Below are 506,035 nucleotides of genomic sequence, written 5' to 3' on the forward strand. Positions count from 1 at the left end.
AAAGTGTTGTTTTATGAGTCTTTTCAAAGAAACTTGTTTTTACTAATTATTTACATTGTTTTTGCTGCTCTTGTTCATTGATTTCTGCTCTTATATTTATTATATCCTTCTTTCTTGTTTATTTAGGTCGTCTCTATTGCTCTTTAATTCATTTTTAGCCTTTCTTGTTTTCTGACAAATGTATTTTAAAATTATAAATTTTCCACTTGGTACTGTTTTAGCTGTATTACATAAATTTGACCTAGAGATTTGAGAGATTCAGGAGTGAGAGCACATGCTTATTTTTTTTTTTTAAGCCTGTTTGCTGGAAGAAAAAGAAAATATGTTTGAAAGAGTCTTTTTTTTTCTTTTTTTTTTTATTGGTTGTTCACAACATTACAAAGCTCTTGACATATCATATTTCATACATTAGATTGAAGTGGGTTATGAACCCCCAATTTTACCCCAAATGCAGATTGCAGAATCACGTCGGTTACACATCCACAATTTTACATAATGCCCTATTAGTAATTGTTGTATTCTGCTACCTTTCCTATCCCCTACTATCCCCCCTCCCCTCCCCTCCCATCTTCTCTCTCTACCCCATCTACTGTAATTCATTTCTCTCCTTGTTTATTTTCCCATTCCCCTCACAACCTCTCATATGTGATTTTGTATAGCAATGAGGGTCTCCCTTCATTTCCATGCAATTTCCCTTTTCTCTCCCTTTCCCTCCCATCTCATGTCTCTGTTTAATGTTACTCTTTTCTTCCTACTCTTCCTCCCTGCTCTGTTCATAGTTGCTCTCATTATATCAAAGAAGACATTTGGTATTTGTTTTTTAGGGATTGGCTAGCTTCACTAAGCATAATCTGCTCTAGTGCCATCCATTTCCCTGCAAATTCTAAGATTTTGTCATTTTTTATTGCTGCATAGTACTCCATTGTGTATAGATGCCACATTTTTTTATCCATTCATCTATTGAAGGGCATCTGGGTTGGTTCCACAGTCTAGCTATTGTGAATTGTGCTGCTATGAACATCGATGTGGCAGTATCCCTGTAGCATGCTCTTTTAAGGTCTTCAGGGAATAGTCCGAGAAGGGCAATAGCAGGGTCAAATGGTGGTTCCATTCCCAGCTTTCCCAGGAATCTCCAAACTGCTTTCCAAATTGGCCACACCAATTTGCAGTCCCACCAGCAATGTACAAGTGTACCCTTTTCTCCACATCCTCGCCAGCACTTGTTGTTGTTTGACTTCATAGTGGCTGCCAATCTTACTGGAGTGAGATGGTATCTTAGGGTGGTTTTGATTTGCATTTCTCTGACTGCCAGAGATGGTGAGCATTTTTCATGTACTTGTTGATTGATTGTATATCCTCCTCTGAGAAGTGTCTGTTCAGGTCCTTGGCCCATTTGTTGATTGGGTTATTTGTTATCTTATTGTCTAATTTTTTGAGTTCTTTGTATACTCTGGATATTAGGGCTCTATCTGAAGTGTGAGGAGTAAAAATTTGTTCCCAGGATGTAGGCTCCCTATTTACCTCTCTTATTGTTTCTCTTGCTGAGAAAAAACTTTTAAGTTTAATTAAGTCCCATTTGTTGATTTTTGTTATTAACTCTTGTGCTATGGGTGTCCTATTAAGGAATTTGGAGCCCAACCCCACAATCTGTAGATCGGAGGCAACTTTTTCTTCTATCAGACGCAGAGTTTCTGATTTGATATCAAGCTCCTTGATCCATTTTGAGTTAACTTTTGTGCATGGCGAGAGAAAGGGATTCAGTTTCATTTTGTTGCATATGGATTTCCAGTTTTCCCAACACCATTTGTTGAAGATGCTATCCTTCCTCCATTGCATGCTTTTAGCCCCTTTATCAAATATAAGATAGTTGTAACTTTGTGGATTAGTCTCTGTGTCCTCTATTCTATACCATTGGTCCACCCGCCTGTTTTGGTACCAGTACCATGCTGTTTTTGTCACTATTGCTCTGTAATATAGTTTGAAATCTGGTATCGCTATACCGCCTGATTCACACTTCCTGCTTAGAATTGCTTTTGCTATTCTGGGTCTTTTATTTTTCCATATGAATTTCATGATTGCTTTATCTATTTCTACAAGAAATGCCATTGGGATTTTGATTGGCATTGCATTAAACCTATAGAGAACTTTTGGTAATATCGCCATTTTGATGATGTTAGTTCTGCCTATCCATGAACAGGGTATATTTTTCCATCTTCTAAGATCTTCTTCTACTTCTCTCTTTAGGGTTCTGTAGTTTTCATTGTATAAATCTTTCACCTCTTTTGTTAGGTTGATTCCCAAGTATTTTATTTTTTTTGAGGATATTGTGAATGGAGTGTTTTTCCTCATTTCCGTTTCAGAAGTTTTGTCGCTGATATACAGAAATGCCTTTGATTTATGCGTGTTGATTTTATATCCTGCCACTTTGCTGAATTCATTTATTAGTTCTAGTAGTTTCTTTGTAGACCTTTTTGGGTCTTCTAGGTATAGAATCATGTCATCTGCAAATAGTGATAATTTAAGTTCTTCTTTTCCAATTTTTATGCCTTTAATTTCTTTCGTCTGTCTAATTGCTCTGCTCACTGTTTCGAGAACTATATTGAATAGAAGTGGAGATAGAGGGCATCCCTGTCTTGTTCCGGATTTTAGAGGGAATGCCTTCAACTTTTGTCCATTCAGAATGATGCTAGCCTGAGGCTTAGCATAGATAGCTTTTACAATGTCAAGGTAAGTTCCTGTTATCCCTAGTTTTTCTAATGTTTTGAACATAAAGGGATGATGTACTTTGTCGAATGCTTTCTCTGCATCTATCGAGATGATCATATGGTTCTTATCTTTAAGTCTATTGATGTGGTGAATAACATTTATTGATTTCCGTATGTTGAACCATCCTTGCATCCCAGGGATGAATCCTACTTGATCATGGTGCACAATTTTTTTGATGTGTTTTTGTATTCGATTCGCCAGAATTTTATTGAGGATTTTTGCATCTAGGTTCATTAGAGATATTGGTCTGTAGTTTTCTTTCTTTGAGGTGTCTTTGTCTGGTTTCGGAATCAGGGTGATGTTGGCCTCATAGAATGAATTTGGAAGAGCTCCCTCTTTTTCTATTTCCTGAAATAACTTGAAAAGTATTGGTATTAATTCTTCTTTAAAGGTTTTGTAAAACTCCACTGTATACCCATCCGGTCCTGGGCTTTTCTTGGTTGGTAGTCTTTTGATGGCTTCTTCAATTTCATCCATTGATATTGGTCTGTTCAAATTGTGTGTATCCTCCTGACTCAGTCTGGGCAAATCATATGACTTAAGAAATTTATCGATGTCTTCACTATCTTCTATTTTATTGGAATATAGGTTTTCAAATAATTTCTAATTGTCTTCTGTATTTCTGTAGCATCTGTTGTGATATTGCCTTTTTCATCCCGTATGTTAGTAATTTGAGTTCTCTCTCTTCTTCTCTTCGTTAGCATGGCTAAAGGTCTGTCGATCTTATTTATTTTTTCGAAGAACCAACTTTTAGTTTTGTTGAAGAACCAACTTTTAGTTTTGTTGCACATGCTTATAATCCCAGATACTTGAGAGGCTGAGCAAGAGGATTGCAAGTTCAAGGCCAGCCTCAGCAACTTAACAAGACCCTGTCTCAGAATAAAAAAAATAAAAAAGTCTGGGGATGTGGCTCAGTAGTTAAGCACCTTTGGGTTCAATCCCCACACCAAAAATAAAAAAGTAAAATAAATAAAAATAAATTTTACACAGAGAATATAATTCCTAATTCATAATTTCTCTTAAGATTTTGTCTTTAATTCAAGAGCTTTTGGCTGTATTGATTTTTCATGTGCATGGGATATTTTGGCTATTCTTTTGGTCTTACCTTGCCTCCTATCTCTCTTGACTCCTATCATGTTGGTATTATCTGGACTTTAGTTCTAGGCTGTAATATATATTGATCATTTATTCAAGTAACAGTGAAGTTTAATATATTTTTTCCAATCTTATTTTTCTTTCTTATGTCTGTCTTTCAAATATACTTTTTTCCATTTGCTAGAATACATTTTACATAGTCTTTATGCCCAAGAATGTGTTTATTTTGTATTTACATTTAAATTAATATTTTTGCTATATACAAAATCCTAGGTTCAAAGTGCTCCTCCCCCCGCCCCCGCCATGGTTGCCCCCACAGTTCAGGCCACGAGAGCCCCACACGCTCTCTCTTCCACCATGTTTCGATGCAGAAGAAAAGCCCTCGCCAGATGCAGCCCCTCCATCTTGGACTTCCCAGCCTCAGAATCATTTCCATTCATTACAAATTACCCACTTGAAAGTATTATGTTGTAGGAGGACAAAATGAACTCAGACACTAGACTTTATTAAAATCACAAGTTCTGCTCTGCAAAGACTATGTCAAGAAGAAGAGAAGTCAAGTCTCAGGCTGGGAAAAAATACTTGCAAAAGACATATTTGATAAAGAACTGTTACCCAAAATATGCAAAGAACAAGGGCTGGGTGTGTAGAGCACTTGCCTAGCATGCCCAAGGCCCTGGGTTCCACCCTCAGTACCTGGTGGGGGTGGGGTAGTGAAACAAAAAGGAAAAACAATAAGAAAACCAACATCCTGGTTTTGGGTTTTTTTGTTGTTGTTGTTGTTGGGTTGTTTTTGTGTTTTTGTGTTTTGTTTTGTTTTTAATAGACTAAAGATCTGAGCAGGCACCTCACCAAAGAAGATATATAGATGGAAAATAAGCATATTAAAAGACGATCCATCCTGGGTGTGGTGTGCACACCTATCATCCCAGCAACTCAAGAGGCTGAGGCAGGAGGATCACAATTCAAGGCCAGCCTCAGCAATTTATTAAGGTCCTAAGCAACTGAGTGAGATCATGTCTCAAAATAAAAAATAAAAATGACTGGGGATGTGGCTCAGTGGTTAAGCACCCCTGGGTTCAATCCCCAGTATTAAAAAAAAAATAGATAACCTACAACAGGTCATGAAGGAATTGCAAATGAAAATACCTGTGAGAATGGTCAAGATTCAAAACACTGATATCACCAAATGCTGGTGAGGGTATGGAGTAAGAAGAACTTTTAATTCATTGCGGGCAGAATGCAAAACCATACTGGCAGCCATGTTGGAAGGCAGCTTGACAGTTTCTTATGAAACATACCCTTATCATACTACCCAACAACCTCACTCCTAGGTGTTTGCTCAAAGTGTCAAAACTTACGTTCACACAAAAAAACTGCACACAGTTGTATACAGCAGGTTTATTCATAATCATCAAATCCTGGAGGCAACCAAGATGTCTTTCTACTAGATAAACTGTGGTACATCCAGACAATGGACTATTAGTCAATGCTAAAAAGAAATGAGCTAGCAAGCCGTGAAAAGATACGGAGGAATCTTGAGAGCATATCGCTAAGTGAAAGAAGCCTATCCGAAAACTGCACACCTTTGATTCCAACTCTATGACAAAACTATGGAGACGGTTAAAAGATCATGTTTGCCTGAGGTGGGGAGGCAGGGATGAATGAGCAGAGCACAGAGTATTTTTAGGGCAGTGAATGATTCTGTGTGATGTTATAATGTTGGCTATGTGTCATTATACACTTGTGAGAACCCAAGTGAGCTCAAACTTGAACTCTGGACTTTGAATGGTAATGATGTGTCAATGTAGATTCATTCACTGTAAAATTGAACCACTCTGTGGCATGTGGACTGTGGGGGAAGTGGGACGGGCAGAGAAGATGTGGAGAAGCTCTATTTCCTGCTTACAAAACCTAAAATTGGTCTAAACAGTCATGTATGAAAAATTTCTTTTTATTTCGCTCTAATGTCTATGAGTTTCTCCTTTTCTATCTTGTCAGCACTCTCCAAACTTTTTCTATCTGAGGGTTTATGTGCTTATTTTTGGAAAATTTTGAGTCACTGTTTCTTCAAATATTTTCTCTTTTCTATTTATTTCACCTCCTTCAGAAAGTCGTTGCACGTTCCTTCCTGCCGTCCACATCTCTCATTTTTTTCCTATTCCTTTTCTTTATCTCCAGAGAGTTCTTGAGCCCTTATTTATCGTCCTCTGCACTGCAGCACTGAGTTGTACTGACTATCCCCCCAGAGCTGAGTCCTCATCCCAGTTGACCTCTCTGCCACTACTGAGGAAGCAAGAGAGCTGGGAAAGGCCATTCCCAGGATCCGGGTTCCAGGGACCCCCTCCCCTATCCCCTCATTGGAGGACAGGAGGTGGGAGGAAGGTCCCTCTGCCACTCTCCACCTTGCCAACACTCTGCTCTCTGAGAGCACCTGGACACTGGCCCAGGAGGACAAAGTTCTCTGGAGGACCAAAGACAGCATGGTACTCCTCAGAGTGCCGGTGACCAGCCTGCCCACTGCAAGGCCAGTGCTGGGGGTACTCTCTCTGCCCTCCCCACTTTCCTCCCATGTACAGCCCAGAGCTATGAGGAAGGCATCCCGAGCTATTCCCTATCCACAGACACCATTCGACCATGATCTGGTACAGGGTTAAGCTCCCCAATCCCCAGGCTCAATCCACACAACAGCAAAGCAGCCCTCAACCCTGGGCATGGCTGTCCAGCCACATTTAGGTGGCAGCTGGTTCCCAGGCACAGCCAGACCTAGGCCAGCACTCCTAGCTGGCTCTGCCTGCTCTCTCTAGGATGGGGACCTGGTCCTCTGGAACATCTTGCTCTAGTCCCCACAGCCCTTCAGAAAGAGAAGGCCAACTCCCATCCTGAAAGAACCACAACTGTGGGCACTGGAGCTGCTGGGCCGGACAGAAGCAGAGCCGCTGCCCCAGCCCTTGGCACTGACCAAGGTGGAGGACAGAGAGGAGTATGCACACTCTTCCTCCTCCTCCCCTCTGAGCTGAATGTTGGTGCAAGAAAGCTGCCACGAGTCACCACCCCACCTCCAAACCCAGTCTCCCATCAGGACAGGCTTGGGCAGGGTGACAGTCCAACCCTCCCTGGGCCTCACAACCAGAGCAGATTTTATAAACTGCAGAAGGATTTCCTATCCTTTCTTCTGTTTCATTTCATGACAGCTCTTTGAAGTGAATCAGGAAGGATAGTGAGCTCTGCTCATGTAGATGAGAAAAACCAAAGCTCAGCAGGGTACAGTTACTTACCCAAGGCTAACTGTGACCTTGAATGAGTGGTCTAGCCAGGACCTCTCTCTCCTAACTACATTAATGTATGTTTACTTGGGCATCTTAGTCTGCTAGAGGTGTTTAACGAAGTACCACAGGCTGGGTGCCTTAAACAACAGAAATGTGGCTGGGTGCAGCAACACATGCCTGTAATCCCAGAGATTGAGGCAGGAGGATCGCAAGTTCAAAGCCAGCCTCAGCAACTTAGTGAGGGCCTACGCAACTCAATGAGACCCAGTCTCTAAATAAAATATAAAAAAGGTCTGGAAATGTGGTTAAGTGCCCCCAAGTTCAATCCCCAGTACAAAGGGGAAAAAAGAGCCAGAAATATATTTTCTCACAGTTCTAGAGGCTGGAAAACTAAAGAGGGTGCCCTCATAGGCAGGGCCTGGTAAGGGCCCTCTTCCTGGCTTGCAGGCAGCTGCCTTCTTGCTGTGGGCTCACATGGACTTCTCCTATCCAAGAGCATGGACAGAGAGAGACAGACAGAAAGAGAAAGAGAGGAGTTGGCTTTCTAGTTATCTCTTCTTATAAGGGTACTAATCCTATCATGAGGACCCCACCCTGGTGACCTCATCTAACCTTAATCACCTCCCAACGCTCCCACCTCCAAACAGAATCACATTGCAGGCTGGGGCTTTGACATATGACTTTAGGGGGACACACATTTATTCCATAACATGGGGTGTGCATGACAGATGGGCTTGTGCAAGTGTTTAAATGCCTGTTGTACATGCCTTCCTGTGCACAAGAAGTGAGTGTGAGGGTCACATGCATAGGGAACGGTTTCAGTTGGGCTACCCTGGCTCCAGACTCTGTTCTCTGGAAGTACTTCATGACCTGCTGTTTCCAATCCTTATCTCAGTGCTCCCCTGGTCCTTGCCCAGTCTCCCACTCCCGCAGAGAGTCTCCTTCTCAGCTGAGATCTCCCACAGGCTTCATTATTGATGTCAAACAGCTCTGTGGGCACCATATGGCCACTGGCTCAGTCAACACTCCTTTTGTGCTGAGCCTCTGCCCTCTGCTCTGCCATCTCTCAATTCCCTTAATGCAAATAGCAGGAAGTCCACCTTGGATCTGCCTAGCATGTCTACCAAGAATGAAGTTTCTCTTCTCTATCTAAATTCACCTGGCTGCCTGCTCTGAGCACTAACCTCCTGCTAGCCTAATGACTTTCCCTCCCTTTTCAGGGGAACAGGCTCCTTCCCTGTATGCACAGGGGGAACCTCATTTGCCTCTCCCCTCCCTATGTTTTAATAGAGCCATAACCCACAGGCCACAGCAGTGGAGAGCAGGGGCTTCCTCCTTCTTTGCTGTCAATTTTCCAGTCGAGCTTATCTGCACCTTCACACGATGTTCACTTGTCAGAGGCGCCGGGAGCTGTGTGTGACAACCAGGTTAAATAAATGCTGCCTCCTTCCCGTTTCCCCAGCTCCCTGTCCTGTTGCCGAGGACAGCCGAGTATTTCCGTGGCTTCCACAGATGTCGGTGTATTGTTACCTGTCCTTATTTGATTAGCGTCTTACTCTAAATGCCTGCAGCCTTCTCTCCACGGAAAGCGAGCAAGAGAGAGGACAGGTCCCCGCACATGCACATGCCATGCCTGACTGCTGGTCCCCAGAGAGGTGGGGAAGCGGGACTGCAGGGAGCAGAGAGCGTGAAGGAGCAGAGGGACAGGAGGAAAGAAGAGGGAGCCAAATGGGCCAAGAGTCCAAGGACCCCAGGCCTGGGACCATGTCCAAGGATGTTCTTTTCCTGACATCTGCATGTCTGTCCTCTATCTGCCATCATGTCAGGACTGAGGTGTCCTCTCCAAGCTCCTGCGATGGACGAGGGAAGAAGAGCTTTGTGATTTCATAAGCATCCAGGGACCTCGGTGGTGACTGCTGGAGCTTATGGAGGGAGGTGCGGATTCCGGCCCCCCAGGGACCTCTATGGCCTCCTGAATATGGATCCAGTACGCTGGGCCCAAGAGTCATCAAACTTCCCTGGCAGGAAATATGGTTCTTTCCACAAGAACCCTTCTCATATGGGGGCATTGGCACAATCCTGTTGCCTTTTAAATTTTTCTCAGCAGTCCAAGGGATCGTTGGCTGTTATCTTCATTTTCCACATAAGTACCCCAAGGCCAAATGACTTTCTTAAGGTAACCAGCAAACTGGATCTTCTGACGGTGACTTCAGTGCCCCCTCCAGGACTCAATCTGGCAGTGACGTGAGTCAGAAGGGCTGGCTGATGCTGCGGTGTGAACAGCTTCCCTCCAAGACACATCAAGTCAGACCTCCAGGAATGAGAAGGTCGATCCAACCACAGGTATCTTGGGGTGCATTTGTGTTCGTTATGCCAGCTAATGTCAGACCTAAGTGGGCTACAGCTATGGCACACACAGCCTCACGAACACTCCTGGTGGACTGACACACACACACACCCGTGCATCCTGGCTTGTGCGCCTTACCCCCACCCTCCCCACCTGCATCCCCCCAATCCATTCAAATCCACTCAGCGGGGGAGAAGGGAATAAACCTGCATCAACATCTTATTTCTCTTCTCCTTGTGAAAACAGAAGAGGAGCAGTGCAATTCCTCATCCAGTATTCATTAGGAATCATCCCGACATGATCCTAGAAAAACACGTCCTTCTCAAGCCCCGGGATCCAGCGCAGCCTCTCCTGTGCCTGGGAGTGGGCTCCATGGCTGGCAGAGGCACTCGGTGGTGAGGCTTAATTATGATTCACGGAGCTGCATTGTGGAGATGATTTAAAGCCACTTAATTAGTGTAGGAATATACAGTCGTAATTATCCTGAAATACGGCCTAATTAACCTATGGGAAAGCCAGGCCACGGCTCTGGAATGCTGGAGGCATTAGTAATCTATTAATACACCCAGTTTGATCTCTGGCACAGTTTTGAGGGGGGACCTGGGACTAGGGAACAGACAGAGGAAAATAGGGTTAGCCCTGTTGGGTGATAATGTTTAAGAGGAAATGTGAGAAGTGGGTAGAGAAAGGAAAACCAGAGTGACATTTGCTGAGCACCTATTGGGGGTCAAGCAATGTTTTACTCTGTTTCTTATTTAATCCTCAAAATAATCCTTTAAAATGGATATCCAATTTCAGAGCAGTTCATTCACTAACCCAAGGTCACACAGCCAGGAAACAGTTGTACTGGAATTCATCCCTTGGTCCAACTGCTCCAATGACCATGGCCTTCTTGCTATTCTGCACTGCTTTCGGCAGGAACACCTGGCTAGGGAAATGAGATCAATGGAGAAGAGGCCCTTTCAACTCGAAGGAGGCAGCTTTTCCTCCAATATTGTAGAAAACGAGTCATTCAAGCTTCGTGGAGGCAGGTTCAAGCTGCCAAGTGAGTCATGCAGAGTCCCCATTCACATAAGCTACCATGGGAATGAGGTCCCCTGGGGGCCCTGCGTACAACCTGCGCAACCATTCACAGCAGCCCTAGGAGACTACCTTGTTAACACCAAGCCACTCACGTCACACCTCCAGCCCTAATCCTGAGTCCGGATGTTGGCCCAAATCCAGAGAAGCCACATCTGGAATAGTCCTTAATGAAACAGGATTTGAACTCCGTCCTTCCCCACGGAGGGAGACTCCAGCACCCAGGGCCACTTAGGTGCCAAGACGAAAGTTCAAAGCCCTCCAGGGGGCGCCCGAGAGCCAGCCGTGCCTCCCTGTCTGGCCAGCAGGTCGAGGAATATTCCAACAACGTCCCCATTCTTCCCTGATCAAAGGAGCCGGGATTGAACCTGCTGTAATCATCCGTCGGGGAGTTTGCTTAAAATTCCCCTAATTACGGGCGAGCAGAAAATTGCTATGCCTCAGACTGAATAGAGAAATCGAAGGCGCCCTTCTCCCAGCTGCCTGGGAACAGAAAGGCTGGGAGAAGCGAGGGGGCGACTACGGATGGCAGCGACGGGAGGGAGAACGCTGTTCTGAGGTTGTGCCAGGAGCGGGAGAGGAAGGGAGGGAACCCGCTGCAATGGAGGGGGTGGGGGTAGTGGCCGGCTCAGGTGAGGCACCCGCCCCCTCCCTCACAGCAGAAGTGTGCAAGGGAGGGAGGATGGGCCCGTGGGGAAGAAAGAGCCAGAGATGCACCTTCCCGTGGCTGGAGGACCCAAAACTCTGGTTTAGTGAAGAATGTAGGCTCTGGGCTGTCCTCCCTGCCGGGACAGGGCAGGGAAAGCCCAAATGGGGAGGTCAGGGAGCAAGTGAACAAGACAGGGTTCCTCCAGGCACCCATTTGGGCTTGGCACTGTTCTGGGCACGTGGAAGGATCTAGAAGGAGGAAGAGGGGACAGGATGCCTACCCCTGGGATGTCTCAGTCTGAAGCTGGCTCTGGGTGAGCACTGCAACCCAAGGTGAGATTCAGATTCCATACACACCAGTGCCACCAGGGGAAGGGGTCAGAGTTGGCTGTACTGATTGCTGGGCATGCAAGCCCTGGGCAGGAGAAGATGGGGTGGAGAGGTGGGGGTGGAAGGAGGGAGGGCACAGGTGGGAGGAACCCTGCACAAGTGCTAAGGGGTTACAGCCACCATTGTTTGGACAAGAGAAGCAACGGTCAGAGAGGTGATGCTACTTGTGTTAGGTCACAAGGCTCATGAGTGGCTGAGCTGGGGCTCAAACTGAGGTTTCAGACTCAGTGTGGTGCATTGCACTGCCATAGAGGCAGTGGGGTGGGGACAGGGTTGCTGGCCAGAAGATGGGATACTAGAAGGAAAGCTGAGGACTCGGGCTAAGCAATCCCTCTGGGTCAGAGTCCCCTTTTGGACAAATTGGTAATTGATTGATCGTAAGTTGTTAGCAATATTTGACTGGCTCTCCCCTGCCTCACTCAAGGGCTCCCAGCCTCTCCACCCAAACAGCTGGGAACTGAGGTGCACTTTTCCATTGCTCCTCCGAGTCCTTGGCAAGTGCCCAGCTCTGTCCCCTTGGGGCCCCAACTGCACTATCGTGTTTGTCCCAGTTACAGTGTTGGGACTCTGGGGTTGCAAGTCACTCAAACTAGCACTTAAGTAAAACGGGGCAATTTACTAAAAGGACATAGAAGTGTCTTGTAGCACCCAAGGGCATGAGTGTGGCCCAGCCTCCACGCTCTCCCAGGAAAGCCAGCAGGCACTGGGAATCCCAGCTCACTATCTCTCCTCTGCTTCTCCCTGCGCATGGCTTTGCTTCTTTCTCTGGGCAGAACTCAAGACTCCAGATGACCTCTGTGGCTTCCACATCTGTGTGAAATAGACGAAGAACTGCACGCAGAGACTCTCCCGAGCCCTGACTCCCACAACCCAAGCACTGGGTCTGGCTAGTCAGCTTGGCTCAGGTGCCTATTCTAACCCAATCAGCCTTAACAGGGGGTTGGGTCACATGGGACAAATCATTGCCATGTGCTTGCCATTGCCCCTGTGTGAGAGCAGGGCAGACCTGGGGTGGTGGGGAGTCAGAATTCCCACACAATGTCCACCACAACAGTGAAGGCGTGGTTGCACAGGGACATGCAGGGGACAAGGCCCAGGGTGGACATGGGGTGCCACCTGTATCAGCAGGTGCCCATGAGATAGGTAGTCAGAGCCTCCACCTGCACCCACTCAGTGTCAGACATACCGCCCATGTGGCCAGCTGTGGCAAGGCACGCTCTCAGGTGAGAAGCTGGAGCTGGCAGGCAGGGGGCGTCTGCCTGGCCCCAGCCTGGCAGGAGCCGATGGGCAGCAGCAGGTGGGCCTGGGAAGGCTGGAGTCCTGGCCCGGAGCCTGCAGGAAAGGCAGGCCAGCCTCCTGGGCTCCAGGGTGGTTGTCTGGGGCTGAGAAACCTGTACTTTAGAAACTTGACTATTTTCGTGCTGTTTGTATTTTCTGTAATTACTTCCTTTTTGTTCTCCCTTAGTATTTATGGAAGTTCTTTGTGGAAATGCCAGCGGATCCCAGCAGTGCTGAGAGCAACCAACAAAGGGGTTTGTCTCTCTCTTTCTCTCTCTCTCTCTGGGCTCATGGTAAAAGACACATCCCTTGGAGTAGAGGTGGCAGGAATGTAGCCGGGAGGGCTCTTTTCTCTCTCTCTCTCTTTCTCTCTCTCTCTCTCTCTCTCTCTCTCTCTCCCCCCCTCTCTCTCTCCTCCCTTGGGACGGCTCTGGGTTCCCTTAAACAAAGTCTCTTGTCCTAAACTAGGCTGGGCAAGCTGGTAACACCGCCTGCCCCTGTCTGTCTTATCCTGGGGGTGGCCAAAGCTGCCCTTAGGCCAGGCTGGGAGAGAAACTTGGACAAGCAGCTCGGGATGTTCCTTTGGTGCTGGGGCCAGGCCTGGGGGTTGCAGTGGCCTGGCTGGTGTTGCCCAAGGGAAGGGGCCCTGCCTCAGGGGCCCAGGATGTGGGAACTCCTATACCTGGGGTAAGTTCTCCCTCCATCCTGGTTTCCACTGGGAATCTTTCTCCCAGTTCACCTCCCCAGGCCCTGACTTGGTGCTGGCCCTGCCTTAAGACCTCAGCACCAACTCAGTCAAACTCTGGCTGAGCCACACTAGGTGGGGGACTTCAGTTTCTCACGGGGTTCAGGGTCCTGCTCTGCAGAGGTGGTTACCACATTAATGCTGGGAATGACGGAACCTCAGCGGGGTCAAGGAGGGAGGATGAACGTCCGCGTGGTAGAAAGGGCTGGGGGTGGTCATGGAGTCCTTCGTCTTCTCATAGTAAATTATTTGTAAGCAAATTGTCATACACGCCCCCCTGGCCCTGCCCCCAACTGTGGCCATTCTTGGCCAGATGGAGCTGCCCTGGGTGGCTGAGCAGCTCCGAGGAGCGAGATGTCTACAGACAGAGAACCAGCAGTGACATGGGACATTAGGTGCTGATGATTTTGCCAAGCAAGAGAATTTCAATTAAGGACATGAGGGGACCCTCTGGGGGCTCTCAGACGAAGATCCAGAACAAGGGTCAGGAAGCAGGAAGCTTAGTAAAAGCAGCCTGAGACGGAGGGAGGCAAAGGGGAGCCAGGACAGGGGCACCAGGGCAGGGGCGCAGCCTCCATCCTCTCTCGGCCAGCCTCTCAACATCAACCTCACAGTAATAATAACAGCATCAGCCATTTATTCAGCATGTGCTGGGAGGGAGGGAGAGAGGGAGGAGGGGAATGATCTGCATTTTACTGATAAGGAAACTGGAGATTGGAGGCTGAGTAATGTGTCTCAACTCCTAAAACAGTACAGGTGACACTCCATCTTGCACCAAAGTCAGGACCCACGGCCACCCACTGTGGTGCCCTCTTTCCATACTGTCCCTACACTGGGCTCACTGGTTGCCCAGCCCCAGGCCAGCACTGCCCCAGCTGGGTTGGAGGACTCTGGTGGAAAGCTCTGAGGGACTGGGAACTCACCAGATGCCCTGCCAGCCACTCTGCAGCCACCGCCTGTCCGCCCTGGTGTGGGGAGCAAAGGGAGGGACACCTGGCCAGGGAGGGGGCAGACCCAAGAAGGTGGGAGGTGAGCATCCCAGTGCCCCAGCTGCCTCAAACCTCCCACCCTGGGGAGCCCTCCCCCAGCCTCCCTCCCTGGGCTTTGTCACTGTCTTTAACAAGCTCATCCTTATCTACCCAAGCATGCCCAGAGGAGGGACCCCCTGCCACCCACCTCTAGCCTCCCTCCCAGCCCCGCTCAATCACACCCACACCACGTCCCACAGCCATCCTGGAGGATCAGTTGATATTGTAGGAAGGAGCCCTTGAAAAACCCAGCTTCATCACACTGGGCTCACAATGGTGGGAAGAGAGGGATGGGGGAGGGGGAGGGGCAGTGAGAAGTGAACTGTTCAGGTGCCCAGATAGGATGGGGCAAGTTGCCTCTCCACCGTGTCAGCATCTGGCAGAAGAAAGGGGAGAGCTCACGAGGAGAAAAGAAGCAAGTAGGGGAGAATAAGAAGTGAGGGGATTCAAGGTGAAGTTCAGTTTTGCTTAGAATGCCTGTCTGGGTATTCCCACCAGCTGAGACCTTATCCACCCTTTAGAACCCAGCAGAAGATGAAGAAGAGGTGCACACCTGTGATCCCAGCTGATGAGGAAGGAGGATCACAAGTCTGAGGCCAGCCTCAGCACCTTAGCAAGACCCTGTCTCAAAATAAAATAAAAAGGGCTAGGGGTGTGTCTCAGTGGTAGAGCACTTGCCTTTACATGTTCAAGGACGAGTTTAATCCCCAGTACCAGGAGGGAAAAAAAAAATCTAGTACAAATACCACCTCTTTGATGAAGCCTTCCTCCAAATGAACTTTTCTTTTTCCCTAAGTGCTTTATCCACAGAGGCCTCAGGAACCTGACCACATTCTTCTTGGCATGGTGCAAATCTGGCTAGGCTGGCCATATTTGGGGCTCCATTTGTCGGGAGCCAGGTCTTTCTCATCCCCCCATTACAAGAGCTCCATAACTATCTGGGGACAAAGGGAGACTGATGGAGAGAAGATCGTGGTGGAGAGGCTGGGAGGTGGAGTGTGCAGATCAGAGGACACAGGAGGGGTACCGGAAAGACCAGCTGAAATATCCGGAGAGCTGTTGCTTGCCCTTTGAAATCCAGATCGCATTTGAGGACCAAATAGGAAAGAAGCGCATTTCATCCCGGGGAACTAAGAAAGTGAAGGTCGTCATCTTCTGGGCAATCTCAAGGGAGGCAAAGGAGCAAGCCCTGGCTACAGGGAGACCATGCTTTAGGGAGAGAAGTGCGCCTCCGTGTGGTTTTGGTCACGGCAGCAGCAGAAATAGAATGGGTTTTGTTCAATATTTTTCATTTCAGATGTTCTATTTTCATCTTTATAAATTCCATTTTTTAAAATTCTCCATTTATAGCCTCATTATGTTCATGTTTTCTTCTATATTTTTGAGCATATGGAGCATATTTATAGTCATTGCTTTAGTATTCTTGTCTGCTAATTCCATCATTTTTTCTCCTTTTGAGTCTATTTCTTTTGATCGGTTTTTCTTCTGGTTAGGAATCATATTTTTCTGCCTCTTTGAATGACTATTAATTTCACATTAGATGGCAGATAATGTACATTTTATATTGTCAAGTTCTGGATTTTGTTGTATTCCTTTAAAGAGTGCTGGACTGTGTTGTAGCTCAGTTATTTGGGACAACTTTGATTTTTTTTTTTTTTTTTTGAGTACTGGGGATTGAACCCAGGGGTGCTCTACTGCTGAGCTACAACCCAATCCTTTTTATTTTTTATTTTGAGGCAGGATCTCACTAAATTCCTGAGGCTTGCCTCCAACTTGTGATCCTCCTGCTTCAGCCTCCCAATAGCTGGGATTTCACAGTAACCAGCATCTTTGATACTTTTGAGGCTTGTTTTCTTAAGCTGTTAGAATAGGTCCAGGGCAGTCTTTGATATAGGGCTAAAGTAACATCTTTCTGAGGACTCTGCCCAATGCATGGTGTCCTGTATGTTCTCTCCATGGAGGGTATATGAACCATCCCCAGCCAGGCGTTGTCCAGCCTCTCGCTTTCTACCAGTTACTTCCTCAACCTGTGGTGTGTTACTTCAAGCATGCACAGATCAGCGATCAAAGTTCTCAAGGCCCTTCTACAGATCTTCAGAACTCCCTGTGTGCAACTCCTCTCTCTCCAGCATTTGTCCTTACAGACGCTGGCCTTCCCCAAATCCAGACTCTGTCGCATCATCCATGGATTCTCACTTCCTTTGCTGTGGCCTGAAAACTGTCTTCAGACAGGAAACTGATAACATTCACAGCCCCACCTCATTTATTTCCCTTTTCTAGGGACTACCATCCTGTACCACCTCCATCTGGAAGGAGTCGTTTTAGCACACAGAGGGAATGAAGTGGGCAGGAGCCCCCAGGACAGGGTCCTGCCTAGTCCAGCCTCTCCAGAGATGTACTTTGTAAGTTTTGGGTGGTTTTCACCAGGTGAACAGCAGTTAATTCTCCAGGGCAGAAGGAGAAGCTCCTGTTCGATGAATATTTATTGGGGAACTCTCCTAGGGGATTTCTAGGTGTGCTCTGCCCTGCTGTGGGTGCGGGGGCAACAGCACTGATTTAAATGGACAGAATCTCTGCCCTCAGGAGAGGGGCACCGGAAAGACCAGCTGAAGTCTCCAGAGAGCTGTTGGGAGGTAACTCTCCAGTGGATGGAAACAGACAATAAACAATAAATTTAACAATAAAAATAACTGTACCATATTAAAAGGTAAAAAGTTTTATGAGAGGGCTGGGATTGTGGCTCAGCAGTAGAGCCTTGCTTAGCACAGGCGGGACCTGGGTTCGATTCTCAGCACCACATAAAAAAATAAAGGCATGGTGTTGTGTCCATCTTCAAAAAAGATTCTCTCTCTCTCTCTCTCTCTCTCTCTCTCTCTCTCTCTCTCTCTCTCTCTCTCTCTCTCTCTCTCTCCTTTAAAAAAAAAGTATTATGAGAAAAATATAGAGCAGAGTGAGAAAGGGCCAGAGAAGGGAGTCCTAACTGTTAACAGGTGCCCAGGGAGGCCTCACTGAAAAGGTGAATTTAGCAAAACAAGTAACAAGGGAGCCCAGTGCAAAGGCCCCAATATGGGAGCAGGTCTGCCTTGCTCAAGGCACAGAAAGGAGCTCAGAATAGCTACAGAGGTGCCTGTGAAAAAAAGCCAAGGCCAGGCAAAGTGGAGGAGGCAAGACTGTGAAGCTTTATGGGCCACAGAGGATTTGGGCATTGAGATGGGAGCCCTTGGAAGACTTTAAGCAGAGACAGGACATGATCTGCCATGGTAAGAGACTTTCTTTGGCTGTTGGGTCAAGAATGGACCAGCCAGGCATGGTAGTACACGCCTGCCACCCCAGTGACTCGGGAGGCTAAGACAGGAGGATTGCAAATTTGAGGCCAGCCTCAGCAACTTAGTGAGGTCCTCAGCAACTTATCAAGACCCTGTCTCAAAAAAATAAAATAAAAAGGGTTGGAGCTGTAGCTCAATGGTAAAGTGCTCCTGGGTTCAATTCTCAGTATGGGAAAAAAAAATAAGAAGAATGGACTTGGTTGGGGGGAGGCAGGAGAGGAGCAGGCAGCTACTGAAGTAATCCAATAACCAAGACCACAGAAGGTGGGGACCAGGACCCACACACGTGGCGGCCACTGAAGTGGTGAGAAGAGTTGGGCGGAGCTGCTGTTGCCACAGGGAAGGTTGTGGAAGGTGGGGACCAGTTTGACCATGAACATGGAAGTTTGAGGTGTCTACTGGTCATTCAAGGGGAGCTACCCGGGGATCAAGTGGACACACCAGGTAGAATGCAGTGGAGATGTCCAAGAGCACACGTAGGAATGAAGTGGGAGGAGCTCCCAGGACGGTCCTGCTGACAGCATCTCCAGAGAGCAACCTGAGCGTCCGCCAGGGAGAGCACAGAAGGCGGCAGGGGCTGGCAAGCAAGGGCTTATGTAAACAGACTGTGTCACTCCCCGGGATCACCCCAGGAGCCCCCGGAGCTGCACCAGCGACTCTGTCCACAGGGGCCCATGTTCTGCTCACATATAACCTTCTGGTTCTCACTCATGGCTCCCTGTGATTCTTGGGACAGCCCACCTTGACGTCCTGCTGTGGACACTGCCCGTAGCTCACCCTGCCTCGCTCTGCTAGCGGGACACTTGTTGACTGTTTCTCAAGCAGTCCTTGGCACGTTTCTGGCTTCAGCTTCTCTTCACTGAGCCTCAGCTGGTGTATGACTCAGAGGACTATTTTTCCCATTCCCTATAGAGAGAAGGTTCAATAGCTCTAGAAATCGAAAGTCCTCCCAGGGCTCTAACCTCTATGCCGACTGCTTTTACCCTATGTCCTTTTATTCTAACAGCTCTCGTCTGGAAGGATTGCCCTTTCACCTGCCCCTCTCACATGGTTTCTGTCTTCCTTGTTTCTTATGCCTGTTTGTCCTTTGGACTCTTCCCTGCCCCGCACCCTGCGTGCCCTCCTCTCCATGTCTCCCCTCATTCACCTCAGGCTGTGGGTTAGGTGAATGGAGGGGGAACTCTGGCTCACTCACCCAGAGGAGGCCAGAAACTACCCAGGAGCCCCCAGAGTCTTCCGGGATCCACACTGTTCCCTGGTCCCCAGACACAGCCCCTACCCTTGCCCACTGCAGTGCCCGGCTGTGCCCACCCTGTCCTGCCCCAGCAGAAGAGAGGACTATTCCCTCAGGAGATCAGCGCCTTCGCCCCAATGGTGACCCCAGGCCCCTCCCGCTCTCCTTGGCACAGGCACACACATAGGCACACACACACACAGGCACACGCGCACACACAGGCACACGCACACACAGGCACACACATAGGCACACACACACAGGCACACGCACACACACAGGCACACGCACACACACAGGCACACGCACACACAGGCACACGCACACACAGGCACACGTGCACACACGTGCATACACACATGCACATCCTGCTCCTTCAGTGATGGTCAGGGCAGTGGCCAAGTGATCCATAGCTCCTTTTTCTTCTGCTGCTGCTGCGGTAAAATATGGACAGCGGGAACCACGGGAGAAATGAGGCATGAAAATTAATCTGCTTTACAATCCTCATGAATATTTAAAAGCTGATGAATATGTAACTACATTTCTTTTCTCCTCCATTAGTGTCTTCTTTTGAGTTACTCTATAGCTCCCTTTGGTTCCTTGGGGGGCTGGTTGGCTAGACTGATTTTTAAATTGGTTTTACAGGTGCCTATAGCTCCTGGGTTCCCGCCACCCGCTATCCTGAGAAGAGGAGTTGTCCCTTTAAATTCCCCAGGAAGGCCTGGCAGAGGGGACCAGGAGGAGAGAAGCAGCCCCTCCCACCCTCACACTGAAGGGACCCAGAGCAAAGGGGAGGTTGTTGAGAGAAGGCATTTGGTTTGCTTTTGTGGTTTTTGTTTTTGTTTGGGCCCTGGGGGTTGAACTCTGGTGTCCTTTACCACTGAGCTACAATCCTCAGCTCTTTTTGTTCTTTATTTTAAGACAGAGTCTCCCTAAGTTGCCCAGGCTAGCCTCAAACTTGTGATCCTCCTACTTCAGCCTCCCAAGTTGCTGAGATTACCGGCATGTGCCAGGTCACCTGGCTTGAGCAAAGGTTCTCACAACGTAAAATCTTTTAAGAATCAACCACCATCTTCCCTGAACCTTTGTTTCCCCCGAAAGACAATATCTGGAAACAGTATCAGGCTCTTGCTGCCTGGCTACCAGGGGTCTTTCAGGCCCCTAATCCAGGAAAACCTTGAAAGACCAAGAAATTAGGCAGCAAAATGTTACCTTCTTACTCAGAAAAATCGGGATTAGGATCGTGGTACTTTACACATCTCCTGGAACAGCCACTACACCCAGAACCACTCTTTGGAGCACCTGGGCCCTGCCCTGGCCTGTGCACCCTGCTTTGGCTACTCTGGGAACCAACCGCCACTGCTCTGGCCATCTAGAGCAACTGGGGTGAGGGACGGCTGCTCACCCACCTCCCCACGGCCATCAATCACTGCAGAGCCAGCAGAAGGAGCAGCAGGGCTTCCTCCCAGAGCAGCGAGACTTCTCCTGGAGCCTGAGGCAGAATCCAGCATTGAACTGGCGTCCTGGAGAGGGAAGGCTGGGGCCTGGCTGCAGGGAGGAAGACTCCGTGGGGCAGGGCAATGGGCTGTGGGAGCCCTCCATCCGCCACGTTTTCCACCCCAGGAAGCCCAACCTGGTGACCGAGTCTGCTGAGCTGCCTTGAGCCCGGCAGCCTCCCAGAGGGCTGCAGGTTCCACAACCTGGAATCCAAGTCAGATGGCACGCTAACCAGAGGGCCCTCCCCACCTGCCCCTCGTCTCTGCAGCCTGTCTCCATTTCATATGCTGTTTTGATCATTTTTCTTCCCCTATAAAGATCCTCAGAGGCTTCTTAATTTCTAGCCTATCAAATTCACAGCTGACTTTCCATCTCAACCATCCCGGGCCCATCCGGGCTAACAGGCTCGCCCTCTCAATCCTGCTGCCCCTTTGCTCAGGCCCTGGGTTTCTCCTCGGCCTCCAGGTGGTGCCTGGCCTCTCCTTCTTTCCAGACCTGCCCAGAAGGCTTCCTGGTTCGCCCCAGGCCTGCTGCAGACCCTCTTCGGGGCTCTCAGTACGAAACACGCAGGGTGCTCATTGGCACCATCGTCACGTGTACACGGTGCGGCAGGGCTGCTTGTCATGCAGAGTCTTTTCTAGCAGACCCGGCACGCAGATGGCAATCAGTGTCAGCAGCCTCCTCCTAGCTTGTCGTCGTGTCTCATGGAAACCCTCGCTGGCCTCTGCCTGCCCAGCAGTCACACTGCACCTCGTGAGAAGGGCCTGCCTGCCCCCAGGTGCTCCAGGACAGAGGCCCCTCTCCCTCTGGCCTCTCCTCTGAACTGCTGCAAGGGCTCACACACGCGGACCCTGGTGTGCAGGGACTTCCACACAGGGACCCTGGTGTGCCACACCTGCAGATACAGCTGTAACGGAGGGATTGCCCACTGGGATGGAGGGATGGAGACCCAGCCAGCCAGCCAAGAAACCAGCTCCCGACCCAGCTGGCCCTGTGACGATCACCAAGCCATTGAACCTTCTTGGGTCTTGACCTTTTCATCTTTTTTTTTTTTTTTTTTTTTTTTTTTTGGTACAGGGATTGAACCCAGATGCATTTAACCACTGAACCACATCTCCAGTCCGTTTTTGTGTTTTTTTTTTCATTTAGAAGTAGGTTCTCGCTGAGTTGTTTAGGGCCTCATTAAGTTGCTGAGGCTGGCTTTGGGCTCACAATCCTCCTGCTTCAGCCTCCCAAGTGGCTGGGATTACAGGTGTGCGCCACCACACCCAGCATTTTCATTATTTAAATGGAGATAAAGATATGTCCCTTCATCAAAGCATTATGGTGAGAATCAAATGTGACAGTGCTTGGAAAGGTGCACACAGCGTGTGAATGTTAGGTGTGGCATCTGTTGTAATAATCCTTAAGCATGGTATTACCATACCTGTGTGACATCACCCAGGTCCCACACACACCCACTTTCAGGGGGTCCTCTGACCTAATTGCCCCTTCTTGCTTCCCCTCCTCGGGCCTGGGGAGGGACAGGAATGTGAGTGGGTGCCCCTTGGGAGTAACAGCCCGTCACCCACGATGGGTTCTCCAAGTAGCGCCATCACCTTCAGCCCCTGCTCAGCTCCCCAGCTTCCACAGTGGCAGCAACAAGCTCCTGCCTTGTCAGACAAGCCCCGTCTCCCTAGAACATGCTGTAAGCATAATTACTCATCGGGGAGGTGTGAGGCTCCGCCCTCACCACCGAGCTGTTGCCGCTGCAGGATCGCAGTGTTATTGCTGCTACAGCAGCTGAAGGCTGAGCTGCCCTGGGCCAGGAAGCAGGAGCAGCCCTCTAGCTAAGTAAGGCCAGGTAGGGCCAGGTGTCACAGACCACAGGTCCTAGCCGTGAGTAGGAGCCTCCACTGGAAACCTGGAGAGAAGGGATTCCACCGCTCAAATAAACACAGAGCCCAGCTCTTCCCCTTCATCACCCTCCAGCAGCCCCCAACTGCCACCTGGAGGGCCCCCAGCCTCTGGCTCCTCCACTCTCTCATGTGGATGGGTCCCTTATAGGCCTTACCATCCGCCTCTGCCCTTCGGGTGTTACCTGTATCTCAGGTGTGATACCAGCCCCAACCTGGGCATGTGGCAGTGCTTGGAGGTGCAGACCAGCAGTGGGTGGGTCCCTTCCCCAGAGCCAGGTGCAGGGCTGGAGAGCTGCCACCTCCCACACACTGCCCCAGCACCCACCTGCATTCCCAGGGATCCTCTCCAAACAGCCCTCCAGGAAGGTGAGTTTCCCTGCCTTCACCTCCTCTCATCAGGCTGCTGGCATGATTGACTTCACACCACAAACGCCATCTCTCCCCGCCTCGGAGTATTTCCCAAAGGAAATGGCCACATCCTGGGCCCAGCAGAGTCTGCTTCCTCCACACACTTGTTCCTAAACGGTGACCATTTTTAGGGAAAGGTGGGGACACTGAGCTCAAGAGATGGGGACACTGAGCTCCAGGTCAGGCCCTGACTGCTTTCCTCTTCCTTTGGGGATGGGCAGAGTCAGTGGTGGGGAGAAGCTGAGGCTGTTGGGAGTCCCTAGGGTGCAGCCCTTCCAGCTGGGCTGCGAAAGGCTGCGAGGTAGCCTGAGCTGCTCGGCTGCTTGGCCTCCAGGAGTCTTACCCTCACAGGGAGCAGAGGCTGGGGAAGGAGGCAGATTCTTTTTCCTCTCACTGTGTAGAATAATCACCAGGGGAAAATGGAGTCAAGCCCGTCCCCCTCTCGGCCCCTCCTCACACCCCACCCTCTGCCAGGCTGGGCCCCATGATGACAACTGCCAACAGGGCCTACAGGATGGAGCTGTCCTCTCTGTCCTCTCATGAGCCAAGGTGCCTTTTCCCAAGCACTTCCAAGCCTGTTCTGGAACCAAGACCCCTGCCCCCAGAGATTCCCTGTTTGGTGGTATCTCAGGGCGATGCCCAGACCCAAACCTGACCCATCAGTGCATCAGTTCAGGATTAGAGGACACCTACCGCAGGGGCTGGGCCCTGCCTCTGAACCCTGAATCCTGAGCCACGTCGCCCTCCTCCCCACAGAGTCCTGCTCTCAAAAGTGTGACCGTTCGAGTGGGCAGGCTGCATTGAGACAAACAGGGCTGTGATTAGCCTGCCATCAATATCTCTTAAAGGCCCATTCTCTCAAAAGCTGGCAGGCCCCTCCGGCTCCCCCACCCTCCCTGCGCCAAGCAAAGACCCCCCTCAGCAGCTCCAGGCTCTGTCTCTCTTGCCTTCGTTTCTGCTCTGGTCATATCAGCCAGATGGATTATGTCTTATTTCTCTTGGATTTGGCTGCAGGAACCAAACAGCATTTAAGGCCATTGATTGTTCAAAAGGCCAAGTGTATAATGTACCAGAAAATTAGTTTGGAGTGCCCAGCAGGGGGGCAGCTCTGCTCCGGGCTCAGATTTATTCTGCTTTGATGGGCCAGGATGGGGGTGGGGTGGGAGCAGCCTACCCTTTAGTCTCTTCGGCGCTGGAGGCCGTCCTCTCTTGTGGCCAAGCAGTAGCCAAGCACGGTTAGTTCACACAGGTGAGCTGCGGTGCCGCAGCGCCGCTCCTTTGTGTCAGCCCCACCCCACAGGGCACACTCACAGGACACACACAGTGTTAGGAAAACATGCCTACACACATGCACGTACTCAACGACAGCGCGCACCTACCCTCCACGTACGTGTCCATGAGACTCTGGGAATCCAGATCAAGGGCCTTCCCTACATGTGAGGAAACTGGTGCCTAGAAAGGTGTGCGATGATACTAACCACCCAGCAAACCGTCTGCTCAGCTAAATGGGTGCAGGACCATGGACAGCTCCCCAGCTCCTCCCCTTCCTCTCTGAGGTTGGCTAGTTGAGCGGCCCCAGCTCCACTCACAGCCAGCTGGAGTCCGTTGGGAATTACAATAACCGCTTTCAATTCTGAGTGCCTAGCTCGCACCACTCATGAGCCAAACCCTTTGTATGAATCATCTCGTGTGGTCCTCACAACCTCCCAGGACGGGCATTACTAGTCCCACTCTACAGATGACCAAACTGAAGTTCCCGGAGAGTAATTACTCAGTAAAACTCAGTAATCTCTAAAAGTTTTCACTGAGCTTGTCTTAAACAACAGAGGGCGCCTCCCCCCAGAGTCCACATTAAGTTGTATATACAGAGTATAATATGACTATAATTTCACCAGATAGGTTTCCAACCACCACCTAAATAAATAAATGCATGCATAAATAAATAAATAGCAGAGGAAGAGAGATTGACACCTATCAACCCACCCCAGCAATTCCTCAGCGTCAGCCCATTACCCACTTCCTGTCTCCACTTCGGTCAGCCCCCACAGGTGTGATGGAGACAGGAAGTGAGAGCTCAGTTGGATCCTTAAAAATTAAGTATTTCTGCTTTTCACGTTGTGGTGCCTGCAGTGAGGATTTCTCCACTGTTACTTGCAGCCATGTAGTCCAAAGGCCTGCTGTGGTCCATGCAGGTCTCAAGACACAAGAAGACAGCCACAGCCATGGCACACAGCAAACGGGACAGTGACCTCAGTGAGATGAACTGGCCCCATAACATGTGTCCACTGGAGACGCCTGAACTCTGCAGGCTGCTGTACATGTTTTTGGAGCCTGTTCTGCTCCTGGGCTAGGAGGGTTTGCTAATGGAGACGTCTGTGTGAGGGTGGCAGTGATGTGGCCCAGATTTATGCTGTCACTATCCATCTGTCATTCCATCTCCAAAGCCCTGGTGGCCTCTAACCTGAAATATGTGAATGAGGCTTCCAACAGTAAGATCAAAGGCATCCCATCCAGAATTAGCAGCCCCTTTTGGAGCTGCCACCACACCCACACCCATCCCCATCACTGAGTCCCAGAAGTGTGGAGGTTCTGGTGCCCATGCTGGCTACGAAAAATCCTACCAAGAAGTCCATCTCAAGGATCAGGATTCACTTTTGAAATAAGCAAGGTGGGATTTAGGGCTCTAAAAAATAGGAGTATTTCTGATGACTTAAGTTCGAGGTCAAACATTGGCAAAGTTAGAGGAACTTGCAAAGGGGAACTTAGACAGATCAAAGATGTGGTCCAAGTGAAACAACATGAAAGACATGGGTTGTGACAAGCTCACCAGGTAAGGATGGGAGGAGAGCAGGGCACACTACCTGTCGCAACCGTCCAGCTTCTTTCTCTTCCCTCTTGGGGACCAATGAAGATGTTGAAGAAAGTAAAAGACTCAGTTGGTTGAAGGAGACGATTAGCAGTGATAACCATGGCAGAAGAGCACAGCATGGGCAAGAAAACAGAAAAGGGTTTTGTAAAAGGTTGAGCCTTGCTCATGCTGCAACACACAGAAGAGAGGGCAGCTCCGTTCAGTGAGTTTTCCAGGTAAAGCCAGGCCAGGGAATCACTGATGCCCTAGCTTACCTGAGATCAGGGAGCCAGCCTCTGCCAGGGTAGCTCAACTCCCTAGGCCCCAAAGTGGCTTCAAACATGAGGAAGAATCCTGGGTCCTTTGGATCTAAGTGCCAGTGTCCCCTTTCCCCCACCTCCACTCCCCATTAAATAGCCAGGCAAGATCCAGAAACACTCAAGAATTATCTGCACAGAAGCAGAGACTCCTGGTACAGTGCGTGTGTACTATTAAGAAATCTTTTTAAAGTTTTTTTGGCCCAAAGCAGAATCTCCTACTCTGATGCCTCATTTTATTCTCCAGACTTGAATCCAGATGCCTTTGGGATGTTAAAGACACAGACCAGCCTGGAATAATAAACATTTGCCAACATTTAGGACCATGTGCCAAAGGGGGTTCTGAAACTGCCTGGACAGTGGACACCAGACTTCCCAAGTGGACCACATTAAAAGAAACAGTACTCACTCAGATGCAAAAGCTCCAACATGTGAGGAAAAGACTGAGTCTGACTTTTTTTTAATATATGTTTTTTTTTAGTTTTAGGTGGACACAATATCTTTATTTTACATTTATGTGGTGCTGAGGATCGAACCCAGTGCCTAGGCGAGCACTCTACTGCTGAGCCACGACCCCAGCCCCTGAGTCTGACTTTTTTTTTTTTTTTTTTTTTTTTGGTACCAGGGATTAGACCCAGGGGCACTTAAGTACTACTGAGCCACATCCCAGCCCTTTCAATTTTTTATTTAGAGATAGAGTCTTACTAAGTTGCTTAAGGTCTCACTAAAATTGCTGAAGCTAGCTTTGAACTTGTGATCCTCCTGCCTCAGCCTCCCAAATCCCTGGAGTTACAGGCGCACTCCACCACACGGGCCCTGAGTATAACTTTTTATTGTCATGTGAGCAGCTGGCCATTAGAAGTGCATCCCAGCATCCTGTCTGATATTTAGTGAATCATTGCCCAAGGGAAGTGAGATGACAAGATGGCTTGGTGAAGTACATCCAGTCAGGACACCTGGGCTTGAGACTGGCTCTGCCTTTTATTACGTGGGCCACCAAGGACCTGAACTTGAGGCTGTTTTGTTTTCATTCATAAAATGGTAACAGCAAAATTCCCGCTGCTGGGATTGTCACTCTGGTTATATGTGGTAGAAGACCGAGTCTGGTGCCTGCCACGTGGTATGTATTTAAAATATGTTAGTGGATTTCTTGGGGGGAAATGTGTCAGGGCTCCTGGGTTAGGGCCTGCGAGTTATTCTGAAGCCTTCAGAGAACAAGAGTGAAAATGGGCTTCAGAGAAACAGAGAAGAAGAACTTTGTAGGGGAAGGAGCACACCTGACCTCAGGCAAATGCTTTGTCTGGGTTACATCTTAATCACAGAGGTACAGGAAGGAGGAGGGGTTTCACCATCAAAATTAACCTAGGAGCCAAATTCAGCAGGAGAAAGACAGCAAAGCATTCTTAGACATTCTCTAGTATCATCAGTACTTGCTGCAATACGCTGCAGCAAATAGCATAGTTAGACAAGAGAAAGAACTTCCACAGAGTCTACTAAATCCTTAAACAGTCTGGTGAGAGCAGCGCTAGAAGTCTGCAAAGCTAGAGGAGACAAGAAAGAGTGTGGAGGCAGGGGAATGGATGAGCTGAACTCATCGGGAGCTTACCTCCTCCATCCCTGAGATACAGCAAGTCAGATCTATCTTAAGAGCAGCTTCCCAGCGTCAGGAAGGGGCTCTGTGAAGCCCCGGGAAAAAGCCACTGTGGCAATTTAGTGGTGAGCAGCAACACTAATGAGTGCCAAGAATAACAGTGGCTTCTTAATGGAGCCCTTAATGAAGACTCATTTCGGGTTTTATTAACGCAGAGAAAAAGCACACACTCTTTTTTCTTGAGCTCTCAGAAAGTGAGCTAAATAAAGAGCAGCCCAAACACAAGGCTGAGCCCATTTCCCGGGTGCTGCTTGGGATGCCCGAATAGGTTTTGGGGAGTGGGGTAAGAAAGGTGGGCTCCAAGCCCTGAACCCCTCTTGGCCCTTTGGATAATCTCTTTGAACCTCTGGATCACACATGATCTTAGGGGAAGATCTCCAGCTAGACCAGGTTCTGCAATTCCATGGCAAGCTACAAATAAGAACACAAAGGAGACCCATCCCCAAGGTGGGGGCGGTGATTTTAACAGATGCTTCTCATTAAATATTTAATTAGAATGCAATCCCTGCAGAACTTTCTCATCATGAAAGACCAAAACCATGCAGCCCTCCACAGTAAGATCTAGGCCAGGTCACCCGGCTCAATGGGGATCCCCTATCACCAAGTATGGAATCTCCATCGGCTAAGTAAGTACAGCAAGAGGAATTCAGGTTGGACCTACCAAAGAACCTAGAGTTCTAGAAATACAGAACTTTAGGACTTGTAGATGACCTTGGGCATCTAGTCAAGTCTCCTGTTTTAAGAGGAAACTGAGGCCCAGAGAAATTAGAAACTCATTCAAAATGCAGTTGGTTGTGGGGCTGGGGCTGGGGCTCAGCACACTTGCCTGGCATGTGTGAGGCACTGGGTTTATTCTCAGCACAGCATATAAATAAAATAAAGTTTCTATCAACAACTTTAAAATTTTTAAAAATAAGAAAAAAATTGATTCGTTGTGGCTGAGCCATGCTCCAGCACTTCCCTCAGGACACCGCCCGTACCCCTTGCTGGATTTCCATTCCCAGGTCTACAGAACCTAATAGTTATCCATCCTTGGGGGCTGAGCCAGCATAAGCAAGATGGCCTCATGGGGTACATCTGGGCTGGTGTCTTGAAGCATCTCTGATGTTCTAACATTGGCCCAGAACTAAAGGAGGGCCTTGCACATAGCAGGTGCTCAGTCTCCCCTTGCTGAATAAAATAGGAGATGCCCATTTTGTAGATCATTGACCCCCCCTAAATTCACATGGATATAACACAAGGCTATCATCCCCAAAGTGCTCCACTGTTGTCACAGCCACACTTGTAAGCCTTCCGCCAATAGATCATGCACAATTGCTAGGTTAATAAAATGAATAACCTGGGAGCCTTTGGGGGGGGGATTTTTTTCCCATTTATTCCCTCCAGAATAGAGACTGGCTCTGCTTGATCCTTAGGGAAACCCAGGACAGAAAGGAGCCAGTCTCTACCTAGGAGGACCCAGGCAGATGGGGAGTAGCTACCCACCACCACTGCGCACGCATGCATACACACGCACATGCGCACACACACAATAATAGTGCAATTGCAAGTGAGTGCTGTGTTCACACTTTTCTAGGTTCTCAACCCACTTATTTCTCATTGAATTCTACAACCTCGTTGTAAGGTAGTTATTATTTTGCATTTCCTAACAGAGCAGGAGAATGAGACATGAACAGAGACACCAATGTCCTAAGCTAATTGTCCAAAGTCACAGAGCAGGAAGCTGGTGGAGCCGGGAGGTGAAGCAGGGCTGCCCTACTTGGCTCATGCACCTGTAAGCTGTGCAACTCTGTATCCAGGGGATGCCAATCATTGCTACAGTTGGGCAGGGAAAAACTTCTGGAAGATCTCCCAGACAAGGTTCCCTGGGGACTGAGAAAGGTGAGGCATAGCTGGGAGGGCCTCACTGAACAGTGGAGAAAGTGCCAGGAGAGAAGCTGGCGTTTAGGCGGCACCTGCTGCATGCCGAGCTCTAAGCCACCTGGCTCCCTGTGCCATCTCATCCTCTGAGGTCAGAGTTCGGATCCTAAAGGATCTGGTTCAGAAAGGGCAAGTGACTTTTCCAAAGTCACACACCTAGTAAATGGTAGGTTCAGGATCTGGAGTATGCATGTCTCCAACAGGAGAAGACAAAGCCACTGGCTTGACTGAAGGGGACAGCAGATGCTAGGGACAGAGTAAAACCAGCGCAGAGGCCACCACTGGAGACCTCTCTTTCCTAGAAAGTGCTTGTCTTGGGAGTCTCAGTTTCAGAATGTCAGGAGAAGGGGTCAGATGTGCCTTGACCCATAGACACTTCTTCCTGCTGATTCTGCTCCTCGTCACCCAGGAGGGCACATGAAGATGGCTAAGGAACCCGCAGATAAAATTCCATTAACATGCAAGGGGACTGCTCAGCTTTTAAGCACCACCACGGCCACTTTAATCTGTTTTCCCAGAGAGGTTTATGCCCCATCTGCTCACAGAGCCCCTGGCACAGCACCGCTCGTCAGCGACTGCTGTCCGTGTCCCCACCAGCCACGCGGCACAGCCTGCCAGCAGCAGCAGGAGCTTTGGAAGGCACACAGATCGATGTGCGGCTCCCCCAGCTGCCGCCTCAGTCTTCTTATACAGAGCTGGTCATGCCTGCCGCCCGGGCTGCCGCAGCACTGGGGAGCCGGTGCCCGCTCCCTTCGAGGCTGCCCTAAGCCAAATCACCACGTGGCCCAACAGCCATTTCACCTCCAATCTGCGAGGGAGGAGAGTCACTTGGGACCTGGATCTGCACCCAAAGAAGAGAGGAGCTGGTGAGAACTTCATCTCTGGGAAGGGCCAGGGAGGGGAGGTCCTGGGGAAGGTGGGGAAGGTCGGCGGCTCTGGTGTCGGGGTGACTTGGAAGAGGCGGCAGGAATAGCCCAAGGAGGTCCTGAAGGCAGAGGGACAACAGGGCCTTTTGGGAGACCAAAGTGGCAATTGCCAGGAGTCAGATCCCCTCTGCATCAGCAGGACCTGGGAAGATCCTCCAGCCTCCCTGAGCCCTTGGTGGGGAAATGGAAGCTTGGAGACAAGGAAAGCTCTCCTTCCTAAAGGGCCCCAAAGGAGACAGTGACAAAGGATGGAAATGCCCACACTACATCCACTCAAGTCCTCAGTGTGCTATAGGGAAAATGGCACCAGGGTGACAGGTACATACCAGGCACTCGCTCTGCCCCCTGCAGCCCCTCCCAGCCCCCCACAGCCCCCAGGACCCTCCCACCTCTCCAGGCTGCCATCTGTTCCTCCCCTGAAGCCTCCTGTAAGAAAGTCATTTTCCTGCCCAACCCCCAAGCCCTGAAGGGCAGGACAGGGCCTGGTGACCCCCGTGACCCCAGCACACAGCGTAGAGACTGGCAAGTAGCAGGTACTTGGCGCCTGTAATCTCAGCAGCTCAGGAGGCTGAGCCAGGAGGATCATGAGTTCAAAGCCAGCCTCAGCAACTTAGGGAGGCCCTATAACAACTCAGCAGGATCCTGTCTCTAAATAAAATATTTTAAAAGTCTGGGGATGCAACTCAGTTGTTAAGCACCCCTGGGTTCCATCCCTGGGACAAAAAAAAAAAAAAAAAAAAAAAAAAGTAGCAGTTGCACGGGAAATGATGTGACTAATCACTGAGGAAACTTTGTTCTTCTTCCCCCCTCGCCAGAAGTACTATAGATGACCCAGGATCAAACTTCGAATGGTGTCTTTGGCAGGGGATTCCTCCTAGTGTCTTTGCTCCCATGAAAAGGAAGACTCATTTGGTCCTTCACCCCTCTGTTTGAAGTTCTTAAAGGGACCCCTTCTTGGTATTTCCTCCCCTCCTTCTTCCTGCCAATTCCAAGACAAACATCTGCCTCCTTGCGGCATCCCTCCCCCCTGGGCCTGCCCGCCCCTGCCCACCTCCCCACGCTCCCCTCGCAAGCCAGCCTGTAGCAGGGAATGTAATCAGGCCTTTCCCAGGACGACACCCTCCTCTGTGCAGTTGGGCTGCCCGTCCAATGGGGGATAATTTATGGAAATGGGTAAAGGTGTTTTAAATTATTCAATTTAAATGTAAATAGGGGAGATGGTTTCTCTGAATAAATTGTCTTATTTATGTTCTGCCCGACTCCCCTCCCAGGGATATACGGAGCAGTCTGGAGCCCTCTGGAGCACAGGGCCCTCCTTTCTCTTTAAATAATGTGGAACTGATCCACGCCCCTGGGGGACAATGATTTGAAGGCAGAAATATCCCTGACAACCATTGCCCCAGCTGGGGTCATGGGACATGTCAGGGCTCCCCAGAGGCTCTTACACCCCACCCTGTCCCAGGTGAACTGGGATGGGCCAGGCCACGTGTGCAGAAAGCAACGCCCCATCTTTGTCAGGGAGTGGCCCTGTCCTAAAGGGCTCTGCCCTCCTCCTCTTCTGTCCAAGGCCTCTTTCCATCTGTATCCCAAGTGGCAGATGGCAGCTGCTCTGCCCCTCCCTAAAACCTCCTTCACTGTGGGTCACCTATTCTTGCAACACTTCTGTCCTAAACAGAGACTCTAGACACAGGGCTGCCTTGAAAGGAAAGCCCTTCCTTACTGAGCCTCAGGCATTGTTTCCTGTGCCCGTGGGAGGGCATTTGAGGGTGAGGAGAGGGACCATTCTTTATTTAGCCCCTTCAGCACCACTCAAATGCCAGCCTCGCCTTGAGGCGGTGACCACCACACACATGAGCAAACAAGGATCCCCGTGGTTGCTTGTGGGTATTCAGGGACCAAGGGCAGAAGAGCCGACAAAGTGGCTTCCATCATGTGGAAACTTGCTAGCTCTGGAAACTTGCAGGTAGGGCAGAATTCAGGGCTGGTGTTATCTAGCACCTGGTTTGTTCTGGAGAGATCCTTTTTATGACTAGAACACAAGGTGGCTGGGGCAGGTAAGGGCCTTAGATTGACCCATAGTGATGTTCAGAGAAAACTGGAGGAACTCAACACTCAGAGGGTCTTTCAGAGGTGAAAAAGAAGTCTTCCTCCGCCCCCAACAAAACATTCTGCTTAGGTCATGTTGGTCAGTCTTGACCAATTGCTGCAAGGAGTTTAGACCGATCAGGTTGTTCAGGCACTGCGGATGGGGCCAGGGCAAGTGTATGGAAAGAAATACCCTCCCAGAAGCCTGGGGAGGTCTCAGAACAAAAATGGAGAGGAGCAAGTGGGACTGGAGGCTGGCTAAACAGCATCCACTGTATGACCCCTGAGTAAGTGTGTGGGGACGCTTGAAATCAACACATCTTTTCATCATTAACCCTGTTTGTTTCAACCCTCCCTTCTTGAACTGGGTCTCAATTCTTTTTGCCTAATTCCCCCCACATTCCCCCCACACACTGGAGCAGAAAATCAGACTGATGGCCCAGATCGCTGACTATTTAGACTGGTCCACACAAGGCACAAAGATCTGTCCAGATGCCCTAAATCATTCCCAAGATGTCCATAAACTGTCTACTTTGTGACAAACATGGCTAAGTGAAAGAGGTTCATTGGCACCAGAAAAAAAAATAATAATAATCCTGGTCCTAGTCTGTGAACTTACCATTCTTGTATTGGACTTTTCCATGTTTGTTATTGGTGCTTTGGCAGAAAACGTCCTTGCTGTGTTTGGCAGCTTCTATTTTAAGAGTCACACCCTCCTAAGGTGGAAAGCAGAAGCTCCACTACCCAGCCTCCTTTGCAGCTGGAACACAGGCACGTGACTCAGACTCTACAATCAGACCCACTCATCAGAGATGAGGCTCCATAAGGGAGGAATGTCAGGAGGCGGCCATGCCCAGAATCCATCATGCTGACAAGGGTGGTGATGGAGGTGGTGATGGGGTAGAAGCGACAACAGGATTAAATTTCTGGAAATTTAAGCAAAGAGGGAGTGACAATGTGGGCAGAGGCTCCTCTGATGGCTGAAGGGACAGCAGCAGCAGCAGCAGCTGTGAGTTCCTAATCAGCCTGGTTCTTTGCAGTGGGCATCCTGGCTGGAAACTGAGCTTCTGCTCTGGCTTGCCAGCCCTCCCTGTGGGGAAATGAGACGTGCAATATTCTCCTAATAAATTCCTTTTCTGCTGTGTCAGTCAAAGTCAGTGCTACTGCTATGGTGACAAACCCTGACTGTCTTAGGGCTGTTGTAACAAAATATTATAGACTGGGTGATCTATAAACAACAGGAATTTATTTCTCATTGTTCTGGTGACTGGGAAGTCCACGATCAAGGTCCCAGCAGATGTGGTACCTGGTGAAGGCTTTTGTGTTCATAGATGGCAACTTTAGCAGTGTCCTTACATGGTAGAAGGAGCAAAGGGTCTCTCTCGGGCCTCTTTTATAAAGACACTGTGTTAGTCAGCTTTTTGTCACTGTGACAAAATACCTGGGAAAAAAAGCTTAGCAGTTGCAGAGGTCCATAGTTGAATGGCCCCATCGCTATGGGCCTGTGGGGAGGCAGAACAACATGGTGGGGAGGGTATGGGGGAGCAGAGTTGCTCACCTCATGGTGGTGAGAAGCAGAGAGAAAAGGAGGAAGGAATGGGGACAAGATATACCCTTCAAAGGCACACCTCCTGTGACTTAATTCCGTCAACTGAGCCCCACCTCCTAATAGCCCATTCATCTATGAACTCATCAATGGATTAGAGCCCTCATGTCCAGTCACCTCCCCAAAAGCCCACCTCTGAACATTGCTTCATTGAGGACCAAACCTTCAACATATGGGCCAAACTCTGACAGGCACCAATCCCATTTTTTTTAAGACCCTGCATTCATACCTAATCAGCTTCAAAGTCTATATTCCAAATACTATCACCTTGAAAGTGAGGACTTCAACATATGAATTTAAGGGGTACCCATTCAGGCCATAACACTGACTGATGCAGGAGCATGCCCCAACCTTGGTGAGAGACATTCCTTCCAAAGACCCAGTCCAGCCGGGCATGGTGGTACGTGCCTGTAATTCCAGCAGCTTGGGAGGCTGAGATGGGAGGATCTCAACTCAAGACCAAAGACCCATTCTGCGTGGCCCCTTATCCAAATTTTCCTGAGCCCAGGTATTTTGTTCATGCCACTATTTTGGGAATCCTCTCTCCCCCTTCCTCTCATGCTAAACTACACTGGGCTCCTTGAGATCTGAACCACATCTTTTCCATCACTACACCTCAGGTCAGGTCTCATTCAGAACCTGGAACACAATAGGTGCTCACTACAATTTTTTGCTGATGATTATTGCCACTATATTTATTATGTGACATCAAAAAGCCCACATAAACTTGGCTCTGGATTGAACAATATAGAGAGCATCCCATACCCTGTAAGTCTACCTTCTCCAGAATTGGCCTCTAAGTTCACTTCCCTGGGCTCTATGAACTGCAGCCCCCCATCAGAATGTCTCTCTTTTTATATATATATATATTTATTTTTTAGTTCTTGGCGGACACAACATCTTTGTTGGTATGTGGTGCTGAGGATCGAACCCGGGCCACTCGCATGCCAGGCGAGCCGCTACCGCTTGAGCCACATCCCCAGCCCCAGAATGTCTCTTAAAATACCAGAGCAGGTACGTGCTCTGCCCCAGGCCCAGTTCCCAAACCATCTCTGACAGAAGGCCTTGCACTGGCTCCTTCCATCCAGCTTGTCCTATCTCAGTCTTCCCCAACCCAGGCAGCCACAGACATGTCTGTCTTGGACATGGTGGTCTCGTGCAGAAGGCCCCTGGAGAGACATACCCATATGGGATATGTTGCCAACACAGATGCGTCCCTCATCCTGGCAGCCCTGAACACACATCCCCACCCCCTCTGCAGGAAGAGTCAGAAAAAAATGGGCATGTTTTCTGGAATCAATTTCACGCCCTTGGGCATGATAAACCACCGAGCAGAGAGCAGCCCCAGGGAGGAGTTCCCGGCCTTGGGTATCTGAGCCGTGTGTCACTCTGGGAAAAAGAAAACCTGACTCGGACCCGCTGCTCCACACGCCTTTCCTCCGTACTCTGCTTTGCTTGTTGCAGACTCACACTAAGCCTGGCCGCACCTTCCTGGGCACCAAAAAGCCAGTGCCCCTTCCACTCACCCTGGCAGCACCCAGTCTCACATCAGCAGAGGAGCCTGGGCAAGCCCAAGACAGAAAGCCACCGGCCATGACCTTAGCAATAAGCACTAGACCTCAGATGGAGTCAGATCACCTGGGTTCGAATACAACTCATGGCTTCTCACTCTGTGTGTCCTTGGGCAAGTTACCTAAGCAGTAACAACTGCATGAGGTTCTTCCCAGGATCAAACAAGACACTGCTGCATAGGGTTTAGAATGGCGCTTAGTGCCTAGTAAGTCTCAATAATGTTAGTCTTTATGATGATGAGGATATTATTGTGGCTCACTGCAGGCAGGAAATTCTTGGTTCATCTAATCTGAATCCTGCCCACTGCCTTTTAAGGCCATTCCAGCTTGTTCTATTCCCCATGGTCCTGGAACTCACAGGTCCCCAGGGCGATGTAGGAGGAAGAATAATGGTCTGGTAGCAGAAGAGTTATGTTCAAGCCCCATCTCAAGTCTATTAGCCATGATTCTTTTTAAATCCAGCTGGCACAAGACAGATCCTAAATACATGATCACTAGCTATGTAGACATGCATGTGTGGCTCTTCTCCCACCCTCTACTGAACAGCAGAACACCTTCCCACAGAGCCAGGATGAGGATTAAGTCTGACGATAGCATCTAAGCCGAGGTCTTGTGGTTGGTCAGGGATGCTATTTTGACGGGAACCTGCTCTCTGGGAGAGCAATACTAGTCCCCCAAGTCTCCTCCCTGTGAGGAGAGACAATGACTCCATTTCTACAACCTTCACCAGAAGTCTAACTCAGCAAATTCCATGATGCTTCTTCAGCCCAAACAGCATTTATCTATGGTGGGAAACCAACATCAGATATTTCCAGACGTGAGTAAAATCCCTGAGTCCCCAACATGAGAGCAGCTCTCCACAGTAGAGCGGTGGTCTAGGAGGAGATGGGGACTCTAGCATTGACATGTGCACCGTACTCTACAGTTACAAATGCTTTCTCCGTGGCTCACCAAGTGCTTTGACACCCAGTTGTGCTGAAGGGGAAAGTAGCCCACATTGGGGGCCAATTTGCAGAAAATGGTAGCGAAGGCCATGAGTTTATGTTGGAACCAATCTGCTCAGTCCCGTCCATCCCATTATGGACTCCACAGTCCTCCTGTGACGGTGTGAAAGGCCCTTACGGACCTTCTAGCCCGATGCTAGGCATAATGCCCATGCCCCCTTCAGAGCAATTTCCCAATAATAGCCATCTCATCTGATCATCAATTCTAATCCAACTACTTCTTTCCACCAATGGGAAAACTGAGGCAGAGAGAAAAGTAGTGAGTAGCCCACAGTCACCCAGCTCAGGTGATACAATGGACCTGCTCACAGAAGAACATGAGCTCGGGGCTGGGGATGTGGCTCAAGTGGTAGCGCGCTCGCCTGGCATGCGAGCAGCCCGGGTTCGATCCTCAGCACCACATACCAACAAAGATGTTGTGTCCGCCGAGAACTAAAAAATAAATATTAAAAATTCTCTCTCTCTCTCTCTCTCTCTCTCTCTCTCTCTCTCTCTCTCTCTCTCTTAAAAAAAAAAAAAAAAAGAAGAACATGAGCTCATCTCAGAATACCAGGCCAGGAAGAATCCTAGCAAGTCATATGGTCATACCTTGCCAAGTCCTTTCCTGGCAATCAAAGCCAAGTGCTCATACTCAGACCTCAGAGGACAGGAGACAGAGACATTAGAGGTGGGATATAGCAGACTGATTGCAGAAATGTCTCGTATTAATCAATTCTTTGTTACCACAATGAAATATCTGAGAAAAGCTACCTTAAAAAGTAAATAAGTCTTATTTAGCTCACACTTTGGGAGGCTGAACATGCAAATGCTCCAAACGCAGGTTTTGGCTAGGGCTTCCCCCTGAACTGTGTCACTTCATGGTGGATTGCAGTGGCGTGTGCAGGAGCAAGTGGTCCCTTTGCCAGAAAGGAGCAAGAGAGCTGGGTGGGGCAGGTTTGCGCTTTTTGTCACAACCCCACCCTCCTAGGTCAGGGCCCCCCATGACCTCCCACTAGGCCCCACCTCTTAAAGGTCTCACCACCTCCCCTTACTGTCAGCCACATTCCCATACTGTCACCCACATTCCCATACTGTCACCCTTGGGATGAAGCTTCCCAAACATGAAACTTTTAGGGAACAACCAAGCCATTTCCTAATTACAGCAGTCCCCAGATCTTCCCTCCTATGTCACATCCCTCTAGCGGTTGGGGTTGGCTCAGGGGTGGAGTGCCTCCCTAGTATGTGCAAGGCTCTGGGTTCAATCCTCCACCCTGGAAAAAAGAATGAGAAAACCACCCCCTAAAAAACCAGGCAGCAGCCCTCTTCAATGTGGCTTTGCAGCTTCTCCCAGCAGAAAGGGAGTCTGTTTCTTCTGCTAAGGAATCGGAGCTGCCTTGTAACTGGCTGGGACAGTGAGCCAGTTCCAAGGCTAGACCACCGGAAGCTTGGTGGCCTTCATTCTGACTAGGACCCATAGTACCATGTGAAGAGCCTGAGTTAGCCTGCTGGAGGAGGAGAAACCGAGGAGAGCCCCGCTGTCCTGATGCATTCTGTGAAGGCCGTGAGTTTATGGTGTTGAAAAGTGTCCCCCACAGCCCATGTGGTAAGACCTGGTCCCCAGCCCATGGTGCTATTGGGAGGCAGTGGCCCCTTGAAGAGGCAGGATCTAATGGGAGGTTTTAGATCACTGGGGGCATGTCCTCAAAGGAGACATAGGACCCTGGTCTGTCCCTCTTTCTCTGCCTTTGGTTCAGGCCATGGGGGGAGCAGCTTCCTCAAGCACATGCTCCTGCCAACAGGGCCCCAAAGCAATGAGCCAACCAACCAGGGTCTGAAACCTAGAAAATTATGAACCAAAATGAACCTTCCCTATCTTTCAATGTCCTATTTCAGGTATTTTGTTCTAGTAACAGGAGCTAACACCCCACCCTCAGCCAGCCCATGGACAGTTGACCCCAAACCCAAGAGCCCATCCTAGATCAGCATAGGTGCCCCCTCACCCCATAGCCAACCTCAGGTCCTTGAAAGATCCCAGGTAAGACTAGAAGAACCACCAATTAACCCAGAGTCTCTTGAGGAATCAGAAATCTTACTGTTTTAAATAACTGAATTTGGGGATGGTTTAAGTACTAGTAACAGTGGTACTTCAGAAGAGGCCCAAGCCATAGCCCACAGGACCTTGAAGGAGGGGGACATTCTCTGCCAAGAACCCAATTGAGCTTCTGCCTCCACTATCCAGTTGCTAGTCCTGGGACCCCAGGGCAGGTAGGGTCCGTTCTAACCTCAGCCCCACTCTCTCCACCATCTTGGCACCTGCCATGCCAACACTTGGAAGTTCCCAGGTGGGGGGAGGCCGGGAGCTGGGCGCAGGAGAGCAGCCCTGAGCGTGGGGCCCTTCACAGCCAGGAAGAGCTCCCTCACAGACAAAGCCCTGGGTGGGATTTCCGCAGTGGAGGAGCATCCAGGGCCAGACTCCCCCGCCACCCAGAGGGAGCAATCAACCCCAGGAGCCGCAGCACGGCCGCTTGACATTTGATGGGAGTCATTATCAGACACTTATGCCCAATCAGGCCTCAAGTGCCTCCAGGCCCCTCTGCTGCCTCCTCCTTCCAGGGAGCATTACTGGGAAGAGGGGAAGCGGCAACCCACCCAAGGTTGGGTGGAGGTCCTCAGCACCCCTCCTCAGACTCCAGCCCCTCCTTTCCTGCTGAGGCCCCCAGGGGCAGAGTCACCAGAAGCCGGAGTAGGGTGACTCCAGAAGAAGGAGGCTCAGCTCCCAGGTCTTCAGCAAAGCCAGGCCACAGCCAGGCTCAGAGGGACACACGTGCGGTCCGAACTCGGATGCCTGCTGGACCCAAGAAGGGCACCGCCTCCCAGGCTCATGCCTCTGGAGGTCCTGAGCCCCCCAACTGCCACCTCCCCTCAGCTTCTCCCTAGAACACTTTCCAGAACCCACTCGCTGCAGCCACAGCCCTGTCCAAAAGAACCAAGGCTTGGGAGTCTGATGGCCAGGACTCCTGGATTCCCGGAGGAATGGTCAGGCAAGACACCTCTTTTGCTCTGAAAAGAGAACAGCAATCCCCACTCCCAGACCTCTCTCTGCTGGAGGCTGTCAAGAGAACCATTTTCTTTAATGTACAGGAAATCACTTGATAAACTATAAAATTAGTGTTGGGTACAAGCCCTAACTGGATAGCCACAATATAGGCAAGTTCTAGGGAACCAGGCGCAGGTGTGGGGGTACCTCTGTGTGTGTGAGCGTATGCGTGTGCATGCACACATGTCTACACGGGTGTTTTACTTCATGCCTCACAGCCCAATACCAGTATTTCTTGGTTTGGAACCACCTATGTCTCTGTTTTGGTAATGAACCCATTGTACTGATGTGTTACATCCTAAAGTGTTGAGCTTATAGAATAAAGGGAGTCAAAAAGCTCTGTCCTGGGTCTCGACAGTGTCTGTAGGAGGCACAGAGACATGCACAACTCTGCTGTGTCAAAGAACCGAAGGACTCCAACAACCAAATGTGAAATACAGAGAAAGAGGCAGGAAGAGGGTCATGAAACAACAGATCCTGAAAGCGGTCAATCCAGAAGGCTTCCCGGAGGAGGTGGTAAAGTCAGAGCTGGATTTTGGTGGGAAGTCTGTGTGTGCAGGTGGTAGGAGAAACAGCTTTGGAGTAGAATAAGAATAGATCCATTTTAAGTCTTCTATTTTCAAATAACAGTAATTCTACTTCAGCCTTGTAGAGAAATTTAGGATTTACAAGGCTTTTCCATGTGTATTTTCACATTTGAATCTCATTACAGTTGCTTAAACTAGACAAGTCAGTTTTTTTTTATCACCACTTTATAGATGAGGAAACTGAGGTACATACAAATGATTTCCTCGATGTCTGGAAGCCAAAGGACAATGGATCAGAGTCTGGGGCCCTTTGCATGGTCTATCCAGGACCCCCCCCCTCCAGCATGTCTGCATTATGCCCCTAATGTCTGGGTAATGGACTCTGGGTACTGCTTGGGAAGGTTGTCAGAAAAGGGCAATGGTGGCTTCAGAGTCAGAATTGAGCTCAGACCCCAGCTCTGTGATTTTCCTTGAGTTTATCTTGTTTTATTCCTCTCTGAGCCTCAGTTTTCCCACATATAGAATAGGTTATATGAAGGGTAGAAGAGAGAATGGCTTCGAAGCACATAGCATTTACTCAATTAACAGTAACTCCTATCAATAACACCACAGTTGTTAGCTGATTATTGCTAATCAGAACACTTTCCTCCTGGTTGTTCTCACCAGTTTCTACCTTGCAGGACACATGGGTCATTCGACACCACATTGTGACCTTCTGTTACTATTTTGACAGTTGGTCCCAGCAAGTGCAGGCAATGTTCTTCCCCCTCTGTCCCCCACCGGGGCCCAGGTATCTAATCCAGACCTCACATCCTGGGGGACCTAGAACACTCCTCTACCAATTGGTGTCAGGCTTGACCCCCCAGCGACCTGTTGAAATCCATTTCAGTCGCCAGAGCTCTCATTTCTATTAAAACTCCATTTGCCAAGAAAGCGGAAAGGTAATTATGAATCCTAGTCTTAAATCACTCCGCCGCTGAATTATTAAAGGGAAGAATTAAAAATAATCAGGCTTTTTCATTACACTTCATAGCAGGGAAATTAAAGGTGTAAGAATGTATTTTTTTCCTCGAATTTAAGTATTCATTTTGGAGATTTATAGGAGAGTTGAAATGATTCCCTGCATACCCAGCTCTCCTCTTTATAAAAGGGGGAGAGAGAAAAAAAACCTTGTAAAATTAAAAGGGAGATAGAGCGAAGAAGGGATTTAACATAAAGAAGTACAACTGAGTGTTTTGCATTTTAATACATTTTTTTTTCTGCACAATTACCCCACTGAGTGATATGGCAGGGAGAGATTAGGCTGCTGCTAATTTCAGACATTGGGTGGTGAGTGGCAAGGGGGTCTCACCCGTTGCCGGGTCAGAAAGGCACGCAGGGGCCTCAGGGCTGGCCCCAGAGCTCAAGCACTGTTTTGGAAGCCATGTTCCTAGGTCCTCTTTCTTCAAGGGCAAACAGGATGAGGGCCACCTCCTTTGGCCAGGCAGAAAACCCCAAGCACCATGGGTGGAAGAGCAGCAGCGGTGGACCCACGAGGAGGAACACAGAGAACTTTTCAGTTGGTTGTCAGGTCTGCAATAAAGTGGGCAGAAAGGGAAGGTGAAGTGACTTTCCATCAGCATTCCTCACTGGCCCGCCCCCTGGCCACCAAGGAGGACCAACACAGTACCGCCTGGAGTTAGGGGAGAGACAGGAGGATTCTGGAAGGCCTTGGTCCTCAAAACGAAACCCCAAGGCCCCAGATGGATTGATAAGGCAAAGGAATTTCACCTCAGCCTTCCCTGGTCCAACCTGGCAGGAGAAGGCAAGCCAGTCACCCCTGGCTCAGGTGAGAGAAAGGTGTCAACACCTCATCTCCCTGGGACCAGGTGCAGAAGGGAGGAAAGTCCAGCTTGAGCAGACTTGGAGGGGGTTCACCCGGCGAGGCCCTGGGGGGAAGGGAGCAGAGAGGGTATAGAGAGGGCAGCCTAGGAGAGGGCCCAGCTGGGATTGCTGCCCTCCTACTTACCCCCCCCCCCACAGTATGAGGACAAAACAAGAACTGCATGTGCCCTAACACACGCGCACCATTGGCAACAGCTGGGGAGTCCCAAATCAGGAGAGGGACTGAGAGCAGGCCGGGCCCATCCTCCGTGAGGATGCCAAGCAGGAACACCCCTGTCCTACACACACTGCAGCCAAGCTGAACCAGGGACAGGGTGGGGAGACAGGTGGCCCCTCCCCCATGGAGCTGGGCCCCAGAGCGCTCGGCCTCCTCCCCCTCCCCCACCTCCCCATGGTAATGAATTGCAGGGAAACACTGCTGAGAGGTGTCAGAACAATTTCTATTAAACATAATTTCCTAATGAAAAGGTTACGAGGGAGCCCAGTGGAGCTAATCAGGATTGAATGCTCACTCCAACCACTCTGAGGGAGGGGGCTCGAGGGCTGGTCTCTGGCTCCACCTGGTCTGGGCTGGAGGGAAGAGGCCCTGGGGCCAGGTGAGACCCTAAACAGCTTTCTGAGGCATCCTGCTTAAAGTCTTGTGTGTTGTTTTTTAGGGCTTGCAGGTGCCAGGCACAGTGCTGGTGCCCCTGCAAAACTGATATCATCATCCCCATTTTCAAGAGGGCAAACCAAAGTTCTAAAAGGTCACATGACTTGTCCAAGGTCAACCCTTAGACATGAGGAAGCAAAGGCAGGATCCAATCTGAAATCCATCTGATTGAAAGTCAGATGGCTCGGCCACCCTCCCTTCCCACCTCCCAAGGCCCTGCCCACTAAGGGTACCTTTGAAGGCCAAACACAGCTCTAGATCCCAAGCAAGACTGGGACAGCACACAGCAAGGAGATTCTGCACAGTCCTGTCCCGGAACCCGCTCTGTGCAGACCCCATCCTCGCCCAGACTGAGAATTACAATGTCTATGAATAAGAAATCCAGGGTCACCAATGCAAAATGGTTCTGTGACACATCAGAGGTTGTCACGGCCCCCTACAGAGCCCCAAAGGGGCATGTTTGTCACTGCAGCCAACTCCAGGTGTCCAGAGCCCTTTAAGGCTATACCAGAAGGCCCTGGGCCTACACACCACCCCACTCTGCTCCCAGAAAGGGCCCCCAAGCCTTGTATCTGAGCAGGGACCTTGCCCCCTTCACTCCCCAGCACCCTGGATCTCAGATGCCAAATTCCTACATCAGCACCGGGTTGAGGGTGGCATCATGCATGTAAGACTAAGGCAAAGGAAGGTGCTGTTTTAGGAAAATTCAGAGATTCTTCCCAAGACCTCAATTATAAGCTCTTTAGAAAGGGCCTTGGTCCCTGCTGGGGGAGGTCGGGTGGAGGATGGAGTGGGAAGAGGCAAACAGGGTGCAGATCTGAAACTGAATAGTAATGAGCCCTATTCTCTGGTGATTCAGAGGCTCTCAGTGCCACCAGAACCCAGTTGGGGACAGTTTCAGGAACCTGGCTTTGCTTTGCCAGAAGCAAATGTCTCTCTGGAGGGGAGGGATGTCCCAGAGGTACCCTTGGGGGTGGAGGCAGGCCCTTAGAGACAGCACTGGAAGATCCTCCAGGCATCTCACCACAACCCTGCATGCTGGGGAGAAGCAGGTGAAGCAACAGGAGGACCCAGAGCAATAGCAGATTCTGCTCCATCTTCCATCCATAGTCACAGGGGCCTCCTGCCCTCCCCACCCCGCCCATCCTCCTACACCTCTGAGGAGCCCCTGCCTCTGCACCCGGCCCCAACAGGGTGCATCTCCCCATCCCTCATTACGATGAAGCTGTCACTGACTGCGACTGTCACACGCATGAGCCCGCCTTCCTGGGACCTTCAAAGCCTGGAACAACATGAAATATGCAGCCGCCTTCCTGCTCTGCTCCCTCCCTCTAATTGCTCCACGCAGATAAACTTGAATGTCGAAGCTCTGGCTGAGGACATCCAACACTGAGATGGAAGTGGAGGGCTGCATTCCAGGGTGTCTGAAGTGCTGCTCCCCACTCCACCCCCATCCTTCCCAGGAAGCCATCTCCACTCAGCCCCTTTAGACTGGAAGGGCAGGCCAGGATTTTGCTGAGAGCAGCAGCGGTTCTCAAACTGTGGTCTCCGGACCAGCAGCATCAGCATCACCTGAGAACTTCTTAGAAATGCAAACGCTCAAGCCCCACCTTTTGTCTCTCCCATCAGTAATCGAGGGTGGGAGCCAGTAATTTGCAGTTTAACCAGACCACCAGGAAACTCTGAGATGGGCTTAAGTTTGAGAAGCGTTGAGCTAAAGATGGACTTTAGCAACCTAGAATCAACATGATGGGGCTCTTTCTGGGTGCCCAGGGCTGTGCTATGGCAGGCAGGGAAAAAAGATGCCACCTCCTCTGCATGGGGTTGGCCAGCTGTGACTAATATGGGGAGGGGGACAATGAGTAATTTGCAGGCTGCAGAGGATGACAGCAGCAAACGCAGGGAACAAGGCTCCATCGTAGAGGGAATTTAAACTCAAATGTAAATAATTGGGGCCAAAATTGGGGCAGGAAATGGGGACAATAACTGCAGCAAGCCCCAGGTATTCGGTACATCTGTTTGCCAAGTACTGCCATATTCTATGTCTCATTGGGAAATGAGCAGGGCGGGAACAATCATCCCTTTTTACAGAGTTCAGCACAGAGGAGAAGAGCCCAGGCCCAGGTCTCAGCCAGGAAGTAAGTAGACAGCTTGGCCGGACTCAGCCTCTTCAACTCCCATTCCAAGGACCAGGAAGCTGCCCGATGGCCTGAGCCTGGCAGGTAGCAGCTGCTCAGGAGCTGAGGGTGGCAGGGGAAGCCCTGAGGGCCCGCAGGGAGCACCCTGGTGTGCCTGTGGCCCCTGCATTGAGCTTGGACAAGCTTCAGGGATCCAGAAAGCCAAGGAGAAGGGTGGGGTGGAATTTGGCAGGGAAAAGATCTCAGGAAGATCCCTCTGTCTGTGAGCAGGAGGGAAGACGTGGGGTCAGGCACAGCCTGGTCCAGGATGGTGGCTATGGGGAGAGAAGAAGAGAACCTGGGGGGAGTAAATGGAGAGTCAGTCCACCAAGACATGTGGGCCTTACCATCAACCCTGAGAAGGCCACATGTCCTCTTCTGGTGCCATTCCCCTCATCCCCCTTCTCCATCTCATCAGAGAACAGGCCCATCTGGGGAACCAGGCAAGGAGGAAGGACTGCTACTCCCCTCTGCATCTCCTCTGCTCCCTCTGAACGGTCCCTGGTGACTGACCTTGGACAGAGGCCAAGTCCAGACAGGCCACAGAGCATTCATCCATTCCGGGATGAATCTCTCTTCAACTCCCTCCTCAGCCCCAAGCCTACCCCTCCTGACAATGGCCCTCAGCTGAGAAGTCCCTGTCCCCTCCGCCTGTATCCGTTCCCCAAACTCACCTCCTGCAGGAAGTCTCCTCCTTGGTCCTCTTCAGCTTCTAGGACTGGCAGCCAGAAGGATTTATTCAGTTCCTAACTCTTCCACCTACTATTGTTGTGATCAGAGGCAAGTCACCTAACCTCTCTGGACCTTTGACTTTCTCACTCCATTCAGTGAGGGTGTGGAGATCTGTGAGGGACTTGCCATGGTGGGCACTCTGTGCCTGATACTTCCTGCACTAGTCAGGACTCCTCAGAATTTACATACAAACAAGGTGGACTGTATCCCCCTCTGTTCTGTTGTCCCTGGGAGAGGAGAAGCTCTTCTCTTCCTCCCTGCACCTGTGCTACATGTACAGTGGCCCAAAGGCTCTGGGATGCAGAAGTCATGGACACACAGCAGGGGCAGAACCGTGGCAGAATCCAAAGCACTCCATAGTGCACTCCGCAGCCCACTCCCTTTGCCTTTGGGAAATGATGGTGGCATTTCCTCTGAAGACGTTCTTCTGGGAGAATGCTACCTACGCTGACACTGACCATTGTTAATGCCTGGGCTCCTCCGTCTGCCAGTGAGTGCAGGAGGAGCACACAGCCAAGGTCCTCAAGAGAAAGAATCATATAGGACATACTTCTGTACGCCTCCGTGCCTGCCACAAAGGCTCAACCATGGTCACAGTAACCAGAGAGGGGAGCTGAGGGAGGGAGAAGCCAGTGCCGTACCCAACCCCAAGTTCAAATCAATACTAGGGTTGAGGTTGGAAGTGATGCTAGTGATTAAGGAAGGGATGAGGGGTAGGGCTGGGCTTCAGATCAGCATTGGGTTCAGGCTGGGGTTAGTGATCGGGATGTCTGAAGGCGCTGGTACTTGCTCAGGCATCAGCACTGAGGACTGGGGTGGGAGCTCTGCCGGTGACAAGTCTGGCAGACCTCAGGTTGGAGGGGGCAGGGGTGGCCAGTCAGGCAGTGCCAGGAGGGAACGATGGCCAGAACCACGGACAGCTCCACAGAAAGCAAAGGAGCCCTGTGGCTTTCCCAGCTGCCTGTCCCCAGCCGCCCAGTCCTCCCCTGAGGTAAGAGCCTCTGAGCTCAACCACCCAGGACTGACCCTGAGAAGACCCAAGACAACACCATCTCCTCCAGGGAGCGTGGGGCTCTCAGTTTGGATTCAAGTTGAGAAGCCTCTGCTTTGGACCTTTACAAAACCATCATCAGCAAGTTTCACTCAATTTCCAGGTTCACTCTGCTTTACATGACTCCTCTTACTCCTTTGATCCCTCTTCTTCATGGGGAAATCAGGAAGCTCCCCAAATCCGTGGCTTTCATCTCCTATGTCATCTTTTCCTTATCTTCTGAGCCCTGAAGGGATACTCGACAAGCGGTGTACCCATCTCTGGCCTAAGATTTCCTCTTACCCCTCGATATTCCCAGACATTTCTACCACAAACAGACAAGCCATCAGCAGGTACAGGTTTGAGGGCCGTGGACACTGCACACACTCAGCCTCATGTCCTTGTGAGTCATAGGTAAAGACTTCCTAGGTCTTCATCCTCAGAACACCAGTCCAGCCCCCAAGGAAGTTGGGAGAAAGGTCACCATCATATACTGAGCACCTACTGTGTGCCAGATTGGGTCAGCTTTTTCTAATTGAGTCATCAAACCAACCCAGGGTGGCAGGTGAGACTGTACCATTTACAGATGAAGTCTGAGGCCCAGGGAGGTCAATAACCTGCACAGGACACCACACTATGAAACAGCACACCTAATGGAGAGGCTTTGGGGGAGCTGCAAGCAGGGCCTGGCTCTCCTCTGTCCCTCTGTGGTAATTAACAGGCCTTTGTTCCTGTCCCTGATCTGTTGACCCAAAGCCTATACTTTTCCCACTGTACCTTCAACTCAGCTTGGCAAGTTCTCTCCACCGCAGCATCAGAAGGTCTGGCCGGTCACTAGCTCTGGCCTGGATCTCCACAGGTGCATTCTCATCTCCTGGGCATCCAGAAGGTGGAAAGAGTGCCTGGGGTGATCCCCTCAAGGCTCTGCAGGTTCAGGTGGGCTGCCTCCTGGTGCTCAGGCAACGGCCAAGCACTCAAGCAATATGCTTCCTCCAAGCTCCAGCCCCCAGCGAAGCAGCTCCAGTGAGGGATCTTCTTGGGCCCCCTGGATGCAGCCTGAAATTAATCCCTGGGGAGCGGAGGTGGAAAATGTCCCAGAGCCACTAGTGCTGGGGATCTGCCCAATGCACTCCGCAGAAATCACCTGGGCTGAGGCAAAGGTGAACCTGGGAAAACAGGAAGGCACCGGTCTGGAGAGGCTTTGGGGGAGCTGCAAGCAGAGCCTGGCTCTCCTCTGTCCCTCTGTGGTAATTAACAGGCCTTTGTTCCTGTCCCTGATCTCGTCTGGCAGAGCCTTAATCATCCTCTTCCCTGCAATGAGCAGCCTTCTCATTAGGGCCTTAAGAACCTCTATTATAAACATGTAAATGGAACTCAACGAGGAGGGAAATATTTGACTGCTCCAATTTCCTTTGTGCGGCTGCCAGCTCTGGGCTGCGCACACCCGCGATTTCATTGCTCAGCAGCCCGGCGCCAGCACGCTGCCCCCACCACCCGGTCGTCACCAACCGCTCCATCTTCTCCTATCGGAATTTAATTACTTTCGCTGGCGAATGTTTGGAGAACCTTTCTCCATCAATTGATTCTGAAGTCAGATTTTTATTTCAAGATACTTAATGGCACTTGAGCCACTGATGGGAATCTGGGAGCAGGTGGACCTGGGCCATGGGAAACCTTATAACAAGGTTAAGAAGGGTCATCACAGTTATCCCCCTGCCTCTGTGCAGTGAGCCCAGATGCAGGGGAGTCTCTCTTCTTTAAGGTCTACAGAGAATCAGATTCCTGAGCCTCCAGCTGGTCTAGACTGGAAGTTCCTTCTGATGTCTGCCTCATGTTAGATGAAACTTTGGGGGTGGAGGGTAATGAGATTGGACCCAGGGGCACTTTACCATGAGCTATATCCCCAACCCTTCTTAGTTTATTTTTTTTATTTTAATATTTATTTTTTAGTTTTTTCGGCAGACACAACATCTTAGTTTGTATGTGGTGCTGAGGATCGAATCCGGGCTGCACGCATGCCAGGCGAGCGCGCTACCGCTTGAGCCATATCCCCAGCCCCCTTCTTAAGTTTATTTTGAGACAGAGTCTTGCTACGTGGCCAAAGCTGGTCTTGGACTTGTGATCCTCTTGCCTCAGCCTCCCAACTCCCCAGGATTAGGCAGGTATCATGTCCAGCTGAAACTTCTTTGGTGGTGCGGGGGATTGAACCCAGGGCCTTGTGCATGTGAGGCAAGCATTCTACCAATAGAGCTAAATCCCCAGACCCTGAAACTTCTTTTAATCCCAGTTTAGTCCTTAAAGAAAAAGGAAGAGCCCCATTAGCTGGAAACCCTGTCCACCATCTGAGAAAGAAGAAGCTAATGGTGGATTCGCATCCCTCTCAATGGGACAACGAGACGAGAGGGATGCTCTCTCCCTGCAGGCCTCTGAGAGCTAGTGTGATGGGGGCTCCAGTTCAGGGAGCCCATCACATGCATGTCTTCCTGTGCCTGGACCTTCTTGACACTAGGGTCCCAGAGATGCCTGTCCCCACCTCCCTCCCTCTCCCTTTCCAAGTCCAAGTGTCCACTCCGCTCATTCATCAAAGCCCAGACCACTCTCCCTCCTCAGGAAGCTCTTCTATACCATTAAGCAATTTGCTTGTGCATGTAAGGGATGTCACCTGTGTGACAGGCCCCTGTTGGCCCATAGCTAGTCATAGGCGTTGGTTGCAGATGTTGCAGATCTGGACAAATCACCCCTGAGGGCCTCTCCTTGTGGGTGAAGACCATCCTTCCACGCTCTCCCACTCTCCCCGTCACCGCCGAGCACAGTGCCTGGAGTGGCCTAGCACCTGCGCCAACGAGGCTCCAGACGGTGGGCGGGTGGATAGACGCCTGGTTGGTGGGTGCAGGCGTGTTGGTTAGAGGGTCATGGGCTGGTGGAGTGGGAGGGAATGGACGCCCTGTGCAGGGCCTTCTGCCACTCAGCTTTGACTCCACCCTTCTTTGCCTGGCCAGGGAGCTGGGCCCTGGAAACCCTTCTCCTTTAATGCCTGGTTCCTAGCTAGGCTTTGTCAGCACAGGGGTGGGAAGGACACTGCTGAGGAAATGGCTTCTCTCCCAGTCCCTGCATCAGGCGTCAGCAGCTCAGGGCAACCAGCACCGCAGAGGGTGGCCTGCCTCCCCCAGCACAGCAGCAAAGGGCTGGGCATCCTGTGGGCCGGGCTGTGCCTTCTCTAGCAAAGGCTCAGGGGTCAGCCTGGGAAGGAGAGTGGGGCGCTGGGGACACGGACTTGTTCCTCTGACAGTGCTTCACCTCAGCCCAGTTCAGGGTCGCCATTGCCCCCACGTCTGCTATTCCTGCCTTGTTTTATTTAGTTCTCTGTTTTGTGTTGTTTCTGTGGTGCTGGGGCTTGAACCCTGGGCTGGTGCTCTACTGCTGAGCAGCATGCCACACTCTGTCCCTGTATTTTTTTTTTTTTATTCTTTGTAGTTGTATGTGGACACAATGCCTTTATTTTATTTATTTCTTTAATATGGTGCTAAGAATGAAACCCAGTGCCTCGCATGTGCTAGGCAGATACTCTGCCACTGAGCTGCAGCCCCTGCCCTGTCCCCTGTATTTTTTTTACTATTTTTTTTTTTTTAGTTGGACATAATATCTTTATTTTATTCATTTATTTTTATGTGGTACTGAGGATGGAACCCAGGGCCTCGCACGTGCTAGACGAGCGCTCTACCACTGAGCCCCAGCCCCAGCCCCCTGTCCCTGTATTTTTACAGCAGGTAGTAATCCCCTGCTCTAGTAGGTCACCTCTCCTCATAATTAACAGTTCTTTATATTAAATCTTTTCTGTCAATAATAACGTGCCATGTCTATCTTCTGAGTGGACAGTGGCGTGATGAATTAATTGGTGAGTTGGTCAATAGGCTAATTAGTGGGGTGGTGAAAGAACTGGTTGATTAGCAGAGCGGTGGATTAGCAAATTGGTCGGCTGGTGGGTGATCTGGTTGGTGAGCTGGTCAGCACGTTGCTTAGAGGTTGGTGGCGTGGCACGGCGAGGGATGATAGGTTGGCTGGAGCTTGGTGGATTGGCTAGTGGGGTGATGGTCTAATGGGCAGGGTGGCGGACATGATGGATTGATGGGTTAGTAAGAGGATGGGGGATAGGTTGGTGCTTCAGGCCTTGTAGGTGGCCTGGTCCACCCCCCAGCCAGAGCCACCAGGACATTTCCAAATTGCATTTTTCGAGAATCAGAAAAAGAGATTTCAGAAGGAAATTGCTTTCTCCCCTGCTCGGTCCAGATGGGGCTATTTTTTACTTGACTTTTTTTTTTTTTCCTCCATTACAATCTCAGTAAAAAAAAAAAAAAATGAAAACATGGCTAAAGCTTATCCCCTTGTTTGGGCCAGGCTTTATCCTTCCTGAGATCTGCAGAGGCCTCAAGATATCAGAGAGGCCATGACTGAGGGGCCAAGGCGGCACCTGGGTCCCACTCCTGCACAGAGCTGTCCCCCAGGGGCCAGGCCCAGGGAGCAGAGGGGGAGGGCAGATCAGGGGACCCCATAGCTGAGAAGATGGGGCAGGGTGGGGGCAGGGTGGGGGCTTCACTCTGTGTCCTGATGCCCCTCCCAGCAATGCCCCCAAGTCCCTGTAGGTCCCTCCAGGTTTCAGGTCAGAGACAAAGCACACAATGGCCCCCTGTGCCAGGCCTCTATAGAGAGCCAGCCTGAGCCAAGTTCACAATACTTGGAAAGTCACTTCTCCCCTGCCACAATCTTCTCACCTAGGAGGGGGCTTAATGGGCACAGTCACCTCTGGAGTCCAAGCCAGGACCAGCCTCGTGGGCGTGGGTGGGGGCCTCATGTGGTGAGCAGACTCCCTGGACCGGCCCCCATGCTGTGCTGCACACTATGGTGAAGAATCTTTCAGAGTCTGTCATTACCGACAGAAAAGAAATTCAAGCTCAGAGAGGCTGTAGAACCACCTAACTGTCACCCAGCTAGCCAGACCTCAAGTCCCTGTTCTTCACCCCGACGACGCTGTGTTGTGAGGTACTGACCCATGTTTTTGAAAAGGAGTTTTGAAAGTTGCTACCATCCCAAAAAAATAAGCAGAGGAAGAATTTCAGGGTGAGAACGTGTGGAAAATATATCGTGTGAAGGATTTCTAGAATTCCTCATGTGGTAATAATGGTGGGTGATACCTACCAAGGGCCCTCTGCATGCAGGCACCCTGCTGGATGTTCTATTATATTAACTCATTTAATCCTTACAACAACCCTCTAAGATATGCACTATCATGACTCTGATGTGCAGATGTGGGTACTGAAGCACAGAAAAGTGACTTTATTGTTGGAAGGCACGGGCCCTATCCGCTGTTGCGGGGTACAGCCCCAGCCAGGGCACCAAAGAAGCTGCTTCCCTCCTGACTAGGACATATGTCAGGGGGTGGGGACAAGGAACAAAGGAGAGGTATAGGCAGAGTGAGAGCCCAGACCAGGGCCACAGGGACAATGAGGGTGCCTCTGCCTCTGACTTTCAGGCCAAAGTCCCTTTCTGTCCTTATCACACCCCTGTCCCCCACCTCAGGCAACTAGCTTAAGGCCACAGTGCTGAATGGGGGGTGTAGTTCCTGGAGGGAGAGAAGGGGAGGTCTTTGCATGTGGCTGTTTGGCTCTTGGTCTACCTGCTTCTACCCAACATCTGCAGTTTCTTCCCGAGTGTCCCCACCTCCAGACCTTGGCCAACTGCTGCTCTCCACTTCCAACCACCCCTTTTGCTGGCACTAAACATCAGATGACAAGAGTCACCCAGTCACTGTGGTGGTAACAGGGAGCCAGGGACACAATTCCCCCGGGGAATGAGACAGAAATCCAAGGTGGGCTGGACGTGATGGCAGGTTGGTGACAGAGTACATCCCGACCCAGCAATTGCTGGGCTGTAGGTGGGCAAGTGACATTGACTCTTAGCCACAAGGAGCTGTGTCCTCTAAACTTCCTCCCCAGGGAATCCTCCATCTGTGCCCAGCCACTCCCTCCACAGCCAGCCCCCACCAGGCACCTGCACACACTCGCATTCATCTATAACAATAAGCTATGCACATTTTTTTGCTGCCAAAAGTTTTTGAAATAGTTTAACTCATGCACAGTGACACACAGCTGTAAGCCCAGCGACTCAGGAAACTGAGGCAGGAGGATGGCAAGTTCGAGGCCAGCCTCAGCAATTTAGCAAGGCCCTAAGCAATTTAGCAAGACCTTGTCTCAAAAATAAAAAGGTAAAAAGGTCTGGGGATATGACTCAGTGGTTAAGTGCCCCTGGGTGAAATTCCTGGTACAAAAAAATTTTTTAAAGTAGCTTAAAAGAATGTATATAATATTATGAGGTTAAATATCTAAATGGATAATTTCATCAAAGCAATAGTAGGAAAGCAGATCCGTGGGCTAGAGAAGATGGAAGCAGGTGGCAGAGACAGAGGGGAGGTGCAGAGGTAGTGACTGAGGGAGAAACCAAGACAGCCTCCATCCCCAGCAGCCACTCAGGGTCCTGGCCCAGGTCCAGGGTCCCAGTCCAGGTCCAGGGTCCCTTTCCTATTAAAAACAATCAAGACACAGGGAAAAGGAAAGTGGGACAATGAGATGAGATCAGAAAGGACATTTTTATACTCAGAAAATTTCACTAAATTAGCTCTGGGTGCAGGGCAGCCACAGCAGCAAAGAAAACAGGACAAGATCCTCAGAACCCATGAGACAGACACTCACCAGCAGAAAATAAGTAGGCTGCCTATTTTGTCCATCACACTCTTTACAGTATTCAGGACGTTGTCTGGCACACAGTAGGTGCTCAATAAAAATATCAAATAAATAAATGAACATCAGCTTTCCAAGACAAACCCAGATTTTTTTCTGGCACTTAGGCCAGAGAAGAAACCATTATCCATGGGTTGTCCTAAGCAGGCAGCCCCTTGGTAGCCAGCACTGCTACAGATGAACTGGTGGACAAAATATAAACTTCCTGACTTCGGGGAGCTTTCGCTGTGTTGGCAGGGGACAGGAGGTGCCCGACAGAGACACCTGAGGAGCTGGTGTGCCAGCAGACCTGCTGTGGTAGTGTGTAGGAACTAGAAGGTCCACAGGAGGGGGTGGGATTGGGCCTCAAACAGGAGGCAACACCTCCGCGGAGCCTGGAAGGAAGTGAGGGAGTGAGCCAGCAGACACCGGGGAGAGCAGGGCCGGGGTCCTGGTCCCGTGTAGACTGCGGAGGTGTCCAGGGGCTGGTGCGGCCCCTGAGCAAGGCCCGGGGCGGCAGGGCGGTGGAGGCAGCAGAGCAGTGGCACGCCGCCTGGCTCTGTTTGGTGGCCTTTGAGAGCTGGGCTTTCCCAGGAGCAAGATGCTGGCGACAGCTCCACAGAGGGGCTGGAGACAGGGTGGACGGACCAGCTGGGTTCTGGGTCTGTCTGCAGGGTTCACGGCAGGATTCCTGAGGCGCCAGGCATAGGGGTGAGGACAGGAGCAGATGAGCCTCTCGGTGCCCCTCCCCCCTCGGTGCCCCTCCCCCCTCGGTGCTCCCCCCTCGGTGCCTCCGCCCTGCACACTAGAGCGGGGTGTGACACGGCTGCCTCCAGCCAGGGCCCTCCCAACAGCAAGGGCCAGAGCAACTCCCCAGATCGTGACCTGGCCAGCTGGCACCCTCTGGCCACCAGCCCAGCACGGAGAGAGAGGGTGGCTGCCAGCCCGGGAAGGGCCACTGAGCCCCGCCGCACTGAGCCCAGCCGCAGGCCAGCTGTGGGCTGCTCCATCAGGGGGCCTCCAGCCCAGGATGGCAGCAGGTTCCTCCACAGCCCCAGAGCCTCCCCAGACCAACACACTCACATACTCTGACACACTCGCTCTCACTCACAGGTTCACACACTCACAAATGGCATGCCCATTTATCCGTAATGCCTGTATTCACACGTGCCCCTTGCAGGTGGCCCGTTAGTGCTCTCCCTCCCACATTAAAAAGAGGAGATCTGGCCTACCTGGAATACCGTGTCTATTGTAGGGGTGTGGCTCGGTGATAGAGCCCCAGCTCCCCAAGTGCAAGACCTGGGTTTCAACCCCCAGCACAATAAAAGGAGAAAAGTCTAAAATACAGTAGTTTGTGACCTTTTGTAGTTCATTGACCCCACTGAGACTCCCATAAATGCCAGGGACCAGGCTGGGGATGTGGCTCAAGCGGTAGCGCGCTCGCCTGGCATGTGTGCGGCCCGGGTTCGATCCTCAGCACCACATACAAACAAAGATGTTGTGTCCGCCGAGAACTAAAAAATAAAAATTCTCTCTCCCCCCTCTCTCCCTCTCTCTCCACCCCCCCCTCCCCCCTCTCTCACTCTCTCTTTAAAAAAAAAAATGCCAGGGACCTTCCCCTGAGAAAAAACACCCATTCTCCCTGTCTCTCTTTCTCCCTCTGTCTGTCTGTCTCTCTGTCTCTCACACACACACCCACACACACACACACACACACACTCCCAGGCACACTTAATACTCTTTACACACACAATCACTTTGTGAATTCACACACAGTCGCATATCACACTCAATTTTGCATTTCAGGGGTGTATGCCAGAGGCCCCCAGGGACCTTGGTTGTCAGCCCTGAGTCCCTCCAGATGTGAAGTCCAGCCCTTGGGTGTGAGCACCTACCTGGAGGCCTGAGGGTCTAGAAGCTAAGGGGCTGAGAAGGACCGGAGCTCCTGCGGGCTCTGTCACTTCCCTCCAGCAGTCACTCCTTCAAGTGCTTAGGCACCGGGACAGAAAAAATGAACAAGACACCTGGTCTAAAGGGGGGAAGAAAAGTGAGCACTTACTACATGCAGGGCCTGTGCCAGGTCCTTGGCAACCCTCATCTCCAATCCTGACAACTCAGCCAAGATATGCCACCAAGAAAGCCTGTCCCTGGGGGGCTCCAGAGACCCTGGGACCCGACCTCACTCCCTCCACCTGCAGCTCTGCCCCCACTGACTCTCCACTCACTTACTCAGAAAGGCGTCTGGGCTGGGCCCTGGTCTGCCAGCAATGCAGGAGAGGACAGGTCAGGGGCCTACCAAGGCAGCCTGGCAAGTGACTCCTGGGTTGGCCAGCATGCCCAGCCCTCTGGGTCCTAGAGCCAGTGGAAAGCAAAGGGGAGGGAGCCGGGAGCTGGCGAGCTGAGCAAGATGAAATATTGATGCTCGTGTCCTGGTAAAGCGGAGAACGCTGCTTGTCCATGAATAAAAGATAAGCTGGAGGAGCAGGCCGGGCGGCGGATTAATTAATCTAAGTGAGCGCTCGCTCTGCTCTGCGCTGTGGGGGAGGGGTGCGGCTGGAGCAGATACACTGTCCCAGCCCAAGGACCCAGATGCAGAGAAGCCAGTCCTCAGTGCCAGGCAGACAGCTGGGGAAGGCCGGGGGCAGGCCACAGCACCAAGCCCAGGCCTGCGGGAAGAGGGACAGAGGTGGCCAGCCTTCCAGGACCAGCCTGGGCCATTGCCCAGTGCCTGTGGGGACCACCCAAGATGACAGCATCCCTGGCAGATGGGGACCACAGAGGCCAGCTGCTCTGGGGAATGAGCCTGGCCTGGCACAGAGTCCCTGAGGGTCCAGGCCCCAGGTCCTTTCCTGCAGCCTCGCCTTCCTCAGAGAGTGTGAGGGAACCAGGATAAGAGGGGACAGTGGGAGAGGGTCACAGACAGCAGGTCAAAGCCTGGCCCCAAGCTAACCATGTTGACAGGATGTGGCCTCCGTTCCTGAGGGGAGGAGGACAGGATGGGGTGACGGACACTGGGGCCCTCTCCACACGCAGCCGTGGCAACCCAGGACCGACCCTGAAGGTCTCTGGGAAACCCACTGGTGGAGGTGAGCCAGCCGAGGCTTCCGGGACCGCGGTTGTGGGGTCTCACTTGGAGACGGGGTCACTGCCTGTTTATTTGCCATCCACTGGTGTAGGGGCTTCACAGGATCTTAGCAGTTTCATGCTTTCTAAGGGTGACATTAGGACAGACTTCTGTCCTCGTGTTTCCCATCCACAGGGTCCCGAGGAGGGCATCAGCTCCAGGCTCTGAAGTGTCCTACCCCCCAGGGCAAGCGCACCCGTCCTCAGCCCCCTCCTCCAAGCCATCCTCAGTGGACTGGGTGCCCTCTGCACCTGCCCTGCGTCCATGAACAGACACCCCTCTTTAGAACTGTTCCCTGGGCCAGGGCCAGGTCAGACGCCAGGTGGCCTCAGCTGGTGTCAGGCACATCTCCAGCCAGGTGGCAGGACACCTCCGGCTGGTCCCTCTTTTCCGTCCTGAACCACAGTTCATGGCCAGGAGCAGCTTCTGAAAACCAGCCCAAGACTAAGCCAGGGGAGAAGAGGGGCATCATGCCAGGATGGTTCCCTCCACAGCCTCAGCCGTGACCTCAGCCTGCCTTCTGTTCCCGGAGCCCACTGCCATGTCCCTGGCCCCACACCCCGTCCCTCTGGCCAGCTCATGGGGTTTCCCGTATGTCCTGCCCACTGGACCATCTATCATGAGCAGCCGCTGACATCTCTGGGACTTTGTCTCGTATTTTTTTATTTATTTTGTTTCATGGAGGTTAGTCTTGCCTCTCCATCCATCCTTAGCTTTGTGAACCTAGGAGCAGACTTTTTGGCCCTTCAGGCCCCTGAGGCTCTGCACAGCACGGGGCAGGTGGGAGACAGGTGGGAGACGCCTTGCACAGGTGTCTAAGGACGCCAGCGAGCAAGAGCTGCTCCTGGCTGCCCTCAGGCCCAGCCAGTCCTCACCCTGCCCCCCACCATGGGAGCTAGCACTTCTGAGGGCACCAGCTCCACGATGGCCCAGAACCAGATGGGGACGAGAGGGTGAGCACTCCCCTTCCCCACAACCTTCAGGCATGCGTGTCTCTCCCACTGGCCAGACAGAGGCTCAGGGCACTCAGTTGAGGTCACCCAGTGGGGAAACAGCAAAGGCAGAACAGGCCCCGGGCTGGACTCAGAGTCCCTGCTGTGCCCTCGCATGCTGATGGTGAGAAGCCCAGGATGCAGGGCCAGGCGCAGTCCTTATCTCCCACGGAGGGGAAGAAGGACACAGTTTGAGAGCCCCAGGACAGCAAGATAGGACCCAAGACTGAAGCAGAGGAGGCAGGACTGCCTGGTGCTCCATGAAAGATTCCAGAAACCTTTCACTTAGACCTGGAGCTGGCTGGGGTGGGTGGGGTGGGTGACCTTCACCAGTCCAGAAGTAATCACATGTTCTCTGGAGTCCTTCCAGGAGACAGAAGCAGCCAGCAGGCGGACCTGGGACGCACATACACCCTCACACCACATCCAGCCATTCCACCTCCGAAGCAGCGATTTCAACCCCAGTGGATCTCTGAGAAAAGTGGCTAGGGACCCAAGGCCTCCCATTGCTGTGGTCACAGTGCCACCTGCTGGCCATCGTTGGCATAGCCGGGAGGCTGCTCCGCAGCAGGATGCAGGCATCTGGGAGAACTTCCCTCTATTGGCATCCATACATTCATCCAGCAAGTATCTATTCTGTGCTTACTGTGTAGCAGGCAGCATTTTAAGGGCTGGGCAAACCAGACCAAAAGTCCTGCCCAGAGCTTGCATTCAAATGGGGGACATGCATAATAAACAAGGCCAACATGTAAAAGGCACAGCAGGTCAGGGGTGTAAGCACCAAGGAGAAAAAAAACAAGAAGCCAGGAGGTGGCAGGGGCAGGGGGTGTGACTTTACCAGGGTGGCCAGACATGGCTTCACCCAGGCAGTGACATCTGAGGAATATCTGGAAGGAGATGAGGAGAGAGTCCTGCAGATTTCTGAGCAAGAGCATCCCAGACAGGGGGACAGTGAGCTCGAAGACCCGTGTTGTGTTTGGTGTGTCTGGGGACCAGGGAGGAGCCAGCGGGGATTACAGGGAAGGACCCAGAACTGCAGCATGACCCGAAGCCACGGCAAGGGCTCCACCTCCCAAGACAAAGCTTTGCTGCCAGGCTCTGGGCAGAGGAACCGCACGGACTCGCTGGCACTTTAAAAGGATCTCTCTGCTCTGAGCTGAGAACAGACTGGGGTCAAGGGTAGACGCAGGGACACCAGTTAGGAGGCCTCTGCAACTCCCGGGCAGAACGTGGCTTGGCCCCAGGGGGAATGGAGTGGTGGGGAGAGGTAACCGGGCTTCCTGGGGTAAGAGACAAAGAGGAGCGGAGAATGACTGCAAGGCCTGGGCCACAGAAAGAACGTGTCCCCTCAGCTGAGACGTGGGACTGGCAACAGGATGGGAAGAATCGGGCCTCCACTTGGGATTTGTCAGGTCAGAAGTGCAGGGGAAATGCCCAGGGGCAGCGGGGGGCCAGAGTCTGGAGCTCAGGGGAGGCCCTGCCTGGAGCCACACTCGGGGTCATCAGCACTTGGTGACACATAGTGAGACTGGCCAGGCACAGTGGCACACACCTGTAATCCCAGCAACTCAGGAGGCTGAGGCAGGAGGATGGCAAATTCAAAGCCAGCCTGGGCAATGTAGTGAGACCCTGCCTCAAAATAAAAAGGGCTGAGGGCCGGGTAGCTCAGTGGGAGAGCACCTGGTGCCATCCCCAGCAGCGAAAAATAAAAATAAAAAAATAAATTTGTGAGACTGGAGGAGACCCCAATACCCTGAGGGACCAAGGACTGAACCCCGAAGCTCCTGACATCTCAAGGTCAGGAAGAGATCAGGAACAGCCAAGGAGATGAAGAGAGGGGAGGAAGGAGAGGCAACCAGGACCAGTGCCTGGACCCAAGTCAGAAAAGAGAAGGGACTGACCAACTGCACAGGAGGCCACTGACCCTCGGTCAGGCCCAGAAAGGCCTCCTGGGGCCAGCAATGCAGAGGTCACCAACCTTGACCAGTTTGGATGACACAGTGGGGATAAAAGCCTGACCCAAGTAAGTTCAAAAGAAAATGAGAGAAGAGACATTGGGAACCAGTTGAAAAAATCCTTTTGTGAAGTTTGCTATAAAAGGGAGGAGGGGGATGGTCAGGGACAGGGAGGAGGGAGATGGTGAGTGACAGGAGGAGGGAGGTGGTGAGGGACAGGAGGAGGGAGATAGTGAGGGACAGGGAGGAGGGGGATGGTCAGGGACAGGGAGGAGGGGGATGGTGAGGGACAGGGAGGAGGGAGATGGTGAGGGACAGGGAGGAGGGAGATGGTGAGGGACAGGGAGGAGGGAGATGGTGAGGGACAGGGAGGAGGGGGATAGTGAGTGACAGGGAGGAGGGAGATGGTGAGGGACAGGAGGAGGGAGGTGGTGAGGGACAGGGAAGAGGGAGGTGATGAGGGACAGGGAGGAGGGGCATGGTGAGGGACAGGGAGGGGCAGTGGGACAAGAGAGCTCTGTTTTGTTCTGTTTCATGGGGGGGGGGGGTGTTTGTTTTAAGGTGGGAAAAATAAGAGCCTCTTTGCATGAGCCTTGATGACTGGGGTAGAGGGGAAGCTGCTAGGGGGTGGCAGGGGAAACAATGAGCCCAGAGTCCTCAAGCTGAGAGAAGATGGGACCATGCTTCCAGGTGAAGTGCACCTCACACCTCAAGGATGGCTACAATGAAAAACAGATAATAAGCCAGGCATTGAGGTAAATAGTTGTAATCGTAGCACCTTGGGAGGCTGAGGCAAGAGGATCACAACTTTGAGGAGGCCAGCCTCAGCAATTTAGCAAGACCCTAAGCAACTTAGTGAGTCCCTTACCAAAATTAAAAAAATAAAAAGGACTAAGGATATAGCTCAGTGGTAGAACATCCTGGGTTCAATCTCCAGGACTAAAATATCAATCAATCAATCAATCAATCAATGGGCAGATAATGACAAGCATATAGAGGATGTGGGGAAATCGGAACCTCCCTGCTGGAGGGAATGTAAAATGCGACTGGCATTTCAGAAAACAGTGGCAGCTTCTCAAAAAGTCCAACATGCAGTTGCCACAGGACCCAGCAGACCCACTCCTAGATACCAGCCACACAAAAACCGAAACGGAGCTGGCACTCGCCTGTAACCTCAGCAGCTCCGGAGGCTGAGGCAGGAGGATCGCAAGTTCAAAACCAGCCTCAGCAAAAAGTGATGCGCTAAGCAACTCAGTGAGACCCTGTCTCTAAATACAATACAATACAATACAATAGGGCTGGGGGTGTGGCTCATTGGTGGAGTGGCCCTGAGTTCAATCCCAGTACCAAAAAGAAAAAGAAAGAAAAAAAGAAATGAAGGGAAAACCTGAATAATCATCTGCTCTCAGTTCTTAAATAAACCCTTTAGATGTCGCCTGTTGTAATCACAGGCATTTCTACACCTCGCCTACCCACCTGCTCTTCATTACTCGTTTTAGTTGACTACATGTAATATCTCCTGTGTGGGGGTCCTCCATCACCTCCCCTCATGCCTCGGTCCACAGTATCCCCAAGCTCCATCCTTGGGGAGGCTGATTAGAGACTTGGGTCTCCAACGCCTCACACTTGGATGCCTTATAATAGAACTCCCTTTTGCAGAACTCATTGTTACTATGATCTATACTCTGTGGGGCAGGCAAAACAGGTCTTATTTGGTAGCAAAATTGCATACATATATTCATTACACCATTATTTTCAATAGCCAAAAAGTGAAAACAACCCAAATGTCCATCAACCAATGAATGGATAAACAAAATGTGGTCTGTCCCTACAGTGGAATACTATTCAGCCATAAAAAGGAGTGAACTACTGACTAAGGCTACAACATGGGTGAGCCTTTAGAACAATGTGCCAAGCAAAAGAAGTCAGTCACAAGAGACGGCATGTTCTGTGATTTATATGAAATACCCAGAAGAGGTGAACCTATAGGGACTCAACTTTTCCATAGAGAGTAGATTTGTGATTGCCAGGAACTGGAGGAAGGGAGAATGAGGAATGACTGCTGATGGGTGTGGGGTTCCATTCTGGTGAATATGTTCTGCAGTTGGGGAGTGTGGAAGGTCACCCAACTCTATGAATAATTGTTTCTGGTTTTCGCAATACTGGCAATTGAACCCAGGGCCGCTCCATCACTGAGATATATCCCCAGCCCTGTTTAATTTTATTTTGGGACAGAGCCTCCCTAAGTGGCTAAGGATGGCCTCAGATTTGCAATTCTCTTGCCTCGGCCTCCCGAGTTGCTGGGATTACAGGTGGGCACCATCACACCCTGCTGGATTGTGCACCCTCAGGGTACACTTTATGGACTGTAAGTTGTAACCCTGTACTGCATGTTTTTAAAGATTCGATTGCGGGATGGGGAGGGGTAGCCCCAGCCCAGAGGGACAGCAGAAGACACCGACCTGGGGTGGGTATGTGGCAGAACCGTGGACAATCTTTTTTCTTGGCTTTTAGGTTCTCAAATGGGTAGTGAGGTCATCAGCAGGGAGGATGGGGACTTCAGGGGACAGCAATGATGCAAAATGGCTATCTAGCAGCAAGAGGAAAGGAAGAGGACGGGGAGGTCTGCTGGACCATCCATGGGAACCAAAGGGAGGGGAACCCCCCCCACCCCTCGAGCTCTGCACCATTACTATCATGTTATAATGGATTAAAAGCATCAACCATCAGAGGCACAAGACATACTGCCCTGATGTCACCTTGTTTGCCCAGCCCGGTGACATCCAGGGCAGTATGAGGACAAAGAGCCCTGATGCTGCAGACCGTAAATGGAACCCAAGGCCAGGGGTAGATCCACACTGACCTCAGAGCCGCTGCCGGGAAGCTGTGCTTGTCACCCCCCCCCCCCCCCGCTCTGCTGCAGCTCTGGGTCAGGTGACTTCTGATGGCCCCTCCAGGGCCAGGCTGTGGCATCCTTGGCACAGAATCCCAGCCCCCAACACGCCTGGTACCCACTACACGTGTGTGGAATTAACTGTTGTCACCTCTGCCCCCAACAGCAGTGTCCCCTTGGGCTGTGCCTTCCCCTCTGGGGTTGGTTTCCACATCTGTGAAGTGAAGGGTGCGCTCCCCCAGGCCCGACACCGTGCTGGGCAGCACTGACGCACTGCCACAGGGGAAGGACCCGAGGGGTGACTCGGGCAGGGCAGGGGCAGGAAGGGGGCGAGGCGGCCTCTCCTGGGCTTTCAGACCCCCACCTACAGGGACAGACAGGCACCTCTCCCGATGGCCTTGGGGGGCAGTTCCTTGCCCATGCACTACTCTGTGGGCTCACGGTGGCTGCACCTGCCCAGCTGGGTGTCCAGGGGCCTAGGAAACAGCTCCTGCCCCCAAGTCAAAAGTGTTGGCACAGGGGTGGCCGCAGGTCGAGATGAGCACAGAGTCATCTGGGCAGGAGATGGCATCCATGTGGCTCCAAGTGACTCTGCGGGGTGCAGCCTGCCAGGTGAGCCTGTCTGTAGGAAGGCCCTGGAAGTGTCCCCAGGAGTCTCTGTGGCTGGGCCAGACAAAGGGCAGCCTCCTCTGGTCCTTGTTTGTCCAGCCTGATGACATCCAGGGCAGTGTGAGGACAAAGAGCAACCCGAGAAGGAAGGGCAGGGTGGGCAGAGAAAAAGGGGGTGGGAGAGGGACCACCCCCCCTCCAAATGTGCCAAGCACTTCCACACGCTTCCCCAGAGGGACCAGGATGGGGAGACTGAGGCCCAGAGAGGCCAGTGACAGAGACAAGGCCACCAGCAGGGACCTGAGCTCACTCCCGGGCCCACAGCCCATGCCCCTTCCCCTGCAGAGGGTCCTAAGCCTGGACTCCAATGGGCCCCCAGCCCTCCTGCCCCAGCACCGCCTCAGAGCTGACCCTCAGTCTCAAGGCAGCAGACAAAGATGATGAGCAGGCAGCCCCTCCCCCGCCTCCTGGGCCTGTCGCGGGCCGGGCCAGAGGCCAGGAAGAGAATTTTCCGGGAATTTCTGGGACCTCTGGCACAAAGATGCTGAGAAATCAGGGAGAAGGGAGGACAGGCAAGGAATGGGCGGGGCCGGGGGGGGGCTGACCCATGTCCTCACTGACAACTCCCAGCCCCCACCCCTGTCCCCTGAAAGCCACCCAGATTCCAAAGCTTGATTCAGTTCTGTCCCTCGGAGCCTCCTGGGCCCACTGCAGATTAACAGGGACCTCCTCTCCTGCTGCAGCGATCCGTGGCTCCAAACCCACTGCATCCAGCCCCCCTGGCTCTCCACCTGGGCATGGGTCAGACGTGGGTGCGGGGTCCCCAGCCCATTCTGTCATTCTTCTCCCCTGACACCCACTGGAATGCCTCTGCCAATCCCATAACATAATTTGGAAAATCTTGTCTCAGTCCCCAGCTCAGCGGGCTCCTCTGCCCTTGTGCACCCTCTCTAAGGTCACTGCTGGGTGGAAACTGGCCCTTATCCCCCAGGAGCTCCTGACTCATTCTGGAACAAGCAGCAAAGCCCAGTCTTTCTCAAGAACCAGCTCCAACAACAGGAGGGCAAATGTGACCCAGGGACACAGGGATGGGGAGGGGGGCAGGGAGCAAATCAGAGACAAAGAGAAAACCGGGAACCCGGCGGGTGAGACAAGAGACTGATGAGGATCACAGGAGACAGCCCAAGCCAGCAGGACAGATGGACAGATACACCAAGGAGAGCAGCCAATACAAGACAGAAACAAAGGCACATGCCACACAACTGTAGCAGACTAACAGGTGACAAAGACAGTTCTGGACACACAGGGCCTGGAAAACAGTAGGAAAGGCAACCTGTGATACTCCCCAACCCCAGCTGGGGTGGGGTCTCCCAGGGCAGGTCTCCACTCTTGGGCACATCCACTGTCTGCACTTGCAGAAAAGAACACAAGGGGGCAGCATTGCTCCAACCAACGCCCACGAGCCAGGCGTCCAGCTTCCAGAAGATGATGGAGCCGGACTCTCAGTGGCTGGCAGCAGACACTGCTGCACTGACAGGTGTGAGAGCCTGGATAGGGGGACTCCAAGCATCCACAGTCCCTCTCTCCTGATTCCAAGATCTCAAATGTGTCCCTTTCTTCCCCATTCCCAGTCTTGTTCTCTTTTCTGATGCCCACCTGGCATCCCGGGACCCTGCCCAAATGAAGTCAGATCTGTCTCCTGGCGTCCAGACCATTCACCCACCTGCTCTCTCCTGGTTTCCTTCTCCATGCTGATTCACGATCTTGCCACCAAGGTGAGTGCACTGAGTGGCCCCAGGAGGCCCAGAGTACCTCCGCACTCCCAGCTCGATCACCCCTCTTCCTGTCCCCCTGTCCCCACCAGGACTTCACCTCCCAGCCCTGCTCTTCAGCCCACCCCCTCTCCCCAGGCCATGCCACCACCGTCCTTGACCTGCACCAATGATAAGCTGCTCCCTCCCGATACTGGTGTCCCGGACCCCACAGCCAGAGCTGTCTTCCAAAACATAAATATAATTGTGTGTTATCCCCTGCCTAGACCTTCTGGTAGCTTTGTATTGCTCCTGGGACAAAATCTAAGGTCCTCCGTGTGGGCTCTGCACCCCTGGTAAGCAGATTCCTCTCCACTTCGCTTCCTGCCCACAGCCACCTGCTCAGAAGCCTCTAAGAATTCATCAGTGGGCTGGGGACGCAGCTCAGCAGCAAAGGGTTTGCCTGGCGTGTGTGGGGCCCTGTTCCATCCCCATCAAAAAAAAATTATATACACACACACACACACACACACACACACCTATGGGGGGGGCATCATTGGAAAGGATAACAATGAACACAGTTTCATTTGCATGGTTTCGGGTTTTTCCCTTTCACACTGGATTTTGATTTCAGTGGAGTGTCTCTGGTGGGGCCCCTAGTAAACAACACCTTGTCTGGCTTCTGAAACAACTTGAGAAATAAAATAAAAAAAAAAAAAAAAAGAGAGAAAAAAACCACAAACCTATAACAACAGGAACCTGGTCCCCACAGGAGGGGCCTGGAGAACCTGTGCCGCTACTGCAGTTGGGGGGGATGCCCCAAGTCCAGGGAAACCGCCTCACACAGGAGGGTGAGGCTTCGGGCTTGGGCCTCCTGTGACCTCCTACGTGGGCCCGTTTGATGTCTGAGGAACTTGGCCTTTGGGGGTCCAAAGCAACACTCCAGGCCAGAGACAGGAGAGTTGGAGGAAGGTGACTCAGCCTGGAGCTGGAAAGGAAGCCGACCTTGAACCGGGTACCCAGGCTGGTCTCAGGCCACTGTCTGTGCTAATTCCCTTTGTCATCCCGACCGCATTCTGTTAAAGACCTCATTCTTGACTCAGCTGTGTTGAGGGAAACCAAGGCCACCATCCCAGACCAGCCACTCAAGGCCAGTGGGGAGAGGCCCAGGGCTCTTTGGTGAGGGGCCCAGGGGAGCCATGTCCAAGCTGCAGTGGACAGTCCAGCCCTGGGAAGCCAGGCTCCGGCTGGACTCTGAGTCAGCAGCTCCTGTGCAGGGAGCCTCCCACCCAGCTGCTCCCTGGCTTCCACTCAGGGGGGCTCCCAAAGACCATGTCCACAGCCTCCTTTCCCCCATACTCCCAGGGGAGGCAAGCACTCTGCCTGCCCCCCATTCCATTGTCAGGAAATCCCTCCTTTCCGCCCTCCAGCTCCGCCCCACTGTGCCCGGGAGTAAGCCTGCGGTCATCCATCCACACGAGATCATAAGCCAACGCATTCCTCCCCCAAAGCTTTCCCACCATGGAATGGGTTTGTGCCAAAAAGGTTATATGGGGAGTGTGAACTGGATTTTCCGGCCCACTTCCATTAGGCAGGCAGAGATGGGCTTCTCTCCAAGAGAGGAGGGCAGAGGAGCAAGGATCTGGCAGTGGGAAAAGGAGCAGGACTCCGTGGAGATCTCATTCCCCCCAGGATGTGGTTTTAATTTCATATTCGCAACCTCTACCCTTCCCTGTTTGTTAGAGGCACCAAATTAAAAACACAAGATGTGAGCCAGGCACAGTGGTGCACACATGTAATCCCAGCGGCTCAGGAGGCTGAGGCAGGAGGATCGAGAGTTCAAAGCCAGCCTCAACAACGGCAAGGTGCTAGGCAACTCAGGGAGACCCTGTCTCTGAATAAAATACAAAATAGGGCTAGGGATGTGGCTCAGTGGTCGAGTGCCCTAATCAATCCCCGGTACCCAAAAAACAGAACAAACAAACAAAACAATCAAGATGCAATAGCAACACAGAGAGACTCAGGCTCAGTATCCAGAGACTGTTGAGGATAAGAAAACAAAATATATAGCCGGACACGTTGGCACACGCCTGTAATTCCAGCAGCTCAAGAGCCTGAGGCAGGAGGAAGGAGCTGAGTTGTTCCAAGGGGCACTGAGGGGCATGAGTTCAAAGCCAGCCTCAGCAAAGTAGCAAGGCCCTAAGCAACTTGGGAGAGAACTTGTCTCTAAATAAAAATATAATAAAAGGACTGTGGATGTGGCTCAGTGGTTAAGCGCTGCTGGGTTCAAGCCCCAGTACCAAAAGAAAAAAAGGAAAAACACCCAGACTACAAATCCAGGAGGAAAGAAGCAGGCACCCCTCAGTGCCCCTCGGAACAACTCAGACCCCGCCTCCGGCAGGGCTGACCAGCCACAGAGTCACCTCCAGCCCCAGGTGCAGGGCTGTCCACTGCCGCCCCCTTCACTGCATGCATGCCCTGCACCCTTGGGTGGTCTCTCTGCAGCTCACTCTCTCTCCTTCCAGACAGAACATTCCCTCCTCCCAATGGGCCACCAGGCTCGGGCCTATCTAGAAACCTTTGTTCCAAATTCCCCCTCCTCATACTAACCCAGAATGCCCTCGAGCCCATTTGTTCCTTGTTTCACTCCCCTTCAAAGAATGTCAGGACCCTCGGTGGCCCTCCTGAGCCCCTCGTCTGATCCTTGTCACACAGTCTTCTGCTCCTGGCTCCTTCTCCTCCTCCCTTCCCCACACCCATGGATGCCACTCTCAGGCCAAAGGCTCTTCCCCCACATATACATGGAACTGGCAAACCTCAATCCATTAATAAAAAGCTGAAAAGCACCCTCCCCGCGACCCTGAATCTGTTCAACCTACCCAGCATCCTCCAGTCCTTCCTACCCCGGCCACACCATGAAAAGCACCTTGACCTTCTGGGGCTGTCCACTGGCACCACCAGCACTGTCCTTGCCACACCCTCATGACTTCATGAAGTGGCCTCTGGTAGCCTGCTGCCCTCCACATTCCTTCTCTGACTTCCTTCCAGGCTGTTCTCCTCAGCCAATCCCTCAAATATGCTGTTCTCCAGAAATTTGTCCTAGACCCTCTTCCCTTTGCAACGCCCCCACCCGGTCTCCGGGGGCGGCCTGAATCCACCCCCTGCTCCACCATCACCCACATGCTGGCCCGAACCTCCACATCCACTTATTTGCCTGATGCACCAGTCCTCACCCCCACGGTGCCCCAGACCCTCCATCCACCCCCATCCTCCCCACAGTGCCCCCAATCCACCATCCAGGTCTGGAAAGACGGCCATGCTCCAGCCCCTGCCCGAGATCCTCCCCTGTCTCCCCTCGCTTTGCCCACCTCCTGCCATAGTCATAATAGCTAAGGATGAGAGGGACTTTATTTTATTGAGGGTCACTGGGCAACGGGCACTGTGCCAAGAACTTTCTCATATGCCACCCCATTTCATCTTCCAACAACCCTGTATGTTAAATACTGTCATCCCCATTTTATTTATTTATTTATTCATTCATTCATTCATTCATTCATTCATTCATTTGGTACCAGGTATTGAACCCAGGGTTGTTTAGCCACTGAGTCAAAACCCCATCCCCCTTTTTTTTAAAAAAATATTTTTTTAGTTGTAAATGGATCTTTTTTATTTATTGATTTATACACTGAGGATCAAACCCAGGGCCTCACACATGCCAGGCAAGTGCTCTACCACTGAGCCACAACTCCAGCCCCGCCCCTCATCCCTTTTTATTTTATATTTTGAGACAGGGTTTCACTAAGTTACTTAGGGCCTCGCTAAGTTGCTGAGGTTGGCCTCCAATATGACATCCTCCTGCTTTATCCTCCTGAGTCACTAGGACAACAGGCATGTGCCACCATGCCTAGCTATACCCATTTTATTTATGGGCCTCAAGTGAGGCTCGGAAAGCACAAGCAAATTACTCCAGCCTCAAGTCACTGGGGCAAAGCCTAGTGCATTTGGAGCCTACGTCAGCCTGATTTCCAAGCATTAGCCTCATCCATTTCCTACTTACTCCCCCAAAATGCAGACCTGATCACACCAGCCCATCACTTCCTCGTTGCTCTGGGGGGGGGGGGGGCAAATGGGCCCAGCACTCAAGGTTCCCTGAACACTGTCCCATCCACTTCCTCCCCCAGCCAGATGGGACAGCCACACCTGACAGGCCACCTCTTCCTGCCCTGCGGTTTGCACAGCAGCCTCCTCTGCCTGGACGGCTTTGTCCCTCTCTTTCTCATTCTTATTCCTTAAGGCCAGCCAAGAGTAGCCTTCCTGGGGAGAACTGGTGGGACTGCTAAGTGTCTCATCCCACAAGGACAGCCTCGTGGGATGAGACACTTAGCTGCTGTCTGAGTATAGATCCCCAGGACAGTATTCCTCAGATGTATTTTATTTTATTTTTTGGTATCAGGACATGCATAGACCACACTTCAGGTCATCATGGAGTAAACAGACAAAGGCTGGAGGTAAAAGGTCTCGAAGCTCACATAGCTCCGGCTCCACCAGGGTGAGTGACCAATACCTAGGTGTACCAGGAGCCCTTTCCTGTCACCCTACTTGGGAAGCTCTGATTACTAAGAGCTACCAGCAAGCTCCAGAAGCCAGACACGGCTGCATGGCACTCACACGGGTGCTGTGGTAGGGAGCTCTGATAAAGCCAGGCCTGGAGCCACGCCCGCTGCAGGAGCCTGGCTTTGGGTTTCCCAGACCTGAGAACACACATGGAAGAGAGATAATGCAGCAGCTGTGAGGGTGCCCTGCTGGGCTGGAACCCTGGGCCCATCCTGCAGACCTCCCCTCCCTGGAGGAGGCCCAAGACGCCAGCGGCATCTGTGAGCAGAATGCTGAGCCTTCCCTGCCAGAGGAAAGCTGCCACAGCAGTGGAATGAAGTTCTTCCAACCTTTTCATTCAGTTAATTGCTTAATGGGATGAATGGAGGGAGGGGCTGGCAGCAGCACCCCGGCACTTGCAGATGCTGTGAACACTGGAATCTTCTCCAAAACGGGGCTGTTGGCCAGGTAGAGGACATTATCTGTGGCCCACAATGTCCCCTGAATTTTCTGGAGAGCCTGCAAATGTGGAAAGTTTGTCTTTACAAAACATTAAGAAGAAATTGTAAGCTGGAGGGGTCCTCACCTCATGGCTACTTTAGCTAAGAAGCTGATGCTGCAGAGAAGGCTCTGCTCTTGATGACAGAGATGCATTTTGGCCATTAACAAAAGAGCTATGGGGGTGTGCCAGGTGACAAAAATTCCTCCTCCCAGGAGTTAACCAGTTACAGGAGAATTTGTATTCTGTGGACAGCTGGGAGTGCTGAACAAAGGGACCATTGCTTTTAGGGCCCCTGATACCTAGCAGTATAAAACATGACATTCAACTCTTTATAAACCAGTCATTGAATGGGTACAAGGACAGATAGATGCATGCATACATGGACAAGTGAATGGATGGACAAATGAATGGATGGATGAATGGAAATGTAGGGGAATTTTATGATTTCCATAAATGTACCATGTGTGCATAGAAAAAAGTATATTAGACACCAAATTTTATATAGGTCCATTAGAACAAACTTGCAAGATGTGCTTTTCAATTGATTATATCATAACTTATATTTTTGTTTGCTTGACTATAATCAAAATCAAGAGAGGTATCTTAAAATTTTCCACTACAATGAAAGATTTGTTAATTTCTATTTATTGTATTATTAACAATAATCTCCTTATTAAAGGAGATATTAAAGTTACATTTTATTATGAAAACCTCCTTATTAAATTCCCTCACTCTTTTCTTCTGAACTTTAGACATATATGTTAGTCTGTTTTCTTTGGCTATAATAAAATACCTGAGAATAAGTACTTTATAAGGAAAGAAGTTTATAGTTTATTTTGGACTACAGTTCTGGAGCCCAGGAAGTTCAAGAGCACAGTTCATGAAAAGGCCTTGCACTGCTCTAATTTATGGCATAAAGTAGAAGAGCAAGCAGGTGACTATGGAAGGGAAACACAAGGGCAGCCTCACTTTTTAACAACCCACTCTCATAACAGCTAACCCAGTTCCACAAGAGCAAGAACTCATTTCCTCAAGCAAAGCATTAATCCTTCTTAATGACCTAATCATTTCTTAAGAGTTCCCACTCTTTCAACATCAATATTGGAAATCAAATTTCAACATGAATTTTTGTGGAGACAAATAAAACCCAAACCATAGCAATATCTATTAGACCATCTCTTTTTATGTTCTTTTAACCTCTCGTATTTCCCATCTCCTTTTTTTCTCAAGCATAAATTCTTCATACCTATCTTTCCATTTACTTATTCTCTCTTTAACTGTGTCTAAACATTTTCAACATATCCATTGACATTTAATTTGAATGATTATATTTTTCATTTATTGGAGTTGTATTTTTAAAAATATGGGTGACATTTAGCTTTTTTAATTTTCTGTGTAACAATTCTATATTTAATATGTGACTGTCCATAATTTGCAGTTCTTAGAATCTAATGTTAATTGTCCATTGATTCTGATGACTTTCTGGCACAGTGGTAATACTTCTCATGAGTCTCATCATTTTTATTGTGAGTTAATTATCTGACCATAATCTGTGAGGGTTCTTTGACTTGAGAAAACTCTTGCAGAGAATGTTTGATAAAGGTACCTCCAATAAAAACCATCTCAGCCCCCATTGAGGGTTTGGCCCAGAAAATGAACCCAGCACTTGTCTCAGTGCTACTCCACGTGTCAGCAAACATGTGACAGTGTTGCTATGTGGTGCAACCTTGAGGCTCCTTTCCCATGTCTGCCCACAGGCTAACTGCCACCCCTCTGCTTTCCTCTGCTCCATTCACTTCCTGCTCCCAGTCACACCGGGCCACACTGGGCACCGCAGGGAGCTCATTCCTAAACTCTTAGCTATTAAGTCTCAATTTCTACCTGCCACAATGGGACCCTCAGCCACTCTAGCACCAGATCATGTTTACTGGTTGGTTGGTTAATCAGTTTGGTTTTGGAGAAAGGATCCCTAAAGACCTCTACTTTGTGAGACCAGTGTCACCTCAAAGATGGCATCCTATATGGGGTCAAATCATAGTGGAGAAGAAGCACCTCTCAGAGCCCCTCGTTGTCCTGGCCCTGGTCTGTTTCAGCAGCTTCCCATAATTAAAGGGATCTTCTTATCTCCACCCCATGTCTCCACCTCTCCAGGGGCTATAAATTCAGGATTGGAAAGGAATGTCATTTTTGGGTCCCCTCAATTGCCAAAAGAACACAGCTGGGAAGGATCGAGAAGCACAGCAGGACCACCTTCCAAGCCTGTTTTCCTCTAAAGTCATCCTACCTGGACTGACTACTCCCAGGATTGCTGTGGAATTAAAAGGGAAGACAGAAGTGAAATCTTTGAAAGCTGGAAAGATCTCAAATTTATCAGAAAGTATTGGTAATATCATTTATTACTAAAATTAACCACAAGGACCACAGACACAGAAAAGATGGAGAATCAAACTCTTCACCTGGTCCCTAGGTTTCCTGCTTTGGCAATGGTGTGGAAGCATAATGGTAGCCAGTTCCTCAAGTGCAATTTCACAGTTTTATTTCGTAACCTAGGGCACGTACTACTGCAGATATTTATTATTTCCAAAGAAAGCTCTTGGGCTGTAATCCCCCAAGGAAAGACTAATGGATTTGTTCCTTTGAGCATAAAGTGCCCCATTCTGTCTCCTGCCTTGAATAGATGCACTCCACTTGTTGAATTCACTCCATTATAGAAGAGTTGCAATTTCATCCTGATGAGTAGGGGAAGTCAACTTTTTCAACATATTTTACTACAACTCATGGTAACATGTACCATTTACACAACAACTCAGTCCAAATATACCCACAAAACCATTTTCATAAAATGATCCCTACCTCATTACATATAACGTACATTCATATTTTCAATTCTATCCTGTCTTACGCAATTAAAGTCTTTTTTAAAAAAAGTTTATGATCACAACACACTAGTTGATTTATACCTTGAAACACTTAGAGAAGTGACAAGAGAAGCAGCTTGTCTGCCTCCCTCAGGATCCTGGAGAAAGATGAACTTCTCCCCTCCCCCAGTCTGCAGGTCTTATGTACAGTGTAGCCCAGATCCAAGGGCTTGATTCCTCTTTCTCTCTGAAAAAGTGATGCTTGTCTTTCTTCCTTTCTTCCTTCCTCCAAAATATGTATTGAGTACCTACTGTTTTCTAGGCACTGCGCTAGGTGGTAGGAACATGTAGATAAATGACACTGAAACAACCCAGAGGATTCGGATCCTTCCAGTGATGAGGTTAAACCTCCTCATGAATAAAAGAAACCAGGGAATCCAGGGGCCAGGCTTCGTCCCCTGTCCTTCTGCTCCTTGCATGTGAAAGGAGTCCCACAACTCTACGCCCCTCTCTGCCCTCCCAGATACTCCACTCCAAAGAGGTGGAAGAACTTGTCTGATTGGAAATTTTAGAAGGAAACTCTGGTACATGCCTTCCTTTCCGTCCTCCATGACATCTGACTCCCGCATGTTTCCTAAATAGATTCCGTGACAGTGACATCGCTCTCTTCTCAGAGTCCTGCCAATCCCTATTCCCCAGTGCCCACCCTCCCTCACCACAGGACACAGCAGGAAGCTTTTCTAAACACAAGTTCTTCCTAAGAGTGATCCCATTGAAAGTTGGAATTCTAAGAATTTTTACTCCATTGGGTTTTGTCATATGGTGTTAGGGGCATGTGAAGTGTTGTTCTCTGGAAATGGGAAGGGTTTGGCAGGGAATTGAGAGTAGAGGCTACGCAGGTCCCACTGTCTTGCTCTTTATGGAGATAGTTTTTGAGCTATCATTGTTTTTTTCTAAGGCTTCTCTCCTTGGCTTGTAGACATCTGTCTTCACATGGTCTTCCCCCTGTGCACACACACCTGTGCCTAAATCTCTTCTTATAGAGACACCAAGCATACTGGATTAGGGCCCATCTAAAGACCTCATTAAAACTTAACTGCCTCTTTAAAATCTTTATCTCCAAATACAGCTACATTGTAAAATGGAAGGGCGTAGGCCATTGGCATTCAAACTGGAGGTGAGGTCATCACACTAATCATATATTTTGTTTTGCTTTGTTTTCTGGCTTCTGGTTTCCGCTTATGGAATACATTAGGTGTCCTTAAAAGACTTGCTTAGGGGCAGGGCACAGTAGCACACACCTGTAATCCCAGAGGCTTGGGAGGCTGAGACAGGAGGATCACAAGTTCAAAGCCAGCCTCAGCAAAAGGAAGGGGCTAAGCAACTCAGTGAGACCCTGTCTCTAAATAAAATACAAAATAGGGCTGGCAATGTGGCTCAGTGGCCAAGAGTCCCTGAGTTCAATCCCGGGACCTCAATCCCCAAAACAAAAGACTTGCATGGGAAGACAGAGGTTCTTTGGCACTAAAAGGAGATTCTCCCAAGCCAAAGAGGTAGGGAGGAAATATTGTCAACAGTGGGGACCCCAGCCTGATCCCAGGTAAATTCCCAGTGATGACCAGATTCACAGAGAAAGGCCATCATCTCCAGCCCAGTCTGAGTCCCCCCCACCAAGCCTGAGCCCAGCAGAGCCAGGCAGAGCAGCCTGAGGGAGCCTCAGCACCTTGAAGGCCAGCCAGCCTCCCCGGCCCTACCGAAACCTGGAACTTTGTACTACCCAGGGCTGGGGGCTCCAGGAGAGGCATTTCCCACTGCCATGATTTAAATGTCCCTCCAAAACTCAGATGCACACACACGAACTGCTATTCCAACTGTGTGGCGAGCTGGGACCGCTAAGAGGAGAGGTGATCGGGTCATGGGGACTCTGCCCTCAAGAGTGGATTAATGCCATTATTGCTGGCTCAGGTTAGTTATTGTGGGAGTTGGCTCCTGGTGAGAGGTTAAGTTCAGCCCCATTTTCTCTCTGTTCTGAGCATGCTCTCTTCCTTCCTTCCTTCCTTCCTCCCTTCCTTCCCTCCTTCCTTCCTTCCTTCCTTCCTTCCTTCCTTCCTTTCTTTCTTTCTTTCTTTCCTGCCATGTTATAGTGCATCACAAAAGCCCTGACCAGATGCTGGTGCTATGCTCTCAGACTTCCAGCATCCAGAACTGGGAGTTTATAAACTTTTGTTTATAAATTACATGGTCTGTAACATTCTGTTAGAGCAGCAGAAAATGAACTAATACCCTCACTCAGCCAGCAAGATGACTTAGAATCTAAATCTAAATCTAAATGGGGTTGCCTTAAAGACAATAAAGAAATGTATTCTTTCTTGCATATCTGAGTTAATTAACTAAAATTGGGACATTTTGAAAGGGTAAAGTTTCTAAGCTGGAAAGCTTGAATTAAAATGTAAAAGATTAGGTATTATTAAGTTCCTCTGTTACACCCAGATTCCTGAGATAGTTAAGACAACGCCCGCCCTACTGGCCATTCAGCCTAGGGCCCTGTGCAGTTTGTCACAGAGCCCGAACCAATCAGTTTGAATGTGTACCCAGTTTAGAAGTGACCAATCACCCCTGCCCAGCCTGTTCCCGCCAATGAATGGACTAATCATGTATCAGAGTTGTTGTTCAATTTTCCCGTGCCTCATGATGATTTGTTCTGAGCCCCCCACCCTCTCCAAAAAGTGTACTTAAGCTCTGCTTGACCTCTGCTCTGGGCTCTGGGCTGCTCTCCCTTCTTGAGTGAGCACGGAGCCCCAGCGCGCTGGAATGGATCCCCAATAAATCCCCCTTGCCATTGCATGGAGCTAGTCTCTCCTTCTCCGACGTTTCGCCAGACCCTTACATTTTGTGTCCCCCAGCGCCTAACATAGTAACTCATATAGAAGAGCATGTCTGAGAAACATGAAAAGAGGAAGGGGAAATGAGAACAGAGATGGTAAACACAGAAGAGTTGACCCCTCTTCACTGAGCCCCTCTCCACATTCCCAGAGGGACTCCGGCTTCCCCTCCTCTGAGCTCCATCTGGCATTGATCGCACACACCACCTCCCTGTGCTTGTGTGTTCTTGCTTTAAAATCCCCACAGAGGATAAGCAGCTTCCAGAGAAGAGCCACACCTCACCCATCCCCGGCCCCACCCACCCCCACTCCGGGCAGGGACTGAACTGGTGCTTTCTAAAGTGGAATAAAATGGGCACTGAGTCAAGACAGAGAAAACAAACCAACCCAGAGCTGCTCAAAGGTGGAGGCAAGTGGGGAGAGCTCCCCGCAGCAGGGCTCTGGGAGGAGGAGGAAGATGTGGTTCAGAGCGCAGTGGAGGGAGGGGCCGGGCACAGGAGCAACAAAGTCCCCAGCCTTTCAGGAACTGGCTCAGGCCTGCAGAGGAGACATCACGGTGCTGTTTCTTCCTGGTCATGATTTATTCAACTAAGCTGTGTCTGAAAATACCCTGGCCGGCAGTTGCTCTCCCAGCATGTGGGCGACCCGGAGTGCAGCTTTCAGACACAGTTCCCAGCTACACTGGGTGTCTCCCAGCTCCGAGAGGCGGGAGGGGCAGACACCAGCCCATTACCCAGAGGATAACACTGAGGCCTGAGAGCCAACAGACTTCACCCAGGGTCACACAGGGCCAAGAGCTGCTGAAGGAGAAGGGAGGACAGCAGGACGACCCTCGGAAACAGAAAGCATTTGTCCTGTGAGCTAAGGAGACATAAAGGCTTCAGTGGCCTAAGTGCCACAGCCCCACCTCCACCCACTGCCCCAGCTTTCTGAGGGGGTTCCAGGTGCCAGGGGAGGAAATCCAGGAAGGAAGCAGCTGCATCTGGAGGAAATGGAGGAAAATCATGCAGAAGCCCAGGCTCTGGAGTCCTCTCGTCACCCCTGACATGCTCAGGAGCCAGGGAGCAAAGCTAGACCATCTGTGCTACTACGTCCCCAACTCTTCACATGGGGCCAATATGTCAGCTGTGTTTCTGTTACAAAAAGTCAACATGGTATTCTGGTCCTGGGGCCAGAAACAGTCAGAAAACATGAGAATGAATCCATGACTCATGCCTACATGACTTGAGCGAGCCTTTTGAACTCTGTGTGACTCAGTTTCCTCATCTGTAAAATAGGCATACTATGCCTCCCAGAAGGCTGCTAAAAGGGTCAGATGAGGTAGGAGAGCCTGGGCTTCAGAGCTTGGGAAACTTCACCCTTGCCTAGCTTCATGCACACAGACCTCCTCGTCTCATTCCAGGCCATTGCCCTTCAAATGAAAGATTCAGCTGGGGAAAAGGTGCATAAATCATAGATAATGAACAAGAATAGACTTCAAAGCACAGTCATATCTGTCAAAGAGGCTGCTCTAAAGCACACTTTGCTTCAGGGGCAAAGCTGTGCCCTGAACAGGATGCTTTAAGGAAACCCTCACCATGGACCAGACACCTGAGCTGAACCAAAGGATGGGCAGGAGTTCACCAGGCAGAGGGGGAGAGGAAAGGCAAGTCCTCAGGACAGAGTGACAATGGCTTGATGCAAGGAGGAACTTGGACAGCAAGAGACCAGCATAGCCCAGAGCCCATCGAGGGGAACTTCCCAATACTCTTTGAAGTAAAAATCCCCTTAAAAAAATAATAGACTTTATGTTGTACAGCAGTTTTACATTCACAGCAAAATTGAGCAGAGTTCCCATAAGCTCCCTGCCCGCACACAGCCTCCCCCACCATCCACACACCCATCGCGGTGCACAGTTTTTACAGAGGATGAACCCGCATAGGACATCGTTATCACCCAGAGACCTAGTTTACATCAGGGCTGGCCGCGGAGGTCCGTGGGTTTTCACAAACTGATGCCATGCATCTACCCTTGCAATATCACACAGAATGATGGCACTGGCCTAAAGTCCCCTCCATGCTCTGCCTGTTCATCCCTCGCTCCTCTCATCCCCTGTAGCCCCTGATCTTTTCACTGCGTCCATAATTCTGCCTTTTCCATGTGGTTGGAAGCAAACAGCATGCTGTCTTTCAGTTTGGATTTTTTTCACTTACAGAAATCCACCTAAGGTTTCTCTGTCTTTCATGGTAACACGCAGTGTGGAGGCAGGTGGGGGTTTTGCCTCATGAATTCAAAGAATGAGATTCACCAACGACAGTGGGTGAAAGTGAAGTATAAGGACTTATTAAAGCAAAATGAAGCAAAGCCCTCATCGCTAGGTTTGATTGTTAGGGTTTAGCTGTGGTGTCCCCCAAAAGCTCACATGTGAGACAATGGGAGAGAATTCAGAGGAGAAATGATTAGGTTGCGAGAGCCTTGACCCAGTGAATTAACCCCTGATGGGAGTAACTGAGTGGTCACTGGAGGCAGGTGGGGTGTGGCTGGAGGAGGTGGGAACTGGGGCCATGGCTTTGGGGCATATATTTGTATCATGCGAGGGGACTCTCTCTCTCTCTGCTTTCTGATCACCATAGAGCTGCACTCTTCCACCATGATGTCCTGCCTCACCTCGAGCTCTGAGGAATGGAGCCTGCTGTCTAGAGGCTGAGACCTCTGAAATCATGAGCCCCTAAATAAGCTTTCCTCCTCTGGTTGGGTCCGTTAGTCACAGCAGTGAAAGAGCTGACTAATGCACCAGGGATGGCTATTGTCTAGAGGTTCCCGTGGATCTCCAGGGTGAAGGAAGTCAGCCCCCACCAATTCTGGGTAAGGCACTCGGTGTCTACAAGGTGGTCATGCAGTCTCTAGACCAATCAAAATATTGATCAGGTTTTTCCTTCTTTGGAGAGGCCATGGACTCCAAATTGTCCCAATTTAAAAATAAACTTTTTGCAAGTTTCTCAGCAAAAAAACCTCCAGCTGCCTGTTTGTGCTCTGTTGCTTAGGAAGTCACTGAGGGCCCATTTCCCTATCTACACAGCCTTATCTCTTCCTCCTGACTTCATCATGACTGAGAGCTCGTTTCTTTTGGGTATTGAATAATAGTCCAATGTCTGAATCTGAGTCCCCCTCCCCCTTTTTTTTAAGAGAGAGAGAATTTTTTAATATTTATTTTTTTAGTTTTCGGTGGACACAACTCTTTATTTTATTTTTATGTGGTGCTGAGGATCAAACCCAGCGAGCGCCCTGTGCATGCCAGGCAAGCGCACTACCGCTTGAGCCATCCTCAGCCCCCGAGTCCCTTTTTAATGCCAAAATAATTTCAATATCCCACCAACATAGCAATCACATTTTTAGAATCCACAGATTGAGGCTACGATGAATCCAGCAATGCTTTGTAGGGATTATTAGTTATAATGATCTCTACATCAATTTTTCACATCTCATATTTTTGGTGCTAAATAAAGGCCAAAATGACACTACTGGATGCATCCATGACAATGGATGCCAGGGGTGGGTGACCTAAAACGAGGACTGCTGCAGGAACTGGACGGCTTACTAAGAAAGAGGCTACCTAAGGATCTTCTGTGGGGCACATGACTAGTCAGATATGCATTTTGAAAAGATCACTCTGGCTTGCCGTATCCTAGGATGGATGCCAGGACTCTCTTCCAACATCCCCAGGACAACTCTCCAAATAAGACTATAGCTAGACCCAGTTGCACCAGATTCCCAGAGGTGCCATTGAAAAGTCTTATTGATCTATTCAACCAAAACCTTACCCAGGTTGTGCTTCCAAACAAAACCTTGCTTTAGAAACCAACACTGAAGAGTCTAAAATCCAAATTTAGCTTCATAGTCAAGAAGCTGAGTACCTACTCCAGAGAAAACCAGAGCCTATCAAGGCTTAGAACCAGGCCAAGACCATAGACAAAAATCACCCTGAAGAGAAGCTCCATGGGAGAGAAGCCAGATGGTGTCATATGGCACTCACTTTCTCCCAATTACACACCCTCCTCAGGGTCTCTAGGAACAACTCCTACTTTAGCATTGATCCCTCAGGACAACTCGCTCAAGAAAGTGGGCTTCTGGAGCCAAGACTCAATTTTGTGTTTCAAAAAGGAAGATGGAGGTTCCTGGTTGTGATGGTTAATCTTTGTTATCAACTTGGCTGGATTGGGAAACACCTAGAACATTAGCCAAGCACACGTCTGGGTGTGTCTGTGAGGGTGTTTCCACATACCCTGGGCACGTGGATTAGCAAACTGAGTGAGGAAGAGCTGCCCCGAATGCAGCCACCACCATCCAGCAGGCTGGGAGCCCGGGGAGAACACAAAGTGGAGGAAGGGGGAAGCTCGGAGTCACAAGCAAGCTGGACTCTTCTCAAGTGAGAGTGGATCTTGCTGCTGCCTTTGCCCACAGTCATCTGACTCCAGATTCTTCAGCCTTTGAGTGCAAATTCACACCAGCCACTCTCCAGGAAGCCTCCAGTTTCAGACAAGAGCTGCATCATTGGATCCTCTTGTCCTGAGGTTTTTAGCTTCTTGGATTGGCAGCTGCGGGTTTCTCTGGTTCTCTGGCCTTCAGACTGCCCTTGTAGGACTATCCAGACTTTGATCACGTAAACCCATCTAATAAATCCCCTCTCACAATTACCTACACGCTCTGCTCTGTTGGTCCTGTCCCTCTAGAGAACCCTAATATACCAGCTCAGAGGAAAAAACAATCTGCAGAGGCCTTCAACAAGAATCAGACTGGGACACAACAGAGGGTTCAAGGTGCAGAGGCTGCACAAATGGCCCCAGCGTCACCCACAACCCCCTGGTTTACCTGGAGCCAGGAATGAGGCCTAGAGACAAGTTCTGTGGATCTGATGTTGTCACCCTGGGCCCTAAATCTTTCCTTCACTCTTCCTGAGTCTTCAGCATTGTTCTGGAACTCCACTGGAGCCTTCTGGAGATGGTAGGCCAGATCAGGAGGCAGAGACAGGGAGGGGTACGGCCAGGCACCTCACAGCTTCCGTGACCCAGACTGGCTCTGGAGTTCACAGAGTCAAGGAAGATGCACATCTAATTGACACAAACCATCTTGCCATCATCACAGTAGTTGACTGAGACAAAAATCACTAGCAGACGTTAAAGCCTATAAGGGAACTTTGATGAATAATGAGACAGACATCACCTCAAAGAGTCTCTCCACAGATTTCTTATTCATTAGAGAAACATGGGTGATCTTGCCGTGGAGAAGCCTGGCAGACCCCACCCTTACCAAGTGATCACACTTCACTGGGCTAGTGACAGCACGGGGCTGACAGGAAGTGCCTTCGGTGGGCTGGGCGGAGGGCACAGTCACTTCTGTGGTGTTGACAGCCTCCAAAGCATAAGCCAAGTGTAATCATGAGGAATTGTCAAACCACCCCACAGTGGTGGCAGTCGACAGAGTGCACTCTTTAAAGATGAGGTGCAAATGACAAGGGCTGCAGAAGTAGTGAGCCAGCTGAGGAACGTTCCAGAAGGGAACCTTCCATCTGCAGCCATGAGACCATCTCTCCGGGGGAGCCTGTCAGAGGACTGGTCCTGCCTAACAGGTCTCAGAAATGCTCAAGAAACGGACACAGGTGGTCTCAGCTCTGCTCTTCACAGAGATCTCCCCACCCTACTTGAAGTTTTAAAGTCATTTAAATGTGTCAATTAAAGATTTTTTTAAACTAATTTTAAAAGGTAGCTCTCAAACATAATATTAACTGGAAGAAGGCAGACACAAGGGGCGCCTATCACAGGAGTCCACTGATCCAAATTGCTCAATGAGGCAAATTAACCCATGACTGTCAAAGTCAGACCAAGAGACTCTCATAAACCAATCTCAAAACTTGCTTCAAAGCTACACTAACCAAAACAGTGTGGTTCTGGCACAGGATAGACAGACAGTCACGTAGACCACTGGAATAAAACCAAGGGTCCACAGTAAGTAACCCATGTCTATGGCTAATTAATTTTCAACAAGGGGGCCAAGACCATTACATGGGGGAAAACAGTCTTCAACAAATGGTGGTGGGACAACTGGACATCCACACGCAAGAAGGAAGCCGGACCCCTACATCACACCAGGCATAAAAGTTAAATCAAATGGGTCAACAACCTGGGCTGGGGTTGTGGCTCAGCGGTAGAGTGCTCACCAAGTACATGCGAGGCCCTGGGTTCGATCATCAGCACCACATAAAAAAATAAATTAATAAAACAGAGGTATTGTGTCCAACTACAACCCAATAAATAAATAAATAAATAAATGGGTCAACAACCTAAATGTAAGAGCTAAGACTATAAAACTTTTAGAAGAAGCTGGGCATGGTGGCACAGACCTATAACCTCAGCTACTCAGGAGACTGAGGCCAAAAGAATTGTAAACAGCTAATCAAACAAGCAGTTGTACTGAAGGTTCACAGAAGCACTATTCACAATAGTCAAAATAGAAACAACTCAAATGTCTATTGACTGATGAGTAAATGGAATGCACTATGTGCACACAATGGACTATTACTCAGCCGTAAAAAGGAATGGGGTGCTGATACATGCCACAAATGGATGAACCCTGAAGTGCCGGGTTTCTGTTCTCGCGACTAAAAGGCTCAGGGGTCACTCTAGTTAAACTGGGCTAACTGGGCTGCACAAAATAACCACACAAGAGACACAAGTACCTTTTTCTTTGGGGTTGCTATGACAGCTCCTCTGACCGTAAGGGTCCACAGAGAGAGAGAGAGAGAGAGAGAGAGAGAGCATGCGCTGACCCCTTTTATTGAGGAGAAGCTATTCAAATGAGGCAAGGGGTCAGGTTTCAGGGGGCTGAGTATCTTCATGAAGTCCACTGTCAGCAGGTTGACTGACACCTGGATAGGCCACACCCAAGGGCACAGTAAGAGGAGGGGACACACACAAGGCACTTCCATGGAAGATTCTATCCTAAACAGGGCAAGGGGTTATATTACAAAGGAACAGGTGAGCATAGCTTCACCCATGGGGCTGTAGCAAGACACACCCATTTCTGTGACTGAGCGCCTCAGCACCCAGCTGGGGAGTGTAACTCAGTCACCGGTAAGGTTGGCCTCCCACACTGAAGACATTATGCTGCACTAAAGAAGTAGAGGCAAAAGGTGATTCCATTTACATGGAATAAACAGAATAGGTAAATCCCTAGAGACAAAACACTGATGGATCGTTGCCAGGGGCTGGAGGCAGGGAGAATAGAAAGTAAGTGAACAATGGGAATAGAGTTGGGGTTTTGTTTTGTTTTTATGTTTTAGGCAACAACTGAACCCAGAGGCTCTACCATGGAACAGACAGAGCCTCACTAAGTTGCTGAGGCTGGCCTCAAACTTGTGACTCTCCTGCCTCAGCCTCCCAGGCTTCTGGGATTACAGGTGTACGCCACCACACCTAACTTATGCTTTATATTTAAATGGAATCATTTCGAGACAACACTGTCCAAAAGAAATTTCTTCTTTTTTTTTTTGTTAAAGAGAGGAGGGGGAGAGAGAGAGAATTTTTTATTATTTATTTTTTAGTTCTCGGTGGACACAACATCTTTGTATGTGGTGCTGAGGATCGAACCTGGGCCAGCCGCACGCATGCCAGGCCAGGGCGCTACCGCTTGAGCCACATCCCCAGCCCCAAAAGAAATTTCTGATGGAAATGTCATATATCCCTGCTATCCATACTGTGCCGTTAGCCACAACTGCCTGTTGAGCATTTGAAATATAGCTAGTGTGTCTAGGTCACTGAATTTCTAATTTTAATTAGTTTACATTTAAATTTATTTAAATAATCACATGTGGTTAATGGCTACTGTATTAAATACTGATCTAGATAGCATTATGCAAAGACTTTATTCACTCAACATTAACTGGCAAAGTCTTTCCAGTTTGATAGGCGTACTTCTCAAACACTCACACCTGCTTCACTGACCATGCAGATAGGTTAGAAAGTATAACTAGATCACAATCAAAGGAGAATCAAAAATATGTTATTTGGACAAGTTTTTAAAGACAATAAATGACCCAAATAAACTCACTAAAGTTTTTGGATCTGTTTGGATATTTTTGGTGCCGGGGATTGGATCCAGGCCCTTGTGCATGCTAAGTAAGCACTTTCTCACTGAGCCACACTCCCGGCCCAAGCCACTGTTGCTATTTTCATTAAAAACAAAACAAAACAAACAAAAAAAACTCATTATAATAATAATACTATTGTGACTCAGCAATAGAGTGCTCCCCTAGCATGTGGGTAGGGGGCTGGGTCTGATCCTCAGCACCACATAAAATAAATAAATAAAATAACAATATTGTATTCAACTACAACTAAAAAATAAATATTAAAAAATAATAATACTATTTAAAGACATTCAAATTCTAAGAAATTGGTCCTGCAAATAGAACAAATGTGTAAAATTACATTTGTGCCAATCATTCATTGAAGTATTACTTTGTAAGAACATAGCTTGTCAAGCACCTAGAGGACTGATTAAATACATTGTAATAGGTCCATAAATGGAATATTATACAACCGATAAAAGAATAAAGCAATTTAATATGCCCTAATATAGCACTACCCACAAGAGACATTGGTTAAAAAAAAGATAAAGGTATATAATAAAATGTATAACAGACTACAATAGTGTGTTCCCCATGCCCCCAGGAAGAGAACAGGATTTGCTAACACTGTTACATGCATGGAATATTTCTGGAAGGATACACAGTTGCTAACAACTTTAGTAATGGTTAAAGAATGGGAGCTGAAATTTTTACTTTTTACTCTATGTTCTTTCACACCATTGTATTTGGAACCACATGCATGTATGACAATTTTTAAAAATGTGTTCTTTTTAGGTATAAATGACAGTAGAGTAGCATATTATACATACATGAAGTATAACTTATTCTAATTAGGGTCCCATTCTTGTGGTTGAACATGACGTGGAGTTCCACTAATTCACATGTGGACATAAGAAAGTGATGTCCAATTCATTGTACTGTCTTTTCTGTTCCCATCCCCTACTTTTTAAGTCAAGTCAGCCCTCTTTACCCACAGCTTCTGTGTCCATGGATTCAACTATCTTCCAAATGAAAGTGTTTGGGAAAAAACTGTGCCTGTCCTAAACACATACAGACTTTTCTCTTGTCATTACTCTATAAACAATACAATCCAACAATCATTTACAAAGCATTTATATTGCATTAGGTTGTATACATAATCTAGAGAAGACTTAAAGTATATAGGAAGATATCCATAGGTTATACACAAATACTACACCATTTTATGTAAGAGACTTTAGCATTCATAGATTTTGGTATTTATAGGGGTCCTGGAACAAATCCCCACTGGATACTGAAGGACAAGGATATAATTTTTTTTTGGCAGGATTTTACTATGTTGCCCAGTCTGGTCTTGAACACCTAGGATCAGGCAATCCTCCTGTCTCAGCCTCCCAAGTACCTGGAGCTATGTGGAACTACAGGCAGGCACTATACCCAGCTTCATTTAAAAAAAAAAAAAAAAGTGGTTTAGGAAACAAGTTACTCTGGTAGCAATGTGGAAGAAGAGACTAGAGCAGAATGACATCTGGCAGGCTACTGCAATAGTCCAAGCAAGAAAGAAGATGAGCGAACCTGTAATACCAGCAACTTGGGAGGCTGAGGCAGGAGAATCACATGTTTGAGGCCAGCCTTGGCAACTCAGCAAAAGCCTGTCTCAAAATTAAAAAATAAAAAGGGCTGGATGTAGCCCCTGGGATCAATTCTCAATATCAAGGAAAGAAAAGGAGGAAGGAAGAAAGGAAGGAAGGAAGGAAGGAAGGAGGGGCGGGGAGGAGGAAGGGGAGGAAGGGAAGGAAGGCTACACAGCCAGAGCCGTGTCAGTTAAGTTGGAAAGACTCCAAAGCTCATTTTCCAGACAGAACCCAAACTAGGGTGAGTAAATGGATAAGTAGGTGAAGATGAGGAAGATGGCTCCCAGGATTTTAGCTGAGGAAGATTTCATGCTTGGGGTCACTCACTCCAGGTCTGTCCCTTCCTCCAGTACAGGACAGAGATCTGCCTGGGTGAACTGAAGAGAGAAGTAGGTGTCCAGGGCTGAGGGTATACCTGCGTGAACAGAGAGTCTGACCACTGACCCTCCCCACCCCAAACATGTCATCTCCTCCCCCCTTCCCCCTACACACACACACACACACACACACACACACACACACACACACTCACCATCATGTGGACTCATGGGCTATTCCTCATGCGCTCACTCAGATAAATTAAAATCATATACTCTCCTACACAGTGCACTTTGGGGGAAAAATACCCATTAGCATTATTCTTCCTGCCCAAGAGCAGCAGAAATGCCTCCAACATAAAGAAAATACTTCTGGTTTTTCTCCCCCTCCAGTCTGAAAGTTGCCTGGCCCTCACTTTGGCACAGCAGCCAGAGGAGCTGCCCGATGCTGTATTTGCATGCTGCTGCTACTGACTGAAGCCAGCTGGCAAGGGTGCTGGGAAAGGCTCCGCCTCTTCCCAAGAAGTTAGGGATCAGTGAGTGAGTAGGGTGAGCAGTAGATCAGGAGGAGATCGGCTTGCTTACAAAGAGGTTTTGCCAGAGATGGACCCTGACTGTGGAAAGTGGATGTGGAAATGGCCTTGGGCAGACCTGTATTTTTCCCCAAAAGCAATTTTAAAAAAAAAAAAAATTGAAGTTACTCTGCTCACATTCCACAAGGATGAGTCTTGTTCATTCCTGGGAATAGTTATCCCTTCCAAAAAAAAACTACTAATTTATTTTCCTTTAACCCGAGAGACTGAGTCAGGACTTGGGCAGCTGTTCTCACCCCTGGGGCAGCCCTTCCTGGCCCTCCCCAGCTTCATGCAGACTGAGAACAGCTGAGCTCAGCCGAATCAAAACCCTGAGGTTGAGGCTGATGGTCCAGGCAGCCTCCCAGAGCATGTTGTCGAGGATCTTTACCAGGAGCTTCAGCCCAGCAGACAGACCCACAGAAGATCTCACCAGAAGCAGGTCTCCGCCTCCCATACGACTCTCTCAGTTCCTGAACTGTGGTAGCCAGCAACCCACCTCCCCTGCCCAAGCACCCCTGACAGGAGAAGGGGCCTAGGGGCCTCCACCAGCAGCCCTTCCTGGACAAGGTTCCTCTTTGCTTTACACCTTCGTCCTGTCCCCCTGCCCCTCCTCCATCCTCCACCACATTGGCCATGTCTCTGTGTTCTGAGGCCCTGCCACCTGGGATGACTGCCTGTCTCAGGACTAGCCAGTTCCTAAACAGGAGACTCCCACCCCAACTAATCCAGGGCCCATACCCCAATCACATCCTTTCTTGGGGTTCCACCCTCAGGACCATTATCACCAACCCTATTCGCCTCAGGGCCAGCTACCAGACAGCCAGGGACCATGCCTATGCCTCGGAGCTCACTGAAGTGGTTCAGACCAGCCGACCGACCGTGGGAGGCCGTCCCATCCTGTGACCAGCGTTCTCCTCTCCTGATCGGTTGAGGCACTGTCGCTGCTTTTAAGTAGTCAAAGATGGTAGCTCCAACCTTGAGAGTAGTAAAAGTGTCTTCATGCGTAGGCGTGCCTTCCTGCAGCCCCAGGGATGGAGCTGTGCTCACCTGTTCCTTTGTGATATTACCCCTTGCCCTGTTTGGGATAGAATGTTCCATGGAAATGCCCTTTGTGTGTCCCCTTCTCTTACTCTGCCCTGAGTGTGGCCTTCCTAGATATTAGTCAACCTGACAGCAGACACCAGGAAGCTAGACTGAACCCCTGAAACCTGACCCTTTGCCTCATTTGAATGGCTTCTCCTCAATAAAAGGGGTCAGCTCTCTCTCTCTCTCTCTCTCTCTCTCTCTCTCTCTCTCTCTCTCTCTCTCTCGACCCTTAAGATCAGAGGAGCCGCCACAGCACCCCCCAAAAAAAAGATATTTCTGTCTATTGTGTGGTTATTTCGCGCAGCCCAGTTCCCCTCGAGTGACCCTGAGTGTTTTAGTCACGAGCAACACAACAGCTGACCCCAAACCTGTCCACAATGCCTTGCTCACTTCTTCCCCAGAGACCATAAGAAGGCTCTGGCCCCCAGTCTTTTCCTCTGGTGTCTGTTGCTTCCCCCTGGGGAGGCATGCGCCTCCTCTGGGGATTTGTGAGCATAACACATTATTTTTCAGTGGTGGCTACCTCTCATCTGTTGGCCTTGCCTTTTCCAAATAATAATAAATTTATAATAAGAAGAATAATAATTTATTATTTATTGTAATGTTATGATATATTATTCATAATAATATATGATGAATAATAAATGATACCTACATTATAAGGAAATTATAATAAATGATTTTGAAACAATGACCTCAGACTTCAGCTCCCATCCTCTCCTGAAACCATCCTCACCAGACTGCCACACCTCCTGATGGCCAAATCTGATGGGTACACTTGAGTACACCATAGCACTCCCCACTTCCTCACTGAAGTGCCCCTGTTTCTGTGGTGTCCCTCTCTGGGGTCCTACCCATCTGGCCACTCCTTCAAAAACTCTTCTGCTGGCTGAAACTCCCTTGAATATGGGGACTTGCCCTGCGTCCTGTTTTCTTCTGGTCCACACAGGCGCTCCAGGTGCTCATTACCAACTGTGCAACCACCACTAGACACCCACCTCGCTCCTCTGCTCCACACGCCCCTCAAGCTCAACACCACCGACACTGAATTCATGATCTTTTGCCCCAAAGCTGCCTTCTTTCTTTTCACTTTTCAGAGCAGCCTCACCAGAGACCTGGGAGCCTGCATGGCTGACGGTCCAAGCGCCAGGGAGTGCCGAGGTGATACGCATCCTCCGCCCCTCATCTCCACTTCTACTGCGGCTGCCCCACATCAGACCCTCACCCTTTCAACGGGGCTCCAGCCCTGGGCTCTGATTTCTCTGCATCTACTCCTATGAATCCCTCCAACTGCACCGTGTTGCCCCCAAATACTTCCTCATACATCTCCACTTCTTTAAGGCCCTGCGTGGCTCCCCACTGCTACCTGGATAGTCTAAGCTCTTCAGCCTGATAAATCTAGTCTTTTTCTTTTTTCTTTTTAGTATCAGGGATTGAACCCAGGGGCACTTAATCACTGAGCCACATCCTCAGCCCTTATTATTTTTTATTTAGAGACAGGGTCTTGCTGAGTTGCTTAGGGCCTTGCTAAATTGCTTTGAACTTGCAATCCTCCTGCCTTAGCCTCCGGAGCCACTGGGATTACAGCGCCCAGCAAATCCAGTTTTTTGTGACTGTTCTTCTCCCTCCCGACTTGCATCTCAGGCCCTCTCATTCCCGCACCCCATGCTCCAGCCACATGATCACTGTGCGCACTGCGACAGCCCGGGCATCCTGCACACCTCCATCCCTTTGCTTCTGAGCATCCCTCAACTGGGAACGCCCTTCTTCCCCTGTCCAGAAATCACCTATTTTTTCCCCAAAACTTTCCTTCAAAGTCCCTGCTTTTTGCCTCATATGCAGCACCTACAACACTGGTTTGCTCATTTCTTATTATAGTCATTCAAAAATATTTCTTGAGAATCTACTTTGTGCCAGGACCTGGCAACCCCAGAGACAGCAATAACCAAGACAGACATGACCTCAAGGAACAGTTTTTCATGCCTATCATGCCATCTTCCTCCCCAGAAACCACCTTGCCTACCTCCCCTGCCCTCCTCTGAACAGACTGCAAGACCAAAGAACCGCCCCGGGGAAGGAGAGGGTACAGCTGGCCTGCAGTTGCCCGCCCCCTCCTCCCAGAGCCACCGTTGTGAAGGGTCTGTCTATCTGGCCATTTCACACCCTCCCATAAACCTTCCATGCCTCCCCATTATCAAGTCCAAACAGACAGGGCTTCCTTGCAGGCTCTTCCCCATTTCTCTGGGGTCTCCTCTCAACCCAAATGAACTGCATTTCCTATCTCCACTTGGCTTTACTTTTTCTCCACGACTTTGCTCGTTTTGCCGCCTCTGTCTTAAATTCCCTTCCCTCTCCTACCTGGTTATCTGTTGCTGTTTAATAAATTTCCCCAACCAAGAACCAAAGGCACAATTCTGGGGGTCAGCAGTTTGCTCAGAGCTCAGCTGGGACAGCTCATCTCTGCTTCCTGGAGGGTCTCCCTGGCAATCTATCTGGCAATTGGCGGGGCTGTCGGCTAGCGCACTAGTTCATGTCTGCCCATGTGGGTAGCTGGGGCTCACGTGGCAGCCAGTTTCCAGGAAGCAAGTCCTAATGGGCTGGCACTCGGGAGATCTCTACTTCCATCATGTTATCTGGAGTCCCACCATGGCCAAGCCCACAGTGGATGTGGAGTCGATGTGGAGCCTTTAGTGTAGCAGTCTACACAGTCCACCCTCTCCTCCTAAAGAGGAGCAGCCCTCCTACATGTGAAATGTCCCACCCTTCCCAAAATACCCGTAATATTACCCAATTATGCCATCGGGCTCCAAGTCCAGGAGTTCATAATGTGAAGCCGGTCTGGACGTGGCTGAGTCCTCTTGGGTACACTCCTCAGATGTGCCTCCTCTTGACTCAAAAACCCCTGAACTAAGACAAGTTATCTGGGGGCTGGGGATGTGGCTCAAGCGGTAGCGTGCTCGCCTGGCATGCGTGCGGCCCGGGTTCGATCCTCAGCACCACATACCAACAAAGATGTTGTGTCTGCCGAGAACTAAAAAATAAATATTAAAAATTCTCTCTCTCTCTCTCTCTCTCTCTCTCTCTCTCTCTCTCTCTCTCTCTCTTCTCTCTCTCTCTCTCCTCTCTCACTCTCTCTTTAAAAAAAAAAAATAAGACAAGTTATCTGCCCCATGTGACTGGTGTTCAACAATGAAGCAAAAGTAGGCTGTATCCAATAGGAGCTCCAGTAAAAAGGGAAGAAACAGGAGGCGTTAGCAAACCTGTGCCAAAGCAATTCTGAACCACAATCAGGCCCAAGTAATCAGCACCACTACTCTAGTGGCAGGGAGTTTTACTCAAAGAGGGTGTGGTTCTGCCAGGCTTTTAGTTACACCCTTTAGAGTCTCACTCCTGTCCTCGGAGAGGCCTGTCTTTTCCCTAAGTAAAAAAACATGTGTATATGGATCAGCTTCCTGCCCAGAGAAAGTGGGGACCCAGAGGCTTCTTTTTCATTTCTAACTGTCTCAGCACCTTTCAGTCCAAACTGCTGGAGCTATTGCCAGTACAATACTCTTTAAAATTTGATGGGTTTTCTGTGAATATTATGGGTCTACTTTGTGGGCAAGATGCCACATACATGGTTAATTTCAAGAAGAAAGTACTTCAGCTGTGGAACAATATCCTTAATATTCTTTGAAACACTTTTGTTTTGTTGAGAAGGTCTACTAATTATCACTTAAATCTTCCTGGCATCTCAACAAAGGTTCTATAGACATACCCTTGATTTACCCTTTCTCTTTAGACCAGTTCTCTCTCTCTCTCTCTCTCCAGACATACCCTTGATTTACCCTTTCTCTTTAGACCAGTTCTCTCTCTCTCTCTTCTCTTCTCTTCTCTTTTCTCTCTCTCTCTCTCTCTTTAGTACTGGGGATTAGACTCAGGAGCACTCAACCACTTAGTCACATCCCCAGCCCTATTTTGTACACAGCAGTGAGAACAGTGTGATCTCACTGAGCTGCTTAGCACCTTGCTTTTGCTGAGGCTGGCTTTGAACTCACTATCCTCCTATCTCAGCCTCCTGAGTTGCTGGGATTCAGGCAGGTGCCACTGGCTTAGGCCAGTTCTTACATTGAGAATCCACTGCCTCACTGCCTGCTGAAGAGACTGGAAATGAGAACTGGTTTTCTTTTCCAAACTGGTTTTCTTTTCCCATTTAGCTCATCTCTCTCTTATTATACTTTATCATGCCAGGTATAAGCACCCAAATAGCATTTCATCTCTAGATTCCTTTAACCAAGTCCACAGATTTTTCAGGTGCTATCTCAATCCATTTTGTGTTGCTATAGAAAATACATGAGGCTGGGCAATTCAGAAAGAAAACAGGTTTATTTAGCTTACAGTTTTTGGAGGCTGCAGATCCAAGATTAGTGACAGTATCTGGTCAGTATCTGGTGAGGGTCTTGTGGCTGTGTCACAATGTGGTAGATGGCATCACATGACAGAAGCGCAGAGGAGAGAGATCATGTGGTGAGAGAAGAAGCAATGGTGAGTTAAGATTAATCCAGTCCCAGGAAACCTGAGCCACTAACCATACATGAGGGTAGAGCCCCTTTGACCTAATTATGCTCCACTAATCCTCACCTCTTAAAAGTCCTGCCACCTCGAAATTGTGATATGCTGGGTACCAAGCATCTAGCACACAAACTTTCAGGAGACTCACTCAAACCATATCCAAACCATAACAGGCATATTTTCTATCATATTTTTGCCAATTGTTCCACCACCACATAACACAAGCTGCCCTTGTCCCAGCTGCTAAGCAGTTTTCTTACTCGGAAACAGCTGGGAGCCATGCATGGTAGCTACAGGGTAGGCAGATGTTTTACATGCTGTCTCCAGGAGAAAGTACTCCTGCAAACAAGGTCAAAGCTATATGACCTTCTGAGACCTACATGTAGAAGACTCTCAGCATCACTCTGCCATACTCTAGTAGCTGAAGCAGTCCCAGCCCTGGAGATTCAGGAAGAGGGGACATAGACTTCATTTCCTGACAGGTTGATCTGGCATGATTCATTTGTGTTCTATATGGCATCAGTTGGAATCACACGTGCTTCTGTGATCGTATGGCAAGTCAACTGGGAGCTGGCTGATCCCAAATGGTGACTGATGTGAACTGGGACACCTCAGTTGTCCATGTGGCTAGCTCAGACTTCCTCACACAGCAACCAAATTCCAAGAAGGCAAGTCCCTATGTACAAACACTTCTTAGCTTCTGTTTGCATCATATTTGGTGATGGCCTGTGGGTCAAAGCAAAGCCCATGGCCACACCCAGAATCCACAAGGAAGGGGATCACATGAAGGGGTGGATACCAGGAGGCATGATGTGGCAATCTGCCATTTCTGGGCCACTCCCATTCATAGATGAAGACTCAGTTTATGCCTCATCTCCTCCAGGAAGCCCTCTTTGACAGACTAGACCACCCGCTGGCCCTTTTTTAGACTCCCACAGTACCATATCCACACCTCCTGTTTTCTAATTATCTACATAACCTATCTATTCATGTCTCTCTCTCACTTTGGAACAAGCCTTTGTCAATCAACAAATATATGAAAAAAATGTTCATCATCTCTAGCAATTAGAGAAATGCAAATCAAAACTACTCTAAGATACCATCTCACTCCAGTCAGAATGGCAGCTATTAGGAAGACAAACAGTAATAAGTGTTGGTGAGGATGTGAGGAAAAAGGCACACTCATACATTGCTGGTGGGACTGCAAATTTGTGTAGCCAATATGGAAAGCAGTATGAAGATTCCTTAGAAAACTTGGAATGGAACCACCATTTGACCCAGCTATCCAACTCCTCAGTCTATACCCAAAGGACTTAAAAACAGAATACTACAGGGACACAGCCACATCAATGTTTATAGCAGCACAATTCACAATAGCTAAACTGTGGAACCAACCTAGATGCCCTTCAGTAGATGAATGGATTAAAAAATGTGGCATTTATACACAATGGAATATTACTCGGCAATAAGAGAGAATAAAATCCTGGCATTTGCAGGTCAATAGATGCAGTTGGAGAAGATAATGCTAAGTGAAGTTAGCCCAAAAAAAACAAATGCCAAAAACAAATCCCAAAAAAACAAATGCCAAATGTTTTCTCTGATATAAGGTGACTGACTCATAGTGGAGTAGGGAGAGGGAGCATGGGAGGAATAAACGAACTCTAGATAGGGCAGAGGGGTGGGAGGGGAAGGGAGGGGGCAGGGGATTAGCAATGATGGTGGAATGTGATGGACATCATTATCCGAAGTACATGTATGAAGACATGAATTGGTGTCAACATACTTTATATACAGAGATATGAAAAATTGTGCTCTTTATGTGTAATAAGAATTGTGATGCATTCTGATATCATGTATTTAAAAAATAAAAGCAATTAAAAAAATAAAAAATAAAACAAAATAAAAAGGAACAAGCCTTTGAGGGCAGATTGTTCTTTTAATCTTCATATTTGTAGGGTTGAGTCCTGTCCTGAAACATTGTTGATGCCAATATGTCTTTTAATTATTTGATGAAGTAAACATCCATGAGTAAAATTTTTAAATAATACCTGTTGAAAATTAAGTTCTAGCTCCATTGGTGCTTTCTCCTCTCAACTTATGTATGCTCTGAATCCTAAGAAATAATCTTTATTTTTTATGTTCTATTCTCAAGCCGAACAACCAGTCTTTGGGGAGCTGACCTCACCCAGAATTAGGAGGTGGCAGGGTGATGAGCAATAGTTCCAAGAGTTTTTAATTCCATAGACTATATTTCTAGAGGAGATTGAGTATCAAGCAAAAGTAGCTAATTTTCTTTCTCCCCGCCCCCAAGTAAGGACATTAAAAATTTATATACCGAGCTGGGGCTATATCTCAGTGGCAGAACACTTACCTAGTATGTGTGAGGCACTGGGTTTGATCCTGAGCACCGCATTAAAAAAAAATGTTGTCCACCTACAATTATAATTTTTTAAATGCACATACCATCTACCACAGCCACTTCAGAAAAGTGAAAGATACAATCTTAGAAATGAATTACAGAAAGGGCAGGTATGGCCAGGTGCAGTGGTTCACACCTGTAATCCCAGCAACTGGGGAGGCTGAGGCAAGAGGATCCCAGCCTCAGCAACTTAGCAAGGCCCTAAGCAACTTAGTGAGACCTTGACTCAAAATTTTTAAAAAAACAAAAAATTAAAAGGGCTGGGAATGTGTCTCAGTGGTTAAGTGCCCCTAGGTTTGACCATCCCTGGTAAAGAAAGAAAGAGCAGGTATGTGGTATCAATTAACCCAAAACTGGGTGTAGACTTGACAGCTAAAAAAATCAGGAGGGCCTTAAATGTTTTGACATCTGACAAAATCAGAAGGGAGGACTAGGGTTGTGGCGCAGTGAAAGAGTGCTCACCTAGCATGCACGAGGCACTGGGTTTGATCCCCAGCACCACATAAATATAAAATATTGTGTCCACCTAAAATTTAAGAATAAATATTTTTAAAAATCAGAAGGGAAACGCAAGTGCTCCTCCCTGTCTGTTGATAAGACCCCTGCTCAAACAATCCTCTTTATTAAGAGGACCAGGCACAGTTCCTGCTTATCCTTGAATAGTGGGCTTCATTTTTCTACCTGCCTTTGGAATTATTCGAACTGCCAATCACACCCTCCAGGAGGAAATGGGGGACATCCTAACCTTTTTGATACTACAAAGCCTGCCTCCTGCACATGCTGTTTCTGAGTGCAAGTCCTGTGTGATAATTCATAGTGTCTGATGTCCTCCTCTGGACTGTGAGTAAATGTGACCTACAACCTGCTATTGATCTTACCTGTCTAGGGTGGTGTCATGTATTCAGGCATCCCCATAACCCTAGGGTAAGGACCTTTCCCCCATCAATAGGCTAAAGAGGAGGGGATCCAAACAAGGGTAACCATCTAACAGACATGCCCAGGGTGCCCCACATTTTCATACTGGACCCATGAAATCAGTCTAGTAAGGTCTGACGACCACTCTGGGAGAACTGGGGAGCACTACACATGAAGTCAGGAGATGAGATCCATAGGCCTGGCTCTTTCCCAAAGTATGTGTCTGACTTCTGACAGATTATTTCCCTTCTTGGACTTCAGATCCCCTTTAAAAACAATGGGGTGACTCTACCACCTCCATGGGTCTACAAGGACATTCTGTGAAACCTGTGAATATGAAGAGGGAATGGCTGGCCATATTTGTTGCCCTAAAGAAATCTAACTGGGGCAGCAGGAGATAGAGGGAGAAGGGAAGGCTAAGGAAGCAGCTGGGCAGCCCCAGTATAGCAGGAACTGTTGCTTTGGCTGGATTCCCTCTTGCTTTTAGCACTCTGACTATCCATTAGGAAGTGGGAGTTTTAAAATCTCCTCCTCCCCTTTATCACCCTGGGTCTGTCCCCAAACCTCATCTCATCCCACTTGAGTCTTTCACTCCATCCCACTGGAGACCTTGTTCAGGCAGAAGCACAGTTACATGCCCTAACAGGCCACTCCCCCTCCCCTTCCTGAAGGCAAAATGCCTAGGGATTCAGAAAGTAGGCCAGGTTCTCTTAACTTTATCAAAGTAGCACAGCAAGGCCTTGTGCCCAGCAACACTCAGAGACAAAGCAGCAGGGTGGGAGATGAAGCACCAAGGGCTTTGGCCAGCCAGAGACATGATTGGCTGGACCACTGGGTATGGTTAAGAGACCTCTGGGTATTCCCATCTCCAGCTGTGGTGGGTGTGTGTGTGTGTGTGAGTGTGTGTGAGTGTGCGCGCATGTAAACAAGAGAAAGCAAGCAAAAAAAGAGTTAGATGCCAAATTGTGTTCTAATAGGAAAAATCCCTGATTTAAGAATCAGAAAACTGCCAAGTAGAAGGAAACACCCCGCCATGGAGGGACAGAGAGGAGGCCAGCATGTCAGGAATGCAGCAGGAAGATGAACAGGAAAGATGGGGTGGTAGGGGTCAGCAGCCAGACAGAAGCCAGGCCATTCCAGGGCCTAAAAATTTTCCCTATGGACAATGAAAAACCAGGTAGACTCATCCTTGCAAAGGGGTTGCCTTAGCAGACAAGTGTTTCATAGTCTGAGACCCTGCAGAGCTTGGGGAAAGTGCAGACTGAGAACTACAGTGAGAGGGGCCTAGGTGGGGGGTGGGGAACTGCAATTTTCATAAAGTTTCTGTAGTTTACCAAAGTGAAATCACCCGCTTTGGACTGGGCTATCTTCAAGGCTCATTCTAGTTGGAGTAGTTCATCACCCTAAGCTCTGGAAGACCACCTAACTGCTCTCCAAGGGATAAAGAGGAAAATGAAACTCCCACTTGTGTGACAAGGGAGAGAGTCCAACAGTGCCTTTACAGTATTGGAAACTACAGTGAAGATGCCAGGGCTGACTTCTATGAAGAAACAGGAGAATGGGCAGGCAGAGAGCTGGAGGGCAGGGTCAGCTCACAGTAAACCATGTCCAGAATTCACACAGGTCAGAAGGATCAAATCATCAAATAAACTTTTATTTTTAAAAAAATGTATTGGCATACTTGTGGGTGGGTGGGCAAGTCATCAGCACCAGATGTGAAAAAAGGACTCCTTCTGGTGACACCACATTGATGGGGTAGCCAGGCCTGGTGGTGCACACCTGTAATCCCAGCTACTCTGTAGGGGGAGGCAGGAGGAGTAGGGGGAGGCAGGAGGAGTAGGGGGAGGCAGGAGGATTGCGAGTTCAAGGACATCCTGGGCAAATTAGTGAGACCCAGTCTCAAAATAAAAAGTGCTGTGGAAGCACCTCAGTGGTAAAGTACCTCTGGATTCAATCCCCAGTACTGCGGAAAAAACTGATGAAGTAGAAGAGGTACTCCAGGAAATCAGAAGCTAGATCTCGGCCTATTCTTTTTCCAGATTTTTCATAGTCTCCACCCCTTTCCCAGAGTTCTCCCTATTTCCTCTCCCACTAGGCTGCCCGCAGCAGAGTGGTATGGCTCAGCACTGAGGGCTTGGGTTCCAAGACCAGCAACTGGCCAACCCAGAAGTGGGATTGCAGGGGCGAAATGTGACCATTGATGTAAAGTGCCCAGCACAGTGCTTGGTAAAAAAAACAACACGGGTTTGTCTGAAGACCGGACAGTTTTCACAAAAGTGAGAGGAACCTACCAGCCCTTTGGTTGGGGAGGTGCCAGCACAGGAGGGAGACAGGAGTACCAGACGGCAGAAATAACCCACAGCCTCCACTGGAGTACCGGAAGCGGGCTGGGCTGGGCTAGGCTGGGAACCAAGGAAGCGTGCAACCCCTACCTTCTTCCAACCGGCTTTAGAGAGACTGGGACTTTCCCACATAGAAACCTCTCACGGGTGGCTCGGGAGGAAGGGAGGAAGATGGCCCCAACCGAGAAGTCAAGAAGGAAGTGTAGCCGACCTCCCTCCTGCATTCCTTACCTTTTGGTTTTCCTACTGATTTCTGAAGACCGTGTCAGAAGAAAGGGTTAGAGCCTTAAAAGGAGAGAATCATTGCAGGGGCTCGGGGAAGCGGCTAACGTTTTTTGGGGGGGGGGGCTGCCCCACCCTGATCTCAGGGTCTAACACTCTCGTGTCCCTGGCCAAGCCAGCCAGTCACAGGGCTGAGGACCCCCCCTTCTGCAGCAGTCAGCCACCTTCCCACACCAAGACCCAACCACCTCCTCCCCCCTTCTCTGCCCGCCCCCTCCATCCTTTCCCCTCAGCCTCTGATTGGCTGAGCCCTGAGGCCCTCCCTGCTCCCCCTTCTCCCACCCCTGGTGAAAACTGCGGGCTCTTTGCAGGGTGCAGCAACTGGAGGCGGTGGTGCATCCAGAGGAGGCTGCTGCAGCAGAGCAACAGAGCGCAGGTGAGAGCTAGAGCCAGGCTGGACCTGGGTCGCAGGGAGAGCCACCAGGTGCCCCTACAAGCCTTCTCAGCCCAAGGCTTCGGGAAACTGAGGGCGCCGGGGAAGGATCTGCTTCCCAGGCCGGGGCAGGAGTGGGACGCGCTGCAGGGTAGCAGCCACGCCACAGCCCGCCTTTTACAGAAGACGCTCGGTAGTTTTTACTGCTGGAGGACGGTCATCTGGGGCTGGGGCGCTGGAGAAGAACCGAGAGGAAGGACACTAAAGACAGCCTTTGGTTCTGCTCTCCACCCAGACTCTCCACTGGCTCTCCACCGAGCCCAGTTCGCAAAGGTGGGAACGGGGCAAAAATGGGGGGAGAAGACAGAGGGTGGCAAGCTATAGGGAATCTCTGCAGGGTGACCTCGCCGCGGGCTGGGTGTGGGGCACCAGAGGTTGGGAAACCGCAGTGCCGCGGGCGGGGACTGGGTGGAAGGCGGGCAGACGGGGGAGGGGAGATCTGAAAAGGATGAGAGAGGGGGAAGGGGAACCTCAATTGAAAAAGGAGAGGATTAGAATACAGAAACCAAAGAAGGGTGGGGCCAGCCGAGCGGGGGCTGGAGAGCGAGGCAGCGCAGGGCTTCTCTGGGTTTGGACTGCAATGACACCCAGCAGAGGAAAAAAATAGACTGCCCCTCCTTAACCACTCTGTACCCTCCCTTTGGCTTTACATCCCCCAGCCCCAGCCCCAAAGAATTTCTTCCCTTTCTTTCTCTGGCCACCGCTCCCCTTCCTCTTCTAGTTCCCAAGCCCGTACTCCTCCTCCATAACCCAGTGCCCTCAAATCAAAGACCTGCGCCAGCCCAGGCTCCTCAGCTGCAGAGCCCCAGGATTCGGCACGGGGCGGCAGCCGTACCCCGGAAGGAGAGGGCACCCTAGCCTCGCCCGCCCAGGGGCTGAGCGCCAGGTATCCTAGGCTGTGCAGGCGCTCCCGGAGCCCCCCGGGCGCAGGGAACCAACGCAGGGCCTGAGCGCTTTCTCAGGCGCGCGCCCCTCCAGAGACCGCTCTCAGGCTAGCCCTGCTGCGGACAGTCTAGACTACCATTCCTTGTCACCTCGCGAAGATGCTGGTCCAGCCTAGGCTGGAAAAAAAAAAAAAAAATATATATATATATATATATATATATATATATATAATATATATTATATATTAATATATAATATATATATTTTTTTCTTTAGCTTTAAAAGATAAGGCAAGGAGCCTGTTGAAGCCAGGCTGGAAAACTGCAACCCCTGAAATCCCAGAGCGCTTGACGTTTGGAAGCATTTTTGGGTCTTGTACAGAGAACACTGTTTCTTTCCCTTAAACACATGGGGTAACACCTTAACTGAGCACCCAGTGGAAGCCTATCTCGGAGCTCATTGACCAGACACACCTGACAGCATCCCTAGCCATTAGCCTTTCAGGATCATTTATGCAGCAATGTGCTGCCAAATGTTTGTCATTTTTCTAATCCTCACCAAACCCCATGGGTATCTAAGGCTCAAAAAGAACCTCATTTCTTCATTCATTCAATAAGTATCTTTTGCCAAGCACGTGGCTGGTAATCCCAGCGGGAGGCTGAGGCAGGAGAATCGCAAGTTCAAAGCCAGCCTCAGCAATTTATCGTGGCCCTGAGCAACTCAAGACCCTGTCTCTAAATAAAATGATTTTTTAAAAAAGTGCTGGGGATGTGAGTTAGTGGTTAAGCGCCCCTGGATTCAATCACTGGTACCAATAAATAAATAAATATATTTTAAATATCTGTTAATATACCAGGAAATGTTCTAGATATTGGTAAAAAAATTTTTCGAACAAATGGAAATAAGTCTCTGAATGAGGAAATTTTGTTCAATTGCTCATTAGAGTTTTCATTTTGAAAAACAAAAAGAGTCCTGGAGATTTGGTTATACAGCAATGTGAATGTACTAAACCTTAATGAATTGAACCTTTCAAAAAATGGTCAAGCAGGGCATAGTGGCATAAACCTGTAATCCCAGCGGCTCAGGAGGCTGAAACAGGAGGATGGCAGGTTCAAAGCCAGTCGAGGCACTAAGCAACTCCTGTCTCTAAATAAAATACAAAATAGGGCTGGGGATGTGGCTCAGTGGTTGAGTGCCCCTGAGCTCAATCCCTGGTACAAAAAAAAAAAAAAAAAAAAAAGGTCAGGAGGACTGAGGATGCAGTTCAGTAGTAGAATGCTTGCCTGGCATAATTGAGAGCCTGAGTTCAATCTTAGACACCATGAAAAAATTAAAAATTAACTAAGAGCCTACCACTATGGTGCACATCTTTAATCCCAACAACTCAGATGCTGAGGCAGGAAGATTACAAGTAGGCCAGGTAGGCAACTTAGTGAGACTCTGTCTCTAAAAATAAAAAGAAGGGGAAAAAAGACTGGGGGTGTAGCTCAATGGTAAGTACTTCTGGGTTCTATCCCTAGTACACCACTGCCAAAAATGGTTAAGATAGTAAATGTTATATATATTTTTTTTATCAAATTAAACTTTTAAAAAATTAAATAGTGAGTCCTGCCCTCATAGGTCTTACATTCCTGGGGAGGAAAAAAAAAAAAAGTGGTAAAGATAAATTCATCTAGCTGGGTGCAGTGTAATCCCAGCAACTTTCAGCTGAGGCAGGAAGATCACAAATTCAAGGTTGCAAGTTTGAGGCCTGCCTTGGCAATTTAGTGGGATCCTGTTTCAAAGTAAAAATTTTAAAAGGGCTGGGACTGAACGAAGTGGCACACACCAGTAATGCCAGAGATTGGGGAAGAGGAGGCAAGAGGATCATGAATTCAAAGCCAGCCTCAGCAACTTAGCCATGCTCTAAGCAACTTAGGGAGACTCTGTCTCAAAATATAAAAAGGGTTGGGGATGTGGCTCAGTGGTCAAGTGCCCCTGGTTCAGTCCCTGGTGGGGGGCGGGGGGCTAGGGGAGTAACTCAGTGGTAGAGCACCCCAGGTTAAATCCCCAGCACCACAAACTTAATAAAGTCAAAGATGGAAGCTCTACTAGGAAGTGCTCGGTGGTCAAGCACAGACACACCATTCCAGGGTGCGTTCTCCTGCCTCCTTGCTGTGCTTCAGGGGGAAAGAGCAAGGGCAGTTCCACCTTCCGAGAAAAATGGGGAGAGGAAGAGGGATGGAGGAAGGGGCTTAGATGTCCACCATGTTCCCCAGGAGCCCATGTCCTAGCAGTAAGTATGGGCACACTTGCCCCATCTCTTGGCTGATTCCCATCTCGTCCCACCCCATATCCAGGACTGAGCTCGTGGCACCATGAACCCGGCCATCGGCATCGCTGTCCTGCTGGCAGGTACTGGGCAAGGGACAGGGCTAGCATTCTAGGCATATTGGCTTATCCTTCAGAGAAGCTAATATCTTTCTTGCAACCTCAGAAAGTGCAGGTGACTGAAGGACAGAGGGCTCTTTTTCATCCCAAGTCACTCGACCTAGTGACCTGCGGACTGCCAGAGGTGGTCTTCAGAAACATCCATTGAGCCCTGCCCCATACTAGTGAACTGGACTCTCTGATGAGGAATAAGACCCTCACTGGTCCCCCAAGACCTCCTGTCCTTGAAACACACACACACAAGACCCAGGGCTCACACAGACTAGGGAGGGAGTCTGGAGTCTAGCAGGGTGGACTGTCCCTCTAGGACCCCTGGTTTGGGAGGAGGCACTCAATGAGTGACCCCTATGTTCTGCTGAGCCTGGCCCATGTCTACTCTTAATGTGGGTGGGGGGGGCACTGCTGGTGCCAGTCTTACAGGTATCCCGAGGGCAGAAGGTGACCAGCCTAACGGCCTGCCTGGTGAACCAGAGCCTCCGTCTGGACTGCCACCATGAGAATACCACCACCTCGCCCATCCAGTACGAATTCAGCCTGACCCGTGAGAAAAAGAAGCACGTGCTCTTTGGCACCGTGGGGGTACCCGAGCACTCATACCGCTCCCGGACCAACTTCACCAGCAAGTACAACATGAAGGTCCTCTACTTAGCCGACTTTACCAACAAGGATGAGGGAATCTACACGTGCGAACTCCGCCTCTCCGGTCAGCCTCAAACCATGCCCCAGTCACGGAACATCTCTGTGCTCAGAGGTGAGACAAGTCCCCAAACAAGGTTGAGAACAACCAGGCTGGTGAGGACAGCAGTTAGTGTCCTTAGCTAGCTGGAAAGGCAAGGAGCCCATAGCTCCCTTCCCCTCTCCTTACTGCTGCCTTGTCCCCTGGGGTGCCATTGCCTTCAGTGTGGATGGGAGAAGAGCAGCCTGTCAGCCAGCAGAGCAGTGTAGTAGCCACTTCTACTGCAACTACAGACATTTGGCCTCCCAACCCTTTCCCCCACCTGGAAAGCAGAAATGACCTTACCTCCCTCACCTAGTTTTCTTGTGATGATGTTTACCAAGATTTTCATAAGATATGTGTTCAAGGGGCTCAGAAATCTGCAAATGGGAAAGACAGCTGATTCTTCTAGACCAGCTTGGTCTAGCTAACAATCATGGCACCAATTCCTCTGAAGGGAACACACTCTTACTTTGGGCCTTTGCCTGCCTGAGTCCTGTTCCCTCCCCCACCCCATTCTCTCTTCACAGACAAGCTGGTCAAGTGTGAGGGCATAAGCCTGCTGGCTCAGAATACCTCATGGCTGCTGCTGCTCCTGCTCTCACTCTCCCTCCTCCAGGCCATGGATTTCATTTCCCTGTGACTGGTTGGGCCCACGGAGGACACAGGAAGCCTCAAGGCCCAGTGCAGAGAAGGTCCTGCTTCTCTGAGTTGGCTGACCCTCTCCTCCCAGTCCCTCTCACACCTTGGGGAGACATGGGGACCCCACCCCTTGTAAGGAATCCCAGTGCTGCATGCCATCATCCACCCACCTAACCCACTGCCACTTCACCCTCTCCGCACGCCACTGGCTGTCTTTTTGTACTCTTTGTTCCAGAGCTGCTTCTGTCTGGTTTATTTAGGGTTTATCCTTCCTTTTCTTTGGGAGTTTGTGACAAGGGAAGCCAGGGTAGGAGACCTGGTGGAGAGTGAGATCATGTGACCAGTAGAGGGTACTAGTCTCTGGGTGAGTCTCTCCACACCCACCAGAACCACAGGCCTGGGAGAGACCTGGACAAGGAGGGGGTGAGGTATGTCTGGGTCTGGCAGACATGCTCTGTTCTGAGACCTGGCACCTCAAGACCCTGATGTGAGGGCACCGCCCAGCATGTGTAGCCATGGCGTGAGGGTGAGAACTGAGCGTCTCCAGGAACATTCTCAGCCACAGCAAAAAAGCCACCCTCTTGCCACAGCAGAAGTCTCCTAGGGACATTGGGCCAGAGGCCTGATCCAGTGGAGATGCAGAGTCGGCCAGGAAGCAGCAGCACAAAATGGAGGGGTGGAGAAGCGGGTGGGAGGTAAGGGCGCATCACCCCTCCACAGTGAAAGACGCTGAAATATGAGGCTGCTGTCCCTAACTGCAGTTGTGAGGGTGGCAGAGGAGGACAAACCACTTCCTGGATTGTCCCAAGCTCCCAAGAGTTTCCAGATCACTAACCTGCAGGCTCTGCAGGGAAGAAGGAGAGAGTCCCAGAGCCACACAGCTTGGCCCAAGTTCCTAAGGGAGGTTCTTCTTTCCCTTGCCCATAAGTGCCAGCCCCTGCTGGCTGGGCCTTGAGCCCCCAGACAGCCCCTGCCCCGCAGACTTGCCTCCTCCAGAACCGAGGGGGGCCCAAGGCAGGCCATGGAGTGAGACCCCGAAGTAGCACACTCCTTGGGAGACGGCTTTTCCCAACACCCAGCTCCCCACCCGGCAGCTCTGCCTGTCCCGTGACTGTGTATAGTGCCACAGCTTAATGGCATCTCATTGAGGAAAAAGCAAACTGCACAATAAAACCAAGCCTCTGGAGTCTGTCCTTGTGTCCATCTCTGCTTTTGCGGTCCCCGGGCTGCTTCCTCCCTTGGCTGGGGATCTCCGTGGGCTAGAGATCTGAGGAGACCCTGGGGGACACAAGCCCTTCCTCTGTCCTTGTCTTCTCCCCTCCCACCACTCTGCAAACCCCATCCTCAGGGACAAGCCTCTGCAGGCTGGGCTTCTTTTCAGAATCACTCTAATAAGACATATTTGCCCAGATAAATGGAAGTTCCCTCTTTGCTGACTCACCTGGCTGCAACAAGGGACCCACCTGCCAGTGTGTGGGCCGAGCCTCGCGACCCTGGCTCTGCAAGCAACTTTGCATGAGCAAGCGCTGAGGCATGCAATCTGCTTTTTCTTCTCACCTTGTTTGTTCAGAAATGCCCCCTGAGTCCCATTTACCATTGAGAAGGCAGACACTGGAGCACAGGAGGGAGGTTTGGTGGGAGATGTCCATGCCATCAAGGTGACAGCCAAAGAAAGGGTGGGAGCCAAATACTGTCCCCCTGAATTGGAAAGGTAACAAAGCCTCACCCCTGTCTCCTGCCCCTGAAAGTAATGAGTAAAATACAAACAAGTATCAGGGTCATCCTGGGACTGGGGCTCCATTGCTGTGAGTTAGCGAGGCAGCCGCGCCAGCCTGCCCCACTCTGCCAGGGAATGTGGGGGAGGAGGCTGACTCATTTGATATTTAGCACTGGCTAGGATGGTTCTCTCTGAGCATTTTTCTTAAAGGCTCACATCTAAATTAATGCCACTTGCTCCCACTCTTCCACTACCTCCCGCCCACGCCTCTGCCCTGCATTGGCCCCTCTGGTGACCATGTCCAAAATAAAGCAGAAGAAACTTCCCATCACAGACTGCAGGGCTGACTAGTCAGTTGATGCAGCCAGCCCTGAGCTCTCTGGGGACGGGACACCCTTGTGACCCTGGTTCTTGCTCAGCACTCCTGGGGCTAGGAAAGAAGACTTGGTGAGAAGAGACATCAAGGGGGAATGGAGTTCAGATGCCAAGTTCAGGGTAGTGAGAGATCAAACTCAAACGTCTTTCAGGAAAGAATTGGGAGGCCAGGTGTGAAGCCCCATCTGAGAGGCCAGTGTGTGACCCTGGCACCTGCATGATGCCTCCTCTATGCCCTTTGTCACACCTGACACTATCTCCCTGAAGCTTAGCGACACTTAGACAAGGGTCCCAGAGATGGGGCTGCCCGCTGCAATCATCTCAGGGGAGCATCCCTGAGGCATGGAGCAGGTAGGGTTAGCCTAAGGAGGCCAGCAGAGGACGATGGACTATGGGAAGGCAGGAAAGGTGAAGGAAGAGGTCTTCAGACCTCGCAACACAAACCAACCCAGAAAGACCAGGCCATGAGCAGGTGGCCACAGGCTTTTAGAGGCAGGCCTCTCTGATCAGGCCAGCAGGTCTGTGGAGGCCGTGGGACATCTATGATGACAGTACTTAGAAAGGACATGAAAACTGCAAATTCAGGGAGGAGATGGACATCATTCCAAGGGAGCAGGAGGATGTTTGTCACAGGTCCCCTGATGCTGTGCAGATTTCTTTCTTTTTTTATATTTTATTAGTTGTTGTTGGACCTTAATTTATTTTTATGCAGTGCTGAGGATTGAACCCAGTGCCTCACACATGCTAGGCGAGTGCTCTACCACTGAGCCTCAACCGCAGCCTGAGTGTAGATTTCTTGGTTGGCCAGTGAAAATCCCCGTGTCTCATGGAGACACACATTTGCCAAAGACATGGCCCCACCCACCTTTTTTCTGCTCCTCACCTCTTTCCCACCTGGCTCTTCAGCCACATTATTTCCTACCTTATGGTCTAGAATTCTTGCCCAAGAGCATCAGATGCCCCTCTGAATCCCCAGTTTGGATTGGACGATTCACTGACGACAGCTGCACGGGGTGCCAGGGTAGGCTCTCCCTGACTTCCAGGAACTCCCTTGGGCAGGGAAAGGGATCTCCAGGAGACATGGGGAGACTTTCACTGGCCAACCAAGAAATCTGCACAGCATCAGAGGACCTATGATACACATTCTCTTACTTCCTTGGCAGGACATCTGTCTTCTCACTGAATTTGCAGTTTTCATACTGGGGAGGGCATATGTGTCTTCACATGTGAAAGAAGCAAATCCTGAGTGAACTCATTTCCTCTTTCATTGGTACGAGAACACTGAGTCTGGATTCCTTCAGATTCCTGGCAAGGTGTGAGGGCTGTTGGCTCTCTTCTGCTCCATCCAGGAGGGCTTTGGAACAAAGGTAGGACAAATTTCCTGCCCAGATTCTTGGCCTCAGGAGACTATTAGGCCCAGAATGACCCCCACCCCTCAAGGGGAAACAGCTTGTATAGATTTGGTAGGAGGTTTCTCTCCTGCAAAAAGAAGGCCTGGAAGCAAGAGGAGGTGTGGAATTGGATGCAGACTATGGAGGGCAGGTGGACCAATGGCAGAGTACCATGAAGGCCGCGTGGGGCTCCAGGAAGAGCCTGCCCAGCAGTGGGGTCAGGGAATCCTGGCAGTGGGTATGGCCTGGTGGAAGCCATCCACTAGTTATGCATAAAGCAGTTTCCTAAATTCAGTGGAACTTGAACTGGATGACACTAAAAGATCCTAGTCACTAGGCTTCAGAACTTCCTTTCAATAATTATTAAAATAAGATGGTTGGGCTGGAATCACTTATTTATGCAACCTGAAATGCACCTGCTTCCATGCTCAGGGATAAAAGACATCCCCTGGGGGGCTGGGATTGTGGCTCAGTGGCAGGGCACTCGCCTAGCATGCATGAGGCACTGGGTTCGATCCTCAGCACCACATAAATATAAAATAAAAGATATTGTGTCCACCTAAAACTAAAAAATAAATATTTTTTAAAAAAGATATCCCTTGGCTGAGAGTCCAAACTCCAGGAAGCGAGGAATTGGTTTCAGTGCAGTGACCAGTGCCTTGAGGCAGGGAAGAAATGGCAAACACTGGGGAAGAGAGGATCCCCAACATGCCTTCTCTTCTTTCTCAGCAGTAGGACCTACAAATTAAAACTGAAATATGTGGCCCAAAATGAAGACCACATCTCCCAACTTCCTTGCTGCAGGATGAACCTATATTGCTAGGCTCTGTTCAACGGGACATAAGTACAAAATAAGTGTAATTTCTATGAAGTGCTCTAAGAGAGAGAAAATTTGCCTTTCTCCCCGTTTCATGTTCATATCAGCGGGAATGTATAACTGGAATAGCCATCTTGAACTTTGGGATGGCAAACTGTGTGTTACAAATGATGAAGCATAAACAGGAGCCTGGTTCCTTGATGATAATGAACCTTCTTATTTAGGCTACTATTATTTGAGGTTTTTCTACACTCACAGCTAAACCTAAAATTACCTTTAAAAGAAGCCACTGCTTAACACCACTGAACTGAACACATAACTGGGTGTATAGTTCAGTAGTGGCTAGCATGCATGAGGCCCTGGGTTCAATCTCTGGTACTGGAAAAAAAAATAGCTACTTGAACTATACACTTAAAAGTGGGTAAGATGTTATACTACAAAATAAATTAATTAATAAATTTAGAAAAAAAGTGGGTAAGATGGCAGATTTTTTTTTTAAAGAGAGAGTGAGAGACAGTGAGAGAGAGAATTTTAATATTTATTTTTTAGTATTCGGCGGACACAACATCTTTGTTTGTATGTGGTGCTGAGGATCGAACCCAGGCCGCACACATGCCAGACGAGCACGCTACCGCTTGAGCCACATCCCCAGCCCCTAGATGGCAGATTTTGATTGAAAAAAGGAAGCCTAAAGTCAGATTCCTGGAGACAAAATGCAGAATGAAAGTTGCCAGCTGGGGATGTGGCTCAAGTGGTAGCACGCTTGCCTGGCATGTACGTGGTGCTGGGTTCGATCCTCAGCACCACATACAAATAAAGATGTTGTGTCCGCCAAAAACTAAAAAATAAATTAAAAAAAAAAAGAAAGTTGCCAGGGGTTGAGACGGAACAGAAATGGGGAGTTATAGGGTTCTGTGGATGAACTGTGGTGATGTAATACAACAATGTGAATGTATTTAACACTGCTATACTTTATTTTTAAAGAGAGTTGAGATGGCAAAATTTTTGTTAAATATGTTTTACACAATTAAAAACTATACAAAATAAACAGAACCCCACCTTGAAGAGGACAGTGGAACTCTGGGCGCTAGTAGAACCATAGACTGAAACCTCTGAAACCAAAATGAGCCAAAATAAATCGTTCCCCTTTGTAGGCTGTTTATCTTATTTGGTTATCTTATTTTGTCACAGTGATGAAAAGCTGACTAACACACCCAATAGAACTTATTTTCCGAGTGTCATGCTGCACCCCTGTAACTCTAGCAACTCAGGGGTCTGAGGCAGAAGGCTCTCAAGTTCAAGACCGGCTTGGGAAATGTAGTGAGACCCTGCCTCAAAAAAAAAAAAATGTCTTTAAAAGAGCTGGAAGTGGGTTCAGTGGTAAAGTACTTGCCTAGCATGCATAAGGCCCTGGGTTCCACTCCCAGCACCTAAAAAAAAAGTAGGGGAATCTAATACTCTAGACTGGGAAATGGACATTAAGCAAGAAAACCAATAAATACATCCATTAATTATAGATTCATGCTTTTTTTTTTATTTGCATCTTTTTAAAATCTTATTAATCTATTTATTTTTCTGTGGTGCTGAGTAAGGATCAAACCCAGGGCCTCCCCCAGGCTAGAGGAACACTCTAGGCTATGCTCTACTGCTGAGCTACAACCCCAGCCCCGCCCCCTCCATTTGCATTTTTAAAGACTACTTTGGCTTGTGAAGAAAGTGCTGTAGGAGTGTAAGAAAGGACACCAGCTAACTTGCTGCAGCAGTCCAGGCCAGAAATGATGAGAGCTTAGACTAGAGCTGGCCTCGGTAGCTGACAAGGCATGATGCAATCCTATTTTGAATATATTTTGAAATAGAACCAATAGGACTTACCTACAGATTTGATGTCGAAAAACAGATGACACTTTAGTTAGGGTAATCAGAGAGAGTCTGAGGGGCTGGCCTCTGAGCTGAGGCCTGAAAAAGAACAAAAAGCCAGCCACTAAGGACTGCTGGAGGCAGAAGGTGGAGGGAACAGTCAGGGTCACTCAAGGCCTGAAGACAAGGAGGGGTCTGAGATGTCATTAAAGAGGGAGACACTGCTGGGTACAGAAGCACATACCTGTGTCCCAGCCACTCAGGAGGCTGGGACTTGAGGATCACAAGTGCAAGGTCAGCCTGGGCAACACAGCAAGATCCTGTCTCAAAAATAAATAAATGGGACTGGGGTTGTGGCTCAGTGGCAGAGCGCTTGCCTTGTATATGTGAGGCGCTGGGTTCAATCCTCAGCACCACATAAAAAATGAATAAATAAAATAAAGATATTGTGTCCATCTACAACTAAAAAAAATTCTTTAAATAAATAAATAAATGGGCTGGGGATGTAGCTCTGTGGTAGAATGTTTGCCTTGCATCTGCAGAGTTCTGGTTTCAATCCCCAGTACTGCAAAAAAAGGAAAGAAAGAGAGAGAGAGAGAAAGAGAAAGAAAGAGAGAGAGAGAGAGAGAAAGAAAGAAAGAAAGAAAGAAAGAAGGAAGGAAGGAAGGAAGGAAGGAAGGAAGGAAGGAAGGAAGGAAGGAAGGAAGGAAGGAAGAAAATAAGGTAGAGAAAGAAAGAATAAAATAAGGAGGTAAAATAGCCAGATCCCACAGTGTCTTGGAGGTCATAATGAAGAGTTTGAATTGTATTCTAAGAGCAACAGGAAAGGGCGATAGCTGGGTCAAATGGTGGATCCATTCCCAGCTTTCCCAGGAATCTCCATACTGCTTTCCAAATTGGCCTCACCATTTTGCAGTCCCACCAGCAGTGTACAAGTGTACCCTTTCTTCTTTGATATAAAGAGAGCAACTAAGAACAGAACAGGAAGGAAGAGCATGAGGAAAAGACTAACAGTAAACAAAGACGAATCGGGGGAGAGAAAGGGAGAGAGAAGGGAAAGCATATGGAAATTGTAGGAGACCTTCAATGATACACAAAATTATAAGAGGTTATGAGGGGCAAGGGGGAGGGGGAAAAAAAGGGGAGAGAATTGAACAACAGCAGAGGAGGTAGAGAGGGAAGATGGGAGGGGAGGGGAGGGGAGGGGGGATAGTAGGGGATAGGAAAGGTAGCAGAATACAACAGTCACTAATATGCCATTATGCAATAATGTGAGTATGTAACAGATGTGATTCTGCAATCTGTGTTTGGGGTAAAAATGGGAGTTCAAAACCCAATTGAGTCTAATGTATGAAAGATGATATATCATGAGCTCTGTAATGTTTTGAATAATCAATAAAAAAAAAAAGAGCAACAGGAAAGTGTTAAAGGACTTGATCTACTCTTGGGATTAGAAGCTTCTTCTTGCTGCTATGTGGAAACAGACTGGAGAATAGCAAGAAGTCAGGAGGGTGCTGCAGTAGTCCTAACAGAGATGTGGCAGCTCAGAACAATGTTGTAGTGGTAAAAATAAAGGGAAGTGGTAGCTTTGAGAGACACAGAGCTAAAATAGAGGACTGGTGAAATCTGAGTAAGGTCCAAGTATTATACTAGCATTAGTTTCCACCTTAGCTAGTGCACGGCAGCTGATCAAGATGTTACCACTAGAGAAATGGGTAAGGAATACAGGAGGCCTTGAAACTGTTCAAGGGTACAAACAGGACCTCCTGCACTATTTTTGTAATTCCTTATAAATCTGTAATTATTTTAAAATTTTTAAAATATAATTCTTAACAAAATCCCCCCAAAATGGCAAATATTCACTCCATAGGGAAAAATAATAACCATAGCCCATTACATGGTTTATCTGCAAATAATATTTATATAATCATATTAATATAAAGGCTTGCTAGAGCCTGAATGTTTGTATCCCTCCAAAATTCCTAGGTTAAAATCCTTAACCCCCAAGGTGACAGGATTTGAAGAGGGTACTCTTGAGAAGTTTCAGTGTTTGAATGTACCCCGAAAAAGCATGTGTTGGAAACTTAATCCCCAATGCAACAGTATTGGGGGTGGGGCCTAATGCCAGGTGTTCAGGTCCTGAGGGCTCCATCCTCTTGTGTGGATTCATGCCAATTGTAGAAGGGATGGGAGGGTTCTTTTGCTCTCTTGCTCTCAACAAGCATACCTCCCTCTCTCCCTCACCATGTGATGCCTTCTGCCATGTCATGATACAGCACAAGAAGGCTCTCACTGGGCTGGAGTGTCCACCTAAAACTAAAAAATAAATTTTAAAAAAAGAGAAAGCCCTCACCAAATGTGGGCCCTCAATCTTCGACTTCCCAGACCATGAGAAACAAACTTCTATTGTTGATAAACTACCCTGTTCATGGAACTTTGTAATAGCAGCCTAAATGGACTAACACAGCATTAGGTAATGACTTTACTAAAAATTGTGATAAAACTATTTGGGAAGCAATGGAAAATGATAAGTGAATATATTTGGTTGTGGAAGAAATGGGCATGTTAAAGTGTTAAACACCATTAAACACCACATTTTCCATAGTTGAAAGTCAATATATAATACTTAACACTAGACAATTAAGAAAAAACATACCTATGAAAATTTTAAGTAGAGAAATAAATAGCAAAAGAAATAGCTAATTAACTGGGAGTATGTTTTGATGAGTGAGAATGTAAGATAAGGTCACAGATCACTTTTATATTCTTTTTTTTTTTTTTTACTTTTTATTTATTTATTTGGTACCAGATCAGGGGTGCTTAACCCCAGCCCTTTTTTATATTTTTTACTTTTGATACAGGGTCTTGATAAGTTGCCTAGGGCCTCCCTAAGCTGCTAGGGCTGACTTTAAACTTGTGATCCTGCCTCAGTGACCCAAATTGCTAGGGTTATAGGCATGTGCCACCAAGTCTAGCTAAATGTATTAATTTTCTAAACAATCAAAATCAAATATATTTGGAAAAATATATTAAAGTTCTCCCCCCCCCCATACACACACACACACACAAAAAAAAAAAAAAAAAAAAAAAAAAAAACAGGACTTGCTTATTGGAAGTTGGGGAAAGGGAGTTAAGAGTAGTGAGACAGAATCTAGGATCTAGATGGAATCTGGTATCCCCTGTGTGTTTGCTTAAATATGAGAGAGCAATGATGCATCTGTTGAGAGAGAACAGGCTGGAGGATGTGGAAGTAGAGAGCTGGATGTATTAAGTCTGAATCGCCACTAGACATCTTCACGGAGCTATCAAAAGACAGTGGGGCTGGGATGCAGCTTCACTGCAGAGCACTTGCTCGGTATGTGCAAGATCCTGGGTTTAATCCCTAGCACTGCAAAAAGAAAAACAAACAAAAAAACAAAAGCAACCTAGAGGACATGGCTCTAATGGTGCATGGCTCACACCTGTAATTTCAGCTACTCAGGAGACTGAGGCAGAGGATTGCAAGTTCAAGGCCAGCCTCAACAACTTAGCAAGACCCTGTCTTTTAAAAACCGGTCATGGATATAACTCAGTGGTAGCACACCCTTGGATTCAATCCCAGTACCCACGCCCCCAAACAAGAAGACAGCTGGATGCATTAATTTGAAAAATAATAACAGAAGAGTGATGGTGGAGTAGAGCAAGTAGATGGGGGAGGAGGAGGGGAGGAAATAAAAGATACTGGAAATGAAAAAAAAAGAACATACACACAATATATACTTGTTTGCCTATCACTATGTATGGTTAATAATTTATATGTGGCCATATAAATTATTTATTTAATACTAAATAGTATTAAAAAAAATGACTTCTACTCCCCAAAAAGAAGACAGACTATATCCCAGTCCTGAGCACAGATCAGAGGTCAAAGTTAAAGGTAATATCTAGCAGAAGAGAGCATTTGTACAGTCAGCATTGACTATAGGACAAAGAAGAGGGTGCAGGGAAACACTTCAGAAAAATAATTCTGCAAATGATTCTAGAATTCTAGGCCTAGAATTTGAAGTTGTCGAAGTTTTAGGTTTCAGCAAGAGAAGGAGAGGAGATGGAAGAGCAGCAGTGAGAAAAGAGAAAAGCCAGGGGCCTATGGAGCCGGAGAAGGGAGAGATTTTGGGGGAAAAAATGTTCAACCAAGTCAACTACTGTTAAGAACTCAAGTAAGATGAGGACCAAGTTGTTGGTGACTGTAGTAGCAATCCGTGAAAGATGGCCCCCTAAATCAACTGCACTCTTGTGTAATCCCTTCCCACTGAGTCTCATGTGGACTGTGTCTTGCTTATGCCCAAGAGTTTGTGGGGAAGTGAAGCTGCATGACTACATGATTAGGATGAGATGGGGTCATGAGGTGGGACCCCAGGATGGCATGCTCTCTCACCATGTGTGGGCCTCTGTCGTGTCATGAAGCTGCAAGAAGGGCCGCATCAGATGCCAACACTCACTCTTGAGAAGACTTGCTTCCAGCGGGTTCCCCCAGAAAACCCTGAGACACTCCCTCTTAGAACCCAGCTGCCATTCTGAGACGTGCAAGTTACGCAGAGTATGCATGGAGGCCCTCCAGTCACCAGCACCGGCTAAGCTCCCAGCCAACAGCCAGGGTCAACTGCCAGCCGTGTGTGAACTGCCTTGGACTTCCAGCAAGGCTGAGCCTTCAGATGACTCCAGTTCCAGTCACTGATTGCAATCTCACAAGAAAGAGACCCAAGTGAGAATTTCCCAGCTGAGCCCAGCCAACCACAGAAGAATGAGACACAACAATAAATTGTTTTTTAAAGACACTAAATTTATGCAGGGATGATAACTGGCAGAGCAGTTCAATGGAGTGGTGGTAACAGAAGCCAGATTGGAGTGGGTGCATGAGACTGAATGGCTAATGTAGACTTTTATTCAGGAAGTGTGGCTGTGGCTGATGTGGGAGGTAGAGTCCAGGAGCATTTGCTTTGTTTTTTTTCTTTTCTTTTCTTTTAAATTTTGAGACAGGGCCTCACTAAGTTGTCCAGTTTGGCCTCTAACTTGTGATCCTTCTGTCTCAGCCTCCTGAGTGGTTGGGATTATAGGAGTGCACCTCTGTACCCATCTTCATTTGTTTCTAAGACAGGCAGTACTAGAGCATGGCTGTGTGTTGCTGCTGAGGTTGTGGAGACAGGGAAAGGCTAAGGAAGGAGAAAGAGAAGAACATGAAAAATGGGAGTCATTGGGAAAGCAAGAGAGGAGGGATCTAGAGTCAGGGAAAAAAAAAGACAAAATCGGTGTAGAAGGAGGAGGTTTGTGACTCAAAGTTTTGGGGCTTACTATGGTTTAAATGTGTCCCCCAAAAAATTCATTTTGTAAACTTAATCCCCAAATATGTTAGTGGTAATTGAAAGTGGGGGCTCTGAAGGTAGTAAGGAGTAGATAAGGTCATGAGAGTGGGACCCCATGATGGCATTGGTGGCTTTATAAGAAGCCACACTTGCTCTCTCACCGTAAGAGGGCCTCTGACATGTCATGATGCAGCCAGAAGGCCCTTCCCAGATGACAAACAGATGCCGGCCCTATACACTTGGATCTCCCAGCCTCCAGAACCCAGAATCAAATCAATTTTTTTATTTCCTAGTTTGGAGAATTAAGTCATAGCAACAGAAAACAGGAAAGGACAGGGCTTTGCATATGAGAAGCCACAATTTTCTCAAGGAAGTACATGAAAAGGTCATCAGCTGAACCATAGACACTAAAGAGATGGAGGGATGTGGGGGCATTTTGAAAAAAGGAAGTAATACTCCAAGCAGCACGGGCAAATGCTTATTTCCAGGAGTCAGATAGATCTAGCTTCAAATTCTGGTTAAGTCACCTTAACCTCTCAAGGCTCAATGCTCCCAAAATTTTAAGGAAATAATAGAAACTCATCATATCAGAAAGTCATAGTGGTAGCAGAATTCTAAAAATAGCCTTCCATGATCACATACCCCTAACCCCTGGAGTCTGGGGATCAGATCTCATCTGATCCCCGTGCTTTCTAGTGTGTATGGCATACTTAATCTTAAAAGGCGGGGATTATCTGGGTAGGCCTCATCCAATCACATGAGCCCTTAAAATCAGAGCCCTTTCTCTGGCCAGTGGTCTAGGAAAGATCAAAGCACAAAGGTGATTCAATGTGCCACAGCTGGCCACAGAAAGAATACTCCTAGCCACTAGGAGCAGACAACAGACTCAGCTGGCAGCTAGTGAGGAAACAGGGCCTTCACCCCTGCAGTCCTGAGGAACTAGGTCCTGCCAACTACCTGAACAAACCTCCAGACAGGATCCAGCCCAGCTGGCACCTTGATTTTGGCCTTCTGAGCCCCTACCCAGAGAACCAGCTGAGCCCACCAGGATTTCTGACCTACAGACTGTGAGGCAACAAGTATTGTTTTTTTAAGCCACTACATTTCTGAGTATGTGATATGTGGCAATAGAAAGCTAAATTCAGTGGGAAAATAATCATAGCAGCCAGACATGATAGAAACACTGGGCAGCTCTATGTCCATCTGAGATTTGTCATCATGAATGTAGACCCTGTCTCAAAATTTTAAAATTAAATAAAAAGGGCTAGCTAGGGTATAGTATCCCTGGATTCAATCCCCAATACTGAAGGAGGTGAGGAGACCTTTTAGAGTCCAGACTGGGTAAGAATGTGAAATTGTTCTTGGGCAAGCAGATGACACATAGTGAGAAAGGGGGGGATCAGGGGCCTCGCAGGCTGAAAGGGAGACTGAAATCACTGAGAATGATGAGGGAGAAGGGTGGAAAGATACCATGTGCCCACAGTTGACAGCCACAAGTAAGGCTGGTTGTAGTATGACCAGATGCCAGGAGCTTCAGACAGCATGGGGCTTAAAAAAAGGAGAGGAGCTGGGTGTGTTGGGGCTCATCTGTAATTTCAGCAACTTGGGAGGCTGAGGCAGGAGGATCTCAAGTTCAAGGCCAGCCTCAGCAAAGAGTTATCTCAAAAAAAGTCCTATCTCAAAAAAAAAAAAAAATTAAAAGGGCTGGGGATGTAGCTCAGTGGTAAACCAACCCTGGATTCAACCCCCAGTACCGAAGAAGAAAGAAGAAGAAAGAAGAAGAAAGAAGAAGGAGGAGGAGGAGGAGGAGGAGGAGGAGGAGGAGGAGGAGGAGGAGGAGAAAGAAGAAGAAGGAGGAGAAGGAGGAAAGAAAAAAACAAGTGGGAAATGGGAAACTCTTCTGGCTTTTAAATTCCAATTGCCTAGGCCTTTCAGGGTCTTCAGAAAACAGGCAGGATTCCCACCTGGACAAAAACATGGAGAACATAACCTTGGACAAGCCAAAGCCTCACATTGGTGTTAGCACCACAGACAGGAGCCAGCCTTGGGAAAGCAGTGACAGACATGGAGGTCAGTGGCTCTGTCCTTGGACTCCTGAGCATGAAGAGGCAGCAGACCCCCACATAAGTGTTAGAGGTCTGACAGAGCCCCAGGCCGAGTCCTGGCTAGAGCCAGAAAGGAGACAAGGCCCAGAAAGAGAAAAACTGCAGAGGGCAACCATTTTGAAGGCAGCTAGAGCCACAGAAAGCATCACACCTTCTCATTCCACTCCAGGAAAAAGTAGCAGCAGGATGATGTCCGTGTGTCCAGGAGTGACATAGTGACACGAGACCTACAGAAGCCACATGAGCAGGAATCAGGCAGTAGACACAAGGTGTCTCAGTGGACACAAGGTGGCCATTCTAGTAACAGGATCTTCTTCCTCTTGTGCTTTGGGGGAAAAAAAAATACATATGAACCATCCTTCTAGAAGTTGGGCAAATCCTGGAAAGAGGAGGCAAGATTCCTCCAGCTGACTAAAATTAAGTGTCCACCACTCCAGTAAAATAGGGACTGACTCAAAATAGAGATGTAGATATATCACAGAAAACAGGTGTAATGTTTTATGCATATCTGAGTTATGATAATATTTTTATAAGAATTAGTGGATGAGCTTGGCTTGGTGGTGCACCCCTGTAATCCCAGCAACTGGAGAGGCTGAGGCAGGAGGATCGCAAGTTCAAAACAGCCTCAGCAACTTAGCAAGGCTCTAAGCAACTAAGTAAGACCCTTTCTCAAATTTTTAAAAAAGTGTTGGGGATGTAGCACAGTGGTTAAGCACCCTGGGTTCAATCCCCAGTACAAGGGGCAGAGGGAAGAAAGAAAAAAGGAAGGAAGGAATGAAGGAAGGAAGGAAGGAAGGAAGGAAGGAAGGAAGGAGGGAGGGAGGGAGGGAGGGAGGGAGGGAAGGAAGGAAGGAAGGAAGGAAATTAGTGAAGTGAGAAAAACTAGAACCCTAGAAACCACCAAATTTCTGGCTGGAGAATGGGATAGATGATATGGCACCTTGAAAGGACATGGGGAAAAAGAAAGGGAAGAAACTGAATAGAAAATGATGAGTTTAAGGTTTGGGCTCCTGTTAAGGTTGGGATCTGATGGGACCTTCAAGGGTATGTCAAGATGCAGATGGGTAATCATGACTGGTGCTCAGGAATGAGGTCTACCGAAAATGCAGATTAAGCATCATCAGCCCCAGGCAGGTAGAAGCTGGTGGATGGCAGTGATCTTGGGCACTCCCCGTGTGCCAGACATTGTTGGACATTGTTATAAGCACTTTACTACTGAGCTACATCGCCAGCCCTTTTTCTTTTATGAGACAAGTTCTCACTAAGTTGTTTAGGGGCTTGCTAAGTCACCAAGGCAGGCCTTACACTTGAGATCCTCCTGTTTCAGCCTCCCAAGCCACTGGATTATAGGCATGTGCCACTGTGCCCTACAAAATTGTTGCTTTTTTAAAGAGGAAGAAATGTGGAGCCTGTTATATGCCCCAGGGCAAGTCAAACGACTTGCCTGCACAAGTGATTGTGGATGAGATGAAAAAGAATGCTGATCAGAGATGCTTTGGAGTCATGATTCCTAACCTCAAACGGGCCCTTGATGCTGCCTGGTGACCATGCTGCATCCTGCAGTCCATTCACTGTCCTTCTCCAGCTCAGTAATCCTCAGAGTCATCCCCAGACCAGCAGCTGCAGCTGTGACTGAAGACTTATTAGAAATACAAAACTGTGGGGCACAGCGAGACATACCTGTAATCCCAATGTCGGGAGGCTGAGCAGGAGGGTTGCAAGTTCAAAGTCAGCGTCAGCAACTTAGCAAGACCCTGTCTCTAAATAAAATACAAAAAAAGGGCTGGATATGTGGCTCAGTAGTTAAGTGCCCCTGGATTCAATCCCTGGTGCTGGAAAAAAAAAAAAAAAAAAGCAAAATCTAAGGCCCACCGAGGACCTCCTAAATAGAACACCTGCAGGTGGGAAGGCTTTCACAGGCCCTCAGATGATTCTGGTGCACCTAGATGACTAGCCTTTCCTCCACCCTCACTCCACTGACCTGGCTTCCTGATTCACTAGGAGAGCAGAGGCCATCCACAGAGAATCCCCACAAGCTTCCACTATGTCCGTCCATCTCCCTGCACCTGTCCCCAAATACTATGTGTTCTCTTTTCACTTGGATGAACCATGTATGCCCCTAACCAAAGCAGCCCGTCCTTCTCCATACCCAATCCCAGCCCTCCTCACCTAATCCAGGAACACCACTCTGGACATTGTCCTCACACTCTCCAGCAGCTTTGTCTCTTTGATGTTTTTTGTTTGTTTGTTTGTTTTTTGTTTTTTTGATATCAGAGATTGAACCCAAGGGTGCTTAACCACATCTTCAGCCCTTTATATTTTTTATTTTGAGCAATCTCACTAGTTTGTTCACAGCCTCACTAAGTTGCTGAGGTTGACCTCAGACCTGTGATCCTCCTACCTCAGCCTCCCAAGCCGATGGGATTACAGCAAGCATCACCACGCCCAGTTCCATTTCTGCCCGTGCTCTTCACCATCAACAAACAACACATAGTTTTATGCCCACTTAAAATTCCTCTTGACCTTACTTCTCCTTTTAGCTCTCACACAATTTCTTTCCTTTCTTACAACAAAACTCCTCCAAAGAGTTGTCTCTGCTATTTCCTCCTCTCCTCCCAATCTTTCTTGAACTCATCCACACTCAAATTTTCACCCCACCACTCTATCCAAAGTATTCTTGAGGTTGCCAACAACCTTCTAAATCAATTTTCAAACTCATCTCAATCTATAGGCAGCATTTGATCTTTCCCTTCTCCCAATAAATTTCCTTCTGTTGGCCGCCAGAAGACTGCCATCTCCTGGAATTATTTTCCCCACTACACTTACTGTTCCTTGTCTCTCTGATGGTTCCAACTCATCTCTGAAACTACTTGATATTGGAGAGACCAAGAACTCAGTCCTTGCATGTTTTGCATGTTTTTCTATCTACACTTGTTCCCTTGGTAAGGTAATCTCTTCTAATCAAATGGTTTTAAATAACATCCATACAATGATGATTCTCATTTTTTTTTTTTTTTTGTACAGGGTATTGAACCCAAGGGCGCTTAACTGCTGAGCCATGTCCCCAACCCTTTTATATTTGGCTTAGAGACAGAGCCTCGCTAAATTGCTGAGGCTGGCTTTGAATTTGTGATCCTCCTGCCTCAGCCTCCCAAGTCCCTGGGATTATAGGTGTGCACCACTATGCCTGGAAATTCTCAATTTTATATCCCTAGTCTAGACCACACCAAACTTGCACATCCAAATGCTTAGTTGCTTTTTTTTTTTTTTTTAATTGATCCCAGGGGCACTCTACCACTGAGCTACATCCCTAGCCCCCTTTCATATTTTGAGACAGGGTCTCATTAAATTGCAGATGCTGGCCTAGAATGGATGATCCTCCTGCCTCAGCCTCCAGGTAGCTGGGATTGCAGGTGTGCGCCACCATAACAGGCTCTACCTGCTTTCTTGACATCTCCATTGGGATGCCTAATAGACATCTCAAACTGATGTTGTATCTGATCTACTTCCTCCTCTCCAACTCACCACCAAAACCTGCTCCTTCCACAGCCTTCCCCTTCTCAGTTAATGTTCAGAAGAAAACTCAGTCACCTCCTAAATGGACTCTTGCTACTATTTTGCATCTCTTCAAATATTTTTTCCATATAGTAGCTAAAGAGATTCTGTTTTAAAAAGAAATCAGATCCATGGACTGGGGTTATGGCTCAATGGTAGAGTGCTCGCCTAGTATGCAAGAAACACTGGGTTCGATCCTCAGCACCACATACATGTAAAATAAAGATATTGTGTCCAGGGGCTGGGTTTGTGGCTCAGCAGTAGAGCGCTTGCCTAGCACATACAAGGCCCTGGGTTCGATCCTCAGCACCACATGAAAATAAATAAAGGTATTGTGTCCAACTGCAACTAAAAAATAAATATTTTTTAAAAAAGATATTGTGTTCACCTAAAACTAAAAAATAAATATTAAAAAAAGTCAGACCCATGTCCCTTCTCCACTCAAAACTTTCCAATGGCTCCCATATCAGAGTAAAAGCCAAGGTCATCAGAAGGACCTTAAGGTCCTCCAAGGCAAGCCCATCAATTCCTCATCTCTTTGGCCTCATCTTCCACTCTCTTCCTCCCCACTCTATCCCCCTCTATCTCTATCTCTACTTGTTCCAAACATCTAGGTCCCAGTGTTTGAGGATTGGCCCCAAGTTGCTGTGAGACTGAATAAGAGAGCAGACAGATACAGGACTGCACAGAACCAATTTATTGGGGGATTTACTGACAGAGGCTGGTTCTGGGAAGCATCAAGATCAGTTGGATTCTCACTATTTGGGTCAGCAAGTGGGTCATATTTAACAGGACAAAAGTAACTGGATGTAATGTACCTGGTTTCTCTCTTTTTTTTTTCCTTTTTATTGGTACATCATAACTATACATAATGGTGAGATTGTTACATATTCATATAGACACACAAAATAACAGGAGTTTTTTTCTTTTTTCTTTATTTTATTTTTTGGTAGAAGTGGGGATTGAAACCAGGGGCTCTCTATCACTGAACTACATACTCCAGCTCATTCATTCATTCATTCATTTATTTTTGAGACAGGGTCTCACTAAGTTGCAGAGGCTGGCCTCAAATTTGCAATCTTCCTGCCTCAGCCTCCCAAGTAGCCAGGATTCTAGGTAGGCACCATCATGCCTCTCAAGATTTCTTTTAAGATAATACCAAAGAGTCAGGCATATCCCTGGAGCCAGAGTCCTATTGTAAAGCCCCACATGAGACCCTAATGGTTTCATCTATTTATGGTCTGCTGGGAAACTACAAGGGAAACCAGCTAGAGTTACTCAGGGGCAATCCCAGCAGTTATGACTCAGGATGGCTGCAGTCATGTCAAGCTGTATCCAACATACAACAATCTTGTTCTTCCTCAAAAGTTGCAGGTAGCTCCCACCTCAGGACCTTTGCATTTACTGTCCCCTCTACCTAGAGCAGTCTTTCTCCAGATATGTACATGGTTCATTCTTCACTTTCTTCAGACCACTCAAATGTCACCTTCTCATTGGGCATCTCAGACCACCCTCTACACACTCCATATCCCCCTCTCTGCTTGACTGGCCTCCTAAGCCCTTAGTACCAACTAGCACACTATCTTTTTTTAATATTTATTTATTTATTTTTAGGTATAGATGGACACAACATAATGCCTTTACTTTTATGTGGTGCTGAGGATCGAACCCGGGTCCCACCCGTGCCAGGCGAGCGCTCCACCACTGAGCCACAATCCCAGCCCGTAGCACACTATCTATTACTTTTTGGTTATTGCCCTCCTTCTTCTACTAGAATGTAAGCTCCTTGAGGGCAGGGATTGTGCCTGTTCTGTTCATTCCTGTATCCCCTGTTCACCTACCTGTAAAATGAAGCAGTGGAATGAGGGCCCCAAGGAAACAAAAATTTGAGACCCAGAAGGGACTCTCTTGGGCCAGAAGAGAGACAGCTCTTTCACTACTGCTGGAGCAGATGGATTCAAATGTGTTTATAGGTAGAAATGTAAGTATTCCCCTCCTGGTTGCCTCTAATTTCTTTGGGAAATACAAGAGAAAGACCTTGAGGGTTGCGGTGACTGGTGACATCCAGTCTTAGAGAAAGGAGGAGCTAAGGGCACTGGAAAGGATGGACAGTCCAAGTGAAGATGAAAACCTGGATTTGCCTGGACACCAGCTTAGCTGGTTGGGTGGTTTTGTATACCAGCCTGCAGGAGATGTGGGAGGCTATATACTAAGAAGAGAAGCAGCAAAAATTCAAATTTTGTCTTAGCTTTTTCTTAAAAGTTCAAAGAAAATTATTTCCACTGACTGGGTGCCTCCGTTTACCCCATCTGAGCAGCCATCACTAACCCCTGGTCCCCTGGAAGTGAAACTTACCAGAGGAAAAGAACAAGTGTGGTGGTGCAGGACTGTAATCCCAGCGACCTGGGAGACTGAGGTAGGAGGATTACAAGTTCAAAGCCAACCTCAGCAATTTAGCGAGGCCCTTAGCAATTTAGAGAGACCCTGACTATAAATTAAAATATAAAAAGGACTGGGGATGTGGCTCAGTAGTTAAGCGCCCGTGGGTTCAATCCCCGATACAAAAAAGGCGAGGGTGGGGGTAGGTAGTAGAGGAAAAGAGAAGAGGATCAAGATCAGGATCTCCCTCAGCCCGGATGGGAAGAAACAGAGAACAAGAAGCCTTCTCTAAGATCTGAAAGTTGTTATGCCCCGGGGCTCAAGTTCCAACCTTCTCCAGTGACCCCGCTTCTTTTCCAACACCTTCCACCTGCCACATCGTGTCACATTCCAGTCCACTTCTTTCCGTGCTCCACGCCCTCCAAACTGGCGTGCTTTTCCTCCACGTGGTTCTCTGTAGATATTGGTTGCCTGGGAGACCCTAGCCAGGCGGGGCTCTAGTGATGTCACAATAGGAACAAGCCAATAGCCTTGACGTTGGTCAGTGACGGGAGACGCGGGGTGTGGCTTTGCCGGCCCTGGCGCGATGAGGCGGCTGCCCGCTGGGTGGCGCCGATTTCCCGGGGAGGTCCTTTCTGGGCCCCCGGCGGAGGTGGGGGAGAGGCGGGCAGGAGCCGAGGCCAGGGAGCCCTCTGCGTCAGCTGCTGCTCGCTGCGCCGCGCCAGTGCCAGCCAGGACTCACTCGCAGCTCCATGCTTGTGCCCGGTTCGACTCGTCGTCCATCCTCCGAGAAGAGGCAGGTACGTGCCACCTGTCGGAGATCCGGGAAGAGGGATGTGGGGGTCACTGCCGGTTTGAAGCTCATAAAGTGAGGTGTCAACGATAGTCTGGGCAGAATGGACATTAGAAATGTAGGGTGAGGGCCAGCTGTGCGGGGGAGCTCCAGCTGTGGGTCCCACTATGTAAGGGGGGCTGCCAGCTGACAGCTCAGAGTGCCAGGAAGAGCCATCTGTGCACAGATCAGTGTGTTCTAAGGAAATGCTGCTTCGGAGGGTCCAGGTCGCTGTGCCCAGTGTAATATGTGGCCCGAGAGTGATGCCTGGACCCTGACGACCCCCCTCCCCACGTGTGCGTGTAGCTCACTTACTACCTGCTCCTAAAGCTCCTGGGGGCTGTCTCTGGTCAGTTTGCCAAAGGGGGGAGGGGTTTTGGGGAGCGCAGCAGTTAAACGGAAGGAGAGATTTTCCACCAATCCCAAATCAGAAAGAGGCAACTTTGAAATTCTCCTAAATCCCAAACCAGAAGTGGGCATGTGGTGCTCCAGGCAAGCAACTTAACCAAGGGACACCCAGGCCAACCCATCCTTGCTCTCCTCTGAGGAGAGACCTAGCTCTTAACCTGGATGCTTTTAAAACAGGGCTGAGTTGGAAAGTTGTAGGGGCTGCTCATCTCCCCAGGACCAAGCATGAGAACACCCCCCAAATCCACCCGCAAAGCCAGAGGAAAGGAGAGGATTGATGATCTAGTGTTGGGGCATTCCCCTGCTCTTTTGATGCTGTAGACAGATGCATGGTGACTGGAATGAGGACTGGAATGAGGGCGTCCTCTGAAGTGCATCATCAGGACCCAGGCTGAGTCAGTGGCCTGTGCTGAGACAGGGTGGAGGCACCAGCACGGGTCCTCCCAGTCCTCAGGGAGAGCCATCGAGAAACAGGAGAATCATCCTGAGAGCAGACAGGTGCACCAAGGCCAGAAAGGCCAAGAACCCTGCTCCTCCTTGTGACCCTGCCCAGCACAGCTCTGCGGCCCAGGAATCCCGAGCCCTCCAGCAGGTAGAGTGGAACCACTCCAGAGGGGCCAGAGAGTCTCCTGGCAGTCTGGGGGAAGCTACACTTGCTATATTTTTCTAGATAAATGGGGAGGGAACCCAAATGGGCTTGTCCTGTCTCACTTTGGTGGACTGGACATCTGGGAATATGACAACTGGCATTTGCCCTTCCCACTTTTGGGATGTGGGCCAGTTCAGAAAACCACAGGGCTATTCTCTGGCATTAAAACAGAGCACTCCCTGAGGGGTGGCCTGAGGCCCTTTTCTTCTAGGTTAGGGTCCTCTTCTAGGAAGGATCACCAACTGCTACTACTAATACTGCTGTTCACTAAAACAAGAAGTGGAAGTATTCAATACAATCATCATTTTCTGAACTCTTACTATATGCCAGGAAATTTACAAATATTATTTTATTTCATCCTCACAACTTTGAGGTATACTATTATTATTGTTATTATTATATTTTATTAATCATGTTTTACAGACTAAATGAGATTCAGAAAGCTTAAGTGACTTGCTCACTGACTCAGATCCAATAGGGAGAAGAACTGGAATTCAGGCCTAGACTTAGAAGTCTATCATAAAAAAGTAGTTAACTGAAACCTGAGTACTGGTCTTGTCTGCCTCTAGCTGTCTGTGTGCCCTTGAGCTAGGTCTACTCCATCTCAAAATTCCAGGAGCTGTAACTAGCAGTAAGGCTTCTTCCTGTTCTCTAATTCTATGACTGACAGCTCCACAGAATCCAGCCTCTTCCTATTTTTGTCTCAATTTCCACCCCAGTCCTCTACCATCCAGTTTCCCCTTGAATTCCTCCACTGTTCCACTTCAAAATGCCTCCTCCTGAGAGTCTTAGTAGGACTCCTTGGCTGGCACCAGTCAAACCAAGTGGCCCATGAAGAGTGGGCATGCCACTGCCCCTTTAATTCTCCCGGGGCTTGGAATGCAAGTTGCCTTCTCTGGGAGGTCAGATAAGATACTATATATATCCAGCGTAACCTGAGCTCCGGATTACCCAGCCCGGAGTCAGACTCCAGCTTCTGGGCTCTCCACTGCGTTCTCTGCCCTCCCGGGGAGGAAGCCCCCAGGTCCCATCCAGTGCCCCTGGACACAGGTCAGTAGCGGCCCCTTTGGTGTCTGAGCTTTGCCTGGGCAGCTGTCCAGATGACAGACATGAATGAGTTTGGGGGAGCTCATGAGAGGCCACCGTTGGGCCTGATGGGTGCAGTTGGCAAGACCAAAAGCTCCTCAGGAGGTGAGTAAAGAGGACAGCTAAAGCCCTAGAGGAGAGAGAGGAGGACAGAACTCTTCCCTGGGGAAGGGGCACCTGGAGAGTGCCTGGGCAGAAGTAGGTGCAAAAGAGAATGTAAGGACAACAATACTGTCTGGAGCCCATTTCTTTGCCTTTTCTTGGACCTGTAGATGCCCAAACCCAAGTCAAGAAGCACCCTATAGAGATGCTGCCCTGGGCCCACCCACTTATTCTCCACCAGTCAGGATGCTTGCCTTAATCTCCAATCTCTTTATCTCCCCTCCCACTGCCACCCCCTGGACTATTACCAGCAGCCAGAAAGATAGAGATGAATCCAAATTCCCTTGGATGACCCCTTGCTATGGCAGATAAGCTAGTGGGTCCCTCCGTGCTAGCTCCTGATAAGGGAGAGATGCTAGTGACAGGTTAGAGGAGGGGGTATAGGTTGAGGCTCCTGGGGCCTAGAAGTAGACAGTATGGGCACATAACTATGCCCCACCCCCATCCTCAACCTGCGTCTTCCCCACCTTCCAGAATTGGATGCTTGTATCCAGACAGGGGAGCAGGGGACCAAAGCAGCCAGACTAAGAATCAGAGAGTGTAGGTGGAAACAGGGCCCCCATCTCACCCCCCTTAGCCTTCAGGGTCAGCACATTCTGATGCGGTTAGCAAGCAGCTTTCGGAAGCTCTGAGGTCATCACCACCACGGAGGCTCCCGAGCACCCAGCAAGACTAACTAGAACTCCTCACTCACCTGCTCTGATCACCTGGGTAGGAAGGAAGAGACTTAACCCTGTTTAGGTGTGACCCTGAAGCTACTTGGGGCTCTGTGGCCAGGAAGCCAGCATATCTTCACTCCAGAGAACCAAGCAGATCTGGGCAAGTGAAGATTGCTGGGATGTGGGGCATCACCCATCTCCTGCCCCCAGGGCCAGGAGTGCCTAGGATTCTTAGGGAGCAAGTCCCTCCCCTGGCTGGGCAGGTTAGGGAGCCCTTCACGTGAGCTACAGGAAATGACAGTGGCTGACGCAAGGAGATGGCTGCCCCAAGGGGACAGGGCTCATTAACCCCTTATTCACCTAGCATAGGTACCTTGGGGAGTGGGCTGAACGACAGTCAGATTAGGAGACTGGGGGACATGTTCAAACAGCCAGGGGGCCAAGGACCTTGAGCTGGGGTAGATTCTGGTGCCAGGGGACACATAGGAGTTTGGCACCATGAGTGAAATGGAGGCCTCCTAGACCATCTCATGGCCAATCAGTATTATTCTGGGGCTCAGGTTGCACCTGGCTTCATTTTCATCCGCCTGCAGGAAAAAATCCAGAGGGCTGCTCCTGTGAGAGTCGGTAACCCCCATTCTGTTGCTGGAGAGTGGACACCCGGATCCTACAGTGGTCCTCTCCCCACACCCACCTCACAGGTCCCTAGCCCTGCCTCAGCCCAAGAAAGTATCAAGTGGGGGTCTCGGCTTCAGGGTCCTAACCCGACTCTGTGATGCTCCAGCAAGGCTCTGGGACGGCCACATCACTCCAGGGATCTTAGTTTCCTTGTCAGCAAATGAGCATCATAACACCACCTCTTGCTATTACGTAGCCGGAGGACCACGTCAACACTGTGCCCCAAGTCTTAATGCCATTTTAAGCTTTAATACCTTCACAAATATAATGCTAAAAACTTCATTTGAAAGTTTCACTTATTAAATTTCTTGTACATTTATTTTTGAATTGTGAATAAATTCTTAATTTTTTTATAATTTGACCTTTCCAACAATGTTTGTAAGTGTGAGGCAGCCCTCTGTTTGAAAAAGTTCAGTTCACCCCTGCACTGAGACTTCTGGGGTTCTGCTGATAAGAACGCTCAGAAGGCAGCGGGACGCATGGTGAGGGCCGCATGTGTTGGTATAGGGCTGCCGAGAAGGTGAAATCAGAAACTGCAATGTGAAGTCCTCAGTGTGTTTGGTGCCTGGTCCATAGGTGTAGAGCACCAGCTGGCCAGGTGACAGCTGCTTGGATCAGATGTCCCCTACAGGAAGCTGAGTTCCACTGTGCAGAGGAATGCTAGTGCACCTCTCAAGAGGGGTAAACTGATCAAAGTGATGGGGAATCTCAGAGAAAGGAAGAGCTGGGAACCTTGGAAAAGATGGCATGAAGGAGGAGCGTGTCCAAGGTGGCGGGCACCTGGGGAGGTGCTGCCTGGAGCCGCATGCCTATACTTGCCAGCTCTGGGTAAACAGTAAAAGGAGCTGGGCAGCAGGGGCCCCACACTGGGTAGGGAGGAGTATGGGGGATCCCAGCCAATCGGCTGGCCTCCCACTGCCCCATGAAAGGGCCATTCAGTCCAGGCTGTTCCTGTGGCAACAGGGAAACTCGCAGCCATGTGAGTGCCCGCTCTGTCCCTGTCTTGCAGCAGCAAGGCCACCACTAGGGCCCCAGCCCAAGCTCCCGCCCATGGTGCATTCTGCAGCCTCCAGGGACAGCAGTGCCAGGTAATGTCAACCCAAGCTGTCTTATCACATGGAAAGTGCTGGGACTCTTCTGAAGAATGAGACTTGGGTTTGGTGAGGGTAGGGGGATGTGTTCAAGCCCCAGTAAGGACCCTCTCCCTAGACATGAGAACTGTTCGACAGATATCAGAGCTGAGTGGCAGCTTCTAGGGGGTGTTAGTGATGGCATGTCTCCCAGGTTGCTGGGGGAGGGCAGAGGCCTGGCAGTTGCCTGCCAGATTAGAGAAGACGGGAGAGCCAGGGAGCCAAGGATCCCTCCTGGGATTCTTTGGGACAGAAGGTATGGCTCCACCTCCATATCCCCCGCCCCCTTCCAGGGCTGCCTGTTCCTATCTGCTGTACCTTGTTTGGCCCAGTACTTCTGCGTCATCAGCAGGGCTGGAGAGGTCATGGGCTTAAGGCACTGCCGCAGAATACCAATTCCCCAGGGAGTGTTGGGGAGGGGAGGGTGAGCTGTTAAAGACTAGCCATGAGCTCATGCCCTGGAGGTGAGGGAATATCTGATTGGTGGGAGGGTGTCCAGAGCCCAGCTCCAGAGACCTGGAGTCTCTTTGACTTTGCATTATTGAAGGAGTTCTCCAAAGTGAAACAGCAGGTCTGGTCCTCTGCCCTCACTCCTGAGCCTCTGTCTCTCCCATCATTTCCCTGGATGAGATGGTCCCCCAGTTACTTTTTCCTAGATAGGAGTGAAAGTTGTGCTGGAGGTGGGAGCCAGGGGACAAGGGAGAGTACATGAAAGGTAGCAGGGGTTTTGTGGGCCAAGCAAGTAAGGGCAGAGAGTAAGGTGGATGGGCCTTCCTGAGGCCAGTCTGGAATTAAAACTGCTGGAAACCTCTAGCAGAGTCACAGAGTGATTTTCTGGGTCCTACATGGAAGTCACCACTTGCTCATCTCCCACCCCTACACCTATCCCAAGTCTTGCATGGATTGGATTTCTAGAGATTTCTGCCAAGCTTTAAGCATTTGGGGCTTGGCACCAGGTGCTGGTCTAACGCAGGCAGGCTGTGGGCTGCCTGAGCCAGTGTCTGTTCAACAACTAGGTGTCTGCCCACTGCCCACTAATCTCTCTGAGGGCTGCAGGAGGAAGCCTGGTGCCTAGGCCGAGGTCAGGAGCCGGCCAGGCTGGGAGATGGCCAATCCTGACAGTATTATTATAGGGAAGAGCCAGGCTGCCTGGCAGGGGCTGGGAGAGGAGATAATAACCAGTCATTGTTAGGGGCTTTCACATGTTATTATCTCATTTATTTCTCACAACAACCCTGTGAGATAGGAATCATGATGATAATCATTATACTCATTTACAGGTGAAGAAATTGGGCTCAAAGAGGTTAAAAGAGTAGTAAAAAAAACTGCCCAGCTAGTCTGTCATGGGGAATCAAAGCTGGCCCCTCACACACACTACCTTGAGAGTCTTAGAAAGGTCTTCATCCCCACACCAAGGGAACTCCCCAAGAGCTCCCGAGGACCGTTGAGGAAAGGGGCCTGAGCCTACTTGCTCCTCTCTCTGAAGCATTCCTGCCACTCCTGCTAAAGTGGAGATGAAGCCTGCATGCTGGGGTGATGGTGGCACTATAGGTATCCCCAGCTGAGCCTAACTTTGAAGGAGGAGAAAAATGGAAAGAATGCTGAGTCACATGCTAAAAGACATGGATTCCAATCCTGACTTTGCCAGAGTGTGGCCTTGATCAAACCAACATCATTTTTCCTATCTGTCCAACAGAGAAGTTAAAATGCATGATCATTTAGGGACCTCCAAGCTCCACATTCTGTGATTTCTGTGTTCCTTCATCAGATCCACTGGCCAGGGAGGAGTGGTGTCACCTGCAGTGCAGGATTTTGGCCTCTAGGGGGCCCCTTTGCCCAAATCAAGTTTTAACAGGAGCAATTTAGCATCCTTGTTGGAAGGAGAATCCCTGGGAGGCCCTGAGGCCCTAACTCCACAGAAGGCTAAGCTCAGTAAAGAAGGTGGGTTTGGCCATAGCAGTATCCCCACTGCAGGACCAAGCAGCAGGTTTCCATTCTCAGGGAAGCACTCTGGGGTGCAGTGTGGAGACTGATGTCCAGTCCCTCTGCTGAATGCTCCCTCACCACCTCCTCTGCCCACTGATCCCCATCACTTCTTCTCAGGAGCCTTTTTTCCTGGTGAGAGATCTCACCCCATGATCTTCAGGTCATCACAGCAGACAGTCTACAATGCCAAAGAGCTCCTGCTCATTACTTAAGTCAGAGGGCAGGAATCCATGGTGACTCTTGAAAAAAGTCCAGAGTTCTCAGTCAGGGGGTGGGAGTGGGATTTCTCCAGCTTCCAGACCTCACATAGCTATTAGATCTCAGTGGGCTACAGGCTAGACCCCGGGAACCTAGCATTCCCAGCTCAGAAGTTTCTTCAGAATCTGAGCACAGGAACCAGATAGGATTTGGCTGGAGAAGGGTGTGTGGCTTAGAAGGTTGCAGAGGTGAGGACAGGATAGCAGATGCTGATTTCTTTTGTGAATGCATGAATGTTGGTGTGACTACAAGGGCACACCTGAATGCGTGTGTGCGTTTCTTGGCAGCCAGCTAGCCTCTTGTGGACTGGATGGCCCAGTTAAGCCCTAACTCCTGGTCTATCTGGGATGGATGGTAGGCACAACAGAGGGCTGGCACATGACAGGGCCCTTTGACAACTGCTTTCCTTGTCTTTCAGCCCATGAGGCTCCCAGACCCCACTGAGTGCCGCCCTGAAGGATGTCCCAGCTCTCCTCCACCCTGAAGCGCTACACAGAATCGGCCCGCTACACAGATGTCCCTTATGCCAAATCGGGCTATGGCACCTATACCCCCTCCTCCTATGGGGCCAACCTGGCCGCCTCCTTTCTGGAGAAGGAGAAGCTTGGTTTCAAGCCAAGCCCCCCCACGGGCTTCCTCCCCCGTCCCCGCACTTACGGCCCCTCCTCCATCCTGGACTATGACCGGGGACGCCCCCTGCTGAGACCTGACATCATCGGGGGTAGTAAGCGAGCAGAGAGCCAGACCCGGGACACTGAGCGGTCTTCAGGCAGTGGACTTAGTGGGGGCAGTGGATTCCCTTACGGAGTGACCAGCAACTCCCTCAGCTACCTGCCTGTGAATGCTCGTGACCAGGGGGTAACCTTGACCCAGAAGAAATCGAATAGCCAATCAGACCTGGCTCGGGATTTCTCCAGCCTCCGGACTTCAGATAGCTACCGGACCTCAGATGGCTACCGGATAGACCCCGGGAACCTAGGCCGCAGCCCTATGCTGGCCCGCACACGCAAGGAGCTCTGTGCCCTGCAGGGGCTCTACCAGGCAGCCAGCCGCTCGGAGTACCTGACGGACTACCTAGAGAACTATGGTCGCAAGGGCAGTGCACCTCAGGTGCTCACGCAAACCCCTTCCTCACGAGTCCCTGAAGTTCTCAGTCCCACCTTCCGACCCAGTGGCCGCTACACGCTGTGGGAGAAGAACAAGGGCCAGGCCCCTGGGCCCAGCCGCTCCAGCTCACCAGTACGAGAGGCCTTGGTGAGTTTACCCTTGGGGACCCAGTGATGGGCTGGGGAGACAGCTGCTAATGCAGAAGAGCCAGGTTAAGGTCAGGACTCCCAACCTAACTGATGGTGGATGGCAAGCCTAGTGGAGACAGCATGTCTGGTGCCCTCCTGTCACACTGCCAGGGTAAGAGGGTTCCCGCTCTCCCAAGGACCTGTATGCTTGGAGGTGCTTCAGCATCACTCTCCAAATGACCTGGCTACTCCACACACACACACACACACACACACACACACACTGCTATTCTCCACCTATCCTGTTCCGGCCAAAATGCCAGGGAGCTAGATGCTGGAGCTTCCAGACTACCAGGGCTCCTTGTGGCAAACAGGTCCTGTCTGCTCTGGCTGTGTCTCTCTTGTTCAGGCTTTACATCTGGGCCTAAGACACCAGAGGAAGAGGAAGTTTCCTCTGATGGACACTAATGGGCTAAGGCCCAGCATGTCTGGACACCAGGACTAAAGTGCCTTTGGAGAAAATTGTGGAGACATTTTTTACTAGGGCTTGAGACAATCTAATACCTCTATATTCCTGTGTGGGTTGGAACCAAGAAAGCAGCTTTGCTGGAGACTGAACAATTGACTAGCATGGTCTCCTTCATATCTAATTCCTGAAAATACCTCTCCAGAGGTATTAACTACATTCCACCTTTTCTGTAGTTATTAGTGTGCCCATTAGATGGCAAGTTGTCAGAGACTGGAAAAGATCCTGTCTCTAGATCCCTCTTGTGCCTCATAGAGCATGGAACTCAGCTGACCTGCTGACTGCATGGATGGATGGATGAGTGGGTGGGTGGGTGGATGGATGGAGAGTTGGGTGAATGGATTCATGGAGAGCTGGATGGACAGGTAGATAGGCATACAGGCAAGCATACAGGCAAGAGGGCTGGATGCTGTGTGAGCTCCATTACCTTATTTACTCCCTCTCATAGGTCATGTGCCTTTTGTGAACAACAGCTGTGCCACAGCAAAAAATGATGCTTAGAGCTCTTGCCTAGGCAAAGGGAGTATGGGTCCAGCTCTAGAGACAGGGCACTGTAAAGTGTGTCATAACTAAAGATTTGAGAAAACAATTCTGATGGCATTACTTAGAGAGCCTTGGCCTTGCTGGGCCATCTGGGAAGTACCAAGGAAGACAGATAAGCTGGAGTCTCCCAGGTCATTTAGACCCCCACAAGGCAGGGTTGGCTGTACTAAAGAGCTAGTAGAACTAGTAGAGCTAGTGTAGAAGCAAGTGTGAGACTGTGTCAGGAGAGCTGACCCGGAAGAGAAACACCTGCTCTCACAGAACTGTGCTTAAGGTATGCTTAAGGTGGAGCAGGATTCACTTAGACAAGTCAGATGTTGTTCAAGAGGTGGCATAGGTCCTAGAAGCTTCTGAGGACTGCCTCCCTTTGCTCAAAACAGAACATTCCGGTAAGCAGTGTTTCTCCAAGAGGAGTCTGCAGATTACCCATATCAAAAATCACCTGCAGGACTTAACAGTGTACCCAGACCCACTGACACAAATTCTATGGAGATAATGCCTGGGAATCTGCCCTTGTCACAAGTTCTTCGTGTGATTTCTAAGCATGTTCAAGTTGAAAACCTGCTCCCCAAATACTGAATTATAGACCCTACCCCAATACCCTATCATGAGAGAGCAAGGTGTCTCAACTAGGAGTCAAACTCCACTGGGACTTTGCCTCCTTCCTCACAGCCAGCTCTCCCTGGAGTCTGCTGCCCTTCCCAAGGGCCCAACTGGCCCCACCCCAACCCCCAGGACCAGGGAGAGAGAAGCTTTGAGAGAGGTTCTCAGAGGAATGGCACACTGCCCTAGGACAAACACAGTGGCCCTAACATCCTTCCCCTCTGCCCCCATCCAGAAGCAATTCACAACACTCTTAAGTGGTCAGGGATGCCCTATAGTGACTTCAGGGGGCTCAGAGGCCTAAGACCTTTGTTTACCTCACTCCTTTTGTTTTCACTTCTGGAAGCTGATTGTGTCCTATACAGGCGAGAACAACCCGGCTCATGTGGCCTAGTCCACTTCTTTCTAAAATCAGGTCCAGTTTCTCTTTAGGTCTCCATTTGGGATGTGGGTATCTTTTCATCTTTTCATCCATTCATTCATGCTTACTAGCCTGACACTCAATGCCTAGTACTGAGTGCTCAGCATCTAGCTTACTTGAGTAGGTTTCTTAACTTCTGAACCTGTTTCCTGTTCTGTAAAATGAGAGTGATCATAGTTCCCACTTCATACATTTTGTGAGGAATTAACAGTAATGTATGTGAAAGTGCCTGGCACATTGTAGGTGCTCAGTAAATGTCAATCCTCTTTGTACTCTTCCAGGTGCTTTGGAAGGCAAGCCATTGGTTTGCCTTTGTTGTATTCACAATTCACTTGGAGAACATCAGTTCTCAAATAATAACAATAGGAGGTTGTCCTGGGTGTGTTTAAGTGCAGTCAGTGGTGAGAAAGGAAGAGGTCGTCTGAGGCTGAGGCAGGCTTCCCATGACCTCTGGAAGGTACAGTTTGTAAACCTTGGACACCTATCAGCTGAGCTGTATTTCCTCATCTATAAAAGGGAATGATCACACCTGCCCTGCCCACCTCACAGGAATGCCATGAGGCTCAAAACAAATAATGAATGTGGGGAATCTAAAATCAGTAAAATGCTATGGAATAGTTCATTCAAACGTAAGAGGCAGGGCTGGGGATGTGGCTCTGTGGTAGAGCACTTACCTAGCATGCATAAGGCCCTGGATTCCATCCCCAACACCAAAAATAAACTTGAGATGGGATGGAGATGATAAAGGGGGGGTGTATTTTGCAGTGGGGAGAGGCCCCCCTGTAGGCGGAACAAGTGAGAAAGTGTGTCCTATACCCCAGGACTCTCAAAGGGCTAACCTGACCTACAGTTGGTTTTCAAAGAGAAAGGGAGGTCAGACGCAAGCCCTGAGCAGGAAGAGAACTGTTCCAACGAGACTCCTTCCCCTAATTAACAGTAACAGCCATCATGAACTTGGAATATTACAGACTCCACTGAGTATGAGTAAAGAACTGGTGGGGAGGAACATGAATTCTGAACAACCCCCTCCCCGTGCCTGTGCAGGCACCAACAAAATGCCAGTCTGTGGGGTGCAGCACAGCGCTAGGACAATGAGGGTCTGCCCAGAGGCTTCACCTTCGGCTAAAAATGCAGACAGGTGAGCCAGGGCAGTGATGGTGAAAAATAATAGCTGGTTACCCACAGTGGGGACTACAAGCCAGCCCAGGTGACTAGGCCCTGCAGAGCCAGGAGCTGGAGCACCGACCCATCATCTCCCCACTCTGCCCCACCTCTCCTGTTCCTGGGGCCTGTAGAAGGACAAGCTGTTCCCACTGAGCCCTGCCAGGCTGCGCTTTAACCCCTACAATCCTTCCTAATCCTCCTCCGCTCCACCCCTCCAGCTGCTCCTTGCCAGCCCTGGCATTCTGCCTGCTGGCATCAGCCCTACACTCGCCCCTCCCAGACTCCCCCTCTCTCCCCAAGAGCCAGGGGTTGGCCCAGGGCCTTCCTGAGTACAGTCAGCAGGCTGGGCACCTACTCCTCAACAGAGAGTCAGAGACCAAGGCTCGGAGTCTGACCCAGCCTATTCTCCTGCACACCCTTGTTCTCAGCTTAGAGTACTGTTCCTACAAGCGATGGAACCTGAGTACCTGGGTCCTATTTGCCCCTGGGGCTGCTGACTCATCTTCTGAGGCCTTGGGTTCCAGCTGTTCAATGACAGGGAGATTATATAAACTGAGGTCATGTGATTTTCCTCTCAGGTGGGACTTTGGACTTGAATGCTGCCCTGCAGCAAGTGGTGGTTCTCCAGGGAGAGCAGCTGAGGATGGCAGGACTGCCCAAGAGCTCCTAGGTGAGAGAGAAGCTGACCTTCCTCTCTCATCCCTTACTCCTGTTGACTTGGCCACATTGGACTGCATCCCTGCTGGCTTGTCCAGCTTGGCAGCTTGAGACCCTGGGGCCCACCCTCACCCATACCCACCCCAGGCTCACTCAGCTTCCCTGAGGAGATCAGAATTCCAGAGGACTTGAATCTGTGCTGCCAGCACAGGAAGGTCACTCAGGGAAAGCATTAATGGACAGTTCTCACAGCCAGGGAGGGCCAGTACTAGCTGCTGAGAAGGAAAGGGCAGCTAGTTTGTGGTTTGATTAGAATCAGCAAGATGCTGATGTCTCCATTCCTTGAAGACTGGCTGTGGGCTGTGACCTGGTTGGTGGCCTTAGCACTGCCAAACCCAGGTTTGATTTCTCAATCAGTGACCAGAACCATCCATCCTCCCTGCCTTTTCCTCTGCCCTTACCCCACGACATCTTCAGGAGTTAATGTGGTGCTGGGGTGGGGCTCAGCAATGCAGAAGTTAATCCAAGCCTGGCAAAATGTTCCCTGCCCCTGGGGGAGCCGCTCCACTGACCATCGGCTTTAGAAATAAACATCATGTTCAAAGCCCAGAGCTGCACACGTGGCTCTTTGCCTGCCCCCCTTACCTCAATGGATAGGTAAAACTGGCACCCTGGACAGAGGTATAAGCAAGAGAAGGAAGTATATGGGCTTCTGGAATCCAGCTGGTTCAGGCCAAACTGCCTGGGGCTTAAAAGAGTACAGAGAATTATCTTGGCCTCTTGTGTGTGTGTGTGTGTGGGGGGGTCCAAGTCATACAGGGATACAGAACTTCCTCCAGCTAGTGAGGGAAGCAGACTGACCCTCCTCCCAAGGCACACTGTGGACTACAAGCTCAATCCCTAACAAGGATGCAGAGCCTCTACCTTTTCATCTGTCAGTCAATCAGACCAACAGTCTATCTATAGCAACTGTAGGTACTTGCTAGGAACCAGGCCACTGGCCTTGAGACATATGCCTAAGCCCAAGCAATGTCACCAAACTCTGGACCAATATTCAGATCTGAAAGAGGACAATCTTAGGTCCTGGCCTCACAGAGCTAACTCAGAGTTTAATGTATTCATACTCCATCTCTTGCCAGGAAGGATGTGAGGTGAAGAACATGACATCCTACATGGGAAGCAGGCAAGCCCAAGTTTTTGAGAAGTGGGAACATTGGTCTTCAGGAATGAGCCCAGCTCAGATTATCTTGATATACCTAAGCATAGAAAGTCACAGAGCCTAGGCCACACTCAGATCCCAAAAGATGATCTCCTTTGTGCAAAGCCCACTTCAAGAAATGGCACTAGGGAAAAAGGATCTCCCAGGGACTGGGCTAGTTGAGAAACAAGCTGTAATTATTTGTTGGCTGTGTCTGGGAGCAGCCATACCTTCTGGATAAGACTGAATCCTGTGTGAAGTCTTTCTACTCACCCCAGACTTCTCAAAGCACTCGCATACTAGAGCTTTCCCCATCTGGCCCACCCTGCTCCCGGCAAGCTGCTCCCTGCCAATCTCCTGCATCCCAGGAAAGATTGAGAATGTTCATGGCAGTATGCCAAGGTGTCCTGGGGCAGGAATGCTCACGTCACTGGCTCTAAGTCATGGGGACACAGGGCAAATGCTGCAGTGGGTGAATACTCTTGGGCAGTGCCCCCCCACCCACAGCACACTTGCTCAACATGCAGAACCAGACTCACACCCCACCCTCTGAGGCTCAGTGGGACTTGCAGGATTCCCAGCAGAGCCTGGTCTGACTGTCTTCATTAAGACCTCATTAAGAGAATCCACAACCCTGCCCTTGAGGAGGCTTCGCATGCTGGCACAACCAAGACAAACCACACACAACCTAAGACCATTTACGAACGTTTTAGAGACACTTATAAAACAAAAATAAACACATTAAGATAAATTAATAGCATGCAAACTGAATGCTAGTAGTAGACTGAGGATATGCAGTAATGGGGTGTTTAGAACTGGGTGGAGTTAATTAGAGAAGACTGTGGAAGATATGAGTTTTGAGCAGAATTTACAAGTAAGTAATTGGCAGAGAGCAGAAAGGGCATCCCAGAATTTCTTAGCAATTGTTAAAAGTGTGAGTTATTAGACAGGTCTGGGCTCTAAATTCCACAGTGTCATCATTTATTAGCCTTCGGATCCTGGCAAGTCATTTGACCTCCATGGGCTTCATCTGTAATATAGAGATAATAGTTACTACTTCATCATGTAATTATGGAAATTAACTTGGATAATATACATAAAGCCCTTAGAATAGTGTCTGACATTTAATAAGGACTTAATCAGTGGCAGGTCTGTTGTTGTTTGGCAGTTTTCTTTTTAAGCAGAGAATAAGAGCAGTTCAGTTGGTGGTAGGGAGCAGAAAAGCAGGAGAATGGTGACAGTGGCGGGAGGCCATGGAGAATGGCCTTAGGCATTACCTGAGTCTTCTGAACTGGATGTAAGACACTGTAGTTGTTTCAGAGAAGACACAATGCTATTGAATTCAAGCTTTGTGCAGACAATACAGGACCTGCTCTAAAGGGTGTAGCTGGAGAGAAGGAAGCTTGGAGGAAAAGGCTGTTGCCCTGTCCAGGTTAGGTCAGAGTCTGGAGATCACACTCCAGACAAGACTGCCCTCAAGGATCACAGAGCACAGCAGCCTTCGGTTCCTGTCACCTGCCCCCTCCTGCTGTCACCAGTACTAGAAGAGGTCATGGTGATGATACTCTCCCTGCTCCCTCCCATTATCACTAAATTGCTGTTTTGTGGGTGGCCTAGCCCACACATGTGTCCCGGGCCCAATCTCCATGTGTCTGTGGTCATGTGTGCAATGCTCGTGTACATGTGGGGATGAGCACGCCAGGAGGAACAGAAGGAGCCCACAGATGAGTAACAGCACACACTGCTGCCTCTCAGAGTATTTTTAAACGCTAAAGATACTGGCTAAAAATAGCCAGCAAGCTCCAAACAAGATACTTTCTCTAGGCTGATTCGTGCACTTCCCTGTTAGGTGAGGGGGCGGAGCATAAAAAACCCGCCCCTCAAGACCCCCTGGTTCTTCCAAGTACTGCTGCACTTGGGGTCAGAGCAGAATGCTCACCCCCACCCCAGCTGAGCCCTGATCTCCCCACCTCCCACAAACGACTCAAGTTTGAGATTCTCAAAGAGATGGAGTTGAGTAATTGGGTACCCAAAAAAGGTTCTTTCCTGGGGCCAAAAGGGCCGGTGACCTATTGTACCTTATAAAACGAGTACCGCCTCTCTTGATGATGGGCCAAACTAAGCTTGGAGGATGGAAACTCAGTGCCAAGGCCGTGGAAATCTTTCTTCTTTACCTGGGCCCATCCACCCACAGAGATTGAGGGCCTGGGTCCCCCTGAATGCTGAACACAAGTTTATGCCATCTATGCATTTTGCCCTGAAAATAGTAGGGAGCTCTCGTGAGGGTCTCGAAATTATCTGCGGCACCCAAAAGTTCGGGGTTCTATGCTGCCTGGGCGGAAGCTCACCCGCGTGACGCTGGGTCTTGAGGAGGCGTCCTCTGCGGCCCCCAACGACAACTTGTTCTGAGTTGGGGCTGCGTGTTTCAGTTTCGCCCCTCCGGGGGACCTGCAGCCCTTTGCTGCTGGCAGACCCGGACGGGCCGGGTCGGGCCGGGGGTCACCTAGCTGCCCGGCGCCGAGCAGAACCAGCGAGCTGCGGGGGGCAGGCCCTGCGGCCTCGCTGGTGTCCGCGTGCCGGGGATGGGCGGGGCTTCGGGCCTGGCTCCGCCCTGGCGCTGACGTCGCGGGGCCCGAGGCGCCGGCTGGGCTGGCAGTCCGCGGGAGCCCGAGAACCGAGCCGGGGCGGTTGGCGGCGCGCGGTGGGGAGGTTGAGGTGGAGGGGCGCGCGGTCCGCCCCGCGGTAACGGTTACCGCCGGGCGCCGCGGACCGTGTCCTGTGGCAGCCTCGCCGGCCTTGCTGTGCCGGCTGTGGCACCGCGCGGGGACTCCCCGTGCCCCCTTGACCAACGTTAGACGTGGGGCCGAGCCCGCCGCCCGCCCCCCAGCATGCGCACCTCGTACACGGTGACCCTGCCCGAGGAGCCCCCGGCCGCCCCCTTTCCCGCCCTCGCCAAGGAGCTGAGGCCGCGCTCCCCTCTCTCCCCGTCCCTGCTGCTCTCCACCTTCGTGGGGCTTCTGCTCAACAAAGCCAAGGTACGCGGGCCCCTTTCCGGGACCCCCCACGCCAAGGGTCTGGGGTCCCGCCTCCTCCCCAGGATGTCCCCGGACCGCCACGCGCCCCTCGGCGGGGGGGACGGATTCTTCCCAGCCCCCACCCCTCCTTTCCCATGGTCTCCCAGCAAGGAATGCCCCCTCCCCAGGTGATCACACTCTTACTCGCGGCCCCCTCCCCTTGTCCAGGTCCCAACTTCCGAGTCCCCCTTACCCTCCCTGTCGGTGACCTGGGCACCAGGTGGCTCTCGGTTTCTTAATTCCGGGCACCTATCAGGACAGGTGCAGGAAAGCGTAACCTTGACTAGGGCTGGTGTGTGAGGGAACCGGCAGCACGCTGGACTCTGCTGGGTGACTCCTCCAAGGCCAGACCCCAGCAAGGAAGGCTGGTCCAAGGGGCCGCCTCCCATTCTGTTCCCAAAGGGCTCTCGCCCAGGGGTTGGTGACGGGGTCCTTTGACCCCGTGAAGGGCAGAGGAGTTGCAGACAGGTAAAAGGGGGCAACTTCCTTTCTCTTGCAGGCCCTCCAGGTGTGGGAAGTAGGCAGGGGATCCCTCAATTGAAGCAGCTGCCCTGAGTAATGCTGGGACTGAGGCTGGGCACTGTCCCCTTGGGGAAGGGAGAAGGGGCCTGAGCTTGACAGGTCTTATGTAACAGGCAGCAGCTCCCGTGTTGGCAGTGCGTGTCCTGCCCCGTGCCAGGGCCACACTGGGCTCCTTGGCTGCAGCCAGGACTCATGATTGACCCTCCCTGCGCAGGTAAAGTAAGCGTCTCCAGTGTGAAGACAAAAACCTCAGTAGGCCCCATACCCAAGATGACACCTCTGCATTAACCCAGGCGACAGCTCTTTGAGCCCTGGCTCCTGCCCTGGGAAAGGAGTGCTATTTACCAACTCTGGAGGTGGCATCTGCTCTCTAGAACAGAGCTTGCTACAGAGTCAAAACTAGGTTTGTTGATGGCTTAGTGTAAAGGGAGCACAGGATCCAAACTTTCTCAACTCTTTGCACATGAGTCTCAGCATAACAGCTTTCCTTCTGCTTTCCCTCTAAAAGGCTGCCTCTACAGGGTCTCTATCCCACCTCCTCAAGTTCTAGCCTCTCTCTCCCTGCCAGGCTGAGGTAGGATTGTTTGCCCTGTAAGAAAGGTCACTCCTGGGACATTTTGTTCCTCTCTGGAATGGAAAGTGCTGACTTTCCCTAGAGCTCCTGATTTCCTATTCATGGCAGAAGAATATCTGGCTGGGCATAGAGCAGCCCTGATCTCCCCTAGTCTCTTACCCCTACTGCTACCCCCCACATTCCACACAGAGTGCTCAGAAATTGGCATGCAGTTTTAAACTCAGGAAATTTTAGACAAAAGCACAACTCCCCATCCTAAAAAAGAAAAATTAAAATTAGCAGAGGGGTCTAGTGATGCCTTAAAGGATCCTCTCTCCTTTCCCCACCCCAAGACCAACAGAAGTATTAGATCCTTAGGAATAGTAACCATGAGAGATGAAACACCCTCCTTTACCTCCCACTGCTGGGTCAGAGTGAAAACAGGAGTGTCTCTGTAGGCAGATGACTCTGGTGTCCCTTTCCCCACCCCCACTAGTGCTTGGTGTGATATTGTCTCAGCTGAGGGCCTGCTTTGGTGTATATGGACATGGTCCCCAGTGGTAGAATGCTTTGCATATACAGCCTGTTTAGACAGATGTCGTCTGAGGCACAGAGGATAAGAGCTAATAAAGCACTGCCAAAAATAGGTGTAAGAGTGGGCATTCTGTGTGGGCACACTTAACATTTAAGTTTGGTTCCAAATGGGCAACATGGAGACTTCTGTAGCCTTTTTGTTGTTGTTGTTGTTGGGCCCCCTGGGAATCTTTCATCAATTCTGCCTGAAAATGCTGATAAGATCTCTGTCCTGGGGAATCATCTCTGGTGGCCCTTTTCCTGGAACATTGGGGTTTAGACTGTCAGTGAGGTAAAATTCAGATTTTGTTTGTGGCTGCATCCTGCCATCCCCAGCAAGCAGGATGCTCACACCCCACCTGCTGCCAGTAGGCGTTCTTTCCAGCCCCAGTTTTAAATCAGGTCTCTCTTCTGGGTGTATTTTCTCCCTTACCTGTTAGGATTGGACCTGACAACTGGCCAGGGGAGGGATCCTCTTACTTGTGGGATGGGCAAGGCAGTTCTTGAGAAAAGCCCTCCTTCAACCTGCTCCTCCCCACCCCCCCAACTGACAATCTCATGGGCTTTGAGCTGCTGACAGCCTATGAGGCTGTCAGCACATGGCATGAGTAATTTTAGCTGAGTTATTTCAGGCTCCTGTTCTGATCAGGGTTGAGCTGGCCCCACGCATGCCCCAGCCAGTGTTGCTCCAGAGTTGCCTGCTCCCAGGTGCCCTTCCTGAAAGAGGGAGCGGCAGACTCACCTGCAAACTGTTTCTTTAACCCTTTGGGCTGAAGGTCTTCTGATTCCTTTGGAGGTATGCCCAGGATTAGCCAAGATCCCTTGACAAACAATGCTCAGAGTCCGCAATCTAGCACCTGCTCTCTCTCCAGCCCCCTCACCAACCTCCACAATAGAGACAAGAGCAAGAGTGGCACCTTCAGCCAGGTGCTCACCTCGGCTTGGCTGCAGTATGCCATCAGAAGGATTCTCAGTCAGTGGCCAGTCAGGATGTTGAAACCGGAACCAGGCAGGGAGGATTCTCCCAGCCTTTCATCAGCCCTTAGGAGCTGAGCTCAGCTGGAAGGAATTCCACCTGTCTCTGGCAATTCAGAATGGTAGACGACTTGAGTTTTTCCCAGCTGAATATCGAAACTTAATTGGGTGTTTTGTCATTTAACTTTTCATAAGCTCCTTGAAGTGCCTGTTAGATAGCTGCTTTCTATATTGGACATCTAGTCTAAATGTAGGTCATTTGAGACAGGCCTGGATTTGGGACTTAAATACCCTAATATATGAATTCCTAGTCTGTAGTTCTAATCTCCAGTCACTACAATAACATAAAGGTGGGGAATATGTAGTGCATACAAGAAAGAAAACCCCTGAAGAACATTTTTTGTGTGTTGAAATTAATAAGCCTTCTTCAGCCCTCTTTCCTCCAAGGTACAGGGACTAAGGTTGAAAAGAAAACAGGTGTGGCCTGCTGCTATGGCTCCAGCTGGCAGACAGTTGCATGAGAGAGCCCAGTAGAGGGCCAGCCACTTTGCCTCATTCTTAATATTTTGTGTTCTTTGCTTACAGAATTCTAAGAGTGCCCAGGGTCTGGCTGGTCTTCGAAACCTTGGGAACACGGTGAGTTCTTCCTAGCCTACCTTTTTCCTGGGGCCACTCCTATTCTTCTGGGAAAATTTAACCAGAGTCCCTTCCTGGCTCCAACTGACTCCCTGCCCTCTAGGGCAGTTGGTACCTGTCCTTCCTGGCGAGTGTTTCATGGAATTGCTAGGCTCTGCCTCACCCGCCCCCAGCAGGAAGCACTGCCAAAAGGAAGTTGCCCTTTTAACTGTCAGCTTGCTCCTCTCCTGGATCCTTCTCTTTGAGGATACCCATTGCTTCCCACCCCTTCTGTCCAGCGTACCCACTCCCTTTTACTCACCTCAGTTGTAAACAACCAGTTATGTCTCCTGGGCCAATAGTAGCAATTTGCTTTACTTCACCCCTTTCACATAGAAAAAGAGAAACTTGAGGCTGTAAGAAGTTTATTTCTGGGTAGATGAAAACAAAGAGCCTTTGGTGCTAAGTAATAGAGATGCCACATAAAAGTTTGATCTCCCCCACTGTATAGATAAATATATACCAGAGATAAATCAACTTATAAAGACAACACGGTTTTTGGCTCACAGAGGTTTCAGTTCATGAACAATTAATTGGCCCTATTACTTTGAGCTTATAGTGAGGCAGCACATCATGGCAGGAACATGGTAAAGCAAAACCACTCACCTCATGGCCAGGACACGAAAGAGAAAAGAGACTGGGGTCCCACAGTCCCCTTCAAGGGTGTATTCCCAGTGACCTAAAGACCTCCCCTAGAGCCCCACTTAAAATGTCCAGCACCATGGGCTGGGGTCCAAGTTTCTAACCTTTGGGGGACATTTAAGGTCGATACTGTGGTACCCGCTGATTTTCTGGATCATCTCTTGCAGTGCTTCATGAACTCGATTCTGCAGTGCCTGAGCAACACCCGGGAGCTGAGAGATTACTGCCTCCAGAGGCTTTATATGCGGGACCTCAGCCACACCAGCAATGCACACACAACCCTCATGGAAGGTGAGGAACCGTGCATGGACATGGCCCTGCTTCCTCACTTGATGCTTTTTCCACTCCACTCAAATAGTGCAAATAGTTGTGTTTTAGAAATACCTCTCTACTTTTCTGTCTTTGCCTACTTTTTGTTGGGATTCTAGTTTGAGTTTCTTATAGAAAATATCTCACCTGCCCTCCACACCCTTTCTCTGCTCTCTTCTTCCAACAGAATTTGCAAAACTAATCCAGACCATATGGACTTCATCCCCCAATGATGTGGTGAGCCCTTCTGAGTTCAAGACCCAGATCCAGAGATATGCACCACGCTTCGTTGGTTATAAGTAAGGGCCCTGCAAACATGTCCTCCTAAGGTGGGTGGCAGCAAGAGCAGAGTCTTGATACAGAAGTGTTGCTCACACTTTTTTCTCTGGGTTAGTCAGCAGGATGCTCAGGAGTTCCTCCGCTTTCTTCTGGATGGGCTCCACAATGAGGTGAACCGAGTGACAGTGAGGCCTAAGTCCAACTCTGAGAACCTTGATCATCTCCCGTAAGTAGGGGAGGATGCTACAGGGAAACAAAACTTTTGTGAACTTGAATTTTCAGCCTGTTTCTTTGGGGTAAATGATTTTGGGGAGAACCAGATTTGCTTTTGAAGATCAAAGATCCACGTTGACATACCCTTAAGCTTAACATGGTTAGAGCTCTGACCCAGTTTTCTTCCTTCTTTGGTTCCCAGTGATGATGAAAAAGGGCGACAGATGTGGAGGAAATATCTAGAACGAGAAGACAGTCGGATTGGGGGTAAGTGCACAGACGTAAAAAATGGCTGCCTTATTGTAACCTGTTTCACCTGAGCAGAGCATGAAAAGCCCTGAGTATGGGCTGGGGATGTGGCTCAAGCCGTAGCACGCTCGCCTGGCATGCATGCAGCCCAGGTTCGATCCTCAGCACCACATACAAACAAAGATGTTGTGTCCGCTGAAAACTAAAAAATAAATATTAAAAATTCTCTCAAAAAAAAAAAAAAAAAAGAAAGAAAGAAAAGCCCTGAGTAGATCTGGGGTCAGCCCAGTGGGGGAGCACTTGCCTAGCACGTGTGAAGCCCTGGGTCCCACCAGCACTGCAAAAAAGAAAAGCCTTAAGAGTCATTCTGCGGGGAACTCTGCTTCTGCCCACATCCAACAAACTGAGGCAGGAACAGTGAGAAGACTGTGTGCACCCCCCGTGTTCAGCATCTCCTGACCTTCTCTTCCCAGATCTCTTTGTTGGGCAGCTAAAGAGCTCCCTGACATGTACCGACTGTGGTTACTGCTCTACAGTCTTTGATCCCTTCTGGGACCTCTCACTGCCCATTGCTAAGGTATGCACTACTGCTGCCCCACGTTTGGAGCTCCCTCCTGTCCTTCCATGTCATCAACAGCTGACCTTTACTTTTTTTTCTCTCCAGCGAGGTTATCCTGAGGTAACACTAATGGACTGCATGAGGCTCTTCACCAAAGAGGATGTGCTTGATGGTGATGAAAAGCCAGTAAGTCATCCTTTGGTGACAGCAACAACATATTTCCATGAGACTTCTCTGGGAAAGGTCCAGCCAAGGAGTTACTAGACTTGCCCTTTGATTTCTCCCACAGGTTCTTTAGCTCTGTTTATCTTGTCTTTCAGACATGCTGTCGCTGCCGAGCCAGAAAAAGATGTATAAAGAAATTCTCCATCCAGAGGTTCCCAAAGATCTTGGTGCTCCGTATCCTTAAGGTCCCTGGGCTTTGGCTTTTTTTTTGGGGGGGGGGCAGTTGGGGGAGTACTTGGGATTGAACTCAGTGGCACTCAACCACTGAGACACATCCCCAGTCCTATTTTGTATTTTATTTAGAGACAGAGTCTCACTGAATTGCTTTGCACCTCGCCGTTACTGAGGCTGGCTTTGAACTTGTGATTCTCTTATCTCATCCTCCTGAGCCACTAGGATTACAGGCTTGCACTGCTGCACCTGGCCCTAGCCCTTTTTAAATTTTATTTAGAGACAGGGTCTCCTCTAAGTTGCTGAGGCTGACTGAAATTGCAGTCCTCCTGCCTTAACCTCCTGTGCCACTGCACCTAGCAGGGACCTGACTTATGAGAATGACTGATGACAAAGAGATTATCAAAAATCACCAAAATTTTGGTGAGGGGAGCAGAGTAGGAAAATTTGAAACTTGTAAACTTCCTTGTGTTTGCTTTTCTGCTTCCTGAGGAAGGTGCAGTTGCTTGTGTGGTCTCATCTAGTTGCCTCTGTTCTTGCCATGCCGTCTGTCCTTAACTCATCAATCCCAGACCTGAAGCGTTTCTCAGAATCCAGGATACGAACCAGCAAGCTCACAACATTTGTGAATTTCCCACTAAGAGACCTGGACTTGAGAGAATTTGCCTCAGAAAACACCAGTGAGTATCTTCAAGAAGTGAAGAATCGGGGCACAGTGTCTAAGATACAGATGGGAAGCAAGGAAATGGCAGGAAGCTAACATGAGTTAGCAAAAGATTGGGAAGAAGAGGCAGGAGGAGGGAATAGGATGGAAGAGAGTGCCCCCGGACTCAATGCCTTGCATTTCCTCCCCAGACCACGCTGTTTACAACCTGTATGCTGTGTCCAATCACTCCGGAACCACCATGGGCGGCCATTATACAGCCTACTGCCGAAGTCCAGTGACAGGCGAATGGCACACTTTCAATGACTCCAGGTGGGAGAGGGGGCTCAGGCAGGGCTCCTGGCTGTCAGACCACATGTTTCTCAGTGCGTGCTCAAAAGCTACTTAACACACACAAGTCTGCCCATTCTGAGGCTATCAAAAGACACAGAAGTTGGGCCAAGCCTGGTGGCGCATGCCTTGTAGTCCCAGCAACTTGGGAGAATGATACAAGAGGATTCCAGGTTTGAGGCGACCTTAGCAACTAAGGGAGGTCCTGTCTCAAATTTTTTTAAAAAATAAAAAGGGCTGGGGATGTGGCTCAGTGGTAAAATTCCCCTGAGTTCAACCCCCAGTATTTTTTTTTTATTTTAAAGAGAGAGAGAATTTTTAATATTTATTTTTTAGTTCTCGGCGGACACAACATCTTTGTTGGTATGTGGTGCTGAGGATCGAACCCGGGTCGCACGCACGCCAGGCGAGCGCGCTACCGCTTGAGCCACAACCCCAGGCCCCCAACCCCCAGTATTAACCTAACCTAACCAACAGAGTTTTGCTGTGGGTGTGTAATAGAGAAGTGAGAGACAGGGGCCTCACACTTCTTCAGCCACTCAGCTCTGTGAACCTGATGGCCTTCCAGGCCAGGACTCTGACTTTTCCCTGCTCTCTCCACAGTGTCACGCCCATGTCCTCCAGCCAAGTCCGCACCAGCGACGCCTATTTGCTCTTCTACGAGTTGGCCAGTCCACCCTCCCGTATGTAGCAGCAAGGAGCTACAGCCCTTCCCCCTTCCCCGTGGTGGCCCCACACCCTAAGTTTTTTAAAAAGACAAAAAAAAAAAAAACAACAACAAAAAAAAAAAAACCTGACAAATAAGAGAAAAATAAACTAAAATAAAGCTGCTGAGCAGGAGTTGATGCAGCCTGGTCAGGGTCTGGAGCAAGGAGCTGGGTACCCCCAAGCCATGGCCTGGCGGGAAGATCCACTGGACACAGAGACCGGAGTCAGCACAGTGCTCCCTCGGCTTCTCTTGTTTGCATTTTTAAGCTTGTGGTTTTTTCCTGTGTGTAATAAACAACAGCAGTCTGTGGGGAGAAGATCTTCGTCCACCTGCCGTCCTCTCCAGCCCCTGCGCCTCCTGGGAAGACAGCACCCTCTGGAGCCTTCTGGGAGCATCATTGCCTGCATCATGGCACCGTTGAGGAGCTGGCGCCTGTCTCTACCTGGACCTGCTCACCAGTCCAGAGCAGGAAGCACCCATGAGCCAAGAGCCCTCTTAACGCTGCTAACTCCAAGGGCACAGGCAAGGGGACATCTTTGAGGAAAGCTGGTTTGGGTTTTTTTTTAAAGCCCAGCTTTTTTTACTTACCGTAATGAAAGTGTTCAGACTGGAGACCCTCTCCTCCACACCCCTTCACAGCTGGCATGTTGGGCTGGTCCTTTTTGTGTAATTCTTCAAGTAGAACTTTCCCAGTGCTAGCCCCCTGTGGTGCTAGGCGGGGTTGGCCAGGCCCAAGCACACCACAGTAGACCTGGGATCTAAACAAGTTTTTGTTTGGGGTTTTTCATTTTGTTTTGGATGGAATCTAGTTGCCTCCAAGAATTGTGCCTTATAGCATTTGGGGACCAGGGGGTAACTGCCCCTCCCTGAAATATCCATCAGTCCCTTCCCTTTTCCCCAGTGCCATGTTCAAACCCACTGGGGGAAATAGGGTCCCGCCCTGAGCCCCTGGTACGTTGTGCATTGCAGTGAGGCTAAGAGGGAAGTAGGTAAAACGATTTCTTACGATAGTGTATCAGTCCTTTCTGTCCGCCACCTCTTACCTACCCTGGTCTACTCCCTAGCTGTTTGAAGGATAGCACAAGCCCCCGTCCCCCGAGCTTCTCTCCTTTAATTTATTCTCTTTTAACATCCCTTTCCCCTTGCCTTCCTGCCACCTGCCCCTTCTCAGAGCCTCCTAGACACAGGCCCTCTGAACCGAGTTTCTCAGGGATGCCCATGCCACCCCTTAGCTCCTCTTGGTGTTGGCCTTTGGTCCTTCCTTAGGAGCTGGAGCCTGGGTGTCTGGGGACATCTTGCCTCTGTTGTATGATTCCTGGGTTTTGCCCTAAGTTGTTAGACAAAACTCCATGCCATCCCAGAGAGCAGAGTTGTTCAGCACTGAGGCATGGAGCACTGTGCACTTTGCACACTCCACAGCTGGGCCCAGCCTGTGCCCCAGGGAGCCTGGACCATCCCAGTGCTCCTGGGACCAGGCACTAGAGAAAGACACCCTGAGTTTTACCTGACCTGACACCCTTTTCTAGGGAAGACCTGTGAATCTGAGCCCAAGGGCTGGTGTACACTTGTTTACTGTGTAAGCAAGAGTAGAAGAATGTCTAATGTACAGTGGAACCTTGTACAGAATAAATAATAGCTTTGAGAAAGAAACTGGTAAGTGGTGGAATCTTGATTTGGGAGGGGTGTGAATGCAGGAAGGGCTCCAAGCATATTAAGGGCCATGTAATTCATTCTCCAAGTAAGTTCTGGAAAAAGTTATTCACTTGTTAAATTTTTCAATTCTATAGAAAAGCTGAAGTACATTTTGAACACTATATTATTCATCAAGATTCACTGATTACTGATTTTTTCCTGCATTTTTTTAATTTATTTTTTTATTTTTAGATGTACACGTTACCTTTATTTTATTTATTTTTATATGGTGCTGAGGATCAAACCCAGTGCCTCACATATGCTAGGCATGCACTCTACCACTGAGCTACAACCCCAACCCCTTATATTTGTTTATACATCCTTTATTTTATTTTGGCCAAAATATTTAGGGGTGAGGTGTCATATCACACTTCTAAAGATCTCAGCATGTCTTCTTAGATCATTCTCCTTCATGACACCTTTTTTACACCTGGGATAATTACCTAAAACACCTTCAAATGAATTTGCTGGTTTGGGTACACAGTTCTTTGCTGAAATGTATGGGGCCCATGCAGGCCTACAGTGAGCTAAATCAAGCCTCTCCAGTGGGCATTGAACACAGGACAGCTCACTCTTGGAGCAGAGTGGCTTGACCTGAAATGATCCGGCCTGGTCCTTGATAGAGACCTCAGCTTCTTTCCCCTTTAAGATAGAAACAGCTGCCTTTATGTTAAAGGTTTGGTTCCCTGAGGGGCTTTGTTTTTACCTTTTTTGTGGTGCTAGGAATTGATCCCAGAGCCTTGCACATGCTAGGCAAGCACTTGTACCCCTGAGTTTCAGGAGCCAGTCCCCTAAAGGTTTGTTTTTTGTTTGTTTGTTTGTTTTTCCAAGACTTTGGATTTAACCCCTTAAAGGGATTAACTCTTTGAGGCACTCAGAAACATTCTCTATTTTTCCCCCTTTTTGGTGTTCGTGTGTGTTGGAGATTGAACCCAGAGGTGCTTTACCACTCATCTGCATCCCCAGTCCTTTTTTTCATTTTGAGACAGGGTCTCTTAGTTGCCCAGGCTGGCCTCAAACTTTCAATCCTCCTGAGTTGCTGAGATGAAGGCAAGCTCCACCATATCTGACTTTTTCCTCTTGATTATTCTTGCTATTCAGCTTTTCCATTTCTGCTGATTTTAGAACTAGGCAAATGCTTGTGTGTCATCTGGGGATTGAACCCAGGGCCTCTAATATGCTGGGCAAGAGCTCTACCACACCCCAGCCCTGATTTTAGAATTAAGAAGCTGAAGTCTCTAGGTAAGCTTAGCATTTCATGGGGATTCTTCCTGCCTTCTTCCCTGCTCCACATACTTGAAAACCCACAGCCTATCTAGTCGATCCTCACTGAGGCAAGCACCAGCTTGTGTGGAGGCCTGAGTATGGCTGTTAAACCCACTTCATGGAGGGGGCACTTTTCTGGGCATTGTCCAAGAGTGCAGAAGGCGGGATTGGAAGCAGTAACTCAAATCCTGCAACTTCTCCTCGAGGGACCAAGATTTCCCTGGCCTCCCTCAAAGTGGGTGGCCCAACCCAGGATAAGATTTTAAAGCTGATGACTTCCCCCTAGCCACAGGTAGATAAGATCCTCTTCAAAATGGAAACAATAGGCTTATAGCCAAGTGGATGGCCCAAAGAACTGTAACTCTTGCCTATCCCACTAGCTTCTCACCAGAGGTAGAAGCCACCCAGTGCATTTTACTTATCTCCTACTGGGGAGCATATGGTAAGGAAGAGGTAGGTACCCAACTCAGGCCCTCGCCTCTGCTCCCTGCTCTCCACTTGGTTTACTGTGCTTTCTCATCCCTGTGGCAGCAGGCCCTGGTGTTACACAAACAGGTCTGTCCCCGTGTTTGGCATCCTGCTTCCCCCTTTAGTAACCTGGATTTCTTCTCCCATTCTTTGCTGGCATTCCTGCAGGCCTTCCCATAGGGGAGGTGCTCCATGTGCAGTTGCTCTTGTGTGACCTTGAACTGGGTCTTAACATACCAATGGTTCCCCGGTTCCAGTTTGCAGAATTAATTTAAGTGAATCAATGCTCAAAAAAATTCCTATTTCTATGAAGATTTAGAATTAGAGGACTGGGGTTGTGGCTCAGTGGCAGAGTGCTTGCCTAGCATGTGGGTTCGGTTCTTAGCACCACATATAAATAAGAAATAAAAGAAAAAATAGAATAAGGCACCCTTGTCCATGATTTCATTTTGGCAGTCTGCTGAGCTCTCAGAAAGCCTTCTTAAGGCCACCATTGCCTATCAGTGGCAGAGGCAGGATGGAACCCCATCAGTTCTCTTCTCATCACAGTTTTATACCTTTTGGTGGAATTATAAACAGCGCTTTCTTTGCAGGAATTTTTCCTACTCTGCATCATTAGGAATTTAGCTAAACAGCAAGGTTATGTTCACACGTGTCCAATAGAAAAACCAGCATAATCCACCTGAGCCCTGCTAGGTTTGAGCTAGACACCTCTGAGTGTCCCCATCCTTCATCACTCTTGAAGCACAAACAAGTATCTGTGGGATACGGAAGGCAACAGAAAAGGACTAGTGAGTATCGTCCAAGCAAATTATTTAATCTCACTGGTCCGGGCTTGGTGTCGCAAGCCTATAATCCTAGCAACTTGGGAGGCTGAGGCAGGAGGATCACAAGTTCAAGGACAGCCTCAGCAATTTAGCAAGGCCCTAAGCAAATTCATGAGACCCTGTCCCAAAATAAAATATAGAAAGGGCGCCGGGCGTGGTGGCGCACACCTGTAATCCCAGCAGCTCAGGAAGATGAGACAAATCGTGATCATGAGTTCAAAGCCAGCTTCAGCAATGATGAGAGGCTAAGCAACTCGGTCTCTAAATAAAATACAAAATAGGGCTGGGGATGTGGCTCAGTGGTCAAGTGCCCCTGGGTTTAATCCCTAGTACCAAACAAAAACAGTATGGTACATAGCCAGGTACTCAACAAATGTCCATTTCCCATCTGAGCCCCATTTCCAAAACTAAACCATCAGAGCTCCACTGAGATTCTCCTAGCAGGTAATCCTCAGCAAATGTTTAATTCCCTTGAGAATACTGAGTACCACCTTTCTTCGAATCGCACATTGACAGAGGTTTATATTTAGAGCCTCTTCCCAGCTCAGGGATAATCCTAGGGATGCATAGTAAACAGCACTGCCCAAACTGGACAGAAACTGTGTGCTAGGGTCACTGGATGGGCATTCCAAAACCAGGGCATGAGCTTCCTTGATCTCCTGATCTTTGGGGTGATCTGCCTGCCTTTTGGAGTTGTTGGTGAGCCAGGGCCACTAAGCTACTGTCTTCTAGGCCCCTGAAGACTAGGGAAGAATCAAGAACCAGGGGATGAAGGTCAAGACCCAGGGTGGCAGTGAGCAAGGAGAAGGAGGAGTCCATTTGGAAGGTTTGGCAGAAAAGGAGGGAGGCACTGAGCACATACCTATAATGGTGGTCCTGTAGCAAGGAGAAGGGAGGGCATTTCCGATTGGAGGAAGATGGACAGGCAGGATGAACACAGCCTGTTCCAGGGACAGAGCGGAGGCCAGCCTGGTTGGAGTGGAAGGTTTGAGCTGGAGAACTAGGCACAGAGGAAGCTGGAGAGCTGGAGTCCTGCAATAGAACAGGACCACAAGTGGCTCGCCCTACCTGCTGCTCGCCCACCGACCTCCAGAGGGGAGGAGAGTGAACCACGAGGGAGCCATAGGGAGCCATAGGGAGCCATGGTCTCAGGAATGAAGGCACAAACCAGGGGAGCCTCTGGAGGTGGGGTCTCATGCAGGAGCCACATTAGCATGCCATGTCCCCTGTCTTGTTAACGTACAATGGGCCGAGGGCACAGTGATAGGCAGGACAACCCATGAGGACAGCTCTACAGCAGTAAGGGACAGAGAGCAGGAGGGATGGTGTCACTGCTGAGACAGGTTGGGACTCGGGAGACACCAGTAAGAAGGAAAAGGCAAGAAGGTCAGGCCCTGGGACCTGTGGGAAGGAGAAAAGGGACTCCCAAGAGACAGCCAGACAGAAGCAAGAAACCTCCCACCTCAGGCCCCAGGCCAACCTCTTCACACAGGCGCCAGACAAGTGTCCTTGCTCACAGGTCTTCTTGCTCTCGGCCCATTGTACAAGTCTAGGAAGGACATGGGAAATAGCAAAGAAAATGAGAAAAAAAATATGGGCAAAAGAATGTAAAATTGAAAACCAGGAGTCCAATAGAGCCAGCTCTGATGTTCAGCCGGGCTCTTTGTACAGCTGTACAACTTTGGGCAAAAGCACTTAACTTTCAGGGTCTCAGCAACTGTGGAAAATGGGATCCTTCTAAATACTTCCCTGGGCCCCACTTTGAGGCCTTATATCCCAGGACGGGTGTGAGGGTCAAATACGACGATGAGTTGAGGGGTCTGCCTTCAATTTCACTCATATGGGGCTTTTGTGTTTTCATTTTCTTTCATTTGTGGTGTTGGGGATGGAGTCCAGGGGTTCTCTGCCACTGAGTCACATTCCCAACCCTTTTTATTTTTTGTTTCAAGACAGAGTCTCACTAAGTTACTGAGTCTGTCCTCAAACTTGTGGTCCTCCTGCCTCAGCCTCCTAGGATTACAGGAATGCCCCACCATGCATTTTTAAAATACTTTTTACAAAACAAAAAAACATACTAAAAAGGGTAGCATTGTTTTACACATTTGCAAATCTCCTTAACATCTGGTCTAACAGAAACAGCTGGACTCTCATCCCTTTTGCATTCCACCCATCACCAAATCCCACATCACAGAACATCTGGAAAACTGCTTTGAGTACAGAAACCAAGAAAGGCAAATAACATCTTAGTGTCATCAGGAAAACACTTCTGACCTCTCTTTTTTTTTTTTTTTTTTAATTTATTTTTTAGTTTTTTCCATCTTTGTTTGTATGTGGTGCTGAGGATCGAACCCGGGCCGCACGCATGCCAGGCGAGCGCGCTACCACTTGAGCCACATCTCCAGCCCTCACTTCTGACCTCTCAAACCCTCTAAATAATTCCCTGGGCCCCACTTTGAGGACCACCACACTAAACCAGGAGCTGCTTGAGACAAGGACAACTGTCATCCTGTCAGCGCTGCTCCCAGCCAGGCCTGGCTCTGCAACCTCTCAATGAACGTCTCCAGGAGCAGACCCAAGGGGCGTGGCCCTCCAACTCCACATCTTCTCCTCCAAGCTCAGCACAAGAGCACTCTGCCAGGCTCTGGCCCAGGCTCTTTGTGTGGTAAGGAACCCTACCTGGTCTGATCCAACCAGTATGATAAGAAGAATACTTGCCCCTACAGTGACCTTCCCTAAAGCTGGGCACACACACTTGCAATCCCAACAACTCAGGAGGCTGAGGCAGGAGGATCACAAATTCAAGGCCAGCTTGGGCAACTTAGCAAGGCTCTGTCTCAAAATAAATGTTTTTTTAAAAATGGGGAGAGCCAAGCGTGGTAGCACATGCCTGTAATCCCAGCAGCTCAGGAGGCTGAAACAGGAGAATCACAAATTCAAAGCCAGCCTCAGCAATGATGAGGCACCAAGCAACTCAGTAGTGAGACCCTGTCTCTAAATAAAATACAAAATAGGGCTGGAGATGTGGCTCAGTTGTCGAGTGACCCTGAGTTCAAACCCCAGTGCCCTCCTCAAAAAAAGATGGGGAAGCCAGGAGTGTCACTCAGTGGTAGAACACCTGCTTCAGTCCCCATTGGTAGAAATTTTTTTTCTTAAAGACCAAGTGCTGCTGGACTCAAGGGTCCTGGAAAAGGTCTGACCTCCCAGACAGAAGCCCCTCAGGCCCTCAAGAGGGTAGATGAAGAAGACTGTAGGGATGGGGGAATCCCCTCTCCTGAGTACAAGGATAGCTGCCTTAGGAACACAGAATCTGTGTTGGTTCTTCTGCCCCTGCTAGTTTCCTCACTTTGCTCCCTTCTGGTATACTCTGTCCCCTATTCTTTCCAAACATGCCTCATTCTCACCACAGGACAAAAGCAATATGTCACAAAAAAACATGCATTTGGTATTTACCCAGTCCTAGAAGATGCAACTTTGTTCTCTGTATCTCATTAGCTGTGTGACCCTGGGGAAGTTACTTAACCTCTCAGAGCCCTAGCACCATCATTTATAAAATAGTTATGTTACCTCATAGAGTTTGAAAGGAAAGAAATTGCACGGAAGACCTCTTGCCCTAAAACATAGAAGACATTCTACAAATAGTAGCCATAAGAATTAGTCTGACTCCACGCCCCTCTGCCCTGCCCAACTCAGCCTGAGCATGGCTAACACAAAACAGATTAGCAATCCCTTATTTTCCTCCCTTGAGGACAGCTGGGCCAGACTGGATTTTCCAAAAGAACTTCACTCATGAAGAAGAGACATCAAGTGATCTCATTTTCAGTGTGGGCTTCCCACCCTGCAAAGGCCCGACGACCCACCCCAGCCTGCGCAAGGCCTTGGGCACCTACCTCCCCATTCTCTATCCTGTCTCCTATCGGCTGAGGGGCCCCTGGGAGGACAGCCCCCTCCAGTTCACGCCATGCTCTTTCTATAATGGTTCCCTTCCTTGTCCTGGTCACACAGGTAATCTAATAGGGACATTTCAAAGACCCAGGCTGGGCTAATGCCCATCACCCAGACCGGGAAGACTGGTGGGCAGTTGGCTTTGCCCAGGGCCTTGAGACACAGAGGTCTTAAAGCTGCCAACCTACACCCAGCTTCTCTGTCTCTCTCAGACCCCTTGAGTCTCCCTAATATCTGCAAAGCAGCCCCATGTTTTCTTGCTGGCACCCCAGGAGCTTCCTCAGCCTGGGGTGAGGTGGGGAAGGGGTGGCGGGCTTGCTCACACGTGCCCACTGGGTACCTGCTTCCTCCACTGGAAGCTTCCTCAGCCACTGCCTGTGCCTTTAAGAACTGCCACCCTGTGCCAGGGTCTTGCCCTCAGCTCCTCAGCTGAGTTGGATTAAGGGACCATTTCGTGCCTCTGTGAATTCCTTCTGGCTGCCATCCCTTCCCCCACATGGAGACAGAGTAGCCATAGCCCCAATCAGTCAGCCAAGTGCAGCCCAAGAGCTGGTCTAGCCAGACAGCCTTTGCTCTCTGGGAGTAAAGGTTGCCCCATTTGGGAGGGAGCTGTGGCCAGAGAGGGGGCCTTTGGGGGTCTAGGGCTATCACAGGGACTCCAGAGAGCCATGCAGAGCTTTGGGCCATGAAGGAATACTCGGATGTCATCCTCTGCATGGAGGCGACAGAACTGAGCAAGGTAAGGGCCACGAGGAACCACCCCCCCCCCCTCCGAGACCCAGCATCCTCAGGCTGCACCCCCTCCTGGGGCCACCAAGAGCCCACTGCCTGCCCTCAGCCTCGAGCCTCTGCCTTCCAGACCGAGTTCTGCAATCCTGCCTTCGAGCCCGAAGCTGGGCTACCTGGCCCTTCAGCAGCCCTCCGGCAGGACGCCAGCCACAACATCCAAGCTCCCTGGCATGGTAACCCTCTCAGGGGTGACCTGGGGGTAAGACAGGGGCCCAGAAGCTGAGCACCGTGTGAAGGAGGCCGAAGGGCAGGGGGCTCTAAACCCCCCCTCCTGCCCATAGGCCGGCGTCCCAGAGGGCTGCAGCCAGACTGCCACTTCTCCTGGCTCTGCATCCTCCTGCTCGCCAGTCTGCTGCTCCTGCTACTTGGGCTGCTCGCGGCCATCATCCTGTCCCGTGAGTACCTGGACTGACTCTGTGGGTCTCTACCCACCTCCTATGGATCCAGCTCCTCTGAATGCCGCCCCTTCATCTTCCTCCTCTAGAGTTGCCGTCTGCACCCCCACCCGGGGCCACCAAGAGCCCACTGCCTGCCCAAGGCCTCACCACTACTACTACCCCAACCACCAGCACCAGCACCACCTCCCCAGCTACCACAGGGCAGCAGGGGGCAGACACGAGCCCCACACACCAGGCCAGTGAGTACTAAGCGCAGCTCTCTAGGAAGGCCCAAGATGGCAGCTTGGAGGGGAAGCCAGAAAGTATTGCCTTGGGGAAAAAGGATCTCTCCTTGTGAACTCTGAACTCTACCCTCCATTCCTGCAGCCTGTGGGGGCCTCCTTCCTGGTCCAAGGGGCTTCTTCAGCAGCCCTAACTACCCAGATCCTTACCCACCCAATGCCCACTGCGTGTGGCACATCCAGGTGGCCACTGACCATACGATACAGCTCAAGATTGAAGCCCTCAGCGTGGAGGGCGTGGCCGCCTGTCTTTTCGATCGCTTGGAAATCTCTCCTGAGCCTGAAGGGCCCCTCCTCAGGTGGGTCCCTTTTCCCCCAGGAGAGCCCCCGCTGGAAGCTAGGGGGAGCAGGGCAGAACCAGGAAGCTGCAGGGGAGGCCTGGGAGAGACTGGACCACTGGGCCCCACTCGGCCACCACCTTGCTGTGTGACCTTGCTTCCCCTCTTTGACCTCAGTTTCCTCATCTATAAATGGAGTTCCTATCTTTCCCATGTAAGTCCCTGTAAGGACACATGTGCAGGGAAGTCAAGAGTTTCCTGGAAAATTAAAGGAGACTTTCATCTTATCAAGACCAGCCCTGGGGTTGAGGAAACAGGCCACACACTCAGGCAAGCCCCAGTCTGGCTCACCCCGACCCAGGAGGCCTCCATCACCATCACGGGACCTGGCTTCTTGCAGGGTGTGTGGGAAGGTGCCTCCCCCGACACTGATCACCAACGCCAGCCGCCTCCAGGTGGCCTTCGTTTCTGACAGCAGTGTGGAAGGATCTGGTTTCCAGGCCTGGTACCAAGCTGTGGCCCCTGGGCACGGTGAGCGACATCCCCACCATGTGCCCAGCTGCCTATCGCCCATTCCTTGCCTCCAGTCACTCTCGGCACTGGCAAAAGATCTGGAGACTCTGGAGATTTCTGACCCCAGATGCCCTCCACCAGGGAGCTGTGCCCACGAAGAGTTCCACTGTGACCAGCTCGTCTGCCTGCTGCCTGACTCAGTATGTGACGGTTTTGCCAACTGTGCCGATGGCAGTGACGAGACTAACTGTAGTGCCAAGCTCTTGGGTATGGATCCACCAGGTGTGGGGAGGTACTGTCTTCAGGCAACTGCCCCAGGTTCAAGCTGGGCTCCCCAACCTTGGCCCAGCCCCAAATCTGTATTCCTACCTGTCAACGTTCCCTGCCTGGTTGGCCGGAACTTGCTTGCCTGCAGGCAGGGCCCAAACTCATGCTTTGCGGCCGCTGCAGGCCCTATTAGACGATGGAGGCACAGGCCCTGGCAACTCATGAGCCCTTCCGCCTCCCTACAGGGTGTGGGGGGAATCTGACTGGGCTGCAGGGCACCTTCTCCACGCCCAGTGACCTACAGCAGCACCCTCACCAACAGGTAAGTGTGGTGCCCAGGGGAGCTGGTAGAACACCCAGGTTAGTGTGACTGGGAACAGCATGGTAGACACTGCCTTGGACTTGGGAAAGTCATTACTCAAGCAGACCGAAAGGGAACAGTATTAAGTACCTACTCTGTACCCAGATATTCCTATGTTGGGCAAACCCATCTATTGCTGAGACTAGCCACATTAAAGATCCTTCCCCTTTTAAGAGTCTCAGTTTCCTCATCTATAAACGAGGCTCCTGTCTTTCCCACATATGTCCCTGTAAGGACACATGTGCAGGAAAGTCAAGAGTTTCCTGGAAAATTAAAGGAGACTTTTCATCTTATCAAGACCAGCCCTGGGGTTGAGGAAACACAACCACACACTCGGGCAAGCCCCAGTCTGGCTCACCCTGACCCAGGAGGCCTCCATCACGCGGACCTGGCTTCTTGCTTTCCATTGGGAAGCTGGGTGGGCAAAAGCTTGCGCTGGGCTAAGAAGTCCCTTCTGAAGCTCATCCTGGATGCCCGGAGTGGGACAGGAGAAGGGCCCATGGGTTTCTCCATCTGCACCCTCCCCCAGCTTTGCACCTGGCATATCTCCGTGCCTGTTGGACATGGCATAGAACTCCAATTCTGGAACTTCAGCCTGGAAGCACAGGACGAGTGCAAGTTTGACTACGTGGAGGTGTATGAGACCAGCAGCTCAGGAGCCCTCAGCCTCCTGGGCAGGTACGGGAGCCAGGGTAGCTGAGCAGCTAACCCATCCTCCACTGCTGACACACCAGGCTCCCTACACATGGGCCCAACTTACTCCCCAACTTTGTTTTCTTCTGCCACTCCAGGCCATGGGTCTCTACCTTCACCCTAAAAGGCTTGTGCATGCTTATCTCAAAGCCCTCATTCCTGCAACTGCCCCACCCCAGGAAGTCCTTTGGCAAGGCCCTCTCCACCCCCATTTCGACCACCCTGGGGGACTATTTCCATTCCCCCACAAGCCCTCCTGAAGCCACTCAAGCCCAAGTAGTTTAAAACTTTGTCTACTGACTCTGTATGTCCTCCTCACCATACCCTAAGTTCTGAGAGCAGCAACTGTTTCCAATCACCCCTGGCAAGTCCCAGAGCCCCAGCTCAGAGATGTAGCAGATGGCCTGGGGTCACATGCCCAGAACAACACTCTGTGGTGGGCAGGTTCTGTGGAGCAGAGACACCTCCACATCTCGTCTCCTCGCATCGTGAACTGGCTGTGCTCTTCCGGACAGATCATAGCATCAGCAGCGGGGGCTTCTCTGCCACCTTCAAGGCCTTCAATGCCACAGAGAGTAAGTACCCCTGGGCGAGTGGGTGTGGGCAGTAGAGACACCTCCAAGGAACAGAAGAGGGCTCTGGACCTGGTCAGGGCACCCCGGAGCGGGGGCAGTTCCAGGGTACTGCCATACCCCCTGTGCCTACAGACCCCTGTGGACCCAGAAATTTCTTGTGCCAGAATGGAGGGTGTAGGGATCTGCAGTGGATGTGTGACTTGTGGAGAGACTGTATAGATGGCAACAATGACAAGAATTGCAGCAGTCCCTTGCTCCCACCCCCAGGTGAGAAGCCTGCACTGACACCCTGAATGGGCCCCAATCCTGAGCAGGCTGGGTGTCCAGCACCTTCCCCAACATTCCTTTCCCTCCTCCCTGATTGGGGTTGGGGGACCAGTTGAGTCTTACTCTCCTGACTGTGGGGCTACTTCACAGAGTCCTGGAGAGACTCTCAACTGGTGGGGGCAGTGGTACTTAGTGTCACGCCAAAAGGACCCAGGAATATGGGAATCAATGTTTGGGGCTTCAAGAATCAGCCACCTTGTCACACACAGTCCTCTCCACAACCCACTTCAAAGATGAAGACGAGATTTTACACAGAGTGGGTGAGTTTATTACAGATGCCCAAGTAGTTCCTGCAAATATGGGCACCCCACATTCCCTGAGATCAAAGAGGTGGCTGCATGATGCCCAGGATTCGCAACTGCTGCTTGGAGATGGCTCTTGAGAAGAACAGGAATCTCTGATGTGTATAAAGCCTCTCTCCTTGTTAACTCTTTGGATTTTCACAACAATCTCCATCTGACCTATGTAAGGACCCAGAGTAATGAAGTGACTTGTCCCCACAGTGACCCCTTCTCCCATCCCTGCAGAGCTGGCCTGTGAGCCTGTCCAGGTGGAGATGTGCATCGGTCTGAGTTACAACACCACGGCCTTCCCTAACATCTGGGTGGGCATGGCCACCCAGGAGGAGGTGGTAGATGTCCTCAGAGGCTACAAGGTGCTCTGGACAGAGACAAGGAGGGAGGCCACAGGAAGGGGAGGGAACCTGGGGAGCTGAGCACCTGAGGGCTGATCTCTTCTTCCCACAGAGCCTAACAAGCCTTCCCTGCTACCAGAATTTTCGGAGGCTCCTTTGTGGGCTGCTTGTGCCCCGCTGCACCCTGCTGGGCAGTGTCCTTCCCCCTTGCCGCTCTGTCTGCCAGGAGGCAGAGAGACAGTGCCAATCTGGCCTGGCACTACTGGGCACCCCCTGGCCCTTCAACTGCAACAGGCTGCCTGAGGCAGCTGGTTTGGAAGCCTGTGCACAGCCCTGACCCTCACGCTGGCCCTGCCTCTGCCTGCCCACAGGCTTTTGCCTTTATGGGCAAGCAGGCAGAGGACAAGGGAAGAGGGCACCTTTGCATAGGACTCTGTCCATCCTCTCTGGGTCTCCTACGTAGGAAGAGAGACTAAGTCCTCAGTCCCTGGCTAATGGAGCCCTCCCACCTTCACTCTCCTTCCCTGTTCCTTTACTTGCCAAAGGCTGCTGACCTGGCTTCACACTGTGCCACTGGACAATCTAGAGGCTTTCCATTGCAGGGTTTCCTATCTTTTGCTTTCTCTCTTCCATCTGCTTTTTCAGGTTCTCTGTCACCTGCCCTTTGTTTTTTTCATTTACTCAACAAAACTGTATTGAGTGCCTATAGATTCAAAGGCCCTGTTCCTGCTGGCTCTCAGTCTCTGGAACTCTCCAGGCTCTGCTCTTCGCTGGTCCACTTCTCCATGGTCTAGAGTCTTGTCCTTGGTCTCTGTCATTGCACCATCTCTCCCTCCCGCTCCTGGAAACCAGAGCCCTTAGCGTCTGGCTCTCACCAATTGCCTCTCAGTGCCCTGCTCAAATTCTCTCTCCCCCCTCCCTTCTCCTCCCAAACTTTGGCCGACGGCCGGGCGACACCACGAGTTATTTCCCTGCTATTTCCCGGCCCGGAGCTCTTGGCCCTTGAACAACTGGTTTCCTCCTGGAGTCTGGGAGGAGCAGAGCAGAACCGACCAGGAGCGAACCAGGACCAGGGGAACGACGAGGACAAGGGGGTACCTGGGTAGGGTGAAGTGCAGGTCGGGAGCAAAGCCAAAAGGAGGGTCCAGAGTGGCGACTGTCCCAAAGGAGGCCATTGAGAGAGCCAGCAGCGCCGGGGAGCTGGGAGTGGGTGAGTCTGGCAGAGGAGGGGGAATGGGGTGAGGGAGGAGACTGTGGGAAAGTCTGGGCGCCGGCTGGGGTGGGAGGAAGGGAAGGAGGGAGGGCTGGCCTCCCTTTCCCTCTCGGCTGTGTTCTCCAGCTTCTGAGTTCTGGGGAGCCCCTTTTTCCATCCTCCAGCGCGCCGGCTCAGCCTCTGGGGCATGGCAGTGGGGTGGGGACCGGTTGGGCTGAGCAAGGGTGGAGAGCGAGGCGGGTGCCAGAATTCTGGGTTCCGACTCCAGCCCTGCCCGACCCACAGACGACGAGAGGACACCGGCGCTCGGGCTCCCGGTGCCGGCATCATGAGGCCTCTCCTCGCCCTGTTGCTCCTGAGCCTGGCGTCCGGCTCGCCCCCACTGGAAGATAACAAGATCCCCAGCTTGTGCCCGGGCCACCCGGGCCTTCCAGGCACACCGGGTCACCATGGCAGCCAGGGCCTGCCTGGCCGCGACGGCCGCGACGGCCGCGATGGCTTGCCCGGGACTCCCGGCGAGAAAGGCGAGGGCGGGAGGCCGGGTAAGGAAGCACCTTTGTTGAGGTCCAAATGGGATGTTGGAGCCACTGTGGTTCTCCTGTGCCCTCGGGTTCCGCAGGGTTCGGGGCTCCCTCTAGGGGGCGCTAATGCCCAACCACTCAGGTCGGCGGGGCGGGGCGGGGCGGGGCACGCCTGAGACCCTCTTTGCTCAGCCGCTCAGATCTACCCCAACCCCTGCAGAAAACCGGGGCAGAGACTGGGGCGGAGAAAGGAAGCGGCTTTTCGGAGGCTCAGTGAGGCTGAGCGAGAGTGGGAGTCTTGAAGTCGCCCTCCTGCACCCCGCTGCGGGCTGATCCCACCGCAACAGCCACCATTCTTAACCCCCCCCTCTCCCGCAGGACTGCCGGGGCCGCGTGGGGAACCCGGGCCGCGAGGAGAGGCGGGACCCATGGGGGCAACCGGGCCTGCAGGCGAGTGCTCTGTGCCTCCGCGCTCCGCCTTTAGCGCTAAGCGCTCTGAGAGCCGGGTGCCTCCGCCTGCTGATGCGCCCCTACCCTTTGACCGCGTGCTGGTGAACGAGCAGGGACATTACGACGCCACCACCGGCAAATTCACCTGCCAAGTGCCGGGGGTCTACTACTTCGCAGTCCATGCCACCGTCTACCGGGCCAGTCTGCAGTTCGATCTGGTCAAGAACGGCGAGTCCATCGCTTCTTTCTTCCAGTTTTTCGGAGGGTGGCCCAAGCCAGCCTCGCTCTCCGGGGGTGCCATGGTGAGACTGGAGCCAGAGGACCAGGTGTGGGTGCAGGTGGGCGTGGGTGATTACATTGGCATCTATGCCAGCATCAAGACAGACAGCACCTTCTCTGGATTTCTTGTCTACTCCGACTGGCACAGCTCTCCAGTCTTTGCTTAGTGCCTACTGGAAAGTAAGCTCCCGCTCTCTTCTACAAGAGAAGGGTGTAACACTGACAGCGGCACATTCGGGAGGGCTGGCCCCCCCCCCGGAATATTGTGAATGACTAGGGAAGTGGAGTAGAGGCCTCTCCGTCCTGTGGCAAGAAATGGAGACCCAGGCTGTCTGAGGTCTGGTGCTGGCAGCATGGGGCAGTGGCTGGATTTCTGCCCAACACTAAAGGAATGTATTGCACTAGCAAATGTGGGTCCCCCTGGTTGCTCTGGCCCAAGGTGGGGTGCTCTTTTCCTGGTCCTCTGCTTCTCTGCATCCTCCTCCATCCCTCCTGCTTCAGGGACCAACCCTTTTCTCAGAGATCATTTAATAAATTTAACAAACCCTCTTACTGGCTTCAGCCTTTCTTTCGTGGTGGGGATACTCTGTTTCTGAGTATCATGGTGGGCTGTGCAAGCAAACTGGGCGTTCTTGGATGGGATGGGGTAGGAAATGCAGGAAGCAGGCCCAGAGGAATGACAGCCTGCTTCACAGAGCTGTCACATGGGTTTCAGAAGTTGTGAAAAGGAGTATATGGGGTTTTGGGGGGAGGGGTACTCTCCTGCTGTGGGGCCACCCAGAGAAAGGGGTGTCTTTTCTGACTCAAAGATGCCAAATCAGATGGGCACTGCCTTCACCACACATACCCTGCCCTGATCCAACAACAAAAGGCTAAGGTTTTCATTTATGGCTACTCTGGCTGTTTGGTCCCTGGATTACTGGAAAGTTATTGCTCTATCACCATGCTAGGTGAATGATGTTCTTGGATGTCAAGATAAGTTATTTGGGCTGGGGATGTGGCTCAAGCGGTAGCGCGCTCGCCTGGCATTCGTGCGGCCCGGGTTCGATCCTCAGCACCACATACCAACAAAGATGTTGTGTCCGCCGAGAACTAAAAAATAATAAATATTTAAAAAATTCTCTCTCTCTGTCTCTCTCTCTCCCCCTCCCTCCCTCTCTCTTGAAAAAAAAAAAAAGATAAGTTATTTCTTTGGAAACCACAAGGGGGCGCCCCAGTTTCAGAATGCAACAAGCATTGGTCGCTTGAGCTCAGTCAGCACTTCTGGGGTGATTAAGGAGAGGAAGGGTATTAAGGTCTGCCAAAGGAGTTCCAGATGAGGGTGGAGGAAATGGGGTGCTTTACTTCCATCTCAGGAAGTTTATCTTCCCTCATAAAATGTTTATCCCCACATTAAACAGAGACTGGAAGGAGCCAAGTCTCCCCTTGTTTAGCTCCCTCTCCAGAGTTGGGGGAAGGAAAGAGAAAGAGCCATACCCAGCCACAAGCCTCCCACCTCTGATGTAGGTGGGGAACTCTCCCCCACTGTGCTGGGCACAGCCTGGGTGGGCCAAGCCACTAAGTCTGAGGCTGAATACAAAGCCCCTTGGAAGCTCCCTTCCTCTGACCTTGAGAGCCCAGCCTCAATCTAATGACTAACAAATCAGAGCTTGCCAGTCCCAGTCTGCTCAGCCTATCAATCTAGAGAGTGGAGGGGCCTCAAACCAGTTTCTTCAGGACCCACCTACCTCCTCCCCTTCCAGAAGACAGTCCCAGGCATTATACTCTTAGAGGGAACATACAATTATGGGGGAGTGACCCTTCTCTCTGGTCATGTGAGGGCAGCTATGATCATGGGCATTGGGCCACACTGGAGCCAGAGATAGGCCTCAGGCCTCCTGAGCTTCAGTTCCCTGCTCTCCACCAGGAGGTCCCACAGCCCTCCTCCAGCCCATCATAGCACTAATCTCTGTGCCAAGAAACAGAGACAAGCCCCAGCTCCTCCAGACATCAGGACTCCAAGGCCCCTCCTGGGAAGGATGGCACCAGAGGGAAAGCTGAGAAGGTAGACTTAAAGAGTAAGAAGTTCACATTCAGCTCTACCAAGACTTAATTCTGGCAGAAATGGAAGACAGGGAAGGTTTTCCTAGAAACTTGTGTGTGAAAGGACTAACTGGAAGGGGTGAGAGCTAACCCAGCCACACCTGGCACAGACCCTCCCTATTTCCCCTCTTCTCCAGGCGCCAGTTCAAGGCCTGGTCCACCAGAGAACACACCTGCCTGACTCTAGCAGGACTGAAAGATCCTTCTGTAGCATCTGTCACCCTGGTCAATTATTAACTTTTGCAGAGATGCACACAGACGCGGTCAGAGCTGTCAAGAAAACTTTATTCATTGGAAACTGGGCAAACAGACCCCTCAGGGAGCTGCATGCCCCTAAGCCCTGGCCCCTTTTGTTTGGACCCTAGTGAAATGTGCACAGTTGCCCTCCCTAATGTCAGGGAGAGACAAAGAGGAATGCCATTTTTTCTATGTAAAGTGAGGAATAAAAGGGGAATGAGTAGAAATCTGGTTATCCCTCCTGAGGCTCCCTGTGGAGCTGGGGTGCCTGAGGTTACATGGTCCCCAGATCAGGTGCAGATGCACACCCCTCCCAGAGGTAAACTGATCCCAGCTTTTGGATCAGGTTGGGAGAGAGCCTCTTAAGATCATGACAGGCAGAAGTGGCTCTAAGGGCACCTGAGAGATTCCACCCCCAAACCTACCAGGGCACAGGGGCTCTGGTTGAACACAAAGGTTCAAGATCATTCCAAGGCCCCTGAGTTGCCAAAATATCCAAGTGACACTGATGTGTTGTGCTGCAGAAGCTGGGGGGAAAGTGGGAAAGAGGCAGGGGGAGTACCTACAAATCTCCAACAGGAAAACCAGAAGCAGAGACAGGTAGCCCCAGAGGCTGGTATGTGGGTGCGCCTGGGCAGGGTGGAGAACCCACAGCACACAGTCTCAGGACCTTTGCATAGTGACATACTCACCACCCTCAGCATCAAAGGGACTCAACTGGGTACAGAGAAGCTATGTTGCCCTGCCCCCCCAGATCAAAGACTTCCATAGTGTCCCATCTCTATGTTCTGGATGTATGGCTTGAGGCTTAGCAGGACAATCAAAGGGCAGAGGATTTCAGGCCAAGACCCAGCAGTGAGGTGTTAATTCTGTCCCAGAGCAGGTGCCTGTGTGGAGCGTGGAGAGTAGACAGGCAGGGAGGGAGTCTTCAGAGGTAGACATTTAGGGTCTGCAGGATACCGCGGCGGCAAAGCGGGCAGTTTCGGTGGTAGACGGGGTGGCGCATCAGGATTTCAGTGCAAGCCTGGCACAAGCACAGGTGCCTGCAGGGCAGAAGCAGCACAGTCTTGCTCTGGTCCTGGCAGATGACACACTTCTTCCGCTCCTCTTGCTCCTTTAGCAACTTCCACGGGTCTTGCCCAGCTGTAGACTCTTCCTCATTGAGCCTCTCCCGGCCCCGGGCAGGTGTCACTCTTATGGTACTGACCTCCTCCTCTTCTGCCTCTGATCTGGGCCCTGCTTCAGGAAGAGTGTCCTGTCCCTGGGTCCTGGTTGAAAATACCCTCCTAGGGCCACCCTGAGGGGCCCCTGGTGCCCCTCCCCGGTATGGCCAGCTCGCCAGCTGTAGGCTGCGGCTCCATACTTGGCGCCAGGCCTCCAAGCCCAGGGCAAGGCGAGACAGCCTCACAACATCCTCTCGCAGTCGATGGTATGATGGCCAGGTATGAAGCTGACTGAGTGCTCGGGTGACCAGTCTCAGGGTGAAGTCTGGGTGCAACACAGTCACTGTCACTGCAAGCACACAAGCCAGTAACACCAGGCCAGTGAGATTGACAAGTACAAAGCTGGCCAGGAGTCGGGCAGCTGAGGCCAGCAGTTCCAATACTAGTTGGCAGGGGGTCCAAAGGAGGATGGCCATGGCCACAGCACTGCTGGAAATATGGGCCAGGAAGGTAGCCACTACATCCGTCATCCTCCACAGAGGGCCTGTAACTGTATCCCAGAGGGCCAGCACCAGGGAGAAGAGGTTCTGAGTGCCAATGAGGCAGATGTTGACCAGGCTGTTGATCACATAGGCCACCAGGCTCATAGCAATAGTACAGATGTCACAGGCCTGGCGCAGCAAAGAATGGCCATTGGAGACCACATTGAGGATACCCCTGTGCAGTATTTCCCGGCTCCGTAGTGCCCCATGAGATGCCAGGTGCCCCAGGAGCTTCAGGCTCTCAAGGCCAGAGCAGCAGCTATACAGCAGAGTACACAAGGCCTGCAAGCCCCAAAAGGTGAACCGGACCAAGGCTTCCATCAAGGCCAGCAGTGAAAGCAGGACACCACGGCCCAAGTGCAGAAGACTAGTCAGTACCGTGTGCGGCAGGTTGTAGATGAAGGCCAGGAGCCAGGCCAGGGAAGCCAGGAGGGAGGACACCAGCAGGAAGTTGAGATCCAACACCAAGGTCAGCACGTCCAGCACCAGGCCCACCCCATTCACTACCAGGTACACAGCCTCCATGATAGGGATATGGAGGCCAGTCCAAATGAAAGAGTGGCTCCTCAGTTGAGGGCGCTGTCAAGGTTGTCAATATTTTGGGAGATCAGGAATTAATTTGGAAGGGCAGTGAGCAGTCTCCAACTCAGGGGGAACGAAAATCTAAGGAAAAAGTGGGTTAGAGAGAAGGGTAGTCTTAATAGAGGGAAAGGGGGCCAGATGCCGCTCCAAGAGTCCCGGTTTTGAAGGCGGGCTGGTTGGGAGGGAAGAAACCAAACATCTCTGAAGTGAAGGTGAGCACAGTCTGGAGGAGAGACCTCGGCTTTGGAGGCCTGGTGTGGCGTACCACCGCCAGGCAGTGGGTCAGACCGGGAGGAGACCGGGAACCGATGGGATGGGATCGGATCGGGCCGGGCCGGGGCCGGGTGGGGGCGGCGCTAGCTGGGCGCGTCTCGCGGTCCAGCTACGCAGGTGCCCCTGCCCCGCCCGGCCCCCGTCCTCCCGCTCCAGGCGCTGGACGCCCAAAGAGGGAATGGGAGAGGGAGCCGGCCTCAGCAAACCCCGAGCGCGGCCTCTACTTCGCTGGGCGCAGCCATCTTGTGTGCGAAGGGGTGGGACAAGAGGCGTGACAAGGAGGGAGGGAGGACTATATCCGGCCAATCGGTGAGGGTCCAAGCCAGGAATGTCGAGCGTTCATTGGTCCGTTTGAAGGGCGCCCAAACTGTTGTGCGTTCCAAAAAGAGGGGCGGAGACCTACTAACATCCCCGCCCCTTTGAGGTGATGATTGGTCCATTGACGGAAAGTGTCGGAATACGCCCTTCCAGCCCCGCCCACTAAAAGGTCCGGCCTGGAATGAGGCTACATTTGGTTGTTTTTCTTCTTCCCGGAGTTGGAGAGTGGGCTCTTTAGGCTCAAGTCGTAGGTCGTCTCCTCCGGGCTGGGCTCTGGGGTAGCATCGTCTCCGCATCCCGCTCATACCCACTGCCTCGTCGTCTTATTTATTCATAAGACAAGAGGAAACATTGTTCCAGGAGATTCCAAGATTGCTATTCCAAATTTTCTCATCAGGTTTTCCAATGTCCTCTGTAGATGTCCTTGTGAAAAAAGAAGCAGCTCAGCTTCCTATCCCGGCCCCTATTGTCTACTTTTACACGCTGTTGTTGAATCTGCGCCTGGGAAGCTCCAGGTTCCTTAGGAAGTGGTCCTTTAATGCTCAAATGCGTACTCGAAATATATTCGAAACCATATTCCAAATATATCGGGAATCCTGGTATTTTCCACTAACTCCAAGGACACTTGGGTAACTTACCAACTTTACTCTAATTTCCTACTTGAATTGAATTCTCCATCTCCTCTCTGACTTGGGTTCCTAAAAGTGTTCCCCTTCACCCCACCCTGAATACCCCAGTCTTTCGGAGTCCTTCATTCCCCAAAGCTGATACAAAGTTAAGGTGTGCAGCAGACCTTTACTAAGGCACTGGGGACACAGTAGAGGTTACACTGTGGTACAGAGCAAGGACTGCAGTCTCTACAATTCCATTTTCCAGGCACTCCCCCCCCCCCAGCCCCCCCCCCCCCACACACACACTGGTTAGGCACCAATTCAAGATAATTCTCTTGTGATTTCCCCTCTTTTTCTTTAAACATTAGACTCCAACTCCTCAATTTTGTTACTTGATTATACTAAATAGTGTATTTTTAACTCTAGCCCAATCCAATCTGTGAACATAAAATGTTAATTTATCTAAACAAAAAACATGAAAATTCATTTTATTCCCCTGCCCATTCATGGTTTGGTGTGGGGGTTATTGTTGCTGGTGTAGTTTTTATTGTCATACTATGTACTTTCCCCAATTTCAGGTCTTGGGGAATATAAGCACCCCACTTTTGAGCTACTCTATCCCACCAATCCTATCCTCCTCTTCAGGGTTGGTTTTTGGTTTGTTTGCTTGCTTTTTGGTACCAGGGATTAAACCCAGGGGCACTTAACCAATGAGCCACATCTTCAGCCCCCTTTTTTTGTATTTTATTTAGAGAAAGGGTCTTGCTGAGTTGCTTAGGGCCTCACTAATTTGCTGGCTTTGAACTTGCCATCCTCCTGCCTCAGCTTCCTGAGTTGCTGTTGTTACAGGCCTGCTCCACCCACCGTGTCTTGTTTCTTCATTCTTCAGGGATCTTACTTGTCCCAGGAACACTGTTTTGCTCTTTTTTTTTTTTTTTTTAGTTGTAGATGGATACAATTTCATATTTTATCGTTTTATCTATGTGGGATTTTTTAATGTGTTGCTGAGGATCAAACTCAGTGCCTCATACGTGTAAAGCAGGCACTCTACCACTGAACTAGAACCCCAGCCCTACTATTTTGCTCTTAATCAAATGTCCTGCAGCACTTGACAGAACTGACCACTTCCTCCATGCTTGACCTTGGTTTCCATCATAGCCTCCTCTCCCCTCCACATCATTTCTAAATCTGTGCCTTCAGCCTGAACCTGTCCTGCAAACTTCAGGTTCCAATTGCTTCCTGGACACACTCCTGGACATCCTACTAGTGCTGAAAAAGAATAGGTAGTGGTCAAGCAATGGGTCTCAATTAAGGTCTTATTCAAAGGCAGAGACTACAGCAGGAGGCTAACTAACTGGAAGAAATACTAATGGGCACCATCAAGGCCTATTTCAAATGTAAAAGTCTATGATGAGGTTCATCTGTGGGAACACCCCAGCCAACTCCTTGGGCCCAGAGAAGCAAGAAAATGGAAGGTGGGAGTGAACGCAGATGGGAGTTACAGAAAGGATTAAAACTCAGGCTAAAGGAAGCAGCCAATGCTTTTTTTTTTTAATTTTTATTTTAAGAGAGAGAATTTTTTTAATATTTATTTTTTAGTTTTCGGCAGACACAACATCTTTATTTGTATGTGGTGCTCAGGATGGAACCCGGACCGCACGCATGCCAGGCGAGCGCGCTACCGCTTGAGCCACATCCCCAGCCCCAGCCAATGCTTTTCAATGTTTATTTAACATAAAATTTCCATCAATTCTCATACCCCAAACCATGTAAGCCCCTGAGCCAGCACACCAGAATGGGTTTTCCTGCTATCTGGCCCTCTCCCACATCTCTAGTACTCCAACTCTTCTCACTTAAATAAATCCTATTCTGTTTACTCTTCCCTTCCATTATTGTCTGTGGATTTCATTTTTCAAATTTGCAAGACAAGAACCCAGAAGAAAATTGGAGAAGCAAGGAATCTAATCCCATCTCAAAATCCGGTTTTAGTGATTCACACTCCATTTGTCCAAAAATCAAACTTGGCAAAGTTGTGGTGCCTACATCATACACAATTAACCAGTCAGCTTTCCTTACGAAGAATCACCTAAATATCTCAGAATTGGCAGGATCCTCTAAGAGAGGATTTCCATTAGTTTGGGAACAAAACCTCCCCTTTGAGTGACCTGAGACTAACTAATCCAAACACCCGTAATTGGCCACAGCCCTTGCCCTTCAGGAAACCCAGCTGGGGACAATGACAAAGACTGGAACTGACTCAGGGAGGAAGTTCAAATTGCTTGCCAGTGGGAGTCCCAGAAATCCATAAACCAGATCTTGAGAAAATTGAATGCCTAGAAGTGCTATCCTTGCAGGATTTTGTAAGGGAAGATGCAGTGGGGTGAACTGAGGCCCTGTTCAGTACTAGTGGGTTATCTACTGTCCTAGCTACAGGGCTTTTGTTTTGCTTGGTGAAAGATTCCAGCTGGGGCTAGAGAAGGCATCACCACCCCATGCCACCCCTGTGGTATTAGAAATTGAATCCAGAGGCCCTCAGCCCTTTTAATTTTGTTGTGAGAACAGGTCTTGCTAAATTGCCCAGGCTGGCCTTGAACTTTCCATCTTCCTGCCTCAGCCTCCCAAGTTGCTGTGGTTTTAGGTGTGTGCAACTGCTGAGGGCCATTACCAAGTAGGAATGACGCATCGAAATTTCCTTGCCAGCGTACCCCATGTTAAATGGACTTGCCTTGGAATTTCGCTGTTGACATTGCATGTGTGTTTGAGAAAGATGACCCTACTCAAGGACGAGGGTGGATCCAGGATTAGGGTGTATCCTGCAGTTTGAGGAAGTATAGTATCCCGGTCCTTGGGTTTAGGGCGTTCCCAGTTTAAGACAATAGGGATTTTAGGGAAGTTGGAGGTTGAGGATTATTGCTGCTGGAAATAGGGCGTTCCTGCTACCTGAGCTCCTTTTGAGTTCTCGTGAGATTCAGAGAGTATTTTGGGAAGGAAGCCTCGTGGAGTAGGTGAATTGGGCAGGAGAACTGGGATTGCCCGAGAACGTGTGTGGAGGCCGGTGTGAGTTCGGGAATAAAGAATTGCTGTTTGAATCTACAAAGCTGTGTGGTGGCTCGTGATTCTGTGCCCAGCCAAGACTGCGGCATGCAACCATGCCCAACTGAGATTTTTAGAGGTTATGAGGGGGTGAATGTTGAGAGCCATAGCCGAGTCCGAATGGCCCCTGGCATTTTGCCAGAAGTAATGGTTGAGGTGAGCCAGCGAGCCATTAAGATGATGATAATTAAGTTAAGCTGTGTATAATTGCTGTGACTGGATGATGCTGGATTGAAACAGGTTGTGTATTCAATTGTATATAGACCCCTGCTGTCTGGCAATAGGGCAGCTCAGGTGCCCACTACTTTGGAGTTTTCCCACAGTTCCCCTTGAGTTCTGGCTGAGCCCCGGGGAGGGTGAGGGAGTTCTGGTTGGTGTGGTGTGCCTGGCAGGGCCGCATGGGTGGCCTTCGCATGAGGTTGGAAATAAAGTTTGTTCCTGCTTGAGTGGCTCCTGATTTGTGCCCAGCCAGGTGAAGGTTAAGCGATTGGGTAAGCCAGGAAAGAATGTCTAATTTAGGAGTTTTGTGCTTCACCGTCCCTCCAGTAAAAATCTATATTACTGGAGTGGTTTTAGAGTTGAATTGTTTTTTAATTTAATTTTGTTCTTAAATTATTCAGATATTTTTCAGGATCCCGAAGTCAAAACTATATTATAAAGGTACATTCACAGGAACACTTTCATTCTGGCCCCTTCCATACTGAATCCTTCCAGTAGCACCCAAGCTTTAGAGGACCCCACAGATCACAAACATACTAAAAATGTCTTCATAAAAGAACACAAGACTGCTGGAAGCGGTGGTGCACACCCACAATCTCAGTGGCTCAGGAGGCTGAGGCAGGAGGATCACAAGTTCAAGGCCAGCCTCAGGAATTTAATGAGACTCTCAGTGTCTTAGTGAGACTCTGTCTCAAAATAAAAAATAAAAAGGGAGGGGTGGGGATGTGGCCCAGTGGTAAAGCACCCCTGGGTTTAATCCCCAGTGCAAAAAAAAAAATTAGAACACATGGCTTCCTCTGTGGATCAGGACCCAGTACTAGGCACTGATACAGAAGAGCCTGTGACTCTAAAAACATCATCTCTGGTAATAACATGGTTCAGGCCCAGAGAAGCGCTTCCACACATCTCAGAAGCCATGTCCTAGAAACACGATGTCACTGATTCCAAATGCCATAAAGGTCAGTAGGTTGTACCAAGAATATTTTAAGAGATCAGAAGTAATTAGGTAAGAAAATAGATAAAACTGTCTGGTGTGATGGCACACACCTGTAATCTGAGCAACTCAGGAAACTGAGGAGGAGGATGACATGTTCAAGGCCAGCAAGGCCAGCCTTATCAACTTAGCAAGACCCAGTCTCAAAATTAAACATAAAGTGCTCACTTTGGCAGCACATATACTAAAATTGGGACAACACAGAGAAGATTTGCATGGCCCCTGAGCAAGAATGACACACAATTTGTGAAGCATTCCATATTTTTCCCAATAACATTCCATTGCCCTAAGCAAATTTCATGCTTATCCAAAAGTTGAGGGGTGGGAACAAGCACATAAAGGAATCTATGAGGTCACATAACAAAGTATGGGGTAAATGTGTGTGTAAGGAAATGTATCCCTTAATAAAATTAGCCATACTATGAAAAACATTTAAATATAAAAAGAGATGGGGGGCTGGGATTGTGGCTCAGAGGTAGAGCACTTGCCTAGTCCATCTACAAAAAAGATTCTCTCTCTCTCTCCTTTGAAAAAAAAAAAAAAGAGAGAGCTGGGGATATAGCTCAGTGATAGAGTGTCCCAGGGTTCAGTTCCCAGTAGGGGGGAAGACCCTGTCTGAAAATAAATAATAAAAAGGACTGGGGATGTAGCATGGTGGTAAAATACTCCTGGGCTCAATCCCCATGATGAAAGAGAGAGAAATTAATTAACTGGTCAAATCTTTCTCACTGTTGTTCTTCCTGTCTCAGTTTGTGGCTCCAGAAGTACTTCAGAAATTAATATAGTGTTTTAATAGTAGCTGAGGAATATTTTGTAATATTAATTCCTATTTATTTTAAAATTCATAATGTAAGGGACCGGCGAACGACGGAGGAAGAGACCTCCAAGAGACCGACTCATGCAACAGCAAAAGGGGGTTTATTGCAGATCCAGCGCCCTGGGGCTCCGTGCTCACTCAAGAAGGGAGAGCGGCCAAGAGCCCCGAGCAGGGGTTAAGCAGTGCTTAAGTACACTTTTTGGGGGGGGGGGCTTTGCATACATCAGAGCAAATCGTTATGAGGCTCGGGAAAATCGAACAACAACTCTCAAACATGATTAGTACATTCATTGGCGGGAACAGGTCGGACGGGGGTGATAGGTCAGTCCTAAAGCGGGGTATACATTCAAACTGATTGGTTTAGGCCCTGAGGTGCCTACGTGCTGAGCTGCACTGGGCCCAAGTTGTTAAGCAACTAAGTGGTCAGGGGGAATTCCTACACATATCTAATGGGCAGTCCCGGCAATTGTCTTAACAGCTACAGGAATTTCAGGCTTTGAGTGTAGCTTAGAAACTTAACAATACCTGGTCCTTTACATTTTAACTCTGGCTTTGCAGCTTAGAAACTCTACAATACCTGGTCCTTTACATTTTAACTTCAGTTTCTTTTACCCTTTCAATACCTATGTAGGTCTAAATGAAACAGGCATGTGTATTTAACTGTTTGACTCAAAGGAAGGATTTTGGGGAAGCTACTATTGATTTTAAGCATTGCTTTAAAAGATTATCAAGGGAAATTCTATGGTAATGGCACTGATGTGGTTAATAAAGATAAAGGTAGCCAGGCATGATAGCACACACTTGTCACCCCAGCTGCTTGGAAAACTATGGGAAGACTGAGCAGGAAGATCACAAGTTTGAGTCCAGCCTTGGCAACTTAGCAAGACCCTGTCTCAAAATAAAATTTAAAAAGTGCTGGGGTTGGGCTGGGGATGTGGCTCAGCTGTAGCGTGCTTGCCTGGCATGCATGCGGCCCTGGTTCAATCCTCAGCACCACATACAAACAAAGATGTTGTGTCCGTCGAAAACTAAAAAATAAATATTAAAAAAAAGTGCTGGGGTAGAGTTCAATGGTATAACACTTGCCTAGAATACATGAGTCCCTGAATTCAATCCCCAGAACTATAAATAAATAGTTAAGGTGAACAAGTCAGAATCTTAGCCAATATCCAGAAGCATTTTGGGGGCCATGTGTCCTCTATAGCACATAGTTGAACTTGTCAGGAAACCCAGCCTAACTGTGCTGATATTGTTAACATTCTTTGGTTAATAAAAAGATTATAATGGAATGTTCAGGAACAGCTCAAAATGAAACATCTTGGAAAAAATCCATATCAAATTTGACTTTACAGCTCTCTTGGATACATGATGGAATGCTGGCTACATGTTGCTAAAACAAGTAGATTTATTTAGACAAGAAACTAAAGCAAGCTAGGAGTGGTGGTGCACACCTGTAATCCCAGCAGCTCAGGAGGCTGAGGCAGGAAGATCTCGAGTTCAAGCTAGGCTCAGCCTAAGCAACTCAGTGAGACCCTGTCTCAAGATAAAAGGTTTAATTTCTGGTATCAAAAAAGAAAAGAAACTAAAGCAAGAAGAGTGAAGCAAGACAAGAAGAGTGGCAAATAAGGAGCAAATAATGGTTTCAAGTGGACAAAGAAATTACTCTTGAATGTGCATTACCTGCAGCTATTCAAAATGGGCTGTTGCTTATTGTAAATAATATTGACAAAAGTCTAATAAGCATCTGCCTCTGCTGAGATAGGAGGATTGCTTGAGACCAGCCTGGAAGCCCAGCAAGACCCCATTTCAAAACCAAACTATAGCCAGGTGTAGTAGCACACACCTATAATCCCAGAGGCTGAGTCAGGAGGATCACAAGTCTGTGGCAAGTCTCAGCAACTTAATGAGACCCTCAGCTACTTAGTGAGACTCTGTCTCAAAATAAAATGAAAAATAAAAAGGGTTGGGGATATAGCTCCGTGGTTAAGCACCCCTGGGTTAAATCCCCAGACCAAAAAAAAAAAAAAAAAGCATAACATAAAAAAAAACTAAGTTTGGTTATTTTACTTTTTAAAAATAAAGTGGCAATTGGAGCTGGGGTTGTGGCTCAGCGGTAGAGCACTCGCCTCTCACATGTGAGACCCTGGGTTCGATCCTCAGCACCACATAAAAATAAATAAACAAAATAAAGATATTGTGCCCATGTGTAACTAAAAATTTTTTTAAATAGAAATATAAATTTTAAAAAAATCAAGTGGCAATCAATATTGATTGCTCAGTTAGGGTAGCCATGTGGCAATGAATCCAGGGATGTGGCCCTGCCCCACCCACTGGACACTAGAACACCCTGGGAGGGCTGCACACTGTCACCATTGGCCTGAAACTCCTTCTTCAGGGACAGCAGTACCCTGTCCAGCAGTTAGGGCAGGACTGCCTGAAGTGTGACAGGCACACAGTGGCAGAGACTGGAGGGCATGTGCCCCTGGGAGGGGTCCTGAGTAGACACGTTTTCAACTCATTTGGGTAAATACCAAAGGAACACAAGCGTTGTTGGAAGTGTAAGAAACTATCAAACTGTCACAGTGGCTGTGTCTTTTTGTATTCCCGCTAGCCTTGCAAGAGCTCTTATGGAGCACGCCTGTAATCCTAGTGGCTAGGGAGGCTGAGGCAGGAGGATCACCAATTCAATCCCAGCCTCAGCAATTTAGCGAGGCCCTAAGCAATTCAGTGAGACCCTGTCTCGAAATAAAATATTTTAAAAAGGGCTAGGGGGTGCTGGGGTTGTGGCTCAGCAGTAGAGCGCTCGCCTAGTATGTACAAGGCACTGGGTTCAAGCCTCAGCACCACACAAAGATAAATAAATAAAATAAAGGCATTGTGTCCAATTACAACTGAAAAAATATTTTTTAAAAGGGAGGGGGGAAGGAGCTAGAGATGTCTCGATGTCGCTCAGTGGTTAAGTGCCTCTGGGTTCAATCCCAGTTCCAAAACAAAAAAGAGTTGCTTTCTGAGTGGTGGTGGTACTTTGGATTCTGGACATTCTCATAGGTACACAGTGTATCTCATATTTGTTTAATGTACATTTTCCTGATGGCATATGATGTAAAGCATCTTTTAATTAATTAATTAATTAGCTAGTTAATTAATTTTAGAGTCCTGCTATGTTGCCCAGGCTGCCTAGGACTCTTAGACTCCATTCTCCCACCTCAGGCTGCACCTGACTGGAGCATCTTTTTTTTTTTTTAATTGTTTAGTTTTCGGCGGACACAACATCTTTATTTATTTATTTATTTTTATGTGGTACTAAGGATCCAACCCAGTGCCCCGCACATGCCAGGCAAGCGTGTTACCGCTTGAGCCACATCCCCACCGCTGGAGCATCTTTTCACAGACTTATTTGCTATCTATATATCTTTTTTGCTAAGTTGTCTGCTAAAGACTTTGGCCAATTTTCACCACCCCCACAAAACCCGCCACTATTGGGGACAGAATATAAGGCTTCATGCATTTGAGGGAAGCCCTCTACAGCTGAGCTACATCTCCTGCCTTTTTTTTTTTTAAATTAATTTTTTATTTATATATGACAGCGGAATGCATTATAACTCTTATTACACAAATAGAGCACAATTTTTCATATCTCTGGTTGTATACAAAGTATACTCATACCAATTCATGTCTTCATACATGTACTTTGGATAATAATGACCATCACATTCCACCATCATTTCTAACCCCATGCCTCCTCTCTTCCCCTCCAACCCCTCTGCCCTATCTAGAGTTGGTCTATTCTTCCCACGCTCCCCCTCCCTATTCCACTATGAATCAGCCTCCTTATATCAGAGAAAACATTTGGCATTTGGGTTTTGGGGGATTGACTAACTTCACTTAGCATTATCTTCTCTAACTCCATCCATTTACCTGCAAATGCCATGATTTTATTCTCTTTTATTGCTGAGTAATATTCCATTGTGTATATATGCCACATTTTAAAAATTCATTCATCTACTGAAGGGCATCTAGGTTGGCTCCACAGTTTAGCTATTGTGAATTGTGCTGCTACAAACATTGATGTGGCTGTGTCCCTGTAGTATGCTGTTTTTATGTCCTTTGGGTATAGACTGAGGAGAGGGATAGCTCGATCAAATGGTGGTTCCATTCCCAATTTTCCAAGAAATTTCCATACTGCTTTCCATATTGATTACACCAATTTGCAGTCCCACCAGCAATGTATAAGTGTGCCTTTTCCCCACATCTTCCCAAACAGGGCCTTGATATTACCCAGGCTGGACTGAAACTTAGAATCTTTCTGCCTCAGCCACCTGAGTAGCTGGGGTTACAAATCAAACCACCAGGCCCAGTGAAATATCCATTTCTTACACAAAGGTATATCTTTATTTTATTTGTTTATTTTTATGTGGTGCTAAGGATTGAACCCAGGGCCCCACACATGCTAGGTGAGCGCTCTACCACTGAGCCCCAGCCCTAGACCTAGCTCTAATTTTTTTTTTTTAAAGATAGAGTGAGAGAGGGAGAGAGAGAGAGAGAGAGAGAGAGAGAATTTTTAATATTTATTTTTTAGTTCTCGGTGGACACAACATCTTTGTTGGTATGTGGTACTGAGAATCGAACCCGGGCCGCACGCATGCCAGGCGAGCGCGCTACCGCTTGAGCCACATCCCCAGCCCTAGCTCTAATTTTTTAATTGAAAAATATCTCCTGGCTCAGCACAGTGGTGCACGCCTGTAACTCTGGAAGCTGAAGTGGGAGGATCTCAAGTTTTAAATCAACCTTGGAAATTTAGAGAGAACCCATCTCAAAATAAAAAAATAAAAGACAGGGGATATAGTTCAGTTGTAGAGTGCTCCTGGATTTAGTCCTCAGTACTGATGAAAAAAAAATTTTTTTTAACTTAAAAAGGCCTGGGGGACTGGGGTTGTGACTCAGTGACAGAGCACTCACTTAGCATGTGTGAGGCACTGGGTTCGATTCTCAGCACTGCATATAAATTAATTAATTAAATAAAGGTCCAGTGACAACTAAAAAATATTTAAAAGCGGGGGGGGGGGGTAGGAAGTAGGTTGGTCTCAGGAGAGCACTTGACTCACATTTAGGATGCCCTGAGTTTAATTCCCACAAATGCAAATAAAAGAAAACAAAAAAACTTCCTGACAATCATCTCCAGTGCAGAGATTGTCCTTATTCTTTTGACAGCTGCATAGTACTCCATAGCTAGAACTGATGCAAGGATTATTTTTAGAAACCTCAGAGAAATGTTGTGTCCCACTTGAAGCTGGATGTGGGAAGGAGAGGCTGCCAAGAGGAACTCAGTCACATGAGGGTAACAAGGTTAAAAGAGAGCCACACCTTGTGTGCAGGAGACAGCCTTCCCAGACAGGATTGATCCTTTGGGATTTACAAGGGAAATGGAATCTTCGAAAGAAGACCTTTATTTCTGTTCCTCCTGGAGTCTGAATTCTAATGCATTTAAACTGGCTTCTGATTGCTCTCCTGCTTAAAACCATTCATACACACTCTATTGCCATTAATAATTCATCATTATTTTCCAGGGCTGTGGCAGACGCCAGTAATCCCAGTGACTGGGGAGGCAGAGGCAGGAGAAAGGTGAGTTCAAGGCCAGCCACAGCAATTTGCCTATACCCTGTCTTAAATTTTTAAGAAATAAATAAAAAGGGCTGGGAAGGTAGCTCAGTGGTAAAACAACCCTAGTTTCAATCCCCAGAACTGAAAAAAAAATTATGCTTTGTTAATCTAACTAACCTTTTCCCTCCCTTGTGGGATTTGAATTAACTGCTAACAGTCCCCTGCACAGAGCAGGCTGTGCCACACTCTATGAAGCCCACCCCACACCTGTCCAGCTCCTTACCTATAACTCATCCCTTAAAATGAGGGTAGGTGGAGCCAGGCATGGTGGTGAATGCCTGTAATCCCAGGTACTCAGAAGGCTCAGGCAGCCTCCACAATTTAGCAAGACCCTGTCTCTAAGTTAAAAGGGCTAGAGATGTAGTTCAATGGTAAGTGCCCCTGGGTTCAATCCTAATCACCAAAGACCAAAAACCAAATGATGCTAGATGTCAACTCTTCCAGGAGCTACACCCACAATTCCAAGTAACTGGGATTTTTGTTTTAATATTTTTTGTTTTAATATTGAGAATTGATGTTTTGTTTTAATATTGAGGATTGAACCCAGGTGCATTTTAGCACTGGGATACATCCCTAGCCCTTTTGTTGCTGTTATTAATTTGGTACTAGGGACTGAACCCAGGAATGCTTTACCCCAGTCCTTTTTGTTTTATTTGAGACAGGGTCTCACTAAGTTACTGAGGGTCTTGCTAAGTTGAGAGGCTGGTCTCAAACATGTGATCTTCCTGCCTCAGCCTCCCCAGTCTCTGGCATTACAGGAGTATACCGTTGAACCTGGCTCCAAGTAACTGTTCTATGTGCATACTTGCATCCTGGTTCTCGGTGCTTTGTAGTATAACATTATAGTACTTGCCTGTCCTCCTAATGAGAGTGCCTGTTTCTTAAACACATGGACCTTTCTAATATCATCATCTTCAGTCCCTAGCTTTCCTGACTTCTGTGCTAGTTTCCAAAGCACAACAGACACAGTAATTATGACACAGAGAGAAGGAAATTCTATGGTGCAATCTCTCTTTACCCTCAAAGGTCTCTATCTACACATTACCTCCAAGAGCCCAGCTTTGCAATTCAATCGGCTCCCTATCTTTCTACCTATTCCATATCTGACGAGGGAACAATTCAAACTAGGGATGCCATTATAGAGGGGCAGGGAACTTTCATGCTGTTGGTGGAATTGTGAACTAGTGCAACCATTATGAAAATCAGTATGGAGGTTCCTCAAAGGACTAGGCATGGAATCACATATAACCCAGCTATCCCATTCTTTGGTATTTATCCTAAAGAATTCAAGTCATGGAGCTGAGGATGTGGCTCAAGCAGTAGCGTGCTCGCTTGGCATGCGTGCGGCCCGGGTTCGATCCTCAGCACCATATAAAAAAAACAAAGATGTTGTGTCCGCCGAAAACTAAAAAAAAAAAAAAAAAAAAAGAATTCAAGTCATCACACTATGGAGATATATGCGTACCCAGCCTATGTGTCTGTCAGTGGATGAATGAATAAAGAAAATATGGTGTATATATACACAATGGAGTTTTATTCAGCTACAAAAGAGAATGAAATTATGTCATTGGCAAGTAAACTAATGGAACTTGAGACCATTATGATAAATGAAATAAGCCAAACTCAGAAAGTCAAGGGTTGTATGTTTTCTCTCATATGTGGAAGCTAGAGAGGAAAAGGGAAAGAAAGTTATGGGGGGGCAGGGCACTTCCTGAAAATCAAAGGGAGACCAGTAGAGGAAAGGGGCCAGAGGGAGGGAGGAGGGGAGGAAGAAGGGAAACACCAGAGAATTATACTGACCAAAGTGTATTATTAGATCATGTGCATGTATGAACAGGTAACAATGACTCTCACTAAATGCATCAATAAAATTTTTTAATTAAAAAAAAACTAGGGGCACCAGGGGGCGCTCCCAGGCTGGGAAGAAATCGAGAAACCATTGTAAACTTAAATCCCAATTTCATCACACCATGTGGTCATTGCTCAAGAACCTGCAGTGGCTCTCTATTGCCTAACTTCTTTCCTTCTTCTTCTTCTTGGCAGTGCTGCAGGTTGAACACAAGGCCTTTCACATGCTACACAAATACTTTACACTGAGCTATGTCCCCAGCACTGCCTAACCTATTTTAAGATCCAAGCTCTTCCCCATGTCCTAACTCTGCCTCCTCTGCTGGAGCTCCCACACACATGCACCCTCTTTTCTGCTCAATACTGTATATAAATGACCAAACAGTCCCTGGAGCAGGCAGGACATTTTATTCAAGGGCCAATGAATGAATGGAGTAAAGGAGTTCATGCTATAAAGGCACCTTCTCCCTGGCAGGACTGGGGTTTGGGTATGTACTAGGCTGGGTGATGGGGGTGTGGCATGCATGCTGTCATTAGAGCTTTCACAAGGGAGATTTCCAGAGATCAGTATGCCACCTCACTGGGTGGTTTTCTTTTGTTTTGTTTTGTTTTGTTTTTATCATTGTAATGAATCCAAGGTCATCCATCCAGGGTGTCACCACAATGCCAGAACCATATGGAACCCGCTTGGAGGTCCTCTCAGGAAGTGACAGCTCTGTGGTCACATGGATGACAGTTGAAGCATGTGGTTCTGGGAATCAGAGGAATCATTCTTTTTGTGTGTCTGTGCACAGGGGAGTACTGGGGGTTGAACTCAGGGCGTTTTAACCACTGAGCTACATCCCCAAGTCCTTTCTATTTTTTATTTTGAGACAGGGTTTCACTATGTGGCTCAGGGCCTTACTATATTGTTGAAGCTGGCCTTGAACTTGAGATTCTCCTGCCTAAGCCACCATGCCTGTGGGGCTTCAGTCTTTAAACCTCATAAGCAAGCAACATCTGTAAACAGAGGTGATAGGACAACATGCTATCAGTAATTTGTGGATCCATGCTGGTGACAGCTATGTCCTGTTGAATTTCTAGTTTACCACTCTTCACTGAGCACCGACCGTCTGCACAATGGTGGTGTCAAGATGGGTAGAATTTTGGTGGAGCCTCCAAGTAAACATGATTAAAATAAAAGTAGAGGGTTTCAATTCAAAACAAGTCCCTGAGCCTCCTGCCAACTCCATCTTCTGAAGGCTGATGCCTCTCTGAAACTCCACCTGTACAGAAATTTCTGCAGTCATCACTGAAAGTGTCCCTCCCTTTCTCTGCTCCCATCCCTCTTTCTTTACTTGTACCATTTTCCCTGCCCAGAATGTCAAGCCCTCGCTCCTCCTCTCTCTGAACCTGACCTCTCATTGAAACTTCCACATTCCAAAAAGACTTTCCTAGTTAGTGGAGGGAGCCCAAAGTCTACATTAACACTCCCTTTCTGAATCCCTTTTGCACTTCCTGTTTATGCCACAGGATCCAGCTCTTCATCAAGCTATAAAAATTACAGACACAGTGCACGGGTTTGGAGCTAGATAAATCTTCCTTCAAATTTAAGTTCCTTGGGGTGATGAAAAAGTTCTGGGGCTGGGGTGTCACTCAGGGATAGAGCACATACTTAGTATGATGGAGGCCAGGGTTCCACCACCCCAGTACCCCCCCTCAAAAAAAATCTGAAACTAGATAGTAGAGATAGTTGTACAACACAGTGAATGTACTTAATACTACTGAATTGTACTCTTAAAGATGCTTAAAATTGTAAATTCTGTGTTATGTGCATTTTAAGTGCTATGATTGCACCTAGAGCTTTGTAGCTACACCCCAGCCTAACTATAACTTTTAAAATGCAATTCCATCACTCACTGCCTATGTAACTTTAGGTCATGTAACTCTCTCTCTTTCTTTTGTATTGGGGAGATTGAACCCAGTGGCACTTTATCTCTGAGCTACATCCTCAACCCTTTTTATTTTTTATTGAGACAGGAGAGTGTCAGTAAGTCACTTAGGGCATTGCTAAATTGTTATTTTTTATTTATTTATTTATTTATTTATTTATTTATTTTTTTGAGAGAGAGAGAGAGAGAGAGAATGAATTCCAATATTTTATTTTTTAGTTTTTTTTGGCGGACACAACATCTTTGCTTGCATGTGGTGCCAAGGATCAAACCCGGGCTGCACGCATGCCAGGGGAGCACCCCACCGCTTGAACCACATCTCCAGTCCGGCATTGCTAAATTGTTAAGGCTGGCTTGGAACTTGTAATCCTCCTGCCTCAGCCTCCTGAGTCTCTGGGATTACAGACATTCACCACCATGATCAGCGAGGTACGTAACTCTTTGTGTTTCCCATTTCCTCATTTTTTGTTGTAAATAGCAAGATAAAGTACTGGTCATGAAAATGACCCTAAGGAACAGGTCTAAGCTGTAAAGCATGCTGCAAAGATGAGATAGGCCCTGAGATATGCATAGTTTCTTTCCTTGGGTCAGCGCACTGCTGCGTTCCCTCTGAAGAGTCCCAGTGAGTTTACTTACAAGAGACCCATTAAGTTGGTAGCAAAACCATCAGTTCTTTCATGCTGTTTGAGACCATAGTTGATGGAGCAGTTTCCAATGTGACAGGCATGTGAAGGGATGGTGCCAGTGAGAGAGTACAGCCACCGTTGTGTCCAGATCCTGTGTCCCCTCCACTTTTCATATTCCCTAGAGGGCCCCAGCCACTGGGGTGCCAGGTCCAGGGAGAGAGCAGGCCAGAGCCTGGGCAGTTACATGGGGGCTTCCAGACCCCCCCCCCCCCCACCTCCTCCAATGCGATCTCCTGGCTTAAAGCTAAGGTCAAAAGAAATGCACAAGTATTCTTCAGAGAGGATAGGACCAGGGGACCCAGAGTATGGCACTCCCAGGTTTCCCACAGCTTCCCCAACTGTACATCAGCTGGCCTTTTCTCAGGGACAACTCAAAGTCAAACTTAAACAGCCCTCTGGGGACATTCCTCTCCCTGCGTGGTGGTATTTTGGGGACCGGATGTGAACTTCCCAGAAGGGGAGAGGTGTAAACTCCCAGCATCCTGGCCCGCCCCCATCATTCCTCACTCTCCAAGTTTAGGTCGGGCACCGGGAAATAAGAGAGGATCTAGGGTTCAGAGGTCAGAGTACTGAGACCCAAGAAATCACTCCTGAGAGGAGTGGGTCCCGCAGAGCCCTCAACTCTGCGCGGATGTTGAAATCCTGCCTGGAGACTCTGACCTGGGATCACAGCCCACTGCCCATCCAGATAGTTCTCTCCCGGCCTCCCCCGCACCCACCCCACTTTGGAGAGGGGGTGACAGGACAGATTGAATCACCTCTGACGGCCGCACAGGGATGGGCCAAAGGACCGGATAAAGGGCTCCGGGAGGGCCCCCAGGCCGCCCCCCCAACCCCGCCAAGCCCGGCGCGGCCCGAGGCTGCAGCCTGAGCATTTATGGTAATGTTTGGGTTGGTGCGCGCAGCCGGATGCTCCGCCCCCAGGCGCCGCCGGCTGGACCTCCGGAGTAGGGCTCCTGGGGCGCGCAGAGGAGCCTACTCCGGCGCCCTCCCGCCAGGGCTGGATCCCCGGGAGGAGGTCCTGGGTGCTGAGGTCGAGCAGGTGGGCTGTCCTAGGCAGAGAAAGCCCTGGGATCAGAGGGGACATGCGGGCCAGCCTTGGTCTAAGGGTCCAGCAGATCAGGGGGCTGGGGTGGGAGGGCTGGGACCGCTTCAAATGCCCGACCCACCCACTACTGTCTGGCTTAAGGGTTCCTAGTCCCCAGGAAGATGTTGCATCCACATCCTCTTTTTCCTGCCCCCACCCGGCAGTGAAGGGACTGAGAGGCCAGTAGCTCCCAGGGGAGTCCCCGGAATGTCGGGAGCCTGAGAACAGACCCTGCAGTCCCTGGGAAAGCCAGGCAGTGGGAATCCCACCATCAGCCCCTTCCCCAGGATGAACCACCGGATGTGGGATGTGGGAGACCCCAACTCCCCAACAGGGGCTTTGTGAGGGTGGAATTCGCCTCCCCACTGGTCTAAGCCCAAGCTCCAGCCTGGCCGGACCCCAGAGTTCAGTAGGCCTGCTGTGACGATGCCCCTCCCCCACCCTGTGCTCCCCTAGCCTGCTCCAACATAATCCTCGCCTTTGTGCCACTCCCCCCCTTCAGCCTCCCCCTTCTCCGGACCCCTACACAATGGGGCCTTTGCCGCCTCCAGGGTGGAGATGAACTCACGGTTTTTCCAAGTTTAAAAATAACCCCTCCCATCCCCCCAGAAAGCCACCAGTGCTGCTGGGGTGCACCTCCATCCAGACTGCACCTCCTTCCTCCTGCCCTAGGTCAGGTGCGAAGGACACGAATGTCCGGAGGGAGTGGGGCGGCTTCCCCCCATTCAATCTCTTCCCCCACATCTTCCACCAGCCCACCCCCAGTATCCGGTTTGCAGGCCCAAAGATGTCTTAGGCAGCTACTGTCCCCCACCCTCCTCCCACCCTGTTTTTCACTCTCAGCACAATCTCCTCTCAATCAGAACCCCCACCCCATAAAAAAATCTGGAAAGTTTCCTGCATCCCCTCCAAGACCCAGGCCAGTTTCCATCTTCTAGGGGGTTCCCCGACCTTCATTGTTGCCAAGATTGCTAGGCCACCCCTTCCGCCCCCATCTCCTTCTCATGGCAGCTGCAAATTCGTCTTTATCAGCTTCCTTCCTCAGCCCAGCCTGCCTTTGTCACATCCTTCTGGTTAAGGTTCCTGGACCAGAAGGTGGGTCGGAAGCCACTGTGCCCACTAAGCAAAAGTTAGCTGGGAGAGAACTCTGGGGCCAATCTCCCCACAAGGTGCTGGTGGAGTGACTTTATCTCTTTGCCTCCAACTCTACTCTTCCCCACTTTTCCTTATAATGGATGGAAAGTCCCACTTGCCCAGGAGGCTACCTCCCTCACCCAGTTTCAGTTTCTCCACCTTATTTATCAGACCTATACTAGAGAGGCACCCAAAGGCATTCTGCACGGAGAGAGCTCCCTCATCTCAGGAGCCTATGTCCACCATGGGGGTGGAGAAAAGCTGCAGTCCTAGCCCCACTTCCTGGAGGGAAGTGAGGCAAAGAATTATGACTCTACCCCACCCCCAGCCCCCAGCCAGGGAGACCTATTCTACCCTTGACCTACCTACCCCTGACAAGGGTTTTCCTTGAGTGCATGAGTCTCTGCTGGGGTGAAAGGCCCATCTCTGCCCCTTTCTCCTCCTTCTCCTCCCCTGCCTTCTCCTCCATATCCCTGTGTGCTGAGTCTCAGTCCTGGAAATTCTGTTGCTGCCAAAGCTGTATCCTCTGGCGTCTTAGAGGAGCCGGGAGTGATACCATCCACCTGCCCTGCACTCCTGACTTTGTTCCTGTCCTTCCTGTTTCCATTGGCCTCTGAATCCTCTCCAAAGTCCTGACCCCTCTTTGGTTTGTAATCCCAAAGTGACCCTCTTGTGGAACCATCCCTATGTTGTCTGTCCCTTGACCTCTCCCACTCACTCCCTAATGGACTTTTCCTAGGACATATGTTTGTTTGCTGGGGCCATGCAGGGGAGGAGATGTCACCCCTGGGCTCTAATCTCATTTCTCTTTCACTGCAGAGATGACTCTTCCAACCCCCCCCCCCCAACACCCCCCTTTCTGTCTCCTAAGGGCGGAAGAAGAATTCAGAACTGACTGTCCTTGGTGGTTAGCTGGCTGTGTTTTCAGGCTGCCAGAGAAGAGAATGATTAGTTAATGGTGTTAAGTGAAGGGGAGGGGGCAGGGAAGCCAGTCCATGCCCAGCTCCTGGCCTGCCAGGGCAAACAGCAACCTTCAGCTATTCCCACTCCTGCCCTGCATACAAAAACCTTCATCTGTTCCCTTCTGCTCTGGGCCCTGGGCCAGAGTCCATACATTTAGTCTAGGGGTCAGGAGAGCCAGGGTCCTCCTCTTGCTCTCTCCTGTCCATGTTCCAGCCCCTGGCCTGGCAGGCTTGGCATGGCCTCTGGCTAGAGACTAATGGACAGGGAGGAGGGGTCAGCAAGGCTCTGAAAGACAAGGCTGATGTGGTTTGCCAGTCATCTCTGCGTCATCAAAACGCCACCCAGAGCATTCTCTCAAGTCACCTGGCCATCTCTGGCATTTGCTGCCTCACCCTGCTCCTCCCCCCAGCCAGCAGAAAGACTGCCTGGTGGGAGACAGACTTTCACCCCAGATCTAGGCCCCAATCTGACCATACCTGATGAAGAAGTCCCAAAATATATGGATCCTTACCAGAGGCCAGGGTACTGAAGTCTTAGGAGGCCAGAAGACTCAGGTAGAAGTCTCAGTTTGGGGAAAAGGGTAGCTGTCGGGGCTCCCCTCACCATGCTGAATGACTGACCCAGCTCAGGCAGGGCTTTCTGCAACCGGATCTGATCCCTCCTGCATGTGCTCCTCCTCCAGCTGCTGAACCAAGTCAGTAGGGTGGGGGGGGGAGTTGGGGGTCAGTAAAGCACTGCCTCAGGGGTCCTTTCAACCATCAGGAAAAGCAAGAGATTTCTAGGGGTCAAGCTGGAGACTCTATTTTTTTTTTCCCCAAGCGCTGGGGATTGAACCAAGGACTTTGTGCATGCAAGACAAGCACTCTACCAACTGAGCTACATCCCCAGCTCCCTCAGTCCTTTTCTTCTTCTTTTTTTTAGTTGTTGATGGACCTTTATTGTATTCATTTATTTATATGCAATGCTGAGAATCGAACCCAGTGCCTAGCACATGCGATGCAAGTGCTCTACCACTGAGCCACAACCCCCAGCCCCAGCCCCAGCCCTTTTCATTTTTTAATCAGGGTCTGCTAAACTGCCCAGGCTGATCTCAAACGTGTTATCTTCCTGTCTCAGCTTCTTTAGTAGTTGGGATTGCAGGTATGCATCACCCGCGCTCAGCTGGATCCAGCATCCTTTAAGTCTTCCCTCTCTTTTCCTTATTCTGGTGGGAGGAAACTGAGTCCCAGGTCAAGTTTAAAGAGAAAAGATGGTAGGAACAGGATTCTCAGGGTTGGACAAGCATGAACACCTCTGGTCACTGAGTTCAGCCCCCTCCCTTTTCTAGTTAAACACGGACTTGCGGGAGTTTGGGCTTGAAGGGACAGACTGGAAGGCACATTCTCCACTCCCCCCTGCAGGTACCTCTGGGTCTGTGGAACCTGGCGCACGGTTCTTCCCTCAAAGCTGCCAGGACAGCCAGGCTGGGGGCAGTGCCAGACCGGCAGCAGCCGCACAGTGGAGCAATCATTCTGGGAGGTGTCCAAAGCTGGCCCAATTTCTCCGAGGCGGAGCAGAGGAGCCTGAATGGGAGGCTCCCATCAGGGACACAGAGGACCTGATCCGCTATTCCTCCGCCAGGAGGTCCCCCAGGGCTACACTGGTAAGGTCTGAGCTGGGGTGAACACCGCTGTGGCGATCTGGGCCTTTCTGGGCATCCGGACCAGCTTCTCCTCGCTGCTTCCTCGGTCAGTCTGTCCGGCCCCAAAACACCTGTCACTGCTCCCGTGGTGTGCTCAAACTGGGGGCTGGAAGGCGGGCTACGGCCTACCTCCGGCCGCGCTCTGAAGCGCAGCTTAGGGGCAGGCGCACCGGGGACCGCCCCCTAGGGCTGCTGCGCGCGGGGGCGGGGGCGGGGGGCTGCGCGGGGCGGGGCAGGCCAGCGCTTGGGCCCCCTCCCCCGCCCCCCCTGACGTCAGCCCCCGGCAGTCTCAAGCTCCTCACTTGGCTCTCGTCCTCCGGCCGGGAAGCATGGATCTACCCCGACTCCTCTGCGCCTTCTTGCTGGTCGTCTGCTGCTGCTGTCGCCGCGCCACTGGTGAGTGAGTTGGCTGGGGGACCCGTGCCCCGCAGGGCCCGGGCCGAGGGTCTTCAGGGGAAGTGTGCGGGAGAGCAGAGCCGGGAGCGCGGCGGCACCGGGGATTTGAGCCCCAGTGGGCGCTTCCCCTGCCCGAGCGCCGGGCTCCCTGGCGCCTTGCGCGCGTGCAACTATTCTTTGCATCCAGTTTGCAGTCTGGATTCTAGAGTATCCGGGATCAGGACTGGGAAGACCGGGTGGAGGCTGCTGCCGCGCGAGAGAAAGGGTGGAGTTGAGGCTCTCGGAGAGTTTTTCCGCAGGTGCCCACTCTGGGGACCGGCTTTTGGAGCCGGGAAGGGAGGCGCAACCAGCGCGCATCCCCAACCCCTGAATCCGGCGCCCGCCTGTTGCTGGAAAAGGCAGCTTTTCTAGCTGGAGGGGTGCGCCGACCCCTCCCCCTCCGGCCTGGGCCTCGCGCCAGGCTGGAGGTGAGCAAGAGGAGGAGGAACGGCTGCTCCCGCCGGGCTGGGCGTTGGCACAGGCTGTAGGCAGTGTGGGTCGCCTCGCGACTCCTCGGTGACCGGCATAGATGGTAGATGCGGGGGATGGAGCATTTCTAGAGTGGAAGCACCAGTGGGCTTAGTTTAAGGACTACATTCTGGTGGGAAAAGCGCCCAAGCACCTGGGAGCTTTTCTCTGGAACCGCCTAGTAGCTGGGCCCTCCCGGGGTCCATGCTGCCCTTGTATGGCCCGCAGCGGTATGGCGTCCCTTGTATGGCCCGCAGCGGTATGGCGTGTTACTCTTGGCTTCTACCCTGATCCCAGCCGCTTTCCGCCCGGGGAAGGGTTGGACTGGGCATTACCCACTTGGCTGGCCTCATGCCCAGTGCCAGCCATATCCCTGGAGTATTCCAGTCTACTGCCTCCTAGGCTGACCTTATTTCTGGGGAAAGGGCTAAATAGGGCTCCATAGCTGCAGAGAGTTCCGCAGCACCCTGCCCTGCTCTTCTGGCTCTGGGGAAAAAGAGTCAAGAATCGCAGGCTTCTGCTCTGGGTTGAGGACCATTGCACTGGCCCTCCCTGCCTGGGAGCCAGTTCAAGGCAGGCATCCTAGGGTCCGGCCAGATGGTGTCAAGTGACATAACTTCCTCACAGGATTGGGAGCACGCTGGCACCACTAATGCCACTAATGTCTCTCTTGCCCACTCCCTGACCCTTGTCCTGACCCCTGGGGGACTCTGACCCCTCCATACTCACCAGATTCCCAGGATGAGATCCCTTGAGTGTATGTGGAATGTTCATTGCCATACTGCTTAGGGAGCATGAGATCAGAGTGTGGCCAGATTGGCTCATTAGGTCTTCTTGGGGGTTTAGGGAGGAGACTTGGGGGGGTAGGCAGAGGGTAGAATAGTGACGTCTGCCCTGGGGATGGGGACACAAAGGGGCCTGTGTGCCCCAGCCTGGCACATGCCTTGCATTCCCACACTCTGAGCTCACTCAGAGAGCAGGGGAGGGGACCTAGGAGGAAAGGAACCTTCCTCTTGGCCCAGAGCCTATTCATGTTGCCCCTCTTCCCCTCTGCCATCCTCATTTGGGAAGTGCCCCATGTTCAGTCTTCGCTCTGAGGACCAGGATCCCCCTGCAGTAGGAGAGGGCTGACTGTGAGTTGGGGGCAGGCAGGGTGAGGTTGAGGGTTAGGAATGGACAGGGCCTTCTTCGGGCCCTCCTGAGTGGCAGGAGAACAGCTGCAGGGAGTAGTGTGAAGGGATGGGGAGCAGCTGGAGCTGACACAGCTGCTGGGGTACACCCCTTCCTCCCTCCAGGTGTGCCTGGAGAGGCGGAGCAGCCCACACCAGAGCTGGTGGAGGTGGAAGTGGGCAACACGGCCCTTCTGAGGTGTGGCCCTTCACACTCCCTGGGCAACCTCAGCCATGTGGACTGGTTTTCTGTGAGTTCCTGAGCTCCCAGGGGCAGTGGGAGGTGGGAAGCTCTGCCCCCCATGCAGACCCAGGACCCTTACCTCTCTGTCCCATCCCCTCAGGTCTACAAGGAGAAGCCCACACTCATCTTCCGTGTGCGCCAGGGCCAGGGTCAGAGTGAGCCTGGGGAGTACCAGCACCGTCTCAGCCTCCAGGGCCCAGGGGCTCTGGCTCTGACTCAGGTCATGCCCCATGATGAGCGCATCTTCCTGTGCCAGAGTAAGCGTCCTCGGTCCCAGGAGCACCGCATTCAGCTCCATGTCTTCAGTGAGTGCCCCTCCCTTCCTGCCTTCACGTCAGTATGGATCATGGGAAGCGGGCTCCAGTGCTCCTGCTGATTTTCCTCCCCTTGTAGAAGCTCCAGAGGAGCCAACCATCCAGGCCAGTGCCCTGGGCATCTCTGTGAACAGCCAGGAGCCTGAGGAGGTGAGATATGCTGGGCTGACCAAGTGTAAGCAGGAGCTAAGGTGGGCCTTGGTGGGGTGTCAGGCAGGGAGACTCATACCCTCTCCTTCTTAGGTCGCCACCTGTATAGGGAGGAATGGGTACCCCATTCCTCAAGTCATTTGGTACAAGAATCGTCTGCCCCTGATGGAGGAGAAAAATCGTGAGTACCCTTCTTGCCTGTGGTACCACACAGGGACTAACTAACCACTTATTTTAGCTTTTACTAAAAAAAGAAAAAAATATATGACTTAGGAGCTAAAGCAGAAGGATCACAAATTTGAGGATAGCTTGGGCAACTTAGGAAGACCCTGACTCAAAAATAAAAATTAAGTAAAAAGGGCTAGTAGTATAGCTCAGTGATAGAGTGGCCTTGGTTTCAATCCCCAGAACTGGAAAAAGTAAAAAATAAATCAACAAGTGATTTTTTTTTTTTTGTACCAGGGATTGAACTAAGGGGCACTCAACCACTGAGCCACATCCCCAGCCCTTTTTTGTATTTTAGAGACAGGGTCTCACTGTGTTGAACTCATGATCCTCCCACCTCAGCCTCCTGAGCTGCTGGGATTACAGGCATGTGCCAGTGCACCTGGCAACAAGTGATGTTTGGAAATATTTTGATAAAGGATATCACTGGCCCCCCTGCCACCCCTGTGCTGGGGTTGAACCTAGGGTGTTGTACCTGCTAGTAGGCAAGTGCTCTACCACTGAGTTAGAGCCCCAGTCCCAAGAATTTGAATTGCACAGAAAAGTTAGACGTTCCTCTGATTTACTATCAGAAGTAATCTCTGCTGTCAGTTCTTTCAGGCCTATTTCTGTATATTTATTCACACACACAAATATCTCTAGAAGCATGTAGACATTTTATTATTTAAATCAGTGGTCTCTAACCAGGATTGACTTTTGCACCCCACCAGGGGATATTTGGTAGTGTCTGGTGGGAATTTTGGTTATCAAAAGTATAGGGGGTGCTATTGGCATCTGGTGAGTAGAGGTGGGATGCTGCTACACTTGGTATGGTGCAAAGGATGCCTCACCACAAAGACTCACTTTTAGCCTGAAACATCATTAGTGTGAGGTTGGCAAACCCTGAGAAGTATTAAAGTGTGGTATGCATTGCTACAGTTTCTTTTATTTATTTATTTTTAAATATACTTTTTTCATCGTTGATGAACCTTTATTTTATTCATTTATTTGTATGTGGTGCTGAGAATTGAACTCAGTGCCTCACACGTGCTAGGCAAGTAGTCTACCACTGAGCCACAACCCCAGCTCTATACAGTTTCTTTTGTGTAATCTTTGTAGCTCAGTCTGTGTAGATGTACTTGTTGTGCCTGTTGCAGAGTTTTAGACTCTGCTGTTCCTGCTTGATGAGTCTAGCGTGTCTCATTTTTCTAATCACCTTGGGTAATTTATTTTGTTTTTGGCCCTTGGGGTGAAGCCAGACCCTTATGTGTATGCTAAGCACATGCTCTACCACTGACTGCACTCCCAGGCACCTCATATACGTTGCTGCAACAATACTGGCATACATCTTTGTATATATGCTGTTGTGTGAATGTTTTTCTAGGGTAGATACTGCACATTAAAAGTGCTGGGTTGAAAAGTTGCCAGGTTGCATTTGACCCTGGCCACTTGACAGGGGCAGGGCTATTTATTTATTTATTTATTTATTTTGAGACGGTGTCTTGCTAACTTGCTGAGCCTGGCCTCAAACTGCTGTTCCTCCTGCCTGTCTCAGCTTCCTGAGTAGCTGGGATTATAGGTGTGTGCCACCCATGCCCAGCTGGCAGGGGTCTTTAGATGCTCCCCTGCCAACATGGTGGGAACTACAGGGTGGGGCTGAGGCCAGGCCCTGCTCCCCTTCCTCCCTGCCCAGGCGTCCACATTCAGTCCTCGCAGATCGTGGAGTCAAGTGGCTTATACACCTTGAAGAGTGTTCTGAAGGTACAGCTGGTTAAGGAAGACAAAGATGCCCGATTTTATTGTGAGCTCAGTTACCGACTGCCCAGTGGGAACCACATGAAGGAATCTAGGGAAGTCACTGTCCCCGTTTTCTGTGAGTACTGACCTGTCCATCTGTTCACTGAAGTGGGCCTGGTGGAAATTCCTGCCAACCTGTTCCCATCCAGCCCAGGGCACCTCTTGGGCTGAGAACAACTCCCTTTGCCTACACAGACCCAGCGGAAAAAGTGTGGTTGGAAGTGGAGCCTGCAGGAATGCTGAAGGAAGGGGATCGTGTGGAAATCAGATGTTTAGCAGATGGCAACCCCACACCTCCCTTCAGCATCCACAAGCAGGTGTGAGGGCTTGGTGTTGGCTGCAGAGTGGGTGCAGGCAGATGCAGATAGAGTGGTTGGGCGGTGCCGCTCACTGCTTCTTCCTCTCCCAGAATCCCAGCACCAGGGAGATGGAGGAAGAGAGATCCACTGACAATGGCCTCCTGGTGCTGGAGCCTGCCCAGAAGCAGCACAGCGGGCTCTATGAATGCCAGGGTCTGGACCTAGAAACCATGATACCACTGTTGAGTGAACCCCAGGAGCTGCTGGTGAACTGTGAGGGGCTGGGGGCCCCCAGGACAGGGGGGCTGAACTGGGGCAAGAGGGAAGTGGCCCTGCCCTGTCCTGCCCAGGCTGACACTCTTGCTGTGCCCCCAGATGTGTCTGATGTTGATGTGAGTCCCGCAGCCCCTGCAGGCCAAGAAGGCAGTAGCCTTACACTGACCTGCAAGGCAGAGAGTAACCAGGCCCTCGAGTTCCAGTGGCTGAGAGAAAAGGTATCCAGGTGGATCTGGGGCTGTGGGCAACAGCTTATTCTTTCTGAGACCTTCTGAACGACCTCTCCCCCAGACAGGCCAAGTGCTGGAAAAGGGGCCTGTGCTTCACTTTGACCATCTGAAACGGGAGATAGGAGGAGGCTACCGCTGCGTGGCATCTGTGCCCAGCGTACCTGGCCTGAACCGCACACAGCTAGTCAATGTGGCCATTTTTGGTGAGGCCCTTTGGGCAGAGACCAGATCACCCCAAGTCAGGTGGTTTTGAGCTCTTTGGTGCCAGAAAGCCACTGCTGCCCTGGGAGCTCTGGTGGGGAAGGGGAGGCAAGCTTGCTGAGTTTGCTGCCACACCCTCTCCTACCTCCCCAAGGTCCCCCATGGATGGCATCAAAGAAGAGGAAGGTGTGGGTGAAAGAGAATACAATGCTTAATCTGTCTTGTGAAGCATCAGGACATCCTCGGCCCACCATCTCCTGGAACATCAACAGCACTGTAAGCAGGCCTGGGGCCTCTTCCTCTGCGCTTATTAATCCCTGCCCAGGCCTTGCAGCCATAACCGGAGATCCTTCCACCCACTGAACTGCCTCCTTCTTCACAGGCAAGTGAAGAATACCAAGATTCACAGAGGGTGCTGAGCACTCTGAATGTCCTTGTGACCCCAGAGCTGTTGGAGAGGGGCGCGGAATGCACAGCTTCCAACTCCCTGGGCAGAAACAGCACCATCATCATCCTGGAGCTGGGTGAGGGGCCACATCCCTGCAGAGGATGGCAGGGGCATGCCCAGGCACGGGCACTAACGTGAGCTTCTCCTAACTCCCTCCCTCTGCCTCCCAGTCAGTTTAACCACCCTCACACCAGACTCCAGCAAAACAGCTGGCCTCAGCACCTCCACTGCCAGTCCTCATGCCAGAGCCAACAGCACCTCCACAGGTAAGCCGGGCCTGGCAAGAGAACAGGGCTGTGCCAGGGCACCCTTTCTGCCCTGTCCCCACAGTGGGGAGCAATGTTGAGACAGGTGAGTGGCGGCCCATCTTCTGCCTGCTCTGGACTGGGTGAGGCAGCAATGGCAATGTGTCAGCGGGGGGCCTGGAGTGACTAGGAGTGGCTTTATTTGACAGAGAAAAAGCTGCGGGAGCAGGAGAGCAAGGGCGTGGTCATTGTGGCTGTGATCGTGTGCATCCTGGTCCTGGCTGTGCTGGGCGCTGTCCTCTATTTCCTCTACAAGAAGGGCAAGCTGCTGTGTGGGCGGTCAGGCAAACAAGAGATGTAAGCATGACAGACCCCTGCTACCCTCCCCCTCTCCTGCTGCCCCGCCTGCTGCCTCCTTAGGCACATGTCATCTGCCCCAAGGCCCACTTACCCTTTAGAAGCAAGAGTGGGACCCTGGGTTGGGTGTGCCCTGCTTTCCTGCCCAGCACCACCCCCACACCTTCTTTCATTGCCTGCTTCCTTTCTGTGCTGACCCCAGAGCCCCCAAAGAGCCCACCATCTATCCATCCAAGCATCCTTCCTAACAGCCCCCCCCTTTGCCCCTAAGTTGCCAACCTCTCGCCTCCCTCCTCCCAGCACGCTGCCCCCGTCTCATAAGAGCGAATTTGTAGTTGAAGTTAAGTCAGATAAGCTCCCAGAAGAGATGGGCCTCCTACAGGGCAGCAGCGGTGACAAGAGGGCTCCAGGAGACCAGGTAGGAGGCAGTTCCTATGGCCAGTGTCTGATAAATCTTCAGGGATTGGGGGTGCCAGGGACTAATGGTGCTCGTTTCCAAACACTAACTCTTTCTGCCCTTCTTCCTTCTTGGTTGGAGAAACAGAGCAGGCCCATCTTGCCTACTAAACACTACTTACAGATGGCAGGGTGAGGCAAGTGGCGGAGAGACCCTGTAGAAAGGCTGAGGGCAAAGCCCTGGTCCCATCACCATCACCTTTCCTGAACAAAGCCTGTGGCTCCTGCCAGAAGCGTGAAGTGTGGCCTCCATTTCCCCAGTGCAGAGGCAGAATCAGGGGCTGTCTGTCCTTCCTTGCTCCTCATACCCACCCCAGCTTCTTCCCTCTATGATGCTGCACCAAATTCATCAGCTTCTGCTTCAATTCCTCCCTCCTTCCTCTTAGTGTACTCACCTTGAACTCTGCTAACTGTCTCCATGTTTCCCTCTCTTCTACCCATTTTTAGGGAGAGAAATACATCGATCTGAGGCATTAGCCATGGAATCACATTGGTTCTCTCCTCACCTGGACAGTTTCTGGCTCCCTGCTCACTCTTTTCCCCAGCCAAAGCCCCCAAAGGGACTACAGAGAAGACCCTGCTCCAGCACACCTACAGATCAATTCTAGAGGGCTATGGGCTAGGGCCAGAGCCATCCCAAGAAGGACCTCACTTGGCCCTGGAGGCCTCATTTTAGGGCCCAGTCCACCTCTATCTTCACTTATGCGATGTTCAGAAGAGGCCTCAGTTCCCCACAAGTGACTGAAGTTTCTTGTAGAACATGTTTTCTCCTTAAATATGCTATAGCTATAAATACCTGTCTTCTACCAGCCCCTATCCGAGCTGGTTTTCTGCCTACCCCTGCCAGCCTGGCTTTGGTAATTCATTTGTACCCCTGACATGAGAAGGCACCAGGGCCCAGGTGCCTGTTCACTGTCACAGAATGTCAGTTTTGCTGGCTCTGGAGAGTATGCTGTAGTATCCAGAAGCAGTGGCAGAGTCGCTGCTATAACTTCCTGCCTGCCTCTTTTGTGACATTTTCTCTTCGGGCACAAATCAGGAACTGGTGTTATTTCCTCAAGAATATGTCCTGCAGGGAGGAAGCCGGGTGACATTCCTGTGAAGATCTCTGAACCTGAGCCTCTACATTTACATGGCTCCCAGTGCCCTCAAAGGATCATGTGAGACTGAAAGATGAGAGATGGAGGGAGAGAGATGAGGTGACCTGTCCTTTATGGGGATTAAGGCTATAGTTATATTATCACCAAATTTCTATAAACTGAGCTAATGGGCCTAGACTCTACAAGGGCCCAAATAGGAGAATGGTACTTACGGATGAAAAACCAGGGGCCTGGCTAGAGCTTTGGGGTGTGTGTGTGTGTGTGTGTGTGTGTGTGTGTAGTCACATGCATGCTTGCTCATGTGGTTTTGTTGTATGTAAATCTGCAAATTATGTGTGTCTATGTGTGTGTGCATGCGTGCGTACGTGTGTGTGTGTGTGTGTGTGTGAGAAAAATAAAGCTTAATTGTCCTGGAAGTTGTGCAGTGCTTTCCATTCATCATGGGTACCACAGGTACCTGGGGTTTCTCACCTGCCCCAAAAAGAACACAGAACCTTTTGCAGCTGCCAGTGGAGACCAGGGTTTCTTCTGGTTCCAGTTCTGCCCCAGAGAGGCTAGTCCCGCCATCTCTCAGCAGCATGTGGGGCCTGGCAGACTGCTGGCCAGGGGCTGTATCTGATCCTGGGTGCTGCCCTCAAGGCAGCAGAACCCACCTCAGTATCTGGTCATATATTGCCTCCCAAATGAGCAAGAACTCGAGTCTGCTACAACAAAAGAAACTTTATTTAAAAATACTTCTTTTACAGACATGGGTGCTTGAAAAGCTCTTTAGTTAACTGTGTATGGAAATGAAAAAAAATTAATAAATAACATTAGTATAACAGACCTCTAAACATTAATACATTGGCAAAACAATGGACTTAAAATGAAAATGAATCTTAAAGCTCTGCTATTCTCTGTAAGAATATTTACCTTCTGTTTTTTCTTGTTCTTTACAGGTGAGGATGATTAAATACTGCTAATAGAATTTTTTTATATTAATGACACATTTTTAAAATAGTCCACAAAAATCTTACCTAAGTGTCTGTTTTGTTTTCTTAACACTGATATACAAATTGGGACTCTTCATTCTAGAGAAAACATCAAGTTCTCTCCAGCCCCACCCAGGTCAAGAATTTCAAAATCTTGAATAAGGAGGATTTTATAAAGAATTGTTTCTATCTCCCAATTCTTTATTAGTTAAAGGCAGGGAAGAATTGAGGAAACAATAAGATAAGTAAAATGTCACTATATAGAAAACTTCCTCCTGCTGAAACCTATTATGATAATAATACCGACAGGCTTCTGATACATATTCCTTGCTGCCCTTCTCTGGGGAAAAGCAGACCTTGTAGAGGGCACTAGCTACTTAATGCTTTTAAGTTTAAAGACTTCAAATGAAAGGAAAGCCAAGTCTGAGGAAGAAGCAGGAGGTCTAGGCTGGCTCAGGATCCAGCAAAAAAGAAAAAAAAAAAAAAAAAGAACTGCCTCCCCCTTTCAGGAGAGTCCACCCTATACTTCTCCATATGCAACAGGGTCATTGATATGATCAGGGGGCTGGGGCACTTGGAATGGTCCAGAGTATATCTGGAAATTGTGGAACATTTTGTCTCTTGCAAGAGACAAAGCATTCAATCTGATAACTAAGCTGCTGATTGGAACCAAACAAATGATCCCAAGTACAATGCTGCTGTCTTCCAAAAAAGCCTCATGATAGAGCAAAAGGACCACAAGCATACTGTATCTTGTGTGCCACATCTCCAGCCACAGAGAGACTCTTCCTATTCCCTGGACTCTAGGGCTAAGGATACTCAAGGTAGAGGAGCTCAGACTCGGGCATTTCCATATTAAGTCCTAAAATGCAGCCTTGGATACAGTGCTGCCTTAGAAAGGCACAAAACGTTTGGCTTTTTTTTTTTTTTTTCAGTGTGCTAAAAATTGTTTTGAATAAAGGAAAAAGATATATAAGGTTAAAAATCCCAAGTAGCCACAGCCAGAAAGCAGATGTAGGAGGTACCTCATAGCTGCCATGCCCTGCCACATGTTTCAGCAGGAAATCGGGCTTGTCATTCAAGGCCAAGACACTAAAACAGTACTGAGCAGGGTAGGTCAGGAGCCATCTCCTCTCCACAGGCATTGCACTATAGGCTCCTTCACCCCAACAACAGGACAGGAGAGAGAGGCCATGGGAGAGAACACATGGTCTATAGACTCAAGTAGTTCTCTGCCTCTTCAGTTTCAAGACAGCCATATAAGCATGGCTACCCTCACCCACCATGGGGTCAGAGGTAGGCAGGGAGGAAGAAGTGACACAGGCACCCAGCACTCCCACTTCAGGGCCTGTGCAGGGAGGCAGTGCAAAGCCTGAGGAGCTGCTTGCAGAAGTGCTGAGCAATCATCTTCTCTGGCCTTCCATCCGGTTCAGGGTAGGAAAAAACATGTGCAAGGCAATATGGAGGGTTGCCGCTCACATTCTCTTTTGGGACTGAATCAGGATTACAAAGCCAGGTGATCAGAACTCTGCTGATTTGTTCAGCTGCCAGATCAGGAGATCTGAGGCTGGCTTTCAGCCTTGACTCTGTAAAACACAGGGAGTGGTCAGCCACATTTTTCTCAAACACTATACTAGGGAAAGGGGTGGCAAGATCTCCAAACAGCTGTTAGTCTGTTAGTCAACAGCTGGCTCTTCTGCCTGGGGGCTTTCCATTTGACGCTGAATGAATGTGCAGGGTCTGCTCTCTCCATCCCTATTTCTCCATCTCTTCCTCTTTTACTACTTTCTGGAACCAAGGAATACTGATTCTTCCCTTTGGAACAACCCAGATTTCCTGGGACACTGTGAAGGCACATGGCACTACTGTCCCTCTAATCCTTAATTTAGGAGCCTAGACTAGACTATCAAACACAAAATCTGGTGACCTACCCTTCCATGTGCCTTGATGTATGTCTTTGGATTATTAGGTTACTTCTGTGTATATCAAATGACTCTGGTAGTTTAAAAAAGTTATAAGCAAGGCATATAAAATGCCTTATAATGCAAAACAGGCTCAGGATGGGAAAAACAATAGATCCAGGCAAGATGAAGCATAGTTTAAGGGGGGGGGGGAGCTTTAATATAAAGGAAAGCAATCGGACAGGGAAATACAGACATCCTATCTAAGGAGCTTGCAGTAGAAGCTCTATACTGCACTGTAATCTCTATATCCTGGAAACATCCCAACTCTCACCCATTTTTATTGGCTCCAGCAAAGCAGTTTATGAGGTGCCTAGGAACAACACTGCAGAGCTCCCTCACACAGGACAACAAGGAAGAGGAGAAGAGGAGATGCAAGATAGCCAGGAGCCCACAGGATGGATAGATACTCAACACTAAAACCTGAAGAGTCCACAAATTGAAGGGTAGTAGCTAAGTGGAATCGTGATCTGTTCTCAGTGACATGAAAGAAGGCTGAAGACCTGAGGTTGAAGGGTGGCTAAGAAATGCCACCTAGGAACAGACTAGCATGCCCTCAAGAGGGAGGAAAAAAATCTTGGATGCCAAGACTCATAAGAAGAAGAAAAGTAAGAAATAAAGAAGAAACAAAGACAGTGAGCAGAATTAAAGTGATTCTAAGGATTTGCTCGATGACCCAGACACCTTCTGGTGTCTGTCTTCCCACTCTCCAAAAAGCAGGACAACAGCAGCTTTACCACTGGAGTATAAGTCCCTAGCTCTGATGCTGCTGCCATTTGCCACACCTTCCTGTTCTTCCTGAAGGCCAAATGGTCAGGGATGGACATCTGATCAACATGCTGGGCTGAGTTTATTCTTTCTTAAGAATATGAACTAAGAGGAACTGGGAATCTGTTCGTGGTTGTGGTGATCCCTAGAGCTGGAGGGTCACATGGACTTGAGGACTGGGGTGCCTATTTGGAAGCTATCCATGCAAACAGGCTATGAAGCAGGAGGGACCATGCAAGAATCAACCGTACTTCCTATCCTGGGTTCCATAAAAATATTCTGCATCCTTATCACTGACTTCCTCCTTTCTTTACCTGGAATATTTCTTGTATCCAAAGGATCCATAACCAGGAAAGTTAAAATACAATCTCAACCTGGTTCCACCATCTGCCCTCCTTCATGAATTAAGTGGTTATGTGCATTTCCTAAAGAAAGATTGCTAATGTAGACTAAGATCAAAGTTGTAATAGAAATGTTTTAGGTGAAGTTAGAATACTTTAGATTGAATTTTGAAGTGTTAGGGTTTAGGAGAATAATAAGGTGTTGATACTAAGCTCTGACATCTCTGTGGTTCCCTGCTCTGAAGGAAAGGCTGATACAGAGCACTGAGTCCAGTCTGTACTACTGACTGGCTCTCAGAAGACCACACAATCCACTGAAAATCAGGATCCAAAGACAGGTGCCTCCTATCTCCACCCCTTCAATGACATGGAATTAGCTGCAAAGGCCACTGAAGGATTGGAAAACAAATCCCCAGTAGTAAGGGATGGTAAAAGGTAACAGAAGGTTAAAAGAGAAACCTTCGCAAGAATGGGGATTAGGGACACAAGCAGCTCAGTAAAAAGATCAAAGAAGGCACTAGATTGAAAGGGGGCTGTGGGCAGATCCTTTGCTTAAACATTTAATGCCCTACTATACAACTCTAAGCCAACATACCTCTTAAGCCAAATAGATTCCACTGAAAGACATAACAAAGGTGGGTATCCATGAAACTCAGACCAAGGAATCTCCTCAATATTATAAAAGCTATAGGAAGACAACAGGGATTTCAGGGGAAAGTCTTAGACTGATTTTAACCAGCACAGATCTTTAAGAATAGTTAAGTCTGCATAAAAGCTGTGAATAAAATTGTACAATCTTACTTGGAGGAGATATTTTAGGATCAAATTCAAGTGCTAGACAGCCTGAAGTACAATCCCTCAACATCAGTAAACTACCATGTGGTGGAAGGGAATAACATATAGCTGACATTCCTGGTGCATGCTAATCACCCAAACATTTGCTGAGTGAACAACTGAACTGCTATAACCAGGGCAGTATTCAGTGGACAATGGTCATTTCAGAGTCAAAAAGGCCAACAGCAAAAGCAAAGTATAAGGTCAATAACCTTCTAACTTTCATGACATGAGGTAGGAAAGTATTCTGCATTAACACCACTGCTAATCACCTACAAAAAACACTAGATCTTGTTAAAGGTGTCTTAAAGCTGATCCCTAGTTCGCAAGAAAGTTGTGTTACAAAAATTAATTTGTAAGTTGCTTTTGGGACCATAAAACACATTTTACTTTTCTATAAAGGAAGTAAATATTTTAAGTATAAAGAATAGCAACCCCCCCCCCCCCGCTGTTTTTTATCCACAGAACAGCTAATGATACTAATAGTATCCCACATCTTGGACTCTGGCAATGAGAGTCTGTCTACAAAGAGAACAGAAAAAAAAAAAAAAAAAAAAAGGCAGAATATATAGGGTGGGATTGTGGAGAGAAAGAGAAGACTAGTACAGGAGAACAGCCATCCACAGGTAGAGATCAATATTTAAATAAATATTAACAGATACATGCTGAGATGAGTCTATTATTTAACTAAAGGGAGGTATATTATAGAGTTCACTTAAAACCCTTTCATTTTAGTAGAAGGAACATGGGAGACGCAGCTGGAAAAGTCCAGTCACAGTACCTGGAAGACCCAGCAATGAGGCAGGCTATGTAAAGCAAGTCAGGAAAATGTGGGGAAAACAGGAAATTAGGTTGAATAGAATGGTTTAATTAATTTGATAAAAAGGAAAACATTAAAGTGGGTCTCCTGACCATATTGACTATATGTAATTAGGAGAGGGAAAGGGATGATCTTGCCAACATGGGAAAACTCAAAAGCCTGAGAGGGCAATTTTAGTTAAATTCAGAGCAAGTGCCAAAGAATTAAAAATTACCATATGAATGGAGGATAAGAAATGGTTAATGGTGCCTTATTCAAAAGAAAATGTAAGAAATTCAAGTTTTGAGACTATCTTGAAAACAAGAGCCATGTGAAAACCTTCCTGAAGCTTACCTGGCAATTTCAGGCACAAGCCCACATATGTCCTTAGAACATCCAAAGGATAGGTCCTCATGTAATGGTTCAAAGCCTTCAGGGCCTGCAGATACACACCTGACAAACTAAAACTACCCAAGCCAGTCAACAATGCATGTGCTCCACCAGCAACCTAGACACTCTTTTCAGGGCTGACTTGAAGAGCTACACAGGTGCTCAGGAAAATAAAGGATGAAATGACCCTTAGTCCAGCCAGTATGAACAATAACCTCCACAGAAGATGTGGATACACTGGACAGGCAAAAGAGATGCAGTGACTGCTTGGTTTTCTTGACAGATCTTGACTATGGACAGTATCTGTAGAGAAAGAAGAATTACACCATGGATAGGCCTGGAAACTGTTGTCATTTTTTTCTAGTTCTTTGTCTAGTCCTTCAATATTGAAACAAAATGCAAAATGAATGTTGTCAGTTTTTAGAAGAGGATGGTAGACTACTCTTTGCCACTCAGTGCCCACTTTCCCTACCTCCCTCCACCCCAGAGGAGGGCCTCCTGCACCTGCTGGTGGGCTATGCAAATCAATATGAGGTCCTGTACTAGGTTTGCTCTGCTCCGGAAATATAAATAGTTCAGGGACAAGAGGACAAAAATAAAAGATCTAGAAGTAGCTGGATACCAGGAGAAGAGTTAGTAAAGGTTTCAGTTCTAAAGATGCCAAGAATGGAAAGAAAGCAGGTTTAAGGCGAGCCATTTTTGTCTGAACCTAATGACAAAAGCAAGATTTAGATCCCAAGGAAGGTAATTTATCCAAGAGCAGCCTTGCTTATGACATGGAGGAAGGATACCACCATTAGGGAAGTCAGCAAAAGACTCAGGACAGAGAACTGAACTCAAGGGGCCATAGGGCACTATCCACAGGAACTGAAGAACAGGACTCCCAACTGGATACCTAAGCTTTAAGAAAAACTGAACAAATAAATCCAAATCCTTACTATCTATTTTGTGCATCTAAATAGCATGTGAATGAAGCTTTCTAAAAACTTTGTGGTATTAGGGCCAGAAAATTATCCTGGAAACAAATGTTCTTCCCTTTCCATTAAGTAGAAAGACTCATGACCTATACCAGGACACACACCTGGCACCAAGGCAACGGACTCCCTCAGACTATTTTCTGGGGAGGACATGGAATGTATTTGAAGGCCTCTATCTCAATTAGTCATTATGTAATTAGGATAGTTCAAACATTTTATTTTAACAAATTCAATGTTCCTATAGAAACAGTGCTTTGGAGTGACCAGTGTTAGCTCCTAGTGTCAAACAAAACCATAACAACGTAGCAACAGTACTCTCTCTCCCAACTATCTCTACCAAACACCATCACACGTAATAAGGAACATCCTATAAAAGCTGCTTAGCCTCAAGAAGGCTGGCCACAGCAAGCCTGTGACAATGACAGAAAACCAAGGAGGAGGAGAAAGAAGCTGATAGGGGAAAGAACAGAGCAAGGGGATAGAACAGAGGAAGGGAATTCTAAAAATATGAGCTATGCACATGATAATCTAAGCCAAAGTGGAGTGTTGAAGTTGTAATACACACTAGAGTTGGGGGTAATACCACAGTAGATAGAAGTCTTTAAAAGATTCCTTCCTGAATCTCTTGTGCTAATTCCCCGCCTGGAATTAACACACACAGCAGGATCATCATAATCACAGGACACATACAACCACAGACAGACAGACAGACAGACAGACAGACACACACACACACACACACACACACACACAGTCACATCCTTAACCCAGAAAAGTCTTATGTCCTCCGTTGGGGTTTACAGCACAATACTGTTCTACTACTTTCTGGACTGTTCCCCCAGGTAGGCTACCATGTAATAAAAATCCACTCACTCTCCTGGTGGGGACTGAAGGACACCTTCAAATGCACTCTCAAGACCAATATAATAATAAAACACACTAGCTGCTCCACTTTCATTCCACTGCTTTGAAATCTTGGAACCACAGGTGTGATACCTACAGAGAGGGCAGGACCTCACTGTGAAGTCCCCAAAGAAGCCTCTGCCCTCCTAGGTGCTCCTTAAGTAAGAGCCTGGCTCGTGGGTCCTCTGAAGCCGCTGAAGGGAGGGATGTGCTAGGTGGCCACATGGGCAGGGGAAGAAATAGAAACAAATTCCCGGAGGATGTTTTTGGCCATTTCAATGTTGTTGTGGGCAATGACCAAAGCTTTCTGAATGTCCTGATAGGAGTAACCCTGATTCATGAGGTTCTCAATCTCACTGGAGAGCTGAGGTGAGGAGGCAGCAGGAGGTGTGGCGGTAGCACTGGCACCTTGCTGACAGCTACCCGCTTTTCGTTCAGAGTTGATTCTCCGAGGGAATGGTTTAGGGGGCCGCTCAGGAACTTGGGAACCCTCAGTGAAGTCTAGAAGAAATAGGAAAGAAATATTTGCAAACCTGGGGGAAATCCTCATTTAATGGCAGTAATAATAGTAACAACAATATATTAATATCAAGATATTACTGACCCTTGTTAATTAGGGGCATGTACTCCCCTGTCACAAACCTGGGTTTTAGAGGTTAAAAGGCTCTTGGATCTAGCCACCTCCTTATAGTAAGGGCCACCTTCTAAATATACCATGCACCTGTTTTATCAACAATAACTGTTGCTGTGAGTATGTAACATCTGCATCATGATTTATACTTAGCAATGTTTTCACACACATAATCATCTGGATTTTTAAAAATTGTGAATGGACCAGAGCAGATACTAAACTCCTACAAACAAAAAGGCAGAAATTAGCCTAAGTTGCAGTGAAGATGCCTTAAGCCAGGTTGAGTGGTGATCACCACCTGTTTAGGCAACTGGATGCTGTAGATCTTTTTCACCAGCTGTCCTGAAAGCTCTCTTCAATTTCCAAAGTGACAGCAACTCTGGCTGCTGCCACAGGTGCTGTTGAGCCCCAACAGTCAAGGCTCAATGTGGGCTGGCTCTTGGCTCATTTTGTTTGTGTTCCGGGACAGCATTCCTCCTTCCCAGTGGGCCAGGGCCAGGAAAAAGGAATGTGTGGTCTGAACCATCAAGCTTAATTACTTCTGTCACAGGCCTACTCAGAAGAGCTAGAAACCCTACCTACTCCCAGAATGGGAGGAGCCATATTTTAAGGACAACCTCAAATCTAAGTCTGGCAAAAACTTTAAGAGCCTGATTACTTTCATTTCCTACTTTGCGTTCTAGAACCAGCTTTTCTTCCATTCAGACACAGGATTTATTTAGTCTACCACTACTACTTACTGACTTACTGCCATGAGAGGACATCATCTGTTTCAGTATAAATTAGGAGCTAAACAGCAATTCAGGATAGGCCTAAGGGAGCCTGGAGACTCACTTGTCGAGGGATCACCATCCAGAGACAACCAGCCAAAGGAGGAGCTGGCATTAGAGATGTCTGAGAGAGTTCGGCGGGCCAGCACAACTGGCACAGGTGGCTTAGGGACATCATATCCATCATCCTCATTTTCTGATTCCTCAGGGCCAGTGTTGGTGTGGGCTGTAGCCAAATTCCCTTCACCTGGAGAAAAGTTCATAAAATTATCTTCTTCTGGCATAACTCAACTTCTAACACATTTTAACCCAGAAGCATCTATTCATTCATGCACACACACACATTTACTTCATTTAATAAGTACTCAATGTCTACTGCAGGCTGGACACCAATATGAGACACTATTGAAGGTGACAGAACAAACAAAAAAAATAAAATGTGTACCAATTCTGTAGTTCTGTTGTTGAACCTGTCAAAGGTCACTCTTGTAAGGTTAGAAACTACTGATTCCAAAGACTCAAGTGCAATTTTATAGCAATTCTATCTGCACTTCACCTCAGGAGATCAGCCAAAGGGGTGCTATGTGTGCAGGCTTATTTGAACTTTCAACTTGGTAAGCTAGTTAGCATGGGAATCGAGCATGTATCACCCCCACACACAAAAATTTCATCAATGCAACGGGAATAAAAGAGTCTGCCAGCATTGCAGGACTAGGCCATATAATTCTAATGTCTCTAGGCCTTGGGAGAACGAAAAATCACAAAAGGAACTAGCTGTGTGGAAAGGATATAAAAAAGGGAGGTGACTGCCCCACCTTGTTTTGCCAAATAAGATTACTCAAAATAGCTGGGCACAGTGGTGCCTGCCTATAATCCCAGCAGCTTGGAGACTGAAGCAGGAGGATCGTGAGTTCAAAGCCATGAGACCCTGTCTCTAAATAAAATATAAAATAGGACTGGGGATGTGGTTCAGTGGTCAAGTGCCCCTGAGTTCAATCCCTGGTCCAAAAAAGAAAAAGATTTTAGTAATCTTTAGTAATTTTAGTAATAATTTTCTCTGTAGGTCAAGCTATCTCATTAGTTAAATATTGTAGGTTCATTCCTCTGGCACATCACTGATTTTTTAAGTAGCAGAGAAGCAACTCACCAAAGGTGCTATTCTCGGTGACAGATGGCGCCTGTGACTGAATATTATACATTGCTTCATAGGTACAGCTATCAATCTGCAGGTCACAATCACATACTCTGAACCAGAAGGAAGAAGCAAAATGATCTTTGGAAATAAACGTTACCTGCAACCTATTGAGACTACCCTAGACCCTGATCCTCTAAAGACAACATATTCTCCTTGTACCAAAATAACTAGTAAATGTTTTAAGATCAACTCTTGTTACAAGTTACAGATAATTCGTGTTTTGGAAGTTACTGTGATACTAATGTAAGTGGAACTGTTTATTGCTTCAAGAGATTTTAGGGACCAGATTTATCTTTCTGCTGTTACTTCTGGCTAACAGTACATACTTGCAAGTGAAGCAGGTGAGGGATGTCAACTGAATTATCCACATAAAGGTATCTGACCCTACATGGTTGTTGTGAACTTACCGTGAACTCTGGGTTGCCTCTAAAGGCCGTTTTGGTTCTGGCTTTTGGAGCCCTATTGGCCTAGAAGAGGGAGTCATATATTCTGTGTCCTCCTCATTCTCACCCTGCTCCCCAGGTGGCAGTTTTGGCACAGGAAGAGGTCTGGAAGATAAATTTTTTAAAAAAGAAAAAAGAATCAATAGCTGAAAAAGTTTCCAATATGAAATAAACAGTTTCAAAACAGACACAACTCAAATTTGACAGAACAAATACATGCCATCTAAGAAACTACTGTTTCTACTGGTAAGATAGGAGATTAGCAAAAAGCACACCAAAAACACTATGCTCAAATGACCAAAGGTGTGGCTCTTATGTTTTGAGATGTGTCACATTGAGATAGATACCTAAGTTACGGCCATACCACCAGTTAGTTCCAACCTCCAAATAAGTTCCATTATAGTGTCTCAGTTTTAAAGCTACTACCTTAGTTTTTCTTTCACTGGGTGTGAAATAAGAAATGGCAGGAGGCATTTCTTCACATGCTAGGAATGTAAATCAAATTCTAATTCTAAAGTCTACCCATGGTTTCAAAGAATACATAGCTTGTCCAAATCTTTCTCACATATTACCTTAGAGTATAAATACTTTTTCTCTTCAATATTTGACATAAATAAATCTAAAATAAAAAGAGGAAAAAAAGTAACTTGGTAGTTAACCATCAATTTTGGGACTAGATCCCAAGTTTCTGATTTCAGGGATCTTGGTCTTACATACATAACTTTTTTTTTTTTTTTAAGAGAGAGTGAGAGAGAAGAGAGAGAGAGAGAGAGAGAGAGAGAGAGAGAGAGAGAGAGAGAGAGAGAATTTTTTAATATTTATTTTTTAGTTCTCAGCAGACACAACATCTTTGTTGGTATGTGGTGCTGAGGATTGAACCCGGGCCGCACGCATGCCAGGCGAGCGCGCTACCGCTTGAGCCACATTCCCAGCCCTTTTTTTTTAAACATACATAATTCTTTACCCAGAAGCTTTTGAAACAAAATTGCCATCCTACCCTATGAAAGAAGACAAAACACCAAATTTTGTGTAAGAATCACACACTGCTGGGCACAGTGGCACCCACCTGTAACCCCAGTGACTCGGGAGACTGAGGCCTTAAGCAACTCAGTCAGACTCTGTCTCTAAATAAAATTTAAAAAGGGCTGGGGATGAGGCTCAGTGGTTAAGTGCCCCTGGGTTTAATTCCCAGTACTCCCCTGGCCCCCAAAAAAGAAACAGACACACGTCCAAATTGCCTCTTAGAGTATGAATTTGAGTTTCTCCTCTTTTTCTTTACACTTTTTGTTAGCATATTCTAAATTCTCTACAAAGACTACCTCTTGCATTTATTTGTCCCTCTTTATTTAATGTTTAATTTTCCAATCAAATCTCATGTGAGATTTTTTCTTATGTCTACCTACCACTTTTATTGTTGAAAAACTTCCCTTACATATGCCCCGTAAAACTTCCCTTACGTATGCCTCGCAAATATTCTCTTAAGATTTATGCAATGCATGCTGAAGACTTAAGCAGAAGTGTGCTAGTATCTACAATTTGCTTTGAAATACACAAACAACCAAGAGAGAGCAATGGATGAAACACAGATAATGTGATAAAGGAAAAAAAAAACAACTAAAATTTGAATTCGGGTGGTGGGTTCAGTCTAGGATTCTTTCACTTTTACTCTGTTTGTAATTTTTTTTTTCCTTTTTTTTGGGTGGTACTAGGGATTGAACCCAGGGGCACTAAACCACCGAGCCACATCCCTATCACCCCTCCTTTTATCCCTTGATTTTAAGACAGGGTCTCCCTAAGTTGCTTAAGGACTAAGTTGCTGAGGCTAGCTTTGAACTTGTGATCCTCCTGCCTCAGCCTCCTGAGCAGCTGGGATTACAGGCATGCACCACCACGCCTAGCTCAGTTCGTAATTTTTTTTTTTTTTTTTTTTTTTTTTTTAAAGAGAGAGTGAGAGAGGAGAGAGAGAGAGGAGAGAGAGAGAATTTTTAATATTTATTTTTTTAGTTCTCGGCGGACACAACATCTTTGTTGGTATGTGGTGCTGAGGATCGAACCCGGGCCGCACGCATGCCAGGCGAGCGTGCTACCGCTTGAGCCACATCCCCAGCCCCAGTTCGTAATTTTTAACAAGTGGAAAAGACCAAGTGTCAGCAAAAGTGTAAGGAAATGAATGAGTATATATAGCTGTAGAAACAAGTTGTTACAACTTTTCTGTAGTATGATTCAACAAAAGCACTTCATCACATGTGCATCCTGGGTCTCAGAAATTCCACTTCTAAGAGTTTTCCCTTGGGAAGCAATCAAGAACACTCATGACAGCATTACCTATAACACGGGGCGGGGGTGGTGGTGGTGGTACAACCTACATATCCAATAATAGCGCACTGAATAAGTAGACTTTGACCCACACAGAGAGTAAGAGAGCTGGTGCCAATTGTTGGCTCTTGGGGCCTTTAGAGGTTTTACTCAGGACCTAAGAGGCTACAGCCTACTTCTGCTTCCACTACCATAGACCTATCCTTATCTTACAAATCAGGGTTCCCCTAGAGTCAGTCATACTGCTTGACAATAATCTAAAATAATCAACATAGAAGAAGAATATGTAATGACATGCAAAAATGTTCAAATATGTCTATCGAAAGCCAGCCTCAATGATGATGCCATACACATACGAATAACAAAGAACATATATCAAATTGTGAATAATTACTATTTGACTCTAGGTAGTAAGATTACAGATAACTCTTATTCCTTCAGTATTGCTTATCTATGTTTTCTAAAATAACAAAAAAGAAGTCCCATTAAGAGAGCTATCCAAAAATACTTTAGGGCTGCGGTGTAGAGCCCAGTGGCAGAGCGCTTGCCTAGCATGCAAAAGACCCTGGGTTCTACCCCTAGCACCCCTTCCTCCCATCTCTTTGATGAAGTCCATAAAAGTATAAAATGTATTTTCTTGTCACAAAGTATTTTGGCAATATATACTTTTAAAAAAAGTACTGGAGAGCAACTAGGAAACCAGAACTTTAGAGACCAAGATTCAAGAAGAATACAGGGCTGGGGTTGTGGCTCAGTGGCAGAGCGCTTGCCTAACACATATGAGGCACTGGGTTTGATCCTCAGCACCACATAAAAATAAATAAAATACAGGTATGTGTCCATCTGCAACTAAAAAAAAAACCATCAAAGACGATGCCAATTACGATTCGATGACAACGATGATGATGACACTGAAGCAAGCCTCAAATTTGGAGTTCCGAATTTGGGATTTGAAGTAGATCTCAATGGATTAGGGAGAGAGACTGGAATTTTGAGGTGTCATGACAACCAAGATGTGGGGAGCCAAAAATCCTCAGTGTGGCTCAGCTGTAGAGCACTTGCCTAACACATGTGAGGCACTGGGTTCGATCCTCAGCACTGCATAAAAATAAAATAAAAGCATTGTGTCCATCTACAACTTAAAAAAAAAAAAATCCTAGGGAAGGAAACAGCAAAGAAGTAGGCCTAAAATTCTGCCTGTAATTTCCAAAAGCTATTACTAATCCCTAAACTCTTCATGCATGGGGCTAGATTCTGAGAAATCAAGCGGGTAGTCGTGAGCAACTGAAGAGCCAAGCAGTTACTGTGGTCGTCTTGCTAATCTCTAGAGTCAGAGCTACAGTTATCAGATACAGCCTTTAAAATAATTATAATTCATATGTTCAAGAAACAAGATAATAAAGAATTTTGTTAGAAAACTGGAATCAATAAATTTTTAAAAATCACATGGAAACACTAGAACTTAAACACAATAAAAATTTAATGGTTGTATTTAGAGCAGATTAGAAACAGCAGAAGAGAACATTCAGGAACTGGAATGTAGTAAAAACCATTCAGATTAATGTAAAGAGAAAAGAGAATGGAAAATATGCAAGCAAGCCTATAATGAGCGGTAGAAGACAGTGAAAGAATCTGATGATGTTCAAGAAATTAGAGGCCCAGATAAAGAAAGATTACAAAGTTCAATCTGTTTTAAGAAATATTGGCTGAGAGATAGGTGTGCTGGTACAGGCCTATAATCTCAGCTACTCAGAAGGCTGAGGCAGGAGGATTGCAAGATCAAGGCCAGTCTCAGCAATAGAGTGAGACCCTGTCATAATTTTTTTTTTAAATGTAAAAATGGAACTCAGTGGTAAAGCACCCCCTGGGTTCAATCCCCAGTTCTACCAAAAAGAATAAAAAATAAGGTAAAGTTGGGTGTGGTGGCATGTGTTGAAAACCCAGCTTATGCAGAAGGCTACAAGTTTGAGGCCAGCCTGGGAAACTCAGGAAGATGTTGTCTCAAAATAAAACATAAAAAGGGCTGGGCATATATAGCTCTGTGGTAGAGCACCATGGGTTTAATACTCAGTACAGGGGGAGGGGGTGCAATGAAGATATTTTCAGTCAAACAAAATTTGAATCAACTGATAGAAGAGCACTAAACACACAATCACACACGTAAGCACACACACACACTAAAGAACGTTTTTTAGGGAGATGGAAAGCATTCAGAGAACAGCAGGAACAAGTAAGGAGCACTGTAGGATAAATCCAAGAGAAATTTAAATGTCCAGAAGTATCAGGAGACACTGATTTAAAGCATATTCTAATAAATCAAGAGTACATGTTGGTCCGGAACAAGACAGGGATACCCTCTATCTCCACTTCTATTCAATATAGTTCTCGAAACACTGGCCAGAGCAATTAGACAGACGAAAGAAATTAAAGGCATAAAAATTGGAAAAGAAGAACTTAAATTATCACTATTTGCAGATGACATGATTCTATACCTAGAAGACCCAAAAGGGTCTACAAAGAAACTACTAGAACTAATAAATGAATTCAGCAAAGTGGCAGGATATAAAATCAACACGCATAAATCAAAGGCATTTCTGTATATCAGCGACAAAACTTCTGAAACGGAAATGAGGAAAAACACTCCATTCACAATATCCTCAAAAAAAATAAAATACTTGGGAATCAACCTAACAAAAGAGGTGAAAGATCTATACAATGAAAACTACAGAACCCTAAAGAGAGAAGTAGATGAAGATCTTAGAAGATGAAAAAATATACCCTGTTCATGGATAGGCAGAACTAACATCATCAAAATGGCGATATTACCAAAAGTTCTCTACAGGTTTAATGCAATGCCAATCAAAATCCCAACAGCATTTCTTGTAGAAATTGATAAAGCAATCATGAAATTCATATGGAAAAATAAAAGACCCAGAATAGCAAAAGCAATTCTAAACAGGAAGTGTGAATCAGGTGGTATATCGATACCAGATTTCAAACTATATTACAGAGCAATAGTGACAAAAACAGCATGGTACTGGTACCAAAACAGGCGGGTGGACCAATGGTTTAGAATAGAGGATACAGAGACTAATCCACAAAGTTACAACTATCTTATATTTGATAAAGGGGCTAAAAGCATGCAATGGAGGAAGGATAGCATCTTCAACAAATGGTGTTGGGAAAACTGGAAATCCATATGCAACAAAATGAAACTGAATCCCTTTCAGTTTGGATCAAGGAGCTTGATATCAAACCAGAGACTCTGCGTCTGATAGAAGAAAAAGTTGGCTCTGATCTACAGATTGTGGGGTTGGGCTCCAAATTCCTTAATAGGACACCCATAGCACAAGAGTTAACAACAAGAATCAACAAATGGGACTTAATTAAACTTAAAAGTTTTTTCTCAGCAAGAGAAATAATAAGAGAGGTAAATAGGGAGCCTACATCCTGGGAATAAATTTTTACTCCTCACACTTCAGATAGAGCCCTAATATCCAGAGTATACAAAGAACTCAAAAAATTAAACAATAAGATAACAAATAACCCAATCAACAAATGGGCCAAGGACCTGAACAGACACTTCTCAGAGGAGGATATACAATCAATCAACAAGTACATGAAAAAATGCTCACCATCTCTAGCAGTCAGAGAAATGCAAATCAAAACCACCCTAAGATACCATTTCACTCCAGTAAGATTGGCAGCCACTATGAAGCCAAACAACAATAAGTGCTGGCGAGGATGTGGAGAAAAGAACCCCCAATTTGTACATTGCTGGTGGGACTGCAAATTGGTGCGGCCAATTTGGAAAGCAGTTTGGAGATTCCTGGGAAAGCTGGGAATGGAACCACCATTTGACCCTGCTATTGCCCTTCTCGGACTATTCCCTGAAGACCTTAAAAGAGCATGCTACAGGGATACTGCCACATCGATGTTCATAGCAGCACAATTCACAATTGCTAGACTGTGGAACCAACCCAGATGCCCCTCAATAGATGAATGGATAAAAAAAATGTGGCATCTATACACAATGGAGTACTATGCAGCAATAAAAAATGACAAAATCATAGAATTTGCAGGGAAATGGACGGCACTAGAGCAGATTATGCTTAGTGAAGCTAGCCAATCCCTAAAAAACAAATACCAAATGTCTTCTTTGATATAATGAGAGCAAATACGAACAGAGCAGAGAGGAAGAGTAGGAAGAAAAGAGTAACATTAATCAGTGACATGAGATGGGAGGGAAAGGGAGAGAAGAGGAAAATTGCATGGAAATAAAGGGAGACCCTCATTGCTATACAAAATTACATATAAGAGGTTGTGAGGGGAATGGGAAAATAAACAAGGAGAGAAATGAATTACAGTAGATGGGGTAGAGAGAGAAGATGGGAGGGGAGGGGAGGGGAGGGGAGGGGATTATGTAAAATTGTGGATGTGTAACCGATGTGATTCTGCAATCTGCATTTGGGGTAAAATTGGGGGTTCATAACCCACTTCAATCTAATGTATGAAGTATGATATGTCAAGAGCTTTGTAATGTTGTGAACAACCAAAAAAAAAAAAAAAAAAGAGTACATGTTGGAAACTCTAGGATAACTTTTTTTTTTTTTTTTTTTTTTTTTGTATCAAGGACTGAACTCAGGAATGCTTACCACTGAGCTATATCTTTAGCCCTTTTCATTTTTATTGTGAGACAGGGTTTCACTAAATTGGTCAGGCTAGCCTCAAACTTGTGATCATCCTGCTTCAGCCTCCCAAGTTGTTGGGATTACAGGTGTATACCACCACGCCCAGCTCTCCAGAATAAATATTAAAAGAATAACCGAAGGGATGAAATGGCTAAGAAAAAACCTTTAATACAAAAGAAAGTAAAAAAAAGACGAAAAAAGGAACCAAGAAAAGATTAGAAAAATGGGGAGAAGAGTAAGAACAAATATTCTGATTACATCAAGATCAAAAATGCCAGACTGGATTTAAGGGACGAAAACCCCAAAATATACTGCTTGCAGGAAACATACCTTAAAGGTCATAGAAAAATTGAAAGTAAAAGAGTAGAGAAAGGTCATAGAAATACTAACTAAAAGACAGCTGATGTAAGCCATTTTAATTAAGAAAAAGCAAACTTAAGACAAGCAAGAAACAGAACTACTGAGTAAACAATAGATTTAAGGATAATAAAAATGCTCACCATTTACTATAAATAATTTTAAATTTCTATTATTACACAAACTAAATACACATGTAATAAAAAAGGACAGAATTAAAAGGAACAAAGAGAAATTCACAATTATAGAGGAGAATTTAACAAACTCATTTCAGTTATCTGAAAATATAGAATAGGTAGATTGTTAAAAATCTGAGTAATAAAAGATTTGATCACAACTTCACTAACATGTACAGAATGCTATACCCAACAACTGCAGAATATACAATCTTATGAGATAAAGGTGACACATATTACTGGATCTTACCACAAACTAGTCAATAAAGAAGATGGTCTCTAACCACATTAGAATGAAGCCAGAAAGCAGAACAGAAAAACAGAAAATCTTTAAATATTTGAAAATTCGGTAACACATAAATAACTCAAGAATTATTAACAACAGAAAAATCATATAGTTTGAACTTAAATGAAAATGGAGGTTGGGGTTGAGCATTAGGTGTGATTCTCGGCACCAAATTTAAAGAATAAAGGTCCACCAACAATGAAAAACAAATTTTTAAAAAATAATGAAAATGACATCAAAATTTGTGGAATGCAGCTAAACACTTGTTATGAACTGTATGTTTGTGTCCTTCCCAAAATTCACATGTTCAAGCCCTCATACACAGTACGGTTATATTTGAACATGGAACCTCACCAGAAACTAATCCCAGATTTCCAGCCTCCAGAATTGTGTAGCCATCATTTAAGCTAGAAATAATATTTGTGTAGATAACCAATTTTCTTAAATCTTTTTAGAATTATTTAAACAGTAAATAAATCTCCACTGTTTAAAGCACCCAGTCTTTGGTATTTTGTTATGGCAGCTCAAGCAGAATAACACAGAATCCTGGTAGCACGCTCGCCTGGCATGCGTGCGGCCCGGGTTCGATCCTCAGCACCATATACAAAGATGTTGTGTCCGCCGAAAACTAAAAAATAAATATTAAAAAATTCTCTCTCTCTCTCTCTCTCTTAAAAACAAAAAAACACAGAATCCATTTCATGATGCTAGAAAAACAGTAAATTAAGCCTGAAGAAAGTTGGAAGAATAAGATAAAAGAGCAAAAGCTTGGAACAGTGGCAGATGCCTGTAGTCTTAGCTATTTGGGAGGCTGAGGCAGGAGGATCATTTGAGCTCATGTGTTTAAGACCAGCCTGGACAACATATTGAAACCATATATTTAAAAGAAAAAGAAGAGGTGGGGCATGGTAGTACATGTATGCCTATAAACCCAACTACTTGGGAAGCTAAGGTAGGAAGATCACAACCTCAAGGCCAGCCTGGGCACCTTAGTAGATCTTGTCCCCAAATAAAAAATACAAACTAGGGATGTAGCTCAGTATGCAAAATCCTAGGCTCAATGCCCAGAACTGGAGGGGAAAAAATTAGAAAGTCAGAAAGCAATGAAACAGAAAACCGACACCCAGCAAGAATTTTTTTAAGAAAAATCAACAGAACCAAAATTGCTTCCTTGAAAAGATACATGTGACAAGCCAGCAAGAAAGATCTATAAACACAGTAAAAAGAATAGAAAGACAAATTCCAAAACAAAACATGATGACTTCTACACTGTACAAAGCAATTTTTATTTCCCTTTACACTTTTCTGGATTTTCTACAAACGAATAGTTTAAAAGTACTAACTCCAGTGAATGAAATACAGCTTTAATAAACTTACCTGGCAGCCAGAGAATAAATGGCATTGGCAGAAGAGGAAGGTTTGATTTTGGGGTGTTCACACTCTGGACCTGCTAATGGGCTGTTATTCATACTCTGGAAAGTAAAGAAAAGTGTTGAAAAGAATCTTCTTAGGATAGCTAAGTATGTCCTCTTACTGAACCTTTTCAAAATCACAAGAATGATAATACAAACAGGGACCTCACTAATCAATGCCATGCCTACAGGTTATTACCTCTGACAAAAACATCATTGCTGTCAGGCTTTGAAGAACTTTCAAATGTAAGGGAGAAGGAGACAGATTTCAAAAGAGCCAGAGAAATAGATTGTTTTAATTCTAAAAAGATTTAAGAAAATTGGTTATCTACACAAATATTATTTCTAGCTTAAATGATGGATACACAAACTCAAAATGGTCATTCAGTATTGATACCACCAGAAAGTCACAACTATCCATTCTAATTAGACTGCCAGGCACACAGGTACCATTTAAGTATTACTTGGTTACAAGTATCTTTCCTTACAACCAAGAAATAGTCAAGTGCCAAGACATTTCACAACTCCATCCTTCCCATTTTGTGTGTTCAGATTTCCAAGTACCTAATCACTTCTATCAAATGTCCATCTCAGCTGAGGTGTGTGTGAGGCCCTGGGTTTAATTCTCAGCACCACATAAAAATACATAAATAAAATAAAGGCTCATCAATATCTAAAAAAAAATTTAAAAAAAGGTCCATTTCAAATTCAACATGTCTCGTTACCAGTTCCAAAACGTTAGAGTACACGTGCATGTGATTTCTTGCCTTTTCCACATACTGCTAGCTTCCTGATTTACGCCTATTTCGTGCTCTCTAAAGTCTCCACCTAATCTGGCTGCCATTGTCAGAGACAATGACTATTCCACTTGTTTGCTTGGTACATCTATATTATACTCCTTTATTTAACTTTTTAATACGTATGTATGTATATACATATACACTCACTCACAGTTGTCTGTGGACCTTTATTTTATTTATTTATATGTGGTGCTGAGAATCAAACCCAGTACCTCACACATGCTAGGCAAGCACTCTACCACTGAGCTATAACCTCAGCCTATATCCCTTTATTTTTTAAACATACCCTTTCAAACTCACTTCTTCTCCCTTCATCCTGGAATGGTCTTCCCTCAGGATCACCTTTCTACTGCTCAGTTCTTTGCTAAGAATTATACCCCACCCCATCCTGTACTATCTACCTCCACTCAACTCTCTCTATATAGTCTTCTTTGAGCTGTTCTTTTCCATGGCCCTTATCATTACAAACTTGCTATATATTTTACTCACTTGTTTATTTTATCTTTCTCTGGCCAGAAAATAAATCTGTGAAAGCAAGATCTTTTTTCCCGGGTGCACAAATGAATCAATAAATTACAAATATTCCTCCTCTCCCATCCCCCAGCTCCGAACCCCTTATTGAATGCTTAGACAAAGGATTATTAACCTGTCTTTTTTCTAATCTACTTTGCAACCTACTATTAGATTATTCTCTTTAATCCATCATTTTGGTCACATCATTGCACTAATTTAAACCTTTAAATGTTCTCATTTCCTATGAAATAAATTCAAATTCTCTTGGGAGTATTCAAGACCTTATAATGTAGTGTTATTGCTCCATTCTAGCCCTTTCTCCTGATCCAATATACACTTTCTGCTCTACATATCATTCCACAATATGCCTTAAGCCTTTCTGTTATACTTCTGATCTATCTTGAAACTATATTCAGACCAGATCCTAATACTCCCATGCCTTAGGCATGTATAGTCGGTTTTGCTTGTTCTTTTTTCCTGTAAAAAACTACCAACCCCCTCCCCACCAAAAAACAAAAACAAAAAACAAAAAACAAGAAACAAACAACAACAACAACAACAAAAAACAACTGGCTAGGAGCATTGGTGCATGCCTGTAATCCCAGCAGCTCAAGAGGCTGAGAGCAACCTAGGGAGACCTTGCCTTCAAAACATGCGTACATACATATGGGCTGGGGATATGGCTCAGTGGTGAACATATACATTTCTTGAAAACAGGGATTATGTTTTATTACCTGTTTTCTGTACAAAGCCTATAAAAAAACTTAGATCTATAAAATGATACTCACAGATATTCGTTAACTATATAAAATAAAATAAATAAAACTAGGCTAAATAAAACTAGGGCTCACCATGGAGGTATCCAGACTGAATGTGCTTCCAAGCCTAGGCCCATCTGCTCTGGCCTCCATTTGTGATGGCAAAGAAAATGGAAGTGAGTGCCGGTTGGTTAATTCTCTTCCTGTCCAGGGGTCACTAGGGCTCGGAGTAGCTACTGGTACTTTGGGGATTGGTCGGGGCAGCCATGAGTCCCCAAGGCGGCTAGAGGGGACAGGGGGCAGTTTGTCTCTGGATGGACAGTCGCCTGGTGTACAAGGCAGGGGGCGTCTCTGAGGCCGGGCCTCTGCTCCAACAGAATATGGCCGGTCTGGAGGAGGTGGTGGGGGAAGATCTCGAAGTGTGGGAGGTATTGGCAATGGTTTGTCCTTGTGAAGGGAGCCAGAAACAGCCTGTGGAAGCAAAACAGAAGCAAATCAATCAAAACCCACTAATGCACAATAAAGAATCAGAAAACTATAGAAATAGATAATGCTTTACCTTAGAAGCAGTTCCCAGGCCAGAAGTACTTGAAGGAACAGATACTCGCTGTTGCAGAAGGTCAAGTCGTGGTGGCACTGGGGGAAGGGAAGCTTGTGGAGCCATAGAGAATGGAGAAGGAGGACGTTCCACCTAGAACCATTGAAATTTAACAGTTTAGTCTTTTTCAGGGAACCAAGATGGTAAATATTATGTGACTATGTAATATAATAACCAATGGGGCAGACTTAAGCTTAGGATCACACAAACCTCTCTTTACAACTCAGAAACTTCCTGAGATTCTAACATGTCCAGAACTACTTTTTGTATCACAAGAGGGCACTCTCAATCACAGAAATACCATGCAGACGGCAAAACTACAAGCAAATGCATCTAGAAAGACAGCGCTACAGAAACCTTCCTAGCTTATTAATTTTTAAAAAACTACGATTTTCTATCTCTTAATCCCTGGAGATTAAAACTGGAACCCATATAAAAAGAAAAGGATAGGGCTAGGGGTACAGTACTCAGAGGGAAAGTGTTTGTCTAGCATGTGTGAGGCCCTGGGAACAGGGATACCATATGTACCAGTATACTGTACTATACTATCTACTATATACAGCAGACTACTAGAATTTATATCACAGACAGTCTTACTGAGGGGATTCCTGAAAGCATGGTATGCCTTGGTAGTGACAGGTACAAACTGAAAAGTAGGGGAATAAAAATGAATTATTCCAGGAAAAGCAGAAGGTTGTATAAGAAAGCAAAAGTAATTACAATATAGCATACTAACTGGCACAATAGGGAGCAAAATCATTTAGACACTGAATACTGATTTAGGCAAAACCCTTCAAATAACCTACTCAAACAACTAGAGTAAGTGGTTATGGAGTAGAAAGAGGGACATAATGAGAGATATTATGTCCTTCTCCTCTGTTCATCTGGGGTGAACAGATAATAATCAAGAGAAAGTAATACAAGTATATGGTTCAGAAATGGGGAGACAGGAGTTGGGTACAGTGGTGTGTTGCCTGTAATTCCAGTGACTGAGGAGGTTGAGTCAGGAGGATTTAAATTTCGACGTCAGTTTCAGCAATTTAGTGAGACCCTCAGCAACTCAGCAAGACCATGTCTCAAAAATAAAAAAGGGCTGGGGATGTAACTCAGTGGTAGAGATAACCCAGTTCCACCACACACACACACACACCACAAATTATAACAAACTACCATCAGGATGCGGAGAAACAGGCACTTTCATATTTTCATACATCTTTAGGAATGACTTTGGGACAAACAAATTGGGACAAATTTTAAAAATCTACCCCAAAAGTTAATTACTTTCACTCAAAGATTTTATTCATAAAGTATACAATGAATCACAAGGTACAAAAAATAAAAATATCAACATAACTACCATTCAGTTGAGAAATAAAATACCACTGATTTTATGAAATACCCATGTGCCCCTCCTCTGATTACATCCCTCTCCTCTATCATATAGAGTTTAAATATACATACCTGGTTTTTTTTTTTTTTTTTTTTTTTTTTTTTTTGTGGGAGATGGGAGGTCCTGGAGACTGAACCCAGGAGTATTCTAGTTCTGAGCTATAAATAAATAAAACAAAAAAAGAAGGACTCCCCAGAGAGAGATTTGGAGAGAGATTTTTGCAAAGCTGCCCAGGCTAGCCCTCAAACTTGTGATCCTTCTGCCTCAGGAGCAGCTGAGATTACAAGTGTGTACCAGTGCACCCTGCTCTACACCTTCTTTTATACAGCAGTTCCACTTTTAGAAATTTATCCTACAGACAGATTGCAAAATATGCCAGTATGTAGGAGCCTAGAATCAACATGTCCCTTAAGAAGAGACTGAATTATGGAATAGTCAAATGACAATCCATACATGAGGCTGTTTCTTCTCTATTTGAATTTCTACACAGCTAGGGGGAAAATTTCATTTCTTTTTTCTTCAACAAAAAGGTTATTTACTTAAAGATTATATACCTAACAATTTTGAATAAAGTTCACTGTCTCCCTTGTGTTGAACAGTGTTTCACCTGCCTCTATATTCTATTCCCAAATAAAGTCTTCTACTCTTTAAGAGCCTTGTTCTAGCTTTCTGGTCCTATTCAGCACTTCACAGTAAATTACTTATCTAGACAACAAACACATTGCAAAACTAACATTTGCTAATTGTAAAAAACTGCAAATACTGTATTCCACAAAATTATAGTACTTAGAACTTCTATCCTCAGAAATAACAGTAATTTGGTGTGTAGTCATCCAATTTTTTCCCTATGTTTATGTTACAGTTTAGATATTAAATGTTCCCAAAGAGCTCTTGTGTGAGACAATGCAAGAAATCTTAGAGGTAAATGAGAGTTTTAACCTAATCAATGCTCCTGAGGGGGGATTAAATGGGCATTAACTATAGGCAGGTAAAGTGTGGTTGGAGGAGGTGGGTCATTGGAGGCATTCCTTTGGGGCATATATTTTATCCCTGAAGAGTGGAGCATCTTCCCCCACCCACTCCCCGCTTCCTGGTGTGATGTCTTGAGATGCTTTCCTCTACTACACTCTTCCACCATGATGTTCTGCCCTGCCTGCGCCTCTCCCTCCCTCCCTCCCTTTCTCTCTGTTTCTTGGTAAGATGTCTTGAGCCACTTTTCCTCCACCACATTCTTTTTTTTTTTTTTTTTAAAGAGAGAGGGAGAGAGAGAGAGAATTTTTTAATATTTATTTTTTAGTTTTTGGCGGACACAACATCTTTGTATGTGGTGCTGAGGATCGAACCCAGGCCGCACGCATGCCAGGCGAGCACGCTACCGCTTGAGCCATATCCCCAGTCCCCTCCACCACATTCTTCCACCATGATGGTCTGCCCTGCCTTGGGCCCTGAGGAATTGAAGTCAGCCATCTATGGACTAACACCTCTGAAACCATGAGCCCCAAAATAAACTTCTCCTCTAATTGTGTTCTTGCCAGGTCTTTCAGTCACAATAAAAAAGCTGACTAAAACAGTATATTAAAAAAAATTTATAAGTAAAAATTTTCAGAGGAATGAGATCATATTATACCTAGTATATATAGTTGCCCTCCTCCCTTCTTCTTCGTCTTTTTTTTTTTTTTTTTAAGGTTTATTTAGCTGTGCTGGGGATGGAACTCAAGGCTTTTCACATTCTAGGCAAGTGCTAACACTGAGCTACATCACAAGTCTATAGGTGCTTTTAAAACTTAATGCATGGGCTGGGGATGTGGCTCAAGCGGTAGCGCGCTCGCCTGGCATGCGTGCGGCCCGGGTTCGATCCTCAGCACCACATACCAAAGATGTTGTGTCCGCCGAGAACTAAAAAATAAATATTAAAATTCTCTCTCTCTCTCTCTCTCTCTCCTCTCTCACTCTCTCTTAAAAAAAAAAAAAAAAAAAAAACTTGATGCACATTAAACAGCTTTCCACTTGAGTAAACTGAACTCATTCTTCAGAGCATTGCATTATATGGTGGGCAGAACAATGATTCCCCTAATCCCCACAACCTGTGAATATATGACCTTAACTTGACAAAAGAAATTTCCTTGATTAAGGATTTGAATGTCAACATGGGAGAAATATCTTAAGTTATCCAGGTGGGCCCAAGCTAAGCCCACAAATCATTATTAAAAGCAGTCCTCAAAAAGGTCTGAAAAAGGGATAAAAGGGCCCCAAAGCCAAGGAATGTGGCTAGACCCTAGAATGTGGCAATGGTTTTCATTAGCTGAAAACCGCCAAAGAACATGGGCTCTTAATCTCATAACTGCAAGAAATTAAACTCAGGCTAAATTGTTAAGGCTGGCTTTGAACTTAGAATCCTCCTGCCTCAGCTTCCTGAGTCACTGGGATTACAGGCATATACTACCATACCCAGCTCAAGTCAAACATTAAATTTTAACAGATATTAAACTGTCAATCAAAAAGATGGAACTAGGGGCTGGGGTTGTGGCTCAGTGGTAGAATGCTTGCCTAGCATGTGTGATGTGCTGGGGTCAATTCTCAGCACCACATACAAATAAAAAGGTCCATCAACAATTAAAAAAATATTTAAAAAAAAGGAGATGAAAGTAACTGTACCCATCTCAATAATAAATGGGAAGGTCTGTTTCTCCACAATGAGTGTTGTTACCAGTCTATAATAATTCCATGAAGAAAAAAGGGCATTTTAATTTCAAATAATACATAAATACACCTCTTTATTTTTTTTGTGGTATCAGGGATTGAACCCAGGGGTGCTTAACCACCGAGCCACATCCCTAGCCCACTTTATTTATTTATTTATAGTATTTTTTATTTACATGACAGCAGAATGCATTACAATTCATATTACACATATAGAGAACAATTTTTCATATCTCTGGTTGTGTACACAATATATTCATACCAATTTGTGTTTTCATATCTGTACTTTGGATAATAATGATCATCACATTCCACCATCATTAATAAACCTATGCCCTCTCTCTTCCCCTCCAACCCCTCTTCCCTATCTAGAGTTCATCTATTCCTCCCATGTTCCCACTCCCTATCCCACTATGAATCAGTCTCCTTATATTAAAAACAAACAAACAAACAAAAAAAAATTTAGCATTTGTTTTTTTGGGATTGGCTAACTTCACTTAGCATTATCTTCTCTAACTCCATCCATTTACCTGCAAATGCCATGATTTTATTCTCTTTTATTGCTGAGTAATATTCCACTGTGTATATATGCCACATTTTTTTTTTAAATTCATTCATCTACTGAAGGGCTTCTAGGTTGGTTCCACAGTTTAGCTATTGTGAATTGTGCTGCTATAAACATTGATGAGGCTGTGTCCCTGTAGTATGCTGTTTTTAAGTCCTTAATGGGTATAGACTGAGGAGAGTGATAGCTGGGTCAAATGGTGGTTCCATTCCTAATTTTCCAAGAAATTTCCATACTGCTTTCCATATTGGCTGCACCAATTTGCAGTCCCTCCAGCAGTGTATGAGTGTGCCTTTTCCCCTACATCCTTGCCAATACTTATTATTGTTTGAATGCATAACAGCTGCCATTCTGACTGCAGTAAGATGAAATCTTAGAGTGTTTTTGATTTGCATTTCTCTAATTCCTAGTCATCACATTTTTTCATGTATTTGTTGATTGTACATCATCTTCTGAGAAGTGTCTCTTCAGGTCCTTGGCCCATTTATTGATTGGGTTATTTGTGTTTTTTTTTTTTTTGTTTTTTGGTTTTTTTTTGTGTGTTTAGCTTTTTGAGTTCTTTATATACCCTAGAGACTAGTGCTCTATTGATGTGTGAGGGGTAAAGATTTGCTCCCAAGATGTAGGCTCTCTATTTACCTCACAGATTTGTTTCTTTTGCTGAAAAGAAACTTTTTAGTTTGAGTCCACTCCATTTATTGATTCAGCCCATTTTATTTTTGATTTTGAGACAGGGTCTTGCTAAATTGCTGAGGCTAGATTTGAACTTGCAATCCTCCTGCCTTAGCCTCCTGAGCCCCAGGGATTACAGGCATGCGCCACCTCCCCTATCTGCCAGTAAACATTTAATGAACAAACAGGTAGTATTCTATGAAAAAATGAAAAAATGCATGAGGGGTCAAGGAATCTCTTTAAATCTTGACAAAGTCTTGTGATGGACCAAGGCTACTGTCACCTTCAAAATACCAAGATTATATCACTCGAAAGCCCAGATTTCCTATTACTCACTATTGATCTACTATTAATAAATTCATCCAATTCTGCTTGATGTAATATCAATTATAGTCAAACACTGAAAGTAATTAATATTTGTTCTTTTTTTTTTTCTAGATAGAGTGAGAGAGGAGAGAGAGAGAGAATTTTTTTTTTTTTTTAATATTTACTTTTTAGTTATCGGCGGACACAACATCCTTGTTTGTATGTGGTGCTGAGGATCGAACCCGGGCCGCACGCATGCCAGGCAAGCGCGCTACCGCTTGAGCCACATCCCCAGCCCTATTTGTTCAACTCTTTAGTAGCTAATTAAAAATAAGATACCATGCCAGGCATGGTGGCATACACCTGAAACCCAGTGACCTAGGAGGCTTAAGCTAGAGAATCCCAAGCTGGAGGCCACCTTGACAACTTTAGTGAGACCAGGTCTCATAATATAAAATAAAAAGGGCTGGAGAGATGGCTCCACAGCAGAGGGCCTTTAGATTCAATCTCCAGGACCACAAAAAAAATAAAAATAAAAACAAACAAAAAACGATGGCTCTTCACTTCTGAGATTTTACAATGCAAAATACTTTAAATTACACAGAAATTGCCAAGATAAAGCAGAGAGAAATTCTAAGTGGGTTAGCCTTGCTGGACCACAAAGAATAAAGAGGAAAGAAATTATCAAGGTCAGGTACCTAGAAAGGAGAACACACTTCACTCATTAAGAAATGAGAAGTTGGGCTGGGTTTGTGGCTCAGCAATAGAGTGCTCACCTAGCATGTGGGAGGCTCTGGGTTCGATCCTCAGCACCACATAAAAATAAATAAATAAAGGTGTTGTTAAGAAATGAGAAGACATCAAACAGTGTGAAGTCAAGGGATGAGGTGATCAGATTTGTGTTGTAGATCAATGATTTTGTAGCAGGGAGAATAGAAGATGATGAGAAACTGAAATAAGGGGAGATAAAATTCACTCTTCTAGGATTTTTATCAAGCACCTATTTTGCATCAGGTAGTCATGTGCTGATATAAAAGAAAGCTTTTTGTATCACAGAAATGTATCCCATGAGTACATAGCACTCTAAAGTATAGACTCTACAGCATATCATTAACCCATTGTTTTACTAGAGCCTTTCCAGTTTGTTTAGCTTCTACAGGGCACAAGGTATAGCACTTCCTACCACCCATCTGACTACTGACTCTTTTTTTCTTCTCCAACTTAACTGACTTTCAAATGAAAGATTCCTTCATAGAAGGAAAAAACAAAAACAAAATCATGTACTAGTCACAGTAGCATATAAAATAGGGTTTAGTTCTTTATTTCCTTCCCCATTTCTCCACCAAGATATATGTGTTAAAACCCAGTCCCTCAGATACATATAGTAAGAATGTGGGCCTTAAAGCTAGTCTGGCAGCTCCTAATTAGCTGTGTGATCCTTCAAAAATTCCTCTCTCTTTATGGCTCAAATGGTTCATTGTTAAATGAGGATAACAATAGTCTCAGAGGGTTGTTGTAAAGATTATGAGTTAAGTAAAATGCTTAACACTGTATCTTACAGCAAGAACTCAATAAATATCAGCTATTAGTGCCCTTTTGTAGTTTGGATGTCATAAAGTGCTCCTTGGCTGTAGAAAATAGTTCATAATGATACTTGCCAGTCTTTGAAATTGTAGTCTTACCTTGGCACCTGCCAATTCCTTCATCATGAACAGAGAATCATCAGCTCGTTCATCATCATCATCATCATAATTTGGGGAGGGAGCTCCTTCTGCTCCTTGCCTCAATAGGCTGCCACTTCCTCTAGGATCAAACGGATCTACCACAATGGGCTCAGTACCTTTGATCTCACATCGGCAGAATGGACAGCCCTGACCTTCTGATTCCTGCAGAGAAAGCAAAAGTTAGTAATGAATGCATCTAAAAGTATTTAATACATTTTTCTACTAGTACATTTATTTCCTAGACATAAAGATGAAATCAAATGGTTGAGTGTATAGATCAGTGAAAGTACACATGCTTGGCATTTGCAAAGCCCTGAGTTTAATCTTCAGTACAGGAAGAAGGAGGAAGAAAGGAAGGAAGAGTAGATGGATGGATGGATTTAAAATTTAGGCCTAGCCCACAAAGTACGCCCACCCTTTGTATCTATAAAGGATATATAAAACCCAATTAATTCTTCAGAGTAATTCAACGCAGAGAAAATGCATAGTTTGGATCTATACCTGCCACGATGTAAGACACGATGTGCACATGAGGTGTCCACAGGGCTCAATCTTTACATCTTTATCATTTTCAGCACATATTTTACACAGTTGGAATGTAGAGCCCATCTCACAGTATAATTCATATTGTTCCTTTGATTAAAAAATTAAAGAGATTATTTGTTGATTGAATGACAGTAACTATAAACATAAACAAAAAAAGTAAAGACTTATTTATATCAGAAACATCTAATCTTAGGTCCCATTTAAAGCTGCACAATTTAAAGAAGAAACCACTCACACACAAATTCATTAATCCAGTTAATGTTTTAAAATTAAAACATTTCAATAACTTATATTTTCTGTAAACGGTATCCAAAAGCTTGGCTTCAGTGATATGGTTATATTACAAAGCATAATTCACCTGGGTCACTTTGATATGATCTTGGGGAGTTGGTTCACATAAGCCCGTCAGGTCGGGATTCTGATTTCGTCCATCAGGAAACAAATAGCTGCAAAAAGAGTAACCAGCCTTGTGGTTTTACTGAAGTCAATTGTCAGTGCTGGTTAATATACACAAATGATATCAAACATACTTTAAAAAAAAAGAACTATCTTGGCTTGCAGACTATACCAAAATAGTTGGTCCATATAGGCCATAGTTTTCCAATCCCTATTTTAATCAATGGGTAGCCTAAAGATATAAATTTTTAAACTGCATTTTTTTAAAAGACCTCAAGTATTTCTGTGTACAGGTTGAATAAACGGAGACATGTATTTAAAAGGAATGTAACAAGCTTCTACAATCAAACTGCTCTGAAATTTGGGGCTACTCAATCCAACTATAGAAGGCAATACATGGTCAAGAATTAGTATTTTTAGGGCTGGGGTTGTGGCTCAGTGGTAGAGAGCTTGCCTAGCATGTGTGAGGCACTGGGTTCAATTCTCAGCACCACATATAAAATAAATAAAATAAAGGTACTGTGTCCATCTACAACTAAAATATATTTAAAAAAAAAAGAATTAGTATTTTTAAAACTTACTGATAAGTACTTTGATTCCAAAGGAATAGCAATTCTGGAACAAGAACTTACTAGCAAAAGTCAAACAAAGCCTGAAGAAAAGCTGCTGAGTCAAAATGAAATTAAGATGAAGACAGACATAGGCCACTGAAGCCTGCCTACTCTCATTGGGAACATCTAGTCACTTTAATTTTGGCTGTCAAGTAACTGATAAAATTTCCTGCTAATTTTGTATTTTCAAATCTAGTGCAGATTTGCAGGTAAGTTAATATTTGGAAAAGGAGAAAGACAAATTTATTCCTGGTAATAACTGAAGCAACAGAGAAAGACAATTTCACTTATGGAATCCCTATCAAATAAAAAACAAAAGTCTACAGAATTTGAAGGACAAATCAATATAACTTGCTAATGTTTCCTGAATCTTAATATGTCATTTATGATAAAATTACAGTCCCTAAGTTCCTAGACTCTAGGAGATATCAGTGAGTACTCACAAGCCTTCCCTGAAGCCATCAATCAGTGCTTGGAAGAGAGGTTTATTGTGAGGGATTGTCTGGAGAATATTCCCATCAGCAGTAACATACCCAATAGCCCACTGACCCAGACGAGTACAGCTTAATCGGAAGATGTAACTGAGGAGAGAGATTAAAAGAAATTTTAACATATACTCTGGTATTAGGGTGGAATGCAAGTTAGAGACAAAATTCAAAATGACCATCAAGAATAACTTTTCAGTAGGGAAAGTTGGTGCATGCCTATAATCCCCAGCTATTTAGGAGGCTGAGGCAGGACTATAGGTGTGAGGTCAGCCTCTACCACTGTCTCAAAATAAAAAATAAAATAAGGGCTGGGAATGTAGCTTAGTGGTAGAGTATCCCTAGGTTGAAAAAACAGTACTAGGGTAGGGAGAGACAACTCTCTAAGCCTGGTGCCGTGACACATGCCTATAATCCCAGCTACTTGGGAGGCTGAGACAGGAGGATCACGCATTTGAGGTCAGCCTGGGTAACTTAGTGAGACCCTGTCTCAAAATATGAAAAAAGGGCTGGGGATGTAGCTCAGTGGTAAAGAGTCAAACCTCCCCCACTCCATCTCTGCCCCAAACTCAGTACTGCCAAAAAGTGGGTGGGGGAAGCGTGTGTATGTTCAGGGGGCTGGAGATATATATTTCAATGGGAAGGTATGTGCATACCTGAGGATTTGAGTTCAATACTTAGCTCCAAATAACATTTATAGAAAACAAATAGCAATAACTCCAGACCAGAAAAAAGGCTGTCTCAACCCCCATTTTTTTTTTGTCTTTTGGTACTGGGGATGGAAACAGGATACTTTATCATTGGGCTATATCCTTAGTCCTTTCCATTTTTTAGTTTGAGACAGGATCTCACTATATAGCTGAACTTACGGTGGTGCCCCTGGCCCTACACCCCATTCTTGAATGGCTTGAAAACACTGATCAAATCATAGGATGTAAGCAAGCCAATTCCAGCAGAATGAATCCTATTGCAGAATCTTGGCCACTGGTGAACTAAAACAAGATCATGTTTCTTCTATTCTAGAAGTCATAAGAGAAAAATTTGAGAATAAACCTCTTTGCTTCATGACACTGACCTGCCAGGTTTGTGAATGAATTTCTGGAGCCGGGCTTTCACTTCATCATATGTCAAGAAAGCCATGTAACCAGGATGAGTTACAGCAAGACTGTTCCAATTTCTGAGCAAGGAGGACCAGGGCTAAAGAAACAAGAGATTAATCTCAGACTATTCAGATACACAACTATTCTCAGAATACAGAACAACAACTTCAATTCTCAATTATAAATTTTTAATTCAAGGTCACAAAGTCTCAATTATGTTGTCAATTTGAAGAAGACAAATGTTTGGGACACTAAAACCTTGAAAAGCTAAGAAGAATATATGCTTCTAGGGAGAAATTTAACTATACAAAATGAAACTTAAGAAATTGTAAAGCAATTCTAACTACCAGTAGTGAGGTTAACCAAGAAACAAAAGTCAGGAAAATAGAATAGGGCCTTCATGTGCAATCAGTAAGTTCCAAATAAATACTTATGCAAGTTGACATACACGCACGGGAGAAAACATTATTTGAGGAGAAAGTTATGAGTTCTTTCTGAAACATTGATATTAAAAGTAAAGAATTTGGAAACAATAGAAGAAAAGTTGGAAATATAACACAAATACCCAGTAACAGAGAACTAAACAAATACATCCATGTTCTGGGACTTCTATAACCATTAAAGTGATACAAAAGAATATTCAATAAGAAAGATCTGAGGGAATAAAGTAGGTTGTATAGTAATTAATGTGTGTGTGTGTGTGTGTGTGTGTGTGTATGATACATGGTGGTTTTAATTTATTGCTTATAGTTTCTAAATGCATTAAAACACTTTAATAGACAAAGCCCCAAATTTTATTTTTTATTCTAAAAAAGGTTTATCTTCAGAAAAGAAGAAACAGCAAGATTAGTGTATGTTTTAGTATCCTACCTGAAAGAGTCGTGTAAAGATGTCAAATTCAAAAACTGAAATATAATCATTGCAGGTCAGATCAATAGTGGATTTCAGAGCCATGGCCTCCAGCCCAGAACTGATGGGATGCACTTCATGTAGGGCCTGTCGGAAGCTCTTCCAAGGGACTATTGTCCTGTGGTGGGGGTGGGGTGAAAGAGAAAGCATTTTGAGATAACAGAGATAATTCCAGATACTGCTATAATCAAGGAAAATAAAAGCCCCATTAAGCTCTCAATATCAATTCTTTGAGTTATATTTTAGATTGAGAGTAGAATGGGAAAAAGGAATATTTAACTCTCTAATGAGTAAATTAGTAACAAGTTTTTTTCCACTATTCTTTTACAGAATGGCACAAATTAATTCCTTTTTCTCATCGTTCTTGGTACATCTACTCTATTAGAGAAACAAAAGAAGAGAAATGAGATTATCCTTTTAATATAATAAATGTAATTACTGGCCAGACCTTTACTATTTAGAAGCTTGTATTTAAACTAACTTCTTTTTTTTTTCTTTTTTTGGTAATGGAGATTGAACTCAGGGATGCTTTAGCACTGAGTGACATTCCCAGCTCTCTCTTTTAGTTTGAGACAGGAGCTCATTAAGTTACCAAGGGCCTTGTTAAACTGCCGAGGCTGGCCTTGAACTTGCAATCCTCCTGTCTCAGTCTCATGGAATTGCTGGCATTATAGGTCTGTACCAATGTGCCTGGCTAAACTAACTTTTTAAAAACATGTAAAACATTCTATATTCTCTAAGGAATCCACATTATCAAGGTATATAGGAAGAAATAGGCTTATGGTACTGAAAGAACAGAATTCTGACAGAGATGAAGAAATTATTTAAACTAAGAGTGATTAAACCCCAGATAAGGCTAACAAGAGATATTATGAATTTCTGTTCTTAAGATCTTTAAATAAATACAGTCTTATTGCTTTTGCAAAGTTTATATATTCACCTGTCTGAAAATAAGAGACCAAAAAACACCGTAAAGCCTTTTTCAATGCAGTTACTGAGTTAAAGGAATAAATCAACATTTCTACTCATCTTCTTCAACTAGGCTTTTTATGGGGCAGCAGGCGGAATACTGGGGATTGAACACAGTATCTCACACATACATGTACCCTACCACTTAGCTACACCTTTAACCCCCCAACTAGGCCTTTAAAATTATGAACTAGTCTATATTTTATGTATAAAATAATTTCTATTTTTATTTTTACCGGTGCTAAGAATCAAACCCAGGACCTCACATAAACTAGGCAAGCACTCTACCACTGAGCTATACTCCCAGCCCTAGAACTCTGACATACTACTTATAGAAACATAAACTGGTATCTTGGTTGAAGAAACTTAGATAATGCTTATTGAAGCATTGTTTACAAGAGCAAATAATTTGAAATGTAAATGTCACTAATAGCAGAACTGATCAATCATAAAGCATAGGTTTCAAGTGAAAGTTTTGTTTCTTTAAAAAAAATGATTAGGGCAAATAACAGTGATCAAAAGTAGGAAGTAAGTATACATATTTGTTTTTTTCAAAGTTCTTTCACATATTAAATATTTCATTAGTAAAACAGTAAGCAAAAACTTCATAAGTTTCAGTTTTTCATAATTCATATTTACTATTTTGAGACTTACTTTTCCCCAAAAGCTTTTCTCCAGAATTCTGCAGCATCTGCTTTAGTAATCCGAAATGTATCTCCTTGAAAAAGTCCACTTGGAAAGATGCCTTTTAGTTCTGCCAACATGTGGCTGAAGATCAGGGACAGTTTGGTTAGGTTTCGCCTATAAATGATCAGAAGTAAAATAATTAAATTAATAAATTATTTTTATTTTAAATGCACTGAATTAATTATAGAAGAGGTCTAATTAACATGAACATTAAAATAAAAAAGGGCTGGGGGTGTAACTCAGTGGTGAAACACTTCCCTAGCACATGTAAGGTCCTGGATTTGATCTCCAGCACTACAAAAAACAAACAAATAAATTTTAAAAGAAACTTTTCAAATATACTTTCTGATCAATATTATTCAAAGATATACAAAACTATAGAAGAAAGGATGGAATGTGCTACTGGTAATCTTAAATATTCTGTTATATCCTTGTTGAACAAAGGGCTTCAATGTTTTTGCTTTAACATCAGTGAAAGATGCAAATATAATGGAAGAGTGCTGCATTTACTAGGCTTCCTCTTAACTGCCCAAAGATGTTATATAGTAAATAAGGGGGGCAGTCATAGTCACATATCCTACAGTTTTGAATCTTAAACTAATGAGACCTAATAACTAAATTATAAACTAACATGAGTAAATTTGCTTTTTAATTTGACAGACAAGAACTTGTGCACAGCTCTAACCACTCAACCACAGAAGAAAGGAAATGTTAAAAAAGCAAAATGTATTATTTCCTGCTTTATGAGATATTTTGGATTTCTAAAAAATATATTCATAACTCAACCAAATTGAAGATAAATTTAAAAATCTTGATCTAAAGAAATATTAAATGTCCAGACCTGACAAATGTTTCCATTAAGTCAGATTCTGAAGAGATAAACCACTCCTCTTCCTTTATGAAGAATGAAATGCTAATATCCAAACCACACGAAAATTCCTACATAAATGCATATGCTACCAGTGTTGTAAACAATTACAATTGGTCAACTTTGTTTTAATAACCCCTATTTAATGGATATAATTACAATTGCTGCAAAGATGCTGCAATTTAACAGATAATGTTTTTACTTTTAGATGTATACTATGACCAGTTTATCTTTTATTCTTTTTTTTTTTTTTTTTTTTTTTTTTTTGAGGGTGGGTAGGGAGTTTGGTACCAGGGATTGAAGCCAGGGGTGCTTAACCACTGAGTCACATCCCCAGCCCTTTTATATCTTTTATTAGAGACAAGGTCTTGCTGAGTTGCTTAGAGCCTAAGTTGCTGAGGCTGGGTTTGAACTCGTAATCCTCCTGCCTCAATCTCTTGAGTGGCTGAGATTATAGGCATGGTGGTGCATGCTATCTTTAATGCTGCTATCATTCATAATCAGACACAGAGGCTTTGGGTACTCTTACACAGCAAACCAGCTATCCATTATTCTTGCTTATTTTCCCTGGTCCCAGCAATTTGTATTTATGTATCCAAAACTTTATTCTTATCACACAGGTGGACTTACTATAAAATTTCAAGTCATGATCAGTTATTGATGGCCTAAAAATCCTCTTTAATAATAACAGATTTTTTTTTAAATGTTATACTGGAGGGTCACCATCAGTGCTACCTTTGAGTCTTTCCGGGATAAAATGAAGCAAAAAATTAACCCTAATTCCTTTGCAAACTGTTGCTAAAATTTTTCTAGTCAGTTTTTCAACAAATCACCTTCTTTGTCTTTTTCTCACTTGTACCAAGCTATTCACCACCCCCCTTTTTTTTTTGGTACTGGGGATTGAAATCAGTAGAACTTTCCCAATAAGCCACATCCCAGCCCTTTTTTATTTTGAGACAGGGTCTCACTAAGTTATTTAGGGTTTCCCTAAATTGCTGGGGCTGGCCTCGAACTTGTGATTCTCCTGTTTCAGTTTCTTTTTTTTTTAATGTTAATTTATTTTATATAAACAGGTCAAATTAATGTTATTTAATTAATATATTTTATATAAACCAAATATACCCAAACAATAATAATTTAAACATGTAATCAATATTAAAACATTAATGAGATATTTTTCATTCTTTTTTCATACCGTCTTTGACATCCTGTATAGCTGTTTCAGTTCCTTGATTACAGGTCTGTGACACTGTGCTCAGTAGGCTATTCCCTTTCTAGGTTCCTATTTTATTTCCAAAGGCACCCACCAAGCTGGTAAAAGTAATATTTTAGAAGATTTTCTAAAATAATTCAAGTGTAAGATCAAAATACATGCATATATCCAATCCCTAGAACCCTTTAACTTTTTCCTCCTTGCAACTCAAGCTCTTTTGAGTACTGTTAGAATTTCTATCATTTACCAAAGAGAAAACAAAAATAGACAAGATCAAGACTACATCATAGAGCTGAAGGTGTAGCTTGCCTATCATGTGTGAAGCCCAGGTTCTATACCTAGCACGGCTAAAAAAAAAAAAAAAAAAAAAAAAAAAGAAAGAAAGAATACATCACAAATGGTATATGAAGCAGACAACTCGGTAGAAAACCTGCAAGCATAAACTACTCCCAGTGAATTTATGTTCAATTCTGCAACAGGACACTAAACTTCATAATCAGGGGCTTGGATTTCAACTTTCTACACAACATTCTGCCAAATATTAATCCAGTGGCTGGGGAGGTGGAGGCTGGAAGATCGCAAGTTCAAAGCCAGCCTCAGCAATTTAAAGGCAAGGAAGCTGGTATGTTTCACATGTCTTTAATCCTAGAGATTGGAAAGCTGAGCACCCCTAGGTACAATCCCCAGTATGGGGAAGACGGGTTGGAAGAGGAAAAAAAATGCACAGAAGCTCATGATTCCTTAAGATGTGTAAAACTGAGAACTATGATGAGTAAAGAATAATGCTAAACGTATAACAAAATAATGTATGAGATGTAGAATACATAGTTGGCCCTCCGTATCTGTGGGCTCCACACACAAGGATTCAACCAACTGAGGACCAAAACATTACAACGAAAACTCACCTATTCAGTCAGCAGGGCCTCGGAGAGGAACAAACGACCCTGATGCATACGTCATATGCACTATGGTTGTGTTTAGTGTCAGACTGCTCACCAGTGTTTAACAAAGCTAGACACTTAGACTACACCATGAGTTATACTTCAAGAGACACATTTCTTCATACTGCTTCCTGGAATCAATACTTATCTTTTTCTAGTACAAAGTTAAATGCATCAAATTATAAAACATGTTTCCATAATATTTTCTGAGATTCCAGGGCTTTTAATGTTTCCAGAATGTATTTTTCCATTTTCCATAAGACCAAAAAGTAGTATAAACTCGGGGCTTGGGTTGTGGCTCAGTGGTAGAGCTATGCCTAGCATGTGTGAGGCACTGGGTTCGATTCTCAGCACCACATATAAATAAATGAATAAAATAAAGATCCATCAACAACTTAAAAAGGTAACCATGACAAGGAGTGAGCAGGAAGAGGAGTTTATGAATGACCCTAGTGTGACAACAGACTACAAAGACCTGGAAAGAGTTGTAGTCTTTTCAGTACAATGTTACCTTGAAAACAGACCTGGATACTGGCAGAAACAATGCAGAAGATGCATTCTATAAAAGTTGAGTTCAGATTGAATGGAGAAAATAATGAAGAAAAGCAGAATAGTGAAAATAGAAGGTACATTGGCTTTTCCCACTGGAGAGGACAACGAAGCAGAAACAGATGGAGGCAAGGATGCAAATTATCCTGAAGAAAAAAGTATCTGAAGAGAAGACTAAAAGTGATAAATATTGAGTGGTGTTACAACAGAGGAAGAAGTTAAAATTGCCTAAGAAGAGTATGTCTAAATAAATGGACTGCATTTTACCCATGAAGATACTTTCTAGTGGTGGGGAAATGAGGAAAGCAATCAACATAAAAAAATAGCACATTTTTAGTATAATAAAATTATTTTATGGTTTTGGGGGAAAGGAAAAAAAGAAGGAAAGAAATGTCAGTTGGATGGAAATCATATCTACTGAATATGTACAGGCTTTTCTGGTCATTATTCCCTAAACAATATAATATAACAACTATTTATGTTACATTTATACTGTTTCAGATATTCTGAATAATCCAGAGATGATCTTTATACAGTACACAGGAAGATGTACACAGGTTATATGCAAGTACTAAACCACTTTATATAAGGGACAAGCCCCCTAGATACCAAGGGACAACTGTACATTACACTTTTAGGTTACAGCAGAGCTCTGAAGAAAATAGTTTGAATCTTACTTCTTCATGGAGATAACTTTTCTTGGTTTTGAAAATATTGTCCTCTCTTGCTTTTGTTCTTTTTGATCTTTTCTCCCCATCTTTCTTTCTTTTTTTTGTTTTTTAACCCAGGGCCTTGTGCATGCAAGGCAAGCACTCTACCAACTGAGCTATATCCCCAGCTCCCTTTCCCTCCATCTTTCTAAGAGGTATTTCCCAAGAATTTGCTCTGTGCTGTTATCCATTATTTCTCCATGCACTTTCTTTTCTTCCTCTGCAGTATCAAAAGCTACTTTGCAAATAATTCCCAAATCTTGGGCCTTGGTAAATTTTTCCAACTATCTACCATACATACTTCCCCACCAGCATGCCAGCACCACACAGCATGCTCAGAATTAAACTAATCTTCCTTCTCAAATCTGCTCTTCCTTCAGGTTTCCTATTCTGTATTTAATGGCAATATGTCTTTCTTCTGACAAATTCAAAATCTCAAGAGCTGCCTTGGCTTCTTGTATTTCCTTTGTACTCTATATCTGATTTATTTGTCAATTGCTTTGAGGAATGAAACAGTATGAGAAGAGAACAGAGCAGGTTGTTGTTCAGGGATGGTGGTCTTAGAGGCTTCTCAGAGTGTTGATGTTTAAGCTGAATCTGAAGAAAAGACAGGCAATAAATCTTGGAATAACTGGGCCTCAATGTATCTTTTCAAGTTAATTTTCTACTTAAAATCTACCAGGCATCTAGTATTACTCTGGATCAGAGACAAAATATATATACCAAAATAATAATGGACTGAAAGCTTTTTTAAATCTGTGAAGTAAGCCTCAAAAAGGGAAAGTTATTGACCACAAAGATATAATGGCACCAGATACCTAAGAGCAGTTCAAAGTGCTGACTGAAATAGTTACTGAAAATCAATTTAAGACATTTCCTACTCTAGAATGCATCCCCCCTTCCCCAAATAAAGCCAGCATACATTTCTTCAAACCACCAGAGATGTGCACTATAAGCACCACACTTCTTAAAAGGAAGCAATAAATCTATAAAAGACTATGGGTCAGACCATTTTGTGACTGATCTAAGTTGCAATTCTGTTCAGTAACATTTCAGACCTTAGGCTTATGGTTCAGTGTCTACAGTGCATAGGGCAGAATTTAATCACCAGAATCTGTCTTAACAAGTGAACAGACCAATGAGGCATGCAGATGTTAGACCTTGTTATGAGGTAAGCAACACTTTAATATTTTGTCAGCAATTACTTCAATTCATACAACATGTTTTGATAATTCTTCACAAAGCACAAGCACAACTATTAATTTATAAATGTCTGGAAGATAGAACTTTTCTTTCCTAAGTTCCAATAGTAACAAGTAGTACACGTTTTTCTGTATAAGACGTTTGAGAAAAGAGGTCATTCTGTACTACCTTTAACTCTAAATACCCACATCTAAGCAACCACAACTTCTTTTCTACAACCTCCATATTTTTTCCTCTCACAACTTCCCCCAAATCAACTGCTGATTCTACATGCATTATCAATTTTTTTTTAAGGTCAAGATTGGTGACAGATTTGGGTTAGGGTTGTTAGCTCAGTAGTAGAGCACTTGCTTCACACATGTGAGGCACTGGGTTCAATCCTCAGCACTACATAAAACAAATAAATACAAAGGTATTCTGTCCATCTACAACTAAAAATAAATTTTAAAAAAGATGGTGACAGATTTTTTTCCTCCTATCACAAATCCTACTATTAACACCAACAAACTTTTTTTTTTTTAGAGAGAGAGAGAGGGAATTTTTAATATTTATTTTTTAGTTTTCAGCAGACACAACATCTTTGTTGGTATGTGGTGTTGAGGATCGAACCCGGGCGGCATGCATGCCAGGCGAGCGCGCTACCGCTTGAGCCACATCCCCAGCCCACCAACACACTTTTATACAGCAGGTCTAATGCAGTATCCCATTCTGTATAAAATTTTAGCTAATAAGGAGCTAAGATTTATATGATGCCAATACACAAGTATACTAAAAAACAATTGGATAATAGCTTCTGTTTTAGCTTCAAAAGTAAAAATATAAATACAATTTGACAGGAACCACACCATTTAAAGCAAGACAGAAGCTGAAAAGTAGCTTCTGTATGAATAAAGAGAGAAACAGAAAATCCCTCAAATGATTTCAACTAGTGCACCCACTACTTTATAAAATACTGAAAAAACTGTCACGTAACTCTTGATTATAAAGTGCTTTGCACAGAAACACAGAAAGGGGAAATGGAAAAAAGAACATACATGAGGAGATAAATTAGCCCCTTCTATTTAAAATGTGTTTATTATTTAACACTTAAGTACTGAGAGTAGTATCACCCATCTTTGTTGAGAATGTTTCATCCTTTGGAAGGACTGTAATAGTTTCAAGAAGAAAAAGATGGCTGATAAATGAATATTAAGAGATTGAAGCCCTCCAGAAAAAGTAGTAAGATGAAGTAATGAATCCAATGTTTTCATAGAAAATTCTCCATCAAGGTTACATTTTTTTTTAAACTCCATTTGACAGCAATACATTTCCAACTGACATGTGTGGTCTATTTAGTCTTTCTCCTTTTTTTTTTCCTAACCCTTCTTCGATATTGAGGATCACTCAGGGCCTTGCACATGCTAAGAAAGTAAGATACCAATGTTCTACACGGGAGTCCTTTTTATTTTGAGACAGAGCCTGGGCTGACCTCAAATTTGCTATCTTCCAATGTTGACTTCCTGAATAACTAGAATTGTCCAGCATCTGCTTATTCCTTTCTACAAAGCAGTGCCTGAATATATGTATGATAATAATTAAGAAATCTAGAGGACTAACATGTATTTACTGATCTATGAACTTTTATTTCTTTGGCAATTTTTTAACCTCTTTGGGCCTCCTCTCCATTTGATATGATAAAAGGAAGTCAATTACTCTCAAAGATCTCATTCCACTTACCATCACCTAAATGTATCTTGGCAAGGAATAGGTGTTACACTGTAACCTCATTTAGGGAATATTAAAAAAAAAATCCCTAAAGTGGTATAATGTGTAATGTTTTGCAGCTTGTTAACCATTGTATTAAAACTGTTAAAACATTATTGAAATTTTCCCATTGGAAAAGACAGACCATTGGTCCTCAAATATTGTTAAAGTAGATTTATGCCTAAATTATTGGAGGGTTTCCCCCAATGTTTTGTTATGAAATTTTTCAGTTATATAGAAAAGTTGAAAAAAGTTTTTTATAGCCACTGTAAATATAATACTGATCTTTTTTTTGAAAGTAACTCTTTTTTTTAAAGAGAGAGAGAACGAGAGAATTTTTTAATATTTTATTTTTATTTAGTTTTCAGTGGACACAACATTTTTATTTTTATGTGGTGCTGAGGATCGAACCCAGCACCCCGCGCATGCCAGGTGAGCGCGCTACAGCTTGAGCCACATCCCCAGCCCTATGTACTGATCTTCAATTAACTAAAGTGCTACTTTTTAAAAGGAAAGTTATTTTTCTTTGAATTATGAATGTATGGCATACCATTGATTTGGAAACTGGAAAATGAATCAAATTGAGTTTAATTTCATAAGAGAATTAAAAAAGAAAGACAGGAGAGTGAAAGCCAGTGCTAGCCTCTCATAACCAAGCACGACAAATATATTTTCTTCCTGCCTGTCTAGAAATTTAAGTGAATTTACGTCTTACTGAATTTAAATGAACAGTTAATTGCATGAACCCTATCAGGGGCCTGAAAAATAAATCTAACCTGTTAAACTAAAATACTATTTTGTACACTAGGGATATGCTAAATCCCAGAATGTGTGAAGTAGTTTACTTGAAGAATTTTACAGATTCTGAAGAAATATTACAGAAACATCAAGAATTACTTCAGCCATTTCAAATCAGACTCACATGAAAATGGCTCAAAGATTCAAAGAAGTTTTTTTTTTTTTAAGTTTTGGTGGAAATAACATCTTTATTTTTCATTTATGTGGTGCTGAGGATCGAACCCAGTGCCTCGTGCATGCTAGGAGAGCACTCTACCACTGAGGCACAACCCCAGCCCGAAGAAGTTTGATTTTTATATGAACTTTCCCTAACTGGAAATGGAACCACCATTTGACCCAGCTATCCCTCTCCTTGGTCTATACCCAAAGGACTTAAAAAACAGTATACTATACCCAAAGGACTTAAAAAACAGGAACACAACCACATCGATGTTTATAGAAGCACAATTCACAGTAGCTAAATTGTATAACCAACCTAGATGGCCTTCAGTAGATGAATGGATTTAAAAAATGTGGTATATATACACAGTGGAATATTACTCAGCAATAAAAGAGAATAAAATCATGGCATTTGCAGATAAATGGATGGAGGTGGAGAATATAATGCTAAGTGAAGTTGGCCAATCCCAAAAAACCAAATGAAGAACGTTTTCTCTGATATAAGGAAGATGATTCATAGTGGGGTAGGGAGGGGGAGATGGGAGGAATAGATGAACTCTAGATAAGGCAAAGGGGTTGGAGCAGAAGGGAGGGGGCAAGGGGTTAGAAATAATGGTGGACATCATTATCCAAAGTACATGTATGAAGATACCAAGTGTGTGAATATACTTTGTATACAACCAGAAATATGAAAAACTGTGCTCTATATGTGTAATATGAATTGTAATGCATTCTGCTGTCATATATAATTAGAATTAAAAAATTTAAAAAACTTTCCTTTTAAAAGCAGTAACTTAGTTAACTGTAGAGATCAGTAATATAGTGGTTGTAAAATTCTTTCAACTTTTCCATGTAACTGAAAAATTTCATAACAAAACATTGGGGAAAACCCCCAGTGATTTAGACATAAATCTATTTTAACAATATTTGAGGACTATGATTCTACCTTTTCCAAGGGGAAAATTCCAAAAATGCTTTCAGTTTTAATATAGTAGTTAATAACAAACTGCAAAACATACTATTTTGGGGTTGTAAAATATCACCAAAATAAGGTTACAATGTAACCTATTCCTTACCAAGACACATTTAGGTGATGGTAAATTAACTGTACTGCTGATGAAGGGCAAAGGGATCAATGCTTTGAAGTACTTCATTTCACTGAGACAACTGTTGCTCTTCTTGTTAAACTCCAAAAATCTTATACACAACTACTAGTTTCCTCCAAAGAATGCTGACTGAGAACATACTGAGATGACATTTATAACTCAGTAGCAGAATCCTCTCCTCATAGTAACCAGTTTTAAAAATAGATACAAGGGAACTTCTTTCAACAGAGCTTCACAGGAAGTCAATGATGTGCTGTTTAACTCTTTATCTACTAAAACTGTCAAAAGAAAAACAAAAACTATCACCTAAGAAAGGTGCTTCAGCCAATATATCTAAAAATATTAAAGGCCCTTTATTACTAAATACAAATTAAGTGTATCTAACAGCATATTCATGGTCCTGTTTTTTGAGGTTCCTAAATTACATTGTAATGAATCACCTTTAATAATCTAGAGGATTCTGGGCTAATTGTTTACTGAGGCCTAATGTTAAGGGGACACTAATCTTCACCAAGGAAATAGGAAGGCATCAGCAGCCCACATGCGTCTCCACCAAATCAATCTTCTTTCTCCATCTCTGTCTTGTTGTCTCTCTTTCTTTGTACCAGGGATTAAGGGATTGAACCCAGGGGCACTTAACCACTGAGCCACATCCCCACCCCTTTTTGAGACAGAGTCTCACTCAGTTGCTGAAGCTGGCTTTGAATCTGTGATCCTCCTGCATCAGAGACCCCACCTACCCACCCAAGCTACTGGGATTAGGCCACCTCGCCCAGCCTAAATCAATCTTAAAACACACAAACTCCCTACTCCTACACAAATTCAAGCTGCTCAATCCATGAAAGCATTCATAAAATGGTTCATATTCACCTTTCTAAACACTACTAGTACTCCAGGCCCCATGCCTTTAGGGATATATGATTCTTTCCATATCATATAGCTTTAAGAACTTACAATTGGGTTGGGTTGTGGCTCAGTGGTAGAGTGCTTGCCTAGAATGTGTGAGGCATTGGGTTCAATTCTCGACACCACATTTAAATAAGTAAAAAATAAATAAAGGTCCATTGACAATTAAAAAATATTTTACAAAAAATATATAATGGGCACCTTACTTAACTAACATTACCTCTGTTTGGTTCTCAAAAGAATGTTTTCAAGCAGGAGTTACTAACCCAATCTTACAAATGAGAAACAAAGACTCAGTGGCATTAAATAACCTGCCCAAGGTCACAGAACTAACAAGTGATAGAGCTGGTCATATTGAAGAGCCCAGGCATGTATTTCCTTTCCAATGAATCTGGTAAGTAAAGGTAACTAAACCCTGCTTATTCTTCAAAGTTCTTCTCAAATGATATCCCCTTGGGGAGGAAAAGAAACAATTAACCAGTCAACATTGAACTATATATTCTCAGCTTCTGAGCAAATTTTTTGGGGAGAGAGGAGTGGTGGTGCTGGGGATTGAACCTTGCATGCAAGGCAAAACGCTCTACCAACTGAGCTATATCCCCAGCCCTATTCTCAGCTTCTGAACCCCCATAGCATCGTGTTCATACTTTCATAGGCTCTGTCATGTTCTGTTTCATATTAGTTGTCTTATTCTCCCCATTTGGATGATAATCCCTAAGGGTAGAGGCAAGGAAAGTGTCTTCATATGCACTTTATCCTCTGTGGTGGTAAATACATTGCCTTGCACATAACACACATTTAACAACTGAATTGGTTTCCTTCCTCAAACACTACCCATATATTATTGCAGTACATTTGTGAAAACTAAGAAACAGGGGCTGGGGTTGTGGCTCAGTGATATAGCACTTGCCTCACATGTGTGGGGCACTGGGTTCGAGCCTCAGCACCACATAAAAAAAAAACAAATAAAATAAAGGTATTGCGTCCAACTACAACTAACAAAATATTAAAAAAAAACAAACTAAGAAACAGCACATTTATTAGCAAGACCAATCTCCAGCACCAAAATACAAAAAGTAAAGAAATCAACATTAGAGCCTGGCATGAAGGTATACTCCACCATGAGCCAGAGCCACTGGTGAGGCTGAGACAGGAGGATCCCAAGTTCAAAGCCAGCCTGTGGGCAACTTAGCAAGACTGTGCTCAAATAAAATAAAAAGATGTGGGGTTATAGCTTAGTGGTAGAACACTCCTGGATCCAATCCCCAGTAACACCAAAACAAAACAAAACAAAAACAACAAAACATTAGGATAAAATCCCAGACTTTATTCAGGTTTCACTTTCCCTTTGCATCCTTGTCTGTTCCAGGATCCAATCACGGATACCACATTACATTTACTCATCTCCTCATGATCTATAATAGTTTCTTAAGAGTCTTTCCTTATTTTTCATGATACTAAGAAGTATTTTGCAGAAGACTGATCCAGTATTTTGTAGAATGTCCTTTAATGTGCCAGACTGATGTTTTTTTCATGTTTTGACTGGGGTTATGAGTTTCCAAAAAATATCACAGAGGTGAAGTGTCCTTCATCATTTCATATCATAACTTCATGTCACCATTGAAGATGTTTACCTCAACCACTCGAGTAATGCTTGCCATGCTTCTCCACTGGCAATCGTTGCCAGAAAAGTTTCACATAAACATTCCTCACTTTAAACAGATCACTTACACGTATATTTTAACTTTTTTTTTTAATATATTTTTTTGACTACCAAGGATTGAACTCGGGGACTTGACCACTGAGCCACATCCCCACCCTATTTTGTATTTTATTTAGAGTTGCTTAGGGTCTCACTGAGTTGCTGAGGCTGGCTTTGAACTAGTGATTCTCCCCTGCCTCTGCCTCCAGAGCTGCTGGGATTACAGGTGTGCGCCACCATGCCCGGCTTACACTTATATTTTAAATGATCAATGTGATAGAGTCTCAATAAAGCACACATTTGTAAGGCATATTTTAAGTTACTACTCTTGGGTTTTAGGTGTGGTTAGGAAATAACAAAAATAGCTCAAGAATAACTGTGAGCATTTAGCAACTGTTAATTAACTACATCAACCCATGATACTATGATACTATGGTGTATCCTAGTTCAAGAATATAGACTTCTCAATATTTCAACATACTTTCTGAATTTACTCAACTCAAATTCTAAGAGAACTACAATAAGTAATGTTACATACACTGGAGAATTTGTTCACGGCGAAAAGCATATTAACCCAGAGTACTGGCTACTGCTTATCTATACCAGTTCCTTAAAGAGATACATAAACATACTCTCAAACCCATCCCTAATAAATGACAAATGCCACTAAGTACCTTTCAGAAGGCTCATGGCATGAACCTAAAAATAAATAAGTACACAGACGAAACAAATTATACAGAGCATGAGATACCTCTAATAGAAAGTAACCAAATATATAGAGTCTATCTAGTTAATCATTAGTTATTTAATTCCTAACTATACAAACATCAGACTATCTTTTTTTTTTTTGGGGGGGGGGGATACTGGGAATTGAATAACCAGGGCCAAGTGCTCTACCACTGTGCTACACCATCAACTCATGAATTTTCATTTAAATACAGTTTTCCTAACAAATACAGAGTAGCTATTAATACTAAATTTGCTATTATCAAAAATTTGAGAAAGATGGGTTGGGGTTGGGGCTTAGCGGTAGATTACTCACCTCACACATTCGAGACCCTGGGTTCGATCCTCAACACCAATAAAAATAAATAAGTGAAATACTACAACTAAAAAATAAATATTTTTTAAAAATTTGGGAAAGAGTATATAATTTTTTATATCTTGTCTGGATCTGTTTGTGGGGATCAAAGCGAGAAAAATCTTCACCACTGCCATTTTTTCAACATTTAGGAATGTGCCAATAGACTAAATAAATATATAATCAATATTTAAGTTTCTTGGACTTCAAAGAATGAATGGAATTTAAATAGACAGTATAGGAAAGAGATTCCAGGCAAAGGAAAGGTTCAGTAACAAAGCTCTGAAATTGGCTAAATTGGCTGATATGGGGGCTGGGGTTGTAGCTCAGTGGTTAAGTGCTTGCCTTGAATGCCTGAGGCCCTGGGTTCAATCCTCAGCACCACATAAAAACAAAGATATTGTGTCCATCTACAACTAAAAAAAATAAAAAATAAAAATTAAAAAAAGACTGATATGGGTAACATGTGAAACTGAAACCATGGGAGGGTGAGAGATATCACAAATACAGCGGGGAGTCATTAAGGGTTTGGAACTGGGGAGTGACCTCTGATCTGTTTATGAAAGCAGTATACAAGATGAATTAGTGGGGAAATTACAAAAGTAGAGAAATCAATTAGGACAGGACAGCCAAGAATAAGGACAGTAAAATAAAATAAATTTGAGAAACAACACAAGAAATAGAATCAATAATGTGACTGAGCCGAAGAAAGATAAACCTGAAACTCTGAGCCTGCACAATTGAAAGGAGGGTATTATCAATAACATTAAAAGCTAATACTTCTTTTTTTCCCCCTCTGGGTTCTGGAGAAGTCAGTTCCTTATGTATGCTAATGTTTGTGCTTGTGCACGTTTTTATGTATGTCTGTATGAGGGACAGGAAGTGGGTTTTGGTAACAATTCTAATGGTTACTGGTTTAGTCTGGGTTTAAAAAAATTTTTGACTGGTTTATTTATAGCCAGAGTCTCCCTAGGTAGCCAAATGCTCTACCACTGAGCTACATCCCCAGCTAAAGCCCTTTAAAGAGCTTACTAGGTACCAGTACTTGACATGTTTTATTATTTAATTTTTACTTATAACCTATAAGATACATTGCACTAACTATCCCCATTTTATGGATGAGAAAACCTAGACAAAGAGAAGTTCAAGCCAAGTAACTCATGGTTATCACCAAACATTACACTAACTGAATAAGGGAACATCCAAGAGGGAGCTTGTTTGCTATAAAGAGGAGACATTGTGTGTTCAGACATGATGATGACATGAGATATTTGAAAAATATTTGCAGGCAATGATAAGCAGGCAGCTTAGGAAAGAGGTCACAGATAGGGAAACAGATATCCGAATCGTGTAAGATTGTTGGCAACATTAGGGATGAAATGTTCCATCCGCTATTTCCTTGCACAAGACAAATTGAATCAGAAGTTTGCCTATTTGGGAGTAGAGCCAGGTAGGAGGGATAGAATCAGAAGCACAGGAAAGACAACTACTGACAGGCTTCTACTACAAAGGTTAAGATAAATCCATGTGAGATGTATCTGGAACTATCAGATACCTGGTATCTGGTATCAATGATACCAATATGATTGTACCAAATTATAAATATCAATGTCTCAGATGAGCTACATTTATAAGAAAACTCCTTTTTAAATATTCTTACCTAAGCAGAAATTAATGTTACCTCTGAATTAATCTTTGTTTTTCATTGACTTTTATACAGACTTGAACATTTCATAGAGTCTCAATTTTTAGGGGTTCTAATATCTACTTAATAGTTATCTCTTATACTTCTCACCAGGAAAACTTATATGGAACTTGCATATTAGAGCCGCCATGCAAAAGTAAACAGTATTTACTGTGTTCACTAAATTCAGGGAAATAAACATATACAAAATTGCCATATTGTCAATGAGGCACAGGTACATTCAATAAATGAGGAAATATAAGAATAAAATATATATAAATATACAAATCTCACACACACACATACATATATATATAGAGAGAGAGAGCAGAATATAGGAAATTTAAAAGCTACATAAGAATACCAACTTAAATCATGATAAATCAGTAAAACTTCAAAATGTGTAATCACTTAAAATGAGACAACTATAAGTATAGATGGTGTTTTATTTTTATTTTTTAATACTTTTTAGTTGCCAATGGACCTTTCTTTCTTTCTTTATATGCGGTGCTGAGAATCAAACCCAGAGCCTCACACATGCTAGGCAAGTGCTCTGCCACTGAGCTACAACCCCAGCCTAGATGGTGGGTTTTTTATTGTTTTGTTTTTGCAGTTGGAGATGGACAGCATGCCTTTATTTTATTTGTGTATTTTTTTAATGTGGTGCTGAGGATCAAACCCAGTACCTCCCACATGGAAGGCAAGCACTCTGCCACTGAGCTACAGCCCCAGCCCTAGATGGTGTTTAATAACAACATAGTGAACCCCATTCTAACAAGATTCATTAATTTATTCTTTCCACAAATTTTGAGAGCCTATTATGTAGCAAAGACTATTGTATGCTTTCTAGAGTATTGGGAATTGAACCCAGGGGTGCTCTGCCACTAAGATATCTCCCTAGCCCTATCTATCTATCTATCTTTTTATTTTTACAATTTTGAGTCAAGGTCTTACTGAGTTTCCCAGCCTGGCCTAGAACTTTCAATCCTCCTGCCTCAAACTCCCAGTAGTGAGATTACAGGTATGTAAGTACCACCATACTCAGCTACTACTCACAGATGTATAAATAAATGGAAAACAGTCTAAAACCCTGAATAACCAGGTGGTGTATGCCTGTTGTCCCAACTACTTGTTAGGATGAGCTAGAAGGATCCTTTGAGGCTAAGAGATCAGAGGGAAACCCAAGCTATAAATAATAAATATTTTTTAAAGCCCAGAGTAAGCCAGTAACTATTAAACAGAGTTATTACTAACACCCACTCCCCATCCCTCATACAGACACAATCATATATAAATGTATACACAAGCACAAACATTAGACAGTGACAGTATTACCAAAGAATTTTTGTTAAATTACTCCCCGCAAAAGGTAATTTTATCTTCTATAAATTGTTCACAAATACAGAAATAATAATATATTTCTATAAGACAAAAATGTGAAAAAAATTGTTATCTTTTCTTACAAATATAGATTAAAATGATTATAAATAGAATCCATTGAAATAGTAAAATATGCCAGGTGCAGTGGTGCACACCTGTAATCCCAGCAGCTCAGGAGGCTGAGGCAGGAGGATTATAAATTCAAAGCCAGCCTCAGCAAAAGTGAGGCAGTAAGCATCTCATGGAGACCTTGTCTTTAAATAAAATACAAAATAAAGTCAGGGATGTGGCTCAGTGGTTGAGTGTCCCTTAGTTCAATCCCCAGTACAAAAAAAAAAAAAAAAAAAGTTAAAAAAATAATAAAATTATATATACATAATATATAACTATATGATTTATCCAAGTACAGTTTTTTTGTTTTGTTTTTGCAAGGCTAGGTACTGAATTAAGGGCCTCACACAAGCTACCACTGAACTACACTCCCTGTTCTCCAAGGATAGTATTTACAAGCCCATTAACACAATTCACTGCAATAATGGAAAACATATGCTTATCTTATTATGCCAATAACTTTCTGTCTCCATCTTACTCCAGTTTTCACCTAAGAGCAACGCACCCATCATCTCACTTCGGATTTCCTAACTGACTAACTGGTCTTATTCTTTCTGAGTTGCTTGGCAATGAGTTAACTAGAACCTCGAGCTCTTCTCTACCTCTGGCAGGAATTTCTCCTCAACATCTTGCTAAGGCCTCTCCACAGACTCTAAGTACAGGTCGCTGATTCTCAGCAACTCCTGCAAACAACTGGTACCCAAATCCAAACCTTTATCTGACTTATTAGATTCAACCCCATAATGTAGAGTATGCAGGGGGGTGAGGCAGAAAAAGCAGAGTCCATTCCCCAAGTTCAGTTTCATGCTATATCTAGCTGTGCCCCAATCCAAGCATTCTTCTCCACAGGACAACATAATAGGGGATTGCAGACCTGCTCATCCTTCTGCCCCTGTATTCCAGTATAAACGATGCACTGGTGCTCACTTGGCGTCTACTGAAAATAAGTTCTCAAAAACACTTGCAGAGGGCTGAGGTTGTGGCTCAGTGTTAGAGCCTTGCACGTGTGAGACCCTGGGTTCGATCCTCAGCACCACAAACAAATAAATACGTGAAATAAAGGAAAAACAAAACAGAAATTTCCTTACATAAAGGACTTTTTAGAGCATATATGTATAATCACAGCTACTTGGGAGACTGAGGCAAGAGGATTGGAAGGTCAAGGCCAGCAACTTAGCTAGACCCTACCTAAAGAAAGAGTTGGTAGTGTACTTAGTGGTACAGTTCTTACCTAACATGCCCAAGGTCGTGGGTTTAATGCCCAGTACTCTTAAAATAAGACTAAAAAGTAAATTAAACGGGGGCTGGGACTATAGCTCCAATGGCAGAGAACTTGCCTAGTATGTGTGAGGTGCTTGGTTCAATCCTTATCACCGCATAAAAATAAACAAATACAAGCATGCTGTCCATCTACAACTACAAAACAGAATTTTTTTTAAAAGTTTAAAAAATAATAAAATAGTAAATTAAAGAGGCTGGGGATGTAGCTCAGCAGTACAGCACTTGCCTAACATGCACAAGGTCCTGGGTTCAAACTCCAGCTACACACACACACACACACACACACACACACACACACACACAGTAAATTAAGACATTTATTTTTAAAAATTATAGTTAAATATATATACCAAAATTTACTATTTTAACCATTTTAAGTGTATAATTCAGTGCATATAGTTTTTTTCTCTTAATATTTTTCTCCTTTTCATGCCTTTTTTTTTTTTTAATGGGGGAATTGAATTGGGACATTTTATCACTGATCTGCATCCCCAGGCATTTTTTTAAATTTTGAGGCAGAGTTTCACTGTAAGTTGCTTAGGGCTTTGCTAAAATGCCGAGACTGGCCTTGAACTTTCGATCCTGCCTCAGCCTCCAGAGTTGATGGGATTTCAGGCATGTGCCCACCACACCCAGCTTTTCCATGACTATCATCAATGAGAACACTCTTCTAAAATTTCTTTTTATCAAATACCTATGTCCTGCTTTCTGTAAACCAAGGATTATATTAAGGGCTCTCTAAATATTAATTTATGGGGGAGGGCTTGAATGTAAAAGCTCAGTGGCAGAGCACTTGCCTAGCATGTGTAAGGCCATGGATTCAATCAATACTCATCAATGAAAAAACAAAAACAAAAAAATCTTCTTAGAGCTAAGGGTATAGTTCAGTGGTAAAGTGCTTGCCTAGCATGCACAAGAGGTCCTGGGTTTGATCCCCAGTATCTCATAAAAACTAAAATAATAATTTAAAAAATATTATTAACATTTACTATAACCTAACAATCCTACAAGTACACTTGGTTTTGATTTTGAACCTGGTGGCACTCTTATCACTGAGCTACAGCCCTAGCCCTTCTATTTTTTATTTTGAGACAGGGTCTAAGTTTCTTAGGTTAGCCTTGAACTTGTAATCTTTCTGTTTCGGTCTACCAATTAGCTGGGATCACAGGCATGTACTGTAAACGATGTTTTGATATATATTTGCATTGTGGAATTATCAAACTATGAGAACTTTTAAAATGAGAAATTTGAGTTTAAAAGAAGTACCTTGTTTAAGGTTGTAGATAATAAATGGCAGAGGAGTCAAATCTGGGCAAAACAACTCCACAGTCACGGACTTGACCTAATTTTCAATACTACATATTTTCTGACATTGTAAGTGTGCCACTGAGTAAAAAAATAATTGGGAAACAGTGTTTTGAAACAGTACCTTAACCATTTAGGTTTTGCAAGGAACATAATCTATAAAACTTTGATATTGAGATTAAAAAACAAAATAGAGGCCGTGCGCCACTGTGCATGCCTGTAATCCCAGTGGCTCAGGAGGCTGAGGCAGGAGGATTATTGGGTTCAAAGACAGCCCCAACAACTTGATGAGGCACAAAGCAACTCAGTGAGACTCTTTCTCCAAATGAAAATATAAAAGGGGCTGGAGATGTGGCTCAGTGGTTAAGTGCCCGAGTTCAATCCCCAGTACCCCCCCCCCGAAAGATAATATTTTAGTCATACATAGGTCTAAAGAAATATGCGCCAAGGTTCATTTCAACAGAACTTAGGTCACTATTAACAGAAACAACAAGAGAAGAATTTTTCTTTACAAATGACTTTTGAATCAAGTTAAATTAGCAGAACAGGAGAAAAGGGATCACTATTATCTAGTCCAACTTTACAGAGAAAATAAAATACAAATTGGAGAAAAATACCATAAAAATGAGAATACCAGTTAAGAAACAGTAAATCTCAACACTTAAACACGAATTTCAACCATCTACATACATTTTATTAGATACTAAGCTGGATGAGTGTTTTGCATGTAAAAGGAGTAGGGAAAAGGTTTAAAGAGAAGAAAGAAAAATGCTAAGCTTTTTATTCCATTCCGTAAACAAATTTAATACACTGAATTTAAGCTTGCTGAAGAAATTTCAAGTTTGATACACAGAAAAACCAAAGTAAAAAAATTAGTTGCCAGGACTGAAGTTCTCAAGCTGCTAACATTTTCATACTACTAGTTATCACTAGCAGGCATTTGCTGGCTTTGTATATAACAGGCTGGCAAGAAAAACATTCTTCCATTCTTGTAGCCAGCTTTGGAGCTTGTTCTTTAAGATGTTCTCATTTAAATGCTGTTGTAGACCTCACAAGCCTTATGGATTTAGACCAAATCTTAGTTGGCACTATTAGAACAAGCTTTTGCACATTCTACTTGATATTCACTGCCTATTTCTCTATAATGCTCTGGTTTTACAAAAGTTATCACTGAATCTTCCAGAGCAGGTGTAGGACAATGTCTTTACATTAATTTTTTAAGAAACATTTGTTTTTTAGTTTTAGTTGGATACAATACCTTATTTGTTTATCTTTATGTGGTGCTGAGGATCAAACCCAGGGCCTTGCACGTGCTAGGCAAGCACTCTACCGCTGAGCCACAACCCCAGACCTACATTCCATTTTTTAATCTGCATAATCAAGCCTATGTCTTCACCAGAAATATTTTGAGTAGAATTTCCTTGTTATATGAATACATGATCCTTTGGTAAATCACATTACTGTTTTGTATTCAAAATACACACCTATTAAAACATGTTTTAACTTCTCTCACATTGTGCAGCTTAACATTTGATGTGATGCTTGAAGTGTGGCCTCCCAAGGATCATTTTTATAATAGGGAATGAAATAAAGTCCTTGGCATTCAAACAAACAAAATATAATTGGTAATACATATTTTGGAGACTAGCTTTAAAAACAAAAGGCTCTGGCACTTAACTAGCTACATGGATATGGGAGACATTCTAACTCTCTCAGCCTCAGTTTCCACATCTATAAAGTAAAAACTATTGTCCTTGCATATAGACAAAGGCCATCTTGTTTTGCTGAACAAAGAATAAGCAATGCCTGACTCACAGAAAGTGTTCAACTGGTGTATGTAGTAAGATTAAGAGTAAACACTAGATTGAGTTTGGGATTTTTCCCCACTCGGAATTAAACCAAGGTCCTCACCCATGCTAGACAAGTGCTCTACCACTGAGCTACACCCCAGTCCTCTTTATTTTGAGACAGGGTCTAGCTAAATTGCCCAAGCTGGCCTCAAATTTGTAATCTCCTGCCTCAGATTCCTGAGCAGCTGGGATTACAAGTGTACCCATCCATACCTTGCTAGATAGAGTTTTGAACATATCACTCACACAGCAAGAACATAATAAATATTCAGTTCATCTGAATTTGAAAATACACTAAATTAAGTTTTAGACTGGAAGAACCTACAGGGAATAGATTCTCCCTGCCTGAAAAATTAAAAAAATATTTAACAAAATATATGAAACAATGGCTTTTAGACACTAGACATCAGGCAGCAGAGAAAGCGACCCCTGAAGAGGGAAAACAAGTGAGGTAAACCCTATGACTGGCCTAACCCTACTGCCTAAAGAGTTTACAAGTCTCAGCACTAAGATGGGAACCCAAGCAACCTGGGTGGATGAGACAGGACTGCAAGTCTGGGGAAGCCGAGACAGATAACATTTACAGTGCAGAATTCCATAAAAGACAACTGCATACAAAGAGCCATCTCTGAAGTTCTAAACAGGGGGCCTTCTAAGTCTTCAAGTGAGCACTGATCAGTACAGAGAAATACTTGAACCCAGGGAAGAACCAACCAAAAGGAGTATTAATAATCCCCAGTTTTCACACAGGGGCAGAAAAGGGGAAATCTTATAATTCAGTGGGTATTGGGGAAAATCTGCCCTAGATTAAAGGCTATTTGGTCCTGCCTTAAGGTTTAAAAGGATCAAAGTACTCTAACACAGATCTGTCACAGAACACAGTTCAAGAATGTTTATAAGAACATTAAAAAGAGGGGGGGCTGGGGATATAGCTCAGTTGGTACGCGAGTGCTTGCCTCACATGCACAAGGCCCTGGGTTCTAATCCCCAGCACACCACACCACACACACACACACACACACACACACACACACACACAAAAAAAAAAAAAAAAAAAAAAAACCTCAGGCAGCCAGAGGAGCAGCAGTGGACAGACAGCACGGCATGCCAAAGAGGAAGATCAGCTTTACCAAAAGGGTGGCAAAGAAGGAGCCCATGTGAAGCTGTAGGTTAAATCTACTCCTATAAAAGTGGACACTAAGAAGGCAGAGGGAAAACGATAACACTTAGGGCAAAAAAAAAAAAAAAAAAAAAAAAAAAAAAGCAAACAAAAGGGAAAAGGGGAGCAAAGGAAAAACAGGCTGAAGTGGTTAACCAAGAAACTAAAGATGATTTACCTTCAGAAAACTGAGAAACTAAAAATGAGGAGATTCCAGCCTCTGGTGAAGTGGAAGAGAAAGAAGTCAAGTCTGATTAATCATAGGTTTATCAGAGGTCTTTGTCTTCCTCCTTGTACAACCCAGAGAAATGTTCTTATCAACTACTTTGTAAGTGCAAGTCTTTTTATAGCTCCAAAAACATTTTTTTAAAAGAAAGGAATCCTAATTTTTCCCCACTTTTTTAGTATAAATGATTGTGTTAAGAAATAAAACCAGGGGCTGGGATTGTGGCTCAGACGGATAGCGCTCACCTTGCATGCGTGAGGCATTGGGTTCGATCATTCCTCAGTACCACATAAAGATAAAATATTGTGTCCACCTATAACTAAAAAAAAAATATTAAAAAGAAAAATAAATGAAACCAACTGCTATTTGTTTATTTTGGGGTACAACCAGAAAATAGTAGCATATTGCATTATGGGAGGCTTGGACAGACTTGGGGTGTAAGCTTAACATTCCATAGGTTGGGGGTTAATTTTATATCCTACAATGCAAAGCATATTAAATGGCAGTTTGAAGTCACAGTCCTGTACTTAATGTCTTGAATATCTTAAAATATTTCTATTCCTGTATTATTTTTTAGTAGAATTACTTCCTAAAGAAAACTACTCCTGGATCACTGCTCTGATAGAATCATGTGTACTCTGTAACATCTTTGGTTGTGGAAGTTCAGTTTTCCTAATCATTTTTTTTAATGGTCTGTGAAAGACCAGAAAATTTGTTTATGTAGTATGTAGTGTATATAAAAAAGTTGTGAACTGCTGGGACCTAAGTAACAGCTCAGCAATGTTTGAAGATACTGGTACTATATATATATTCCCCACCCCCACCCCCGTACCAGGGATTGAATCCAGGGGTTCTTAACCATTAACCTCTAAGCCACATTCCCAGCTCTTTTTTCTTTCTTTTCTTTTCTTTTTCTTTTTTTTTTTTTTTTTTTGTATGTGTGTGTGTGTGTGGTGCTGGGGATTGAACCCAGAGCCTTGTGCACGCAAGATGCAAGGCAAACACTCTACCAACTGAGCTATATCCCCAGCCCTTTTTAAATATTTTATTTAAAGATAATCATCACTAAGTTGTTCAGGACCTCACTAAGTTGCTGAGGCTGGCCTTGAACTTGCATCCTCCTATCTCAGTCTCTTGAATTACAAAACCCCCACCAGCTTACTTGATCCTCCTAAGGAAAATTTGCCTCCAAATTTGAAGCTGGAAAGTCACTGGGAAAACTGAGAAAGAATCACAGTATAAGGCTTTTTAGATTTTCAATACATGCATTAATAATTAATTCAATACATGAATTAATAATTCTAAGTAAAATGTCTGTGTACTGATCCTCAATACAACCAATAAAATTTCAGTTCTGAAAGAATAAAAAAAATACAAAAGTATTTATCACCCAACAAGGTAAAACTAATGCTGTCTGACATCCAGTAAAAAATAAAAAATCACCAAGGTGCTGGGGCTGTAGCTCAGTGGTAGAATGCTTGCCTCACGCATGTGAGGCACTGGATTCTATTCTCAGCACCACATAAAAATAAATAAATAAAAATATTGTGTGCATGTACAACTAAAAAAATAAAAAATTAAAAAAAAGTCACCAAGTACACAATAAAGCAGGAAAATGACTCTTAGGACAAAAATAAAGAGTATTAAACCTATGAGTGACACAGATAACAGAATTAGCAGACAAAGATAACAAAATAGTTGTTCTAACTATATTCCTTATACAAAAGGGCAGAGAATCACTTGCAGATGTTAAGCACATGGAAGATATAAAAAAGATTAAAATCCAACTTGTAAAGATGAAAATGTTAATGGAAAGGATTTTCAGCAAATTAAATATTGCTAAGTAACTATAACTAAGAGTAATATAAACTACCCAAAATAAAACACTGGTGGGGGGGGGGGGAACAGTACCAATGGCCAGTGAGATATCAAGAGATATTTACACATGTAAATGGAGTCTGGAAGTAGAGAAGGAACAAAATTAATCTTGAAGAAATAATAAGGTAAAATCTTTTCCACATGTGATGAAAACTCTACATTTTAGATAGAAAAAGTACAGATTACAAATAATAATTCTCTCATCTCTCTTCACAAGACCACCAGAAAACATTTCTTTTCTTTGGTGCCAGGGATTGAACTCAGGGGCACTGGAACACTGAGCCACAACCCCAGCCCTGTTTTCTTTAGAGACAGGGTCTAATTGAGTTGCTAAGCATCTCGCCATTGTTGAAGCTGGCTTTGAACTCACAGTCCTCCTTCCTCACCCTTCTGAGCTGCTGGGATTACTGGGACTTTTTGCTACTGAACCTTTCAACACAGCAACCTAACCAGCTACCACAGGACTTGGCACACTTACTAAAACCTATGTACCAGCCTTGACATTCTATTCCCTTGAATGCACAATGGTTCAGCCACAAAAAGACAAAAGATTAGCCTATGATTCTCCAGAATTGTGAATACAGAACAGTATAGCATCACAAAAAGTCTACTCTCTAAGAGAGAAGGAACTACCCACAAATGACAGTAGTATTAAGTTCTTTCCCCTTGTGTTACTTTTTCAATTTTCTATAATATGGTTATAGCATTTTAAAAATGTGCACATCAATATAGTAGTTTTTAAAATACAATACACAGTTCTTCCTGGAAGTCCACAATGTTAAAATTTTTACTTCCATATTACCACTAAAACACCACACAACTTTTTTCCCAGTGTATGTACATTTATACTGATGGTACAAAGGCCATGGTGGTTAAGACTGCTGGTACTTGAGCTTGAATCAAGACAATAATAACAAACTGTACATGTAAGCAGTTCTGTATTCTTTTTTTAAAATTTTTTTTGTAGTTTAGATGGATACAATACCTTTATTTTATTTATTTATCTTTATGAGTTGCTGAGGATCAAACCCAGTGCCTCACACTTGCTAGGCAAGCGCTCTACCACTGAGCTACAGCCCCAGCCCAGTTCTGTATTCTTAACGGTGACTTGCAATAAAAACAAAATACTACTTGTACATAGGTACATGTAAAAGCCAGGAGTAGTGGCACACACCTGTAATCCCAACTTAAGAAACTGAGGCAGGAAGATCACAAATTCAAGGCCAGTCTATGTAACTTCATGAGACCCACCTTGGTTCCATCCCCAGTACCCGAGGGAAGCGGAAGGGAGAGGAAACTTTCTGAGGAAATCCCAAAATTGTTTTTCTTAGTGGTTGCACCATTTTACATTTCCATAGGCAAAGCACGAGGGTCCCAGTATCTCTATAGCTTAACCGATACTTAGTACTTTTTGGATAATATCCATACTAGTGAGTATGAAACAATATATCATTGTGGTTTTGATTTGTATTTCCTTAATGATAAGTAGAGCATCTTTTTATGGGCCTATTGTGAAGATATGTCTACTTAAATGTTTTCAGCATTTTTTAATTGGTTTGTTATGATGTTGAGCTATATATAGGCATTCTTCATATATTCTGGAATATTAATCCCTGCAGAAATATAACTTTAAAATACTTTTTTCCCATTCTGGGGGCTATCTTTTCACTTTATGTGCAGAGTTTCTAATTTTGATGGAGTTCAATGTATCTACTTTTTCTTGCACAACATATACTTTTGTTGTCATATTTAAAAACTTATTGCTTGGGCTGGGGTTGTAGCTCAGTGATACAGTACTTGCCTCGCATGTTTAAGGCACTGGGTTCAATCCTCAGCACCACACAAAAATAAATAAAGATATTGTGTTCAACTACAATTTAAAAAAATATTAATTTTAAAAAAACCATTGCTTAATCCAAGGTCACAGAGATTTTCATTTACTTTTTTACCTAAAATTTGTATGTTTTTTAAAATTTTTTTATTAGTTGCTTAAAACATTACAATGGTCTTGACATATCATACATTTGATTCAAATGGGGTACGTAATCTTATTTTTTCACGTGTACAGATTGCAAGATCACATTGGTTATACAGCCACGTTTATACATAGAGCCATACTAGTGTCTATTGTATTCTGCTACCCTTCCTATCCCCCACTCCCCTCCCCTCCCATTACCTCTTTCTACCCAATCTACTCTTTTTTCTTCCCCCTCACACCATCTCATATGTAATTTTGCATAACAATGAGGGTCTCCTACCATCTCCTGTGCAATTCCCCTTCTCTCCCATTCCCACACACCTCTCGTCCTTATTTAATGGTAATCTTCTTCTCATGCTTTTCCTCCCTCCTCTATTTTGAGTCGCCCCGATTATATCAAAGAAGACATTTGGCATTTGCTTTTTAGGTATTGGCTAGCTTCACTTAGCATAATCTGCTCTAATGCCATCCATTTCCCTGCAAATGCCATGATTTTAAATTTGTATGTTTTAACTCTTAAATTTAATTCCTTGATCTATTGAGATAGTTTTTGTAAAAGATGTAAGGGAAGGTCCAGCTTCATTCTTTTCCATGTTGATATCCCTTAATGTGAGCACCATTAGTTCAAAAGACAAATGGATTTATTATTCTTTTCAAAGTAAACTGATGAGCTACTGCAGTTCAGTGATAAAAGTCCTTGCCCAGCACACATGAACCCTTGAGCTTGATCCCAACCCTGTGAAAACTAATCAATTAATTAATTAATTTTTAAAAGTAAATTGGTCGTAAATTTAAGGACTTATTTCTGGATTCTCAATTCTGTTTCATTAATCTATTTATCTATTCTGATACCTATACCACACCATTTTGATTACTGTAGCTTTGTTAGTAAAGTTTTGAAATTAGGAAGTGTGAGTCCTCCAAATTTGCTATTCTTTTTCAAGATTGTTTTGCCTCTTCTGGGTCCCTTCAGTTTCTGCTGAATTTAGGATCAGCTTGTGAATTTCTGCATAAAGGGCAGCTGGAATTGTGACAGGTACTACAATGAATCTGTAGATCAGTTTGGGGAGTATTGCCATCTTAACACTAAGTCTTCCAGTTCATCAACGCTGGAAATCTTTCCATTGACTTACACCTTCTTTCCTATCTTTGGTAATGCTTTTCAGTTTTCAATGTGTGTGTTTTACCTCCATGGTAAACTCATGACTGATTCTCTTTCTGGATTGTTCATTGCTTGTATATAGAAATGTAATTGATTCTGTATTCTGCAACTATGCTGAACTCATTTATTGGCTCTGGTAATTTTTTAATGCATTCCTTAGGCTTTCTTGAATACAAGATCATTTCATGTGCAAATGGCAATGAATACTGACTACATGTACAGTTTGCTATTATTGTCTTGATTCAAGCTCAGGTACCAGGTATCCTTTCCTGTTTGGATGCCTTTTATTTATTTATTTATTTATTTTTCTTGTTTGACTGCTCTGGTTAGAACTGTCAGTAATAGGTTGAAAAGAAGTGGCAAAAGTGGGCTTCTTTGTCTGGTTCCTGATATTAAGGAAAAGCTTTCACTATAAATAGGTTACCTTAACTGTGGATTTTCACATGACACAGAACATCATTTTTACTTTAAAAAATAAAAGAAAGACTAATTGTCAAATTTATAACTACTCAAACTAGGATAAACAGCAAAATGAAGGAAAATTCCAAAATGAAGGAAGTAACCTGATGTTTCAAAAAAAAAAATGTTTTGTTAGCAATGACACAATTCAAGTTTAAATTCAAATTTCTGAAACTTCTAACCACCACCATTGTACTCAACAACAGTTTCCCAATAAACTTTTCTAATGAGAAATTTTTTTTTCCTTTGAGACAGGGTTTCACTATTTGCCCCTGCTGGGCTTGAACTTGCGACTGGCCACCCAAGTTGCTGGGATTATAAGCACTCTCCATCGAGCCCAGTTTTTAATGAGACAACTAATGCATGTTGACTGTTTTGATATTGCAAAATGATACAGCAACATATGGAAAAATCTACATGTGTACTGACCAGCAGCTTCCAAGTGACACATACATGTTACACCAAAATCATAAAATAAAATTAGACTCTCATGTACAGGATAAACTAATGCATTTGAAAGTAACAAAATACAAAATGCTCACTGAACTGTTTTTGGATTTCACACTGCAATTAACCTTTTAAGAAACATACTTGCTAGGCTCAGTGGCCAGCCTGAGAAACTTAGCCAGTCCCTGTCTCAAAATAATTTTTTTAAGGTTGTCGGGAGGGGAGCTGAGGACATAGCCCAGCAGTAAAATTCCCTTAGAAGAAGAATCAAGGGATTTGAAGAATCAAGGGATTTCTCTGAGGCAGGAGAACTGTGAGTTCAAAGCCAGCCTCACCAACTTAGCAAGGCCCTAAGCAACTCAGTGAGACCCTGTCTCTAATAAAATATAAACAAGGGCTGGGGATGTGACTCCGTGATTCAATCACTGGCACCAAAAATTAATTAATTGAAAATAAAAATAGAGAGCTGGGGATGTGGTTTAGTGGCTAAACACCTCTAGGTTAAATTCCTGGTATCCAAAACAAAAGAAAACAACCCTAATAACAAAGACATGAATTTTGGAAGGAAGACACACACCATTTATAGCAGCTTTTGTCCTCACCACCCTTAAAAAAAAAAAAAAGTCTTATTTGAAAAGGTTTTTTAATTTTTTTAATATTTTTTTTGTTCTAATTATACATGAGAGTAGAATATATTTTGACACATTATACATAAATGTGTATAACTTCACATTCATCGGTGAGATCCCCACCTCAAAAAATGAACAAACAAAAAATAGTACTTGAAACACAAACCTATTTTGTATCCCTAATTAGATTTTCTAAAAAAACAAAGGATCTTGTTTAAACAATTAGACTATAGTTAATTTATGATCTACTGTTTTAACATATACTATGATCTTCTAAAAGTATAGAACTAAATATTACTTTTCACCTTCATAAACTCCATCTTGTTCATTTTGACTAAGTTTTCCAGCCTCTCAAGATAGAGACTCAGCCCTATTTCTGACTAGTTCACTTAAATCTAACAATTAAGTCAGAAAAATAAATAGGAAATTTTTCAGGAGTATCCTTGTGAAGGATTGTCCTTGCTACCTAAGAAATATAATTTACTTTCTTCTTAAAAAATAATTTGGAAAAAAGGAAGAAAAAAAAAAAAAAAGAATTTGATAGCCAGGCACCGTGGCGCTCACCTGTAATCCCAGTGGGTCAGGAGGCTGAGGCAGGAGGTTCAGAAGTTCAAAGCCAGCCAGCAACTTAGCAAGGCAATTTAGTAAGTTGCCCCAAGCAACTTAGTAAGACCCTGTCTCAAAAAATAAAAAGGGCTGCTGATGTAGCTCAGTGGTTAAATGTCCCTATGTTCGATTTCTGGTAGCAAAAAGAAAAAGAGTAAAAATTTGGTCAATTACATATTCACTGTAGGACATTTATTTACTTATTTGTCTTTTGCAGTGCTAGGGACAGAACCCATAATCTTGTTAGGGATGTGTTTTACCACTGAGCTACATACCCAAGTCCGTCATTATAGATAATTTAAAGAACACAAACACAGGAAAATTTAAAAAAATGTACTTCTAATATGCAGAAACTAAAGATGATATTTTGGTATAATTTCTTTTAGATAGTTTCTGTATTTTAAAATACTTTTTTACAAAAATGGGACCTTATAAATTAAAAAGGGATTTTATTTTATTAAACATAAATTTTGTAGCATATTTATTTAATTATATTGTTTGCCATGTCATTTTTCATTAACAAAAATGTTTAATGTCTAAATATACCATAGCTTCTATTATTTATATGATTGATCTTCTGATGCTATACATATAAGTTTCTAATTTTTTTTCCTGTGACAGCATCTTAGTAAATGTCTCGTCTTCAGAGTGATATTTTAACACAAATTATTGATAAATTTATCCTAAAAGTGAACCTAGTAAGCAAAACTCTAAATGTTTTCAAAGGTTGGACCAATTTTACTCCTACAACAACCAGGTATGAGATATAGAATTCATTTCCCTGCATCCTCTTTCAAAACACTAATTATAAATTTTTCTTTTTTGGTGATGCTGGGGATTGAACCCAGGGTCTTGTGCATGCAAGGCAAGCACTCTATCAACTGAGCTATAGCCCTAGCCCATACATTTTCCCCTTTTATAAGCCAAAAGAAAAATTACTTTATGCCTTGCAAACTGAATTGTTATTTTCATATTCACACTGGCCTTTTGTATTCCTTGGGGATTATTCATTTCCCTTGCCAAATATCTACTTCAGATGGTAGTCTTGAGCTACATCCCCAAGTCCCTGTTTTTTTGTTTTTGTTTTTGTTTTTTTTTAATTTTTCTTTATTGGTTCTCTCTTGTTTTTATTCCTCCCGCTCAGTGGTGCTTCCTTTGTGTCTCCACTGCTGACCTGACTTGTCTCCTCCCAGATGATCCTGTAGAGAAGTCTCATGGCCTTAAATATTCTACTAAACGAAATTTTCTGTCTTTATTCTAAATCTCTCCTGCTATAAGTCAAATTCTAATGGCTCAACCCATCTGCTTATCTGACATCTCTCCTTAGAAGGTTCTCGTAAGAATATCTCAAACTTAAAGCTGGGCATGGTGGTACCTGCCTATAATTCCAGCAATTCAATAGGCTGAGGCAAGAGGACTGCAAATTCAAGGCCAGCCTCAGCAACTTAGCAATGCCCTAAGCAACCTAGAGAGACCCTGTCTCAAAAAATAAAAGGGCTGGGGATGTAGTTTAGTGGTAAAGGGCCCTGGGTTCATCAGTACCACAAAACAAAACAAACAAACAAAAAACCCTCAAACTTAAACGGGTTCAAAATGGAACTCTTTGTATATAACCAGAGATATGAAAAATGGTGCTCTATATGTGTAAAATGAATTGTAATGCATTCTGCTGTCTTATATAACACATTAGAATAAAAATTTGCTTCTTCCCACATCTGTATCTTGAATTCTATTGCTTTTTCCCACGTCTATATCCTGAATTCTCCATTCTAATATATGTTACACCACCAGCGGAGTTAAGAAAAACTAGGAGCCATTCTTGATTTTTCCCTGTCATTTTTTTCCCACCCTCCACTTTTTTGGTGGGGGGGGGGGGCAGGTACCAGGGACACTCGACCACTGAGCCACATTCCCAGGGGCGCTTAACTACTGAGTCATATCCCAAGCTCCTTTTATTTTTTGAGACAGGGTTTAAATTGCTTAGGGCCTTGATAAGTTGCTGAGGTTGGCTTTGAATTTGGGATCCTCCTGCCTCAGCCTCTAAATCAGTGGGATTAAAGGCATGCGCCATCATGCCCAGCTGGAGCAAGTTTATTTATTTATTTATTCATTCATAAATGAATGAATGAATGAATAAATAAACATTTTTCTTCTTCTTCCTTCTTCTTCTTCTTTTTTTTTTTTTTTTTTGCGGTACTGGGGATTAAAATGAAGAGCGCCTTACCACTGAGCTATATCCCCATCCCTTTTTGTTTTTTGAGACAGGACCTCATTAAGTCGCTGATACTGGTCTCAAACTTGTGATCCTCCTGCCTCAGCCTCCACAGTCACAGGTGTGCCTGGCTACTCTGATATATAAAAAATAGAAGGAAATTTCTTCAACCTGAAATATGCATCTATAAAAATTCCATTGCTGGGGCTGGGATTGTGGCTCAGCGGTAGAGCACTCGCCTAGCACGGGCAGGACCCAAGTTCAATCCTCAGCGCCACATAAAAATAAAATGCATTGTGTTGTGTCCATCTACACTAAAAAATAAATTTAAAAAAAAATTCTATTGCTAGCATCATAGTCAATGGTTAAAAACTAAAAGTTTTCCTCCTAATAGCAAGAAGAAGGCAAAGATGCCTATTCTTGCCACTCCTATTCAACATAGTTTCTATTCAACAGAAGTCTCTCCAGGGTAATTAGGCAGGAAAAAGCAAAATAAAATAAAATGTATCCAGACAGGAAAGGAAGATTGGTACAAGACAATGGGATATCTATATGAAAAAGAATGAAGTTGGATCTCTATCCCGTACCATACACAAAAATTAACTAAAAATGGATCAAAGACTTAAATCCAAGAGCAAAAACTATAAAACTCCTGGAAAAAAAAAAAAGGCATAATCTTCATGATCTTAAATTAGGCAAATGTTTCTTAAAAGCACAAACAATTAAAGAAAAAATATTAGACTTCAAGCCAGGTATGAGTGTGGCATGCTTGTAATCTCTGCAACTCAGGAGGCTGAGGCAGGTGGATCACAAGTTCAAGGCCAGCCTCAGCAACTTGGCAAGGTCCTAAGCAACTTAATGAGACCCTGTCTCAAAATTAAAAAAAGGATGGGGATTTAGATTTAAAATTAAAATCTTTTGTGCTTCAAAGCATATGCTGAGAAAGTACAAAGACCCACAGAATGGGAGTAGTTTTACAAATCTTACATATGGTATACATGATTTATGATAGTAGTCCAGTATACAGAACATGCAAAAAAAACTTACAATTCAACAATAAAAAGACAACCCAATAAAAAATGGGCACAACTTTTGATAAGACATTTCTCCAAAGAAGATATCTAATAGGTACGTGAAATGATGCTCACACTCACATTACTCATTAGAAAAACATTGCAAAACCTTGAGATACCACTTCACAGTCCAGTAGGATAACTATAATAAAGAAGATGATAAACTAGGCACGGTGGTGCATGCCTATAATCCCAGCAGTTCAGGGGTCTAAAACAGAAGGATTGTGAGTTCAAAGCCAGCCTCAGCAACAGAAGGCACTAAGCAACTCAGTGAGGCCCTGTCTCTAAATAAAATACAAAATAGGGCTGGGGATGTGGCTCAGTGTTTGAGTGTCCCAGAGTTAAATCCCTAGTACGGAAAAATAGAAGAAGATGACGACCATGACAATAATAAATGTTGGTGAGAAATTAGAATCCTGATACATTGCTAGAGGAAGGCAGAATGCTGTAGTCACTTGTCGAAGCAGTTTGGAAGTTCCTCAAAAAGTTAAACACAGAATAACTATATGATTTAGCAATTCCTTTCCTAGTTATAGACCAAAAAGGAGTGAAACAAACAAACAAAATTTGCACATTAACAGCAGCTTTTTTTTTTTTTTGGGTGGGGAGTCCTAGGGATCAAATCTAAGGGCACTTTACCACTGAGGTACACCCCAGCTTTTTTTGTTTTTTTGAGACAGGTTCTCAATAAGTTGCACAGACTAACCTCAAACTTGTGATCCTCCTGTCTCAGCCTCCAGAGCCGCTGAGATTACAGGTATGTGCCACTGCAGCCTGCTACATTATTCTGAATAGCCCCAAAATGTTAACAAACCCAATGTCCATAATCAAAATGTGTATGACCGTACATTGAAAAATCATTTAACTATAAAAAAATGAAGTAATGACTTACAATAAATATGTATGAACTGTGAAAGCATACTAAAAGAAGCCAGACACAAAAGGTCATGTTGTACAATTCTATTTCTATAAAATGTCTAGAACAGGTAAATCCACTGAGAGAGAAAGCAGATATTAGTGAATGGGCTAGAGGGGAGATTCCTGGGAAAGCTGGGAATGGATCCACCATTTGACCCAGCTATCGCACTTCTCGGACTATTCCCTGAGGACCTTAAAAAAGCGCTCTATAGGGATACGGCTGCATCAATGATTATAGCGGCACAATTCACAATAGCTAGACTGTGGAGCCAATCTAGATGCCCCTCAATAGATGAATGGATAAAAAAAATGTGGCATCTATACACAATGGAGTATTATGCAGCACTAAGAAATGACAAAATCATAGAATTTGCAGGGAAATGGATGGCATTAGAGCAGATTATGCTAAGCTAGCCAAGCCCTAAAAAACAAATGCCAAATGTCTGCTTTGATATAAAAAGAACAACTAAGAACAGAACAGGAAGGAAGAACATGAGGAAAAGACTACAGTAAACAAAGACAAATGGGGGGGGGAGAAACGGAGAGAAAAGGGAAAGCACATGGAAATAGTAGGAGACCTTCAATGATACATAGAATTATAAGAGGTTATGAGGGGCAAGGGGGAGGGAAAAAAAAGGGAGAGAATTGAACAACAGCAGGGGAGGTAGAGAGGGAAGATGGGAGGGGAGGGAAGATGGGAGGGGAGGGGAGGGGAGGGGGGATAGTAGGGGATAGGAAAAGTAGCAGAATACAACAGTCACTAATATGGCATTATGTAACAATGTGAATATGTAACAGATGTGATTCTGCAATCTGTATTTGGGGTGAAAATGGGAGTTCAAAACACAATTTGAGTCAAATGTATGAAAGATGATATATCATGAGCTATGTAATGCTTTAAATAATCAATAAAAAAAAATACAATTAAAAAAAAATTCTTTCCCTTCCTAGAATTAGCCACAATAAAGTCTATAGTAGTTGGTAAATTTTTAAAGTTTTGTTAGGTAATAAAGATTTACTTATTGAGATTATAAATATATTTTTGTTCTAATTTGTTATAAATGACAGCAGAATGCATTACAACTCATATTACACATATAGAGCACAATTTTTCACATCTCTGGTTGTACACACAGTAGAGTCACACCATTCGTGTCTTCATTCACATTTACTTAGAGTAAAGATGTCTATTTCATTCCATGTCTTTCCTACCCCCATACCCCCTCCCTCCCATTTGGTCTATCTAGAGTTCTTCTAATCCTCCCATGCTCTTCCCCTCCCCACCGCAACTCCATTATGAATCAGCCTCCTTATATCAGAGAAAACATTTGGCATTTGGTTTTTTGGGATTGGCTAACTTCATTTAGCATTATATTCTCCCACTCCATCCATTTACCTGCAAATGCCATGATTTTATTCTCTTTTAATGCTGAATAGTACTCCATTGTGTATATATGCCACATTTTCGTTATCCATTCACCTACTGAAGGGCACCTAGGTTGGTTCCACAGTTTAGCTACTGTGAATCGTGCTGCTATAAACATTGATGTGGCTGTGTCCCTGTAGTATGAGATTATATTTTTAAAAACTCTTGCCAGGCTTGTTAGCACACATCTGTAATCCCAGCCGCTCATGAGACTGAGGCACAAGGATCGCCAATATGAAGCCATCCTGGGCAACTTAGTGGGATGCTGTTTTAAAATAAAATAAAAAGGGCTGAGGATATAGCTCTTGCCTAGCATGTGCCAGGCCCTGGGTTCTATCCCTAGCACAGGGGGAAGGGAGGGTAAAGAAACACTCTCAAATACTTCAGTACCCAGTGCTGTAAAAGAAATAAAAGAAATCTGCAGTATGAAATAACTAGTTAGCTTAGAGTTCCATATAGTCAACATTTCTTTTTTACTTGCTTTCTTCCTTTTTCTTCCCCCCCCCACCCCCAACAAGCCCAGGGCCTTACAAAGGCTAGACAATGAGCTACATCCCCAGCCCTTTTACATTTAATAAGAATAAAGTTCATTTGCAAGTAAACCAGAAGTTATAAATTCCTACAGACTGAATTTAGTCACCAGAAATCATTTCAAGAAGAAAAGATTGATACCTGAACTAAACCTGAATAATTAGTTACAGTCAAGATATATGAGTAATGATGTGGAAAAAATTTTAAGTGGGACAGAGTTGCCAAAATTGAAGCCATCAGAGACTAAGAAATAGTAAACTACAAAAATACCATTAGTACATTACTGCTAGAGTCATGCATAGTTACTTAATGCCTTCAAAAATTACTATTCTTTCCAATTAAGTGTCCCTCAAGAGTAAATTACTCACTAAAAAATCCTAGTAGAATTTATATTTTGTTACTTGTTCTAAATGAGTTAAAATTTATTTCCAACTGGATAAAACCAAACACAATAACATCAACATACAATTAACTTTCATGATCTCCCAGGTCTTCAAAGGTCTACGGTCTGCAACCATTTCCATAACTTTAGGAAAACAAGTCTACCAGACTTGAAGATGGCACAATGTCCTCCAAAAGAACCTTTACATAAAGCACACCTTAAAATCTACTGTCATGTTCCATTCCAGATAATATAAAATTCAAACAAACTCAACTACTTGTATGGTTATCCATTCAGGCAGTCACAGACCTGAAATAATATTTGTGTAGTATTTCTCCATTACCTAGGCTGAGAATTCTCCTCATACATTCTTTCTTTCCCCTCCTTGAAGAGGCTTATGGTCTGCTTAGTTTTCTTCATCAAATTCTCCATGAACACCCTAAAATATTCATTTTCTCCAAGTGTCTCCATCTTCCCCTCATATCTTGACAAGATAGTACGAAGATGCTGGTAGGTATCTGGCAGCAGGTCTAAGATATAAGGTGGGCTATTCTTCAGTGCCAGCTTTGGGTTCTGACACAACCGCACCACCTGCAACAAATGTAAAAGAAAGGATCTTGAAGGATCTTAAGGACAATTTCTTTTTTTAAGATAACGTTATGAAATATGTGCTCTGTAGTAGAAACATGAAAAAAACACGAATATAAGAAATAATCCATAACCTATCAACCACAGGCAATCACTGTATTTCTAGTGGAACCCTTAGAAGGATGAGTTCTTAAAATTCTCAGACACAAGGACCTGAGTTGATCCTCAGCAACAAGAGTTTTTTTAAAAAAAGCAAAAAACTCTATAAAAGACTAATGGAGTAGACAATACACAGCAGACTAAATGACTGGAAGTAAACAGGAGAAAAATGTCCCTACAAATGCCTAAAACATGATAGATAAAACAAAACATGGCAAATTGGCCTTTAAATACATGGCTGACCCCACAATAAAGAAAATTTCCAGGGGCAGGGGGGAAAAAAGGCTGTCCTGGGAGGTAAATTTCTGTAATCTTTGAGCTTGCAGTTTTGTTTTTATTCATTTATTGTTATTATTATTTAGGGGGGTACCAGGAATTGAACCCAGAGGCGCTTAACCACTAAGGCACATCCACAGCTCTTTTTATTTTGAGACTGGGTCTACTAAGCTGCTTAGGACCTTGCTAAGCTGCTAAGGCTGGCTTTGAACTTGCGATCCTCCTGCCTCAGTCTCCCAAGCCATATGCCACAGCACCTGTTAGGGCTTGAGTTTTAATAAACACTAGGGGACAGGAGCAGAAAGGCCTTAGACCCAACAATGTATGAAGTTGAATTGAGACACTTGTTCCTTCCCAAAGAAGAGAAAGACACTCAGAATTTACCTGCTAATTCTTTTTCCCATCTTTTGCTTTAAACTTTTCTGAGTTCTCATGTTTTAAAAATCCAATGTAAAATCTGTTTCCAAACTGGTGGATTTAGTCCATTTTGTATCTGTTACAATGACTGAATTTGTAATTTATTCCCACCTTCTTGCATGTGCTTCATTTAGGTGGATTTCTGTGTCAGACACTACCAGAACAGAAAAGTCCAGAAATATATCTACATGAGCACAGATATATTTATGACAAATATGTGTTATTCTCCCCCCACCCCCTCTAAAAAAAATAGAACAAGTGAGTATCCATATGGGAAAAAACAAAAACCAAACTCTCACCCTATACCATACATACATATATATGTACATACATTAGAGACCTAAATGTGAAAAGCAACTCTAGAAAGGTTTAGCAAATAGAAGAAAATTATCTGCATCACTTCCTTATTAAACTTTTTAAATTAGGACAATAAAAAGCACTAATCATAAAGGAAAATATTAATTATATTCTACTACTTTAAAGGGAAAAATTTAAAACAAAAATAATTTAACTTTTTTAATCAAGACATCACAAAGAGTAAAAACACAAGTTATGGAATCAGAAGACATGTGCAGAACATATCCAGAATATGTACCCAAACATATGTATGAAAAATACATAAAGAACATCTAAAAATCTGTAAGACAGATAATCTAATACAAAAAAGGACAAAAGATTTGAATAGGACCATCACAAAAGATGATATTCAAATAACCAATTAACATTCACATGAATAGTGTTTAACCTCGTTAATCAATCAGGAAAATGAAAATTCTAAGATCACAGCTACATGAACACCAAATTGGCAACATCAACCACTGGCAAGGATATGGAACAAAAGGAACATTCAAATATTGTCAGTGGAAATCTAAATTGATTCAAACAGCTTGAAAAACAGTTCAGCACTATACTGTCAGGTTAAAGATTTGTACACTCTTATGAACCTGCAGATACATGCATGGAAAGTCATAAAAAAAAAATACCCAAGAACATACAAAAAGCATTGTCATGAAAACAGGAAACTGCCCAAACATCCATCAACAACACATACAGAAACTTGTGGTATATTCGTTAAAATATGCAGCTGCCTAACTATAACATGGATACTTCTCCTTCCTAGTTGATCTAAATAAACCAAGAAGAAAATACATATAATATTTGCATATTCATGAATGTATTACTGTTCAAAGATATCTATCTAGACTATATTATTTAGGTATAAATATAAAGGTGGTGAAATAATAATCGAAAGGAAAAATAAATTTTATTTGTGGATGACATAATTTATCATGAAGAAAACTAAATCAAAGAGAAAGAACAAAACATCAGAATGATAAAAGAGTTTAGTTGAAGTGTGATTTCAGATAGACACACCAAAATCAACAGCATCCCTAAATATTATATAAATAATTTTAAATATAACTTTGCCATTTAAAATCTTTTTATTTATTTATTGGGTTTTTTTTTTTTTTGGTACCTGTAGATGGACAGAATGCCTTTATTTTACTTGTTTATTTTTATGTGGTGCTGAGGATCGAACCCAGTGCCTCAAGCATGCTAGGCAAGCACTCTACCACTAAGCTACAGCCCCAGCTCTAAAATTTAAATAAAAATTTAAGGTTTCTAAGAATACATCTACCAAAAGATATAAAAGACTTTAAAGCTGGACACACACCTCTAATTCCTGCAATTCAGGAGGGTGAGGCAGGAGGATCACAAGTTTGAGGCCAACCTCAACAATTTAGTGAGGCCCTAAGCAATTTAGTGACCCTGTCTCAAAATTTAAAATTAAAAAGGGGTGGGGGCTGAGTATGTGACTCAATGGTAAAGCGCCTCTGGGTTCAATCACCAGTATTTAAAAAAAAAAAAAAAAAGACTTTTATAAAGAAAAACTCAAACTTCACTGAGGAAGATAAAAGACAAATAAATCTATCTTGTTTATAGGTAAAATGAGTCTATATTTTTAAAAATTGCAATTATCTCCCAAATTAGTGTATAAATTCATTATATTACCTATCAAAATTTCAACATTTTCCATGAAACTTAGGGTGGAAAAAAAGAATGAAACTTAAGGTGATCCTAAAGCCCATCCCAAAAAACTCTGAAAAATCATAATGTATTTACCCAAAGTGCTATCAAGACTTGTTAAAATTAGCATGATGTTGGCCAAAGGCAAATGGTCAAAACGGAACAGAAAGACAAACTTGATAGAGACCCAGGCAGAAATGGAAATTCAGTATCATGTGATATTACAAATCAAGAATTCAAGAGACAAATTACAGAAAATAAAATGAAATTGTGTGTTATGCATTATATAAACAAATGTCAGATGAATCAAAAGATTTCAAAGAAAAAAACTTTAAAGCTTTCAGGAAAAAAACAGAATTAGTTGAATTTTATATCTCAAAAGTTTTTTTTGTTTTTGTTGTTGTTTAGTTGTAAATGGACTCAATACCTTTATTTTGTTTGTTTATTTCTAGGTGCCGAGGATTGAACCCAGTCCTCACATGTGTGAGGCAAGCGCTCTACCACTGAGTCACAGCCCCAGCGCAAGATTTTTAATAATACAAAAAGCACAAATCATGCCAGGTGCAGTGGTGTACACCTGTAATCACAGTTACTTGACAGGCTGAAGCAAGAGGACAACTACTTAAGAGGCCAGCGTAGGCAACTCAGAAAGACTGTGCCTCAAAATAAATTTTATTTTTTTTAATTTTTATTTATTTTTTATTTTTTATTTTTTATTTATTTTTTTTAGAGAGAGTGATAGAGGGGGAGAGAGAGAGAGAGAGAGAGAGAGAGAGAGAGAGAGAGAGAGAGAGAGAGAGAGAGAATTTTTCAATATTTTTTTTTTTAGTTCTCGGCGGACACAACATCTTTGTTGGTATGTGGTGCTGAGGGTCGAACCCAGGCCACACGCATGCCAGGCGAGCGCGCTACCGCTTGAGCCACATCCCCAGCCCCTCAAAATAAATTTTAAAAAGTGGTAGGACATAACTCAGTGGAAGAGCACCTGCCTCATATGCAATCCCCCCAAACTGGTTAACTTAACAAAACTAATCCTTCAAAGTCATGGTAACATGTAAGGATTAATGAGTTAGTTCCTGTTTTTGCATTCTTTTTTAAAAAATAATGCAATTATAAAGTTATATACACCCTTTGCCAACTAAATATTTCTCTTTATCTCTAATAACATTTCTGCCTTAATGTCTATTTTATCTTACACAGCTAAACCAACTTTCTCACCTTGGTGTTTACATGATATATCTTCTTCCATTTTCTACTTTCAACTTCACTGTATTTTCACATTTAATGTGCGACTCTATACATAGAATATAGTTAGTTAATTAGATACTCTGGTTCTAATTAATTTGATCTATTTACATTTAATGTATTATAAAATTGCTATTTTTATGCTAAAAATTGCCCATTTTACATAGCTCACCTAGTAAGTATTGAACCTCATATAAATAATAAAATAATTTACTATTTGTTCTCTATGTGCCTTGCCTGTTATATCTCCTTTCTTGCCCTCTTGTTTTAAACATTTTTTAAATTTTTATTTTTCCATTTTTCTCCACCACTAGCTTATCAAATACATATCCTTTTACTATTCTTTCAGTGGTTACCTAAGTGATTATAACATATATCTCTCATTTACAAATTCCTCCATAAAATTAGCACTTTTACCACTTCCCAGACAATACAAGGGCATTGGAACACATTTATCACCATTTACTTTCTTTTCAAATACAGCGCTATTACTGTTACATACTTTAATTCTTTTAAAGTCCACATCATTATTACTATTATTTTATACAACTAAAATTCACTCATATTTACCCACATAACAGTCCCTTCCCAACATTTTCATCCATTTGGAATCATCTTCCTCCATTCTAAACAACCTTTAGTATATCCTTTAAGGGTGGTTTTGCTGGTTACACATTCTCCTCAATTTTTGTTTCTCTGAACACATCTTTACTTTCTATTTTTAAGGGATGTTTTCACTGGTAAAGATTGGTGGTTATTCGCTGTCACCACTTTAATGCTATTATTTCTCTATGCCATGTTACTATTAAAAAGTCAGGCTGTCGGTCTTACAGGCTCTGTTGAAGGTAAAATGCCTTACTCTCTTATTGCCTTTAAGATTTCTTTGACCTGTTTTCTGCAATGTTACTATGATGTTCCCCAGGCGGATTTTCTTGATATTTTTCCTGCTTGATACCACTGATCAGCTTTAATTTGTGGTTTGATAATTTTCATCAGTTTGGGAAAATCCATAGCCAAATTCTCATCAAATATTGTTTCTGCCCCATTCTTTTTCTCCTTTTCTTTTTTCTTCTTCTTCTCTTCTAAAACTTTAATTACATATACCCTATTGTCTCTTTATGCTTTTCAGTATTCTCTACCCTTCTATCTCAGTATCGATATTTTTTCCTGACTTAACCTTCTACTTCAACAATTCTCTTCAACTATATCTATGCTGCAAAGTCTATCCATCCACTGACTCTTAATAATCAGTTATATTTTTTTTCAGTTCTAGAATTCCCACTTCATTATTTTTTATCAAGTCTGTCAAAATTAAAAATTTAGGCTTTAAGTATATATATATATATATGTGTGTGTGTGTGTGTGTGTGTGTGTGTGTGTGTGTATATATATGTATATAGTGTATGTATACATATATATATGTATACACATATACAATATAAGCAGATACTATATAATCATATTTAAGAATAATATATCACATAATACACAATTATATCTATATTTTGTTTCCTTATGTTCTGGTATGTGCATGCATGCACATGCATGGTACTGGCAACTGAACCCAGGGGTACTCTACCACTAAGCAATATCCCCATTCCTTTTTGTTTCTATTGTCAATTTTTCTTCATGATAATCTGCTAGATCTTGCCTTTTTATATGCCTAGTTATTTTTTTATTGAAGGTTGGACATTATATACAAAAAATTAGAGACATTTTGAGGCTATGGTTGCTATTATTCAGAAAGGATCTACTTTTGCTTCTAGTAAGCAGCTAGGCTAGGGACACTAGGAATCCCAGATCATCTACTCCAAATCAGAATTGAGAAAATTAAAGACTGGGTTTATTTACCTATACCAACTGGTGTACCTCTATTCCTTCCTTACTCTTAGGATTTAGGCCCTCTGGGACCAAACAAATCCTAGTGTTTCCCTAGGCCCTCCATCTTAGCAAATCCTAATTCCAATGTTCAGTCCTCCTTGACATGAATATTTTGAAAGTCTATTCAGTTTCTCAGCTGTCACTTCCAGCGGCAGCAATGACATCCAGGGGAAAGATAACCTCAAATAGGAGATTTACCTCTCATAGCTACACTCACCTTTTAGAACCTGACCTTGAAATTTCTCACTTTTTTTCTAGCTGTCAGGAGTATATTTGATTCAAAACGACCTAATGACCTAACCTAATATTGATGGAAGCAGACATCTGATATTATCCTCATTTCACCTTAAAAAACAAATAGGATGGCATATAACTCAGGGGTAGAGCACCTGCCTTACTAAGCATACACAAGGGCCTGGGATCAATTCCCAGCACCACAAAAATAGAAATGTATGAAAATCTTGCAATGGCCCAGGGCAATGGCATATGACTGTAATCCCAACTACTCAAAGAGGCTAAAGGAGGAAGATCACAAGTTCAAGACCAGACTCAGCAACTTAGTGAGACCCTGTCTCAAAATAAAATGAAAAAGACTCAGAATGTAGCTCAGAGGCAGAATTCCATTAGATTCAATTGTCAGAACTAAGGGGAAAAAAAATCTTGCAAGGAAACACATTAATTAGTTCAATATACACTAATAATTAATTTAAGAAGAATTTTCTGGGGCTGGGGATGTGGCTCAAGCGGTAGCGCGCTCGCCTGGCGTGCGTGCGACCCGGGTTCGATCCTCAGCACCACATACCAACAAAGATGTTGTGTCCGCCGAGAACTAAATAAAAAAAAAAAAAAAAAAAAAAATTCTCTCTCTCTCTCCCCCCTCTCTCACTCTCTCTTTAAAAAAAAAAAAAAAAAAAAAGAATTTTCTATGTCCCCCCCCAAAATCATACATGTTTGAAATAATGACTACTTCCCTGATCTGATCACTACATTTTATAAACATGTTGAAATGTTACACTGTATCCAATAAATATGTACATATTTTATAATATTAACAATTATTGTGCTAATTTAAAATAAAATGTATTCTAAAAAAAATTTTTTTAAGTTGTTTTTGAGCCAGATGTAGTAACACACCCCTATTTAGCTACTTAGGAGGCTGAGGCAGGAGGACTGCAAATTTGAGGTCAGGCTGGGCAACTTACAACATGAATTAAAATAAAATGTTTTCTTAAAGGGTTTTAAGGATACAGCTCAGTGGTAAAGCATCCCCAGGTTCAATCCCCAGTATCACAAAATAAAAAATTTAAAAAGCTGTTTTCTTGTGTGATCAAAAAACTCTTTACAAACTCTTAACATGTCTAAATGAGATGAGGTGTGGTGGCAAAGGCTGTAACACCAGAAAATCCACATTCTGAGGCAGAAGAATCACACATCTAAGACCTTCAGTAACTTAGCCAGACCCTGTCTCAAAATAAAAAATAAAAAAGGAGTGAGGCCATAGCTCAGTGAGAGTGTCCCTGGGTTCAATCCTCAGTACCAAGAAAAAAAAAAAAAAAAAAAAAAGATGTCTGAATGATTTCACTCTATAGATATACCAAAACATATCTTTAATTATCTTTTCTAAATACTTTTGTTGTTTTAAAGTCTTCATTATTACAATTACTACTGTGATCAACACACTAAGGTGTTTTATTCTTCTATACATCAGATTTTTCCTTAGAATAGATTCCTCAGAAGTGAACTATGTGTTCATAGAACACATAGAACAACTGCAAAATTTCCAGTTACTAACTAATCGTTAAGGACTCTTCAAATGTTAAGGCAATATGAAAATTTTAAAACTAGGTATATTATTCTCTCTAAACTATTTCTTCTTTTTTATCTTTTATTGATTTTATTTTTTTAAATACACGACAGCAATGGAATGCATTACAATTCTTATTACACATATAGGGTAGAAGTTTTCATGTCTCTGTATATAAAGTATGTTCTTGCCAATTCATGCCTTTATACATGTACTTTGTTTTTTTTTGCATTACAATTCTTAATACACATATATGCCACAATTTTTCATATCTGTTTGTATATAAAGTATGTTGACACTCAATTCAAGTCTTCATACATGTATTTTGTATAATAATGTCCATGACATTCCACCTAGACTATATCTAGAAATCTTGAAAAACTGCCCTATATAAGCCCAGCAAATAAAAGGTTGAATCAACAAAAATATTCAATGCATGAATGTTTTAACTGTATTTTAGGAAGCTGCTCATCCTATGCAGTATTCAAGCCAAGAGGGACCAACTTAGTTAAGAAAAAAGGCTCCATCACAGAAGAATTATATTCTAAAAACTGCAGAGTTAAGAATAAAACTAACACTGGGGTTATCGTGAACTGAAATTAATGTCCATGCATATATGAATTTGTTGGAATGAACCCAAATACTATGTGTAACTATAAAGCTCTAATAAATAAATAAAACAAACAGATAGTTCCCAATTAAGAAGTATTACATTCCAAAACCTCATTTGAAAGTCAAGTGATAATTTAGAAATAAATAAAAAATATTTATATAGTAGATCCCTAGTTAAGCTCATACAGGAGAAGAGTCTAACATTAAAACCAAGAAATAAGAACCTAGGATACCTATAAATATATAATATTTTATATGTCAATTTAAGAAAAGTATTGAAAGATTTGGATTGATTATTTTATTTTCAGAGAAAACTGAACATGTTTTATTCTGAAAAAGAACCAGGATAACTACAATGCACCAATTTTAAAAAAAAAGTGTTAAAAATAAAATATGTGAGAATCAATCTAACAATGAAGATGAAATACTTCTACATAAAAACTACAGAGCAGGGCTGGGGATGTGGCTCAAGCGGTAGCGTGCTCGCCTGGCATGCGTGCGACCCGGGTTCGATCCTCAGCACCACATACAAACAAAGATGTTGTGCCCACCGAAAACTAAAAAATAAATAAATAAATATTAAAAAAAAAAAAAAAAACTACAGAGCACTAAAGAAAAAAACTGAAGAGCTGGGGCTGGGGCTCAGTGGTAGAGCACTCACCTGGCATGCATGAGGCATTGGGTTCAATCTTCAGCACCACATAAAAATAAATTTAAAAAAAAAAAAAAAGTTTGCCTGTCAGCAAGCTGAAAGAAAGTAAGAAACAAACAAACAAACTGAAGAAGACTTTAGAAGGTGGAAAGATATTCCAAGTTCTTCGATAGGCAGAATTAATATTGTCAAAATGGCCATACTACCAAAAGCACTATACAGATTTAATGCAATTCCTATTAAAACTCCAATGATGTTCTTCATGGAAAAAGAAAAAAGCAGTTATGAAATTCATTTGGAAAAATAAAGAGACCCAGAAGCAATCCTTAGCAAGAAAAGTGAAGCAGGAAGAGCTGGGATTGTGGCTCAGTGGCAGAGTGCTTGCCTCAGATGTATGAGGCACTGGGTTCGTTATTCAGCACCACGTAAATAAATATTGTGTCCATCTACAATTAAAAAATATATATTTAAAAAAAAGTGAAGCAGGAGGCAAATACCAGACCTCAATTATACTACAGAGCTATAGTAACAAAAACAGCATAATATTGGCACCAAAACAGACATGAAAACCAATGGTACAGAATAGAAGACACAGAGATAAACCCATATAAATACAATTATCTCATAATAGACAAGGGCACTATAAACATACATTGGAGAAAAAAAACTGAACAGGTACCTCATGGGAGAAGAAATACTATATAGGTCAACAAATATATGAAGAAATGTTCAAAATCTCTAGCAATCAGAGAAACGCAAATTAAAACTACACTGAGATTTCATCTCACTCCAGTCAGAACACAAGTAATAGTAAATGTCAGCAAGGATGTGGGAAAAAAGGTTCACTCATACAGTGCTGGTAGGATTTCAAAATGGTGCAACTTCTCTGGAAAGTAGTATGGAGATTCCTCAAAAAACCTGGAATGGAACCACCATTTGACCAAGTTATCTAAATCCTTAGTATATACCCAAAGGATTTAAAATCAGTATATACTATATATATAGTGATGCAGCCACATCAATGTTTATAGCAGCTCAATTCACAATAGCTAAGTTATGGAACCAACTTAGGTACCCTTCAACAGATGAATGGAAAAGAAAATGTGGTATATATACACAATGGAATATTAGCCATAAACAAGAGTGAAATTAATGACATTTGCTGGTAAATGGATGGAACTGGAGACTATCAAGCTAAGTGAAATAAGCCAGTCCCCAAAAACCGAAGGCCTAATGTTCTCTCTGAAAATGTTGAATGCTAACACACAATGTGGGGATAGAAGTTCATTGGATTAGACAAGGGAATGAAGGGAAGAAAAGGGAAGGGGGGGTGGGAATAGGAAAGACAGTAGAATGAATCAAGACATAACTATATTCATATATGAATACACAACCAGTGTAACTCCACATCATGTACAGCCAAAAGAATGAGAAGTTACACTCCATGTATGTATAATATGTCAAAATACACTCTACTACCATGTATACCTAAAAAGAACAATTTTTAAAAAATATTTATTTTTTAGTTGTAGATGGACACAATACCTTTATTTTATCTATTTTTTTAATATGGGGCTGAGGATCAAACCCAGGGCCTCAGACATACTAGGTGAGCACTCTACTTTGAGCCACAACCCCAGCCCCAAGTACAATTAAAAAAAAAAAAAAAAGTGGGGGGAGTGAGGTTTAGATAGAGACAACTGATAGATATAGAGACCAGTAAATTAAAGGATGTGGTTTTTCTCAACACACCCTTTCAACAAATATATACCAGGGGCTAGGTACAAGGTCCGGAATCTGAGAGGCATCAGACAATAAAAAGGAAATCAACAAGAAAAATATCCAGTTCTCAGCTGAGAATTAAATTAAGGCAATGTAACAAAAGATATTGGATGACTATTTTAAAGTAGTAAATAGGGAAAACTCTCTAGTGACATTGAGGCTGAGATGAAATTCCAGGAAAGACACAACTACACACAATCAGAAGAGTAGCCCCAGCAGAGGAAACAACTACTCCAATAATCCTCAAGTGAGAAAAAGTTGAATATGTCTGAGCAATACAAAGGTCAGTAGCCAATAAGGTGGAGAGACCAACTAAGAGATTTGTGGGGGCTGGAATTGTGGCTCAGTGGTAAATCGATTGCCTGGCATGTGTGAGGTCATGGATTCAATCCCCAGCACCACATATAAATAGACAGATAAATAAATAAAAGATCCACTGACAATTAAAAAATATTTTTTAAAAAAGAGAGAGATTTGTGGCTGGGCTCAGTGGCATACAACTGTAAGCCCAGCAACTCAAGAGGCTGAGATAGGAAAATCATAACTTCAAGGCCAGAGTTTGCAAGACCCTCAGCAACCTAGCAAGTAGCTCAGTGGTAAACTGCCCTGGGTTCAACCCCCAATAAACACCTCCCCTGCAAAAAAAAGAGATTTGTGGAACAGGCAGGGAATTGCCAGGAAGACATTATGATAAAGCCCTAAATTTAAGTTTCCAATTAAAATTTAAAAGGACTAAATAAAGTTTTAATATTTTGACAAAACTGCATCAAACAGCCAGTGTGGTGGTGCACACCTGTAATCCCAGCAACTCAGGAGCCTGAGACAGAAGGATTCTAAGTTTAAAGGATTCTAATTTTAAAAAAATTAGAAAAGAATAGGGATGGGGTTTAGTGGTTAAGTGCCCCTTGGTTCAATCCCTAGTACAAAACAAACAAACAAAAAATACCTGCATCAAACAACCACATCAAAACGTAGGTCATTAACCTTGAGTTAAACTTCTTTTATCTGAAAGATAATGCCTATCTCATAACAAAATGTTTATGAAAGGCCTGAAATTTGCCAGTAAGGTTGACACCCATAAATTCCCCTCCCCATTTCCTTAGAACTTGACCAGATTTATCTACAAGAGCTGATAGAAAGACAAATAATACCCAGGAGCAGTGTGTACACTAGCTATTCCAGCTATTCAGGAGGATCACTTGAGCCTAGGAGTACCAGGCTACAGGGTGCTCTACAGATGCAGAAGGGACGGCCACACTAACTTTGGCAGTAATATGGTGATTTCTTGGGAGCGGGGACCACTGGCTGCCTAAGAAGTGGTGAACTGGCCCAGGCCAGAAGCAAAACAAAACTCCTGTGCTGATCAGTAGTGGAAATGTACCTATGAATAGCCACTACAACTCCAGCCCAGGTAATACGGCAATACCCATCTCTTTTGCACCTCTTTTGACGTAGGGCACTTTGCCAGTGAACAATGTCTTCAAAATTAAGAAAAGTTTGTTTTCTGGATTTTTATGTATTCAGAAGTTTACTGATTTGTACACTAAAAAAAAGAGAGAGAGAGATAAGGTAGAATGGTAGACCTCACATCAGCTTTTCTGTTAACTCCCTAAAGCTGATAACATTATTCCTACCATCCTACAGCATATAGCCTACAGTCTCTAGCAAACAAGGAATAGGCAAAAGGAAGCAGGCAACACAAGAAAAGGTAATCAACAACCTGCAAAAGCTAGGGTATCCACCCCTTCAAAGGTCCAAACGAAGTACAGCTCCTAATAAAAATATTTAAATTTAGCTAGGCACACGTGTATAATCCCAGTGTCTTGGAAAGCTAAGGAGGAGGCTCTCAAGTTGGCAGTCCAGCCTGGGCAATTTTGTAAGACTTCGTCTAAAAATAAAAAAATAAAAAGGGGTAGGGATGTAGCTCAGTGACAAAACACCCTGAGTTGAATCTCCAATATTAAAAAAAAAAAATTGTATTTATATCCAGAGATACACATTCCAACCCATATTCCCCCTACTTAAAGACTAATGTATTAACACCAGAGCTGAGGTTAAAATACAGGCTAATAATATGCAGCTAACGCCATAATATGTAATTAAAATGTGTCTAGGGGCTGGGGTTGTGGCTCAGTGGTAGAACATTCGCCTAGCATGTGCGAGGCCCTGGGTTCAATCCACAGCACCACATATAAATAAATTAAATAAAGGTATTGTGTCCAACTACAACTAAAAAATAAACAATTTTTAAAAAATGTGTCTAACATGGGCTGGGGTTGTGGCTCAGCAGTAGAGTGCTCGCCTAGCATGTGCAAGGTCCTGGGTTCGATCCTCAGCACCACATAAAAATAAATAAATAGGGGCTACGAATATAGCTCAACTGGTAGAGTATCTGCCTCGCATACACAAGGCCCTAGGTTCAATCCCCAGTACCAATCAAATAATCAATAAGTAAATAAAGGCATTATGTCCAACTACAATTAAAAAATAAATATTTTTTTAAAATGTGTCTAACATCTCTGGGAAAGAAGTATACTATCCTTTACCCTTCAACAACACTGCCAAAATACTAAATTAAAATTGCTCTGGTGTTACACATACAATGTGAGCCTACAACATGCAATCAATCAGTGTTTAATGACAATGAACTGAAAAATACCAGCCCTTACACCACAAAATGCATTTTGATTCAAATGCATTTTGAAACTAAAGCAATGTGCCTTCCACAAACTTGTGCTTACTTAGAATGTGACCTTGAAAAGATCATTTGAAGATAAAACATCCACTTACTCAAGATCTTTTTAAGATGAATCATTGCATGACCAGGGAAATCAGCACTCCACTAACAACACCAAGTCTTGAACTATGGAACACTAACACAGACCATAAAGAAGATATAAACTAGGTGTGATGGGCACACACCTGTAATCACAGCTACTCAGAAGGCTAAGGCAGAAGGATTTCAAATTCAAGGCCAGCTTGGGCAACTTTGTGAGACTTGGCTTAAAATAAAACTTTTTTAAAAAGGCTGGAGCTGGGCATGGTGGTACACACCTGTAATCCCAATGACAAAGGAGGATTCCAAGTTCAAGGGCAGCCTCAACAACTTAAAAGGCCCTAAGCAACTTAGTGAGACCTTGTCTCAAAATGTGAAGTGTCCCTGGGTTCAATTCACAGTACCCAGGGAGGGGGGAAAAAAAAAGTGGAGGGCTGGAGTTATACCTCAGTGACACAGTGTTTACAAGGCCCTGGATTCAATCCAGCACTGGGGGAAAAAAGGGGAGGGGAAGAAGGAAAAGAGGCCTAGAATATACTCTGGGGGGGGGGGGGGAATAACATAAATATGTAACCTTTAAAATAAGGTTGCAAAAAAAGGACCTGGGTAATTCAAGTGAATAGTTAACAAACATCAAATGTCAAAATGACCTGCCTTTCTGACTTAGTGAATTTTAAATTGGCAGTTAACCTCTGAGCTTAACAAACATCCACCAAAAAATTTCTAAAATATAATAAAATATTTTCTTTCTTAGTCTGGCCTCCATTTGGTCAACTTTATTTCACTTTCCAAGTCTCACAGTAGCAAAAATGGTTGCTTTTTGTTTACTTCTCCCTGTATATTTACAGCATCACTCAGAACAATTTAGAAACGTGCTTAGCTCTGGGAAACCAAGAGTATCCTTGTACAGCTGCCACATACTACATTCATAATAGCCTCTCACTGGCTTCATTCCTCCCTTTGCTTCTGCCAAGGCTAAATGGTCAAAAGAAAAAAATTGAAGAGTGTTATGATCACAAAAAGCAAAAGACATAAGCAACAGTATCTATACTTAATTCTGTTTTGAATGCAGAATGTTTTTACACAAATTATATAATTATATAGTACAACATTACTGTATGCCAAAATACACAAAAAGTATAATGCAGCTTTACAAACATCACATATCTAAACTTGATGTTTTGACCTATCACATTTTTCATAGGAAAAAGTTCTATAGATACTAATTTCACTTTCTGTGCCCAGCTCCTTCATCAGCATTACAGTGGGTAGACTCTTTGATTATATTTGTATGCATGTGAAATGTTCAATTTCAAGGACAATTATTCCATTTTATTTAACCAAGCATCACAAGTGTTTCACAACTTCCTTGTCCATAAAGATGTTTAATAAATGTCTGTTGGTCATCACTACACAAGATAAGGGACAATAATGTTAACAGTCTTCAGTTTAAAAGTATGTTTTTTCTTGTTATTGCTTGACTTGTTTGTCCATTTTTAGGCACAATCATGACTTTTTAATTTATTGGATATAATTATATAAGCATGGACTATATCTTATTTTAGTTAGAGTCTCATTCTTATGGATGTACATGGTAGTGGGATTCACTGTGTTGTTTTCATATGTGTACATGAGATTCATTCCACTGTCTTCCTTTTGCTTATCCCCTTCTCCTTTCCCTCCATTCCCCATTGTCTGATCTACTGCACTTCTACTCATTCCTTTACACCCCCACCCCCACCCCCGCCATTTTTTGTGGATTAGCTTCACATATCAAAGAAAACCACCTTTGGTTTTTGGGACTGACTTACTTCACTGAGTTAGTATGGTAGCCTCCAGATCCATTTGCTGGCAATGTCATAAAGTCATTCTTTATGGCTGAGTAATACTCCATTGTGTAGATATACGACATTTTCTTTATCCATTCATCTTTTGAAGGGCATCGAGCTTAGCTATTCTGAATTGAGTTTCTATAAACATTAATGTGGCTGTGATACTCTATGCTGATTTTAAGTCCTTTGGGCATATACGGAAAAGTAAGATAGCTGGGTCAAATGGTGGTTCTATTCCAAGTTTTCTGAGGAATCTCCACACTGCTTTCCAGAGTGGTTGCACCAATTTGCAGTTCCACCAGCAATGTATGAGTGTACCTTCTTCTCTACTCTTCACCAACATTTATTGTCACTGGTATTTTTTTAAAATTATTACTGTTTTTTTTTTTCAATCAGGACTCAAATTAGGTGGATTCACTGCAGCTGATGGATATGTGGGGATGGAACCCAGGGCCTTGTACATGCTAGGCAAGTGCTCCACCACTCAGCCACACCAAGTCCTGTTACTTATATTCTTTTTTAAGTTGTTGATGGACTTTGATTCTATTCACTTATTTATATGCGGTGCTGAGAATTGAACCCAGTGCCTAACACATGTGAGGCAAGCATTCTACCACTGAGCCACAACCCCAGTCCTTACTTGTATTCTTGATAATTGCCATTCTAACTAGAGTGGGATGGAATCTCAGTGTAGTTTTAATTTGCATTTCTCTAACTGCTTGAGATGGTAAACATTTTTTAATATATTTGCTTATCATTTATATTTCTTCTGCAATCTTATTCAGTTCCTTTGCCCATTTATTGATTGGGTTATCTGTTTTAATTTTATTTTTATTGTTACTGTTATTTTACTAACACTAAGGAATTTTTATTTCCATTTAGGCAGAACTATATGCTTATAGGACTTCTTTTTAAGGTTGAGAACTTTTATTTGTTGTCTTCACAAGAGCACTCCAGCTCCAAGAACCACATGACACACAGTGTTACCTCAATAAATATTTGAGAATGAATATTCACTTATCATAATTCACAAATGAGGTGGGGTTTTTGCTTTAAGTACTTTTATCTCTGTAGACCCCAACTTATCCGTGGAAGAATTATTCATTATCTCAAAGTTTTCCATATCTTAAAAAAAAAAAATGCCTAAAGTGCTATGCTACAAAAATAAGAAGAGGCTGGGCATGGTGTCACACACCTATAATCCCAGCAGCCCAGAGACTGGAGGATCTCGAGTTCAAGTGAGGCGTTAAGCAACTCAGTGAGACCCTGTCTCTAATAAAATACAAAACAGGGCTAGGGATGTGGCTCAGTGGTCAAGCGCCCTGAGTTCAATCCCTGCTACCCAGAAACAAACAAACAAAAAAAATTAAAAATAAGAAGAAACCTGGATACAGTAGTGCATGCCTGTAATCCCAGTGATTCCAGAGGATGATGAAGGAGGGTTGCAAGTTCGAGGCCAGCCTGGGCAACTTGAGCAAGACCCTGTTTCAAAGTTAAATAAAAAAGTCTAGGGGGTTGTGGTTCAGTGATAGAATGGCTCTGCACTCAATCTCTAGTAAAACCAAAAATAAAAAATAAAAATGAAAAACATATGTATACTCATGATGTGGAGATATATATACACCATGTAAAAATTTGTTATCATTTTAAAAGAATCAACCTTGCTCAAAGGAACAGGAGTGAGAGGGCAAAGGATAATAGTGTTTAAGTCCAGAGCCCTGGGATCTAGTCTGGTGACTGGCATTTACCAACTATATGACCTTAGATTTGTTATTTGCCACCCAAGATCTAAATTTCTGTACCTGTAAATTAAAGTAATCAATTTATTTCTAATGTCTTTTAAAGCTTCAAATTTTACAAATTCCATAATCTCAGAAATTTGAATACGTTCAATAGTCTTACAAGTACAAATATAAAGTAAAGGCTTTAAACAACAACTCATGATTCATATTTTTCAAAGACAAATCAGAAACCTATACTTAAAAAAAAGTATTATCACTAGATAATGGCCTTAAGAAAAAAGCCTTATACCTCTAATTACTATTCTCCATTACTGATTTATCAAAATCCCATTCAGGCTCTTGAATAGTAATTACTACATAATACTTCTCAAATACTACCCATGAGCGTTTATTTAAAACACCATGCCATTTATAACTCAATACCAACCTCATTACTTTCATTTATCACATCAACTGCAGAAAAAATACATTCACTATAATGTATGAAATTAAATAGCTGACATGTTCTGATAGATTAAGCTTGCAGCTTTTATACATGGATTATTTTTTTAATATTTTTTTTAACTTGGAGATGGACACAATACCTTTCTTTATTTCTTAAAATATTTATTTAGGTTGTGGCTGTACACAATACCTTTTTTACTTTATTTATTTGCACGTGGTGCTGAGGATTGATCCCAGAGCCTTGCACATGCTAGGCAAGCACTCTACCGTTGAGTCACAACCCCAGCCCACAATACCTTTATTATTTTCATGTGGCGCCAAGGATTGAATCCAGTGCCTCATGCATGCTAGACAAGCACTCTACCACTGAGCTACAACCCAGCTCCATAGATTCTATTTTTAAAAGAAAAAAATAATTCTTTATCCAGAGTTATCAATACAACTTCAAATCAAATACTTAACATGAACTACAGGTTAAATGATTTTGCAATGCTTTTGGATGCTATATAATAATTTCAACACAAATATGGATCAAAGCATTGCATAGGTGCCAGCTTGGTTTATGCTCTCCATTCCCCAATCTTCTCTCTTATCTCCTCAGGGATTAAGTAATGGTTTGGCTCATGACCCCACAGAGGAGCCCCAGAGCTGTTTACACACTTCAGCTATACCCACAAACTGTTAATTGTGAACCCTGGCTCATCTTTAACACCCCAACACCTGGTTTGTGCTCAATAAAAACATGAATGTGAACTAGGCCAATGCCTGTAATCCCAGCAACTCAGGAGGTTGAGGCAAGAAGATCACAAGTTCGAGGTCAGCCTCAGCAACTTAATGAGAACCTGTCTCAAAAAATAAAAGAACTGGGGACATAGCTCAGTAGTAGAGGACCCCTGGATTCAAATCCCAGTACCAAAAAAAAAAAAAAAAAAAAAAACCTGTGACTGTGGAGAGGTACCAACCTAATTTTCACCTAAAGGAACCAGCTACTTTATTTAAATCAACAAGCCAGACAAGAAATGATGGTGGAAGCAGATTTTTTTTGGAGGGAAATGTAGCAAAATATGTTTTGTTTTGCTGGTAAAAGATGTGAACCCAGGGCATTTACGACTGAGCTACATTCCCAGTCATTTTTACTTTCCAAATCTGAATCAGGGATCCCTTAGTTGCTGAACCTCAAACTTGCAATCTTCCGCCTCAGCCTTCAGAGTTGCTAGAATTACAGATGTGCACCACTGTGCCTGGCCAAAATAAGGATTTTAAAAATTCTAATATATGATTCCTGTAACCCAACAATAACATTTCTAGGAATTTTCTAAGCAAATACTTAAGAGTTGGGCATGGTGGCATGCACCTGTAATCCCAACTACTCAGGAAGCGAAGGTTAGAGGATCACAAGTTCTAGGCCAACCTCTGCAATTTAGTGAAACTCTTTTAAAATAAAAAATAAAAAGGACTCAGTGTGCAAGGCCCTGGCTTTAAAGCCCAGTTCAGAAAAGAAACGGAAATACTTTAAAACTATACACTGCCAGGCATGGTGGTCCACACCTGTAATCCCAGAGACTGGGGAGGCTAAGACAAGAGGAACGCAAGTTCAAATCCAGCCTCAACAACTCAGCAAGGCCCTCAGCAAGTTTGTGGCTATAGAGATGTGGCTCAGTAGTAAAGTGCCCCTGGGATCAATCCCCAGTACTCACAAAAGAAAGAAACTATGATGAATACTACTATTATATTGCTTCTAATATTAAGGGAGCTGGGGTTGTGGCTCAGTGGTACAGTGCTTTCCTAGTACATGTGAGGCCCTGGGTTCAATCTTTGGCACCACTTAATTTTTTTTTAATATTTATTTTTTTAGTTATAGATGGACACAATATCTTTATTTTATTTTTATGTGGTGCTGAGGATCGAATCCAGTGCCTCACACATGGTAGGCAAGCACTCTACCTCTGGGCCACAACCCCAGCCCAACTATTAATAAATAAATTAAATAAAGGTATTAAAAAACTCAGAAATAACTTAGAAAATCATCAATATGAATTTATTAAATAAATCTACATATATTCACATCATTAAGTTCTATACAGTCTTTAATTTTATACAGTTTTTTGTCTTTTGGTGTTTTTTTTTTCTTTTTTTTGGTGCTGGGGACTGAACCCAGGGCCTTGTGCACACAAGGCAAGCACTCTACCAAGTGAGCTATATATATCCCCAGCCCCTTATACAGTCTTTTTTTTTTTTTTAAAGAAAATGTTTTTCAGGGACACCTATATATATTAATAACATTTCCATATTAATAATTTGCTATAATTTAGCAAATATTTTTTCAAATTCCAGAACCCTTTAAGAAAAATCTTTACTTCTGCTTAAAAATGTTTAAGTATGTATTAATTTCATAATTTAAGAACATTGTCATTAAAATATTTTTTCCAGGGCTGGGGTTATAGCTCAGTGGTGGAGTACTTGTCCGTATGGGTGAGGCACTGGGTTCACTCCTCAGCATCACATAAAAATAAATAAAGGTATTGTGTCCATCTACAACTAAAACAATATTTTATGTAGATCTTTTTCCACTTTTTTTATTGGTGCATTAGTTGTACATAATGATGGGATTTATTCTTACATATTCATACATGTACAAACATAATTTGGCCAATATCATTCCCCAGCATTTCCCCCCTCCCTCCCACCTCGTCTTTAAAATCTTAAACATAAATATTTTACTGCTTTTTTTTTTTTTAAAGAGAGAGGAGAGAGGGAGAGAGAATTTTTTAATATTTATTTTTTAGTTCTTGGCGGACACAACATCTTTGTTGGTATGTGGTGCTGAGGATCGAACCCGGGCCGCACGCACACCAGGCGAGCGCACTACTGCTTGAGCCACATCCCCATCCCTGCTGTTTTCTTAAAAAAAAAAAAAAAAAAAAACTGCCAAATTTTTCTAAAATAAAAGCTAACTGCAGTATGGAGCCTTGCTACATCAGCTATGGTCCCTTGACCAGCTGCATTCATGTCTCCTAGGAGCCAGTAAGTAATGCAGAATCTCAGGCTCCACCCCAGACCTACTCAGATTCTCCATTCTGGCAAAAACCCCAAATGATCTGAATTCACATCACAGTCTGAGAATCACTAGTTTTACAAGATATCACTTGATATTGTCTGAACACTTGTTCAAGATCCACATTAAATAGTAGAAGCTGAACAAGTTGGAAAGGTTACTTAATCTATAAAAATCTCATAAGATACACTGAAATTCCTTATATATTAACAGATGTGAAATTGTAAACTGAGCTACAATATAAGGAATTAATAATGGTTGTCAGTCTTAAGTAGCAAATGCTAAGAGGTCAACTACTTGCTCAAGTCAATAAATCACTCTCAAAGATGATGCTGTCCATGCAATTTTCTCAGAGCCATTTAGGAAAAGATACAAGGGCTGGCTAGAGGAAGAGACATTCAACTGTAGCCACTGGATATGTCTGGAAAGGGTAGTCGTTTGAGAATGAGAGGAAATGGGGACTTTTACATTTTGTTCTGTATATTTTATGAATCATAAATAATTTTGTTTTTCTCAAGAGTGCTACAGCTAAGTACTGCTGTTCGAAATAAATCTGAACAAAGAGGAGTCAAGAATCAGGGTCCAATCCCACTCAATGAAGCACCAATGAACTGGCCTCATTTAAAGCATTCTTCCATGGCAAATCCAAGCCAGAGGGAAGGCAGCAAGCAGTCAGCAGTGGCTGTGAGAAGCTACTCAGGCAGCGAAGTATGCTAAGCACGACTCACTGCCCATTCCAAAAGTTGCAAAGAAAAAACTAGAATCACTATTGATTTCTGACAGCTATATCATGGTAGTGGCACCATATCTCCCCAGTGGATATGCACTGCCAATGTCATCATTAGCACCCTTTCTCCCTCCTTTTGGAAGCTTCTGCAGGAAGGAACATTGTGGGGACAGAGTTGAGGCTGGCTTCCAGTGCTCCTGGTTGACTACTCCCACCTATTTCCTTCCAGCACAAAATGTGCTAATCATGAAAACATTTCACAATGACTTGCTTGTTATAATCCCCTTCTCCTAACAAACCTAATATAGATCAGAATTACCAACTTCATTGGAAAATGTAAAGTGGAATTTGGATTCAGTTTTCAAATTAATACTTAGTTCATTATTCCGTTAATGCTCTAAATTAATCATTAGGAAAATAACTTTGCACAGTATGTTACTGTATATTTGAATATAACATGAATTCGACTGAGGAAATAACTGATCATGATTTATCAGTCCTCTGTAAGTATACTGCTAGCAAACAACATATAAAAAATAGATTTTCCTATAACCAGAGTCACCAAAAACCAAAGTCACAAGTGAACAAAGCAGATTATCTTCTCTCCTGACCTAACCCTACTCTGAAAATAAAAAATAAAAAGGGCTGGGGATGTAGCTCAATGGTAAAGCACTCCTGAGTTCAATTTGTAGTACCAAAAAAAAAAAAAAAAGTCACTAATCTCATGAACTGACTCATGTTTCCCCCACAGTAAGAAAATTATAAAGAATTTTATATCCTTTGGGGAGTTCTTAATAGACATAAAAATAATACACTCATGTTTTATGATGACTGTTATACTACCTTTATAAGATAAAGTAAATGCTACTTTAATTCAACCCTCAAAAACAAATTCCTGACTGATTCTTCCAATAAGACAGAAAATGAAGGACTATGTTAAGACAATGCCTTAGTCCTGAAGAGCTCTAGTGGGAGAAGAGATAGATGTATTGATAAAATGAAATTAAAAAGTGGTAAATATCACCATAGATAACATGAATTAACTATAATGGGAAAATTATATATATAAGCTTCTATGTTCACCATGAAAAATAATCAGCACACATAATTTGAAGAAAACACTAATCCTTAACTTAAAAGTAGGCAACAGCGGGGGCTGGGGATGTACTCAGTGGTACAGTGCTTGCCTAGCATGGGTTCAATCCCCAGCACCACACATATTTTTTTTTTTTTAATATTTATTTTTTTAGGGGCTGGAGATGTGGCTCAAGCAGTAGTGCGCTCGCCTGGCATGCGTGCGGCCTGGGTTCTATCCTCAGCACCACGTACAAACAAAGATGTTGTGTCTGCCGAAAACTAAAAAAAAAAAATAAATATTAAAATTCTCTCTCTCTCTCTCTCTAAAAAAAAAATAATAATAAATAAAAAAATATTTATTTTTTAGTTTTCAGCAGGCACAACATCTTTGTATGTGGTGCTGAGGATCGAACCCGGGCCACACACATGCTAGGCGAGCGCACTACCGCTTGAGCCACATCCCCAGCCCCAGCACCACACATATAATACATACATACATACATACATTTGGTAGCAGTTATTTCATCAAATGGTACTAGTTTAAACATTATCTTGACATATCATTAAAGAGAATATCCACTTTGCTTTAATGAATGGGGATGGAGGGGGTGAGGGGGGTAAGGACTGCTGTTCTGTATCTGCAGAGGATACCTTCTAAATACAATCTCTTAATGGGACTACCCTCTGAGAAATGCATCTTGAGGAGATCACCACTGTATAAATATCAGATTATACTTACATAGACCTAGGTGGCATGGTGAAGGTCAATCACTCATTGTGGTCTCTTGATACAATGAAGAGACACAATAAATAACAGGACATACTGTTTTATAGTTAGTTATCTTTTAAGTAGATTAAAGGAGTACAATCTAAAATAAAAAGCACAGTAAATACATAAACTAGTAACATACTCATTAACATATGGTATCATGTGCTATACTTTTCGTACAAATGACATACAGTAGGTATGTTTACACCAGAATCCCCACAAACATGGGAGTAATGCACTGCCCTATTATGTCACAAGGAGACAGGAAATTTTTGGCTTCATTAGTATCTTCTGGGACCAGCAAGGTATGTGTGGTCTGTGGTTGACTGAATAGTTGTTATGTAGCACATAACTATGGTGGCTTTTGTGATTGAGGCTTTGTTGAATATGTGAAAAGGAAATCTATGGAAGAATTTACTAGCCTTGGAAGTGGGTAATCCTGAATTTAGGCTCCACTATTAACTCTCTCTGAACCTAAATATCTTCATCTATAAAACAAGGATGACACCCATAAAGGGCCACTGCAATAAATTAACTTGATGTGATTAAAATAAATTCTCAACCCCATATCTTTTCCTTTCAGTTAATTCCACGGGGGCACACAATTAATTTAACAAATACTTAAAAAGTACCTTCTATTGAATAACCCCCTTAACTGGATACTGCAGGAGATAAGTCAGTTATACTGCTGCCCTCAGGAGTTTACAAGCTTCAGCGGTTAAGATAAACACAGAAGAAATATGTTTCCATGCGTAAACTCTTTAAGAGATGTCATCTCACTTTGGACATGCTTCTCTGGTAGTCACTTATCACATGTATCACTTATAATGCAATTCCTGGAATGTAAGAACTTACACCTAATACCCGGCTTGGGACTCAGTGAGCATGCAAACATAGGAAGAAAAAAATGTAAAAAGAGGAAAGGAGGAAGTGAGCAAGAAGAAAGATGAAATATTTATTTATAAATTCAACTAAGTGCCAGGCATGATGGCACATGCCTAAAATCCCAGCAGCTTGGGAGGATGAGGCAGGAGGATCTCAAGTTTCAGGTCAGCTTCAGCAATTCAGCAAGGCCCTAAGCAACTTATCAAGACCCTGCCTCAAAATAAAAAATGGCTGGATAAAGCACCCCTGGGTTCAATCCCTAGCACCAAAACAAAACAAAATTTAACTAAGTACCTCTTACTACCAAAATACAGGAATTTACCTAAGATTCTTTCGGGGACAGGGCACAGGTAGGGTTAGCAGCAGATGAAGAAGGAGATGGTTGTTTTATTCCCTGCAGTACTGGGAATTGAACCCAGGGGTGCTCTACCACTGAGATACACTCCAAGCCCTTTTTATCTTGAGACAAGGCCTCACTAAATTGCCCAGGCTGCCTTTTAATTTTTTTATTAATATATTGTAGTTATACATAATAATGGGATTCACTTTGACACAGTCATACATAAATAAAATAGAATTTGCTCCATTTCTGACTCCAGTCCCTTCCTCCCTCCACCTATTTCCCCTTCCTCTACTTCACTGATCTTCCTTTCATTACAGTTTTTTTTTAATTGGTGCTTTACAGATACACATAAAGGTGGAATTCTCTGTGATATGGTCTCATACGTACAATATGTCAATTTCATTCCCCATTTCCTCCCACCCCCGTAAATCTCCTTCCTCAACTCCACTCATTTTCCCTATTCTTCTTCTTTTTTTTTTTTAGTTTGGTTTGGGGTACGAGGGATTGAACCAGTGGTGCTTAATCAATGAACCACATCCCCAGCCCTTTTCATTTTTTATTTTGAAACAGGGTCTCAAAAACTTGCTGAGGCTGGCCTCAAACTTGCAATTCTCCTTAGTTGCTGGGATTATAGAAGTGTGTCACCAAGCTTGCCTTAAATTTTTAACCTTGTTGGGTGCGGTGGTGCACGCCTGTAATCCCAGCAGCTCAAGGAAGCTGAGGCGGGAAGCAAGTTCAAAGCCAGCCTCAGCAACAGAGAGGTGCTAAGCAACTCAGTGAGACCATATGTCTAAATAAAATTTCAAAAAAGGGCTGGGGATGTGGCTCAGTGGTTGAGTGCCCCTGAGCTCAATCCCTGGTACCCCCCCCCAAATTTTTTTCAATCCTGCTGTAGCCTTCCTCTTCCTGTCTAGGCCTCCAAGACCACTGGGATTACAAGTATGTGCCACTATGCCCAATAAAAATAATCTGTTGAGGATACATTTTTAATCTCAAACAAGAATCCATAGTGGTTTATATCTGTAATCATAGTGACTCGGGAGGCTGAGGCAGGAGGATTATATGTTCAAAGCCAGTCTGTGCAATTTAGCAAGGGCCAAAACAAGTTAACAATAACAAGACCTGTTCTCCGGCTGGGGCTGGGGCTCAGTGACAGAGCACTTGCCTCGCATATGTGAGGCACTGGGTTCGATCCTTAGCACCACATAAAAATAAATAAACAAAATAAAAATATTGTGTCCATGTATAACTAAAAAGAATTTAAAAAAAAAAAGACCCTGTCTCAAAATAAAAATTAAAAAGGGCTGGGGAATTCGGTGGTAAAGCATCCCTGGGTTCAATCCCTAGTACCAAAATAAAAACTAACAGACAATAAAAGGGGTCTCCCACACAGGCCTTGAACTCCTGGACTCCAGTCATTCTCCTGTCTCAGCCTCCCAGAGTTCTGGGCCTACATGCCATTATAGCCAGCTAAAAATACTTTCTTAAACATATGCTTTGCCAGGCACAGTAGCACAGGTATGTAATCCCAGGGACTCAGAACACTGAGCAGGAGGATCTCAAGTTCAAGGCCAGCCTCAGCAATTTAGTGAGGCCTTAAGTAACTCAGCAAGACCCTGTCTCCAAATAAAAAATAGAAAGGAACAGAGATGTAGCTCAGTGATAAAGGTGCCCCTGGGTTCAAATCCCAGTACCAAAAATAAAATAAACACATGCTTTAAAGGGAAGAATTTTAGATAGGTGTGGTGGTGCACAACTTTAATTCCAGTGATTCTGGAGGCTGAAGAAGGAGAATTACAAGTTTGAGGTCAGCCTCAGCAATTTAGCAAGTCCCTAAGCAATATAACAAGACCCTGTCTCAAAATTTAAAAAGGGCTGGGGTTCAATCCTCCATATTAAAAAACAAGAAAGAAAGAGAGAGAGAGAGAGAGAGAGAGAGAGAGAGAAGGAAAGAAAGGATTTTTTAAATAAGTTACATCCAATTAAAAAATAATCAATACCTTAATATTTTAATGATGCCAGCTAATTTCAAATAAAACAGGACTGAGGGTGTATCTCACTGGTAGAATGTCTGCCTAGTATGGTAAGACCCTGAGTTTAATCCCCAGCATCATAAAAATAAATAAATAAATAAATAAATAAAACAGTACAGATCCAAAATACTACCAGCTCAGTTTCAAGGGTGGGAAGATGACCCGAAGAAGCCTTTTATCCTCCAGTACATCAGCATGATAATAATGGCTCTTACATGTTTAAAAAGTTGTAATAACAACAAAGAGTATGGTATTAAGTTATGTGCCCAGCAAAACCTAAAATATTTACAATCCCTCCCTTTACAGAAAAAGTTTGTCAATCTCTACTTCACAATGGCATTTTACATCTCTCACTAAACCTTGAAACTTTTAAATTTACATTGAAGGCAATGTGTACAATTTTTCTTTCCATTCTCTGCTCCCTGCCCAATGTGTCTCTTTATTTACTATTTTTCTTCACATAGAAATATTTACACAAATATTTATTACAACATCCTGGGGACGGAAAAAAAAACTAAAACAAAAACTTATTAGAGGCTATGTCTTTTGTTTAATAACAAACATTCTATCATAATCATTTTGCTCAACTAATCTATAATGGGTTAGTAAATTAGTAAACTGAGTTTATACTGACAAGAAGCCAGGATTTACACCAACTTCAACTGCATATATCCAACAGAGGGAAGGGGAGGAAACTAACAATTTCCAGTGCTAAATCAACCAAGTACAAAACAGGTATGAAATCATGACTTAAGACTAAATTCAATGAATATGGGGTACATCTGTGGCTGTGACAGTAAGTTCTTACTACTTGTATAATACCACATGAAGTCAAGGAGGTGTAACGACCCTACTAAAGACTTTCAACAATAAAAATAAAGTAGAAAAAGAGAACCCACTATGCTTAAAACATCAAGGGTAAAGACATGGTACAATCTAGCAATGCTAGAGAAGTATTCAGAAATACTCTAGAGAGCAATATTAACCTACAGGACTAACACATCAGAAAACACTGAATTTTCATTTCAGCACAACTAGTAATATGTGATACAGGACACAGTATCAAAGCCATCTTCCAAGACAAGCAGAGTATAATAAATATCCCTTTCCTAGACTAAAATGGAAAAGCTAAAAGCATACTGTCCTTTAAACTACCTATACCTAAAAGCATTTTAACTCAAAAACTTTTGAGTCCTCTTTATTCCATCCAAACAATTAAACAACCTGCAGGAGAACTCAATTAAATACACTTCAAAGAGATGAAGCAATAAGACATAGGGAAGACTTTATTTGGACCATCATTTATCCTTTACCAAAACACAAAAGTTTGATTAAAAGTTCATTATTTCTAAGGAGAAGTCACAAATTGGCATAATTTTGATACACTTCACCAACTGGGCCTATATGAGAAACTGATTAGAAAAGCAAATAATTTTTCTGTCAGAGGAATCTTTTAGTCCTTAATAATAGTAAATCCCCAAAACGCAAGTTTACAAACTTCAAATTTTAAATACAATATTTTTTAAAAGATGTCAACATATTTAAAGTTTCCTTTTTTATTATAATTTCTAATAATAAAATTAGCACTACACCACCGATATAATCAACAAATATTTGTGTCATTAATTACAATAGGAATTTGTCCATTTACGGTGCTGCAGATGGAACCCAGAGCCTCTTGCAATGCCAATTATTTAACCATGAGAAAAATCACCCCTCTGCCTGGCATGTGTGAGGCACTGAGTTAGATTCTCAGCACCACATATAAATAAATAAAATAAAGGTCTATCAACAACTTAAAAAAAAAAGTGGCTCTGAAATCACTGGTATACACTATAGGAGTGTTAATTCTCACACAGGACTTGTTAAGCATTATATAGCACATTTACATTTGCCAAGTACTTCATAATCATTTTATTAGCTGTTTTTAGTCCAAACAACCTATGAAAAACTTTCAGAAGAGGAACCCAGGTCCGGAGAGGAACCAAAGAAAACCAATTTTACCCTGGAGGAAATAACAGCATTCTCTTGCATGCTAGATCCTCCTATCCACTTTAAATCTGAAGTATAAGTTTTGCCAAAATGTTATTAATGAATGATAAATATCAAGATATATTTAATTCTAACAGAACATTAGACTGCTTATACACTTTTTAAGTATAAGGGACTGTTACTTAATGTTTAATTATATAGACACAACTATAAGGAAGTAAAATTCTCCCTCATGACATACTTAAATGACTAAATATAACGTCTTTAATTTTTTTTTTTTTGCCTTGCTTAAAAAAAAGTAATCAAAAAGACTCATGGAACAAACTCAAGTCAGGTCCTGCAATAATAAGGAGGTAGGCCCTTACAAGAAAATGTAGAGCCAAGCTAAAAGCGGTGAGGGAGGAAGTTATGAAAAAGTCAAAATCTGCTGCTTGGCATATTCGGTCATTCCACCTTCCAGAAGATAATGGTTCTAACCAGAACTTGTGGTTTAATCAGTGCATTATCTCAAAACCGGCAATGGATCACATCCCAATGCTTCGAAGGTTCAAAAAACTTGAGCTAGTGCTAGATGTGGAGGAAAGTTCCTTCCTTGCCCCCATTTAAACCTCCCTCTTTCTTTTATCCTGGTATTACATCCTAAAGAGAAAAAAACCTTACGCTCACCCAGAATACAGTTAGCCTGTGGAGTTGTCCTGCCCCCAGGTCCCTCAGTGAGAGCCCATAAACCCAATTCCCTAGTCAGATGTCGACTCCTCATCCAGCCAGGAGAACCAGCCGGTAAATCAAACGCTTCCTTAACCCCCTCACGACGGTCTCCCAGGGCCAATTCCGTGACCCACATCCCCACACCCCGCAGCGAGCCCCAAACCCCACTGCACTTCCGCCCCGGTGGCTTCCCAATCAACCCTCACCCCAGCCCCCACCCCATCTTTGTCTCGCTCCCCGAACACCTCAACGTCCCCAACTCCCAATGGCAGCCCTTCCCCCCAACCGACCCACCGTCCGGCCTCCTCCCCTGCCCCGGCTCCCCGCCCCCAGCCCCCCTCGGCCGGCGGGTCACCCCAGCTCCTGGCCTCCAGACCCTCCCCCAGCTTCCTCCGCCGATCCCAGCGCTGGCCGAGGCCCTCCGCCCACGCCCACCCTGCTCCCGCGGGTCCTCGGCAGGCCCTTCACCTTGTCCATGAGCTTCCAGCACTTCTCCACCATCTTCTTGTCCACAGTCCCCGGCGGGTGGGGGCTGAGGTGGTGGTGGTGGTGGTGCGGCTGGAAGGCGTCCTTCATGAGCCCGATCAGGCCGCCCGAGCCCGAGCCTCCGGAGCCGCCACCGCCCCCGGCGCCAGAGCTCTTTTTCACGTTACCGGCCATGGCCGGGGAGAGTCGGGGGCCCAGCCGGACGGCCGGCTCCGCTCGGCAGCCAGCGAGGGAAAGGAGGGCGTGAAGGAGGGGCCTCTCGCGGCCACAGCAGCCGCCGGCTCTCGGAGCGGTGGGAGGAGCGGCCCCGGGGAGGGGAGTGGGCGGTGCCGGCAGTGGGGGGTGCAGGGCGCGCCCCTTTAGCGAGCACGAGCCCGGAGGGCGGAGCGCGGGGGCGCGCGCCAGAGACTGACGGCTGATCCGAGAGCTGGGGAAAGCAGGCGGCAGCTTCCGAACCCGGGAGAGACCCCCCACCCCCTCGCCAGCGCCCACGTGCCCACAGCTCCGCGAAAGCAGCCGCCAAGTTTCCGCGCCCGCCTCCCTCGCCCCTATCCCCGAGGGCGGGAAGGGGGCGGGGCCAGCAAAACCTCAGCGCTTGCGCCCTCTGCTGGAGACGCGCGAAAAGGAAGCGGGTGGGATCCAATGTGAAGCCTGCGCACTAGGCGGAAGCCGAGACCTCCATGTTCTTTGTGGGCTGGCTGGAGGTTGGTGCTTTAGGAGAGGGTCATTGACAGGTAGCAATTCATAGCGGAAAGAATCTTTACAACTCCTTTCCTCACGCCTGACAAATGTGGAAATTGAACTTATAGTTATTTGCTTCATATTGTGGGAAATGGAAGAAAAAAGAAACATTGTCTCCATTCTCTGGCATTTTAGATTCTTCATTAGACGCGACTGAGTACAGAAAAAAGAACGTTGAAGATTGTTCCAGCCTGATTAGGCCCCAGAAAGTCTCAAAAGCTGGGAACCCTCAGGCCCTGAGGACTTCTTCCATGCTTTTGACCTCTTAAAACAACGCACTTCCCTTTTCTGCTTCTGGGGAGTTGCCCTTTTCTGGGAATTGAATATGTACTTAAGAATCTTCTGCTCAACTCATTGCACCCCTCTGCACCGTTAGCACGAGACACCGCCCACAGATCCTGAGACCTCTGCTAGTGGTGGCCAGAGCGGCTCTCACTCGGTCTAGGGAATAGAAATGTAGTTCCCAATCACTCCCACTTCTCTAATCTAAAAATTCCGTTGGAAGAACAAAAATAGGAACTTCCTTTCCAAAGAAGGAAGTGCCCTGCCCTAATTTGTTAATTCTGAGCTTCAGCTTTGTGAGTTTGCAGGCCCAGGTGTGTAAATAAGTATTTAGGTCTTCTTTGTATCTTCCTCCTAGCTCTTCCACAAAGCCCTTGGCTGATTTGGAAATTAAGTTCATCAAGTACTTCTTCAAGAGAGCAAAATATCTTTGAACTAAATGATCATTCAGCCAGTCATCCTGAGTTTGCAAGTCAATTGCTTTTCTCTAAGACTGATTTAGAAGCCTACATTATCATTTCCTACCAATAGAATGTCCTTTATCAGTTCCTACCTTTTATCAGTTCTAAAAAAAAAAAAAAAAAAAAAAAAAAAAAAGGAGAATCTAGGCAAACTCCTAAATGTCAAAACTTTCCACCCCTAGAGCCACTACCTTCACTGCAGGCCCTCCTTTTCTTTCCCCTGGGATACTGAAATTTTTCTCACTGGTTTCCTTGCTGCCTTAATTCCATCCTGCCACCATATGCTTCCTATAGTATAGTTAAGACAGCATCACACCCCCACAACAACAAAAACTAACTCTCCATTGCCTCTGGAATAAAACTAACAGCCATATTCTAACCCAAAAACCGAACTCCTTTGCAAAGCTGGAAATGTAACTTAATGATAGAGTACTTGCCTACCAAGGTGAGGCCCTATATTTGGTCCCCAGTACTGAAAAAAAAAATTTTTTTAAATAAGTAAACTACAGTGTTTGGCACTGAGCACAGTGTCAATGCCTGTAATTCCAGCTTCTAGGGAGGCTGAGGCAGGAGGATAAGTTCAAGGCCAGCCTAAAAAATTAGCAAGACCTTGTCTCAAAAATAAAAAATAAAAAGGGCTAGGAATATAGCTTAGTGTGAGAGTGCCCTGGTTCAATCCCCAGAATGACAAAAATAAATAAACAAACAAACAAACTACCTTCAGTTTTGTACTACTCCCTGATACAAATATCCTATGCTGGGTGACTCATCAAGTCACAAAATACCACAATTCTTTCTTTTTCATCACCATTACTCAGAGCTTTTTCTCTGCCTGAAGTGTGCTTCTAAACTCCAATTCATTCTTCAAAACTCAGCTCAAATATTGTCCTCCTGCTAGAAATAATCCTTCACTCTTAAAAATTTCCCTAGTCATTTATTCGTTCTTTTAAAAACTTTGTTTATTTTAATTTTTTTAGTTGTAGTTGGACACAATACCTTTATTTTATTTATTTTTATGTGGTGCTGAGGATCAAACCCAGCACCTTGCACATGCTAGGTGAACGTTCTACCTCTGAGCCACAACCCCAGCCCCATAGTCATTTATTTCTTATACCACATGTTAATTTATGCTATACTATCTTGTCAACTTTGGGTCTTTCACAGTACCTAACACAGGGTAGATTTATCAGGGTATTTTTCATAGTTAAATCATTGATTTAAAGGAGTACAGGTAAAATGTTAACCCATGGAGCTATGTATGTGCATGTCTAGGTATACAGTATTTTGCTTGTTTTTGAAAATGTACTAGAGATAGGGTTGGATTGCTGATCATAATGTCATTTACATTCTGGGTTTTGCTAGAGCTGTTTCATCTTGTATCACATCACGTGACATGTGGCATTTTTCTTTCCACTTCACCTTCATCCCAAACCACATCCTCATTCTGCACCTGAAAGTTATTTGAGTAAATATATTTGTAAAGTAAATGCTCTTCTGAGGCATATATGTTGCTTATATTCTGTAATTTTTACCTTCAATACGTCGTTCTATGCATCAGCATAAACAAAGACATAATCATTCTGTGGAAGAAGTCCCCAGACAGGCTCCTAGGAAGAAACACTGAGAACACCCACTATATTCCAGGACAGAGGGAGGGGATTCTGGAGGGAGAGTAAATGAAGAAATGCTGCAAATTCAAAACAAAAGTCGTTAACCTCCTTTTTTGTTCATATATTAAAACAATCCTCAACAGCTGTTTACCCAATTTAAATTAAACCATTTAAATCACGAGAAAAAAAAAATATATATATATATATTTGGATCCATTTTTTCATGAGCGCTCATCATATATGATATATGGACATATGTACATTCAAACATATAACACAAAACACAACTGTGCACACATAATATAATACATACAACACATAACATAATAGTAAAGGCCTTATAACTTTTTACAGGTGAAATCTCCATTGCAATGTTTAAAAACTCTATAGTCAAAAAATAGAACTGATCAGCAAAATTAACCTAGGTCTGTATGAGCTCAAAAAACAAAATAGAACTTCATGATGTGGGAAAGGGTAATAATAAAATAGATGTTGAAAAAAGCATCCTGGGCTGGGGATGTGGCTCAAGCGGTAGCGCGCTCGCCTGGCATGCGTGCGGCCCGGGTTCGATCCTCAGCACCACATACAAAGATGTTGTGTCCGCTGAGAACTAAAAAATAAATATTAAATAAAATTCTCTCTCTCTTTCTCTCTCTCCTCTCTCACTCTCTCTTAAAAAAAAAAAAAAAGAAAAAAGAAAAAAGCATCCTGGTTCTGTCGAACATGTAAGAATAGCCAAACTGGAGTTCTGGATATCAGCTGTTATGGGTTTGAGCCAAATCATCTTCTTTTTGGTCTGTAGAAATCACTTTAGTTAATCTTTCTGGAATCCAAATCGGCTGCTGTTCTCCCTGTGGAAACACACAAACAGACTCCCGACTCCAGACAATTACTGGGTCAGGACCTTTCCATTGTCCTGTTGGAATATCCTTCCAAAGTACCTTAGGCTTATGCACATTTTTTGGACACATATGCCTTTCAGCAGCACTAAGTCCTGATGAATCCAAATTTTAAAAGTTTAGAGTAAAAAGGGTTATTTTAAGTTTATCTTTGGGGAATATATACCCCTTCCCAATTCCTTCTTTTGGCTTTAATAAGTACATTTTAATAGTTTGATGAGCTCTTTCAACTATGCCTTGTCCCTGTGGATTGTATGGGATTCCTGTTATATGAGTAATGCCAAATGTTGAGCAAAATTGTTTAAAAGAGGTAGAAGTATAACCAGGGGCATTATCTGTTTTTAACTGTTTTGGAACACCCACAGTGGCAAAATTTTGTAAGCAATGAGCTATAATATCTTTAGTTTTTTCTCCAGCATGAAGGGAGCCCATCAAAAATCCAGAAGAAGTATCAACTGTAACATGCAAATATTTTAATTTTCCAAATTCTGGCAAGTGTGTGACGTCCATCTGCCAAATATGGTTAGGTATCAATCCTCTAGGATTGACTTCAAGATTAACTTGTGGTAAAAAGGTCACACAATTTTGACATTGTTTTATTATTTGTCTAGCTTGTTCCTTAGTTATTTTAAAACGCTTTTGTAAAGTATTAGCATTGACATGGAACTTTTTATGAAAATTTGTAGCTTCTTCTAGTGTAGAGAAAATATGTATGTCATGTGTAGTTTTATCTGCTAAATCATTGCCCAAACTAAGGGCTCCAGGCAATCCTGTATGTGCCCTGATATGTCCTATAAAGAACGGATCTTTTCTGTCCCAGATTAGACCTTGTATAGTGGAAAGCAAAGAGAAAACAGTAGAGGAAGGGGAAATCCTACCAGCATCTTCAAGGGATACTATAGCATTAACTATATACTGACTATCGGAAAATAAATTAAATACAGAATCTTTAAACATCACAAAAGCTTGTAATACTGCATTAAGCTCTACCTTTTGAGCTGATTGTTTGGGTACTAAAAATGTAAAAGTTTGATCAGGTGTAACTATTGCTGCTGTACCATTATTTGACCCATCAGTGAATATATTTGGAGCATTCATGATAGGTGTTTTTCTTGTCATTTTTGGAAAAATTACAGGATGCAATGACCAAAAAGACAATAAAGGATTAGATGGTAAGTGGTTATCAAATGAAACATTAGATTTGCACGTGATTATTGCCCAAGTATTTAACTCAATAGCTAACTCGTCAATTTGATTCATAGTATATGGAGTAATAATTTTATTGGGAGAAATTCCAAACACTCCCTTTGCTGCTTTTATTCCTTTGAGTATTAATTGTCCTACAGCCTCAGGATACCTAGTAAGAATAGTATTAGGAGAATAAGATAAATGTATCCATAATAATAATGGACCTTCTTGCCAAAATACTCCTGTAGGAATATTTTTTGTTGGTAGTACAATAAATAATAAAGGCAAACTTATATCAATTCTATCCAAATGCATATTTTCCATATATGTTCCAATGATTTTTAATGCCTTTCTTGCTTCAGGCATTAACATTCGGGGTGAATTTGGATCTGATGGACCTTTTAGGATATCAAATAAAGGTCCCAACTCTCCTGTTGGTATACCTAGATAAGGCCTTATCCAATTTATGTCTCCTAATAACTTTTGAAAGTCGTTAAGTGATTTGAGTTGATCTACTCATATTTGAATTTTTGGTGGATGGACCATGGTTGAGGATAATAGAACTCCTAAATAATTAATTGGAAAATTTAATTGTACTTTATCTATTGCTATCTCTAGATTATATTTTTTTAATAAGTTTGTAAGTGTGATATAACATTCTAGCAATGTATTTTTATCTTTGTGTGCTAATAATATATCATCCATATAGTGAAATATTTGTAGTTCAGGATTTTGATTTCTAAGTGGCTGGATTACTTTGTTAACATAAATTTGACACATAGTTGGGCTGTTATCCATCCCTTGAGGGAGTACTTTCCATTCATATCTCTGATCAGGACCTTCATGATTCAGTGCAGGGATAGTAAATGCAAAACGTGGACTATCCTCAGGATGAATTGGAATTGAAAAAAAAACTTTAATATCTAGAACTAAAACATACCAAGTTTTTGGCAAAGCAGACAATTGAGGAATCCCCGATTGAGCAGGTCCCATAATAACCATCTCATTATTAATGGCTCTTAAATCTTGCAATAATCTCCATTTACCAGATTTCTTTTTGATGACAAAAATGGGAGTATTATGGGGAGATACAGAAGGTTGTATATGGCCTTCCGCTAATTGTTGTTTGACCAGGTCATGGGCTGCTTGTATCTTTTCTTTAGTCAGGGGCCACTGAGGAACCCATACTTGTCTTTCTTTTTTTTTTTTTTTAGTTTTTTTTTTTTAAAGAGAGAGTGACAGAGGAGAGAGAGAGAGAGAGAGAGAGAGAGAGAGAGAATTTTTTTAATATCTATTTTTTTAGTTTTCGGCAGATACAACATCTTTGTTTGTATGTGGTGCTGAGGATCGAACCCGGGCCGCACGCATGCCAGGCAAGCGCGCTACCGCTTGAGCCACATCCCCAGCCCCCATACTGGTCTTTCTGATTTCCAAGTAATCTTTATTGTCTCAGTGGCCCTTTCTGAAAATCCAACCCATGTCTGTCCGTTCCTTGATCTATTCGTATTGGTGCTGCTATACCTTGTTCTTGTTTTTCTAATCTTTTTTCCTTTCCTAAAACCTTGTCTAGTCATAATAGTGGGTGCATTTTGGTTGGTGTTATTTGTTAATGTCAAACCTAATTGATCTAGGACATCTCGTCCCCATAAATTTACGGGAAGATGATCCAATACATATGGCTGTATAGTTCCTTCACATCCTTCAGGATTCTTCCAATCTAATACCATTGCACTTCTATGGGGATTAGTCGCCACTCCTAGGCCTCGAAGCGTCTGAGTGGCTTGCTGTAATGGCCAATGTTTTGGCCATTCTTGATGAGAGATGATGCTAAGGTCTGCACCTGTATCCAGTAGCCCATTAAATTCATGTCCTTGAATATTTAGTTTTAGCATGGGGCGAGAATCTAAATTTAAAGAAAGCATAGCCCAATCTACACCTGTGGAGCCTAATCCCTTGGAACCTCTTTCTACAGTACAACTGGAAAATTTATCATGTAGGCTGGGTATTATTAGTAACTGTGCTATTCTATCTCCTGGTGAAATTACTGATATACCCTTTGGAGAACTGGCTATAATTTTTATTTCACCTTCACAATCGGGATCAATTACCCCAGGACTTATCATAAGTCCTTTTAGAGTAGAAGAGCTGCGTCCCAATAATAAGCCTATTGTTCCTTTGGAAAGAGGTCCTTTTACCCCTGTGGGAATGATTCAAACTCCCATCTCTGGAGTTAGTACTGCTCTGGCGGAGGCGCAGATGTCCAACCCTGCGCTCCCTCTGGTTTGTCTGATGAGGGATCTAATGGACAATGTGTCCTGGGCACTACCCTGATGGGGTTGCTGGGTTCCTCCAGTGCTCCTTATATTTGTGGTTTTGGGCCCCGGAGCATTGGGCCCCCCTGTCCATTTTTTGGCAACGGAGCCCAATGCCTTTCTCCACGATATCGTGGATAAACACCTGGTCCTTGTTCGTTTTTTGATAATGGAGTACCCTCTATGGTGGTTTGAGAACGGCATTCATTAGCCCAATGTGTCCCTCTACGGCATCGTGGGCAAATACCCGGTATTCTACTCCTTTGATACCTAGTTTTATTAAACCCTCCTCCTATGGGGCAATTCCTTTTAAAATGTCCTATTTGTTCACAATTGTAGCATGTTCTTGGCCTGGCATCTAAAGCCTGTTTTTCTGCAGCTGCCACGATTTGCCCTTGTTCATTAATGTCTCTGGCATCTAAAGCCTGTTTTACTGCAGCTGCCACAACTTGCTCTTGTTCATTAAGGTCTCTACATATTTTAATATATGTGTTTAAATATTCATGTTTCCATCGTCTAATGACTTCTCTGCTTGCTCATAAGCCAGTTGTTTTATTAATGGCATTGCTTGTTCTGCATTCCCAAAAACTCTGGTAGCTGTTTGAATAAGCCTATCTAATAAAGAAAAACCTTCAGAGCCTTTTTTTTTTCAAAAGAAACGAACTTTATTTTTAGAACCACACACGCCAAACAAAACAGCTCCTCAGGAAAAACCTTCAGAGCCCAACTGCCACCACCGGCTTCCCACAAGCCTCTCAACCTTCCCCCCTCCTCCTGCTCTTGAGGCCAATTGGCTGGGTCAAGTGGGCAGAGCCAAAAAAAAGTCCCCCAGTGAGCAGCTCCATAGTCTGAAAGGGCGGGGAAACAGCCCAATGAGCATCACCGCAGAGGAGCCAATCAGCTAGAAGTTGCTGGGGTCACTGTGAGTCAATCATCAGCTGGCACCTGGAAGTTTGCTGGGGCCCCTTTGGCTGTGGCTCTCAACAAAAGTATTCTCCAAATTTGGGAAATGTGTACAAGGTTAATTGGCCCTGAGTTACAGGAGCTGTGAGCACTGGAAAGACACACCTGGCTCTTCCCTTTGCTGTATAAAATGTCCAGAAGGTCAGAGAAGTACCCTGCAGCCCAAAGGGTCAAATAAATATGCGTTGGCCTCTGCCTGCATCTGCCTGCTCCTCAGAGACAAGACTTCATTTCCAGATCTCATGTTCATTTCTGAAGATCTACTTCTGACAATAGGCAATTGACCAAAAAGGTTTAGGGGAACAGGGATAGAGAGAAGTACCTATAAAAAGAGTCTGCAGGTCCCTTAATCCACAAGGAGAAAAGCTCTGAAATTCCTACTATATGGCCCAGAGATCCAAGTGACTGACAGATGACATGGCTCCAGACACCCCCGGGGCTGGGGGGAGGGTGGGGGCTACCTGCCAAGAGCAAGCCACCCTTCATACTCTCTGCCCCAAATTTATCTTTCCAACCACTTGTGACTCTGGCAGGATTCTAGGAAGCATCCCCAAAAGGGAGTCACCAGAACGCTGTCCTATAAATATAAAGCAAAAATGGAGGAGATGCAGGAGGCCAAGTGTGTCCACTAGAGGGAGCGCCAACCAACTCTCTGTGGCAGGGAACCTCTAGAGGTAGTTTCTCAACAGCTGTCTGCAGATCATCTATATATAGGAATAAGGGAAATGCCAACATAGATTAAGTACTGTGAGAGAAAATGGTCTTGTAAATACCCAGCAAAAATCCAGGACTTTCAGGAGTTTCAAAATCAAAGATTTAAAGAGTCTGAGAAAATTTAAGTAGCTTGCCCAAGTTTATACATCCATTGAGGGGACTAGGACTCATGTCTCCTGTCTCTAACCAGTGCCCTTTCCTTGACATTTGCATCCCTCTGGGTCAATATCCTGGAGTCCATGGATCCACCTCTCCTCTGTTCTCACTTCTCTAAAGTGGAAAACTCTCTTAACTACCTGCTTCTGCATTATTTCCCTCAGACACTGTAAAATGCCTTTCTGAAGGGGAATATTCAGTTGTAAGTTTAATGTCCTTTTGCCAGTGGGATCTTGAGATGAAAACTGCCAGGATGGCCATGTCAGTCTTCTTCTGTATCAGCACAACACTATGTACATCTATAATTCCTTACTCTCCAAATTGCAGGCAGCACCCACCTGGAAGTACATCTTAGCTAATCAGCTCCAAAGCCCTTTCACTTCAAAATATATTTAAGATTTTGGGAGAAGGGGAGAAGTGACCCTCAAGGATCTTTGTATTTTTAGCTTTGTGAGCTGACAGCCCATTACACCTTCCTTTGAATTCCGTGTTTTCCAGTTGCCTGGACAACATGTAGCCTCCAGAAACCCAACCTTCTAGTTCTCTGTCCTGCCCCTGAAGGAAGTTTGCCAGCCTGGATTGGTTTCCAGGACACAGGCTCCTCCTCAGGCTCTATCTGGGCCTTTCTCTGCCCTTCCCTGTGAGTGGGTCACTCCACAAGGAGACCCCACAAAGGCAAGAAAACATCCTATAGGTAGGAAAAGGTGGGGTGAGGATGGAGGGAAAAGGGAGCAAACTGGTACAGAGATTTATTTTCCCTAACAGAGGGTTGGGAGGAATGACTTCTCTATATAGAGCAGCCCTTCCTGCAGACTCCAGCCCTGCCTAAGGTTCCCAGGAAACCAAGAAGTAAAGCTTCCAATAAGTGTGAGACAGACTTGAAAACTAGAATTCTAAATCACTCAAGTCTCCTGGTTAAGTCTAGGGGTTAGGAAAGCATTCCTATGTCTAGAACTATAAAGTCCCCCCTCCCTCAGGACAGCCAGGACATGCCACCTAAGACCAAAGAAAAAGGTAGGAAATCTGGGACACAGAAGAAGAAAAAGAACTTGAGTGTTGGTAAGTCACAGTGGGTACAGGTGGGACCCCTGCTTCTACATGTCCTATCAGGGAGGCACCCTTCTTTGGGTGGTCCTCTGATCTCATGAAGGAAAGTCCAGGGGTGGGGTAAGGTGGGGGTGGGACTGAGATTATGATAAGCTAAGGTTCTGCCAACTTGCCAGGGCAGATGTGGAGGCTGAGGCCAAGCACAGGCTGATGGTGCTGGAGAAGGAGCTGCTCCTGGACCACTTGGGTGAGAAGGGTGAAGGCTCTGGGGACAGCATAAGTGGCATTTCTGGGTCCTTGGGGGATCGAAGGGATAAGCACAGGGCTAAGCCAAATTAACTGGCCCCTAATGGAAAAGGACTATGGGGGGGGTAGGCAGTGAGGGTTGATGAGGGATGCTTCTTCCCAAATTCCCTGGCCGGGATCAAACCCAGGGCCTCATACGTGCTAGGCAAGGGCTCTACCACTGAGCTATGCCAACATACCAGGGAAGCTATTTTCCATGGCCAGAATAGAAAAGGAGTTTTTCCTTCGTAGTAATGAAGAGCCTGTGAGATTCTAGAGGAACAAGCAGAGCAAAAGGCTGGACGCCCTGCCACCAGCTCTTCAGGGGTGGGAAGAGCTTATCCAGCCCATGGGGACTGGTTGTGTCACAGCCAATCCTAAAGGCACCTCTGCTGCTGTTCACAGCTCTGCGGAGGGATGAGTCCCGTAGAGCCAAGGCTTCCCAAGAGCTGCTGAAGCAGAAGTTGCAAGGGTTAGAGGCAGAACTCAAAGAGGCCCGAAGTGAAGAGAAGGCTATATATGCAGGTATGTGACGGGGTGAGCAGGTGGGTAGAAGACAGGGCCCTAAGAGGACAACCAAAGGGCCCCAAGGAAGCAAAGAATCCAAGGAAGATCCCTGGCATCCCAGGCATGCACCTTCCAGAATCCCTGATGCCATGTGTTGCTTTGTGGGGGTACAAAATGCAGTCATAGCCATTATCTCATTTATCCAATGAGAATAAGTGGAAAGAAAGGCTAGGTTCCTCATCCCAAACTGTATGGGAAAAGGCAGTTTGGTTTCTGTTTTTTCTTCTTCTCCTTTTCTTTCTTTTTAAAAATCTGAACCACATCCCTAGTTCTTTCAATTTTTGAGGCAGGGTCACACTAAGTTGCCCATGCTGGTCTCTAACTTGTGATCCTCCTCCTGCCTCAGCCTCCTGAGTAGCTAGAATTACAGGCTTGCACTTCAGCATCAGGCAGGGGTCCGGTTTTCTATCCCTTCCCCAGATTTTCAGGGGTTTCCACCTTCTCAGCATCATCACAAGAAAAATTAAGAAGGTCCTTATGCTCTGGCCTCTCTGGACTAAGTAAAGTCTTCTCCATCTACAACTTTCCTTTCTCCATGTCTCCATGCCTACATGGCTTCCTGGCCACCCACTACCCCTGCTTCAGAGATGAGCCGCCAGCACCAGGCCCTGAAGGAGAAGTTGGAAACCCGCAGCAATCAGCTGGAAGAGGAAGTAAGGGGTCTTCGGGAGCAGCTAGGTAGGTTCCATCCAGGTCTTTTTCTCCAAAGGTCATTGACTAGGTTCAGATGGTCTTAGAGGGTCCTTCCTTAGAAAGCTGCAGTCTGTTGGTTGAATTTGAATTTAGATGCCTTTCTCTGGACTGTTCTCTGAGCAGAGGATTCAGGACGACAAGAAATTCTAAGATGTAAGTAAAGAAGCCCCAGTGATGGCACATGGCTGTAATCCCAGCTTCTCCAGAGGCTGAGGCAGGAAGATCACAAATACAAGGCCTCGGCAACTTAGTGAAACCCCGTCTCAAAATAAAAATAAAAAGTACTGGGGATGGAGCTCAGTGAGAAAGGGCCTCTGGGCTCAATCACTAGTACTAAACAAACAAACAATAAAAAAACAGATGTAAGTAAAGAAAAGGTAGGTTTCAGGCTCAGGATGTAGTTCAGTGGTAAAACACTTGTCTAGTATGTGTGAGGCATTGAGTTCAATCAAAAGAAAGAGAGAGGGAGGGAGAAGGGAGGAGGAAGGGAGGAAAGAGAGGAAGGAAGAGAGAGAGAGGAATAAAGAAACACCAACAGAGAGAAGGTCTCATACCTGACTTCCCCCTTTGCTTAGTGTCTCCAAATTCAATGTTTATTCTTCTCCACTGCCTTGTCTCTACGTCTCTACTGAGCAAAACATATTCCCTAAATTAAGCTAACTTTTGTAATGAAACTAAGGAAGGGCTGAAGATGTGGCTCAAGCCATAGCACGCTTGCCTGGCATGCGTGCGGCCCGGGTTCGATCCTCAGCACTACATACAAACAAAGATGTTGTGCCCGCCGAAAACTAAAAAATAAATATTAAAAATTAAAAAAAAAAAGAAACTAAGGAAAATATTAGTCATTTACTTCTGTATCTTCAAGGCCTAGCACCTGATAGGCCCTAAAAAACCACTTACTAAATAAATGAATAAGCTTTCCAAATAAGCAAAAAAAAAAAAAAAAAAAAAACAGGAAGCCTTTGCTTTCCTTTCCTCTTGCTTACAGGACAAAGTTGAAATATCTCAGCATAGCACATGAGTTCTTTCACAATTTTAGCCTCAAAGTTTTCTTTCGTTTCTTTTTTTCCTGTGTGTGTGTGTGTGTGTGTGTGTGTTGCTGGGGATGGAATCTAGGGCTCATGCATGCCAGGCAAGCACTCTACCCCTTAGCTACATCCCCACCCTCAATGTTGTTTGCTTGTTTGTTTATTTGTTTAGTTGTAGATGGACACAATATCTTTATTTATTTGGTACTGAGAATCGAATCCAGTGCCTCACATGTGCTAGGCAAGCACTCTACCACTGAGCCACAACTCAGCCCTCAAAGTTGTTGAGGTTTTTTTTTTTTATAATCTTAAAATATTTTCATTTTCAGTTTAGCTATAGATATCCAAGAGCTATTTATCTGTCACGTAGTCCCTAGGTTCCTTCCCCAATATTTGCCTTATTTCAATTTCAAATTCAACCAACATTTATAGAACACCTCTTGTATACCAGGCACTTTGCCTTCCATTTCACATTTAAGGGTCACAACGCACATGAGGTTTGAAAGATTAAAAAACTGAGACTCAGAAAGAGACATATTTGACAATATACAAAGAGTAAGTAATGACCAGACTTTGGACCCATCTCCTGTATCAAGCCCTCTGCACTCTATCATACCTCGATGGATCTTCAGGTTTTTACTGGGACTGTAGGAAATTTGATGAACCTGGGGGAGTCTGGAATAATCCCACTCAAGGTGACCTCTTTAGTACCTTTGGAGACTGTTCAGGGATAGAGTGCCACCATTCTGTCCTCTCATCCTTCCCTTCTGTTCCCCAGAAATGTGCCAGAAGGAGGCTAAGGCTGAAAGGGAAGAGGCTGAGCAAGCCCTCAGAGAGCGGGACCAGACCCTGACTCAGCTTAGGGCCCAGGTGGTGGACATGGAGGCCAAGTACCAGGAAATCTTACATGTAAGCACTTCCCTCCAGAGCCCAGCTGCTCTAGTACCCCAGCACTCCTCCATCCCCACAGCCCACAGCTAGTGTGATGACTAATAACCCAAGGGAAAGGAGAAGTGTCCCCAAGGAACACTGCTCTATCCTCAAGTTGGACAGAGTGGATACAGCTGTGCCTACCAGCGCAGAGTAAGAAATCCTTGCAAGCAAAGAAAGCTTACAAACCAACCTGGGGCAACCCTTATCTCCATCCTCTCTTCTTGGGAGCTGAAAGCCTGATATCTGCAGGGCAGCCTGGACCAGCTCTTGGCCAAACTGAGAGCTGTTAAGCCTCACTGGGATGGGGCTGTGCTGAGACTCCATGCCAAGCACAAGGAGCAGCTGCACCAATTTGGCCTCAACCCTCTGGATCTTTGAGGCTGCCAGCCTCTACTCTCTGAGGCCCAGTAATAAAGTGTTTTAATGTTGAACCCAGCAGAGCTGTGGGCTGTGGTCTTTGGCAGAGAGGAGTGATCCCCATCCTCTGGGAACATCTCTACATCCTGAAGACTAAGAGGTGGGCTGGGGTTGTAGCTCGGCGGCAGAGCATTCACCTAGCATGTACGAGGCCCTGGGTTGAATCCTCTGCACTACAAAAAAAATAAATAAGCAAAATAAAGGTATTGTATACAACTAAAAAATAAATATTAAAAAAAAAAGACTAAGAGGTAGGAGAGAAATTTGACAAGGTCTCAATCCCTCTCCTACAGAACCTGGGTTTCGCCATTTAATGAAACTGGGGAGTCTGTAATAATCCCACTCAAGATGACCTCTTTAGTACCTTTGGAGACTGTTCAGGGATAGGGTCTAGGGCCTTTGTGGTCCCTTTAAATCACCTCCTTTTGTCCCCATCTACAGAAACACAGGCAGCCAGATTCATAGAGAAAGTACATTTCTATAATAAAACCCAACAGTTACCAGATATCAGCCCCCACAGTCTAAGGCATCCATGGAGGGAGGGTATAGCTGTTCTCCACATTCTTGTAGCGTATTACACTGGAGTCATACTAGGACAAGTTCCAGATGGCTTCAATCCATCCCCACAACTAGCCCGACAGCATCCCCTTCTCAGGCAGAACTTCATCCTTGGGACACATCTCTGCAAAACTCCCACGTGGCATCCTCTGGAGTCTAGGCTCCTTCAGGGCCCTCCCTGAGGTCTCTGACCACACCCTTTCCTGGGAGGTATGCCATGGGAAGGGAGGGAGTCCCTGGCCATTCCTGTGATCGATGGTGTCCTAGACCTCTAGTTCCCACTTCTGGATTAGAGAAACCATCTCTGCTCCCACCACTTCAGGCTGCAGAGAGAAGTCAGGAGAACCACTTGGCAGAACTACGGCAAGCAGGGGTGTCCTATAGCAGATCTGAGGCCAGAGTCCAGTCCTATAGAGATAGAAGAGGGAGAAGGTCATTCTAAGGCTAGAAGAGTTCCTTTACCCTCCCCCCAACCTGCCCTGGAATGCCCAGTTATGGGACTTTTTTCATGGATTCTTCTGTCCTCACCTCCCATGACCTGAAGTCCCCACCTGTACACCCCACACTGTCACCTAGTAGTCCTCCCAATCTATGTTTCTCTCTGGCTCCTCTCTGCCCTTCTCTGGTGGTTCACACCTCCATATGTCTCTTTTCCTTACCTTTCTAATCCCTGGAGGAATCCAGGCTTCCAAGCTCTGTTGAGACCTGGCTGCCAGCTTTAGGCAGAGGGGTGGCTTGGCCTCGGCCAGCTGCTGAAGCTTTTGCAAGCCATCATTTCCATCCACAGGATACCCGTTCACCTCCAGAACCATATCTCCCATTTGCAGCCCTGCCCGGGCAGCTGAACCTCCTGGGGTCACCTGGTGGTATAAAGGGCAGATGGAACACAGAACATCATGGATATGTTTGCTATGTGTTCTAGGACTCTGGGAGGGAGACAGAGGAAGGCTGTTCAGGAGGTAAATAATAGAAAGGATCCAAGATCCATGGGGGCATCAGTCACCTGGGAAACAAAAAGACAAGGCCGACTGGCCACACAGCTGAGTCGGAAACCATAGCCGCCACCAGGCCCAGGGTACAGGAAGCGCTTGCAGGAGCTGAGAGGACCAGGAGGTATGGTTGTGTTTTCATCTGGTAGGTCCTCGGTCTCAACCAGAAAAGCTGAGCCAGTGTCTTGGGGGGAGGCAGCAGCTTCTGTGCACTCCAAGAAGAGGAGTGGGGACAGGCGAACCTAGACCAGCCGACAGAGCAAACCTGTCTCACCCGAGCCCTGTTCTATTCCTGCCCCCTCCCTTGCCCCGTCCCTCAGCGCGCACCATGCTGAAGAAGCGGTCAGCCTCACGGTCGACGACAATGAGGGAAACACAAGAACCCTGCGCCCGGATCCTGGACACTGTCTCCTCATGGCCCAGCCCCTCCACGCTCTCCCCAGCCACAGCCACCAACCGGTCCCCAGCCTGCATCCCGGCCTTCTCAGCTGGTAGTCCTGGGTCCACCTCCCATAGGAACTGTCCTGGGACACAGACATCCTCACTGTTCCTCTTCCCCTCACCTCCAGGGTGCACACCCAGGGAATAACCCTCAGCCCCTCCCAGGTGCACTGAGAAGTGAGCAAGTGCACACTCCAAGGCACACCTTCCCCATCCACCTGCAAGCTCCTACTCACCAAGGCGACCATTGAGGCCCTTCTCCTCCCGCAGAAGGAACCCGAAGCCCTGGGGCCCTTTCTCTAGGTGCAGACATCGAGGCTTGGCAGGCAGTGCCCAGCCCTCTGCCAGGGGTGCAGCTAGGGGCATTCCAAGCTGGCGACACTGTTCCTCCACTTCTGGCCCTGCCACCAGCAGGGTCACCTGCTCTCCACTCTGCAAAAGCTGTGGGGACCAAGCAGGGTGTCGGCATTACCCATTGGGTAGGGAGGGATGAGGTGGGCACCTCCTCACGGTACCCCCTCCCAAGGCACAGGAATGAGGCACTAAAAGGAGGGCCTGAAAGGAGGGATGGTAACAAACGCAGACCATCAGATTGGGAGATTGGGTACATGGGGAGGAGCCTGCTTCCTGTGATGGACCCAGCCAATGACTGGGGAGAGAGGGAAGTGGGCAGCCATACCTTCCTGTTGAGTTGGTTGTGAGTAAACTTCTCCACACTGAGCCCATTCACCTCAAGCAGCCGAGCCCCTTGGGGCACCCCTGCCCGCTCCGCCGCTCCTCCCGCACTTAGCATCAACCAGAAAGGACCCTGAGCTCCTGGAAGAAAAAACAAAAACAAAAAACCACCACAAGCTCCAGACTGCTACTTACCCAGAACAAGGACTGATTACCCCGCCTCCCCCCTCTCCCAGACTCTAAGCTCACCACGGGTGACACTGAAGCCAAAGCCACCTTCATCTTTTACTATGTGGCACAGCCGGGGCCGGACCCCTGAGTCTAGAACAGGACAGAGGTGGCCACTGTTCCCTTGCTGAACTTGGGCCACTTCATGAACATGCCTCGCCAAGACTGTCAGCAGAACCCGGGGACCACTGGCCCGGATGTGGCGCACCACCTAAATAGAGAGCACATCAGGGTAAGGGCGATGGCTCCTCTTGCCAACTCCCAGGGCCTCCTGGGGACCTGTGTTATTCACCAGGGGAACCAGCTCTCTAGATGCATCCACCCTTCCTACCTGGGCACCCCTAAATCCTAGGGTATAGGGAGATTTATGGCCCTGTTGCTATAGTGCCCAGGGAGGAGGCTCACTGGCTTTTCCCCCTGAGATGCTGTGGAATGCTCTCCCATACCACTGGGAGTCCCAGCCCAGCCTCACCACCACATAGTCCTCATGTTCCACGACATCACTGTTCACCGCCAAGATCAGGTCTCCTTCCCGGAGACCCTGGCGCTGGGCAGAGGAGCCCGGCTCCACCCTGCACACCACATGCCCAGGCCTGCCCAACTGCTGCTGCAGGTGGAAACCAAAACTCCTGCCCTCCTCTTTGCTCAGCAAACAGAAGCGAGGCCTCTTCAGGTTCCATGGATCTGGAGGGGGAGATGGACAGCAGAAAAGAGACAAGGGAAGGGGAGCACAGCCCAAGTGCACATCAGTTGCCTGATTGACCTGACAGCCCCGCCTCCTGCCAGGGCACTGGGCAGGTGTCTACCAAGAGAGAGGTGCAGCACTGTGGCTGAACACCAAGTGGGCAGAGTGGCTGAGACAGAGGAAGCACTGACCCCCTCCTACCTCCACATAGTTACTGATATTAGAAGGAAGCAGAGTGGTTACCAAGGAGATGGGAGGCTGCATGGAGCTGCGGTATCTCCAGGGAAAGGCAATGGTTGCCAAGGGGTGAGGGAGTTACCAGAGCAGTCATGGTCTTCGGCCAGGGAGAGAACAGGATTGTCAATGCCCAGCTTCGGGTTAAATTTGAACTTTCTGCAAGGAGGCAGGGGAAGTGGTAGGAGAAGCTGGCAGCTGGACTTGAGTCCCAGGCTCAGGAGCTAAAGGCATCTGAAGAGCTGCCCCACCTTCAGGTCATCCCTCCCCTTACCCAACCCTCAAGCCACTTACAGAGTTAAGGAGGCTGTGTCCTGAAGATCTACTGGACAAAGAAGTGGGTAAGAGGAGAGGCACATTCCTGCCCCCAGATGCCTCTGAAGCCAGATTTAAAGATAGGCAGTTAGTGTAGCTAGGTAGCTAGGGAATGATATCGAGTCTGATAAAGAAAATGGAGCCCATAAAGAAAATGGAGTGCAATCTGAGCCTGTGGGGTCAGAACTACACCAGGGAGATTGAAATGTTAATGTCCCCAAGGCCCCAGGCCATCCTAAAGAATTGTTAGTGAAGCAGCTCCCAGCAAATAGGGAGGTGCTAATCAAATCACCCTAGGACCTTCCTGCCCAGATCACTCCTCCCCCACCCCATTGGCCCACTGGTTTTTCACCTTTTCACCTTCCCACCAGCATCCCCTCCCCCACAATCACAAGAAGGAAAGAGGGAAATAAGCCAGATAAAGGACAGGAATGTAGGGGGATAAAAGAAGACCTTAGATATAAAAGGGATAGAACCTCCCTATCCCATGGATTCTGCCTTTCTATCCCCTCTTCCTGGAGTGGGGTGGGGAGGGATGATACTTAAGCTTTCATGGAAGCAAGGACTCAGCAGGGCAACCAGCTGTATCACCTCTTCCACATTCATAAACTGAAATGACTTAGGGAAACACCCAAACTCAGAGCTAGTGCTCTGCTCTGCTCCCAAAGTTTCACCTTCTTACTAAAGTCACACTTAAAGGGATGTCGTATATCCCTCTCCTTTTCCCTCCCCCCAAGTCTGTGACACATAAATCTGAGCATATCAGTACAGGGTGTGGACCAGGAAGACAAACATATCAACTCACCTCTTTCTTCTTCTTAACTTCTGTTTGCCTCAGGGCTGCAAGCCCCAATATCAAGTGTGCCCTAGTCCCATAGCCTCCAAATCAGGCCTCTCACTGCCCCCAAAATCCCATCCTGCTATATCTCCCAGCCTCCTACCTGCAGCTGCCTCCATAGTTAGATCAGAAACCAGTGTTCAAGAGTAGGGACAAGGTCCATCGTAACCAGCTGATCCTCCCACCTGCCCCCTCCCAAGTCCCGCCTCCTTGAAGACGCTGTTATGGAAGCAATGGGGTAATGGTTAACGGAGATGAGACTCTTATCCTCTGGGAAGTGTTTGTTTCTCTTGCACCCATTCCTGGGCTTTAACTTTCTTTCTTTCTTCTTTCTTTTGGTCCTGGGCATTGAACCCAATGGTGCTACATCCCCAGTCTTTTTAATTTTTTTGAGACAGGGTCTCACCTAAGTAGCTGAGGCTGGCCTAGAATGTAGGATTCTTCTGACTCAGCCTCTATGACTCAGCCTCTGGAGTCTCTGGGCTTCAATTTTCTCCAGAGATCCTACAGCTGACCCAGTTGCTCCTCTGGACAGAGAAAGGTAGACTGCTGGTCACTGTGACCCCATACCTGGGGGAAGGGTATGAAAAGGGTGATAGCAGTTTTATGGCCCAGCCTGGCCAATATCCATCCCGATATCTTCTACATAGGTCCCTCCAGCCACTGCTGGCCTCGGAACGTAGAGTTGTGTCTCCAGCACCATGTAGGTCATGTTCAGCTCCTACAGCTGCAGCCCCTCATTCCCAAGGCCCCTGCACAGCAGGGACACAGTGTGAGTGAAGTATTTCCTGCTGGCTCCTCCACCAACAAGGAGACATCTGCTGCCATCAGTGGGTTGTTAAAAGTGGCCTGTACAAAGTGGTCAGTAGTTTACCCAGAAGGTCAGGAAGAGTGCCCTTTCTTGGGAGCATCAGGTAAGGAAGAGAAGGCCACAGTAGGTAGAAGACATGAGGCTTTTTAATAGCAGCAAGTTGGGTACACCTGGCCCTTGGGCCACCAAGCCATGGGAACCAGTGTGATACAGGAGCATGTGTGTGAGGGAAAGCACCAACGTGAGGGTGTCCTCAGTGTCACAGTAAGCACAAGCAGGAGGAGAGGCCCTCCAGCACATCTCCTGAATGGCAACACCCCCAGCAGGGCAGGTTTAAGAAGGGAACCCTTTGGTGGTACAATCAGAGGCTCTCTGAGCAGAGGGAGAATCAAAATTGGTGGTGATGCCACAGGGCAATCTGGTCACCCAAATGCCACATCCTCAGTTCTTCTAGCCAAAGGGAGAGGAGACACACTCGATTTTTAAGACCGTGGTATCAATGGACCGTATTTGACCCTGGAAATCTAGACTTAGTTGGACATGTCCCGGGGTGGCAACCCATGTAGCTGTGCCCATTGCTTTGTCACCAGCCTTGAAGGGATCATTCTAGAAGGAGTAGTACAAGCCGGGAGGTCACAGAGGAAGGGTTTTAGAGCCAGTGATCCCACAGCCGGGTCTCAGCTGCCACTATCTCAGCTTCCAGGGCCTTCTAGCTGCTCCAGGAGGGCCCTGAACTCGCCCTCCACTCGAAGCAGCTGCGCCTTGCGCCAAGGATTAAGGGTGGCGCCTCGGCTGTCCTCGAGGTCCCGCAGCAGAAGCTCAAGGTGGCGCCGAACCCGGGCCCGATCCCAGCTGTTGAGATTCCGCTGGACTTCACTGAGAATCACTGACCAGTACTCCGACACTGCTGTCCCCTCTGTCAGCGATGCCACAACCCGGGCCTTGCCTTCAGCAGTGCCTCCCAGGTCCCGAAGAACCTGGCGGCCCTCTGAGCTGAGTTCATTGAAGTAGAGACTAGCAGGAAAGAGAAGGGTAGACGTTCATCAGGGGTGTGGAAAGGAGGGCCCGGGGTGGATGGACAGTCAGGAGCCCCACAGCTCCTCCCCTACTACCAGACATGATGGGGTAGGGGTCTGTAGCAAACCAGAGGAGGAGGGTGGTGGCCAATGGGAGGCAGGATTGACGTAAGAATTCAGCAGGACCAGGGACAACAGACCCCTAAGAGAAACGGTGGTAGGGAACAGGGGCAAGGTGAAAGCCAGTCACAAAGTGGGTGAACCAGCTCAGAACTGGGTTAACAAGGATCAGTCAGAATCCAGAAAGAAAGGACAGACACCAGGCCCAGAGCACTCCCTGAGGTAGGCAGAGCACAGTGGAGAGAGGAGACCAAGCGGCCAGGGACCCATGGGACCACGGGCAGGACTCACTGCAGTAGCTCCAGCGAAGGGTGCTCCCAGGCAGCCTTGGCCAGGGCCAGGGCTGCTGTGTCACCAGCACCATTGTAGGCCACATTCAGCTCCTGCAGCTGCTGATTGCGGTCCAGCTGGGCAGCCAGCAGCTCCAGCCCCTCATCCCCAAGGCCCGTGTGCAGCAGGGACAGGTGTGTCAGCGAGGTGTTTCCTACTAGGCCCTCCATCAGCAGGCTAACACCCGCTGCAGTCAGTGGGTTGTTGGACAACCTAGGGCCACAAGCAACCTAAGGTTATAAGGACCCATTGCAAATGCCCTGTGCTGGGCTTTAAGACTTGGGCCTTAAAGGGGCACAGCCTGGGATGGAGACAAAACTGAATAAGAAAGTGTCAGCCCAGGAGAAGGAGACAGATAAACCCAGTTATAGTCCCTGCAGAGAAGGAAGAGTGGGGAAAGCTGGCTTCTCCTTTCCTCTCTCCATCCTTTCCATCTCCTATTCTCCATCATCCCTTCTTCCCACTCCCTCCCTCTCCTTCACAGTACTATTTCCCTTCTTCCCCCTTTCCCATCCTCTTCCCAGTCCCTGTTCTTCTTTCCCCTCTAGTCACCCCATCCTTCTGTCCTTCCTTTCTCCTCCCTCCTTCACCTCCCCTTACTCCATCCAGAAATTGGAAAACCAGACATCTGGGGTCCTAGAAAATCAACCAACACCTTGAGAGCAGCTAGTGAGACTGCCCAGCATTACAGTCAGCCTTGTGGGGGAAAGTACTGGGAGGGAATCAGTGACTCTGTTACCAGGCAACCAGCTTGGTATTAGAGCAGCCTCCCTGTCCCCCGAGCTGATATTAGCCACCAGAGAGGCTTTCTTAGCACCTAGAACTCATGGCATCCTTCCCTTTGTTCTGTGGTTTATAATGGACCTGACTGGGGGTGGAGGGACAGATCAGGGCCTCAACTCTCACCCCCTTTACTACAGCATGGGTGGGCCTGCGCCAGGTAAGTTGTAAGGCAGGGAGCTCGCCCTTGACCTGAGCTGGCCACCCACAAGAGTCAGAGCCTCCCTCCAGCCCCTCTCCCAGGGCACTCACCTTAGGGTGGTAATTTGGCACTGGTCATGCAGTAGCAGATCTCGGAGGTCCCTGCAGGCCTCGGGGCCCAGGCTGTTGAGCTGCAAGCTGGAGCAGAAGGTGGCCAGAGGGGAGGTGAGAGGCCAAGAAGGGAGATCAGATGGAACGTTTCCATCTACTGTGCCCCTTCCTCACCAGCCTGCCTCATGCCATCCATACCTGCCCTTACTTCTTTTGTTGTTCCTATCCCTCCAACCACATCAGACTTCACCATCCCACCTTGCTACGGTCTGGGTAGTTTTTCCCCCCAAGGGTTCATGAGTTGGAGGCTTGATCCTCAATATGAGGTGCTCAGGGGAGCAGAACCTTTGAGAGATGAGGCTTGATATGAGGTTATTAGGTCATTGGGGTGCTCCTGGAGGGGATGAATGTTGGACTCAGAGAGAGAGTCAGTTCTCATGAGAGTGGGTTGTTGTAAAACAAGGCCACTCTCTGCTCTCGGCCTCCTTTGCATACAGCTGTTTCCTTTTCAGCTCTTTTGCCATGTTGCAAGGGCCAAAGAGGCTCTCATCAGAAGCTAAACCAAACCAGGTACCCAATCTTGGACTTTCAACCTCCAAAACTATGAGATGAGTAAATCTCTTTTCTTTATAAAGTACCCAGCCTCAAGTATTTTGTTATAGCAACAGAAAGCAGACTTTCAGACTTTCTGGTCCTTCCTCAGTACCTGAGTACCTGTTTCCCTGGCAATTTCTCTTCCCCTCTTAAACTCCAATCCTCTCTTCATGCCTAGGCATGAGGATGGGTCCTTACCCCAGCTTCCGAGCACGTAGAAAGACGGGCATGAGAGTGCGCAGCCCAGCAGGATCCAGCTGGCAGGAAGCTAAATTCACCTCATCCAGGGCATGTCTTCCACTGCCCAGTACAGCTGCCACCACTGTGCACTTAAGAGGTGTCATACGTACACCTGCCAAGTTGAGCTGGCGCAGGGAGCTGAGCACTTCAGCAGAGAAGCGCTGGTTCTGGAACTCATAGTGGAAGAAGAGGTGGTCAAGAAGCTCCGACGGGGGCAGCACCTGCCGGCCCAGTTTACCCAGCTTCTTCTTGATGGCCTGGGCATTCTCCAAGGCATCCAGGTTCTTGATGGGGCAGCCAAGCTGGGCCAACACAGCACGGTTGTGGGCAGAGAGAAGGCCCCCCATGAATATGGGGAAGAGCTCAAAGACTTCATCCTCAGGGGGCTCATCGGGGTGGCGCCGGGGGCCCTCCACACCCAGGATACTGGCACCCATCTGGTCTAGAACGTCATCATTGTAGTAGTCCTCCTCTCGGAACATCTCTAGCACCATGGCCTGGGCCACTGCCTCCCGGCTTTTATCTACCATGCGCCCAAACACTCGTGGAACCACCTGGAAAAGAAGCAGGGGATGTTGCGGTGGCCTCCCATGTGTCTGTTCAGTCTTCAAGGTTCAGCTTAAGGTGCACCCAGACTGCTCCAGCCTCATGATCTCCCTGGAGGGAGCACCACAATTTGTCTGATCACACTACCCCCCTTGCTACAGTACTCTCCAGGCTCCCTACTGCCTGCATGGCAAACTCCAAGCATTTAGCGTGGAACATGAGACATTTCATAATCTGGCCCGTCTCACTTTTCCAGGGTCATCTCTCAAACATTTGTCTCACACACTCCAGACATTAGGAACTTTTTAATTTTTTCCAAGCACCCATCCATTTTCTAATTGTGAAAAGGAATGAGCATATACAGTTGTCCCTCAGTCTCCACAGGGGATGGGTTCGTGAACCCCTGTGGATACCCAAAACCCATGGACATTCAAGTTCCACATATAAAATGACACAGCATTTGCATATAGCCTACTTACATCCTCCTGCATACTTTAAATCATCTCTAGATTACTTATTATACTTAGTACAATGTAAAGACTATGTAAATAGTTGTTATAGTATAACCACACTATGCAAATAATATGAAAAAAATACTTTTTTATTTTTTATTTTGAGATAGTAAACTATACTTTTATTTTTTACTTTTAGGTAGGGTCTCGCTACGTTGGCTGGGTTGGCCTTGAACTTATGATCCTCTTGTCTTAGCCTCTTGAGTTGCTGTGATTACAAGCAGGAAACATTGTGCCTGGCTAATGCAATTTTTTCTTTTCTTTTTTTGTACCAGGGATTGAACCCTGATGTGCTTAACCACTGAGCTACATCACCTAGCCCTTTTTTATTTTGAGACAAGGTCTTGCTAACTTGCTTAGGACCTTACTAAATTTGCCCAGGCTGGCCTTGAGCTTATGATCCTCCTGCCTCAGCCTCCCATCGCTGGGATTACATATGCCTAGCTCCAAATAATTCCAACCTGTAGTTAGCTGAGTCCATGGCGGTGGAACCAGTGCATGCAGAAGGCCAGCTATATTATGCCATTAGTTTGAGATTGGGATAGGTGTTATAAATACATTACATTCATTTCCTAAGCATTTTTTTAGTTGTAGATAGACACAATACCTTTATTTCTAATTTATTTTTATGTGGTGCTGAGGATTGAACCCAGTGCCTCACACTCATTAGGCGAGCGCTCTGCCACTGAGCCCGCAACGCCAGCCCCTACATTACCTTCTTCAACATCCTCATTATTACAGCAATTAAAATATAAAAATATAAAAATTTAAATATTAAAATATAAAAATGGCTGGGATGTCCCGTGCACTGGCACATGCTTATAATCCCAGGAGCTCAGGAGGCTGAGACAGGAGGATCATGAGTTCAAAAACAGCCTCAGCAGTGGCAAGGCACTAAGCAACTCAGTGAGACCCTGTCTCTAATTAACAATGCATAATGGAGCTCAGGATGTGGCTCAGTGGTCAAGTGCCCCTGAGTTCAATCCCTGGTACCAAAAAAAAAAAAAAAATGGCTGTGATGTGGCTCAGGGGGTAAGCATCCCTGGGTTCAAGCCTCAGTATTAAAAAAAAAAAAAAAATGTAACTCTTACTGATGATCTAACCAGGGCTCTGCCTTCTCAAGACTAGTTGCTAACATGTTCCTAGAAAACCAGGATTCCCCAGCAAGGGACCACGGCCTGACAGAAATACTCCTAATATCATCAGAATGGTTAGGCAAAAAGAGCAGAGGACTCAGAATCACAAAGCCCCAAACTCATATCCTAATTATTCTACTTGCTGAGTGTCCTGGGACAAGTTCCTTCTCCTGTCTGAGCCTCAGTTTCCTCACTTAAAAAAGAGGTCATAATAGTAGTTCATTTCCAAGGTTGAAAATGAAAAAAAAAGCAAGAACCCTGAGGAAGTGCCAGGCAGACCTCAGCAGAGTGGCGCCTCCGTCCCTCAGGAACTTCCTGCCTCCGCCCAGTTCCCCGCCAGCCCTCAGGCCTGACACTTGATTTCTGGAGCGGACCTGCACCCAGCATGGACTGTCCTAAACCAATTACAGATGCCATTCATCCTCCCAGTATAAATGAATAAAATGGCATCTGCTTTATAAACCTGTCTCGGTGATTTAGTTTGGATGAGTCATCGCTCCCTGAGCCTAATCACCTTTGGGGAAAGAGATACAATCGAGTTTCTGGGTCTACAAAGCGAAGGACAGACCATGAACTGTAGTGACCCCTGCCTCACAGCAACAAAGACTAGGAGAAGTGCAGAATGGAAACTTGTTAGGAATCCTGTGGGATTGTTATTAGGTCCCTATGCCCTCAAATTCCACCCTCCAGCCCCCAAGCCTTCCCCAGTCTGTGTCTTCTCTTTCCCTGTTCCTTAGGCCCCAACTGCCCAGAGCTGAACCAGAGCCCAGCAGAGGATTCACACCTGTGCAAGAGGCAGCACTTTCCTCCTGGGAGAGGGGAAGGGATGAAGGGGGAGCTATGAGGCACACAGGATCCTGAGGAGGGAAGGAGCAAGGGTGGGAGCTCAGGGCTGTTACCTTGAGCAAGTTGAAGAGCAGAGGCAGAATCCGCAGGGGCAGCAGCTTGGCTACAATGCCCAGTACCAGGCTGACGTCTTCTCCCACACGGCCCACGACCTCAGTCACTTCCTTGCCCACCCGCTGCAGGGTCGTCTTATGCAAACCCAGCACAATGTAGAGGGCGGCCAGGTATTCCTGCATGGCAGGCACGGTGAACACGAATGTGCCCAGGTGGCCTGGCTCCACGCACGGGGCCAGAAAAAACCTTAGGGCATCCCGACGGAAGACGTGCAGCAGCTGAAACTCCTCCTCCGTCTTGATGCCAGCCTCCAGACAGCCTCGGACATCCTCTTCAGAGAAGTAGGTCTTGCGGGAGGACACCCCTTGATAGGCCAACTTGCCCATGGTTCGGGCTGCATAGGCCATCAGGGACAAATTGGAGGGGTCAGTGCTCTCCAGCGTTTCTCCACTGAAATTGAGGCGCAGGAAACTGGTATAGATGCTTGTGAGGGTCTGGCCGGCAGGTGTGGGGGCATGCAGGAAGTGCAAGGTGGCACAGACAAGCCAGCAATAGGAGGGCAGGAAACAGGCGGCGGCAATCTGGTGGTGCCCTTCCAGATTTCGGGAGAGCATCTGTACCAGGTTGTCCCGCTGAGCTGGTGTGGCTGAGACACCCGCACCCCCAGCGCCATCCCCACAGTCCGGCTGGTTGAGACGGAGCTGGAAATAGAGCTTTTGCAGGTTGGTATCAGAGAAGCCGCAGATCTCGCCATATCGGCCCACATACTTGCTGGGGATGCGGCCAATGGCAGAGGGACGGGTTGTCACCAGAATGCTGGCCTGGGAAGGGCATGATTGAGAGTTAAGAAAGACCTGAGGAGTCTGGAGCAGTGGTCCATACCTGTAATCACAGAGCCTCAGGAGGCTGAGGCAGGAGGATCTCAGTTCAAGGTCAGCCTCAGCAATTTAGGAAGATGCTGCCTCAAAATTTAAATAGAACTGTGGATGTAGCTCAATGATAAAGAGTTCCTGTATTCAATCCTCAGTAACAAAAAGGAAGGAAAGACAGACAGACTTTAGGGCCTGGATGGCCTCAAGGCCCTGAGGACTGAGTGTCCAAGGATGAAGGGGACAATGACTACAAATAACTATAACAATTACTGAGCATCAATATGGTCCCAGGTATTATATGCAGCATCTCATTAGAGCAGCACAATTCAAGGACAGAAGGAAACAAAAGCTGAGGGAAGTCAGTGACTTGCTTGGGATCATAGAACCAGGAAATGAAAGGGCTAGGATTTGAACTAACCTAGTGCCTATCCTACCCAAGAAACATGTGGGCCCAGGACACAAAACTCTTTAAGGGGCAGGCCAAGGGACAGCAGTGGAAAGATGTGGTAAGGGACCACCTACCTCAGGCAGCATGTATTTGCGCAGCAGGTTGACCATGATGGCAGCTGGTGCCCCTGGTTCCTCGGGATCACTACAAAGCCCCGTACCAGCCAAGCGGAAGTCAAGGTTGAGTCGCTCCAAGCCATGGAGCACAAACAGCAGGCGGGCCCCAGCAGTAGTCATCAGGGGCAGAACCTCCTTCAGGGGAGTATAGCGCTGGGCCACAAGTTGGCACAAAGAGGTGGGGGTGGGGCCCAGGGATGACAGGTCTTCACAGGAGAAGGGGATGAGTAGCTCAAAAGCTGGCAGTCGCCCATAACACCAGTCCAGGACCATTTTGCGCACCAATGTGCTCTTGCCTGTACCCACTGTCCCATAAAGCACTACTGTCTGCACCCTGCGCCCACAGGCATCCGGGTCAAAGAGCTGAGACAGGGCCAGTGCAGGGAGCCCAGCTGGGGGTGGCTGATGCTCCTGGGCCAGCCCTGCAGATGGGCGAAGCAGCTCATCAGGGGTGCTCTCACGAATCACAGGGTCAACATGGACTGTGTCTAGTGCAAAGGTTGGACCAAACTGGCGTTCCTCCCTGGGAAGCCGGATGAACCACTCGGCCAGATTCCTGCGGTGCCGCTGGATAGCTTCTGGATGGGAAGACAAGGGACATGGATCAGGGAAAGGGGCAGGAGATGCTGGAACTTAGGGCCAGTCAGGGGTGGTAGGTCTAGCTGGGGAGTCAAGACACAGCACCCAGAGATGCTGAGGCCAGAATGCTGCTAGATTCACCAGACTCCCTCCGAAAATGCAGATTGTCTGGAAAGTTTAGAATACCTATGGCAGAAAATGGAGAACTTCCAGACAAATAATTCGAGCCTAGCTTCATGGTTATCTGTGCACGACCCTACTCTGGCTGCTAGAACCAGGATCAGATGAAGTAGGGAGAGTGTCTCTCCAAGTACTTTGTACATGGTAAGTGTGTACTGTGTGCGTGTTGCAGGAAGGGATGCACACACAGAGGGACCACTACTGGACGGCAGTGGATCCTGCTTCTCCTTCTAATGCCCTCTTCCTTTGTCCCCCTCTCTCCACAGGATCCCAGACAATCCTTTACCAGCTGCAGAGATGCTCTGGAACACCTGTCCATGCCTTCCTGATGGGGAAGCACTGTCCGCTGAGCTTCCATGGTGGCGTATAAAGGCCCTGGGAGTGAGGAGAGGAGATGGGTTGGGGCCAGGATACAGAGCTCAGTCCCTGCACAAGCTCTGAGTCCAGGCCAGTCTGCACTGCTGGACTTCCAGCTTCCTGAGACACTGGACATCCAAGAGCTAGTCTAACTCTTGCTAGGGAGACTCCCCTCACAGGTACTGGGGATGTGGCCCTGGCCCTCCAGCCCCCACTGCTGACCATCACCCAGGCTGGCCCCTGCCAGATCCAACCACTTCTCACAGGTCTCCACTCCTCTTCCACTATGATTTCTACCTAGATGATCTAAGCCAACTTCTGTACTCTCCCCGCTCCCAGAAGCCCAACCCCCTCTGTCAGCAGATCAAGCTAGCACCATGTCCTGACCCTTCCCAGTCTCCAGGGCAAGCTCAGATACATCTAAGGCATGACACCCAGGCCTCACCTAAGGGGTCCAAGGGGACGCTCCCCTTTAAGGGGCCAACTCCAGTGTGTCAGGAAGGGGAGACACTCATCTACAGAGAGAAGGAAGAAACAACACCTACAGATCCTATGCACATTTTCCCACCAATACCACAGACCCCATGTCTATACCAAATCCCCCCTTATTTGCTCTTAAAGCAGCTGTACTGCCCATTTTTAGAAGTTATTATGCAATTTTATATTTCATTATATGATTGTTTGATTAACATTCATAGAGATCAGGAATTACATCTGTTTTTGTTCACAATTATATACCTAAAATTTAACCCAGGATCTGGCACATGGCCAGCTCAGCAAATATCTGCTGAATGCAAAATGAAATCAGACAAATATTCTTGGATTTATGCAGCTAAAAGAGGCCCTGGAAAATCATCTAGTGCAGCTCCCTTACTTTAGGATGGGGCAAAAGGAAGTTCAGAGAAGTGAGGTGACATGCCCAAGGTCAACAGCTACAGAACCACAAGTGAACTAGATCACTTGGTATCTGGATTCCAGCTCTCTTGGAGACACCATCAAGACCCTGAAGAGGAAGGGAGAGGTAAAAAAAAAAAAAAAGAAAAGAAACCCCAGCTTCCTGCTTACCTGGTGGCTGAGATGTTCTTCCCAGACCAGAGTACCAAGAGGCTCTGGGCAAATAGCAGCCCCACCTCATCCTGGGAGAGAAGGTCAGAGCCTGGGAGACTTACCACCTGCTCTCCAGTTCCCCTGCAAGAAGACTAGTGTAAATGCATTGCCACCACCCCACCTCAATCCTCCCGCACCCGTACTCCATGCCAGTTAAGGAGGGACCACCTCCCAGGAGAGTTCAGCCTTTCCAGATGTCAGTACCATAGAAGCCCTGGCCAGCTTCAGCTCTCCTCCCTGAAAATACCACCACAGTGATCCCATTTTATCTCCTACCACCTCTTCCCTGAAGCTTCACAAACACCTTTGTCCTAAGTTCCAGACCCCAATATTCTGCTTTTAGGTATCTTCCCCCACCCCTTGACTACCAGCAAGCTTACATAGGAGTCCCATGTTCTTTTCAGTAGCTTTTCTGGGCCTACATTTCCCAGTAATCATTATCCACTCCCTTCTGCCTTTGTTCCCTAGCCATCAGGTCCTTTCAGCTGAGTTTTAATGGTTTTATCATTTTATCTTCTCTGTGACTTTTATGTAAGCTGTCTTTGAGGCTGACATAAATAATAAATGAATGAGTGAACGAACTTCCTATTTGGCATCTCCAAAAGGATATGCGGCTGCTGCTTCAAATTCACCCAGGCAAAACTGAACCATCATTCCCCTGTCCTTTGAGTGCTTTGCTACAGATCTTCCCAAATGCTGGATTTACACTGGAAACCTGACCTTCCCTCACCCCCCTCAAATCCTGCCTCCCATGCCCCTCCAGGCAGTGGGAAGAGTTCCACCAACTTCTCCCAACTGCTTTGCCTTCTAGTTCTCTAATGCATCATCCCAGAGTTAACTGGGACCTCCCAGGATCTACAGGACTCCCATCTTCTCATGGCCTTTCTAACTTCAGTTTCGCCCATTCCAACCCCTTGTTCCAGGCGCTAATCACCTTCCTAAAGTCTAGGTTAACTTAAAACTGGTCTATTCAAGCTATTTCTCTAAGCTTACCCACAGTGGGCACCTCCTTCCCCAGGCTCACTTTCCAAACTTGGTTCATAACACTTTCCTCAGCTTGGAATGGCTTTTCTGTTTTTTCAGAATCCCATCCAATTTTTTTTCTTTTTTGCCTAGGGGGCGCTCTACCACCAAACTACCTTCTCCAGCACTTTATATTTTTTGAGATAAGATCTCGCTAAATTGCCCAAGCTGGCCTGGAACCTAGGATCCTCCTACCTCAGCATCCAAACTTATTAAATTGTTCGGATTGCAGCCATGTGCCACCGCACCCAGCCAGAATTCCACCCAATCTTAAGATTCTGCTCAAAGATTCTCACTCCTGAGAAGTCCTTCCTGAGCCCTAATCTGCAACCTGCTCCTGTGTGGCACCTGGTCTCCTTCCCTAAGATCAGGGGAGGGTTCATTTAGAAGGGGCTGCATTGGGCGACCTTCCTCAGCAGGGCCAACCAGTGCAGGAGCTGGCTGGGGTGTTGACTGGGCTCAAGACAGGAATTCTAGGGACTGGAGAAGGGTTAAGGGAGAGTCCTTGAAACCTGGGGAAGCTCTGGGTTAGCATTAGATCCAGGGCCACATAGGACGCGAGGAAGCTTGAGGAGAGGCAGTTCTCTAGTGATCATCCAGGTCGGCAGGACAGTATTTTTAAAAAGGGGGGGGGGTACGGCAGGAAAAGAATACGGACAGTATTCCCATAAGTCCAGAGGTGCCCCACCAGTCTGGGTCCCAAAGAGGGCAACTAGTATCAGGTGGCTGCGGAGACTGAGGAGAAAAAAGGACACATGCCCCCATTCGGCGACCCAGCTCCGTTCTACTTGTTTCCGACCGCGAACTCCCAGTGACACTTGCCCGTCCCGGCTCCCGGTCCGCCCTTGCCGGGGCCAAGCGCAGCGGCCCAGCCGGGGTCGGAGGGGCGCTCGAGCCAACTAGGCCTTTACCCGCGCCTGGTCACCGCGGCCCGGCGGGACGGACGCCGGCGTCTCCAGCTGGCTCCCGGAGTCCCAGGCTCGCTGGATGCGACGCGGCGCTGCGCTTCCTGCCCGCCTCCGCCCGCCTGCTAGGAGCCCCGCCCGCCCTGGCATCCCCGGGTAGCGGGAACCTGAGCAGGCGAGCAGAGGCGCTAGGGCTGCGGGGTCCTGACAGAGGAGGCCCTTGAGAGCCGCGCGCAGGGCGGAGACTCCTGTCCCACCCAGCCTGCCCCCGCCCCCTCCGTGGGCCCTGAAGCTGTCCTGCCCCCTGCAGGTCCCAAGCGCCAGTCACATCCAATGACCTCATTAACCACCTCTCAGGCTGGGCTTGTTGATTCGCCCATTTTACAGACGAAGACCCTGAAGCTCAGAGGGGTGAAATGACTTGTGCAGGTTGATCCACTGTAAAGCACAGGAGACAGAACAAGCCGATGGATCCTGGGTCCTCCTACTTCCCCCCAGGGACTTCCTGAGAACCTCATCCCCAGGGATTCTTTCCCTTCTCAGCCTACTTCCAGGCAGAGACCTGAGCCCTTCCCAGCTCCTCCCTTTTATATCTGGCCCTCTTCAGGCCCCAGACCTCTGTATGTGACTTCTGGTCATTTTGATCAGGAAGGAGGAAGAATTGTGGCTGGTGGACAGTTCCCACCCCAACCTGCAAATCCTGTCTGACATCCCATCATGGTTTAGCTCTGGGGCTTCCGGGTCCTCTAAGCCCTTATCCCTTATACTTGTGCTTCCACAGGAGGAACACCCAGGACTCACCTAGTTCACAGGAAGAACCACCCATTGCCCTCAGCCAAGGCACACCTCCAGATGCAAACATAAGTGTGCAATATGCACAGAACAGATATGTGTAACAAGGAACTCCTGAGAGGCTCCCCAGGGTAGGAATGGGAAGAAGGCTTTGTGGCCTACCCCCTGGAACAACTGAAGACAGTGTTGATATTTCATGTAGATATTTGTCCATTCGTTGAACAGCGGTATTGAATTAGTAGTAAGCACCTCATCTTCAACTACCTGGCCCAGCACTAGGCCCTGGGCTGTCAGTCAGAAGAAGGCATGCAGGGGCCAGACCAGTATGTTCACAAATGATGTACTTCAGAGGCAAAGTCAAAGCATCAGGAAAGCATGAAAGAGGAAGTTACTAACTGCTTCTGGCAGAGAAGGTGACATTTGGACTGGATGTTAAAAAAACAAGTCAGGAAAGAGACCAGCATTACATACTGTGGGGGAAATAGCATACTTGCACGAGAAGTTCTTTAAGGGGAGTTGAATGGGACAGGGAGAGGGGAGGTAGAACAGCCCTATGAATGTTCTCAGGGGTGATATTTTCCTGGGAAACTCCTCTAGTATCACTCCACTTACCTACTCATGCAAGGCAGACTGTCACCTGGATGTAGCTCAGAGCAAGCTGCTCCCCTCCCCCAAGGGTATGACAGGCATATAGGTTTTATTAATAACATATAATTTGGCCCCTTGTAGACAGAAATACCATGAATCATGCTGTGGGCAGGTCTTTTCTTGTCTGGCCTCAGGATGGAATGCCAGGTGCTCTAAGAACCACGGCATGGAGAACTGCCTTGGTCAGGCTCTGCCCTCCAGTACTCTGCCTAGGCCCTGACACAGAGAAGGTGGTTGTGTTAATGAACATGATTGATGAGTCCTGAAAGGTGGGCTTTTAGGGAAAGAGGGCTCATTTGCAAACCTACCTACATGAGCAGGGTACATTTATGACCCAATGCAGCAGGTTACTGGTACTAGTGGGAAGCATAGCAGATGGGTCACAGTGGAAAGAGTACAGGGTCCTGAGAGCTTGCTCTAGTCATTTCTCTTAATCTCAGTTTCCTTTTCTATAATAGGAGGAGATGAAACTGCTTATCTGAAATACCTCACAGAGTTGCTGTAGGAATCAAAAGAGCTTCTTTTGCAAATATATATACCAATCCACAAATGTTCTCTGGGCCAAATGACCCTTGGTGTCCAGATGTTTGCCTTCTTTAGCTCCTGAAGGAATTATAAGTATATGAATTTATGAATTTTTAACCCTTTCAGGAGTATTTGCTACTACTGAGCTACATCCCAGACCTTTTTAATTTTAATGTTTAAACAGAGTCTTGCTAAGCCTGGCCCTGAATTTACAATCCTCCTGCCTCCACCCCCTGAGTTGCTGGGATTACAGGTATGTGCCACCATTCCCGGATAAGATGAATACCTGACACTGACACTTGATGCCTTTCGACTTGTAAGGAGCCATCTATTGGCATCACTCCAGGGATAAAGGGAGTCTCCAGAATGTCTCTGAAATCTAATGAGAATTCCAGGAAGTAGGATATATTCCCATTTCCCACTCTTGCCCCAAACTATAAAAGAAATAGTTAAACTGGCCATCGTAATGCATGCCTATAATCCCAGTGACTTGGGAGGTTGAGGCAGGAAGATCACAAGTTCAAGGCCAGCTTGGGCAACTTCACAAGAAACTATCTCAAAAATAAAACATAGAAAATGGAGGGCTGGAGGGCTGGGGTTGTGGCTCAGTGGTAAAGCACTTGCCTAGCATGCATGAGGCACTGGGTTCGATCCCCAGCACCATATAAAAAAATAAATAAATGAATGAATGAAATAAAAGTATTGTGTCCATCTACAACTAAAGATATTTTAAAAAAAGAAAATGGAGGGCTGGAAATGCACCTCAAGAGCCGGACACTCCTGGGTTCAATGCCCAGTAACTGCAAATAACAAACAAACAAACAAACCCACAAAGGATATAAAGTGAGTCCATTTGAAATTGAGCACCCAACCAGTCATATTAGACCACAGTCCTAGGGTGCCAGGCAGCTGGCAGGACTGGTGCCAGTGCCTTCCTTCAAACTCCAGGCTTCAGGCCAAGGAGAGCAGAGGGTGAGACAATGTGCTGCTTCTTGGGTTGTCCTGCCACTAGTACTCAAGGCCCTCTAAATCTTACCTACTCCAAACCTCTGGCCTGAAGTCCTGGTGACAATGATTCAGCCTTGGGAAGGGTCACTGAGTAGGAAGAAAAGGAAAAGTTGAATTAAGCCCAGTGAGATCCCTGCCACTCCCATCCTAGGATGAGGTTACCCTCCTCCATGAGCACAGCTGGAACTCAGTGAGTCCCGAAGAGTCATGTATCACTAAGGCAAGAACAAGAACACATCTATGTAACAGATACAGGGTACCCACATGCAGCATGCAGATCCACCACGAACAAGGAGTTTGATCAATGCCAAGAGTGAGTCTGGAGACAGAGGATCTGGTCTCTAGGCCTAGTTCCACCTCCACTACCTGAGAGCCCTTGGCAAGTTACTTAGCCCAAGTTTCAGTTCTCTCATCTGTCAATCCATGACAATGTGAGATTGTCATGAAGGATAGATAGGACTGGGTTGGCATGGGCCTCCCTTGAAATAAGGAACATGAAGCATTGGTAAGATGGAAAGCATGATACAAATATTTCAAAAGATATTCATTTTCTAGCTTGACATAATCCAGGACCATCTCCTGCCACAGTCTCCCTAAACCTGCTGACAGCTTACCAAGTGCTCTGAAGACCCTCTTACAGCCCGTGTTACCGAGTGTCAAACCCACACACATTCACACCAGCATACTGTATAAATATAGGTTTTATTAATAATGGATGAAATCCCACAAATACAACTGGCATCTCTGTGTAATGAGAAGAATCTGTGGCAGGGCAAGGGAAGATGGAGAGGTATGTATATAGGAATAAGGGGAAAAGAACCCTGGGGGAAGGGGCAACCAGAAGTAGAAGGAGCCTAGACCCACCAGGAAAGCCAGACATGCTGTAGGTATGTCTGCCACCTTGGTGCCCAGGGCACAGTGTTCTGATGCCCAGGGGCCACCTGCTGATAGGAAGGAGGTGGAGAGACATGGACAGAGTTGGAATGAGCAGCAAGTGGACAGGAAAGGGGCAGGACAGTGGAATACCAGCCTGGAGTGCAAAAGGAGGGCCGTGGGATAGCGGTGGCCAAGCCAATTTATTCCCATGCTTGTGCTTATTGGGTCCTCAACTCTAGAAGGCTGCTGTTGTGTGCCACCCCTGGCTTGGAGGGAGAGAAGACTGGAGGGTAGACTCCTACCAATCCTGGAGAGGAGTCACCCTGGGCAGAATCAGCCTCATCCTTCGAGTCTCCAAAGTGGGATCCCCAGAAAGGAGGCTGGCACTGCCTTCCCCACAGAACCCGCCACCACCACGCCACCATCACTCTTCCTCTGAACCACAGGGGATGATGCATGTGTGAGGCTGAGATTGCCTGTTTGCGTGTATGTGCCTGTAACTCTGGAGAAGGGAGGGAGCATGTGGAACTGTGTGTGTCAGGAGCAGCAAGAAAGGAGGGTTGGGTCTTCGCCTGCTCACCCCCCAGAATAAAGTGCATTCTCCAGTTCCAGTGACAGGTGGGAAAGAAACGCAGACGTTATTGCAAAGATGCCACCAGGCCCTACCCCCCACCAAAGCTATAGGGAGGGGGGATGAGATCTCCCATGACCTCTCCAATCTCCAGGATTAGGAGTGGTGACCCAGACAGAACGCCCAGCTTCTGTCATAGCAGATTGTCCACATAAGCCAGGGTCTGGGGGTGGGGAGGAGAGACTTCCAGAGTCCCTTTCTATTCCATCCCAATGTCTATAATGGGACTCCCAGGGGACCCCACCCCCAGGGCCTAGCCCTGGAACTCTAACCTTACAGCAGCCTGGTTTACAAACACTGGTGTGGTGAGGATCCCCCCAGAGGGAGCCACTTTGGTCAGTTGTTAAGTGGAAGCCCCATAAAACCTGGGTTTCCAAAACAGACAACAGAAGAGGGTGCTGTGGGCAGAAAGGGGGGGCAGCCTCCCAGTCTTTGCATGCAGGTGTTGGTGAGAGTAGGGAGGAAGCTACAAACCGCATCAACTTGGGAAGACTCCTGGGTGTGGCAGGGTGGGCTGGAGCCCCCACCCCCAGGGCCAAGGCTGGGAGCACAGTCCTCCAGCCAGCCTGTGGAGCAGCTGAGGGAGGGGAGGTGGCTGCACCAGCAACCAGTGCCCAAGTTCTACAAGGTTAAAACAGTCCCAAAGGGCTGGGTGTGCACTGCTGCGGGGGCTGGGCACAGGCCAGGTGCAAGACTCTATCTCTCAGACTTGACCCGGTAACGGAGCACAAGGTATGCCAGCAGTCGCAGGGCCAGGAAGAAGATGCCCAAGACCAGGAAGTCCATGTAAAGCTTGGCATCCTCCACATCCAGCGCTCGCAGGATACTCTGTGGTTCCCGGAATGGACAGCGCTCCTCTAAGCATGTCAGGTCTCCTCGCTCCATGCCATAGATGGTAAGAATCACACCCTCAAAGCCATACCTAGGCAGGCAGGGGCATCAGAGCAGTACACAGCACAGGAAACCTGCTCTCTCAGCAAATCACCAAACCCCAAACCTCATCCCTGGGGGTCAACCAGAGTGCCCCTGCCCAAAGGGTGGTGGAGCAGGCACCAGACAGCACAGCCTAGTAGGAGCTGGGCAGGTGCTCCTGCATAGAGGGGAGGGACAGGGAGGGCAGGGGGAAAGAGGCACCGACCTGACATAGGAGAGGTAGGAGCTCCACTGCAGGTAAGTGGGGATGGTCTTGAAGCTGACGAAGAAGCCAGAGAACAAGAGGACAGGGATGGCAGTAACTGGGCCCACAAAGGTGGCTACCTGGAGGGGAAGCAAGGGAGCTAGGCCATCACAGGGGTGACCAGGACTAGGGTGGCCCAGTTGCCCAAGTGTCCATCCCACTCACGCCAGCCCTTGATTTCTCACATGATACCCCATCCCCGCTTGAGAATCCTCACATGACAACCTTCCCACCTGTAAGGAGTTGGAGGCAGCTCCAATCAATAGTCCCAAAGACTGGGCCACTAAGGCAGTGGCAGTGGCCAGGGCCGAGAAGAGCAAGAAGCGGCTGGTCTCAGCTGGCTGGCCTGTCATCCAATACACAATGCTGCAGTACACCACTGGGCACACAACCTGGAGAATGGGCAGCACAGAGCTGAGCAGGGAACTTGGAGCCATGGGTATGGTGGCCAAGATCCTCCATTCCACCTGGGAATGAGCCCCTAGAACACCTATTCCCCATGCCTATCCTGCCTCCATTCTTATTCATGCTGTCCTCAGATGGACACATGTCCCCCTTCTCCCTGACCATGTGAACCTCACTCATCTTCCCAAACCATCTCTTCCATGAGGCCTCTCTAACTGGTTTGGGCACAGTGACTTTTCCCTCCTCTGAGTGCCTAAAGTCCTTCTTCTCTGCACCAGCTCATTCCTCATATTAAAAAAATTTTTTTTCTTATGTTATCAATGAATTAATTTCTCCTTAGGAGAGTGTTTTGTTCCTCCTGAAGTCTATCAACTCTGTAGACACAAAGAAGCAGATTCAGGATCAACAAGTCCAGAGATATAATATACAACCTGGAGACTATTAATAAAATTATATTATTAAGTAGATACATTTTAGCTGATATGTTGATTTGCTTCATGTTGCTATTATATGTTTCCCATAAAATCATGTTTTAGCTGGTTGCCATGGTGCACGCCTGGAATCCAAGCAGCTAGGGTGGCTGAGGCAAGAGGATCAAGAGTTCAAAGCCAGCCTCAGCAGCAGCGAGGCACTATGCAGCTCAATGAGACCCTGTCTCTAAATAAAATACAAAATAGGGCTGGGGATGTGGCTCAGTGGTCCAGTGCCCCTGAGTTCAATCCCAGGTACCCACCCCCCAAAATAATCATGTTGTAAACCTCAAAAAGGAAACAATTTTTTATCAGTTCTGGAGATGGAACCCAGGACCTCATGCATGCTAGGCAAGTGTTCTACAATTGAGCTACCCCAGTCCCCAAAAATAATTTTTTAAAAGAAAGACTGTGATTTGGAAATCCTGTAGAGTTTTGAATTATAAACTACAAATGTGAGTTTCTTAGATGACTTAAAAAAAATTAGACTAGAAACTCCTAGAAGCAGGGACTGAGCCCACTATATCACTAGGTACAGTTGTGCAAGTTGTTCCTTGCATAAACGTGCCCAAGCAGAGGCCAAGATCCAGTTTGTATTCTTCTCCCTGAGCTCCGACACAGTGAAGTGTCCACTCTGAGGAAGGAGCACTTTTTTTTTTTAATGTGGTAGGAGCAAGGTGATAGTGGCAATAACAAAATTAGCTAACATTTCTTGAGCACTTAGTATATGCCAAGCACTATTCTAAGAACCTTGCATTCATCCAGTCATTTCATTCTCAAATAATCCAGAGGTAGTTAGGGTCGTCATTCCATTTTATAGATGGGGACATTGAAGCAAAGGTGACTTGCCCAGTGCCTTGCATCTTGCAAGTGGTAGTAAGGGTCCAGAGCCTATACTACTGCCTCTAGTAAGATCTGTTTTGTTTTGTTTCTTTTTTCAGTGCTTGGGATTGAACCCAGGCCTCATACATGCTAAGAAAGTGCTTACCACTGAGATAAACTTCCTACCCTTAAGAAGATTTAGAGTCATTTGCAGGGTTACTATTATCATCATTTTCTGTTGGCTGCCAGTTGTTCCCACTAAAATGTTACACAGAACGAAGTTTCTATCATCAGTCTAATCTGTTGCCGTATCCTTAGTGGCTGGGTAGAGCCTGGTGCATGAAGGTATATACCATCTATTTGCTTAGTGAATAGAAGGAAGAGAAAGGGCGGAAGGCCAGAAGGTTAAAGGAGCTGGCAAGCAAGGAAGGAGGGGGCAAGAGAGCTGGTAAATGTGGGCAGGTAGGAAGTACAAGGCTCACCTGAAAAGGTACATCGGCCATGGTCTTGGCCAGGTAATACGCTTTGAGGCTGTACCAGTAGTTGAGGTGCTCTCTCATGAAGACCGCCATCTCTAAGGGGACTGAGGGCACAGGCAGATCAGGCACCACTGGCCAACCCCCTGGCCCCTCTGCCTTTTGCTCCAGCACCCACACTGCACACCCTAGGCAACTCAGCTCACAGGTCAGCACGGTTGGCATGAGGGCAGCAAACATGAGGAACAGCATGGAGAAGAAGAGGCAGCCTGTGTTGTTGAAGACCTTGCTGGCATCGTCGCCAATGTGCAGGTAGAGGAGACCAATGAGCACGCCAATCACCACGTGAGACACAAACCGCAAGTGGGTCAGGACCTGTGGGAAGTACCATCACAGGACAGGGATGTTTCCCAGGTCAGGGATAGGCAGGCAACACTAGGGTAATAACTTGGGATTGTCCTGGGGGTTACACAGACCCAGAGGTGCATTGGAGGGTTGCGGGCAGGGACCCCAATTCCCTTTCCACCTGCTGTTGTCGTATAGCCCCGAAGGCTAGACCTATGCTTCCTGTTCCCCAACTTGATGCCTCACCGTGTCCCTGAGGATGGACAAGAAGGTCCTCCTGAATAGGATGCAGAACTGAGTGAGAGTGCTGGTGGCAAAAGTGTGACTTTCAATGGGATCCACTTCCTGGGGAGAGGAAATGGGACCAGGTGAGGTTAACCCACCCACCTGCCACCCACCCAGCTCAGTGCGTGGGAAAAACCTAAGCCTTTCCCAAGGAGGGTCCCAGGCTACAGAAGGAGAACCTCACCAGTGAAGCAGGCACCTGGAGGCGGGGCTCAGAGAGACTGTGAAAGGGAGGCGAGGAGGGGATAAAAGCTTGGAGGTGAGGAGATGGAAAGGCACTTAGGACACCTGTGGTAGCTCACCAGTGCAGAACAGTCACTTCTCTAATCATTAATATTAACCCAAAAGGCTAAGTCCTTAAGGCCACCAGTTTCACAATAATATTTAATAATGATAAAAATGACAACCATAACCAAGGGGTATCTCATCTAAGGAAGAGACCTGGCACTGGGCAAAAACCTGGGGTGTCCTAAGAGCTTTGTGTGCTATCTGTGGGGTCCTCCCAGCCTCCTTGTGAGTTAAGTATCATCACCTCCAAGTTAGAGATGACAGAAAGCCACACTGGCCCATGAGGCCAGTGACTGTGTTGGTTTTGCCTACCAGAAGGGCCCGTACCAGCACTGAGGACAGCACCAACAAATGTTCAGAAAGAGTTTGCTGAATGACTAAGTGGATGAGAAAACTGAAGCTCAATGAGGCCAAAGTGCCCAAGGTCACATAAGCCATAAAGAGTAGGTCCATTCCAACTCCGGGTTCCTCCTGGTACCCAGTGCCTCTAGGAGACAGCATCATGTGCCCCTCTGTGGCAGGGCATCACCCATGGTCCCATCTCCCCTCCCGGCTCTGCCCTCTTTGTCCTCTCCACCCTACTTACCGGAGGGCAAGTGGGGCAGGGGGCAGGGACCTCGTTCTTCTCAGGGCTGCTCTTCTTCTCAGCCATGGCACAAAGTCCATTCTGTACAGCCCTGAACAGCATGGGGTTCAGGTCTCCATACTCTCCAGAGGCCACCTCAATAACTGGGGACACAGAGCAGAGGGCTCAGCTAACATTTATCCTTGCTTCCCAAAGGCAAGTCAACCACTCACTCTTGGGTCTGTGGCTAAGGCAGGTAACAGTGAGACCTCTGTCTCCAGGAGGGCTGAACCCATGACGTTCACCCCCAGATTTGGCCTGGCACTATATGCTAACCCCCGCCATTGTCCCCACTCACTGAAGTCAGCCGGGTTGTGGTAGGTGGGGCAATGCAAGCCAAGCCCCTTCAGATAGGGGATCAGGTTGGTGACCATGCCCTTGAAGATGCACTGACCCTGGCTCAGGATGTAGAGCTGAGGCAGAAAGAAGGATGAAGAAAACACAACCAGTGGACAGGCAGGGGCCCTGCCAGCACCTCCACTGAGCCCTTTCATCCCTCCTTCTCAGGCCAACTTTTGAGGCCCACGGACACTCACCTTGTCAAACATCTCAAAGAGCTTGGCACTGGGCTGGTGGATGGTGCAGATGATGGTACGTCCCCCATGGGCCAAGGACTTCATGAGGGACACCACTTGGAAACAAGAAGCACTGTCCAGACCACTGTCCAGAGAGAGGCCACCAGCGGGCCTGGTGAGGTGGGTGGGGCCAAGCAGAGGGAGTGTGCACGGTGGGGAAACTGCTGTGAAGGGCTAGAACTGGACACCCCCATTCCTATACGACCTACAGGATCAGGCACTTGGAGGTACCCCCCAGAAGCCCAGAGCACTGTAAAATGTAACAAGCCTATACTGAGCATCTGTTGTATGCACCTATTGTGTGATTAGGATGATGCAGAAATACCACATTGGTCTGGAGGGAGAGAAAGACAAGCTCATGGATGATGTTAGGGAATGTGGGAGGTGCTGGAGCAATGGGGGGATGCAGGGTAGTGGGGAGAGGCAGGTGGGGGGGGAGAGGTAGCTGGGGGCGGAGTTGGGGGGAAGTCAGAGAAAATCCCTGAGTGAGTCTGGAAGAAGTGAGAACTGAGCTGGTGAGGAGGAAGGGAAGGAGCGGCAGTGAAGGGCATTCTAGGCAGAAGACACAGCACAGGCAAAGCTTAGAGGCATGAAGCACATGGTTTGACCAGGGAGTTACAAGCAACTCAGTGTTATTAGAGCATAAAATACAAGACAGGAGGCTGGCAAACTGGGTTCAGAGCAGGACTTTGTTCTGAGGGTAAATGAGACTCATTGCATATTTTGAAGGGGAGGGGAGGGGTCAGGCCAGAGTTGTCTTTAGAAAGTCAGCTCTGGCTGCAGGCTGGAGGAAGGATCGCTTGGGAGAGACTGGAGGCGAAGAGATGAGCATCTGTCGATGATGTCCTGAACTCAAACATGGGCACTGGGGATGGGCAGAGCGAATTTGAGAGCTACCAAAAGGAGGTGTAACTAACAGGACTTGGTGACTAATGGCTGTGGGGGACAGGAGAGGGAGGCAACAATCAAAGGAGACATCCAGATCTCTGCCTGGGTGAAGATGGGGCTGCTTGTTACAACAGGATTGGCAAGGATGGAGTTGAGGAGTTGGCCCTTATCTTGGCTTCAGGAGGCTGCAAACAGGGGCTCTAGTCTCCAGCCACATAGAGGATGCAGCCTTGGGTCCTGGCTTGGGCTGAGGGGTGGGGAAGTTGAGGTGAGAGGTGGGAAAGAACTACCTGGTGGGCTCATCAAAGAACATGACAGGCGGGTTGTTGACCAGCTCCAGGGCGATGGCCAGACGCTTCCTCTGCCCACCAGAGAGCAGGGCTGTCCTCGTGTGGGAGCAGGACATCAGGCCCAGTGCTGTCAGGATCTCTGTCACCTGGACCCACCCCCACCCAGCCCAAGTCAGCTTCAGAGTCTTGGTTTCCCCCAGGCACCACCCTGACTTCACAAAGAATCTCCCTTAAGTCCCTTGTCCCCACTTGTTTGCCACACTTCCGCCCCTGACTCTGGGTCCTACAATTCATTAGCTCCACAGAGGGCAGCTGTCCCTAGGCCTTCCCTGTCCACTCACCAGTTCCTTCTTCACCTCTTGCTTCTCACTCAGTTTCAGGTTGGCTGAGACCTGGGGCCCAGAGGGCAGGAAAGAGATGCATGTGTGGGAGATGGGCCTTGACCCCTCAGCTGAGGAAGGGGATGCAGGCAGCAGATGGAAGGGGATGCTAGGAAGAGGGGGTGGCCATCCAGCCCTCACCATCATAGCTTCCAACACCGTGAGGTGTGGCAGCAGCATGTCATCCTGCATGATGTAGCAGGACATCTTGCGGAAGGTCCTCAGCTCCCGCGGCCTTCCATTGACCAGGATCTGCCCCTTCATTCCAGACTCTCTGCAGGGACATCCATTGAGGACAAGGGTCAAAGGCACTTCAAGACACCTGTGATCCCCAATAGACTCTTCTTTCTGAGTTCTGTCTCCAGCCTTCCCCATCTTTGTCCTCACCTGTATCCTGCCAAGATGTTCATGAATGTGGACTTGCCAGCCCCTGAGGGGCCCATGATGCCAATCAGCTCCCGGCGGCAGAATTTACCAGATAGGCACTTGAGAAGAGTCTTATAACCTGTAGTGAGGAAGGGAGGAATTTTTGGTCAGGGCTGTAGTGAACAGAGGCACCCCTGTGGTGATCAGTGAAATGCGTAGTTCCTGCTCAGTGTGATTGGGTTAAGAGGCACCCCCAGAGCCCCGAAAGTGACCCAAAGTCTCGCCTCATCCTGCCCTTTCAGAAATGGCACCCACTAATGTCAAAGTCCGAAGGCTGTGGGAATACCTGTGCATCCCACCGACAGCCGTAGAGGAGGAATCAAAGTCCAGAGAACCCTGCTCTTCTTCCCTGTTTCAGGGCCTCTGGGAAGGTTTTCATACCAATCCTGTCTGAGCTGGCTGACTGTCTCTGGGTTCCCACAGCACTTCTGGTATGCCAGCATGTCTGTTAACTGATGTGCCCGTCACTTGCCCTCCTCCCCAACCTCTTAGTAAGCTCCTTAAGGGCAAGGCCTGTGTTTTATTCATCTTTGTAACCTTAACAGTCTGTCTGGCATGTAGTAGATTCTCAGTAAGTGTCCATTCTATAAGTACGTATTCTCAGAGCTTTTGCCTCAGTTTGGAAAAACTGCCTTCTTTGTGTTTTCCCTCTCTTCCAAGCTTGTCTCTCCAGCCCCTAACATGGCCCAACGAAATTCCACTTTTCATTTACTCAATGGGATATGCATAAAGAGCACCAGTATGGAGTTAGGCAGATCTAGGTTCAAATTCTGGCTCTAAACTTACCATCTGTGTGAACTCAGGCAAGTTGCTTAACCTCTCTGAGCTCCAGGTCCCTTGTCTGTAAAATGAGGATGATAGTGCCTATCTCATAGGGTTGTTAGGAAAATTAAATGTAATAATTATGTAAAGCATATGACACAGTGCAACTTGGCACATAGAGTGATTTTTAAAAGCAACATTGTGCTGGGCGTGGCAGTACATAATTGTAATCCCAGCAATTTGGGAGGCTCAGACAGGAGGATTGCAAACATGTGGCCTGCCTGGTCAACTCAGCAAGACCCTGGCTCAAAAAATAAAAATAAAAAAGGCTGGGGGGAATGTAGCTCAGTGGTAGAGTGCTTGTCTAGGATGCGTGAGGCCCTGGGGTCAATTCCTCCTACCACACACACACATACACAAAAGGTGACACTGTATCATTAATTTCACTTGGCAAATGCTTATTGAGATCTACTATATACCAAACTCTCCACCCACCCCCAAAATAAGGAAGAACAGTTTTTGCACTCAAGAGCGTCATCATCTAGGTAAGACAGACAAGAAATCATGGATAATCTGAAGAAAAGTAAAGTAAGGTTTATAACAGAAGTACAAACAATGTGCCAGGAGATTATAGCAAATGGAATTGATAAGGGTAGAAAGGAAGGGGGGAAAGCAGGAAGGGCTTCCTGGAAGAGGTGGCAGTTAAGTTAAAGATGAGCAAGATTTCAAAAGACAGAGGCTGTTCTGCTCTAGGAAAAACAAAACAAAACAATAACAACAAAAAACATGTATGTATACGTGTATGTGTGTGTGTGTGTGTGTGTGTGTGTGTGTGTGTGTATAAATATATATGTGTGTATTCATTCCAGAGAATAGAGGGCAGAGACTGCACAGAGTTACCTGGAAAGATGAAGCCAATATGGAGGGACTTTCCTACTGTGCTTGAGACCTGCCTTGGTCAGGAGGAGACACCAAGCCCCTATCCTTCACCTAGCACCCTCCACCAACCCTGCAGAGCCCAGTCCCTCTTTACTCTACCTCTATAACAGAGAGAGTGAATGGGTACTTTATTTAACCCACCATCCAGCTGTCCCTCTGGGCACATCCTGTTAGAAGGGGAATAACCTCCTGCCCACTGCGTGAGCCTGAACACACCAATCAGTTGGATGGTGCTCATTCCGTCAGAGGCTCTTTTAACAACATGAATGAGGCAACTGGGACCAGGCACATAAGTGACTCACCCAAGGTCACACTGCAAATTCTCTGGATAAGAAAGTCATGGGTTTCAACCCTCTGCCTCAGTCATCCTCACATCAATCAGAAAGATGTTGGGTGAGCCAGGCACAGGGGTATGTGCCTGTAATCCCAGCAACCCGGGAGGCTGAGGCAGGAGGAATACAAGTTTGAGACCAGCCTCAACAACTTAGTGAGGCTCTAAGCAGATTAGAGAGACCCTATTTCAAAATAAAAAATAAAAAGAGCAGTGGATGGAGCTCAGTAGCAAAGCATCCCTGGGTTAAATCCCCAATAACAAAAAAAGGAAAAAAGAAACAAGAAAGATGTAGGGTGTGGGGGACCATCCTTGCACGTGACTGAGTCACACTCCCCGGCTGGGTGCTGAGGCGCTCAGTCACAGAAATGTGGCAGAGCTTTCCCCACCCTTCTTGGGTCTGAGGGTCAGTGTCTCGTACACGGGTGTGTCTTGCTACAGCCCCATGGGTGAAGCTACGCTCACCTGTTCCTTTGTAATATAACCCCTTGCCCTGTTTAGGGTAGAATCTTCCATGGAAGTGCCTTGTGTGTGTCCCCTTCTCTTACTGTGCCCTTGGGTGGCCTACCCAGGTGTCAGTCAACCTGCTGACAGTGGACATCATGAAGATAGACTCAGCCCCCTGAAACCTGACCCCTTGACTCATTTGAATAGCTTCTCCTCAATAAAAGGGGTCAGCCGGTGCTCTCGCTCTCTTTCTTTGGATCCTTAAGGTCAGAGGAGCCGTCACAGCAACCCCAAAGAAAAAGGTATTTGTGTCTCTTGTGTGGTTATTTCATGCAGCCCAATTAGCCCAGTTTAACTGGAGTGACCCCTGAGCCTTTTAGTCGTGAGAACAGAAACCCAGCAGTAGGGCGTGTGACAAGCACTAGCCTAAGCTTTTCAGAGCCTCTCACAGGAAGTGATTTCTTGTGAAAGGGAAGAAAATGGTGATGATGAACTTTCCCCTCATTCAGTCACAGCCAGGTGCTGGTCTAGCATAAATATCATCTTACATACATACTTGACTTTCACAGATACCAACTCAGCAGAGCTCTCCCAATAAGCCTGTGCAGTGGGTAGTATTATCATCCCTATCTACAGATGGGGAAAGTGAGGCCTAGGGAAGCTAAGCACCCTGCCCAAGGTTACACAGCTTCCAAGTGGCTAGGAATGCGGATGCCTGGACTCTTGGCTGTGCCACAGCTGCTCAGCTTGCAAGGGGCCTGCCAGGCCTTCGGGCTGGAGAGACATCAAGTGTTCTAGTCCTGCCTCGGTCAATAACTCTGCAATTTTGTCAAGTCACTTAATCTCTAGGGCCTCCTGTTCCCATCTGTAAAAGAAGGATAGTAATATCTTCTCCCAAGGACTTAATAGGGTTATTATAAATATTAAGTGAATCATTAATAATAATGAATAGGAAAGTGTTTTGAAAAATAAGAAATGCCATATACACTTAGGGGAGAGCAGTGATAAGCCTTACTTGGGAGAGACAGAACTCTCCCCCCACCAAATCCCTTCCTTCTCACCCCCCCCACTTGCTTTCTGTCCTCTAGAGAAGGGAAGAAGGAATCCAGAGAAAAGAGAACTCAAGAGAGGAGGGCAGAGAGCAGAAAAAGGGGCAAAGGAAGGGGTGGCAAAATGGCCAGTGAAGCGGAAATGAGGCTGGCAAGGTCAAAGGAGAGAGAATCCCTGGTCAGGGACACCCACACGTGGCTGGTGAGTAGAAGCAGGCAGAGAACAGGCCCATCAAGCCACATTTCTAAATTTTTCTTCATTTCTGCTTAAAGTTATGAAGAAATGAGAGGGCCAAGGAAATAACAAGTACCTCATCATTTTGCCCAGAGCTAATCTCAGGACACAAAGAGACTGCTCAGGGATCAGGCACTGGGCAGGGAGCCCAGATGCCTCAGTTTCCATCGACTCACACCCTGTGGCCTTTTGGTCACCCATGGAAGCAAGGGTGGAGAGTGCAGAGACAGCTCAGGCTCTGAAGCACCCTAAACCTAGTTCTTAAACCTCAGAGAACAATACCCCGGCTCCACCCCTGGCCCACACCCAGCTCTGGGAAACAAACCCAGCCTTTCCATTCCCAGCTCACGATGTGCAGAGTAGGGATGCAAAAGATGGTCAGGGACTCAGGGATGGGGAAACTGGTCCTAAGGGGAAAGAGGTGGAACTCCTGTACTGGGCTTCTGGTTCAGCTCTGCCACTTACTAGCTGTGGAATCAATATTGGTTAAGTGACTCAATTTCCCTGAACCTCAGTTTCCTTATTAGTAACATGAGGATGACATCTATCCTGCCAAACCTCCACCCTTCTCTCTTGGGAGGACTGTGGCAAGAATGGAGTAAGATGACAAGAATGAGCACATCTTTCAAAATTGGTGCAAGGGGATAGTTAAAAAGGGTGTCCTGCAGACACCCTTTACATACCATCCCTCACAGACAGGAATCCTCCAAAATAAACAAAGGAAAACTCATCAAGGACCCCTCAAGGATCAGAGGTCATAGGGTCTATTTAGAAGAGAAAGCTGGTTAATTGAACTTGGTGCCCACAAGTGTTCACAGATGTGGGAAGCAGGGATCCTGGTACCTCAACCGTGTGCATGGGGAGGGAGGGGCTGGGGTCCAGATTTTAGCGTTCCTACAGGGCCCAGCAGTACCCAACTTGAGAAACTTGCAAAGCAGGGGCTATCCAGGCCTCATTGCTCCTGAGAGGCACTTCCTCAAGAGCCCACAGTTCCCCACCAGGCTGCTCCCTACCCCTTTTTCGCCAGCAGGGCCCCTCCCGCACGGAATAGGACAGCTCCACAAACTCGATGTCCACCGCTGACCGCTTGGGTAGGTGGGAGAAGCGCTGGGCTTCTGTGATGTGGTTCTCCACCTTCTTCAGATGCGTGGTCAGCACAGGGGGCTCCGCCCCGTCCTCCAGTGCCACGGCCATGGCCACAGCCCCTGGCCCTAGTCCACAGCCCACGGCCTCCAACGCCTTCTCCGCCATCACTCCGCCCGCTGGCTGGCCTGCAGAGAGAGGGCCTGCTCTGTTTAAGACAGATCCCCCAACCCCAGTTCAAAGCTCCCTGTTGTCTAATGCCGCCCAGCCCCCGCTTCCCCCGCCTGCTTCTCAGGACACATCCCCAACTGTTAGCACCCCTCTCTTCGTCCGGTCATCTGCCTCCCCATCGCCCCACCTTCCCCACTCAGCGAGGCTCAGTCCCCACCTCTTCTCCGTCTGGGATAGCCCCAGCCCCCCTGGCCCCAGTCTGGCCCCAGTCAGGCCCTAGCTTGGCCCCTCCAAGCCCTGAGCTGCTCCTCCCCCCACCCCGCGCCTCTAATCTCCTTACCCCGCAGGCCAGCAAACCCCCGAGGACTGGATGTTGGAGGGGTGGAGGCGGGGAGGGCGCCGGCGGAGGCTGCACACTAGGAGGTCAGGGTAGCAGGGAGAGCACTGCGAGGACCGGCAGAGGCGGAGAGGAGGCGGCTCTGCGCTCCCACTGCATCCCCCTCCCCAAGCCTGGCGATAAGCCTCCGCCGGCCCCTCCCGACGGCGCCCCTGGCCCGGGGCATCCCGGACTGTCCCCAAAGACAGGCGCACCCCACCGCGAAGTAAGCACCCCTGTGGTGGGCGAGCCCCCCGCCCCATCTGCCGCACGCTCAGTCACCTTGACGCGCCCCAGGGCCTGGCCGGGCAGAGATGCTTAGCGTTGCCACCGGCCAGAGATGGAGACTCCGGGCTCTCCTTACCTGCCTCGGGCTGCGGCACCGGCGCCCCAGCTCCGGGTCCTGGTGGCCCGGGCCGGGGCGGGGCCGGGGCGGGATGAGCAGCAAGGGAGGGCCCGGCCCCAGGTCAGAGGAGATGACAAGGTTGTGGGGAGGGGCTGCTGGGGTCGCGCCCCTGCTTCGCTTGGCTGCGCACACCAGATCCCCGAGCCTGGTCTCCGGCGCTGGTGTCCTCCCGAACCCGCCAGGCGACTGCGTTCTCCTCCAAGCTACTGCTCGCCGGTCCCGCCGCTCTTAAAGGGCCCGTGCCTTTCCACAGCCCTCGGGGCGCGAGGATGGCGAAGGCGAGTGCAGTGCCCGCGGCGCGAGGGTCGGAGGAGGGTTTGTGGACCCAGGACTGAGGGTTGGCGGGGAAGAATCGACTTGGGGGCGATAAGGATGTTAGAGTGAGGGGGGACAGATCTCTGGAATATAGTCTAGGCAATGGTAGTGGAGGGGTGTGGGGCGCACATTCCGTCACTCTAAGGGATTGTGAAGCTGTCAGTCTTCGCACACAGAACCCATCCCCATCAATTTCCCCCGGTTCTAGCTATTAAGCTAAAACCCCTCCCATCCCCAAACCAAGCACAAAAGATTTCAAAGAAGCGGAGTCTTGGGACATTGGGATATCCTTCCTCCAACCCCATTCACACTTTCCCTCTCTAAGGAGGAGGACACTAGTTAAGATTGGACTTGGGGGAATTAATGTTGATTAAACTTGTATGAGACTTAAAAAAAAAAAGATTGGACTTGGGGGAGAGGTTGCAGGCAGCTCCAATATTAAACTGGTACCCATACTCAGCCTGCTCTGACTGTAGAAATCTTTATTCTGTCAGGCCAATTCAGGTCTCCAAAACAAGCACAAGGCTGATCCTGAAGGCATTTGTGTGTCAGGACATGCACAGGGCTCATGAACACTGCCTTGGACATCATGCACATGTGCATTCTCTCCCTCACCCTACAAGCTTGCAGCCTTCTGTCCCCACAATGCTGTTGGAATTCCCTCTCCTTCAGTCTCACCTTTGCCCATTGCCCTCAGCCCCTGACTGCCCCAGCCTCTGTGTCTTCAAGGGGTAAAGTAGGTTAGCCAGCCAAGACACGTGACCTGAGCTTTTAAGTTCCCACCTGTCACACAGCAGAGACGCATGGGAGAGAGGCTGCTGGCTTTGCTTCCACCACTGAGGTTTCTCCAGACTGCAGCAGCAGAGAGGTTACTAGCAGTCAAACTTCTCCTCCACACCCCCCACAGCATCTTCTCCACAGCTTGATGGGCTAGCGGCCCCTACAGGGCATCTCCAGGCCCCACCCTGTAACTGTGAAGTTTATGTGGGTTTTGGACCTTTCTTTTCCTAACTACTCTCCACCCGCTGCCTCACATCACCACCATCCCTTAAGACTAGCCTTCCCATTTTCTAGATAGGCCCTGCATTCTCCAAGTTAACTTTCAGTGCTCGACTATGGAAGCCCTGATCCCCCAACAACTGGATTTATTTAACAACTACTGCAGATGCACCAGGCATTTTCTCATTTAATCCTCATAATATCTCGAATGAGGTAGGTTTTTCAGCCCTTCTTTAGAGATAAAGAAATTGAAACATAGGAAAGTTAAGCAATATGCTCAAGGGGAACATCTAGGCAAAAGCTGGGCTTGAATCCCAAAGCCCCTGCTTTTACCCACTCTGCTAATTGGTCCTTTAAGAGCCTTATACCCAAATGGATGATCTCCGTTCATTTTCTAAACAGGCTTCTTATCCTCCCCACCTCTTTTTTTTTAAGTTTTCAATAGATATTTATTTATTTGTTTGTTTATTTATTTATTTGCAATGCAGAGAATCAAACCCAGTGCCTCACACATGCTAGACAAGTGTTCCACCACTGAGCTGCAACCCCAGCCCATCCTTATCTCTTAATACCATTTCTCCCCATTCCCTATCACATAACTTTCAATTCCCAGGAAAATTTTCTACCCTTTCTGAGGAATGTAGTCACCCATTCCCCATCTTCTGAGACCAACATTTCCATGTCTTCTATCAGTTTTCCACATTGTGGGATTTATACTCCATATCCTAGAACAGTGGTCCTCAGCCTTGACTGACAGTTGGCATCTCGTGGAAAATTTTCAAAAGTTGTCCAGATACCACTCCAGATGCAGTCATTCTGACTCCAAGGGTGGGACCCAGACATTAGTATTTTTAGAAGCTCCCCCGATAATCCTGCTGAGCAGACAAAGCTGAGAGCCACTGACCTAGATGAACCTTCCATTCCTTGAGTTAGAACCCCTGAGCCCCTGAGGGCTTGGAATATAGCTCAGTTGGTAGAGTGCTTACCTTGCATGCACAAGACCCTGGATTCAATCCCCAGAACCACAACAAAACAAAACAAACAAACAAATAAACAAAAAACCTGCCATGTGCCTGTGCCCCACTAAAGAACCCTTTCTTCTCTGGAACAAATTTCCCCATTCTCTAGGATACCCTCTCCTCGTTTTGTGAAGAGATCTTCTGCATCCTGAACTTCAGTCAAAAGATATGCTTTGAGGGCTGGGGATGTGGCTCAAGTGGTAGCGCGCTCGCCTGGCATGCGTGCGGCCCGGGTTCAATCCTCAGCACCACATACAAACAAAGATGTTGTGTCCACCGAAAACTAAAAAATAAACATTAGAAAAAAAATTTTTAAAAAAAGATAAGCTTTGAGGACTGGGTTTGTGGCTCAGTGGTAGAGCACTCACCTAGTATGTGACGAGGATCTGGGTTCGATCCTCAGCAACACATAAAAAAATAAATTAATAAAAAAGGTTAAAGAAAAAAAAGATATGCTTTGTAACCTTGGCAATATCTTTTACTAGTTCTGTATTCTTTTTTTCCCATTTAAAAATAAATTTATTGGACACATAATACTTGTCATATTTATGGGGTAGACTGTGATATTTCAATACATGTATGCAATGTGTAATTATCAGAGTAACTGACATACCCATTACCTCACAAATTTATCATATTTGTGTTGGAAACAATCAAAATCCTCTCCACTAGCTTTTTTTTTTTTTTTTTTTTTTTTTTGGTGCTGAGGATTGAACTCAGGACCTTGTGCATGCAAGGCAAGCACTCTACTGACTGAGCTATATCCCCAGTCCTCTACTAGCTATTTTGAAATATACAATTATTTATTGTCAACCATAGCTACCCTCTGTGTTATATAATGTCCAAATGGACCCTCCCCAATTTTCTTTCCATTCTCTCAGATTGATCCTCCCTTTTCTCAAAGATAGTCACAACTCTTACACCAGAGCCCAGCATCCTTCCTGGGCATGTTCCCTGAACCCACACAAACAAGGATTGATGATAATTGGCTTAAGAGAAGCAAGGCAGAAGAAAATTCTTGTCTTAGCTTAGGGCCATGAGCTAATCTAACAGACTCAGGCTGCTCTGGGCAGGGATTTGTGGGAGAAGCAGTTAGTAAGGAGATTTAAAGGTTTGTGGGTAAAAAGAGGGTGACAAGGTTCTATAGGATCTGGAAAGGACTTCCACTTGGGACTTGTCAACTGGCCCAGCTCTGCTTCCACCACTCCCAAGTTTTTTATCCCTTGCCCCATTGTGAATTTCATTTGTAGACAGATTTTGAAGTATTTGTCAATGGGAAGGCCCTCTACTGGTCATTTTGGGATGTGCAACCCAGGTCTGCAAAGGAGGACTGGATAAAGGAGACTGACAGAGCCCTCTCCTTTTTCAGGCCCATCTTAGGGTAAGGCAGCAAAGTCTACTCTCTCTATTGGTTCCTAGAGGCAGACAGTGAATCGGAGGCTGTGGAGGAGCAACTACTGATTGCCTTTCCTGATCTCTTGGGGACTAGGTGGGCTTTGCTGTTACCTTTTTTCAATCTTTATTAGCTAGGTGTAGTGATATGTACTATAGTCCTAGCTACTTGGAAGGCTGAGACAGGACGACACTTGAGCCCAGGAGTTCAAGGTCATCCTGGGCAACCTAGTGAGATTCCTTCTCAAAACAAACAAACAACAACAAAAAAAACTTAATTGCAGCTGGGCATGGTGACACATGCCTGTAATCCCAGTAACTCCAGGGGCTGAGGCAGAAGGATTTCGAGTTTGAGGCCAGCCTCAGCAACTTAACAAGACCCTGTCTCAAAATAAAAAATAAAAAGGATTAGGGATGTGGTTCAATGGTAAAGTATGCCTGGGTCCAATCCCCAGTACCAAAAAAAAAAAAAAAAAAAAAAATTTAAAACTTAAATAAAAGAACCTGAACTCCCTCCACACTCTTTGGCTTTTTTTTTTTTTTTTTTTTTTTTTTGGTGGAACCAGCCTTATATCAGGTGTTTTCCCACTCAGCTTTGCTCTATGGCCTATTGCCCTTCCCCTAACACAGGGCTGATGAGACAGGGCACTGCTAGTAGGTGTTCAAAATGCCTTATTTCCCTTGGTCTCTTCTACTCTAGTGACCCCTGTCTCACTTAGCAGCTTACCTCCCTGTGGTCATCCTTTGGACCCTAAATAGCTCCATTTTAAAATGTCTGATTTCTGACCATGAACTTTCCTTTCTACCTGCTAAGCTTTAGAAGCCTTTTGAAACCTCCCATGCTTTGGTTCTAACTACTACCTTTCAGTCTCCCAGACACTCCCTGTCCAGTTTGGACTTCATGATCCCTCTCCAGCTACTCTAATTGCCCAGCTCCTTGGCACCATGTAATAATCCATGTCCTGTCCACTGCTATAGATCTACCTTGTAGTGTATCTTCTATTTTGTTTCAAAGATGCTAGTACCTGCTGCCAAGAAGTCATATGGTTGTTTTGAGGTTGCCACTGCCTCATCTTGTTTTTCAGTCTTAGCTGGGTCTTTGGGTGGTTTTACTTCTATATCTTTCTTTCTTTCTTTTTTTTTTTTTTTGGTACTGGGAATTGAACCCCAGGGCTTCATACATGCTAGGCAAGTGCTCTAGTACTGAGCTATCCCCCAAGCCCTTTCAAAATTTTTGAGATATGGTCTTGCTAAGTTGCCCAAGCTTACCTCAAACTTGTGATCCTGCCTCAGCTTCCTGAGTAGCTAGCTGGGATTAGAGGTGTGTGCTACTATGCCCCGCCTACTTCTATACTTTTTTCTTTGGTGCTAGTGAACCTAGGAGCATTCTACCACTGAGGTACAACCCTGGCCCTTTTTCTATTTTATATTTTGAGACAGTCTAAGTTGCCCACGCTGATCTCAATCTTGTGGTCCTGCTGCTCAGCCTCCCAAATTGCTGGTATTACAGGTGTGCGCCACCATATCCAGCACTCATCTTTTAATAGCATTTCTGAAAGTTGACATTTCTTATAATCTTCTTAACCCAACACATTACCCCTTGATAACTTTAATTTATCAAGAAGAGAGAGACCACCAAGCTTGACATTCCACTCATACCTCCTACAAACTAAATCTATGCCCACTTTCATTCTTCCCTTCTTCTTTCTCAAGGGAGAAATCTTCAGTCCTTTCCAAGTATTATCTTTTTTCCTCTCTGTTTCTTTCCCACTCAAAATCTAGCATCTTACTCTATCAAATATTCCTTCTCTTGTATTTTCTAAATCTCGCTGGCTTTTTCTCCTCGACCCTCAAATATACTTCAGTCCCTTCCCCTTGAGAACTTAACCCTAAGCTCCATGGGGACAGATATTCCCATTTCTTTCCAAGTTTTACTTACTTACTTGCCCTCCACATTTCTTTTCTAACCAAGAAATCCAAGCTATTTAGCATAATATGGAGTTTTCACAATCTCCCCTACCTTTCCATCTCAGCCTTAACTCCTTCTGCTACTGTACAGGGAATGGGTATGTTCCTCATTCACTTCCCAATCTTGAGCAAAATTCATTCATCCATTTAACATTCATTGAGTGCCCATTTTCACTGTCATAATCTCACAGTTTGGAATAACTTATTCCTTATTAACTATTCCTCTCTTCTCACCTTGGAGAATCACTTCTCTTTCATATGTACTTAGCACTTCAGTGCCCTTCTCTGATTGTGGACTTGCCCCAAGTAGGATGAAACAGGCACCAGCTTCCAACTCCTAAGCTCCCTGCCTGACACCCTTTAAGAAAGTATAAGACAGGGTATCTACTTAAATCTTCAGATATTATATAATTCATGGCTTAATGTTTTGTTTGAATTATACAGATGAAATGTGGGTCACCACAATCTTTTCAGGACTGTCTTTTAAAGTCTTAATTTGGTCTTGGTCAGGAGGAAGTCTCTTTCTGGGTAAAGCCTTTCCTCTTCCCTAATCTTTTGCCCAGGCAATACCCAGCGCCTCACAAATGCTGGGCAAGTGCTCTACCACTGAGCCACAGCCACAGCCCCCCCAGAAATCTTTTTTGGGCGGCTTACTATTCATCCAAGACCTCTTGAGAGTATTTCCTTGACCTCTCCAGACGGTAGAGACCACAAAAATGGAACAGAGTGCTGAGGAGTGACTGAACATGGATACGAAATCATTATTTTGTAAGGTTTCAACCTCTTCGAGAATCTAATGAAAAACATCTTTTCCCCAGGAAAATGTATCAAGGCACAACTGTCTTTTCTTATTTTAAGGTATTTGGGATTGAACCCAGAGGCACTTAACCATTGAGTCATATCCCCAGCCCTTTTTTTGGGAGGAGGAAAGAGTATGAGGGGTTGAACTCAGGGGCACTCGACCACTGAGCCATATCCCCAGCCCTATTATGTCTCACTGAGTTGCTTAGCACCTTTATTTTGCTGAGGCTGGCTTTGAATTTGTGATTCTCCTGAGCTGCTGGGATTACAGGAATGCTCCACTGAGCCTGGCTTCCAGCCCTTTTAATTTTCTTTTTTTTGAGATGGAGGTCTCACTAAGTTGCTCAGGGCCTTGCTTAGCTGCTGAGGTTAGCCTCAAACTTGTGATCCTCCTGCCTCAGCCTCCGAGTTGCTGGGATTACAGATGTGTACCACCATGCCCAGCCAGATGCACAATTTTCTAATTTGGTTCCTGGACCCCTTGAGTACTTGGCATTCATTCCCTGGGAGGCATCCCAATCCACCCTCTTCCTAGCTTCCTTAGCAGTCCCATAGGTGAAGAACCCTATCCAAGAGGAACAGGGGTTCCAATTAGGACTAAGAGTATAGCCCTGGTCAGTAGCTCTACCTTCCTGGGTGAGCCCCATTCTTATCCATTTGATAGATCTACATTCATGGTCAAGTGTCTGGGGCCTCCATGGAGCTGACAGGTGCTCTAAAAAGAAATGGACAAATTCCACCAAAGGAGAACAACAGATGACTGTTAAACAAACCACGAGTCACTAAAAGGGGAAAAGGCGCAATTACTCAGCTCCTCTTTGGCAGCTTATCTCCTCATTACCTAATGAAGAAGAAATGAGTAACAGCCCAAGTGTTTCTTTTATTATCAAAAGCAAGTGTCACATACTCAGTGCCTCCAATCCTGTCCCTGAGGATAACCATGAATGTCCCTGGGGTGTAGGAGGAACTCTTTTAAGAGGAAAATGGCTGCCTGGATCTCAATGTCTTAGCTGATGGTGAGGAAAGGGTCCGTGCAGGACCACTCACTCACCATCCCTGTGCCTAAGGACTCCTAAATATGGGAATGGATGTGAGCTAAGGATTTTAATCAAGGTCCAGCATGTTGAGGGGCTCATGGTTAAGCCTGATTACAGCTGTTGTAAGAACACACCCGTCCAGGATCCCCTCAAAGAATCCAAACTCCTCAGGATACCCTATAAAATTCAGTGTGGCAAAAAAAATGAAGTCCTTAGTCTGCAAAATGATGTAAGCCTGGGCCAGATGGGACCACACTGCTCTCAGCACCACTCCTAAAGGCATCCACTGGCAAGGGCTGCCCACTAGGGGCATTGCCACCTGTCTGGCTCAAACCCTAAGGCCCAGGGTAGGAATGGGTAGGCTCTGAAGCATTCAGACCATCTGGACCTCCGGTTCCTCAGCTATTCCTTGGAGCTTTTCCATGATGCCCACTGAGGATGGTTCAGGAGTTGGGGGGGGCTCTCCTGGGGCTTCTGACAGCACATAGTAGACAATCTCTCGCTGGCCCTGGGCATTGGTCTGATTCACCACATGGATGACAGGGCTGGGGGTGTCCTGAGAGGCTGAGAGGGCTGTCCCCTCGCTGCCCCCACCCTGGTCTTCCACTTCTTCCTTAAGTCCTGGCTCCCCCAGCACTGTTTCAAGAATGATGCCCTGCAGACTGCTCTCATTCAGTGATGTTCCCAGGCCTGATCCCTCTTGAGGCTGCCTCAGTAGTTGCTGTGTCAGCTCTACACTTTCATAGCGAACCAGCTGCAGCCGCATGTAGCCATCTTCATGTTCCTTGTACCTGATGAAAGAGAAGCAGCAAAGACAGGCAAGATGCAAATGGCCTGGATATTGGCAAGTTAAGAGACAGACACGAGGGATGGAAGTCCTAGGATTCAAAGTGATAGGACAAAAGGTCAAAAATTGGACTATGTAAAAGTAAAAACAAAAGGGAAGAATTGTTACCCCAAATTAAAAATTTTATATAGAAACCGAATTTGAGAGACAGACACCTATGTGAAAGGGCAGGAGCATCAAAGGGTTTATGAGAAGACCATGGAGCTAAGGGTCAAGATCCTTAGGTTCTAACACTAGTTCTGGTCACAGGACTTTATGTACCATTTGCTGGGTTTGGCACTGTGCCTTATATTAAAAAAAAAAAAAATCAGAAAAACAATCTTTGCTCCACCTCTATTCTCAGGATCTAGCCTAACATCTAGTCTAGATGGTACACATCAACAAACCAACAAATTCAAGGTTTTTAACTTGTTGGAAAATGTATGAAGAGCTGGGGATACAGCTCAGTTGGCAGAGTGCTTGCCTTGCATGCACAAGGTCCTGGGTTCAATCCCCAGCACCACCAAAATATAAATAAAATAAAAAAAGAAAATATATGAAAAAAATGTGAATGTGGGGTGGGAGTTAAAAGACATACCGAAAACGGGGGTGTCCTGAGGGCCACTTGAACTGGTGCTTCTTTCGAAGGTGCACGGTGAGGTTGTTGCCACGAGTAAAGCATTTGTCACACACATGACATTTGTACCTTGGCTCTGAGTCTCCCTGACGGGGACGGGAGGGAGAAATGAGGCTAGTTCTTTACCCCAGGTTCCCCCACACTGCTCCTAACCCTTTCCCACCACCAGCCCCACTCACTTCATGCACTTTGCGGTAATGGGACTTGATAGAGCAGAGGGACCGGGCACTGAAGCTGCAGTTCTCAAAATCACACCTGTAGGCTGGCTCCTTGCTGTGGGTGTCCAGGTGCTTTCGCAGGTCAATCAGATTCTTGCAGCTGCCAGGAGAGGTCAGAAGGGGTTGAAGGGCGTGGGAGACCATGGAAAATGAGCTCTTTTTTTCTGGCCCCTAGTTCCTCTTACCTGTAGTCACAACAATCACATTTAAAAGGCCGGTCCTCACTGTGGCGAAAGCGCATGTGATTGCGGAGAGAGGAAGGCAGTGGGCAGGTCATGTCACACAGAGGGCACTTATAGTGATTCACTGAGAGAAACAGAGAGGAGGCTGAGATTTGAGGACTCTAGAAACTTGTAGAGCAGGCAGGGAGATTGGGGTAGCAGGCCACTCACCATGGTTGCGCATGTGGTCCCTCAATAGCCGCTCTGTGGCAAATCTCTTGGAACAGTGAGAACACTGGAAGCGCTGCTCTGGGTGGGGTGAGCAGAAGAGAGGGGGACTATGCAGAGCAGTGGAGAGGCATGGAAAGGTGAGGGGAACCATCCCAGCAGAAAGGAACCACCCAAGGAACAAAAGGGAGCTTAGGGAGCTATGAATGGGACTTGGAGTCGAGAACCTGAGTTGGAAGTCCGGTTTTACCACTTACTAGCTGTGTGATCTCAGGTAACTGATTTAACCTCTCTGAGCCTCAGTTTCCTCATCTGCAAAAAGGGGGATAAGAAGCCTACCTCATGGGGCTGTTGTGAGGACTCCTTAGATAACTGTATAACAATGTCTAATCATAGACTATGGGAAGTACCTGAACCCAAAATAGGGAGGTAGCCAAGGTGCAGATTTCTTCAGTAGCCACCTCCCCTGGGAAAATGCCCTCAACCCCTCTCCAAGCAGAACAGCCTGCAACCACCCTCTTCTCTCTGGCTGCTTACGATCCAATGAGGTCTGGCGACGGATGTGATCTAAGAACTTGGTATTGTTGGCAAACATGCCCCCGCAGGTGGGGCAGGCCACCACCTTCTCCTGGGTGTGGCTACGGAGGTGTTCTCGGAGCTTACAGCGGTCCTTGAAGGTACAGGTACAGCCTAGGAAGGAAGGCCTAGTCAGGCTAGCCACCCCTCCCCTTGAGGCTTGTCTGCAGGACTGGTCCTACCCCTGGCTCCCCTAGCACCTCAGCACCCCCAAGTTTGTGGCAGAGGCCAGAGCAAAGAGGTGGCCCTACCTTTCCAGCCACACAGCACCACGTGGTTGTCCTTGCCGACTGCTTGGTTTTCACAGCACAGGCTGTGTGCTTCCACATGCCGATAGAACCACTCGGGATTGTCGAAGGAGCTCTGTGCCAGGGCAACTTGGGGTGAGGACGGAGGGTGGGTGGAGGGATTCTTACCCCTATGTGTCCAAAGGGGGACTTCTCAGATCTCTCCCAAATTAACTTGGTAGGGATGGGAAACTGAGGAAAGGCACTACAGAGAATTAGAGAAATACTAGCAGAAGTACAAAGCACCCTGGAAAGAGTCAAGGCAAGGTATCTTGAGTTAAGATCCCCAGCTTCCTCTCCCCCCTATTTCTGGTACTGCCAGCTGACCTCACAATGTTCCCATAGACACAGGAAGTGGTCAGGGATGTCAGGAATGACGTTCCGGCTCTGGAAGTCCAGGATGCAGGGGCTGAGGTCAGCCTGGTTTTGCAAGGCCTGCAGCCCCCACTGTTTCAGCTTGGTGTGGTAGCAGTGGAAGTAGACATGGCGGATGAGGTCAGCAGAACTGTCCAGAGAGCAAAAGCCACATTCCTGCCACAGGCAGGAGAATTCTTCCTCTGCAGAAAGGGGTTTAGAAGGAAGAGTCTGATACTTTCCAAGGCTCAGCTTGCCTTCCACCTGAGGCACTTAGTAGTACTCTGATCAAGTTATCATGAGTTCATTCAACAAATACTGGTAATTAATGACCACCAGTTATGTTTCAGGCACTGGGAATATAATGAGTAAAAGAGTGCTAGTCCTGGGCTGGGGATGTGGCTGAAGCAGTAACGCGCTCGCCTGGCATGCGCAGGGTGCTGGGTTCGATTCTCAGCACCACATAAAAATAAAATAAAGATGTTGTATCCACCAAAAACTGAAAAATAAATATTAAAAAATTCTCTTTCTCTTAAAAAGAAAAAAAAAAAAGAGTGCTAGTCCTTGCCCTCTCATAGCTTTCAGTCAGGGAATAAGAACACTGATCAAATAATCACAACTAAATATTAAACTGTGACTAGTGATAAGTGCTACGGGAGGGACAAGGTACTATAAAAGTATTAAACAGGAGTAATTTTATGTGTACAGAGGTGTCTTGGGAATTGTCCCCGTGCTGAGAACTAAAGGACAAATATTTATAAACAGGTGAAGAAAACATGTGATCTAGATAGAGGTAACGGTGTGTGTAAGGCCTATGCCAGAAAATCGGAGACCACAAGTACAGATGGCATGCATGGCATTTGCTCAGTTTCTTCAGTTCCTGAGAAAGATGTGGCCTTTCAACCTTGAAAACCTTCAGTCCTCCTTTCTCTCCTGTTCTGCTGAAGATCTGCCTTGCTTAGGAAGGCCCCATCAACTCTTCCAACCCACTTCCCATCTCTTTTGTATCTCTAAGCACCATTATTTTCAAAGCTTTTTAGGAATTTGCTTGTTTTGGAAAGTAGGTACTTCAGAAAATATAACCATCCCCTAATTTCTCTTTTATATAAATATTATTTGACTTTATTATAGCTCATAGTCTCCTGATGGAGAACAGATTTTGAGGTGGGAAGACAGCATTTTCTGTTTTGGTACTGGGGATTGAACCCCGGGGGACTCAACCCCTGATTCACTTCCCCAGCACTATTTTATATTTTATTAAGAGATAGGGTCTTGGGCTGGGGATGTGGCTCAAGCGGTAGCGCGTTCGCCTGGCATGCGTGCGGCCCGGGTTCGATCCTCAGCACCACATACAAACAAAGATGTTGTGTCCGCCGAGAACTAAAAAATGAATATTGAAAATTCTCTCTCTCTCTCTCTCTCCTCTCTCACTCTCTCTTTTAAAAAAAAAAAAAAAGTCTTCCTTTCTTTAAAAAAAAAAAAGAGATAGGGTCTTGCTAAGTTGCTTAGGTCCTTACTAGGTTGCTGAAGCTGGCTTTGAACTCGCAAGTCTCCTGCCTCAGTCTCTCAAGCCACTGGGATTACAGGCTTACAGGGCACTGAGAGACTACGCCCAGGTGTTTCCACATTTCTGTAGGAAAGTCTTTCAAACTGTGCTGTGACCCATTAGGGGGTGAAGTCAATAACATGGACTGCAGACCACATTTTTTTTTAAATAAAAGAGAAACATTTCAGAGATCATTTAATAAGTATTTTGTATCAAGAATTTCAAAATTTTTGTGTACAAGGTTGCCAAATAAAATATATACCTAACTGATGGTTGTAGTTTTCAAAAAGTGTATATGTATTGCAAGGAGACTCTGCCACAGACTGCACAATGCAATCTTTTTAAAAAATATAAAAGCAGCCAGGTGCAGTGGCACACAACTATAACCCCAGTGACTCTAGAGGCTGAGGTAGGAAGATTGCAAGTTCAAGCCCAGCCTGAGCAACTTAATGAGACCCTGTCTCAAAAGAAAAAATAAAAAAGGCTGGGGATATAGCCCAGTGGTAGAGAACCTATGGGTTCAATCCCTAGTACTACACAATCAATATATAAAAGTGCATTTATCTGTATTTAATATACATATACACAGAGGGAGGTCAAAAAAGAATGCTCAATAGAAATACTGTCAGTAACTAACTGCCTCTTGGGGCTGAGATTGTGGCTCAGTGGTAGAATATTTGCCTAGCATGCACGATACCCTGGGTTCAATACCAGCAGAAACATGCACACATAAAAAACGGTAATTTTCCCGTGATGGCAGGATGACAAGAGTTATTCCCTATATTTTCATTGACTGTATTTTTTTTTTAAAATAAATGAATTTACAATGCTTTTATAAACAAAAAAGTACAATTAGGGAAATAAACCAGCATTTTCCCAGGCTGCCTCTCCCTCTAGGAAAAGCAAAGTCAGATTTTCCACCTGTCCTTAAGCTCCTTCCCCTTTATGTTCCTTACCAAGGGGGTCATCCTCTTCCTCCTCTCCCTCCTCCTCTCCAGGGCCATGCAGATGCTGCTGCAGGTGCTGGGTGACGTGCTCACAGAACTCCTCCATGGCTGAGCACACAAAGGAGCAGGACCCCCACTCACACTGGAGCCCCAGGTTTTCTTTCCGGGGAACTTTCCCAGGAGGCGACATGACCTTCACCCTAGAGAACAGGAAGAAATCCATAGTTGCAAAGATTCCACCCAACAGGCTGCTGGGGACACACATCTGGGCAGGCAGCCTGCTGAGAATCAATGAGGGTTTTTGCCAGTGACCTGTAGAAAACTGTGCTTTTTTCAATAAGGATGGAGTAGCAGTTTCTCCAACCCCAGGAAGTTGCCTGGTGTTCATGGAAGGGAGAAAAAAAACTAACACTGTTGAGCATGTGCCAGGTACTGAGCTAAACACTCTAGCAGACATTTTCTCATAAAGCTTCAGAGCAACCAGCCAAGAAACAATTATTCCAATGGGTAGAAGAACAATGCTTAGGTTCAAAAAGGTGACTTTGGAGAAGCACCGGAGTTCAAATCCAGACCCCACTGTATACTAACTACTAGCTATGTGACTTTGGCCAGAATGGGGATGACAGATCTTTTTGTTCTGAATTTCTTACTTACTACATATCAGGTACCATGTTAAACATTTTGTTTGCACTATGACATTTAATTGGCAACAGTACCCTGTGAGGTAAGCACTGTTTTTAACCTTATTTGTAGATAAGGACCTGAGAGCAGGAGAGGTTAACTGATTTGCCCAAGGCCACATAATACTAGTGTGTTAGGGTCAGGTCAGGGTGACTCCAAAGTTCATATTTTTTCTATTTAATATAGCCTTCAGATGAACCCAGAAGTACCCTATTTCTTATTGGATCATATTATAAGTCCCCCAACCAGTCTTTTAAAGTGTCATATAATCTGTCTTTGCCTAACGCAATGGTCGACTCCACCACTCTCTTAACACCCGCCATTTATACTACATCCTTAGTGTCCAGTCCCCAGAGGACTGGAGGTGTGGCTTATTGATAGAGTGATTGCCTAGCATGTGTGAGGCCCTGGGATTGACTGGGTTTGATTCCAAGTACCAGGGGGAAAAAAGAAAGAAAAAAAAAAAAAGGAAACCAAAAATACAGTGCTGGGTGTGCTTAGACATAATAAATATGTGTATCAGAAAAATAAAAACAAAGTTGGTGCATGCCTATGATCCTAGCTACAAGGGAAGGCAGGAGGATCAAGTTCAAGGCCAGCCTGGGCAATTTAGTGAGACTCTGTCTCAAAATGAAAATAAAAAGATGGGCACAATCAGACTCAGTGGCGCATGCCACTGGTAAGCCAGTTTTCCCAGTGGCTCAGGAGGCTGAGGCAGGAGGATCATAAGTTCAAAGCCAGCCTTGGCAAAATTCAGTGACATCCTAAGCAACTTAGCAAGACCCCTTTTCAAAATAAAAAATAAAAACAGCGGGGATCTGATTCAGTAGTTAAGGAGTCCTGGGTTCAATCCCTGGTACCAAAAATAATAATAATAAAAATAAATAAATAAAAATAAAAAGGTCTGGGGCTGTAGTTCAGTGGTAGAGAGGATGCTAAAATGCCTTGATCTTGTAGCCTGAAGGTCACCTTCTTGTTGGAAACTTCTGATTTTTTTAAACACTTTTTTTTTAGTTGTAGATGGGCACAATATCTTTATTTTATTTATTTATTTTTATGTGGTGCTACAAATCAAAGTGCCTTATACCTGCTGGGCAAGTGCTCTAACACTGACCCACAACCCCAGCCCTCTCACTGATTCTTGTTGCTCTCAAGGATAGACCTGGAAGAGACTAGGACATTGCTCCCCATGGCCTGTCTGAGACAGATGGAAACTCTGGACATACTTAGTCTTTTTTCGTCCTCAGAGAAGAATCTGGTCACCCTTGACACGAGTGAACACAGCATTGTTGGGTTGCTCAGAGACTAACAATGAAGCCCTATTAGGAGGAAATGTTGACTACTTTTATAATGTTGGGGTAAGAAAAGTAGGGAAAGCTTTCTGAAACCAGAAAATAAAATCCCTAACTTTCCAACTCTCCTACCACTCTACCCACACTGGCCTAACTACCTCAACAGCCCAGGAAAGGAACACATATTGAGGGCCTATGGCGTGTGAGCTCTGTGAACTCTCTCCACACTTCACTTCATTTGATGTAGAAAAGCTTCAATTCCAATCCAAAGATCATGCTCTTTCCCATATACCAATACTGCTTCTCTGGCTTCCTCACCCATCCATTCCTCCTCTCTTCCTCTCTGATTCAATCGTCCCTGAATTTACTACACTCTCCTAAAACTCTCTGCCTAAGCAACTTTTATTCAACCTTCAGAACCAAATGTCCCTTCCTTGGTGACCTCTTTCCCATTCCATCCATGTATATGCAAAACATTCCATTTCTTCTGCCCACAGTACTCTGTACACACTCTCATTGCAGCACTTGTTTCAAAGCAATGGAACATCTACCTCCACTACAGTTAACAGTTGTTCAGAAAAGGGACTATCATTTATTCCCAGATAGGCACAGAGCTTTGCACACCCTAGATGCTCAATAAATACTGGGCTATGATCACATTTCAGGAAGCCTTCCTAAATGACCTCATCCTTCAGCAATTATTATTACCTCTTTGTTCTATGGCTGGAAGGGTTAACACCATGAAACTTCAACCCTATTTTTAGGCTGCGCATGGTCACTCATGGTCCTTTTAAGTATTCTATTTCTGCTTACCAAACTGGGCAATAAGCTGCTTCCAAGCAGCCTATATATGTACACTATGCTAAGCATAGTTCTGAGCACAAATATTCTAAACACCTACCTGGTTTACACTGGTGAAAAAGACCTAGGAGGCAGGCTAACTAGAGATCTAGAACAATCTGAAACTTAAGCAAAGCTCCTCAATTCCTTTCACTGTCCCCCTGCCTCTAATTTTTCTGTGTTTCTATTTCTACCCTAGGGAAATGTAGGACAGAATCTGCAGGCAAGGAATTCAAATGAAACAACTAGTATACAAGCATAAAAACTCATTAAGCTGAGAGTGGTACATATCAGTAATCCCAGATACTAGAGAGACTGAGGCAGGAGGATCTTATGTTTGCCAGTCTAGACAACTTAGCAAGCCCTATCTTAAAGTAAAAAGGACTGAGAATGTAGGTCAGGCCCTGGGTTCACTCTCTAGTACTACAAAAACAATGACAAACCCTCATTAATACAATCTTATTGAAGTAGGTACTATTATTACTGCACTATTTGCACTATTTTTTTTTTGTTATTGTCTTTTTTTTTTTTTCTTTTGGTACTATGGATTGAAACCAGGGGCACTTAATCACTGAGCCACATCTCTAGCCCTTTTCTATTTTGGGATAGGGTCTCCCTAAGTTGCTTAGGCTGGCTTTGAACTTGCAATTCTCTTGCCTGAGTCCCCCAAGTGGCTGGGATTACAAGTGTACACCACCACACCGGACCTATTACCCTATTTTATTTTACTACATTGGGGATCAAACCAAGGTCTCGCACATGGTAAGCAAATGTTCTACCACTGAGACACATGTCCAGCTTCTTTTTTTTTTTTTTTTTTTTTTTTGAGAGAGAGAGAGAGAGAGAGAGAATTTTTTAATATTTATTTTTTAGGTTTTTTTCGGCAGACACAACATCTTTGTATGTGGTGCTGAGGATAGAACCCGGGCCTCACGCATGCCAGGCTAACGCGCTACGGTTTGAGCCACATCCCCAGCCCCCATGTCCAGCTTCTTATTACCCCATTTTAAAGATAAGGAAATAGGCTCAGAAAGACTAAGTAATTACCCCAAGGTCACAAAACTAGGGCATGATGGTACAACTTAAAGCTAAGGGTTTGACTCCATGTTCCTCCTACATCTGCCTGTTTTAACCCTCCTATCCTATTCCCTCTCCACACAAACATACTTATATACCCGATACCCAAAATATATTTAATTAAGTAGTTATTTTGTCAGTTTTCTCCAGTTAAGCTTAGGCTCCTAGAAAGCCAAGCCTGTGCCCTATTCAGTTCTACCCTTAGGGCATGCACATACCTACTAAAAGCTCTTGATATGTTTTGCAGAACTGGGAACCAAACTCGTCCTTAAGCATGCTAGGCAACCACTTTACTACATCCCAAACTCTTCTGCCATGTTTAAGGAAGCTTATAAATTACTATTTTATTTTGAACAAATCACTTAGCTTTTCTGAACCTATTTCCTTAAATGTAAAACAGGATACTAATATTACAGCCATGGGTTTTGGATTCAACAGATCTGGTTATAAAGCTCATTTACTAACTACATGATCTTAGGCAAGTTACTTTAGCCTCAGTTTTCTGTACAGCACGGGGCTAGTTATACGCATCTCACTGAATTCCAAAACTAGACTATGGATCTTAAAACGTTTAGCCTAACACACCGCGATAACTTAATATGTGTTAGCTATTAGTATGTTCGTTTCTGAACGTGAGACGTTCTAAGCACAAATTATGGTAAAAGGCCAATAAAGGCAATCCAAAGGATTCCTAACACTTCAGCAAATCTTTGAAGAGGACATATGTTGTATACCAAGACACTGAATGAGTGATATCAAGAAAAAGAGGGGCCCCGGTCCTAAACTCCTAAAGGTTCACAATTTGGCTGAAGAGATCGAAGACAGCGACCAAAACAAAGCACCCGAGGCGGGTGATCAAGACAGAAATCCCCGTAAGCAGACAAAACAGGAAAGGCTCGCCTAAGCGGTGAGGCCCGGGCCAAGCCTTGAGGGACGGGCAGAATTCGAAGAGATCTTTCCGGAGGGCAAAACATATCACCCGCGGCCCTACGGGCTTCCGGGAATCCTTCCCCCTAAACGGTGGCGGTGACCGAGTCTTGGCGGCAGCAAAGACCCCAGACTAGAAAGCAGGGAGGTTCGAGTGAGGGTGAGGGGTCCAGGTCAGAGCAGAACAGCATGGCCAAGATGCAAGAGGAAGCCTCAGCTAGGAGGCTCAGGAAGAGCCTAGCCTTAAATTGCCCCAGTAGAGCGCACCGAGCCACCAACCCCGCGGAACACCTAGCCAAAACTTACCCAGCGTCGGCTCCCGAGCTCTCCAGTTCTCCACCTCACACCATCTACCGGGAGGGCTTTGAGCGACGGCCAGCGACAGCCAATCACCGATCTCGGACAGACTGGCAACCAATGGTCGCTGCCTCTGACGGAACCCGTGCTCACCAAAACACGGAAGGGGCGGAAACGGTGGGTGGTGCTCGCCGTCGCGGCGGGAGTGAGGAGCAACCGGATGCGGGTAAGAATAGCATGGGTCAGAGCCCGGGCTCCAGGCGGTGAGCAAGCGGGGAGTCTAGGGGCCTGAATTTCCCCTATTGCGCATACTCGGCGCGCGGCACCAATGGGCATGCGCAGTGTCGAGCTTGGTGTCCTGCGGGGTCTGGTTGCTCTTTGACTCCTTGCTTTAGTTAGCTGGCTGTGTGGGCAACTTCCAGGAGGTGTGGTAGGCTAGCTGCCCAGCGCTGCCACCCGCTCGGCGCAAACTCATGGCCCTGTTTCCATCCTTAGCTGTCTTAAATATTGTTATTTTTGTGCCCGTTTCTCTTACCCCCAAATCTCTGCTTCGCTTGTTTGCAGGTTCAGTGAACGACCATACCATCCATCCACTCTTTCAGGTCAGAAACCTTGCAGTCATCCGCATTTCCCCCTTACTTTTCACACCCAGTCTATTGCCGAGTTCTGCGGATTTTATCTTTTTAAACAAGGATCTCTTAAATACACCACCATTTATCTTTGCAGCCTCCGTCCTAAATCCATAAACGACGTCCAGCCCAGATTTCTACGTCAATCTAGCTGGTCCCAACTGCACGCACTCTTGCTTCGCTACACAGCCGTCCTCCACGGAGCACAAACTATGATCTTAAAAACAAAAACAACAAAGTCGCCACGCTGCTTTAAATAACTCAAAGGCTTTCTATTACCTGTAGGGCAAAGCCCCCAAACCAAACCAAGCCTTTCGAATCAAATCCTCCTCCACCTCGTTTCTTACTCCTGAGCCCTACATTTTTTTTTTCAGTTTCTCCGCATCTAACCTCCTATCACTTTTCATGCTTTGTACCTGCTCTTTTTGCTCCCTGAAATAATCTTCCCCTTCTCCGTCTCACACTTATTTGATTGATTACTACTCATTCTAGTCTCAGCGAAGATACTTCTTTTCAAACCCCGAAGTTTTCTTTGACAGTCCTTTCCTGGATTTCCCAGTACAGCCCCATCACATTATGGATATTATTTTGTTTACCTGTTTATTTGACTGCATCCTACACTAGTCTAGTCAGTGAGGGGGGACAGGGATTATGTCTCTTTCTTCACCTTTATAACCCAATCACTTAGTCCAGTGGCTGAAATTTAGTAATTTACTCAGTTCAAGTTGTCAAATAAGGGCTGGGGGTTGTGGCTTAGTGGTAGAGTGCTTGACTTGCAAGCGCTCTGGGTTTGGTCCTCAGCACCACATAAGTAAGTAAAGTGAAGGTACCGCGTCCATTTATGACTGAATAATAAGAAAAAAAAATTGTTAAAAGATGTCAAATAGGGCTGGGGTTGTGGCTCAAGAGAGTGCTTGCCTAGCATGCTTGAGGCACTGAGTTCGATCCTCAGCACCACATAAATGTAAAATAAAGATATTGTGTCCACTTAAAAACTAAAAAATAAATATTTAAAAAAGATGTCAAATAATGTACCTTACAAAAATTCAGTGGGATTGACATTTTATTGACATAATTTTCTGTATCTTCTAACCTAAAAATAAGCCTAATTTATATAATCAGAAAACACAGGCTGGGGATGTGGCTCAAGCGGTAGCGCGCTCGCCTGGCAAGCGTGCGGCCCGGGTTCGATCCTCAGCACCACATACCAACAAAGATGTTGTGTCTGCCGAGAACTAAAAAATAAATGTTAAAAATTCTCTCTCTCTCTCTCTCTCCTCTCTCACTCTCTCTTTAAAAAAAAAAACACATTAAATGTTTAATAAGTTTAGAGATGCATTAAAATAGATCATGGTTGGAGGTATATCTCTGGGCACTCAGCACCACATAAACAAAATAAATAAAATAAAGGTACTATGTCCATCTATGACTAAATAATAAGAAAAAAATTTTAAAAGATGTCAAATCATGTACAAATCATATACCTACCTTAGCATTCATTGGGATTGATATTTTATTCCCTTATAATTTTTTATATCTTCTAACCTAGAAATAAACCTAATTTATATAATCAGAAAACACATTAAATGTTCAATATAAATAGGTTTAGAGATGCATTAAAATGGATCATGATCTGGGGTATAGCTCAGTGGTGGTACAATGTTTGCCTAGTATATGGGAGGTCCTGGATTTGTTCCCCAGGACTGCAAAAGAAAAAAAGAAAATGTCCAGTTTGTGCATAAGTTTTGTTTTGAACAATGCAAGAGTGAATTATAAATTGTACCTTGCCCCCTGCCCTTTTATTTTGTGGTATTGGGGATTAAATCCAGAGGTGCTTTACCACTGAGCTACATCCTCAGTCCTGTTTTTTTGTTGTTGTTAATTTTATTTATTTTGAGACAGGGTCTTGCTAAACTGCCAAGGCTGACTTTAAATTTGTGATCCTGCTGCCTCAGCCTCCTGAATTGCTAGGACTACAGGCAGGTGCCACTGCACCTGGTGCTTGGTCCCTATTTAAAAACATAATTCAAAAATAACATGGGGCTGGGGTTGTAGCTAAGGGGTAGAGCACTTGCTTTGCACATGCGAGGCACTGGGTTCGATCCTCAGTACCACATAAAAATAAATAAAATAAAGGTATTCCATCTACAACTTAAAAAAATTTAAATAACAAAATATATTTTTTTTATCAACTTTATTCATTCAGAAGTACATTTATAATAGTGCTTAATGAAATGCCGATTTCATTTTAATTCCATTTTCAGTGATGAAAATGGCTATTAGCTTTATTTTAGCAATTTCATGAAGAAAAAGTTACAGAGCTGTGTGAATTTCAACATAGGTTTCAGAGCAAACTTTCAGTATTGCTCTGGGACCAATCTCTGTTTCTGCAACTTAAAGCAGTGTCTTGTTGTCTAGCATAGTTTACTGCCACCTCAATCAGCTTCTGTTGAAAACAAGCCACAATTTTGGCTGGATAATCCAGACATATGCTGAGATTTGTTATTTTTAAAAAATTTTTGTAGTTGTAGATGAACAGAATGTCTTGTTTTGTTTTTTGTTTATTTTTATGTGGTACTGAGGATCAACCCCAGTGCCTCACGCATGCCAGGCAAGCGCTCGGCCACCGAGCTACAGCCCCAGCCCTTGAGATTTGTTCCTTAAAAGCTGCTACAAAAAAAAAATTAAAGTATAATTCATTCTCATTAAAAACAGTGGATCTCTTTTGAAAGTGTGAAATGGATAAAGTTGATGAAATTATATTTCATATTTCTTTTGCCCTTTTTTTGTGGTGCTAGGCAAGTACTCCACCAAGCTACATCCCAGCCCTGCATTAATTTTTAAAATCCCTTATATTTGAAATGAGATCAGGATTATCTTCATTATAACAATATATGACTGCATTGATCTCTGGGTGCTCAGCACCACAAGCTGAGTATAATTTCCAGTTACCATGTATTCAATCCTAGGTCCAGTGGGAATCTGAGATCTGCCCTCCATCAACAAAAGTTTCCCATGATATTATAAGTTCATGGTGTTTGCCTGACTATCATACTGGTAAACAAACCGCTCCTTGGTAACTACTATAAGTCACATTTATCAGGTTACAGGAAACAGCTTGAAAAATCTCTCTTGAGTTTTCAAGACCTAGATTTGAACATTTTACTATATAAAAACTAACCAAATACTAAATATCTGCACTTCTAAATATTCCATCTTCTGTGACTAAAATGGACAGGAGCATAGGGAATATTAACAATTTCATGCTCTCTACCCAAAGGCACATGGCTTGAACCCTCTGTGGTGCAAGCAAGTCATAGAATGTCAAGGCTAAAAGTAACCTGAATGATTATTCAGATCATCTTTACATCAGAGATGAGGAAGCTGAGATTCAGAAAGGACTAGTGTCCTGTTCAAGGTCACTCAGTGTGTTTGTGGCAGACTCAGTAACAGCTTACCTGGTTTAAGGTCTGTATAAGATCCAGGAAGACAGGAACCAGGGACAGAATTTGCTGGTATTACTAAAACTTGCCCACAATTAGGAATAAGACTTTTTATTATGATGAAACACTTGTAAGACTTCCCCCTCCTCGTTTCTTCTGAGGCAATAGTTGATACTTACTTAGCAATGATGATGTGCAGCAGACTTCTAAGCACTTTACTCATTTTCATCTCACCCACAACTGAATGATAGCTGCTATTACCACAGTCCCCGTTTTACAGATGAGAAAACTCAGATTTTATAACTTGCCCAAACTCACACGGGTAATTAGTGGAGCTGGGACTCAAATCCAGGTAGTCTCATTGTAGAGTCCATGCTCTGAACTCTACTATGTCCTGGAGGGAGCAGCCTGCTTGAGAAAAGGGGATGAAGATTCTGGACTAGCTAATAAGACATTTTTGCTGCAACTTCACCCTTCCAGGCCTCTTGCTTCTTCTATCCTCTCTACATGTACCTTTTTTCTGTGCAGGAACATTTGCCCCATCTCACTAATTGGATCCCTATCTCTCATCTTTCCATTCTTCAATCCAAAGTCTATTTCCTTTTCAAAGGATAAGCAATTGCCCAGTTTATAAACTCCAATTTGACTTTAATTTAATAAATTAAATTCCAAGCCATCACACAGCAATGGACGTCATCATCCCCCAACATACAGAGGTGCAGCCATGCTCTTGCTCCATTCACAGTCTTTAAAGCCCCTCAAGCCATCTCTCTGGGGAAGGCTTCCCACCAGGCTCCTGGTTCCCTCCTTCAAACTGAGTCATTGCTCAGGGAGAAATCATCAAGTACAAAAATGGTAATAAAGGGGGAGGGAGGAATGAAGAGCAGGAGGGGAGGCAGGGAGGTGGGGAGTACCTGCCCCCCATCCCGGGCGCTGGCCTGGCTTCCTATGAGCCGCCAATGTCCTCAGAGGCAGACACTGGTGCTGGTCTGAGTAGGGACCTGAGGGAGGTATGGGAACCCTTCCTGGGAATTACCTACCCTCCTGGTACAGAAAAGAAGGGTCACCTAGGAGATGCCTTCTGTCATCTGTTTGCTGAGGGTCCTAGACCACGCATATAAATAGAAAAGAGAATAAATAAGGGAGGAAGGACCTGCTGAGGAACTGAGCACCCTGGGACTCCTCGTGGGGACCAGTATCAGCAGGGGGCCAAGGCTTCTGAGGAATGTCCACACATGCCAGGACAGAGCCCATCTCTTACACCCATCCATGAACGTTCTTCTATGTCCACAGCAATGGATGCCCACTTCTTGAACACTTCCCACTGCAAGTACCCTTCCAACTGGCTCCAAAGCCCAGGCTGGACAGGGTTTCCTGGAACCAGAGGGCTCTCCTGGCCCTGGCACTGGGAATCCAGGAAGGGGTACAGAAGAGGATGTGGGGAATGGACTGAGAGAACTGTTGCCCTCTCCTAGCTCAGGAGGTAAGGAGGGCCCTCAGAGCTGGGGGCTGGGGTTGCCATTGGCCTTGGGTTTGGATTTGAAGGAAAAACGCTTAATAAGGCGGCTAGAAAAGCTGCCAGCCTTCTTTCGGACACTGGGTGTTGCTGTCGTGTTGGAGAGGTCGTCGTGTGATTGGCTCAGACCAGCTTCCTTCTGTCGAGGCCTCCGGCGGAAAATGAGCTTAGTGCCACTGCGCAGGAAACTCACTGTGGGGAAAGAGGGTGTAACTGAGGCAGAGAGAGTGGCATGGGAGGGTGAGGTGAGAGAGACAGAGAAAGGACCAAGGATGGAGGGTCAGAAGATGAGGAACAGAACCAGTGCCCTGGCAGACTTTCTTAGGAAGGTAGAAGCAAACATGTGCTTTATCCATCTTGAGGAAGAAATGGTGAGTTCATAGCTATGGTTGCACTTGCCCCTCTGATTCTGGCCCAAAGAGGAATGTCACAGGTCAGCTGCTCTGAGAGGACAGCTTGAAATTGGGCTCTTTCTTATGGAGAGACAAAGGCCATGCAGAAGGTGTTCCCCCAATGTCTATAAATCATGAAGAAAAAGGTAGGTTGACACTAACTTATTTACTGCATTCCAGGGTGTGCACAGGAAGTGGTGCATCAAAACTTCAGTGAGGTAAATTCAGGACCAAGAGGACGAAGAAGGTGCTTACACAGCAGGCTTTGGACTTAGGAATCTCATCATCCCAAGAAGTGATGTAGGCTTAAATCATAAACAGATTCATGGTTGATAGGCTCATTGGTCAACAGATTAATATGTTTCGGGGTAAGCCTTTAACATTAGATCTACCAGCCGGGCATGGTGGTGCACGCCTATAATCACAGTGGCTCGGGAGGCTGAGGCAAGAGGATCACGAGTTCAAAGCCAGCCTCAGCAACTTAGCAAGGTGCTAAACAACTCGGTCTCTAAATAAAATATAAAAAAGGGCTGGGGATGTGGCTCAGTGGTTAAGTGCCCCTGAGTTCAATCCCCAGTACAAAAAAAAAAAAAAGTTAGATCTACCAGACCAGTTCACGGCCTATGTCACTGTGAGAGGTATAATCCTTACATTGGCCAGTGTAGAATGTCTTATACTCATGGGATATGGGTAGGTTCAACACAAAGGGGAAGAATTAAAAACAAAAAAAACAAAACAAAACAAAAAAAAGGCAGGCAGACAGGCCTTTAGACCCAGGAAGGGGAAAAAAAAAATGGAGGTAAAGGGAAATCATTTGGCATCCCTTCCTGTCACCCAAGCCTGTCAGATCAAGGCCAGGAACTGAAGCACCAAGTTCCCTTCTCTCCTCTGGCTTGCCTGCACCTTAGGGAAGGAAGGAGAAGTCAAGTCAGCTGAGCCCCTCATGTCCCTAACTGTTTAGTAGGACCCAGGTCACAATACTGGGTATAAAAGCAGGGGGCATCCTTCCAATATCTTCCCACCTTTGTGATCCTTGAGGCTGCGGGTCTCCAGGGCACCAGTAGACCCTGTTTCTGACTCCACATCATCCACCGATGGCCTCTCAGAAATATCTGAACGAGTTGTCTCATCTGCTTCCTGGACACTCGTGGGACTAGAGAGGGCATCTAGAGGTCCTGGGGATGTGGCTGGTGGGTCAGAAGGAGGTGAAGAGGGACCTCCACTGGTGCCCACATCTTCCTGCATTGAGGCTTCCAGGGAGGCTGCATAGCCCAGGGATAGTGCCAACTCGTCCTGAGCAATGGGCACCTGGCAGAAGGGATGAGTTTTAATGTGCAGAAGTGACCCATTAGGGCTTTTTCCCTAGCCCAGCTCCTTTCTCTAGAGCCCTGTTACCTTGGAAACCCCAGAGATGATGAGAGTGCTGCGCTTGGTGGGTGTCTTCTTGGCTGCCCGCCCACTGGGCTCAGTCAGCTGGCGAATCGCTGTCTCTGCTACTGGGTCCAAGCCATTGGAAAGGTGACTCTCTCCTGCTGGGTGCCCAGAGAATAGATAATCTGACTTCTCCCTGGCATCTTCTTGGATTCAAACTCCTCCTGCCCCACCCAAAGTGGTTTTTGACTATAGTGCATCAGTGCCCAGCAGTCACACAAGCCCATTCCCCACTCACGGCTACTGCTGTGGGAGGCATTGCTGGGGCCGCTGCTCTCACTCAGCACAGTTGTCGTCTTCTCAGTCACCTCCACCTTGGACGGGGAGCGGGAGGGGGAGTCTGGTGGGTGGGGGAGGGTCAGTGAGCTGGGAGGTGCTTTAGAGTGGCCCCCCTACTATCTTTGTCAAGATGCAGACTTTGGTTGACTCAGAGGTAAGAATGATTAAGGGATGATTAATCACTAGGGTGATTAAGAAGATGCCAAGGGGACAATAAGATACCACAGGAACCAAAGGGAGTGAGGAAAGTGCCATAGGGCCCATTTAAGAGTTTGAGCAGATGTCATAAAAATATGGAGAGTGTACAGAGGAGGTATAGGGGCTCCTGGAGGTAGGGGAACTGCCATGGACTCCTAAAGATGAAAGAAGTATGATCGAGGGCCACTGAGGGAGAAATGCCACAGAGGCTACTAGGTCTCCAGGGTGTTAGAAAGTTGAAAATGAAGGAAAGGACAATTAGTCAGTTGGGACTGGAGTCAGAGAAGGAAAGAGACCCATGAAAAGACAGAGGGGAATGTGGACAGGTAGAAGAGCAAGAGTCCTGTATGAGGGGTTGGTAGATACAGAAAGATCTGAGGGTGAGAGGAATAGCTGGAGAAATGGAGGGATGTAAGGAAAAGTGTGAGAGAGAGATCATGAGGAAGAAGTGGCAGGATGAGAGCAGAATGCCAAGAAACAGGGTTCTCTTTCCCTGTTCTGCCGTGGGTTTACAGTATCTGACCCCTGGCTAGAGCTGGGCTTCCAGGCTCCTCCTCTTTACCTAATTTGCCCTCTACACGGGGCCGGGACTGGACAGTGGTAACAGTGGTGACAATGGTGCCATCAGGCATGATGGTCCGATCCAGCTCAATCTTCTTGGTAGGTGTGATGCTGGGGCGTGGAGTGGAGGGAGTGGGTGTGCCCAGGTTCCCAGGGGAGCCTTCCTCATACTGCAGCTGCCAAGGGGTGGGAGGGCAAGGTGTCAGGGCCTCAGAGTCCACCCAGGCCCTGTGACCACCCATTCCCCTCCCCCCGAGGGATCAGCTTCTCACCTCTGCTGCCATGGTGGCTGCTGGGCCCAGGGCTTTCCCTGGCCCTGGGGTGAGTGGGCACACCTGTCTTCGAGATAGTGGTCTGGAGGGAGGGCAAACAGGCAGTGTGGCCTGACCCAGGAGCTCAGCTGGGGACAGGGGTGGCACTGTGAGCTGGACCCATGACCAGGCCCCACTCAGTCCCCACCCAGAATGCCCCTTTTGCCCCACACTCACTGTCTCCACAGTTGCCACTCCTTAGCACTTTGAGGGTCAGTTCCCGGCTCTGGGGGCCTAGATCCCTGTGGGCCAAGACATACCAGGGAGGGGGAAGATTAGTACACTGAACCCACTCTTGGATCCATCACAGGCCAGAAGCAGAAAGATAGATACATAAATTAGAGTACTGGAGCTCTGATCAGATTATCCTATTCTTCAATTCTTCCATCTTCCCAAGAGAATGGGGCAGAGCCTGAGCATAGATAGCTTTCTTTAGGCAGGCATTCAAATGTTCCAGCCCTACTCTACCCTGACTAGCTGATCACTCAATCCCAAACCACCCTCTTCCATTTGCTCAAGCTGTTCCTTCTGCCAAGAATACTTTTACACTCTGTTACTCCATGCCACCTCCTCCATGAAGCCTGCTCCGATCCGTATTCCACTATGAGAATTACCTCCCCACCCCATGATGTGTGAACCTCATTGGCAAGCTTGTGCTATCTTTTCTATGTACATCTGTCACTTCCTCAAGCCTATGATTAACCTAGGGGTTGGGGCTGTATCTTGGTCATGTCTATATCCCCAGGACCTAGGTTAGGGCCTGGCATATGATAGAGGCTCACACCAAAGTCTACTGAATGCAGAACTGATTCATGCCAGAGCTATGCTAGAAGGGTTTCATCCTCAGTCTGCCCATGGGAGCAGGGGTTGGGGGTGGGGTCATTCCTTACAGAGCCAGGTCCTCTGTCCATTCCACCTCGGGACCAGCCCTCATAGGCTTGGTCCATTTCTGTTGCATGGGGTTGTCAAGCTCAGCTACACAGCACAGTTCCTCATTGCCTGTGAGTAACCAGAAGTTGGAAGATGCTCAGACCAAATATGGGAAGCTATGGCAGAATGACAGGGAGTACCTATGACTATGGCCTTGGCAGTCCTCTAGCTGTTTCTACCTCTCACCTCTCAGTTCACTTCCTAGATGAAATGCTCGAAGCTGCCGTAGGAATAACCGGGTGGGTCTGATGATGGATGGCTGAGCCTGGGGCATCACGAGTGGCTTCTCACTGGGTACCTAAAAGGAGGTAAAAAGAGTAATAATCTGATATAGTGCCCTGGGGATAGGGTGCATGCAAACCTTTTTCTTTGGGTTTCTACTCACCAGGCCTCCAGCAGCAGAGCAAGCCCTGAGGTTGACCATCATGGCTGGCTGTGTGCTGACTATGGCATCCTTGATCAGTTCCTCAATTGTTGAGAGCTCTAGTTGCTCCTCACCTCTCTGCAGAAAGGAGAATGAAGAGTTGGAGTTCCTGCTCTGCCTGCCTCGCTGTTCTGCCTATTCTCTTCCAGCCTTCTCTTCTTACCTCCCTGGCCTGCAGCTTGGGAAGCACCATCAGGCTGAGATCTGGGCGATCAGTGAAGGCCCAGGACACTAGCAGCCCCTCACCAGGTATTTCCTCCAGGTTGACTTCCAACTAGGAACAGAGACAAAGAGATTGGATTGACTTGCCCCACTTCCAATTCTCCAGGACCCTCCCTTGACAAATTCTACCCCAGAGAGGAACCAAACAGAAAATGCTGGGCTAATTAACTGTTCCCCCGACCCAACTCAGTTGCCCATGTTTCTATCCACCTGTGTTGGTGGCAGTGTCAGAGTGACGTGGTAGGTCTCCATGGAAACGGCAGCTGGAGACTGCTGGGTCACAGAGACTGGGAACCGCACCTCCTCAGCAAAGAGCTGGCAGCGCAGCACCTGAGACAGGTGAGGCAGGGTCAGGCATGGAGGCAGGGCGCTCACCCTGCTGTGCCCTGCCCTGTGATGGTTCAGCAGACCCCTTCCATCTCCCTTGGGGCTTCACCTCTTTGGAGCCATAAGCACCTAAATGAATCAGACAAAAGCCAGACTCCTTTCCCCAGAAAAATACAGATATATACACACATACAACATTTTGCCCGTAACTTTAATGGAATTCTCAGACCTCATGAAACCAATCCTAAGATTATTAAAGCATCCACAGACTCTCTAGGTTAAGAACCCTCAGACTAAAGGGAATCCTTGGGGTCAACCCTGCTCAGGCCCCAAAGAGGGGATTGCCATCCCTTACCATAGTACGCTCTGATTGGTCTACGCAGGTCACATGACTAATGCTGGTTCTGGGTGAGAGTTGGGGCACCTCCTCAAAGGCGATTTGGATGGAGCTCTGAGGAAGTAATGTGGGCACAGGATCAGTTCTCTGGAGCTACCCCCCACATGGCTGGCCTGCTTAGTTGCTGGCTGGGTCCTGGCACTGCGGATGCCTCAGCTGCAGGCTGGCTTCTGGCCTCACCTTGGCTCAGAGTTTCAGGACAAGAGGTATTTCCGTCAAGACCCACCTCTCTAGGGGATTGCAACTGCTAGAGGCTGGTGAGAACTGCAAAGTTACACTACTCCTGAGACTAGATAGCTTTAGACTGCAGATCCTGGATGCCTTCTGGAATACCAGGAGCCTCCCTTCTCTCCCTCACCATATATCCAAAAAGAGGTGTATATAGGAAAAAAATAAAGTATATTTTCAACAATATTATATAATAGCTGGGCAGAGAGAGAGAGAGAACTGAGCTAAGGGTGAAAACAGTAGGGTCACTTATTGCAAGATAAGAGCTGGAGAAATGAGGCCAGGCCTTCAATAGGATGTGAAAGCTCAAGAATATGACTCTATCTATATTCTTAGGAATGAAGAACTGCTCAGCATGGCCTTGGGAAACTTCACCAGAGGTACTGGGAAAAGAAGCAATTTCAGAGGGCTCATATGTCCAGGGTCCTAGCTAATTCCTCAAGGCAGACAGCAGGATAGTATTAGAGCAGAAAGCTCCTTAGCTTAGGTCTTGAAAGAGCTGTTCCCTAATTCAAACACAGCTGTGAAGAGCAGGATGGGAAGAACTAAGAGGCACAGAATAGGCGCCAATTCTTTCTTGAGTCTTGAGATGGAAGAAACAAATCTGCAGGGCTCACATGCCTGGCAAAACCAAGGGAAGCCAATTTCTCTGCTCTGATAGCTCTCATCTTCAAAGACCAGGCCAAGGGAGACAGGGAGATGGATGCTTGGAACCTCAATCTCCCCACCCCCTGCAAGGGAGGCCAATGTCCAGCTGAGTCAGCTGTCCTAGGGAGTTGATTCTGACCCAGGGACAAGGTGCATGAAGAGGGATGGGTTCAAGGTATAAACTGACAGATATTACTTGGCTTTCAGCTGGCCAGCTGGGAAAAGGAAACAGGGCAACTTGTGGCCACTTCTGTTTCTGGGCATTTGGGGAGCTAGTAGGGCAAAACCTCTAGACTTGAGTCTGGAAATGGAGACCCCTCTGAGCAAGACACTGATAGACTGTGAAGGCAAGGAGAGGTTGCTGGGCCAGGATGGGAGAGGGCACAGAAGAGGGAGACCTCTGCCTTCCACCTATCCTTGGTCTCATGATCATGCTTCCTGCCCCACTTCCTGGGAGGCCAGATGCCCATGGTGCAATAGGAGGAAGTAGGCTGGGCTGGGTAGTGACTGACCCTCAAGGGGCAACTCCAAGTTCATTTATTGGAAAGGATGGATTTCCAATCTGCTTTTTGCCTGGATATTTCCCCCCTCAACAAATACACTGCAGATCAGCATTGAGGAAAAGGATATGTTTGTGGCAGTGAAATTACTGATAAGCATGGGGGTAATTCATGTTCCTTGTGAATGTCCCTGGCCACATCAAGGATTTGGAGCATGAAATGTTAACTGGGTGTGGTGGCATGAGGACCAGGCAAATTCCTCCAGCAGGTGCACCTATCTCCCCTTGCCCAACCAGCACTCAGACTAGGCGGAAGTGCCCTCAGGCAGAGGGATTAGCGTTGCTATGAGAACGGTAACTTGTGCCTGTGTTTGGAGCCAAAGAGTACCTAGCCCACAAAAATAGATTTGGGACATAACTGGGTTTTTACAACCCCCACCCATCCTCACCTGCACCATTTGAACTGGGAAGGAAAAGAAGTCATGGGGTTCCCCAGTTGATTCCCCGCCCCCATCTCGCCCTCCTAGTATGAGCAGTCCCTCTACTGGAAGGAAAAGCTAAAGGGACCTCAGGGGTTCCGTCCAACTCACCCCGTCCCTGCAGGCCTGCTCATTCAGCGCTCGCACCCAAGCCCGCTGCCAGTTCTCCCGGAAAGACTTGAAGGCAAAGAGCGATGCCAGGAGGCCCCGGACTCCTGGTTCCTCCGGGGCGCCGGCCCGAGTAGCCCGCAGCCGCAACAGCGAGCGCCACACGCCCAGCTCACGCAAGGAACCCCCCGGCTCCGTGGCTAAGGCGGTTCCCGAGCCCCGGCCCCTCCGGGCCCGCGCCAGCCATAAACCCCGGGCATATTGCAGCAGCCAGCCAAACACCGTGAGCAGTGAGGCTGCGAAGAGGAAAAGCAGGGCCGCCCAGCCCACGTCCTGCTGCCCCCAGCCCAGAGCCATGCTCTGCGCGGGCTCGGGTCCCGGTCCCGGCGGGCTCAGCCGCTGCCCCGGGGGAGCATGGCCCGGGCGGGCCGCGGGGCGGGGGCGGGCTCCCCCGGGGCTGGGCGCGCGGGCTCGGGGGCTCTGTTGAGCAGAATGCCAGGAGCTGGTGGGTGCCACAGATCGAGAAGAGGTCCTCAGGGGTCGCGACGCAGGGGTCCTCTCTCGGTTGCCCGGGTCCCTCGTCGCTTGGTCCTGCAGTCCAACCTGGACTAGTAGCGGGCCAGCGCCCGACTCCTCCCACCGCGCGGGCCCCGCCGGACCCGGGCGGGGACTGATCTGCGGAGACTAAGGGGCTCGCGGACCGGCACCGGCTGCTGGAGGTCTGCGTGCGCAGAGCTGACACTGACAACACGGCCGGCGCCCCGCCCCCACACGCCCTTAAAGGAGCCGCACCCCACGCGGGGCGGGGCCGGCCAGCCTGGCGCTCAGAGCTGGAGTATGGCGGGAGCTTGAGCAGCGAGCAAAGCGGGTTCCTGGCTTGAAAAATAGGCAGGTTCTTTGACCGCCTCCACCCCATCTTGCGGTCGGGATGCACCCCTTCACCCCAGCTCAAGGCAAGAGTAACTTCACTTATCTGAGACGCCGCCTCGATCTTCCCCTACGCATCTTAGATTTCTTCAAGTTAGGCGCCTGTGGGGTTAAGAAGGCGGTGACCCCTGTGGAAATCACTGCCCCCTTCTCCCAAAACCCCCAGGCTCAGCAGCTTCTAGGTTCCCATTCCCTGACTGCAGCTAGGCCCAGGGTAGAGAGGCGCAGGGCATCCCTCTCAGAAAGAAGTGCCTGGCAGGGTTCCTGTTGATATGACAGAAAGCGGAACCTGAACCTGGTAAAGGTTGAGAATAGAACATGGAGCCATGAATTCCTTCCATCACCCACCAACCTCCTTCCCCTTGGAGCTAGGACCTAGGAAGATCACCAATTAAACCTCCTCATCCTCGTGTGGGTTTGTTCTGGAGATATTTCCTGAGCCCTAGGATGCATCTGTTTTTAAAAATAATATATTTCCATAGTAACAGCTCCTGCCTATGGAGCACATGTAGAGAGGGTGGTAATAAGAAGGGAGCTGGTAATGTAGCACTGGACTATCAATAGATTTGGCCAGAAGACTGTGCCATCCAAATATGTAGGTGATATCCCGCCGATGCAGTAGTGCAGGCTTATAGAGCTAGCTACTCAGGAGGCTGAGGTGGGAGGAGCATTTCAACCCAGGAGTTGGGGGAAAAAAGTAGGAGTTCAAGGACAACACAGTGGTGAAAGCTTCAAAACAAATCCCCCCCCAAAAAAATCCAAAGCCCCAAATATGTGATATCCCAACAAGTTTCCCCCAAAATGGTGTTGTAGGTATATTGTTCAATCTCTGGTCTCAGGACCTACCCTTTTCCTAGCTTTAGAGAGTATTCCATCCCTATAGGTTTGGGGCTTTATCTTTGCTTTCTGGGGAAAGAAAAACCTACAGAAGAATTCAAAGGCATTCCTATGCCCCAAGAGCCCCTTCTTCACACATATGGGAAGGTCTCTGGCACATAGTGCCTTCCAGAGAGGTAGAAAGGAAGGTGTTAAATATCTTCCAAGTCCATTTGGTTGTCTAAAGAATGAGCACAGGAGAATAACCAACGCCTTCTAAAGCATGGGTTGTAAGGCTAGGAAGGACCTGGAAGGTTGGCAGCAGGGTCATGTGAGGCAGAGAAGAGTCTGAGGTATCCTTAAATTCCAGTGTAAGGAGTAATGGGGAGAAGTGGGTGATGAGGTAATCTTGCTATGGCCCTGCTCACACAATATCACCAAACTCCAAAAACAATGGGGATTTCTAGAGTTTCCATTTCTCGTTTCAGGGGAGTGGAAGATGTGAAATCAAGGGAGGAAAAGCTCAGATCCAGAACCCACGAGGGGGTGTTGAGTGGGCAGAGCAATCAGGATTAGAGGAGAAGACTTTGCAGGAAGTGTCCACATGCAAAAGACCCTCTTCTACCAAGAATCCTTGTTTAGGAAAATTTGGACCTCCCAAGGATCTCAGTTCTCTGAGTTCAGATTCATCTCCTCAACTCTTCCACTAGGTGCTTGGTCCTATGCTGCCAGATCTGCTTCCAAATTCAGTCTTACATGAATTAGTTAGACCTCAAGCACCCATTTCATTTTGCATTACGGTCTAGCTGGTTGTTTAAATGTTTGTTTTTTCTGTTCATCAGAAAATTGCCTAAGAGTGAGGACCATGTCTTACTCATCTCTCTTCCCTCATGTTCAATAAAGGTACTTTAAATATGCCAAAGTTCTCCTTGGGGGAAGCAATTGCATTTATATCACTTTGTGTTCCCTATTTTACTTAAAGAGTTTCCTATGTATATAAGTAAGGATTTTCAAATTGCTTGTAATTTTAAGAAATGTAACAAAATATTCCAATATATGTGTAAACACTAAGAATTTCTGTATTTCCATCTTTGGAATGGAATGGGAGCTACTAGGGCTTGCTTTCAGCTAAGGACTTTTGCTAGCTGGACTGATAGGGGAGGGGTAAAAAGACACAGTGCCAGAGGCAGTGGCGCATGCCTGCAATCCCACTACTTGAGGCTAAGGTAGAAGGATCACAAATTCATGATAAGCCTAGGCAACTTAGTAAGACCCTGTCTCAAAATAATAAGAAGGGCTGGGGATATAGGTCAGTGTTAGAGCAACTCTGCATTCAATTCCCAGTATTGTGAAATGGCAGGGGGCAAGGAGCAACTCAGCTACCTGGACAGAGCTACAATTAGGGTCCTATAAGTGTCACAGTCCTGGACTATCAAGAGCAGTCTCATGGTCTTTTTAAACACTGTGAAATATTTTCAGGAAAAGTTTAGTCTGGGAATGAACTTAATAATGAATTGGAGTGGGCACAGTGGGGAACATCTGTAATTCCAGTGACTTGGGAGGCTGAAGCAGGAGGATCACAAGTTCAATGCCGGCCCCAGCAATTTAGCAGGAGCCTGTCTCAATAAATAAAAGGGGCTGAGTGTGGTGGTGCATGTTTGTAATCCCAGCGACTTTTGGGAGGCTGAGGCAGAAGGATGGAAAGTTCAAAGCCATCCTCAGCAACTTAAGGAGGCCCTAAGCAACTAAGCAAGACACTTTTTCAAAACAAAATATTAAAAAGGGTTGGGGATGTGGCTCAGTAGTTGAGCCCTTGGTTCAATCCCCAGTAACAATAAAATAGAATAAAAAGGACTAGGGAGGTAGCTCAAGGGTAAAGTGCCTCTGAGTTCAATCTCTCATACCGGCCCCCACACCAAAAAAAAAAAAAAAAAAAAAAAAAAAAAAAAAAAAGAAGTGGATTGGTTTTACTTACTTGGAGCTCAGGGCTGCTCAGAAGGAAATGTACATTATAGACATTGCCTGCTCAGCCCAAGACCAGTAACAACTCAGATGATTTATAAATCCTAATGACTGTTTTTCAGCATTCAGCTACTGCTTTGAACTTTTACTAGAAAAGGCCCAAATTTTCAAGTGAGTCATGTGTTTGTTTCTCTCACTGATTAGTCTGATAATCAATTGGGCATTTACCATTATGGGAACAAAATTATTCAAATTATATGACAAATATCTAGGTAACCATTTCCTGATGGTAACATATATATGGATGATGAATCCTTGGTGTATTGTCCTCTTATTCAAGGGGATGGATGGGATGATGATTTTTGGAGAAGAGTAAAGAGATTTTAGGGCTTAAGCCAGGTGGGAAGGAAAATTTATGGGGATTGGCCTTCTAATAATAATAATAATAATAATAATAATAATAATAATAATAAAATAGATACAGATTATATCTCAGACCTCCAGGGAGTCTCAGCCGGCTTGGCTCCTGATCAACAAGATAACTGAGTGGTGCCTTCTCTGGGGATCACCCAAGCTCCTCCTTTCCACCTGCTCCTAGCATCTCACTCTCACTCTCCCATGTGGAAGAAAGGGTTTTCTACTCTTACCACTGACTGAAATCTTTTGAGAAAATTCTCTTCTTTAAGGCCCTCTCACTTTCTCTGGTCACAACCTGTTGCACCCTCCATTTGCACCAATTACTCTCTATTCATCTTCCAGATACAGATTCATGTGATGATGCCTTGTACACACATATCCTTGTGTCCTTAGCCCCATGGGGACACCCTGTGGAAAGGAAAACACTTGCCTCCAGAGACTTTGCATGCACAAACACAGAAAAACAAAATCTGATGGAATACTATCCAGTAAATTAGTGGGATTATATGTATTTAATATATTTTTTTTGTTGTTGTTAATTATAGCAACCTTCAAGTAGAAAGGGCAGTTTATACCTGATATGGAGAGAAAGGAAAGATTGTCTTTGGCCCAAAAAGAGCCAGTCCTATCCTGACAACTAAAGTATGACATATTGGAAAGGATGGACAAAGTACGAGACTATTTGAGTCATCTCTTAATTCCAGGTTGTGATTTCCTGTCTGAAGAATGGAAGTAATTTGCTTGTGGGGTGTGTGTGTGTAAGAGAATGAAGATGCAGGTGAACTGTTAATTGCAGGAGAAAAGTGTCAAACAAAAGTACAGCAATGTGGAGAAAGAAACCTGAGTAGGAGCTGATGGGCAGGCTCACAAGAAGCCAGGTGTGGATCGGGTTCTCCTGTCTCCTTAGTCCTTTCCGATGCCTAGGCCTCCATCTGCTTGTTCTGGGAGCTTGGGACAATGCAGTGATCCAAGAGCAAGTTAAAGTCCCGAGTTAAATTCAAGACCTAAAGGCACTCCAGTTCCTTCAGTAGTGAGGTGCCACACTGGGTTGCCAGGCAACGAACTGTTACAGTGGGGGCAGGATGTGGGTGGTATGTTGAGGGAAAAGTACAGAGTGGGAGGGGCTTTTCAAAAGTCTACGCTTTAGAATTTACATCATCCTTCTAAATTGCAGCTGCGCTTATGGAAACTGAGTTGTGTTTACCTTGACTTCGACTACGTTGACAACAGGTTATTTGAACAGTAGGTGAGGTTCCACACCCTCGTTCCTCCCGCTTGTCCCCCGGCTTCCAGTAGCCATCTTCCTGGCTCCAAGGCATCCCGGATTAAGCGCCGGGTACTGGCCCTTTAAACGTGACCTGCGAGGGCGACCTAGCCAAAACTGACGTGGAGAGAGTGTGAGTAGTGTCAAACACGTGGTACAATGAAGGCGTTCATTTTGGAACCGGGCAGGGGGCATTTCCGCCCTGGGATGTACATCTTTAATATAGTATTAGGAGAGTATCCGCTCTTGCTTGTCTTTCTTTAATTGTTTCTCCACTACTCTTGTCATGACTCTACTCTGGAACAAAAGTGTAGTTTAAATTAACACTTATGTTCCCTCGCTAGTGCCCGTATTAAAAATGGCGTCGCTTCCTTCCGTGTTGATAGTTCTTTTGCAATCAAGATCCGGGCGGAAACTCTGGATGGGCAGGTGCAGCCGGGCAGAGCCGAGGTTGCTTTGTAAAGCTTTCTGGGGATCCCGAGGGCGGGTCAAGTCAGAGTTGCTGGGTTTTGCTCCGGCTGACTCTGCTTGTGAGGAGCGGCCAATGCTGAGGCCTCAGGGCTACTGTCTAGCTTGCCAGTTAGCTGAGTAGGCGGCGGAGCGGTGCCCCTAGCGGGTTAACATGTGGGCCTTTCCGGACTTGCCCGTGCCGCTGCTGGTGAATTTGATCGGCTCGTTGTTGGGATTTGTGGCTACACTCACCCTCATCCCAGCCTTCCATGGCCACTTTATCGCCGCGCGCCTCTGTGGCCAAGACCTCAACAAAACCACTCGGCAGCAGATGTGAGCGGCGGCACACGGTGTCCTGGGCAGGGGATCGGGCGGGCGGGCAGGGGATCTGGTGGGTAGGCTGGGGCGAAGACTGAGGTGCTTGACTTTGCACGCGACCGAGAGCTAACCAAGGAACCCTGGAAAGAGGGAGGTGTTGGAAAGAACTGGTTAGCCTGGGGAAAGGATGGATGGGAGACCCTTGGGTGTGTCAGGAACTGCAGCAGCGGTGCCCTCCTCATCCCGCCCTGCCAAAGAACTGGGAAGAAGACCATTATGGGTTTCTGTAACGTCTGCACTAGTAAGTGACCACGCCCCCTTTCTTCTCTTCCCCCCCCCCCCCCTTCACTGAACCCTTGCTGCCGGACCACAGCCCAGAATCCCAGGGAGTGATCAGTGGTGCAGTTTTCCTTATCATCCTCTTCTGCTTCATCCCTTTTCCTTTCCTGAATTGCTTTGTGGAGGAGCAATGTAAGGCATTCCCCCATCATGAAGTAAGTGAGTTAATGGGAGTCACTGGCTGGAGCCTGGGAGGTGAAAGAGTTGGGGTTATTTGGACTGGGGTAAGGGGGCTGAGGAACGAACTGAAAAGACGGGACTTCTTGTTAGGAGGGCGGGTAGTGTTGCATTATAACATTTCTGAGCCTCCCCCAGTTTGTGGCCCTGATAGGTGCCCTTCTTGCCATCTGCTGCATGATTTTTTTGGGCTTTGCTGATGATGTACTCAATCTGCGCTGGCGCCATAAGCTACTGCTGCCCACAGCTGCCTCACTACCTCTCCTCATGGTCTATTTTACCAACTTTGGCAACACAACCATTGTGGTACCCAAGCCCTTCCGACCAATTCTTGGCCTGCATCTGGACTTAGGTGAGTAGCACTATCAATACTGCACCTGTGGCATCTACTTCATACCCTTCACCGCTGTGAGATATCCAACACAGCACACTTCCTAGTGCTCCACATTCTCCTCTAAGTGTTCCTGTTCTTCCCCTGTTTACTCAGATCCTTTTTGGTGACTCTTTATCCTATGATGTGTTTTCATTACTTTTCTCAAAAGAATATCCTTAAATCTTCCCTCCCTAGGTGGTATTAACTTCTTTTCATACTATGTCTCCCCCCAGGGATCCTTTACTATGTCTACATGGGGCTGCTGGCAGTGTTCTGTACCAATGCCATCAATATCCTAGCAGGGATTAATGGCCTAGAAGCTGGCCAGTCTCTAGTTATCTCTGCTTCCATCATTGTCTTCAACCTGGTGGAGCTGGAAGGTAGGTGGGATTGGGATAGGGAGAAAGAGAAGTCTGAGTATTAAGGAAGTTGTCTTATTTATGGCTTTAGGGAATTCAGGAGGAAAAAAAGAAACAATGTGTGAGTAATTATAAAAGATAATGGAGACTATTTACTTTGCAAATAACAATAGAGAGTTATCAAATTTGAGAAAGAAAAATAGCTCTGTCATTTATAGCTGGAGTGGCACAAATAGCAAGGCTGTATCTTCTATTGTACAGAAACAGTTTCACAGACCCCAGCATCAAAATCACTCTCTGACCATGATGGAACACAGCAAAAACCAGAGTCTTCCCTCACAATCATGTCTGAGCACAGACAAACCATGAGATACCCACAAAAATGACCAAGAACCCCTCTTAGCATGAGAGACCCTGGCTTCTTTCCAATAACAATGGTTCCTCCTGCTTTTTAGGTTTAAAAATATATATATCTATATATATATAAAATATGGTGTATATAATTGTATGTACTAATTATATATTAATATATATTAAAATGCTTAATCATAGAATTAGCACAATTCTTATTTCCTTCTACCTCCCCAGAATTATCTAAAATGAATCCTATAAAAAGCCTCTCCTAATACCCCACCAGAATGAAACACATGGTGTGTAGTCTCTATAATCACCCTTTTTATGTTAGTAAACCCAACTTTGACTATCAATGTGTTTCTGGTAGTCTTTGACAGATGGATATCAACAAGTACTTATTAATGTTAAATACTTTTAAAACATGTTATTTAAATCTTGAAACCATTCTGTAACAGGTGTTATCATTTGTCCTATCTTACAGATGAGGAAAGTCACTTATGTGACATGGAAGATCACATAGCTAGGAAGTAAAGCTGGTATTCAAACTGAAGTCAGAATGACTAAACCAAATTTAAGACATTAACCAGTTTTTGATTGCTTCCATAAAATGGTAGAACACTTGAAATTGCCTGGTGACCTAAAAGGGGGTAATAGATTCTTAAAAGTGACTTGGGTGAGCTGGATGATATAGCTGGGAATACAAACAAAAATAGGATGAGGGCACACAGAAAAGTATGGGTATTCACTTTTCCTTTTTCCTTGCTTCCAAAGGTGATTATCGAGATGATCATGTATTTTCCCTCTACTTCATGATACCCTTTTTTTTCACCACCTTGGGATTATTCTATCATAACTGGTAAGTAGCCTGGTGGATAAGGAAGACAACTGTCTGAACACCTGGCAAAGATGGTCCTGATAACAACAGCTCTTAATGGAGAGGCTAAATCTATGCATACCTTCATTGACTGTTTTCTAGGTCTTCAGATAGTAGCATTCTGTCACTTTTCCCCGTGTTGCTAGAAAAGCCGTGGCTTTGGCACATGCCAGTCAAGTACTCTACTACTGAGCTACACAGCCTGATAGTATTCTGAAATTATTCTCTGCTGAGTAAAAGTTGGGGATGTATGCTGTGGAGCCCCCAGGAATAGATGAATTCAGGGCCTTGGGTCCTCCAGAGTGGCTGTGACAACTATAGCTTCCTCTCAAAACTATGGTCAGGGTGAGCTCACTGCTGAGAGTGTGTGATGTGGGAGAGAGTATTGGTAATGTCTCTTGCCAGTGGTTCAGATGTTCTTTCCTACATAGGTATCCATCGCGAGTATTTGTGGGAGATACCTTCTGCTACTTTGCTGGCATGACCTTTGCCGTGGTGGGCATCTTGGGACACTTCAGCAAGACCATGCTACTCTTCTTCATGCCACAGGTGTTCAACTTCCTCTATTCACTGCCTCAGCTCCTGCATATCATCCCCTGCCCTCGTCACCGTATACCCAGGTAGCCACTTTGGGGCATCATAGCCTTTCACTTGGGATATCTAAAGCCAGCCTATATATTTGCTTTGTAGGCTCCAAGGAAGAGCTAACTCTTCCCTTGTAGGTAGCCATTTATAATTTACAAAGCATATTTACTTACATCATTTCATGTAAAGTTCATTGCAGTTCTGATCATACAGCAGAGCCAGAAATAGATCTCAAGTTGTTTGATTCCACATTCAGTGCTTTTCCTAGTAATTAACTACAGGGAGGAGAGAGGTCTTTGACTAGAGGGCCGATCACATGAATCTGTCTTCTCCCCTACAGACTCAATACCAAAACAGGCAAACTGGAGATGAGCTATTCCAAGTTCAAGACCAAGAGCCTTTCTTTCTTGGGCACCTTTATTTTAAAGGTAACAAGGTAACAAGGAGGTAAGGCCCCAGGCCACCATTCTGAACTCAGGAAATGGGGATCCTAGGTCTACATCAGATCCAAGGGGAGGCTGGCAGTATTAAGTAGATCCCCATTCCTGAAACGTAGGTATTAGCTGAACTTCTCTTCACCTCTGGTCCCTCCAGGTAGCAGAAAGCCTCAGGCTAGTCACAGTGCGCCAGAGTGAGAATGAGGATGGTGCCTTTACTGAGTGTAACAACATGACTCTCATCAACTTGCTACTTAAAATCTTTGGGCCCATACATGAGAGAAACCTCACATTGCTCCTGCTACTGCTGCAGGTGAGATTGAGGGTGGAGTTTATACTAAACTCTTTGTCTCCTGTTCTCCGTGGTTCTTATTCCAGTCCATTTCTCCTTGCAGATCCTGGGCAGTGCTATCACTTTCTCCATTCGATACCAGCTTGTCCGACTCTTCTATGATGTTTGAGTTCCCTGAAGATTGCCCTTTACTATGGCACGGTCTCCAGGGTCCTAACCTGGGCCAATCTTGTGTCCAAGACTGCCTCCAGGCCCAGGCCTCTCCCACTGTTCACTATACTCCAGATTTTGTTGTTGCGTTTTCCTTCACCAGATATTATCGACTTTCTGGGCCTTTCTAGCCCTCCAATGATATTAATTGGACTTTGGCTATGGTTTTCTTCATCTTGCCACTTTCCCTTTCCATCTGATCTTTGCAGCCTCCTAAGGTGGGATGCAGCAACTATAATGCAGATACTTATAATTTAACATTCAGAGTCCTGACTCAAGGAATATGCTGGGCTTCCAGATAGAATACCAGTCGGTCTCCAGTTCCCTAGCTGACTATATTGGCTGCTGAGGAAGGGCCACTACACAGACATTGATACTTTAAATTAAGTGTTCTGATTAGTAAGGTGGGGCAGATGCTCTCACTGGTGACAATAAAGAGTTGATTTTTTCTTGTTGTTCCTTGTAGGTATATTTCCTCTATCAGCAGACTAGGAGAGATTGGGAGAGTTTGGAGGTACCTCTTCCAAGAGAATGCCTATCTCTGACACTTTCTAGCAAGCAGTAAACAGAACTGAGCCCAAACAAAACATGTTGAATAAATAGCGAAACACACTTCAGGTGAGATGGAGGATTTGTGTTCTGGCATAGGATGGAACTTTCAAGAGGCCTTATTTCTTTTTTACACTCCCTTTGCCAGATAAGAGGAGGGAGTGAGGAGTGAACGGAACTGGAAGGGAGGCAGGGATAGTTGTAGAGTTGACGCCTTTCCTTTAAAAATCATAGGCCAGCACGGATTTCCCAGGGGCTATCCAGCACGGATTCAGGTGCTACCTTTTTTGGCTTCCGGTTTTGGTCTCTGGCTATAGGGTTTAAATCTCCCGCGCTTTACATGGATTGGCCACAGCCGGAGGTGGTAGGCCGGCAGTGTGCTATCGCTCTTCCTCGTCTTTTTCCCCGGGCAAAAGGTTTTCAAATTCGACCAATCGCCGGGCGCGCTTTCCCAGCTGAGGCACGTCACGGAAGGGTTAATCGCAACCAACCGGAGGCGCGTATTGGAGAAAAGAACCAATCGGAAGGGCGCGGGGGTGTGCCCTAGGGGCTTATAAGGGCGGCCCTGCGGCGCGCGCGGCAGCAGTTAGACTGCGGCGGGCGGCAGTTGAGAGGTCTTCTGAGTCGCTGTTCTTCACTGTTCTACCTCGCGCATTATGTCCGGCCGCGGCAAGACTGGCGGCAAGGCCCGCGCTAAGGCCAAGTCGCGCTCTTCGCGCGCGGGTCTCCAGTTCCCTGTGGGCCGAGTACATCGGCTGCTGAGGAAGGGCCATTACGCCGAGCGAGTGGGCGCCGGCGCGCCGGTTTACCTGGCGGCGGTGCTCGAGTACCTCACCGCTGAGATTCTGGAGCTGGCGGGCAACGCGGCCCGCGACAACAAGAAGACGCGTATCATCCCCCGCCACCTGCAGCTGGCCATCCGCAACGACGAGGAGCTCAACAAGCTTCTGGGCGGCGTGACGATCGCTCAAGGGGGCGTCCTGCCCAACATCCAGGCCGTGCTGCTGCCCAAGAAGACTAGCGCCACCGTGGGGCCGAAGGCGCCGGCGGGCGGCAAGAAGGCCACCCAGGCCTCTCAGGAATACTGAGGGGTGCCCGCGCTGCGGCCGACTGCCCAGCCCTCCCTATGCTATCACAAAGGCCCTTTTAAGGGCCACCACCGCCCTCACGGAAAGAGCTGAGCCACGTTGGGCCGCTAGGCGTGCGAACCCCGGCGCCCGGCCCCCTCCCCTCGCGTCCCCGCCGCCTCCCACCCTCCCCTCCCCCGCGCCCGCGCCCGCACGGCCTGCCGCGGCGCTAGAGGGCCTAGGTCCCTGTCCTGGCTACCGGGAGGAGGGATGGGCTGGCGTCCTTCTCGGGCTCGTTCCGGGCCCTTGGGCCGCGGGACTGGGTTGGGGGCGCAGCACCTGCCCTCCTTGGTGCGGGTGACTCAGCCGCCCCCCCATCCTCAGAATGGCTGGTGGGCTGCGGTAAGGCCACAGCACCTTCTGGAAGACTTGCTTTCCGCGTTGACGTAGGGCAGAGGTGGGCAGCCAAGGCCAAGAAGCCGGCAGCCCTCAAGGTGAGTTCCTCAGTTGCTGCAGCCTGGATGTATCATTTCTTCAGCGTGGTGCTTAGCTCTTGCCAGGACTTTCAGACGTTGACTGTTGATTTCCAAGCTTTGAGAGAAATCGATCACTTGGTTTGGTTTGGTGCCCCCTTTATGCCAAGTCCCAGGATTTTCAGTCATCTCCGTCTTCATTCATAGCCTACATGGTGTGGCCAGGACAAATCTTTCCTCCTGAGATGACTCCTAGGAAGAAGTTTGCTCCAGTTTGGACATAGAGCTGGTTGTGTGGATAGCAATAGAGTTGTTTGTTCGAAAGAGACTGAAAACTGGGCCTGTCGGGCTTATCAACCCCATTTCCCTTCCAGCCACTAAACTCGGCAATCCAAGCACCTAGATACCAGCACATGTCAGTTAATCTGTGGACTGAGCCTCTCTTGGCTTCTGAACTGGAATTTTGCAGCTAACCCATCCACGACTAGAACCTTAAGTATTGGGGAGTTTCAGATGGTCTAATTTTGTTTATTAAAGGATTCTTTTTTTTTAAAAAAAAGTGTCTGTTTTCATTTTACAAGAGTTGTAGGGTTAATAACATGTATGCTTTCTTTCCTGAAGTAGTGGGGTGGAAGAGACTAATATTAAATATGCTGTACTGTTAACTGGAAAAGGGACAAACTAGGATTTGGGGTTGTTTTTTTTTTGGCAGTGCCAGAGGCCTCTGTGCTGTGCAAGTGTTCTACCATAGAACTACACTCTAGGCTCTAAGCCATAGATTTTAAAGCAATTCTCTTGCTTTCTTGGAGCTCCCTGTGAGACAATGGACTTGTTTGAAATTACTGTCAAGGTATAAACATTGAAGAGCTGGGAGCCTTGCCATAACTAATTCCAGCAGCGCCAGCAGCTCCAGAGGCTGAGACTGGAGGATCCCAAGTTCAAAGCTGGCCTCAGCAAAAGGAAGGTGCTAAGCAACTCAGTGAGACCCTGTCTTAATAAAATAAAAATAGGGTTGGGGATGTAGCTCAACCCACCCCCCACAAAAAAAAAAAAAAAAAAAAAAAAAAAAGTTCCAGGAGAACATTGAGCAAAGGTCTTAGACTCAAGTAAGGTTTAAGAGTTTTGCCAGGCATGGTGACTAATGCCCTTAATCCCAACACTTGGGGGGGGGGGCTGACTCAGGAGGATCACAAGTTTGAGACCATCCTCAGCAATTTAATTTAGCAAGGCACTAAGTTTAGTGAGACCCTGTCTCAAAAAGGGCTAAGGGATATAGCTCAGTGGTAAAGTGCCTCTGGGTTCCATTCCTAGTTAAAAAAAAAAGGGGGGGGGTATTGGTGGTGGAGGGGCTTTATCTCTTTTCCCCAGTCCCACCAAAACAACCATTTTTCAGAGCTGGTTTATTAGTAGAGTTGGTTACATTCAAAGACTGGCTTGGATGTCTAAAAAGAGATGACGCCCCATTTAAAGAAGGCAAGGCAGTCATCAATGCCCCAAGGTGAGGCAAGTCCTTGGAAGTCTCAGACCCTGCAGTTCAGTCTGGGGTAATCACTCCCCATTGATCACAGGGGTCCTGAAGGCTAGACACAGGCACTGGAAAGTGGCAATTCAAGCACTTGAACCCCACAGGCCATTTAGTGGACATCATTAAGCTGCCGTGCAACATCCAGGATGTTCTTGGCTCCTTTGTTCAGCAACAAGCTGGCCAGGCTGATGCCCAAGTTCTCAGCAGCCAGCTGGGCTCCTCTCGGAATGTTCAGGGCAGTGATGCCTACCAGTTGTGGATCATCCTCTGGGCCATCGTCATACTGGATGAAGGAAGGAGGTGAGATTTGGTGAGAATGACAAGATTACATGCACTATTATTTACTACTCCCTCCTCACCCTCCATCCTTGGTACCTGGGTGGGGACATGGATGGTAGCCTGCATTGTCTCTTGCATGCTATCTGAGCCATCTAGACTCCAGACTCCTCCAGTCAAGTACAGCTGGGAAAGAAAATGGTTGCTTCAGCATATTCTGAGAGGGAACTGCTTAGAAACCTAGGCTGCATAGGGAGAAATGCTGTAGTCCTTCCCTGTCTTCCCACCCCTTTTCCCCTACTTACTTGCCCATCTTTTATCACTGTATGCACTGCTACTGGCACACTGCAGCCTCCTTCCTGCAATGAAAAGTTCCTATGCTTTGACCACAGCCCTCAGAGATAGAGGACATAACTGAAAAGGCTGCTGGGCCAAGACCTGCATCCTCCACATTCACAACATTCAACAAGAAAGAGTGATCACTACATACACAGCACATCCTGGCTGCCCACCCCCCTCCTCCAGGGCAAGCACAGGTCCTACCAGGTGCCTCAAAAAAGCCCTTTCAGCGATGCAGCGAAGCAGAGTCTCAGGATCATGTAATACACCCACTAGATCCAAGATGTCCTGGTCCTTGGCTCGGACTTCCACAGCCAGGGCCCCCTGATGAAACACATCAAGCTTGATCTTCGCTCAACGAATGCAGCTAAGGATGGGAACCACCCTTCTGCCTGTTCCCCAAGGTCTTTGGGACCAGTAGCATCCCAAGGCCCCCTCCCTGAGAATTTTATTTTGAGGAATGCAGATATTGTAGGTTGTGAGACCAGATTCCTTGTTGAGAACAAAGGGAAGGGAGCAAATTAACAAGTGGCTTCTCAAGCTTACCTGGCCTACAGCATACATGCATTCCTCTGGATGTAGGATCTGTGGAAATAGAACAGGTAGAAGGGTGAGGAGAGGTCAGGGGTGCCCAAAAGCATCCAGCAATGAGATGTACTTCGTTTAACATCTAGAAAGCCTGAGGAGGCACAAGCAGGAGTCTGGACTTTGTTTTCCAATCTCCCCATCCTGGGAATCTATTTGCAGCATTAGAGGTCAGGTGGGGCTGAGGCTGTAGCTCAGTGGCAGAGCACTCACCTAGCATTTATGAGGCACTGGGTTCAATCCTTAGCACCATATAAAATGAAACAAATAAAGGCATACTGCCCATCTACAGTGACAAAAGAAAAAAAAAAAAAAAAGGAGGAGGAAGTGGTACAGCCAGGCATGGCAGTGCAGTACACACCTGTAATCCCAGCAGCCCAGGAGGCTGAGACAGGAGGAGTGCAAGTTCAAGGCCAGCCTCAGCAACTTAGTGAGGCCCTAAGAAACTCAGTGAGATCCAGTCTCAAAATAAATAAATAGGTAAATAAATAAATATAAATAAACAAACAAATAAACAGGGCCGAGAAGAGAATGTAGCTCAGTTGTAAAGTGCCCTGGGTTAAATCTCTAGTACAAAAAAAAAAAAAAGGAGGAGGAGGAGGAGGAGATGGTACAGGAAGGAAGGAGAAACAGATGAACTCAGGGAGGAGAAATTGGAAGCCCCTACCTGGCCCACCCGGTTCTGCCAGCCCATGCGCTGCAGGCCAGCCACAGCCAGGATGATGGCACTGAATTCATGCTGCTCATCCAGCTTCCGAAGCCGGGTGTTGAGGTTTCCCCGCTGCAGAGAGATGCTAAGGACTAACAGAAGCCACATGCTATTTGGAGTTTCTTTTCTTCTCCATCTACCCATCTTTTAGCTCTCAGCTTCATGACAACAGCTACCATTTACAACACCATGCTGTTCTAAAGTGCTTTCCCATATCAGCTCATTTCATTTTCATGCCAGTCCTGTGCAGTAGATGTGCAGTACTATACAGATGAGGACAATGATACAGAAAGGTTAAATAACTTGCCCAAGGTTACAAGACTCCAGAGAAACCTTCCATGATCCCTAAGTCTCTGTTTAGATGTTCTAGCTAGATGCTTCCAGAGAATCCCCATTTTTACCCATTAAGCACTTAGCATATACCATTTTTAAAATTAGTTTTATAAAGCTATATATTCGGGACTGGGGATGTGGCTCAAGCGGTAGCGGGCTCGCCTGGCATGCGTGCGGCCCGGGTTCGATCCTCAGCACCACATACCAACAAAGATGTTGTGTCCGCCGAAAACTAAAAAAAAAAAAAATATTAAAAAATTATCTCTCTCTCTCTCTCTCACTCTCTCTCTAAAAATAAAATAAAATAAAACTGTATATTCACCAGGCATGGTGGTGCACACCTGTAATCCCAACAAATTGGGAGGCTGAGAGAAGAGGATTCCAAGATTGAGGACAGTCTTAGTAACTTAGTGAGACCATGTCTCAAAAAATAAAAAGAGCTGAAAATGTTGGGTACAGTCGCGCACTCCTGTAATCCCAGAGGCTGGGGAGGCTGAGGCAGCAGGATCTCGAATTCAAAGCTGGCCTCAGTAAAAGCGAGTTGCTAAGCAACTCAGTGAGACCCTGTCTCTAAGTAAAATACAAAATAAGGCTGGGGATGTGGCTCAATGGTTGAGTGTCCCTGAGTTCAATCCCTGGTACCCCCCCCCCAAAAAAAGGCTGGGGATGTTGCTCAGTGGGTAAGTACTTAAGTACCCCTGGGTTCAATCTCTAATACAAAACAAACAAACAAACAAACAAACAAAACCCACTGCATAGTAAAAAAAAATCAAAATAATATAGTAGCATATATAAAGTAAAAATGGAAGCACCTCTATGCCCCCAGAAACAATCACTATTCACTATCACTTTGTATCATCAATGCCTATCTATAGACCTAACTAAAATATAAACTTTTCATTCTACATAAGTAAGGACAAAGTTTATATTACTCATCATTATCCCCAATGTGAGGCATCTACGTTGGGCTAAGAAAACATTAAAGGATTGAAGATGGATGGATGGATACATGGAAGGATGGGTGAATGGGTGGATGGAAAGACAGCCTGCTGCCCCTATGGGCCACCTGCACCAGAAGCTCCTTCCACTCTCAGGACTTCCAAGGTCATCTAGGTCTTGTCTTCTTCCTCAAGTATCAAGAATCTTGACCCCTCCTTCTAAAGGATACAATACTCTTGAACTCCAGATGTGGAAACTTCCTCTGCAACTGAGCTGCTCTCCGCAGGGAGCTGGTTCCCACAGTGCTGCTCAGAAAGAGAATTTAAAATTTAACACTAGGCAGCCACGGTTCCTTTCCTGCTCCTCCCACCAGGATGACCATCCAGGCCCCACTCACCTCTTTTCTGGCAAGGTTTCTAGGGTCTTCCCAACAAATTTTGGGTGAAAGACAACAGCATCACAGGGGTTTTCCCGCCTGGAGGAGGAAGGAAGGTCATGGAATGAAGGAGAAATTTCAATTTGAGTCATTTCCATTCTCTCAGTAGCTAACTAACTGGCATATTCTGAGTTTTCTGCCACACTCAAAGCAGAGGACCAAGTCCCAGAGGGAAAAGCAAAGTCTCCTGTGAGGTCTACCCCCTGCTCAGGCCCCTTGCTTCCAGGACTCTTACTTGCAGATGGCTCCAATGGTGAAGGCAGGAGGCAGCACGGTGGGCAGGTCCTTCAGGGAGTGAACGACCAGATCAACTCTAGAGAGATTGGAGGCAGGGAGAGGAGAAGGGGCTGAAGCAGTTGGCTCCTGCCTCAGCTTCAGTAGTGGAGCCAAGGGTAGTTCAGGAAGCAGGCCTTCCCCAGGCCTTGGGACCTTTGATATGCTCTCCTCCTGACTCACCTTCTTCCCCATTTTCCCAATCACTCTTACATTCCAAGCAGCCAGATGGCTCCAAACCAGGTCACTCTCCTTTTCAGAAGCCCGAACCCCACATATGAGTCCCCTATTTTATCTGGTCCACACTAGCAGCTTTACTGATCGCTGGATCTGTAGCATACAGGGATCCCAGCAAGAGATTGTGCCATGCTGTCCTGTCTCCACTTACTCATTCTTCTCCAGGGCATACTCTAGCTCCTTGGTAAACAGGCTCTTCTCTCCAATCTGCCAGGCAAGAGAGAGCCTCAGAGTGAATCTTTTAGGGCAAGGAAGAATGAAGGGGTATAAGGAATGAAGGGAAGTTGTTGTTACCTTAGAGAGTGCAGTATCAAGAATCTTGTCCCCTGTAGTGGACATAGCAACTGAGAAGAAAATCAACCAATCACATCATTAATCAGCATTTATTGAGCCCCTACTGTGCCCAGTACTGTACTAAAATTAAGGTGGAACAGAGCCACATAAGCTCCTTCCCCACCATCTAACAGGAAGACAGACCCACTCGCAAAAAAATCCAAGGCAGAAGATATTAAATGCCAAATTAACCCAGACAGTCAGAGCTAGAGATGTTCAGAGGAGAGCCAGCCCTCCAACTGGGAGAAGCCAAGAGGGGTTCTTGGAGACAGGGGCCAGTCTTTGGTGATAAGGAAAGCCAGGAACCCTGTGCTTTCCCCTCCACTAATACTGGCTTCCCATTAAATTCCATACATGTCCAGGAAACTTACTGATTTCAAACTGCAGGCCAGGGTATAAGGCTTTCAGCATTGCCACCACACTGTCTGTCTGTATGCGAGCCAGCTGAGGACAGAGATTTGTATTAGTCCTGCCCTTCCCTGGCCACTGCTCCAAGCTCAGATCCTCATAAGGTCAGGGAGATCCTAAAGGGAATGGAATTCTCACCTGGGAAAGAGAAGAGCCTGGCCTGGGAGTCCTCTGCACCCTAGCTCAGGATGTAATTTTCTACAGAAATCAATCTGCCATTCCCCACAGGATTTAACCCCCAGCCACCTCATTTCCTCTATGCTGGGAGCTGACCCTCTGGGCCCCCTCAATTTGTCATCCTGTGAGCACCAGAATTTTTCTGACAAACCTCCTCCACCCAATGTCCACACTTACCTGGCTCTTACGGGTACCCACTCGAATTACTTTCATCTTTGAGCCGTTTTCTTCCTGTTGAAAAAAAATCTCTGGGTTACAGTCCCCTCTGATCCTTGTGTTCCTTGTCCAAGAACCAGACTCACTAACTCAGAAGAAAGAAACCTCAGTCTCTGGCCTATGTGTGGCTGGCTGAGCCTCAGAGTGGAGAAATACTTCAAAACTAGTCCCTTGACCTTCCTCAGTACCTTCTTCCCTATTCAGGATCCAGAGGGAAGCAATGGTAGGATCTGCTACTACTGTTGTGGCAGTAACCAGGACACTGAGACTCAAAGCCCACTCTGGCCAAGTCAATTCTCAGTGGGAGTGCTGTACACAAACATGTGGGTAAAGAGATAAGGCACATCAGCCTGGCCAAAGGGAGGGTGGAGCCTCCAATTGGTTGGGCAGGGCAGCTGAAGTCACACATCACTGGAGTACAGGTTTACGATCCAGCACGGTGCAGGCACTCCAGAAAGCTTCAGTGCCACCAGATGCTGAGAACTACCTAGAAGCTGCCACACTAAGGGTCCCTTAATCTGGTTGGAATGCACCTACTGGACTTGGGTCAAATGATCTAATGTACAGTCTGCTAGGCCTCTTGTTGAGTAACATTGCACCATCCCACCAGGGCCTGTTTGTTCATCTATGAAATGATGATGTAACTTCTCCCTCAATATCTATAAGACTATGAGGCTGAACTGCCTAACATTCATTCATCAAGAGTGCTCCCTCTGGTCTCATCAAGTAAATGTTGGGGTGTCAGATCTCAAGCCAAAAACTCAATGGGAGGCTGGGTATGGTGGTGCATGCCTGTTAGCAGCTCAGGAGGCTGAGGCAGCAGGATCACGAGTTCAAAGCCAGCCTCAGCAAATGTGAGGCACTAAGCAACTCAGTAAGACCCTGTCTCTAAATAAATAAAATGCAAAATAGGGCTGGGGATGTGTCTTAGTGGTCAAGAGCCCCTGAATTCAATCCCTGGCACATCCCTGCCCCCGCCAAAAAAAAAAAAAAAAAAAAAAAAACCTCAATGGGACACACTTCTTCCTGTCAGGCACCTTGGATGAAAGTATTCAGTGCCAAGCAGATAAAATTGGGTTCGTTAGTGTGAGTCAGAGGTTCTATTTCTTTCTACATCAAACAGGAGCCACTGTAGAAACGTCAATTTCCCCTGTTCTAGGATCTTCATCCTATGAAGTTCTTTTGCAGTCAGACATCTGGTGCCTTTATTGTTGGAGGAGGTAAGAGCTTGCTGTTCTTGGACTCAAGTCTATTCCACTATGATCACTCCTTCAATAAATCAGCTCTGTAAGGCCCCTTGCAAATTTGGCTAGGCTTGAAACAGGACTCTAAAATTCTACCATAGGAAGCCCAGAAAAAGGAATCTAAGGTCCCAGAACTGCAAAATTCAAGCAATCCCTCAAGTTACTGAATCTGCAAAACATATTCAAGTCAAATTGTTCCATTAAAAAATACATATTTGCAGCTGGGCACACTGGAGTATGTCTGTCATCCCAGAGACTCAGGAGGCTGAGGCAGGAGCATTGCAAGTTTGAGGACAGCCTCAGCACCTTAGCAAGACCCTCAGCAACTTAGCGATACCCTATCTTAAAACAAATAATAAAAAAGGACTGGGGATCTTGCTTAGCGGTGAAGAACCCCTGAGTTCAATCTCCAGTACCAAACCACACCAAGCAGGTTTCAGTGATTCCCACTGATAGTACCAACACTTGGGAGGCAAAGTGGGAGGATTGCTGGAGGAGAAGTTTGAGACCAGCATGGGATGAACAGCTAGCTCTATTGCTTTTGCATATTGTTGCCTTCACAACAATTCTACTAGGTAGACAGGGCAGGCAATTGTCGAACGATGTTACAAAAGCAAAGGCTGGCACTGAGAGGTGAAATGATTCGCTTAGGGTCACACTGCTAATAATGGAAAGATCAACTTTTTCCTTCTAGCTCAGTGTTCTGTCATGTCTGCACTAGCAAAGAAACCCATTGCTCACCCGCAGGCTGGAAAGAAGGAGATAAGCAGCCGCCCCTTCTGTCTTATCTCAGGCATGCAGTAGCCTCCGTGGCTCTGTAGTCTGCCTGTGAACCAGCGCATGGGTAAGAATGGGAAGATCCAGGTAGGAAAGACAAATCCCCAGTCTCATGAGGCTGGGTGACTGCTATAAAGCAGAAAGGTACAAGGCTCTACTTCCAAGGCATTTGTGCGCAGTTCGGAGAATTGGGAATGTGCTCTCTTTTGAATCAGGTGCGAATGTTTTCCAAGGTGGCCCCACTGGCCTGTATCTTATGAAAGAACGCTGCTTATGTAGATGAACTTCACCCGTGCTAGTTTACTAACCCTAGAGACAAATATACAAGGCCTAGACGGAAGGAGCACGGATAAGTCCTCAAGGATGAAGGTTCCGCGGCTGACCGTACTTCCACACCTAACCCCTCCCCCACTTCTCACTGATTTTCCCTTTTCTTCCAAAAGCTAACCTAGCTACTGGCCCTTTAAAAAACCATAGAGGAAAAAGATGACGGAAAGCCATTCCAACCAATAGACAAAGGAGGATGGCAACCTCGGGCCAATCGTTGCATGGCTCTACCGGAAGCCTCAAGTCTTGCCAGTCACCCGCTCGGGACTCACCGCCGTTGCAGCCGCGTTACCCGCGTTACCGTTGCCAGACATGACTCCGCTCAGGAAGTTGGGCGGGTGGTGCCCCTAAAGTGCCCTGAGGTCCGTGGATGCCGGGATCTCGAGCTAGCGGGAACTGGGGACACGTGGGCCTGAGCTAGTCCCACGGTCTGACTACGGGACTGCTGAAGGCTCAGCGTCACGTCCGGCGCCTTCCCTCGAAGGGGAGGTACCTTCCTCTGGAGGGGAATTAGAATGATTACAACAGAGCCGCCTTCGCCGCCGCTGTTCTGCGGGCTCGCCCGGAGCGTGAGTTCCCTTTCGCCCCGGGGGCTTTCCATTTTGAGAACTAGGCCTGCCACGTCTTTCTGAATCAGGAGTATTGATGGTCAGAGGCTAAGAGAGGCTTCCCAATTTCACCTATAAACTGCCTTTCGCCCCCGTAAGGATAGCCAATTAAACAGGAGTTAACCATGCCCAGGAGGAAAGGGCGGATCTGTTAACCCTAAAATGTCCAGTATGACTAAATACCGGGTACTTAAGCAAGTTACCATGCCCGCTGGGCTGCATTTATCATAGACAGATAAAAGGGCTGTTCCCAAAGGCTTCTCATTCAGAGTTTATAGTTTCCTCTCCCCAGCAGTGGCACAAGCAATTCGTACAGTTTAGGTGATACTTCCTTTCCTCTGGTTAAACTTAGCTTTGCTATAACCCTGAAGTAGTCATCATTTCTGTTCTTTAAAATCAGCAAACAGGTTGAGAGAGATTAAAGGTCATGCCTAAAGACCTAATTACGACAGGGGAGTGTCAACACCACATTAGTAATGTTGGTGGGAGGGGGCTGGGGTTGTGGCTCAGTGGTAGAGTGCTGGCCTAGCACATGAGGCCCTCTGCACCACTTATAAATAAATAAAATAAAGACACTGTGTCCAACTACAACTAAAAAATAAACATTTGAAAGACTGCAAGATAATACAAAACCAGATGTTATTTTTTAAAAAAAAAGTAATGTTGGTGGGAAAACGGCTTACTAGAAAAAAATGCTTTTCCCACTAACACTACTAATAGATAATAGCACTCATGTATAGCACCCACATACAAACCACCTGACAGCTATTTGCTCTTTAGGTCAAAAAGTTGTTCAAGGTAACGTACAGATGAAGAAACTGAGATTCTGAAAGTAGTCCCAGCTATTCCAGAGGCTGATCGGAGGATTACTTGAACCTGGGAGTTTGAAACCATCTTGGGCAACATAGCAGGACCCCATCTCAAAAAAGTAAATACATAAAATTTTAAAGAGTTGCTCTAAGTCAAACAACACAGCTAGGATTCAGTCTCAGCTCAACTGATCCAAAAATCTATCACTGTGGCTGCAGTACTGCCTCTTTTAAAGACTACCTGAATCACAGTGTTACTAAATCACAGTGCCATGTTACTAGATCTTCAATTAAACACCCCACAGGAACAATTGTCTGACAGGAAGTGTACCCCAAATTATAAACCAATACCCACTGACATAAACTTCAGCTGACCACTTCAAAAAGGGAAAATGTTTCAATAGGGTTAAATTCCTGGTACCATTAAAAAAAAAAAAAAGCTATTTATCATCTAGCCAGTTTATCATCTAGTACCAGTATAGCAAAACACCAGCCTACATATAATGAAGGCAGGTTGGACTCAAGGCTCTCTCTGAATCTGCTTCCTGCTTGAGTATTTTTCCCAAACATGAGCTAAGAAGACCAGCAAGACTAAAGATCAAGCTGTTTAGGCTAGCACACTTGTAACCCCAGCAACTTGGGAGGCTGAGGCAGAAGAATCACAAGTCCAAGGCCAGCCTCAGCAACTTAGCTAGGCCCTAAGCAACTTAGACCCTGTCTCACAATTTTAAAAATGGGCTGAAGAGGGTCTGGGGTTGTGGCTCAGCGGTAGAGCACACATCTAATGCATGTGAGGCACTGAATTCGATCCTCAGCACCACATATGAATAAATAAGAAATAAAGGTATTGGGTCCACCTACAACTAAAAAAAAATTTTTTTAAATGGGCCGAGGATATGGCTCAGTGGTTGAGTGCCCTTGGCTTCAATCCCCAATACCCCACCCCCACCCCAAAAAAAGAGCTCTTTTGGGTGCCTTAGTTGAAACTTGGTCATTAGGCCTTTTTTTCCTTTTGGTACTAGATGTAGTTCAGGGGCATTTTGCCACTGAACTACATCTCCAGCCCTTTTTATTTTGAGACAGGTTCTGGATAAGTTGCTTAGGGCCTTGAACTTGCAATCCTGCCCCAACCTCCTGAGTTCCTGGGATTTTTTTTATGCCTCCCTGCCAGCACATTATTGCCTTTTGAAGAGCTTCTACAGTAAGTTGAACTGTGCTCAATGCCCCAGGCCCCATTGACTGCTGAGATAAGGGTGAATCAATATAATCTCCAAGTCTGTAGGAAGGGAACTGGACTCCAAAACAGAGGAAAGTACGTAATACACAGTTAAAAATCCAGAAAGTTCCCCAAAAAAGATGTTTCAACTCTCAAATCATTATATTCTTTTATTTATAGACTCAGAGCAGGGACCCAAGCACAGCCTGGTGCTCTTGAACAGAGAATAAAGCAGCTATTGTCCATACTCAGAGGTTGCTGAGGTGCCCTCCCCCATTAGTCTGGATTAATCTATTCTGCTAGTCAACAGGAAGGACAGCAGGCTGGCAAAAGGGGCATGAAAAGAAAGTCCCCTCAGATCATGAGGGCAATGGCATCAAATCAGAGTGGAGCCGTGGGCACTTCTGCTCCCTTCTGTGCAACCATGGCCCATATCCACCATGCCATAGGCTTTCCCAAGAGCTACTTAAGTTCCCCTCTTGGAGTGCATCAGCAGATCCCGCTGCAGCCCCGCTTCCAGGCTGGGGGTCAGTCTGGCTGTGGGAGGGTCAGTCAGCAGAGTCAATTTATTAAAAACACCTCGGCCAAAGTAGTCAGCAATCACAGAGAAGCTGTCGTTGGAGCACTTGAGCTATAGGGAAAGAGAAGTAAGAATCAGAACTAAAGTGCTTGTTTCCTGAAGAGAAAAACAAAAATGAGCCCTTCAGGACTCTGGGGGCTCTGTGCTGGTGGAAGTTCCCTGTCTCACATGGCCACTCATCCCCACCTGGTGCTGGAACTGATCGTGGAGATCTCGTTTCTGTTCCTGGGCGCGGATCATATCCATGACCTTCCGGTTTTCAGGGAGGCAGGTGGGGCAGTCAGCATCACTTTCAGAGTAACTCTCAAAGCAGTGCTGATGGAAGGAATGGCCACACAGGAAGTGGACTGAGGGCAACTCCAAGGCACTGTTACAGATGCTACACTTGGTCTTCTGGAAAATCTTTGGACTATGGGCAAGGGATAACAGAAATGAGTGGCAAAGAATGAGGATAGGACCAAGCACCCCTCTGAGAGAGCAGGCAACTGGAATGGATCAGTAAAGTTCCCTATGAAGGACTATAAGCCCTGCTTGCTCTTCTTATCACTTAAAGGGAGTCAAATGAGGACAACTATCCTGGACTTGGAGGCTTAGCAAGTGCTAGTAACCCAGAGGGATAGTTTTACCGCTTTGAGTTTTCACTACTACTAAATTCCCTTTTAGGTAAACACTCAGATGTGACCCTTTCAATAAGGCCTTTCTGGCCTACCTAATCTAAAATTGTGATTTACCTACCTTTGCAAAACTAACTACGTTTGATAAAAAGCTGTAGTGGGGCTGGAGATGTAGCTCAGTGGTAGAGCTAGCATGCACAAGGTCCTGGGTTCTATCCCCAGTACTCAAATAATAAATAAATAAATACCTTGAAATATCCACTCCTGTTCCCTGCCCTTGTTAACTTTCTCTTAGAATTTACCACAATCCAACACACTAAAATAGGTTGCCTATTAAGATGCTTACTGTTTGTCTCTTCCTCTATGATGTGAGCTCTGTAAAGGCAGGCCTTCTTGTCTATGTGGGCCATAACAGGGGCTCAATAAGTATTTGTGGTATGAAGAAACTTGTCTAAAAATATTTTACATTGTTAAAGGCAGAGAAGACTTGGGAATAATGCTTACCACGAGTAATTCAAATTACCTACTTTCTGCATTCCACTGCCCCCACACACACACTGAGGATTGAACCCAGGGGTGCATAACCACTGAGCCACATCCCTCCCCAGCCCTTTTTTATGTTTTATTTAGAGGAGGGTCTTGCTGAGTTGCTTAGGGCCTTGCTAAGTTGTTGAGACTGGCTTTGAACTCATGATCCTCCTGCCTCAGCCTCCCCAGCTGCTGGGATTACAGGCATGTGCTACCATGTCCGGCACTTTCGGCATTTTCTAAAGTCAAGACTTTTACTGCAGAATGGCTTCCAACCACAAATGTGTTTAGAGAAGGTAAATCAGGCATAAACAGAAAGAAAAATACCTGCCTCAATTTAATATTAACTCCAAAGGCCAATAAATAATGATTTAAACAATAAACCATTCTTTGGAATTCCTTCATTAAAATAGATATTCAAGGGGATGTGGTGTAGCTTAATGGTAGATACAGCATATGCCTGGAATGTACAAGACCCTGGGTTTTATCTCCAGCACTGCACCAAAAAAAAAAAAAAAAAAAGATGAAAACACTCCATACAATCCTCTGTTTGGAAAAAGTACATAACACCACCCTGTGAGGTCAAGGTTATCGGTTATCCCCTATACCCGCCTCCATGTATCCAGCTGCTGGTACCTTGCCTTGAGCTCCTGGATCTCCTGGCGGATGCGGGTGGTCTCCTCTCTGTACCGCCGTACCCGCAGCTCATCCTGTGCAATCTGCTGGCTCTGTTTCTGCAGTTTTTGAACCAGGTAGTCTCTGATGACGGATAGGGTGGCTGTAGAATTGTGAGCCAGAGTCTGCACCACTGAGATTGGGGTCCAAGAGGAAACAAGACAATGAACCAACCAGTCCCCTCTGGATACAGCTGAAGGACTCATGCTACAGGGCCCCTGTCAGCTGCCTGTTGCCCACCCATCCTGTCTTCCCAAGTACCTAGAAGAGGTGGCATGAGGTTCTTGCTCTCAATATGCTTCAGCACAGCTGCCACATACTCCTTGCAGTCCTCTTCCTTGCGGGCAAAATAGCTGAGGGCCTGTTCCCACAATGAGGGGTCCTGCTCCCCATGGCGCTCACACACCGCGATCACCTGCCGGTACTGTTCATGCTGCATGTGGTAGTGCATAATTTGCTGGAACCTAGGGCAGGGGCGAGGGCACATCTCACTGTCTGTCCCTGGAAAATTACCTGGATTTTCCTTTCCCTGGGAGTCTCCAAATCTTACAGTTTCCCTTGTTCATAGAGGTAAAGGACTCCATCCTGGAAGTCATGCATCTGGCACAGGACCAGCGCCTTGTCAAAGACGTCACAGAAGCGGCCACTTTTCAGCAGGGAAATGGCCTCTGCATGAAGCTTCTCTTTGATCTAGGAAAGGAGGAGGATTGGGCTGCTGGACATGAAGGGAAAATCAAAAAGTCTCTTGAGATAGGCCAGTAGACTATCTTCTTCCCTCAGTACAGTTTCCTCTTCACTGAAAACCATTTAGCCCTAGGGCCAGGTACTTATGGCATAAGGAAAGCAGCAAAAGGCAGCCACAAGGATGGAAGAATAGAGACAGCAAGAACTATCTTGGGCATGGTGTCACACACCTGTAATCCCAACCACTTGGGAGGCTGAGGCAAGAGGATCACAAATTCAAAGCCAGCCTTAGCAACTTAGCAAGGCCCTAAGCAACTTAATGAGACTCTGTCTTAAAATAAAAAATTAAAAAGGGCTGGTGATGTGGCTCAGTGGTTAAGCACCCCTGGGTTCAATCCCCAGTACCAAAAAAAAAAAAAAAAAAAACCAACTATCTTTGTTTTTGTTTTTCAGTGCTGGGGAATCCAGGGCCTCTACCACTGAGCTATACCCGCCAGCCCAAGAACTGTCTTCTCTCTAACACCTTTGCATATGTAGCCAAGCCTCACCTGTGGATCCTTTTCATGGGCCCAGTTTTGCAGTCGTAGCTCAAGGAGGGTATCATAGATTCCCTGGGGTGAGTCTGGCTGTACTTCACTCATGTGCTCTAGAAAGGCTTTCAGCTCTCTTGGGTTGTTTGCAAAGATGGGGATGAACTCCTCAGAGTTGGCCTAGCATAGAGGGAGAGAGGGGAGTGAGTAAGTGGTCTTGGTACCCAGGAGGCCCCTAAGGTAATACCTGCTATCAAAAGTTGTTCTCCTTGAGGCTTTACCCTGCATCCTGGAGCATCCCTGTCTCCTCGGCCTTCTGGGCTTGGCCGATAGTCAGTACAAAGTCCCTTTAGCAAATGGGTTGTCTGCTCTGGTATGTGGTGCATGAGGATTTTGCCATAGCGTTTCATGTTGCTCTCTGCCTGCTCAAAAGGCAGCTTGCCGATATAGCGAAGGGCTTCCTGATAATTCTGTGAAGAAAACAGCAGACTAGTGCCCACTCCTGCCTCACCCACCAGGTTCATCATTCCAGAATGTCCTCACAAAAAGAACAGGGCTCTGCCTGAATCAAGAGCCTCACCCACCTTAATGTCCTCTAGCTGGATCTTCAAGTACCATTCATGATGTGCATGGTTCTCAGCCAGATAGAGGGCATGGGAGTAGTAGCCAGCCTGCCGGAGAACCTTGATGGCTGTCTCCACATCAAAGTGGACTTCACTCTCACTCTTTGTCTGCCAGGGAGACAGTAGGCAAAATCATTTGCACAAAGATGGCTAGGGAAGGGAGAGGAAATAGGCATCTTATGATAAGACACATTCCTCAAGTAATGAAGTCCATGCTTTGAAAACATGCTGGCCAGCCTCTCAGAATTTAATGAATGGCCAGAGGCCTTCCTTTGTCCCTACCATTAGAGGGATATCTCTGGGGACACAGGGCTTCCCTAATGCCACTTCATTGGGCTTAGATACTAAGGAAATTTTTTGCATTATAAAATAAGAAGGGATGGACTGGGGTTGTGGCTCAGTGGTAGAGTGCTTGCCTCACAAGTGGGAGGCACTGGGTTTGATTCTCAGCACCACATAAAAATAAATGAATAAAATAAAGGTCCATCAACACCTAAAAAATTATTTAAAAAAAAAATAAGAGGGGAGAAGAACAAGAACTAGCCATGAATAACTCCTCCTCTTCCCCATTTATAGAATAGAGGGTGCTGGTTCCCAGATAAGGGCAGCCCTTACCCTGTGTGCTGTTGAAAAAGAACAAGCCCTGGTAAAGGCACTTCATGCTCAGTGGGGCCCTCTAGGAATCATCCCCCCAACATCACCCGGCACCTTGATGAACTCCTCCAACTTTGAGCTGTCCTTAAGCTTGGTATAGCAGTTCAGAAGCAGGGTGGTATGGTCAGCATTGGCCAGAGATTGTCGGTGCAGGGTCTGCAGATAGGCGGTCAGGTTGTGGATGCGCTGAGCATCCAGAAACTTGCGGATCACATATGATGGCTCCAACTTTCCAATGGTTCTAGAGAGATGTGCATTGTCATCATCTGCATCAGTATACTTCTCAAAGTAATATGCATAGCAGTCACATGCAAATCTTCTTAAAATGCAAATTGTTTTAGTAGGTCTTGGGTGGGTCCTAGAATTTTGCATTTCTGACAGAGTCCTAGGTACTTGAGTACTACTAGTCAGCCGACCCGCATTAAGTAGCAAGAGGCTCCAGGGTACTGGTACTTAAATTTGGTGGACAACAGGGATTCAAGAGTGGTTGGGAATGAGGCTAGATAGTTTTTAAAAACCTTTTTTTTTTTTTAAGGGGGGTTACCAGGGATTGAACTCAGGGGCATTCAACCACTGAGCCACATCCCCAACCCTATTTTGTATTTTATTTAAAGACAGGGTCTCACCGAGTTGCTTACTGCCTTGCTTCTGCTGAAGCTGGCTTTGAACCTGTGATTCTCCTGCCTCAGCCTCCCAAGCTGCTGGGATTACAGGTGTACACCACCACACCTGGCTCCAAAACTTCTTATCAAGGCAAAAATTCCAAGAATTATTACCATGGGAAGAAGTATGGAAGCAAGAGATGAATACCTTTTTTCTTTAAAGAATCAGGTCAAAATGAATGTTATTGACAAAGGTCAACCTAAAGTTTAAAATGATAGGTAATCATCAGCTCAGCTACATGTTGGTCATATTATATTTGACCTTAAACATTCCATTTCCAATAAGATCTCTTATTCTCTCGTTTGAGGCATCAGTTTCTATAGAAAAAAACAAATAGTTCCTGGTTGAGTTCAAGCTTCTCCCCTGAGCACAGGTTTCAGATCTCTGGCTGCCTGAATCTGCATTTAGAGCTATTTGCCATATCACCACCATACTGACCGGATATATTGCTGGACGGCCCCATCATGGTTGCCCTTGCTATAGAGATGGTCTCCATACTGCATGAAGATCTGGGCCAGCCCATCACTGTCCAGATGTTGGCTCTTGGCCAGGTTAATAGCCATCTCAAATAAATTCTTCTTAAACAGCATCTAGAAGGGGAGAGAAATTATAAAATTGGTAGAAGCAGTCCTGAGAAGACACCTCAAAATGTGCCCGCAACATATAGCCAGATAGTCCTGGAGTCCTAATCTGACTAGATCCTAGATGGAGCAAGACTTTCCAGATTCTCTCAAGACCAACATCACCTCAACTGATAAGGACCTATGCAAACAAAATGAACCTTGAGAGTATGCTTAGGATCCCAAACATCACTTCCTTCCAAAGCCTCATCCCAGACCATCTACCTTTGTTTTTTCATTTGTTTGTTTTGGTACTAAGGATGGAAACTGGGTGCTCTACCACTAAGCTACATTCCCAGCACTACTTTTAAATTTTGAGACAGGGTTTCACAAAGTTTCTTAGGGTCTTATTAAGTTGTTGAGGCTGGCCTCAAACTTGCAATCCTCCTTCCTCAGACTCCTAAGATACTGCAATTAAAGGCATGTGCCACCACATCTAGCAGGCCATCCATCTTATCATAATACCCTAAGGACACCAAGCACATTTGGGACCCAAAGCAAAGAATTTTTACTATGTAGCAGCAAAAATACATTTTTCAGTAAAAATGTGTAATAATCTAGGTGGAAGTGCAATCTACACCTGGGTCCAGGTGACTTAGGAAACCTGTCCTTGCAGCTGCTTCTAAGTGCCTATGTCAACTTTGGGAACCTGGTGGCCTTGCCTCCAGTTTGGTCTGTGTGTCCTTCTCCTGCAGTGCGTGGACCCGCCCATCCCGCGTCAGCACGTACAGGGAGCCCCACTCAGCAAGCACATCCACTATATCCTCAAAGACAGCGCTATAGGCTATGAACTTGTTGCACAGGTCATAGATGTTGAGAATTTGCTTGTCGGAGCTCTGAGAGTCCCTGCTGGTAAACTCTGATCTGCATAGGAAAGAAAAAGAACCAAGTATTTGGACCACCTCTGTCTCAGCTCTCCTTTGTTTTCCTTTCCCACGACAGCTTTGGTGCTGCCCATTCTACCCAAAATAAATCACCTTTGGCTCTTCTAGCAGTTCATCCTATAATATGCAGCATGGTGCTGGTAGCTGCAGAAAGAGAACATACAATCCTGTTCTCACCCTGTACATCTTATAATTAATTCAGCCATCAGAGTAGAAAATTAAGGACATTTAGACACCTACCCATTTAAAAAATAATCATCCAGTGCATGATATATGTGAAACACTGCTTGGTTCTAAATGAAGACAAACCATCTAACAGAGTGTACTCACATCATGTAGAAGACCCCACCTCCCCCTTTTGGTAGCTCTGGAAAACAACAACAAAAACGGTGTCCTGTACTTCACAACCCTTTCAATTCCTCCACTATCCAATCCCTTATATTGACTAAAAGATAAAAAAAAAAAAAAAAAAAAAAAACAATACCAACTCAAATTCTGAAGCATTCTAGTATACCAGGGCTATGTAGCAGCAAAAATACATTTTTCAGTAAAAATGTGTAATAATCTAGGTGGAAGTACAATCTACATAAAACCAAAGTAGGGAGATTGGCAGGATCCTGGCATTAGGATTTTAAAATCAGACTAATTCTGGGGAAGAAGTCCAGCCCTCTCCTTTTCCCCTCTCCCTGGCATCCTTACTTGGGAGAAACCTTCCGGTCACGAGAGACAATGACAAGGTAGCCTCTAAACCAATGGGCAATGAGTTTATGGCCTTCAAAGGCAAAGCAGGGCCCACGTTCATCAGGCTGATATAGGTAGACACATTCATCACCAGCCACAATGAATTGCAGATCCTGAGAAGGGTCACTTAGTGCTGAGCAGCGCAGACCACAACCATGGGTGTCCAACTCCACACGAGGGTAGTCCTTTCCAGAAACTATATAGGACTGTCAGAAGAAAGGAAGGGTTAACAATCTCCCTTTAAAGGGGCAGCAACAAAGCCTTCACAAAGGTATCCCAATCTCTAGACTGACTCTCACTTCTTTTCAGCTCAGCTGAAGACTTTGCCTACCTTCTGCTTTAACTATCAACAATTTATGATTATTAATTTTTTTTTCTGGTACTGAAGATCAAACCCAAAGGCTCTCCGCCACTGAACTACATCCCCAGCCTTTTTTTCCCCCCTTCTGTACTGGGAATTAAACGTGGGGGCACTTTACCACTGAGCTACATCCCATCCTTTTTACTTTTTATATTTTTAAAGTTGTTAATGGACCTTTATTTTTATTTATTTATTTACATGCAGTACTGAGAACCGAACCCAGTTCCTCATGCATATGCTAGGCAACTGCTCTACCACTGAGCCACAACCCCAGCCTGTTTTTTTTTTTTTTTTGAGCCAGGGTCTCATTAAATTTTGAAGGCTGGCCTTGAACTTGTGAGTCTCTTGTCTCAGTCTCCTAAATGGCTGGGATTATAGGTGCTCACCTGTGGATACACATGCCTATCTGTCAGCCATCTATTAAATAAATACATAAGCAGAGATCATATTTTCTTCCTCTACATATATTATCACTACATAACCCAGGAATTATGCAAGTAAAGAGATATGTAATTATCTTTTACTGTTTTATCAAGAATATTTCTGGGAGAGTAGACCATTAAAATTAGGAGCACCAGGAACCAGAGAGGTAAGCTGCTTATCACATGTCACTTAACAAATTAGGGGGGAAAAAATCATGTCTTTTCACTATAAACCCAGGGTTCTTTTTCTAAGTCTAGCTCTTCTCAGTCTCCCAAGTGAAGAAATAAAATATTAAGCTGGGCAAATGATTCAAGAATATGTATTGAAAATAAACTTACTCAGTCCTTGCCCTAGCTTCTGAGCAATGGAGAAACCTTTGTTGCCTGCCCCGATAACCGTGGCTTTGGTCATACCTGGACATTCTCTGTTGTTACAACAAACAAGTGAGTGGTCTTTCCTGCTTGGCGAAAGGCCAGTCCAGTAACAGGATAGTTGCCTTTGTGCAAAATCTGAGTCTTGCTATGTCGGTCCCGAGTGATGTCACCTTTGTTCAATGTAACACTGCCATCTGTGAATCCTGTAGGAGAGCAGGAAACAGCACTTCAGTGAGGCTGAAAAGATCAGGGAAAATGATCTTTTGAGGCACTTATTAGAAACAAACTTTCTCATACCCAACTTGCCTAATGGTTAACCTGAATGTTGGTACTCACTGACTCATTTTCTCTTTTGGGGGGTACCAGGGATTGAACTCAGGGGCACTTGACCACTGAGCCACATCCCTAGTCCTATTTTGTATTTTGTTAGAGACAGGGTCTCACTGAGTTGCTTAGTGCCTCGCCAAATTGCTGAGGCTGGCTTTGAACTCGCAATCCTCCTGCCTCCACCTCCCAAACCACTGGGATTACAAGTGCGCCACCACACCTGGCCTCACCGACTCATTTTCAAAGAAAAAAATTAAACCGCTTCCCATTCCAAATCTCAATATCTCAAAGGCCTCAGTTTGGTATGAAATAATCCCATTTAAACAATAAACATCATCTGTGGAAACAACTCTGAAGAAAATCTATAAAGAATCTGAAAGTGTTAGCTTTGCCTTCTTTCTGCTTACCAATGGCCATAAAGTTGAGATTTTCATGGACAGTCAAACAGGACACAACAGTTGGCTCTGTTCCTGGGATTGCAGGGAAGATTCGGGTGCATAGTGGATTGCCACCATCTCTCTTCTCCAAGTTCCAGATCTTTACCTGTGGACAGACCTCAGAAGTATGAATGCTAGTCTCCCTCCAGCAAAACAAACAAACAAACAAAAATTCCTGGATCTTCTTGTTCCCATTCTGAGACTCACCAGGGGGTTGATTCCCTCTTCATCCTCACCAACAGATGCTAGAATATTGTGCTGCTTCAATTGGTACAGGTGTGTTACCCGTAGTTTATAGGCCTGGAAACCTGTAAGCTGTAGGGAACGTGGCAAGAACCATATTTGGCCTTCCATATGTGCAGTGTAGTCAAGGAGCCGCCTTTCCAAGGAAAGATACAGTGGCCCCCCTTGTCTAGTTTTGCATTAGTTACTGTGGTGCAATGAGAAATTAAGTATTTTGAGAAATCACATTCATACAACTTTTCTTACAATATATTGCTATGTTTTATTAGTTATGGTTACTAATCTCTCTTTTTTTGGGGGGGTGGTACTGGGGATTGAACTCAGGGGCCCTCAACCACTGAGCCACATCCCCAGCCTATTTTGTATTTTATTTAGAGACGGGGTCTAAGTTGCTTTGCACCTCACCGATACTGAGGCTAGCTTTGAACTTATGATCCTCCTGACTCAGCCTCCCGAGCCACGGGGATTATAGGCATGAGCCACAATGCCTGGCATGATTGCTAATCTCTTACTGTGCCCAATTTACAAATTAAACTTCATCATAGGCATGTATGCACAGATATTCCCCCAATTTTTCATTTACAAGGGCATTGAATGTGATATACAGTCAGAAGAAATTTTACTTCGAATTTTTTTTTTTTTTTAACCAAGGATTAAACCCAGGGGTGCTTCACTACTAAGCCACATCCCCAACCCTTTTTATTTTTGAGACAGGGTCTTGCTAAATTGCTGAGGCTGGCTTTGAATTGGCCATCCTCCTGCCTCAGCCTCCCAAGCTATTGGGTTAGAGGCATGTGCCATTAGGCCCAACTGTACTTAGAATTTTAATCTTTTCATGGACTAATGATATCAATATGATACTGTTAGTCACAGGATCACAGGGATGAACTGATAAGTACTGTGTGGATGAACTATAATAATCTGTGGCTTAGGTGTGTTAAACATATTTCCTACTTAAAATACTATCAACTTAAGGAGAACTCCATCATAAGTTGAGGAACATCTGGATAGGAAAAAACATAGTACCTATGGGGTTTGGCACTATTCAGAGCTTCGGGCATCCACTAGAGGTCTACTGTACTTATTTTTAGATGGGAACCCACACAACAACATGAACATACATCTTCAAAATTTTCAAATGTTTTCCCACTTGTCACTTAAAGAACAAAGCAAGAAACTCTGGTCTCATTTACTGCTTCCTCCACAATATTAGTCAGGGAAGATGACACCTTACATTTTCATCTTTTTTTTTTAATTTTTGTTTTTTAGTTGTAGATAGACACAATACCTTTATTTTATTTATTTATTTTTATGTGGTGCCGGATATCGAACCCAGTGCCTCACGCACGCTAGGCAAACGCTCTACCATTGAGCCACAACCCCGGCCTACATTTTCATCTCTGAAAAGCAACTTGCAACCATTTTGAGGGACTGATCTTAAAATAACCTTGCCAAATTGGCATTCACACCCCTTTACAGATAAGGAAACTGAAGCCCAGAGAGGTTAAATAAATGACTTGCCCAGTACTGCTCGATTGACAAGTTAGAAAATGGACTTCCTTCCTTCTTCCCTCAGACCACAGAAGAGGTCTGGGCAGCCATCTAATGGGAAGTGGAACCAAGCACGAACCACTCTGACAGATTCTATACCAGCTGGATCTCTTCGGGGATCCGGGAAGGGAAGAGAGCTCGAGAGGAAGGATATCTCCAAAGACCAAGCTCCCTCTGCCTGAGTCGCAGACAGTGATTCCAGGGGGGAGGCAAAGGAACTTGGAAACAGTAGATCCAGAGGCAGGCGCGGTTCCGGGAGCGGCCCCATCATTGCCCAGCGGCTCCTTCACCAGTTCCTTGTCGAAAAAAACGAAGCGCCGCCACTGCAGGTAAGCCGCCATCTTGGCCGAGAGCCCCCGCCTCCAGAAGCTATGTCTTGTGACCGGTACCAGCTGGTCATGTGACCCGCACCAGCTGGTCATGTGACCCGCGGCTTCCGGCAGCTTCAGCTCCTCGGAGTCTGGAGGACAGCCTCCGGCTGCTGGGAGAGTGGGTGGGCCGCTTGGTGCGCAGGTTGCGAGTTTGCCCGATTTTATGACTGCGCTAGTTGAAAATTTTAAGAGCTGAACCCTTCGCATTATTTATTTATTTATTGGTTGATGGATGGATGGATGGATGCTGGGGAATCAATCCAGAGGCGCTTAACCGCTGAGCCACACCCCAGCCTTTTTTGGGGGGTGGGGGGGACAGGATCTCGCTAAGTTGTTAAGGGTCTCCATACATTGAGGCCAGCCTTAAATTTGCGATCCTCCTGCCTCAGCCTCTCCAGTGGCAGGGATTACAGGCGTGCGCCAACGCACCGGCCCTTTCACTTTTTTTGAGCATCAGTTTCCTGCTCCACAAAATGCTCCTGCGCTCAGGAATTTAAAAAAAAAATGTCATGCCTAAGTGAATTATGCTTTTGACTTCGCAGGATTATTTTAGGGTACAATGAAGCAACGTATGGGAAACCAGTTTTTCAGCTGTAAGAAAGAAGAAATAGAAGTTTATATCGGCCACCAAACACACATTGCAAACCATAGTCAGTATCTTCTTTTTGTGTATCCCTGTCAGAGCATGTGGCACCTAATGGACACTCAAAACATGTTTCTTGTTCTTTTTTTTTTTTTTTTTCCTTTTATTTTTGTGGCACTCAGGATTGAACCCAGGGCCTCATTGCCTATTAGGCAAGCACTCTACCTCTGAACTACATCCTTGGTCCTTTGAATTTGAGACAGTGTCCCGCTAAATTTTCCAGACTGACCTTGAACTTGCAATCCCCCTGCCTCAGCTTCCTGGGTAGCTGAGGTTACAAACCTATGCCATTGCACTTGGCTGAAAACATGTTTTTGTTTTGTGTTGTTTCTTGGTACTGGGAATTGAACACAGGGGCTCTTACCAATGAAGTACATCCCCAGTGTTTCATATTTATTTATTTTAATTTTAAGATAGGGTCTCCCTAAATTGCTGAGCTGGCCTCAAACTTGTGATCTCTTGCATTAGCCTCCTGAGCAGCTGAGATTACAGGTGTGTACCACCACAAAGGTTTATTTTCTCTTCTTTACACAACAATCCCCAATGCAAGCTGGGGAATGTTCCCAATTCTGTGTCTCTCATCTGTCCCTGTGTCCTATTCAAATTCATATTACCTCCAGGTATAATGGTGCAGAAAAATTTTTTTCATAACACCAAGACTAAATACGAATTATTTATTCTAGTGTCATTGAGGACACATGCTGCCACCCACTGAATTCTCACAGAAGCTTGCCTAATGCTTTCTTTGAAATGCTACCTTCCGGATCACTATAACTTAGTTTTGCCTGTTTTTACACTTTATGTAAGTAAAATTATACAGTATGTATCCTTTGGCTCCTTTGACTCCATTTTGTTTGAATTCATTTAAGTTGTGTTATGTAATGGTCTTATTCTCACTACTGTGTAAAATTGCCATGTGTGACTCTAACAATTATTGATGGGCATTTGGGTAGTTTTCAATTGTTATGAATAAAGCTGTTACTAACAGTCTGTTTGTAAATGTATGTATAGTATGCATTTTTAGATAAAATCTTAGATTTGTTGGATAACAACTATTTTTGTTTGTTTAAATTCTCCTGACCCACTGGGCATAGTGGCACATGCTTGTAATCCCAGCCTCTTAGGAGGCTGAGGCAAGAGGATTGCAAGTTTGAGGCTAGCCTCAGCAATTTAGGGAGACCCTCTCAAAAAATAAAAAGGACTGGGATATAGCTCAGTGGTGGAGTGCACCAGGGACAATTCACAGTACCACAAAAAAATAAATTAGTAAATTGATAAAAATAAATTCTTGTAATCCAGGATGTTTACCTGATCAACATTGCCCTCAGCTCATGATGTAATTTGTATGGTTTGTAACATATACATATGCCTTTGTTGATGTGTTCGTTTTACTTTTCTGTCAGTGTCCTGCAAGACAGCAACTTTTTCTTGGGTTTCTGCAATGTTATGTAAGGATATAGCTCTCAAATACTATTAACAAGTTAATCTGGTCAAGGAGTTAGCCAGGTATGGAGGCACACACCTGTAATCCCAGCAGCTGGGGAAGTGGAGGCAGGAGGATCACAAGTTCAAAAGCCAGCCTCATCAACTTAGCAAGGCCCTAAGCAACTCAGCAAGATCTTGTCTCTAAACAAAATATATATATTTAAAAAGAAAAGGCTAGGCATGTGGCTCAGTGGTTAAGCACCCCCGGGGTCAATCCCCAGTACCAAAATAAAACAATAAAATTGAGTGAGTTCACCTGCTAAGGTCAATCTAAATCAGTTTTACATAAAGAATTTCCCATTGTTCCACAACTTGTTCTTGTGAAATTCTATCCTTTCTGGTTAGAGAACAAAACAGGTGACTCCCCAGAGCACTTGCACCTGCTACACCTCCCAGGGGAACAGAGTACCCAAGCTGAGAATTGTAACTGTAGCCAGACTGCTCCCATCAAGTGTATTCTGGGGGTGGGAACTCTTCTAGGAACAGGGAAGACTGAGTCCACCAATGTGCAATCATCCAATAGGTTTTTAGTAAGTGCAATAATCTATGAACATGTTTGTTAATAGCAGATTTTCCTGGCAGATTGTGACTTCTCTGAGGACAAGGACAAGCTTGTGCCCATCTATATACACCTTGAACAGTGATTGAATGACAGAGGCCCAATAAATGTTAAAATGCATGCTCTCTGTTTGAAATGAAATGAATGGAAAGAATATACCAGATAGTTGGCCAAAAATAGAATTAATTATTTTGGAGAGAGAGAATTTTTTAATATTTATTTTTTAGTTTTTGGTGGACACAACATCTTTTACTTTTTTATGTGGTGCTGAGGATCGAACCCAGCACCCCAAGCATGCCAGGCGATCGCGCTACCCCTTGGGCCACATCCCCAGCCCCAAGTTAATTATTTAACAAAAAAACAACAACTTTTTTTTTGTAGTTGTAGATGACAGAATGCCTTTGTTTTATGTGTTTATTTTTATGTGGTGCTGAGGATTGAACCTAGTGCCTTGCAAATGCTAGGCAAGCACTCGGCGCACTGAGCTACAGCCCCAGCCCAAAAAGTAGAGTTAATTATTGAGAAACAATCTTTCTCTATGGAATTGAATGACAACTTATATGTCCATAATTATAAACAAACCCCATGCTATGGAATGTTCCACAGCAAAAACAATGAGAGTGAATCACACACTGACATGGAAGTCACTCCATGACATTATTAGTTTAAAAAATTTTTCAAACAATAATTGTATAATGTTTTAATCTTTTCTGATGCTAAGGACCAAATCCTAGGCCTGTGTGTGTGCTAGGTTAGCTCTTTGCCACTTACTTACATCCCCAACCTCAAATTCAGAGGAAAAGGCCTAGAAGATTCCTTACCACAGTATTAATGGCAGTTACCTCCAAAGGACAGAGTAGGAGATTGTGGTTGGTGTCAAGCGGACTTAGCTATATCTAGAATGACTTTTTTTTTTCAAGATAACACTTCTGTGTAGTTTATGTAATTAAATTGTGCCAAGATTTTAAGCAAACTTCTCTTTATTTCAATTTCTCTACTACCTTACCACTGAACTATCTTAAAAGGAGCACAATAGACCTCTTGTGGTACTGCCAGTATGTTTCCTTTTCTAAGTATAGACATATGATCACTCTTTTCCCTCCTAAGCATCATTAAAAAGGAAGAGAAAAGAATAGATGAGTTCCTTAAACAAACTCAGGCTTGACAAAGTCCTGGTAGTGACAGCCAGGCCTTTCAAGAGAGAATTTTGGGGCTGGGGATGTGGCTCAGTGGTAGAGCTCTTCCCTTGGATGTGTGAGGTACTGGGTTCAATTCTCAGCACCACATACAAATAAAGGTCCATCAACAACTAAAAAATATATTGAGAAAGAGAGAGACACACACACACACACAGACACACACACACTCACTTCTGTAAAGTGAGGCCAGGCATCAACTGAAGGGGAAAAGCAAAGGCAGTTGATTTCCATCCACATTTAAGAGAAATTCTCTCTCCAAGAACTGAGCATTTCCACTGGGTTAAAGCAGGAAGAGAAGGGAGTGAGAAGTGCCAAACAGCAGAGGAGAGTGATTGTTTTAATTCTATGATAAGAAGTTAAAGAGAAGGGGAAGCGTACAGGATTTAATGGAAAAGAAATACACAGAAGGTAGTGCACCCTGTATGCTTAACTAATTATAGCCTTGGATAAAAGTGTCTTTTGTGTGTAGCGCTTTACAGTTTGAAATATCCATTCTCATACAAATGGAGCTCAAAGTCCAGGCCAACCTCGGCCACTAATACACTGCTTATCTCCGATCCATCAGTGAACATCCTTTTTTGTGGCTTAAGTTTCCTCAGTGAAGCAGAGGAGGATTGAGATGACTAATCCTGAAGCGCAGCCATTCTCTGATGTTTAGCCAAAGCCATGGGCAGTTCAGAAGCTACCAACTCACAAGCTAGCGCCTCTTCCGCGTGGCTGAGGAGAGAAGGCCAGGCATTCCCACTGCTAGGTCGGGATTCCCTAGTTGACCAGAAAAATAGGCCCGACTGTCTCCAGAACCGTGCGCCCCATTCTCTACAGGTTCAGGTCACTTGAGAGTCTCCGCAGTGAGGCATCTAGTTCCGAGGCCTGGAAAAGTCCCGCGGGCGCCCCGGCGTCGGTGTTGGGGAGGCGGGAGCGAAACGCGCCGGCCCGTGACGTGGTCCAATCCGTGACCGACGCCGGCAGTTTCGTCCAGACGGGTAGACTGGCCTCTCCGCCGCCTCAGGGACAGTGCGGGAGACGGAGACGGGGGCGCGTCCAGGACGTGGCCCAATGAAGGCGCGCGCCGGGGCGGCGGAGGCGGGGCCTGAAGGCGGCGGAGCCAATTAGCGCGCGCCGCGTCCGGGGCCGGCTGGTGCGCGAGACGCCGCGGAGAGGTTGGTAGCTAATGTAACAGTTTGCAAAACGAGGGGAGTTGTGAAGGGCGCGGGCTGGGGGCGCGCAGCTGGCCGCGTGGGTACGTCTGCGCTGCGTTTGTCCCAGAGTCGGGGCCATTGGAGCGGAGGCCAGAGGTAGCTGGAGTGGGGATGGAGAGGGTGCCCGGCCACCGCTCTTAGGAGAGACAGCGTGTGCTGCCTCCGGGGGCGGGTCGGTAGCGGGAGTGAGGGCCGCAGGGAAGCCGGTGCGTTGGGCCCAGCAGTTCGGGCCCTGGGTCGCCCCCACGCGCTAAGGGTGGGCCGGGATGCGTTTCCGGGAGTAAGAGCGGCCGCCTTCGTCAGGTGAGACTTAGGTGTTAACACCGGGTACTCGATATCCACCGACTAGTAACCTTACCTCTCCCGGCACATCGTCTCTCTGGGCAGCGGGGCAGGGGGTGGAATGGGGAAGGGGAGCGGGTGGGACAACCCGCAAAGATGCCGAGCAGGAGACAGGCCGTTCTATCTTAACCACCCCCAACGTCATCACCTCTCAGTTCCTGTCCTGACCCAGCCTAGCTTTCCCAGTCACCTAGGAGCTCCAGGTGTGAGGAGATAGTTGAGCCTCGGCCCCACCCCGGGATCCTGACAGCTTGCATGGAACTGTGGTGCGCAAGTTACTGGTAGTGTAGTGGACCTAAGGCCCTTGTCTCCATCCTCTTGACCTATTACCTTCTCTGTTTAGAGATGTGGTGGAGCCAAAAACTGATGCTCTTTGGGCTTTTCAGTGGACACTCTGAGATGATTAGAACAGTTGGAACCCATCAAGAGGGAAGGACTGTAGACTGCTCTGTTCTGGGATGTCAGTTCTGCTCATGGCATTCAGTTTCAAGTGTTTTTTCCTCCTCTTCCAGGGGCATAATGGCAGCCACAGTCAGAAGGCAGAGGCCAAGGAAGCTAGCCTGTTGGGTCTTGATGGCTGTCCTGTTGGCAGATCTGTTGGCGCTGAGTGGTATGTACACTGCAGAGGGATCAACAGAAGAAATGATTGGTGCAAGGGTCAGAAGATTTTACAGCTACTGGACCCAGACTTTTTTCTTTCTTTCTTTTTTCTTTTTTTTTTTTTTTTTGCTATCTTTTTCCATGGAACATGGAATGCTTTTATTAGAGGGCCCAAAGGAAGGTGGGAGTAATGGGGCTAATTGACAAACTGTTTTCCCATCAGACACGCTGGCAGTGATGTCTGTGGACCTGGGCAGCGAATCCATGAAGGTGGCCATTGTCAAACCTGGAGTGCCCATGGAGATTGTCTTGAACAAGTGAGGATAACCCCACTGTCAAGGATGGGCAATGAAAGATTCTGGGTTCCAAGTGGGTGTGTGTTCCTCATAGCTCACAACAGACTTTAGTGTCTTGAATTAATGAATGAGTATGGAGTAGTGAGACTCCTGGGGGTTCCTACCCTGCATCAGGTACCTGGGCCTGATGTCTCTTTTCCTCAGGGAATCTCGGAGGAAAACCCCAGTAACCGTGACCCTAAAAGAAAATGAAAGATTCTTTGGAGACACTGCAGCAGGCATGGTGAGTCAGCAGCCCCCTTCAAAGAATGGTGGATTCAGTTGTTCCTTTATTGATCTCTGTGATATAAGGCAACCAATCTTGGCCTGAGCACCTAACACTCTGCTTCTTCTTTACCTCCTTTCAGGCCATCAAGAACCCAAAGGCTACGTTACGTTATTTCCAGCACCTTCTAGGGAAACAGGCAGATAACCCCCATGTGGCCCTGTATCGGGCCCGTTTTCCAGAGCATGAGCTAAGCTTTGACCCACAGAGGCAGACTGTGTACTTCCAGATCAGCCCGTGAGTGTTCTATTGCAAAAAGCGGGCTCAGCAGCCCTACTGGGGTCCTTAAGGGCAAGCATTCATGATTGTCCTGCCTTATTATTTGATTCTCCTTGCCTCCAACTACCCCTCCTTCTCTCAGGCAGCTTCAGTTCTCACCTGAGGAGGTTTTAGGCATGGTTCTCAATTACTCCCGGTCCCTGGCTGAAGATTTCGCAGGTGAGTATCAAGGTGGAGACAGTGGGAGCCAGGCTCCCTGGGATCTAAAACCTTGATTCTCATATGGGGCCATTTTTGCCTCCCAGGGTACATCAGGCAGTGTCTGAACACATATTTGGTTGTCAAAACTAGGGATATGGAACAGTGTCCTCTAGTGGGTAGAAGCCAGTGATACTGTTACACATCCTTCAATGTGCAGGAAAGCCCCCAACATCAGAGAATTATCTGGCCCAAAATGTCACGCTTTATCTAAGGTATGGAACAGGTGGGACTCTGTTCTGTTGTCCTCTGTAGAGCAGCCCATCAAGGATGCTGTCATCACCGTGCCAGCCTTCTTCAACCAGGCTGAGCGTAGAGCTGTGCTGCAAGCTGCCCGAATGGCTGGCCTTAAAGTACTGCAGCTCATCAATGCCAACACTGCCACTGCCCTCAGCTACGGTGTCTTCCGTCGGAAGGATATCAATGCCACTGCACAGGTGAGCCAGAGAGGCCTCTTGACCAGACATGCAAGATAGCTGAGTCTGAGGTTGCAAGTCATTTGGCCCATTTTGCATCTTGTTTGCATGGTTGGCCCATACAGCAGCCTCCTCTCAGCCCCCATTGAAACTATTCATTTTTTTTTTTTTTTGAGAGTTGGGCAGCTTCTTGGATGCAGGCAGATAGGTAGGCATGCCACCTGGTATTTGATAAAGTTCTTATGACAGTTACCTTGATGTCTTCATAGAATATCATGTTCTATGACATGGGGTCAGGCAGCACCGTGTGTACCATCGTGACCTACCAGACTGTGAAGACCAAGGAAGCTGGGATGCAACCACAGCTACAGATCCGGGGCGTGGGGTAAGCTGGAGCTGAGAAAAGTTAAGACCCTCAGGTCAGGGATCCTCTCCCGGATAAAGCATCAGTCATGGTGGGGTGAGCCCTCCCAAAGAGTAAGGGGGACAATTTGGGGAATACTGAGAGGCAGGGAGGTTCCTGGACTTAAAATCCATGAGAATTCAGGCCATATGCAGAGTGTCAAATTCAGTCTTTTTTTTTTTTTTTAAGCTCCTTTATTTTATGGTAAAAATGTCTACTTTACTTCATTTGTCAACTGTGGTCGTTTTTCTTTTTGTTTGTCTCTTTCTTTTTTTTTTTTTTTTTTTTTTTCTTTTTTTTTGGTATAATGGATTGAACCCAGGGGCACTTAGCCTCTGAGCTACATCCCCAGCCCTTTATTTTGAGACAGTTTCTCTAAGTTGCTGGGAATAGATTTGAACTTGGGATCCTTCTCCTGCCTCAGCCTCCGTTTCATGGAATATGCAGCACCCACCTCATTGTGTTTCTTTGTTTTTCTTTAACATGGACACGGTACCTTTATTTCATTCATTCATTTATTTATTTACATTTAGTGCTGAGGATTGAACCCAGTGCCTCACATGTGTAAGACAAGCGCTCTACCACTGAGGTATAACCCCAGCCTCATTGTGTTTCTTTTTTTTTTTTTTTTAACTTTTTTAAAAATATTTATTTATTTATTAGTTATTGGCGGACACAACATCTTTGTTTGTATGTGGTGCTGAGGATCGAACCTGGGTTGCACGCATGCCAGGCGAGTGCGCTACCGCTTGAGCCACATCCCCAGCCCCTCATTGTGTTTCTTGAACCCATCTTTTTCTGTAACTCTTCACGACTACCCCAGAACAAGCTACTGTGACTTCTTACCTGCAGAATTAAAAAAAAAAAAAGGAAAAAAAAAAAAGATTGCCCTGGCTGGGTACTTATAATGTCAGCAACTCAGGAGGCTAAGGCAGGAGGATCTCAAGTTCAAGTATATCCTAGACAACTTAGTGAGACCCTGTCTCAAAATTTAAAGAAGTAGGGGGATGTATGTGGTATAGCTCAGTGGTAGAGGGCCCCTACCAGTGCCAAAAAAAAAAAAAAAAAAACTCCCGGCTTCTAGTGACATCCTTTTTTAGTTCTTTTTTTTTTTTTTTTTTTAAATATTTACTTTTTAGGTGTAGTTGGATATGATGCCTTTATTTTGTTTATTTTTATGTGGTGCTGAGGATCAAACCCAGAGCCTCACACTTGCTAGGTGAGCGCTCTACCACTGAACTACAACCCCAGCTCCCCTTTTTAGTTCTTTATATTGCAAGCTAGCAGGTGGTTCTTTAAAACTAAGATCTATCTGGGTGCAGTGGTACACACCTATAGTCCCACTATCTTGGGAGTCTGAGGCAGGAGGATCACAAGTTTAAAGTCAGCCTTAGCGGGGCTGGGGATGTGGCTCAAGCGGTAGCACGCTCGCCTGGCATGCGTGCGGCCCGGGTTCGATCCTCAGCACCACATACCAACAAAGATGTTGTGTTCGTCGAGAACTAAGAAATAAATATTTAAAAAAAAAAAAAATTCTCTCTCTCTCTCCTCTCTCACTCTCTTAAAAAAAAAAAAAAATTAAAAAAATAAATAAAAAAATAAAGTCAGCCTTAGCAATGTAGCTAGACTCTAAGCAACTTAGCAAGACCTGTCTCAAAACATAAAGGGCTGGGGATGTGGCTCAGTAGTTAAGTACCCCCTGGGTTCAATACCCAGAACCAAAAAAATATTTCAGATTAATGGGCTGGAAAGGTATCTCAGTGGTAGAGTATTTGCCTAGCATGCTTGAGGCCCTGAGCTTGATCCCCAGCACTGCTAAAACAAAATACTGATTTGATTTTAACCTATTTCTTTAAAAATTCCCTTGTGCCTGTATCACCTGCCTCCCTCAAGTAGCCAAACCCTCTTACTCGTTGATGCTTGGCATACTTACCCTCTTTGGAATTTGTCACATTCTTCCTTCTTTATACTATTGTTTAGGCTGTTCCCTCTGTTTAGAGTGTTCTTTCCTTTCTTCCCATAGTTAAATCCATCTCATCCTTCAGGTTTCAATTCAAGCATCAGTTCTTCAAGACAGCTTGACATCCTTGAATAGCACAGATCTCCTCTCGCATGTTCTATAAGCCTCATCTGCTTTTCCTTTATAACACATGAATGATTACGATTTCACATTAGCAGGGTCATTCAGCTATTAGATTAGAAACTTCTTGACAGCAAAGACCATGTTTATCCCCCAGTTCCTCCCTATGTATTTCCAGAAACAAGTACATAGTTAATACTCAGTGAATGGTGTTGAATGAGTGGGTGGATGAGCTGCCACTGTAAGGTGTCAAGTGTGCTGTGAAAAGTTGAGGATAGAAGATATGTCCATACTTGGAGAACTGGGGATGAATAGGGTCCCTGAAACAACTACAGGGTACCACCTGGGGATGAGGTTCAGGCTCCTGAGCCAATGAAGAGACATTGTATTCCTCACATCTTCTCTGCTCCCTTTCCTTAATAGGTTTGACCGTACCCTGGGGGGCCTGGAAATGGAGCTTCGGTTACGTGAGCACCTGGCTGGGCTCTTTAATGAACAGCGCAAGGGCCAGAGAGCCAAGGATGTGCGGGAGAACCCACGTGCCATGGCCAAGTTGCTGCGGGAGGCAAATCGACTCAAAACTGTCCTGAGTGCCAACGCTGACCACATGGCCCAGGTGCCCACTTGGAGCTGCTTGAGGACAAATTTGCCCCACCCAGAGAATGGAGAGCCCTGCCATTCTCCCAAATTTCTAGTCTTCTGGATTTACCCTGCCCACCCAGAGAGCAGGATCTGGTCAAGAACCCTCTGATACCCTTCATCTCCCCTAGATCGAGGGCCTGATGGATGATGTGGACTTCAAGGCAAAAGTGACCCGAGCGGAATTTGAGGAGCTGTGTGCAGACTTGTTTGAGCGGGTGCCTGGGCCTGTCCAGCAGGCCCTACAGAGTGCTGAAATGAGCTTGGTGAGGGTGTAGCGGGAAGCAGGGAGGACAGGTGGATGTCAAGGGGAAGGGTCAGTGTTGGAGAAGAGCATTAACTGCTTACAGTCACACTTCTTTTTCTTTCCCTACTGCAGGATGAAATTGAACAGGTGATCCTGGTGGGTGGGGCCACTCGGGTCCCCAAGGTTCAGGAGGTGCTGCTGAAGGCTGTGGGCAAGTGAGTGTGTGTGTGTGTGTGGGGGGGTGCATGGGGCCTACTTCTGCCCAGGGCATTGCTGCAGGGCTGGGCAGCTGGAGGGCTGAGGCAGGGGAAATCCTGGCTCCTGGGTGGATGGCACTGAAGTCTGGGACTCTCATAGGGAGGAGCTAGGCAAGAACATCAACGCAGATGAAGCAGCCGCCATGGGGGCTGTGTACCAGGCAGCTGCACTGAGCAAAGCCTTCAAGGTGAAGCCATTCGTTGTCCGTGATGCAGTGGTCTACCCCATCCTGGTGAGTGAACTTCTCTCTGATCAGGAGATGAGTTCCCTTTGCCTCTCCAAGTGTGATCTCTTGCCCACACTAGCTTGTCCCGTTGTTTTTCTCCTGAGAGACCCCCTCCATCCCAGCCTCGAGAGAGACCCTCCATCCCTGCCTCACAACCTGCTCTAGTTTTCCAGTGTGCCTTCTCTGCCTGCTGTGTAGGTAGAGTTCACAAGGGAGGTTGAGGATGAGCCCGGCGTTCGCAGCCTAAAGCACAATAAACGTGTGCTCTTCTCTCGAATGGGGCCATACCCTCAACGCAAAGTCATCACCTTTAACCGCTACAGCCATGATTTCAACTTTCACATCAACTACGGTGACCTGGGCTTCCTGGGGCCTGAGGATCTTCGGTGAGGGGCGGTGGAGCAGGATGGGAGTTCCAGGGAAGGGTGGTGTGGCTGTCAGATGACTTAAGGATTTGGGGGAGGGAGATGTGGGGCCTGCAGGGCTGAAGTGGGAAGCAGGTAGTTGGGTTAGAGTGAGGTTGTAAGCAGCCTCTCCGAGGAGTGCTTCCATCCTCTGAGCACTTCCTAGGGTAGTGCCCCTGACCTCTGGGGCCCTAAGGCTATATAACCTGGTATTGGATGTGGGATGGGTGGGTTTCCTCAAACTCTTTTTTCCCTCTCAACCAGGGTATTTGGCTCCTATAATCTGACCACAGTGAAGCTAAAAGGTGTGGGTGAGAGCTTCAAAAAGTATCCAGACTACGAGTCCAAGGGCATCAAGGCACACTTCAACCTGGATGAGAGTGGTGTGCTCAGTCTAGATAGGGTGAGAGCAAAAGGAGACCTGTGTGCAGGGCAGGGACCTGGCTTTGCCAGCCTTTGCGAGAGTGGGTTCCATAGGAAAAGGGTTTTAGATTCAGATCAATCTTGGCTGTAGATAACAGCCAACCTCTTCAGGGTTAGCAAACCTCTGAGGCCCTCTAGTGGGGCCCTTTGCGTGGCCTATACATGCTTATGGACTTTGTAACTTGCTTAGAAGGAACTATAGAATGGGTAAGAATCTTTTTTTTTTTTTTTTTTTTTTGGTGATAGTGGGGATCCATGCACATGCTGAGTAAGGGCTCTGCTGCTGAGCTACACCCCTGGTCTGAGAAACCTATTTTTGAAGAATAGTTCTGGGCCTGATATCTTCTAGCACATAACTTTGGGAAATGATGACCCATGGAGACATGAAAGGCTCTGAGGGGAAAAGAGAAGCTATGATCCTGTCTTTGGGCTCATAATCAAAGGGGTTAGGAGTCCTTAGAAAAGGTAGGTGAGAGACTAGGCCAGCACAGCTGCCAGGCCCAAAGCATGCATAAGCAGGCATTCACCATGGTAGGGTGTTTGTGAAGAAATATGGGTTGGTATTTGTATTTATATTGAACCTTTGTCTTCAGGTGGAATCTGTATTTGAGACCCTGGTGGAGGACAGCCCAGAGGAGGAATCTACTCTTACCAGTAAGGATGAGTATGTGCATATGTGTGTGTGAGCATGCACAAATGGAAATGTACTCATGTATAGCTTGGGAGGTGGGCAGGGCATTGTCCTTGGATCAGGGTCAAGTCATTGTGTGGTTCCCTTTTGATCTTTTGGGCTTCCTTTCCCCTAGAACTTGGAAACACCATTTCCAGCCTGTTTGGAGGTAGTACCACACCAGACACCAAAGAAAATGGGACCGATGCTGTCCAGGTAAGCTCAGGATGGAGCCTGGAGAGCAGTGTAGAGGCAGGTAGCAACAGCAGAGACAGGGAGTCAGGTGGACATCCCAGCTGCCAGGGATGCAGAGGACCTCATCTTCCCCCTTAGCTGGTGCCAGGTTTAGCATTTCCTCTTATTCTTCTGTACTGGGAGCCATTCTGTGTACCAGAACCCAAAGCTCATTTCTCTCATGCCCAGATGCTCTCCCTTTGCCAGCTAGACTGCTACAGACCAAAAAGTCCTGACTCTGTCCCTGTGGTTGTTATCTGTCTACCCCCAAGCTGTGTCCTCAGTGGAGATCCTCTTTAGAGCAGAGGAGCTGGTGTGACTGAGGCCAGGCCTGGCCCACAAGCTCTTCTAGTGATTGTAATATGAGGTGCCTGTCATTGTTTCCCAGGAGGAAGAGGAGAGTCCTGCTGAGGGGACCAAGGATGAGCCTGGGGAGCAGGCGGAGTTCAAGGAGGAAGCTGAGGCCCCAGTGGAGGATACTTCTCAGACTCCACCCCTTGAGCCTAAAGAGGACACTCCTGAGGGAGAAAAGCCTCCTGAAAAAGAAAGTGGGGACAAGTCTGAGGCCCAGGTGAGCTATAGGTCGGGGAAGGCCAGTGGACCTAGGGGCAAAGGGAGTGGATGGATGCCTCTTTATTACTTACCTGGTGGAGAAGGCAGAGGCCTTTTCTGATGTCCCCAACTCTTGCCATCCAGAAATCCAGTGAGAAGGGGGAGGCAGAACCTGAGGGTGGCCCTCCAGCCCCTGAAGAAGAGAAGAAGCAAAAGCCTGCCCGGAAGCAGAGGATGGTAGAGGAGATTGGGGTGGAGCTGGTAGTTTTGGACCTGCCTGACTTGCCTGAGGATGAGCTGGCTCGTTCAGTGCAGAAGTAAGTAAAGACTGTACGCATGTGTGAGGTAGGCACAATGTGGAATGGTGTACTGGGAGGGGTCCGAGTTCTAACCTACCTCTCCCACATCCCTGCTTCTTTGTTCCACAGACTTGAGGACTTGACCTTCCGAGACCTAGAGAAGCAGGAACGGGAGAAAGCGGCCAACAGCTTGGAAGCTTTCATCTTTGAGACCCAGGTTGGCAGGCTGGAGCAGCATCCCCTTCCCCCTGGCACTTGGATTGAAGGAACCAGCTCTGAGCCTTGCCCTTGACTCACTGCATGCATACATTTGTGTCCTTTGCTAGGACAAGCTGTACCAGCCTGAGTACCAGGAAGTGTCCACTGAGGAACAGCGTGAGGAGATCTCTGGGAAACTCAGTGCTGCATCTACCTGGCTGGAGGATGAGGGCTTTGGGGCCACCACTGTGGTGAGGGGCCTCCCATGAAGTGGTGGGCAGGATGAAAGCTCTCAACTTCCTCTCCCAAGGTCAGAGAGTGAGAAAAGCTAGGGTGCAAGCCATAAGCAAGGAATTAGGCTGAGCACAGTGGTGTACACCTGAAGTCCCAGCTACTTGGGAGGCTGAGGCCAGAGGATCGTTTGAGCCCAGGAGTTTGGGTCCAGCGTAGGCAAATAGAGCTAGACTCAAAATAAGGAGCTCAGTGATAGTGTGCCAGCCCCACATTCATGAGTCCTTGGGTTCAGTCCCCAGCGCCAAATAAAACAAGGACTCAGGGCTGACTCTAGGACTCTCCTGTCATCCCCTCTGCCCACCTCATGTACCTCAGATGTTGAAGGAGAAGCTGGCCGAACTGAGGAAGTTGTGCCAAGGGCTATTTTTCCGAGTGGAAGAACGCAAGAAGTGGCCTGAACGGCTGTCTGCCCTCGACAATCTCCTCAACCATTCTAGCATGTTTCTCAAGTGAGTGGCCTGGTGCCCTTTCTCCACTGTTTATTCCTGCCAAGGCCATAGCTTATTCCCACCTGTTTCATTTTCCCCATGCACAAACCCCTCTGCCCCAGGGCTGATTGTCTCTTCTCTGGTTCCAGGGGCGCCCGGCTTATCCCAGAAATGGACCAGATCTTTACTGAGGTGGAGATGACAACTTTAGAAAAAGTCATCAATGAGACCTGGGTAATCACTGGGTGAATACATAACTGGTGTCCACAGGCCGAGTGACTTTCAGTCTGAGGGAAGAGCCTGAGGCTGGGCGGGACTTTGATTTCATCTGGGACAGAGACACCTGCTCTCCCCCTGTCTGGCTCTGAGCCTATTCTGGCCTTATCCACAGGCCTGGAAAAATGCAACTATGGCTGAGCAAGCCAAGCTTCCTGCCACAGAGAAGCCTGTGTTGCTCTCAAAAGACATCGAGGCCAAGATGATGGCCTTGGACCGTGAGGTGCAATATCTGCTCAATAAGGCCAAGTTTGCCAAGCCCCGACCCCGGCCCAGGGACAAGAATGGCAACCGAACAGAGCCTCCCCTCAATGCCAGTGCCAGTGACCAGGGGGAGAAGATCACTCCACCAGCAGGTGAGGGCAGGGTACCTGGCTCCAGGTTCTGTTGGGCAGGGAAGAGTCCTCCTTTCCCTTCATCTTACTCCTGCTTTCCCTCCAGGCCACACTGAGGATGCAAAGCCCATTTCAGAACCTGAGAAAGTAGAGACTCGTGAGTTGGGAAAACCATGGTTGGGAATGGGAATGTTGCATTAGCCTAAGAGTAGACAAAATGGAAGGCACAGCCTGTTTCTGGACAGCCCATGAACTGTAGATGGCCTTTACTCTTTTGAAGTTTTTTTTTTTTTTTTTTTTTTTTAACTATTATCGCTTTATAGTTATACATAGTAGTTGGGTTCATCCCAACAAACTCAATACTTGAGGTATTCGTTTAAAAAAAAAAAAAAAAACAGAGACCAGATGTGACACACACACACTAAAATATTTACTAACTGGCTTTTTTTTTTTTTTTTTTTGGTACTTGGGCTTGAACCCACAGACCCTTAACCACTGAGCCACATCCACAGCCCTTTTTATATATTTTTTTTTAGAGGCAGGGTCTTGCTAAATTGCTGAAGCTGGCTTTGAACTTGGGATCTTCCTGCCTCAGCCTCCCAAGCCACTGGGATTACAGGCATACACTGCCGCACGTCACCTAAAAATTCTAACCTCTCCTTAGCTTCTCCCTCCCCCCTCCTTTCCTTCCAAAACTAATCCATTCCTTCCAAAATGCAGGATCTGAACCAAAAGACATGGAGCCTCTGGAGTTGGGAGGTCCTGGAGTAGGTAAGGGTGGAACCTGGGGTATGCTGGGCAGTCTGGTGGGTTTGGAGGAAAAACATCTGCAAAGAATTGGGGCTCACTTACCTCTCTTCACCTTCCATGCTTTCCTTGCTCTCCCCAACTGCCAACAGACTCTGAACAGGAGCAGCCAACAAGACAGAAGAGGCCTTTGAAGAATGATGAGCTATAACCCCCACTTTCAGTCTCCCCACTCCACTCCAGCCCCTTCTCCTACCACCTCTATTTATTATACATCGGGGTCGGGGGAGGAGCTGGTCCTGCCTTCAGAGGCTCAAATTCCTTCTCTCTCACCTGGGAGGGAGTGTGGAGAAGGGGCAGGATGGGCCACTCATCAGTTCCTTCTGGGGTAGCTCTGTGGTTAAAACCTGAATTTATTCTGATCCCGTCCCTACCCCCAGTTTCCTACCCATTTGGCCCTGCATTTGGGAAAAATCACTATTATGTCTTAATTATTTGCCTGTGGGTAGGTGAGAGAACAGTCAGAAGTGGTTTATGGAGATATGGGTAGTGGGAAGGATGTCCTGGGACACTGGAGAGCATCTTCTCTGGGCATCCTTCCTTCTTCCTTTTACCATGAAATCAATGTCCCATTTGGGCCAGTGTCTACAGAGCCTTGGTCACCAGGTTTGGTTTCCAAGTGCCTATCTTTTCTTCTTCCAAGGTCTTCTCTTTCCATAACCCCTCCCCCCAGTTTCCATCTGGCTCCTTTTTTTTATTCTTTTTCTTGGCTTCATGGTGCAAGTTGGGTGGTTCCCTGCCCCTTGCCCAGAGCCTTCCATCTGAACTGGCTGGAGTAAATCTCAAGTATTACCACCAGCATGTCTGGCCTCTTGTGGCCAGAGTTTGCAGGGAGCAGGTAAGGGAATCAGCTGCTCTCCAGGGAATGAGATGTATGAGAGTGCTGAAGCCCCCACTTGTGGGCTGTTGGGCCCAGGAAGGCCATGTAGAGTAGCTGGCATGGTTACAAACATCCTGCAGACACTCAAAATCCTTATCTTCCCAATAGCCTGGTACCCCAGGTTCTTAGGACTACCTGCCCCCATCTCTCCTGCTGTTCTGCCTCTTCCAGACAGAGCCTTCCCGCTACCCCTGCCCCTCTGGGCTGACCAAAATGTGCTTTCTACTGTGAGCCCCTATTCCAAGATCCTGGGGGATGGAGAGACCATGGTGTGAATGTAAAAATGCCACCTCAGTCTTTGAGGAGGGCTTTGTGGGTAAAGGAAGATCAGGACTGGCCTGCCTTGTGCATGTTGCTCTGCTAGGATGGGGGTCCTTTCCCCACTATGCTGAGGCCTAGGGAGCCTGTCCTCCAGTATTCTGTCTGTAGCAGGAGCTAGGGCTGCCACCCCAGTTCCAGGACAAGGGCAAACCTGGTTGTGTCAGTTGTTTTGTCTCTCATTTTATTATTATTTTATTTTTCCTCTCTTTTTTTTTTTTTTTTTTTTGCCACATTGGCAGAGAGGGGCCTAAGGGTCTCATCCCCACCCCCATCTTCTGTATGTTTGAGTTATTTCATTAGCAGTTGAGGCTGGTTGGACAGGTTTGAATCAAATCGTACTTTGCTCCGTTGTTAATTGAGAAACTGTTTCAATAAAATATTCTTTTCTACAGTTTTTGTGCTTTGCTTTTTTTAAATGTTTATTTCCTGAACATAAATAATTGCATGTTTAGTATAGAAAACTGAGAATATAGAAGTTTGTGTAATAAAATTACCTTTAGTACTACCACCAGAGATTAACGCTTTAAATTAACTGAAATTGGGCTGGGGATGTGGCTCTCTTTAAAAAAAAAAAGAAAATTAAAAAAAAAAATTAACTGAAATTTTACTACTGTATGTAGTTTTTCTTTTTTGGAAACAAAATTTGGCTTTTACCATAACATTCTTTAGATCCCTGTTTCATCCATTTTTTATGTAACTTATTTTCTTGTTATTTACAGTAGGGTCTTACTGTGTTGCCCATGTTGGCCCTAAACTGGGCACAAGTGAGCCTCCTGCCTCAACCTCCCAAGTAGCTGGGACTATAGGCATACACGATTGTGTCTGCCCTGTGACATCCATTTTGGAGGTAGCAACCCCCTTTTTTGCCGGGGAGGGACCAGGGATTGAACTCGGGGGGCATTCAACCTCTGAGCACATCCCCAGCACTATCTTTTTTTTTTTTTTTTTTTTTTTTTAAAGAGAGAGAATTTTTAATATTTATTTTTTAGTTCTCGGCGGACACAACATCTTTGTTGGTATGTGGTGCTGAGGATCGAACCCGGGCTGCACGCATGCCAGGCGAGCGAGCTACCGCTTGAGCCACATCCCCAGCCCCCCAGCACTATCTTTTTGTATTTTATTTAGAGACAGGGTCTCACTGATTTGTGCCTCTCTTGCTGAGGCTGGCTTTGAACTCACCATCCTCCTGCCTCAGCCTCCCAAGCACTGGGATTACAGGTGAGTGCCACTGTGCCCAGCTGGTAGCAACCCTATTTTACAAAAACAATAATCTGCAGTTCATAGAGGATCCGTTATTGGTTTAAGGAATCTGTTAAGGGCTTCAGTGAGGATTTTAAATTCTGACCCATAAGCCCTTGTTCTTTTTACTATGCCACAAGAATGTGTTGATTAGGTTTATCATAGCACAGCTGATTTGGTTGTTCATTAGTTGAGATAGTCGTAATTTACCAAAGGAAGATGCTTATTGTTTTTTCATCATTTATATGTATAAGCAGTTGAATTATTATTATATGGTACCAGGGATTTAACCCAGAGGTGCTTAACCACTTAGCCCATTCCCAGCCCTTTTTATATTTTATGTGGAGACAGGGTCTCAGTTGCTTAGGGTCTTGCTAAGATGCTGAGGCTAGCTTTGAAATCATGATCTTCCTGCCTCAGCCTCCCAAGCTCCTGGGATTGCACGTGTGTGCCACCAAACCAAGCTAAATTATTTTTTTCTCTGAAGGTTGAGGAGTTTCAGTTTTGAACCTGGAAGTCATATTTCATGTATATATATAAATATATATTTTTATATTTAGAACAGTTTTAGATTCAGCATAATTGAGCATGAAGTACAAAGAAATATGTCCTGCCCCCACATACTTGGCCTCCCCCCTCTACCAAGTGCTACATTAGCTCCAACATGAACCTACACTTTTTGTTACTCTGTGTGATACTGTAACAGTGAGAAATGTCATTATATATTTGTCAAATAGAATGTCCACCATGAAGACTAAATGCTAATGTAAATTGCCAACTAGGCAGTAATGATTGCCAGGTAGGTTCATTGACTAACAAATGTACTAACTGGAGTGGGATGTTCCCGGGGGCAGGCTGTGTATGGAAAGCTGGTGAGATTGTAGAGATATTAAAGTTCTTGCATACTGGTGGAGGAAATGTAAAATGGACAGACACTGTGGAAAAGTGTTTTGTTCCTCAAAAAGTTACAGAATTATGGGACCCTGGAATTCCACTTTGGATATATACCCCCAAAAAACTGAAAACAGGAACTCAACAGAGATCCTTGTATGCAAATATTGGTAGTAGTATTATTCACAATAGTCAAAAGGTAAACCCTAGTGTCCATTAATATTTAACAAACAAAATGTATATGCACACAATATTTAGCCACAAAGAATATTTAGCCATAAAAGGAACAAAATTATTATACATGATACAACATGGATGAGCCTTGAAAACATAAGTGACAGAAGCCAAGCACAAAAGGTCACATACTGACCATATTATTCTATTTATACAAAATGTCTAGAATAGGCAAATCCATAGATATGGAAAGTATATTAGTGATTGTCAAGAGCTAGGAGAAGGAGAGTATAGAGAGTACTAAGTTTCTTTTCTAGTTATGAAAATGTTCACTAATTAGTGATGATGACTGTACAACCTTATGAACATACTAAAAACCACTTAATTACACATTTGAAAATGGTCAAATAGCAAGGATGGTGGAATGTGTTGGACATCATTATCCAAAGTACATGTATGAAGACATGAATTGGTGTCAACATACTTTATATATGACCAGAGATATGAAAAACTGTGCTGTAATAAGAATTGTGTAATAAGAATTGTAATGCATTCCGCGCATCTTTTTGAAACAAAATGTTCAAATATATGGTACTTGAATCATATCTGATTTTTTAAATGTATGCATAGTATACTTATTTAAATTTGCTCTCTTTAGTTGTACTATAGATGGAGAAACTAATAAATGCAATTTTGCAGGGCAGAGTAGAGATTCCTCCCACCATACACACCTTTTTTTTTTTTCTTGGTCAGTATTTTCAGAATATCTTTATTTTTTTATTTTTTATTTTTTTATTTTTTAAAGAGAGAGTGAGAGAGGAGAGAGAGAGAGAGAGAGAATTTTTAATATTTATTTTTTAGTTCTCGGTGGACACAACATCTTTGTTGGTATGTGGTGCTGAGGATCGAACCCGGGCCGCACGCATGCCAGGCGAGCGCGCTACCGCTTGAGCCACATCCCCAGCCCCCAGAATATCTTTTTAAATTCTTCCATCTGCAATTAAAAAAAAAAAAAATTTAGTTGTAGATGGACACAATACTTTTATTTGTTTATTTTTATGTGTTGCCAGGAATCAAACCCAGTGCCTCACCCATGCTAGGGAAGCACTCTGCCACTGAACTACAGGCCCCCCAGCCCCTCAGAGTCTACTATTAATACACTATATTACAGGGTTTTCTTTTCTTTTTTTAAAGAGAGAGAGAATTTTTAATATTTATTTTTTAGTTTTCGGCGGACACAACATCTTTGTTTGTGGTGCTGAGGATTGAACCCGGGCCACAAGCATGCCAGGTGAACGCGCTACCTCTTGAGCCACATCCCCAGCCCTCATTTTCTTTTCCAGTACTGGGATTGAACCTAGGGTGGTACTCTACCATTGACCTACATCCTAGGTTTTTTTTTTTTTTTTTTTTGGAGACAGGATCTAAGTTTCCCACACTGGCCTCAACTTGCTGTCCTGTCTCAGCCTCTCAAATCACTGGGATTACAGTCACTGGGCTCCTATTTTCTATTTGGCTAACTTCTGCTCTTATCTTTGATTCTATCTTTCTTTGGATTTATCATCTTTTTAAAAAATTCTCAAGTTGGACACTTACCTAATTAATTTTTAGACATTTTTCTAATGTAAATATGTAAGTCTGTAATTTTCCCTCCAAGTATCCTGTGACTACAGCACACCGTTCTTAACACACTATTCATGATTTCTTCTTTGATCCATACTTTATTTCATGGTATGATTGTACTATATTTCTTTTGAACAGATAATGCATTCGAAATTTGAAAGATACGGGTTGGGGTTGTGGCTCAGTGGTAGAATGCTTGCCTAGAATAGGTGAGGCCCAGGGTTCAATCCTCAGCACCACATAAAAACAAACAACAACAAACAAATAAAATGAAGGTTAAATTTTTTTTAAAAGAGTGAGAGAGGAGAGAGAGAGAGAATTTTTAATATTTATTTATTTTTTTAAGAGTGTGTGTGTGAGAGAGAGTTAGTTTGTTTTTTTTAATATTTACTTTTTTTTTAGTTCTCGGCGGACACAACATCTTTGTTGGTATGTGGTGCTGAGGATCGAACCCGGGCCGCACGCATGCCAGGCGAGCGCGCTACCGCTTGAGCCACATCCCCAGCCCCAAAGTTAAATTCTTTAAAAAATTTTTGAAAGATACTTATTAAGGATGTGCAGGGAAAAATCTCTTTCCTACACTCTTTCTCTTATCTCCCAGCTACCCAATTCCAATATGTGCATTATAGGAAACAGAAAAACACAAACAAAGAACAAAGTCATCAGTCACAAGCAGCTTAGTTGGGTGTGTCCCTCCAGGTCCTGTGTGTACATGCACAACATCTCATTTTGTGTGGTTGAGATCAGAGTGTATATTGTGCTTTTCTACACATCATGAATATTCACCAATTCAAAATCCCAAAGCTACATGAGTATTTTTTTAATATTTATTTTTAGTTGTAGTTGGACAAAATACCTTTATTTTATTTGTTTTTTATGTGGTTCTGAGGATCGAACCCAGGGCCTTGCACGTGCCAGGTGAGCACTCTACCACTGAGCCACAACACCAGCCCTACATGAGTATTTTTAATAAACAAGAATACACTACACCAGGGCTGGTTCACATGTGGGAGGCACTGGGTTGGACTCTCAGCGCCACATATAAATAAGTAAATAAGATAAAGGTTCATCAACAACTAAAAAAATATATTGAAAAAAATACACTACACCAACTCTGTTAGAAAAAAATTGTCTTTCTCTGAATTCATAGTTTTAGCAGCCATTAAGAGACAGCAGCATTTCCCCTTTGTTAACCATTCTGAGACGTTTTCTTTTTAAAATTTATTTTTATTTTTAATACCTTTATTTTATTTATTCATCTTTTTAAAAAAATAGTGTTGAGGATTGAACCCAGTGCCTCACACATCCTAGGCAAGTGCTCCACCCCTGAGCCACAACCCCAGCCCCTGTTCTCTTTTTCATAAGTGTATTTAATCCATTTACTTTTTTTATTTTATTCATTTATTTATTTATTTTGGTACCAGAGATCGAACTCAGGGGCATTCGACTACTGAGCCACATCCCCAGCCCTATTTTTTGTATTTTATTTAGAGACAGAGTCTACACTGAGTTGTTTAGTGCCTCACTTTTTGCTGAGGCTGACTTTGAACTCGTGATCTTCCTGTCTCAGCTTCCTGAGCCACTGGGATTACAGTTGTTTGCCACCACACAACTTTTCCTTTTTCCTCTCTAGCTTCTGCATATGAAAGAAAACATACAACCCTTCACCTTCTGAGTTTGACTTACTTAATGGTCTCTAGTTCTATCCATTTTCCTGCAAATGCCATAATTTTATTTTTTCTGTAGGACTGAATAAAACTCCATTGTGTATATACACCACTTTTTCTTTACCCATTCATCTGTTGATGGATACCTAGGCAGATATAGTTTAGTTATTGTGAATTGTGCTGCTATAAACATGGGTATGCATGTATCACTGTAGTTAGATGACCTTAATTCTCCAGGATAAATACTGAGGAGTAGTATAGCTGGATCCTAATGTGGTTCCATGCCTAGCCTTTTGGGAAACTTCCATATAGATTTCCACAGTGGTGGAACTAATTTACAATCCCAACAAGAGTGTGAAAGTGTTTCTTTTCCTCTACATCCTCTCCAGCATTTATTATATGTATTCCTTTTTTTTTTTTTTTGTAGCTATAAATGGACAGCATGCCTTTATTTACTTTTATGTGGTGCTAAGGATCGAACCCAGTGCCTCACACATGCTAGGCAAGCACTTTGCCACTAAACTACAACCCCAGCCCCTATTATGTGTATTCTTGATGGCTGCCATTCTGACTGGTGTGAGATGAAATCTCAGTATAGTTTTGATTTGCATATTTCCCTAATTGCTAAATGATATTGAACATTTTTCCACATATTTGTTGGTTATTTGTATTTCTTCTTTTGAGAAGTGTCTGTTTAATTCATTTGCCCATTTGTTACTTGGGTTATTTGATTTTTTTTAAAGAGAGAGAGAAAGAGAGAGAATTTTTTAATATTTATTTTTCATTTTTCAGTGGACACAATATCTTTATTTTATTTTATTTTTTTAATGTGGTGCTGAGGATTGAACCCAGTGCCCCACGCATGCCAGGTGAGCACATTACTGCTTGAGCCACATCCCCAATCCAAGGGTTATTTGACTTTTTGATGTAAAGTTTTTTTTTAGCTCTTTATATATTCTAGTTATTAATCATCTGTCAGAAGAGTAGTTAACAAAGATTTTTTCCCATTCTCTAGGTTCTCCCTTCACATTCCAAATTTTTCTCTTTGCTGTGCAGAAACTTTTAAATCTAATGCTGTCCCATTTATTAGCTCTTGGAATTACATCCTGAGCTTTAAGGGTCCTATTGAGAAAGTCATTGCCTATTCCTACATACTGGAGTGTTGACACTATGTCTTCTTGTAGGAGTTGCATAGTTTCCTAGGTCTTTGATCCATTTTGGGTTGGTTTTTGTGCAAGGTGGGAGATAAAGGTCTAGTTTCATTTTTCTATATATGGACATCCAGTTGTCCCAGCACCAGTTATTAAAAAGGCTGTCTTTTCACTGGGCACAGAAAAAAGCATACACCTGTAATCCCAGCTACTCAGGAGGCTAAGACAGGAGGATCACAATTTTGAAACAGCTTCAGCAACTTAGTGAGGCCCTGTCTCAAAAAGTGAAAGAGAGCTGGAGATGTAACTGAGTGGTAAAGTGCTTCTGGGTTCAATTCCCAGTACCAAAACAACAACAACAAAACAAAACTGTCTTTCCTCTAATGTATGTTTTTGGCACCTTTGTCAAGGATCCAATGACTATAGATGTATGTAACCTATTTACTTTTATTGTCATTATAATTATGGCCTATTAGGTGAGGACTTTAGAGTTGATTGGGATTAGATAAATACTGGTGACTTTAGAAAAAGGAGAGAGACCAAAAGATATACACACACCTGTCTCTCACTGTCTTGAAAGTCTGCCAGCAAGAAGGCCATCACTAGCTGTGGTCCATGAACCTTGGACCTCTAGAATCATGAGCCAAAATAAATCTCTTTTCTTTATAACTTAGCCAGTTTGTAGTAATGTTATCTGCAACAGAAAATGGACAAACGTAGTCTCTTTTATAATTTACAGTTGTCTGCTGGACATTTGATTTCTTGGCTATATTAATCACAGTTTTTTTTTTTTTTTTTTTTTTTGTAGTGCTGGGGATGGAACCCAGAGCTTTGTGCATGTTAGGCAAGCATTCTACCACTGAATTACATTCCCACCCTAGTTATAATTCATTTAAAATCTGTGTATGACAACTCCATTTTCTGGACCCTCATTGGGTATATTTCAATTCATACTTTTTCCTTGATGTTTACTTAATTCTTGTCTTCTTCAATCCATGTTGGTTTATTTATTTTTGAGTGCAAAGTACCATGTGTAAACAACTCAAAATATTTGAGGTTTTGGATGATGTTATCTATTAGAAAAACTTTTGCTAATAGCAGGGAGTTAGGGTGAAGGAAGATCACTTTTTAAATTTTTTTTTCAGTTGTAGATGGACAAAATACCTTTACTTTATTTTTGATGTGGTGTTGAGGATAGAACCCAGTGCCTTCCACATGCGAGGCAAGTGCTCTGCCACTGAGCTACAACCTCAGCCCCAAGGAAGACCATCTTAATCTGGCCATCTCAGGACCATTTTGCTTCTTAAAAGTATTCTCGCTGCCAGGGGGCATGGTGGCACATGGTGGCAGTTAGGGAGGCTGAGGCAGGAGGATCACACATTCAAAGCCATCCTCAGCAACAGTGAGGCATTAAGCAACTCAGTGAGACCCTGAATCTAAATAAAATACAAAATAGGGCTGGGGATGTGGCTCAGTGGTTGAGTGCCCCTGAGTTCAATCCCTGGTCCAAAAAAAAAAAAAAAAAAAGTTATCCTTGCTAGACAGGGTAGTGTATGCCTGTAATCCCAGTGATTTAGGAGGTTGAGATAGGAGGACAGCACATTTGAGGCCAGCCCCAGCAACTTAGTGAGACCCTGTCTCAAAATAAAATTTAAAAACAACTGGGATGTAGCTTATTGGCAAATTATCCCTGGGTTCAATTCCTGGTACACACACAAAAAAGTGTCCTTGATGAATTTCCTCATATTTTCACGAATCTTTTACCTGAGCATATGAATGTGTTGAATTTTAGATTCTTGGCCCACTAATCTATGTTGTCTACTCTAAGCAGTTCAAATTTTTGTCTTTTTTGGAACTGGGGGTTGAACCCAGGGTTTTGCGAATGCAAGGCAGACGCTTTGTTACTGAGCTACATCCCAGCCCTCAATTTCTTTTAACTTTCATATTGATTCCTTTCCCAAGATGTCTAGACTTTACCCTTTGATCTCATATTTCCCTGGATATTCTCTACCTTGGTTGGTGGACCTGTATAGAAGGGCTGAAATCCAGGTCCTAGCATAGGCCTTCCTTATGGATTAGGGTTGTGTTTGGACAAGGGATATGAGATGGAGCTGGGGATGTGGCTCAAGCGGTAGCGCGCTCGCCTGGCATGCCTGCGGCCCGCACCACATACAAACAAAGATGTTGTGTCCCCCGAAAACTAAACAATAAATATTTTAAAAAAGGGGGGATATGAGATTACGGCAGAGATTCTTCTGATATTAAAATCCTCTGAAGTATCCCAGCTCCCACTTGGAGAGATCCCTTTCACAACTGGGACCACTTTACTTTGCCTATCAGATTTGCCTCTCAGGTCTTAGTGGGGAAAATGCTAGGATCCAGCCAGCAAGCCAGTACTTCTTGACATTTGGATGCTATTTTCTGCCCTTAAATAGTAACAATGGGAAACAGTGGAGTGCCCAAGGTCATGAGGAGAGAGGGCTGCAGACCTTCACACTCTTTCCTACCTGCTTTCCTACCCTACCCTATCTCATCTCTGTCACTCTAGGCTGCCCCCCACTGCCCTCCACCCCTCTTCAAACAAACAGAAACCTATCCTCTGTTTTCCAAGAATGCCTCCACGTTTTGATGTTAATATGACAGGAGCACCATCTTTGCTCCTATTATTTATTTATTTATTTAAGACAGGGTCTTACTAAATTGCCCAGGCTTCCCTCTGTGTCCACCTCCAAGTATCTAGGACTACAGATATTTGCCACCAAGTCCAGGTCCATCTCCTCCTTCTACTTCTTTTTCTTTTTAAAAATACCTTTCTTTTTTTTTCTTTTTCTTTTTTCTTTTTATTGTTTTGGAGTGGATACCGGGGATTGGACTCAGGGCACTCGACCATTAAGCCATATCCCCAGCCCTATTTTGTATTTTATTTAGAGACAGGGTCTCACTGAGCTGCTAAGTGCCTCCTTTTTGCTGAGGCAGGCTTTGACCTCGTTATCCTCCTGCCTCTGCCTCCTGAGCTACTGGAATTACAGGCTAGTGCCACTGCGCCTGGTTATTTTTATGTGGTGCTGAGGCTTGAACCCAGTGCCTCACATGTGCTAGGTAAGCATTCTACCACTGAGCCACAAACCCAGCCCTCCCTTCTACTTCTGACAGGGGGTTTGTGCTGGGACTAGAAGCCAGCAGCCCATGCTAGTTACTTCTTGTCAAAAATATCTTCAGTCATTATTACTATTATCTTTTAATGGTCAAATCTAATGTTCTTTTCTTGGGTGAATTTTTTTTCTTAGTTTTTTTTTTTTTCCTTCCTTTCCTGGACTGGGGATCAAATCCAGACCATCATGCATTCTAAGCATGTGCTCTTCCACTGAGCTACATCCCAGTGCCCAGTGATTTCTTCAGGGTTTTTGGTGATTGTTGTATATTTTTTTTGTCTTTTATATGGTACTGGGGACTGTATCCAGGAGTGCTCTACCATTGAGCTACACCCCCAGCCCTTATTTGTTTATTTATTTTGAGACAAGGTTGGGCTAAATTGCCTAGGTTAGCCTTGAACTCACAATCCTCCTGACTCAGCAAGTAACACTGGAATCATAGTTGTGTGCCACCATGCTCAGCTCTTTAGTTGTTTTTAAAATTGGGAAGTTCTTTCTCATCCAGAGATTCATTTGGAGAACTTATTTTTTTAAATAGGATTTTTTTGGTTGTTTGTTTGTTTTTTGGTACCAGGGATTGAACCCATGGGTGCTTACCACTGAGCCACATCTCCAGCCCTTTTTATTTTTTTTGATACAGGGTCTCACTAGGTTGCTTACAGTCTTGCTAAATTGCTGAGGCTGGCTTTAAACTTGTGATTCTCCTGCCTCAGACTCCTGAGTCACTCGGATTACAGGTGTGCACCACCACACACAGCTAAATGGTGTTCTTTAATTTCTCTGGTATTTATTCTGTGTGGGATGCACAGTGGAGATCCAGCTTGATTTTTTTCTAAATAGCTAGACAATTTATGCCACTTATTAATTCATTTATTCCCCCCATTGATTTGGAATGTCTTCTGTATCATAACTGATGAGCCCAGCCTAATTCCATTTTAAGATTGGGAGCCATCTATCTCATCACAAAGTCATGAAAAGTTAATTTCTGTTTTACTATAAATTACTGAGATTTCTAAACTTGTTTGGAATTCCTGCCCGTGCTCTGAACTCACCCATACCTGTCTCTCCTTAACCAGATAACAACCCTCTCTAAAACCTTAGTGGTGGACTCATAAATCCTGGCTCCCCTTGACTAGATAAAAACCCTTTCTGAAATCTCAACGGCGCCTCATAAATTCTGATGTTGGGATCCGAATTTACTCCCTATTTTGAAATATCATGCCATGAAGATCATTAATCTGCTATCTCCCCTTGTATTACATTTGCCAGAACCCTGTTAGTTGTAAGTTACCAAGACACCCCCTTTTTAATTTTTTGTGCTATATAAACCTTTTCTTCCCAGAGAGCTGGGCTGTCCTCAGGCCCTGAAATTTTGGCTGAGGAAGTCGATGGTCAGCTCTCTTTGTGTACAAATATAAACTTGATTTGATTTGGCTTAAAATTGGAGTCGGTGGTCTTTTCTTTGCATAGTGGTCCAACAATAATATCAGATGTGTCTATTTCTAGTGTATCTTATTCATTTTATATACATATGTGTGCTCCAAATCACATAGTTATAATTACAAAGCCTTAGAACTATAAATATTTTTATTTAAAAAAAAAAAGCTTTGGGGCTGGGGATGTGGCTCAAGCGGTAGCGCGCTCGCCTGGTATGCGTGCGGCCCGGGTTCGATCCTCAGCACCACATACCAACAAAGATGTTGTGTCCGCCGAGAACTAAAAAATAAATATTAAAAATTCTCTCTCTCTCTCTCTCTCTCTCTCTCTCTCTCTCTCTCTCTCTCTCTCTCTCCTCTCTCTCTCTCTCTTTAAAAAAAAATAAAAAAAAATTTAAAAAAAGCTTTTAGGGCTAGGGTTGTGGCTCAGCGGTAGGTAGGTAGAGCTCTCGCCTAGCACATGTGAGGTACTGGGTTCCTCAGCACCACATAAAAATAAATAAACAAAATAAAGATATTGTGTCCATCTATAACTAAAAATATTATAATTTTTTTTAAAAAAGGAAAATTTGGTTACTTTTTATTTGAAATTAATTTAAAGTCGTTGTAGGATCATTTTTATATTGTGGGATTCAAATTGTGACTTATTAAAGTTGTCTTAAGTCAGTTGATAACAATTTAAGTTGGTATGTTTACACTGAAAAATTTTTTTACTGTATTTTCTTGTAGTAATTGGCTTTGAGTTGATAATGAGTGTATGTTTATAAAGTGCATATGGTAACTTGAAATTGTGAAACAGCTTTAGATATTTTTGTTTAAGATATTTTCTTCTATAAACTATTTTTGTGCTTTTTTCTTACAAATGCCACCTCTTAAGATTATTATAGTGTGAAGATTATTCTTACAATATGTGGCATAGTGTAGATAAGTCATGTATATTTTAAAATATTATCGGTATAATTCCCAGTCTCATTATTTTACTGAAGGTGAATATTAAAACTTTTCTTCTTTTTTTTTTTTTTTGTAGTTGGACACAATACCTTTATGCAGGGTTTCTGTTCTCACGACTAAAAGGCTCAGGGGTTACTCCAGTTGAACTGGGCTGACTGGGCTGTGTGAAATAACCGCACAAGAGACACAAATACCTTTTCCTTTGGGGTCGTTGCTGTGACCGCTCCTCTGACCTTAAGGGTCCTCAGGAAGAGAGAGAGAGCGCGAGAGCACATGCTGACCCCTATATTGAGGAGAAGCCATTCAAATGAGGCAAGGGGTCAGGTTTCAGGGGGCTGAGTCTATCTTCATGATGTCCACTATCAGCAGGTTGACTGACATCTGGGTAGGCCACACCCAAGGACACAGTAAGAGAAGGGGACACACACAAGGCACTTCCATGGAAGATTCTACCCTAAACAGGGCAAGGGGTGATATTACAAAGGAACAGGTGAGCGTAGCTTCACCCATGGGGCTGTAGCAAGACACGCCCCCCACACACATGAAAACACAGTCACTAGAACCCTAGAAGGGTGGGGCAGTCTAGCAGCTTGGGTGCCTAACACCACATTGCCCAGCAGGGGAATTAACTCAGTCATGAGGTTGGTCTCCCACACCTTTATTTATTTATTTTTATGTAGTGCGGAGGATCAAACTCAGGGCCTTGCATGTGCTAGGCGAGCGCTCTATCACTGAGCCCTTAAAACTTTTCTATTAGGAAAAAAAGTACCATAATTATAGCTTCTTTTTGAAGCATGTGACATGAACTGCATTTATTCACATGTGACATGAACTGCATTTAGTCACATTCGCTTTTTCTTTCTTTTTTTTTTTTTTTTTTTGTTGCGGTCTTGCTGCATTGCCCAGGCTGGTTTCAACCTGGGCTCAAGAGGATCCTCCTGCCTCAGCTTCTGGAGTAGTGGGAGACTACAGGCCTGCTCACACATTAACTTTTTATTATATCTTTGTAAAGTTGGCCTTATTTCTTTGGGATAGCATCTTATCCTTTCTTTTCCATAACATTCTTGGGAAAAAAGAATGAGCAAATTAGTAGCTGGGCATGCTGGTACATGCCTGTAATCCCAGTGGCTTGTAAATCTTGAGGATTGCAAATTCAAAGCTAGCCTTAGCTATCTAGGGAGGTCTTAAGCAACTTAATGAGACCCTGTCTGAAAATAAGAAATAAAAAGGGTTTGGGATATGGCTAAGTGGTTAAGCACCTCTGGGTTCAATCCCTAGTATCAAAAAAAAAAAAAAAAAAAAAAGGAGGAGGAGGAGGGAGAGGAGGGGGAGGAGGAGAAGAAAAAGAAAAGAAGCAGCAGCAGCAAATTAACATTTAGGTTCCTACTAGGTCCTGACTGTAATGTACTTTGGAGTGTTTTCTCATTTAATTCCCGCAGCCATACCCAGACAGGTTATATAGTCCATATTTTACTTAAGGAAACTGAAGGAAGAATACAGAGAAATAACTCAGCATGACTAGCAGCTGAAAGGGGTTGAGGATTGTACCTAAATTGATGCTGCATGAGTCGAAGCCTTGTTAAACTATATCTGGGGTGTGTTCAGGCCATAGTAGTGTCTCTGGCCTCACACATGTGGCTGGCGAACCTCCATACTTTTGAGCTCTGGCTGAGGTAAAATCCAGTCCCTTCCCCTACTCCCAGCTAATTACATCAGCAGTGTGCGAAGCAGGACCTACCACTGCCACGCACTCCCTTCCTCTCCCTCTAGGTGGAACTCTAAGCACTTCCCATTGGAACCACAGCTCTGCCCAGGTTCTGCCCCTTGTGTCTATTGCTCCTCAATAGCAAACACTCTTAGCAAACAATACTTTGAGTATTTCACTCCCCTAAGCTCAAAGTCCTTAACTCTAAAAAATGTTTACATTAGGGCCAGACACAGTAGCACACACCTGTAATACCAGTTACTTGGGAGGCTGAAGAGGTAGGATCATAAATTCAAGGCCAGCTGGGCAACTCAGTGAGATCCTGCCTCAAAATGAAAACTAAAGCACGCTAGGGAATAGCTTGGTAGAGCACCCCAGGATTCATCCCCAGTAACAGGGAAAAAAAAATCTGTGCTGGTAGAAGAGGGTATAGATCATTGTTAAAGTCCTTGCCTAAAATGCATAAGGCCTTGAGTTTGATACACAGTACTGCCAAAAGAAAAAAAGGTTTATGCTATAATGGGGAAAAAAATCAAAATATAAAAGTGTTTAGGGCTGGGGGTATAGCTTGGTGGTACAGCACTTGCCTAGCAAGCATGAGGCACTGGGTTCAATCCCCAGCACTACAAAAAAAGAAAACAGAAAGAAAAAAAGAAGTGTGGAGATAGTGTAAATGATTGTTCTGTAACTAATAGAGCACTTGTTCTATTTTTTAGAATATTTATTTTTTTAGTTTTCGGCGGACACAACATTTTTATTTGTATGTGGTGCTGAGGATTGAACCTGGGCCACATGCATGCCAGGTGAGCGCACTACCTCTTGAGCCACATCCCCAACCCACAGAGCACTTCTTCTATACCACACAGTAGCTGGGTGTAATGGCAAAAGGCATGTAGTTTCTTGTTTGTGTTTTGGTTTCTTTCTTTATATATATATATGTTAGGTCCGTGGTGGCGACTTAGTGGCAATTTAGAACAAAGCAGCCCGCGCGGGAAAAGAACCTCAGATGCTGGTGGAAATGCCTGTCAATCAGCCAGATCTCCTGACTAATGCCTGTCAATCAGCAGGACCCCCTGGCCAATCCTGGAGTTCAGCCAACTCCCCTGACCAACTCCAAGGGGACAAGGGACCCTAGAAACACCTTTTCCTGTCCTAAGCCCTTCCCTTCCTGCTGTAAGCCCCATAAAAGTCCAGTCCGTCGAGCTTCCACGCGGTTTCACCCCAGACCCTTCCTCTGTCCCCTCTGTGGGTCTATCGAGTTCCGCTCGGGAGTGAGATCTCAATAAAGCCTGTTCAGCGGCCCTTTTAAATCTGCCTCCTTTGGTCGCTGCCTGTCTCATCTGATCTGACAATATATATATATTGCTTCACACATGCCAGGAAAGTGCTCTACCACTGAGCTACAACACCAGCCCTTGGTTTCTTTCTTTCTTTTCTTTTCTTTTTTTTTTTTTTGAAGGAAAGAGAGAGAGAATATGAGTCTTTTTGTAGATGGACACAACACAATGCCTTTATTTTTAGGTGGTGCTGAGAATCAAACTTGGGTCCCACCCATGTTAAGCGAGAGCGCTCTACCGCTGAGCCACAATCCCAGCCCACCTTGGTTTCTTTTTTAAGACAGTCTTACTAAGTTTCCCAGGCTGGTCTTGAACCTGCCTTAGCATCCAGATTACAGTTGTGTGCCATCATATCTGACTCATACATGGCCCTTTCTTAGTGGGGAGGCTGACAAGTTTTAAATTGATAATTTCAACTTAATGGAAAAATTATAGAATATGGGGGACTGGGTATATAGTTCACTCAGTGGAGTGCTTGCCTCACATGTATAAGGCACTGTGTTCAATCCCCAGCACCACACACACACACACACACACACACACACACATTATATATATATATATATATATATATATATATATATATATATATATATATTATATGTATATTCTAACACAGTATATATAAACAAATATATCTATATGTATATGCACACAAGTGTAGGCAAAAAAGGGTAAAAATAGCAATACTCAATATTAAGTGGTAATCTCCATCTGGTACTTACGATTTCTTTTTGTCTTGTACAGCTAGAGGAATGAGAAGTTGTGCTCCATTTATGTACAATATGTCAAAATGCATTGTTCTATACAATAAATAAATAAATAAAAATTTTAAAAATTTCTTTTTGCCTTTTCCAAATATACTTTAATGATAATATATAACTTTAACAATGGAAAACATTTAAAAGCTAAACATACATGGGGCTCCCAATGGTCAAAGGTGGGACAATTTGAACATTAATATAATGATAGGCATATACATTGAATTTAAAAATTCATTAATTTGCACTGATAGTAATCTTTACATTTTTTTTTTTAATTTGGTACTAGAAATTGAACTAAGGGGTGCTTTACCACTGAGCTACATCCCCAGACCTTTCTAGTTTTTATTTTGAGAAAAGGTCTTGCTAAATTGCCAAGGCTAACCTCAAATTTGAGATTCTCCTGCCTCAGCCTCCTAAGACACTGGGATTACACATGTGTGCCACTGTGCCTGGCTAGATTCTGGACTTAATTTTATTTATCTATTTATTTATTGCCATTTAAAACCAAATATTTTTTTTTTAATTAAAGGGTTTCAATAAAATTTCAAGCAAATGCACACTAGAAGACAAGCCCAGGAATTCAAAGAGGAACAATCTTCCAGACAACAAGGAACACCAAGGCCATCTTCTTCCACTCTAGCCAAAGTACTGGTGGCCAAAATGGTGTTAATCAGTCAATGTTATACAGATAATCAAGTGTTTACCACATTATCAAAAAAAATATGGAATGCTTCAAAATTTGCATGTCATCCTTGAGCAGGGGCAATGCTCTCTTTGTAGTTCCAATTTCAGTGTATGTGCTGCCAAAGCAAGCACAGATTCTGGATTTTAAAAGAGCTGTAAAAGGGAACTAGACATGGTGGTCCATACCTGTGATCCCAGTGATTCGGGAGGCCGAATTGGAGGATTACAAGTTTGAGGCCAGCCTCAGCAATTTAGAGGCCCTAAGCAACTTAGTGAGACTCTCTCAAAATGAAAAATAAAAAAGGGCTGGGAATGTGGCTCAGTGGATAAGTGCCCCTGGGTTCAATTCCTGGTGCAAAAAAAAAAAAAAAAAAAAAAGGCATCTTTGGAAAAACTGGAAACATTTAAACATGAACCACATGTTAATGAATATATTTTCTTGGGATAATATGGTTCAACAACAAATACACACACACATACATACATATAGAGGGATTCAGTAAACTTGACAAAACATTAAATGTGTTGAAATGTGAAGACTACTTAGAGTATTTTTGCAACTTTTCTGTAGGTTTGAAAATTTCCAAAATAAAATGTCAGGACTGTTAACTTGATCTGGGTGGTAGTTACAGGGGTATTAACCTATGTTAAAAAAACAAACAAACAAACAAAAACTGAAGCTGGAAGTATAGTTCAGTGGAAGAAGATGTGTGTTTGTCTAGCATGCCCAAGGCCATGGGCTCCATGCCCAGCACCAGAGAAAAACAACAAAAAACTCATTGAGCTGTTATACTTAAGAGTCATACACTTTAAATATAATATATATATATATATATATATATATATATATATATATATATTATATAGTTATATAGTTATAGGTGGACACAATGTCTTTATTTTTCTTTATATAGTGCTGAGGATGGAACCAGTACCTCACACATGTTACCTGAGCTCTCTACCTCTGAGCCACAACCCCAGCCCAGTCATACACTTTTTATATTTTATTGTGTGTATGTTAAACCTTAAAAGGTAGAAAGGAGGAAAAGTTCAAGGACTCCCATATTTGTTAGATAAAGCAGAGATTCTTTATACCACATTGCTTTTCTGATTTTTTTTTAAATTTTTCTTTTTCTTTTCTTTTCTTTTCTTTTGTGTGTTGGGGATCAGACTCAGGCCTTGGCATATTAAGCATATGCTCTACCATTGAGCTAGCTCCCTAACCCTCTTGTTTGCTAAGAAGAAACTCAGTTCCTGTTCCTTTTGTGTATTTCACTGACAATACAGTGCCTAGAATATGCTAGGCTCCCTAGCAATATGTGTGATACATATTGAATTAATGAAATTCAGCAACACTCTTTCCCATTCCATCTCATCTCCCCCTCCTGCCATCCCTGACCACCTGTCCTAGTCTAAAAGATCTTTGCTCTCAATTTTGAAACACAATTCCTTCAGCCATTCTTCTGGTGGGATTGGTGAGATGTCCTAAATTTCACTACAAAGGTAGGAAGAGGGAGGAGAGGAGAGATAAGAGAAGTTAATCAGTCAACAGTTGGACAGTTTCAGGCCAAAACAAAACAAAACAAAACATAACCTTCCTGAATAAGTGTTGAAACTTTGACTCAAAACTCCCAGACGGCGGGGCACAGTGTCGCACACTTGTAATCCCAGCAGGCCAGGAGGCAGAGGCAGGAGGATCGCCAGTTCAAAGCCAGCCTCAGCAACAGTGAGGCACTAAGCAACTCAGTGAGACCCATCTCTAAATAAAATGCAAAATAGGCCTGGGGATGTGGCTCAGTGGTTGAGTGCCTCTGAGTTCCATCTCCAGTATCCCCCCAAAAGAAAAACTTCCAGAGTGGAATAGTGAACGCCTATAATCCCCGTGGTTTGGGAGGCTGAGGCAGGAGGATCACAAGTTCAAAGCCAGCCTCAGCAATTTATCGAGGCCCTCAATTTAGTGAGACCCTGTCTCTAAATAAAATACAAAAAAGGGCTGGGGATGTGGCTCAGTGGTTAAGTGACCCTGGGTTCAATCCTTGATAACAACAACAACATTAAAAACCCCAAACTCCTAGAGGTGGTGCAAGCCCGTAATTTCAGCTACTTCCAGTGACTTGGGAGACTAATGCAGGATAACAAGTTTGAGTTCAACCTGGGCAATTTAGCAAAACCTTGTCTATTAAAAAAAAAAAAAAAAAAAGCAGCCTCTTAGCCCCTGGTTTCAATCTGCACTACCTTAAGCAAACAAAATTCCCAGAGATCCACCATTAAGCTGGCACATTTTGTTGACTGTACACACTATCCTAAAACATTGACTACTTTGTTTATAGCCAATAAACCAATATATCTATAGCCAATGTAAATTCAATGCAAACAATTTAAGCTTTCTTTCCCACAAATTTTCATTATAAAATACTCTGACTTTTTAGATCCAGAAGACATATTTCCAGGTGCTACCTAGTCTTGCTGCTGGTGACTGTCCCAGGATGGAAGTTTTCTTCTGGCTACCATAAAGCTTTTTTTTTTAAAGAGAGAGTGAGAGAGGAGAGAGAAAGAGAGAATTTTTTTTAATATTTATTTTTAGTTCTCGGCGGACACAACATCTTTGTTGGTATGTGGTGCTGAGGATCGAACCCGGGCCGCACGCATGCCAGGCGAGCGTGCTACCGCTTGAGCCACATCCCCAGCCCTACCATAAACCTTTTATTTCAGGAATCTCTTGGTCTTGAACTTGGTTTAACAGGTGGAAGCCACTGCTGTGAAGAACCCTTACCTAAATTTTCTGAGCTCTCATCTATATCATCTGTTAAGTCCTCACAACGAACTATGAGGTTGGTTAAGAAACAGGATCACAATCATGGCGTGTGGGCCACGCCTGTAATCCCACAGATTTAGGAGGTTGAGGCAGGAGGATTGCAGGTCTCAAAATTTAAAAAGCTAGTGATTTAGCTCAGTGATAAAGCTCCCGTCCCTGGGTTTACTCTACAATACCAACAACAACAACAACAAAAAACACCAAAAATGGGAATCACAGATAGTGCCTTTGGTCACTGTTATTATATAGAGGACCCAGGATTAGAATTTATGGTTTACTCAGGGTCTGTTCCTTTGAAAACTATGGCCACGTTGTTCTCTCTCTTGTCTGACCACAAGATAAAATTTCAAATTGTGCTGAAGTCGCATTAACTTCTTACCGAGTGCTCCTACAAGACTTTGTAATACATACTGTGAGCAACTAGGAAACAATAATTATTACATTGGTATTCCCGTGTGTTGGTAGTGGGAGGCACTCACTAGAAACTGGTTTACTGAATGTAACCAATTTAGAATTGGACATACGATGCCCAAATCCTAAGAGGCGCTGTCCCCGTACAAGGAGCAGCTTAATCCGTGTGACTAAGACCAAAAGCCTCCTTCGCACCCGAAGGTGGACCCGCTCCACCCGCCGCGCATGCGCAGTGCTCGCTGGCCTGGCCCCGCCCCGTTTTAGCCGGATTCCCGCCTCTGTCCAGGTAGGAGGCGGTATGCTGGGGAAGAGCGTCACCTGAGGGCAGGGCGGGAGGGAGAATCTTCGTTCTTGGGTCCCCATTGTTGGCGAACCCTAACTTTTGATAGAACCCGGGGTTGCTCCTGCGGCTGCCCCTTCCGGGGTGGGGAAAAGTTCCAGGGTCTGGGGGCTGCCGAGACGCTGGCGCGTCCTCTTTATACTGTCAGTCTCTCCTGCTGCTGCACCCGGCCCGGTGGTTCCCAGCCCCGGAGTCGGGTGTCCTGGGTAGCTTGAGGACACTGGAGCTGGGCAGGTGCCGACAGCCCGCCGCCTCTGCCCTCCCCGTCCTCGCCGCTTGGCGCCCCTGCCAGGCCGATCTTCTGACTGCCAGAGCTAGGGGCCTCCGGAGACTACGTGCGGCCGCCGGCTCAGCTCGCGCCCACGCCTTCTGCTCCACTAGCCGCCTTAGCTGAGCGGAAAAGCCGGGACACATTGCCTGCCCGGGAGGCAGGGCGCTCCAGTACCCCACCCCGGAGCTTGGCGGTGCATCTTTCCGCCCACAGACCGCTAAGATCCCCTGCAAATCCCAGCCAGACGGAAGCCCGAACTGACGTTGCAGGGTAATGGGGACCCACAAGACCTCAGTCCTCGGTGGGGTTTTCTGCGTGACACTGTGGGGCGAACTAGAGAGATTCTTCTGCTTGAAATTCTGCAACTACAGGAGTTCCCTATTATCCATGCTCTTGCTTTTCATTTTGCAGTTAACTGAAGTCAGCCGCAGTGGGAAAATATTAAATGGAAAATTCAGAAACGATTCATAAGTTTTAAGTTTTTATTCTAGTATATTGTTAGAATTGTTTTATTTTTGTTAATATCTTACTGCATCTAACAAATTAAACTTTATCATAGATATGTCTAAGAAAGAGGGGAGGGGAGTGTCTAGGAATGTATCCCCTGAGGATAAGGGGGGGACTATTGTGTTAGGACACAGTTGGGCCCCATTGTTTGCTAAGCATTGGGTGAGGTCTGCTCTAGAAGGCTTGAAAGTGGGGTTCTTGGGGGTATGTCTGATTGGAGGAGAAGAGAGAGAAAGCAGAAACTAATCTAGCACCTATTGCAGTGCTTGGCAACCAGTAAGCCCTCACTGAACCATTCTGACGGAGGGAGCAGGGGTAGAGAGGGCGGCCCTGTTCATCCTGCCCCTGACTCCCTTGGGTTCCTGCAGACAAAAGTAATTAGGTTGAGCCTTTAATCACAGCTGGTTGCACAGGCAAGCTGACAAGGAAAAGGAGGGAAAGACAGAAATTCTGAGGACACAGGGTGCTGGGTTGGCTCACAGGCATGCCTCCCTCTGGGACCCTCCCACTCCGTCAGTTTGGGACTCAGTAATCTGTTTTCTTGTCTCCCTCAGGACACTGGGTTCCCTAGGAGCCGCCTCAGGCTTAATGATTGTCCAGAAGGCAGCTATAAAGGGAGCATAGGAGGCTGGGTGGAGGAGGGAGCAGAAAAAAACCAACTCAGCAAATCTGAGCACTGAGAGCTACAAGTAGGAGCTGTGGTAAGAGGCTGCGTCCTGGCCTGCAGGGACTGCTCTTTTCTACCATGGCACTCCAAAGCTATGGCTATTACCGCACTGTGATCTTCTCAGCCATGTTTGGGGGCTACAGCCTGTACTACTTCAACCGCAAGACCTTCTCCTTTGTCATGCCATCATTGGTGGAAGAGATCCCTCTGGACAAGGATGATTTGGGTGAGCCCTGGAAGGACAGGGTGGTGGGCTGGGGACACAAAACCAACAGGGCACATAATTAGTGACAGTGCAACATGTACAGGCTTGAATGGAGTGTGTGTGTTGGGGGGGTGTTCTGCACAGCAGGGCTGGGAGCAGTGGGCATGTGCCAGATGAAAGGACTCTGAGGTCTGTGTACATAGTGTGGGTAAAGGACTGAAGAGGGCAGACCATCTGGTATATGAGTGCCTGTAACCCAAATGTGCCCTCAGAGGCACTGTTTGAGTGTTTGGGGGTTCTAAGCAAGGTTTCCACACCTGTGTGGATGCAGAGATTGCAGCTTGAGTTCTGGCTACTGATACTGAGCACTGGGAAGTTGGCTCAGTGATTTCCTGTGGCCTGGCATGTAGCAAGGTTCCTGACTCTAATCCTGAACCCATCACCCAGTGTTCAGAGGTGGGGCAACACAACTGCTAGAGGACTTAGGTTAGCATTTGGGTCAGGTGGGAAATCAGGCATATGCATACCCCTGGGAGGGGAGATGCTTCCTTCTTGTTCCCTGACAGCTGCAGCTAGAACTCTACAAGAGGCTGAGAAGTCATGGGTCAGCCTGGGGCTAGTGATATTGGTTGGGCAGGCAGAAGAGGTAGCAGACACAGCTGTCTCCTTGAGTGTCAACATCACAGAGCAGTTCCTCCTGTTCCTCTGGGAAAGAACCTGACTCACCCTGCTGGGCACCTCTATACACCTGACCCCATGCCTTCCTCCATCCCTCCTGTGCCTCTGCTCTGCCCTAACCCCCCAGGTGTCCTGCTCCCTGCTCCCCTCCGCTGCAGGGCTCATCACCAGCAGCCAGTCAGCAGCCTATGCCATCAGCAAGTTTGTGAGTGGGGTGCTGTCCGACCAGATGAGTGCTCGCTGGCTCTTCTCCTCTGGGCTGCTCCTGGTTGGCCTGGTCAACGTAGTCTTTTCCTGGAGCTCCACAGTACCTGTCTTTGCTGCACTCTGGTTCCTTAATGGCCTGGCACAGGGGCTGGGTTGGCCCCCTTGTGGGAAGATCCTACGGAAGGTGAGTGCTTCCACTGAGCCTGAGTGGACTGGCATACAGGATCCTAAAGAGCATATGGGAACACCCCTTTGCCCCTAACCCATGGCAGATTCCTCAGGAGTTCCCAGCCAGCTCCTCTTGCTTGTCAAGATATTTTAGGAGATTGGTGGGATCAGGTGGCAGATGAAGGAATTGGCCCTGCCAAGCAGAAACACCCTCTCCCTCATCCCTGTAATATGAGCTTCTGGGCCTGCCCCACCTGAGTCCCACCATCAACATGAGCTATAGGTCAGGCACCTATTCTGCCCTCCTCTGCCTCACAGTGGTTTGAGCCATCTCAGTTTGGCACTTGGTGGGCCATCCTGTCAACCAGCATGAACCTGGCTGGAGGGCTGGGCCCTATCCTGGCAACCATCCTCGCCCAGAGCTACAGTTGGCGCAGCACACTGGCCCTGTCTGGGGTACTGTGTGTGGTTGTCTCCTTCCTCTGTCTCCTGCTCATCCACAATGAACCTGCTGATGTTGGCCTCCGTAACCTGGACCCTACCCCCTCCAAGGGCAAGAAGGGTGAGCCTGCACCCACCTAAGCCAACCACTGGGCACCTTTATTCACCATTCACTTGGCAGAACTTTGTGAGGACTAGTCTTAGGCCTCATCCTGTGCTAGCCAATGGAGTAGGGAATGGGTGGCAATGGAGGTTTGGTGAGGAATAACAAAAACTCTGCCCGGAGAGGCAGAGTCAACAGATACTGTAACTCATATTAATTCTGGTACTTCTGCACAACACCACAGCTTTCCCTATCTTGGTTAGTATCCTCAGTTTAAGTGGTTTGGGTGCCTTCCTCCATCTGCCACAATCCTCAGTTTCTCTTTCATTTGTTGAGACTTGCAATAGAGTCAGGGACAGAACAGCAGGGGCTTAAAGGGAATACCATTCACTAATTCTGTGGTGCCCATGGACTCTGCTCCTGTGGCTGGTTAATGAGTGGTGGTGGTGCAGTGGGGGCAAGACAGCAGGAGCAGAGCCTGAGGCCTGGCTTCTTCCTATTTTTAGGCTCCTCGAAGGAGGAGAGTACCCTACAGGAGCTGCTGCTATCCCCCTATCTGTGGGTGCTCTCCACTGGCTACCTTGTGGTGTTTGGAGTAAAGACCTGCTGTACAGACTGGGGCCAGTTCTTCCTTATTCAGGAGAAAGGACAGTCCGCCCTTGTGGGTAAGATGAGCGTTGGGATGGGGATGGGCATTCAGGAGCAGGAACCAATGCAGAAGACGGGAAATCTAGGCTCTACTTGCCTTTACCCTCTTTATTCTTTCCCTGAGGCTGGGCACCACTCTGGCAGCTATGGTTGATAACTCCTCAGGGGCTCTTTATGTACCCTCTGGGTTAAGCCATTATAGTATAAGTGTGTTAACACCTTTCCACCCCTCTTTTTCCACAACTCTCCCTATAGGTAGCTCCTATGTGAGTGCTCTGGAGGTTGGGGGCCTTGTAGGCAGCATTGCAGCTGGCTACCTGTCAGACAGGGCAATGGCAAAGGTGAGTGGGCAGAAGGGACAGGAAGAAGGGTCCTTTTGAGTCTTCCCTGTGTGGCTGGGATAGGATGCCCTGGGATACAGGCTGGCTGGCATATGCTGGTTTGGGTTGGGTAAAAATGATTCCAGGTTATCCTTCTCTAGGGATGTGGAGATAAGGCTGAAGGGAAAAGGGTTTTAATTGATACCAGAGAACTGGAATCTCTTTCAGTCTAGCTATAGGCTTCTCCACTGCTACAGGAAAACTGGGGGCAGGGGTGGACTGGGTGCAGCTTCCCAGCACGTGTCCTGTGCCTGCCCAACGGTGGAGGAAGGGATGGAATTTGGCCTCAGAACATAAATGAGCAAGTCCTAGGGCCTCTCAGAGCTGCCTGAGGCCAAGAACTGTGATGGTATTACCAAAGAGCTGCCAGCAGAGGCCTTGTTGTGTCAGAGTCCAGGATGGGGGTGCTCTGCCCTGCTTTGAGGGCCTGACATCACTGGGACTGTATCCACAGGCAGGGCTATCTGTCTACGGGAACCCTCGCCACAGCCTGTTGCTGTTCATGATGGCTGGCATGACAGTGTCAATGTACCTCTTCCGGGTTACAGTGACCAGTGACTCCCCCAAGGTAAATGGGGGGAGAGATGGGTGGAGCCAGGGTACAAGGAGAGAAAGCTCTCTCCCTCTCTCTGGCTCCAGCAGGGGCCAACCCTTTCTCTGCTTCTGATTTTCATTTTCAGTTCTGTTTATACCTCAGTTCTCCTCTGTACTTTGGTTCCCCTCCTCCACTCTGGGCCTGGTTTTCTTCTGCTTCTAGGATGTTGCTTTCTGGACTCCGGCTCTCCACCCTCTTGCTGAGCTCACAGGCTTTACAGAGCACGAGGTGCCTTAAGATATCTGTTTTTTTTCTCCTGGTCTGTCTCACCTTTGTCCTGTCCCTCTGCCTTGCCCCTTACCAATCTAGCTCGCATAAATTCTGAAAAAGTCAGCATTCCAACTTGGAGGGATGACTTCTGTTCCACTTTCCTTTACCCACCTAAGCTCTTAGGTTTGCTTAGTATGGCATCTTGTCACTCTGGCTCTGTATTATCAGTTGTACTGGAGAGTGTGTGAGGAGGGTCACTTACTGACCCTTCATACTGCTTGTTCCTGAGAGTCAAGCATTTTGTCTGTCTTCTGGCAGGGGTGGGCAGGTAGTTAGGCAGCTTTCTGACTCATGCACTCCACTCTACCCTTGCAGATCTGGATCCTGGTGTTGGGAGCTGTTTTTGGTTTCTCCTCTTATGGTCCTATTGCTTTGTTTGGAGTCATAGCCAATGAGAGTGCCCCTCCCAATTTGTGTGGCACCTCTCATGCTATTGTGGGACTCATGGCCAATGGTAAGTGATACCTTCTAGAATATATCTGCCTTGCCCCTGCTGTGCCTTGCACACAGGCCTGCTAGAGACAGGAGGCAGCCCACAGGCTTTTCCCTCCTCTCTGACAGTGGGCGGCTTTCTGGCTGGGCTACCATTCAGCACCATTGCCAAGCACTACAACTGGAGCACAGCCTTCTGGGTAGCTGAAATGATTTGTACAGCCAGCACAGCTGTGTTCTTCCTGCTCCGAAACATCCGCACCAAGATGGGCCGAGTGCCCAAGAAGGCTGAGTGAAGACTGCAGGCTCTGGAGTACCCTCTCACCTACGGTCTCCCTTTGCACACAGTGGGGTGCAGAAAGGAAGTGTTCCCTCTGGCTAGCACTCAAGCTTTGATGTTCTGTTTCAGCGCCTTCTCTCACTCAGGTGGCACTGGAAGTTATCAGTAGCTAATGAGGTCCCTGTTCCTCATCCTAAGCTCTATTTAAAGATAACCTTTGTTCTTGGACTCCTTAGCTCCTATTTCCTGCTTTCAGAGGAATAGGAAACTCCTGCAGTCAGGGTATGTACTGTACCCTTCTTCTTCTCCTGGGCCCTATCCTACCTATTCCCACCTACCTATTCCCTGCAGCTGCAAGGCACCAATAACCTGTGACTTCTCTGCCCTAAGGCCTCTCAGCAGTGGGCAGTAGCTATTACCAATACCTCAAGTCCCCAGTGGAAGAGAGAAGGCCACCATTCTCATCAACAGCTTGAGTACAGTACAGGGTATGGATGGAATGAGAAGGTGACTTGTAGATTAAAACTAGATTTGATACTAAAGAGTTAACTCATTCTTTCAAAAGGGCTAATAATAAAGCTAGAGATGGTTTTCCTTGGAAAATTACTCATCAGTATGTGCTCTTTCCATCCCAAAGGGAAAGATGTTAATTTCCTTGGAGTGGGAATGCTGAAGCACAGATGGATACCATTAAGCTGATGTGTCTGATGCCTTCAGTTGGAACACTGTGTAATTTAATAATCATTTTAGAGATGAAGCTGGTGGTTGAAGGCAGGCTATATACCTTGATGGAGGGGGACAGTATGACAGTGTTTCACTGATAGTTCTGGGACTAGAATTAGGGCTCATGATTCAAGGTGTTGTATTCAACATGTTTTAATTTCTGCCAAAATATAGTATTTCAACTTCCCAGAATTCCTTTACCATTTCTGTCTCCTTTCACCCTTCCCACAAGACCAAGGACAGCAAACACTGGATCAAAGGAATGTTTTATTATAGCATTCATGGGCCTACTTCCTCCATAAATAAATCTGTAGAGAGTTGGGAAGTAGGACCATGACATCTACAGAAAAGAAGAAAGCATACCATTAAAGTTCAGGGATCAGGACAAGATATCAGTATCCTTCCATTTTCAAGTACACTAACAAGGCTGCTGGGATCTCCAATGGAGTGGAAACAATAGAACCCATGCTGCACGATCTCTCAGAATTTGGGAGTCCACTGTAGATTTAATCTATGACCCAGGTCCAAAAGTCCCAGCTTTCTCTGCCACTTCCAAAGCTAGCTTCAGGTTCTGGTCAAACAGCTCACATCTAGGTCAGACCCAGGAAACACAAATAAGAAAACACTGTGAAGCTCTTTCCCCACTTCAGATATAGAAGCAGAATCAGTGAAAACGCTACCTGTAGGACATGAACCCAAGGAAAACTTGGATTTTCAAAAGGCTAGTTACTGTTGTCTTATTTAAAAGTAATATTCTGCTATACTTCAAAAGACTTTGGGTAGAGTGCAAGGCTTTGACCAGTATCTGGCGAGTGAGGCCACTTACCTGATGGGCATTTCCAGGGAGTAGAATGGATTCTTGAGTGCAAAATCTGAGTAAATTTCATAAATTTTTCGAAGAAGAGAATCTATTCCAGCTTGCCTAGGATCTGCCAGCACCACAAACTTGATCCCTGGAGAGAAACCAGGAATGGTTACCCAAGGGTAGAGAACATAGTAATCATCATTCTATATTTTTACAGCACTTTCAATTTTTATAAACTACTGTCACAAGCCCATTTTATCGTTGTTGCCACAAAAAGCAGAAAAGGCAAAATTGTGCATCTATAGAAGGGACCAGAGAATGTGACTTTATTATGTCACCAGGTAAATGAGAGACCAAGATTTGAGGTCAAGTTCTGCCACTTCCTTCCAGTCTTGGAATCCTTCTAGAGAAACAATGTCATGCGGAGGACAAACTGTATTAAGTGAGTGAAGGAATGGCAGGATCCAAAGACCATTGTCATTTGATTTTTATATTTAATTTTGGGACAATACACCTTCCAAAATGGGTGTAACATGACATTCAGGTGATTTATCTGAACCAGGGCTGAGCATGCCAGATGATGTAAACAAAATAAGCCTCAGATTACATATTGGCTTTGGATTCTCAAAACTAATACATAGATGTATGTGTACCACTGTCCCCGGAAAACTGAACACCACCCTTATCCTTGCTTACCAAAGCTGTCTTTGATCAATCCCTTGGCCCTGCCTGTCCCATCTATCCGACTGGACTATCTGGAGACACATACCTGTTAGTGTCTGGAAGCAGTGCAGTTTGAAAGTGTCTGTCTCCAGCATCTCAATGCCTGAGCTTCCCTGTTCGGGAGACAGCTGGGAGCCAATAGCAAAAAGCCTATATGCAAAGGAGGCAAAGTTGGGAATCCCCCCAAGGCTGTGAGGGAGGAGTGCTTCTCAAACTTTATATGCTGAGGAGTTCACTTTACAGCTCAGGAGAAGTGCCTGGCAGCAGTGTCAAAATTTCTTTTAAGTTAATTTGTCTTCTGCGAATATTTTATTGTTTCCTTGCTCACACTGGGGACTTAACCCAGGGGTGTTCTCCACTGAACAACACTCCCAGTCCTTTTTTATTTTTGAGACAGGACATCACCAAGTTGCTGAGGCTGGTCTGGAACTTGCAATCTTCTTGCCTCAGCCTCCCTAGCAGCATAGTGCACACAAGCATGTGCACCATGCCCAACTTACATTACATATTGTACTATAAACACATTGAAAACTGTGGGTAAAAGAAACACTGGGGAATATGTGCATACTTGCTTAGCTGGTGGGTAGGCCCAAGTCAGCTCATTTCATACAGCTGAGAGCAAGATTTTTAAAGGTAATTTAATTCAATTGCCTTACAGATGAGGAAACAGGCTTACAAAAGAGAAACTGACTTAGGCAAGGTCACATCACTATATTATCTAAAACCTACACATACTGGATCAGTTTCCTTTTCATAACACAAGAACCTGTAACTTATGAGGAGGTATAGAAAGATTAGCACTGCTGCCCAGAAGTGCCTACAGAACCACATTACACCAGCCAGTGTACAGCTAGATGCAGGCCAACCCACTAGGAAAGGTTGAGGTAACTTACGAGTGGAACATGGAGGCCAGCATAAGTTTCTCATTGGAGGTGAGGCGGGGCCGACCGAACCGAATGGACACCGGGTAATTAGCAGGGTTACCCAGATACTCCAGCACCTCTTTCCCGTCGCCCATGAACTTGCCGTTCACGTCTATGCCATTGATGGCCAGCACTGCGTGGCCCACTGCAGAGTTGAGGCTAAGCGTCAGCGAAGCTCCAAGCCAGGGATCCCACCAGGGCCCAGGGGCCCAGGCGCACCCCAAACCCCATCCCGCATCTCCACACCTGCCCATTTCCAGAGAACCGGGCCCCGCCCCCGCAGCCCGCGACTAGCCCACCCCGGATGCCATCGCGCTGTCCGAAGGCAACCAGCACACGCTCGTCATGTAGCTTGAGCAGCAGATCCAGCGGGTAACTGAACGTTTTCTCAGCCTCTGCCCGGGGCGCGTAGTTATCCAACTGGTAAATGAGGCCACCAGCTTTATTCACCACATACACGCTAAAAATCGCCATTGCAGCCTCTGCCTCTTAAAAATTGGGTCCGGTTACTTGTCGAAGTCCCGCCCCGGAACTGCCGAAACAGCACCTGCTCCGGCCAGCACCAGCTTTCTCCTCCTAACCCTCAGCTTGCTACTTGCGGCGCTTGCGCACTCTGGGCTACACGCCTGGGCCTAGCAGTACTGCTGTGCTTCTCGGTGTCTGGATAGCACTTTGCTTCATAACTAGCGGCAGTCCAACAAGCAAGGGGCAGTATCTAGAGTGCGCGGCTCAGGCACCGGCGTTCATTTCCCTCATCCCGCCTTTGGCGAGAGGGCGAGAGCGCCGCCACAGGATTTCTTCGCCGTGGCCCCGCCCCTCGCCCCGGAAGTAGTCGCGACGGGCGGAGGTTTCTGGGCCTGTTGGTGAGCAGAGCTTCCTTTTTGTCCGACATCTTGACGAGGCTCCAGCGGGTGTTGCTGCTCTCCACGCTTAGCGATGGTGAGCTTCGCGGGTGTGAGGGCGGCGAGGTTCTGTGAGGCGGGCGGTGCTGGGACGAAGTGAAGGTGACACTGGGCGGGAGGACTTCTTGCATTACGCGGCTGGGCTTCGGTGCGGGCGCAGGGATTGCTTGCCCCATGTGCTCTGGTTGGAGCAGCGCTGCGAGGTGGGGTGCATTTAGTCGGAGAGCATGGGACTGCCTTAAACCTGCTTGCTTTTCCCCTGCAGCCACCCAAGGATGACAAGAAGAAGAAAGACGCCGGAAAGTCGGCTAAGAAAGACAAGGACCCAGTGAACAAATCTGGGGGCAAAGCCAAAAAGAAGGTAGGAGTGAACCCTTAATGGGGGCGCCCTCCGTGGCATGCTAGTGGTAAACATGACCTGTAGTTTCTTTTGTTTATGGTACTGGAGATTGAACCCAGGGCTTACTGCAGGCTGGAGAACCCCTCTTCCACTGAGTCACATCCCCAGTCCTAATAAATGACTAGTGTACCAAGTGGTTTTCTCGGGTTGTGGGTTTTAGAGCCACGTTAATTATGTTTCCATCGTCATTTTTAAAAATTTACTTTTTAGCTGTAGATGGACACAATTATCTTTATGTGATGCTGAGGATCGAACCCAGTGCCTCGCATGTGTGAGGCAAGCACTCTACCGCTGAGCTTCAGCCCCAGCCTCCCATCGCCATTTTTAAAAGTTTTAAGAATAGACTAGTAAACGTGTATAAAGGGTTTACTCTATTGACTAGCACACGTTGCTTTCTAACATACTCTGCCCATATTCCACCCCCCCCAATATGTGTCATTTTTGCAATCTGCACCTTCATGATGTTAACAGTGGAAGAGATTTCTCTGAACTCTGACAAATGTTGCTGCAAAGGGATAGGTGCTTCTGTCAGAATTTAACTAGTTTTTCTATTTGTCTTTGTGAGCAGAAGTGGTCCAAAGGCAAAGTTCGGGACAAGCTCAACAATCTAGTCTTGTTTGACAAAGCTACTTATGACAAACTCTGTAAGGAAGTTCCCAACTATAAGCTTATTACCCCAGCTGTGGTCTCTGAGAGACTGAAGATTCGAGGTTCCCTGGCCAGGGCAGCCCTTCAGGAGCTCCTCAGTAAAGGTGAGGGATGTGTTTGTAATGGTTTGCTTTTAATGGTTGATTTGTCTTCACATTAGCCATCTTAAATGCTTTTACTGGAAAAGCAGTTGGAATTAAGGGCAGGAGGAGGCATTAAAATAATAATAATTATAATCAAAGCCATGAGCATTGGCTTTGATTATTATTATTTTTTTAATGCTGTGGATCCTATTAATATTATTACCACTTTGGTACTGGGGATTGAACACAGTAGTACTGAGTTACATCCCTGGCCCTTTTTTATTTTTTTGAGACAGAGTCTCACTAGATTGGTGAGGCTGCCTTTGAACTTGTGGTTCTCCTGCCTCAGCCTCCCATGTAGCTGGAATTAAATGCATGTGTCCCTGTGCCTGATTCACAATTAAAAAATTCTTGTTAAGACTTAAAATCATTTTTATCCATGCATTAAGTTGAATGGTGGATTTGAGTGTCATAATTTTACTTTGGGTATAACAAATTAACTCAATTATATAGTACATATGGAAGTAATGCTTTTTAGGGGGTGGGGGTGTCAGGGATTGAACCCAGGGGCACTTAACCACTGAGCCACATACCCAGCCCTCATTTATTTTAATTCTTGCTCAGTTGCTGAGGCTGGCTTCAAACTTCGAATCATCCTGCCTCAGCCTCCTAACTAGCTGGGGTTACAGGCATGTGCCACCGGGGTTCACCACCTTCTCCCTTTTCATGGTGCTAGAGATTGAATCAATTTAGTGCCTTGTTACACCACCTCCTCAGAAACAATGGTAAAATTAAGCTATCTTTCCTTCCTAGGACTTATCAAACTGGTTTCAAAGCATAGAGCTCAAGTAATTTATACCAGAAATACCAAGGGTGGAGATGCCCCAGCTGCTGGTGAAGATGCATGAACAGGTGAGCAGGAACACAGGGTTTTGTGGCAAAGGAAGTATACATTCTGTTTCCTTTACAAGGCTCTGATTCTGATTTCTCTTAACTTTTTTCTTTTTACAGGTCCAATCAACTGTACATTTGAAAAAATAAAACTTTATTAAAACAAATGAATGGGTATGTCTATTTTCTAGGAAAGGATTTGGTAGAGGGAATAAAATACTGTGATGAACCTTATGGTGATTGAAGAGTATCTTGAAATTAGCTTTTTTCCTTTTGTTTGTTCCTTACTGCAGCTTCAGTTTTGAATTGATGCCTGAAGGAAATGAAGGGATACCAGTATGAAGGGTGATAATCTCCAAAGGGGTGGTTAGAATCATAAGCTTTGGATCCATACCTAGACTGCCAGCGGCGTCCATTGTTCCAGACTCTGCCAAAAGAGGGCAGCCATCCAGCACTGGTGCTGGAGCTATGATCAAAATTGGCCCCAACTCTATCTGGGGGCAGTTTCTTCAGTTTCTGTTTTTCCTCTGCAATGACAGGAAATAATTTTGAGTGTGAAGATTTAAAGAATCTTAATGCACTCCTTGAATTAGTTTACTTACTTTCTTTAAGAAATTCTTCATAGGAAGGTCCTATTTGTTGATTCCCAGGGCTGTGTTCCTCATCTGGGATCATCCAGGGAGGTGTGGCACCTGAAAAAAGAAAACTCAAATTTTTGACAGAAAACTGAAGTACCTTTTTAAAAAATCTTCATGCTATTAGGGAGCATGCCCTAACTGTTAGCTCACATAATTAACAACTAGAAATGTTAAAAAAAAAATCAGAATTCTGGAGTCCTAAAGGTCTTAGGCTTCCAGGCCTTACATGGAATACACTTAAAATAGCTCCACCCTCTCATTGCCAGAGCAGAGGATTGAGTCAAGGCTTAGAGCAGGTTATGCAAGACCTCTGCCCCGAGTTATACTCCCAGTTCCCCACTCCTGCTTTTGCTACACTTGAGATAGGGCTCTCCCCAAGTTGCCCAATCTAGCCTTCAAACTTGTGAATCTCCGGAGTACCTGGGATTACTGGTAGACGACATCATGGCCAGCTCTTCATATGCCTTGGTTGGGTCTTTTTCTTTTTTCTTTTTTTTGGTGCAATTAGAAATTGCTTTACAAACATTGAGCTATGCCCCCTCCCCCAGCCCTTATTTTTATGTAGACACTCATGCTTTATCTTAGTAAGTTGTATTCTTCAAAAAGGATGTGTGAGGCTATGGCTTAGTGGTAGAGTGCTTGCCTGGCATATGTGAGGCACTGGGTTCAATCTTCAGCACTACATAAAAATAAAGGTTCAACTCCCAGTACCAAAAATTAACAAAATAACTGCCTCGTTTTAGAAAACCTTCCCAGGACCTTACCTGAGTGAATGTTACCAACTCCAGGTGTTTCCTGTAGTGGAAATGGAAAAAAGAAAATCCTAGATAAGAAAGCAAAGAGATAATAGGATACTCATAGCTAGAGACAAAGGAGGTAGATATAACCCCCACTAAACAGTGCACTCTGGTGATGTTAAACCTGAAAAGTGAGAAGTCACTGGAGTAGTCCTGGCTTGAAGAGGCTTAGGGTTGTGTGTGTGTGTGTGTGTGTGTGTGTGTTTTTTGTGGGGGGGGGGGCTGGGGATTTAACCTAGGGGTATTCTGCTACTGAGCTACATTCCTAGCCCCCTGTCCACCACCACCACTTTTTTCTTTTTTTTGGTACCAGGGATTGAACTAGGGCACTTGGCCACTGAACCATATCCCCAGCCCTATTTTTTTTGTATTTTATTTAGAGACAGGGTCTCACTACATTGCTTAGTGCCTGGCCATTTTATGTGATGCTGAGGATTGAACCCAGTACCTTGGTGAACACAGTACCTTGTTTCAGTTGCTGGGATTATAGGCACAGCAAGGCTAATGGTCCTAATGGTAGATGAGTCCAAAAGTGGCATACCTACCATATGCAACATAAAACCTTGGGCCTCACAGCACACATGTATTACAGATTACATTTGGGGGTCTATGTGGTACTACATCCATTAATAGAAGAGGCCGGTTCAAATATGCCTGTGAAAAAGTGATGTGAACTAAGGGGTAGAGGAGGGGAAGGAAAAACAATGGCAGGTGTGGAAGCAGCTCCAGCACAGTTGGGATGCAGGTGATGCAGTGGTTTGGGGAAGGGGAGTACTGCAAAGGGAGTAGAAATTGTCCCAAGGGTGAACTGAGGCAGATATAAAATTGATGGACTAAGGGATAAATTGGAGATGAAAAGAGGGCAAGGATCTGTGTTTACTTGAGTGAAAATACAGTAGAGTAGTAGGGGTTACCTTCGGATGCTTGTGGGATACTGATGTATGAATGGCCTGTACTGAGATGAAACACTAGGGGTTAGCATTTCTTTGGCAATGATGGCAACAGGTGTGGATAAGATCACTCTGAAAGGTGAGAAAAGAGATCTAAGGACACAGAACTAAGAAACAGTGTAATAAAAGAGTAAAGCCTACAAAACAGATGGAAATGGGCCCAGGAGAATAAGCAGAAAAGAAGGTTGTACTGGGATCTGAGTGGGCATTGGCAGGCTTGTTTGTTGTACCTGATGGCCAATGAATGTCAGAGGCTGTCCTGCTTCCATCCAGTCAAGGTCTGGAACTGGTGGCTGGTCCAAGTATGAGGGTTGCTGTGAGCTGGAAGCTACTTGGCTGAAAGACAAACAGGCTCAGGCTGGCAGATGAGGTCCTTGAGCCACAAGGATGGCAAAGATTAGATCTGTTCCCATTTCCCAGCCAAAAGATTATAGATTGCTCTAAGACGTCTAATACTCAAAGAGATTCCCAATAATCTTACCTGTTTCTCCCTTTCCAGCTTCCAAGTGCTGAGGAGCTCTCTTCTGGGTCTGGCTCTGCCTGAGGCTGAGTTTGATTCAGGAAAAATAAATGTGTCTAAGGTGCTTAAGTGCCTACCTAGGCCATGCCCCCATGCTCTAATCCCCAGTATCATGAAGGGTACTGCCCAAATTGCAAACTCCCTCCCAGCCCTGCCCACATCTTCTCCGACTAGACCTGCCCCCTGGTGGACAGGTAAGGAATTCAAGCCAAGCAGATGTGGAATGAAGTCCTTGAGTTGTCTTAGAAGATCTGATTGTTGAAATGCTGGACCTGGGAAAGTGAGGGATCAGTGGATTTGGATTGGATACTGCTCTGGATCCTCCGAGGGAAACCAACCTCTAAGACAGATCTGACCACCTCCTGCCGGCTCTGCTCCACCTCACGAATTTGAGCTGCCATCTGTGGGAGACAGGCTACTTAGACAGGTTTAGGATCATGGGGGAGTCCTTCAGAGGTCCTTTAATTTACCTCTTTGATCACTTCATCCTCTTTTTCCTCATAGGAATCCAAACTTTTCACCATGGATTTCTTGAATCTAAAAAGAAGGGGAACAACATACACAAAAGGACATATCAGCCCAGAACTCCAGCCCCTACCAGTTGTGGAGATATATATATATATATAATTTATTTATTTATTAAAATATTTTTTTTAGTTGTAGATGTACACAGTATCTTTACTTACTATGTGGTGCTGAGGATCGAACCCAGGGCCTCACATATGAGAGGCAGGCGCTCTACCACTGAGCTACAGCCCAAGCCCCATATTTATATATATTTTTAAACTTTTATTTGTTTATTGATTGATGGTACTGGGGATTGAACCCAAGGTATTGTGCATAATAGGAAAGTGCTCTACTACTGGGCCACATCCCTATCCCTTTTTATTTTTATTTATTTACTGTACTGGAGATTGAATGCAGGGGTCCTCTACCACTGAGCTACACCCAGCCCTTTTTATTTTTTGAGATGGAGGGGGGTCTCAGTAGGTTGCTGAGACTGGCCTCCAATTTGCTATCTTTTTTTTTTTTTTTTTAAGAGAGAGTGATAGAGGGAGAGAGAATTTTTTTAATATTTATTTTTTTTAGTTATTGGTGGACACAACATCGTTGTTTGTATGTGGTGCTGAGGATCGAACCCGGGCCGCACGCACGCCAGACGAGCGCGCTACCGCTTGAGCCACATCCCCAGCCCCCCAACTTGCTACCTTGCAATGGTCTCCAGAGTTGCTTGGAATAACAGGCAACCACACCATTTTTTCCCCACTTCTGGAACTGGATATTGAACCAGGGGCACTTAACCACTGAGCCACAACTCCACCCATTTTTTTTTTTGTATTAGAGACAATGTAGAGAGTTGCTTAGGGCCTAACTAAATTGCTGACGCTGGCTCTGAACTCATAATCCTCCTGCCTCAGCCTCCTGAGCCACTGGGATTATAGGCATGTGCCATCACACCCAGCTTATTTAAAAATTTTGAGACAGTATCTTGCTAAGTAACATGAGGCCTTGCCAAATTGCTGGGGCTGGCTTTGAACTCCCAATCCTGCTGCCTTGGGCTCCTGGGTTGCTGGTATTACAGACGTGCACCACCATACCCAATAACACCTGGCTATTTTTGAGACAGATTTCACTAAGTTGCCTAGGCTGACCTTCAACTTGCTATCTCCCTACCATAGTCTCCCAAGTAGGATTAAAAAAAAATTTTTTTTTAGTTGTGTTGTTTTGTTTTCAGTACTGGGAGACCTAGGGGTACTCTAGCACTGAGCTACACCCCCAGCCCCCTTTATTTTGAGATGATCTCACTAAGTTGCTGAAGCTGGTCCCAACCTGTTATCCTCCTGCCTTAGCCACCTGTATCATTAGGATTACAGGCATGTGCCACCACACCTGACAATTTTTGAGAATTTTCAAATTCAAAAACAAAAGAAAGTACAATAAACACCCCTACATCTCTCACCCAGATTCACTGTTAACATTTTGCCATACAGCTCTGCCTTTTTTTTTTTTTTTTCTTGATACCAGGGATTGAACCTAGGGACGTTTAACCTCTTATCCACATCCCTAGCCCTTTTTATTTTGAGACTGGGTCTCACTAAATTGCTTAGGGCCTCCCTAAATTGTTGAGGCTGGCTTTGAACTTGCAACTCTCCTGCCTCAGCCTCCCCAGCCACTAAAAGATTACAGGTCTGTGCTGTCATGCCTGGCTTTGGCTCCACTTTTTTTTTTTTTTTTAATATTTATTTTTTAGTTTTCGGCGGACACAACATCTTTATTTGTATGTGGTGCTGAGGATCGAACCCGGGCCGCACACATGCCATGCGAGCGCGCTACCGCTTGAGCCACATCCCCAGCCCCCTGGCTCCACTTCTTTTACACACACCCAAATACCCTTCTTTTTTTTTTTTTTTTTTAATTTTTCATTTATTCTTTTTGGTTATACATGACAGTAGAATGTATTTTGACATATTATACATACATGGAATGTAACTTCCCATTCTTGTGGTTGTACATGATGTGTAGTTACACTGGTCATGTATTCATACGTGAATATAGCAAAGTTATGTCTGATTCAGTCTACTGTCTTTCCTATTTCCATCCCTCTCCATTCTCTTCATTTCCCTTTATCTAATCCAATGAACTTCTATTTTTCCCCACTCCTCCTTAAGCATCTGCCTATCAGAACATTCAGCCTTTAGTTTTTTGATACCCTTCTTTTCTGCCAAAACAAAAAATAGGTTTAGATATGAATCTTAACCCTAAATATTTCAGGATGCATCTCTAAGAACAGGAATATTCTTTTGAACCACATACCATTACTCCACTTAAGAAAATCAATTATTCTTTTGGATGTTCAAATTGTCCCATATTTGGCTAGTAAGTATAGAAATATACTCAAAGTTCCCCACCATTTCAAAAATATGCTTTATAACTTCTCTTAACTCTAAAATCCCAAGACTGAGTGAAAGGTCAAATATGGAATTTGGCTACCATAAAAACAAGAACAAAAAGCTCTCACTTATCTAGGTCTCTCTAGTCCTCCTGTTTCCTACTGTTTCCCTCTGTGGTTAACTAAGAGGTACTCTACCACCAAATGAACTACACAACCTACACCACCCCTTTAAAAAACTTTTTAAATTAATTTATTTATTATCAATATATATATTTTTGGTACTGGGGATTGAACTCAAGGGCGCTTTACCACTGATATTCCCAGCCCTGTGTGTCTTTTATTTTAAGACAGGGTCTTGCTAAGTTGCCCAGGCTGTTCTCAAACTTGTGATCCTCCTGCCTCAGCTTCCGAAGTTGCTGGGATTATAGGTATGCACTATCATACCCATCTGCAGTTGTTTTTTCATATAACACACAAAAAATTTCACAATAATATCAAGACCACTATCAACAGTGCCCTGGCATTCTAGCATTTATCCATAAAGGCAATGTGTTTAACCAGTGCTTAGCAGAGTCTTGGCTGAAGGGCTTGTATGACTCTCCTAGTATATGAGAGAATGAGAAGTCTCAAACTATTATGAGGCCATCTCCCACTTGCCATCTTATCTTCCCTGAAAAGTTGGATGATGAGACATGGAAATCATTCCATGTTAGTTCAAAGAGTACATCCTCGTAATTCTCAATTTCAACTTTCTACCCAACTATCTTTTATTTACTTATCAAAAATCACATAAATTCAGGTCAGGGTGTGAGAAGTAAGTGCTTTTTCTCTGCAATTTCCTACCTCCTCCCAATTTGAACCACAGATCTAAGGGTAAGGTAGTAGGATCCAGGCATTTCTTATGGTCCCCTTATTATTCTCCATAGTGTCAACATAATAAGGAGGTTTTTCTATAAACTCTTGACTCTGACATCCCCTTAGGTCCCACACCTCATAATCTTGGCATGGTCCCAATTAAAAGTTTACTTTCCCAAAGCAGTTCAGGGCTCCCTCCCTCTGAACTGACCATCTTCCTGCATACCAGTTTCTCAGGGCACTCCATAATATAGAAAATAGAGTCTAAAATTTTCAAAGTAGGCACTGGGTGGGCCCTAGTTATTGCACACAACGAACAGCCTCTTCCATTCCTAAAGAATTTTAGCATTCTCTGTGCCCCACATTTATGGAGTTGATTATAGTCAATTTTTATTCTATACTCTCTATTTGCTAACTCCCATCCTCCAACTAGATTTTTTTTTTTTTTTTTTTTTTTTTGGTACTGGGGATTGAACTCAGGGGATTGAACTTGGCACTCAACCACTGAGCCACATCCTCAGCCCCAATTTCGTATTTTATTTAAAGGCAGGTTCTCACTGAGATGCTTAGTGCCTTGACCTTGCTAAGGCTGGCTTTGAACTCTAGATCCTCCTGTCTCAGCCTTCCAAGCCACTGGGATTACACCCATGCACCACCATATTGGCTTTTTTTTCTTCCTTCAAGAGATGGGGGTCTAATGGCTGTCATGATGTCTATCTATATTACCCAGCCTGGTCTCAAACTTCTGGGCCCAAGTGATCCTCTGGCCTCAGGCTCTTGAGTAGCTGAGACCACAGGTGTGCACTACTGTGGCCATCACATTTTTTTGTGTTCAATATATTGCTTACAGTAATAAGTGTTATGAAGACAGCACATGCTTGTGCAATCCTTGCTGAACTTTCCAATATAAAATGCTCAAATCCAGATCCAGAATACAGATCCAGAGAACTTAACTCTGTTATTTCATCTCTCATTACCAGTGACTTAAGTGCCAGTAACTTACCGTGCATAATCCTGTGGGGAGATCAGAAACTTCTCTTTCATCTGGACTTCAGCCTTGTTCTCCCACCAGAATTTGTTAGTTGCTTTCTTGTGCTCTGGGCTGAGAATAGATAGGATGGTTAATCTCAAGTATAGATTATAAAATAGTATTATGGTATCTAAGCATTAGGTAAGGACTCAAACTGCATCTGGTTTCTGCCTTGGGCAAGGCGGAGAGAGGAATATTATTACCACTCTTCAAGACCTTCAGTCTCCTTTCCCCCCAGTAAAGTTGTGAAGTGATGGGCGGTGAGCACGCTGGATTTCCCAGCTAGACCATCCACATTATTGGCATCATGACAGCCATTAGACCCCTCTCTATTCCCAAGGTTGGTGATACCTGTGACTCAATCTACCTACCCCAATCAAATCACAAAGTGTCCTTCCTCTTCCCAACCCACACACGTATACATATATGCCAGAAAAGGCTCCCAGCCTGGCTCTCACCTGGCCAGATGCTCCAGCAGACCCCCATGCAGCACCGTCAGGTTTCCGTGGCTCAGGTGTTTCTGCACCTCACAGCTGCAACACAGGCACCAGCAACATCGGTCGTGCTCGGGCACGTAACGCTCCACCTGAGCTGCGCGGACGGCCTTGCGGGCGGCCTCCACCTAAGGAGAACAGGCCAGGTAGGACCCCGAGGAAGACGCCCAAATCGCAGCCCCTCGGCCCTCGCAGCACTGGCCCTCATCCCTCCAGCTCCACATCCGCACCTGGGGCAGGAGATGCTCCAAAGCCGCCTTCAGCTGTCGCTGGTGCTTGCGGCTGTAGACGTGTCCGCGACCACAGAAGAAGGTCTGGCGGCACAGAGGGCAGCGCTGCGGCGGCGCCATGGGCCCAGGACCTGGGAACTCCTAGGATCTCGAAGGATCTTGAAGCAGATCCTTCGCCATTCGCTGACCCTCGACCCTTGACCTCTCGAGGCGGGACGAACCCAGAGGCTCTTGAGACCTCTAGCGGCCGGCAAGCGCCACTGCAAATCGTGCTGCGGTTGCGCAGACTGTTCTTCCCCAGTGCAACCTAGCGGAGTCAACACAACATCCCCAGATGCCGTGCGGCCAATGAAAGAGGCCCCACTACTGTGCGGCCAATGAAGGAGCCTAGCACCACCGTGCAGGTGCGCGGGAAAGAATGCACGCCAGTTAGGACCACAGACCACATTCATTTCGTAACAAATCCTAATTGATATTTACAGGTTGCACAGAGTGTATCCTAGGCTTTGCATTAGTTATTTCACTGAATCCTCCCACTGTGTGGTGTGTCATTACTGGCATTTTACCAGTGGGAAAGCTGAGGCACGTAGAAGGTAAGGAACTCTGTGAATGGATTCAGAGAAAATGAGATTAGGGAGGAGAGATCTGGAAGGAGAAGATCAGAGAGGAGAAATTTGGGGAGGAGAAGCTTAGGAAAAGAAGATTTGGAAAAAGAAAAAAACACGTTAAGTTTCAAAGCCACAAGGGATATAGTCAAAACATCAAGCGAACCCCTGTTGCACTGCTTCCCTAAAACTTGGAGCATAAGGTGAATTGTCCTTCCACAATCCTGAAATCTCCATTCTAGAGCTCCCTGACAAAGCCTGGAAAATTAGCCCAGACCTTACTTATAGGATAAAGAGCCAGAGCTGGCCCAGTGTCCCAGATTTCTCTTCGATTTTGTTACTGGTACTGGTGCACTAACCTGGATGGACAGCCATGCCTGTGGGGCTGCACACGGTCAACTCTACAGAAGTCAGGCCCAGAAAATAGCCAGGGTCCCCTGTGGATCTTGCTTCCTTGTTGGAGCTGCCCTCTAAACTGCAGTTTCTTTCACATGTGATTCTTTTTTTGTTTTGTTTTATTTTGTTTTCCTTTTGGTGCTGGGGATTGAAACCAGGTCTTGAATCTGGAAAGCATGAGTCCTACTGCTGATTCGTTTTTGTGACCTCTGTAACAAGATTTTTGAGCTCCCATCATTCCTTTGGCAGGTTCAATCCTGAATCTTGTCCACCAAAATTGCTCCTTCTCTGAATCCAAACTCTGAAGTTCTATTCCAATTACACCTTCTATCCTCTCATGTGGACTTATCTTCCTCCTGGACTTTAACTATAGGGAGACTTCCATTTCTGAAGAAGACTCCTCATCCTTTCATTCAGAAAATTATTTAACATCTACCTGCTGCCAGGTGCTTTATTCTAGGTGGTGATTTTCAAAGTGTGTCCCCTCAGGCCCACAGCTTTTTAGCAATGCAGGTTCTTCCCCCCTCGCACACACACACACTACTTACAGAACCCTTCAGGGGATTCTGATGTCTGCTCAAGTTTGAGAAGCACTGGACTAGCTCTTAGGTCCTCTTGTCTTTACTTTATCCACTGTATCCCAAGGATTTGTTTTTGCTTTTAGTACCAGGGATTGAACCCAGAGCTCTTAACCACTAAGTCACATCCCCAGCCCTTTTATTTTTATTTTTTTAATTTTTTAAAATTTTGGGATAGTGTCTTGCTAAGTTGCTTAGAGCCTTGCTAAGTTTCTGAGGCTGGCTTTGAACGTATGATCCTCCTGCATCAGCCTCCCAAGCCACCAGGATTGCAGGTGTACACCACTGCCCCAGGCCTCAGGGACACTTTAATGCCACTTTCAAGACAATTTTTTGTGTTTTCTTTTTTTGGGAGGCAGGTAATGGGGATTGAACTCAGGAGCACTCTAACACTGCTACATCTACCACTGCTACATCTCCAGTCATTTTTATTTTTTATTTTGAGACAGAGTTCTCACTAAATTGCTGTGGGCTTCCCTAAATTGCAGTACCTGGCCTCAAAGTTATGATCCTCCTGAGTCTTTGGGATTATAAACATGAGTTACTGCACCTGGCTCAAGGCAACTTCTTACTTACCCTTCCAAGACCTCTCATTCTGTCAAACCTCAACCCTCCATCAACTCAGGCATATGTTTCCATCATTTGTTCCAAAACTGCTCAGGCTATGAATGTAGCTCAGTGGTACAACACTTGTCTAACATTCATGAGGTTCTAGATTTGTTCCTCTGCACAGCAGAGCTGCTCAGAGTAATCTACAAAATCTGCTTTGACTACTAGCCCCCTGAAATTTGGTTTATAAAAAAGTCCTTAGAGTTCTCCACCACTAAGTGTTCAGCTGCCATTTGAACTTGGCCTGTGTGAAATGGAACTTAACACCTTCCTCTTCATGTCATCCTCTAGTTAATCCTCCCAGTGAATGATACCACCAAGCTAAAGCCTGGAGGTTTGGGGTAAGTTATCCTAGACACACACTTTTTCTCAACCCCCACATCCAAGCTCATATTCATTGGATTTCTGAAATGTTTAAAGCCTAATTGGACGCTGTATTGCATGCCTGCAATCTCAGTGACTCAGGAGGCTGAGACAGTAGGATCGTGAGTTCAAAGCCAGCCTCAGCAACTAAGCAAGGTCCTAAATCCTAAACAACCCAGTGAGACCCTGTCTCTAAATAAAATACAAAAAAAGGGCTGGGGATGTGGCTCAGTGGTTAAGTGACCCTGAGTTTAATCCCTTGTTAAAAGCCTCTCTTTTTTCCCCCCAGAATTGGGGATTGAACCCAGGAGTGCTTTACCACTGAGAGCTATATCTCTAATCTCCCCTCCTTTTTTTTTTTTTTTTTTTTATCAACTGGTGTTTGAAACAGGGTTTTGCTAAGTTGCTAAGGCTGGCATTGAAATTGTGATCCTCCTGCCTCGCTTCCCAGGTCCCTGGTATTATAGGTGTGCCACTGCACCTGACCTATCTTCCATTTTGTTAATAGTGAGAGCATACTTCATTTCAATTCCCTTCCTTTCTTGCTGGGACTTATGTAAACTCATCCTAACTGGTTTCCAAGTGTCTGGTTGATTCCAGCTCCACTTACCAACCACACTCCAGGCTTAAGAAAGTCCCCCAAATTACACTCATGATTAGTTTTATACCTCTCGATTGCCTTCAGGACAAACCTAAACCTCCTCAGCATTCCTCAGCATGTCATTCAAAGGCTCCTACCACAGGGTTCCCAACTTCCTTGGCTCTCCTCTTCTCTTTCTCTGACCTCCAATACCTCTCTTCCAGGAAACATTCCAAGTTCTATTGCTTCTATGCTCTTTAGCATCCCGGTCCTCAATGCCCTCTGCCTGGAATTTACTTCTTTCCAGTGCTGCCTCATTAAATCTTCCTTTTTTATAAGCCCTGAACTAGAATGAGTAATTTCGTGAAGCTAGTGGCTTTTTCTGGTACATGGTAATCTCAATCAAAATTTACTAAAAAATAACATGTTATCCCTTTTTGTACAGCTTTCCATAGTTATGTTGTTGTTGTTGCTATATTATTATTATTATTATTATTATTATTATTATTATTATTATGCTGGGGATTAAACCCAGGCCCTCACACATGCTAGGCAAGTACTTGACCAATGATTTACACCATGGTCCCAGAATTGATTTATTGATTCCACTGTACCACTGAGCTACAACCGCAGCCCATTAAAATAATTTGTTATGAAAAAACAAAAACTGTACAGAGACTATACATAAAAGTGATGGTTCCTTATTTTTTCATTCCCACCCAATCCTCAAAGATGGCTACTGCTGTTTCATGTCTGTATTTTTCAAGACCTGGTCTATGCTTAGACAACAATGTTATATCTTTGAACATAATTTCTATCGCATTTGAACACACTATTCTGTTATCCCTTAAAATATATTTTGGATATTTTTCTATATCAGTATAGAGCACGATATTAAATACTGTCTATATGCCAATGACTGTCATTAAAATTGTATAGTCAGCTCTCTGTGTCCATGAATCTGTGAATTTGACCAATGGCAGATCAATTTGTATGTTCCTGAACTTGTACAGACATTTTTTGGTTGTCATTCCCTAACAATACAGTACAACTATTTACATAGCATTTACATGAATTAGGTCTTACAAATAATCTAGAAATGATTTAAAGTATCTAGAAGGATTGGGTAGGTTACATGTAAATACTAGGCCATGTCATATAAAAGACTTGAGATTCTCCAGATTTTGACCTCTGTATGCAGTCCCCAGAACCAGTGCCCCAGGGATCCTAAAGGCTGATTGTATTTACATTTTCAGCTCAGAATTCTCCTCTGAACGCTGCCCTATAACAACTATCTACCTGACATAACCACCCTGATGTCTCACAGATTCCAGCCACAGAACTGCTCAAACCTGCTGCTCCCACAGGCTCCCTGTCCCCACCACCATGCAGGTGCTCCAGCCAACAACCTCAGAGTCATTCTTGTGGTCTCCTTCTGCATGCAGTCAACCCAGGGACTAGAAAAAAACTAGTTGGTTGCGTTGCTGTGCTTCTCTCCATCTCTGCTGCCACTGCCCCAGTCCCCTGGATTACTTCCTGCGTCCACCTTTGCTGCCCATGCTTGAAGTGATTAACTGTGAGAGCAACTTGTTGGCATCACAAAACAGGTTATGTCAGTTATTTCAGTTACTTTCTACTCTGCTTCTGAAAAAAAAAAAAATCAAACAAATTTTTATCATAACCTAGAAAAAACTTCAAGATCCAGGCCCTTTCCACCTTTCCCAGCTTCGCCTTGGATCTTTCTCCCCTTGCTTTCTATGTTCTGTTCTCCACAGTCTTATCAGTAGATTAGAGAATTGTCCAGCACAGTGGCAGGCACCTATAGTCCTGGCTACCTGGGAGGCTAAGGCAGGAGGATTGCTTGAGCTTAGGAGTTCAAGGCCAGCCTAGGCAACATAGTGAGACTCTGACTCTACTAGAACATTTTTTCTTTTTGTTCTTCAGCCTGGCAAACTTCCACTCACTCTACAGGTCTTAATTGAAATGTCACTTTTTTAGTTTTTTTTTTTTTTTTCTATCTGAAATGTCACTTTTTTAGAAAGGTCTTTTCTGATGTGCCCTCCAAACTAAGTTAGATACCTTGTTACCTATATCACTTTCTTTCACACTAATCTGATATTTACCTTACTAATATTTATTACCATTGTGCATTGTACATAATTAGCATGTTAGTTCAACATGTATTTCCACCAAGACTGAAAACTTTGAGGAAGAAACCATTTTGGATTTCACTTTAACCCTAACACCTGGCACAAGCCCCGACCAACAAATACAGTAGTTTCTCTTTGTCTTTAGGGGACACATTGAAAAGTATGCCTGAAATTGTGGATAGCACTGAGCCCTATAAGATCTGTTTTATTTTTTCCTTTATATATATATCTATGATGAAGTTTATAAATTAGCCAAAATATTATTAAAAATAAATTATTAATAAAATAGACAATTATAACAACATATTCTATTAAAACTTATATGAGTGTGGTCTTACTCTTTTTAAGTTTTGTTTACTTTATTTTTTTTTTTTTTTTTTTTTTTTTAGAGAGAGTGAGAGAGGGAGAGAGAGAGGAGAGAGAGAGAATTTTAATATTTATTTTTCAGTTATCGGCGGACACAACATCTTTGTATGTGGTACTGAGGATCGAACCCGGGCCACACGCACGCCAGGCGATCGTGCTACCGCTTGAGCCACATCCCCAGCCCTGTTTACTTTATTTTTAATTTAATTTAATTTAATTTTTTTTAGATACAGTCTTACAGAGTTGCTTCGGGCTGGCCTCCAATTCATGATCCTCCTGCCTCAGCCTCCCAAGTCATTGGAAGTTGCCATGGCACCCAGCTTCTCTTTGTTGTCAAGTGCTGGGCAGCTGCAGCAAACAACAGATCCTAATCACCCCTGGAATGAGAGGAAGAAACAACTAATACTCTGCAGGGTACTGTGTTGTTAAACTGAGATGTTCTGCTGGTTAGGTGCATTCAATGTATTTTCAACTTAAATATTTTTAACTTATGATCCATGTATCTGGACTTAATCCAAACCTAAGTCAAGAAGCATCTGTAGTCTCTCTTTTCCCATGCAGTCTCTGCTTCTCCCTACCTCCCCAGTTTTCACTTCTGCCTCCTTGGAGCATCAGCAGATCCCCATAGAGCAGTGCTGGTTTAAGACACTTCTGGGAGAAGTTCTAGCTATTTTCCAAAGTTGGAAAACAATCAGCGCTGAAGTCTCCTCCTGTGAGAAGCCTTCCCCAGCTTCTCCAGCCACAGCTAATTGCTCTTTTCTCTGTGCTTCCAGGGAATATGGAATCTGCTGGTTACAGAAGTGACTATTCATAGCAAACAGTGCAGCCTCATTACCTAACAGGCCCCATGCTAGGCTCTGGGGGGTTTGGATGAGAACATCCCTTGTTCCTTTGTGTTGACTTCCTTGGTTGCCAGCAGCACTGAAAGGGAGCTCCTGTGGGGTGGGGCTTGTATTTTATACATGCTTGGCTCAGGGGTTCTCTACTCCATCAGTCTTCATACCCCAGGAAGAGAGCAAATACTTTACCACCCTGAAAGAATCTTACTGATAATATAGCCTATCTGCATATGCAACTTTAAAAAGCTCACTATAATGCTCTAACCACAATATAACAGAAAAATAAAGGGAGGAAAAATATGATAAGATGTATCACAATGAATAAATTATTTAAAAACACAAGATAATTTCAAATACTTAAAGTAAAGATGCTGTTCAAATAAACATTGAAAATACTTTTCTTTTTTTAATATTTATTTTTTAGTTGTAGTTCGACACAATATCTTTAATTAATTTATTTTTATGTGGTGCTGAGGATCGAACCCAGGGCCTCGCCTGTGCTAGGCTAGCACCCTACTCCTTAACCCCAGCCCTGAAAATACTTTTTCTTTATGCTTACTACCTTGACATAAGAGCTAAGTAAGTGTATTTGTTTATAGGATCCCTCTGAATGCAACAGATTCACACACAGATTGACACAGGCATGTGGTATCGTTGAAAAAACTCTTGATGAGCTTCCAAAAAAAAAAAAAAGTACCATCTTCATTTTACATGCTAGTTCATTCCTGGAAAAATCAGTGTATTCATCATATTTTAATAATGACACACCTGAGTATGGTGGCACATGCCTGTAATCCCAATGATGTGGGAGGTCTCAGTCAGGAGGATCACAAGTTTGAAGACAGCCTCAGCAATTTAACAAGACCCTGTCACAAAATAAAAAATAATAAGGGCTGGGGATGGAGAGGTGATGGGATGGGCATTTCATGTCTGTCACAGAAATAAATGAACAAATCAAGTGAACTGAGGCCTTTCTTCAGAGGTGCATATTTTGGTCTAGGAGTACATGGACTGTGCTTTTCAGGAGTACCATGTTTCAAAGAGCAGCAGGGAAGCAGTTGGATTTCACAATGAGCCAGGTTGCAAGGTATTAAGCCATGATGAGTGGACAGGAAATGAAGGTTACTCCTTGTTATGGTTTAGATATGAGGTGTCCTCCAAAGCTCATGAATGAGACATGAAAGTTTAGCAATAAATAGATTGGCTTAGGGAAGCCTTAACCTAATCAGTGTATTAATCTACAGATAGGGATTAACTGGGTAGATTTATTATAGGCAGGTAGGGTGTGGTTGAAGGAGGTGGGTCTCTAGGGGCCTGCCGTTGGGGTTTATTTTTGTCCCGGATAGTGAAATCTCTATCTGTTCCTGATTATCATATTTGTAGCCGTTTTCCTCTGCCACACACTTCCACCATGATGTTCTGCCTCACTTTGGGTCCAGAGCAATGGAGCTGGCCATTTGTGGACTGAGACTTCTAAAACTGTGAGTGCCAGATAAACTTTTCCTCCTCTAAAATTGATCCCGTCAGGTCTTTTGGTCACAGCATCAGAAAAGCTGACTAAAACATTCCTCAAGGGCTGGGGATATGGCTCAAGTTAGTAGCAAGCTCGCCTGGCATGCATGAGGCACGGAGTTTGATCCTCAGCACCTCATGGAAATGGGATGAAGATATTGTGTCCACCTAAAGCTAAAAAATAAGTGTTATAAATAAATAAATAAATAAACAAACAAATAAATAAATAAATAACTCCTCAAATATAATGGCCATCACACTCCAAGACAGAAAAAGAATAATAGTACCTACTCCTTAAGGTAGTGTGATTGTAAGTACTCCATTGTTAGTGCAGCAGACATACCCTATCCATTTCTTATAAGTTCTCAAATCAAATCTCTGTGTATCCCCATTTTGCCTATCAAGAAAACTTAGGGGGGGGGGCTGGGGTTATGGCTCAGCGGTAGAGAGCTCGCCTCACATGTTCAAGGCCCTGGGTTTGATCCTCAGCACCACATAAAAATAAATAAACAAAATAAAGATATTGTATCCATTTACAAGTAAATAAATATTTTTTTAAAAGAAAACTTAAGTTTAGAAATATTAAGAGAACTTGTGCCGAATGCAGCACAGCTTGGTTCAGGTCAGGTTATCTGTAGAGGGAGCTAGGTCTGGAGTCAAAGATAGCAAATACGTGTTGCTAAGCAGCAGAAAGGTCCAGGTTACCGATGAGAGTTGTCAAAGACTAAAAGTAGGTCCAGGCCATTACTAGTTCCCACACCTCCTGGAACATGGAGAAGACTGTCACCCCGAAGTTCTGTGAGCCAGCACCAGGAGAACCAGTTCGCACCCACCTGTCACTTGACAATGGTCTGCCCTGGGCAAGTGTGGATGCCTGTTCTACCCAGCACCACAGCTTGGGACCCCAGAGCATCCAGGATCCAATAACCTCAACCTCCCACTTTCCCATGGGAAAACAGAAGTAGGGCAGATGAATGGGATTGCAAGGCTAACTAATAGCTTTGGTACTTTATGAAACCCTGATTAGCATAAATTTAGACCAATAGCATTGACCCAACTGCTATATAATCCACTAGACTAGCACACTCAAGTGGCAACCCCTAACAGATACCCTCTTGCCCTGTGGGAGTTCTGTTTCTATTCACATTCAAATAAATCCAGTTCTTACTCATCCTTGTCTGTGGATTTCCTTCTTTGAATTCAGAAGACAAGAACTCAGAAGAAATTGGCCAGGAGCTGCTGGGGTCTGTTGCAACACTGGAGGGCATAGCCCACTAGTAAGAACTGCAACAAGTTTCTTGGCTGCAGAGGCATGCAGCTTATGCAAGACCCCATCCACCACCAGAAGCAGAGAAACTCCAGTTTCATTAATGTAACAGGGACTTGGAGAGGCTGTCTTTGCTAAAAGAAGTAACTCTTGGGCCTGTAGATGCCTCATGGGTAACCAAAAACAGGATAAAGTTTGGCATCTCTGCCTTATTTTGTATTTATCTTCGGATCTCTGCTCAACTTTGTGCCTAGGAATGTTAATCATTTAAGGAGTATTTATCTAAAAACAAGTAATACAAGTTTTCTGGTTTTGTTTTTTGGTACTGGCGATTGAACTCAGGGGCCCTTACCATAGTTATATATACCCAGTCCTTTTTATTTCTTGAGACAGAGTCTTGCTAAATTGCTGAGGTTGTTCTCCTGACTCAGGCTCTCAAGGGATTTTAGGTATGTGTCACAGTGCTCAGTGTAATATAAGGGTTATTACCCCTAAATGTACCTATCCCATCTTGTTCCCCTTGAAGACTGGGTCTTCAGCATCCTGTTTTAGGCCTCTGGAGAGACACCTAAAGTCTTCAGTTACTGCCCTACTAGAGGAGCCTTATAGACACCTCACCCCCACGCAGGAATTCCCCCCTGAGCAGGAGCAATCATCTCATGAGAACTGTGATCCCACCCTTTTGGGATCATAGGTCTAATAAGTATTTTGAGCAACAAATGGAAATTGCTCCCCTCAAGTGATAAAGACTTTTCTGGAGCCACTTTGTAGAACCGGAACTGAAATAATGATCAACCAGGCCACAGTTTAGCCAAGACTGTTTAATTATGTAGACTTCTCTCTCCCTGCCCCAACTCTTCCTCTATTTAACCCTAAAGCTCCTGCCAGCACTCTGAAGACAGGACGGAGATGCTGCATCTCACTTCACCTGCCCAGTGTGCTCATGTTGACTCAAGTCCTTTCCCTGTTTCTCACCATAACCTTTTCTGTTTGGTTTTTGGGGAAAGTGGGTGGACCTGGTGTGTTGGAGCCCCCAAAGTCAGGCCTCTGGCTTAGACTCTGGTAAGACTAAGAAAGAGGCCTCAGCTCCTTTTCCTGATCAGAACACCTTGCCAGAGATAGGTTCTTCTGAAACAGGGAGGCAAGAACTACCTCAAAGTGGATACCAGTGAGGAGGAAGGGAGGAAAGACGAAGAGGTGAGGCCACTTCAACCTGCCAGCTGTAAGGTCCTGGAATTTGGGATTCCCAAATTTAGCATCTCCCAAAATAGCACTGTATTCTAGTTCTTCTTGAATTGCATCCTTTACTACCAGGCCACAATCAGCTTAGATTGCTACTTCTCCTTATATATCCCAAGCAGCAGATTCCACTTCCAAGGGTGATTTGCCACTAAGCTACATCCCCAGCTTTTTCTTCTTCTTCTTTTTTTTTTTTTTTTTTAAGATAGGGTCTAAGTTCCTGAGGCTGGCCTCGAACTTGCAATCCTCCTGCCTCAGCCTCTGGAGTAGCTAGGATACATTTTCAAGCAGTAAGCTCATTGTATGCCCATCTCTGGAGAAAGGTAACACCTAGGCCCAGGGGCTGGGCAGTACTGTGAGGTGGGGAAGAGAGAGGAGGGAATGGGAACAGTCATTTTGGTCCCGTGGATATGTGCCGTTGTCCTTGAGCACTCACTGTGTAAGCCTCTGTGGGATCCTAATATAGTCTGGACCCCCAATCGTTCCTTCTTTATTGTCTCTGGGCTTCTCTTTATTGCCCTCAGACCTGAGGCTGCTCTGGAGACTGATTCTGGCAACCAGCAAGGCCACAGCAACTCCATCATAGGAGCCTGTAGGACTCTTATTCCACAGTGTTCTTGCTTCTGAAGGATTGATGGATCTGCTACAGGAAGCGTGAGAAACTCAAGACTCTGAGTTCTCATCTTCCCCCAATGGCTCCTTGTCTTTCTTCCACCTATTCATTCCTACCAGCACTGAGCAGAATTCAATTCGGTACTCCCTACCCAGAGAGGAGGCTAAATGGCAATCAAAGGTAAAGTGTGGCAGGCATAACCTTTGAGCCCAGCCACTTTCTCAAGAAATTGTTTCCTTTCACCTCTCTCGCAGTTCCTTCCTGGCCTTTGAGGATCTTTCCTTCAACGACTAAGCCTTCATTATTAGGCTTCCATTCACTCAGTCCCAGCTGTGGCCTTGACTACCATTTATTCCAAATCTACCCCACTAGTCTAGACCTTTACCCTGTGCTTTGAACCCTTCAACTGCTAAATTATGCCAACCACAACTAAGATAGTATGCAGGATTCCCAAAGTTAGCATGCCCCAAGTTAGCACTGTATTGTAGCTCTTCTTTGAACAGCATTCTTTACCACCCAAGCCACAATCAGCTTAGATTCCTACCTGTCCCTATGCATCCCAAGCAGCAGATTCTACTTCCTAGAACTTTGAAGTCCCATTTCCTTTTCTTTTTGCACAGTACTGGGGATTGAACCCAGAAGTGCTTTACCATTGAGCTACATTCCCAGCATCCTTCCACTCTATTTTTTTTTTTTTTGACATAGTCTTGCTAAATTGCTGAGCTGGCCTCAAATTTATGATCTTCCTGCCTCAGCCTCCCACATAGCTGGGATTTTAGGTGTGTGCCATGACACTCAGCTTCATTATTTACTCTTAGAGAAGTCCCTTTTACGGGCTCATTCCATCAACTTCTGTTTGGTCTTCGTTTCCAGTCGCTTTCCTGTTCATCATCCACAACACAGTGGATGCTGTAACCTTAAACACAAACACCAGGGAGCTGCTCAGCTGCCTACTGGGGAACTCTCCTTGTCCCCACTCTCACTGACCCCATTGGGGGAATTTGGCCCCTGCTTACCAGTGCAGCCTGCCTCCACCCCTCCCAATTCTCTCTGCAGCAACCCACCTGTGGATATGCCCTGCTTCTTTTTTTTGTACCAGGGACTGAACCCAGGGACACTTAACCACTGAGCTACATCTCCAGCCCTTACTTTTATTTTATTTAGAGACAGGGTCTCGCCAAGTTGCTTAAGGCCTCGCTGAATTGCTGAGGCTGACTTTGAACTTGTGATCCTCCTCCCTCAGCCTCCTGAGCTGCTGGGATTACAGGCATGTACCACTGTGCCTGGCTCCCCTTCCATCCATCAAGACAACTCAAAAGCTACCTCCTTACTTAAGGAGCTCTTTGTTTTCAAAACTAGTAAATAAAAGGAATTGAGCTTCTGTTGCCTTTGAACAAACTGCACCTCAGGATATCTAAACTTTAAATGATTTTTCTACAGAAATATTTTAGATAATAAGTTAATAAGAAAATACACCAGTATTCAGACAAAATTAAGGAACTGTTATTTTTTTTGGATATGCTAACAATATTATGTTATGGGCTTTTTTTAAAAAAAATTTGTTGTAGATGTTGTAGATAGACACAATACATTTTATTTATCTATTTATTTTTATGTGGTGCTGAGGATTGAACCCCAGTGCCTCACACATGCTAGGTGAGCACTATACCACTGAGCCACAACCCCAGCCCCATGTTAGGGTCTTTTAGGAAAAAGAAAAAAAGTCTTTAAAATAACTCAGGGAGAGGAAGGGAAAGGGTAGGGAATATAAATAGTGCAACACTACATCATATGCAACCAGAAGAATGAGAAGTTATACTCCATTTATGTATGTCTAAATGCATTCTACTATCCTGTATAACTAAATAGAATAAATTAAAAAAATTAAAAATAACAAATCTAGGTTATCCATGAGGAGACAGATGTGGGCATTAATTATATTCTAGTTCCCCATCCCCTCTGGTATTGAACCCAGGGGTAGTTTACTACTGAGATACAACCCCAGTCCTTTTTTGAGACAGGGTCTAAGTTGACCAGGCTGGCCTTGAACTTGGCATCTACTTGCTTCAGCCTCCTGAGTAGCTGGGATTACAGGTGCGCCACCACACTTGGCTCTATTTTACTCTCTACTGATTGAAATTTTCAAACACATACAAGGTTGAGCAACATGCAAGGGTTCCTCAGTTTGAACCCTGGCACTGTGAAAAACAAAGCCGAGCAGGAGCTGCAGGGTATAGATCAGAGGTAGAGCATGTGCTTACCGTGAAAAAGCCCTGAGATCGATCCCCAGAGCAAACAAAGGCTACATCTCCCTGCTCGCATAAAGCCTTCCCTACAGTGCTTCCTCTCCCTGTTTCCTGAGCACATGTCCCTGCCATCCTTGTGGCAGAGGCCAGGCCCATCTTCTGTCCTGAGCTTGGTACACAGCAGATGCTTAATGAATATCAGTTGATTGAGTTGGTGGTACTTCCAGAGCTGGCTGCTACAAGAGCATCTCCCAACATAATCTTCCTGACCCAGAAAAATGGAAACAGCTCTAGGATCCTGAAGAAGGTTGAGTATTTTCCTTCTCCATATGCTGCCCACTGGGCACCTGCATACCAGGGCAGCCGTACCAGCTCGGAGGGTGCTCCATTTTCATTCTTGGGGATGAACTCCACTCCCACCCTGATCCCCATCCTCAGATACCACACAGGCACATATGACTGCTGAAAGAAACTTTAATACAGCATGGCTGACTCTTGCTTCTTAGAGTTCAAGGTCAAAGAGAAAGGGCATCACATCTGTAAGAAAAGGAGAGAGTACAGAGAAATTTGCACTTTGTAACTGCTGTTCCGAGTCTGGACTGCTGTCTCGCAGCGAGCCACCTACTCCTTCTCAAGGCTCAAATGCTGCCTTTTCTGAGGCCTCCCTGAATTTCTCCAGGAAAAGTCAAAGTCTCCTTGGCACGTCACTCCTGCTCCACTGTGTGATACCATTTTCCCAGGAAGTGGGGCCAATGCACCCCATGGACTGTGTACATCAAGTCTTACACTCCTGAGGAGAGGTCTCTCTTCAGAAAAGCATCACCAGAGGGTCTCAGACAACTGCTATTTTCCCTGATCCCTACAGAAGATGCCCCCCAGAGTGTGACCCAGGCTGCAAACTCAGCCTTGGGGTCAGGTTCCTCAGGTCTCCCCTTGGGCCCACACATTACAAGGCTTCACACCTGGCTGGCTCATGCACTGTTGGATACTTTCCAGCCGAGTGGAAGCCAAGGCACGGGCCTCCTCTGCAAAGCGGCGGTGTCCCTCCTCAGTCAACTTCCAGAGGCAGGATCGAGGCCGGGTGCTGGCCTCACCCTGCATACTGACCGGCACTTTCTCAAAGCTGTCTCGAAAACAGAGATTGTGACGGACAGTATTCTTCCAGCCTTCTGGAGCCGTCCGGAAAAAGGGGAAGTGTTGTCTGTGGACAGGGAGGAAAGATAAGGAAAGTCATGGTTTCTTTGGGTGAGGTCCTACTCTCCAGCTGGCTCTCCCCACAGGGGCCTCGAGCCTCAGCTCTTCACAAGGTGGATAATGGCCAGCAGGCCTGGAGTCGGCCTTTGCTGCCTGAGCATGTGGCAAAGCCTCCACCTGATTCATTGCTTATGAGGAGCCCCCTCTTTTGAACCTCTTAATCCCAGGTTCTTCCACCCCCCCCCCCTTAGGGTTTAGGATGTTGACCAAAGCAGGGACAAAGCAGAATCAGGCCCCTGGTCAAAGGGATATATCGATTGCAGGATTAATATTGAGACATTAGGCTCTTCTAATACTGGGAAAGGGCCCAAGAAACTCCCTCAGACACATGTGTACACGATGATCAAAGTTAAATGCACGCGCACACCTGTAATCCCAGCAACTCAGGTGGCTGAGGCAGGAGGATCACAAGTTCAAAGCCAACCTCAGCTACTTACTGAGGCCCTAAGGAACTTAGTGAGACCCTATCTCAAAATAAATAAATAAATAAATTGAATGCAGAGCTGGAAGTGTGGTTCAGTGGTAAAGCATGTTGGAGGCCCCAGGTTTAATCGCATGCACACGTGCTACTAAATGCAAATCCCTTCTCAATTGGGCTCCCCAGACCCCTGAGGGCACAGGGACTTGTGTTAGGCAGGAAGGTCATTAGGATTAGCATGGCTGGGGAAACCAAGTTTTATGCTGGCTAATCTTGAGAGGCAGTAGGTAGAAACTGTTAGTAGAACCAAGTGAGTCTGTGTTTTAAAGGAGAACCGAGACACAAAAGGCTAGAGTTTTTTTAGACATGATAGAGGGTAGGAGTGATTATGTTCTTGCACATGGGTGGCAGGTATTCACCTGGGAGAAGAGGACTGAGAAGGCACTCATCCTCAGACCCAGATGAGGAAACTGAGTCAGCAAGCCCAGAACCAGGGCCCTGACCCCTCCCTTCCCCCTCCTCACAGGGCCCCCCGCCCTCCCCGCACATACCGAGTGAAACTGTAGATCTGCTGCACGTTGAGGCCACAGGAGGGACTGTTTCTTAGTGCCAGGGCAATTAGGTGGAAGTAATTGAGAGGGGGCCGGGACCAGAGCCTCCCCTCCGGGCTGATGGCTTGCCGAAGCCTCCGACTCTGGAGGGGGGCCCTTGTGTGAGGGGACGGGAGAGCCACAGAGGAGCTGTCATCCTGGTCCTTAGCCTCCTCCTCTTCTGGGAGCTAGAGGAGCACAGAGTAGGAACTGGTCCTGACTCCTTGGCCTCAACTCCAGGGTGCAGCAGTCTAGGACCACCATCTGGGCTTGTCCCCAACCCAAGGGTACTAGTCTCTTCTGAACCCATTAACCTTTGGCTGTCCCTAAGAAAACCAAACAGTGACACTTCATCCCTGAGCCCACCCTGCCTATGCCCAAGGCTGGCTCACAGCCCCAGGAAGCCATACCTCCCAGTTGCTGGGGGAAGCAGCGAACTGCTTCCGAGGCGGAGACTGCTCACTGGAGGAATGCAGCGACGACTCTGCCCTGGCGGCCTCTGAGCAGCTGGCATCCTCCTCCTTTGGGGGTGCCTGAGGGGATGGGGGCTCGCTCATCAGATCCTCTCCTTTCTTAGATTCTGTAACCTCCAGCTTGCCGGGGGGATACACCACATTGGGGTTCACCCACATCCACAGGTTGGGCTCAATATCTGGACCTGTGCAGAGCAAAGGGAGACTGTGTGCCACAGTTCACTGGCTTTGGGTGTCCCTGGTATCTAGCCCAGGACGTGGAGCCAAGTCAGAGAACCCACCACTCACCGTCTTCATCCGCATTGGGGTTTTTTTCCAAAGGTAGTTTTGGTGGTTCAACTATTCGAAGTTTGTATCTGGCAACTGAAGAAAAGATGGAAGAGAATCAAAATGTTCTAGTATTTCCATTGTGACTCCAGGATCTTGAGCCTTGAAGGTCTCTTGGGAAAAGGTTGTGGACCCTCCCTGGGGAAGGGAATGGTAGACCACTATATTCGACTGGTTTTCCCTTCATTTCTGAACTTCTAACCACCTCACTCTTATTTTTTTGTCTTTTGTTTTTTTGGTACTGGGAATTGAACTCAGGGGCACTTTACCACTTAGCTACATCCCTTCCATTTTTTGTTTTTTATTTTGAGACAGGGTCTCACTAAATTGCAGAGGCACTTATGATCCTCCTGCCTGAGTCTCCTGAGTCTCTGGGAATTTAGGCAGGCACCCCACGCCCTACTCCTTTTGCATTCTTTTCTTCACATATATTGTCCCCAAATGATCTCATGCCATGGTTTCAGCCAATCATCTATAAATATAGGGCTCCCCAATCTTTACCTGTAGTCCAGATTTCTCTGCCAATCCTTAAATAGGACTTCCTGTTGGATATCTTTATTTGAGTAGTCTGTGAGCATAGCAAGCACAACATTTCTAAAACTGAATTCCTTTATTTATTTATTTGCAGTCCTAGGGATAGAACCCAGGACCTGGCACATGTTAAGCAAGTGTTCTACCAGGGAGCTACATCCCCAGCACCTGAATTCCATTTTCTTGCTCTTTCTCCTATATTCCTTGTCTCAGCAAAAGGTACCACCATCCAACCAGACGTTCAGGGCAGAAACTATTTTGCATTCCTTGCTGTTCCCATGAATGTCATCATATTTCAGACAAATCTGGGTTTTCATTTTGGAAATGATGATATACTTATAGAAAAGCTCAGTAATTAGAAAGGATGCACACTGCTGGGCATGGTGGTGCACAACTGTAATCCCAGCAACTCAGGAGGCTGAGGCAGGAAGATCATGAGTTCAAAACCAGCATCATATCATATGGGATTAGGCCCCAATCTCCTTAATAAGACTCCTATAGCACAAGAATTAAAACCAAGAATCAATAAATGGGATGGAATCAAACTAAAAAGTTTCTTCTCAGCAAAAGAAACAATCTGTGAGGTGACAGAGCGCCCATATCCTGGGAGCAAATTTTTACCCCTCACACATAAGATAGAGCACTAATCTCTAGGGTATATAAAGAACTCAAAAAGCTAAGCACCAAAAAAAAAAAAATAACCCAATTAACAAATGGGCCAAGGACCTGAACAGACACTTCTCAGAAGAGGATATACAATCAATCAACAAATATATGGAAAAAATTCTCAGCATCTCTAGAAATTAGAGAAATGCAAATCAAAACTACTCTAAGATATCATCTCACTTCAGTCAGAATGGCAGCTATTATGAAGACAAACAACAATAAGTGTTGGCGAGGATGTGGGGAAAAAGGCACACTCATACACTGCTGGTGGGTCTGCAAATTGGTGCAGCCAATACAGAAAGCAATATGGAGATTCCTTGGAAATTTGGGAATGGAATAACTATTTGACCCAGCTATCCCAGACTATACCCAAAGGACTTAAAAACAGCATACTACAGGGACACAACCATATTAATGTTTACAGCAGTACTATTCACATTAGCTAAACTGTGGAGCCAACCTAGATGCCCCTCAGTGGATGAATGTATAAAAAAATGTGACATATATACACAATGGAATTTTACTCAGCAATAAAAGAGAATAAAATCAGGGCATTTGCAGGTAAATGGATGGTGTTGGAGAAGATAATGCTAAGTGAAGTTAGCCAATCCCAAAAAACAAATGCTGAATGTTTTCTCTGATATAAGGAGGCTGACTCATAGTTGGGTAGGGAGGGGGAGCATGGGAGAAATAAATGAATTCTAGATAGGAAAGAGGGATGGGAAGGAAAGGGAGGGGGCAGGGGATTAGCAAGAATGGTGGAATGTGATGGACATCATTATTCAAAATACATGTATGAAGATATGAATTGGGTGTCAACATACTTTATATACAGAGATATGAAAAACTGTGGTATATATGTGTAATAAGAATTATAATGCAATCTGCTGTCATTTTTTTAAAATCAATAAAAAAAAAACCAGCATCAGCAACTGAGTGAGGTCCTGTCTCTAAATAAAATACAAAAAAAGGACTGGGAATGTGGCTTAATAGTTAAGCACTCCTGGTACAAAAAAAAAAAAGAATGTGCACTACATTGCTAATATTTAACATAGTACTACTAGAAAAAGGAAAAAAATAGCAAAACAAAGTTGGAAAGGAAAGGCAAAGCTACTGTTATTTGAAGAAAAAATAATTAATATAGAGTATAATATTAATAGACAAGTTATTAGAACCACTAAGAACCCAGCAACTTTGCTGCATGTAAGAACATAATAATTAATAATATTTCTTTATGTCAGCATTAACACTGGAAAATAATTTTACAAAGGTACTGCTTATAATAAAAACAAAAATTATAAAGAATCTAGGAGTTAACTCATAAAAGAATTGACTAGACCTTTAAGGGAAAAATGTAATCACTTTTTTTAGACATAAAAGACTAGAATAGGGCTAGAGATGTAGCTCAGTGACACAGCACTTGCTTAACATGCATGAGGCATGAATTCAACCAGAGCACTGGAAAAGACAGACACACACTCCCTACATGTCCAGGCTCCCTATGAGCCTTGAGTCTTTGAGCTCAAGTGATCTATCACCTCAGCCTCCTGTGTAGCTGGGACTACGGGCACATCACCTCTCTTGACTGAACCCTATCTCAGAAGTACCTCTCAGTCAAAATCTAAATTAACAAAATAACTGCAACCTTCCCACAAACTCATTTAAGTACTCCATAAAAATGTACCACCTCAGGCTGGGGCTGGGGCTCAGTGGTAGAACGCTTGCTTTGCACGTGTGAGGCACTGGGTTTGACCCTTAGCACCACATAAAAATAAATAAAGACATTAAAAATATTTTTTTAAAAAAAATGCACCATCTTTTGTCTTTCCAGCTAACTCCCTCTCAACCACAACTAGGATCCCACTGACATCACCAATCCATCCATCTATGGCTTCAGAGAACTTGCTTGGCAGAGTCGGGTTTAATCAGGGTGGTGGTTTGCCCAAACAAGTGCTCCAAAGCCATAGAGAGGCCAGGGACTTGCCCCTATATGCAAGGGAGTCATGTAACTTTTCTGAACCCAGGGCCTTGTGCATGCTAACATTCTACCAAGAAGCTACATCCCCAGCTCTTTTTATTTATTTTAAAAGACTTTATTTTATTTTATTTATTTTAATTGTAGTTGGACACAATACCTTGATTTTATTTATTTATTTTTATGTGGTACTGAGGATCAAATCCAGCGCCTTGAACATGCTAGGCAAGCGTTCTATTCTTTAGCCATAACCCCAGCCTCCAGCTCTTTTTATTTTGAGACAGGGTCTAAGTTACCAGACTGGTCTTGAATTTGCAGTCCTCCTGTCTCAGCCTCCCAAGTAGCTAGGATTACAGGCATGTGCCACTGCACCTGGCTGCCTACTCATTTCCACTGGGATGTCTAACATGGCCAAAGCATAACTCCTCATTTTCCTCCGTAAACCTTTCCTCAAAAAACCTTTCCCATCTCAGTATAAGACAACTCTAAACTGAGTATGGTTATGCATACCTGCAATCCCAGTTAATTGGGAAGATGAGGCAGGAGGATCACAAATTCAAGCAAGGACAGTCTGGACAAAAAAAAAGGCTGGGGAAGTTCAGTAGTAGGGTACCACTAGATTCAATCCCCAGTACTGGGTGGGGGCAGGAATCTTCCTTTCCAATCTACCAATTTCTTTTCCCCTGAGCTGAAGGAGCTATTTTGCCCAGACTGGCTCAGCCTCTCCAGCAGCTGGGACTACAGGTATTTGCCTCATGCCGAGCTCTGAAGAGTCTAGGTTTTTCCTTTTTGTATTTGCAGTGCTGGGGATCTAACTCTGGGCCTCATTCCTGCTAAGTAAGTGCTCTAACACTGAACTATATTCCCAGTTCCCAATTTTTATTTTTCTTATACCCCACATTCCATCCATCAGCAAATCTAGTTAGTCCTAACTTCTCACCACCTTCTTTGTCACCCCCCTGGTCCAGTCTACCATCATGTGTTGTCTGGATTACTGCCACGGCCTAAGTAGTCTCTCTCTCTCATGGGGGAGCAAATATGGCACCCAGGGCCTGATGCATGCCAGACAAATGGTGGACCACTGAGCTACATCCTCAACTCTAACACTCTTGAATAAATGAACACATATGAATGTTCACTACCTTTAATTATGGTGGCAAAGTGCTGGAAGCAATTTGGATGTAAGGAGAGTTAGAAGGTCAAAGGAAATATATATATATATATATATATATATATATATATATATATATATATATATATGAAAGAATATTATCCAACAGCCAGAAGCATCAAATTAGATTGCATTTAGAAACAGGAAGAGGGGTTGGGGCTGTAGCTCAGTTGGTAGATCACATGTGAGGCACAGGGTTTGATCCTCAGCACCACATAAAAATAAAAAGGTATTGTGTCCATCTACTATAAAAAAATTAATAAAAGAAAAGAAAAGAAACAGGAAGAACTCTGGAAAACAAGGTGGGAGGGGCCAGGCATGGGCTGGGAGGCTGAGGCAGGAAGGTCTCAAGTTTAAGCCCATGCTCAGCAATTAATGAGACTCTGTTTAAAAAAAAAAAAAGGCCTGGGGATGTAGTTCAGTGGTAAAGTGCCCCTAGGCCCAATTCCCAGTACCAAAACAAAACAGAACCAAACATTTTAAATAGACTACGGTTTGTTCATCAGTGTGGAGGAGATGATGGACGTGGGAGGTAGAGATTGAAGAGGGAAAACCGAGTTAACCCAAGCACCTTGTTCCATCAGATGACAAAAAGGTACCATGAATACATGGATGACATTAACTCAACTTTGAGGTCCAAAGGAGGAAAAGAAATTGTAAGACCACAATGGTCAATCATCCATTCAACAAATATTGAGCACTTCTAGATCTAGGCAATGCCCTAAGAGGTGAGGTTACGGCCATAAACAAAATGATAATTTACAAGTTCTTTTAAAGAGACATAAAAATAAGTAAAGCGTACAGTTCGACAAATGGCAAGGATGGTGGACCAAGGAGAAAGGCTGGGGAGGGGCCTAGGATGCAAAAGCTGGAAGAGCTGGAAGGCGTTGTCCCTTGGGTGCAAGTGCTGCCCTGGGCGGGTTTCCAGTCCAGGAGGAAGCCCAGCCCCCCTGCCATATGGCGCCCCTAAATGGGCACTGGGGGAGCTTAGCATGCATGGGGGCCTCGGAACCCCGAAACCAAGCCTGAGGGTGCCCGGCCCTGGAGCAAGGCGCAAAGCCTGACAGTCCTCGGCCCCAACCCAGCCCCCGGGCTCTCCCATCCCCCGCCCCCACGAGGTACTCACGGTTCTGCTCCGTCAGGGGCAGGTGCGCTGTGGTAAAGGCCAGAAAGGACTCATTCCCCATGTCCCAGTCCAACAATCCTGGGACCTGGCCATGGAGGCTGTCCCAGAAGTCGAGATTTTGGAGTTTGAGGTCCACTTTTAGGGAGAGGAGGCACAGAGCGGCGCGGAGTGGGAGAGAAGAGCGACACCACGCTCGCCCTCGCGCACTTCCTCAAATACCGCGCAGCGCTGGCTTGAGGCGGGAGGCTGCCCAGGTGTGCAGAGCCCTGCTCGACGCCTCCCGGCTCCTCTCCACTCCACCCGCTAGCCTCCAGGAAGTCTTTGCTCAACCCGCTACCCTTGCACGTTGGGGTCTGGGAAGATTAGGCGTCCAGAAGAAATGTAGCCCGGACCATTTATCCTCTCGATATTTGCATAAAACTTATTTTATGTAAAAGGCATAATGAGCTGGGCGCGGTAGCGCACGCCTATAATCCCATCAGTTTGGGAGGCTGAGGCAGGAGGATCACTGAGATCAAAGACGGTCTCAGCAAAAGCGAGAGGCTAAGCAATTTAGTGAGATCCTGTCTCTAAATAAAATACAAAATAGGGCTGGGGATGTGACTCAGTTGTCGAGTGCCCCCGAGTTCAATCCCTGGCACCAAAATAAATAAATAAATAAATAAATAAATAAATAAATAAAAATTTAAAAATAAATAAATGAATAAAATAAAATAAAAGATAAAAAAAGTGTAATGATCCCATGATAGTATTCATAGCTACTTTCTAGAAATTTCTATAGGATTTATGGCTTATTCAAGATTGCATTTTGTAGTAGATGATGGAGATAGGATTAGATTGAATTGTGATTTGATTTTTTAAATACTGTTTTTAATAACTTTGAAATCACAGAAAAATCTCGAGAATACTATTAAAAATTTTGTATACACTTTCACCCAGATTCATCAATTAATATTTTACCCATTTAAGTTTTTCTCTTCATATGTATTTATTTATTTCTCTTACAGTGCTGAGGATTGAACTCAGGGCTTTGTGCATGCTAGGAAAGCACGCCCTAACCCCCAGCACCCTAACCAACAAGTCTTTTTTTTTTAATATTTATTTTTCTGTTTTAGGTGGATACAATATCTTTATTTTATTTCTGTGTGGTGCTGAAAATCGAACCCAGTGCCTCACGCTCGCTAGGAGAGCCTGCTACCACTTGAGTCACAGCCCCAGCTCCACCAACAAGTCTTTCATGTAATTTTTTTTCCTGGTCTAGGATTTCCTTAAGAATCAGACACGTGCATTTAATATCCATGACTCTTTGGTTGCCTTTATTATTCTTTTTTTTTTCTTTAGTCACCTTTAATCCAGAGCAGAGTCTCAGTCTTTGTAATCTTTTGTAAACTTCACTTTTTTTTGGTACTGGGGATTGAACCCAGAAGTGTTTACCACTGAGCTATATCCTCAGTCCTTTTAATTTTTTTATTTTGAGATGGTCTTGCTAGGTTGCCGAGGCTGGCCTTAAACTTGCCATCCTCCTGCCTCAGCCTCTAAAGTTGTTGGGATTACAGGAATGTGCCACCATTCCATGCCAATCGTTGGCATTTTTTAAGACATAGGCTGTTTATTTTATTGATAGAATGACCCTCAGTTTTAATTTGGCTGGTGTTTCCTCATAATTAGAGTTAAATTGCATTTTTTTTTAAAAAACAAGAATATCACAGAGGTAATGTTTCTTGCTATATTGCTTCAAAAGACACATGATGTCAGTTTTTGAAATTTCTTATGTAAATTTCAATCACTAGGTTTAGTGGTATCTGCCAGGTTTTCTTTACAGTTACCTTTTCCCCTTTTTTTTTTTTTTTGTAATTAGTGGGGAGACACATTGAAATTACCTGAAATCATGTTCATTAAATTTTAAACCACTAGCATGGTTTATGAATCTTGCCCGAGTCAATCATTACTATGATGGTTATTAAATGGTGATTTTTATAAATTTATCATTCTTTCTCCACTTATTTAGTTGGCATTCAATTGGGTTAATAAAATTTTGTAGGAGACCATCGATAAGGCTCCTGCCCTGGCCCCAATACACCCAACAAATACAGAGTTTAATCACTGATTAAATGAACTTTAGTTAAATGCACAGGGCTCTGTAGCCCATTAACCAATTAAGCTGTAACAGATTAGTTGTCTCTGTACCTCATTGCTTTCTTTAAATGATGTCAGATCTTGCTGTTGACTGGAGTTCTTAGGAGCTTCTTTGGTTCTGGGAGCTGCAGATTCCCAAACTATCTTTTGCTTTATTTTTCTTTGCTTAGATAAACTCTACTAAATCAATTTTTTTTGAGATATAGGGGATGGGGGTGGATTCTGGGAATTGAACGCATTGACTCTTTACCACTGAGCTACATTCCCAGTCCTTTTTAATGAATTTTTAAAAAAATTTGGAGAGAAAGGGTCTTACTAAGTTGCCCAGGTTGTCCTCAAACTTTTTATCCTCCTGCCTCAGCCTTTCCAGTAGCTGGGATTACAGGTGTGAAACATCACACCTGGCTTTAAGGAAGTTTTTAAAACAATTGTAAGGAAGAGCTATTTTTTCTCACATTTTTGTTTATTCGCCCGTGTGTGTGTGTGTGTGTGTGTGTGTGTGTGTGTGTGTGTAGGGGGGTGTGCTGGGGGTTGAACTGAGGACCTTGTGCATGCTAGGCAACTGAACTATATCCCCAACCCTTACATTTTTGTTTATTCATTAACAATATTGACTTAGATTTTTAAAAAATATTTATTTTTTAGTTTTAGGTGAACACAATATCTTTTATTTTATTTTTTTATGTGGTGCTGAGAATTGAACCCAGTGCCTCACGCAGGCTAGGCAAGTGCGCTACCACTTGAGCCACATCCCCAGCCCGACTTAGATTTTTTTTGAAAAGAGTGGATTATAATCTATTGCCTTTTTTTTTTTTTTTTTTTTTTTTTTTGAGACAGAGAATCTACATTTCCCAGGCTGGTCTTGAACTTCTGGGCTCATGTGATTCTCCTGCCTCAGCCTCCCTAGTAGCAGGGGCTACAAGTGTGCACCACTGTATCCTACTGAATATTTGTTCTTATCTTGAATTGTCCCAAATTTGGTCCTTGGTTGAGTAGCCTCCTCTGGTTCTGTGTTATGGCATCCTGGGTTCGCCTATCAGAGCCCTTCTCCTCTGTATTATGATGCTTGTTTCTTGCCTACTAGACAATTTTGTGTGTGTGTGTGTGTGTGTGTGTGTGTGTGTGTGGGGATTGAACCCAGGGGCACTCTACCACTAAACTGTATCCTCATCCCTGTTTATTTTTTTATTTTGAGACAGTGTCTCACTAAGTTGCTGAGGCTGGCCTTGAAACTTGTGATCCTCCTTCCGAAGCTTCCCAAGTGGGTGGGATTACAGGTGTGTGCCTCCACACCCTGCAATTGCTTCCTTCTTAACAATTTGCTAAGATTATTACTTGAAATACCAATTCTAATAATCATTTTAATGATAATTTCCCTAAGTATAAAAATAATCATGTTTGATATAGACAACTTGGAATATACAGAAAGTACAAATAACAAAAATTATTCTTTGCGGGGTGGGGATATAGCTCAGTTGGTAGAGTGCTTGCCATGCATGCACAAGGCCCTGGGTTCAATCTCCAGCACCACATACAAAAAAAATCATTTTGTATCATAGAGAGTTATATATATACATATTTTATATAAAAACATAAAATATCACATTAATTTTATATTTAACTTTATATTTTAATTAAAATGTCTATATTAAAATAAAAATTATATTTTAATTAAATATATTTAATTTTTTTTCTTTTGCTGTGCTGAGATTTGAACCCAGAGCCTTCAAACAGGAGACACATGCTCAACCATGGAGCCATAACTCCAGCCTCAAATTGATTACCTTTTTCTTTATGGATGTTTTGCTTTTGTTTTATTAAAAAGTGTTATTTAACCAGGTGCAGTGGTGCACGCCTGTTATCTCAGTGGATAGGGAGGTAGAGGCAAGAAGATCGCAAGTTCAAAGCCAGCCTCAGCAATTTATCGAGGCACTAAGCAATACAGTGAGCTCTCTAATAAAATACAAAATGGGGCTGGGGATGTGGCTCTGTGGTCGAGTGCCCCTGCGTTCAATTCCAGTACCCTCCCACCAAAAAAAAAAAACTGTTATTTGGGCTGGTGCTGTAGCTCAGTGGCAGAGTGTTTGCTTAGCACATGTGAGGCAGTGGGTTTGATCCTTAGCACCACATAAAATTAAAAATAAATAAAGGCATGCTGTCCAACTACAAAAAAAATTTTTTTTAAGTGTTATTCTACAAATCCTATCAGTGTGTACACCTATAATGCACCAATAAAAAATTGTAGGATCTGGGCATGTTGGCACACGCCTGTAATTCCAGCAGCTCAGAAAGTTGAGGCAGGAGGATCTTCAAAGCCGGCTTCAGCAATTTAGTGAGGCCCTAAGCAACTTAGTGAGAACCTGTCACCAAATAAAACATAAAAAGGGCTGGGGATGTGGCTCAAGTGGTAACGCAATCACCTGGCATGCGCGGGGCGCTGGGTTGGAGCCTCAGCACCACATAAAATAAAGATGTTGTGTTTATCAAAAACTGAAAAATAAATATTAAAAAATTCTCTCTCTCTCTTCTCTCTCTCTTAAAAAAAAAAAAAAATGGCTGGGGATGTGGCTCACTCCTTATGTGGCTCACTCGTTGAGTGCCCCTGGGTTCAATCCTAAGTACCCAAAACAAACAAACAACAGCTGTGGGAAAAAAGTTATTCTAATCAGGCATGGTGGCCGCACCTGTAATCTCAGAAACTTGGGGAAGCTGAAGCAGGAGAATTGCAAGTTTGAAGCCAGCCTTAGCAATTTAGCGAGCCCCTCAACAACTTAGTGAGACCCTATCTCAAAATAAAAATTAAAAAGGGCTGGTGAATGTGGCTCAGTGGTAAAGTATCTCTTAATTCAATCCTTAGAACCCCCCCCCCAAAAAAAAAGTGTTATTCTAATGTATCTATTAGATACATTAGCCTTTCTGATTAGTCTACTATTAAAAATGTTTTTATCAGGGCTGGGGAAGTGGCTCAAGCGGTAGCGCGGTCGCCTGGTGTGCGTGTGGCCCAGGTTCGATCCTCAGCACCACATACAAAGATGTTGTGTCCGCCGAGAACTAAAAATAAATAAATAAATAAATATTAAAAATTCTCTCTCTCTCCTCTTTCACTCTCTCTTTAAAAAAAATGTTTTTATCATGCAAATCATATGTAATAAGGAGTTAATATTGAAAAAAATGTAGAGAACTCCTATAACTCTACAGCAAAAAAATATATATAATTTTAAAACTGGACAGATGGGCTTGGTGGTGCACTTCTGTAGTCTGTTACTTAGGAGGCTGAGACAAGAAGATAACTTGAGTCCAGGAGTCTGAGGTTCCAGATTAGGCTGGTCAACATAGAAAGACCATTAAAAAAAAAAAAAGGCAAAGGGCATAAATAGACATTTTTTATTCAAAATAAAACATACAGTTGGCCAATAAGCACATGAAAAAATGCTGAGTCTCACTAATCATTAAAAAAGTATAAATCCGAACCACTATTAGTGTATAATCTCAACTACTGGGAAGGCTGAGGCAGGAGAATTGCAAGTTCAAAGCCAGCCTTAGCAATTTAGCAAAACTCTCAACAACTTAGTGAGACCCTATCTCAAAATAAAAATTAAAAAGGGATGGTATGTGGCTCAGTGGTGAAGCATCTACAACTACAAAACTTTTTTTAAAAAACTGTTATTCTGGGCTGGGGGTGTGGTTCAGTGGTAGAGCGCTTGCCTAGCATGTGTGAGGCCCTGGGTTCGATCCTAAGCACCACATGAAAATAAATAAATAAAATAAAAGGTATTTGTCCAACTACATCTAAAAAAAATATTTTAAAAAAGTGTTATTCTACAAATCCCATCAGTATGTACAATTATAATGTACCAATAAAAATTGTGGGATCTGGGCGTGGTGGCTCACACCTATAATCCCAGCAGCTCGGAAAGTTGAGGTAAGAGGATCTTAAGTTCAAAGCGAGCCTCAGCAATTTAGTGAGGACTTAAGCAACTTAGTGAGACCCTGTCTCCAAATAAAATGTTGATCTCACTAAGGGTCTCACTAAGTTGTTGAGGGTCTCGCTAAATTGCTAAGGCTGGCTTACAGGTGTGGTCACCATGCCTGATTAGAATTTTTGTCCAGGCTGGGCAATTTAACAAGATTCTGTCTCAAAATAAAAATAAAAAGGACTGGGGATGTAGTTCACTAGTAAGCACCCCTGGTTCAATCCCCAGTACTACCAAAAAAAAAAAAAAAAAAAAAGAAGCCACAATGGATGCCACTTCATACTCTCTGGAAAGGCCATTATAAAAGAAGAAAAAGACATTTTCCAGCCAGTGGCTTGGACTTGCTGTACTGAGTCAAGTAAGAGCAGTGTACCATTTGGAAATGAGCACTCTTGGCAAGAAAGCATGGTGGACGTGGCCTGAAAACTTTCATTCTCCACTGGTATTTTACATGGAAGAAGAGCTAGGGAAGCATGTAATTGATCATGGAGATAAATACCTTCGATCTATGGAGGTGCATAGCCCCACCCTAATTCAGGTGGAGCCATGGTTCACAGCCACAAGCCAGACTCAAGTTACCGTCATTGGGCCACATGGAGCAAGACAGTGGTTGCTGGATATGATCCGGAGTGTGGGGAGCCAGAATTCTTGCTGCCGGGCTCCAAGGCCTGGAGATGTTGGGGTGTATCCAGAGCTGGCCCCTGACTGATCATGACTGTCACCACATGATGGAACCAGATACCTGGAGTCTATTATTGGCCACCAGAATGAGTGGGACCATCTCTCTTGAGGTTCCTCAGGGTTCCCCTTACCAATTGCATGATTATTTGGGGTTGCATCGGAGTTAGCTGTATCCATAATAAGGGACTGACCTCCTGGGAAGCTGAGACGTGAGAAGTCTTATTTTAGCCCTTGTTGAGAAAAACATGAAAGACCTGATAGAAGTTTTGATTTGTGGCTTATCTCATCTCTCTCAAGCTTCTAGGCGTGTGTCTGAAGGAAGTTTCCTAAATGTTGGAAAACTTTCCACTGGCAAAGATATCCAATAAAAGAAGAAAAACAGTCTGGTGAGGATGTGGAGAAATTCAAATCCTTGCGCATCACTGATGGGAATGTAAAATGGCAGAGCTGCCACCACCGTGGAAAATACTACGGTGGTTCCTCAAAAAGTTAAACATGGAATTACCATAGGATCCAACAAGACTTTTTTTTTTTTTTCTGGGTATATACTTGAAAGATTGGAAAGCATAGACTTAAAGGGATATTTGAACATTATTGTTCACAGCATTATTCACAATAGCCAAAATTTGGCAAGAACCCAAGTGTTCACCAATGGATGAATACAAATACAAAATAATGGTATGAACATACAGGGTATATTATTCAGCCTTAAAAAGGAATACAGTTCTGACACATGCTACAACATGGATGAACCTTGAAGATATTATAAGGGAAATAAACCAGACACAAAAGGACAAATTTTGTGTAATTCAGTGACAGAGGTTCCTAGAAGAGCCAAATGCATAGAGACAGACTGTAGAGTGGTGAGTGCCAGGAACTAGGGAAGGAGGTGATAGTAATTATTTAATGGGCTCAGAGGTTCTGTTTGGGATGGTGGAAAAATTCTGCCAATAGATAGTGGTGATGGTAGCACAACGATGTTAGGGCAGGGGCGTGGTTCGGTGGTGGAGTCCTTGCCTAGCATGCTCGGAAGAAAGAAGAAGAAAGAAGAAGAAAGAAGAAGAAAGAAGAAGAAAGAAGAAGAAGAAGAAGAAGAAGAAGAAGAAGAAGAAGAAGAAGAAGAAGAAGAAGAAGAAGAAGAAGAAAATGATGCTGAAATGTACACTTAGAAATGGTTAAAATGGCTGGGTGAGGTGGTGCATACCTGTAATTCCAGCTGCTTCAGAGGCTGAGGATCGCAAGTTCAAAACCAGCCTCAGCAACTTAGCGAGACCCTATCTCTAAATAAAATATTTGAAAGAACTGGGGATATGGCTCAGTGGTTAAATGCTCCTGGGTTAATCAAGTACAGATGGCGGTGGGGGAGAGAAAGAAAGAAATAGTAAATTTTATTCAATTTCCAAACTTTACTGCACACTGGAATCTCCTGGTGGGGTGGGGGTTGTGTTTAAATAAATACTAATACCTGGCTTCCACCCCCATCATTCTGAAATTATTATTATTAGTAGTAGTAGGGATTGAACTGGGGTTCAATTCTGGGGATTGAACCCAGGGGTTCAATTCACTGAGCCACATCCCTAGCCCTTTTTATATTTTATTTTGATCCAAGGTCTCACTAAGTTGCTTAGGGCCTTGCTGAGTTGCCTAGTCAAACTTGGGATCTGCTGCCTTAGCCTCCCAAACTACTGGGATTATAGGTATGTGCCATCATGCCCAGCTGAAATTTTTTATTTACTTATTTTTGTAGTGCTGGGGGATTGAACTCAGGGCCTCACACATCCTCGGCAAGTGCTCTACCCCTGAGCTAAATGTCCAGCACCTTGTCATTTTGATCTTGGTATGAAGTGTGATCTGGTCATCGGGCTTTTTTTCTTTGTACTGAGGATTTGAACTCAAGGCCGCTTTAACTCTGAGTTACATCCCAGACCTTTTTGATTTTTTTTAACCGATACCTTTATTTTATTTTTATGTGGTGCTGAGGATCGAACCCAGTACCTCTCACATGCTAGGTGAGGGCTCTTTCCTCTGAGCCACAACCCCAGCCCCCCTTTTTGATTTTTATTTGGATATATTGCCTTGCTAAGTTGCCCAGGCTGGCCTCCAACTTGCTATCCTCTTGCCTCAGCCTCCTGAGTTACGGGGATTACAGGTGTGTACCACCATTCTGGCTTATTAAACTTTTTCATGAGCCCTTTAGATGATGTTAATGTGAAGTACAGTGCAGTTTCCAGCC

At 45.7% G+C, this 506,035-nt stretch overlaps 22 protein-coding genes and 1 long non-coding RNA gene across 64 annotated transcripts; 10 read left to right on the forward strand and 13 right to left on the reverse strand.

Annotated features, from left to right (window-relative positions):
- Window positions 1-98,432: 98,432 nt before the first annotated feature.
- THY1 (Thy-1 cell surface antigen) lies at window positions 98,433-104,457 on the forward strand. 2 transcript variants are annotated; one of them, XM_081276097.1, is made up of 5 exons: window positions 98,433-98,542; window positions 98,723-98,872; window positions 101,824-101,878; window positions 102,327-102,665; window positions 103,160-104,457. In XM_081276097.1, the coding sequence occupies exons 3-5, from the start codon at window positions 101,842-101,844 to the stop codon at window positions 103,270-103,272; spliced, it is 489 nt and encodes a 162-aa protein (XP_081132223.1). In that variant the 5' UTR covers window positions 98,433-98,542; window positions 98,723-98,872; window positions 101,824-101,841; the 3' UTR covers window positions 103,273-104,457. The 2 variants fall into 2 exon arrangements, with proteins under 2 accessions (XP_081132223.1, XP_081132222.1); XM_081276096.1 differs by lacking the exon at window positions 98,723-98,872 and having other exon boundaries at window positions 98,441-98,542.
- A 19,009-nt stretch (window positions 104,458-123,466) lies between these two features.
- Window positions 123,467-149,373, forward strand: USP2 (ubiquitin specific peptidase 2). Of its 5 annotated transcripts, none has more exons than XM_081282515.1 (14): window positions 123,467-123,606; window positions 131,073-131,908; window positions 143,284-143,334; window positions 144,183-144,306; window positions 144,512-144,623; window positions 144,719-144,829; window positions 145,019-145,083; window positions 145,539-145,642; window positions 145,730-145,810; window positions 145,945-146,023; window positions 146,593-146,700; window positions 146,876-146,996; window positions 147,618-147,697; window positions 148,024-149,373. In XM_081282515.1, the coding sequence occupies exons 2-14, from the start codon at window positions 131,114-131,116 to the stop codon at window positions 148,203-148,205; spliced, it is 2,013 nt and encodes a 670-aa protein (XP_081138641.1). In that variant the 5' UTR covers window positions 123,467-123,606; window positions 131,073-131,113; the 3' UTR covers window positions 148,206-149,373. The 5 variants fall into 5 exon arrangements, with proteins under 5 accessions (XP_081138641.1, XP_081138644.1, XP_081138643.1 ...); XM_081282517.1 differs by lacking the exon at window positions 123,467-123,606 and adding an exon at window positions 124,505-124,638; XM_081282516.1 differs by lacking the exon at window positions 123,467-123,606 and adding an exon at window positions 125,620-125,745.
- Window positions 149,374-156,160: 6,787 nt separating this feature from the next.
- Window positions 156,161-164,046, forward strand: LOC308631070 (complement C1q tumor necrosis factor-related protein 5). 4 transcript variants are annotated; one of them, XM_081261975.1, is made up of 12 exons: window positions 156,161-156,880; window positions 156,989-157,102; window positions 157,192-157,344; window positions 157,472-157,685; window positions 158,065-158,444; window positions 158,690-158,766; window positions 159,335-159,483; window positions 159,943-160,073; window positions 160,206-160,340; window positions 160,928-161,055; window positions 161,147-162,244; window positions 163,147-163,284. In XM_081261975.1, the coding sequence occupies exons 1-11, from the start codon at window positions 156,604-156,606 to the stop codon at window positions 161,369-161,371; spliced, it is 1,983 nt and encodes a 660-aa protein (XP_081118101.1). In that variant the 5' UTR covers window positions 156,161-156,603; the 3' UTR covers window positions 161,372-162,244; window positions 163,147-163,284. The 4 variants fall into 4 exon arrangements, with proteins under 4 accessions (XP_081118101.1, XP_081118100.1, XP_081118099.1 ...); XM_081261974.1 differs by lacking the exons at window positions 156,161-156,880; window positions 156,989-157,102; window positions 157,192-157,344; ... (5 more) ...; window positions 160,206-160,340; window positions 160,928-161,055 and adding an exon at window positions 162,516-162,789 and having other exon boundaries at window positions 162,013-162,244; window positions 163,147-164,046; XM_081261973.1 differs by lacking the exons at window positions 156,161-156,880; window positions 156,989-157,102; window positions 157,192-157,344; ... (5 more) ...; window positions 160,206-160,340; window positions 160,928-161,055 and adding an exon at window positions 162,533-162,789 and having other exon boundaries at window positions 162,014-162,244; window positions 163,147-164,046.
- Window positions 164,047-165,850: 1,804 nt separating this feature from the next.
- On the reverse strand, window positions 165,851-168,825 carry RNF26 (ring finger protein 26). Its single transcript, XM_081282173.1, has one exon. The coding sequence runs from the start codon at window positions 168,044-168,046 to the stop codon at window positions 166,745-166,747; it is 1,302 nt and encodes a 433-aa protein (XP_081138299.1). The 5' UTR covers window positions 168,047-168,825; the 3' UTR covers window positions 165,851-166,744.
- A 16,851-nt stretch (window positions 168,826-185,676) lies between these two features.
- Window positions 185,677-189,266, reverse strand: LOC308642489. Its single transcript, XR_014020570.1, has 2 exons — window positions 189,143-189,266; window positions 185,677-188,423 (listed from the first exon to the last, which is right to left on the reverse strand). It is a non-coding gene; the product is annotated as an uncharacterized lncRNA (long non-coding RNA).
- MCAM (melanoma cell adhesion molecule) lies at window positions 189,225-198,194 on the forward strand. 3 transcript variants are annotated; one of them, XM_081281470.1, is made up of 17 exons: window positions 189,225-189,380; window positions 189,748-189,815; window positions 191,618-191,742; window positions 191,836-192,040; window positions 192,129-192,199; window positions 192,293-192,380; window positions 194,097-194,276; window positions 194,396-194,517; window positions 194,610-194,772; window positions 194,875-194,993; window positions 195,067-195,208; window positions 195,361-195,482; window positions 195,589-195,730; window positions 195,825-195,920; window positions 196,109-196,256; window positions 196,557-196,674; window positions 197,160-198,194. In XM_081281470.1, exons 2-17 carry the CDS (start codon window positions 189,749-189,751, stop codon window positions 197,187-197,189), a joined length of 1,938 nt encoding a protein of 645 aa, XP_081137596.1. In that variant the 5' UTR covers window positions 189,225-189,380; window position 189,748; the 3' UTR covers window positions 197,190-198,194. The 3 variants fall into 3 exon arrangements, with proteins under 3 accessions (XP_081137596.1, XP_081137597.1, XP_081137598.1); XM_081281471.1 differs by lacking the exon at window positions 189,225-189,380 and adding an exon at window positions 189,405-189,465; XM_081281472.1 differs by lacking the exons at window positions 189,225-189,380; window positions 196,557-196,674 and having other exon boundaries at window positions 189,481-189,815.
- A 320-nt stretch (window positions 198,195-198,514) lies between these two features.
- CBL (Cbl proto-oncogene) lies at window positions 198,515-300,252 on the reverse strand. Of its 3 annotated transcripts, XM_081281465.1 has the most exons (17): window positions 299,734-299,869; window positions 293,275-293,404; window positions 269,782-270,029; window positions 233,730-233,876; window positions 232,068-232,224; window positions 231,173-231,294; window positions 230,056-230,193; window positions 228,964-229,051; window positions 228,561-228,692; window positions 228,018-228,221; window positions 220,664-220,795; window positions 220,198-220,575; window positions 217,999-218,093; window positions 208,760-208,900; window positions 208,305-208,402; window positions 207,222-207,404; window positions 198,515-206,257 (listed from the first exon to the last, which is right to left on the reverse strand). In XM_081281465.1, exons 3-17 carry the CDS (start codon window positions 269,907-269,909, stop codon window positions 205,968-205,970), a joined length of 2,433 nt encoding a protein of 810 aa, XP_081137591.1. In that variant the 5' UTR covers window positions 269,910-270,029; window positions 293,275-293,404; window positions 299,734-299,869; the 3' UTR covers window positions 198,515-205,967. The 3 variants fall into 3 exon arrangements, with proteins under 3 accessions (XP_081137591.1, XP_081137590.1, XP_081137592.1); XM_081281464.1 differs by lacking the exon at window positions 293,275-293,404 and having other exon boundaries at window positions 299,734-300,252; XM_081281466.1 differs by lacking the exons at window positions 293,275-293,404; window positions 299,734-299,869 and having other exon boundaries at window positions 269,748-269,885.
- A 9,496-nt stretch (window positions 300,253-309,748) lies between these two features.
- Window positions 309,749-314,168, forward strand: DRC12 (dynein regulatory complex subunit 12 homolog). Of its 2 annotated transcripts, XM_081279784.1 has the most exons (7): window positions 309,749-309,771; window positions 310,055-310,136; window positions 310,306-310,371; window positions 310,815-310,934; window positions 311,562-311,654; window positions 313,476-313,606; window positions 313,880-314,168. In XM_081279784.1, the coding sequence occupies exons 2-7, from the start codon at window positions 310,067-310,069 to the stop codon at window positions 314,006-314,008; spliced, it is 609 nt and encodes a 202-aa protein (XP_081135910.1). In that variant the 5' UTR covers window positions 309,749-309,771; window positions 310,055-310,066; the 3' UTR covers window positions 314,009-314,168. The 2 variants fall into 2 exon arrangements, with proteins under 2 accessions (XP_081135910.1, XP_081135909.1); XM_081279783.1 differs by lacking the exon at window positions 309,749-309,771 and having other exon boundaries at window positions 310,052-310,136.
- A 382-nt stretch (window positions 314,169-314,550) lies between these two features.
- On the reverse strand, window positions 314,551-319,803 carry NHERF4 (NHERF family PDZ scaffold protein 4). The gene is made up of 11 exons (XM_081282070.1): window positions 319,114-319,803; window positions 318,152-318,179; window positions 317,943-318,016; window positions 317,411-317,622; window positions 316,960-317,149; window positions 316,715-316,851; window positions 316,272-316,476; window positions 315,922-316,118; window positions 315,609-315,836; window positions 315,265-315,465; window positions 314,551-315,013 (listed from the first exon to the last, which is right to left on the reverse strand). The coding sequence occupies exons 1-11, from the start codon at window positions 319,127-319,129 to the stop codon at window positions 314,984-314,986; spliced, it is 1,518 nt and encodes a 505-aa protein (XP_081138196.1). The 5' UTR covers window positions 319,130-319,803; the 3' UTR covers window positions 314,551-314,983.
- A 146-nt stretch (window positions 319,804-319,949) lies between these two features.
- On the reverse strand, window positions 319,950-332,108 carry NLRX1 (NLR family member X1). Of its 4 annotated transcripts, none has more exons than XM_081282066.1 (10): window positions 331,841-332,108; window positions 329,865-329,987; window positions 329,245-329,314; window positions 328,729-328,817; window positions 327,642-328,261; window positions 326,247-327,068; window positions 323,112-323,707; window positions 322,320-322,406; window positions 321,249-321,500; window positions 319,950-320,835 (listed from the first exon to the last, which is right to left on the reverse strand). In XM_081282066.1, exons 2-10 carry the CDS (start codon window positions 329,932-329,934, stop codon window positions 320,514-320,516), a joined length of 2,928 nt encoding a protein of 975 aa, XP_081138192.1. In that variant the 5' UTR covers window positions 329,935-329,987; window positions 331,841-332,108; the 3' UTR covers window positions 319,950-320,513. The 4 variants fall into 4 exon arrangements, with proteins under 4 accessions (XP_081138192.1, XP_081138193.1, XP_081138194.1 ...); XM_081282067.1 differs by having other exon boundaries at window positions 331,752-332,108; XM_081282068.1 differs by having other exon boundaries at window positions 331,689-332,108.
- A 2,752-nt stretch (window positions 332,109-334,860) lies between these two features.
- Window positions 334,861-349,921, reverse strand: ABCG4 (ATP binding cassette subfamily G member 4). Of its 5 annotated transcripts, none has more exons than XM_081279398.1 (15): window positions 349,524-349,921; window positions 348,543-348,800; window positions 343,728-343,845; window positions 343,482-343,614; window positions 343,302-343,352; window positions 342,961-343,106; window positions 341,744-341,867; window positions 341,506-341,620; window positions 341,169-341,311; window positions 340,256-340,354; window positions 339,871-340,039; window positions 339,671-339,771; window positions 337,725-337,883; window positions 337,453-337,571; window positions 334,861-334,894 (listed from the first exon to the last, which is right to left on the reverse strand). In XM_081279398.1, the coding sequence occupies exons 2-15, from the start codon at window positions 348,778-348,780 to the stop codon at window positions 334,876-334,878; spliced, it is 1,734 nt and encodes a 577-aa protein (XP_081135524.1). In that variant the 5' UTR covers window positions 348,781-348,800; window positions 349,524-349,921; the 3' UTR covers window positions 334,861-334,875. The 5 variants fall into 5 exon arrangements, with proteins under 5 accessions (XP_081135524.1, XP_081135520.1, XP_081135521.1 ...); XM_081279394.1 differs by lacking the exon at window positions 334,861-334,894 and adding an exon at window positions 335,514-337,236; XM_081279395.1 differs by lacking the exon at window positions 334,861-334,894 and adding an exon at window positions 335,514-337,236 and having other exon boundaries at window positions 348,543-348,815.
- Window positions 349,922-356,925: 7,004 nt separating this feature from the next.
- On the reverse strand, window positions 356,926-368,120 carry HINFP (histone H4 transcription factor). 3 transcript variants are annotated; one of them, XM_081279104.1, is made up of 10 exons: window positions 368,000-368,120; window positions 362,886-363,076; window positions 360,357-360,586; window positions 359,994-360,105; window positions 359,704-359,856; window positions 359,170-359,247; window positions 358,963-359,083; window positions 358,739-358,877; window positions 358,521-358,645; window positions 356,926-357,887 (listed from the first exon to the last, which is right to left on the reverse strand). In XM_081279104.1, exons 2-10 carry the CDS (start codon window positions 363,064-363,066, stop codon window positions 357,470-357,472), a joined length of 1,557 nt encoding a protein of 518 aa, XP_081135230.1. In that variant the 5' UTR covers window positions 363,067-363,076; window positions 368,000-368,120; the 3' UTR covers window positions 356,926-357,469. The 3 variants fall into 3 exon arrangements, with proteins under 3 accessions (XP_081135230.1, XP_081135231.1, XP_081135232.1); XM_081279105.1 differs by lacking the exons at window positions 359,994-360,105; window positions 360,357-360,586; window positions 362,886-363,076; window positions 368,000-368,120 and adding an exon at window positions 359,424-359,478 and having other exon boundaries at window positions 359,704-359,786; XM_081279106.1 differs by lacking the exons at window positions 359,704-359,856; window positions 359,994-360,105; window positions 360,357-360,586; window positions 362,886-363,076; window positions 368,000-368,120 and adding exons at window positions 359,424-359,478; window positions 359,577-359,659.
- A 5,424-nt stretch (window positions 368,121-373,544) lies between these two features.
- On the reverse strand, window positions 373,545-386,457 carry C2CD2L (C2CD2 like). Of its 5 annotated transcripts, none has more exons than XM_081261664.1 (15): window positions 386,339-386,457; window positions 381,016-382,041; window positions 379,009-379,104; window positions 378,537-378,656; window positions 378,268-378,378; window positions 378,066-378,182; window positions 377,867-377,978; window positions 377,641-377,749; window positions 376,928-376,992; window positions 376,712-376,839; window positions 376,441-376,609; window positions 375,640-375,741; window positions 375,366-375,502; window positions 374,993-375,278; window positions 373,545-373,770 (listed from the first exon to the last, which is right to left on the reverse strand). In XM_081261664.1, the coding sequence occupies exons 2-15, from the start codon at window positions 381,367-381,369 to the stop codon at window positions 373,559-373,561; spliced, it is 2,118 nt and encodes a 705-aa protein (XP_081117790.1). In that variant the 5' UTR covers window positions 381,370-382,041; window positions 386,339-386,457; the 3' UTR covers window positions 373,545-373,558. The 5 variants fall into 5 exon arrangements, with proteins under 5 accessions (XP_081117790.1, XP_081117789.1, XP_081117788.1 ...); XM_081261663.1 differs by having other exon boundaries at window positions 375,366-375,499; window positions 376,441-376,615; XM_081261662.1 differs by having other exon boundaries at window positions 376,441-376,615.
- Window positions 386,458-386,780: 323 nt separating this feature from the next.
- DPAGT1 (dolichyl-phosphate N-acetylglucosaminephosphotransferase 1) lies at window positions 386,781-391,615 on the forward strand. Of its 5 annotated transcripts, XM_081282100.1 has the most exons (9): window positions 386,782-387,181; window positions 387,540-387,660; window positions 387,821-388,034; window positions 388,289-388,435; window positions 389,540-389,624; window positions 390,074-390,262; window positions 390,568-390,655; window positions 390,822-390,977; window positions 391,060-391,615. In XM_081282100.1, the coding sequence occupies exons 1-9, from the start codon at window positions 387,021-387,023 to the stop codon at window positions 391,123-391,125; spliced, it is 1,227 nt and encodes a 408-aa protein (XP_081138226.1). In that variant the 5' UTR covers window positions 386,782-387,020; the 3' UTR covers window positions 391,126-391,615. The 5 variants fall into 5 exon arrangements, with proteins under 5 accessions (XP_081138225.1, XP_081138226.1, XP_081138227.1 ...); XM_081282099.1 differs by having other exon boundaries at window positions 386,781-387,181; window positions 390,822-391,615; XM_081282101.1 differs by lacking the exon at window positions 391,060-391,615 and having other exon boundaries at window positions 390,568-390,674; window positions 390,822-390,955.
- A 571-nt stretch (window positions 391,616-392,186) lies between these two features.
- Window positions 392,187-393,802, forward strand: H2AX (H2A.X variant histone). Its single transcript, XM_081282104.1, has one exon. It carries the CDS (start codon window positions 392,372-392,374, stop codon window positions 392,801-392,803), a length of 432 nt encoding a protein of 143 aa, XP_081138230.1. The 5' UTR covers window positions 392,187-392,371; the 3' UTR covers window positions 392,804-393,802.
- An 830-nt stretch (window positions 393,803-394,632) lies between these two features.
- On the reverse strand, window positions 394,633-402,847 carry HMBS (hydroxymethylbilane synthase). 2 transcript variants are annotated; one of them, XM_081271267.1, is made up of 14 exons: window positions 402,662-402,847; window positions 400,003-400,056; window positions 399,612-399,684; window positions 399,202-399,251; window positions 399,059-399,114; window positions 398,633-398,710; window positions 398,359-398,436; window positions 398,191-398,266; window positions 396,648-396,761; window positions 395,942-395,980; window positions 395,600-395,719; window positions 395,362-395,415; window positions 395,156-395,242; window positions 394,633-395,063 (listed from the first exon to the last, which is right to left on the reverse strand). In XM_081271267.1, exons 1-14 carry the CDS (start codon window positions 402,701-402,703, stop codon window positions 394,890-394,892), a joined length of 1,095 nt encoding a protein of 364 aa, XP_081127393.1. In that variant the 5' UTR covers window positions 402,704-402,847; the 3' UTR covers window positions 394,633-394,889. The 2 variants fall into 2 exon arrangements, with proteins under 2 accessions (XP_081127393.1, XP_081127394.1); XM_081271268.1 differs by lacking the exon at window positions 402,662-402,847 and adding an exon at window positions 402,027-402,300.
- Window positions 402,848-405,179: 2,332 nt separating this feature from the next.
- On the reverse strand, window positions 405,180-416,910 carry VPS11 (VPS11 core subunit of CORVET and HOPS complexes). Its single transcript, XM_081271183.1, has 16 exons — window positions 416,685-416,910; window positions 414,948-415,092; window positions 414,711-414,846; window positions 414,016-414,179; window positions 412,777-413,024; window positions 411,856-412,057; window positions 411,012-411,163; window positions 409,965-410,151; window positions 409,218-409,364; window positions 408,915-409,103; window positions 408,652-408,813; window positions 407,970-408,109; window positions 407,681-407,883; window positions 407,381-407,552; window positions 405,789-406,011; window positions 405,180-405,653 (listed from the first exon to the last, which is right to left on the reverse strand). The coding sequence occupies exons 1-16, from the start codon at window positions 416,873-416,875 to the stop codon at window positions 405,489-405,491; spliced, it is 2,826 nt and encodes a 941-aa protein (XP_081127309.1). The 5' UTR covers window positions 416,876-416,910; the 3' UTR covers window positions 405,180-405,488.
- A 4,982-nt stretch (window positions 416,911-421,892) lies between these two features.
- Window positions 421,893-434,753, forward strand: HYOU1 (hypoxia up-regulated 1). 4 transcript variants are annotated; one of them, XM_081279703.1, is made up of 26 exons: window positions 421,893-421,951; window positions 422,845-422,942; window positions 423,156-423,249; window positions 423,433-423,511; window positions 423,636-423,790; window positions 423,915-423,991; window positions 424,286-424,467; window positions 424,716-424,831; window positions 427,353-427,545; window positions 427,700-427,834; window positions 427,948-428,030; window positions 428,173-428,305; window positions 428,498-428,685; window positions 428,968-429,106; window positions 429,720-429,780; window positions 429,933-430,012; window positions 430,419-430,601; window positions 430,727-430,899; window positions 431,011-431,098; window positions 431,208-431,330; window positions 431,689-431,822; window positions 431,951-432,035; window positions 432,193-432,433; window positions 432,519-432,569; window positions 433,133-433,183; window positions 433,312-434,753. In XM_081279703.1, the coding sequence occupies exons 2-26, from the start codon at window positions 422,852-422,854 to the stop codon at window positions 433,368-433,370; spliced, it is 2,994 nt and encodes a 997-aa protein (XP_081135829.1). In that variant the 5' UTR covers window positions 421,893-421,951; window positions 422,845-422,851; the 3' UTR covers window positions 433,371-434,753. The 4 variants fall into 4 exon arrangements, with proteins under 4 accessions (XP_081135829.1, XP_081135828.1, XP_081135827.1 ...); XM_081279702.1 differs by lacking the exon at window positions 421,893-421,951 and adding an exon at window positions 421,955-422,086; XM_081279701.1 differs by lacking the exon at window positions 421,893-421,951 and adding an exon at window positions 421,975-422,293.
- Window positions 434,754-454,570: 19,817 nt separating this feature from the next.
- SLC37A4 (solute carrier family 37 member 4) lies at window positions 454,571-460,746 on the forward strand. Of its 5 annotated transcripts, none has more exons than XM_081271194.1 (10): window positions 454,571-454,706; window positions 456,093-456,431; window positions 457,247-457,479; window positions 457,782-458,025; window positions 458,514-458,672; window positions 458,911-458,996; window positions 459,490-459,603; window positions 459,793-459,858; window positions 460,216-460,354; window positions 460,462-460,746. In XM_081271194.1, the coding sequence occupies exons 2-10, from the start codon at window positions 456,284-456,286 to the stop codon at window positions 460,626-460,628; spliced, it is 1,356 nt and encodes a 451-aa protein (XP_081127320.1). In that variant the 5' UTR covers window positions 454,571-454,706; window positions 456,093-456,283; the 3' UTR covers window positions 460,629-460,746. The 5 variants fall into 5 exon arrangements, with proteins under 5 accessions (XP_081127320.1, XP_081127322.1, XP_081127321.1 ...); XM_081271195.1 differs by lacking the exon at window positions 454,571-454,706 and adding an exon at window positions 454,725-455,301 and having other exon boundaries at window positions 456,266-456,431; XM_081271193.1 differs by lacking the exon at window positions 454,571-454,706 and adding an exon at window positions 454,726-455,301.
- Window positions 460,747-461,589: 843 nt separating this feature from the next.
- TRAPPC4 (trafficking protein particle complex subunit 4) lies at window positions 461,590-464,384 on the reverse strand. Of its 2 annotated transcripts, none has more exons than XM_081271292.1 (5): window positions 464,244-464,384; window positions 463,757-463,931; window positions 462,910-463,013; window positions 462,162-462,288; window positions 461,590-461,925 (listed from the first exon to the last, which is right to left on the reverse strand). In XM_081271292.1, exons 2-5 carry the CDS (start codon window positions 463,879-463,881, stop codon window positions 461,847-461,849), a joined length of 435 nt encoding a protein of 144 aa, XP_081127418.1. In that variant the 5' UTR covers window positions 463,882-463,931; window positions 464,244-464,384; the 3' UTR covers window positions 461,590-461,846. The 2 variants fall into 2 exon arrangements, with proteins under 2 accessions (XP_081127418.1, XP_081127417.1); XM_081271291.1 differs by having other exon boundaries at window positions 464,086-464,265.
- A 201-nt stretch (window positions 464,385-464,585) lies between these two features.
- On the forward strand, window positions 464,586-466,877 carry RPS25 (ribosomal protein S25). Its single transcript, XM_081271311.1, has 5 exons — window positions 464,586-464,725; window positions 464,954-465,049; window positions 465,657-465,840; window positions 466,633-466,731; window positions 466,831-466,877. Exons 1-4 carry the CDS (start codon window positions 464,723-464,725, stop codon window positions 466,725-466,727), a joined length of 378 nt encoding a protein of 125 aa, XP_081127437.1. The 5' UTR covers window positions 464,586-464,722; the 3' UTR covers window positions 466,728-466,731; window positions 466,831-466,877.
- Window positions 466,838-475,315, reverse strand: CENATAC (centrosomal AT-AC splicing factor). 3 transcript variants are annotated; one of them, XM_081271244.1, is made up of 11 exons: window positions 475,118-475,315; window positions 474,852-475,015; window positions 474,367-474,465; window positions 470,086-470,152; window positions 469,888-470,016; window positions 469,577-469,641; window positions 469,326-469,431; window positions 468,113-468,143; window positions 467,313-467,402; window positions 467,105-467,237; window positions 466,840-467,023 (listed from the first exon to the last, which is right to left on the reverse strand). In XM_081271244.1, the coding sequence occupies exons 1-11, from the start codon at window positions 475,235-475,237 to the stop codon at window positions 466,969-466,971; spliced, it is 1,059 nt and encodes a 352-aa protein (XP_081127370.1). In that variant the 5' UTR covers window positions 475,238-475,315; the 3' UTR covers window positions 466,840-466,968. The 3 variants fall into 3 exon arrangements, with proteins under 3 accessions (XP_081127369.1, XP_081127370.1, XP_081127371.1); XM_081271245.1 differs by having other exon boundaries at window positions 466,842-467,023; window positions 469,954-470,016; XM_081271243.1 differs by having other exon boundaries at window positions 466,838-467,237.
- A 13,667-nt stretch (window positions 475,316-488,982) lies between these two features.
- Window positions 488,983-497,072, reverse strand: FOXR1 (forkhead box R1; the record flags this gene model as incomplete). The annotated part of the gene is made up of 6 exons (XM_081268374.1): window positions 488,983-489,017; window positions 489,443-489,681; window positions 490,704-490,930; window positions 491,153-491,400; window positions 491,504-491,578; window positions 497,012-497,072. The coding sequence occupies 6 exons, from the start codon at window positions 497,070-497,072 to the stop codon at window positions 488,983-488,985; spliced, it is 885 nt and encodes a 294-aa protein (XP_081124500.1).
- Between the last annotated feature and the right edge of the window lie 8,963 nt (window positions 497,073-506,035).

Source organism: Spermophilus citellus, assembly GCF_964194105.1.
Source record: "Spermophilus citellus genome assembly, chromosome: 2".
Taxonomy (NCBI): Eukaryota; Metazoa; Chordata; class Mammalia; order Rodentia; family Sciuridae; genus Spermophilus; species Spermophilus citellus.

Coding starts and splice junctions, on each gene's coding strand:
- USP2 (XM_081282515.1), top strand. CDS start 131,114: ATGTCCCAGCTCTCCTCCACCCTGAAGCGCTACACAGAATCGGCCCGC. Junction 144,307..144,511: donor ACACACAACCCTCATGGAAG/GTGAGGAACCGT, acceptor TTCTTCCAACAG/AATTTGCAAAACTAATCCAG. Junction 145,643..145,729: donor TCTCACTGCCCATTGCTAAG/GTATGCACTACT, acceptor TTTTCTCTCCAG/CGAGGTTATCCTGAGGTAAC.
- HMBS (XM_081271267.1), bottom strand. CDS start 402,703: ATGTCTGGCAACGGTAACGCGGGTAACGCGGCTGCAACGGCG. Junction 396,762..398,190: donor ATCTGGAGTTCAAGAGTATT/GTATCCTTTAGA, acceptor ATCTCTCTGCAG/CGGGGAAACCTCAACACCCG. Junction 395,981..396,647: donor GGCAGAACCGGGTGGGCCAG/GTAGGGGCTTCC, acceptor CTATTTCCACAG/ATCCTACATCCAGAGGAATG.
- HINFP (XM_081279104.1), bottom strand. CDS start 363,066: ATGTCGCCTCCTGGGAAAGTTCCCCGGAAAGAAAACCTGGGGCTCCAG. Junction 360,106..360,356: donor GTCTATGGGAACATTGTGAG/GTCAGCTGGCAG, acceptor GCCCTGGCACAG/AGCTCCTTCGACAATCCCGA. Junction 359,084..359,169: donor GGACCACATGCGCAACCATG/GTGAGTGGCCTG, acceptor TGTTTCTCTCAG/TGAATCACTATAAGTGCCCT.
- SLC37A4 (XM_081271194.1), top strand. CDS start 456,284: ATGGCACTCCAAAGCTATGGCTATTACCGCACTGTGATCTTCTCAGCC. Junction 457,480..457,781: donor GTGGGAAGATCCTACGGAAG/GTGAGTGCTTCC, acceptor TCTGCCTCACAG/TGGTTTGAGCCATCTCAGTT. Junction 459,604..459,792: donor TGACCAGTGACTCCCCCAAG/GTAAATGGGGGG, acceptor TTCTGCTTCTAG/GATGTTGCTTTCTGGACTCC.
- CENATAC (XM_081271243.1), bottom strand. CDS start 475,237: ATGGCGCCGCCGCAGCGCTGCCCTCTGTGCCGCCAGACCTTCTTCTGT. Junction 468,144..469,325: donor TGACATTCATTGGCCATCAG/GTACAACAAACA, acceptor TTTCCACTACAG/GAAACACCTGGAGTTGGTAA. Junction 467,403..468,112: donor AGTTGGTAACATTCACTCAG/GTAAGGTCCTGG, acceptor TTCTTTTTTCAG/GTGCCACACCTCCCTGGATG.
- H2AX (XM_081282104.1), top strand. CDS start 392,372: ATGTCCGGCCGCGGCAAGACTGGCGGCAAGGCCCGCGCTAAGGCCAAG.
- DRC12 (XM_081279784.1), top strand. CDS start 310,067: ATGCCACCTAAGACCAAAGAAAAAGGTAGGAAATCTGGGACACAGAAG. Junction 310,137..310,305: donor GAAAAAGAACTTGAGTGTTG/GTAAGTCACAGT, acceptor TTGCCAGGGCAG/ATGTGGAGGCTGAGGCCAAG. Junction 310,935..311,561: donor AGAGAAGGCTATATATGCAG/GTATGTGACGGG, acceptor CCCCTGCTTCAG/AGATGAGCCGCCAGCACCAG.
- NLRX1 (XM_081282066.1), bottom strand. CDS start 329,934: ATGAGGTGGGGCTGCTATTTGCCCAGAGCCTCTTGGTACTCTGGTCTG. Junction 329,315..329,864: donor AAGAACATCTCAGCCACCAG/GTAAGCAGGAAG, acceptor TTCTCTCTGTAG/ATGAGTGTCTCCCCTTCCTG. Junction 321,501..322,319: donor TGCCAAATTACCACCCTAAG/GTGAGTGCCCTG, acceptor TTGTGGCCCTAG/GTTGTCCAACAACCCACTGA.
- RPS25 (XM_081271311.1), top strand. Junction 465,050..465,656: donor GGGGCAAAGCCAAAAAGAAG/GTAGGAGTGAAC, acceptor CTTTGTGAGCAG/AAGTGGTCCAAAGGCAAAGT. Junction 465,841..466,632: donor TCAGGAGCTCCTCAGTAAAG/GTGAGGGATGTG, acceptor TTTCCTTCCTAG/GACTTATCAAACTGGTTTCA.
- LOC308631070 (XM_081261975.1), top strand. CDS start 156,604: ATGAAGGAATACTCGGATGTCATCCTCTGCATGGAGGCGACAGAACTG. Junction 157,103..157,191: donor CGCGGCCATCATCCTGTCCC/GTGAGTACCTGG, acceptor TTCCTCCTCTAG/AGTTGCCGTCTGCACCCCCA. Junction 160,341..160,927: donor TCCCTTGCTCCCACCCCCAG/GTGAGAAGCCTG, acceptor CCATCCCTGCAG/AGCTGGCCTGTGAGCCTGTC.
- MCAM (XM_081281470.1), top strand. CDS start 189,749: ATGGATCTACCCCGACTCCTCTGCGCCTTCTTGCTGGTCGTCTGCTGC. Junction 192,381..194,096: donor CCTGATGGAGGAGAAAAATC/GTGAGTACCCTT, acceptor CTCCCTGCCCAG/GCGTCCACATTCAGTCCTCG. Junction 196,257..196,556: donor CGGTCAGGCAAACAAGAGAT/GTAAGCATGACA, acceptor CCCTCCTCCCAG/CACGCTGCCCCCGTCTCATA.
- CBL (XM_081281464.1), bottom strand. CDS start 299,925: ATGGCCGGTAACGTGAAAAAGAGCTCTGGCGCCGGGGGCGGTGGCGGC. Junction 229,052..230,055: donor GATGGCTTCAGGGAAGGCTT/GTGAGTACTCAC, acceptor CTCTTTTTGCAG/CTATTTGTTTCCTGATGGAC. Junction 206,258..207,221: donor GGATGGTGATCCCTCGACAA/GTGAGTCTCCAG, acceptor TATTTCTTCTAG/ACTTCACTGAGGGTTCCCAA.
- VPS11 (XM_081271183.1), bottom strand. CDS start 416,875: ATGGCGGCTTACCTGCAGTGGCGGCGCTTCGTTTTTTTCGACAAGGAA. Junction 409,104..409,217: donor TCCAGCTAGAGGACATTAAG/GTGGGTGAGGCT, acceptor TTTTCTTCACAG/AATTATCAGGAAGCCCTTCG. Junction 405,654..405,788: donor ACGATCAGTTCCAGCACCAG/GTGGGGATGAGT, acceptor CTTTCCCTATAG/CTCAAGTGCTCCAACGACAG.
- NHERF4 (XM_081282070.1), bottom strand. Junction 316,477..316,714: donor ACAACCAACTCAACAGGAAG/GTATGGCTGCCC, acceptor TGGTCCCCACAG/CTTTTGCAGAGTGGAGAGCA. Junction 316,119..316,271: donor GGGCCTCAATGGTCGCCTTG/GTGAGTAGGAGC, acceptor TCTGTGTCCCAG/GACAGTTCCTATGGGAGGTG.
- C2CD2L (XM_081261662.1), bottom strand. CDS start 381,369: ATGGCTCTGGGCTGGGGGCAGCAGGACGTGGGCTGGGCGGCCCTGCTT. Junction 376,616..376,711: donor CAGCCACCATGGCAGCAGAG/GTGAGAAGCTGA, acceptor ACCCCTTGGCAG/CTGCAGTATGAGGAAGGCTC. Junction 375,279..375,365: donor TCATCTCTGGGGTTTCCAAG/GTAACAGGGCTC, acceptor CCCTTCTGCCAG/GTGCCCATTGCTCAGGACGA.
- ABCG4 (XM_081279394.1), bottom strand. CDS start 348,780: ATGGCGGAGAAGGCGTTGGAGGCCGTGGGCTGTGGACTAGGGCCAGGG. Junction 341,868..342,960: donor TTCTTTGATGAGCCCACCAG/GTAGTTCTTTCC, acceptor CTCTCTGGACAG/TGGTCTGGACAGTGCTTCTT. Junction 340,040..340,255: donor TGTCCATCCTCAGGGACACG/GTGAGGCATCAA, acceptor TACTTCCCACAG/GTCCTGACCCACTTGCGGTT.
- THY1 (XM_081276097.1), top strand. CDS start 101,842: ATGAACCCGGCCATCGGCATCGCTGTCCTGCTGGCAG. Junction 101,879..102,326: donor CATCGCTGTCCTGCTGGCAG/GTACTGGGCAAG, acceptor TGCTGGTGCCAG/TCTTACAGGTATCCCGAGGG. Junction 102,666..103,159: donor GAACATCTCTGTGCTCAGAG/GTGAGACAAGTC, acceptor CTCTCTTCACAG/ACAAGCTGGTCAAGTGTGAG.
- TRAPPC4 (XM_081271291.1), bottom strand. CDS start 464,260: ATGGCGATTTTTAGCGTGTATGTGGTGAATAAAGCTGGTGGCCTCATT. Junction 463,932..464,085: donor ACAGCGCGATGGCATCCGGG/GTGGGCTAGTCG, acceptor TCAACTCTGCAG/TGGGCCACGCAGTGCTGGCC. Junction 462,289..462,909: donor CTGCTTCCAGACACTAACAG/GTATGTGTCTCC, acceptor GTTTCTCTCCAG/GGATCAAGTTTGTGGTGCTG.
- DPAGT1 (XM_081282099.1), top strand. CDS start 387,021: ATGTGGGCCTTTCCGGACTTGCCCGTGCCGCTGCTGGTGAATTTGATC. Junction 388,436..389,539: donor CAACCTGGTGGAGCTGGAAG/GTAGGTGGGATT, acceptor TTGCTTCCAAAG/GTGATTATCGAGATGATCAT. Junction 390,656..390,821: donor TGGGCACCTTTATTTTAAAG/GTAACAAGGTAA, acceptor TGGTCCCTCCAG/GTAGCAGAAAGCCTCAGGCT.
- HYOU1 (XM_081279703.1), top strand. CDS start 422,852: ATGGCAGCCACAGTCAGAAGGCAGAGGCCAAGGAAGCTAGCCTGTTGG. Junction 424,468..424,715: donor ATATCAATGCCACTGCACAG/GTGAGCCAGAGA, acceptor ATGTCTTCATAG/AATATCATGTTCTATGACAT. Junction 429,781..429,932: donor GGAGGAATCTACTCTTACCA/GTAAGGATGAGT, acceptor CCTTTCCCCTAG/AACTTGGAAACACCATTTCC.
- RNF26 (XM_081282173.1), bottom strand. CDS start 168,046: ATGGAGGCTGTGTACCTGGTAGTGAATGGGGTGGGCCTGGTGCTGGAC.